The 565,373-nt window shown below is 40.3% G+C and overlaps 6 protein-coding genes and 1 long non-coding RNA gene across 9 annotated transcripts; 4 read left to right on the top strand and 3 right to left on the bottom strand.

Moving 5' to 3' along the window:
• Positions 1 to 40,405: 40,405 nt before the first annotated feature.
• LOC131677919 (uncharacterized) lies at positions 40,406 to 41,307 on the bottom strand. The gene has a single exon (XM_058958022.1). The coding sequence runs from the start codon at positions 41,189 to 41,191 to the stop codon at positions 40,556 to 40,558; it is 636 nt and encodes a 211-aa protein (XP_058814005.1). The 5' UTR covers positions 41,192 to 41,307; the 3' UTR covers positions 40,406 to 40,555.
• A 23,852-nt stretch (positions 41,308 to 65,159) lies between these two features.
• LOC131677957 (uncharacterized) lies at positions 65,160 to 66,365 on the bottom strand. Its single transcript, XR_009303501.1, has 2 exons — positions 66,208 to 66,365; positions 65,160 to 65,506 (listed from the first exon to the last, which is right to left on the bottom strand). It is a non-coding gene; the product is annotated as an uncharacterized LOC131677957 (long non-coding RNA).
• A 98-nt stretch (positions 66,366 to 66,463) lies between these two features.
• Positions 66,464 to 101,553, top strand: LOC131677941 (uncharacterized). The gene is made up of 2 exons (XM_058958047.1): positions 66,464 to 67,319; positions 101,285 to 101,553. The coding sequence occupies exon 1, from the start codon at positions 66,744 to 66,746 to the stop codon at positions 67,311 to 67,313; it is 570 nt and encodes a 189-aa protein (XP_058814030.1). The 5' UTR covers positions 66,464 to 66,743; the 3' UTR covers positions 67,314 to 67,319; positions 101,285 to 101,553.
• An 82,009-nt stretch (positions 101,554 to 183,562) lies between these two features.
• On the top strand, positions 183,563 to 186,010 carry LOC131676018 (uncharacterized). The gene has a single exon (XM_058955143.1). It carries the CDS (start codon positions 183,563 to 183,565, stop codon positions 186,008 to 186,010), a length of 2,448 nt encoding a protein of 815 aa, XP_058811126.1.
• A 180-nt stretch (positions 186,011 to 186,190) lies between these two features.
• On the top strand, positions 186,191 to 187,327 carry LOC131676017 (uncharacterized). The gene is made up of 2 exons (XM_058955142.1): positions 186,191 to 186,258; positions 186,331 to 187,327. The coding sequence occupies exons 1-2, from the start codon at positions 186,191 to 186,193 to the stop codon at positions 187,325 to 187,327; spliced, it is 1,065 nt and encodes a 354-aa protein (XP_058811125.1).
• A 3,872-nt stretch (positions 187,328 to 191,199) lies between these two features.
• Positions 191,200 to 511,182, bottom strand: LOC131677903 (carbonic anhydrase-related protein 10). Of its 3 annotated transcripts, XM_058958004.1 has the most exons (9): positions 510,515 to 511,182; positions 411,846 to 411,976; positions 358,742 to 359,367; positions 236,857 to 236,907; positions 200,078 to 200,214; positions 199,803 to 200,015; positions 199,426 to 199,743; positions 199,178 to 199,361; positions 191,200 to 199,098 (listed from the first exon to the last, which is right to left on the bottom strand). In XM_058958004.1, exons 3-9 carry the CDS (start codon positions 358,797 to 358,799, stop codon positions 199,076 to 199,078), a joined length of 984 nt encoding a protein of 327 aa, XP_058813987.1. In that variant the 5' UTR covers positions 358,800 to 359,367; positions 411,846 to 411,976; positions 510,515 to 511,182; the 3' UTR covers positions 191,200 to 199,075. The 3 variants fall into 3 exon arrangements, with proteins under 3 accessions (XP_058813987.1, XP_058813978.1, XP_058813997.1); XM_058957995.1 differs by lacking the exon at positions 411,846 to 411,976; XM_058958014.1 differs by lacking the exons at positions 411,846 to 411,976; positions 510,515 to 511,182 and adding an exon at positions 510,362 to 510,488.
• LOC131676016 (uncharacterized) lies at positions 371,093 to 376,413 on the top strand. The gene is made up of 2 exons (XM_058955140.1): positions 371,093 to 372,964; positions 373,225 to 376,413. The coding sequence occupies exons 1-2, from the start codon at positions 371,093 to 371,095 to the stop codon at positions 376,411 to 376,413; spliced, it is 5,061 nt and encodes a 1,686-aa protein (XP_058811123.1).
• Positions 511,183 to 565,373: the final 54,191 nt, after the last annotated feature.

Raw genomic sequence — 565,373 nt, 5'->3', positions numbered from 1 at the left:
CAAGTAAAATTAAAATGAAACGTAAAAGTAAGTCATTTTTGATGCTCGTATATGTCAGGGTCAGGAGACGTAAATTTACACGATTTTTTCTAGGTGTGTGTTTTAAGCCTAAACGATCGACAACGACCAACCTGCTCTCGTTCACAACATATGTACTCGATGTATTCGCTGACAGATTGCAAACCGATGCTATTTACATGGATCTTTCTGCAGCCTTGGACAAAATCAACCCTGATAACGTAACAGCGAATCTGGACAACCTCGGTATTCATGGTCAACTTCTGCGCTGGTTTCGTTCCTACCTCGATGGAAGGCAACACCAAATCAGAATTAAGGACTGTCTATCTGCACCATACATCCGGCACCCCACAAGGAAGCCATTTAGGTCCAGTAATATTTCCCTTCTATTTTAATGACGTCAATATTGCATTACAAGGACCCCACCTTTCTTTCGCTGACGACATGAAATTTTTTCGACAAATACTGTTGTATCCCACTGATACCGAGCTTCTTCAGAGGGAATTGGAGAGTTTTAGTACGTGATGTAATCTAAACGGAATGGTTCTAAACCCGAATAAATGCTCAATCGTTACGTTCACGCGGAAACGACATCGGACTCAGTTTAACTTCCATTTCTTCGACTCGAGCATTCCAAGACACTCTCACATCAAGGATCTCGGAGTCATTATGGATTCGGAACCAACGTTCAAACCACATACTTCATACATCGTCAATAAGGCATCACGACAGTTTGGTTCATCTTCCGAATAGCGAAAAACTTCAGGGACGTATACTGTCTTAAATTGTTTTATTGCGGGTTGGTTCGGTTAACACTAGAATATTCTTCTTTTGTTTGGAATCCGTGCTACCAGAACAGGATTGACAGAATCGTGGATGTGCAACGCCGGTTCATATACTTCGCCCTTCGACATCTCCCATGGCGAAACAGATTCCAACCGCCGAGTTATGAAACCCGTTGCCAGTTAATACACCTCGATACACTCAGCATCCTGAGGGACTGCTCTCGAGCTATGTTCGTCTCGGATTTACTCTCTGCCAGCGTGGATTACAATTCTGCGTACTAACTCTCTTCTGTGACTACAAACCACGGTCGCCACAGCGCTATGACCGAACTTCAACGAGTTTACAGTCCTTGAAACCCCTTCAACGGCCTTCAGCCACGAGGTTCTACATAATCCTCCGAACTACCAGCCAATAGCTGGAACCAGCCAGTAGGTACAAGAGTTCCTTTGAATTGCTAGCTTGTCGCCTAAGATCGGTCATAAGAAATAATAGTACTCGCCTATCAACGTATCCGCCAGAAAGTGGCATCGCTGGTGTCATCAGACCCAGGCACACAAAAGCCCACGTGTAGCATCACCATACCAATTAGGCAATCCATTAGACGTTTGTTTGACAATTCAGCGGTGGGTTCTGTCAACAGGTCTACTCCTGCGAACAGAAAAACTCGTCCGACAAACATCTTTCGTTAGTCCGATTCGTTTGATGTTGGATCGAATCAACGGACGTCGCACCCCTCGGACTAACGTCAGAATAAGTAAACAAGAAATAATCAGCTGATCAGAAACGTCTCATGGATTGCCTAATAGCATCTCGTCGTAGTAGCAACCCATCGCAACAGCAGGCAACCGTTTCCTGCTTCATCCCAGCTTTCGCCGACCGGCCTCCTAAATACCTACGTCCTACACACACACACACAAGTTATAAGTTACAATAAATAAATAAAAGGTGAAAAGTTCGTGTTTGTTCTCCTGATTCTTTCAGAGTGATCCGGAGCCGACCCAAGAGCCTCCGTGTCTTAAGTTAGAGTTAGCCAAGAAAAGAGCCCTTCGTAGCCCACCCCAAACGGCCCCCGTGGTTTGACCAGCAAATAGCGGCAATATAAGCCGAGACTCTTCAGGTCCGTCAATGCAAGAATTTTCAAAAAAATTTAGTGTTCTGTTGGTGCCCCATAACCAAAACACTACCTTTTTTTTATAATTGTTAACTTTATAATTGTTAACTTTATTTAATGCGGTAGCTCAACGAGGCCGATTGTTCGTTTTTTACAATAAATTAAAAAAAACAACTATGTTAAGTTTTTTGTCTCGTTTAGACGCAGCTTTCTGCTGCGTGTTGAGATCCTTTTTCTAGGGGGCGAAATATTGCCAGTGTTGTCCACTGCCATTTGAGGTTCGATCCGTTTGTCTTCTTTTGCGTTGTCGTTCATGTCCATGTCCTCATCCGTACTACTTTCCTGCTGCTCGCGGTCAGATGTTCCAGTTTGTGTCTTACTCTTATCGGTCGTTCGTATTTTTCGGCATTCGTTTCGTTGTTGTTGTTGCTGGTTGTTGGTGCTTGATCCGAAGATGTTGGTTTTGCAGCTGTTAGTGGTTTAGCGTAAGATAGTTCTGGGCTGATTTCAGTTGGATTGGTTAAGTTTTCCTTAACAGTTTCTACGCAAGGTTTTCCGAGGTACAACTTCTTCGTGCAGAACTGGCACGTAGGAATTTGCCCTGGGTACGTGACTAGTGATGTTTGATGAATGAGAACATCGTCACTTCCTAACGCTGTGACGGTTATGTATGAGGGAATTGGCTTGGTCACACGCATTCTCACCACACGAACACCGTTAGGGTTGCCCGGGAAAAAATTCCTCCAAGTCTCATGTGTAACGGAGTCTACTTCTCCGTATTTTTGCAAGCATTTTTTAATCGCGCCGTCAGGGGTACGCGTAGCCAAATCATGGACACGAACTTCTACAGCGCCGTTCTCGATGTATACGGGAATGCTATATTTAACATTGCCGCATTCGGCGGTGTGCTGCATGTTGTTTCGCGAGGCGAATGACTCAGCTTGGTTAATGTTGTTGAACGAAATAAGCACGCAATGTTTGATATGATGCATTTGTAGGGTTTTCACTTCAGCCAGATTGAGTTTCATCTGCACTTTTAATAACTGTTCCACTTCCCGAATGGCTGGTCTTACGGGGCAGTTCGAAAAATCAACAGCAACACAGTTTGGCCGTATCTGGGTTGCTTTTTGCTGGGCACCGTCACTCATCACTAAATCGCACAGTAGGTATAGGCTATTGTTATATGGACTGCTTGTGTGATAGGCACCGATTGATTTTTAGGTAGAATTGACTGTTTCACTTGCGCGGGACGATTTTTTGCTTCTGCTCAGGGCGAGATGTGAAGACAAACTGAAAAACAAAACACTACCATGTCAAAATAGGAAACAGCAAGCTGCATTGTAATACTACTTTTACTAGTCCTCCTAATTCACGAATGAACTTTGTATTATCGAAGTGAAAAAGCTGCTTATGCAGTTTGGGCCAGGTGAATTATTTTTTCAGGGGCATCGTAATATAATGGGTGTTCAATAAAAATTGAGAATTTTTCCAGTACTGTGCTTAAAAAAAAATTTCGACGAATTCAGTAAAATTTATTAAAAACATAATGTTTATTCTTCAAAAAACGTCAATGAATATAGGAAAAGGGGCCCTGGTCAGCCGTACGACGCAACTTAGTCGCGATGCTCTCACAAGAGCGCTGGATGGCACTGACGTCTATCTTCCGGATACAATTTTGGATCCTGTTGGTCAACTGCTTCGTAACCCTGGCCCGCCAATTACTTTTGTACACTAGGGCACTGAGGGAGTCGAAAAAATCCTCAATGGGACGGCACACAGAGGAGTAACTAGAACAAATTCTTGGCCAAAAACCAAAATGTTTTTTTCGATTTTTTTGTTTCGTTATATTTTTTTTACATACCTAAGAACCTACTGTATAACATGGCAAAATTAGGAGTATATCAAAAATTGTTAAAGAATTTTTGCATGTATGCCCAATGGTGATATTTTAAGGGATATTTTAATCGTTTTCGTTATATATTCAGTGTTATATTTCTAGTGATGATGACTGTATTAAATAAGACAATATTATTACAAACGTAGTTCAACGCAACCGTTTGTTTAACTTCAGCTTAAAACTAACTAAAAAAAGTAGACTTGCTGTGTATTTCACCAACTTTAAAAAATACCTTTTTCAAACATTTTATTCCAAATTTGAATGATAAAAAAGTTACATTATACGGCTAGATCCGGTAAAGTTGCTGAAGCAGTATTACAAAACAAGATTTCAGTTATACAAAAAATATTCGAACTCTTCCGATCTTGTCCGATCCACCAATCCCAAGCGATTTGAAAATATTGAAATTTTTACTAATTTGAGGCACACCGAAATGCGGTAGGGCCAATTATTATGTTTGCCAAAATGTATCTCTATGAAAATATGCACAGGCGTCCCTTTTCTTCTCCCTTTTCCATTGATCAAATGTTTATGCAACTGGAAAAACAAATGTATTCTCAAAGACCACCTAGAAATTACTAGTATTCGAAAGGGTATAGAAAATTGGCCTCTGCACTGGTTGGTGGGTAGATGCCAAATTGTTCCAAAAACTAGTAATTGTCTATTTTTAGTTCATATTAAGGCATAATAACAACAATTGCAGCAGCAAATAAATTTGGCCAGGATTCGACCCCAATTACTCCTCTGTGCGGCACTAAGACAAGTTGGTCGGGTTCCTTTCTTCCGGCACGTGCGGTATCTTTTTCTGCTCAAGATACTCCAACGTCTTCTTGGCGTAATTGAATGACGCCTTGTCCGGCCAGAAGATGCTCCTTTAAGAACGGCCCATCCGCATGATGCTCCTTTAAGAACGGCAGAAGAATTTTCGAAAGACACTCCTTGTTGATTGATGGCCAGACCGCTCGGCTTGAACCACGTCTTTGAAATCCCTCTGTCCGATATGGCGATGACCAGCATAACTTTTCTTTTCAAATTTTTGCTTAACCTTATATTTTACTTCGGAGGGAGTGGCCGACTTGTCGCTGGAACCACACTACAGCCCTATGTGTACGACTCGGTTAAATAGTCTATATTCAGAGAGATAGCATAACTTTTCTATTTGGGGAAAGGTAAAAATTGACAGCACGATTAACAAGTCTAACGAAGTACAACGGAAAATAAAAGTTTGGGCTCGTATTAAAAACGAGCGTAAGTTAGAATCAATTACTACCGTTTCGAATGATGTGAGTGACATGAAACATGTTCAGCAAACGTTTGTAGGTTCCGCAGTGATTAACGATATGCAGACAGAATGCAACAGACACATTCTTTCGTGACGTTACAACGATTTGACGCGTCTCTGTTCCGTAAATATACCATAACTTTTTTAAATGAACAGTTACATCAAATATTTTTAATGATGCAGAAAGTAGACAAAATTTCCTATAGGAATCGAAGTACATAACTTGCGTTCAGTTAAAGAGGAATCTTTTATAAGCGGTAGTCTAACGTGACGTTACAACGCGTCACGAATCAGTACTTTCCACCTCTTTTCATTAAAGTCCAAAAGTCTGCTCTATAAGATTTTTTTTGGAAAATCAGTCTTCTAGGATTCATTTACAGATGGAAAATGGATGATTTGGCGAGATAAAAGCTATTTTTTAAAAACTGATTTATTTACCATCAACTTTTATTTTTCGTGACGTTACAACGCTGCCTATTCAGAAAACAGATATCTCATTGCGTTGTAACGTCACGAAAATCTTGAACTATTTCAACACTTCGTAAATTGCACGTACTGTAACTTTTGGAGTGATATAAATAAGTATTAATCATAATTTGGCATTTTTATAATAATTTGCCTAAAAATAGGGGGTCGTTGATAAATCGCGACACATTTAAGAGTCGACAATAAATCACGAAATGATGATTGAAGTATTAATTTAGTTTAATATTTAACTAATCAAGCAGAGGAGAACATTATTTTCACCTTGTATGCGAATGTATTTCTTTTTGTCCACTGATCAATTCTCAGGCTTTGTGTACTTATTTGAGATGTTTATTTATTATTTGATTTGAAGATACAATCTCAGTATTTAAATTTAATTTTTGAACTCAAGTGCGTTGTTGGCGCTAATAATTTTTCCATCCGGATATACACGAAATATGTGTTGCTTGCTGATTCCGGGATAAGGAGAGGAATCTTCGAAAATTCGGTGCTCTTCATTGAGCTGCGTTATATCACATTCTAAAACTTCAGATACATAAATATTTGGAAGATTATTTCTGGCAATGCGTACAAAATCTCTCGCTGAATTGACTGTATCAATACGGTTGGCTTGAGCAAGAAGTTTCTCCCGAACCACCATTATCGCCTTTCCACCAATAGCATCACACTTGCCCTTGCCGTGAGATGTACAAAAAAATTTCCACGTGAAGTTTTTATTGTACTTTTTGGCCAAGTATAGAAGTATGCGCAGCATGAATTGATTCTTGAACTCACTAGCTGCGCCATCGCTCCAAATAACTTCTTGTATCTTTGAATCGCTGACGTTCGATAGTTGACCGTAGATATGATCTAAAAAAGTGAACACTGCTTTCTTTTCCTTACTCTTATAATTCGAAACAAGTAGCATTGATTGATCAGTTCTATTTAATTCCACAGCCGCTGTGAATAGAGTTATTGATGATCTCGACCATAGGGCGCTCTGAATTTCTCGCTGAGGTTCCGGGATGAAGTTCATAGCGAAGTCCACATTCACCAATCTCACATTATTCGTGTTTTGATCTTTTTTGTGTTCAGAGAACTGGATTCGTTTCAAATTTACATGATTTACAAAGGTTTTCCACTGAGAATGGATTTCGACAACGACTTGTTCTATCGTCGTTTCTTCAGTGATACGTTGCAATCGTTTATCGGGTTGCTTCTTCCAAACGCACCGATTGACAATGTTTGATAGCGGCATGTCAATGGAAAAAAGTTTACCATTGCTGCACTGAGAGCAATTATTATTCCAGCAACTAGAGTTTGCTGTCGGGTCACAAAGCGTCTTGACCCAGAAACTGTCTTCATAATGTATGCCCAGTGCAGCAAGCGCGAATTGAAAATTCGCATGCTTTTCGCACAGACATTGTTCTTGTGGAGTATTCTTCAGGAGTAGAACGTTCTGAGGACGATACTTACAGAATGTTGAAAATGCAACTGAATCATCTTGATGCTCTTCACAAAACATGACGAAAGCTTCTCGCAGATACATAGTCAAAAAGTGTTTTTTGAGTTTTTCTTTGCCATTTGGCGTTTGTATGATGACGTGATCTCGATTAGACATGCCTTGATTTAAAAAGAAGTACATTACTTACTATTGAATTTTTCAACAAATACCAGGTGTTGTATATGATATATCTCTACGTAAATAGAATTTATGAATACAATCGATGAGTTGATTTGGTTCATTGGCCTGTTGAAGTTGCACTCTCATAGGTGATTGCTTATTTTCCGCATTTACTGCTTCGAGTATGTAGCCATGTTCGATACCAATACGCTGCCAGACATATTTTCGCAAAACATCGTCTTGAGGTAGTGCTGCTTTTGCTCTAGCAACAGCCTTTCCAGCAGAGCTCCGCGATTTGTATGGAGAAGCAAGGTCGCATCGACTTTTAACACCTGAATTCGACAGCTCTTCCGATATGATGACGGCTTTGGATTGCCGATAGTTTTTTTGTTGAATGGCACGTCTTTCCTTAATCTCTTGACTTAGAAATGATCGAAAACGCTGCTGTCTTACGAGCCCTTTTTGTTTTTCTGTCACAAGTTGCTCTGAACTTCGAAATTTAGCCTTTTTATTATCGCGATATTTTTTTGCACGTTCTGCAGCCGTAAGTGCTGTTTTACCCATTATTTTTGTATTGTTTTCACTATAACCTGTCAACTATTATGAGTTATATGTCAGAGAAAATATGTTTGTAAACAAATGTCTCAATTTTCAGACTGTAAACTGCTTAAGAGTGCTTAACTAATTTGTAGAGAGACTTAAAACTTATTCTCCTCTCACTTTTGAGAGTATTTAATACCTTATCCCGTCAAATCATACGGAAACCGTTGCGATTCCTGTGATGTGATTTTAGATCCTAGATTTTCGCCTTGAACCGACAGTGTCGAAAACTATCATATAAACAATTGAATGAATTCAGAAAAAACTGCACTGGCTATAGTACGGACTTACGGAACAGAGTGCAGCGAAAATCATATAAAAGATGTTTACAGGTATAAAAGATAGTTGTTTTTCTAATTCTAGAAAACTAATTTTATTAGGGTAATTAACCCTCCGGCACTCGTACCGTTGTATTTTGTTCAACACCTTCAGGTAATCTAGCGAAATCTTCTTTCAGCACCAGCGGCTGCTCATTCGGGGAGCCATTCGCGCGAGTGCCGGAGGGTTAATATATACTGAAATTCGTGACGTTACAACGCAAACTTAATCCTGTTGTAATTTCAGTTCCACACATTCGATTTACGAAATTAAAAATGTTTTGGAAAGGTATTTTTAGGTTGGAAGAGAATTGGGGATATCAGTTTGAACAAAATTATAGTTTTCTGATGAATTAAAAAAATATATATATTTTTCGTGACGTTACAACGCGGAAACAAGCAAAACTTCAATCAGTTCAAAAGCAGTTAGTTTTCAAATATTGATGAAAATCTTTCTAGTTTCTTTATTCTGCACTTAATTACGAACAACTTGCTTCAAACAGGATTAAAAAATCAACACTAGCTTCTTGAAATACAACTTTTCAAGAATTCAATAATTCAGAAAGCATTTTTCCATGAAATTCAATGAACTTTTCTATGCATTTTTGTATAATTTCTTGACATGTCAGAAGTTCGCGTATATAACATTCCAATGGTTTAAACACCCCAGAATCGAGAATGACTTACTGGTGTACCAAAATAAAACATAAAAAGAATGTCCTTCTGGTGTACAAGCCCGCGGAATGGGTCAACAGTCAAACAATTGTAGTAGAAGACAATATTGAGTCATTCATTTTCTACGTATATCGATTTGAAAGTTTACACAGGTTTTCCAAATAAAGTATTTTCTGGCCTAAAGGTCTCTTAACTGTGCGAGATACTACAATATTTTGATAGGTGTGGTAGTTTGGAGAACAATAAAAATAAGACGCATGTTGTTCTGTCTTACGATAGCGATGCTATTTTTAATATTTTTATTTTATCAACGATTCGATCAATAGCAATAACATGTTGACGATATATTTAACCTATTATTTTGTATTATGATTAATGAGTATACTCAGTCCAACGTTTCCTATAGACACGTCATTTGATTACTAGTTTTAACAAATTTTTCAGCCTAACGCTTTGTATCCTACCACAACCGGTAACGCTTTATTAGCAGCATTAAACACATTCTTCCCGATTTTCTCCTAAAAAGTAAAAAAAAAACATGAATTGTAATCCACTTATACAAAAGAGCTCTTCCCAGACTTACCAATTTTTTGCCAAATTTCCACTTGGGAGCCGCTTCCACTCCGGACTGTCCTAACAGCAGGACCACTGCCACTACCATAACCGTCAAAAACAATCGGAAGAACTTCATAATGATTGTTTGAAAGTTGGTGAACTAGTGTATCGGTTGAAAGTTGAGTTTGAATTAACGATGCAGAAGGAAACGAACCGAATATATTTATAGGACTCTCGGCTAAACCAGCGAATGCGGTGTGTGATTCCCCTCGAAGTGCGGTATTAAACGATTCATGCTCGATTGCTTGCCTACATTAGTTGCTGCAGGAACTAGTGAAAAATAAATCCCCTTTTCCGTTACGCTGTACTCCAGTAAACCATGTACGTTGATGAAGAGATCAAAATCAACCAACCTTTAATTATAATTATAGTCCCTACTATTAGAAAGTAGTAAATTAATACTACTTTCTAATAGTATGGGCTATAATTATCATTAAAGGTTGGTTGATTTCGTTCAAGAATGCTGAAAAATATTCATATTATAATTTCTTCTGATCAAAATTTTAAATATTACGATTACATATTTTTAAGACTTCTTTTCATAATTTAAAGATTATAAGTATTTTCGGTTATTTTCATATAATTTTGCAACCTTTGAATAGCATATATCTAATTTTTTATAGCACAATATTTAAAATTCAACGAATGACACTGATTCTCTCGGGGTGCCTCACAAAGTAATCTGCTTTGCATAACTCATTACACAATCATCAATTAAAAAATAAATATGCATTTATTCTCGAGGTAACTGATGGTAACACTGAAGAAATTTTCTTTTGGGATTTTGGGCGATACTAATATCGATTCCAACGGTATCGATACTTTCTTAAAGGTATGGAATATTTTGTATCGATACTTCCAGGTAGCATCAAGTGTCAGTATAGATACTTTATGAACAATACTCGCACGTGATATCATTGATTTTTTTTCTTTTTCTGTTTTGAATATTTGTCAGATACATAGAATGTGATAGATCAGAGAACCCGTTCCAAAGTGCCGCGTTGAAAGTGTTGTCGCATAATACATTCTCATATAAACTGTACCACAAAGATCATGAATAACTAAAGTGACCAGAAGCTTGTTCACTCAGCCTCCTCGATGCACCACTATCGAGGCGTATTGCAATCAACATCCCAAAGCAACTTTATGTTAGAGTTCAACATGTATGGTTATTTTTCTAGTTGATATTTTAATGGAGAGTTAGGAATAAACTAGCATTAATTGTTATTAACGTCTGCGAAACGAAACAAATTTACAAAAATTACTGCGCTTCAACACAAAACGATAAATTATTAAGTTTAGGGTCTCTAAAAACTCGTGGTGAAGAATTTTTTGAACAAAATTGGGACGGGGCTTCACAGTTTAAAACCAAAGTTATGGAAAACTAGGGATGTTCAATAGGGAAAATATCATTCAGGGGTGCTACGTTCAAAATTTCAGTTCTTAATATCTGAAAAAAAAACATAAGGGTCCCCCCTTTGAAATGTTGAAAATCGAAAATTTCGTTTTGATGAAAAATCACTTTATATATCTCTTGTCACTTTTTTTTAAATACATGCCTCATGGAGACTCTTAGTCGTAACCATCGAATTTTCCTATCAACTTAATACATAATGCATAATTCTTCGACAAACTGATCCTATGCAAACTTTGAGATCATTTTGAAAAATGGAAGCTTCCAGTTTAAAACCAAAGTTTAGATCAATCTTGTGAGAAACAAATTCTTTCTTGGAACTTTAAACATTTTTGTGTCCATAAATTTTTTCTAACAACTTGCGCATCAGAACATAAGCAAAAATTAGCCGAAATTTGGGATTACAACTAAATCGTAATGAAGGAATTTAAAAAAAACTGGAACGTGGCTTCGCAGTTTAAAACCGAAGTTTGGATGAAATATTAAAAAAAATCCTCCGCGACGGTTTAGTTGAAACCCCAAATTTCGGCCAAATTTTGGTTTTGTTCTGATGCGCAAGATGGTAGAAAACGTTGGTGTTTTTTTTTCTAGAGTTGTTCTACTGGAGCAGTAGAGCTAGGGAAGGGCTGCTCATCAAAATCACTCACTAAAAGTGCTCTCCACTAAAACACTGCTTAAGCCCAATTGCAGCTGACCGTGATTCCGAATGTGATATTCTTTGTACGGTTCAGATATGCACGGGTGTAGGGACTTCGCGATCCCGTGTATCATAGCGTAGGGCTCGAACGTTTGTATCTTAATGCTTTCGATCGCGTATGTCGCATTGGGTAGCGGGTATGTAATTTTGCGTGCATAAATTTGTTTTTATAAACGTGTTACCTTTACCTTTGCGAACAGTTACCCTGATACTAAATTTTTTGTGTATGCTTCAGATCCTAGAAGAGAGAAAGTTTCCTCGTATCGCTAGAGTTCCCGGTCATGTCGCCATGGAACGTGTTGTCTAGTGAATATGACCGACGTTGTTATCTAGTGGATATGAGACTTCCGGACGTGACCGATACATGATCGCGCTAGTGGTGTGTTAATACTTCAGACCGCGTTTGTAAATTTATGGGTGCTAAATCGTTCACTCAATTACCGGAGTGTTTTAATATTGGTCAAATCGATGGCATAAATATGCGTGGCTGACTGCAATTGATTGTTTGCTTTTGTGGTCCGGTTTGTACTAACGCGAAGGTTACGAGCGTTTGTGCATTTTAACCCTTAAAAAAGGCAAGTTAAAATTGCGACTTTAAGAAGCGTTGCTCCTAAGATCAAATAAAATCAAAAGTCTCCTTTTGTCGCTTTATCGGTGAGAGAATCGAAAGCCCGAAAACGCTCGATCATTTGTATTTCAAATTATATGTTCATTGAAATTAGAGAACTGTAACTAGCCTAGCTTTGAGACCCTTGCCTTTTTAGGGTCAAATAAGAGAGACTGTCTGTATATATGAGAGAATATGCAATTAATTGTGTTGGTGATTGATAGTATGAATCTAATTTAAAATATTTTAATAAAAGGAAAAATTATATTCCTAATAATGGAAAACGGATGCAAGGAGATTAAGTAAAAGAGTATAAATTAACCGATATCATATTCTACTACATGAGTAGTAGAAAAGTTAGACTACTAGAAGTGCATTAAAAATAGACTAATGAAGCAGAAGAAAATCACATATGCCATCTAACTACTTAAAATGGTCTAATTGTCCGCGAATGATATTCATTTGCAATTAACGACAATTGCATTCTGTTAGGATATTATAATGCTATGCTTACCGAGAATAGATGATTCACGTGCGTTGGTATACTAATTGTACCTTTATTTATCCTATCCGATCTTCTCGAATGAGTCCAATCAAATGCATGAATCGAACATCGGAAAAATGATCAACAAATCCTAGCAAATATTCTGTCATATATGCCAGTTCTGTATCCATTCTCTGATCTAGCTGTCACAAATCCACAGATGAAAACAAATACAAATGGATATACGACTAGCATATAACAGTTGTACACTAGTACAAAAAATACAATTATTACTACACCAACACATATAGGCTTCTACTTTTACATTTCTTAATTAGCTTACGCACGATGACGAAGTCGACCGATAAAACAACACACAATGACATCCACTGCGATCCGTGTCCACCAACAACGCGATTAAGCTGTGGAACAGTGTTTGCAATAGGGTTCGTCGCGGTGCGGATGTGGGCGGTAAATGGATTGTCCGCACCGCAACCGCAAAAAAATTATAAAACCGCACCGCTTACCGCAACCGCAATTTATTTACCGCACCGCGCGGTAATGCGGTAAAATTTTTATATTTTTAAAAATAGTGTTGAAAAATTGTACATACCATATATAATAAAATGTTATTCTTATTCACACGAAAATTTAACTTTAAGAGACTCCTCAGAATGTAATGTTTATGAAAAAAATCAACTTTTGTATTTTCTATTAATAAAATTCCGTACATTTTAAGGCAAACATTATACATTCAAAAACGTTCTACTGCAGTAATAGGAAAACTTTTATTTTAGCAACCCTTCAGTTAATTGAAAAATGTGGAATAAAAATGTAATAAGAAATGAAGTTGCAAATTTTTTCTTTAAATTTCATATTTTCAATGTTTTTGACATATGAAAATGAAACGGATGATTTTCACATTTACGTAGTAAAAACCACCTGTCATTCTTAAAGGAATCTCACCAAAAAAATAAAGTTGAAATACCAGTACTTCTATATAGTACCGCATATATTCCAATACAGTGAAATAAAAACATATTGTATTTCATCAATAAGAACGACGCCATATTTGACGAAATAAAAATGCTCTATACATTACATCTAAGCAGGAGTCCGGTCTCAACCGGTACAAAATTATTGAGCATTAGAAAAACTGCAGAAAATGTATGGTTTTTTAAAAATAGGGGGTTTTACGGACAAAATATCCCAAAACTCTAACTTCCGCATTCTTCAAGAAACAGATGTATTATCATTCAAAAACTAGGATTGCTCCCTTTAAAAATGTACGAAGTGTAATTTTCTAAAGGCTAGTTCGAAAGTTCTAGCATTTAATGTATTTTCCTATATTTTTTTTCCCAAAGAGCCAATGGCAAAAACTTCAATTGAAGTGAACCGGAGTCAAACTATGTGGTATTTGTGGCTTCATAAAAGCTACAAAATAGTCTTAACTGAAAAATATTAGGACTTAATTTGGTAGAAAATTATAGTAAATTTGAATGAAAGTACGCAAAAAAAGCTATGTAGCATACTTTTTGAGAGAGAGTCCAATAAAATTGACTGCAGAATATTCACATTGAATTTACACAGCAAACAAAGAAGATAGAAATACGATGTTGATGAACGAATGATAGAATAATCATCCTAATTTGGATCCCTCCTTATTTTGAACGCTTTCATACATTTGTATCCTTTACTGCCAATTACTCCAAATTCGTTTGGTTTGATGAAGAGGGTTGTGTTTAAGTCCTAGCATAATTAGTTCATCTCTAATTCCATTAAATTAGTCAAAATTCACAGCTGAAAAATTGATATCGAAAACGATTCATAATTTCACGATTTCCAACAGAAATCGGGAGAAGTGATGCACTTTTAAATAGGATTTAAGAGTACAAATTTATTATTTTAAATGATCTAATAATTTTGTCTCTATTGGGTTCTTGAATTTTATGTATTTTAAATGGTTAGTTTGTGAAGTTTTACTTAGAAGTATAAAATAACTAGTCCAAAATATGTCGTAAAAATAATAGCGCCAAATATTTCGGACACAGCTAGATTTTCTTTCGTTATAGCAGTCTGTTTATCAATTTAGAATAATCAAAATTATTACTTTATCAATTTTTTTTTGCGGTGCGGTTGCGGTAAAACCGCGCGGTAAAAGCTCTTTCCCGCACCGCATCTGCGGGAAAAAGTGTCTCACCGCACCGCAGATTTCGCTGAGCGGGTGCGGTAAATACCGCGCAGTTGCGGTAATTACCGCAACCGCGACGAACCCTAGTTTGCAAACATGGCCCATAACAAAGGTCAATTTATGTCGACCCGCCAGTCGGTCACGCCACACACAGTCGCCTAGCCGGACAAAACTTCAAAATTTTATTTTAGATTTTTCATGATTTAACATTTTTCTCTGTTTCTTCTCAAAAATATTAAGTCCCGAGGACGAAAGTTTAATTTTTTACAGAACTTTAAAGGTGGAATAGATTATGAATTCTGAGAAAAACTATTTTCAAACCTAAGTTATTCAAATGGATATATCTTTTTATTCCGATTCCGATTAGGGTCGAACTGGTTGCATTTGAAAGGTTATTCGCTGGACTTATAGTTGCTATTTTGGTCGATACAAGCCTTTCTTCTCGCTCAGACATGAAGTACAAATAATAAATCGTGGAATAAATTAAAGTTATAATGTTCAAAGTGACTGTACTTTTTTTGAAACAGTTCGGAAAGCTCGCTTGTTGTTCATGATACTTGAAAATTAGTGTACTTTCCGAAAATGAATATCTTGTTCTGCCCCGAGGTATGAAAAAAGGTGATTTTTCATGATATGTCTGAAGGAGACGCATTTATAGATGTGTCTTGTCATCCTCAACAATTGAAAAAATGTGTATTCTGTTTAAAAAATTTACCATGCCTAATTCTTTGAAAGTGAATTTTCGGATATAGTGCTGTTTATATTCGTGAATGTCGAATTTTCGAACCACCCTAAGTGCCAAAATTTTGAGGTAATAAAACAAAAAATAAGCATCAAATATGAATTCAGCGTCACAAAATTACCTTAATTTGAAGTTTTCATCAAATTCGGGCCACTTTTAAGGTTTAATCCGATTTTTGTAAGGAAGGTGATCACTGCGCGTTAGCACGCACAGACTAGTTGTTGATCGTTAGTTTGGGCAGGCGTGGAGGATGAAAAACTACAAAACTTTAAAAAGACCCAGAAGCCCTCTCGGTCTCCCCGATGCACCATTATCGAGGCGTTATGAAATAACCATCTTAAAGCCATTATCTTTCAGAGGTTCTTTGAAACTGATGCACGAAATATGCTTGATGATGTTTGCAATATCGTCAAACCTATCAACAGGGTAGGAAAATTGAAATTTGAATGGTACAAGAAATGTTTAAACATCCAAAAAAGAACTTGTTTGTCAAGAATTTTCATGCAGATTTTGGTTTTAAACTGTGATGCTTCCTTTTTTCAAAATGATCTTAAAGCTTACATATGATCAGCTTTTCAAAGAAATACACATTATGTATTAAGTTATTGATTTCTTTCTTCTTTTTTTATTTTGACTAATATGTGGTCACATTTCCTTTTCTGCTTTTAAGCGACATTCAATTAGTTAGAGATTACTGAGTAGGGAAAGTTATGAAAATTTTAGAGCCACAGTACTCAAGTGAGAGCAATGATGTGAAATATACATATCGAAAAACTGGAAATTGCAGGGTCATTCGAAATAGTCTTAAAATCTTACGGACTAATATTTTGTCTTCTGCTGGCAGGAATTGAGGTTAGGCAGCATTACTACGAATCGCTCAAGTCTACCAACATGTCTTCCGGCAAAGACAGAATCTTTCCCTCTTACTTGAGTACTATGGCTCTAAAATTTTCATAGCTTTCCCTACTCAGTAAAGGGCGAACACGAAATTATTGCGACACCGAAAATGTCATGCCAATTTTCTAATAATGTTTAAAATCAAACCAAAATTTTAGGGTAGTTTTACACAAATATTTACTTCAAAAATCAAAAGAAAAGTTAATCGATGGAGCCTTGAGTGTAAAATTGAACGCATTTTTGCTTGATGCCCTCCATCAAAGTCTTTACAGTGTCATCCGGTACCAGTTTCTCAGTTTTTTTTCCATTTTCTTAACATGTCCTTCTCGTCTTTCACTGTCTTCTTGCTTTTCCGAAGTTCCCGCTTCATCATTGCTCAGTACTCCTCCACCGGGCGCAGCTCCGGACAGTTTGGCGGATTCATGTCCTTTGGAACAAAGTGGACAGAATTGGCCTCATACCACTCCAGGACACTTTTAGAATGGTCGCATGATGCCAAATCTGGCCAAAATAGCGGAGCTTCGTCGTGCTGCTTCAAGAACGGCAAAATGCGCTTCTCGAGGCATTCAGATTTGTAGATCTCGCCATTTACTGTGCCCTTTGTCACGAAAGGCTCACTCCTCTGTCCGCAAGAACAGATGGCCTGCCAAATGAGATATTTGGAGGCGAACTTCGACATTTTCTTCTTCTTAAATTTGTCGTCCACATAGAACTTGCTCTTGCCGGTGAAAAACTCCAAACCCGGAATTTGCCTAAAATTGGCTTTTATATACGTTTCGTCGTCCATCACACAGCAGCCATATTTTGTCAGCATCTTCTCGTAGAGCTTCCGTGCCCGAGTTTTAGCCATCGATTGTTGCCGCTCATCGCGGTTTGGGAAGTTCTGTATCTTGTATGTATGTAGTCCAGCTCTCTTCTTTGCATTCTGGACGTAGCTCTGCGACATGCCGATCTTTTTAGCCAAATCACGGTTTGAGACGCTGGGATTTGCTTTAATCATCCGCTTCACCTTTCCCTCCGTCTTTTTGTTCTCCGGTCCCGGTTTTCTTCCAGCTCCTTTGCCGTGGTCCAACGTCAACCGCTCCTGGAACCGCTTCAACACTCTGGAGACGGTTGAATAGTGAATGTTCAAGATTTTTCCCAACTGCCGGTGCTACAGGTCAGGAAATTCCAGGTGTTTGGAAAGAATATGTTCTCTCGACTCGCGTTGGTTCACCTCCATTTTCGTTGAATCGAAAAACACGACTTCGAGTTTGACAGTATGTAAACAATACACATCAATGAGAAAGCGTGCAAAATTTGGTTGATTTTTACCCAATGGTAAAAAAGTTATGCCCTGTTGAATGTGTCGCAATAATTTCGTGTTCGCCCTTTAATCTCTAGCTAATTGAATGTCGTTAAAAATTTGTTAGGAAAATTCGATGGTTACGAGAAAGAGTCTCTAATTAAAAGATAGTCAAGTGCTCGAGACGAATTTTTTTACGTTTTCTGAACGTTTTCGTTTCTTTTTACATTAGATTTCAATGGGGTTTTAAAGGTGTGATTGAGCTAAAAATGCATAGATTCTTTTTTCGATGTAATAAGCATTAGCACAATCAAAATACAAAATTTGAAGATAGCCATTTTCATTTAATTCTTTCCTATTGAATATTCCTAGTTCCCCATATAAACTTTGGTTTTAAACTGGGAAGCTCCGTTCCAATTTTCCAGTATTGACCAGTGATATCTTATTACCATGAGCGTTGGTTTTACCCCCAGTGTCTGGCAGACGTCATTTTTCCAATTCATACGACCAATAATTTTCTATTCTATGCGATATTTGATCGGAATAAAATGTTTTATGAGCATCGATATATTTCCATGTGACTTGTGCCAGTGGCTCCGGTTAGAATTTTATTCCTTGCTTTTTGTCTTATATTTTCATGACCCATGTAATCTCCCACTAAAAGCTTTTTTATAACTCTAGTAGAAATGTTATGTGATGAAAAAAGTCAATTTGATGCACTCCTTGTATACAATGGGTTTCGCATAATAATTCACCCACTTTCTGTGGAAAATTAACATTACCAAGCAAACCTCGATTACATTGTAAACACTTAAATAGAATTTCCGGAATCAAGCAAGTAAAACAAATAACACTATCAACGCCTAAGTGTTTGTTAAACCTCTGTGCTATTCCAACTACCGTAAAACGGGGTATCCTTGATCACCGGGGTAAGTTTGATCAAATGAGACTATTTTCAGTAACGTACGATAAGATAATTCCCTCTAACATAATTATCGAAACAAAATACAAACCATATTCTAAACATGTTCAGCATCTACCAGCAACGATTATTTTGTCATTTAATGTACCATTTAAGAACATAAATTCTAATTGTAAATGATACAACTTTCACGCATCGTTTCAATCAGTTCAAACAAGTTCTTGTATATTAATGAAATCAATCAACCTCAACTGTACTAATCACTTTTTTAGAAACCGTAAATATTTTTGTTCAATAATTTATTTAAAAAATCCGAGATTTTTACTACTAACTATTTTATTTTCTTACGAGACGACATAATATCAGGCCACAAATTGGCCTGCAGACATGTAATTTACACAACATTTGGAGCGTTATTTCTTATTTCGGTACAGATATTTTGCTGATCAAAGTTACCCCGAAAACAACGAATGAAAATTTACAACAAATTTATTTTATTTGTATAGTAAAACGAAATAAATTACCAAACAATTTGGACCTTTTCAATCTATGGTTACCAGTACTTGTTTTAAAAATGCAAACAGTTACGTCTACCTGATTTGAATAGTTTTTCGAAAAACTGTAAAAAAAATTGATCAATGTTCCCCGTTTTACGGTATCTAAGATAGGATGTTTGGTCAGAGAAAAAGTGCACTAAGAGTTGTTGTATCGCCATACAATCGAAGCGATTGATACGACTGTCATCCTTCAAGTGAAAGTATGCTTCCACACCGGACGACAAAGCGTCTGAGTGAATCCCATTTTCCTCTCATCCGCCAGCAAACGTTATTCATCATTTACCTTATGCACAACAGCAGTCCATATGCGCGTGATAATCACGTTCAATAGCCTCCTCCTGTAACAAGACAGAGAGCGCGCAAAAGAACCGCGCTTGCTCGTGGTGATTCCCACCGGGATGCGATCCAATTGCGTTGAACAAAACAAAAAAGGGAATCATTCATTCGATGGCCATTAGCTCTTAGAGTATATATAACCATTCTGCTTCGACAATAACGGTTATCAGTTTACAGTGACTATCCGAAGCGAAAGCAAGTCTATCTCGATTTTACTACCGACTGTTAGTGTGCAACTGTGTACAATACTCTCCTCACCATGAACTTCAACAAATTATTCGCAATCGTCCTGCTGGCTGCTCTGGTACTGCTAGGACAAACCGAGGCCGGCGGTTTGAAAAAGTTTGGAAAGAAGCTGGTAAATTTAAGATCAAGGATCCAGAATAACGCGTTTTTTCACAATCGCTGTTCAAATATTTATAGGAAGGAATCGGCAAGCGAGTGTTTAAAGCATCGGAGAAGGCCCTCCCGGTTGTTACTGGATATAAGGCGATAGGAAAGTGAGGTGAAGATGTGGAAGTTTTATGATGAAAGAAGCACTCTTCATTACCGTCAAGTCAGCCGAAATGCCTTAATTTATGTAAGCGAAATCATGTTCCTGGTAGAATTATAAGCAATAAATCGAATGTATAGCAACGCTATGTATCTGGGATCATACTATTAATATCACAATCCCATAGATGAGAATAAGTGAAACCACTTTAAAAAATTAAATGGGCTCGTAACTTGTTTCTATTGACTTGCTCTGAATTTAATTTTTTCATCTAATATAGTTTGAAGCAACTAGATAACAAATTCAACTTGTTTTATTGCCCAAAAAAATTGTTCCCCCCCCCCCCTCTAAAAGTATGATTCGGAACCTTTTTTTGGCAAGAGCGTTGGGGTTTACAAAAAGAACTAATGAATTATTGTACAAAAAACTTTGCTGGATGCGCCTTTTCGCAACCTTGTGGGTTCTCTTAAAAATTAGTGCTTACTTTGCAAAAGTTCCCAGACGATTAGTTGTTTTAATTGTTTACATCTTGTACAAATTTTGTGCAATTTTATATGTTCTACAACTAAAGAAAATACATAAGTACCTAATATTGCTACAAATAATAACAAATTAAAGCTATTCAAATTTACAACCTCAAAATGGCTTTACTAATTATATAACCTTAGAACGGTTCTAATCGGAGGTACAGGATGTATTCGATTTTTTCAGTTGGGGTTAAGAGTTTGGGATAAAGGGTTTCAGTGTTAAAAAAAATCAGTTTTTTTGCCATTTTTTTAGAAAGATGGGTGAAGCGAATTGATCGAAACTTTTGTACATTATATTACATAATTTCAATAACATTCTATAATTTTTTCATGCAAAAATATCTACAAGCGATTCGGTGGCAAAGTTTTTTGTGGAACGTGTATAGAAAAACGCGATTTGCGGTGTTCACTGCCATTCAAAAACTACTTCACCGATTTATTTCAAACTTTGCATACACATTCTATGTTAAAAATACCCAACCACTACGTTTAGTTTTCGGGATAATTTTTCAATTATCTGGATTGAAAATACCAATATGCTATATTTTTTCGCATAGGCCTGCTAAGCCACGACAAGTTTCGGCTCACTGTGTCTCATCGGCATGAACAGAACTTCTGCTCGGACGGGACATCACGTTTGATCAGTCGTGCGATTGAAACACAAAGTGTGTTTTAGTTTTAAGGGATTTGCGTCAGGTCGGCGCTAATCTATTCCGACAAAAAGTTAGCGTCGGTTTCTGAGGAAGCGAAGCCGAAACGCACCCGCGTAACATTGAAAATACCGTTTATTGAGACTATTCTTCGTTATTCTATCGGCTACCTTCTGGCCAAATATGAGGCTCCAATTATGGGTAGGAGTCGCGTAATGGGCTGATAAGTAAGTATACAAATGAGCTGTGAATATGTACAGTATCGCGAAACATTTCAACATTTTCAAACTTCAGAAGTTGTTCGGAGATTGAAAATACCGCTTATTGAGACTATGTTCATTCTGTTTTGTAATCCATCATTGATATTATAGACATCGATAGTGGTCTACCCATAGTTTCTGTAAGCTACGAGTACTTCGACCAGTCATAATGCAACGGCAATCTACGAGTTAAATCTGATTCTATTGTAGTTTTTCCTGGTATCCATACAGCATTTTATTGGTCCCGATTAGATGAAGAATGATGCACCAGACATCCTGAAAAACCGAAATACCTGTACATAAACTTTCAGTGATCGAAGATATAAATCGTTGTAACAAACCGGTCTACTCTTGTTTGACGACAATAAATAAAAATAATGCGCTTAGTTTGATATTATTACGCATATGAACTTTGTCATAATGTCCTAATGCTGCTTGACCCGGTCAACGCCAAGCAAAAATCGCCTTAAAAAATAACGAAATCGCAAATGAAAAATATCTCAATGCAAAGATACAGACGGTGTTCCGTCTGGTATGATTCTACCACAAACCTAGCAGAACTTCGCCATTCGTTTCATTAATTGCTTCCATCGACATCTAAACTATACACATTTTCAGCATATAACCAAACTAGTGGCACGAATAAAAAATAATTTCTAATTAAATTTTATAGTTTTTTCCATCAACCCGGATGGAAGTTCAACAGGAATTCTAGAAGGTTATAGCTAGTATTCCGGCTCCGGTACTGGAACACCAGCCGGCGGCACATAAGGGGCAGGCGGTGCCGCATAGAAAGCGATCGCCGGCGGCATACGTGCAAAAGGCGATAGCATGTACGTAAACGGCGGCTGCATGTATGCTAATTGTTGGATATTTTCTGGGGCAAACTCCCATGAGCGCTGCATCCCAATAGGACGTTGCACGCCGTAGTGCTCCTCGCCGTAGTGTTCCTCGCCGGGGGTGATCTTCACCGGCCGATGGCTGTTGGCCGGGCGCCGGTACCGCCTGCTCACCAGCTGGCGGCACAAGCTCTTCACCTGGCCATGTTGGCTCCGCATAAGGGACAGGTGGTGCCGCATAGAAAGGAAAAGGCGGCGCCATGTACGTAAACGGCGGCTGCATGTAGGTTATTTGTTGCGGCATATTTTCTGGGGCAAAATTCCCCCATGGACGCTGCGTATCAAATACACGTTGCCCGCTCTGCGAACGCCACGGTCGTCTCGTTCCGAACGGACGCCTCGTTCCGTACGGACGCCTCGTTCCGTACGGACGCCTTATTCCGTACGTACGTCACGTTCCGCATTTTTTTACACGCTCCATATGGGCGCTGGGCCCCAAATGGTCGCCTGTCTCTCGGGCCATAATGGATATGCACGTTCGTCTGAAAATAAAAATTTAACATGGATTTAAAATTTTTAAATTGCATACTTACAACTTTCCGCTTAAAAATGAACGAACAGGTCTGTACCAAAAAAACACCTTCCGCTGCAAAATGAACCAGTATCTTCAAAATTCGTCGTTCATTTGAAAAAATCATACTGGTTGAAAGTATCATGCAGGGTGGCCAGATTGAATTTGCTTAATAAGACATATTGACGCACATATGGCGTAATGGTGCACTGAAAAAAATTAAACACGTTTACATCACAGTTTAAAGAGACCAGTTGTGCAAAGAGTGAACTCGAAAAATCTACCTATTGAGCACAATAGGTCAATTTTTTTCTCCGATACCTCTGCAGTGAAATATCTTTGCAATATCCTTTCGATATTATTTTAAATGCCTTAAAATTTGAAGTAATTTTGTTTTAACACATACACGGAGAACTTGGCGGAGCATTGTTCCACTGTTTAATAACGAGTCTGTTCTTCTACTTTACTCGACGATCTCACCATGGTTGCGGACTCAAAGTTTTCGTAGGCACTGTGATACATTTAGTGAAAGACTTAAACTTGAAATGACTGTCAGAACTGGATTGATAAAACTGAATTCTGAAAATCTTTATTGATTCTGCCTTTTATATGCTACTAATACAGAGATAACTTGCAAGCTAAATTTTTATCCGATAGTGAGGGGTCATTCTAGTGGGTGTGGATATGAAAACTACTCATATTGGATCTGACTTACAGCTATGGCTCTTGTGGTAGTGTTGGTGTTTGCTTAACGCATATTTCGCAATGGCCAACTTATATTTACTTATCAACCCATTACGCAACTTCTACCCATAATTGAATTCTAATAATTGGCCAGATGTTAGTTGAACTGAACTACCGCCAGCGTCGGCATCTGGCATCTCTGTTACCAGCATCGGAATTCCGATATCGGAAATATAACGTCGGAATTCCATTCCCCAAAATCCGATGCCGAAGATCCGATGTGTCGGTTCCTACATCGTAAATCCGATATCGGAAATTCCGATGCCGAAGATCCAAAGTCGGAATTCGTATGTCGGAAATACGAAATATGATTTTCCACATGGAAATTCCCGCGTAAGATTTTCGGCATCGGAATTTCGTTATCGGAATTCCAATGTCGAAAATCTGACTTCGAAAATCCGATGCCGCCGCAGCTCTGACGTCGTATATCCGATATCAAAAAACCGACGTCGTAAAACCGATATCGGATATCCGACATCGGAATTTCTGTACCAGTGACGCCACATCGGAGTTCCAACGTCGAAAAGCCTACGTTGGAATTCCGTTGAGGAATATCCCACGTCAGATGCTAGAATTCCAGATTTTCGATGTCGGAATTCAGGCGTCATATTTTCGACGTAGGATTCCCGAAATCGGATTTTCGGCATCGGTCCTTCTACACGGAATTTCTCAATAGCTAGCTTTCCAAACTTTAAAAGTTATAATTTAAACTAATTTTAGCAATGGCAACTTGCATTGTGTGGATTTTTTTTTTTCATTTGCTCAAATATAATTCTCTTTCGGTTGAAAACCAATCTATTATATTGAGGACTGATGATGTCGATACCAAGCTTTGAAACACACAGACATAACATCCAGCATGGCAGGAGTGATATAGCAAAAAGTCACAAGCAACGCGTCTACTTCTCATTCTAATCAAATAATTGATGGAAATATTTTGCTATTCTGGGAACATAGCAGAACCCAAATTCCCTGGATAACCATTACAGATACAAAGATTCAATGAATCACTGCTAGTAGTTCCCCAACTGAGCGAATAGTGTTTCTGGACTAACTGTTTCGGTAAAACGTTAATATTAACCCAAAACGATGAAATGATAAAACGATTTTCTTTCACCATCTATGTAAAAAACGTTTCGAAAGTTAGTCCGAATACACTTCAACGCTGATGACATATCATACAAGAACTTTTACGCCAGTCAAATATTGTCGATCTTAGTTATGATTGGGTACTTTATTCATTACTTTTATAAATTAATTGAATCTTCATGGTACGTTTGGAGATCGGTATTCCACGCCGTATTTCGTCAAAGTCGCTCAAAATTGCACCAACGCACATCTCTAGAATATTTGACTTCTTGCCTGAAAATGAAATAAAATGAAAAATAACATAACAACTCCACGAGATAGTATACCAATCAGGCGTTTGCCATACAATGTGTATTATTATCTGACACTCTGACAAAGTAACGACTCTACGGTTTGGCATTTCGCCAGTCAGGCGCTTTTGATTAGCTCAAGTAGGGGAACTGCATTACACTCAATTATCTCTTTCGCGGTTTTAATTGAACGTAGTTCTAAGTTTGGTAATATGTTTTCAGCCAACGAAAAAGATCTCGAAATGCTCAATTTAAACGGTACGGACCCATAGCGAAAAATTATTATTTTTGTATTTAGAGGTGTGAGTTGTCGGGCCACGCCGCTGCCGCCGATTCTTTTCACACGCATCCAATTTCAGAAGAAAAAAAACTGCGCCAGTCGTTTAGTTACGATAGATTTGAACGCGATGGATGAGCAGGGCAGTGATGTCGCAACTAAACTACGAACAGTTATAATTCTTGTTCTTAGATGTGCATGTGTTAGACCATTTGCCACTATCCGTCATCACTTAAAATGCAATTAACTCTTTTAATTTAACCTAGATCCTATCGAGTTCCTTCGACGAAGTAGTTGGAAATGAAATTTTCTATGTGATTTCAAGACCTAACGGAATTTCTCTCAAAACGTTTAAAAATAGCAAGGTTAGATATACTTTTCTTTAAATTAATAGATCAGGAGCAGTAAAAACTTGCATTTCACTGATGAGGGTTCTACACAACTATAACTTCCCTCGCGCCAAAAATATCGGTCATTTAGAAAACAGCTCCATGCGTACTTTCAAAACCTGTTCCGTAGGATGTATTATAGAGGAGCATTGAAAAACCGGATTGCTGTTGATTTCACAGCTGACTTTGCCCACTTTGTTGCCAGTTTGCACATCTCAGAGGTGAATGTGGGGGTGTATCTATTGTCATTATTTTCTAATGGCAGAAACTGACTCACTTTCAACCCAAATAGTTTTCAAACTGTTTATTTGAAGCCAGTTTCGAACCAAGGGTCTTACCAATGGAATTGAAAACTGAAAAATCGTTTGTTTGTAAAGGATAACCTGATTTTCAACCAAGGGTTTCAAGCCAGAACGATATGAGGATTTAATGAAATCACGATGTACCTGTATAGTGGCTGACACTTCATTGAGCATGTTTCAATTTGATTTGCATTTGTGTGTTGATTATCAATAAGCTGTTCACGGTTTAGTCCACTCCAATAGACACTATTCAGATTGCAGCAAATTTACATAAACATCAATTCCTAAAAAAAACCTACCTGCGATCGTTTATTGTGTTTTGAATACATCGATATTATATTAGCAACCGGATTTATGACCGTGGAAAAAAATAACCATGATTGTCTTTTCATCATTAGAAATGGTTTGTAATCACTCCGAAATTCCACGTCAGATTTACAACCCAACTTATTGGATGTTCCATTTTTTTCTAGTACTCTGCGAAAAATAAGAAAGTTTATAAAATTGTTAACTACTCGAAGCAAGGAAAACATTGTTAAACCATTAAAACTTCACCTGTCATTACAAGAACTATGTATTCTTACCGTAATCCAGATGTGTAACGGAAATAAACAGATAACCAGATCCAAATCGCCTCTCCAAACAAGAATTGTTCTGCTGCATAACAAACTTAAAGAAAATAATAACAACCCACAACACTACGGGTGCAGTTTAAGCAAATTGGACCATTCTGGCACGGATACTCCAGGGACAACCTATTACAGGTACCCATTATGCAACATGTCACTTCATAGATGGCGCCAGTCAAAGCTCGGTACAGTTGAGCGCATCATTCGCCAGTGAGGGTCGCGAATCCTTAGCGTCTCATCATTTCCAGAAGAACCACCCGTTGATCTGTAGCTACTGCACGATATGGTCTTCAGTATGGATGAAGCTGTTATGCAGTATCGTGACACGGGTCCGTGCCACACCCCGGGAACCCGAAGCTGCAGTATTCTTACAAGTTGTTCTGTACAGTTCAGGTCATGCACGGTAAAGTACGGAGAAGCTTAACACACTAGTACGGCAATTGAGTGTCTTATGAAAGAGGCCAATGCGTTACATAGACTCGGCGAGGGGACGCCAATCGAATGTTCAGTAACGCGCAATATAACGATAACGTTCGATAACGCGCAAGCGTTCTATGATCATATCGGAGACGAAAAGCCCGAAGTCAGTGAAGGTCTACCGTATATCGTATAAGTTTTTGGGCTTGTATCTAGGGGCTCACGAAGGAAAACTGTGGCTAAGATGCGAGGAGAGATGGGCAGGCGAAGAAATCGATGAGATACCAGATGTATGTATTGTATGTATTTAACAATTTACGTCCATCTGACAATGAGTCCTAATGAACTAAATTACAAATAATTAACCTAAAGTGATAACAAACGATTTCTAAACTGTGCAGAACTAATGACGAAGTCAAAGATGTCGGTAAAATCGTTGAAGCGACGGACCATTGCTAGTATCGGGCTGTTGGCAGCGTAGTTAGTGTTACGCATTTCAGTCTGCAGTAGTGTTCGAGGACGAAGGACACGGGTTGGTGCGTAGAGGTTAATTTGTGATAGCAGATCGGGAACATCATATTCGGCGAGAAGAAGCTTAGATACGATGCTTGCGATGCGTGTCTACGATCTTCTAAAGTGTGCAGTCCTAGTAATTGACAACGGTCTTCGTATGGTGGCAAGTTCAGCAGATCATTTCAAGGCAATTGACGTATCTTATGAATCTGCGCTGGATGGATTCAATTCTTTGGCTCCAAGTTGCATGGTAGGGGCACCAAACGACGTTTGCGAATTCCAATTGTGAGCGCACCAGTGAACAATACAACGCTTTGAAGCACAAAGGGTCCCGGAATTCGTTGGATATTTTGAACATAAAACCTAGTAGGCGATTAGCTTTGTCAATGATCGCTGAGAAGTGATGGGTGTACGTTAGCCTTTCATCAAGGATGACGCCCAAATCTTTTACATGATCAACGCGTTGCAGCTGAGTTCCAGCGATGTTGTAGTTGAAAGTAAACATGTTCCTCGTTCGATGAAAGCTGATAACAAAGAATTTAGCAATACTAAGAACCTGCATGTTTCTTTTACACCAACTATAACAGGTATCAACGAGACATTGTAGCTCAAGGCAATCGGCTTCTTTCCTTATAATTAGAAATATTTTCAAGTCGTCGGCGAAGAACAGTTTCCCCTTCACGCATTAAGACGAAAACAACATCATTCACGAACAGTGAAACCAGTAGCGGACCAAGCGTACTAACTTGAGGAACTCCAGAATGGTTGGAAAAGGACTCAGATTCAGTGTCACCAATTTAAACAACGACTTTACGGTGAACAACTTATGATCGCAGCAAACGGCAAGTTTATCAAGCTTCATTAGCAGTATCTCATGGTTAACAGTGTCGAAAGCAGACTTAAGATCTGTGTAGATCATGTCCACCTGCTGTTGTTTGGACATTTGTTCCGTACAAAAGGATGTGAAGGAGACCAGGTTCGTCTCCACCGATCGACCGGGAAAGAATCCGTGCTGACAAGTGCTTATGTAATGTTTACTAGCAGAGAACAGCACCTCGTTGATAAGCGATTCGAAATTTTTTGACTCGACTCTCAGCGAAGTGATTCCCCGGTAGTTCTCGATGTGGCTTTTGTCACCTTTCTTGTGTACCGGAAACATAATTGAACACTTCCAATCATCGGGAAATTTTTGCTGCTGAAGTGACACATTGAAAAGGTGCGTCAGTGGAATCGCTAAAATATCCGAACATTTTTTCAGAACAGCTGAAGGTATAGCACTTAATCCTGGAGCATACGACGATTTCGTTTTTTGTATTGCAGAGAGAACCGATTGTTCTGAAATGGTGAATACCAAGTGGAACATCACGGGACGCGTTGTCGAGCTCGATGGCAGTTGGCGCATCAGTCGTGAAGACACTCGAGAAGTAACTGGCAAATAGGGAGCACTTTGTCGCCGTCGTAGTCGCTACTTCGCCATTGTAGACCATCCTAGACGAAAGACCCGTTTCCTTCCTCTTCGTATTAACAAAAGTCCAGAAGCCCTTCGGATTTCGTCGAAAGTTTTGTTGGATGCGGTTCACATATCCTTTATACAGCAATTTATTATAACAGCGGTAGGGGAATTATGGTTAAAACCGACACCTTAAGCTTAACGCTTTTTCTGGGTTACCACAAAACCAATAAAATTATAATTTCTATGCAGAGTTCTTCTTCAGAATATTCTTAACAAGGCTTAATTTTTTCAGCGCTTCAAAAAATTTAATTCATTAAAAATTATTGGTTGTTAAATTGGGAATACAAAATAACTTTTTCAGGCACTGCGGGTAAAACCGACACCCCATAGGGGTAAGATCGACACCCTCTTTACTTTTTTTATCTCCACTTTATTAAAATCTTTTTCTTTATTAAAAATGAGATATATGCATGATTAATAAAGTATGAGTATGTGTGATGCAAATATGTGCTTTTTATAGCTTCATCATGAAGTGAGGGAAAGAGAGTTCGAAAGCGTAGTGTTATAAATAAGAGTATTTTATGCTATTAGATTATTTCTTGAAATGGGTATTTCCAAATAATGCTTATGCACATCATTGCAACCTTCAGTGTCATTTTACTTCATAAGAGAAGATTTGCAAGCGTTCTACGTTCTGCTAATCGGATTCATTCACTTATAAGTGACACACACTTCTGAGTAAAACTACCTTTTTCAGACTTCATTTTTCGGACTCTGATCATCAACAATCTACCGGGGTATACAAAAGATCATTGTCTCATTGTGATAAAGTTCGTCCATGACAAACCAAGAGAACACTAGAAATTCGGTTTGATGAGTTTTTTACAGAAATAGCAAAAGCTTCGATAGAATCAAATAAGCAAAAATTCCAATTATTGATTTTTAAAGAGACTTACAAGGAATAAACACAATAAAAGTATTTCTGTGTAATTGTGCTATTACTATAGTGTGCTAATAGTGTAATTGAAGTGTCACAGAGATCCCCAGCATTTTGTAATGAATCGCAAGTAAACACAGCTGTCTTAACAGCGTGTTGGTTTTACCTTAACCATAGGGTGTCGGTCTTACCCCAACAGGGCACATTTTTTAAAAAAGCAATTAAAAATATTGAATTTCTCAAACTCGTCTTCAATGCACCCAGTTGATCATAGGAAAGGCCGTTAATAATAGGTACTGAAAAATGTGGAGATTTAAAAAGCTTTTATTCGGTTATAACCTTAAAATGTACCAAAAAAATTTAACATCCAGACGAGTATGAACGCTGCTGTCGTATGTCTTGTTTATTTTATGACATTCGGCGTACTAACGTAAATCCAATTTTCCTTCAAATGCTGTACATAAACGTACCAATAATAATGTGTTATTATGAAATGAATAAAAATTTGATTTCTAGTGAAAGTTGTGGGGTGTCGGTTTTACCCACAGTGTCGGTTTTTCCCACAATTCCCCTACTCATTACTGGCTATTGCGAAAAAGCGCTTGAGAATAGAGCATCGTCGATTTGTGTACGCACGTAGGGCTTTGGCACGGATGCGTTTCAGATTCCGAAGCATTGCGTTCGACCAGGGAGGCTTCCTGGGAGGTTGATAATTTGAAACAGATTTTTCAACACAGTCAAGGAGTAACCGATTATAGAGATCAACTGCAACATCTACATCCACTTGATCAAGTAGTACACTCCAGTCCATCAGCAACAGTGAGCGGCGTAGAGCTACTAGATCGGTTTTGCGAAAATTACGACGTTTCACAGCTAAAGCTTCTTCATATAGTGGTGAACTAATGGTGGAAATGGATTGTTGAAGATCTAGCTGACCTTCGACTAACCTTTAGTTTCCTTCGATATAGTGGACGATAATGCGTGGACCAGTTCCGTCCTGGTCATGCCCTTGGCAACCAATCTGCCTGGAGTTCCGGAACCTTCACCACACGGCGATTAAAACATGCATAGACGGATTGCACTTAAACACTAGGGCATTGCAAAAAAAGTTTTTTCGAATTCTCAAAGGCCACCCCTCTCATATTGTGACAAATGTCAAAGTTAGCTCAGATGCCAAATTTCACATCATTTGGACAATTCTAGACCCCCGCCCACCTCGCTTGAAATTTTTGAAATTGATACTATGGGAAAAAATGGAGGAAAAATATATTAAGTGCTATAACCTTTGAAGTAGCACTCAGAAAATTACAATTTATACCTCTTTTTAAAGGAAATAACCTTAGAATTTGATTGGAGATTTTTCTGTTTATCGAAAAATACGGGAAGGTGTGGTACTGGGTCATTTTGTCCCCAAAATCCCCTATTTTTTATATTTTTCTGCTCCGTGATGCAATTCATACATATTTTGCAGTTTTTCTAATGTGAAAAAATCTCAGGGATCGAGCAGAGCCTTTTTGACCTTTGTCCGAATACGAGAAGTTGGGGTTAAAGGGCCTTTTATAATTCATATTAAATTTGATCATTTTCTCGTTCATTTATCTCTAGCATTCTTCTACCAATTTTTATAAAATGTATCTTGTTGAACGTAAAAAATTCTTGGGAATGAATCAAAAATAGATTCGCTACCGGTAAAATTCAGAAACATAAAATTTTTTGACATTAACTCCACAAATCATATTTTTTCATGTTTTGTCCTAATACCTCAACTTCCCCAATTTTCCTAGGAATTAAACTATTTTCATGTAATTCCTAAGAATATTTCACACTAAAACTGGTAAATTAAATAATAATTTATTGTTAAATGGAGTTGATATTAGCGATATAATGTAAAATTGTGAAATCGAGACTAAATGTCGGAAAATTTGATGTTTATGAACTTTACCGGTAACGAATCTATTTTTATTTTGTTCCTAAGATTTTTCCACGTTTAACAAGGTACAGTTCATTAAAATTGAGTGAAGAATAATAGAGATATATGCAATAGAAAATGATAAAATTTAATATGAATGACAAAAGGCCCTATAACCTGAACTTCCCGTATTCGGACAAAGGTCAAAAAGGTACCGTTCGATTTCTAAGATTTTCTGACAATAGAAAAACTGCAAAACATGTATGAGTTGCATCACGGAACAGAAAAATTATTGAAAATAGTGGTTTTTGGGGACAAAATGGCCGAGTACCCCACTTTCCCGTATTTTTCGAGAAACAAAAATATCTCCATTCAAAAAATAAGGTTATTCCCTTTAAAAAAAGATATGAATTGTAATTTTCTGAGTGCTGTTTCAAAAGTTATAGCATTTAATATATTTTTCCTCCATTTTTTCCCATAGTATCAATTTTAAAAATTTCAAGCGAAGTGGGCGGGGGTCTAGAATTGTTTAAATGATGTGAAATTTGGCATCTGAGCTAACTTTGACATTTGTCACAATATGAGAGAGGGGCCTTTGAGAATTCAAAAAAACTTTTTTTTTGCAATGCCCTATTAAACACATTTATTGACCTAACTTTAACATTTATTACGATCTAATTATAATTAATACACATTGAAAACGGCAGAGGTTCAACCTCTGTGCAACCAATAGCGATCGTGGGTTGTGAGCGACTGACTGATTCGATCGCGGACGATCGAGATGATCTCCATCCTGTTGATTCCCTCTTTCTCTCTCGTGCGAGACCGAGACGACCCGTGGGGTTATGTGGATCATCAACTACGACACCACTAGTTTCTTTCGCACTAGCGATCCATTGGCTGCGTACTTTAACCGTGTTGTGGGTATTAGGGTAGTCCTCCAATCCAACATGGATATTTCTAAAGCGGGATGATAGTTATCCAAAGGAACGATCACACTGGAAGCTTGACTCGCAGAACACTCATGCAAAGCATTCTCAATGACGAAGACAAGGTCAAGAAAACTAGATTGATGGTTGGAAATCGTGCTTACTTGACTTAGTCCGTGAAAAGCCATCCGGTCCAGAAGTAAGCGGCTGGCAGGATTTGTTGTCAAGGATAACGGGTTAGGGTAAGCGTACCCACGTCCAGAAGAGACCCACATGAGTTCTGGTTGGTTGAAATCGCCAAGGACTATCATCACATCGTTTGTATCTGCCTGAGAAGAAGCGCGCTCTGTGGAGTCTAGGTGGAACTGCGTAATAGAACAATCAAGTCGTTTTTCTGGAGGAATGTAAACAGCTCCAATAAAGTAGTTCTTCGTTTGCGTAGTAATCATCGTCCAAACTGCTTCAATGCTTGATGAACTATCCACACCAAACTCACAGGAGGCAAGTGCGGAAGAAACAGCAATTAAAGCTCCCCCGCCGCGACCATGGATACTGTTACGAGCACCTCGATCCGCACGATAAACCGTGTAAGAATCCCCGAAGAGCTGCATCGATGTAATACGATCATCAAGCCAAGTTTCCGTTAGAACGAAGATATCGTAGTCGCCATCAAGAGCAGCCAAGTACAACTCCTCGATTTTCGTTCTTAGCCCTCTGACGTTTTGGTAATACAACCGCAAACCATCGACGCCACGTGCCAAGCGTCCCGATGTTACCATCGAAATCAATGATGTACGTGACGCTACACGGTACCTCATAAACGGGGATGCACTTGAAATAGACGGTCTTATAGAACCTTTGGTACCTGACAGGTGTACACTACCCAAGTAAAATAACATGCCCAACCCACCAAAGTACAAGCCAATTACCTGCCTATCAAGTCTGTATAAGATCCGTATTGACCCATTGTTCCACCATAGCATCCTAATGGACAAATGTTGAATAAGCAGTGTACAACTAGTAGTATGACCAATATTGATTACAAGAAAGCACATGATTCCATACCGCACTCGATATTCATCAAGGCGTTGGAGATGTACAAAATAGACCCTGCAGTAATGAGGTTCCTGCGGCAGGCGATGGAGAGGTAGGCTACAACACTATAGATCAGAGGTGGGTTTAAGCGTCATTGCTAGTGTATTTTCGTTTCCCCAGCAGTAAGTTCAATATCGAAGTTACCAATATCATTCTGAATCTCAAAGCGAAAACGAGCGTGCGGAGAGAATAATGAAAACGCTCTGCTACATGCATGCTTTGTCCTTGCCCGTTGTCTCATTTTCGATTTCGCAAAGTGCTTGTGGTATGGAAAGAAGCTTCGTTCTTTCGTCAGTTTCGCCTGATTTTGGCAAATGAAAAAAACATTTTCCGACTCTGTAAGCGACCAAAGCCGAAATATGAAAATAATTCAAAAAATAAATTTCCATTTGATTAACACATATTGCACATTTTTGGAAAGGTCAAATCAGCCTTTCGATCTGTAAGTCTTTTACATCGATTGGATGTTTATCCAAGATATTGGAAAATAACTGTAAAGAGAATCCAAACATGTTTTTGAATAGAATTTCGGAATATTTGGAGAAGATAATGGACATTATTTTCGTGTTTAGCGAAGTAAAATTGATTTAGGAAACACCTTTTTTTCTTACCTTAACGTGATTATTCCAAATTTGTAAATTAATGTTATCGAAGAAAATATAATTAATAAAACAAAATGATTAAATCACTAAATTACAAAAAGTGAAATTATTAAAATATGTTAAAAAAATACAAATAATTATCGGTTAACTTTGCTTTCCTTTGTAAAGGAGATGTAAACCCAGAGTCGTAGCGTGCGGTTGGCCCCCGCCAAGGGCGCCAACCTTAAGGGAGTGCTAAAATCTTTATCCGTTTTATAAAATAAGTGAGGTTAAGCCATAAAATAAGTGAGAATAGAAGTTTCATTCACAGGTACACACAAATTTATTGTTCGAAAGTTGGACTGAAAAAGAAAGCCAAAGTAGACAGCACAAAAAGGCGCATAACTGAGACTCTACCAAAGGCGCCAGCGGACTACGCTACGGTCCTGTTAGTCCTGAATGAACAACGAACAAGACTTCAAAATTTTACAAACGCAGCGAAAATTCTTCCACTCATAAACACAATGGGAACGAAAATGTGGTCATGGGCAGTAAGAGGGCCACCTTTTTGAGCAAGACTAATAATTATCGAAAAAATAATTCCATACCGTACCGTGAAAATTGAGGTCTCCTCGATGCCTGCAGGAGTTTTTCAATATCACAAAGGTGCCGGTTTCCAACCTAGGTCCAATCCAGCAATACGTTGAATTTCTGATTGAAACATCACATGAGATTTTCGGAGTTCCTGCAAACGTTGGAAACTCCTTGTTTCTTCTCAAATGTCTAAGTCTACTGTTTGCTTCAGATTTGCGTCAGATCATGCATGACTTGTCGAAGAAGACGCAAAGTGGTCTCGCCAAAGGCCACCCGACACTAGTTTGAAGGTATACACCATTTTGTCCCGTCCGGTGCGATTGCCATTCAAAATCTTCGCTCACTGGAACAAAGGGTCTTTGAAACAGCAAATTCCGTCCTTCAGTAGATCCATGCATGCCAAGTTCGAATCGATAACTACACCATCGATCTTAACTTTGTGAGCGGGTATGTCGTCCGTTGCGTCACTTAAATATCATAATTCTGAGCTTATCTAAGTGAATTTTTGAGATATCTGGCACAGTTGAATATTTCTGCGTTTTGAGGAATATTAGAATACTTTGCGAACTATCTTTGATCCGAAAGAAGATCGGTCGAATCCAGTTCAATGTGTTTGATTTTAGAAACTTGGAGTCTTCGGTGACGAATCTTGTTCATTTTGGTAATTTCAGGACAGTTCATTTATGTACGGGCCTAGAGCCCGACGCATAGTGAAAACTATAGAATATGAAGGAAGAGACAGAAATCATGGGGGATATATTTTGAAAGACAAGTCTGAATAAAGGAATAATGTGCTTATTTATCTTCACTAGATATATAACTGGATGTAACTTATTTTCTTAGTAACTTAAACGAAGAATATGTGAAAAGTTCCCAATTTCTAAAATTGTTACCTTATTCCACTTGTTATGCGGTAGAGTGCCAATATTTATGGTCATTCTGAATCTTTAAACCGGACACACCTCAAAAGTTTTGCACATCGAAAAAAATTCCCCATGCAAAATTTGAGCGCAATCGTAAAATAATGTCATAAAGCGTCGGTATCTGGTGTTATACTGAAAAAATAAGTTTATGATACAAAGAAAAATTTAAATTGAGGGCTTGAGTTTGGAAATGCAGATTTTATTTGTATGTGTATGCCAAACGAGGGGCAGATTACTCTAGGAATGTATAACAAATTTGCATAAAAAATGCATTTCATTTCCATTTTTGCATTCACTTTGTACTCCCTCGTAGAAAAGTCGGTACAACAAACGTCCTGCGCTGATCCACTTGGTTCGACGTTTTGTTGAATTTTTTTGTAGGGTTTTCACGTCTTACACGCAACGCAAAATACATTACGGGTTTCTATGTTGATGGAAAGAAATACATTTAATTTCGCTGATTTTTGAAAATGCACCATAAGGGATCTGCTCCTAGATGCCATATGTTTTAGAAATCTATGAAATATCGAAATCTGGAGCCAAAATAAAAAATAACAATTTTTGTGATTTTATTTGAAAATCTCAGTTTAAAAATTAAAAGTACCAGGCGGGCAACTTTTGTCAAAACATTTTTTTTAACGAGAAGATACAAGATCCGCTGTTTCATGCATGACATTTGGAATAGAGCTAAAATTTTGTAAAGAGACTAATGCTGTTGATATGCGTCCGGTTATTAAATTCGATGACCACCTATTTCCCATACATGCCATTGGCACTCTAATATGTCTTCTGAACAGATGCTCCCTCTGTCGCCTTCAAACACGTAGCGTCAACTGATTTCATAAATATACATTAAAAGATTTGTGACTAGTATTCACATGAAATGATCGACAGTCAAACATGAATGAAGTACGGGGTAGGTGTGTCATGGTTGAAGGTCGAACTGAAAAAGAAAGTCAATGTAAACACCAGAGGGGTGCATAACTAAGACTCTGCCAAGGGCGCCACAGGACCACGCTACGGCTCTGTATATACCAATAATTTGCAGAAATTCTGCATAACTCAACCAGCTGATGACAAAAGATTAGTCCGCAAGATTTGAAGCCTGCCACTTCTAGTTTTCCGATCTAGGTATATTTTGAATCCTTCCCAAGTAACCAATAAACATTATAACGTAGCCTAATTTCTGGTTTAGATCCCCATATAGGGCAGTCTTAAAGAGCCGTGAAACCCTAAATACTGATTTAATGCTGGTATTATGCCAGAAATGGCGAAATATAGTGCTATTACTGTGCAGAGATTGGCAGCTCGTTTTTGCAGTACTAATGTTATTATATAGCACCAGCGCAGAAATGACAAATTTGAAAGCCTTATATTGGAACTACTAATGCTGTTAGAAAACCTTCAGTTGGTTGTCATTATCCGCCATGGTTTTAAAACCATTTCTTATGTTTCCTTTCGGTATGATGAGCAAAAACAGGAAAAACTTTAAAATAAGGTATTCTGTTTAAAACCGTAATTGACTCTCTTATAATTGCATTCTAATGAATATCCTTAATGAGTTTATGTTTTCACATGATATGAATGTTTTACGACAATTACCTTTAGTAAGTCTCGAACTGAGGTACCTTGCCGTCGTCCGTAAGTGCGTTGCGTTTGCTGCCTGGACTATATTGCATATGGTCGATTGAAATGAAATATGCCGAATATAATCTTCAAGAAGAGTTGCATGACGAATAAACCCACAGCATTACAATAGCATTATATCGACTTTCTATTTGCTCTATAATGGCACTAAATGCCCATGTAAAGCTTTCATGCTTTAAAGATCCTTGAAGCATGTACGCATTATATCAGCTTTATATACGCATATAGAGTAAGCGATAATGCTATATTTCGGCTGTGTATTTATACGTTTTTGATGCTAATATAGAGCTTTATTGCATTGTTGATGCTGTAATGGAGTTTCAATGTAACAATAGTGCAAATGTATAGCCAATATAGTGAAATGACTTAATGCTTATGGTTACTTGGGTAAGGCTCAAAACATTTGGTAACTTGCTATGCCAATTGAATGTCGTTAGAACAAAAATGAAAAACATTAAAAAAATAATAAAATTATTTAAATTTAGAGAGTCGATAAAGTAGATATAACTACGACGATCTCCATGATCGCCTTTGGGTGAAAAGAATCTCATCAAATTGAATACTTATTTTGTTGTCAACAAGAAGTTTTAACATCTCAGAGAGCCTACAAGCTGATCGCGCTAATAGCAGAAATAGTTTCCTGTATTTGGTGTCATAGGGAAAATTTTCTGCTTTCGATTTTGATCATTTAACCATTAAAAAGACAAAACGATATCAACCTGAGTAATCATTTCTCGCAACAACACACCATCAAGTTGAGTATCATCGTTTCGGAAAATTTCAAAAAGCCTGAATATGACATTTAGGACAATTTAGTGCATTCACCTAATGTTAGCATTCCTTCGTCAGATCATTTTTCTTGTGTCGCTTGGTTCAAAAACATGGTCGAGGTACATTCCACTAAAAGTACAGTTCATAAAATACCTGTTTGACAATTTTTGTTCAACCATAAAACATTTTTAAGTGGGCAGGGTTACTTTTAGCAATTCAAGATTGAATTTGTACGAATAGTATGTTATACAATAGGAGTGAACTACGCATGATTGCATATTTTTCCCATTTTCCGTGGGATTTTCTATCTTTATTCAAACAATTAAAGTTAAAAATGGAAAATTTCGTTTTGACGGAAAATCGCTAGAAATAGGATGTCGTCCCAAGGACTTTTTCGGAAATCAAAAATTTCTTTATGATGCAAAAATACAAGTTTTGAAAAAAATTCTTCATTGAAAAAAATAAAAGCAAAAAAAATGTCTTGACCACAATTCAGGAAAAAAATCTTTCTTTGGACTTCGAACTTTTTTATCATCGAATATTCCAGACGATCTAAACTGAACAAAATTAAAAATTGCTAGGAGTTCAGTGTTTCTACTAAACCGTTGTGCAGAAATATGTCCATACAAACTTTAGTTTAAACTTTGCGGCCACGTTAATTTTTTTTAAGCTCCCTCACGGGTCTTTAGGCAATTTTTTAAAATTTGGTTTCCGTCAGTTCCTATGGCAAGCTACGCCCTTAGAATGGGCAAATTGTAAATGATTTCTAGAAAACCGTACGTATAGGTATAATACATGTTAGATATCGCGAATAAGCCAATAATGTAATTTTGAGAGCGAAATAAAATCTGGCTCATAAAAACCCGCCAAACCACAATGTGTCACTTTCTGCTGCTCTTGATATCAAAAGGGTTCGTTTCAAAAATAAAAGACAGTATTTCAAATCTTTGTTTCGATCTGTTACTAAGTTATAGTTCAGTAATGTGGTCAAGTCGTATAGCTATTATGGCACTGGCAAGGTTAACTGATTGAGTCACAGCGTATTCCTCACGAGGAAAACGCAACGCAGCATCTTAATGAATTGAAAGAACACGATACTAAAACTTGTTTACACGGGCAACAACTGTGTATAGGGGTGCCAGTGTCGCCACTCACCGGTAGCAATCAAAGCTCGTGAGATTCCATTTTTCCTCGATCAGGAAGTTTAGTACAAATCAAAAGTAGTTCAATACCCTTTCGGCGAAGTATAAAATAGTTGGGTCTCGGTGCGCAGTAAACACAGGGCGTTTTATTACTTTTAAAAATAGTAATTAATTAAGTGATCTGGAACCAGTCGCGTAATTAATTAAATCACAGTTGCTCATTATTTAACTGAAAATGGCTTGGTAGACATTCCATATATCAAAACATCAAAGCCAACCACCCTGCACTCAGTCGGATATATTGGTCTACCAGCTAGAACAATAAACCACTTGACATACTCTACCATACAAAACCGGTCCAAAACCACTTTTCAAGCTCTAATAGATCGACCGAAACCAATAGTTTCCGAAATAGCTGGAAACTCCCATCGAGCCGGTAAATAATTTCAATTGAACAATTCTAAAACGAAACAACCGCACTCTTTTTTTCTACCTCAGCCGGCTGCACCACTGATGTCATCGCATTAGGTACAAATGAACCTCTCGCAACGTAAAGTAAGGAATGAGAGGGAAAGAGAGGTTATCAGCCAAATCACCGTCGCCTGCGAATGATTAAAGTTTGCAGCAAATCCGCAATAGCTTCGGCATTAGACGGCTTAAACGATGCAGATTGTTTTCCCAAGTGCTTGCCTCACACGACGTACACTTGGCTAATATTAGCAGTCCGCCAATCCAGGAAGTAGGCGATCTTTCATCACACGCAATTGTCTTAACGATCGGTGACACTGCAATCAACCAATTCAGCGGAATGCGATAATGTGATTTGGCGACGAGATACCCTTTCCTTTCATACAAACACATCCTACAAGATCCGTACCGGAGACAGTCTTGCGACATACAACATTTCCCCCGTTGATCATTGAAAAGAATAAACTCAATTTATTTGACTCGATTCCACAAGCTACACAAACACTTGGACGCGACGAATTACTCTACAATAGAATTAAATTATAAAATCACACTTGATTTGTAGACGGTACTGCGTTGATTTATTTCGCTCAATTAGAACGTGTTTCGACACTTCCCGTTGACCACTGACTGGCCAGTTTTGCACGCCCTCGGTCCATCGATGATGAATCGATCGTCCAAGCCTAACTTTTTATCGGTCGTCGTTGGTGGATCCGTCCCTGTTTCTTCGTCTCCAATGAATATTAATCGATCTTCGTTCTCATCCTTGACTTCCTCGTCGTTGGGTTCCACATTAACTGCTCGGGCAACCGAATTGACTGTTGCACCTGTGGATCGTGTCGATACGGTATCAATTTCCGAAACTTTAGCGAAAACACTTTCTTCTGTTGTAGTTAACGAAACTGCGCTGCTGTTGCTTGGAGTGGCCGTAGTATCTCCGGTGCCGGTTAGTTTATCTTTGACGTAATCATAGCCCCGCATGACCCCATCCTTGACCGACGATGCTGCACTTTCGAAACTTTCCTTGACTTTGGCTGTGCCCTGTTTAAACACTGACGAAACATCGTCGAAAAATTTAGACACTTTGCTCTCTTCTGCAGGTGCTGGTACCGTGGAACTGATAGCGGAACTGTCCGTAACCGTGGCCGGTGTTTGTGCCGTATTTTGAGGTCTACCGGTGACGGAAGCAACGATCGCGATCAGCAACAATAAAAACAATTTTCGATTCATCGTACAAAACTTGAACTGGTTGTTTGGAACCGGTTTGATTGCGGTCGCGAATTGTGCTGCGGCAAAAATATACGATCCACTCGGTGCAAACGTCCGACAGCGAATGAGAGGTGAGTGATCGTGTAATCTTCTAGCGCGAACGGTGGAGTGCTCTCGTCTCTGGCAGGTTCGCAGTTCGCATCAATATACGGAACACGCTTCTTCGGTCGGAATTGGATAAAAAGGAGATGATTCATTCGTTGACAGTGTTGGATACTGTGATGAAATGAAACAATTACACAGGGTGATGCGCTTATTTTAATCACATTCCTGTTTTCACTTTAATCGCGTGAACCTGGTAAAGCAGTTATTTCTGTTCAACTCATTGACAATAGGACTTTTCGCACGGCACAAATGTAAGTATTATTGAGACATCAACAGAACCATGGATAAAATTGTGTGGTCTACCTAATACAGTGGGATTCCGTTTTTGTCAACAATTTTTTTCAGTTTCTAAAACCGGAACTCTGCCAAAAATGGTACCTTTTTTTAAAGTTTAGATTTTCAATTTACGATTTCAAAAATGTTTCAAGGATTTTTAATCACAAATGAAATGGAATGAGATGAAAGAAAAAAAGTTCAAATTCAATTTTATTCATGTTTTTATCAAATTCAGACGTCATACGGTGGGGCAGAACGCTACTTTCGACGCTCAAAACCTCTAGTGCCCTGGGTATATATCCTGGAGGATTTGTGTCTTTAGCAAAGTATCTTAGATAAAAATGATAATTATTTTGACAACTCTGGTTTTGATCTAGATAAGTAGAAACTGATCTAAATCAATTCTATCTTTTGACAAAGGTGTTCTATCGAAAAACTTTCTTCGGCAAAGTTGTTTGTTTTATATTTTTAACACATGTACTGAAGACACTTATACTTTATAACTTATGTAGATGGCGCTACATGACATTTAAAAAAATTCTCGAGAAAATGAATTTTCACATTTTTTTATGAAAAATATAGCTAGAAATAAACGTTTTATTCCTAAATCTTCGAAAATATGCATTAATAAAAATAGTTTCAAAATGTGATAAATGTTATCATGACATTCGCTCCAGGGATTGTTATTTTTTCTTTCGTAAATATTAATGAAAAATTTTGTTTAAAAACATAGCTCTTTTAAAAAATAAATAAATTTTGTTCTCTGTAACTAACCAATCATCGATCTTCCAGATGGAATTGATAGATTGAAAATCAAATTGCAATGTTTGAAGATAGTTAGATTTGAAGAAAAGCTGTATAAATCGCTTGCAACTAACCAAACAAAAGGGATTGAAACATCAGTGCTACCGTGAAAATGTGCTCCAATAAAAATTCAAAAAAATCTCTAGAACAATGCATTTGCGAGAAATTAACACATCAAAAGATAATATAAGCAACCCTATTTTTCAAGAGCCACCCTACCTTAAATCTTTTAAAAAAAATCATAACAAATTAACCATTATAGATAGCCTTGTTTATTCAGCAAACTTGCTTCAATTCATTTGTGTTATTCAGTGGCGTAGTAAGAAAATTTTTCGGGGGGATATAATTTTTTTTTTGTATGTATATGAAAAAATGTTCAAAAACATTCTGAGCAGGAAAAAAAGTTCAAAAACCAACAACTCAGGGAACGGGTTTGGGTAGGTAGGAAAGCTAGCTGTCGGTATAATATAAATGCTCTTCCCCTACGAGGACAATCTGCGCGGCAAACTTCAGACTGTCTAATTTACTGAGCCCTTTAGTTCCTTTGTGCTATTCAGTACCACTTCTTCGTTGAGCTTCCGACTGGTTCGCAAACTACTCGGTCTAGTCCCCGACGATAGATCTAGCCTACTCCGACGAAAAGTTCCCCGGCGAGAGAAGTTCGAGCCAACCAGCCAGATGCTGCGGTCAGTTCGGCGATTCCGGTAGAGTAGGGTATTCGGTTTGCTGGAGACCCGGCGCGACTGGAGGTGTATCGTCGCGGTCTACGCGGTCTCGTTCCCGGCGGTGAATCTGACTGTAAGCTGACGGAGAGGTCCCAGACGAAAAATGTTCTCCCGATACCGATTCTTATTTGGTTTCAATACCACAACTTCTTGAGCCCTTTGACTCCGTAACCGGTGCCATTTAGCACCGCAACTCCTTTAAGCCATTTAGTTCTCTTCTTGGGGCATTTAGCACTACTTCCTTGATGGTACATTCAGTCCTCGACTTGTTCGCGAACAACTCGGTCTAGTCCCCGACGATGGACCTGACCTACTCCGACAGAGAATTCCCCGGCGAGAGAAGTTCTCCCGAGATCGAGCCAATCAGCTAGGTGCCGAGGTCAGTTCAGCGATTCTGGTGAAGCAGGGTGTTCGGTACACTGGTGCGTTGATGACCCGCGACTAGTGATGTCTCGTTGCTGTCTACTCAATCTAGTCCCCAGCGGTGAATCTAGCTTGCGCTGACGAAGAGTTCCCTGGCGAAAAAAGTTCTCCCAATATCGATTCATCTTTGGTTTTCGCTATTTTCTATCGGAACAACCGGTGGGGTGTTGTGGTCGGTCTGGCGAATCCGCATGGAGCGTGACGTCCGGTTCGCTGGCGTTTCGACGACTCATACCCGCTGCTCTGTTGCGGTCTATTCGACTAGTCCTCGGCGGTGGATCTAGCTTTTACCTGCGGAGAGTTTCCTGGCGGTGATTGCTCTCCCGAAACCGTTGTTCGATGTCCATTCCGCTGTAAGACGGTCATGATAGATATCACACTGGGTTGCTGCGGACCCGCACAGATAAACATCAATTTTGTATGCTATCAATATGTTATTTTCAATTTGTTAGGAAACAAGATTTGAAATTTCAATATGCACTCGGAAAATATATTTTTCTTCGCGGACTCCCAGCAATGGCTTCGCGGCCCTCTAGGGGCCCACGGACCCCAGGTTGAGAATCACTGATCTACATCATATCTCTGTTTACTGCGTTCCACGTCTCTACGTCGCTTGACATTATCCGGGTTAATGTCCGGTCCTCCCGTTTTAAGTAGCTCCCTGCACGTCACTTCAAACCTCTCCTCGGACATTCAAAGAATTCAAACCTCGGACATTCAAAGACGCATACCCACACCGATGAAGATACTCCTTAAGCAGCCGTGGCTCGGTAGGAGCTGTTTCAGGTGGAAGGTCATCTCTCCGTGCTTTCTATTGACCCACGTCGACAGGTTTGGATGAGCCGGTAGGTCCACTTTCCTTTCTCCGTATTATCCCATTCCTGCTGCTACGTCACCATCGAATCGATTGTCATCATCTTCCTCACGTTTCTGACGTTTCATTGATTGTAGCACTTGATATCCTCCGTCAGGGAAATGCAGATGGGGATCATCTCAGGGTCAAGGCATACTGCCTCCGGTACGCAATCGCAACTCGTACGACCAGCAGTCGAAGCGTCCTGTTCAGCTTTTCGCGGTTTCACTTGGTTTTCAGCGCCGCACCCCAACCAGGAGCCCCATATCGCAGTATCGATAACGAAACACTAGATAAAGACCCGAAATTTCGCATGTGCATTCAACGTGGTTGTTTAAGCTCAATCAGTCGTCGATTATCACTCCCAATTGCTTCAGTGCACGCTTCGATGCATTCACATGCCCTTCGATGGTAATCTGTATCCGCTGAACCACTTTGCAGTTGCTGTCCAACAAAAAATCCGTCTTGTAGTGAGCTATTTGCAGCTTGATCTCCATTTCAAGTGTCTCGCCGTTATTGACACATCGTCCACGAAACCAACGATTTTCAACGAGTTCTATCAAAACACTTTTATTTTTTATTACGAGTTTATCAGAGCACCATTCGCCAAACCGTCCACGTCAAAAGAGCAATATGGAGCCATTGTTGCTATACGTCAGATAATTGTTGTTGTCTGACTATTTAGTAGTCGTATCCGTGTCCGCCGGTTGCAGGAAGATTTCCTGAACCTCTTTCGCTTCCAGTTGATTCAGAATCTGGAGCAGTACAGAATCAGTTGAGCCGTCGCGAACTGCTCGTTGATTTTGTATGAATAATTTTGAGTTTTTCTCTGCCGGAGCCATATCGGTGCTGTCAAACATCGATCCTAAAAGATCGAATGCGACCAACGAAATCGTTTGTAATATACATAAACGTTTATTAAAATGAACGAAACCGTTCGTAATATACACAAACGTTTATTAAAATAAACAAAACATTTCATTTCATTCACGAAAAATAATGTCGTTATCAACGATAACATTCGTGCAGTGTACATTAAATGTGTAAAATTTACGAAAGCTTTCGTTCACCATACGGCCATTCTTGTTCATGAAATGAACGAAACTTACTATTTACAATGCACGAAAATACTTCGTTGCAGAAAACAACGAATGAATTCGTGCATTGGATGATTCATTATATTCACGAATTTATATTATCAGTGCATCGTACATCCCATTCCAAAGTGTTAGACAGAGAGTGTTACTCACCCGCTGCGACTCCAAAATGGGAGCATGCCCATGCCAAAAACAGAATCTGACTTAGATTTCGATATGAGCATTGTACAATACGTAATATATAATAACCTCATTTAGTGAAACTCAATGAAAAATTTGGTGATTTTGAGTTTTGAACCAATTTGAATTTTTTAACAAGTTGAAATTTTGCAGTGGGGGATTCAGGATTTATAGGTCCTCTGAATCCATCCCTGCATAATTTGGAGTGCATATGGAAATAATAATTGGTATAAAGAAATTGCCTTGTATTCAGCTCACCTGAGTTCGATTCCCACTCCAGCATGTAGGGTAATAATTTTTTCTAAAAGATTTTTCTAAGCCGGAAAAATGAAGTGAATAACTCTTCGGTTAAATCCTCTATAATCAAAATTAAGGAACAGAAAAAATGGTTTTTTCACATTCTTTGTACCGGTTGCTAAGAAAATCGGAAGATTCCAACTTTTACTCATCCCTTGACTTGTCTTTCAATTTTTATATCTCCTGTAGTTTTTCTCTCTTACTTCGTATTCCTTATGTTTTCACTTTGCGCCAGGCTTTGGGACCGCGCAATAATGAATTATCCCGAAAAAGATCCAGGTGATGGTGGAATGTAATAAGATTCGTCATCGAAGGCTCTGACTCACGTTTAAAATCCTACATTGAACTCAGTAAGACCATATCTGATCATCTTTCGGATCAAATATTCTACAAATTTCTAATGAACTGACGCAGTAATATTCAGTCGTGAAAGATATCTCGAAAATTCATCCAGATGAGCTCAGAATTATGGTACCCTGTCTAGAGCAAGCAACTCATTAGGGACGATAAGTCTTTTATGAAGGATTAATGTCCGTTCACATAGTTGAGATCGACGGTGTGGTCGTCGATTCGAGTTGGTCTAGGATGAATGGGTAGGCTAGTTTAAGAATGGGCTGGCTATTTTGAGAACCACTTTCTCAAGCGAGTTTGGATTTGAATAGCAATCACATAGTTCTGGATAAAATGGTGTATCTATTCAAAGCCTTATTGCGTACTCATTTGTGGAACTGCTTTGCCTAACTACGTCATCTTTGAAAATGTGCAGAGAATCATGAGGATGGAATCCCTTAAATGACGTTCTAAGCACTTTTTTGCAGAAATACTAAAGAGAGCTACACCACTCCCCACGACAAATCGTTATGCTCTATTGGTTTTGGAAGACTGCGACGCGATCCGCATGTGTGAATATCAGTTACTGCTCCAGAAAACTATAGGCAGATGCGATTTCTTGTAAAAGCTAAAATTTATCTCTTCAGAGGTCGCCAAATATAATAGCTCGAGGAGGCGGTCACAAAACTGTAGCTCATGGTCTTAGAAATTTAAGTTAAAACAATGAGTTTCCATCGTTTCCAGAAACACCAAAAATTCCAAGTAGTTCAACATTTCAACCAGCGATTCAAATTAAAACTGATGGATATAATTCGGTCGTCTGAAAGATTCTTGGAACGGATGGCAGTGGACCACATGTTAGGAGCTGGATGAGAACCAGGAACAAAAAACGCAAAAAAACGACAGAACGTTATTTACTCATTTCAAGCGGAATCCAAACATTTCAACACAGGAAATGGCCAGAAACCCAGATGTATCGCAAAGTTTCGTCTAGTGTGCCAAGAAAAGATCTTGATTGCAAGCGTATAATATGCAGAACTTACGAAATCGGGACGAACACCAGCGAAGTGATGCCAAAACGCGCGTCCAAAAGTTCTACACGAGACTAAAGAATCATCATTGATGATGAGACCAACATCAAAGCGGATATCAAGCAGTTGCCATAACAGGACTATTTCACGGGTAAGAACTGCTGTAGATATCCGTTTCAAACGGAAGAAGCTTTCGAAATTCGCTTCGAAGTACCTGATTTGGCAGGCTATATGCACTTGTGGAAAATGTAGTGAACCATTTGTGATCAAAAGCACCATGAAACAGGAGATTTACAAAACTGAGCATCTCCAAAAACTGCTATGCCGTTATAAATGCAGCACGATCAAAAACAGTTGTTTTGGACTAAATTGGCAGTGGCATCACGCACTACTGCAAAACCGTACAGGATTATTCGGTTGGTTTTGCACCATAAACCCACCAAACTGTACTGCACTCCGTCCGATTTATTGGATATGGTTAAGCGCAAATTTTGAAAGACCAAATGAATAGCGAAGGACGAAAAGAAAATTACGAGCAAGTGGGAAAAACTGAGAATAGAGTAATTCCGGGATAGATGACGCACTCTCTAGTTCTCGTAGTTTGTGTTTCGAAGAACTACAATATTGTAGATATATAACTCACAAAACCTTTATTAATGATTAAGTGCATCCAGCTGCATCGTAAAGCACGGAAATTTTCAGAATCACATTAAAATTTCGTTCTTTTAAATCAATCGATTTTTTTTTTTGGTAAATCATGTATTAGTTGAATAGTTGGGACCTTTTAGAAGGCACTTTCAGCACGAATACGGTCATCTGTAAATTCTAAGTAAAATGCCGTTGTATGGCATCTCTCCCCTACAATTGGCAGAGATGCGGCATCAAAATTGCGGGTGAGATGCCGCACACGATGGCGGAGGATGCCTAGCTAAAATGTTTTTTTTACGTCAGAATGCCATTAAATGAACAGTAGCGTCAGGATAAGGTTCTTAATAATATATATCCACAAACTAACGGATCTAACACCGTGACATATAGAATCATTAGTCTATTTATCTGCATACTTAAACGGGCTGTATGGATCAAAGTATTGGTAACTTCGGTTTATTCTTTAATGTTTCACGCACTATAATACATATAATGCAGAACAACTTTGCCGAAAACAACGACTTGTTAGGATTTTTTTTTATAAAAAATTATTGTTTCTGTCAACACAACAATTGTACAAGTTGTGACCTTTTCGAGGATGGTTACAATGCTACCCTTGGTCACTGAGTCAGCTAAAATGCATTACTATATTTATTGTCATTTTTTTGTTTTGTAGGTACATGAATAATAGTGCACAGTTTGACGAGGCCTGCTCTTTGTGTACTCCTATAAAATTATTGTCTGTAAATGTCTAAGTGAAACTTGAACGCCACGTTGGCTATCAATCCATGTTTACATGTTTGAGTTTCGTTTAAGTTTCGCCTAATAGCCCTGGTTGGTATCAAAGTTAGATTCTGTTATTTATTTATTTATTTATTTAATTATTCATTTATCATTATTCTATTTAAATTATATATATATATATATATATATATATATATATATATATATATATATATATATATATATATATATATATATATATATATATATATATATATATATATATATATATATATATATATATATATATATATATATATATATATATATATATATATATATATATATATATATATATATATATATATATATATATATATATATATATATATATATATATATATATATATATATATATATACCTAACGGGTGTTCAATACAAAATGAGAATTTTTCAGTGATGTAGTTAACCTTCCAGAAGTCGCACTAGTGATCTGAATGCACGCTGCTCTGAAAATCTAGCGAAATCGTCTTGGCGCACCAGCGGCTGCTCGTTCAGCGGTTCATTTGCGCGACTTCCAGAGAGTTAAAAAACAATTTTTTTCAACGAATTCAGTATTTTTTTATTAAAAACATAATGTTTATTCTTCAAAAAACGTCAATGAATATTGGAGAAGGGGCCCTGGTCAGCCCTACGACGCAACTTAGTCGCGATGCTCTCACAAGAGCGCTGGACGGCACTGACGTCCATCTTCCGGATACAATTCCAGATCCTGGTGGTCAACTGCTTGGCCTGCCAATTATTTTTGTACAGTAGAGCACTGAGGGAGCCGAAAAATGGGACGTTACTGGGACAAGTTGGTCGGGTTCATTTCTTTTGGCACGTGCGATATCTTTTTCTGCTCAAGATAGATGTCCTACGTCTTGAGGATTTGGTGAATTAAGATATGGAAGGAGTGATATTTTCGGCCGGCGTCACGCAAACTCGTTCCGTCCTTGTTGTCGAACAGCTTCTTCAACGTTTCCTTCTTCTTCTTCGTCATTACCTTCACCGGACGACCGCTAGCAGCCTTCCGCTCCACGCTCAGTGATTCCGGGATCCGGTTGACTGCTCTCACGGGCACGTTTTCGTCTCGAAAGTGGTCTACCGTAAACTTTTTTGCACGATGACCATGCGTTTCGTAAAACCGTACAACACGCTCGCGGAGTGCTGAACTGACAGCACCCGAGCAAAAAGAAACATGCTACCTATTTCTAGGGAGTCCAGAGAGCAATTCTCTTGGAGTGAAATAAAATTGCGCTCTTTACATTTTGTATTGAACATCCGTTAGGAAACAAGCAGCACGGATTAAAATATTTGTCATTTGTTATAAAAATTGGAATTCAAAAATTATATAACGACACCAACCCTAAACGATAAATGTAAACGTCTGCCGTCATCATCATACTGTCATCGTCATCCAATGCGGGGCGGTCTGATGCGGGTGATCTGAGACAGGTCACGGTGGGAAACAGTTTGGAAACTGGACAAGGAAAGGATGGAAAGGTCCAGAATAGCCAAGCTTTTAGGGACCATCCATAAATTACGTAACGCGTTTAGGAGGGGGGGACTACGACAAGTTGTTACATATGGGGGAGGAGGAGTAAGCTAGATCGTTACGCAACATGATTTCACTGAACAAAAAAAAAATTTTTGTTACGTAATGGGGGAGGGGGGATAGAGAAATTTGTAACAATTTGTTACATGGGGGGAGGGGGAGCCAATTTTGGGCACTGTTCGTGTTACGTAATTTATGAATGGTCCCTTATAGGTAATTTGACCCAGAGGAGTAAGTACCAGCAGAAGCGATCACACGCCCAACGTGCCCGCGCGTTCGATTGAGAAGATAGTTTTTTGGTGTCGAAAAAAGAACCCATCCGTAGAACGGTAGTGAAATAGACTGGCAAGTTAAAAACGTCACTGTGAATGCCATTATACTTCATGTACCGAAAAGAGTTTGGCATAGCGGTTTAGTTCAAAACCCCACTCGACATTGTAAAACATTCGTGTGATTTATGCGCGTAGTGTCACTTCCCGGGTTCATTAGTGAAAATCGTCAAAAATTGGCCGAATAGCTGCAGCCTCTGGAGACCCCTCGTCGTCGTCGATATCGCTCGGCGCTACCTGCGTCCTTTCCTGTAACCCCGCCGAAGATCGCCCAATTTGCTGAATGTCGACCAACGAGCAGAACGACCGCAAAGAAACATCACGCGGTGTCCCTGAAGGGTAATGTCAACGAAATAAAATGCGCGAATAAAACTCCTTCCTATTTGGTGTTAAAATTATTCCCTCTTCGAATAAAATAAAATAAATGTCTGGTCATTAAATGTATTTCGGCTGTGTCGTTTATTATTATTTTTTTTAATTTTGATTATAGAGGTTTTAACCTTAAGGTCATTCGCCTCTTCGGGTTAGAAAAATCTCTTATGAAACATTTCTAACCCTATGTGCGGGGTCGGGACTCGAACCCAGATGCGCTGCGTACAAGGAAATCGATTTACCAACTACGCTACGCTCACCCCTACGTTTATTATTTATAAAGTGCTTGTTTCCGCTCAGTTCGACTTCCGCTCAGTGACTTTTGGTATTTGAAGGGATGAAAGTTCGCCCACGTGGAATTCCTCTAGAGACGATAAAAAACGACCCAAACCGGTGACTAAGGCGGTATGGCCACCTCGTGTAGAAAGGTGAATTGTAACAAAGTAACGGCTACATTTCAAACCTAATAACCACAGTAAAGAGCATATTATCGCAGAGACTTGAAATCTTTGAAAGAACTTTCCAGAATGATGACTCATATGCTTCACCTAACAGTGAGTTTTAATCATTCTGATAGTATCAGTATTCATCACATATGTTACTTCCATTTAATCAATCAATTGCCATGATACAACTCCGATAAATAAGCCGTTATTTGTTCGAGTTCTGTTAAGAAATTATTCTTAGTTGTAGCAGAACCAATGTATTGTATTAATTTCGTGGTGACCCGACGTACGTTTTAAATCATTCTGGGAAGTAAAAAAGTTATCCGAAAATATGGTTTTACAACAAAATTTTAAGTAGGAACCTAAAACAATTATCAGCTAAATTTTGCTGCAAACTTTAAATGCTACTGCTGATACACAATCCTTTCTTATCGAGATTCGAACAAATGACAACTTGTTTTCGTTTCTTGTATCACCAGTCAATTAAATGAGCAAATGCAACACTTGTAATAAATTTTACCAAAATGGTTCAATCGCACTTCTAGGTGAATTTAATCGGTTTTTAGCGTTCAAAGGATCCAGAAAATTATTGTGGAAAATTCCATTGAAGACACCAAATCTCTACGATGAACATAAGGTTCCAGGTATTCGCAACATTAGCTAAATTTCAGGAGTTTTTTAAATTCTTTTCTAAAATAACCCCGGGCCCGGTATAATTAACCCCCCTGACTCCTACCCCCTCTCTACGGGCCTGGTCGTTGACAGAAGATAACTTATCATCATGTTCTTCCGCCGACGCCGGCAAAGAATTCTTCACAAATCCTCGCCTAGAGCGATCACGTGATCATTCTTTCTTCTTCTACTAGCATTAAACCGTGTACGTGTGCATTCAATCGACTGCAAGCCATCGATATAAAGTAGAACCATGCGGCAATCTACCAGGCATTGCACCTAGGCGAGGATTTGTGAAGAAATTTTTTTGCCGGCGTCGGCTGTAAAACATGATGATGAGTTATGTTCTACCATAGACCATGCGGTAGACTTGGGTGCAACGCCCAACTCCTACTTAGCAGAAGGCAAAGAATTCTTCACATTCCCTTTCGATCATGTCCATATGAGCCTACCTAGTCCTAGTTTTCCGTTCTAAGTTTATAACTGATTCGCTCTAGAATACCTATCCGTTTTTCAATTTCATTGCTTTCGTTCCTCTTAGTCTAAAATTTACCGAAAATATCCAACAAAATCGATGCAGTAGAACCTTACGGCATTTAAACATAGTAAGATAGTAAATTATCCGGACGCATTTGCTCATGTGAGCGATAAATGCAATGCCTGATAGTAACGTTAGTTGACAAAAAAGTAGCTAAAAAGCGCACCTATATTTTTTAATGGCCTCTAACTTTTCAACCATTGAATAACCACTGCTGAAACAATGGCTAACGTCCATCATTTAGTTTATCTTTCAGTTGACCATCATCATCATTTGACAATCGCGGTTCACTAAGTACCTGCCCCACTAATGGACATAGAGTGATTGAAACGGGAAATGGTGAAAATTGGACTTGTTAATTTGCCAACAAATTAGTTACACATTGCGGCGCAGATGGGAGAAGCGATTACCATGATACAAATACATATGCGTAATCCAAAATCATTGTTTACATTTAAACACGTTCGTTTATTGGTCAAGTATATACAAATAAATAATAAATAAATAAATAATTAAATAGTAACTCGAAAATCTCCATCTCCTCACTTCTTGTAGTAACCGCCGTGCTCGTGCTCATCCACGTGCACGTAAACCTCATTCGGGGGCAGCGTAACAATCACCACTTCGGGTTCGTGAGGATTTTTCTTCTTGTCCAACTTACCGTTGAACAAATTTTTCACTCCATTGGTCCACTTGGCGGCAGCCAGCTCGACGTTCAGCTTCGTTTTGACTGCCGTTTCCTTCACCTTGTCCTGCACTGCAACCATCATCTGATGAATCTTCAGGAAAGGAGAAATGTACTGCTGCTGCGGTACGACATCCTCATAGTTTTTGGCTTCCACCGGCAGCTCTGTTGTCACTGCTGCTACTACTGTCCCGGCTTCTTCCCCGTCCGGCAGGGACTTACTGGTGGCGAATCCGATCGCTACCAAAATGGAGCTAATACGGAGTAAGGATTTGAAGTTCATGTTGCTTGAAAATGTTTGTGACCTTTGATTTCGGTTTGTTTATTTGAACTGCGGCTTAACCGATGACCAACATGAGTATTTAAACAATCATTAAGCAGGGAGGTTTCTCAAATTGCTTTTACTCAGAACTAGTTTGGCTAACCCATTTGGATATAAGTGAAAATTGAAAGGGAAAGCAGTTGATGAATCATCCAAACTTGAATTACCGGTAACGTGTGGCTTCTGGTTGGTTGATAATTATTGTCAAAATAAGTACTCAATTAGCATAATTCTACCTGCAAGCAAATTGTACACAGGTCAACCGACAAGTGAGTCATAAAAAGCATTTTGGAATGCGCCTAACCAACAGATATTTGATGCGAGATGTTTCCGAATCAAAAGCTTGCACACAAATTGCATATATTGCGTACGAGTCTTTACATATTGCATACGACGATTGAATGTTGTATGATAGGAAGGGATGCCAGAATTAGTAGTGGTATTTCTGACCAAAAAGTGAAATATATTACAAAAATATCTTCATTTTTTAAATTTAGAAAAAAAATCAATAGGAAATTTCCACAGCTGCTGATTTACCATTTCATTCGTAATACGAGATATATTAAAATGACTATTCGTTTCTCTTCCATTCAGGTGGTAAAGCCTCTGCAATTTGTGAGACAGTCTTGATATTTGCTAGTGAACTATTTCACAAAATGTAGACTATTATTTATGGACCCATTTCTATCTGGTGAGTTGGTTTCTCATTGATAGTATATTGGTCTAAATTCATCTTTTCTGCATGTGAAATATTTCACAAAGTCATAGCGTAGTTTGTTTAGGGCTAAACATCGTTTTAAATAAATCGCATAAACGTATAAGGCCATCTCAAGGCCACTCGGTACCACTGGGCAATATTGAGTTAAACAAGCCCTGATTATGGTAAAGCATTGCATCACAGAAATGAGATCAGCATATCTTATTTTATTCAAGGATTCTAAAATGTGATACTTTGTAATGTCATTCGAAGGTCAGAAATAAGTATTAATGTAAACAAACAACCGACAAATTGAATGCGCAGTTAGCAGCACACTAACAGAATAACAAAAATAATTTGATCTGCACAGATATACAACGTTGTTTGAGTACGAAGAATTCTCGGCCAAGCAATAGGAATGATGGAGTAGGACGTACAGTTTTGAACGTAGTACTGACCCAGAAAATTCAACCAAACAAACTGTGAGGGATTACTACACTGTATCTAACTCATTGCCTTTTGCAGTATGCAAAACACAGCAATTGGTTGCAAACGATGCGCTAAGCAACGCGACATGCAAGGGTACCAACCACAATAGAACGTACGCTACACAGACAGCAGAGCAGTCTCAGGCATCACAAAGCGGCCGCCAGTTGTGTGCAAATACTTCCTGAGTAAAGACGTGTAAGCCTCGTATTGGGCGACTCTCCGGCAAGGCAAATGGTCACTTTACACAAACGTAAGAAAATTCAGTTGGCACATCGCATGAATTCGACAGTAATCCATCATAAACTTGCAAAATGACACGGGGCGGTGTTGAACCCACAGCAATATACAATCAAACAAAAGTGGTTGGGCAATATTTGGTCTGGCGAGCAACCTACTGGTGTTGCAATCGAAGTCGAATTTATGTCTCAACCGGGTTTTGAACCAGGAACACCTGCTTTCCCTCGACCCTCATCAAAGAAGAGCCTTCGCTATACAAGTCTAGCTACAAAAACGCTCTCAGCATTATTAGTAGAGAGACCAGCTCAGACACAACACAAACGAAACCTCAATGAACTCAACAGCATCATGGAACATGCACTTCGAATGAAGAAAGCCTTTTCACAAATTTCGGTAGGAGCCTCGGTCGAAAGCAGAACTAACTGCTTCTCCGGGGCAGAAGCCGCATCATTCGCAGGCAAATAATTAGCGACAGTGACTCGACTTCATCACTAAGGATGGGTCGAATCACTCTCGCTCCACAGTGAAACACTAACGGTCTCAGAGATGGTTTGGGGGACCAACTGCTGCTGGTCGATCAGTTCTAGTCAATATACCGGGTCCTGCAAGAAACGCACGCATGAAACAGCATTAATCCAGGTTATCCGGTGGAAAACCGCTACATGTGGGCTGCCAAAATTGGTTACACCATATTCCAGACTATCGGGTTCGGTATCAGGATTGACATACTGTCGAGTCCGGTCCAGCTTGATACGGAACTGATAGTCTTCGCGTGAATTACCTCCTATCCTGTCAGATACACGGGCATCTAGATGCATCTCTTAGCCGAAATACGGGCTCTTCCTGTGATGGGAGATTTTAATGCTCACAACACCTTGTGGTTTTTCAACATCACCTACATCCGAACTGTGGAGGAGAATGAACGCTCTAATTGTAAAAAGGCGACAAACGGGCTTCTCACGCGTTGTCAGTGGGAACACTATGGCTGACCGAGTGAACTGCTGACAAACATATCTGCAATATATCCGTTGATCCTGCTCTCCTGTCGACTTTCCTGAGACAACTCCAGGGACGAAGTAGAACCAAAGTATCATTTCCACCGGATACTAAGCAATGTATGTCTGGGATGCAGTCAACGGAGTAGTGTCGAGTATATACTCCGAGCAGCAGCGAAAGTGGCGAAGGTACCAACAAAGCAGTATCGCCGACTAGAAGGTCACTGTGAAAAAAAAAAATGAATCGGACTCGGGAAAAATTCCGCCGTCGGGGAACTCTCTGCCGGATTAGACTAGATCCACCGTTGGGGACCAGTTTAGTAGTACGCAATGCAGCACCGGGTTTGGGTCGTCGGGACGCCAGCGAACCGGAATTTCGCGCGGAATTTTGCACGAATTTACACGGAATCTCGCACGGAATTTCAAGCGGGATTCAGCACGGAATTTCGCACGGAATTTTGAACGGAATTTCGCACGGAATTTCGCACGAAATTTCACACGGAATTTCGTACGGAATTCCACACGGAATTTCGCACTATATTTCCCGTGAAATTTCGTACGGAATTTCACGCGGAATTTCGCACGGAATTTCGCACGGAATTTCACACGGAATTTTACAAGGCATTTCGCAAGGAATTTCACACGGAATTTCGTGCGGAATTTCGCACGGAATTTCGAACGGATATCCACACGGAATTTTGCACCGAATTTCGAGCGGGATTCAGTACGGCATTTCGCAAGGAATTTCGCACGGAATTTTGAACGGAATTTCGCACTGAATTTCGCGCGGAATTTCGCACGGAATTTCGCACGGAATTTCGCACGGAATTTCGCACGGAATTCCACAAGGTATTTCGCGTGATTTTTCATATGGAATTTCACGCGGTATTTCACACGAAATTTCGAGCGGGATTCAGCACGGCATTTTGCACGGAATTCCGAACGGAATTTTACAAGGAATTTCGCACGGATATTCACACGGAATTTCGCATGGAATCCTACACGGAATTTCTAACGGAATTATACACGGAATTTCGCGTGGAATTTCAAAACGTAATTTCGCACGGCATTTCGCACGGAATTTCGCACGGAATTTCGAACGGAATTTCGCGTGAAATTTCGTACGGAATTTCGCACGGAATTTCGCAAGGAATTTCGAACGGGATTCAGCACGGAATTTCACACGGTATTTCACACGAAATTTCGCCCGGAATTTCACACGGAATTTCGAGCGGGATTCAACACGGAATTTCGCCCAGAATTTCAAACGGAATTTTGAGCGGGATTTGACACGGAATTCTACACGCAATTTCGCACGGAATTTCGCATAGAATTTCGCATGGAATTTCACACGGAATTTCTCGCGGAAGTTCGCATGGAATTTTGCTCGAAATTTCACATGGAATTTCGCACGGAATTTCGAGCGGGATTCAACACGGAATTTCCAACCGGTTTCAACACGGAATTTCACATGCAATTTCGCACGGAATTTCTCGTGGAATTTCGCGCGGAATTTCGAATTTCGCACGGAATTTAGATTTTCGCACGCGATTCAGCACGGAATTTCGAATGCAATTTCGTATGGAATTTCGCACGGTATTTCACACGGAATTTCGCACGGAATTTCGAGCTGGATTCAACACGGAATTCCACATGGAATTTCGAATGGAATTTCGTACGGAATTTCGCACGGAATTTAGCACTGAATTTCGCACGGAATTTCACACGGAATTTCGCACGGAATTTCGAGCGGGATTCAACACGGAATTTCTCACGGAATTTCGCGCAAAATTTCGCAATGGATTTGGAACGGAACTTCGCACGGAATTTCGAACGGAATTTAGCACTGAATTTCGCACGGAATTTCACACGGAATTTCGCAAGGAATTTCGAGCGGGATTCAACACGGAATTCCACACGCAATTTCGCAAGGAATTTCGCATGGAATTTCGCACGGAATTTCGCATGGAATTTCGCACTGAACTTCGCGCAAAATTTCGCAATGGATTTGGAACGGAACTTCGCGCGGAATTTCGAACGGAATTTCGCACGGACTTTCACACGGAATTTCGCAAGGAATTTCGAGCAGGATTCAACACGGAATTCCACACGCAATTTCGCAAGGAATTTCGCATGGAATTTCGCACGGAATTTCGCATGGAATTTCGCATGCAATTTCACACGGAATTTCGCGCGGAATTTCGAACGGAATTTCGAACGGAACTTCGCACGAAATTTCGAATGGAATTTCGTATGGAATTTCGCACGGAATTTCGCAAGGTTTTTCACACGGAATTTCGCACGGAATTTCGAGCGGGATTCAACACGGAATTTCCAACCGGTTTCAACACGGAATTCCACATGCAATTTCGCACGGAATTTCTCGTGGAATTTCGCGCGGAATTTCGAATTTCGCACGGAATTTAGATTTTCGCACGCGATTCAGCACGGAATTTCGAATGCAAGTTCGTATGGAATTTCGCACGGTATTTCACACGGAATTTCGAGCTGGATTCAACACGGAATTCCACATGGAATTTCGAATGGAATTTCGTACGGAATTTCGCACGGAATTTAGCACTGAATTTCGCACGGAATTTCACACGGTATTTCGCACGGAATTTCGAGCGAGATTCAACACGGAATTTCTCACGGAATTTCCAACAGGTTTCAACACGGAATTCCACATGCAATTTCGCACGGAATTTCTCGTGGAATTTCGCGCGGAATTTCAAATTTCGCACGGAATTTAGATTTTCGCACGCGATTCAGCACGGAATTTCGCACGGAATTTCGAACAGAATTTCGCACGGAATTTGGAACGGGATTTCGAACGGAATTTCGAACGGAATTTCGCACGGAATTTCGCACGGAATTTCGCACGGAACTTCGCACAGAATTTCGAACTGAATTTCGCACGAAATTTCAAACGGAATTACGCGCGCATTTTCACACGAAACTTCGCACGGAATTTCACAAGGAATTTCGCACGGAATTTCGCATGGAATATCGCACGGAATTTCACACGGAATTTCACGCGGAATTTCGCACGGAACTTCGTACGGAATTTCGAATGAAATTTCGTATGTAATTTCGCACGGACTTTCACACGGAATTTCGCACGGGATTTCGAATGGATTTTCGTATGGAATTTCGCACGAACTTTCACACGGAATTTCGCACGGAATTTCGCACGGAATTTCGCACGGAATTTCACACGGAATTTCGCACGGAACTTCGTGCGGGATTCAATACGGAATTTTGCACAGAATTTCCAACCGGTTTCAACACGGAATTCCACATGGAATTTCGAACGGAATTTCGAACGGAATTTCGTACGGAATTTCGCACGGAATTTCGTACAGAATTTCGCACGGAATTTCGCACGGAATTTCGCACCGAATTTCGCACGGAATTTCGCACGGAATTTCACGCGGAATTCCGAACGGAATTTGGCACGGAAATTCGCGCAAAATTTCGCACGGAATTTCGAACGGAACTTCGGACGGAATTTCTAACGGAATTTCGTACGGAATTTCGCGCGGAATTTCGCACGGACTTTCACACGGAATTTCGCACGGAATTTCGCACGGACTTTCACACGGAATTTCGCAAGAAATTTAGAGCGTGATTCAACACGGAATTCCACACGCAATTTCGCACAGAATTCCGCATGGAATGTCGCATGGAATTTTGCACGGAATTTCACACTAAATTTCGCACCGAATTTCGCACGGAATTTCGCACGAAATTTCGCACGGAATTTCGCACGGAATTTCGCACGGAATTTCTCACGGAATTTCACACGGACTTTCACACGGAATTTCGCAAGAAATTTCCAGCGTGATTCAACACGGAATTCCACACGCAATTTTGCACGGAATTTCGCATGGAATGTCGCATGGAATTTTGCACGGAATTTCACACTGAATTTCGCACCAAATTTTGCACCGAATTTTGCACGGAATTTCGCACGAAATTTCGCACGAATTTCGCGTGGAATTTAGTACGGAATTTCGCACGAAATATCGCACGGAATTTCTCACGGAATTTCGCACGGAATTTCACACGGAATTTTGCACCGAATTTTGCACGGAATTTCACACGGAGTGTACCAGGCTTAACAGGAATCGCTTGACCGACCTCGACGCCCTGCCGGGTAGCTCGTGAGAAGACTAGATCTACTGCCGAGAACTTGATCGAATAGCCAGCAGAGGGTCGTTGGGGCGCCAGTGAACCGGAAGCTACGCTCCATCCGGAATCGCTGGGCCTACTGACTGGCCCGTTGAGTAGGCCAGGTCCACTGCCGGGCATTAGATCTAGTAGATCGAGACGAAGCAGTGAGCTAAATGGCTCACGGGAACGAACATCAGCATAGGTAGAAATCTACTGTCGGGGAATTCACAGTAGGGTAGATTCACCGCCGTGAACTATCTGACTATATCGTGACAATAATGGGAGTTAATTGGCTCATGAAACAGTAGAGTAGGGTTAGCTCGCCACCCACGAAGTAATACCTTAATGTAGTATCGTGGAAAGAAGGGCGAAAAAAGAGTAACGAGTGCTTTTAGAGATTAGGTTCGTAAGTGAGTCGTGAGTCCCACACAGTGCCAATACACTATGCACCCTTCATCCAATCTGTTTCGTTTTCGAAACGGTAGCCGCAGCGATTAGCCAAACACTGCCAAATTAAATTTTATTACGACCGTTGCACTATCCTGTTGGTAATCCCCGACTTGATTTGTTGGGTTCCCCGTCATTGACAGATCAGCGTGCGGGAGAACTATCGCGAATAGAGTCACTGAATTTCGAAGTAAATCAAAAGAACATTGATAACAACCCAGTTTCATCAAGGTCACACAGTAAACATACAGTGCACGATTAAGAGTAATTCACCTACTTGCTCATCTAGGACTTTGCTACGTATGTTTTCTCGAATATTTTCATAACTTTTTTTCCTTCTCCTATTTTTCGACACATACCTAAAGGAAGAGACTTATGGAATCCCGGATCACATTCATGATCCCAAATATTCTTTATAATAAATACCATCAAGTCTACTGCGCAAGATGTTCTACGCTGACGAATCAGTTCTCGTCGGGTCCACAGGCTACGGCATCTTCAACGAAAATTTTGCTGCCTTATTCAAATTCAGTGATCCGGCTTCAATTCACGTCACAGAGCTAGTTGCTATTCAGTATACTCTTGGGATAATTGATACCTTGCCCGCAGATCATTACTGCATCACATCGAACAGTCTCAACTCCATTGAGGCCCTCCGTTCGGCGAAGCCTGGAAAGCACTCTCGGGAACATCTGTGTGCTTTATCTGAAAAATCTTATCCGGTTACCTTGGTTTAAGTTCCGTCACACTGCTTTATCTCAGGCAATGAGAAGGCGAACTCTTTAGCCAAGGAGCGCATTAAAAGGTAACATTTGCAAAAGACTTGGATGCGATGCGCATATCCATCGTATAAAACTTGCTGCGAGTAATTGCGATTGTGAGAATGGCTATCACGACATCGAGCATGTTGTTTAGCTGTGTTCAGAGTACCGTGTTGCCATGTTCCAACTAATAGATTCCCTTCGAGCCCGATGTGCCAGTCTAGGACTTCCTGTCAAACCGTGATCATCCTTACAGTTTTCGTATCTATACTTTATTGAAAACTATTAATGTCCAGGTTTAGTATTTTTTCCCTTCTTTCACTCACAGCAGAATTCTCTCAACCATTCCCTGTAGCTGCAATATGGCACCGCTTCACGATTTTACGATGTATACCCTTTTTGGTAATCTTCTAAGCCTATATATAGAGAACATCATAACAGCATCAGAGTGCCAATAATTATCCGAAATATCTGCTCCCCCATCACCCCTGCGATTACAGGGTGGAACCCACTTCAACCATGTGTTCATATCTGTCACAATGATCAACTAGCCAACGACAAAAATAATTATATAATATACATCCCATTTCCTACCTCTTCCTTTGTTAATATAAGAGGGGAGTCCCTAAATACGGCTTTCCCTGCCTCCCCACTAACATGCGCAAAGTACTATAAAAAAGAATAATCAGCCTGGTTAAGCTACCGCATTTGGGCAAGAATACACATTTAAATAAAAAAGAGAGCATTTCGTCAGCTACTGGAGGAACCAATCCGGCCATTTTCAGGAGGTTAATTGACCGCCCCAAAATACTGGAGCATCGAGCCCAAAAAGATCACACTAGAACACAAAATCATCAGGATGGATCCACCATTGTGTCCAATATTTCAAACAGAGCTCACTGTGGAACACCTCTCTCTGAAATGCCCGGAATTCAGTATCCTCCGGGACATCCTATCAAACAATCCAGTGAGTGAAGAAACCCTATGCTGTGAGCAGGACCGTGCGCAGAAAATGCTCATGGGGAGGGTTTTGATTTTTCTATGGGCCTTATAAAAGAAGGGTTAAACTTTGAAGATTTGTTATGCTCCCTGAAAGGCCGAGTATTGTGAACCAATTGACTCAGCTCAACAAATTGGGTAAATGCCTATTATCGAGAAGGAATGGAATTAGTTAGTGGTAATGTCTGATTGGTATGAAGTAGTTAATCCTTCCGACTAAACTTAAACCTCTTGTAGCATGCCATCCTCATCCATCCGGGGCCACCGTTACACCGTAGAAACATTGTTCCTAAAATCGTGAATAAAGTACAATGAATTCTGGAACATTCACGTTTTTACGTTACGAAAACAGGACTATGAACAAAAATTATGCGTTTTATAATTAGGTTCAATTTTGTTTCAGTAACGCTCTCATAACGCTTTTATTAGTGGAAATATTTGTTTTTGTTTTGTGAAATTCAGTCACGGCTTCCTTGTCATTACCAAATCGATTTTCTGTACGTGAACTAGTTCACAACTTTATGATCATTAATCTCAGTCAGTGGCGAATCCAGGGGGAGGGGTTTGGTTTACGTATTACGAATTGTACCATTTTCATTTTAAAATCGAAAATTCGGACCCCTCCCGAATTTTTTTCTGGATCCGCCCCTGATCTCAGTCGACTAAACCTTGTGAATATTTTCTCGTGCTCTATTTCACGAAACTCGGAATTTTATTCATAAATCCATTCAATCCTCGTTAACTAATTCATGATGCCTAATATATTAGGCACGATTTACCATTCGTGCTCCTGAAATAGTTCACAAAACCATTAAATACTATTCATGTATTCGTGAACTCGTTCATGATTCCTAGTATAATAGTCACGACTGACAATGCGTACCCGTGAAATAAATCACAAAGTTATAAAATGTTGTTTATGCCGCGAACTGGTTCATTTTATCTAGTATAAGAGTCTCAAGTTACCATTCATGCTTGTGAAATAGTTCACAAAGCCATCAAATATTATTCATGTAATCGTAAACATGTTCATGATTCCCAATATATTTGTCACGATCCAATATCCGTGTACATGAAATGGCTCCCACATTCATTACATATCATTCAGGTATTCGTGAACTGGTTCTGGTGAGCGCCACAAATCGTGTTCGTGATAAAGTTGACAGAATAAGACCCCTCGAACCTTGTCATGTTACTCCGAGTAAAAAACCGATAGTAACCAAAAAATAACAAATCACGATAAGATGAACAGAAATTACAAAAATCGTGTCTAAGGTCCTGAAATCATAAAGATAAATCACACAACTCGGGACAAAAATATCAAAAATCGTCACTAAGATCCTGAAGTCATGAACATAGATCCCGCTACTCTGACATGAAAATCGGATAGTAAACTCATGAATAAAATAGCACGGCAACATGATAAGAAATAACAAAAATCGGGGATTAGCTCCTGAAATCATAAAAATCGCAACATTAAACCAACCAAACATTCGAATGTAACGCCATGCATGTAGTCGGGGCGAACTAGTTTTGTAGAAACACAGATATTTTCATGGATACGTCGTCCATTATTCATAATTTCAGGAACTTGGTCACGCTTTTCGGAAATCGTTCAGTTCACGAAATAGAGATAATTTTTTCATGGATTTATGCGCGGATTTCAATGGGGATTGTACTCATGCTCTTTTTATTTTGTGTTAATCGCTCATGTTTTTTTCAATTGACCTGCTCAGGTTTGCTGCAAATATCGTCACCTGTTGAAACACGAACCAATCCGGAGGTGTCGACCATAACGATTTACATCTCTTTACAACACCCTTCGTAGGGTTGCTTATCCTTCGTAGGGTTTCTTATCCTTCTTGGCACTACTCGTTCCTATTTATTTGCTAGCTGCTGCTGAGAATTTCTCGGCGGTGGTATTTCTTCGGATACCGATGACCATGTTCACGAGCCATTTAGCTGTCAGTCACTCCGACGGAGAGATCATCGGCTGTAAAATTTCTTCAGCTAACGATATCACGATTCTACTCACAACTAGTGTTAATATCGAAACATGCCGAAACGTGAACCGGCCCAGAGATGCCGACCAACTTAACTTAAATCCCTTTCCAGCCACCTTCGCGGGGTTTCTTGCTTGGTTTTTTGGACGACTTGTTTCTAGAGTGACCGAACTCGAATGACATGGCTCGCTGTATAATTTCATCCTTGAACAGGAAGTTAATAAATTTTTAAAAGTAATTCAAAACCCCTAATGGGAGGGGTTTGAACCCCTAAAACCCTTCCCTTGCGCACAGGCCTGGCTGTGAGCAATGCGAGGCTCCTCTCGAAAGTATCTAGGACACTCCCATGAACACCGAACGTGCTGAACTGATATGTTCTACCCCTTGGGCCCTCCGCCTCACTAGGACTGGGTGTAACTGAGATTACCCGCGGCTCACAAGCATCAAACAACCATGACCACTCGAAGCAAACAACTATAATAAATGCACACAGAGGGCATCCAAACCGAGGGCCCTTCGACTCACCCATAGTGCGTGTAGGAGAGGATCTAGATCGTATACAGACTCCCGGAGCCATTCTGGTATCTCGTTAGTGGAGTCTTTTGTGAACGCACTCGACCGCCCAATGAAAGATCATGTCTACTCTTCCTTGTGAATTCTTCAACTTTACCAAATTGAAACCAAAAGCTGCATATATTTAATCTAATTTACACGTTTTCCTCAAACCCGTTGCTGACGAGAACTGGGAAACACTTTCCGGCAGCGCCCATCGACACACCGTTGACTTTCTCGACACCTGATCAGGCAGTCAAACTCGGACGGCGTCGGTCCAGCAAATAAAGCACGCGGTTCGATCACCATCACCGGTCCATCAGCTACATTTTCGGCATTCCCGTGTGACGCAGTAGGGCGGTTTGGAAGGGACGATGTATGGCCAATGGCTACCAGAAAAGTTACAGCAAACATCGTACTCAGCTGCATGAATGACATTCCTCTGGTTTATTGCAAGCCTGGTACGCTGTTCGGCGAGAACACAAACTTCAGATAAACTCGTTCAGGCTCAGAAGTTTCAGGACAAGCTGTTGTAGCTACAGGGCGATAAGACTAACTGAATACATCGGAACGAAGTAAAATTTTATTTGCGATCATCGTATTTCTAGCAGTGAGGGTAACTCAATGATAATTTAGACTAACATACTCTCAACCGTCACGTCATTATTGAAAACGATTTCTTGTTGTTTTTTGATAGAAGTTAAATTTTGCTGTAATCTGCAAATCGCTTGCAGGGAATTAAAAATTTTACGTGAGTTTTATATACAAATAATTAGTTCAAAATTCGATTTACGCTCTAGATTCAATTTTGAATGAGGCAACGATCACAGGATTCGAGCATATTCTTTAATTATGCAATTTCACCTGAAATACTACACAAGTGTTCAAATCATTGACTACTCTCGAGTCTTTACGAAAACAGATAATTCCTAAAACAACTTTGTCGATGGACCAGCCTAGGAGAAACACAGTCAAAACTAGCTTTGTTTATTAGTTATTGGATCGTTTTGAACCAATAAACAATGCGCACTTAGAAGCTTTGCGCTTCTAATCTTGAATAAACATGTTGTTTTCTTTTGCAACTTAATTTTGCACTATTTTCAACTATCAACTGATTACTCAATTACATCTGTAACTTGTTCCTCTACCCGCACTTCTGGTTCGTACATGCTAACTTCAACAGCTTGCGACAGCGGCCATCCTTAAACTGTTCACCGTCAGGACAAGGTACCGCATTCAATGGCGCCGTGTCCCAAATCGAATGCTCTATCAACTCGATCGTTTTGTTGGAACCAGAACTGTTCGCTGCTGGTACTGCGTCCGATGTGAAGTGTGTTACACAATAAAGAAAAATAATTGATATAACAATCTTCCCTTCCATTTCCGAGTTAGTTTTAATGCAAACGTTAGTGCTATCAGCTGTAATGTAACCGAACAACTAAACGGAACTCAGCTAGTTCAGGTCTCTCTAATACGATCTCTCTGAGATCGCAGTTGATGTCACTTAGCTCGTTGAAATATTTTTGGAGCAATGAATTGCTGTAACAAATAGCTTGAAAAGAGAGGAAAAAAGAATCAAAATTCAGATGAACTCACCATTTGGGTCGTTCATTTTGCATGTAGCAAGCGATAAGAATAATCCATCATAAAATTATAAATCCGCATTCGATTGTCCTCAGTATATCTGCCAATTCGATTCGAAAATGTTGAAAGTGTTCATAGTAGTGCTTACGGTTCTATCGCTTGAAAGCAACGCATCTCCTCTGGAATCTGACTACCGGAAATATCTTCGAACACGTCGTCCCCAGGCTCCGGGAGAGGTTCACGTCGAAGAAGTGCTAGAAGTTTTCAAAACTAAGAATCGCCCTCCTACGTACGGCGTTTATAATGCCCAGGTCAATGGGTTTCTGGCGAACGATCTGTTTGTGAGACGAAAGGCTGGTTCCACCATCACCAGCACCACCCCTAAATCAATGTTGACGACACCTACCAACGTGATCAGTTCCACTGTGCCGTTGTGGCGAAATCCGCGAACCACTTATCCAACCCCTAGTGGGGATAATGAGAACCCGGACTATACTTATCCGTTTAATCCAACCATTTCGATGACCAAATATCCGAATTATGTGCGCCCGACGACCATCATTATCCAGGAGGCTGCGGAATGGACCACAGAGAAACTTTCGAAGACGAGCGGTGAAGGAAACGGTGCCGATTATCTGGACGAAGATCACGACGAATATCGCTATTCAAACGAGGATTATTTTGAATAGAAGATGGTGAGCTATAGAGTCACATTTTGTAATTTCTTGTATACCATCAGGACCTTGTTAAGGCTATTTGGGATCACTAGGTTATATTGAACTACGAGCACAATGGAGACAATTATTTGTAGTCAACCGTTGTTTGATTGTACTATAGTGGGAGTGATTGGAGTTATATACTCTTAACTGTAAAGCTTAGGAAACTGTGGACTAGAAACACACACGCTCAGTTGGATATGTTTTGAGACGTAAAGTGCTAAACATCGGCTGAAAGAATAAAACTATTTGTACACGTACAGTTGGCGAAAGAGGTAATAGTCACGTTTGTAGTAAAAGCACAGACTAACAGACATAACACTATGAGGGAATTCCCTTGAAAAACCTTCACCTTTTATTTACTGTCTCAAACATTTATTTGCTCGTGGGTTACCCCTCAGGCTTGGGAATAATTTTCACTAGTGATCTATCCCTCATATGCTTGTTCATATGTCAGTGTCGCCATAATTTCAAAAGCGGCTACTGTCCTAACTACGAATATATTTCAAATGACCGTTAAAGTTGGCGAAGCATTATTTTCGAGTGTTATGTCTGTTAGTCTGTGGTAAAAGTGCAGGTTCGGGCCAAAAGTGATGAAATATGTTAATGCTTATTAATTTTTAATTTTTATTCCTCGACTTTTCGGTCTTTTAAATCAGAACACCCACGTTTCGGATCTTCCCAACGTCGATAAAAGACGTATAGAGATAAAACGATAACATATTTCCCTCAAAAAAGGCCAAAATCAGTGGCCGAAACGTCGGGCATTATACAATACCCGTTCTGATTTAAAAGACCGAAAAGCCGAGAATAAAAAACAAATCAAAAATCAGCGAAAAAATATTTTTAGGCTAAGCAAGTCCTTTTGGATTGCATAGACAAGTTAATAAAATGGAAGTTGTGTAAAATTCCGCAGACACAACACCCGAGCAGGGCTTTTACTTTGATAGGAAAAAGTTCATTCGTGAATTGGGTGGACCAAACTGATTTGACATGACATTTTCCTTTGAATACAATTGAGAAAGACACACCTTGCAGCCCCCAGGCTTATTATTTCCTCGAGCAATGTGCACAGAAGGCGAAATACGACGTTGGAATATTGAACATCCGTCGGAATAATTTTTAAGCAATTTTTATTCCATTTCGAAGTATGTATGACTATTATAGAAAAATGCCTAAACTAATTTTCAGAAAATCTGTCAAAAGCGGAGCGAAAAATCTAAATTTCCCAGCATATTTCGGGCAAAGCCGGCAATTTGGAGCACCAACAAAACACAAAAATTTTGTGAAATCTTAAGTAAAAATTCACTGCAGTTCAATTTATCGAGAGACTTTATGAAATCAGCTGACGATAGATATGTGAGAAGGCGTCGGGACAGTCTATTCTCAACCATCAAAGGCATCAGTCACAATACCAGTGTGCTCTCTGCTGCTATCCAAGTTCAGTTGACGATCAGATCTCGTTCCTATCAGACGTGCATAGAGATCGAAGGCTACAACGATTGAAATAGCTGAGAGCAGCTGAAACTTTTGTTTGTGCGATACTTTTTTGTGATACATACTATAGTTTCTGGAACAAAGAACATGGATGAATTAATAAAGAACACGTTGATGTTCAAATTTCCCGCTGAAGCACCAAGACCAAGCATTGTGGAAGTCGCTCGCTTCATCAAGGCCTTTGATGCGGACAAAGAAGCCATGGAATGCAGCTACAAGATGTCGGAAGAACAGTGCATATGCATAAAGTTTGTAAATGAGCGGGCCATGAAGGAAGCTCTGATGCAGAATCCAGAAAAACACGTGTTCCTGTATTCAAATGGAACGAAGACAGAAATCAAAATGTCGGTCGCTGGAGGATGCATCAAATACGTTAGGATCTTCGACCTACCCCCAGAGGTCCCTGATGCAGAAATTGCAAAAGTACTCGGCAAGTTTGGAAGTGTACGAAGAATGGTTCGAGAAAAATTTCCTGCCACGCTTGAACTGGACATGTTTACTGGAGTGCGAGGAGTATACGTGGAAATCAAAAAGGAAATTCCAGCCACGCTATACTTCCTAAACAGGCGCGGAAGATTGCACTACGACGGACTGAAACAAAAATGTTTTCTGTGCAAACAGGAAGGGCATATCAAGGCAGAGTGTCCAAGAAACACCATCAACCAAGATAAACAGACAGGAATGACACCGAAAACAGGAACAAGCTTCGCTGAAGTCCTTAGGCAAAATAGTTCCTCTTTCTCCCAGAAAATCCAGCTAGGAGAAATGACGGTTCTGAACCCATCAACAAACCAAAAACCCAGCACAATCACAACGTCTGCGATCTCAGAACACATGGTTCCCGAAGACATAGGGGAAAGTGTGCAAAGTTGCCAAAATAAGGAGATAGAAGTGGTTGAAACTGCTGTTGCAGATGACAAAATGGTAGATCAATCCACAAAGCGACCACATGGAACATCATCCACTGATCAATCTGATGAAGACACCGGTCGCGCCTCACAGAGCAGGAGGATAAAGACGGATGAGGACCCCCTGGAAACCATCGCAGTGAATACTCTACCCACGAGAAGCCGCGGTAGAGATAGGCAGAAAGGCAAGAACCGAAGCCGCAGTGGCAGAAGGGAATAAAAGATAAGTATATGAAATTATAAAGGGCAATGAACTTTGTGCGAAAAGTTGCCTCTATTAATATCAATGCCATAACAATAGCAGCAAAAAAGTATCTGTTGAAAGAAATTATTCTGAAAAATTATTTGGATATCATCTTCCCACAGGAGGTGGCATTCTATGATTTCACGTTTTTGCCTACACACGTTGCTATGGTGAATATCAGTGAAACGAATAAGAGAACAGCTATTCTTGTGCGTAGAACACTTGAAACGCGGGAGTGTTTGTTAAGTTCATGTGGAAGAATTACGTCAGTTGTGGTTGATGATATAAACTTTATTAACGTATATGGTCATGCAGGGACACAATTCAAAAATGAACGTAATGAGCTTTTTGAAACACATACTGGAGTGCATATGTGTAAGCGTGGAATTGTTGGTACTATATTTGGCGGTGATTTAAACTGTGTTTTAGAGGCGGAGGATATTCGCAGTGAAAACAAAAACTTTTGCCGAGGTCTCCAAACTTTTATTGACCTATTCCGTTTAAAAGATGTTGAAAACAAATTGAAAGGTGCTAAAAAGCGTTTCACATTTTTTCGAAACGAATCTGCTTCACATATTGATCGTTTCTATGCTTCTGACTCCATATTAAAAAAAAACAAGCGGGTTTGAAACTAATGCTGTCCCTTTTTCGGACCACCATGCCATTTCATTCCAATATGATGTTGGTAAAGATGGCGTGATTGAAGCAACAGGTCGGGGTTATTGGAAAATGAATACCTCACTTTTGTTATCCGATGAAGTAACAGCAGAATTCGCTGAGATTTATAACCAACTAAAAAATCGTAGAAAATATAACGATAATTTCTCCGAATAGTGGTCCTATGATGTGAAAAACAAAATCAAACAGTTCTACAAAAACAAATCATTCGAGAGAAGCAAACAAAGCAACTTAGAAAAGGAAACTCTGTACAAGGAATTCAACCAGCTAATTGAACGACAAATTAAAGGTGAAAGAGTAGATGCAAATATAAACATATTATTCAAATAGAAAACAATCAATTAGAAAAGTATAGGGTGCGCTTTCAGCCCAGCACTTTGTTAGAATCTGAAAAAATTGGGATTTATCAAATTTCTAAAATGGTTCAAAATCAATCGAAGGTGGGCACAATGAAACTAAAAAAGCCTGATGGGACCATGTGTAGTCAAATAGAAACAAATCAGGTAGTGTACAATCATTACCAGAATGTGTTTAGTGAAGAAACTTGTCCGGATAGAAGATTTCATACCTTGAACTCAATCAGAAAATCGCTTGGTACTAACTCAAAGGCAGCTCTTCTTGAGCTGATCACCGAAGACGAACTTAGGGATACAATTCGACAGTCCCATCAAAAAAAGTCTCCAGGCCCTGACGGGATTACAAACGAGTTCTATCAAACTCATTTTGACTTGCTCAAAATAGAATTGTTGAAGCTTTACAATGATATTTACTCTGGAACATTAACCCCTTTGGAAAACTTTTCTAGTGGCGTAATTGTACTGATCCCAAAAGTAGGGAGTAAGTTTGATTTAAACAACTACAGACCAATAAGTCTATTAAATACAGATTATAAAATTCTGTGCAAGATTATAGCTAATAGAGTGGGGAAATATCTTGGAGAAATCATTGGTGAAGGACAATGTGCTGGAATCGAGAATAAATCATGCACTAGTAACTTAGATGTGATCAGAACACTCGTGGTTAAAGCCCAGCAGTCGAAACAGTTCAAATTTTGTCTGCTCAGCATCGACCTAGAAAAAACATTTGACACAGTTAATCACAAACGACTCTGGCAAATCCTGGAAAAATTTGGTATACCTATGACTTTAATTGAATGTGTGAAAAAACTCTACAGAAGTGCAAGCTCAAAGATTATAGTGAATGGATTCCTTACTAAGACAATTGCGATTGGGCGCTCAGTTAGGCAGGGGTGCCCGTTATCAATGCTCTTATTTACATTGTATATTGAACCTCTAATTAGAGCCATAGACCGTAGAACCAACGGTCTTAGTCTCTGGGAGCTTTGCTAAAGTAATGGCTTATGCTGACGACTTAACAATAGTGGTACGAACTGACGCTGAATTTGATATTGTAATGGAGACAATTGAACAGTACTCACTTGAGACCAACATTAAACTAAATCTGAAAAAATCCGGATTTTTAAGATTCAACAATTGCCGGATAGGACCGCAGCTAATAACAGAAAAAAATGATTTACAGATATTAGGTTTAAAAGTTTCAGCGAGCTACAAAAATATGATAAACACGAATTATAATGCGTTAAATAATTCGATCAGTGCAATAGCCAAAACACACAGCAGTAGGAAGTTGAACTTAATAGAGAGAGTTTGGATACTTAATACTTACATGCTTTCTAAACTATGGTACGTTGCGCAAATTATACCGCCAAATAATGCACATCTTGCACAAATCAAGAAAATTACTGGCACATTCTTTTGGGGACCGAGCAGAATTTTTAAAATAGAACGATCACAACTGTACCTGCACTATTTGAAAGGCGGTGTTAATCTTATATAGATCCCGAAACCCAATGCAAATCACTTTTCATGAGAAGCTTGTTGTTTAGAAACGGCCTACCCTTTGTCCACTATTTGATTGAAACCAATAATATCAAGGCACTCTCACTCAACAGCCAAAGGTATATAACGAAAGCTAAAAACATCCAACAAGTTTCAAATCTAACTACCAACAAGCAGATTTATTACTTCCTATTAAACGAGATGAATATATCCGTAAAAGTGGAGAGAAAATACCTGCAAATATTATGGCCAACAATTTGGGAGAATTTGTCGCACACATTTTTGACTACAACTACTAGAACACTTCTATATGAGATGTTTAATGATATAATCCCAAACAAGGTTAAACTATTCAATCACTCTATAAACACAGAAAATTTCACTTGTGATATTTATAGAAAGCCGGATAATAATGTTCATAGGATGAAGAATTGTTTGAATTCGAGTGTTATTTGGGATTGGGTGAAAGATGTTACCAAACGAAGGATGGACATTCGTGAAGACCATCCTCATTAATTGCTATATCATGGAGTTGGAAAAAGGAATTATAGAACCAAAGCAGCATTATGGTTAGTTTGTGAGGCGATAGCTTATAACCTAGTACATTTTAGAAATCCTAGTTTGTATGAGTTTAAGAAAAGTATTCGGGAAGCAAGATGGAATAACAGATCATTATTTTCTAGGCACTTTACAACATTCCTTAACATCTGCTAATACAATAGAAACAACAAGTTAGCTATAATAACATATATCCATTAGACTAAACATAATTAGATATAGAATGCCTGTTTAACTATGCTTAGTAAATAAAAAAAAGCCAGCACAGGCAGTTGCTTTTTTCTTGTGTGCTTTGTCTGAAGAACAAAGGGAACCGTTACTATTATTCCATCAAGATGATTGAGTCTCGACAACAAAATGTGATTCTTCGGGCTAACACGGTGACCATTGACTTCCGGACTTTCCGCATAAGACCGAGTATTGGTGATGTGGAACATTTGCTGAAGGAGAAAATGCAGCTTCGGTTTTCAGACGTAAGTTTCATTCAGTTGGAGCACGTCAGACACGCGGTGCTGATAACGTTCAACAAATTCGCCCAGGCAAAAAGATTCATTTCGCAAAACAACTAGAAACACGTTCTGGATTGTTACACCGCAAAAATCAAGATCCCTGTGTATATGGATAACGGAAACGTGGAAGTTAAATTGCATGATTTGGCACCACGTACCTGCAAAGTGGCCATTAAAAGATTCATGTCGTATTTCGGAGAAGTGGAATCCATTTCGGAGGATACGTGGAGGAACTACTTTCCAGGTATTTCAAATAGTGTTTTTGTGGTGAGAATGTGGGTAGACCAAACCATTTCCTCCTACCTTACCTTGCAGTACACAACAGAAGGGGATGATACCATTATACAGCGAACTCTATGTACATATCAAGGACAAACTAACACGTGCCAGTTCTGTGAACAAACGGCACATTACGGACAACCCTGCCCAGAAAGCGCTAAGAAAAGCTCATCTACAGAAAGAAATACCAACACTCAGTCTCCAATATCATTCCCTGAGCCACAAACGGTTGCCAAATTTGTGGCTGCTGTTCAAGCAATAACGACAACTGCGAAAGCCGCGTCAAGCACCACAAACTCAACAGCTAATTCCAGCAATGAGAGAGCTACTAGCAATGACGGAGGGTTCACCCTCGTGACCCGAAAGGGAAAGAAGTTAGGAACAACACCTGATTGTGAACATCAGGGCAGTAACCCCGATAATGACCTGGACATGTGCGAAGACGACAGAGATACAAATGACCCCCATGATATAGCTGACGTGGATGCAAATATTTCCCCGATACGAAAACGGATCTCCGCGCGCAATGGCAAGTCGCGCGTACGGGATCGATCTTAGCATTAATTGTTTATTATTTTTATTGTTTGCATCATGTAAATATATAAAAGACCCAGGGCTCCGTGAAGCTAACGCATTGAGCCGTGCCAAATAAACGATTTAAAAAAGGCGTCGGGACGAGCATCTTTCCAGGATACTGTACGTGTAGATCGGCTTATAGAGCATACGATTTTTTGAGAAATTCTACCCGTCTCTATCAATAAAAAATCTGAAGAATTCATTCCAATATTTGTTCCTTCATCAACCGTTATATTCATTTTCGATGGTTGAAAATTTATAAGAAAACCCGATTTCCAAAAGATTCGATCGATATTCTTTAGTGTTTTACTGTCGCTCATTTCGTTTGAATTGCAGTCGCAAATCATGAACTGTAGATCCAGGTAGCATCCAGCCGAACATCGAGTAAAGAGAGGCGAACATATTTCTGTGTTGCTATCCCCACACTCGTTTTTCAATTTCCTAAATCTCCCATCATTTCCATATCTTCCTTCATACTCTTAAAGCTATCAATTTAAATCGGAATCTAGGCCTGCGCATAAATTGATTCTTCTGAAAAAGAACCCAGCTAATGGTCAAATGAATGTCGAACAAGATTCGTCATCCAAGACTCCGACTTTACGTAAACAATTATACACATTGAACTCTGTCGAAACATATCTGATATTCTTTCAGATCAAAAATAATCCCCTAAGAATTTTAAAGATTTAGAAAGACTGACGCATACATTTTCAGCTACCAAATATATTTCGAAATTACGCTGAGAATAACTCAGATTGGTGATATCTAAAGCAAGCAAAGCAAGCAACATCACTGTCGACAAGTAATTAATGAAGGTCTACATGCCTGCCCACATAGTTAAGATCGACGGTGTGGTCACCGATTCGAGTTTGTCATGCGTGGATCTACTGAAGCACGAGGTTGACTGTTTCGAGCACCATTGCTTCAATGAGCAAAGATTTCAAACAGGACGGAACAAAATTGTACGTTCCTTCAAACTCGAATCGGGGGCCTTTGATGGGACTGCATCTAAGACTAACTACTACTAACTATCTTGTTCGACAAGGTACGTCCACATGTTCGGTTATCTGTACCGCTGTAGCAAGTGCGTTGAAAGTCATTAGGATGACTTTTGCATTATGAATGCTGAAAAGTGTGCCCATTGTGGAAAGAGCTCACATAATCTCTTACTATGCCCAGTGTACAAACAGCGCCCGGAGCATCTGAAGTGTTCCCTTAAAAGACACTGCACCATTCACCACGGCAAATCGTTATGCCCTCTTGGTTCAAGAAGAGTACGGTTATGGCGATCCCCTAACCCCGACATCGAGGGGACTTCGAGTTTCACAGTACGGCATAGGGTTGTCTTCGCGATGCTAATCGATAATGGAAGAGGGTTATGGGGTCCGGACTCCGCCAAAAATTTTCAACTTGTTTAGAAATTTTAAATTAGTTTAAATTTTGATGTAGTTTCAAACTAAAAATAATTTCAAACCAATTTTTTTACTAATTGTTTAGGCCCAGTAGGAAAGTTTAGTCTGGAGGAACTAGGCAAGTTTATTCGTTGGGCGAACGACTTGAAGAGGGAAGAGGGGTTCAGAGAAAGGTGGTGTGCAATGTGGGAGGGAGGGACGGTAACCCCCCTCCGCATACCCCTATAAGTAAAAAAATCCCGGGATTTGGTTGACGATGTTCAAGGTGATTAACCTTTCTATATGAGAAAGGCAAAAATGTAAGTTTGCTGTGTGGCCACACTCTTGAACCAGTAACTCGGGCACCAGAAATCGAAATTAAATGAAATCCAATAGCAGCCCATGGGAATGTATTACCTTTCATTTGAGACTAAGTTTGATAAAATCGGGTCAGCCATCTCCGAGTAACTGATGTGCATTTGTTGATCACATACATACAAACAAACGCACACACTCACACACGGAGGGCTGATGTAGCTAAGTGAGCATTGGCGTTGGCTAAGTCTACTTTCTTCCTAGTCCCCCGAAGCAGGGAAAGGAGAGGCAGATTGGAGTGGAGAAAATGGCAGTTTTCGCGACTCCAGCGGACGGAAACCACCATCAGATGGGTGACCTTAAATGCTCCTATAAGAAAGCGATTGCAGGCCAGCATGATCGCGGATAGCCCAGATAAATCTGAATCACTGTGACACCGCACAGCAACTGTTGTGGAAGTCTACGAATGAAACAATGTGTGATGTCGCTTTGATTGCAGAGCCGTATCAAGTCTCCTCTGATAACGGTAATTGGGTGGCGGATAGATCGGGAATAGCTGCGATACCGGTTATGGACAGATTCCCTATTCAAGAAGTGATAGAACGCTCATACGATGACTTTGTGATGGCCAAAATCAACGGCGTCTTCGTGTGCAGCTGTTACGCTCCCCCAAGGTGGACAGTAGAGCAGTTTGGCCTAATGCTTGAGCAGTTAACCGAGCAGTTGATCGGTCGGAAGCCAGTAGTCATTGAAAGTGACTTCAACGCCTGGGCTGTGGAATGGGGCAGTAGAGTAACCAATACAAGAGGGTATATCCTGCAGGAAGCTCTAGCGAAGTTAGACGTCCGATTGTGCAATGAAGGTTCTATTAGAACATTTCGGAAAGACGGGAGGGAGTCCATCATCGACGTCACATTCTGTAGTCCTACACTGACGGCGAACATGGATTGGAGAGTATGCGAAACGTATACGCATAGTGACCACCAGGCGATTCGCTACCGTATCGGTCAACGGAACCCTACTGCAGTTCGGAGTAGGATGACCGGTGAGCGAAAGTGGAACACGGAAACCTTCAACAAAGCCCTCTTTGTTGAGGTACTTCGGTCGAACGGCGGAACCGAGAACGTGGATGCAGCTGACCTAACAAGAAGCATTATGGCGGCAAGTGACGCTACAATTCCGCGAAAGCTCGAACCACGTAACAGCTTACTAGTGGTACGAGACGCTTAGTACGCTACGCGCTGCTTGTCTCAGAGCCAGAAGGTGGGCTTAGAGAGCGGTATCGGAACCAGATAGAGAAGAGTGCAAAGCAGCGTTTCGGGAAACTAGGGCCGCTTTAAAAGAGATCAGACTTAGCAAGTCAAATTGCCACAAGGAGCTGTGCCGAGAAGAAGACGCCAATCTCTGGGGCGACCGGAGTCGTGCTGGCGAAAATGAAGGGCCCGACGACGCCAGCTGAGCGGCCCGAGCAAGCTGAAGATTCAACTATATGTCCACCGACACCGCACCGTGAAGAAGAAGAAACAAATATGGACGATCGGTAAGTGACTAACGACGAGCTCGCAGAAGCATCGAAGCGCCTGAAATTAAAGAAAGCCCCCGATCTGCATGAAATACCCAACGTGGTGCTGAAAGCTGCGATCCTGGCATATCCGGACATGTTCAGGATGGTGCTGCAGAAGTGCCTAAATAAAGGCCCCTAAATGTGGAAGGTCCAGAAGCTGGTGTTCCTGCCAAAGCCAGGGAAACCACCTTGCGATCTGGCCTCGTACAGGCACATATGTCACACTCGAAGAACACCAGAAAAGGACCATCCTTAACAGGTTGACGAAATTCACGGAAGGTGAGCGCAGACTGTCCAAGATGCAGTTCGGATTCCGCAAAGCAGCACGGACAGTGGATGCAATTCGGACAGTGCTCGAGAGTGCTGAGAAGGCATCTAAATAGAAGCGAAGAGGAGATCGATACTGCGCTGTGGTCGCGATAGATGTCAAGAACGCATTCAACAGTGCCAGCTGGAAAGCCATCGCTGCAGCACTGCACAGAATGAGGGTTCTCGACTATCTATGCTGCGCTGAAAACCTAGCGGAACCGTGAAAAGCTGAACAGGATATTCCGGCTGATGGCCATACAAGTCGCGAGTGCTTACAGAACAATATCGTCGGAGGCAGTATAGCCGAGATGATTCCCATCTGCATCACTCTGGCTGAGAACGTGGAATGCTACCAGCGGAGAAATGCACGTAATGCAAGGAGACTGGTCCGAGCAGATTCGTTGGCTAAATGGCAGCAGAAGTGGGACAACGCGGAGAAATGAAGGAGGACCCACTGACTCATCCCAAATGTGTCGGCTTGGGTGCATAGGAGAGGTGAACTTCCATTTGATGCAGTTTTCGTCCGGGCACGGATGCTTCCGGAAGTACTTGCATCGGTTTGGACATGCTTCGTCGTCCCTTTTCCCGGAATGTGTGGACGTGCAAGAGACACCGGAACACGTTGTATTTGAATGCCCTAGGTTCAAAGAAGTTCGAAGCCTGGTGCGAAGCCTGGTGCGACAGTAGAAATATCATTGAAAAGATGTGGGGATTCGAGAAATTCTGCCCCCGGGAACTCCCCAACGGGGTAGATTAGAACCACCACCGGGGACCAGTTCAGTAGTACGCCACGTAGCACCCGGTTCGGGTCATTGGGATTGCTGGACCGACATTCACACCCTACCGGGCAGCTTGTGAGTAGGCTAGTCCACCGCCAGGGATTAAACCGAGTAGACCGCGTCGAATAGCCAGCAGTGCGCGGGTTGATGGGGCGCCAGTGAACCGGAAACTACGGTTCACCCGGAATCGCTAGATGGATCTCAACACCTACTGGCTGGCCCGTTGAGTAGGCTAGATCCACTGCCGGTAACTAGATCGAGTAGATCGTGACGAAGCGGAAAGCTAAGTGACTCACGGAAATGAACATCGGTATCGGGAGAAATCTACCGCTAGGCTTCGGGAGAGCCTCTCTCTCCGGGGAATTCTCCGTCGGAGTAGACTAGATCCATCGTCGAGGACTAGACCGAGTAGTTCGCAAACAAGTAAGGGCGGGAGCTGAATGGCTCATCGGGGATGTTGAGCGAAATAGCACGAGAAGGAGTCAAAGGGCTCAAGAAATAGTTGGTTCTAAAACCAAAGAAGAATCGGTATCGGGAGAACTTCTTTCGCTGGGGAACTCTCCGTCTTCATAACCTAGATTCACCGCCGGGGACTAGACTGAGTAGACCACGACTAGACACCACCAGTCGCGGGTCGTCGGGGCACCAGCGAACCAGACGCCCTGCTTCACCGGAATCGCCGAACTGACCTCGACACCTGGCTGGTTGGCTCGGTTTCGGGAGAACTTCTCTCGCCGGGGAAATTCTCCGTCGGAGTAGGCTAGGTCTATCATCGGGAACTAGACCGAATAGTTTGTGAACAAGTCAGGAACTCAACGAGTAAATGGCACTGACTGGTGCGGTGCTAACTGATACACGCGAGCTGAGTCGTGGTCTCGGTGAATTAGACAATCTGAAGTTTGCCGCCCAGATTGTCTTCGTAGGAGAGGAGCTCTAAGTCTCGACTCACAGCCAGCTTTCCGACTGCCAGATGGTGGAGAGCTGGTGGTGTGTCAAAAAGTGGGGCTGTAATCCTACTGAAAAAACTGACTACTAAGTAGTTGAATTAGAGTGGGTGCTATGCACATAAAAACCCTTCATTGATGTAATGCCGTAAGGTAGTGCCGGGGAGGTATCAGGTTGTGGGCAAGAGCAGTGGCTTTTAGCGGATCGGGTGATGGCAGCCCAAACTCGTTCCTTGAGACATTAGGGTTTTTGTACATTTTTCACGTTCTCTCTGAAACCAAAGCTTTTACTCAAGAGGTTCTAAAATATACCATTTGACGCAGATAGACGATTTCGGCAACTAGTTGTATTTATGAATTTAATTTTATATTCCGTTATTGCTAACAAGCTCGTGCATCAGATTATTAATCCTTCGTAATGCCTTCAATGATCGCTCGTATACGCGCATTTTGCAAATAATCCGAATTAAAAAGTAAGAAATACTTCCTTTGATTGCGCTATCATAACTATTTGTCTGTATAACGTGTTATCACTCAGTTCGGTTGTTTTCAACCCAATTAGAATATCGTAGAAAAATCTGTTTAAATACTGTTGCAAGAAATACTAATCCGATTGCCCTTGATTAGAAAATATAAGATGCTCTCGGTAGCTGATAATTTATTATAAAACATAAGATCTAAATCTTTTCTTATTCGACTGATCGTGTACTCGTAAACTTACTAAACAACTTCATAATAAACTATGTTACAGATCGCATCGCTCGCTTGGAGCGAATCCTAGACTTTAAACCCTTCTAAACCTCAAACTCCGCGATACCGATGATAAATCGTCGTCCTTCCGTTAAGTAGTATGGCGTGACCAGGGATGCCAACGGTACCGGTAAACTAAATTTTTTTTCGGTATATTTACATTTGCACAATCCGTACAGCCCGCTACAGCGACGCACCACTACAGATCTTGCCAGAACGGTAGCCAAACCGAGTACATTTTTCCGTACAGCAGTAGAATACATTTTTGTTTTGCTGCTGTACTACGACTGCTCGGTGAGAGTGTGGCGTAGTAAAGTTTGTTCTCTCGCTTTGTACACTTTTCTCTGCATAGTCAAAGGGAGAGGCCCGCACACGAAAACGTTGATGCCGGTCGTGGCGTAAACGAACCGCATTCATTGTCGTCGTTTGTGATTAAAAATATTGAATAAATTAAAAATATTAAAGTGTAAAATAAGGAAAGAGAAGCTGTACCGCTCGCGTCTGGTGGCTGTACTGGGGGCAGTATTTTTTGTCATGTTACTGCTTTGCTTACAGACTACCGTACAGCGCTGGACATCCTGCACTAGCGAACGACAACAGCGTCGTATAAGAAATGAGAATGTAGGCAGAAAAATTACTGCCGCAGAAAAGGTAGGCATTTTGCATCCTTGGCCCTGACACTGGGCGACTTATTTTGCAATAAACAATACAAAATATCTTAATGTGCTTACAAAACTGATACTGACGTACTAGAGACAAACTGCAAACATTTTCCTTCTACTTTTCGAAAAACAATGTGCGATTCACTTTTTCAGACTTGAGATACCTTCAACCCTATGACCGGGGTTGTGAACGAAATCCAAGTACAAGATAATCAATTTACTAATTGCGCAATCGGTTATAGCTGTATAGTAAATATTATGAAACTTCGAGATAGTTATGCAATTCAAAGCAATCAATTAAAATATCATATGATGATTATGATTGACAAACAGTTTATTGGCAATATTTAAACTTTCGGTCTGTACATGATTTGTCCCATTGTCCGCTAAAGTACAAACAAAAATTGATGATCGTTGAAAAAATTGCTCAACAATGACTAATAAATCAAACATTCGAGGGCAAACTATGTACCCGGGATTCAGTTTATTATTGTGTCTTACTGAAAGTAGTTGTAAAACATCGTTTCGCGCGAGATTGTGGTGTGAATCCCCCGAACATGAGTCTGCCGGTCACTACAAGAATCGCTGAGTCCGTCGTCATCGTCGTCGTCGCCATCGAAGCCTTTATCTTATCACGAGCGTGAAATTGGCGTGTCTCGCGCGCCAAACTGTTTCCCCCTCGTAGGGTGTATCAGGGTTGCGGCGCACGCAGGTTATCAGCTGAAACACCGTTTTTCTGGGATCGTAGTGATATAAATGTTAATTCAAGTAATTTATTGGTGCACAAAGTTTGTAAGAAGTTTGTTGGATGTAATCCAAACAATATTAATTCCCTGAAGTACCGTTTCAGTTTGTTAGAAACGGATTGTCAACTCAAGCGGCTCCATTAAGGAAGTACAAAAACAAACTGATAAATACTGAGAATTCAACGACGTCATGTTACCCTACGATACAGAAGTACACATACAAATTGAAATTACCAACCCTGCGTATATTCCGTCGAAGGCGCAATCGACTCAGTTTCGGCAGTATTCTCTTCGAAACAGCTCATTCGTATAGTTCGCGCTCTGCATCATTCCAATCTGTTCACACCAGTTCCGCTCTGAAAGTTAAGATTTCGTCGAACGGTAATAAAAAACAAACAATGCATACCCCGCTGAAAAAGGTGCCAATCAGCAACGGTAACAAGCTGATTCTGGTGGCACTACTTTCCGTCATGTTGGTGTTTACCGTACTGGAGGTCGCCGAAGCCCGCACCATCTACTATAATCCGGCGAAGAACGAACCAAACACAACGGTCAACACGTCCAACATTTTTGTATCGCCTCTGCGGTGTCCTCCCGGGTACGGGTTGGATCGTTTCCGGCGCTGTCGGAAGCTGGTATTCTGAGCTCTACAAAACCGAAATGAAGTAAGTGCTGCTGATCAGGTTTAAACAAAACAGAAAAAAAATCACGGTGATTGTGTCGGTGGTGGTTATCATCTGTTGGTTGAAATTAAATTTGAAAAGTTTGATAAGATATAGGGGAAGGATTCGTTTTTAGGTAGCAATCGGGAAGCAATTTTTCAAATTAGTTGATTCCGAAAAGTTGCCGAGATGAGGTTGCTGGTAATCTCGATTCTGGTGGCATTTGTTTTAGTAGGGTTGAGTGATGATTCGGAAGGTGTTAAAGTTCTTTTCTTGAAGCACATTCCTACGGAGGAAGACAATCAGCAACGTTCAGCGCATATTCTGAGATCCCCGAGTGGATATCGAAATGGTGGTAACTGCGGAGCCGGTCAAATGCACGACATCTATGGATTGTGCCGGTCGGCGGTTTACTTCTAAAATAGTAAGTGAGATTTTTATTGGTCACGAAGCCTTTGGGAACAACCCAAGGTTCAAGAATGAGCGAGACATTTGTGTACCTTGAACTCAACAATTGTCGCCCAAAGATGTACAACTCAAGATATTACTGAAACCGATTTGATCGATGGTGTACAACGTGCAACAAAGCTTATCATTCGGTTGTATCTTTTGGTATACCGTCATTCGTCTGCTGATCAATTGGCTGAGTGGTGCCGACAAACAGCTGACAAATGTCTCATATTCAACAATTTTTCGAGCTTAGAATAAATTCAGCTCTGATGAATAAGGTTAGTGTTACCTCTTTGAACCCATTAATTTGAGCACTATCTCTGTTTAATGTATTGGCTAAAATTATGCACGGTGTCTCTGGTAGAAAACATTTAAACAAAAAAATAGTATCGCTAAACTACTCACTAATCGAAAGCTTAGATGCTCCTCTTTCATCTGAGCATAACTTTGAAATGTTCTATCAGGGGGTGTAGAACTTTTTTTTACATTTTGACGATCAATTTTTTAGATAATTTTTCAAGTATTTGTAGTTCAAAAGACATTTCCCTTTTAAGAGGCTTAATCAGTGATCACATACTGTCAGAGAACCGGACTTGTAACGTTAATGAAAATTATCGAAGACACCATTTTGCCAGTTTCGCGCATTCGGTATCTTTAAATTCGCAAAAAAAAGTTTCCATCAATTTTTTTTCTTCGAAATATATTTTTGCTCGGGGTTCCTATGTAACTGATGTTACATTCAAAATTATTTCGTTGTTATATGGATTCTTTGAAACAATTTCATCTTTATTAGATTTGTTTTCGTTTGCAGTTTCGTTGAAAATTACGAGTTTAAACACGATCGAGACTATCTCTTTCGAAACACATAACCACCTTTTAGTAGAAAATTTTATCCGCAAAATAATTTCATGTTCAACCGTCGTCTTGCTTCTGTTCCGCACGTAACCGTTTGTTTTGCTCCTGCTCCGCGACGTGAATTTTGTTGAAAATTCATAGTTAAATTTGCCCTGTTGCTGTTTACTATTTTGATAAAATCTGATGAAGTGATTCTACATTAGCGGCGAAGAAAAGCGTTTAGAAGAACTGTTGCTATTTTTCCCCAAATCGGTGTTGATTCTGTCGTACAACGTATAACGCAGTCTAAGCAAAATGATTTGTAACAAATGCTTTACAAAGATCGCACCCGACGAAGAAACAATCGTGTGCAAAAGCTTTTGTTCGGATGGATCGGATGTTTATCATCTGAATTGCGCTTCTGTCACCGGTTCTGAGGCGATCAGTTGCAATAATAATTACAACATGTACTGGCTATGCACTGCATGTGGTGAGATGATGTGTAATGTTCGCAACATGGAGGTATTTCGAGATAAACGAAAGCTGCTTGATATCGCTAATTTTTCATCCCATTCCACCGTTGTTGCTACCGCTGCCGCCACCACAGCCACCACTACCATTACCGAAGCCCACAATGATACGAAGGCTAAAAAGTTTGAAACAGATTTGCGCGATGAAATTTCGGCCCTGAAGAGTGAAATCGTTGGAATCCATCAAACGTTGACTGACTTCCCCTGCTCGTCCAATGCTTCAGTTTCGTCTCGATCATAAAATAAAAAACTCTAGACCCTTAGAAAGAACAATTCAAAATTCAGAAGCAAGTTGCCGGATAGTACGTACATCAGTGATATTGATTTGTTTGTGGTAATATTGCTCTACCAGAGACAAAAAATATTCCTAGTAAAATCTTATCCAAATTTAAAATGTGAATTACCGCGAAATTGAATTAATGTCGGTTATTGGTATCTTCGGAGGTATTTATTAACGTAGCAAGTCTCTCCTTCTGATACTAAATATCTAAAGATTCATCCTCCTTAAAGTGAGATATCTTCTGAGAGCTATTCAATGAAACGCAATCTTCAAAAATAATAATCAAAATGCTAAAAAAAATATTGTTCTAGACCCCCCGAAAGAACATTTCAAATTTAGTCTCAGATGAAAGAGGAGTATCTAAGCTTTCGATTAGTGAGTACTTCAGCGATACTGGGGTGGCATTACGCATCTCGATTCGATCGAAATTCTATCGACTCGACCTTGTTTCGCATTATGTATTTCGAACAGAGCTCGAAAGTTAATTTTCGTTCGAGTTAGCTCGAAGAAGTACTAGATTATCGAGAAGTGTTGGCATTATGGAACCATAACAATCGAACTCGAAAGCGACTCGAGTCTAACGTATTTGCTCGATAGTTTTATTGCTGTCGACTGTCGTTCGAGATTATGATTTGTGTTTTTATTTCGGAATACTTAGAGGATATAAAATTACCAAAAGGTGTAAAAAGCTCCCACGTACTTTGAGTTTCTTTATGTTATATCTATTTTCACCATCAAGAACATACTTTTTTGGAAAAAGTAATACTAAATATTGATAATAAATTATCTTACATCAAGTAATAATAAAAAGTGTTGGAACAAAGTGAAGACACCTTGACTTGTCTAATCGCTATTTAATAGATGTATAGAATCACAATCATTCTTGATTTCAAAGTAGTGATTTAAACAATTTTATATTCTAATTGATTCTGCCTCAGCTCGACCCTCATTAACAGAAGACAAAGATTAAGCCCGCACGATATTAAGCCTGTCTAATGACTAATGACTCTAGCTAATTGAATGTCGTTAAAATGTAAAAAATTAATTGATGCATTTGTTCCCGACTATACCTCAATTGTTTTCAATATCACAATATAGCCTTGAATTCAATGCCATAATGTACGTTTTATACACCAACAGAATTATTTGTTATATCGTCATTTGCATTAAATGCATGAAAATACAGAATATTATCTTATATAGCAAAGAAATTTGAATCAAATTGAATTACCAACAAATTTGAATGCATCAACCGATTGAAATTATGCCATCTGCAATTTCTGGAAAAACTTCATTTTGATTGTGTTCTCCCTATCTCTGTGTGCTATAACAGAATAATTAACTAACAAGTACACGAACAACTCCGCAAACACGAAAACGCATTTTTGTCTTGACTATTTCAACTAAAAATGACTATTTTAACGAATTTTAAGCTTTTAAATTTTTGCGTCATCAATTGCTGAAAAAAATTGTTACTTTTGGAAGTTATCAGTTTCCTGAAAAAAACCCAGAAAACCAAAATTTCAATGCAATGCTCGCTATGATTATTTTCCAAAAGATTTGAGAAAAAACGGTCCCGAAGTTGTGTTGTTTTGAACAATTATTTAGATATTACATAAGGTCTTTAATCTAAGAATAATTGTGAATAACTCATTCTGCAGATAATATATTCCATCATGCGACTGAGGTCCGAATAAGACACACTACCAGCTAGGCATTTTGATGTTTCGGTGCATCAACTTAAACATCGAGATATATTAAAAATTTGTGGCAAGAAGTTCAAGAATACAGTTATATCAAACTAAAATAATGCCCAAGCATTGAAAAAGGTGGTGAGGGAGAATGACGTGAACAAATTATGAACTTGCTTGGGTCAATTTATTTACCACTATCACTATTTATATTCTGTGAATTTGACGCTCATCGAAAAAAAAAAAATAAAACAAACTGCAATTTTGTTTACACTGAAAAAAATTCTTAGTTGGAATTAAAATTATCATACGATATGAACAAAATCATTACACTTTTTGGTAATGGCAAATTTGCATTGTAAATAGTTCGTTTAGTCTAATGGCATCTTGATGAACGAAAAGTTTAGTAATTTTAGATATTTAATGTTATTAAATTAATGGGTTATTCCATGTCAAATTTACAACCACAATTTTAATTTCTACCAGAAATTTTTCTTGCATTCTTAGCACAAAATAATTTACATCTATTTTTTGTTTTGGCTGAATACGATAGATTTTTTTCAAGTTATGAGTTTTTGAATTTTATGAATTGGACCATTTTTCAACCACTGATAACTCGGAAACTCTTAGTTGTACGAAAAATTTATTAATAATAAAAAGTGCGTTTTCGAATGAATTCACCAATAAAAATCTGATAGTTTTTTTTGTTATTTATGTTATGAATTCTGTAAATGATAGAAACATATCGAAAAAATAAGCTTGGACTAATAAGTTTTTTATTCAATGAAAATATTTATAATTATATTGAGAACCTTATTACTTTACGAGATATTTCAATTAAAGCTGGCCCATAACATGGCGTTTAATGTAAAATTGTCCTCTTTAACGATATATTTGTAATTTCTCGCAAAACATTTTGAGATCCACTGCAAAAATTTTACGCAATATTTCTAACATGATTTTTATTATTTGATGAAAAAATAAGCACAAAATTTAATTCAGCTTAAAAAAACTCAATTTTTCCGGCAAGCTCATGCGACACTGCAACTTTTTATATTTAATATTTTTTCCATGCATCAAATACTTTACGAACTATCAGCGATTGAAAAATGTTCAACTTCAAAAGATGAAAGCTCATACCTTGAAGTAAATATTATATTCAGCCATAACAAAAATACCTGTCAAATATTTTTAGCTGAAGAATGCAAGAAAGAAATTTGGAATGAACTAAAATTTTATTTGTAAATCTGACGTTGATTGGCCTGTACGGTGCATAAAAGTTATCATCGATGTCTAAAACATTTTTCGTCAATGAAACGAAATGATTCGTACTTTTATCAATTGTTTTATGCAGCATAGATATTTTTGGAAAGGGTAAATTTATTTTTCGTACATAAAAGGAAAAAAATCGTATTTCCGTATTACATCGGATCTTTATGGATCTATGTTTGACAACATCTATTCTATTTCAAAGAGCTCACCCCTATTGTGTACTAGAAAAAAATGTTAGATTTGCGAAACTTATCCAAATATATTTCGATAACAAGCAACCAAAAACAAATTAAAACAATTCCTATATTTTGCCAAAGTTGGTTTTATGAAACTTATTCGTAGCAGAATTAAAAATATTTTTTCTCAGTGTATACTCTTATTTGACAGTTTGCGCTCGAACAGGCAGTCGAAATCTAGTTCCGCAATCTAACAAGCTCGAACGCTTGGTCGAATGTGATACGTAATGCCGCAAATTAGTCGAAACGACTTCAAAACGTTTCGAATCGAGTCACTCGAATCGAGATGCGGAATGCCACCCCTGATTTTTTTGTGGAAATATTGTTCTACCAGAGACACCGTGTATGGGAAAGAAAGAGGAGTATTATCGGTGTAAATCCTTCTACATACCTCGGTTGATTGTATGTTTAATAAACCGGCAACAATTTTGACTTTTTTTCCGGAACACTGTTAAATTAAACGGTAATTGGCTTCACATACCATTTGTAAAATATGAGCATTTCCGATAACTCTAGTTTACTCACAAGAGTTCTCAAGTTTGTTTGTGGAAATATATGAAAAATTGGCAATAGAAACAATAAATTCAGTAAAAAATGACAGTATCATCTTGTGCATCCCAAAATCTGTAAATATATAGCTTAAGGTGTAAGGATCAACATTGCCGAAGACTGCCAATTGATCCTATTTGGCAGTAAAAAGATATTCTCATATAAAGTTATGTGTTGCCTCTCTTTCTCGCATATGCTTAGAATAGGAAATTTCAAAAAAATCCGTTTGTCTTCAAAATTAAATAACTTTGTCGGGGAACCTCCAATCAATATGTATTCTTCAACAAAGCTGTATAAAATAAGCTACGCCACCGTAAGTTTTGAGGTATGCGGAATTACTGTGGAATTTTTTATTGGAATTTGATTTTTAATTTCTGATTTTCCATATATTTCACCATAGAAACTTCTAAACTCTTGTGAGTGAACTAGAGCCATAGCAAAAATCTCATATTTGGCAGATGGTTTGTAGAGCTAAATACCAATTGATTTAGGAGTGTTCCGAAAAAAGTTCAAAAAAGTTGCCGGTCTAGTGTTTAACCCTACAACGGTTTCGTGACTTTTTCTATACGTAAACGGTTTTGTGGGGTACATTCGTACCCCAGCACTAAAATTGCTCTAATATGCCTAATTTATATTGAAATCGTTATTAAATTGGATAGTTTTATTCTAAAATCATTCGTAAAGAATCCTGTTAAAAATATTCGTGTTTTGTCGATTTTATCATGTAATATTGTATTTTTTATAGAACAAGTCGTCAAAATTCCCTTTTTTCCACAATATTCCTATAACTCCGGTAGTTTCGATCCGATTTAAGCCAACTATGCGGCGTTGTGAAAATTGTTAAATTTCGTTAAGAATAATTAGTAAATTATACAAAAACCGATTAAAAATTGTATTTATTCCGATGCTTTTTTGAACGCCAAACGCCAATACAAACAGTAACAATACAGCAATATGCAATAGCAGAGATAACACAGGACTGCGTTGAAAGGACTGATAGAGACGGTGCATTGTACGTGTATATAAAGTAAATATGTTCCAGAGCCTGGATCACAGAAGACGACGAATCGAGTGGTGCATGGTACAATTAACATACAAGTCATTTTCACGAATGTGTTTTGCCTCATTCACCCGCAAAAGTAAAAATTACGATAACGATCCGAGCGCATTTTCTAATTACTTTGCTATAGTAGCTTTATTATATCAAATAACAGATACTATTGTTCAGCAATGTTGAAGCTTATACAATTTTACACAAGTTTTTCGCTTACTATGTATCGATATTTTGATTTTAAAAAAAGATATAATAAATTTTCCGAATTATGTACACATGACAAAACACTAACGTAAACGGTTTTGTGGGGTACATATGTACCCCAGGCAAACTTTAAGCAGGCACTGTTAAGTTGGTCAAGTGAAACAAATACGTTGTACTTGCTTTAATGTAAGTTTAATAATCAAATTGATTTATGATAAAGATTGCTTGCAGCCAAAATAAACCGTAACGGAGTAACAGGGATTGTAAATAGCTCTGGGGTACAAATGTACGCCACAAAACCGTTCTAGGGTTAAGACCCTACATAATCTGTTAAATAGTGAAGAGAGCTGGTTGCGACCCTATTAAGGAGCTGCATTATTTATTAACTACGCGGTCTGCAATCGATAAAATGTTACTTTATTCCTAAGAATTGACAGAATAACCCAAATAGTATGTGAATGGCGAACTATTTCTGATTGAGAACAACGAAAATTCCTATCGAAAGCCTCAATTGTCGCATAATTCACTTCTAGACTTTGAAAACGTCGTTCCAATAATTCCGCTTCCGAACCACAGAGGTTTCCTTAAAAAGTGTGAACCTGGATGATGATAGTATGGGCAGATGTTTTTGCTTTATCTGCGACTTCAAGCTCAGCGAATCTTGACGATAATGAATTCTTATTGGATTTGTCGGGCATTTCGACAGATGTACGCTAGTAGTAGCCAGACTCGGAATACCTGTTATCAGTACCGTCGAATTGGTGTATTACGAAAAAGATTGAAGTACACGGAATTTTTTGTTCTAACTGATTGGTGCGTCGATTTGAAAGAAAAAGCTACCAGGTGGCCTAAAGATATTGTGTTTCGTGAATTTTTTTCATTCAGTGCTTTTATTTGGTAAGGCACGTTTGCTTTAGCTTAAAGGCGCTAATTTCTTTGTTTTACTTTTTAAATTTCGTAAAATTGAGTATATATTGAAATAATTTTTTATATTGTTTTTTGAAGAGGATTACAGTTAACTTAAGGTTGAAGATACATTTTGATATAAAAGAGAGGATAATTGATTTGATTGGTTCTATTTGGTTCTATGCAGACCAACAGGGGATCCTTCAAACGATTTCATTGTTTAATTAATGAGGGAGGCGATGAATTTGAATGTTGGTTTCGGAAAATACAAGCAGAAATAGGTAACTGTTTTTGAAATTTCGCAACACTGATATTGCTAACTTTAGGAAGGAGCAGACGAGGAACATACAGAGGAGATTGCAGCTTGCCTAGACATCCCGAACCGGAATCCAGTAGTTCAGATCAGGGGGAACAATACTTGGCGCATGCCAAGACAATATGTTCGATATCTTGGTAACCATCGCCACAAGCGCTGATACCACTATGCATGAGCCCAAATAGGTCGGAGATTTGCGTCTAACGTGTAGTGATTGGACATGAGACGAGACATCGCACGAATGAAATCGCGACCCACACTCATTCCTCTAAACCAAGACTTCGTTGACAACTTCGGAGTAATAGAATGTAGCCACCGTCCCAACTCTCCATTGCTCCAAGCTATCTTCTAGCTTTCTAGCGTCATCTGACGAGAAATATTGAAATATTCACTAAAGAAAATTGGTCTTACGTATATGTCACCTTCTACGGCGGCCACCTCAGCTAAAGAGTCCGCTTCTTCAGTACTCGCAATGAAGCAATGCCAGGGGACTGAAACTAAGGCACTTGAACGAATTCGATATCCAGCTATCTTGAGGGAACGCAGTGCGGTAGATCTTCTGTGCCGGGCGGAATCCGGACAAACCTTATTGACGAAATCGAATATCCAACGCGGTTTGAATATTCCACGCGCTCGTTCGTACTGTTTCGGTTTTCTAAGCATCGGGCCGCGCCCCAAAGAGTGCTCATCGATGTTTCTCTCGTTAGCCCGTCGACGAACCTGCGCCAGTAGCTACGTTTCTTGGCTTTCATCAAACTCATCATTCGCGTTTCTAACATCGCGTACTGTCGATAGCAAGCGGGTAGCCCGTCGTCCTGGAAAGTCTTACACGCGGCGGCCTTCTTCACGTACACGTCTGAGCACTCTTTGTAACACCATGGGTTGGAAGAAATCCCGCAAGAGTTCGTGTCGTACGCGTTTGGTCTGAGCTTGAATCGCGGTATCGAGAATTAAGCAAGCCTGGAACCCGTACTCTTCCTCCGGGGGAAGCTCTTCAGTGGACTCGATTTTGTCGGATATCGCGGACGCGTTGCTCTTCCAATCAACATTTCGTGTGAGGTCATACGAAACACTGATTGTATTCGGTGGCCCTAAACCGTTAGCAATATTAATTACGATTGGTAGATGGTCGCTGCCGTGGGGATCAGAGACTACCTTCCACATGCAATCTAACCGCAGCGTTGTCGAGCAGCGGGACAGGTCTAAGGCACTTGGACGCGCTAGAGGGACAGGAATCTGTGTCATTTCACCCGTATTCAAAATAGTCATATTGAGGTTGTCGCAAAGCTCATGAATTGAGGTAGATCGATTATCGTCATAAAGGAAACCCCATGCCGTACCGTGGGAGTTGAAGTCACCTCGGTGCGGAGAGGAGTTCCGCAATATCGCAAAGCCGTCGGTGGCTAACTGAGGCTCTACGGGAGATGTAGGTGGAAGCAATGCAAAGGTCTTTTCCTTTAATTCTGGTTTGGCAAGCGACAACTTCAATGCCTGGTGTCTAGAGGAGGTCGATTCGATTGAATGAATATCACTTTTTGATCCCCAAAAGTACTCCTCCGTAAGAGTCTTCTCGATCCAAGCGAATAATATTAAAATTGTGAAAGTGTAGGTTTATTTCTGAAGTATGCCATGTCTCGCATAGTGCAAATGCATCGCATTTTAAGTTATTTAGTAAGATTTTAAAGGAATTGATTTTCGGGATAATGCTTCTGCAATTCCACTGTAGAACAGCGATTAAATCCGTGACCTTGTTCGACGAATTAGCCGTCCAAGGATACAATCGCTGAAAGAAAAGGCCATTTCGCAGTGAACTGCATCAAGAATGTTTTTACTGCGGGGAGAAAGGTTATCAAGATGCTTTTAAGGTGTCAGAAATATTTAGCGCTGTAAAAATACGGTCCACAATGTCAAATAAATTTATAAAGCCAGCACTAGTTTCTTTCTCTGGCTGAGATATGGGAACACTTGTGGTTTTTTATGTTCCTGGAAGTGCTGGGAACTCCTTTTCTGAATTCAAGTTTCTTAGACCGGGAACGACTTGCTTCGGTTTTGCACCAGTACTTCCTTGAGTAGTTATTTTAGGGGAGGGGTGCATGAAGAAACACCTTCTGGCCTTTACGACGAAGCTTGGGAGAGGAAATGTTCCTCCTTTTTCTATTGCTTCTAGGCACCGAAAAGATGTTCCCTCCTGGGGTTCACCACAGTCGCCTTCGTCAGTAGACAAGTTGGTATAGATGTTCATAGAGGCTGGTGGCGTAGCTATCTTAAGCATTCCTACAAAAGATCGCTTAGAGCGTCCCTGAAGGGAACGTTTGAGATTCTACTCGCGCTGTTTGTACGCGGGACATGCCGGGAGATCATGTGGATTTCCCCCACAGTAGAGACACTTTTCGACATCCCTTCCACAGGAATCATCCTCATGATTCTCCCACCGAATTTCCCACAACGGGCCTTATGATTACAATGGGAGGCTGTATGTCCCAATTATTTGCAATTAGTTCAGTTCATGAACCGTGGCACAAAGAAGCGAACCAGACGAACCTTGTCAAAGAGGAGGTAGTTAGGTAGATCAGAATCGGCGAAGGTAACCCGATAAGAGTCTGAGTTTACGTATATTTTCTTCCCGTCAGCTGCGCCTGATGCTGAATACAAACGTTTGTCTTCACTGGCTTAAGCATGGGGTCTTTGAAACAGCCAGTCCCCTGTTTCAGCAGGTCCTCGCCACTCAGACTCGAATCGTAAACGACCCCACTGACTTCACCCCTGTTAGCTGGAATATACACCCAGTACTCCTTCGTAAAGGACCCATAGCCAGCAATATCATTTGCCTGATTTAAACTGTTTAACACCACCCAAAGCTAATCAGGGAGAATTTTCGGTATTTCTGTCACGGCCGAATACCGGTCCATCAGAACTCGAGAAATCTGCAACAGATTCAAACACTTTTTGTCTTTGGTCCGGAAGAAGATCACGAAGGGTCCAGTAACCGAGCTTGGATATACTTTGAGCCGTGAAGCCGATTTTGTTTCGGCGTCCATCTCACCTTGTGATGAACCGCCGTTAGGGGAAGTCATTTTTGCACGGGCTTATTGCCCAGTGTACGTTAGTAAGAGAACAAAGAAGGGCAAACGTAAACTAATACCGTAAACCAGGGTGACTTTGATCACTTTAAACTATTTTCGTAAATTGCTTATTTAGCCATAATCGTCTACCGAATAATTTAAATTTGGATTAAGTTTTACTCTAAACTTATGAAATACTGATTTGTTATACTTTTTGAGTATATTGTTCGGTTTTTGGGCACAAAAACTACAAAAAAAACGAGATTTGACTTTATCTTATTTTTACGAAGCTTCGTAAAGTGTCTATTTTTTATAAAACAAATAAATCTCAGATTTTGGCAAGAGAAATAAATTCCAAACGAGTTTTTATTTTCCTTTACAGTGGGATGTGTCAAATTTACTTTTCAAAGTTTGCTTATTTTAAAAACAAATTTTTGTGAAACTAGTTGGCAATTATTTCACATTATTTGAAGCTAAAATTCGCAATATTTTTTTATATTCAATATTCCATCGTGTTAGAATGGATGAAACACTTTCATAAACCAATAGAATGAAACAGATTTAGCAGTTTTAAATGTTTTCGGATTATTTTATTCTAGTTGGACACCAATTTTACAAATTTTGGGCGCCCGAATTTTACAGTATGTTGACATACGTTGTACAATACCAATTAACGTTTATTCAACAATGAGTATCTTTTCAGAATTAGTTTAAACAAACATTTGAATGAAAAACAATGACATTAAAAACTTAATGTGGGTGAACATGCAGGTTATCGAAGTCACCCCGGAATACGAAAACGGACTTCAACTTGAAATCATTTTTGGAAAAATTGGACAATTTTAGGTAAAACCATTCAATCTTGTTCTCTACATCAGTACACGGTTTCAACATATTAAACTAAAAAAAATGTGCTGCGTCTAAAAATATGTAATGATTATTTTTCTATACACAAGTTAAGTACCGATTTACGGTACTTAACTTGTGTATGTAACGGTATCCATACGGCTTACCTTGAACACGGATGAGCACTATTCTTTGTCGCTATAGACTGCACGGACTGGTAATAAAACACTTGTGTCTCGACTGAGCGCATGAAAATGAATAAGTTCAGGACATTGATTACTTTATCTGGGACTGCCGGATCAGGTGGCCAATGTGTAGCAATAATTTTAGATTGTATCGATTTTGTTGGCTATTTTCGGCAAATTTGAGACTAAGAGAAACGAAAGCAATGAAATTGAAAGACGGATAGGTATTCTAGAGCGAATCAGTTATAAACTTAGAACGGAAAACTAGAACTAGGCAGGCTCATATGGGCATGATCGAAAGGAAATGTGAAGAATTCTTTGCCTTATGCAGAGTAGGAGTTGGGCGTTGCACCCAAGTCTACCGCATGGTCTATGGTAGAACATATGAGCCTGCCTAGTTCTAGTTTTCCGTTCTAAGTTTATAACTGATTCGCTCTAGAATACCTATCCGTCTTTCAATTTCATTGCTTTCGTTTCTCTTAGTCTCAAATTTGCCGAAAATAGCCAACAAAATCGATACAGTAGAACCTTGCGGCAATTAAAACATAGTAACAATAATTTTAGATAGGCGACAACTTACCTAAATTTACAAATTGAAGCAATTTGGCACATGTTCTAACAGGAAGTCGGATTAACATAGCCTTCATTTGAGGCTAAGTTCGTAAAAATAGGTTTAGTCATCTTTAAGAAACCGATGTGCACATTTTATTAGTAAGTCCGCACATACACACATATAGATATACACACATAAGCACACTTGTACCCACATAGATATTTTTCGATCTCGATGTACTGACGCGAATGGTATAAGAGTCAGCCCTCCGGCCTTCGATTAGAAAATTGGGTTTGAATCAACTGCATAAGCTTTTTGTGTGCGGTAGGCACGAAGCTGCAAAATCAGCCAAGTTCCAAAAAGTCGATTCTAGTTAATTTTTTCTTTGGAGATAACATCATATCTCTACGTTTTATGCATGTTAAAAGTATTCGACATTGAAAATACAAATTCGATTTTTGAGCTTTAGTGAACTGCCTACTTTGAAAATTTTCTATAATCGGCTTATATATGGAAATTTCACATGTAGCCGAACAATTCAGTCTATATTTCCGAAACAATACAACTAGGGTTCGTCGCGGTTGCGGTATTTACCGCAACCGCGCGGTATTTACCGCACCCGCACCGCAAAAACTGCGGTGCGGTAAGACACTTTTTCTTGCGGATGCGGTGCGGGAAATGAGCATTTACCGCGCGGTATTACCGCAACCGCACTTAAAAAAATAATTGATAAGTCTGCAGTCTGCATTAAAAAGTGAATTAAAACTTTGACTTTTACCATTTAAGAACGACGAAACTTATTACCTTACAATAGGGAAACATAATAAACATTTGATTGCTCTAATTTCCATGGACTTGACAATGATTGGAAAATAAATCCGAATATAATCTGTATTCGACCTATCGCTACTTGATTTTTTACATTTTGTTTATTCTAATATGATAAAACAATCTGTTACTAAGAGATAAAATCTATAAGCTGTGTCCAATATAATTTGGCATCAGTATTTTTACGTCATATTTTGAACACTTTTAAAAATTTACAAGCGAACCTTTTCAAACATATAAAATGCACAATACAATCATTGAAAAACAATTGAATTGCACTATCAAATCCAATTTAAAAATGCATCATTTCTCCCGATTCCTCTTGACAATCGTGGAATTATGAATCGTTTACGATGACATTTTCTCAACTGTGAATTTTGATTAAATTGGAGAACTTTTGATTAATTTGGAGAACTTAAAAGTTTTCCTATTGATTGCTGCGGAAGAACGTTTTTGTATGTATAATGATGAAGTACATGTAGGGTTCGCAGTACCGACCCTTTTGTCGAGAACCGGTACTACGGTACTGAAGCCCTTTTTTTAAGTTCGAAAAGAGCTTCAAAATGAAATTGAATGCTGAAACTGATGACCTTATTCTCAGATGATTGATTTGTGCCGATCAAAAAACATGTTTATTGTTTTAATTGATTCGGAATGGCATGACTCATTTCAGCAGAAAATATTTTTCGTATGCGGCACCTTCTTTTATTTCGAAATCTAGGCCACTATGAAATCAATAACTGCTAAGCGGTGCGACTTTTATCGACTTTAACAGATGGTAAAAGTAAGAAACACTATTAATAACAGTAAATCAAAGCGAGAAGGGCAGTAAATCCGAGTAGGTTGCTCGCTTTTCCTCTCTTGATTTGCTGTAAATTGGTTTCGACCTGCATACCAAGGCTCTTTGCTTTCCTGTAAACTATGGGTTTTTGCTGAATTTTCCTATCACTAATAATCACAAATCGCCCCATTTGGAGTAGCTCACCAAGTCTAAAATTATTAGCTGCTAAATCGCTGTTCTTTATTTTATAAATAAAGGTTTAAGAGCAAACCAAAGACATGATTTAGACCATAGTCTTATTACGTGCCACCCAGTAAAAAATGGAAACCAATCAGAATGTCGCTAATAAAAAAAATTTAGCGTAAGAGAGATGTGAATATTATGAAATTTAGTACAAGATCGTTAAAATTTAATAATAACAATATAAAGAATTTAAACATTCCGTTCAGTACAACGGGAGCTAGTAATGTTTAACTTATAGAAGGTAATTAATATAATTAAAGGTCATCTTGCAGACCGATATTTTGAAACATGTCCCCCTAGAGAATCCACATATTTTTCATAAAAAATTGTATGGTACCGAAAATACCGGTACTGGCTTTTCTTCAGTACCGGTATTACGGTACCAAAAATGGGTCGGTATTCCCGGGATTTTCGGTACTGGTATTACCGGTACCACAACCCTAAGTACAGCTACATTTCATATGACTTCAGTGCTATGCTAAGATTTACCTTGTTTCGAAAGTATTTATCTCAAAATGTACGGAATTTTATTAATAAAACTTGCAAAGTGTAAACTTTTTTAATTTTTTAATAAATGTTACATTCTGAGGAGTCCGTCAAAGTTAGAGTACGTGTAAATAAGAGTAATATTTTATTATATTTGGTTATACAAAAAAAAATAATAATTTTTCAACACATTTTTCAAAAATACAGAATTTTACCGCATTTACCGCATTACCGCGCGGTGCGGTGCGGTAAATGCAGTGCGGTTGCGGTAAGCGGTGCGGTTTTATTATTTTTTTGCGGTTGCGGTGCGGACTATCCATTTACCGCCCACATCCGCACCGCGACGAACCCTAAATACAACCGATCCATATAAAATTTTACAGCAGTCTATGGTGATGATATACTTTTCATTTTAGTCTAAGTTTATGAAAATCGGCTTAACGATCTCCGAGAAATCTACGTGAATTTGTTTATTTTGAAAGAATTTGCTATTTTTCTCGGGAATGTCGGAACCGTCTATAGGGGTCAATATTGCCAAAGAGACATTGAATGGTCGTTAGTGAACTAGAACTACAAATCTAACCAATTAGGCTCACACTTTCGAAAATTGTTCATCTTTTTGCATTTTCGCTGTGTTCGTATTCATCACCCTATAATTCGGAAACCAGAAGTAGGATACACAAAAAATCAATAGTAGCCGATGGGAACGTAGCAGCTCTCATTTTAGACTAAGTCTGTGAAAATCGGTTCAGAAAATTCTGAGAAACCGATGCGGGCGAACTATAACTAAATTTTCTATGTGACTGTACTTTTCAATTCGTAACTCCGGAACCGGAAATCTAAATTAAATGAAATTAAATAGCAGCCGATGGGAACCTTGTACCTTTCATTCACGAGTAAAGGGCGAACACGAAATTTATGGCGACACAATCAACAGGGCATAACTTTTTTTTACCATTGGGTAAAAATCAACCAAATTTTGCACACTTTTCATTGATGTGTATTGTTTACATGCTGTCAAACTCTAAGTCGTGTTTTTCGATTCAACGAAAATGGAGGTGAACCAACGCGAGTCGAGAGAACAAATTCTTTCCAAACACCTGAAATTTTCTGACCTGTCGCACCGGCAGCTGGGAAAAATGTTGAACATTCACCATTTAACCGTCTCCAGAGTGTTGAAGCGGTTCCAGGAGAGGTTGACGTTGGACCACGGCAAAGGAGCTGGAAGAAAACCGGGACCGGAGAACAAAAAGACGGAGGGAAAGGTGAAGCGGATGATCAAAGCAAATCCCAACGTCTCAAGCCGTGATTTGGCTAAAAATATCGGCATGTCACAGAGCTATGTCCAGAAGGTAAAGAAGAGAGCTGGACTACATACATACAAGGTACAGAACTTCCCAAACCGCGATGAGCGGCAACAATCGACGGCTAAAACTCGGGCACGGAAGCTCTACGAGAAGATGCTGACAAAATATGGCTGCTGTGTGATGGACGACGAAACGTATATAAAAGCCGATTTTAGGCAAATTCCGGGGTTGGAGTTTTCCACCGGCAAGAGCAAGTTCTATGTGGACGACAAATTTAAAAAGAAGAAAATGTCAAAGTTCGCCTCCAAATATCTCACTTGGCAGGCCATCTGCTCTTGCGGACTGAGGAGTGAGCCTTTCGTGACAAAGGGCACAATAAATGGCGAGATCTACAAATCTGAGTGCCTCGAGAAGCGCCTTTTGCCGTTCTTGCAACAGCACGACGAAGCTCCGCTATTTTGGGCAGATTTGGCATCATGCCACTATTCTAAAAGTGTCCTGGAGTGGTATGAGGCCAATTCTGTCCATTTTGTTCCAAAGGACATGAATCCGCCAAACTGTCCGGAGCTGCGCCCGGTGGAGCAGTACTGGACAATGAGGAAGCGGGAACTTCGGAAGAGCAAGAAGACAGTCAAAGACGAGAAGGACATGTTAAGAAAATGAAAAAAATGAGAAACTGGTACCGGATGACACTGTAAAAATTTGATGGAGGGCATCAAGCGAAAATGTGTTCAATTTTACACTCAAGGCTCCATCGATTAACTTTTCTTTTGATTTTTGTAAATATATGTATAAAACTACCCTAAAATTTTGGTTTGATTTTAAACATTATAAGAAAATTGGCATGACATTTTCGGTGTCGCAATAATTTCGTGTTCGATCTTTAAGTTTGTTAAAATCGGTTAAGCCATCTCCGAGAAAACAATATGGGCATTTTGTTAATATATTCGGACATACACACAGACATTGAGAAAGGCAAAAAATGTTTCCGTGAAAAAATATCCATTATTGTCAACGCTCTTGGAATTTGTTGATAATTTTGTGCGAATTTTTCACTGTTTTCAATTGCCTTCCGGTGCATGTCTTGTTGAAACATTAAAATCGAAGGTCATTATTTAGTAATTTCTTGTCCGAATTCGGAAGGAATCCCTAATATCCAATAATATACGACCTAAATAAGCTCAGTGAAAACTAATGCCACTACTACGTTCACTTTCTGCGAATAAGGTATTTGAAGGTCAAAAATTGGTATGCTGGGAATAACCAAGTCATACGCGCATTATTTTCCTGGAATCCTTAGGACCACTCATTGCCAAATACATGACTGATGGAATCGGCTCGCAAGCAATGCGAGGTTATTGAGCAAAATACCTCAATGTCACTTCCGAAAACCATTCTCACATACATCATCCACCTTACCGAACGTGTTCTCAGCTTGGATCCCCCAGACCACGTAAATGTCGTCATTAGTAACGTATTAACAACACATGGTGACAAATTCCTGCAGCGACAGCTAATAGACTCACCTAGTTTTGTAGTCTCTTTCTACGTCTGCATTCCGATAAGATAAGCTAGCACTCGGTCGTCTTCGGTGTCGGTGCTGGTCTTATCGACAGCAATCACCGATTCCCGAGCCGATTTTGCCGCAATTACATGATACCTTCTAGTCGCGCTCGAGCCCCGATTAAGATAGCGTAGCCGTGGTTCCGTGTACTGCCCAGTTTTCGGATAAGTTAGAAATTCATCCCAAAATGAAAATCCTGCAAACGGTTCTTATTTTCATGTTAGTAATGATTTGCCTTCAATTGTTTCCATCGGTGGAATCGATCCGGGTTATCTACCGGAAGAGAATCCACTCTGATGGTAACATAGCACACGTTCTGCGATCACCCAATGCGACCAGTTGTCCCCAGGGACAGAAACTTGACCGTCGAGGCCTGTGCCGGGAGTCAGTGACATTTTGACCGGATTTTACCCTTGGTTTCCTTCCGCGTGTGGTTGTGTGTGTAAATGTAATTGGAGAAGCGGTTCGTTATTTATATGCGCCAACGGATGTGTTCAAGATTTTAATTATCACAATGTTTTATTTTTTCATTCACAGAATCTGGACGTTCGAAGCGATCGAAGTATTCGTTGAGCAAACCTTCGGGTGAAGCGAGTGTGGCGGAATGTTAAGTGCTTCGAACAATAGACATCTGGTATCGACAATTATACTTAAGATAATGTTTAACTTTATATAATTCTACAAGTAGCTCGTAACCAATTTAGCACATAGTACTTTTAAGCAGACAAACCAATACGAAATCAATTGAAAAATGATCGACTACTGTTATGTTTGTATGTTGCAATAAAGCTCAAGTTTAATGTTTATTGTCTGTTAAAGGTTTAATTCGTAATCACCATCCGATTGAACTAGCTACATATCGTGTTATGGCTAAATGCCGGGAAGCATCAAAGACTCGGCAGAAGTCTTGAGCGTTTTTTCAAAACGTCATATCTGCAATGAGTTACTCTCTTTGTTTACTTTCTCTTTCGATTTTTACGGCGTCACTATAACACTTTTCACTTATTTTACAGTACAGATCGAAAGACGGTGGTTTTAACTAGCATATTATGCAAAGAGTTGAGGGATAAATGTTAAAGTGACCGAATTATTAACAGAAGAGAAAGTAAACAAAGAGAGTAACTCATTGCAGATATGACGTTTTGAAAAAACGCTCAAGAAGTATTCGTTAATGAGCTCCAGTAAGTAGCAGATAACCGATGCGAGCACCGCATTATGTGTGAGTGCGGTGATGAAGCGAGAGCTCTGTTTGACACCGCTCGTTACAGTACGCTTTACAGTGTTGAACATTTCTTGAGCGTTTTTTCAAAACGTCATATCTGCAATGAGTTACTCTCTTTGTTTACTTTCTCTTCTGTTAATAATTCGGTCACTTTAACATTTATCCCTCAGCTCTTTGCATAATATGCTAGTTAAAACCACCGTCTTTCGATCTGTACTGTAAAATAAGTGAAAAGTGTTATAGTGACGCCGTAACAATCGAAAGAGAAAGTATAAACAGAGAGTAACTCATTGCAGATATGACGTTTTGAAAAAACGCTCAAGATTTATGTTTACAATTTTTCTAAATTAAGAAAATAATAGATTACAGTACTAGAGCCGTCAGTACTGCCAACTTTTAGGTCGTTTTTTGTTGAACGAGAGATACAATCGAATTTAATTCAAAATTAGTAGTAAGATAATATTCAAATTCTTGTTTGTAAGAGCAATCATAGCTAGTGAGGACATTCACTAAGGAGATTCTGACAGGGATGCCACAAGTACAGATTTATCTAAAAAGGTACAGATTTTTTAAGTATTTTCTGTACAAATTGTGTACAGTGCGGATTACAGATTTTTATAAAAAAAAGTGCAGATTGGTACATATTTTTTACGTGATGGCTGCGTAAAATGATTTAACACTGCAAACCCAGTAAACAGCCGGCAAATATTGAATTAGGCCGCTGATAGAGAGACGGTGAGAAGCTAAGAGAAGAGGCGACAACAGGTCTCTTGCTCTTCTTAACTTTCTCGACTAGTCCCTGCCGAAAATCTAGACAACAAGCGACCATCGTTGAAAGATTCCTTTTACATGCTTTTCACTGTTGCTAAAGATAATCGTACCTCAAAGATCACACCTAAATCAAGAATTCACAAATCTAACCGCATTTGAAAGGTTAATTTTATTTTTATTGTCTTTCTTAAGTGACAAAACGACCAATCAGGAGATTAGTAGTTGCGGAAATCATGTATCCTGTCCATACTCCGACAGTCGAATAGTTTAGTTAACTCCGCAAAACGTGTGTCAATTGACTTTCATGAAACATACACACACACGTTCTCCTATCTTGACGAACGGAGTCGAGTAGTATACGAAGTTTGGCAATCTGGGATGTGGGAAAAAAATAAATTGAGAGATTGCATACCATTTCTATATGAGAATGGCGAAAATGACCTTCTCTTTAGTGTGTGGAGCCACGCTTTTGAAACATGAAACTGCCGTATGGGGCCGTAGGATTCAGATGGTATTTTTGCAGCTATAGGTCCGCTAAGTACGAACTTCATCAACCTTTTTTGGGAATTTTAAAGCTTCAATTTGTGACGAAGTTTGTGAAAATAGAATAAGCCTTTTCCGAGAAACCAATGAGACTTGATTTCTTGGATATTTCCAGAACCCCAGGGCTACGTCGATTGCCGATCTACGAGTAAGTTGCTTCGGAGCCTGGAGAAGAAGGCAGAAGGATCGCAATCACACTGACACGGAGGAATGAAACTGTACATCTTGTAGCAAAGTTCCTCAAAACAGTCTTTTTGGTAAGACTTTTTTTGTTAAGAGCGTGTCTGGCCAGAGCGGGCAGAAATGCTCTTAACAAAAAACAGTCTTAGCAAAAAAGACTGTTTTAAGGTGCTTTGCCACAAGATCTACGTGAATCCATGGGGAGACCTCTGAAGAGTTGCAAAGGCGAAGATAAAAGGTCTTGCTGCACCACCTGTAAAGTACTAGGACAAGGATGAAGGCCATCATCGAAGGGTTCTTCTCGTAACATGAACCAAAGATTTGAACGTTTCCACCGTATAGTGGAGAGGATGATTATAAAGAAGAATCCGAGCGAACGAAGAGCTGATCGAGATGCAGGAGTGCACCGGTGAAGGTAGCTTCCCCGATAGATGGAAGCAAGGGAAGATGATGTTGCTGCATAAGCCGCCAAATCTCCTGGCGATCCTTCGGCGTTCAGGTTTGGTTGGATTTGGTCTGAAAACTATTTGAAAGTGTAATCCTGAAATGTCTTAACCAATATAAGAAGAGTCAGAACAGCCTGTACAACATGCAGTTCGGTTTTTGGAAAGGTAGGTCTACAATGGATGTCATCCAAGCGGTTATGGAAGCATCGGTGACAGCACAGATATAAAAACAAAGAAGCAGTCTATTTTCAACCATCAAAGACAGCGGTCACAATACTTAGTGTGCTCCTGCTTTTGTCCGAGCCAGTACAAAGCGAACGAAAAAAAAACAGTTACTTGTGTGCATTGTTTGAAGAACAAAGGATACCGTTATTAGTATTCTTGGGTGATTTTTCAAGATGACTGAGTCTCATCAACAAAACGTGATTATTCGGCCTAACACAGTGGCGATTGACTTCATGTCTTTTCGCATAGGACCAAGTATTCGTGATGTGGAACATCTGCTGAAAGTGAAAATGCAGCTTCGATTTTCGGAAGTCACCACCATACAGCTTGAACACGTCAGGCATGCGGCATTGTTTGTGAAAACGTTGAATATATACATGGATAATGGAAATATTGAAGTTAAATTACATGATTTATCTCAACTTACTTGCAAAGTGGCGATTAAAAAATTCATGTCGAATTTCGGAGCAGTAGAATCTATTACGGAGGACACATGGAGAAACTACTTCCCAGGTATTTCAAATGGTGTCTTTGTGGTGAGAATGCGGGTAGACCAACCCATTCCCTCCTACCTTACCCTGCAATACAAAACAGAAGGGGGTGATACCATTACACAGCGAACTCTTTGTACATATCAAGGACAAACGAATACGTGCAAGTTCTGTGAACAAACGGCACACTACGGACAACCCTGCCCAGAAACCGCTGAGGAAAGCTCACCTGCAGAAAGAAATGCCAACACCCAAGCTCCAGCTTCACCTGAACCGCAAACGGTTGCCAAATTTGTGGCTGCTGTTCAGGCAATAATGACAACTGTAAAAGCTGCGTCTAGTACTTCAAACTTAACAACTAATACCACCAGTGAAGAAACTACCACCAAGGATGGAGTGTTCACATTCGTGACCCGCAAGGGCAAGAAGCCGGGAAGAACATCTGATCGCGAGTATCACGGCAGTAATCAAGATGCTGATACAGACGTAAACGATAACGAGAGAGACATAGATAACCCCGAAATTGGCGAGAGAAGGAACATCTTCCCGATGCGAAAAAAGATCTCCGCTCGCAATTGCAAATTGCGCGCACGGGATCTTACAGGCGTAAAATAAAATGTATTGTAATTTTTATTTTTTACATCTTGTAAATATATAAAAGACCCATGGCTCCTCTAAGCTAACGCATTGAGCCGTGTAAAATAAACGAATTAAAAAAAACAAAGAAGCGGATAACGATATTGCCCGGTGATTACCCTAGATATGAGAATCAATCGCCTCTTCTCTGTGCAGTATGAGCTTGCCTGAGTACCTCTGCAGGATACTAATGATCTACTTTCAAAACCGAACACTAATCTACGGGACAGACAAGTGAGAGTTGCCACGTGTGGCGTATCGCTCTGCCTGTTTAATGGGAAGATGGCGCGAACTTTACCAACTAACACTTAGGCGCCATCCGCGAAAAGCAGATGTGTTAGCGGTTTTCTAATTAATTTGCCCGGACTCTTACCCCAGGGGGGACATTCAGTTTCGCGCTATATTTAGGTATTTGGCAGTATTGTGTGAAAGCCCAAAACTACCACAGAAATACCGAAAATCAAGAAACAAAGGAAATACAAATATGACTTACCCACGGACCGCCAAATACGTCCTCCAGCGGTCTTTGCACAGTTTCTTCGGCCTTTGCTACGGCCAGGATCCAGAACTAGGCGAAAATCCGCTTCTAGGATCCACTTCTTCACACTTCACAAACCGAGAAACGCACGACACAAACCACTGAATTTGGAACGGCACACCAAATTTATTAAACGGACAGAACGACGGCCAACGCAAAAACCACAAAAACAGCTAAATTACTCAGACTGGACTCTTGACTATCCAGCGCAACGGTTCAAAAGTAAAAGAGCGATCGAAAGCTTCCCCCAGTCACAGGAAAACTCCCAGTCTTTCTCCTATTAGCTGTAACCTCATAAAAACCGCGCAAAGCGGTTAGAAAAACGGATATTTTCTTGCACTTTTAAGCTCGGTTCAGTATGTGACGCATAGCAAGTCATTCCGTACCCCAATGCCTCTAAACTCTCGCGTACCCCAGCATATTCCTGTTAGTAATCATGAACTCTTCAGGACATTGCCATTTAATTCATGCATTTTCCGTTGCAACGCAACAGAGTGTAGAATAACAACTACGGCAGACGTTACTCAGGGCTCAAACTCGACTTCCCAGGGGCGTTACGATTGTCGATTTCGCGGATAATGAGGTGCTTCAAGTAGTCGAGGAATTACTAGAAGAAATGAAGGTACTCGCCACGGAGGCGATATATTTAGTGGTAGACTGTTTGCGGGGTAAAACCTTGACTATAGCTCATCATAAAACCGAGATGGGGTTGATTACCAACTGAGAGGTACTCCAACTGGAAAAAAATCACGGTCGGAGAATATTTCATCGCCTCCAAGTATGAGGTTAAACAATTAGGTGAAATAATCGACGACCACCTGAAATTCAATACGCCGATTATGCCAGTGAAAAGAAGGCAGAGCGCTTCGGCTTTGGTCAGAATTATGTCGAACAACTTGGGGATAAGCAGCAGCAGGCGTATACTCTTGCCGAACATACGATAATTCTCCAGTACGGTAGTCCGACATGGTTTTCAACAAAAAAAGACGAGAAAAACTAAGTTGTGATTGAATAGCACGTTCAGATCGCGCCTATCAAATTACATCGTTGAAAGTGGTCAGCGTCATTGCCAAAATGGTTCCCATTGTATTGGTACTGAAGAGGGATTTGGAGTGATATATGGATAGAGACACTAAAGGAATTCGACGAAGAACGCGGATTGACATTATGAGGAAGTGGAATAGGAATGACACAACGTGGGAAAAGGAAAATCGATTAATTCCGAACGCGTCCACGGAGATGAACAGAAAGCATGGGAATGTCTACTTCATCTGACGCAATTTCTGTAGGGACTTGATTGGTACAGCTGTTACCTGTAGAGATTCGGGCATGTGAAATGCCCTCTTTGACCGGAGTGCACAGACATTGAAGAGATAGTGCAGCACATGGTTTTTGGCTGCTAACGGTTCAACTCAATGCGAAGCGCAATACTTACTATCAACGGGGCACATACCAGCTCAGAAAACATTTTGCACAAAATATATCGCGAGGAAAATACGCGGAAAACCATTAGCGGAGTCATTGTTCAAATTATGACGGAGGAGTTCAAGGAGTTCACATCAATGCACGGAAATCGGACCGTTCTACCGGATGCCACGATGTACTTGGAATCACCGGATTACAGTGAGTCGTTAGGGTGCCAGCGAACCGTCAACTACACTCCATGTGGAATTGCCGATCCCCAGATACCTACATATTGAGCCGTTGAGTAGGATGGTTAGTTGTAAGTAAGGTCCCGTGGTTGCAATGAAACACACATACAGACACCGTTATGAATTGAAGCGAGTACAGCGAACGATCGGCATCGCTCGAGACTAGGACAAACTATGTAGACGAGCTCACCACAACACAGATGCGGCTCAATTTCGCAACTACTGCCTGGAGTGCGATGGTGTGGAGGAAGCGGCCACCTTTGAGGACTATCCGAGTATATAGTGACAAAGCTGAGAGAAAGAAACTCCGTCGCCAAGGAACTGTCCGTCGGAGTAGGGGTAGTTTCACCGCCAGACATACCCAAGTAGATCTCAATAAATCTGGGAGACTGGCTCTAGGAAACGGGTATTGGTTTCAGGAGAAATTCTTCACCGGGGAAGTCTTAGTCGGAGCAGGGTGAGTTCATTCGTCAATAAAACAAAAAAGTGCAATGAAAGCACAATGAGCCCCCATGAAGCAATACTTTGATGTAGTTCCGTGAGGAAAAGGGGGAAAAGAGTACCGACAGTTTGTAGTGGATAGTTAAGAAAGTGAATCCCACTCAGTGCCACCACACAACATACCAGGCTTTTGAAGCTTTCTAAGGTTTTAAACCTTACTGTAAAAAGAAAACAAAAAATACAAGTGACAATCGGATCTTTAACGATGACTAAAAGCGAAGGAAGCTCCTGGTGAAGATCGTGATTCTGGCGTTTGCGGTCATATTCAAGGCTACTTTACTTTAGGATGAAGGCTACTTTACGGAAGATCCAGAAGATAGCATTTCTGCCAAAAACCTAGGAAGTCATGGATCCACGGCTTCCCAGATTTTGGCAGCTACACCAGCTTCTGGATCTTCTGTGAAGTAGCCGATATATTGTCCTATTCGCCTGTTGGATACCTTTGGTAAACTTCTGTAAAGGGTCATCTTCAACAGGCTGAACATCGCGAGCGCGGAGAATGCATTGAAACAAAAGAGAAAGGTTAATCGCTTCTGCACTGTGGTGGCGATCGACATGAAGAACGCGTTCAACCGCGCCAGCTAGGTGGCTATCATCAGAGCGCTAAACAGAATGCGAGTTCCGGACCACCTGGGCAAGGTTCTGTGAAGGTACTTAAGGTTACAGCGCGAATACCTCAGAACTCCATCCCCAGCCTAACGATATGGAATATGACGGAGTGTTAACACGGCAACTGCTAGAGGGATTTGAGTTCGCCAGCATTGCAGATGACATCATTTTGACAATAACCGCGATACTTTAGAACAGCGGTTCTCAACCTGGGGTCCGCGGATGTTAAGCCGTGAGGGTCCGCAACAACCTTGGGTGCTTACGAAGGGGTCCGCGGGACGAAAAAGGTTGAGAATCGCTGCTCTAGAGGAAGTTAAGATGTTAACGGAAGAGACAATAGGTATTGTGGATACCTGGTTGGCTGATGTCAATTTGCAACTGACTCAACACAAGGCGGAGGTAGTGGTGTCAACAACCGTAAAAAACTCCAGCGTGTCGTGATCAACGTCGGTGGGCACTGAATTCCATCGATACGTGCACTGAAGCACGTGGGTGTTAAACAGCGGCCAACACGCCGATATAGCAATATTGGATATTGCAAAAGCGTACAACACTGTTTGGCGAGCAGGAATTCTTAAACAATTACACAAATGGGGGGTAAGGGGGAATCTTGGCCGTTTCGTGAAAGAATTTCTCAGCAACCGTCGCTTTAAAGTAGGTATTGGGGGAACCCTCTCTGAAGAATTCGTTGAAGACAACAGAGTCCCCCAGGGTTCGGTGCTAGCCGTGACACTATTTTTAGTTGGAATGAACTCCCTTTTTTCCGCACTCCCGAAAGATATATACATATTTGTATTTGCTGACGATATCGTCTTAGTAGCTACTGGCAAAACAAAAGCACGCATCAGCATAAAAATACAAGCTGCGGTTAATGCCGTTAGTCGATGGGCAAACTCGGTCGGGCTCAACATCGCTGTAAGCAAGAGCATTATAACCCATTGCTGTGGATCTCAGCACAAAGCCAATGACAGACCGGTTATTTTGAACGGATCAGTAATTCCGTTCCGGAAAGAACCAAAAATTTTAGGAGTCACTCTGGACAGGAAAATGACGTGCATACCTCACTTTCCGCGGATCAAGAGAGACTGCCAAAGTCGAAAGCGCTTAGTCCGGACGATAAGCTCGCGTCATCCGAAGTGCAATCGTAAAACCGCTCTAAACATATCACAAGCAATCATTAGTAGTAAAATCTTCTACGGTATAGAAATGACTAGTAGAAACTTAGAGGAACTCATAGAATATTTGGTCCCAGTCTATCACGGAACGATTAAAATGGCCTCAAACTTACTACCAAGCACTCCAACCGAAGCTGCATGCGTTGAGGCTGGCATGCTCCCTTTTCGATGGGCAGCAGCTGCGACGGTGCTCAGAAGAGCTCTTGGATTCCTTGAACGGACATCAGGAAATGAGTGTTTGCTGCAAAATATAGCCAACGATATCTACGAAAAGTACTCTGGGAATCTACTAGCAATCATTGCCCGGCGGCATAGAAATTGGCCACGCTCCTGCTCGGACAGAGGTCCCAACATCGACATCAGTTTGTCGCGGAAAATCAAGGCAGGAGATTCCCCCAATGTCGTAGGAGCCGCGTTTCGGCAACTTCTGAATGGGAAATATCTTAACCATGTCCAAATTTTCACAGACGGATCGAAATCGGATGAGGGGGTTGGAGTGGGAGTAAGTGGCATTGGAACTGGCCTTGCCCTCCGCCTACCGTCCACCTGCTCCGTCTTCTCAGCCGAGGCGGCGGCTATAGCAACGGCAATCGCAAACAAAACGGAAAACATACCCACGGTGATATTCTCTGACTCACTAACCGTACTCACGGCACTCGAATCCGGGCAATCGAAACATCCCTACATACAGGCGATCGAGATGACCTCCGATATTCTCACCACACTCTGCTGGATACCCGGACACAGCGGCATTCGGGGAAATACCGACGCAGACAGACTAGTAGCCACAGGTCGTAAAGCTAGAAAACTGCTATCGAAGGAAGTTCCAACCACAGATATATACATCGAATTTACAAAAAAGGCGAAAGAAAACTTCACACTTCACTGGAGAGCATCGTATGGGCATTTACAAAAGATCAAGGGATCGCTGGAGACATGGGAAGACCGGAGGAGCAGAACTGAGCAGAAAATATTATCCCGGCTCCGAGTGGGTCACACAAAGATCAGCCACACCCACACCATATCTCGGGTTGATCCTCCCTCATGCGAAACCTGCAAAACTAGGCGCACTGTGGAGCACCTGCTCGTCAACTGCAAAGAGCTGGAAGATCTCCGAAAAAATACCACATGTCTTTGTCCATTCGAGAAATACTTTCTAATGATCCTGTACGCGAAGATAACCTTTTAAAATTTCTCAAAGATGCGAACTTGCTTAGTAATATATAATGGATTCCTCAACCGCAGTCCCTCCACCGCACCCATACCGGGTGCTGGGGAGGTTTCCTGGCATCAACCAACACATATCTTCAAAAGGAGCCAATCTGCACAAATCTAAACAAGACAGCGGCACATGGGCCCTTCGCCACACCCGAAATGGGACGCTGGGGAGGTCATCCATGGCCCACTGAACACCTATATTTGGACATACTCAAGAACACCCAGCGAGTGGAACTTCTATCAGACCCATTATAAGGACGAATCCTGCGCAGTATTCTAAAGAACATAAAGTTTAAACTGTTAAATGAAATGTACATTATAATTTAAAAATCTAAAGGTGAATGACCTCTGAGGTTAAAACCTAAATAAATAAATAACAAAATAACAAATAACACGTGGGTGTTATAATCGACGATCGGTAAAATTGCAATAGCCGAAGACAACTAATCGACAAAGATCATACCGAACATAGGAGGAGCAAGAAGCGGCACGAGACGACTCCTGGCGGGTGACTCTTTTTCAATACTAAAGGAATAGTGTTCCGGCCTGTCCCTATGGAACAGGATGAAGCTGACCAGTACGTTTCGCCTAATGGCTGTTTGTGTCGTGAGCTTGTATCGAACGATATCGTCGGAGGGTGCATGCGTCACTGTCGGGATGATTCTTATCTGCATCACTCGGTTGAGGACGTGGAATGCTACCAGTGGAGGAACATACGAAATGCAAGGAGAATGATCAGAGCGGAATCAATCAATCAGCAATTGTAGGACAATGCGAAGAAAGGAAGCTGAACCCAGCGACTCATCTTAAAAAGTAACTATCAAGCTGCTTCAGCCTATATGGAGCTTGAAAGATGTTTAAATATTGCGCTGTTCTGAAAATTACTTAAAAAAAGAGAGCTGCTTATCTGCCTTATGCAAACTTTTGATTGATTGGGTATTGACTTTGCAAGAATTGCTTTGCTAAAACAACCAGCTCAACACAATTGACAGAAAATGTGGTTAATCAAAGTGTTTTTTTTTTTTTTTTATTCATTTCGTTTATTTGATAGGCACAAATGCGTTAGCTTGGCGGTGCCAAATTCTTTTGTTTTTACATTTTGTATATTTTAAAACTAGGAGGTTACAATGTAGAAATATTTTTTTAAAAAAGAAAAATTTTACAGCTATCTTAAGACTAGAAATAAGATTCTATATACAAGAGAGGGGGCGAAAGATTTTTTTTATGAAAAAATTTTAAAACAAGGAATTCAATAGTAATAATTTTTAGGAAATATTTACAGTTATCTTAAAACTAACAATATAGTTTGGTACACAAAAGGGGGAACAAATATTTATGAGAAAATTCGCAGGTGTTTTAAGACTAGGGATACAATTCTATTTACAAGATGGGGGACAATAGTTTTAACAAAGAGGTAAAATTACAACTATCTTAAAACTAGGAATACAGTATACAAATTTGAACTTTTTTAGCGGAGACTTATGCTTGGTCAAGATATTCAGAGGGGGGCTGTAGAAGCAGTTGTATCAAGGACAGGGGAGAGAAAGCGTAGATGGTGACCGGGAGAGAAGAGCAAAACTTGCAACTTTCGCTCAAACGGGAGATCAGCGAAAGATTACCGCCTCAGTCTAGTAGGTCGGATTGGCGGATGGTATTCTTCGGACCCGCGGGGAATCCTTCAAAAGTCATCGGACCTTGAGTCGCTTTCGCTTCAGTTTCCGTAGTGGTAAGTGCGACGGCGGTTACATAGTTGCAGTCTGGAGCTGATCGGTCCCACAAGGCAAGAGAAAGCTTCTAAAACGAGAAATAAAAAGAGAGGGGCTAAATTGGGATATTTGTCGTTTTTATGAAAGTATAAATAAGGGACATATAGGGGAAATCACGATTTGCCAGTATATCTCGGACTGGGACATTGGGTGATCTACCTCGGGCCCGAAGGGAATCCTTTAGCTGAGACCTGGCGTCCAAGTACCCGGCGCATACCCAGACAACGTGCTCGATGTCGTGATAGCCCTCGTCACAAGCGCACAGACTACTCTCCGCAAGCCCAATACGCCGCAGATGCGCATCCAAGGTGTAGTGGTTGGACATAAGTCGGGACATTACACGAATAAAATCCCGACCCACATCCATCCCCCTGAACCAAGGCTTTGTTGATACCTTTGGGATAATGGAATGTAGCCATCGTCCAAGTTCACCATTGCTCCACGAGGTTTGCCAACTGTTGAGTGTCCTCTGACGACAAATACTAAAAAATTCGTTGAAGCAGATTGGTCTTTCGTATATGTCACCATTTAATGCGCCCACCTTTGCTAATGAGTCGGCCTTTTCATTGCCCGGGATAGAGCAATGAGAGGGGACCCAAACAAAGGTAATTTGATAAGATTTTTCAGATAACGTACACAAGGACTCCCGTATCTTCCCCAGGAAATATGGGAATTGCTTTTTGGGCTTCATCGCACGAAGAGCCTCGATGGAGCTGAGGCTGTCCGAAATGATGAAGTAGTGATCTGTGGGCAGAGTGTCGATGATCCCAAGGGTGTACTGAATTGCAGCTAACTCTGCGACGTAAACTGAAGCGGGATCATTGAGCTTGAATGAAGCGGTGATAGTATTGTTGAAGATACCGAAGCCAGTGGACCCATCGAGATTTGATCCGTCAGTGTAGAACATTTTGTCACAGTCGACTTCTCGGAATTTATTATAAAATATATTGGGGATCACTTGCGGGCGTATATGGTCCGGGATTCCACGAATCTCTTCCTTCATGGATGTGTCGAAGAATACAGTAGAATCAGAAGTATCTAGGAAACGAACACGGCTGGGAGTATATGAAGAAGGATTAATGCTCTGTGCCATGTAGTCGAAGTACAAGGCCATAAATCGGGTTTGAGAATTAAGCTCGACGAGCCTCTCGAAGTTTTCAATCACCAACGGGTTCAGAATGTCGCATCGGATGAGCAATCGATATGAGAGTTCCCAAAATCGATTTTTTAGCGGAAGAACGCCCGCCAGCACTTCGAGACTCATCGTATGGGTCGAGTGCATGCAACCCAAGGCAATGCGCAAGCAACGATACTGGATTCTCTCCAGTTTGATGAAGTGTATGTTCGCAGCGGAGCGGAAACAGAAACACCCGTACTCCATCACCGACAATATCGTTGTTTGGTATAACCTGATCAGGTCTCCTGGGTGAGCACCCCACCATGTTCCAGTTATTGTTCGGAGAAAATTGATCCTTTGTTGGCATTTCTGTTTCAGATACCTAATGTGACATCCCCAGGTACCTTTAGAGTCGAACCAGACCCCGAGATATTTAAATGTGAAAACCTGGTTGATCGTTGCACCCATTAATAGAAGCTGGAGTTGCGCCGGCTCACGCTTCCTAGAAAAAACAACCAACTCAGTTTTCTCCGTGGAGAACTCAATACCCAGCTGAAGAGCCCAAGCAGACAAATTGTCCAAGGTATTTTGTAATGGTCCTTGCAAGTCGGCAGCTTTGGGCCCTGTAACAGAGACCACCCCGTCGTCTGCAAGTTGCCTTAGCGTGCATGAATTGGCAAGACAATCGTCAATGTCATTCACGTAGAAATTGTAGAGCAGGGGACTTAGACATGAGCCCTGGGGAAGACCCATGTAGCTAAATCGCGATGTTGTTAAATCGCCATGCGAAAAGTGCATGTGCTTTTCAGACAACAGGTTTAGCAAAAAGTTATTTAAAATTGGCGAAAGACCATGCTGGTGCAGCTTCTCTGACAGAATGTTGATAGAAACTGAGTCAAAAGCCCCCTTAATATCCAAGAAGACTGATGCCATCTGCTCTTTGTTAGCATAGGCCATTTGGATTTCTGTAGAAAGCAACGCAAGGCAATCGTTCGTCCCTTTGCCTTTGCGGAAGCCAAATTGTGTATCTGACAGTAAGCCATTTGCTTCAACCCAATTGTCGAGGCGAAACAAGATCATTTTCTCGAACAACTTCCGAATACAGGACAGCATTGCAATCGGCCGATATGAGTTGTGGTCGGAGGCTGGTTTTCCTGGTTTTTGGATGGCGATGACCTTCACTTGCCTCCAGTCATGAGGGACAATGTTACCCTCAAGAAACTTGTTAAATAAATTCAACAAGCGCCTTTTTGCAGTGTCAGGTAGATTCTTCAGCAAGTTGAATTTGATTCTGTCTAACCCTGGGGCGTTATTGTTGCATGATAAGAGAGCAAGTGAGAACTCCACCATCGAAAACGGTGTTTCGTTCGCGGTATCGTGAGGAGACGCGGCGCGGTACGTTTTCTGTACCGGGACAGAGTCCGGACAGATCTTCTTGGCGAAAGCAAATATCCAACGGTTTGAATATTCCACGTTCTCGTTGGTACTATTACGGTTACGCATACGTCGAGCCGTACCCCAAAGAGTGCTCATCGCTGTTTCTCTCGTTAACCCGTCGACGAACCGGCGCCAATAACTACGTTTTTTGGCTTTCATTAGACTCTTCATTCGCCTTTCTAACGACGCGTACTGTAGATAGCTAGCGGGTAACCCGTCTTCCCGGAAGGCCTTATATGCAGTGGACTTTTCCGCGTACAGCTCTGAGCACTCTTTATCCCACCACAGGGTGGGAGACCGTCCATGGGTATTCGCGCTGGGTACTGGTTTAGTCTGAGCTTGATTCGCACTGTCGAGAATCAAGCCAGCCAAAAACCTGTACTCTTCTTCCGGAGGAAGTTCTTGAGTAGATTCGATTTTAACGGATATCGCGGTCGCGTAACTCTTCCAATCAATGTTCCGTGTGAGGTCATACGATACATTGATTGTTTCCGATGGTCTTGAACCGTTAGCAATTGAAATCACGATAGGCAAATGGTCGCTACCGTGGGGATCAGGGAAAGTGTGTTTTTTCGTATACGAGATTGGAACAAAGTTATATTGTAGGTAGTTTAAAAAAATATTTTTATTTTTTGTCCATTCTCCTCAAAAAATGCTACTAGGACATAGGTTTTTAAAATATTCGTGGCAGCCTTGCTGATTTTGTTATACACGTACTTTGAACAATCTTAATCATCAACAAGCACGTTGAAGATAACAAGTATACATGTTTGCGAGAAAAATGTAATACAGAAAACATTTTTAAGTTGCGGTGAATCTGTACCAAACTATATTTTCTAACAGAAAACTGTAATCTGTTCCGTACAGAATCCGTGTCTCAGATAATAAATAAATAAATGTGTCCATATTATTCCTATATTATGGATGCACCAAATAAATTTTATTTTTGTTGTATTAGTAGGTGAAAATTTCGATTTCAAAACAAACCCTTGAATCCAGAAGCACTGTAACACAATTTACCTTTAATCATTTCCATTGGTTCTTGTTTGGAGTTGGCTTTCTATTATGAATAAACGGATGCATGTCCACGAAACATAAGCATTACTTATTTTTTTTTTTTTATTTATTTATTTACTTAGTTTCATCTTTGCGACAAGCGCATACAGATTACTGTTTAACGTATAAAACTTATACTATTTCGCACCATCACTAAAATTTCTTAAGTTTAGGCATATACAAAAACAACCAACGATTCAACAGTTTACAGGTTACTTTACACAACAATCATAAAATAGGTCAAATTTCAAAATTAACGCGAATCGTTCGGATCCCACACTCCGTGTTGATTGTGAAACTCCCGAAAACAAATTCCATGTGGCCATGTCGATGGGCGAAGAGCGATTCGTTTTAATTTAGCATCGATTCCAACTTTGAATGAAATAAAAGGCATCGAAGCCTCTTCCTTCCATTCAGGTACCAGTTTCTTCACCACTATAGCAGTATGCCCCAGTGCGGTAGTAACCATATTGAAAATATCTTTTTCGCTCGTCGAATTTTTGACTCGTGTGAAGAATAGCCAACATAGAGGTACGTTAGATGTACTAGACGGTGATGAATGGGCATAGTTGGTTACATTCCGGGTACCGTGCATTAACCTTGTTGACGATAAAGGAGATGTTTGAACCGAAAAAGAATCCTCTCGTGCAGGCAGATTAGAGCGCGAGCGTGAAATTTCGGCTACAGCTTGCTGAACACCTTCAATTTGCAATTTCATTTTACGCACCTCCTCAAACAAACTCGAAGCACATTCTTCCGTTTGCGATTGTGTGTGACAAGCAACAGATGGAGTGCGGACAGGAATTATGGCAGCAGCGTCGGACAACAGCTCACGCTTATCACGAAACGCTTGAATGTGACAAACGTCGTTAAAAATTTCCGTACACGGTGTACACATCCAGTGAATATTCCGGTGCTTATTACAGCTCATCACTTCGGCGGGAGTTAACACAACGCATTCTGCGTGATACCGATCTGAGCAAAAGCCACCGCACGAAATGCCGTTCTCGTCCGGTTTAATATATTCAGCACATTTTCGGCAGGTCATCTCGACAGCTTTGGTAGTGAGCAGTGTTTCACTTCTATTGTCTATAACAGTCGTGCAGCTAGTACAGATGAAGGTTGTAAATAACTGAGCGTTTTGATGATCGGGCGAGCAATTATCACTTTTAAGGCAATTATCACAGCTGGTAATTTAATATGATCCGTGGTCCTTCGTCTATTAAAGCAGGAACTAAGCCACTTTGAACACTTTAACGTTCGTACCAGCGTTGATTTCGCAATATCAAAGGCACAGCGACGGGACACAACAATCTCGCACAAAAGCAGAAAGAACGTTGTCACTGGAGCCGGAATGTTAAAATACTATTACCATGTATGTAGCAAAAATTAACCGCTTTCTTCGTGGTCACCTTTCCCATAGTTGTGTCCGTCCTACACATCAAGAATCAAGACAAGTGAAAATCTCATAAAACATGATTAAAGGAAAATCCTCGCCAGATTCTTAAGACTTTCCCACGTGCGCTGGGCGGTCGCACATAAAAATAAATGTAGGGTTTAGGCGCCCGGGAGTATTGTGACCAGAAACCACATATCAGAGCGGGCAGTAATAGGATCTACCTACTAAAGCAGTGATATTTCCTCATCTGACGATAGACTCTCGTAGGTATAACGTTGATGTCAGGACATCGGGAGTTATTGTTTACCGTCAACCCTAAGCAGCGTATGTCCGGTTTCGTTGAAACGAACGGGTGGCTGGGGGAATGGACCTGAAATGGGAACATGGTTTACTGAAAACGGTTTCGATTGCTTCAAGTGGAACTTTTTATAATGCTTTGTATATGACTTAAATACGGTTAACACATCCCTAAAAATGTTGAGTACATAATGTATTATTTGTGCATGATTTTGTCTACGTATCAAAAAGATACATAGCTTTGGTAAACTGAGTTTTAAGAAGGGAAAACTTTTCCTAAAGGAGTATCATGCACCCCATTCTCCCCAGAGCGAGCTTTGTAAATAATATGAAAGAATGTCAGCTGCTGTAAGAAGATACGTATGGTCAATGTGGCTAATGCTAGACAAATCTTATGGTCGACGTTTGCGGAACATATTATTGCAAGATAGCATGAAGCTGTAAGCAGTTATGCTAGGGTTTGGAAAATGAATTTATTTAGTGTTCGCTCCACCGAATAATCTCAAAACGGAAGCGAGAGTCTTTAGATAAATGAATTTACAAAGCTTGTCTTTTTGGAGTATGTGTTCTAGATACTGATGCATGCGCCTATGCCGTTCATAAATAGCAACGCTTATAAACTGTTATAACTCTTGGTTTTCACTAAACTTGCCCTCAAAAGTTCGTGGCTTATAACGGAACCTATAACCTCTCACTTGAATACAAACAGTAACTACTTGAATCCGTGGAATGGAAGTTATAGCGGATTGATTTGCACTTTAGCAGTGCTGTGACAGACATTCTCATGCGATAAAAGTATTTGATTGTCTTGAAGTATTGATGAAAACTGAATAAAACATATCACATTAGATTGGCTTCTGGTACCCTTTTCATGCATTTGAACTATTAGATACGAGAATGGTTACGAGCATAATAAAAGAAATATGGAGCCAGGAGTATAGTAAACTTAAAACAAAACTAAATTTCGTATGTGAATTCCACACCTGAAAATTCGAAGCACTTTTTTACGGTATTCGCTAACATTTATTTGCGCAACACATACAAGATAGATAACAACATAACATAAATTTTCCAAAAATTAACACAAAATATATTAAAGACCGATATATCTTCCTACCAAAAAAACTCTTGCACAATCGCGCTGATGCTAAAAATCACTAACTGCTGCCAGTTCATTATTTAAATTCAGCTCCTTCAGTGTCAGCAACAGCTTCCACGGAACGACTTCAATCGTCAAAAGCTACACAGGAAGAATTTTCGGAGCCTTCTCCAACTCTACATATCCATCACTTCTACGGCCAGTAGGTAATGCCAGCAGTAGCGGATCCAGGGGGATGGTCCTGTAGGTGCGAACACCCTGCAAACTTTGAACTTGTTAAGATGTTTTTAATTAGTTTCAAATTTATATTAATTTCAAACTTAAAATCATTTCAAACCGAAAACTGATTTTCAGTAAATGAGGTTTTGACGTACAACGTATTGTGCAATATTTATTCCAAAATCAAAACTTCGGACCCCTTCCGATTTTTTTCTCTGGATCCGTCCCTGAGTGCCAGGCATATAAACCTATCCAGTTGCGTTGGTTATACGACGTTTGAATTGGTAGGAAAACAAACCGCTTCTGGGGCTATGTGTGTGTTGACCTCCCAAGTCCAATTGGCTGGCGGCGGTATTATGAAAATGCATATGGTTTCCCCTTGCAAACAACTTGATTTCTGGATGCAGGAGGTGCTAACTCTGCCGATTTTCCAATGACTAATTGCAGGATGACAGAGACCTAGCGGTACATCCGAGGTCATTTGTCCATCTACAAGTCCCGCTCAATTATAATATGAGTATCTTTATACTAGTATTACAGTCAAACTCGATTCGATCCCTTGACACGAATAGGTGTGCATGGAATTGATGTATATTTAGTGGACCATGAAATTTAATTTAAAATGTTTACAAAAACTTACCCTTTTACTCCATACATACCGTCCAACGATTACGATAAGAAATCTTGTGATTAAATGACACAGGCAATATGACGTCTGTTTACTGTTGACTTTTGCCACGACACATTTCCGGAGAAAGCAAAAATAACTAAAGCACAAAAAGCGAAAAACAAATTTCTTCGAATCCTCGACCCTTCGTGATGACAAAAAACATCTGGTTGCAGACCATTGGACATACAATGTAATTAGCGTGACTGGTGCAAGGGCTTCCTCAAGCCAGCAAACTGTTGCCTTTCTTACCCATGACATCCCTGTTTGAAACCAGAGGACACTTCAGAAGTTAACTTTTACTTCACTGAACTTTCTTAGATCCATCGTCTCACCGATGCACTTGAATTTTTTTAATGTGGGAAGCACTCACTAAAACAAAAACCGGAAACAACGACATTCAAAAATTTTGATCGACATTGACTGGAGTGAAAATTCCTCGCGTCCGACGCGCAACGCATGCTTTGATCGAATGCCTGGGCCTAAGGGGAGGGCGGTAGTTTAAAAATGCGAGATTTCAGTGTGCGTTAAACGTCAAATATCTATATTTGCCGCTATAGGTATCTACCAAACTGTGGTCCAGTAGAACGACGACGTCGTCGACTCTGTTCATATACCAGTATATCTTGGCGATTATGGGACAGAAACTGATCCGATAGAAGCGTGAGGTCCCTGTGCAGCTTGAAACGAGGATTTTAACGAACAGACATAGGGGGTAACTTGCAGTAGGTACATCATACTTAACTAAGGGGTTGCTCAGGAACACAAAGTGTGTTTTCGTGTTGGAGCTAGGTAATGTGACCCACTCCAGCGATGACCGAGAATCGCGCATATCTGTTTGTCTAAACGCTTTCCTCAATTTTATCTCAAAAACTTCTAGGTCAGTTCGGTTTCATTTGATTACTTTGAAACTGTAGCTCGATAAGGAGCCACCAAACGCGTTGATTGCCTTAAACTTTATTCCCCACTTTAAAAACAGACTTTTTGAGAGATTTCTCTAGTCTCACAAAAAGAAACGAAGAAGTAGTTCGTGGCCAGTTACTGACGAGACGAAACACAAAAAAATCAAACTTAATTTACTTTGTGGCCACGGCTATCCCATCCTATTTCTAAACTGTATAATGAGTCTAATAACTCCTCGAATCGATGGTCAGCTCAGCATAGGCAAAAGCTTATGAAATTTCTCCCGAAATGTAAATCAGAGTGAGTGTTTGTTGTAGTCCCTTCTAATGAACTGTCAGATGAGCGACTGAACACCTACCGGATCCGGTTGTGATTGGCGCCCAGTTACTTCTGGCGTGTGATCACGTCGCAGACGTCGCCCCATTTTCGAGATAACCCTTCCCGCGACCTTTAACCACAGAATAAGTTATAGTGGAGGGGATACTATTTGTTTCTAAGTTTTGAAAGCCATTCGGAAGGACCCGAGGTTGGGTGGTAGATGATCGAGGTCATGGAGGCTTCGGAGAAATGTGATGTCGTGAACGATTGCGTAGTTCCGGTTATGATGATTTCACTCATGCTTTACACTGAGGAGTCCTTAGGTCAGATCATTCACTTTGTTCTGGGCCGTGGAAAAGGCTGGAGTGGTTCTTGGTTTCTTTCTACGTCTCGGAGTGATTACATAGGTAGAAGAATTTTATCGTTAGTATCTGCGTCAGTTCTGCCATAAGTTAATTTTATCTTCCTAGTTACTAACTCGTAGAAGTTTAATGGCTTCCCGCATATCGAAGTAGTAGTGTTTTTGTACAGGTGCGAAGCTACAGGATCCCGTACATTATGCTGGGCACCGAGAATCTATCAACGACGGGGAAACGTGGAACAGCGACCTTCATCAGGTCAGACTCTGTCAACAAACGACCGGGCAAGTTGTTTGTGGCAACCAGATAAGTATCTTCAACGGGCTGGATCTTCAAGCGAACCACATAAAACCATAGTAGTACGAGTGCTCATTTTCCTTTGACATTCGCATGATCAATTTAATGAAAACCTGCTATAGCCGGATCAGTGAGCTGAGTGACAGCCTTTTCCTAGGTCAGAAAGTCCGAGTTCGAAACCCGAAGCACATTTTTGGTTCAGCGGCTCTAATTTACCCGCGCCGTGAAAATCCTGGATCAGTTCGATCGTAAAAATATAACTCAATCCTCACGTGCAATAAAGTTCAATTTAATTCCGTGGAAGTAGTTTGAATAGGATTTGTGATCCCTTGCTGCAGAAGATTATCATCCATCTTCTAGTGGTCAGGTCAAGTGGAATTTACGTTTGTGATACGCCGACATTTGTTTTGATCAGAAATCTGAAGGATTGTTCTGGAATTCACCGTTCGTCGTTTATGTGTCTTTGGGGCAATCCCACTTTCCCGAACCTCGTACAACACACACAGCAAAAAAAATCTTGTAACTTTACGTCTTGCCAGATGCACATAAAAGGAGCGTCCCAATTCAAATAAATTTACATTTAATGACATATACAAATGTGAGTTGTTCGGCTTTTCCTGGGCATATAACATGTAAAATTCTATTATCCGACAGAAAAAAAAAGTCGCTATGTTGTTTACGTCAGATGTAATTTTCATTTTTTCTAAGAGTGCACACCAAAAAATATGAATTTTTTCGTTGACGTAATTTCAAACATGACACAATTTAACAAATCGTAATTCATGAAATGACGGAATATAAACATGTTCCGTTTAATTTTACATGAAGATGTGCTTTAAATGTGCAGTGCTATATAAATACACTTATCAATATTTAAGACAAACGCCATATGTGGATTAAAATTACGTTATTTACGAAATTCAGTGACGTATAAAATTAAAATCGCACGTAAAACTGTGTCATTTTTGACCTTCGTATATATCAGGATGAGGAGACGTAATTTTACTCGATTATCCTACACATATTTGTACAACGCATTAGCTCAAGGTACGGGGTGAAAATTGAGATAATGAATGGAAGTTTGGGTTCAAATAAGATCATCATTTTAATTTCTTATGTACCTAACTATAACTTCTTACAACTTATTTTTATTTATCCGACTTTTAATTTTCAATTGTAATGATTGAGAACTTTTTTAGCAATTCTTTTTCTAAAGAATTTTAGTCCGATTTTTACGCTTGATGTTTATATCCAATTTTTATATTTTTATATTTTTGAGGCTAATCATTCTGTTCTTGCGACTTTTATTTTCGGTCGTTCAAATAATAGAATCAAATGGTTTTTTGTTTCGAGACTTTATTTTTTCATATTTACTTCCAGTCACTATCATTACAGCATATGAACTTCCCCTAATCGCCCTCCTTGAACCTTACACAGAAAACAATAGAGTCAACTCGCAATTGTGATCAGTAGTAAGAATATTCTGGATATTCCATTCAAAATGCGGACATCATGGCGTTTTCGGCTGCTGCTGCTGATGTTTGGTCATGTTTCGGTCTTCTTTCGCTATGTAACCAACCGGTTGTCGACGGAACGGATTGGGGGTGACACTTAAATCACGAGAGTATGCACAGGTTACACCGGCAAACATCCCCAGTAGGACAATCACGACAATGCTTAGGAGAATCGTCTTCATTCTAGTAGCTTCGAATGTGTACTTCCCGAACCACTCGTTCGGACTGGCATTTATATTTTGCAAAAAATATTTGCAGAACATAATGCAGAACAGATTGCCACTTGGTCATAACGTTCAATTATTGAAATTTGTACAGAATACGGACACTTGTTGATTAAGGCGTACAATTTCCTGGTGAGTATATAACGTTTAAGCAGTATGCTTATTTGAAACGACACGTTGTGTCAGCTGCCACGATGTCATTTTTTAAACATTTTAATTTTCCCAAAACAAGGTTTTTTTTAGACTAAAGAGGGAAATCGTGACTTTCTAAAACCTGCGAAGACGAATTAATTGAATTTAATTGGTTCTTTATCCGTTATATTTTGAAAAGGTCAATGTTGGATATACAAATTGCCTTATCATTGGAGTTTAGGAAATGAACATTTAAGAGGAATATATGGGATTAAAGGAATACATTCCACTAAACCGCCCAAGAACACGGCTATGATCCAATACACTGATAATATAAATTCGTAAATATAATGAAATCGATCATGCAATGCACGAATTCATTCGTCGTTTTCTGCAACGAATTATTTTCGTGCATTGTAAATAGTAGGTTTCGTTCGTTTCATGTACAAGAATAGCCGCTTGCTGAACGAAAGCTTTCGTAAATTGTACACATTTAATGTACACTGCACGAATGCTATCGTTGATAACGACATTATTTTTCGCGAATGAATGAAATGTTTTGTTTATTTTAATAAACGCGTGTGTATATTACGAACGATTTCGTTGGTCGCACGAATTCATTTCGTTTATTTTAGAAAAGTTTGCGTATTTAACAACATCGGTTTTTTTTAAATTTAAAGCAATCGATGTGGCCAAATCGATTTTATTTTGGTACGAAGAAATGGCCGCTTGATGAACGAAAGTTTTCGTAAATTTTACTTATTTAGTTTACATTGCACGAATGTAATCGTTGATAACGATATTATTTATTGTGGATGAAACAAAATGTTTCGTTTATTTTAATAAACGTTTATGTATATTACGAACGATTTCACTGCTCACACGAATTCATTTCGTTCATCTTAGTTTTCGTATTCATTAGCATATTATTTTTTCAATCGATGAGTTAAGATCGATGTTTAACAACAACGATTTTTTTTAACTGACTAAAAGGATGGATCTAGCAAAATCGATTTTATTTCAACCTGTTCACCTCTATTGGGGAAAGATTGTGGTGTGAAGTAATAGCCGCTTGATGAACATTGGAATGTTATCGTTGATAACGACATTATTTATCGTGAATGAAACGAAATAATTCGTTGATGATAAATGTTGTTGTATATGATGAACGATTTCGTTGGTCGCACGAATTTATTTTGTTTATCTTAAAACAGTTTTCGTATTTATTAGTCTCTTATTGTTTTCAGTCGATCCTTTGGGATCGATGTTTGATAACATTGATATTTTTTTATTTTAAAAAATAGATGTGGCCAAATCGATTTTATTGTGGTACGAAGAAATGACCGCTTGATGAACGAAAGTTTTCGTAAATTTTACTTACGTAGTTTACATTGCACGAATGTTATCGTTGATAACAACATCATTTTTCGTGAATGAAACAAAATGTTTCGTTTATTTTAATAAAAGTTTATGTATATTACGAACGATTTCGTTGGTCGCACGAATTCTTTTCGTTCATCTTAGAAAAGTTTTCATATTTATCATCCTGTTATTTTTTCATTCGATCTTTTGAAATCTTTGTTTGACAACACCGATTCTTTTTAATTAAGGAAACAGATCTGGCAAAATCGATTTTATTGTGGTATGAAGAATTGACCGCTTGATGAACGAAAGTTTTCGTAAATTCTGCTTGTTTAGTGTACATTGTACGAATGTATTCGTTGAAAACGACATTATTTTTCGTGAATGAAAAGAAATGTTTTGTTTATTTTAATAAACGTTTGTGTATATTACGAACAATTTCGTCGGTCTCACGAATTCATTTCGTTCATCAAAGAGAATTTTTCGTATTTAATAGCATATTAGTTTGACATTGCTCCTGCAGAGAAAAACTCAAACTTATTCATACAAAACCAACGAGCGATGGCTCAACTGAATCCGTACTGCTCCGGATTCTGGATTAACCGAAAGAGGTTCAGGAAATCTACGGATGCGGATACGGCTACTAAATAGTCAGACAATGACTCCATATTCTACCTCCATTGAACCTCTGTTGACGTTAACGGTTTGACGAATGGTGCTCGTAAATATTATAAAAACTTTCGTATATAGCAGCGAAGAATTTGTTTGCCTAATGAAGCCGTTTCGTAATAAGCCAACGAAAGTCCTTTCGTGGTTTTCACGAAAAGCTCGTAATAAAAATAAAAGTGTTTCAGTAGAATTACGAACGATTCATTATATGTACGAAAAATTCGTATATTTTATGAAAATTTTCTGTACGAATCTAATTCCTAGCGATTTACGAATATATTCTATCAGTGTAGTACCAGAGACTAATTGAGACGGCGGACTCACGAGTTTTCCATGGCTCAAGAGGTACTAACTCATGTAGTACTAGAGGTCCCCCGAAATGTCAAATAGAAAATGCCTCGATAATCAAGCATGCTTTGCTTATCCGACTGTTTTACTTATTGCGTGTTTATTTGTTGCCAACGATTTTTCCAAAAAGAAAATCCAATTATTATATCACTGATCTAGAGCTGAGGAGTGTGTCATTTCCTGCTTTCGATCTTCGAATCTTAACAAGGACTTAATGTAAATATATCTTGCTACCGATAAGGACTATTTCCAAGAATTTCATTCCATCTATGACCCCAAATAGTGTTCACAAAAGGGATTCGACTGCTTGTGTTCAAATCACCATGAGTGACACATTCATTTCATTCAGATACTGAACCTTAATCTAGTTTTAACGAAAGGTGATCTAAAACACACATGGGTGGGCCCTACATGCAACTAAAGGTGTGAGAAAAAATGATCCTACGCTTTCCTGTCGCAGTTACTAATTAGAATTTTTTGTGAAAATCAAGTCTTTTAGTGGGGGAAAAGTAGTGCAGTGTAAGCTAGACAACTATTTTTGATAGAGACAATACTGGCATTATTAACTAAATATTACTTATATTTCAATGTTGCGAGCATATGATAAAATCGACACGCATATAATACAAGTAGGTTTCCTTAGACAAGTTCGGTGAGCATGGTTCTCTATAAAACGACTATGCCATATGATAGCAAAACTTATTGTTGAGCTCTCTTTACAAATTGATATACATGTAACCTAAAACCACTCTAGACCGCATAGTAAACGACAAGCGAAAGACGAAACTTGCAACTGAACCCTGCAGGGAACCATAAGGCAACCTTCCGGCAAACTTCAGCAAGACCAACGTAAAATTCTACGTGCCACATTGTAGACTTTCAATATTTAATGAAGTGAATGCATGGATCAGTTTTTTACATTTCTTATAATTTTCTAAATAAATGGCATTTGTTTTGCTTCCCAGCAATTCATTTTTAATTCGGTTTTTTAGAAATTAAGGTAGTACAGTACATATCGCGACATATTACATTAAAAATCTCTTCAGTTAATCAATTCAGTTTTCAACTTTGTTTTTCTTGAATCCGCTAAGAAAAGATTTTTTATTGATTATAAATTACAATATCGTGTCAATTATTTTAACTATTTTCACCTCTTTGCAAGGAATCCCCATTCTTCTAGCCTTTCCATTCCTTTTGCCACCAGCTCGAAGGTTTTTGTTTATTTTTGCTTGCATTTTAATCACTTGACCATTTATGATTGTATTGAGCAGACAGTCGACGAATTTATTCAAGCATGGATAACAAACCGTTGTAATCGACAAATAGTTGTCAAAATCAACGTATTCACGTAATCTTGACTCAGGCCCGTAGCCAGGATTTTGTTTCGGGAGGGGCTTAAAAAAATTTGCATAAAGCTTTTAATTCTGACAATTTGATATTGACACTAGAAACTAAATTAAATTTTGAAAAGCTCTTAATGAAATCAATTCCAAATCTAAGACAATCCTAAAAATATGTTCATTGTCACAAGAAAGGTTATAGTACTTACTCTCGTTACAACAAAGTATATTCTAGAGTTTACAGTATTTATGCGCTAACCGAATATGACAATGCTTGATGGTGCTGGAAAACACTAGGTGTTCCAAGCTACACCTTTAAAAGGCGTAGAAGATGCTAAACCGAAATGAGTAGAAAAATATCCATAAAATGTTCGACCGAAGAGAATGTCGAAATTCGCGCAAAATCTTCTGATTTAGCAAGCGATTTGTAGATGCGCAGAGACGGTTCAACTTCTATTTTCTTTGTCTTGTGTTCTGCGAGTATTACCAGTTCTAAGGCATCATGCTAACACAATTTTTTGATATATTCTATTTAAATGAAACTATTTTCAAGACTAGCCTTGGTCTGCTAGATTAAAGCCCCAGTTAGGAAGGATTTTTGGTGATCAATAGGATCAAAATATAAATTTAAATGATTAAATCAACTGTTATTATTAATTTATTAAAGAAAATTGTCTACAAATCAAATGAAAACACTGATTACTAGTATCTTCTAATTTTCCTTCAAGTCGCCAGTTGCCGTGCATGTTTCGTTCACCGTGCAGTTTGAAAATCACGAAATTTAAAGAACTAGCTCCCTGAATCAATCGGAGAGATCCAGATCCCAAATCCTCTCGTTTCATCGTTTTATTGAAACATTCCAACTAAAGTTGAATCAAAATTTTAAATACACGGTAAGTTGATCATATAACGTGCACTGGTGCCAAACAAATGTCCTCAACTACTTATTCTCGTTTTGTTGCTAATAGTTTTATATTATTTCTAAATTGTGACGTATTTAGATAGGTGTTTTTACGGTGACTATGAGGGCGGTTTTCATTTTGATAAAAAACAGGGTTTGAAGTCACGTCAAATCCACCTAAACGCACGGTAACTGGTGACTTGACGGTATATTAAATTTGTTAAATGTATTACCAAAAGAACTAGAAGGTCTATCTTCTGACGTCGCAAAAAGCAGAAGCACCACGGACAACCTTGCGGGGAAGATACAGAAGAGAATGCATCTCTACCGATTGCCAACGCATCCACGGCAAACCAACCCAAAAAACAATTTTCAATACCAATACCTGAACCACAAACGGTTGCCAAATTTGTGGCAGCTGTTCAGTCCATATTGACAACTGCCAAAGCAGCATCCAGCACCCCTGAAACAACTGTAAGTAACATCAGTGATGAAGATAATAAAAATGTCGACGGATTTACATTGGTCACCCGTAAGTGCAAGAAGCAGGAAAGAGCATCTGGTTGCGAGCACCAAGGCACTTTTAACGATGATGACCTTGATGTGGAGGACAGGAGAGAATTAAACGGTCCCCATGACGCAGTAGGCGAGCCGCGAAATAAGGTCTCCGCTCGGACAAACAATAATATTTGTTATTTTTATTTTTTACATATTGTAAACACATAAAAGATCCACGGCTCCGTTAGCTGCCGCTATGAGCCGTGTCAAATAAACGAAATAAAAAAAAGCAGAAGCAAAAAAATCGCTACGCTAGGCACCAGTCAATCAAGTTTGCTATTGTTCTATATCAGTGCACATACAAATTGTATCGTTGCCCCCGGCTGCGGAGTGAAATGAGTTTGCCAAATGAAGCAAAAGTGCCCGTGCTACGGGATAACACGAACAGTTCAGGAAGTGGAACAATTAGTGTGAAAATGGAGCTTAATCTCGCTGAAGTTACCTACATTCAGCTACATCACGTAAAAAACTGTGTTTTGATGACGTTTAGAAGATTAGCACAGGCCGAAAACTTCATTGCAAAGAACAACATGCAACACGAGGTCGAATTTAATAACACCAGAATCAAGATCCCCGTGCAAATGGAAAACGACATGGTGGACGTGCGTATCCATGATTTGGCCCCGCGCACGAAGGAAGATTTCATCAATCGAGTCATGTCGCAAATGGAGAAGTAGAATCTATTACGAATGACAACTAGAGAAATTTTTTCACCGGCATTCCCAACGGCGTTCGTATTGTGAGAATGCGAGTGACTAAACCAATACCTTCTTACATGACTATCGAATGCAAATCACCGAAGGATGGCGTGACCTATAAGCAAACAACGCTAATCACATATCCCGGGCAGACCCCAACATGCCAATTCTGTAACTATACAGCCTATTACGGAAAAACATGCGCCGAAGCAACTAGTCAAAACTCATCTACTACAGCCAACTCTAACAAGCAGCCACCGATACCTTCAGATTAACCTAAAACAACGATCCAATTACCCAATAATGCAGGTACAACGACCACGACAACCGCTCCCAAACCAACAACTAGCATCGCCAATAAAGAAGCAAATACCGATGAAGACGGATATACAACAGCGACCCATAAGAAAAAGAAACAAATAAGAACCTCTGATCGTGAACAGCAAGAAAGCAGTACCGATGACGACATGGACGGGAACGATAACGCGAGAGAAGACAGACCCCCAAGCGGCCTCACCGCCAAGCAAAAAGATCTCAACACGCAGCAGCAAACTCCGTCAACAAGATCTGGCAGACCGACATTCTTAGATTTTTTTTATTTTTACTTATTGTAAAAAAAATTAAAAGACCCACGGCTCAATTGTGCTAACGCATTGAGGGATTTCAAATAAAACTTTAGATTGAAAAAAAGAACTAGATATTATAAATATGAACAAGCTCAATAATTTCAGCATCTCTTTATTCCGACACATGGACATCGCACTTACTTCACCTCTGCCGAAGAGTAACGTAGGTGTAAGGCCAACTTTCTTTGATGATTTCTGTTGTTCTGTAGTTGATCGCCCAGAAAATATAGAACAGCTGCTCTTGGGTCGATTTCAATTTATTTATTATTTTTTCTCTCTTTTTCTTCGTGATCTCTGCTCATCTCTCTCATTTTATTCCATAACGAACACAAATAAAACGAAAACACGAAATCGAAACATTAATCCCAACTTATTGACTGTAGACTCAACTAGTTACAACATTTTAGTCGCTCTCCGTGATAGGCTACTGATGTTTGTTCACTGTATCGTCGAGTCGTTTTTAGAATTACATGGACATTAATTGGAAACCATCGAAAGAGACAGAAATGCTGCTGCTTACAACATTAAGTTTATTATGATTGATTGACTAATATGTGATGCTAAACATCAATTGACATCCGTTGAAAAGTAAGGATAAAATCACAACAGATAGTCCTACCGCTACTATGTACGTTTCTGTATGTCAACAACACTAGTAATATACGACGGTATACAATTCGTGGGTTGATGAACACCTCAGAAAAACCGCTGTTTTACCACTTTTTGGCTTGTTTATTTTTTGGCATTTTTCTTGCTTATTGTTCGATTGTTTTAAATATCACTACTTTGCAGACTAATAATGTTTAAATACGGAACGCATTCTCCGCATAAAATGAAATTGAGTGTCAACAGAAATACTATTGCATTAAAATGACGCGAAAACAAAAATTGTCTTCTGCCATCAACTAACGGAAATGTTTTTGTCTAGCACGCTTGAGTGAGATGCCTGATGTTTCTACTAAGCGTACAGTGCACTAACCTATTACAGAAATTCAATTTGTTTATGCTTTAACTAACTTTATTCTGGCTAATATATAACATAATATCTGAGTTTTGTTAGACACAACCACTAGCGATAAAGTTCTCATTTTGGAACAGTTTTTGAGCTCACTTTTCTTAAAACTTCTGCATTTTTATTATATATTTCGTTTATTTTATTCGGTTCAATGTATTAGCTGAATGAAGCCTTGTGTCTTCAATATATTTCCATGAAAGTGATAAAACGTAAATGGTTGTCCTACAGATCTCGTGCGAACAACTAGCGATTGCGTGTGGAGAACTATTTACTAGGCTGGGAAATATTTTTCCTAACCAACAGTGTCGCGGTGGTTGTTCATTTCTATCTCGTACACTTCCTTATCATCATAGTGGTTACTGCCATGTCCATGTTCGCGAATTTCTGACGGGTCATGAGTGTCGACTTCCTCAATGATGGTGCCGACCGTTGATTTTGAGATACTAGACGCAGTTTTTCCGTCAATATTATCCGAACAGCAGCCAAAATTTGGCAAATGTTTGTTTTTCAGGAAATGGTTTTGGAGACTATGTATATGCAAAGATATAATGTGTAAAATAATACTATTGCATTCAGTTTTTACGTGCAGGGTCAGGTTGGAGGAAATATGTCTGTTCACCTAGATTTTCACCACAAAACACCATTTAATATATAGGGAATTACTTCCTAGATGTGTCCTTTATAATGAATACCATCTTTTCCCAAATGTGACAGGAATCTTTTAATAGCCACGGTGCAAGTAAGTGGTATCAGATCTTGTAGCCGAGCATTGATTTTCTCATCGTCCATATATACGAGGATCAACCAGTTGTTATGCGAAATGACTGGTTTCGCCTAGGCTAATTTGTTAAATGGCATTAGCACTGAACGCCTGACATGGTTAAACTCGTTAAAGGCGATGTTCGTAAGCATAACCTCCATATTCACCTTCATCAAATATTTCACATCATGAATGTTGCTCCAGCCAAATACGGAGGCTATTGACTTCAGGTCTTTTCGCATAAGATCGATCTTATGCGAAAAGACCGGAAGTCAATAGCACCCGTATTTGGCTGGAGCACTACTTCTTGCTTATGAAGGGAACTGTTTTATCACACTCAGCATACTGAGTAGATATCCTGACCGCTGTCTTCGGTGGTTCGAAATAGCAATCTTCCTCACAATTCTCGCATTAATTTGTTGAAACCAAACAAGATACAATTTTTTTAAGAGTCACCGAAAAACATGTTGTTTCTTAAATTTATTTTTGAAAATTTTCGGGGGGGGCTTTAGCCCCCTAGCCCCCCCTCTGGCTACGTGCCTGTCTTGACTTCACACCCAAACGGCTTTCGCAAAGAAATTGAAAGAACTTTTCTTTGAATGCAGCATGCAAAATCTGACCAATTTCCAAAGCCAGTTGATTTGGATACACGAATCCATCCGTTTTGGAGTAATGTTTTAGTTGACAAAATAAGTAATTTGTGTGACTCCAATGTTCACTATCGTGAGCTAAACTCAATAAATCACGACATTTTCTGTGGATCATTGTAGATAGTGCGAACCCTACCACGTAGGTCAAGGCGTTCATCTCAGGTGCTTCAGGCGTGTTAGCTGTCGCAAGATCCAATGGTTCAAAGGTGCGAATACGCAAACTTTCGCTGGCATCAAATGCTAGAGGATCATCTTGATCGTAATTAGATGTTTTTGTACGTTCATCGACAATGTTTTTTATGGCACTAGCTTCACAGTTGGAATTGGATATTATGTCCAGGGTCTTCGATATGCTACTGTATTTCAATACAGCCGCAAACTGATGTGCTGTAGGAGCATCGTTCGCTCCACATGTTCGCCTAATGATTGAAAACTCATTTTCTAGTGGGTCTTGGCAAATATAGTTCGTACAAAAATGAGAAAAATTCCGCTCTTCATGAAGAATTCCCCACAATATACGTAGCCCATTTATGTTGTTTTTAAAACAAGGAGGATACCGCTGTGTCGCCGTCAGTTGATCTCTCGCTTCTTTCGTTGCCTACAAAATATGTGTTGCAATTGCAAAAAAAATATTTAAACATATATTTTAAATTTGTTACTGTTGCTACATCGAATCATGTCTTCGGCACAAATGTAAGATTTTCTAAAAAAGTGTTCATTCGATCAAGAAACTTCCAATGAACACTGCCTTCAAATATTGCTGCACGGGTTGGCTGGATATAAATGAATATAATATAGAATAATATTAAATTGTTGTACCGAACGATACCTTGATAGAATCTGTTTCGAAACGTGAGTTGAACACGTCGAAAAGAGTGTCAATCTGCTCAACGAACAAGGATGTTGCTATTGCCTTCTCGGATAAAATGTTTAGCTTTATGGCTTCGATGGCCTTAGCTGTTGTTCTGCTAAGAGTAGTAGTTGCCAGCTTCACATTCATTTTTGAGAAGGCTGGTAAGTCAATAGCTTTCCTTTTCAACTTGGGCACTAATCGTGGTACATTTTTAATATCAATAGTGAACAAATCTCGGATGTATCGAAATGAAACAATCTGACCATCAAATAATAAATTTTTCGCAAATAAGTTGTTTTTCACGGACTTGAAAAGGTGGGGATTATCGTAGAATACAACCACAAGATGAGTATTTACTGTGAAAACAGGGCTCTCTGTGGTTACCCCTAACTCTTTTGCAGTTTTTATATTCGTAGGATGTTGATCCATTATTAGAGCAACCGGACAAAATTTAGCTTCCATAACCCGACGAACTGCTTCACATATAATCTCCGCCTGACGTTGATAATCCAGCACACCATTTGCAAGAAAATATCCGATCGCCTGGAGAATTTGAAAAATATCATTTGTCAAAATTCTCACCACGCCTTTTTAATTTTTATTTTTGGGGTCTCACCTGCTTATATTTTGTGTTAAGGCTTCTGATCATCACCGTGATAGCCTCATTGGCTAGATTATCGGCATTATTATTTTCACAATCTCTCGAAACGCCATCGTCTACAAATCCGTGAAAACGGTCAGTTTTCGCATGGTAATCTAGTTTTGCTCGGATGGCCATTCCATCAATCAAGATGGCAACAACTTTGTCCTTTTCGGACATGGACATGCCTGCAGTAGCCATACGTCGCAAAATCTCTTGATTGAATCCAGGTAACAGATCAACGGAACGATGCCATCCAGTCACGGTCTTCGGATGTGGCATACACAAAGCGGTTTTTGCGCGAAGATTTCTATATGCCGATCCTGAAGACAGTCTTGTCGGATGGCTAAATGTCTTGTGTGTACATAGCGTCTTGCGTGTTTGTTTTTAGAGAAATTTGCGATTGACTCTACAAGATCAGGGTTTTGCTTAATAGAATCCAGCAATTTCTTGTCTTCGATAATTGGTTCATTTTTTTCCTTCAATTTGATTTTAAGCAATCGATTTTCGTTGATTTTTGTGTTCAATGATTGTTTTCGTCTGTTACAGAGTCGTTTCAAACTACGGTGCACTTTCCGCTCGCTTCTCAACATTTTCTCCAGAATTTCAACCTTAGTTTTTTTCAGATTCGTACATTGCTCGAAACGTTAGTGAAGACTCGCTTGTTGAATCAACATTCATTATTAAATTAGGGGAACCAATCGCTTTTGCTGTCAAAAGTAAAAATAGATTGGAATTGAATGATTTGCAAATTGTATGTTTAAAATTGAAAGAAATAAATCGCAAATCACATTTAAAAAATGCCATTGTGTTAGAGTAAGGATTCTTGAGACACATAGTCGTTGTACATGAACTGGCTAGTATAGGACATTAAAATTAAAACAATCATGTTCACCTGAATTTAGGTTTCGGGTCAACTCAATATTTTCAATTATTCGAGGCTGAGAGTTTTCAGGCAACCCCCCCATCGGAGAAACTGTTCCATGGCATTTCCTCATCTCAATATTCTTACTTTCCTCATCAACATATTGATCATCATCCAATATAAGCCATTCTTCCTCCAACGTTTCATTTAACTGATCAACGCTCTAATCATTGGTTTCATATAATCTATAAGTCAATTTTGTATTTGTATTAATCATTCAAAATCAAATTTACCTTCGGTTCTTTGGACAATTTTTCGGTTTCATTATAGAAGGGAAAGCATTTTTCTTCAACCTGTATTTATGTTAATATATTTTCAGAATATCACAAATCTGAACAAAATTACTCTCTGGAAGGATCAAAAGCGTTCCGAAAACAGGACTCCTCGAAATGAATCGAGCATATTCGTCGATGTCCTAGCTGACCTCGCAAAGCTGTGATTTCAAGCTCCGGGGATTCGCTGTATTCCACCCATCTAGAACAGCTAAATTAGAAATAAATACGCTCTTAAAGTTAATTATTTCGCCAGAACTACTCAAATTAAATTAATGCTTACATTTTTTGATCCTCTGGGAACTTATGAAGTGAAATTTTACTTCCATTCTCCCAGCCGGAACAATTTTTCACCGCGCAAATTTTCCCCATTATTGTTTCGATCTAATCTATTGCATTAGGTAAACAACATTCCAAACTAGTTACTAATGGCGTTTTCGTTTTTTCTAGGTGCTACACCGGTGTAGTGCAAAGAAAGAGATAGACTGATTACACCCAAGTTTGAATGAGTGTAGCACCGACTACACCGGTGTAGTGCACTGTCAAAAACGAATATGCCATAAGCAAACAGAATGGGTGTAGCAACGATCAATAAATAAACAAGTACTGCTACCAACTTTACCGAAAAAAAACATCAGGTAACTTGATTATTTTGTCAATATTGGCAGAACTGAAGGGACCGTGCTCCCTCTGCTACTTCAAAAGATCTAGTACACAACGTGCCATAGAATTTTGAATGTTTGTTCGTGAGTTGGTAGTCTCGATTAGTCTCTGGTAGTACGTTGATTGGTCTATATTCTTTCTCCGTTGGAAACAGGTAGGTTGAATCATCTCAGCCAAGAATTGATCCAATGGGTTCCTGCTTCTCTGTCGTAAGAGAAGATTGAAAACTGTAGTCCCTAACTCAAGTTGTCACTATGCAGAGAATTGAATGGTTGACGCAGTGGTGTGAAATCTCAAATTCAGTTCCCAGTTTCTGCGTGAATTTACCGAAACCAGCATTCAATTTCAAATCCTCGCTCTTGGATTCCCTTACGAGTTGCCTAAAGTTCCGCGCATACTCGTATACCTTCAGTTCAAAGGAGATACAAACTCATTCAACAGCGCAAGTATAAAATTTTCCAAGCATAAGTGAATTTCGTAATCCATGACTGATGCAGTTTTGTTCGAAAATCGTACACAGAACCAGCATAGAAACTAAATTCAGTTTTCAATTCTAGTTGAATGTGAATGGAAAATAATTGAATGATTGCGCTGCACCAAACGGATAAGCGATGAAGCAAACAATCGAAATATATCAGTTCACCCGGGAATGTCAATATTTCTGACCTCTGGACTGAAGCTACTATAGTATGCCAGACGCGATCTTGCCCTTGTCAATTTAGAATCTCTGAAAAGGCTGTAGGCAGCTGATAAAAATAGTGTTTCTTATTTGTAAATGGTCAGGGACTTGATTGAAGACAGCTAGGATTACCGCTCAAAACTAGTGCACTCGTTTTAGCCCAATTATTCTCCTAACTTAAGGTTGAAGGAAAACCTGGTTCTACATTTCAGCAAGAGACTGCTGACCAAAAGCAGCAATTCTATGCTATTCTATTCTAACCCTTACACAGCCAGTATTGAAAAGCATCCTGGAAAACACTGCAGTTATTTTGTAATGTTTTTCTTGTCAACATTAATATTTGAAGCATATTTTCATATGTTGCAAATATTAAAACGGCCAGGCCTACTGTGCAGAGTTGGATTTGAAGATGTTTCAAAATGAGACGGTAATTAAATTATTAATTTGATGACTAATTTAATTGACGAATTGTTTTCAATCTTAAAGGAGGAAGAAACGAGGACAACCATACCGACCGTTTCAATTTAAAGGGGATATAATAAATCGTTGGGAGTGACTTGGCTAAGAAGGTTAATGTCACTCCTTTGGTCCCTTGGGATGGGACAGAGGTATTTACACCTTACCCTGACTAATAGGCCTAGATTAAAGCGCCTTTACTCGCTCTCTGAAAAAGGATTAAATTTACAGAACAATATATAACTTTCGGGTTTAGCTTCGATGTTATTTTATTGATCCTTATGCTGTTACTCACAGAAAAGCAGAGGAATCAACGGTTCAAACACCTGCCAGTCCCATAGTTTTATTGTTAATAAATTCAAAAAATCATCAGCATCGAAAATAATATTGTATAGGTAAACAGTTTGAAGTCCTAATTTTAATATGTTGATAACCAAAGCATAATTTTACAGGTAGTATTTTGTGAGATACTGTTACTTGTTATTCGTAGTTGACCCACAGAGAACAGACATATAAGCTAGAACAAACTTTGCCGAAAAACCTGTGTAAACATTTAAATCAAAATACGTTGAAAATCACCATCGCATACAGGTTTGCATGCGTGAGTCACTATTGTATCCAAGTTTGCATACAAGTCCCGTATAGCGATTGCTGACCGATCGAAGCGCCGACCAACGGCAAATTGCTACTTGCTGTTGTCATTTCAAAGTGACAGTTTAATTTCTTACACAAGTTGAAAACTTTACTTGTAGTTCAGTTCTCAGTGGTTGAGCTACGCGAATCTTCAATTATTTCTAATTCCGGTTAGATCAATCTGAAGTAAAGTAGATCCAAATAATCAATATTATTGTGATCTGTCTCGCGTTTTTGTACATAAGGCATTTTAAGCAAATAGCAAAATACGACCAAAGTAGGAAAAAATCATTGTTTTCATATCTTGTACGCATTGGGTGAAACGAAAATTGTAATATTTCAATGATTGGCATCTTAAGTAGTTGCATACCATTTTTATCTTAAAAAAATCGAAAAGAAATTACTATTTTGTAAGTTCCTTTTCTATATTTTCAAATATCCGAGCAATACACCTTCGACGCGCGCCTCGTCTGCCAATTGCAACGATAACTCGAAACCTCAAACGCGATTATCTCGAAATGTTGTTTTCCAAAAATGGCGTTTTTTGTGATCACGATTGCTAAAAAACCACTAAACCGATCTGCTTCATTTTGTTTTCAATTGTTACATATAATAGTGTAACTGTTTACGCCGGGATCTGGCCGATACTCAAGCCCGAGAAAAGCAGTGAAACACAGGGCGGACGAACAGCACCAGAAATGAAAACAAGCTTGGCTGGCCCCGCACAGGCCAGCAAAAGGGCGTTCTTTTCCGCCTCCTTCGGACAATTTCAGTCCTCACAACACTGAAAGTCGCTTATAACATAACATTTATTCACACTATTTACATGTTATATTTGAGTTTCACCGCTTTGAAACTGTTTCTAATTCCCGGTCTGTGGGGAAGCGGTGTGCAACGTATGCACGGCGAGCGCGACGCACAGTCAGTTCTGCTGGACTGTCTTAATCGGCGATAAACTTTGTACTACCCGTCCGGTCCCACAGGCATGGTATGGGCTGACGGGTAAAAGATGATGATCGCCCCGAGTGTGTGCGATCCTCTTCAGTCGGTGCTGCTACGGCAACGAATTTGCGTAGAAACCACCGGACTGCAAAAGTCATTGTTGGAAAGACCAGCAGCAATCAGCTGAACAGCAATGATATTAGCTTGCCTTCGTTTTACGTGTGTGCCAGCTGACCGAAATTGGAGAAGAAATTCATCTGTGCCACGGGTGGGAAATTATTCGATTTGGCACACTGTCAGCTGGTGTCGATTTTAGCGGTCAAAATAATTTTCCGATACTATGTTCACTTCGGCGTGAACAGTAACAGTAAAATCAAAGCAAATAAAATGAGCCCACCGGTGATTAAAACATGTTGATTTCAGAACACAACCTATTCGTTAATGTTACTTCCGTTGTGGTCGGTTTTGACTGTTGACGAATGTTTCGCTCCTGAAGGTAGCGACAAAAGGATGTGTTTACTGCTGCTGCGAATGAGCTGAAACTCTACTAGGTAGAAGCAGCAGATATATTAGTGGCCTTGATGTTGCCTATGGGCAGTGCTGGGAAAATCATAATCCAAAAAAAATCAAACCGCAATCATGGCTGATAATTATCGCTTATGATTTTTTCGAAAATTCTCACTGCTGATAGAATCATGCCGTGATCACTCTCTTAACTATCAAAAGATCATCTCACAAAAATCACTACCGATTTTTTCTTGCCCTCTATCAGTGGTGATTTTGATCTGTGGTTGAATTTGATAATTGAGGGGGTGATCACGGCATGATTCTATCTGCAGCGAGCAATTCGGAAAAAATCACAAGTGAGCATTATCAGCCATGATTGCGATTTGATTTAATTCTTGGATCAATGATCATTATCCATTTTCGAACATTATGGATATGTTAGGGGTGTCAATGAGCCAAGCTGAAATTTTTTTCAACTTTTTGGGAAAGTGTTTTATATTGAAAGGCAAGTTGAGGGTTGTTGAAAATCAATAGTTTTGGACATTTTCAATGCACAGGGGGTCCGCCGATGCATCAAAATGGATTTTTTTTCAACTTTTCGGGAAAGTGTTTTATATTGAAAGGCAGGTTGAGGGTTGTTGAAAATCAATAGTTTTGAACATTTTCAATGCACAGGGGGGTCCGCCGATGCATCAAAATGGAATTTTTTTGAACTTTTTGGGAAAGTGTTTTATATTGAAAGGCAAGTTGAGGGTTGTTGAAAATCAATAGTTTTGGACATTTCCAATGCACAGGGGAGTCCGCCGATGTGTCAAAATGGATTTTTTTTCAACTTTTTGGGAAAGTGTTTTATATTGAAAGGCAAGTTGAGGGCTGTTGAAAATCAATAGTTTTGGACATTTTCAATGCACAGGGGGGTCCGCCGATGCATCAAAATGGATTTTTTTTTTCAACTTTTTGGGAGTGTTTTATATTAAAGGGCAAGTTGAGGGCTGTTAAAAACAATAGTTTTGGACATTTTCAATTAACAGGAGACTCTGTCGAAGTATCTAATTGGGAATGATTTCAACTTTTTTATAGTGAAGGGCAAGTTGTTGGCAGGTAAAAATCAATTGTTGACATTTTAAATGAGCTTGGGGTCTGTCAATGTATTACAAATATTAAACAGTAGGGGCTTTTGATAATTGTTTAAGCAAAGGAGACAGACCTCAAACAAATTTCCAAAGTAGATTTGTTTTTAAAAAGATGATTTTTTCACTATGTGAAGGACGAGGTTCTATAATTGGCAAAATAGTAAATCCTTTCTGGAGCATATTTTTCTTGTCTTAGAGATGCAAAATTAGCAAAAACCAAAAAATCATTTATTTTAAATTTTGCGCTGGAAGACCCCCTTAAGGGAAATTTTTACGAAATAATCCTTAAGGATTACAAGGCTATGTCTAGGGACGATAGAAGAATATTTTAATAGCTTCGATTTATTAAAAAGAAAGAAAAAATATTAGGGGCGTGCGCCCCGCCGCCGCCGATTGTAGGTAAAAATTAGAGGCGGCGCACCTCTAAAAAATATTTCCCGAACTGACCAGACCATTAAAACGTTTCTGTTGGAAAAGCCTTTGCACTCCGTAACACAATTAAAACTATTTTTAGAAAAATACTAAAACAAGGTGGTCTAATTCTTAAGGCTCAATATCATCAATATCAAGTATATCATGTAAAGCTTTTTTTCTCGGCTTGCTTTTTTTCATTGTAGGACTTATCGACTCTCCAAAACAAGGTTATTGGATGCGTGATACGCAGTTTTTGAACACATCCTTTTATTTTTACGAGCACTACATTCATTTGCTTTCACACATAAATAACGAGCATAATCCATAACAATAAATCAAGGAGTTAACATGATTTTGTGAAAAACAATTTTGACGTAAAATAGCCCCCTTGTGGGGGTGACTTTACGCCAATTTTAGCTCTTTAGATTTCACGTTCAATCTTGATTTTCCAAAAGTTCTTTTCAATGACTTTGGAGGTACTTGTGCCATATGTAAAACATCGAACAGTTTCAAATTTGAAGTTGCGTGATCGTAGTTCTTGAGTGTAGTGTACAAAACGTTCTATTTTTGGCGTAAAGTAATCACCGATGACGGTATTTGAAAACCCACTCGTCAAACTCGTTCCAAAAACAAAGATAATTACAAAAATATTGATATCCGTCATTATCCCGACGAACTACTTATGAAAAAAAAAGTTCAACAGACGTATTTTTGGAGTCCATACGTTTTTATGTACAACGTATCCAACACTTAAATTTATTTAGCGCAGCTCTGTCTACAAATCAATATAATCCTAACAATAGCAAAACAAACTTTAATTTCGTTTTTACTCTTAATTTACTATAATAAACACTTAATTTACTATTATAAACCGAAGCTGTTAATGTATTCTTCTATAGTCCCTAAACATAGGCTTATAACTTTTTCTGATTCTGTATAAATTTCACTTGAGGAGGTCTTCCAGCACAAAATTAAAAAAAAACTCTAAGGCACGGAAAATATGCTCAAGAAAGGATTTGCACGAATTGGACTTGGTTCGTCTGGTAGAGCTTATCAAACATATGTTAATATGAGGCTGACAAAAACGGGTTAAAAAGCTGATAAAATCAGGGGCTGACAAAATCGGGTTAAAAAGCTGATAAAATCTGGGTAGACAAAATCGGGAGCTGACAAAATAGGGTCTTAAATTTATTAACTTTTCTAAGTAAGGCCATTGCAAATCTTTTTTAAAAATTATGTCACCCCCCCCTTCAAAATCGCTGAAAAAAATCAGGGGGCAAATAATTTTTTTAAAATAACCGAAATTCAAAAAATTGTCACGTTTTATAGAGCAACAATAGCTTCCATAGAGTTTTGCTTTTCGTAACTGAAAACTATTATTGTAGTTTTAGAAATTACCATCCCATGATAATTTTTATTTTGACCATTCTCGGGTAAATGTGAATTTTACATGAGATTATCGATCCAGTCCAACATCAAATGAAACGTTTACTGATCGCGCAAGGAAGGACCCATCTGTGTATTATCAAACGAAAATCTCATGGAAAGGGTAATACAGACCGACTTCTGAATCGATTACATTTTAAACGCAACAGTCGATAGAGACATAATCGATCGTTGCATTCGAAAATAATTTCGATAAGGAAACAATCTGAATTCAAATCAGACTCCTGGCGATTTATATGTGGTTCAATATTCAATATACATGAGCTTTACCGAAAAGTTTTTGACAATTAAAGATTTCATATGGGATCGTAGTGTTCATACCGTATTTCCGCAGCCATATGTGCGATTCTTATGAACTTGATCAGATCAAAATCTGCTATCAAACCTTCCATTTAAGGCTAAGCTTGTGAAAATCGAATAAGTCGTTTTCCAAGAAGCCGAAGAGACATTAATTCTGAAATATTCCAAGAACCAGAAACATGCGAAATTTTCGAGATAGACGCTGGAATCAAAAGAACTTTGTCTGGCCATCAGCGATCAAGAATACTCTAACAAAGCTAAATATAGATCTTACAGATAATGGTATCATCGGCACTTACCGCAGGGGGAACCGGCAATCCATTATCGATGTCAATTTTTGTAGCCTTGGAGTAACCGGAAAGATGGACTGAAAAGTGTGCGAGGATATATCCACAGCGACCACCAAGCGATCTGGTACAGCATTGATAACAGGACTATGAACTACAGATGAATATGAATATGTGGGAAATATATAAACGAGTGAAGATGGAAAACAGCGATTTTTCACAGGAACGTGTCCGTCGCAGAACTTGAATTTGAGGGTATTCTCTTCAACCTAAATGAGTTCACGGCACTACTAACAAGGGCGTGTAATGCGACCATACCAAGGGATGGGAAACCGAGAAACGGTCGCCGGGTGCAATACGACGATTATCGATCTACGTATAAGTTGCCTCCGAGCTTGGAGAAGAAGTCGGAGATCACTTCGGTTTCTCATCTCGCTCAGTTCAGAAGCTAGAAATCGCTCCGCTGCAATAGCAGGGCAAATAATCAAATTTACCCGTGCGACGCTTGGTCTATTTGCAAAGGCAAAAATTGAGAACAAACAATGAGTGACAATGCAAAGCAAAAGTATATCACGATGCGGGCAAACTGTGTTGCTGTTGATTACACGAAATATCCGGTAATACCATCAATTCATGAAGGGGAGCAAATGTTGAAGGTGAACTTGAAGTTCAACGTAGCTTGCGGTACTTTATGCAGTGCAATTCCACCATTTACGTCATGCGGTACTGAATATGTTAAAAAACATTAGTCAAGCAGAATCATTCGCTTCCCAGAACAACATGAAACACGTCATCGAATGTAATGACATTTTATACAGTATCCCAACATATATAAATGTTGACATGACCTGGCACCACGTACTAGTTCCTTCGCTATCAAACAAATCCTGTCAAAATACGGAGAGGTGAATAGTGTTAAGGAAGATACTTGGAGGAACTTCTTCCCAAGACTCCACAACGGCGTTCGTGTGGTGAGAATGCGTCCGACAAAACCTATTCCCTCTTACTTGACTTTCACATGCAAATCACCTCATGGTGTTGAATATTCTCAACGAATACTAGTATATACGCACCCAGGACAGATTCCTACTTGTCAATATTGTGATCATCCGCTACACCACGGGAAACCTTGCGCAGAGAATGCTAAAGAAATTCCACCTGATACGACCAAAACCGGTATACAATCATCGTATGTTAAACCACAACCAGTTGGTAAACCAACGACTGCAGACCGGGCATTCACAAGCACCAGCTCAACAACGATCGGCCCCAATACCACTAAACCAACTGCCATTACCAACATCGAAGTAACAACGATTACAGCAAATGTTTCCAAACCAACAACCAACACCACCAATAAGGAATCTAATACCGATGAAGAAGGATTTACAATAACGACCCGTAAGCACAAACAACAAATAAGAACATCCGACGATGAGCAAGATGAATGCAGTACCGATGATGACATGGACGTAAACGAAAACGCGAGAGAAGACGGACCAAATGACCCCCAAGGTACGCTCCACGGCTCGGTTGTGCTAACGCATTGAGCCGTGTCAAATATATTTAAAATTAAAACAGAAGTCAGAAAGCTCAAGGGAAGCGAGCTGCAAGAACCGCTCTCAATAAAGCAGTCAAGCTGTACAAGAAAGCCTTGCCACAAAGCCAACGCGAATTTCCTTAGGAGAGACCTACAAAGTTGGCATAACCAAGATAAAAGGCTCAGCTGCACCACCTGAAAGGTGCCCGGAAAAAATGGAGGTCACCATCGAAAGGTTTTCCCCACAACATGAATCTATTTTCGCCGTACAGTGAGGAGGATGATCACAAAGATGAAGATCGATTTATCAACAAACAGCTTATCGAGATGGCGAAAGCCATAAAAGTGAAGTGATACATGAGAGCCCGGATATGTTCAAAACGATCCGATAATTGGAAGCGACAAAAGCTGATGTTGCTTCCGATGCCGGGACAACATGGAGATCTTTCAGCGTAGTCAATATATCCCTTGGTAATGTTAGAGAGAAGGAGTAATCCTGGACAAACTAACGAAGTACGCGGACCGTGAGAACGGCATCTCATGTAATTCGGCTTTCTTATAGGCAGGTCTATAGTGAAATCCATCCAAACGGTTGTGGGAGCTTTGGAGACAGCAGAGATAACGATATCGTTTTTGCGTGGTGGTTCCCTTAGACGTGAAGAATGCTTCAATAGTACTAGCTGGGAAGCAATCGCCCATTCGCTGTACAGCATGAGTAACTCTGCAGGATATTATAGAGCTACTTTCAGTACCGAACACTGATCTACGAGACAGACAAGGGAGAATCACAACTACAACTGACGTTCCTCGACTCGACGCTGTGGAACGCAGTGTACGATGGAGTATTGAAGCTGAACCTTCCCAGAGATATAACGATTTTCGGCTTCACGGATGATGTGGTGTTCCAAGTAATCGGACAATCGCTAGAAGAGGAGACACTCGACACGGAGACGATTGCCCATCATAAAACAGAGTTGGTGATGACTAGCAGCCGAAAGACAGCGCGGTCGGAAAATATATCATCGATTTGAACTTTTAAAGTTACGATGATTATGTTAAGGGGAAGGCTGTGAGAGCAACCACAGCTTTGCTTGAGGCGCCAGTGTACTGGGCACCACGAACCAGCTGGAATCGCCGGACCGAAGCATGTGAGCAGACTAGTTTCACCGTCAGGGACAAGATCGTCGAGTTTTCAACGAACCGGAAGCAGCGAACCAGAAGGTACGCTCCATTCGGTATCGCCGAACCGTCCTCGCCAAGTACTGGTTGGCCCTTTCAGTAGGATTTATGGACTATGCGAGAAGATTGCGACAAAACTGGGAGCTAAATGACTCACGCAACAGGCATCGGTATCGGGAGAACTTCCGACGAGGAATTGAGATGGCTCGCGAAAACAGGAACTAAATGGTTCACAGAAACGGGAGCCAAATGGCTAACGAAAGTTCACCACTGCGATTAGCCGGATATGTGTTCGGAGCTAAACCGCTCTAATGTATCATTTTGTCTTAAGACTGAATCAGCCTCCCCACGACATAACACTTCGATGCAGTCTCGTGGAACAAAAGGAAGGAAGAGAAGTAAGGACTATTAGTAGCGGTTACGCACAAAAGTGAATCCCACCTAGAAGCTATTTAACCATACTATAAAACATACAGACATTTTCAGCTATCGACGAACTGAATCTAGTGGTATATGACACTCGACACTCCGGGTGTAGCTTAAAAAGTCGAATTTCAGAGTGATTGCACAGTCTTCCTTATATGAAAAAGGCAAAAAATGAACTGATGATTGCTATACATTTCATAAATCCGTACGACTATCAAATGAATTTATCTGATGTGGCTACCTACTGCGCAACAAGATGGAGAAAAACGCAAAGATTTCGAAGATGTACACGCAACCGAGCCGAATTACTATCATGTACCAAACAAACAAATCTACAAGTCCATAAGTGAAATATTGCAACCTTTGACCGATTTTCATGCCTTGTGTGTACAGTCGGTCCATGTGCCGCCACAACGGAACGAAAACTATTCAAGCAACCAAAAGTTAATACCTTAAAGTACTCTTAAATGTTTACATTAAGTTCTTAGAGAACTTTCAAGCTTTTATTGGGAATTTAAAAATTGCACTGTTGGGAAAATTATTTAAAACGAAAACTATAGCATCCCTTTCCTATGTGAACTTTTGATTGATTCAGTAATGTTTGCTTGAATTTTTCTAGTAAAACAAAAAGCTCAACCCCGCTGTACGAAATCACCCTGCGGAAACGTCCACGAGAAAAATCGAAAGAAAATGCAAAAAGAAACAAAAAATTGTGTTTATTAAAATAAATATTTATTTTTTGTTTGCCCCCCCCCCCTTCAGAAAAAAATTTGTACTTGGACATAATTTTTAAAAAAGATTTGTAATGGCCTAACTTGAACAATTTTGAATTGCTCGAAAAATAAAAAAATGGATAACGCAATCTTTAGCCTTAAATTATTGTAGACAAAGAAAAGACCTTTATCAGCCCCCGATTTTGTTTATCCCCAATTTTGTCAGCTTTTGGCGATTTTGTCATATTTATAAAAAAGAAAGAAATAAACAAAACAATTTTCCAAAAAATTCAATTTTGACGCATCGGCGGACCCCCCTGTGCATTGAAACTGTCCAAAAGTATTGATTTTCAACTACCAACAACTTGTCCATCAATATAAAACACTTTCCCGAAAAGTTGAAAAAAAATCCATTTTGATGCATCGGCGGACCCCCCTGTGCATTGAAAATGTCCAAAACTATTGATTTTCAACTACCAACAACTTGTCCTTCAAGATGAAACACTTTCCCGAAAAGTTGAAAAAAATCCATTTTGGCACATCGGCGGACCCCCCTGTGCATTGAAAATGTTCAAAACTATTGATTTTCAACTACCAACAACTTGTCCTTCAATATAAAACACTTTCCCGAAAAGTTAAAAAATTCAATTTTAGCACATCGGCGGACCCCCTGTGCATTGAAAATGTTCAAAACTATTGATTTTCAACTACCAACAACTTGTCCTTCAATATGAAACACTTTCCCGAAAAAGTTGAAAAAAATTCCAATTTGGCACATCGGCGGACCCCCCTGTGCATTGAAAATGTCCAAAACTATTGTTTTCAACTACCAACAACTTGTCCTTCAATATAAAACACTTTCCCGAAAAGTTGAAAAAATTCCATTTTGGCACATCGGCGGACCCCCCTGTGCATTGAAAATGTCCAAAACTATTGTTTTCAACTACCAACAACTTGTCCTTCAATATAAAACACTTTCCCGAAAAGTTGAAAAAATTCAATTTTAGCGCATCGGCGGAACCCCTGTGCATTAAAAATGTCCAAAACTATTGATTTTCAACTACCAACAACTTGTCCTTCAATATAAAACACTTTCCCGAAAAGTTGAAAAAAATTCCATTTTGGCACATCGGCGGACTCCCCTGTGCATTGAAAATGTCCAAAGCTATTGTTTTCAACTACCAACAACTTGTCCTTCAATATAAAACACATTCCCGAAAAGCTGAAATCGTTAGCATTTGGATTATTTTGCATCCCTACATGTGTGCTGGATCGCTCTCACTCTCAAAATCATTTGGCTAAATCATCATCATAAGGAGTTTCTTACAATAATCATGTACAATACCATCAACCCTGATTTTGCATCTTTTCTATCGTACCTGATTTTCTCAACTTCATAATCCTGATCAAAAAAAAATCATAATCAGGCCGTGATCACAGGCGATGATTTTGTTGCAATGATTTTTTGCTAGCACATTATCGCTTCAGAGAAAATCACTAGCGATTTTTTATGGTTGTGATCATAGCACTGCATGATCAGCAGTGATAATTATCACTGATGATTTTTGATTTTCGGTGATTTTCCCAGCACTGCCTATGGGCTCCAAAAAACTGATCATATTGGCGAGCGTGAAGTGAATAGGTCCGAAATAATAACCTCTTTAACTTGTCATTCTGCTACCATTAACTAGACGAGCTCTTGGAAGAGCAAAATCATTTTCATTAAGTTTTACTAAATTGAACCATTTAAAAAATCCTTTTAAAAATGCGGATAGAAACAATTACCATAAAACCTCATCTGGATCTGATTATATACAACACTTTTTCTACTGATGTATGAAAAATAAAATACCTAAACGGAACTTCATTAAATCTGTCAGAATATGTCATTGTGAAAATGCAGCAAAACGAGGAATTCACATATGAATTGAACCAGCATAACACAAATAATATTGTCTAACTAGTTTTTTCAAAATTAATTGGAATTCTTTCACCCGATGAGTTCCGTGATGATCTCGATTTCTTCGCGACTGTGTATGAAGAGCCGCTTCCAGATCTTCGAAAATTCAGTTCCCCGCACGCCTCATCTCTACAATAACACACTCTGGCCATCCATCTCTGGTCCAGACAACACAGTAATAAGGTTCAACCGCTTCAATTGTTTTCCGAGTATTAAACACAGTGCTTGGATTTTTTCAAGGTCAAAAGTACTTATGCTATCGCATTCCACCTTCTGGAGATCCACTCGTAGTTCCTATAGTAGAGATTTTCTTTAGATAAAAACTGACAGCTTGAAAAATGTACCTCCGCCTTCGATGGTTGCTATGATTCCTCTTACAAGCTAAAACTTACAATGTTCTAAAATCGAAATATCAATAATCGCAGCTGACGAAAAGCAGCCATAGGGTAATTTCGGGAGAGATTCCGCATCAGGAGAGATGCCGCACTCTCTATATCTCGTATATGGCGTCACTTTTATACGGTAATATGATATTGTGAGATTGTCTTTCGAATAATTACAACACTGGAGATGTAAAATAATCCTTATTATAAGCTTTCGAAAATTTTAATAATGATTTTGTGCTTCCAGTTGCATCACGGAGTTTCGAAAATTTTTCAGCACCGCATTAAAATTTCGTTTTTTAAGGGGCTCAATTTTTTTCGTAGATCATGAATCGGTTGAATAGCTGACACCTTTTAGAAGAAATTCTGATCACGAGCACGGTCATTCATGATTGCAGAGGAAAATGTCGTCGTGCGGCATCTCTCCCCTACAATTGGGAGAGATGCCGCATTAAAATTACGGGTGAGATGCCGCACTCGATGGAGGAGGATGCGTAGCTAAAATGTATTTTTTCACCTCGGAATGTCATTAACCGTTGTGTGTCCGACGCGGTACCCGGGTACCTTTTTAAGTTTCAATTAATTAAATTCCTATGTTTTATCCAAAGCTGGAAATTGAAATTTTGTGCCATCTTAGAACTTCACTAAGTCAAGCTTTTGGGTTAATAATATTGTTGATATAGTAAGGGTGGGAGTAAGGAGGGGCTCCTGAATTTTTTTACTACGTAACAGGCCGACGTGGGTACCCGGGTACCCACAAAATTAAAATGCCCATAACTAAGGTAATATCCAACCGATTTCGATACTTTTGGCCGTTTTGGATTCAGGAACTCATCCACTTTTGGACTTGGCAAAAATAAATCGGGTTACTTCATTCGGTTCCCGGGAATCCGGGTTTCCGGAAGCAGGTTCCAGTGCTGGGGTATTATTTGCGAACTTCAATGGAATACTAGCAATATGGGTATCAAAATTCTTGGAATTGCATCAGTAGGCCGTATCTCGTGGTTTTGGAACCATTTGGTGATTTGATCCCGGAACGGACATTCCGGAGCAGGTTCCCGTGGGGCCGTGAGTGGCCATTCCATTCCAATTCCATTTTTCAAATTGCCATAGGGTCCCGTAACAATAAAAAACGGACTTCCGAGACAATTTGAAGAGTTTTGATACTCATATTGCTAGGACATTATTAAAATTTACAAATCATATCCTAGTACTGGAACATTACTCCGGAAAATCCGGATTACCAAAAACCAGATCCATTATTGCGGTTCTATTGTACAGAATCAAAAAGTAGACGAGTTCCTGAATCCAAAACATCTTAAAGTGTCCAAATCGGTTAAAAGAAGCCATAGTTATGAGCATTTCAATTTGTGGGTACCCGGGTACCCTCGTTGGCCTGTTAAAGGTGTTTTTTTTTGTTGGACACATAACTGTTAAATGATCATTTGCGTCAGGTATAGGTTCTTAAAAAGGCATATTCACAAACTAACGGACCTAACACAGTGACATATAGGATTATGAGTCTATTTATCTATATATTTTGCATTGTCTGTCCTGGTGTCCTGGGAAGTCGTGGAAAATGCTTGATTTGTCCTGGTTTTTCTCCTGTAAGCCTAATATATTTCTCTTTATTCAGTCTTCGATTTTCGCTATGCTCCAGATCGCAGTTACGAGCGACCGCAACCATAAGTGCAACGTATACTCATCCTCAATCCATTCCATAAAAAGAAAAATAGCAACTATCGTGGAATAATTTCATTGAGCACATTTATTACAACCATCATGTCGGAATACGTAACGGTGAAATCCTTTAAGTTTGAATCCCGGAGAAATTTTTTCTAGATATTTCATGCGGTGTTTATTGCGTGAGAATTCGAGTGACGGAACCTATTCCTTCATATCAGAACTTTCAATTGAAAGCAAAACGCGTGACCAAATCTCAAATCACGCTGTACACGTATGAAGGACATACTCCTGCGTGTCCTACGTTGTTACACAAGAAGACACACTACGAGAAACCATGTACACAAACCTCTAACGAAGCAATAACAAGTGCAAGCATACCCATCACACAGCCCTTCATCAACATCAGCTAAATCACAAACCACCGGAGTTGCAGCTCAAGCACCACCGAATATTGGAACAACAGAACCTAAGCACAACGTGAACGATCATTGTGATGCGCCAACTACTTCGTAATCAACCAGTATGGAATATCGCGAAATTTCAAAATCAGTTAATTATTTCTGCTTGTATTTACCGTAACCTCCCTCCCTCATTCATTAACTTCCCAGCTGACTGAAACTCCATGCAGAATGGAATGCTTGAGTGCAGAGGAAATATAAATTCCTTCGCCAACCAAAGCATTTATTTGTTTTTATGTGGGCAGTTTGAAGGCAGAAACTGGCTTCTTTTACATTTTCGAGCATAGGTGAATTGTATAATCTATATCTGGTGCACTTTTGCTTAATAAATCCTCTCATAGGTAGAATGGAAACAAAATTCAGTTTGAAACCGAACATGTCCGAACCTGAATGCGCTGTGTCAAGAGAACGAATGACGAGGGAAACGAACCAAACATTTCATTCATCGCAATGGTCATGAATTGAATTTTATTTTCTTTCAAGTTCATTTATCAAGTTTATTTACACCAAACTATCCGCCAGTTTTCATATAACAAACGATTAAACGCGGAGAAATTTTTGGTAACAACGATAGGTTTTGCAGTTCTCAAATCGAGAGATAATGGTTGTCATTAGAGATTGCCAGGCATAGCGCAGGGAAGCTACTTGGGATCGCTGATGTTTCCGATTTACGTCAATGTCGTGTTTTTAGTATTGAAAACTCCTCGCCGGTCCTGCACCGACCATCTCAGCATGAAACGTTTGCTGATTGTGGTGTAGCAAGAACTGCCTTTGTGTAAATCCGAAAAAGTTCTCGGTGATCGAATTCCGATGAAAGACTTTCTGGCAGAGCTCTTCTTCCCAGGCTGCCAGAACTTTTTGCCTGCCAGACTGCAGAACTTGTTAACTGACGAAAACATGCGGAAAAGCCAATGTCGATTGAGAGGTAATGCAGGGAAGAAGTCCCCTTTCGACTGTCCTGGTTTTTTACTCGTCTGATATAGTCACCCTATGTTATGTCAATATTGTGATAAAAACGAAAATTTCAACGTATTGATGCTTTTTCAAAATAAATCTTTCAAGAACAAACCTAAGTTGTATAAATTCATTGTTGGGATAAACAGCCAAACACTATTTTCAAGGAACCGCTACCAACACATAGATATATATCGCTCGTTCAAACATATAGATAAATAGTATCCTTAATTAAGTTATTCCAACTTAACCGTTACACAAGGTTGCGAAAGAAAAACATTTTTAAAATGTTGAATATAAAATGTTTCTAGAAAAGGTAGTACCCCCTTAAGAAGAGTGAAGGTGCTAGCCGATTTATATGTGTAATCAAATTTCATGACTCAGCTGAAGACACTTAATCACAATATTATCAAGGAGAGCTAAAAATACTTTTGTTCACCATTTTCCAGTTTGTGACCACAGTGCGGCGTCTCACCCGGACATGCGGCATCTCTCCCGCAATGACGTTTTTTGTGAAATGTCAAAAACCATTTCACAGTATTTTAGAGACTTGTCGCAATTGATAAAAACGATTTCATCAATTATTGAATGGTTTACTTTGATGCAGGATGATTTTTGGAAATCTCCCCAAATTACCCTATGTAAAATAATTCTGGGAATCAATTGAAGATAGCAAGAATGACTGCATGAAGCATGTAGACCCCCATCACCATCATTCTTAATAATGCTGAATGCGGTTGATCAAAAGTAGGTTGTATTTCTTATGTGTATTTTTGGCTTGGGCGAGTTTTCCTGTACATACATGTATAATAAGCACCTTACTATCGACAAGTGATTTCTTGGAATGTTGTACATAATAAATACTACTGATGTTCAGTTGCAAACATGGGTAATGGGAAGTATGAGGATAAATTGCTCAGCTTAGATGCAATAATGAGAAAAATCGATAATTAAACGCCAGATACGTACCACCATTTGGTCGTATTTTTAATTTGCTGGTATTTGGTTGCGTAAACAAATCACTGCTATCCCAACCATATAACTGGCGAGTCTGAGTTTAGCTAAACTCACAAATAGTTCACCGCCATGAAACAGTACAGTTTGCTTGGCATAATTTTGATCCTCCTCTTGGTCTGCTTGTGGCCAACTGACAGTTTTCCTTCAGGATGTTGTCCGACGTGTTGCTGTTGTGCGCCCAAAACGCAAAAACCTGTGGTCATAAACAACCTACGACCAACGGTGTACCCACCAGGATTGGAACCAAGCTGTGATGAGTACCAGAAAATCCCAGCACCCGTCCTATTGTCACAACCGCAGAAAATGAATAGATCACTACCGACCACACCTCCAGTTGGAAATACGAATAACATACCTTATGCGGAGAAGTCGGTTCAAAATGGTGTTCCTGCGATGTTTCAGGACGCTCCTTCTGTAATCTTTCGATGATTGGCGACGGTGAGGTTCTACATTGAAAATTGACCGAGAAATAAGCGATCAAAAGGAAAACGGCAAACAGTAGTTGAAAAAAGAAGCTGTAGCGCTTTTTTGGTTGTATCAAATTAGTTCGGATATCAATAACTATGGCTGGGTTGTTATCAAATTTTTAATAAAGCTAGATAGAAAGATTGCTTTAGACGAAATTTTAGAATGCCATATTGTAAATATATGTTCTGAATATACGAATTATGTAGGTCATGAACAATATGTAGATAATCTTAACTTGGGCTTCTGATTTGGTGTTTTAAAAAGGAAAAATCCACATCCCCTGGTTTCATGGGCGTCACACGCTCGAACCATTTAGTTTAGCTTACCAACGTTGGTAGATATTCCCGTACCAACCGTTTCCAAAATTAATTAGCTAGATGCTGTGCTAACGTCCTGTTATCACGTATCGCAGAGCCATCATACACTAACTGTGATATTAGTTACCTTACACTGCTTGACCCGTGGTCTTCAAATGCCCTAGGTTCGAAGAAGTTCGAAGGGGTATGTCCGGCGTGACAGTCGATAATATTGACAAAGAGATATGCCACGGTGAGCATATCTGGGATGCGGTCTCTCTGAGCTGCAGAAGAAGTGGCGAAGGGACTAACAAAACAGCGCCGCCAACCAGAAAGCCGCCGTAAAACAACAAATCTGGTTCGGTCAAAATTCCGCGCATGGGGAACTCTTCGCCGCGTAGACTAGGTCCACCGCCGGGGATCAGTTGAGTAGTGCGCAACGCAGCACCGGGCTCGGTTCATCGCGGCGCTAGTGAACCGGACGCCAGGATCGACCTCGATACCCTATCGGGTAGCTGGTGAGTCGACTAGATCCACCATCGGGGACTAGCTCGAGTAGATCGCATCAAATAGCCAGCTGCGGGTCGTTGGGGCGTCAGTAAACCGAAAGCTACGCTCCACCCGCAATCGTTGGACAGGCACCTCGACACCTACTGGCTGGTCCGTTGAGTGGGCTAGGTCCACCGCCGGGGACTGCATCGAGTATATCGGGACGAAGCGGGGAGCTGAATACCTCATGAAAACGAGCATTAGTTTCGGATTAAATCCACCGCCGAGGAATTCACAGTAGGGTACATTCTAATTGGTTGGGAGCTAATTGGCTCACGAAACAAGCATCGGTACCGAGAGAAATTTCGCGCCGGGGAACTTTGGTCGGAGTAGGGTAGTTTCACTGCCGGATAATATGCGAGAAGATTGCGATAAAGCTGTGAGCTAAATTTCGCAAGAAAGCCAGATATTGCTGTCGGGAGAAATTCTTCCGTCGGGGAACTCTCAGTCGGAGTAGGGCGAGTTCATCGCTGGGGACTACGAGTAGATCGTGATATGGCGGGTAGCTTAATGAGTTACGGAAACAGAGGCTTAATGGCTCCTGGAATCAGCAGTTAAACGGCTCACTGAGACTAAATGGCGACGTAATAGATGGAGACGAAAAGCAAGAGAAGAATCGCAAGCTAAATGGCTCAAAGTTCGAACCATTTCATGAATCAAGTGAGGCTCCGAGATAGATACGGTAAGCTCGTAAGCAAAAAACAGAAATGCGAAGAAAGCAAAATCATTCCCCCACGAAGAAATACTTTGATGTAGTTCCGCGGGAAGAAGGTTTTTAGTGGTTAGACACGAAAGTAAGTCGTGAGTTACACACAGTGCCAGGTCTTTGAAGATTTTTAAACCGCACTATAAAAAAATTACTTGACCCGTACAGTAGGAAGTGATTCGGGGTAGACGCTTCTTGATCAGCGCAGTCGAATGGAGCGTAGGTTAGCGGTGGGAAGTTTACGGTTGCTGCACCACAGCCTCCACAACCTTATCACTTGGATGGCGAGGATGTTCTGAGATGGTTCTTATTGCTGCCTTTACAGAGCACCATATACTCCCAGCATCCGCCTATGAGAGGTGTAGCTGGTGGATTGAAGTGCCAGCTCGTGTGAGCATTGGTGAACGTCAGCACACGCTTCGTGAACGGCTGTAATCTGCTCCGTTAACAACTCGCTAGCTATGTACAATAGAGTGGCCAAAAGTTGTATGAAAAAAATGCAAAGTGCGGAATTTCGAACCTTGCACATGAATATGATAGTTTGGGTGGCTAATAAGCTTCCCTGAAAATTTCAGCTCATTTGGTACACTGGAAGTGGTTCCGCAAATGGCTCAAAGTTTGTATGTGAAATATTGACCAAATGTATGGAGAAGCGCATCAGTTTCACATTTTCAGACCTAGGTGGCGCTGTAATCGATTAATGTTTTTCGTGAGAGAAATTAAGAATCTTCTTGTAACAACAAATCGACTCGTGAAGATTGCAAGTCAATCCAATAAAGACTGACAAAATTATAAGCGCGCAAAGTTGAGGGTGTCACGTGCTGTAGTTGGGGTGGCTCTGTCGAAAGTGAAAAAAGCGGCTTATGGTGATTATATAGTCTACTTTGCCTGACTTTTTTCCGTCAAGTGTTTCCACTCACCAGATATGACCCAATATCAAATGAATAGAAAATTCTCAGGCACTCTAGCGCCACTCAGTGGAAGAATTCTAAATTAAAATATGGTCCGTCGAAAAGCCCTGGATCTTATGATTACTTTGTCACCCCGCTAAGTATTTCCGATCGTGAGATATGACCCAATATATAAGTTAACTATAGGTCATTTGCCTACTCCCTAGCGCCACCTGGTGGGATAATTCTGCATTGGCCTGTTCTTCATCGGAAAGCTTTTAACATTCTGATCTAGTTTGCCGAAGATATTGCCCTTCCAAATGGTCAGCATTTTGTGGCATTAAAAGTTGAAATTCATGTAGTTATCCACCTCGTGCAAATCGTGCGTTCACCATAAGCTTTCGACAGAGCCACCCCAACTACAGCACATGACACCCTCAACTTTGCGCGCTTATAACTTTGTCAGTCGTTATTGGATTGACTTGCAATCTTCACGAGTCGATTTGTTGTTACAAGAAGATTCTTAATTTTTCTCACGAAAAACATTAATCGATTACAGCGCCACCTATGTCTGAAAATGTGAAACTGATGCGTTTCTCCATACATTTGGTCAATATTTCACATACAAACTTTGAGCCATTTGCGGAACCACTTCCAGTGTACCAAATGAGCTGAAATTTTCAGGGTAGCTTATTAGCCACCCAAACTATCATATTCAGGTGCAAGGTTTTGATTTCGAGATTTATGGTATTTTGGGCCAGGCTGAACATTTTTCAGATGTACAGTTCGCGTGGTAAATAGTGCCAGTGATCGCTTTGCCAAACTACGACCCTACTTCTTTTGGACCGGGCCGAAACAGTCAATGCCGGGGTAATTAAACACCCAAAGGTGGGTCTCAAGCGAACCTTCGGAAGCTGAACCATCATTGGTAGTCTCGGTGTTGTCTTGAAGCGTCGGTGATAACCACGAAGTCTTGCAATGCCTGGTCAGGTTACTTCTGTAAATGAAACTCTAACAAACCCGTGAATAGTGATTTGAGCATATCTGGCAACTTCAGGAGCGAAACATCGTTTGCCCACACTGCAGCATCCCAGATCAGACGTTCGGATATCTCACCATTCCGAATGGCACGTGCCACAAGCGATCAGGATTCGTCGACATCACCTAATAACCTTTCAAATCGTACTCGACGATCAGTACGTATACTCATTTGCGAATATCTGAATCCTTGGCGAGCCGTTTCTTCAACGACTGTATTCTGTGCAGGCCAAGCGTGTAGCTGATTGGAAACAATGGTTCGTCATACTTCTTCAGTAGCCTATTCTAGAAAGCTCTATCGACTCTACGTGTTCTTCTCCCCAGTATTTGCTATGCTCGTTTGTCATCCTCTGATTCTAATGGTGTAGCCACTGAAACATTCTTGATGCAGAAATACTACATCACCAGCTCGTGTAGCTCCCGGTTTCCGAACTCCTTTGAGTGGGCATGCCACCGTGCAATAGAACTTCAACTGGTTCGTCGAGTCTCTCTTCTCGTACCCTCAATATAATAAGCATTTGTGCGTGTTCGATTCCAATGATTACCCTCGATATCGCGGCAGAGTAGCTGTTCGTTAGAAGACCTCTAAAGTTTGGATAATTTTTTTGAATAAATTTTTTGAAGTTGAATGATTGAGCTTGAAGCTTCAACTTTTGTATCGTGCCCACATAGTTCAATTGGAATTTGCTCTTGAGACCGGTTTCAGAGACAGTTACTGAAATCCGTTGTGAACCCTTCCCATCTCGAGCATAAACGTGAGCATAAACTCACATCTATTATCTAAAAACGTAAATGTGGATCCATAGACACCATACTGCATATGCTTTCCGTTTCCGTTTCGAGCGATACGGAAAGACAGCGAAAGAGAGAGAGAGAGAGAGAGAGAGAGAGAGAGAGAGAGAGAGAGAGAGAGAGCTAAATTGGTCCCAGAATGAAGATCATGCTTCGCGACCTATTTACAGGCCGTTGGATGATCAGTGGCTGACTCCATCACCGCCCGAGAGTGTAGCGAGAAATGCTGTCGGAACTGGCGACCATTCACTCCCCACTCTTTTCCTAAACGACATGGCCACTTTCGATGCGGAATCAGCCACGTTCTGCAGAGACCCTTTGACTATATCACCTTCTACCTTTCCTCAAGAGATAAATCCTTAAATTGAGAACATCAAGGGCATCATTCGAACAGTAGGTGCACAATCTCTGTGTCGGTAATGAATCACCCAAATGTGTTGACATGTACGCTGTCATTACTGCGGAGTGAACCCTTCTGCTTCTGCGGGGGCATAGAGCTATTGTTGCTCTCGTACTACGTTGACATGCTTCAGCGAATTATCTCCAGGTATAAATCCGTCTGCCGCTGTCTTCACCAACTCCGACTTGAAATCAACGAACAATGCCAGATTGACGTCCAAAATTGTAAGTTTGTACCAGGACCACTTAATTCCTCTTTTGTGGCGGTAGCGTCTCCGCTAACTCGCGCAGCAACATTGGATTGCGCAAGTGTTCCACAAGATCTGCTACGCCAATGTGATCGACAAAATTGCTTAGAGTTACCTCGTAGTTTACAATGAACTGCAAATATTTAGCCCTTAGTAATGGAACACTTCGTAATTTCTGCAGTAGACAGTTAATCGATATTCCTGATCGCCTACATGTACAGCATCTGTAGTGCCTCCATCACGTGCACCACCGACTAAGGCAACAGTAGACGACTTTTTTCAGATACCCTAACATCCCCAAATACCTTTAGAATCGAATTACACCCCAAGATGTTTGAATGTTAAAATCTGAGCAACAGTTTTACCTATTAATTCAACTGTAGATGTGCTGGTCCGCGCTTCCTTCGAAGTACAGTAGCTCAGTTTGCTCCGTGCAGAATTCTATACCCAGCAGGAAGGCACAAGCAGACAAATTGTCCAATGTTTCTTGCAATGGTCAGTGCGAGTGGACAGCTTTAGACCCTGCAACAAAGACCACCCCATCGTCTGTAAGATTAGCGTGCAGGAATTGACACGACATTCGTCAATGTCATTCACGTAAAAATTGTAGAGAAGGGAGCTTCCCTGTTGAGGGTCTTCAGAGTAGCATTCGTCAGTACATAGTAAGAGAAAGGATATTCGTAGTGAGCAGTGACGTAGTTATCTTAAGTATTTCTGCAAAAGAAGGAAACACTTTCATTTCATCGAGCTGTTTGTACGCGGTAGATGAGACACTTTTCGACATCTCTCCCGCAGGAATCATACAGATTATTCCCACCGTATTTCCCACAACAAACCTTATTGTTACAATAGGTAGCTATTTGTACCAATCGTTTGAAATTAGTGCAGTTCATCATCCATCGCACAAAAATGCGAATAGCCAGACGAACCTTCTCAAAGAAGAGATAGTTAAGTGGAGCAGACGCGGCGAAAGTCACTCGATAAGAGTCTGAGTTGACAGAGATATTCTTCCCGTTAGCAAGGACTGATATTAAATGCAACTATTGGAATCCCGTACCTTCACTGGTTGAAGCATTGGATCTTCAAAGTAGCTTACCTCGTGTTTAGGCAGATTTCGGAAATTAAAACTAGAATCGAAAATCACGCCATCGATTTCGATCTAGTTTGCTGGTACATAGACTATGTTCTCCTTCCAGCAATATCATTTGCCTACCTCAAACTATTCATCATCACCCTAAGCTGATTAGAACATTTTCGATATATCTGTCACGGCCGCATAATGTTCCGAAGCGAATCAATGTCAGTGAGTCATTTTAACACGGACCTATTATGCAGTGTCAGATGGTAGGGGAGAATGGAGAAAGTACAATAAAAGCGGTTTCTGAAGTGAAAAGTTAGTTTTTAGTTAAATTACCAATTTTCTTCCTCCATTTCATCATGATTAACCTTTCCAACTAAATTCTTCACCTTAGACGCAGTTATAACAAATAATTTCATTACTTGAACCAGATGCGCACCACCATTTGGTCGTATTTTTAATTTGCTTGTTTGTTGCATTACGAAGTTGCGTAAACAACTCACTGCCATTCAAATTATATAACCGTCGAGTGTGAGTTTAACTAAATTCACAAATAGTTCACCGCCATGAAACAGCACAGTTGGCATGGAATAATTTTGATCCTCTTGGTCTGCTTGTGGCCAACTGACAGTTTTCCTTCAGGATGTTGTCCTACGTGTTGCTGTTGTGCTCCCAAAACGCAGAAGCCTGCCGTTATAAACAACTTACGACCAACAGTGTACCCACCTGGATTGGAACCAATGTGCGATGTGGACCAGACAATCCCAGAACCCACCTTATTACCGCGCCCGCTGAAAATAAATCGATCGATGCCGGAAGCAGTTCCTGTTGAAAAGACGAATACCATACCTATTGGGGCAAAGTCGGTTCAAAACGGTGTTCCCGAAACGTTTCAGGACGCTCCTTCGGTGATTGGTGTCGATGAGAACCGATCATTGCCGACAGCATCTCCTGTCGAGGAGACGAATAACACACCTCAGGGGGGAAAGTCAATTCAAAACGGTGTTCCGGAGATGTTTCAGGACACTACCTCGGCGATTGACGACGACGACGACGACAACGACGGCGAGGTAATTGAGTCCAGAAGCCTACTGCCGAAGATGAAATCTGAGGCGAAGGAGAAAGCAGAAGTGACAACCAAAGTCGCGTATGTCGATAGGCCTATGTTAATTCTAGATAAAATCGAAAACTGAAAGTTCATATATCATTTATCTCATTATTTATTAAATAAATCAGGCACTAGAATGATATCATTTTTGAGAAGAGCTTGTTGCGTTCAACGGAAATAAACAAATCGAAATAAAGAGTTAAACGGAAGTTATTATATGAAAAAATCATCCCAAGGCAGGGTGGGGTATCCGCGAATTATATCACGCACACAATTCACGCGCTACAATACAACCTTCTGGTAGACATCTATCGAGGTTGACATTTTCAAAAGGTGCCAACGTTGCTTCTGCTGTCATGCTCATATTTGGAAAAGAATCCCGAAAAAAATCTCATGAACTCAAACGCCATACAGCACCTGGAAAAGACCATAAATATGATGCGTTATGAATTTCACAACCATCAAAACACGATAAAATGGTCTCAAAAATCTATAAATACACCAAACCCCACAATTATTATGGACCGTATCATAATAAACTTCTTTAAATTCAAGCTATCGGTTCTCACACTCGAGTTCATTTGAGATGTCATAATAAAGTATTTTTTTGAATTCTTTATGGTGATGAACTCGAGTGTTCATTTTTGACAGTTCACTTGTACTATTTACATAAACTTTGAATTTTTTTTTCGCGATTAGCTTCAAGCGAATCTGGGCGACCATAACTTTTCAATGCCCATGTAAGCAAGACTAGTGAATTGTCAAGATATGTGAGGTTAACTGTGTCAGTAAAGATGGAAGTAGTTGAATGAATTTCGAAACATTTCCCCATACTCCGATCGAACATTAACTCTATTAAGTTTTGCAAGCTGCCATAATGCTCTATCCTGATGAATGCAGATCATGTTTAATCCAGCTTTTTACGTGCCATAATGGCGGTCTAAATTGTTCAGTTTGTAATACGTTTAATGGCCCTTTTTTGACAATAAATAATCGTTTACGTTAGCCGCCCAGTGAGATTAAGTCATCCTACGTTAGTCCAATGCGTTCGATGTTTATTCAATGACATTTTCCTCTTCAGTTGCTTTATGTGCAGAGTCGCGCTCAAGATATTCTTCAATCTGCTCTACGACTTTCCTTGTCAGTTCTTGATCCTTGCCTAATTTCTTTTCCAGGCAAACTATGCGACACTCGGCCATTGCGTAGCTTTCAGGGAACTCGATGGCGTTATTCTTCCACAACAGCCCACATTCAAACCTTCCTGACTCAGTTCATCGGGTAGTTTGCATTAAAATTTGCCTGGCGCGTTGTCTTTCCGGAGATTCTAAAGCAGTGACCGGTTTTGTTCCCATGTTTTCAACATCGGAATAGTTCTTAACGAAACGGTGAAGCGTATCATCTGCAGTGCAATCGCGCATATGAAGCATTATGCGATCGGATCGCTGTTGTTGGATCCGTCGTCTAAAAATGCATAAGTTAAAACAGACTTGCCATGATTTGACCGAGCGGCTGGAAGCACCTTGAATCAGTTAGCGCTCAACTTCTGAGTCGAATAGAAGCGCTTTTGCTATCGTCGGACTACAAAAGTCGTGCACAGGCTATTGATTAAAGTTCAGCCTCAACGAAAGGCATTTTGGGCATCGCCGGCCCTTCGTTACTATTGTATCTCGCGTCGTCGCGTTTAGTGTGAAAACGAGACGTCGCGAAAACACGTTCCGCATAGATTATGCGCATCTTCTACGTAAACCATCATATGAAGAGCTACACAGCTTCGTCAGCACAACTCTCGAACTGCACAAGGAACAGGTCGTACGAATACAACCAATCAGAAGCCTCGGGTGCGCTTTCATCAAGGTTACTGAACTATCGATCGCACAAAACATCGTTGAGAAGCACGACAACAAGCACGAGACAGAGATAGACGGCAAGATCTATAAACTGCGCATCACTATGGAGGATGGCGCGGTGGAAGTCAAATTATTCGATCTCTCCGAGGACGTACCAGATGAGAAAATCCTCGAGTTTTTGCAGACATACGGTGACGTTCTCTCTCTCAACGAGATAATGTGGGACGAGCGATACGCGTTCGGCGGTATTCCTACTGGTGTTAGGGTAGCGAAAATGATGGTGAAGAAGAATATCCCGTCTTTTGTCACCATAGACGGAGAATCTACGGCCCTGTCGTATCACGGACAGCAACAAACCTGCCGACACTGCAACGAGTTCGTACATAATGGAATCTCGTGCATACAGAACAAAAAGCTCCTGGTCCAAAAGTACACTGCTGATCAAGTTAACGCGTCATACGCGAATGTTGCTAAACAACCACCCAGACCGAGTCCGAACACGCCGATGGTCAAAAAGATCTTTAACAAACCATCGACTTCCAAGCCATTACAACCACAAACGAGAGTGAGTAGTTCGCCAGTTCTCACACACGTGTCCAAACCAGCTCAACCACCACGGCGGCCAGACACCGATTGTTTTACAGATAGTAGGTTCAAGGTTCCGAACCTACAGCCACTACCGATCAGCAGTAATGACACACAGCGCAAGTATGTGTTAAACGACGGCAATGAAACCGACCATTCTACAACCTCTACAAGTAGCAGACGATCGCTTCGCCGGCCGCCAGGAAAAAAACATCGACACGACGAAGACGATGACACGCTTGGGGAAATGAATGATGCCTTGTAATGGATCACGCCAGCTATAACCTCGCAACCATCAACATTAATACAATTACGAACACAACCAAGCTCAATGCTCTACGCACATTCGTTCGAACGCTAGAACTTGACATCATCTTCCTACAGGAGGTAGAAAACGACCAGCTTACTATACCCGGATTCAACGTGATCTGCAATGTAGACCATACAAATAGAGGTACCGCGATAGCTCTACGAGATCGCATACGATTTTAGCACGTCGAAAAAAGCCTGGACAGTCGACTAACAGCTATACGAATTCAAAATACAACGCTCTGTAATGTGTATGCCCCGACAGGTACAGCGATGAGAGCCGAACGAGAGCGGTTCTTCAACAACACACTAGCCTACTATCTTCGACACCCGACCGATCACGTTGTTCTAGCCGGCGATTTCAATTGCGTGGTAAGAGCGTGCGACGCGACAGGCAACAATATCAGCCCCGGTCTACGAACGTCTGTACAACAAATGCAACTTCACGACGTGTGGGTAAAACTTTGTCCACAAACAGACGGATACACTTACATCACGCACAACTCGATGCCGAGGCTAGATCGGTTCTACGTTAGCTCGGGCCTATGCGAGCATCTGAGAAACGCGACAACACACGTCTGCTCATTTACGAACCACAAAGCTGTAACCACCCGTCTCTGTCTCCCCTACCTCGGCCGAGAGCCTGGCCGCGGCTTTTGGTCCCTACGCCCACATCTTCTCGTTGCGGAGAACGTTGATTAATTCCAGATACGATGGCAGTATTGGACTCGCCAGCGTCAACATTTTTCATCGTGGATGGGTTGGTGGCCGTCGTACGCTAAGCCTAAAATCAAGTCATTTTTCCGGTGGAAATCAAAATTAATCTACGACGATTTTCACTGTAAGCACCACCGACTGTATTCACAACTACGGCTAGCGTACGACAGATTCTACAGTGACCCAACAATGCTACCGATTATTAACCGACTAAAAGCTGAAATGTTAACACACCAGCGAGAGTTCACGCATTTGTTTGTACACATTAACGAAACGCATGTATCCGGTGAACCACTATCCACGTTCCAACTTGGAGAGAGAAAAAAGAAAAGAACGACGATCACGACGCTTAGGAACGAGAGAGATGAAGTTATGGAACGAACAGAAGACATCGAGCAACACATGTTTGAATACTACAGAAACCTGTATACCGCCGATGCGCCGCGAGAAGAGGGAGACGAAGAGTTTGTCTGCGACCGAGTAATAGCCGATAACGATGAAGCGAATGAAGCCACCATGAGTGACATTACAACTACCGAAATACTCACTGCTCTTGTATGAGTTCTTTGGTGTGGGGGAGTGTGGTGGGCAATTAAAAAAAAAAAAAAAAAAAAAAACGAGTGCACCTAGAAAATCTCCGGGCGCGGATGGGTTGCCGAGAGAATTCTATCTGCGAACCTTCAACGTCATACACCGGGAAATCAATTTAATTTTGAACGAGGCTCTCTCGTCCAATTTCCCCCCAGATTTCGTCAACAGTACTGTAGTGTTAGTGAAGAAGAAAAATACCGATGATACTGCTCGCTCATATAGGCCTATCTCGCTTATCAACTACGACTACAAACTGTTGTCCCGAATTCTTAAAGCACGACTGAGGGTCGTTAGTAACCACCGGATACTGGGAGACACTCAAAAATGCTCTAATCCGGACCACAACATCTTTCAAGCTACTCTCTCTCTCTCTCTCTCTCTCTCTCTCTCTCTCTCTCTCTCAAAGGTAGAATTGCCCAGTTGATTGCACGAAAACAAGAAGCAAAACTGATATCGTTCGATCTGGACCACGCGTTCGATCGGGTGAACCGTGAGTTCCTTTATGGTAACATGCGTGCACTCGGCATCAACGATAGTCCAGTAACACTACTTTCCAGACTCTCTGAGATGACAAAAAAAAAATTTTAGGCATAACGTTCGCCAATTCAGTTCGACTTATGGTTAAATTGAACTGGGATTCTGCCGTGGAAAAATTTTCACGTCTTCTATGGCTACACTCTTTACGCACACTAACCCTCCTGCAAAAAGTAACACTACCAAACACCTACGTTACCTCCAGGATTTGGTACGTTGCTTCAATCTTGCCCCCATTGAATGTTCATACAGCAAAGCTGACTTCGTCAATGGGGACGTTCCTGTGGCGCGGACTACCAGCACGCGTACCCATACTACAACTGGCGAGAGATAGAGAGACCGGCGGCCTATGTCTTCAACTTCCAGCTCTGAAGTGCAAATCACTGTTAATAAATCGCCACATCAAGGAGATAAACTCCATCCCATTTTATAAATCCTTCATAAACCAAGATAATCCCAACCCAATTCCAGCAGACTGTCCTAGCATAAAACTAATCCGTCAGAATCTCCCACAACTCCCCTCATATACAGCAAAACCCTACAGCGAATCTTATTCATAGATTCTTTATTAATAACACAGAGTTGCCAAGAATCGTGCGGCAGAATACGCTCTCTAACGTTGAATGGCGCCGTATATGGTCAAATATACACAGAACAAGAGGACTTTCTTCACAACAACGAACTGACTTGTTCCTTTTGGTGAACGGCAAAACCGAACACAGGCGACTGCTATACACAATTCGACGATCGGATGGAGAGCTATGAGAACACTGCAACACGGCGATTGAAACGATACAGCACAAATTTACTGATTGCCCACGAGTAACGGACGCGTGGACATTATTGCGGAGGATGGCAACCATTTCGCTTGGCGGCTGGAGAAGTGTTGTTATCTCGGGTGTAATTAGACCTATTTTACATGGAGTATCTAGAACAACAAAATGTAATATACTAAAACTATTTATAAACTATGTGAATTTCATAAACAGATGTAGTATACTGGATTTGAATGAACTGAAATTTTACCTAGAAAATGATATGTAAATAGTAGTAAATATAATTTAATAAACACTGACGAAAACAAAAAAAAAATAGTACAACAGCTTGGCGAGAACAATTAGCAGGAATATCTCCTGACTAGTCTCTTGGTAGAACTGGGCTATCCTGCTTCGGATTTGGTGGATGGAGAAGACTATGATGAGACTCATTGCAACCTTCGACTTCTCAGGATTGTTTCGTTCTGCAAAGGCTACTTATCGTGACTTCCCAAGCAACTTTAACATAGTTTCAACTGTTCAACAATACGCTTACGTTAGTCCATATCGAAACCCTTGAATTTACCGCAGTTGCGCTGTTTGTGGTCACTCCTGTTAAACGCGGGGTATCAGTCTGAATCAGAGAGCTGAAAGCATCGGATGTGGTTGTTCGTTGCTCTTCGCGTCGTGTCTTTTTGCTTTAACCTGACTAAAAGGCGTAGTATCGTATCTATTCGGTTCTGTATGTTGATAGTTCTAAATGTATTATATCGATTGTGACAGTGACTCTAGCGATAAGTTGTGTAATAGAAACAGCTATAAATTCGAGATAGAAGAGTGTCTGTGGTCATTAGATGACGAAGAAGCGTCCATCACGATGGTTGAGTGCAAGTTCGATTTCAGTATCAAACTGATGGCGACCTGCGGCAAAATTGGCAACGTGGGATAGCGAACTTATTTTCTATGGTGAGCGCGTTCTATGGTTGTGTGTGTGTTATTTAGCTTATATTATGGTTGTATGTTGTATAGTATACAGATGAATATAGCTGGTGGTAGAGTGTTGCTCTGATGAGCGAATGCAGATGTGGTTGTGGTGGCACGGCGCGAAGGGTACCTCATGACAATGGTCATATTAATGGAATGGGGAGCGGAGCGGTAATTCCCCTCGTACTTTAACCTGTTCTTTGAGATTGCTGTGGTTTTCGCACGCTATGGCTAATACTGGATCCTGCTGTTGGACGATTGATGTGTGCGCGTGAAAAAATAATCTCGCTAAAAATCCGTGTGTGAGGGCAAGGGAGCCTCGTTTAAGAGAGACCGTGTGAGAAAGTTAAGCCCGATTCAGACTATGCGCCAGCTACTGTCAACGAACAGGAACGTTAATGCATTTCTCGTCCGCTAATTCACACTTCCGTATGATTCAACATTTATGTTGTGTGTGACTGCATATAAATAATTTAGATGATCGGTTGATGAGCGGTACCCATGACGAAACGGTTTAATTTTCTATTAGCAAGTACAACATCGAAAGATTTTTCATATTTATTAGGATGGGACAATGTCGAAATGGGCCTGCCAGAAGTCATTACGCATTACGCATTACGCTAAGAAACATTTCTTAAGAGGATTATATATGTTTCGGATTAGGCTCAGGAATGTGAGCCTGCTGTCTCCACCAGTTTCCTTTTATATCATTGCTATTCCGATTTGCTGACAATTGTTTAACGTGAAGTGCTATCAGGAGCGTTGATTTAGTTACGAGAAAACTCCTCAATGAATTTCACAATTTTAGATTTATTTGATACTTCGTTACTTTTTAATTCTTTGATGTTTTTAAATTTCTTGCTTAAAAATGTTATTCTTATCAGATTTATCATTTGATAATAATTTTATTACTCCTATAAAAGTCACTATATTCAATGTATATACAATATTGTTTCCTTCGACAGCATAATTGCCGTGAAATACTATAGTGTATACGTATTAAGTGCCATATAATATTTATGATATTCATATTTTATTTGTTATATTTTACATTAAATATTAATATTCGTCAGTTTACTTAGAGATAGCAGCTTCGAGAGGAACTACGATTTAAGAGAAAGGGAAGGCAGAGGTGTAGGTTTTATCATGATAGCTAACATGCGGGTTTCGGTTGCGATGAGGAATTGCGAGCTGCAGCCAGTCGACTTAGGCTCTTGAATGGTTCAGTGAAGTCCGCGAAGTGAAGCAAAAAGAATCCCATCCTAATAAATATGAAAAATATTTTTATGTTAATCTTTTCCAGCATATTCATCCAATGCATTTTTTACGTTTATTCATATTATTTTGGTCAATTTTTCAAATATCGTTCCATTTTTTTTTTTTTTTTTTTTTATTTAGTTCGTCTATAGGAGCCGTCACATTCTAGGTATTACTGACGTTTAGTTTATTTTTTTTGTTAAATTTTAGTTCAAATGAGTACTTTTTTAATACCTAATAGTATGCAGGTTTGATGTTGACTATATTGTTTGAATTCACCATATTCATATTAATTATAGAAAGAACTCATAATATTTATTATTGATTGTTATTTAATATTCCCTTGAAAATTTCATTTAATTACACAGTGAAGGCCCGCTTTTGCTAGCATGACATGAAAATTTTTTGACACTATTTTGTTAGCCTCAATCGAAAATCTGTCCGATGGTTGCTAGTAGACCAACCTATCAATATCCGAGTAAATCCTTTATTGAGTAAATCTATTTTATGTTATAAATGCGAAACATGCAAAATAAAATTGAAATTTTAATTGGACGACCCGATTATGGGTAATGAGCCAAGGTTTTCAATGTCTACACTTCATCAGCCGTAAATACACAGGAGAGTGATAAAAACGGGCCTTTACTGTACTGGTATCATTTATTTCCAGCAACACATGGATTGTCTCCATCATCACAATATTATCCCTTTGATTTCATTACTCATTATATGCACTATATTGTTTTATATTGCTCATTAACATAATTAAATTCATGGCATACATTATATTATTTGCATGTTGTTATATGTTCAATATGAATCATAATTTTCATTATATACATTATCCTGATAACATATAATGCTGTAAACACACTATATAACAATTGAATACTGGGAAGGGATGGGAGCAACAGGGTATCATACGAATTGAGGACTGGACGAGGGAACGTGGATAGCCAGCCCAAGTTACTTGAAGGAATCTTGTTTTCTTCAGAAGGTCTTATATGAGTTTGACGCACCCTTCTCAAAACAAACCATCAGGTGGGTAAAGCATGTATAGCGAAATTGTTTACCTTTTGACTGGAATATTATTGTTGGAAGGGACTCTTTTCCTCCTTTTTCCCCAGCGGGGTGCGAGTAAGTGTCTCTGCTTACGGGCCCGTCCAACCCTTTTTGATTTCCCTTTAGTAACAGCAATAATGTGAAGGTTTCATGATAAACCATTTCGGGGCTACTGTAAGTCTACCCGCATTCACTGGAAAAAACCTTGAGCTGATGGTGGCTTCAAATGACATCACATCACACATCACTCCTGTTAAACGCGGGGATGGTTTGGAAACGATGTTCTCTAATTTGACTTGAACTCGAAGCGATCGTAGACTCCTCTTCAACGGAGAGTACATTCACGAAACCGCCGTTCTTCTTCTTACCTCGTCGGTTTTCTTTCTGAATACAATCTGAAGGTAATGCAACTTTGCAAGCAGCACTTTTGATGACTGTGACGTAATCACTTAAAGCTTTTAACCAAATACAAATATGTATTTGTTTTAACGTTATTTGAAATATTTTCTGCGTATTAAACCCCTATTCTAACCGAAGACTTGGGGGTAATTTTTTAACCAGCTCTGGCAGCATTTTCAGATTCGATATATAGTCTTGTAGTCTGGCACCTTCGATGAAAATCACCAAATTTTGGACTCGCTTCCGAAATTTATCTAAGACAAGACGTGACAATAGGGGGGGGGGGGCGTTTTTGTTCCAATTTTAATGGTTGATTCTGACTTTTTGCACCGTACGCATTGTTACTGCAGGGATATCGAAACGATGTTTGGCAGTGTTGCTATATTTATAGGTAAAGATTGTCATTACTTTTGACAAATAAAATTATTATCGTTAAAAAAGTAAAAATGACTAAATTGAACTGAAATTGTTCGGCAAAGCAAAACAAATGATTATCATGCATTTACTGTATACGTGGTTAATTAACTTTAACAAAAATACGACAGAAACCATACTAGAATCTAACATTATTCAGAAAATGACTTCATCAAACCTTATTAAACACCCATGATATGGAAAATCGGTTCCCTTCATCAATATAGTGGATTCAAGATATATAATATTGTCGGCATAAAATAAAGTAACAAGACTCCATTTTCATTAATAAAAATAGCAACACTGTTCAGAAGATTTCGACGGGGTAAAAATATACGAAAAAAAGAATGTCGAAGGAAAAATAAGAAGCCGATTGTCACGTCTTGTCTTTGAAATTTATAAGAGCGTCAAGTTTGTTGACGTTTGGCGGAGCAGCACGTCGATTCTTTTCAAGCAATGAACTAGCTGTTCAGGTCGTCCGCATTCATCCCGAAGATTTTGAATTATCTCGGTATTCATTTTGAAGAAATTTGAAAAAAATTAATATGTTCAACAAAAATATGCCTAATACTTGAAATGGAATTCTTAAAGTTTCATTTGCAAAAGTTATCATGTGAGAATGTTTCCTTGTAGTGAAAATTGGCGACAGACCTAGACACCTACCCGTCGGCTCGTTGTGGAGGATAGGTCAACCGCCGAGGACTGCAACGAGTAGATCGCGGCGAATCTGGGAGCTAAATGGCTCCTGGTATCGTGATAAAACTGAAAGCTTATTGATTCACGAAACGAACATCGGTACCGAAAGAAATTCCGTCACATTCTGTAGTCCTTCACTGATGGCGAACATGGATGTGCGAGAAGTATCCCCACAGCGAACACCAGGCGATTCGCTACCGCATCGGGCAATGGAACCCTGCTGCAGCACGGAGGTGTGTTATTCAATGACATTTTCAACTGGGCGTTGCTGTCAAGCTGGCGTAATCGATTATTGTCAAAAAAGGGCAATTAAACATATTACGAACTGACCAATTTAGACCGCCATTATGCGACGTAAAAAGCTGGATAATTGTAACAAGCGACGGATTAGCCTGTGCACACTGACGAAGTCGACATAAAATGACATTTACAGTGAACCGTGTTTCCCAACACTGCCATTGAACTGTGAAGCAATTAGGCTGTGCACGCTGACGAAGTCGACATAACTTTGACTTTTACTGTGAGCCGTGTTTACCAGCACTGCTATTTAGCTGTGAAGCAATGCTGGTAAACACGGCTCACAGTAAAAGTCAAATTTATGTCGACTTTGTCAGCGTGCACAGCCTAATGTTGGTAAACATGGCTCACAGTAAAAGTTAATTTATGTCGACTTGCTAGTCGACTTTGTCAGCGTACAGAGGCTATACAAACAAAACCATGTTAAATGAAATTCATGCTGTTTATTATGCGTGATATTGTGTGTAGTGTTCGAACTTAGAACCATCCTAACTTAGAACTCTACATTGTCTTGGTTGGTATAAACAGAATCAATCGTCAATCGGTACCTAAGTTTAAGCGAATTTTATAATATCTTGTTTAAATAAGAATTAGCAATATCAAAACAAATTATTTATACCTAATTTGTAATAAGCTGACAATATAGTTGATGGCTAATTATTCGCTGAAAGTAATATCCCAGTACCATCTGGTCGTAAACATCAGTTTCGGTCTATTTGCCTCCAGACTGTGCCGAGTATATAAATTGAAGACAGACTGGTCCAAATCAATTAGATCCACTTTCACCCCAGACGCTATGGTAGTAGTATACAGCCTTGCACCGCTCGTAGTCATCTGTATTGCAACGATCTTCACTAAAGCAACGGCTTGTTTTCCATGTTGCTGTCATCTGTTTTGTTGTGATTCTAAAAATGCTGCTCCAACAACGGGAATTACTATGGGTAACTACCAAGGGCAGGACATTAAAACGCCAAACAATCCAATGAGGTCCAGTCTGCCTTGGGACGCTGCAACAGGAAAGGGACCAACAGTGGAAGATCGCTCACGGAGAAAACTTAACATGGGAAATCCATCATTGGAAAATGATCGTAAACAAAACAACAGAAAAAGGCTAAAGGTAAAGAATCTTGGCAGAGTTAAAACAATGAAACGTGGCAGCTCTTCTGCAATAATGAAAAGATATAAGAAAAACAATAGATGGACAGCGGGAATGGATCGTGATAGTGATCCAACGGCATATTATAGTGATGAACATATGTCGCCGGGGGATTCAGATGATGGTGACGAATATGGATCATTGGGAAGTTCAAAGTTTGAAAATGGAAGATATGGAAATACATTTTTTGCAAATCCAGCGTTTGGAAAACCACATTTTGGGAATCCAATGTCAGATGACAGTGACGAGTATCCTTCGCCCGGAAGTTCAGATGATAGCGACGAATATCCATCGCCGGGAAGTTCAACGTTTGGACATCCAAGCTATGGAAATCCATTTTTTTCAAAGCCAGCACGTGGAAAACCACCGTTTGGAAATAAAAGGCCAGATGATAGTGATGAATATCATTCGTCAGATGGTTCAGATGATGGTGACGGTTATTATTAATTGGATTGGACAACGTCGAAAAATCCAATAGGAAAATCTATTGTTTTGCAAAGACATAGCATTCAGAAGTACAAGATAAGGGCAGTCTTTTAATGACAGTAATTGAAAATTACAAGAGATAGCCCTACTGCTTTGTAAGAACTGTTGACGTAGGGAAAAAGCAATTGATTATGAAGTTAGTTCATTTGACAGTATTTATATTTGCATAAATAACAATAATCAAAATACATCCCTTTCGTATTGTTTAAGTTTCACGTGAGATTATTTTTGCTTTTTCAAAGAAAACTGTTATCTGTTAATTCTTCTTGCATTTTACTTTTGAAAAGTACCGTTGGTTTGGCGTCTCTGGAATGAGCCGTTTCGCGTTAGGAGCGCCATTTTAACACCACTTGGGGCCCTTGGGTACAACTGAACTAAGGGCCCACACATTGAACAGATGTAAGCACACACAAACCGCGAGCCGTTTGATTTACATGCAAATCAGTATGATTCTAATGCGAAATATGCATTATAACTGGCTGCAACCGCCATAGTACCGCCACTCCGCCACCATCGCTTCCACTCGCAGCATTCAAAACTATCACCACCCTGAACGAAATATTCACATTTGCACACATGACCATATATCACCAGTCAATTCAATAAGCCCTCATAGCTGTTTCACAAGATAATCCAGCTTTTTACGTGCCATCGTGGCGGTCTGAATTGCTAAGTTTGTAATACGTTTAATTGCCACTTTTTGACAATAGTCGTTTACGCCAGCTTGACAGCAACGTCAAGTTGAGGATATCAGAAGTTCATTGAATAAACATCTAATGCATTGCACTAACGTAGGATGACTTCCTCTTACTGGCGGGTGGGGGCAAGAAATAGCTGTAACGGAGTCTGAGGGTTGCAGGCGGCCTCCATCAGATCTGTTCACTGACGAGTGTGAACCGGAGGATCCTCGATCTTTCATTCGTGATCAACACGGGTATCGCAAGGCTGCTTGAACCGCCGAAACGTGGTCGATAATAAGCGCCAAGGCGGACGGAAATAACTGTGAACCGGGCGTGGCTCAGTTCGCCGCGAGAAATGGGCTGACATACAAACTTCCCAAATTTTAGGTAACCCACTACAGCCATTGTTTTATGCGCCCTACAAAGCCTCCAACGACGCCTGTGATTACATGAACCACGGTGAGATTACAGGAAGCACTCAAAGATGGCCCACTCGAGTTAGTGTCTGGTCCGTTACTTCTTCCAGAAACGATTCCTATGGTCATCGAGAAATTACGTCATTATGGCATTATGGTCGGCAGGAGCAACTGCTAGAGAGTTTGTTGGACAATCCATCGACTGGACCCTCCCAAGCCGATTAACTTGAAAAGTTTTGTTTCTTTTGGGAATACAGTGGACAACTTTGCGGTCATCCGGAGGCCGTTGATCTACGCCAACATCTCGTTAATCTGGTACTAATAAAATCGCTAATCGCCCAGCTGGCTAATCGCGAAAAGCGTGAGTTTTTCTGAAGGATATTGAGGAAGATGCCGTCACAACCCGAGAAAAAGGAGATGAAGGAAAAGGGTTGTTTTTACCTCCATAGCGAAGTAAACAGTCTCGCCATTGCAACGAATGATGTAAGGCCGTGCTATCAATGTCGGGGCATGGACCACTATCTGCGGAATTTTGTGGATTTTAGGAGTCTGCGCAATGTGGAGCGAATGAAGCTGGTCAATCGTGGAAATCTGTGTCACGTGTACCCCAACGAGCACGGGGGGCAGCGCAAAATTTAAAATTAGCTGTAACATTGGGGACTGCAGGGAGTTTCACAATTCATTTATGCATCCAGTCGGAGACGTGGTCGGATTGAGTGCACACATCAGGACGAATTGCACCGTGATGTTCCTTGTTTAGTTGTGCTGTGGAAGAAAATCGGTTACGGTGTTGCTTTCCTGGATGAAGATATTTCGTCACACTGGTGAAGAAAAATCTCGCCGATCGCATGGGCACAGTCGGAGTAAAAGTGCGCCTGACCATCAGGTGAACTAGACACGCTTCGAAAGTGGAAGAATAACAAAGGATGAGCCTGTGGAGTTAAGCACTAGCACTTGTACCGGTAGCAAAAAAAAGGAACACAAATGGAGCTCACTGCGGTTCGAACTAACCTCGGATGGACTATTTAGGCCCAGAGCAACCCACCACGGTTTCCGCAACCAACTAACTGGGATACCATCACCTGATCAGCAATGATGACCTACACGAGATGGTTAAGAGCTACTCTGCGTTGGAAGAATCGGTGATTGCAAAACCGCAAGAAACGCGAGAACATAAATACGGCCAGGAAATGCTGGAGCGTACTACGAAGCGCATTGACGATCGGATCGAAACCTGGAAGATTGACGATTTGCGGTTCTCGGACAGTTACCCAATGGCCCCGCGAAGCTTGAAACAACGGAAACGTCGGAAATCCAAAGTTGCAAGAGAATATGAACAGACAAATAATAGAATACCAGCATAAAGTATATGTACACACGCTACCGCCGAAGAACTGATCAATAAGGCTTCCGACCAGGTCTGGTAGCTTCCGATCACCGTTGTCCAGAGCTGAAAGAAGCCTGATAAAGTTCAATTGATGTGGGATGCTGCAACAATGGTACAAGGAGTGTCCCCGAGCTCGCAGTTGCTGAAAGGACCAGACATGCTCGTCCTGCTGGTCAAAGTTCTCCGTGGCTTTGGGGAATGGCGGATTGCATGCGGGAGCGACTTGAAGAAAATGTTTCAATAAATTGCTGATTCGCGCCGAGGACAAACAGGAGCAGCAGTTTATCTTCAGGGAAAATCCGACTGATCCACCTAGCGTGTACGTCATGGATGTAGCGGCTTTCGGATCGACGAGTTCTCCCTACTCAGCCCAGCTTACAAATAATCGGAATGCAGAATAATTTACTGTGTAATATTCCTCTACTGCTATCATTTATCAACATTATGTCGATGACTACTTCGACAATGTCGACACGATGGAAGAGATAGTTAAGTAGACGCAAGAGGTTGGATTAGTTTACTAAAAGACGGGATTCGAGATACGAAACTAGGAATCTCTTCGGATTTTATGATCACTGTAAGCAAAATCTTGTCATTCATTTGCATTCAACGCCCTCAGAGCTGATTTTACAGAGCGTACCATACCGGGCGGAAGGTGCACTGAAACTCCAACGGGTACGGGCGTTCGTGAACACGTTCGCACATGCAGTGTCGACACGCCCAATCTGTTTCTATAGTTCCTTATTTTCTGTTTTGAAATTAATGCCATTATCCGAAAAGATGGCGATCGGTGGTCCTCTTCGCAGCACAAATCATCAAATGCCATTATGCAAGAGTCCGGATTTAGGCGATGTGCCACGTCCAGATGAACTGAACGCGGATAGAACGCGTCCTACTGTAGCTAGGTTCCGGGTTCGGTAACTTTATACATACATTTTCAAATGTGAGAAAACGTTATAGCAAACTTGTACAGGGTTAATTTTTTAGGAGTCTAAACATGGGCTTTTCGGAAGCAATAATTCTAAAAGTCAGTAAATAGTACAGTTTTATTCCGTTTCTTAAGGCTTATTTTCACCAATACAAGAAATACGTCAACGAGCCTGCTCTAGTTTATTGTACTAGTGTCTAGTTTCATATGGCTTGAACGATGTCGACTGATGTGGACCATAATAACAAGGCTTACTCGTTCACAACGATTGACCTTCGACTAGGTATTTGTACAGATGCTCCAATAGGTCCTCCCCAGCGGTCTCCTTTGAATTCTTCCATACTCTCTCCGGTAGATCGTCTGTTTAATACTTCCCCAGATCCTTCTAAAGGCTCCCTCAATGATCTCTCCGTAGGTCCTTTTCTAGGAAACCTCCAGTCGCTTAAATGTCTTCCCGTAGGTGCTTCCAATTGTCCACGGATATGTTCTCCTAGAAGTTCAGTAAATCTTTCCATAGGATCTCCAACAGGTGTTTCCATAGGTTTTCCTATAGATACTCTCAAAGCATTTACTTTAGCCCCGCTCCTAGAGCCACTTATCGGTCTTTCATTTTGATCTTCCACAAGGGTTTCCATTGGTGTTCCCACTGGCATTTTCATAGGTGATTTAATAGATGCTGTTATAAGTGCTTTCAGATAGCTTCTCATAGCTTCATCAGTAGGTTTTACCATGGGTCCTCCCCAAGAATCTCTTATAGGTCCGTCCATACTATCTTGCATTCCCATGTGAGCCTCCTTAGATTCTATCGAAGGTATAATCCTGGAACCTGTTTTACTGCTATCTACTGGTTCTTTCAAGTGTTCTGCTATAGGTTCTTCCCAAGAACCTCCCATAGGTTTAATCAGAGGTCCTCCCCATAAATCTCGTATAGATCGTTTCACGTATTCTTCCGTAGGTTCTTCCAAATGAGCTCCCTTAGGCATTTCAGTAAATTTCCCCCAAGAGCCTCCCATAGGTCGATTCGCAGGCTGTCCCCTAGAGTCAACCTTATGTTCATCCATATATTCTTCTATAGATTTTTCTACATGCTCCCGCATATGTCCGCCAAGAGCTCCTCTCGTAGAATCACCCCAAGACCAGCGTATAGGTCTTTCCATTAGCCCATGCACAGGCGCTTCCCTAGAACCTCCCATAGGTACTCTTGTAGGTTGTTCCATAAGTACGCGCAGTGGTTCTTCCATACCGCTTTTAGGTTCTTCAATAGCATGTTCCATAGGTTCATCTGAACGTTCTCTTACTGGTGTTTTCAAATGTACTTCCATAAGGCCTCCAATTACGCCGCCCATGTGTCCTGAAGGTGCTCTCGTAGATCTTTCAGTAGATCCTTCCGTAGCGTCATTTATAGGCCCTCTCGTAGATGACATAAAACCACCTGTCAATCCATCCATACGTTCTGCTAAATGTCTTTCCATAGGTAGTTCGAATGATCTTCCCCAAGAGCTTCTGATATGTTCTTCTTTAGGTCCTGTCTGAGAGCCCCCCATAGGCTCTTTCATGGGTTCTTCCATTAATCCATCGATACGTTTTCCCTTAACTTCTTTCCAAGAGCTTTCCGTTGGCCATCCCATAGATCCGCTCATAAATCTTCCATCGAATCGGGTTTCAGCTATTTTATCTGGGTCCTCACTGTAATCCGAAATCCTGGGATAGTGTTTGGGTGATTGCTCTATTGTTGATGCTTCTCCATATTGGTCGAAACTTTCGGAATCAGTGCAAAGTAAACACGGAAGGGTACTTGCTATAAGTACGATCGATAAGATCCAAACAGGGAAAAATTTACAGTTGAGGTATGGTTCCATAGCTTAGATATTTTATCGAAAGATACTCAATCGGTATCACTTTTCGCTGGTTCTAAGCACACTAATGGATGTTGTGCGCGGTGGAAACGGTTTTAACGGGTTGAGTTTACAACCAGCTGGCGTCGAGTGCATAGTTGTTTGTTTTGAATGGCGAATCAGTCAAATCTTTCGAGCAATTTGGTTCGATAATTTTAACTACCAAACTTATAAAAGCTGTTCACAACTTATATAATAAAAGCGTAATGTAAATAAAAATAAGGGATCTCACTATGAAACATCACTAATTACACTTAATCTTCCGGGAATCGTGCTTGTCCACAGAGTTCACCACATTTGGAAGCCCCTGTGAAATCGTCTTTGTGCTCCATTGTGCTTGTGCTCGTTTTGGGAGTCATTGAAACGTGACGCTATGCGTTAGGATCAACTGTCCACACTCTCCACTAATATTTTCATCAATCAACATCACTACCCGAATGAGCCTTAACCTTCCGGCAGTCACGCTAGTGCACTGAGTGCACGCTTCTCTGAAAATCTAGCGAAATTATCTTAGGGCACCAGCGGGTGCTCATTCAGTGAGCCATTTGCGCCACTTCCGGAGGGTTAATTGCGCACAGAAAAATAAAACAACTTTTTTTTCTATTTTTAGTAGCAATGCCTCTTTTTTATTTAAACAATTTTTCATATATATATTTTCTCCACCTTTTCCGTATAAATTACCGTACACCCGATTTTTTCTTGTAAGTTTGCAGTTAGGTAAGTGTACTTTTGTATTGTATTCGTGCATATCGTCACTTTCAGCCAAGCATTCCAGTAATCGTTATAATAATTGGTTTATGCAAACGTTCAATTTTGCCTATATACGTTATTTAGGAATTGGTAGTAGCCTTGCTTTGTTATCAATTTCGTTATTTTCTTACACACAAATTTGGGTTTTGATTTTCGCTAAACGAATATGAGATATGTAACCAATAATATGTATGCGTATAGGTGATATCAGCATCGAATAACTAATCTGTCATTGACTTCACGTATTGACCTCGCGGTTTTTATGTTCTATTATTTTTTAGCTCATAAGTTTGATTAATGCTTTGCTGTTTTCACGACTTGAACGCCCCATTCAAGGACATGGTCAAATGATATGAGAAATTCCTAATTCTCACAATTCATTTCACTCTCATCTGCGGATATGGTAAATGACTTAGAATCAGAACGGGCGGTCGTATGCTATATACACATAATTAGTGCCTTGAATTGATTAGGTTTGATTTTACATAGGTTATCCTCTTAGCAATTAGTTTAGTATACTAGATCAACAGACTTATCCCTTCTTTGTATAAGATTCGAACTGGAATGATTCACAACTAAAGCTTTTGACCAGCATTTTGTTAATTTTTTAGGACAGCTTTTCGTTTTCCAGTTCCAAATTTTCTAATTAAACTAAGCTCTAGAAGTAATTTTTGGGTGGTATTCAACTAATTTACCGTAAAAATAACAGCTCCGAACTGTCCTCTCTACGCAAGAGCATGATTTCACATTGACCTGAGTTTCTGCGGATTTTTGTGTGACCACTGAAATGCATACATATTTTAGTCTAATAATCTAGGAGATTTTGACCCTCACTCAACGTCTTTCAAGGCTGACAACAACTGCTGATATGTTGATGTTCTATTTTACTCAGCTACACAGAGTCTACGCACAAACCGGACCTCACATCCATAAAGGAAAAACTGATACGGGGACGAAAAACTTAATCAAAAGTAATCTCCTGTCTGGGCTGATTCTCATCCCTACCCGCTCGCTGAATTTGATTGATGATCTCTCCCGCTTTCGGTCAGCGTCCGAAATTTCAATTGTCCGGTCCCGGACCCGGTCAGTTCATTGCGGTGACATTCATTGAGAAGACCGGTCTGATTAATGGCATTTCCTGTCAACCGTCAACTGCTCCTGCATTGGACAATCCATTCGATTTAAGTCGTGGCGTGGGTGGAGCATGACTCAATTATCATGTCGTATGGGTTGATAGAAACAAAGTTGGCACTTGTAACCCGATGGCATTAGTTTTTCTTGTCGGTGATAGTGGGTTGGAAGTATACCGAGAAAAAAACTAAAAAAAGCGTCGGAAAATACGAGGAGGAACAACAGAAAATCCCTCGGAGCGCCGCTGCATACAACTTTTCTTTCTACATACAACGCGATTTATCAAACACGGTGAGCGGATGGTGGTTGTTGGTTCGCTTTTCTTGAGGTGAGAGAAAAACTTGGTTGTTACAGCTGCTACAGCTGCTTTGTTTGCCGCCGGGGGAGTTTGTGGTACGAATTAGATGAAAGGGTTTTTAAAAAATGCAACGGTAACTTCGAGCTTAGGTTCCAGTTTAACTGCGGAGGCGCTTGAGCCGATAAAATACTTGAGTCCCGCCGTGGGACAAGATACCTGAAAAGTTGCGATGGGATGTTGGTTTTTATGGATGAGGTGGGACAACTTGTGAGTCAAAGTTTTTTCTTTCTCTCATACTGCAAGACAGCTTACCGACTGCGACGAGTTCGAGGAAATAGCTGAATCACTTTTTGAACGGATTACACGGTGCTACAATAATTTTGTACGTTTCAAGACCTAGTATAGGTTGTAGATCTAATCGAATACAACACAAAATAATGTTTGAAAAATGTGTTATACCCTCAAAACCTTCAATAATAGAAAAAAGAAAACTAATTTTTGCGAAATTTCGGCACTGATACATAAACTGCGCGATCATTTTCCAAGCGGTTCCCAATGTTGTATAACAGTTCAGATGATCTAATCGATCAATCTCTCAGAATTAGAGTTCAATCGATTTTTGAATAAAGAGTTGGCTCAGTCGAGTCTAGTGCATGAAGCCGACAAGTAGTGTTTTACCTCTTATATATCAATCCGAAGTTAATCTAGTGTAGCAAGGAGTGAATAGTTTTCTTTCAATTATTTTAGAATAAAATAACTGGAAATTGCGTTCCTTACGCATGCGCGCGAAAGTGCTGTACAATTGAGTACTGCGGTACCGAATGTCGTCAGTGTACTTTGCCGCAAGTTTGTCACTTAGTGACAAAAGTGTAGTAATAGTAACTGATTGGCGTTACAGAGCAAATATCGAGAATCGTGAAACGCGTCTAGTCTAGTTTACACATCCACAGCCAATACATGTAGGGATCCTAGAAAATTGCAGACGTTCGTCCACAATTTTTCTTGTCATTATTAGGGGAACTGGGGGTAAGACGGACATGTTAAGGTTATACTCAAATAAAACATAGTAAAAGCATATTTTTGTCAACATGAAATACTCTATGTTGTAGCTGCATATGCTGGCTTTCGAGTGCCCAGAGGGATTATGTTACAAAAATCAACAAGTATCTTTTTGAAGGAAATAGAAAACAAAGAAATATCTGCACTTTTTCTAGACTGCGGGTGAAACGGACATATGGTGGGGGTAAGACGGACATGTCGCCGAAAGGATTATCACAATACAAAATATTAAAATTTACTGTTTCTAACGGATGTTTTGGATAGTTTGTGGTTCTTCTTAATATATATGTTCAATTCAAGGTGAAAAATAACGTTTTGGGGTTCAATTTAAAGTTGAAGCAAATGATGTATTTTCTAATATCGTTTTTTCCGTTGTCATAAAGAGAGCTATACAATCAGTTCCAATGATCAGCCAAATCATTTATACAAAACTGGAAAGTTTCATATTAAATACGCAATTGGTAGCATCAGTTCCTCGATTACGCATAGCCAGAATATGCGACCTGCACAAAGTCTTCTACCTTTTCCAGGTCCTAGGAATTCCGTATTCAGCCTCGGTCACATTAACGTGCATCTTGCGCTCTACTACATGTGAGACTTCAGCTAACTGGATGGTTCTCTTGACTGCTAGAATTTCGTTTCTACACGCGAGAAATTCATATAAGGATGAATCAATAGAATTAATCAAGACTGGCCGTCTTACCCCACCAGTACACATATTTTTTAAACGCTTGCACTTATTTACTCGTATAAGAACTTACCTGTTATTTTCCACGAAGATGTCATTTCAGAGTTACATTTTCGAAATAAAAGAAAAAAACGCGAAAAAATTGATTTTTTCCTCGATAAATCTTAAAATCAGAGACGTAAAAATTACTTCCGCACGAAGATGCACTACTAATTATCAATGTTTACTTACACTTTTCGCTTTTAACAATATTAAAGGCCTACTGAGTGCTTCATAATTCAAGGATATCCATAAAGAGAGAGTACTCATATAATGCAATTGAACTTTATATGCTATATGCCTAAAATAACCATGTGTCCGTCTTACCCAACCTGTCCGTCTTACCCACAGTTCCCCTAATGTTTGAGGCACATATTGAATATGACACAAGCATTAAAGCAGCCAGACCAACTGTGCAGCGTACAACATAAAGATGATTCAAAATTATACGGCAATCAAATTATTCATTCAATGAATAATTTAATCAACGGATTGTTTTGAACCTTGAATAAGGAAGAAACGTGGACAACCGTACACAACCGTTTCAATTTGATGGGAGTTTGATAAATCGTTGGGAGTGACTTTGCTAAGAGGGTTAATGTCACTTCTTTGGTCCTAGATTCCTGGGATGGGACAGAAGTATTTAGTCCTGCCCTGGCTAATGAGCCAGGGTTATAGCGCCTTTATTCGCTTTTATCGTGAATCGTGAAACGCGTATAGAAAATGTACGAACGTAAACGGCGAACAACCCTCTACACAACCCATCGTCTAAACTCACGCCGGGCGACGAGCGTGTTAGCCCTGATTTCGCCTAGCCACCTCTAACAATCAGCACTGTGATTTTGGACTAGTATGAGTGATTGAATTATATAAGTAATAGACCAGTTGAATTAATTCTATCCACGAGGTTGCACGTTTTTTTTTACTCCGCTACGTCCCTGCAAGATTCTTGCCCGTCCCGCGAATTTCGGTCTTCGTTCGTCCAAAAAGCTGGTCCTTCGAGCCGAATTTGCGGATTTGGATTATCGGTTACGCGAGTTTTCGTCGGTTATTGTGCATGTTGTACGGCCCGCACCGAAATTCGTGTGTGACAAAACAAAGACCACGTGCACAAGCGGACCGCGAGGAAAACTATTCGTCTACTACAGCCTCGCTTCAAGATGGGCAAATTGCTCCGTAAGAGGAAATCGCATGCCCCACGACTCGAACGAGTCGGCCGTACTCTGGAAAAAATGAAGGATTCGGAACACGTCGAAGCCGAAGATGTCATCACTGAGACGGATAACCTCAACAGCATTTGGTCGCCCTATCTCGCCGTTCATCAGACAATATTAGATTTGGCTGCGGACAACGCCGCTTACGCTTTCGAGGAAGAATATTTGTCGCTCAAGAAGGGTTTAGAGGCGCATAGAATCCACTGAACACGAGGTCACAATCAACCAACAAAATGGTGGCAATACCAGCGTCATCGAAACGCTCATGCAGCAGCAAGTACAGTTTCTTCGAGCAATCGCAAGCAATGCAGGAGCTTCAACTTCATCGATTCCTTCTACAAACAACGAAGTACAGAACGACACTCCATCGCTTCCAGATTTGAGGCTGCCCAGAATGAATCTGCCGATTTTTAGCGGTAACTTTTTGGAATGGCAGTCGTTTTACGATCTCTTCAGTGGATCCGTGCATCAAAATCCATCGCTACGCCCGAGCCAGAAACTGTACTTCCTCAAAACACATTTGGCAGGTGAAGCAGCAACGTTAATTTCACACCTAAATTTGGAGGATGCCAATTACCAACCAGCACTCCAAAAACTTCGAGAGCGATACAACAAACCCCGCGAGATAGCTAATCTGCACATCACTCGATTCTTGAGCCAGCCACATTTGACAGCTTCGTCCCCCTCTGGCTTGCGCTCCCTGCACGATGTTTCAGATGAAGTAAATCGGGCCTTGACAGCTCTGGAACGTGAAGGAAGAGATATTTGGTTAATGCACATCATCTACGAAAAGCTGAATGCGCACACTAAAGAATTGTGGTGCCAGAAAATAGTTGAGCTTGAGGAGGATGCCGTCAACTTTGATGCGTTGTTAAGGTTCATCGATAATCGAAGCTCCGCTCTGCAATCGTCGCAACGCTCCCGAATTTCCAGCACTGCTCCAAACAGCAAGCCACAGATATCAAAGCCTCAGTATAGACCATCTTCTGTTCTTGTGGCCACAAACCAAATACAATTAAATTGTGGCATTTGCTCGAAACCAGGCCACCAGCCGTACCAATGCGATATGTTTACACACACTAGCTCATCTGACCGATTTTCTATGGTTTCTAGGCACTGTTTGAGACATCATAGTGGCGAGGCGTGCAAGGCTGGTTCCTGTCGAAAATGTGGTCAGATGCACCATACTCTACTTCACAACGCCTTTCAACCCGCAGCACAGTTCACATCGACCCAAGCACCCGTTTCTAATCCTCCTCAAGCCCTCATTTCAGCCATCAATTTAGCCGACCATCTCGATGGTACGAATGTGCTTCTCTTGACAGCTACCATTGATGTTTTCGATAAATATGGTCGCCCCCATTCCGTTCGCGGAGTGCTCGATTGCGCGTCGCATCTCAGCTTCATCAGGAAAGATTTATGCGATCAACTCGGCATTGAAAAATCCCCCATCAACCTAGACTTTCAGGGGATTTCATCCACAAGCGCACACTCTAGTATGGAAGTTTCAATTACAATTACCTCCAGATGTTCGCCCTACTGGGCCAATGTACCCTGCGCTATACTGGATCGAATATCTGCCGATCTTCCACTATGCCCAGTGAACATCGACGATTGGCCAATTCCGGATTCCGTTTATTTAGCTGACCCGCAGTTTCATAATCCCGGAAGAGATAGCGTGATTTTGGGCCTTCAGCCATTCCTTGAGCTACTGGAACCTGGGCGAATTAACCTTGATTCCACCGGTCGGCTACCTATTCTTCAGCACACGAAACTAGGATGGGTAGTTTCAGGTCGTTACGAGGAACCTTTACATTCGTCTCCGGTTATCTCCACCTGCCTAATAACCTCTGTAGACAACCACCTTTCTCGGCAGTTGCAGAAGTTTTTTGGAATAGAAGAGTACATGCACCAAGGAGCTCACTTCAGTGAGGAGGAGAAGGCCTGTGAGGCACATTTCGAGCTGCATGCCATTCACGATAACGCCGGTCGATTTCAAGTTCGTCTTCCTTGTCGCGAAGACCCTACATTGCTCGGGGAATCTCGCAACATCGCTATTAGGCACCGAGAGCAAATTAAACGAAAGCTAGTTAGAACTCATCTGCTTATGAGCCAGTATCACTGCTTTCTACGTGAATATCTCGATGCTGGCCACATGTCTCTCGCCAAAACACCGCATCCGCATCATTGTGTCCTGAAAGAATCTAGCTCCACTACAAAATATTGCGTCGTGTTAATGATTGGTCCTGTTCTCCAAGATTCGCTTATCGATATTCTGCTGCGATTTCGATTCCCAGTAGTAGCGTTAACAGGTGATATACAGCAGATGTACCGTATGGTACAGGTGGCTATGGAAGATCGCGAATACCAGCAAATATTGTGGCGATGGAAGGCAGAGGACACCATTGATGAGCACACACTGAACACTGTAACCTACGGTACGAAAACGGCGTCATACCTTGCAACGAAATGCGTGCAACAGCTGCTTAACCAGTATGCAAGGAGTGCCTTCACCGTGGTTCAGAAGACATTGAAGGGGACCTATGTTGATGAGGTTTTAACTGGTGCAGACTCTCCGGAAGAAGCTTGGCAGTTGAGGCGACAGCTTTCAGAAAAATTTGCGTCCGTTGGATTCCATTTACGGAAGTGGGCGTCCAATTGCACAGCAGCCCTAGAAGGAGTACCTAAAGCGGATTTGCAAATAAGGAACTAAATGGACACGAAACCATCAAAACCCTCGGAATTCACTGGCAGCCGTGCAGCGACGAGTTTCTGTTCTCATATCAGCACATAAGATCCTTCAGCCCTCAAATCACATAATCTTGTCACAAATCGCCAGCCTGTTCGACCCCCTGGGCTTGCTGGCCCAATCATCATCAAGGAAAAATTAGTGATGCAACGATTGTGGAAGCTGAAGGTGGACTGGGATGAAACTCCCCCTGGTGAGTTGATCAATGACTGGTTAGTTTTAGTACAGAATCTGTCGGTTCTCAATTAATTTCAGATACCTCGACGAGTCATCAACACGCAAAGGCCATTGCGAGTCTACCTGCACGGCTACAGTGATGCTTCCGAGAGGGCAATGGGCGCTTACATCTATATTCGCTCAGTCGATGAAACAGGAAACTATTCATCTCATCTTCTTTGTGCTAAATCAAAAACCGCACCAATCGGAAACGGAAGGTCTACGATACCTCGCTTAGAATTGTGTGCTGCGGTAATATTAGCTCGTCTCATCAACAACGTCACTGCAACGCTGTCGATACAATTCCACGAGATTCGTGCCTATAGTGATTCACAAGTGGCTTTGGCATGGATAGCTGGCGGTGCCTCAAGATCGAAGACATACGTCGGAAACCGCATGGCGGAGATCGCAACCCTCTTGCCATCTGAAAATTGGTATCACATCGGCACTCACAGCAATCCTGCTGACATAATATCTCGTGGTGCTCTCCCCGTTGGTTTACAAGGAAACATCCTCTGGTGGCACGGCCCAGACTGGCAACACTCGTTACCGCTTCCAGAACTCAACGTCGCACAAAGGCAGCAAGTCGATCGCGAACGAAAGTCGGTGACAGTAAGTCTTATGATAGTATACGAAAATTGCTTTTTGAATGAGATGTTAGCTCGATACTATCCGAACAAACAAATGCTGCTGCGAGTCACCGCTCGTCTTTTAAGATTTGGTTCCCGCCGTCCTGGACGTTTGACAGCTGGGGAGCTGGACCATGCCCTTATGATTTATGTACGACACACGCATCAGAAGCACTTTTTGAACGATATTAACCGGTTGAAGGAAGGCAAGAGCGTACACCGTGGAAGTTTTGTCTACTTGTTGGATCCTTGTTTGGATGATAATGGTCTCCTCAGGGTGGGCGGCAGGCTTCGGCAATCTAAACTAAGCTACGACATGAAACATAAGCTGCTATTGCCACGCCACTCCATTCTGACATCTCTAATATTACACGACGAACATGTTCACAATCTGCACTGTGGACCACAAACCCTGCTGGCTATTTCTCGACGGTGATTCTGAATACCCTAAGGAATTAGCGCAGCTCGTAAAGTTTTTCGACAGTGTATGACTTGTGCTCGGTTACGGCCACTACCCTTACGACAGCAAATGGGGCAATTACCATCCGCTCGTATAGAGCCACAGCCTCCGTTCTCAATAGTCGGAATAGATTATGCTGGTCCGGTGAATACAATAAGTCGCAGAATGCGCGGTGTTGCAGCAAGTAAGGGCTACATTGCCTTATTTGTTTGCTTCGTCACTAAAGCGGTATCGTTAGAAGCAGTTTCGGACCTCAGTACATCATCGTTCCTGGCGGCGTTTTCGAGATTCACCAGCCGTTACGGTTTACCAGCAAAGGTGTACAGCGATAATGCAACAAATTTTCGAGCCGCAGCAAAACAGCTGAAAGATATCGCTAACCTTGTCAACTCTTATGAACACCAGTCAATTGTGGCAGATTTTCTCGCCGACAAGGGGGTGGAATGGAATTTCATTCCGCCACATTCACCGCACCACGGCGGACTCTGGGAAGCTGGTATTAAAGTCGCGAAGCAGCTGCTATCAAAAATTTCAGGTAATTTTACGTACACGTTTGAAGAACTATCGACTCTTCTAGCACAAGTTGCGGCATGTATGAACTCGCGACCCGTAACACCCATCTCCAATGACCCAATCGATCCGGAACCCCTGACACCTGCTCATTTCCTGATCGGGCGACCCTTGACAACAGCACCTGAGATCAACCAACTCGAACGCCGTATCAGCTCTATGGTGCGATGGCAGCGAGCATCGCAGGAATTCCGTGCGCGATGGCAAAGAGAATACGTACGATCACTTCAAGCGTTTACGAAGTGGCAGAGATCATCAGCCAACGTCAATGTCGGAGACTTCGTACTTCTTGTAGGTGAGAACGACAAACCGAAGCAGTGGCCACTCGCACGGGTCGTGGCAGTTCATCCAGAACCTGATGGGTTGGTCAGAGTGGTATCACTGAAAACCCGTAATGGAATTGCACAGCGAGATATTCGAAGAATTCGTTCGGTGCCAATGGACAGCGATGAATTCGTTCCAGGGCGATTGCGTGAGGATATTCCGGACGTAAACGTAAACGGCGAACAACCTTCTACACAACCCATCGTCTAAACTCACGCCGGCAACGGCAATTGGGTGTCGGACGGGTCTGGAATGGTGGCAATCTGTACAACGGGAAGGTTCCCGGTTCAAGAGGTAATACACCCCTCCGCCGAGGGTGTGGCGATTGCCAAGATCAATGGTGTGTTCTATTGCAGCTGCTACGCCCCACCAAGGTGGCCAATAGAACAGTTCTACCAGATGATCGACAGGCTCTCGTCGGACCTCGTGGGCCGGAAACCGGTAGTAATAGCGGGAGACTTCAACGCTTGGGCAGTGGAGTGGGGCAGCCGCTGTACAAATAGCAGGGGTCAAGCGCTAATGGAAGCGTTTGCGAAACTCGATACTGTGCTAGCTAATGATGGCTCCGCTAGTACATTCCGTAGAAACGGAGTGGAGGCGTGGATTGATTTGACCTTTGCCAGCCCGAGTCTGGCTCCAGGCATGGAATGGAGGGTAGACGAAGGCTACACCCATAGCGATCATCTAGCAATCCGCTTTAAGATTAACTATGGTGTGCAGCATCCGAGGGCGGGAGATCCCTGTCAGGTACGCGGGTGGAAGTCCAATCACTTCGACAGCGAAGCTTTCACCGCGGCCCTGGGACTGGAGGCCAACACCGACAGTCTAAGCGGGGATGCGCTGGTAGCTGTTCTATCACGCGCGTGCGACGCCACTATGCCGAGAAAAACACTGCCAAGAAACGGTAGATGCCCGGTATACTGGTGGAGTGCCGAGATTGCAGCTCTACGGTCAGCCTGTCTCAGAGCTAGACGTAGGATGCAAAGAGCTCGCACCGAGGATGCAAGAGAGAACCGCCGTGAAGTGTTTCGAGCTGCGAAATTAGCCCTTAACAAGGCTATTAAAAGCAGCAAGAGAGCGTGTTTCGACAACCTGTGTGAGAGTGCCAACGCGAATCCGTGGGGTGACGCCTACCGGATTGTGATGGCCAAGACCAAAGGGGGCTCCTCACCCTCAGAACGGTCTCCGGACCGGTTGGCAACGATTATCGAAGTACTCTTCCCGTCTCGAGCCACAAGCCCCTGGCCACCTGCACTACGAGACAGTGCGGGCACGGCCGAAATGGTGGCTCCAGTGACGAACGAAGAACTACTCGCAGTGGCTAAATCCCTAGCAATGAACAAAGCTCCAGGGCCGGATGGAGTCCCGAACAACGCTCTCAAGGCAGCGATCATAGCGAACCCGAACATGTTCAGGCTAGCTATGCAGAGATGCCTTGACGAGTGCCGTTTCCCCGATAGATGGAAAAGGCAGAAACTGGTGCTGTTGCCGAAGCCCGGGAAGCCGCCAGGCGACCCATCGGCGTACAGACCAATCTGTCTGATAGACACGACTGGCAAACTGCTTGAGAGGATCATCCTCAACAGGCTCACCCCGTACGCGGAAGGTACGGACGGTCTGTCAAGCAACCAGTTTGGCTTTCGGAAGGGTAAGTCCACAGTGGACGCTCTCAACTCAGTGATAAATACTGCCGAGATAGCGATCCAACGAAAAAGGCGAGGTATTCGATACTGTGCGTTAGTGACACTTGACGTGAAGAATGCATTCAACAGCGCAAGCTGGGATGCCATCGCGCTCTCGTTACACCGGCTTAGCCTACCGGTGGGTCTGTACCGGATCCTGGAAAGTTACTTCCAAAACCGCGTACTGCTATACGAGACCGATGCCGGTCAGAAAAGGGTTCCGATTACCGCCGGAGTCCCGCAGGGCTCGATCCTAGGCCCGGTGCTATGGAACCTCATGTATGACGGGGTTCTGAGACTGAAGTTCCCTCCTGGGGTCAAGATCGTCGGCTTTGCCGACGACGTAACCTTGGAGGTCTACGGGGAGTCAATTCCTGAGGTAGAACTAATCGCAGAACATGCGATTAGCACGGTGGAGGAATGGATGAGCGCGAGAGGCCTGGAGCTCGCTCATCATAAGACGGAGGTAGTTATCGTCAACAACCGCAAGTCGGCACAACATGCAGTTATCCATGTGGGAGAAGTCGCGATCACTTCACAGCGAAGTCTGAAGTCTCTCGGAGTCATTATAGACGACAAGCTGACCTTCGGCAGCCATGTCGACTATACGTGCAAGAGAGCGTCGACTGCTGTTGCGGCACTATCGAGAATGATGTCCAACAGCTCAAAGGTGTGCGCCAGTAGACGTAGGTTACTGGCAGGCGTTGCCGTATCTATCCTCAGGTACGGCGGCCCGTCATGGTCAAGAGCACTGAGGGTAACCAGTTACCTACAGAAACTGGAGAGCACCTACCGCGTGATGTGCCTCAGAGTGATATCTGCCTACCGCACGGTATCACACGATGCATCCTGCGTGATAGCGAGCATGATGCCAGTCGGGCTGGTCATTCGGGAAGATGAGGAGTGCTTTGAGCTACGTGGAAATAGGGGAGCCCGCGAGCGCACCAGGGTGACCTCGGTCGCCAGATGGCAGCGTGAGTGGGACAACTCCTCGAAAGGTAGGTGGACCCACCGGCTGATACCTAGCATATCGACCTGGGTGGGAAGACCCCATGGGGAAGTTCACTTCCACCTGACACAATTCCTGTCAGGCCATGGCTGTTTCCGTCAGTACCTCCACAGGTTCGGACACGCGGAGGTCCCAGTCTGCCCGGACTGCCCAGGTGTAGATGAAACTGCCGAACACATACTGTTCGTATGTCATCGGTTCGACGTCGAAAGAAGAGCAATGCTTGACGTCTGTGGCTGGGACACAACCCCGGATACCCTTATTCAGCGGATGTGTCAAACGGTGGAGAAGTGGAACGCAGTCTCGGCTGCTACCATCCAGATTGCCAGTAGGCTACAGGTAATCTGGCGAACCGAGCAACAGACGGCGGGCACGGCTAACTAGTGATTGGTTAGTTGGAGCGAAAAAGGCCAAGCGCAAAATAAGAGAGTGAATGGTCTGTTCATGCCGAGGTAGGTTGGCGCAGCGAATGGCAACCGCGTAAGGGGTAAACCCAGCCACCCCGAAGCAAGACAGAAGAGTGAGTGTATAGGCGTATAAGTGGACTGCCTCATGCCAAGACGGGAGGGTCGTAGCGTAGTATGTTGGAACTAAGCTATCGATGCCTCATGGCGTGGCCGAGGAGTGAAAGGGTGAGCATCCAAGTCAGTCTCACACTGCATGTTAAGGGTGAGCATAAAAGTCAGCCTCACAGGTTGGTAGAGGCTAGCACAAAAGTCAGCCTAGCAAGGAATGAAAAAGGTGAGCACAAAAGTCAGCCTCGCATGGTATGTCAGAAGTGGGGCCTAAGAAAAATGTCCCACATGGGATGCCAGAGGGAGTGACAAAGGTACAATAGAGTGGCACGATTGAGAGTGAATCAGGTGATAGGGTGAGCACCCAAGTAAGCCTCACATGGATGGGTAGGGCGAGCACAAAAGTAAGCCTAGCAAGGAATGAGTAAGGTGAGCACACAAGTCAGCCTCGCATGGAACGTAAAAGGTGAGCACAAAAGTCAGCCTCATGTGGGAGTGTTTGAGAGTGAATCAAAGTGTGATTGAGAGAGCACCCAAGTAAGCCTCATACAGGATGTATGATCGCGCGAGTGAGAGTGAATGAGTACATTCAGTACAGCCATCCCCCCAGAAGTAATACCGAGAGGTAGTTCCTGGGAGGAATGATGGCAGAGCCCAATGGAGTTTAGTCGGTATTAATGGCTGGTCACCATTTGAGTCCGACACGCCCCCAGTGCACCCCGTGTGGTAGATTGGACCCTACCGTTAGCACGTGTACTGGGCTAGGACATAAAGGTCTTCTCCATTGTAAAAAAAAAAAACTCACGCCGGGCGACGAGCGTGTTAGCCCTGATTTCGCCTAGCCACCTCTAACAATCGGCACTGTGATTTTGGACTAGTGTGAGTGATTGAATTATATAAGTAATAAACCAGTTGAATGAATTCTATCCACGAGGTTGCACGTTTTTTTACTCCGCTCCGTCCGTGCAAGATTTTATCTTGTCCCGCGAATTTCGGTCTTCGTTCGTCCAGAAAAAATTAAAGAAAGCAGAATTAATTCCTAAGTTAAATTGGTTATCCAAACCGCGTGTTTTGGTGGATCGCGCCAATTTGTACCCTTGACTCAATCCATATTGATGAGAGGAGAACAAGGAGAGCGATTATAATTATATCCAGCAATACAGCATCCTATGGTGTATCACAATATCAGTGATCAGGCCTAGTGAATGCTGAAACTGTGAATCTGCTGAATGTGAGGCAATTTAACGGTGAGCTACTGGTGGAGAGCCTTTTGTGACGATCGAACAGTGAGCAACTTTTGGGAGATTCTACGATGGACATTCACTCGTGAAAAGCATTCTGAAAATCTCCATGTTGTTGGATTATAGAGAATTTCACTAAACCGTCGTCATCTTGGATTTCAACACGAATGCCAATCTGTCAACATCTGGGACGGTACGTGCGGATAAGAACAAAGGTAACGTCACATGCAGCAAGTCCATTTAAGATATGTGGGGCAGAAAGTATGGCTGTGAGAGACGAAAGATAAAATTCACAAAAAAAGAAAAAGAAAACACCTATCCTGGTCAAGAACATTCCTAAATTACCTATATTGCAGAGGTACGGGTCACAAGGAGTTTTCAAGGTTCGTCTTTTCCATTTTCTCTAAAATCATCTGAGTCTTTTGCACTCAAAAGAACTTTTCACGGGGATACTTTCGAATCTGTAATTGTATTAGTGTGATTGACGATTTGTTTTCTTTCACCTGTCATAATGTTGACATAGGGGAAGGAAAACAAATCGAAAATAGTTTATCGGCCGGATTAATTTTGTGATACAAACTAGACAACTGGAATTTATAGTTATCATCCAGGGAAAGATGTGCGAAGAGAAATGCAGACAAAATGGCAGCCTTCAGTACCATTGCTAAAAACTAGAAGTGCTCCCAAAAAAGATCGATTAGCTCGGCTGGCTCTATAATCTGCCAGTTTCACTGGCTTAAGATGGCGTCTCCTCATATCTTTCACTGGAGCATAACTAGGTATTTCACGTCTCCGGAATAAGTTTTGCGCCGTTTTAAAATCCTGATTGCTCGGTACTTGCAGCAATCCAGCCTTCATACTTTTTGCAAATGGTGCTGCTCACCATACAATCCCCTGGAAAAGTTTCTTTCACTTAAATTTTCTAAATCACCCACTGGAGAGCTTATTAATGCGCACAGCGCACACACCAATCCAACAACTTAATAGTAATAGTAATCTTCTTGGATCACAGCGTGGCATTCCGATGGAACAAAGCCTTCGGTTCGCTAATGCCCCGACGACCTGCGATTGGCGGTGTCTCGTCGCAGTCTGCTCAGTCTAGTCCCCGATGATGTTTACGCCGACCGAGAGTTCCCCGGAGAAAGAAGTTTGCCGGACACCGATTCTTCATTGATTTTCGTTATATTTCTCTTGGGCAAACCGGTAGGGTGCTGTAGTCGGTCCGGTGATTCCGGGTAGAGTGTCGCATCCGGGTCGTTGGCGCCCCGGCGACCCAAACCTGGTGCTCTGTCGCTGTGTACTCGACTAGTCCCCGGCGGTGGATCTAGCCTACTTCGGCAGTAAGTTTCCTGGCGGTAGTTGCTTGTTGTTCATCAGGCCATTTCCAGTGTAAGGCGGTCATGATCTGCGTCACCACCACTCTGTTGACCGCGTTCCACGTGTTTACGTTGCTCATCATTATGTAGACGACATAATACGGGTTGATATCCGATCGTTTCGTTTCAACTATCTCCCTGAGCGTCGCTTCGAACCTCGGACATTTAAAGATCACATGCTCCGGTGTCTTCTCGACGTTCTGACACTCCAACAGGAGATGTGTCTGGTGGGAGTTCACCCCTTCGTTCATTCTATTGACCCATGTCGACAGATTTGAGGTGAGCTGGTAGGTCCACCTTCCCTTCTCCGCATTATCCCATTCCTGCTTCCACGTCACCATCGAATCGATTCTCGCCATCTTCCTCACGTTTTTGGTGTTTCTCAGATCTCTCGATATCCTCCGCCAGGGTGATGCAAATGGAAATCATCCCGGCGATAACGCATACTGCTTCCGACGATATTGTTCAGTACGCACTCGCGACTTGTACAGCTATCAGCCGGAACGTCTAATTCAACTTTTCGCTGTTCCGCTTAGTTTTCAGCGCCGCACCCCAGGCAAGAATCTCATATCGCAGTATCGATGACGAACCCCTAGATAGCAGACGTCTCGTGTTGCTTCCCGGCCGGCCATAGTTTGGCATGATTCCTCGCTATTGCGTTCGTTGCCTTCGCCGACTTTTCGCAGGCGTAGTCGATTATTACTCCCACTTGCGTCAATGTAAGCTACGATGCAATCACGTGCCCAATTTCCTTTTCGCTTCTGTTTAGATTCCTTTTCAGCACTCTCGAGTACTTCAGAATAGCATACACTGTCGATACTACTTTGCGGAATCCGAACTGCATCGTGTGCATCCTGTTACGGATAATTCTTTAAAAGAGTTTTACCAGTGTATCCAGCAAACATTTAGGCGTATACGAGGCCGGATTGCTCAGTGGCTCTTCTAGTTTTAGCAGCAACACCAGCTTCTGTACCTTCCACATTTCGGGGAAAGTTGCCTTCATCTAGACACTTCAGCAGCACTATCCTGAACATGTCCGGATATGCTAGGATCGCAGCTTTCAGCACCACGTTTGGTATTCCATCCGAGCCTTTCTTTGATTTCAGTAGCTTTGATGCTCCTGCGAGCTCACCCTTTTTCTTTCGCCAGTAAGCTGGACGCCGTGTCCTGCGTGGCTCCCGTTTTCGCGACATTGTGGCGCCGCAAGCCTTGATGTCGATGATGGACTTCTTCGCATCTCTCCGCAATGTGCTAACGGAACCTTCATTAACGGAACATAAAGATTGTAGTTCGCTTGCGCTATAGTTGCAGCCCGCACCCGCAGCCGTAGCACCTGCGGTACACATATTTCCTGGACGTCGACTATTTTTGTCCTCCTTCATCCGGGGCAATGTGAACCTTTCCAGCGCCGACTGAGGATGGCGCATTCTCGCTGGTTCTAAACGCCTTCCTCAATTTTCTCTCCAGATTTTCCAGCTGAACTGACCAACTCTATTTGATGACTCCGAAACTGTAGGTTAACACGGGGACAGCTAACGTATTGATTTCTCTGACTTTATTCCCCGTGTTCAGGAAAGACTTCAAGATACAGTTCACTTGGTTCAAGAACGTTATTTCGGAGCTTAAGCTTGATGTCGGTGTGGCGAATCCCGGGGAGCTGCAGGAATCCGATTTACTGATATGAACATGTCGGCATTTCTTTAGGCCAAAAGCCCTGCCGATGTCGCCACTAATTCTTTCGGCTAGTTTGATGACTACACTCAGTCGTTCTGTCGAGTCAGCATAGATCTTGATATCGTCCACGTAGAAAGTATGGGACGTCTCTTCTGGTGAGCTTTCTCTATACCTTATCTGATAGTCATGCGGTGATAGTCATTGAGGTGTCCTACTGAGAACCCAAGACTACAGGATCAACATAATACATCTTGATGAGGAACGAGTGCGGTATGGAGTTGTATGTCTTCTTGTTATCGATATAGGCCAGGTTCCGGTGGTTACACACTACTTCTCCCACATTGACTGCATCGAGGATGGCTTGATCTTTTCAATCTTGTGTGTTTTTCTTGCATCCCTTCTGCTCCTCTGTCAGGATGCTATTCTTCTCATTGTGGGCCCTTACGTATGTAGTGATGAAGGTGTTCATGATCTTGTGCAGACTTGTTAGACAGGTAATTGGTATGTCCTTGGGGATGACAATTGTAGTGCCACGGGTAATGAAATCCGCCGATAAACGGGGTCCACGTAACGCCCTATTTCTAAGATGCAGCGTACCCTCGCGTACATCATTGGTTTCGACGGAGACAGCTGACATCTCATCGATTTCTTCGCCTGCACATTTCTCCTCGCGCCTAATCCTTCGCGATATTGTACGGGGACCTCCCAAATACAATATACGGGGACCTCCCAAACATCGCTGATATCCGGTAGACCTTCGCTGAAATTGGGCTTCTTGTGGCGGATTTGGTCATATAAGAATAACGCCTTAGCCATTTTGATAAGACACTCCGTTTCTGCATTAGTGCGTCGTGTTCTTTCGTCAGCCTGCGAGCTCCCAGCATGCGAAGCTCAGTAGGTGCAATGATAGCAGCAGAGTTGTTCGAGATCCGACTCTCCAATATCCGCTACCTTGGAGGTATTAGCTTTTCCCTGTAATGTTGAGACGGGTCGCCTGTAGGTGTAAGTCGGTATCGTAAACATCTTACGGTTGCCACTGCAGCACAGAATACTTGCAGGTTCTGCACAACTTCCAGGTGAATTGAGAGCATTCGTCACCTGAGGTTCACAGGTCAACTTAAAAGAATACTGCCGTTTCGGTATCCTAGGGCGCGACATTGGATCCGTGTCGCGACATTGCGCAACCGCTTCATCCACATTAAAGACCAAATCACGTAGTAGCTAACAAACAAGGGGTGGGTCTTCTGGCAACGTTTCTCTTTTTCCTTTTTCTTAACGACTAATAGTGAATCAATTTTTTGTTTTTACCTTGTAACGAGCGAGACGATGAAGAAAGAAAGTTTAGAACAGCGTGGAAAGGGTCATATGAGCAAACTTAGAGTTTACTGACTACGTACCCTTTGTGTTCTACCGCTGGAGTCAGTATCGTCTTGAGTACTGTGGCTCTAAATATTAAAAATACTTTTTCTTCCAGTCCCTTGCTTTAAATATACGTTAAGTTTATTCAAAACAGGACAGTTAAAACAGGATTGCTACGGCTCTGGCCGATCTGGGAGAATGTAGCTATTGGATGCCCGTTTTTCCACACCTTCTGTTCCGCCAAGCAAAGTTCTTGCAATGCTACGACCTCAAAATTGCTAGTTGCGAGCTCGTCGTGCAGAATCCGGTCGATCCGCTGGAAGCGACTTACAGTTCCAAATTTCCAATGGCACGTTTTTTCGTCGCATGACTGGATTGTTCAGATCCGTACGCAAAGCGGCTGCTTGTTAGACCTGCACAAACCTCCTATCTGGTAGGAGACTTCTCGCTACAGGAGGCGACGATGGCCCACAAATTAACCGTTGTGTGTCCAACAAAAAAGCAGGCCGACATGGTATCCGGATACCCGCAAACTTAAAAATCCATTGCTATGGCTAACTGATTTAGAACACTTTGGATGTCTAGAATCTGCGAAATTGTACCCGACGGATGCATCTGGTCCATGCTATCTCAGTAAACAAACTAATTGTCATAATATAGTAAAGTAGGGACAAAATGTATTTTGCAGCGGTCTTTTTTGTTCAGTTGAACCCAATTGAATGATAATGCCGGTGGAAATGAATCCTAAAATGTGTATCTGCTAAGACTCTATTCGCAATAGCGTCTATTCAACATCGATTGTATAATTTCACATTAATTAGTATGAAAAATAATACTCTATTTCGTAATAAACGCGTACGACATTTATTTTTATTATTCAACCCCAACTAAAGCAATCAAAAAACTTCATATCACCCTGTAAACTCATCAGTCACCCAGCGGTCCCAACACAGAAAAACAACCTGCCTACAGTTTGCCGGTTCAGTTGAAATCCTCACAAACCACCACCACCACCATCACTAGAGCCACCGGAACATTTTCCCACAATTTGTTCTTCATCAAACTGCCATGATGTTAATTCAGTAGCTGACCCCCTCCCGGCAGCAGTCAGTGCAAAGGCTAGACGGTAGACAAAAAAGACCACCTCCACCCACCCGTTGATCGCTTCGTGCCAGCCAAGTAACCCACCCACCGAGCGAGCAGAATATTTTTTGTTGCTCATATAACTTCTCAGTCCTTCCTCAGCATCACTATCACCTTCGTGGCGCTTTTTATACTACAGTCTTCTCAGCGCAGAATTTATTTGCTACACTTTGCTTCGAGCTTGCATCCACCCACCCGTTCCTACAAAGTAGCGGCAGATTCTCCTCGGTTCTGGGCTGCAACCTTTTCGGTATCCCTTCAGCTCACAGCATCTGCTGCGCTTGGATGTTTGCTTTTTTGTTACATTAATATTATTTACAAATTATTTCAAACTTTTAATAGAGTTTCTCTCCTCCTAGTCTCTTAGTGTTCTTCCTTCGCCTCTGCCAGGCTCACGAATCACTCCTCGGTTCATGCTCGATCATCAGCTCTTTTCGCATTACTGGCAAGCGCTGACTCAGCTGTGTTGCATTTTAATTTCCGCAAACTTATTCGATTCAATACAAGCGGGCCAATTTGCAAAATAAAAAATTATACACGCCCTAACTAAAACAATCATTCTTGCTTGTCTAGTGCTTAAATAGCTACAACCCACCCAGTTTAATGCCATTGAAACTCTGGCTCGTCTTAAAATTTGGTTTACTTTCTGGTTTTATCTACTCATTCACTATAATTGTTTGTGATATTTTTTTGTTTGTTTGTTTCTGTACACTGGAAGCATGCTGGATAAGTTTTTGCGCTGCCGGCACCTCACTCATTCACATTCAGGCGTAGGTGACCAAACTGTCCTCGTCGAAGGACGAATCTTCCTCCTCGGACTGCTGCCGACGTCTAGTTGTGTTTCCAACTATTAGCTGTAATCAAAATGAAGAGCAAATCACGAAATCAGTTGAGCAGGGAAAAGCCGTCACCCGTGTTCCTCCCAAACCTAACCTTTATAGTGAACGTCCTTGTACATAGTTGGACATATTTTACCCCCCTTTTCCTGTTTGTTTCGAAAGTCAATGTTCGTCCGCACGGGACGATGCAGCAGGGGTTGCGGAGGCCGGAAGTTATTCCCCAGTGGAGCCTTTGGATGGTCCGGGCCACCCTGCATCAGTCGCCTCAGAGCGTGAATCTGTAGTTAGACGAATGGTTCATTGCAGCAACACCATACGAAGCTATACTGATGAATGACTTACCTGCTGTTTCGTGATGTAGATTGGTTTATTCATGACAATCCACGTCACTGTCTCGTGGCAGGCGGGAGCCGTTGTCGATCCCTCGTAGGTCATGTAGTGTTCCGTATCTGGCAGTAGATCCCTAACGGACAATCTTCTTACCAAGGCCTCATCTCCCCCGAACCGGATCTTATCCAGCTGATCGGTTAGCATTCGAAGCTCGGGGTTGGACAGATCACCTAACTGTAGAAGGATCGCTAGGCCGACGATTCCTTGCGCTCGGTAGAGTGCATCGCTGAAGTTTGAATACAGTTGCGAATTGTAGCCGAAGATTTGGATCTGGAAAACCAAAAGTGTTGATTCGAGTTCAAAATTGAATGGGAAAGAAAAGTTTTCACCTCCGCTGGGAATGTATAGCCTTCCACACTGTGCTCAGACCCGAACTGGTCGTGTAGACCGTAGTGGATGTGAATCTCGTGGAATCGATATCGGTAAGATAGAGGACCCCCGGTTAGATTTACTGGAATCTGCGGTGCTCCATTCGAACCTGCCGTCTCGTTGTTGACGGTATAGATCACACTGTGACCAGTGTTGGCTATCGTGCCACTAATCTGTTGAATGAGATTCCCTGAATTATTTGCTTTGCTTACGATTATCTCAAAGTCATACTCACTCTGTGCTTGTCGATGTGCACAGATCTCAGATTTGGGTCAAACAGCAATCGTTGCGGTTCCAAATTTACCGGTGATTGACGGCGACCCTTGTTGCACAGCGACCATTCCGGGTTGATAAGGCCCCAGAAGGCAGGTCCTGGAAGCAGAATAACATGAAGAACATGGGTTGTTTAGTGACAGTTGCATTAGCCCAGTTTTTACATATATCTAGGAAGTAACAAGACGCACAGATTACCCAAACAACACCGTTTGTTGACTAGCAGTTTCTGCAACATAATAAGTTGAAAAGAAATGTGCATCAACCATTATTCAACTGATTTAGCAACCAAAAAAGCGCTCCAGCAAAAGTTAATGGTTATGCAACAAACCGCGGCCATTACATGTTGCAAGTGTTGCTTGGTTAAAACCTCTATAATCGAAATCAACAAAACCTTTTGTCTTTAAAGTTTACAGCCGTGTTTCAATGTATATATTATGAGTAATCGGTTTAGGGGCCGTCATATACGTGGTCACATGGACCAAAAAATCATCGTTTTTGTATGTCTAGAAGAGTCTAATATACCAATCGACTGCTCGACGATTTGGCACAATATCTCTGTGTGTGTGTTTTTAAAAGCTTTATAAAGTTTCAAAAGACAGACCTGTAGTCTATTGGCACAAAGTGGGACTCACGACTCAAGTTCGTGCCTAACCACTAAAAACAAACCTTAATTTTTACGCTCTTCTTCCCCACAGAACTACGTCAAGGTATTACTTCGTGGGGGGATCGTTATGCTTTTGTCGCACCTCTTCCGTCTGTTCCACCTCGGATCCTCGCTTGGTTCATGAAATGGCTCGACCTATGAGCTTTGATTCAACTCTCTAGTTTTTTCTTGCTTCTTGTCTCCATCTACTTCGTCGCCGCTTGTCCACGTGAGCCATTTACGTGCTGATTCCATGAGCCATTTAGCTCATGATTTCATGATTCATTCAGCTCCCGGCCTTATCACGATTTACTTGAATAGTCCGCAACGGTAAACTCACCCTACACCGGCCGATAGTTCTCCAACGGAGGAATATTCCCCGACATCAATACCCGCTTCCTTGAGCCATTTAGCTCTCAGCTTTATCGAGATCAACTCAGATATTATCCTACTCCGACTGAGAGTTCCCCGTCAACGGAATTTCTCTCGGTACCGCGGTTTGTTTCGTGAGCCAATTAGCTCCCCATTTCGTCACGCTTCTGTCGTGTATCCACCCTACTGTGATTTTCCCGGCGGTAGATTGCTCCCGATACCGATGTACGTTTCTGTGAGCCATTTAGCTCCCCGCTTCGTTACAATCTATTCGATCTAGTCCCCGGCGGTGGTCCTAGCCTACTTAACGGGCCAGAAAGTAGGTGCTGATCGATTCCGGGTGGAGCGCTGCTTCCGGATTACTGGCGCCCCATCGACCCACTGCTAGCTATTCGACGCGGTATACTCGGTCCAATCCCAAGCGGTGGATCTAGCCTACTCACGAGTTACCCGGTAGGGTGTCGAAGTCGGTCCGGCGATTCCGGTGAAGCCAGACGTCCGGTTCACTAGCGCTGCGATAACCCGAACCCGGTGCTACGTCACGTTCTACTCAACGGGCTCACCGGACCCAGTCTACACCGTCGGAGAGTTCCCCACAGGCAGAATTTCTCCCGAAACCCGACTTATGGTTCCACAGCGGCATTCTAGCCAATGACGCTACTTTGTTGGTCCCTTCGACACTTCCTCTGGAGCTTGGATAGTATACTAGTAACCCTCTCTGTTGACCGTGTCCCACATATGCTCGTCGTGGCACATCTCTTCGATGATATTGTCCACTGTTATACCAGACATACCCCTTCGGACTTCCTCGAACCTAGGGAATTCGAAGATCACGTGTTTCGGTGGCTCTTGCACGTTCACACACTCCAGGAAAAGGAATGACAAAGCATGTCCAAACTGATGCAAGTACTTCCAGAAACATCCATGCCCTGACACAATCTGCGTCAAATGGAAGTTCACCTCTCCATGTTTCCTATGTACCCAAGCAGATAGATTTGGGATGAGTCGGTGGGTCCACCTTTCTTTCTCCGCATTATCCCACTCTTGCTGCCACTTAGCCAACGAGTCCGTTCGGACCATTCTCCTTGCAATACGTGCATTTCTCCGCTGGTAGAATTCCACGTCCTCAGCCAGAGAGATCCCGGCAATCAGGCTTGTTATTTTCTCACACAATGTGCCACAAAGAGCGAAATACACCGATTAAAAATAGAGCAGCACAAAAACACTGCGATGTGCAGAACGACCGCAGAATAGGAAACTTGAAAACGAAAAAGAGTAGGATCTGTGCACCAAGAGCTGCACAATTTCGTTCAAAGAGTCACCTTGAAGAGCCACCTTTTTTGATCGGAAAAACGTTTTTAAAATGTTTTTTGTTGCATTCTCTACTTCCGTGCGCGTGGGACGAAGATGCACACTAAAGAGCCTCTTTATTTCTACTCTTTGTGTTGTGCAGTCATGGAGTAGAATGCACGTATGGGAGCAACACATACCGGAGTGAAGAGGTTTATTGTGAAAAAGAAGAGCGGTAGTTCGCATGAAAAGTGCAAAGAGCGTTTTTTATACTTCTCTTTATTTGCTCTGAGGTGCATTACATCCCTGCCAGCAATTACGCATACCGCCTCCAACGATATCGTTCTGTACTCACTCGCTACACGAACAGCCATTAGGCGAAAAATGTTGTCAACTTCGTCCGGTTCCGCTTTGAGTTCAGCGCAGCAGTCCAGACCGGTACGCCATACCTCAGTATTGAGGATGAAACACGCGCCATGAGACGTCTCGTGATGCATCTTGCTTCTCCGTTGATCGGTATGATCCTTACCAATACGTCAGTTATCCTTGCAGGCTTCTAACATACATTGTCGACATGACCGGTGTAATTTAACCGATCGTCAGCTATCACTTCCAGGTGCCTGCTCGTCGACGATGATAACGACACGCTGGATTTTTCTACTGTTGCTGACCAGCACTACCTCAGTTCTGTGGTGAGCCAGCCCCAACTTGACGTCAACCATCCAGGTTTCCACGATACCTATTGTCACTTCCGTCAACATCTCCACCTCCTCAAGGGTCTCACCGGTTATCGTCAGGACAGCGCCATGTGCAAATTCGACGATCTCAACTCCATTGGGCAGTTCCAGTGTTAACACTCCGTGGTACATTATATTCCAGAGCGTTGGGCCGAGTACGGAGTCCTGAGGTACGCCTGCCGTGGCCCTAATCGACCTCTTCCACATGTTCGTTTCGTAGACCAGTACTCGGTTCTGAAAGTAACTTTTCAGAACCTTGCACAGATAATCCGGAGCCTGCATTCTGTGCAGCGCTACGGCGATCGACTTCCAGCTAGCAGTGGTGAACGTGTTCTTCATGTCTATCGTTATCGCGGCGCAGTAGCAATTACCCCTTCTCTTTTGCTTCGATGCTTTCTTTTTGCTTACCAAAAGTATTCAGCAGGCATGTAGGCCAATACAATGCTGGATCTCCTGGTTTTGGCAGCAACATCCGCATCCGGGCCTTCCATCTGTCAGAGAAGTAGCCTTTGGCCAGGCATTTCTGTAGAACTATCTTGAACATGTCCGGAAACGCAAGGATCGTGGTCTTCAGTGCCATGTTGGGGATACTGTCCGGAACGGGAGCTTTCCTCGCTTTCAACTCTTCTGGCACTACAAGGAGCTCGTCGTTGAGGACTCGATTATCGCATTTCCACCGTCTATATCAACGTTCGGTGTAGGTGGCCATGCGTTTGGGTAGTGCTCCGAGAAAAGACTCTCAAAAGATATTTTTCAATTTATTTCAGCTGACGTCGTTGAACCCTTGGTCTTGGCCATCACGAAACGGTAAGCGCCCTGGGGTTAGCGTCTACTTCACTGTACAGTTACACTGTACAGTAGCAGGTGTACTTACTAAGCACTATCTCGCGTTTAAAAGCAACCGTAGTCGCCCGGAATGTCGTCTTGCACTCTTCTTTGACTACCTCAGATCATGCTCTGTGAACGCGTCCTTTGATTTTCAGGGAGGCAGTACCGAATATGTTAAGCCTTTCGTTCCACCAACAAGCCGCAGTTCCTCAGCTCCATTTCTCTCGGCATTGTTACGTCGCACGCCCTTGCTAATGTTTCCGACAGCTCATTGGCTTTCGAAGTTGGAGCGAGGCTGTCAGCACGAAGTGCTTTCACAAAAAGGTCCTTATCGAAATCCTTTTTTTTTTTCCACTTTCGCTCGCCAGTCCTCGCTCTCCGCGTAACAATACAACAATTTCGCCGACCAATGGTGTACTGCATCGCCTGGTGGTCGCTATGTGTGTACTGCTCACTAACTCACCAATTCATTTTATCCATGAGCAATTGCGTTGGTCAGCCCGATACCTTACTCCACGGCCCAAGCGTTAAAATTTCCTCCTACATCAACTGATATTCGTCCGACTAACGAGTCGGTTATTGCTCTCAGTATCCGATTGTACTGCTCTGATGTTCACCTTGGGGGAGCGTAGATGCTACAGACGAATAGGCCGTTGATCCTGGAGATCACGAAACTTTCGTGTGTGTATCCACCACACACTATCTTGAACAGGGAAACCGCCCATTACTTGCATTACAGCCAGCTCTGCACTATCCACCACCCAGTCACCGATATCGGGAGGAACACCATACGGCTCTGCAATAATTGCAACGTCGCACTTCGTTTCTGTTGTTGACTGCCACAACATTTGCTGTACAATGTCCAATGATTGAGAAATCCTTCGCCTTTATGTACACAGAACACTTGAAGCCGCCCATCTTGTGGTCATTTCCGTCCTCCGACTTGCAGATCATGCGCCTTGGTTGCTTCGTGCAGTCTCTAGCAAATCCCTTTTCTCCACTTTTTCTACACAGTGGTAACTCGCGGAGCGACCCTCAACGAGCAAACCGACCATTCGACTTTTATCTTGCCAACCTCCGCCAGCTTGTTGGCAACGACCACTGCACTATGGTCCCAAAGCTATATTTAGGAAGACAAAACTGTTTGCGCTGAAACCGTTGGTTTTAGATATATAGTATCTTCGGTAAACTTTGTTAGTACTTTCTTGCCGATTTTTTTATATTAGTTGAATTAGGGTGGTCCTTGTGGTTAGGGTGTTCAAAGTATCAACTTCTTAAATATGTAAAATTCAGCTACATAATGTTCTACAAAGTTATAAATCAATCAAATTTAAGCAACTTTTCTTAAGAAGCTATGTGGCTATCTCTAATGGTTCATGTGCTATAATTTTTGCAATATTTAAGGTGGGGTGGCTCTTTAAAAATTGGTTTTCTACTAATATCTTTTTATTTGTTAATTTCTCGCTAATACTTTGTTTTAGAGGTTTTTAGAACTTTTATAAATACACATTTTTGCCGAAGCAATGAAGTTTCTATCTCTTTTGTTTGCATAGTTACAGGCGATTTTCAAAACAAAAATGGTTTTTTTCAAAGCTATATATCTTCCAACATTGCAAATGGATTTTCAATCTTTTAATTTCATTTGAAAGATCGAAACTTTTGTAGTTTTTGGTGAAAAAACTGCGGGAGCGTTATTTCTGTAAAATAAATAATTAATTTTTGAAAATGGTGCATTTTTCAACAAAAATCGTTCATAACTTTTCAAATAGACGAGATAATAACTTTATTACTTCAGCAAAAATATTCGCCATACAAAGTTCTAAAAGTACTGAAAACAAACTATTTACGATAAATCAATGTATGAAGTGACAAATGAGAAATAGTGATTTTAAGGGGTCACGTTTTCAACGTTCAATCTCTTATGGTAAAATCAACTGTGAAATAGTCATTGAGTGTGATAATACCGAATGTCATGGCAATTCTATTGGATTTGTAAACGTTTTTGAAAGAACAATCTACCGTACATCTAAATAGTACAGTGGATTTACAGTAGTGTTAGCTGCAAGCTATCGTTAATTCTAAATCGGCCAACAAAAGTCATCTAAGTAAATCCTTTTTGGTTTGGACTAGTGCTCAAAACGAGTGCTAGAAAGAAAATGTTTTAGTTCACGTCTTGTTATCTTAAAATAAAATCTTGAAACGAGTTTGTTATTCATAGCAGCGGAAATTATTGTATGCTTTTCCAACATTTATGCAATGTTTGAAAGTATAAATTAATTATCGACTATAATGGCGGCTGTGGGTAAGTTAAAGAAAGATTCTCAATTTTTTGTTACTTCAATACAAATAAAAGTAAGAGGTCTGAAAATCGCTAACCGCGAACTGGTAAAATAACTCATAAAGCATAATTCCCTAGCATCTATATAATGCATGATGACGGTACTTGCTTTATTGGCCCCGTAATAGATAACTTTTATTTAGAGTTTACTATAGTACGCTATTAACACTATTGTGAATTCACGCTAACATGCAGTTGTGCGGTAAAATGTGTTTTCAAAAAGTGTCACATATTCAATAGATTTTCATTATAACACACATTGACTATTTCTCAGTTGATTTTACCATAAGAGATTGAGCGATGAAAACGTGACCTCTTAAAATCACTATTTTTCATTTGTCACTTTATACATTGATTTATCGTAAATACTTTGTTTGTAGCACTTTTAGAACTTTGCATGGCGAAGATTTTTGCTGAAGTAACAAAGTTATTATCTCGTCTATTTGAAAAGTTATGAACGATTTTTGTTGAAAAATACACCATTTTCAAAAATTAATTATTTATTTTACAGAAATAACGCTCCCGCAATTTTTTCACCAAAAACTACAAAAGTTTCGATCTTTCAAATGAAATTAAAAGATTGAAAATCCATTTGCAATGTTGGAAGATATATAGTTTCGAAAAAACCATTTTTGTTTTGAAAATCGCCTGTAACTATGCAAACAAAAGAGATAGAAACTTCATTGCTTCGGCAAAAATGTGTATTTACAAAAGTTCTAAAAACTTTTAGAACAAAGTATTAGCGAGAAATTAACACATAAAAAGATATTAATTGAAAACCAATTTTTAAAGAGCCACCCCACCTTAAAGATTGCAAAAATTATAGCACATGAACCATTAGAGATAGCCACATAGTCTCTTAAGAAAAGTTGATTAAATTTGATTTATTTATAACTTTGTAGAACATTATGTAGCTGAATTTTACATATCTAAGAAGTTGATACTTTGAACACCCTAACCACAAGGACCACCCTAATTCAACTAATATAAAAAAGTCGGCATGAAAGTACTAACAAAGTTTACCGAAGATACTATATATCTAAAACCAACGGTTTCAGCGCAAACAGTTTTGTCTTCCTAAATACAGCTTTGGGACCATAGTGCACTGTTAGTCGAATCGCCGCCATTTGAGTGCCTCTATACGATTTCCAAATCCGGATAGTCGTCGGTACATCTAGTTTGCACTGCTCGATCAGTGCACCTTTCAATCCTTCTACGGTCGTTATCTCGACTACGGCTTCCTGCAAAAGGGCTCTCACGCTCGCTTCGCTGCCCAAGCATTTAGCAACGAGCTCGCTTAAGGTCAAAATCTTGAAGGAATCAGTGTATCGCCCTTGTACTTCTCCCAAGAAGGCTTACGTTTCTCGTTATTCTCCTGTTCCTTCTTCTTTTCTTCCTTTTGTTTCCGTTCCCGCTTCGACTGCTGGCTTCCTACGATGCACCAACCACGGTCTTCCCCAACGTTCCTGCGTTCGTTGGTCTCTCCTCCAACTCGCTCTTCTGCTTTTTCGGATCATCTTGCTCCCCCAGCGTGTGCCTCTTTCTTTTCTCCAAGCGAGTATTGTGGTGTCACCTCAGTTTCGTCGGCTTCCAGCAGAGCTTTTTCGACTGATTCAGTTTCATCAAGAGCACCTCCTGCTCGCGTTCAGTAGCTTTTACGGCCGATTTGATGCTCGTCACTAGCTGATTCACCTTGGTGTGCATATTGTGCTTGTCCTTCACGAACTCATAGAGCTCGTCGCCTTTTTCCCCATCGAGTACGACTTTCCAAGATGTGAGTCATTCTGGGTAGTGTCGCTACCTGACCTCGGAATGAACACTCGATTCAGTAACCCCAGCTCACTTTGGTTTCCTCGTGGCTCACTTTGTATCAAGCCGCTGCTGGTACTCGCTGTGGCTAACAGTGGCGTTACCGGTGATCTCTGCAGCTTACCGCTCCTTGCTCCAACTCCGGGCTGCTATCTCCACTCGTTGCTCGCCTCTCGTGATCCCATGATTATCTATGCGAACAGTGAGGTTATGCTAGAGTTTTTTAGGCGTCGTCGGAGCTGCTTTCAGAATTATGGCTTTTTAGAGGCTTAGCAGAGGCCAGTCCAAACCCAACCATATCCTAGCAAGACTCCCCAACTCGCAGTAGGTCTGGGGAGTCGTTAAGCCACTGAACTCCTGTTCTTCCTATCCCTGCTGCCCCCTATGTATGTATGTATGTGTGTATGTCATTTACACTCACACTAGTTTCTCAGATATGGCTGAACCGATTTACACAAACTTTATTTCAAATGAAAGGTATAAGGCTCCCGTAAGCTGGTATTGAATTTTCAGTTGATCTGACCTTTGGTTCCGGAGTTACGGGTTGAAGAGTGCGGTCTCACAGCAAATTCCTATATAAACTGTTAACATCGTGATGTCCGAATGATGTAATACATATAATCCTTGCTTTGACGTGAGTCATGTTTTTTCCTTTTTTCAAGATTTTAAGAACGTGTGCACTAGAAAATAAACAGAAAAAGAATGGCCGGAACGGTGAAAATGAAGAAACGGCGAAAATTTACCTTTTTATTGGAAACACTGAGAAAAGATATGTCCTCAAGCAGGAGTCGAACCTGCGATCTCCCAGTCTCTAGTTGGGGGTAAAGGGGTAAAAAAAATGGGAACGCTTACTTTGACCGGTCATATCTCAGCTGTTGCATAATCGATTTGAAATCTGTTTTCACCAATATAAAGGTATGTCCTTTGTGAACACGTCGAATTAAAAAAATAGAAGAATAGAGTTGTCTACCGTAAGTTACAGTAAAAAGAGTATAACAAAGTCAGTGAGAAAAAAATGGGAACGCTTCTTTGACCCGCCATATCTTAGCTGTTTGCTCACCAATTTTAATTCTTTCTTCACCATTGGATAGGTAAATCTTTTATAAAAACAGTGAACAAAGAATGATGGAAAACAAATTTGTATATCTGAAGTAATTGTAAAAACAGTAATTGAGAGTCAGTACAGACGAAATGACTTTTTCTGTTCAAACAATCGTATCACGACCGTTTGTCAACAAATTTCAATTTTCCTTACACCAATGTAATCCTTAGAGCTTCTAGACTTGTAATATATGCAATAAATAGTAGATTTTCAAAAATTACTATACTTTTTCGAGTTTTTAGGAGATAGGATTTTTACAATGTACGTGGCATACGGTTGATTGAAATTCTTTGCGACTTGTTAGTTTCACGGTTTGAAAATTACCTGTTTACTCAATAGTTCTACATATTATACATGGATATTATTATATCAAAATGTTTGCACGGACGTGGAGAAACACATTATTGTATGTAAGTTACTAAATAATAGAGTGTGTTAGGACGATTCAGTAAATACGAAGAAGTTCAGAATTTTAAAATATTTGTCATATAACTTTAAATTTGATGCGATGACCTATACATTTTAATACACCAGTCGATTGTAATTGATGGCGGCTACAATTTCTGAAAAAACACATTTTTATATATTCTCAAAAAATAGCCAAAAGTACGTAGAAGTACAGAAATTTCATTTAGTTGGCAAAAAACGTCGAATTCAAAGCGATGGCTTATACCTTTTTATATACCAATCGATTATAATTGATTTTGGTTACAATTTCTGGAAGAACAATTTTTATATTTTCTCAAAAATAGACAAAAGTACGTAGAACTACAGTAATTTCATTTAGTTGACAAATATCTTCAAGTATTCAAAGCTATCACCTATTCCATGTATACACCAATCGATTGTAATTGATTTTGGCTACAATTTCTTAAAGAACAAATTTTTATATATTCTCAAAAAATAGCCAAAAATACGTACAAGTACAGAAATTTCATTTAGTGGGCAAATAACGACGTGTAGTCATCACTTTGAATTTGACCTTACTTGCCAACTAAATCAAATTTCCGTACTTCTACGTATTTTGTCTATCTTTTGAGAAAATATAAAAATGTGTTCTTTCAGAAATTGTAGCCACCATTAATTACAATCGATTGGTGTATAAAAAAGTATAAATCATCCCTTAAAATTCGACGTTATTTACCCACTAAATGAAATTTCTGTGCTTATACGTAGTTTTGGCTATTTTTTTTAGAAAATATGAAAATATGTTCTTTCAGAAATTGTAGCCAAATTCAATTACAATCGATTGGTGTATAAATTGCATAGGTGATAGCTTTGAATACTTGAAGTTATTTGTCAACTAAATGAAATTACTGTAGTTCTACGTACTTTAGTCTATTTTTGAGAAAATATAAAAATCGTTCTTCCAGAAATTGTAACCAAAATCAATTATAATCGATTGGTATATAAAAAGGTATAGGCCATCACTTTGAACTCGACGTTATTTGCCAACTAAATGGAATTTCTGTACTTCTACGTACTTTTGGCTATTTTTTGAGAAAATATAAAAATGTGTTTTTTCAGAAATTGTAGCCGCCATCAATTACAATCGACTGGTGTATTTAAATGTATAGGTCATCGCTTCAAATTTAAAGTTATATGGCGAATATTTTAAAATTCTGAACTTCTTCGTATTTACTGAATCGTCCTAACACACTCTATTATTTAGTAACTTACATACAATAATGTGTTTCTCCATGTTCGTGCAATCATTTTAATATAACAATATCCATGTATAATATGTAGAACTATTGAGTAAACAGGTAATTTTCAAACCGTGAATCTAACAAGTCGCAAAGAATTTCAATCAACCGTATGCTACGTACATTGTAAAAATCCTATCTCCTAAAAGCTCGAAAAAGTATAGTAATTTTTGAAAATCTACTATTTATTGCATATATTACAAGTCTAGAAGCTCTAAGGATTGCATTGGTGTAAGGAAAATTGAAATTGGTTGACAAACGGTCGTGATACGATTGTTTGAACAGAAAAAGTCATTTCGTCTGTACTGATTCTCAATTACTGTTTTTACAATTACTTCAGATATACAAATTTGATTTCCATCATTCTTTGTTCACTGTTTTTATAAAAGATTTACCTATCCAATGGTGAAGAAAGAATTAAAATTGGTGAGCAAACAGCTAAGATATGGCAAGTCAAAGAAGCGTTCCCATTTTTTTCTCACTGACTTTGTTATACTCTTTTTACTGTAACTTACGGTAAACAACTCTATTCTTCTATTTTTTAATTTGACGTATTCACAAAAGACATATCTTTCTATTGGTGAAGACAGATTTAAAATCGATTATGTAACGGTGGAGATAAAACCGGTCAAAGTAAGCGTTCCCATTTTTTTAGACCCCCTTGGTATTCCGAGTGTTAACAACTCAGCCAGCGAGGAACTGTGATGATGAGATGCTAACAGTTATAGTAATAGCTCAAGCTTGAACGGAGTCCACTGGACCTAAAAATAGAATGCGAGAGAGATTTGGCCGATCAAGGAGAGGGAGAGGTTACGATTTGCTTATAGGAGACATTGGGGGTCGATGGGTCCATTGCTAGGTAATGCGGCTGTGGCGGTGATCAAAATACTGTCGGGAATCTGCGATAACATCATCTCAGTTTTTTTATGGCAGAGTGATTGGGTGCGTTACCCAACTAAAGACTCGGGGATCGCATGTTCGATTCTTGCTTGAGGGCATATTTTTTGTCAGTGCTTTCAATAAAAAGGTAAATTTTCACCGTCTCTTCATTCTCACAATTCCGGCCATTCTATCTCTAAGTAATACATATTAAAATGAGTACAACCTTACTTAGTTTTGCGCCTCTATGCCACTATTAAAGCCATATCGATTCTTCGGTGATGACTGAACCGATTTTCTCCAATCAAGTCTAATATGCAGTAGGCTGGTGCATCTCCACTGCCTCCCCCGTACCCTTACATCTCCCCGTTTTTCCCCTTCGCCTTCCACCTGGTGCCACCCTCACACACGCATTCCCTTCGTCCACTCCGCATACCGATATAAGCTAAAAGATTTCTGTCGCATCCACCACGCTCACTCTACTAACTTCTCACCTCCTTCGTTTCCAACCCATTCCCCCAGCATTTCAAAAAATGATCACATGAAGATAACATTCCACTCATACTTAAGCTAATTATATATAAAACTTTTTTGTTCGAAGTGTGTCAGCGTCGACTTTCGTGGTAGTCATGGTATACGTGCTTAGTAAAATAAGAATGTAATACACATTCCCACAATTATATTCAACATATCCAGCTAATGAATCATAGTTTGGATAAATGAGAAAATCACAATCGCACTATTGAGTGGATTAAAACAGGTTTTTTTATTGTTGAGCTAGGGGACTAATCCATAGAAAATTTATTTTGCGTGTAAATACACATGATGACGTCTGAGTGGAATGGCGACTGTTTAATCATGTATGAGTTGAAAATCAACATTTCGCTAGAACGATTAAAAACCAGCTACCAATTTGCGGAATGTTAAGTCATGCTCATTATAATAAGTTTTCTTATTGTATTTAGTGCATTTATATGCTTTTGAGTTGTACACGCACTATAGTATTAATTGCCGCTAAACCAGGAGTCCGTTCTTTAAATCTTGCATCTACTGCATTTTATAATTTCAGCACATTGTTGTTAAATTAGTAAAACAATTCTTTTCGGTCTGGTACCCAGAGACTCCCAAAATCTTGAATCGCACGCAAACTCCAGTACAATTTCGAATCCCTATCCCTATTAACAATCTGCTACCGTGATACTTGTGTAGTACGCAGTAGTATATACGGCCTCTAGCTAAAGCAAGTATAGGACTAACATTCCTTCTATTTCCTGCTGCGATCTACGTTCGGGCTTGGCTGATACCGATATTGATCAATAAATAACTTTAGATTACCAGGAGTAGTACATTGAAGGACGATTTGTTATTCCCAGGCATTATCATCTATTGAATATCTGTACAATTGCAGCTAGTTCCGATCAACAACAGAGTAGCAAGCAGTGGTGGTCGCACAAGTCCAAGCTCACGAAAGAACATTATCATTTGAACATCCCGTAGGATCTTAATGAATCCCGATAACTCAAAATTTGAACCTGCCAGCTTTACTACAAAGTGCATGTCTCTTCCAAATGGGTGAATCCTAGTAGTAGTGACTTAAGAGCGCCTGCACAATTTTCTATTTACTGCCCATGATCGCATATCAGTCCCATAAAGATAGGAAATCCCATAGAAAACGGGACAACTATGCGATCATGGGTAGTTTAGGACAGCAAGAATTTTAATAATCAGCTTAAAATTGAGTATTGATCACATTTTTTGTAAATCAAGAACGTCCGTTTCGACTTCATATTATGAGAAGCACAGAAACTCTGATAGCTGATGAGAAAACAGTGAAATCCTATTATGATTCGGCCAACGGACCAATGCGTTTCGCTATATTACTTCATAGAGAAAAATTGGGTTAAAACATTTTTTGCGTAAAGGGCAGAAAAGTTTTGTAAGTCACGTTTTGTATTTTATGACCCCGGCAAAAAAAAATGTTCATCCGAGTTGCGCTACAGCGGAAGAATCCAACTACAAAATGGTCATGTATTTTTTTCAGATAATATCTGTTAATGGAACACCGTAGCTCACGCCTTCTCGCAGTCGTAACATCGTTCTTCATCTAACGGTTCATAATATCAACCCACATAAACCCGCGCACAGGCTACTATTATTATTATTTAGACCAGGCAGCACGGAAATCGAATAGGATGCGCTATGTCATGACCTGCCCTTTCACTGTTTGAACCACAGCCCGTGTCTACCAGTATGTTCTGCAGGTAGGTACCAGCCTACATGCGAGTGCTTTTAGTTTTTGTCCAAAGCTTGAAACGAGTGTGATCTGTGATGACCACGTAGACCACTGAATAGTTGACATTCCTCTAGGTTGGAAGTGGTACCTATGCATTAGAGGTGTTTGCCTTTGGCTCACAACCAACCGAACACCGACAATGGTTGCGACTGTGACAATAGAGGCATGAAGGCAGAAAATTGTTTTCTTTCTCCTTGCTTCGCAATCGAGACAAACAGTGCGGTTCCAGACCACTTGAAGTGTGGAGTGCTCGGAACAAACCCAACTGCAGATGAAATGTTTTCCGAAGCACTTAAGATCGATGATCCGAAATCAATACTGTTCTTGAACGCCCTCCAACAACAACAACAAAATACCTAAGCAATGATAAGATTTATTTTGTTACTCAAATCCCTTTTTCGGTTGTGTCCCTGCCGTAGTACATCATTTTTTCACCCGCTTTTGTAGTTTCGAAGGCGCGGGTGGGAGAAAAAAAATGACATAACAAAGCACATACATGAAAATCCTTGCAGAAAGATGTTCTTTTGTTGAACCCCGAATAGCAAGATGTGAGCTGTGGTAGGAGAAAAAGTGGCTAAACTCAACAAACAGACAAAAAATCGAAATTCGCAGCACTAACACGATAAGATGATAAAGTACTAAACCAAGCTGGATGGTAGGATGTGGAAAGCCGAATCCGTTTCCTTTCGCCAAATAAAAACCTTCCGCCCCTCCCACTCTCCCGCACTCGACCGCTCGGGAAACCATAAGCAGAGCAAAGTGGATAACCCATGCAATCAACAGTGAGATCATTTGTCAGAACTTTGACTTTTGGGACCGGAAACGAAAGTAAGTGTAGTCATAGTCGGGATGAAGACATTATTTCGGATTGACTTTTGGCGTAACAGTGCCGAAAATAGATTGTGATTACATTACAAGCACTGAGGACGGTTGGCATTCGAAAGCGTTGTCGAATGTTGTGTTTAGTAGAATCGTTACAGTATTACTATAGCAGATGATTTCCACAGAGATTTTCAGAGATTGTTAGGAAATCGCAGTATCACAACGGATTGTTTTACGGTTTTTAATTGACTTCACTCAGATGTGTAATTTTAAGACGTCGTATTTAGATCTCGGTGTATTAAAGTTGAGTTGTGATTATTCTTGGAACATTGTATCTGTTAATAAACAAACAAAATTACTTTTCTAAAAATAAGAAACCTCGCCGGCACGCCTCTATTCAGCAAAAGATTCGTCGCGGTGCGGAGGCGGGGGGTCGATGAATTTCTCGTACGCCGGTTTAATCATCCGTTCGATTCGGACAGAACGCTTGAAATCTCCTGATCTACCTGGAGATTTGCAAATGCAACACTTTTTCACAAAACTATCTAGAATGTTTCTTTCCTTTTGTGAAACTGTGGAAAAAGTGTTCGGTGCTACAATGTATTTTCCTTTCCCTATTAAATCAGTATTAAATGGTGGACTATTTTTACCCTATTCCTATTATCATCCTACTCATTTGAAATAGTTGGTTTCACTGAGAATATATACTCCTAAATCTGCTAAGAATAGTTTGCATACAGCAAACTTTTGTAAAATATGCGAAATTTTCGTACATATGATAAGTCATTCGTAGTTCTATGGGAACGTTTTCATTTATTATGAGTCTTTCGTAAAAAAAAACACAAAACGACTTTCGTTGGCTTATTACAAATCTGTTTCATTCATGAAACGAATTGTTTGATGAAATGATGTTTTTAATATTTACGAGCATCTTTCGTAATATGTACGATTTTTTTCTGAAGATTTCCCAAAATAATGATGTATACAAAAAATTAAAATCGCTGAATGAATTTATTCGTAAATCTGATTCGAATATGTTCATCAACAAATCCGAGCATTTTCGTGCATCGTAAATAGTTGGTTTCGTTCAGTTGACGAACTAAAACATGGCGACTTGAAGAACGAATATTTTCGTAATTGCAAATTTTTAGTACACGTTGCACAAAATTTATCGTCGAAAGCGACACTATTTTTTGTGATTAAAACGAAAGATTTCATTTTCGTTCATCGAACTAAAAACGACAGGTCGGATGAATAATGTGCTCAAATAGTAGTAAATTCTCGAAAATAAAGTAGTCTAAAATAAAGTAAACAGTGGGTTGGGTTAAATGAAAACGATTAAAGCATGCACTGTATTCGACAAAGTAAAAGCTAGCCTTTACTTTTATTCATGCTGTCAAACATTTATGATTCGCAATAGCCCGTTTAAATCCACCGAGTAGAGTTGTTGCGTTTTTCTCATACGCGGAAAAAATCAGTTCATACATTCATGAAGAATTACGATTTCTTTAACTGAACGATTTACGAAAATCGTGAACAAGCTCCTAAAATTATGTATAACAAACCTCGTATTCATGAAACTATTTGTGTTTTCAAAAAACTAGTTCCTGTCAAAAATATACATGGCGTTAAATTCTAATGTATTGTTTACTGCCGTTGTTCCCTGGACATGTTTAGTTTTTAATGATTTAGGGATACACTGGTTTATATAAACTACTAGCTAATACCCATCGCGCGTTGCTGCGACTTTCAACAAAATAGGGGGAAAACACAATTTGTTCCAAAGCGCCATCTGGCGGGCAGATAATCCTCAACTAATAGCACACAAACACGCCCCATAACAAATACCTACTGTGTATAATTTTTTACGGAAATCGTTTAAGCCGTTTGGGAGTCTATAAATCATATACATACAAACTTTGACTTTTATATATATAGACTAGCTAATACCCATCGCGCCTTGCTGCGACTTTCTTCGAAATAGGAGGAAAACACAATTTGTTCCGAAGCGCCATCTGGCGGGCAGATAACCCCCAACCAATAGCACACAAACACGCTCCGTAACAAACGCCTACCATGTGCAAATTTTTACAGCAATCGGTTAAGCCGTTTGGGAGTCTATAAATCATATACATACAAACATTGACTTTTATATATATATATATATATATATATATATATATATATATATATATATATATATATATATATATATATATATATATATATATATATATATATATATATATATATATATATATATATATATATATATATATATATATATATATATATATATATATATATATATATATATATATATATATATATATATATATATATATATATATATATATATATATATATATATATATATATATATATATATATATATATATATATATATATATATATATATATATATATATATATATATATATATATATATATATATATATATATATATATAGATAGATAGATAGATAGAAGATATCGACCAAAAAACCCGTAGTTGAACAATGCTCAGGATTTCAGGAGCTTTGTCGTGGTTTTCGTAATTTCTCATCACGTTGCAGCAATATTTTATTCATGAGCTTACTATTGAATTTTTCTCGAAGAGTAGAGCGATTTATGTTCATAATTTCTAGATCTTAGTCACGATTTTCGTAAATTATATTCACATCATCGTGAAATTTTAGTCACAAATAGAGTGATTTGTGTTGATGATTTCAGAATCTTAGTCATGATTTTTAATATTTTAGTCATAAGTAGTGTGATTCATGTCCATGATCTCTGGATCTTAGCCACACTTTTCGTTATGTATATTCGCGTTATCGTTATATTTTAATCAGAATTAGAGTGATTTATGACATCAGGATTTAATGCACGATTTTCGACATTTTGGTCACGAGTAGTGTGATTAATGTTCATGAATTCAGAATCGTAATCATGATTTTTGTAATTTATATGGACATTTTCGTGATAGTTTATTTTTGAGCACACTTACGAATTTGACAGGTGGAGTAGTGTTCATGACATAAGCAGTTTTATCATGATATTCGTAATTTCTCTTCGCCCTATCGTGAAATGCTGTTTTTAATTACCATCGGATTTTTTACTCAGAGCGACGTGATAATACGAACTGGATCATACAGATGTGACTGATTCGCAGTATCTTGTTTTGTGAACTATATCACGAACACAAATTATGGATCTATAATGTATTTTTGGTGTCAGCGCAGTTTGGGTTTTCTGTATAGCGTTCGTATCCTAATAGTTTTCTTATATTTGCTGCTCGCACCTAGGGTAAAGTGCCTATTTTCACCATACTAAGCAGGGTGCCTCACTAATTCATCAATTTCTCGGCTCACAATCAATGGAATGCCCAAAAATTGACATCAACTGCTTTACTTCGTTGTTAAGAACCAATATAATAACACAAATGCGCTGAAAACAGTGAAATTCTCGTGTTTGAGTGAAGCAAAAACTCGAAACGAGTGTCCCTATTGTTGCGCTACCATTTGACTCAATGCGTTGAACAAAGATGGCAGACACTGCTCTAACCAACGGCTTCAAATGGGTATGGTGACAATAGAAACACGCCGAAAATGGGCTCATCACCCTATTACCAGTCTCTAGCAGGTGGACATTACTCAATAAACAAAATCCAAATTGTGTAAAACAGTTCACGTGAAAATTTCAAAACAATGTGCAGAGTTGCATAATATTGGATAAGTTCTAAATATAACAAGCAATCAACGTAGATCGTGAGTCATGTATTAGGAATCATGAAACAGTTCAAGAATAAACGAAAATTTTTATAATTTGAGAACTATTTCAGGAACCTTGTGGTCAGTCGTGACTATCATACTAGAAATCATGAACCATTTCATGAATACATGAACAATATTTTATAATTTTGTGAATTTTGTTAACAATTTCATGGGCACGCATGTTTAGGCGTAACTATTATACTAGAAATCATGAACCCGTTCACATTTTGATGATTATTACTGCATGATTTTGTGAATTAATACACGAGTACGAATGGTGAATTGTGACTAATATACTAGGAATCATGAATCAGTTCACAATGATTTACTATTTCGAGCTTTGTGAAATAGCTCACGAGAAAATATTCTTGATTTTGTGAACTAATTCACAACCACGACAACTAGATCATGTTCATGATGTATTAAATCAGTTCACGTTGCATAATCGGGCTCTGAATAATGTTACTAAATCCATGAATAAAATCACGAGTCAACCTTTGGTTTTTCACGTACAGGAAATCGATTTGGTAATGACATGGCGAAAATCGTTACGGAAGTTCACGAAACAAAAAACCTGTGTTAATCTACCTTGTGGTGCAATTGTGCCTTTCTCATTTCTTCAAACTCCGATTCCATGGCAGGTTATGTTCAATACAATGGTGGAAATGTATATTACAAATTCAGTACGATTTGTTCATACATACAATGGATCGACAGCCAAGATCTTGAGATACTATGTGTCGACACTGAAACATCACTTGAAATCAGCGGCGGATCAAGGAGGAAGATCCGGAGGGTCCGGACCCTGTCGAAAATATTAAACTTGTTAAGAAATGTTTAACTAGTTTTAATCTTAAAGAAGTAACCCCTTATTGCATACTCCTACCTAAGCCTTTATAGGTCAAAAGAATCGCGTCGACTAACAATCGGACCACTATGTGAAAGTAAAAAGCTAAAACTTTCAATATGCTATGATGTTGTTTGCTCATTAACGAGTTATTTAAGGTGGGAGTTACCCAAAAAGATCGCAAAATTTGGTATATCTTTTTAAATTCAACAGATAGGAAGTAACTTTGTTTGGAAAAAATATGTGTTTTGATACAACAAACAAGTTGTGGAAGATTTTAGAAGATAGGAGAATGTCTAAAAAAGTTACCATGAGAAAATTAATTTTAAGGGGTCTTCCATATAAAACGTTCCATAACTTTTAAACCATTGAAGCTAGATATATGGTGTCTTTAGCAATTTCTTTTGTAGTAATATTTGCTACAGCTTTGCCTAAGACACAAAGTCTCTACCTTAATTAGTTCCGAAAATAAATTTCGTATATCACTTATAGGTGAATTAATCACTGAACAATGAACTCCTGTGGATGCGCAATCACAAGGGCAACAACTTCTCCAAATAAACTATACTTCTAAAGTTAACGGTTTAGACGCTATTAATTTTGAGCACGAAATCGACGTTTTAAAACACTGTGCGGTTGTTACAGAATTCATGGCACTTTATTCACCTTCACATTAATTTTGAGAACATTTTTTCCGTATACATAAACATCAGGTGTCCATGGCTGATTCTGTTCAGTATAAATTTTGCAATCACCCTGTTGATCATAAGAAAGGCCAATAATAGTAGGTACTAAAAAGGAGTGATTTGAAAAGCTTTTGGTCAGTTAAAACTTTAAAATCTACCAACAAAATCTTACATCCAGACTAGTATAAACGCTGCTGTAGCATGTTTTGTTTATTTTTATGACAGTCGACGTACTAACGTAAACACAATTATTTCTTCAAATGCTCTCCATCGTACTAATAATAAAGTATTATTATGAAATGAACAAAAATTTGATTTCTAGGGAAAGTTGTGGGGTGTCTGTTTTACCCATAATTCCTCTACTGATATGGGTACGGTGCGGCATTTAATCCTGCAGTAAGCTAAATATTTTATTGTTTCACTCAGCAGCAATTATGATTCTATATCTATCCATTCCTCAACTCGACAGCATAAGTCATTAAATTGACTTTAAGCTTGTCCGGACATGCCGCAGACTCAGGTGATTCGCATTTAATGCCAAAAGATCCTGACTCCTGCGTTGCAGAAGACAAAGAGTTAAGTAGCCGGGAAACTCTAAGCTTGTTCATTGACCCTACTCCACACTTTTCTAAACTTTCTTACTTCAAATACTTGCTCTTCCTTGAGTACTATGGCTCTTAATATTTGAAAAATACTTCATCTTCCAGTCCCTTGTTAATTATATGTCGTTACACTAGAAAAACGTTTTTAATCCACCTAACAGTGTGATGAGACATTTCTTATAACTCTTATCACTCTTCGGCATCAAGTTCTAAATGTTCTCAAACCATATATTCGTTTGAGAGCATTTAGAACTTGATGCTTCGCGATGTTTATGAATACACTTACTACATGGGATAGTGGCAGGACCCAGAGAATCGCTCAAATCAGCATAGGACAACATCAGTGCTAGAAATCTCAAACCAAATCAATGGGAAAGCGAAAAAATGGCCCATAAAATGGACATACAAACGAATTATTGTTAATGCTCTATTAATAAAATATCTAAATTGTGGTGGGAAAACTGAATTTTCCTGAAGGGGTTATATATTATACTGAGCCAAAAAAATCGAATTTTTTTTTGAATCGATTTGAAGTTTATACTTTACTCAAATTTGCAACGCGACTGAGAACTAAGAAATCTACGCTTTTTCTTGAAAAGGGCGATACTAGCAGTGATACCATTCAAAGAAAATCAACAGTGAATATTTCCAGACTTGGTTTTATTTCCTATTTAAGAACTATTGTGTTTTTTACATCCTAGATTGCATGATTCAGGGATCGAAACCCAAAACTTCATAAAGTATTTGAAATTATTAAATTAAAATCTGTTTTTGCTATTGAAATTGATAAAATGATAGTATCACCACTTTGGCGATTGTTTACTTTTTCGGTCCCACCTATCAGCATTGAAGTATCGCCCTTACGTTTTTTTACAATAACTACCGTTCTACACCACCGATTTCGTCCGGGTTTTTTCAATAGCGATCATTGTTACTATTTACAGCTGGTATCAGCTTGATAATCCTAAAAAAATACGAAAATAACAGTTTCGCCTCTAAACTGATATCAAAAAAAGTATCGCCCTGTTTGTTTGCATGGAGCGTGGAGGGCGAAACTTTAAATAAACAAACTAAAATACAGTTTCGCCCGTTGTATTTTTTGCTGTAGTTTAAGAAAGCAATATCGTAGAATCCAAATTTTTAGGTTAATTTGTTGCGTTTCAAAGCCCTCATTCGCATGTATGAAAAAAGCCTTATTTTTACATTTGTAAGTATCGCCCTTTTCACAAAAAAGCGTTGAAATGAAATCGCAGCTCCTGATATCACGCTATCTCTGAAGTGCATGCGTGCATAGTTCCAAATTTTACTTCGACATCGACTTTTTCTAAAGGTGACTTCCCAGTAGTATCCTTGATTTGAATTATTATCGCTAATCCTAATGCCAAAGAACAAATAAAAACCTCTCGAAAACGAACCGTTTGGGAAAATCATCATCATTACTGGAATTTTCATTTTTACGAATCTTTTCGATAACCTTCCGTCACTTGCGTTAATGCACTGGGTGCACAGTGCTCTGAAAATCTAGCAAAATCGTCTTAGGGCACCAGCGGGTCTAATTCAGAGCTATCTGGGCGGCGAGTTAAATCTGTAAAGAATACTAAAAATTAATTTCTATTCCATAATTTTCAGTTCAGCAATTCGAGAGATCGTGCTCACCGCAAGCCATGAAAAATAGACTACGTTGTGAAGCTATGGTCACTATTTATTAAAAAATCACGGTTAAATAAAAAATTAAACTATAAAAAAATTTCAAAGAGTTTATAATTTTCACAAACTTATTAGGAAAAATTGTTTAATAAGCTTTCGTAATATTGTGTAGGGAAAAAGCTGAAAATTTCAGTATTTTCTCTATCTGTAACATATAAACCATTAAGTATACCAATTAATTGGTATACGAATTGGAATAGGTTCGCCAAATTTTGGAAGAAGTCTATAAAATAACCCTTTGAAAACTACCTAAAAATTGTTGTAGTTCGATGCAATAAAAAAATCTCCAAAAATGAAATGTACCTATTAATGTGATGATGTAGTCTGATAACTATTTCTGATTATGATGAATTTTTCATTTTTGCATTTTTCCATCTTCATGATAAGGAAAACATGCTCAAGAAAGGATTTACTCGAATTCAGTCTTGTTCGTCTGCTAGAGCACATCAAACATATGTTCATATTTGGTTGATAAAATCGGGGTTTCAATGTATTATAATAGATATTCAGCATTCGAAAAAGTTTCTTGTGAACAATTGTAGAACGACTTTGTTTCTACTTACTTGAATTCAGCGGCGTAGCCAGAAATTCGGTTTGGTGGGAGTTTGATGAAAATCGATCATACTGTCCAAACGGCATATTTCCGAAACCGTAATTTTTGAAGTTTTAAAATTATGCAGAATTAATTTTTCAGAAAATAGTAACAGAGTTCGTGTCTAGCGAATTTGTTGAGACTTTATTGTAGTCATGAATATTAGCCTGAGAAAATTCACCATAAAAATTTCTTGGACGATATACCGTCAAAATTATTTTATCAAATGTTTAACGTTTGTAAAACTCATCGAAGATACTAAACCTCCGAAATTGGCTGTTTCAAAATGATGCTATCTTGACTTTAAATTACTGTTTTTAAACATTTGACCTATACATATAATTGGTCATACAACAAAAATCAAATGCTCATCAAAATCGATCAGAACCTGCTAGAATCGAATGGAAATCGTCATTTTTCATAAATTTCTCTCTACATTCAGAAAGTGTTATTCTCGTTATTAATCATATTACGTTTTCGTCTCAACTCGACGCATTCCCAAAATAAAAACCTGTTTTAATCCACCTAGTGGTGCAATTGTGCTTTTCTCATTTGTCCAGACTATGATTCCATGGCTGGTTATATTCAATACAATGGTGGAAATGAATATTACATGTTCAGTACGATTTGCACATACATACAATGGATCGACAGCCACGATCTTGAGATACTATGTGATACTGAAACATCGCTTGAAACCAGCGGCGGATCATGGAGAAAGATCCGGGAGGTCCAGGTCCTGCCGAAAATTTTCAACTTGTTAAGAAATTTTAAACTAGTTTTAATTTTAAAGTAGCAACCCCTCACTGCATACTTCCTTCGGGCCGATTGACGATTTTTAGAGTGATTGCATAACATTACTATATGAGAAAGGCAAAAATGTACCAAAGTCCAAAGAAGTCAATTTTTATCAATCATCTCAATGTTTCATGCATTTTAAAGTCATTTGGCATCAAAAATACAAATTTGATTTTGAAAATTTTTCATTTCAGTTGATATGGGAATTTGCTGTGTGATTGCACTCTTCAACTTGCCCCCATTAAATTCTCCGAAGATACTATTGACCTAAAATAAGCCGTTTTGGCGTTAATAATAGATTACATGTTTTTGGTCATATTTCTGGCAATAGGAAATGATAAAAATCTTTCGCCCGCATTTAATGTTAAATATCTCTTTTGATAATAGTCCGATTTCAACAATCTATAGCTTGTTCGAAAGGTATTCGTTAAAGCTATCTAAAAACATATAAATTGTTAATCTATGTTGCCAATTTCGTAAAATAATTTAAAAAAATTGCAAAAAACGCCATTTTTACGCATTCAAGCATTCATATCTTGGAAACTAAACATCAAAATCAAAAACAAATTAATAGCGTTCATACTGTTTTTTAGCTCTTTCATTTAAAATTGGTTTGGATAAGATCGGTTCAGCCATTGCTGAGAAACACGAATGAGAATTTGTCCGTTACATACACACACACACACACAGACACACACACACACAGACATTGTCCCAAATCGTCGAGCTGAGTCGATTGGTATATAAGACTCGGCCCTCCGGTCCTCGGAAAAAATCTTGAAAGTTTGAGCGAATTCTATACATTTCTTTTACAAGAAATGTAAAAAGGAAAAACTATCATATTGAGTTCAGATTTAAGGGGTGTACTGTAATATGGATTAGGGTGTTTTCTTAGTAAGAAGCGAAACTGGAATTGCGTTAATGTCTATAAAACTTAGAACTGCTCATTGAAAAATTGCATAACTTCCAACATTTGCTGAAAATGTTTTATTTTGGGAATCCGTCGAGTTGAGACGAAAACGTTATAGAATTAATAACGAGAAAACTACCTTCTAAAAGTAGGGGAATTTATGAAAAATGCCGTTTTCCGTTCAGCCAATTTCGCAGGTTTAGTATCTTCGATGAATTTTACAAACGTTAAACAGCACATCATTTGATAAAATAATGTTAGCGTTAGATCCTGCAAGAAGTATTAATGGCGAAATTACTCTTCAAACAAATTTAGTTCCAGACTTAATGTCTTCAGCAAAATTTTGGGGAGTGCTGTTACAAACCACTTTGTTGAAGACATGAAGGCTCCATGTGTTCAAGGTATTAACATATTTTAGGCTATTTCTATTTAATTTTAAATTAAATTATTATGATTTTACTGTTTATGATAAATCTCTTCTATTATTTATAAACGATAAAATTTACATTTTATCCATAGCTTGAGTTGTGAGCTCACAATAGAAAGTTATTTTAGAAAAAAAAACTAGATTAAGGAAAACTTCGTAAATATCATTTTATAACTCGATATACTCCATATACGTACTATTCATGCCTACAATAAAGTTGTTTTAAATGAAAGTCTCAAAAAATTCGCTAAAGACAGGAACTCTGTTACAATTTTTTGAAAAACTGATTCTCCATAATTTTAAAACTTCAAAGATGGCGGTTTCGTAATTATGCAATTTGGACAGTAAGTTAGATTTTTCCCACCAAACCGAATTTCTGACTACGTCGCTGACTCCAAGCAAGTAGAAACAAAGTCGTTCTACACTCGTCCACAAGAAACTTCTTCGAATACTGCTTATCTATTATAATACATTGAAGACCCGATTTGATCAGTCCCCAATTTTATCAGCCTCATATGCAAATATGTTTGATGGGCTCTAGCAGACAAACAAGGCTGAATTTAAGTAAATCCTTTATTGACCATGTTTTCCTTCTCTCAAATATGCAAAAATAAAAAAATCATTTTTTTTTAATTTTGAGCTAGAAGACTATATTAAATAATCAAAAATAGTTATTAGACTACATCAAGTGAAGGGAAGAATATTTTAACAGCTGCAGTTTATTATGAAGTAAAAAAAATCCCAATTTTTCAATGTCCCCATTTTGTCAACCTAAAATACACCATGGAGATGATAAATACGGGTCATGACTGTATTAACAATTCACAGTAATAGGTACATCCCATTTTCTGAGGATATTTTCTTTCAATTGCATTGAACTACACCGATTTTAAGGCAGTTTTAAAGAGGTTATTTTATCGACTTCTTCCAAAATTTGGCGAACCTATTCCCACTCGAGCGATAGTTTATGTTAAAAGGGTAAGCTAAATTAATTAAAAGCTAAATATATTTAAGGGTTTATATGTTGCTGATAGAGATAATTCATAAATTTTCAGCTTTTCCCACACAATATTACAAAAGCTTCTAAAACAACTGTTCCTAATAAGATTATGTAAATTATAAAGCATTTGAAAATTTTCAATAGAAGTGACGGAAGGTTATCGCAAAGTTTCGTAAAAAAAAATCCAGTAATGATGATGATTTTCCCTAACGGGTTTCGAGTTTTTTTTTTTAATTTGTTCTTTGGCATTAGGATAAGGGATAATAATTCAGATCAAAGATACTACTGGGAAGTCATTTTTAGAAAAAGTCGATATCGAAGTAAAGCTTGAACTATGCACGCATACACTTAAGAGGTAGCGAGATATCAAGAGCTGAAATGTCAGTGTTGAGTTCTCAGCCGCGTTGGGAATTTAAGTAAACGCTATTGAGTATGAACTTCAAATCCATACGAAAATTTGTTTTTCAAATTTTTTGACTCAGAACAACATATATAACCTCTTTAGAAAAAATCAGTTTTCCGTACACAATGCATTGATTGAAGAATTTATATATGATATTAACGGAGCATTAGCAATAATTCATTTGTATTTCTATTTTATGGGCCATTTTTCTGCTTTTCCATTAAATTGGTTTAACCTTTTAGATTTCTTGCAGTGATATTGTCCTGTGCTAATTTGAGCGATTCTCTGAGTTCAGCCACTATCCCTTGTAGTATGTGTTATCAAAAAAAAACATTGCGAAGCATGAAGTTTAAAATGCTTTCAATCGATATAATACCCGAAGAAAGCGATAAGAGTTGTAAGAAATGTATCATCACTCTGTTAGATGGATTAAAAGCGTTTTTTATATCACAGAGCAGATTGTAGTGTTAGATTAGATTAGCAAGGGAATTTAAACAGCCTTTTCGAGGCTAACTTGATATAAGATTTAGATTACGGACCGACTTGTTTATCAGTGTTTACCGACTCGACTATTGTTTATTTTAATTTTATATTGGTTTTTTATTTTGTATTTATATTATTGTTTGTTTTATATTATTTATTTATTTATTTTTATATATTAAACAAAAACCTTATAAAAATATTGACATGGCAACAGGAAAAGATGTTGGACATTCAATAAACAGGCACTTGATTTATCGTCCAACGAATGTAAACAAGTAATAATACGCATTGTAAACGAGCATGGTGGTAATTCACAATAAAAAGATTCAATTATTTTTCAAAAGCTAAGAATAGGGGTAGGTATAAGTTTGAAAGAATGCAATATACGAAAGCAACTAAGGATATTGAATCACCACGTCGATCGATTGATAAAATTTATAGAGAATGGTATGCCAAAAGAAATTATGCACGATCTTGAAAATCAAAAATTGATCAATAATGAAAATGCTCAAACTAATCTCATAAATGAGATGTTCACTAGCACAACTGAAAAAGTAAATAATAGCGTGAATTACGACCAAATTATTGATTCGGAAATGTAAGAAAATTCTTGCAAAGACGTATCGAACAATAATCCAAATGAGTACCAGTTTAAAGCAAGCTGCAAACTTACTTACGAACAACGAAATGCTCTGCTAATGCCAATTGCTCAAACTTGTTTGAAACAAAAACTTTGTTGGTTGTTAATCTCTCCTAAGTAGACAATGAACTTGTACAAACGAAATTAGTTATGGAATTTGCGTTTCATTTCCGTCTCATTAGAATCCGACACTAACTCAATGAAAGGACTACGCTAGCGCCGGATTGACGGTAGCTTCAAATACGAAAGATGTTTTTGAGCAAATCCCTAGTCCTGTGTGATGTCCCGCAAGAAAAGGAATTCAATTCAAAGCCAATGAGAACTAGTGACATCGAAACATTTGGTTTGGCTTAGCAAACGATTGCAAGATGCACTATGTATTCACTAAGTTAGAGTCGGATTCTGATAAGATGAAGTCGAGACGCAAATTACATAACTAATTATTATTATTTTGTTGTGCTCTTAACGCGCAAAAATGGGTTTAAACCATGTTTGCCCTAGTGGGGAAAAATAGTTTTTACCTAAATTTTTCTCCACTCAGGAGAAAAATATCATAATGGACAAACGATTGATCCTGTTAAGCATGCGAGACTAGCTTTGATATTTGAGGAAACCAGTATCGATACTGTTCTGAGCGACTCATTCTTACACGCTTCTATCACACTATCTTTGCAGGGTTTCTTATCCTTCTTAGCGATACGCATTCCTAATTATCTGCTACCTGATGCTGAGAGTTACCGGGTGGCGGAATTTATCGCGATACCGATGCCCGTTTTCGTAAGCGATTTAGTTATCAACCAGTCTGGCGCAGAGATCATATACGGTGAAATTCCTCTAGACAATGAAATCCCGTTTTTCTCCGAGTTCGTGTTGTTCGTTCGTTATTTTTCCTACTTAGCTGCTGTTGATAATATCGAAACTTATCGAGACGTGAACCGATCTAGCAGGGCCGGCGGAACACTATTTTCTCGAGTGAGTACTAAGATTCGGAGTGATTTCTACCCGTAGTGATGAAAGTTCAGACCTGGCGTGTGTAAGTGAACAAGGAAATTCCCCGATAATATCTGGTGGCTATTTAGAAACACCCTTTGTTAACGAGCTGTATGGCCGATGGCTTAGCGAAAATGTGTTCGTTGATTGTTGATACTTCAAATGTTGCACAGCTAACTACCAATTATTCCATTCTTTTAAATTTCGATGCATTAATTTTCCGGGTGCTGGGTGCTGTTACAAAACCAAAATAAGTGGTTCCTGGGCTCGGGAATCCTAGAAAAGAGCAGGAATTTTCACATAGGACATCAAAAACGCCATGTGCCCCTACATTTCAGTCCCTACATGTTTTCAATGTAGATCTTCCACAATTTTAACATTATTCGCCGGGGCCAGGAAAACACTTTTGGGGATCAAAATGTGCTGGTCTTTCAATCGGATTAGCCTTTGCTCGGTACCAGGTATTGAAGTTGTCGCTTATCAAGTCCGAACCAAAGGCAAAGACTTATTGGTATTGTTTCCATATACATCGCATCTCTGCTGGTTTTAGAAGACTTTAATTCTCACGGTATGCCATGGGATTGTCTTCACGATGATAACCGATCTATCTAACTGCGTGATATTTGCGACAACTTCAATATGATCATCTTGAATACGGTGGAAATGACACAAATTCCTACTCCACCTGCACGGCCCAACGCTTTAGATTCATTATTGTACTCGACCTCGCTACAATTAGTGAGCCCATTGTTTGAAAAAGCCACGCGTCCACTATATCCGAAACAATCGAATTAAAACAAGAAATTCTTGCGGTGGAAGCGTACAAGGTTTGGACTGGCTTGATTCTATACACTGCGATTAAATGTCAGACGAAACGAGTACTCGGTGCGAGCAACAGTGAACGGCCTCCCACTCCGTGGTGACCAGTGAGCGTTCAGAATTGTACGCGAAAAGGTCTTATAAGAACATTGTGATAGTCGAATCGTCCGAATTATTCCGAATATACATGACGTTAGAAACACAAAGTGACTTGACGAAAGCTTAAAAACGCGGTTATTGGCACCGATTCGTCGACGGATTAACTAGAGAAAAAATGTTTCAACTAGTGGACCAACGTTGTGTACTCGATTCAACCTTTGATCGAAATACACGCAACCAATAATTTTTCGGTGACAACAGCATTCCATGTAGATCCACATTCAAATCGACGTTTCACGATGGAAGAGTAATGCTTTTTATACGAAATGATTATTTTTTAAACACTCATTTTTATCTGATAGCATAAATGCTCGCGCTAAGCATTTCAGTATATTACCGTAACGTTCATCAGAAGATGACAGCTATGCATAGCTTCTATGCTATTCATTATGGCAGTAGTGGAGTGGCGAGGGCGACCATATTGTTACAGTTTCTGGGGAAAATATGAGAGCTCCTGAGTGGTTTATCTGAAAAATCATGCCAGATTACCAGATACAAATATTAGTTTGAGTTCCTTCGCACTGCTCTATTGCGGGTAATGAGAAGGCGGACACTTAGGCATTAGAATGTCATTTTTATGAAACATAGCGTAATTTCAACGAGTTTTTCAATATTATTTGTCAAAGAACGCTGGAAAATTGGCAAATTTCATGGAACCAAGGAAGTTTAGGTATCCCAAATGTATCAACACACCTTGGTTAAAGGGGATTGATGAGACTTTCTTCGAGTGATATCTCGTGTCATGTCCAAAAATTATACGTTGAATACATCTCCGGGATATTGGGATCGTGGAGAGAGGTTTTCACGACATTAAATATGTTATCTGGTCATGAGCCTAGAGTTCTAGCGTCAGATCTATGCTAACCGGCCTCATTCCACTGCAAGATGTGCTGGATATCCTCGATCTCCCCTATATGTCTCTCATATACATATTTTTAACCACCATAGATATCCAAATTTAGTTAACTCTTCTCTCTACCTGGAAATCAGGTACCAAAAGAGTTCCCAGCGGATCCAAGGAGGTCAGTCGGCGATCCGGTTCACGATGTCCTGACAGTGATCTTCCGTTTGCCAAAAAGCTGCAAGTTAAATTTCTTCTTTTCCCTGTCATTGTTGTCCGCCCTCTCTTCACTTTCCCTGACACGGTCTTTGCTACTCTTTGAAACCAATCCCTCGTGTGCATGTCTATTGCCTTCCTTATAAAAGTGTTTCTCTTTGTTTCAATTTTTAATCAAATAATAATTCTTTTTGAAAAATTGCGAATTATATATTTAGTCTTTTAACATATTTCTAACTGCATCCTCTATTCTGAATAAAATCGCGTGAATATTGTTTTTGTAAATCGATCAGTATTCCTCGTTTTAAGAAATAAAAAATAATTTCAAATTTCAATGGATTCCTTATTATTATCCCACATTTTGAAGAAATTGAAATTGTATAGCAAAGAAACTTGTATTTGAATTAAAATATAAAAAGATGGGTGGGTAATGTCAGAGACATAACCGGAGTGAAGTAGAATAGACTTTAAACCGGTAAATTCTGCTCTGCAATAAGCAATTTCTATGCGATTTTGTCGTCTTTTGCACATTCATAGTTTATTTGGAGTATTTTTGGAATTATCAAGTTGACAATTTGCAACATTCTTTGAAAATATTGTTGAACTTTTATGAATGAAGGCACGCAAACGAGCGTTTAACCGTCGTCCTACTACCAGCATCAGAGAAGTGGCAGATCAGCATTTTTCGCTACATGGCCTGTACCAAACAGACCGCTCGTAAGTCCACCGGAGGAAAGGCTCCCCGCAAGCAGTTGGCAACAGCCCCCTGGCAACCCTATACTATCATATGGAGTTTGACAGCGACCGATATATATGGGGCGTTATAGCTATAAAGCCCCAAACAAAGAATTATGTTCGGCACTATGCTCGATATTCAAGCATTCCACACGACGTTTTGCATCTTGTGGGATGATTTAATATCATATCATTCAGAAAATCGACATTTTGTAACTAAATACAGCTTCTAATCATTCGGTTCAAAATCAATGTTTTGCCTTTCATGGCAGTGATGCTGGCTGTACAGAGACGTCGTCCTTGACATGGAGCTGGTTGGCAACGAAGGCCGTGTAAAAGTGCCCCAGCCACGTTTGGCGTTAAGAAGCCTCATCGCTACCGAACAGAAACTGTCGCCCTGCGAAAAATTCACAGCTATCAGAAATCGAGCGGGCCTAAATTGTGTCCCAAAATAAACCATAAACCAACAAGTTGTTTTCAGGACCAGCCAATTATAAAGTATTATTATTATACATGAAATTTTCCATTGCCTTACAACCTCCCTCCCCCTTTCCTCCCGGCTTGAATAACTATCAATCTTGATGATGCTGTGCGGTGGGGGCACTAGTTTTGATTATAGTGGAAAATTTAGGTTTGCGCGTTTTTTCCAAAAGTTTTTTAGCTGTGCTGTTTTAAAGGAAGTTGTAGTTGAATTCAAAATAAAATAGTTTATTTCTATTGTCAGAGATGGACCTTCCAACGAAAACTAGTCTGGCTCGCTTGGAATCGAATTGTATGGTATGCTTTCACAAAATCGGTTATTTTCAGTAATTGAACATTCTACACAACTAGTCACAACTATTTCCAATCAGCGCAAAAATCGAAGGTTTTCATTCAGTACAATAGCAGATTTTCACTTTTAGAAAAACAGGCAACATTCTGGCCGAAATTTTTGAAACGGAGCACCTATATCGAAACGTTAGAAAACGTTCGATTTTTGTAAATTGAATCATTACACTAACCTGTCTACAAATCACAAATAACTTTTGATTTTGTGCCATTCCACGTGAAAGCGACGGTATTGTTCACAAGTGGCTCACTTACCATCCAACGCTCTTGGCAAGCCACTTTCGGATGCTTGTAATAACAAAATTTCAATTCGATTCTTTGTCGATAAATTGATGGCCCTGAAAAGGGCCTTTTGTTTGGACAGTGTTCGGAATTTACTTGGAGCTGGTGTATATGGTAACAGTTTTGGTTCCATGGAAGACGGCGTGCTTGGCCAACTCTTCTAACAGCAGCAAACGGACGGCTATTTGAATTTTGCGGGAGATGCTGCAAACGAACTGCTGTATGCTGATGCTGGAAACGAACTGAGCGTGAGCAACAGCATGCTGAGTTTTTATACCTGACTACAGCACAATGTAAGCTCGTCCTTTTTTGTGTTGTCCTCAATATGTGTTCTTCGTAGCTCCACCCTTTCGTTGGTCGACCACATATTTTTGATAAAGAACAAAATTGAAATTGTGTTTCCAATACGGAGATTATAGAACACTCAGGGTAAAGAGAGTAATGTAATACGGCACTTTGGTAAAATGTTTGAGAATTGAAACCTTTTTTGAATGCGCCTAGTAAAAATGTTTTCCACTTCACTCCAGTTTCTTTCTGACCATATTTGCAATTTGCGTACTGAAATAAATCATAATTTGGGGTTTAACCCAAATTGCTCTCCAGGGAGAAACAGTCCATGAATCAGAAAATGCAAACTTATTCTTTGAAATGATTCTGGTGGCCCTGAAAAGGGCCTTTTTTATAATAATACAAGTGAGTTCTACCTTTTCAACTTCCAAATCCATACAAAGTGCGTCCCTGCCGCTTCAGAGTATAGACGACATTCATTGCGGTTTTGCGCGTGGCGTAATCAGTGTAGGTCACGGCATCTCGGGTGACATTTTCCTGCATACCCTCAGCATTCGTAGATTAAATCGGAGATGCATTTTACACCACCACGACGAGCCAGACGCCGAATGGCAGATTTGGTGATTCCCTGGATTTTATCACGAAGAACCTTGCGATGACGCTTGGTACGGGAACGCAAACATGATACCGCTCATTGTACCGTCCGGACGAGCATGTTGCTCGTGTGGTAAGCGAGCACCCACTGATACAAAACAAGCTCGCGTGACCTGTATATATAACATTCCCGTATGTAATGAAACGCTTACATGCTCCTTTTTGACGACTCTGCGTGGGATATGCTGGCAAGTTGCGCATTTTCCTCGCTGTTTTTGAAGGATTTTCTGAAAATCCTTGTTTTGGTTTATTTATAGTAGTCGCAGTAATTCCGAAATTTAATACAAAATACGTGCACAAATTTCCGATCAGATATTGCAAAAATATTGCGATTTCGTCCAGTAGAAAGGAAGATATTCGCATTTCAAATCTGGGAAAATTTCTCAACTGAAATTTTTGAAACGGCACCCCATATTGAAACGTTAGAAGTATTCTACTTCAAAATTGTTGTACATCGAGAGCTTCGGACGCATTCATTTTGTGCGCGAGACTTTCGAGTGGGTTATTTCTCCCTCTGTTATTTTCGAGTGGGTAGTACTACCCATACTACTCACGTATTCCGCCGGCCCTGCGATCCAGCGATGCCAACCAACTTGACTTACATCCTTTTACAGCTGCCACCCTCACAGGGTTTCTTCAAAAACTTGTTTCTAGAATGACCGAACGCAAATTACATTGTGTGTCAAAACGGCTCGCAGTATAAAATTTTGATTTCCAATCAGAAAGTTAACCCTGCGGCACTCGCGCCGTTGTATTTTATGCAACACCTTCCGAAACTGTAGCGAAATCTTCTTCCAGCACCAGCGGCTGCTCATTCGGGGAGCCATTCTTCAAAAGTAATTCAAAACTCTCATGGGAGAGGTTTGAACCCCTAAAACCCCTCCTCTTGCGCACGGGCATGAAAACAACGAAGGCAGCATCGTTTAACAGAAAAAAATAAATCAAGGACGAATTTTTGAAAGCGGTAGAAATTGCAAAAGACACCGGAAATGGATTAAATCGAACAACGTTTTTAGTCGGTACATAGTCATAGTATCTTCGACAGGCGATTCGGAATAATACATAATTTTATGGGTGACACAATACCTATAGAGCTCTTCGCACACGAAGCGACAAGATACACGACAAAAAAATATTTACTATGGAGTTTGTTCTGCTTATTCCAACGCTGTAGGAAATTAGAAAGTGGTGCAAACGACTTGACCGTAAGTCCAACTCTAAAGAAAGGAAAGCTGCCTGTGTTTAATTGCAAACATCTGGCAACAGAAAATGTCCCATCAATACAGAAGTTTTGATTCTTGATGAAGTCACAGCGAGATCGAAACATGAAAAATTCTACTCGTAATATTTGGACAAAATTCATTACAGCTTTGATGAAAAGCGAAAAACAATCATTTTGTGCTGCTCCTTATTATTAGGATCCATTCCAGTCCACGTCCAAGTACCGCAGCAGCAAGCAAGTCACTAGTATAGGTCCTCTTATTTTACACTAAGCTACCGTTTTACGGTCATCCAACAGAAGCCGTTTTGATTAAGTTCAAAAGAGAGATCGTCGAGATAATTAATTTGGGGACTGCTTTAGAAAGCAATATCCACAACCAGCACGCCCCGCACGTTAGGTATACCTGCCAGCGTAGCATTCAAGGAACAATTGATTGATGAAAACAGCGTAGGAATTTTATTAGCATCGCTGTTCTCCTTCGGTGCTGTGAGGTGTTTGAGTGGATATCATTGAAATGCAAATTTTACCGCCCTTTTGCTAGAGTTGGAGAACCAACTTGGCAGCATCCAAAGCTTTCGAAGGTATGGTCGACAGGCGTTCCAATAAAAGATAATGTGAATTTGAGAGGGTTTTTAGTTCTCCGTGGGGCAGGCAGCTTGGCTACTATTGCTGCCGAAGTGATTAAATCGATTGGGAATAAAAGTCGCGACCGGTTCTGTGTTTGGGGTGTTTTTTCTTGAAACGACCATCATTTTGGGACCTTTTTGAGAAAATTGATTCTCGAAGGATAATAAATATATTTAGTACTTATTTCCATTGATTTGGTAGGTGGGTCGTGAAACGTTCGCTATACGGTACTTGTGAAAACGTAGTGAACTAATTAGATTTGATCCGGAGAAGTTTTGTGAATCGTTGTTTGAGAACTTTAAATTAGTTTTTGTTTCGTTTATAGAGGTTTTAACCTTAGGGTCATTCGCATATGTTTTCGGGCTAGAGAAATCTCAAACCCTACGTGCGGGGTTGGGAATAGAACCCAAATGAGCTGCATACAAGGCGATCGATTTACCAACTACATTATGCCCGCCCTCTTTAAATCAGTCCAATGAAAGGCACATACAATATTTTATTAAAAAATCATGCATGCAAATTATTGATTTCACCCAAAAAAATATTTTTTGGAGAATTTCGTATAGAGTACTCCCTTTAAATACAGCAGAATCCCCCCGCTCAACGCGCAAAGTGTCATACGAAACAAAACATCACACGACGGAGGGAATTCTATTTCCACAAACACTTCGCCCACATTCCAGCAAATCATCTAACGAGAATAGTTTCCAGTAGGTATGCACATCATGCCGCCGAAAACTTTGCCCTCCGAGCATAAATTATCCTCCGTCGAACGACTCCCGGTGCCGGTTTGGTGCGGGAGGCGGCAGAAGTTCATCTCGCGCGTACAAAACAAACGAACCGGAACTTACCTTGCCGCCCGAGGCGACAAACCCAACGGCCCGGTGTATCAAACAGCGCGCGAGACAATGTCAAACAGCTGATCGTGTTCTCACAATTAATTTTCATAATGGATTGTTTAGGGGATTGGTGGGAGATGGTGGTCGGGGAATGCTAATGTTGTCCCTTCCCTTCCGCCCGACAAGTGGTTAGTGATGATGATGATGATGATGAAGATGATTAGTGGTGGCACCGGGATGCTGTTGGGTGATATATTTTTTCGGCGGCTGAAAGAGATTTGCCTTTGAACGGGAGGGGTAAACTGGTTGGATGTTTACCAACGGCGAACAATTAAGCTTTTCAGCGGCAAGGACTGATGACTAGCGTTAGTTAGAGCAAGGTGAAAATGAGAAAATTTCTACGCCGTGGCGGTGATAAAGTGGTACATCTTGTCTACTCAGTTGGAAACCAATTCTTTGCGTAGTTCGTGTGAATTTTTTTTACAGGCGGACATTGGACTCCTACTGTTTTTGGAGGATTGTAATTATTATTTTCGTGCGTCAAGTCTTACCGGATATTCCATCGTAGGTCCACCATTCTTCCCAACTCACGGCGTGAATTCCTGAAAGAAACAAAAAGTTTTGTATTAGGGTCGATGTAACGACTATAAATTATCACACAAAATTAGAATATTTGACGATTTGCATAGAAATTAGGCATAGTAACTCACTAGAGCATTTATTAATGCTTTACATCTGCAGGAGCACCCACCCTAGTATATTATTAGTTCAACGTCTCTCAACAAACAACATGCCAATCAACAAAAACTTCAAAACTTGTATGCTACAACCAAACTAATCAATCAATGCTTCTCCTACGAACGAAAGGTTGAAACCGCACAGAATTTTGACTGGCAGTTTTTCGCTTTTGCCGCACTAGGTTCGTATTGGGAACCCAATCGCAGTTTTGTAGGCTGAAAAACTTCGTTATCGGTCAGTTTGAGTACAGCAATTTTACTTGGAATTTTTGTAGCTAACTCATACCAAAGCAAATGTACCTATTTATAGTATTATTTGAGTGATTCGTGACTCCTTGATCGGTTGGTAATTGATAATTATTAATGTATACAATTTGAACAACATCACGCATCAGAAATTTGAAAATGGGATCAATTCGCGCGTTCCTCGTTTCCAATGAAAAGGAGAAAAGAGGAGAAAAGAAATGCAACGGAGAATGATAATTAATTCACAACATAAAATAGAAACTTGAGAGGTCAGCGTTACTACTTCTCACCCCAGTGTGTCTGTGCTCAATCCCAGTCGAGGTCGTTGAGATTGTGTGAAGTGAAAAAATTGTGGTAACGTATTTCCGATCCATGTGCTACATACATATCTAGTAGGGTGAAACAAAAATCAGTCCTGGAAGAATTGTGCAAATTCTTAGCCCAAAACTTAAAGTTTATATGCGTTTTCGTATGGGGGAATTGACTTTCATAATATTATTCGTCTTGGATTTGACTGTTGGCTCTCTCAGTCTCAGTTTGTTATTTGCTTACAATGTGCGCAAAGAGCGAAATACACCGATTAAAAATAGAGTAGCACAAAAACACTGCGATGTGAAGAACACCCGCACAAAGAGAAAGGTGAAAACAAAAATAGAAAGATATGTGCACCAAGAGCTGCACAATTTCACACAAAGAGTCACCTTGAAGAGCCACTTTTTTGTGCCTCCCCTCACTGGCAAATAGGGAGGAAGGCGAATCAAACCACAATTCAGGTAAAGAATGATCGGAAGTACGTTTTAAAAAAGTTTCTTGGTTACCTTCTCTACTTCCGTGCGCGTGGGACTAAGATGTACACTAAAAACTCTTTATTTCTACTTTTTAGGTGTGTACCCATGAGAGCAACACGCATCGGAATGAAAAGGTTTATTGCTAAAGAGAAAAGCGATGGTTCGCATGAAAAGTACAAAGAGCGTTTCTATTCTTCTCTTTATTTTCTCTGAGATGCATTCCATCCCCGCTCAGTTTTGTATATATGTATCAAACGACTTAATTTTTAATTATCCGACGTTTCGGCCGTTTTTGGTGGCCTTCCATGAAAAATGACACTAAACCGGCCGAAACGTTGCATAATAAAAAAAATTATCAGGAATCAGAATATATTGGCTTAAATGGTACGTTCCCCGTATGTAGTCGGGGATTTGTACCTTGCCGTGTGTTTTCATCATTTCCTGAGCGGAAGGAAAGGGCAAGGAGGTGTGGGGAAGTAGAATTGGAAGGATGGGAAAAATAACAGCACAAAACAAAAATAAACAACAAGTAAGTTAAACTCACAAGTAGTTCAACTTGCCTGCGAATAAGCCTAAAGCTCTTTACCACATTGGATAAGAAACTTTAGTATGTCTCTGAGTTTCAGTCGTCCAAACATGGTTTCGTCTATATACGGACGGCTGAAGACTCGAAATCGCAATTGCGCTACCGCTGGACAGTTGCATATCAGATGATATGAGGTTCCGTAGTCGGATTCACAAAGATCACATGAAAAAGACTCAGCGCGCTGAATAGTTGCCATGTGATAATTGAGTTTGCAGTGGCCGGTTAAAGCCCTGGTCAGCATGCCGCAGTGAAGCTTCGAAAAATGTAGGAGATTTTTCGAAATCACTGGGCACGGTTGTTCTAGAAACGCCTTTGTTTGGCGACACGTTTGTAGATTTCTCCAATAATTTCGGTACTCGGACAAAGCCCAGGACCGTATTTTTTCCCTTATCCAACTTGTCGAAATTGGCAGCGCGGGTTCAGGACCAACGAAGTCAATCGCTGAACCTGCCCTGGACAATTCGTCAGCCCATTCATTTCCAGTAACACCGCAATGTCCGGGCACCCAGACAAGGTAGATAGTGTTGACAATGCTTAGTTCTTCGATTTGGGTTCGGTACGCGATCACTAGCTTGGACCGGGATTCGTCTGAGCTAAGGGCCTTGATTGCAGCCTGACTATCGGAGCAGAAGTTTATAACTCTGCCGGACAAACTCAGTTGAAGGGCCGATTGCACCCCGCACATAATCGCAAAGTTTTCTTCTTGGAATACAGTACTACCTAGTGAGTGAGATTGTTCCAATCTCATTTTACGACAGTAGACACCAGCACATCCCTCCATCAGAGAACCGTCAGTGTAACAGACCACTTGCGTTTGTTGTTGTCTTTCCATAAAGCCAGACAACCACTCCTCTCGAGAGGGAATCTTCACATGGAATGTTCTGTAAGGAAAACTACAAGTGAGTGTAATATCGCTGGGAGCAAGAATATCTTCACCCCATGTAACCATTTGTGACCACAATCGTGTATGACTGGTAGCAAGATCAACATGATTATTGTTCCAAAGCCCAGTAACCTGCAGTCTGTATGCACATGATAGTGCTTCTTGTTTGAGGTGTATGTGTAATGGTTTGATATTTAGAAGTGCCTCAAGAGCAGCAGTCGGAGTCGTGGTGAAAGCACCAGTCAACGCCATGAGCGCCATTCTTTGCAGATGGTTTAGCTTTGACTGGACTGTCACCACCTCTCCCCTCTGCCACTACACAAGGCATCCGTATGACAGTATTGGAAGTACAATTGTTGTGTAAATCCAATAGACGTATTTAGGTTTGAGACCGCAGGTCTTTCCAAACGTTCGTCTGCACTGCCCGAAGGCCATGCACGCTTTCTTGACTCTGAACTCAATGTGAGCAGACCAATTCACTTTGGAATCCAATATGACTCCAACGTATTTGACTTGATCTGCACACAGTAGCTCAAAAACAAAGAACTGCAAGGGACGAACCCCGGTTGTTATTCGCTTTTTCGTGGAAAGAACCATTGAAGTTTTGCTTGGGTTAACTGATAGTTTAACTTGTCCACACCACTGTTCGACAGCTCTTAATGCCTGTTGCATTAAGTCAAAGATTGTTCCGATGCAAAATCCAGTAATTAGTATTTGGTAATCGTCAGCAAACCCGTAGGTTGGAAATCCAAGCTCATTGAGTTTCTTCAACAAGCCGTCAGCTACCAAGTTCCATAGCAAAGGTGACAGAACGCCGCCCTGAGGACAACCGCAAATACTCAACTTCCGTATCTCAGCCTGTCGCAGTGACGAGCAACGTATGCGGTTACTAAGCATTGCGTTTATCCAACCTGAGATACATGCAGGTATCCCATGACCGCGCGTCGCTTCCAGAATAGACTGGAAGGACACATTGTCAAAAGCACCCTCAATATCTAGGAATACACCCAAGCTAGATTGCTTGAGCGAGAAGGCTTTCTCAATGTTGTAAACAACATCGTGAAGCAGAGTGATCGTGGATTTCCCACACTGATATGCATGTTGCATTTTGTGCAGTGGATATTCAACTAAACTAACGTTCCTGATCGATCATCCGTTCCAAAGCTTTCAGAAGATAAGAACTTAAGCTGATAGGTCTAAAACTCTTGGCTTCTTCATAGCTTGAGCGCCCCCCCTTTGGGAATAAATCTAACAGTTATTTCTCGCCATGCTTTCGGGATATACCCGGTAGCAAGACTGGAAACCAAAATCTTTTTCAAGACATGTTTAAGAATATCAAATCCCTTTTGCAGTAGCACGGGAAGTATTCCATCTTTTCCGGGTGATTTGTATGGAGCAAAGCTGTCAACTGCCCACTTGACCGATTCAGTGGAAACCAATGTGCGTGCTAACGCCCACGAGTCCGAATCACCAGAATGAGATCTGTGAACATTGTTCAACTCCGGATCGATACAACCTGGAAAGTGTGTGTCGAAGAGACAATTAAGAACATCTTTTTCGTCCGTCACATAAACACCATCTCTGGTTGTTAAGGAGTTCATCTGAAAATCATTCGATTTGGAGAGAATTTTATTTAATCTGCTCGTTCAGACTAGACATTAGTGCATAGGCTTTGCCAGCCAGCCCATTCTGCAGATCTAAGACATTTCTTATATGCACTACGAGCTGACCTGAAAGCTCTGGAGTCATCACGCTGACGCCGGTTCCAAGCTCTTCTCATAACTTTCTTCATTCTTTCCAGCTCAGCCCTCCATCAAGGGGTTCCCCTAGTCGATTTAACAGTACGAAGTGGACAAGCTTCTTCGTAGGATGCTAATATGAATGAGTTTGTCGTATCCACGATGTCATCTAAGTCGTCTAGTTGACTAATTGCTGGAAAATATCCATGAAATTTAGTCGTCAAGTTTTCCAATCGATCGCGAGTAGTGAGCTCCGATATGAGACACGAGTTGTGAGCTCCGATATGAGTCACGCGTCAATAGCCTTATTTGCAAGAATGCAAGCACGAGACATTTCACGTGGGTTAGTCATGCCTGTCTTGTTGTAAGCAATGAAGGCAGTGTTAAGTAACTTTCCAAAATAGAAGTTTCCTTTATGGAAATACGGTTCTTGAACCAATGCTATGGAAGCTTTACCTTCCTGCATGAGTCGAGATAAATTCATAGTTGCTGTACGTTTATGCTGGAGATTGATTTGTGCCATTCTAACCATTGTTGATTAGAGAACTGTACATTACATTTCCAACATAAATTGCACAACTACTAGAGGACACCAAGCGAGTTGGGATATTAACGCATATAGCGAGCCATATCAGGTTCAAATGGGACACGATCATCTGATTCCCACGATTTTCGAAGAATAATGGTCCACTGTGTCAGAGATTCGCATAACACAGTAAGGGCAAAACCCAAAATGCTCCGTGCGCGACTAGCATATTTTAGACCCTCCAGTCATCAAGTCCTCGGCACGGAACTACACCTTGACTTAGGGTCTCCTACTTTCAGTCGCCTCCTACGACATGGGAGCAGGACCCCAGTGGCTCAATTATTGGCCGGATACCACACGGCCTCTGGGCAGGTTCATCTGTACACATCGAAATTTGATAATCGAAACTTATAACAAAACATAAACTTCACCGAACTACCATCAGCCGAGAGTCTCAGCAAACCCCCAGCCAACAAAAATTCTGCAAAATTAAGTGGATCATCGGTGAAAAAACTTCGGTGTGTAGAGTGAACGTTCCGCTGCGTAATGAAGCATACTGGGGAGTTCGCCCAACTCTTCGCAGGCTCCGTTCGCCATTGAGAATATTTTATTTTAAACCCACTCAACAATTTTACCCATAGCACGGGTCGCATAACACTATGGAATTGGGGTTCCCTGTTTGGTGGATTTTCACCACTGGAACAGGTAGTCCGTAGTGTAATTCTTAGCCGGTTGAAACAACCACTACCGACACTACACGGCTTATCTAGGCTGTTCGGCGAAAGAATTTAATTTTTGATTATCCGACGTTTCGGCCGTTTGGTGGCCTTCCTTGAAAAATGACATTAAAACCGGCCGAAACGTTGCATAAAAAAAAAATTGAGTCGTTTAATACATATATACAAGACTGAGATAGTTATTAATCAGGTAAAGTCGACATTTGAAAAAATACTCATTTTTTTACCACCACTGCAATGCATAATAACTTTTTTCACAGGCTTCAGATCATTTCGCGGTTTTCTATATTTTGTTTCCTTGATAAATTTGCTATAAAAATCGTACATCGATTTAGTTTAAGGAGACAATGGGCGACTGTTTTACGAATTACTTTGTAAAAGTCGATTTCCGCATACAAAATTTCTTGCAAACTTTAAATCGTGGGCGCAAAAATACACTTTCATCGATCGTACTTACAATTTGCGCAGCTGTTTTAGGACCCAAATGGAAGCCAGAAAGATTCTCGAAGCATTTTTTTTTATTTTTATGTAACCAAGTCCCACTCTACCCAGAGTCCGGATGGCATATTGCCTCTCTGGCGTCGGTGATAAGCACTCAGTCTCGAAAAATGAATATGAATAAAAATAAATAAAAAAGGAACCAGTTTGGATTCATCAAGACTACTTTAACCCTGATAATGAAGTCTTCATGTTTTTAATAGCAACTGTATTTTGAATCCAGATTTTAGGGTGACAAAATATTCATGGCAAATTATTGGTTTTAAAACCTCAGATCGGAATAAATAATCTGGGTCAAATAAGACAGCATTCGAGATAACATGGACGCAAGGCATATTGTACCGGGTATTTGTAGATGGTGCCCGCCGACCGATTTCCTTCCACCTTCAGAAAAGGCATGCAATCCGCTAATTCAACTCGGCCCATCTACGACCATGTTGAAGACTCCGCAACGATTAGCAATGTAGCTATATCAAACCATAATCGCAATTGAGAAGGAGTGTCGATGTCGAGCGCATACCGAAACGCAACGCAGGTACCATGGAAGCCCTGGATTCCCCGGTCAAAGTCAAGCCTTTGCCGCCAGCGTTCAGCAGTCGTCACGGTCATTTTTGTGTGAGTGAAGAAGGGGTCCTCTAAGCCATTCATTCCCGGCAAGTATCTCTTTTTGAATTACAACCATACAACGGCTGATGCGTTTCCGCTTCTAGCTCTCGTCGCAGGCTATCTCAGTCGCTTCACAACGGCGCTGATATGAGATGTTTCGAAACCCCCGCCGCAGTCGATACAGCGATCGTCAGTCGTTCAATTTCGTTCGTGGTAGTGATTTAAAAACCTCCCAACCTGCATAGCTGCTCTGTCTCTCTCTTCTACTAGTATTGTCGACAACACTCCGGCTGAATCTGATCCGTCCTCGAACAGTATCGAGGATTACTACCAGAACTTCGGTGGCCTAAATTCATAAGCAGACAACTATTTGATAGCTACTACTGCCTGCTGTTATGACGTCATCGCCTGAGCAATCGTGCTATGCCACGCCAGGTTCGGCATTTGATGTCTGCCGCTGTGACCGCAACGCCCTCAACAGCCAAAAGACTTCGGATGGTGGTGTGCTTATCGCTGTACGCCATAGCATGGAAGCCCGATTGATCAATGATGACCGGTGGACGAGCTCCGAGCAAGTCTGGCTATCAGTGAAATTTGCCGATGGCTCGCTGTTGCTATGTGTCGTGTATATATAGATATTGTATATATGGATATTGAAAAATCTACGTTTATCATCAACGACAACTGTATATTAGATAGCTACAGTAGCGCCACTCTTCTTACTTAGTTACTTACTTTTATTCCTGCGCACCCCTGGTGGTGCAAAGAGCCGTCGTGAAAGATCGCCATCCTGGGCAATTGCTCGCCATCGCCTCGACCTGCTGCCAGGCCAAACTTTCGTCGACTTCTTTTCTTTCCTTGTTGAGACTGCGCCGCCATGAGCCTCTGGGTCTGCCTGTCCTGCTGGGTTCCAGTCTAACGCTTGCTCGCAGATTTCGGTTTCGCCCCTGCGCAGAGTGTGGCCGACCCACCTCCACTTTCGTTCCCAAATTTCTGTCACAATCGGCTTCTGATGACATCGACGATGGAGTTCAGCATTAGAGATCCACCATGTACGAATTATGTACCGCAGGCATCTATTGATGAAAACCTGCAGCCGTTGCGTATTCTCCACTGATACGCACCAGGTTTCACTGGCATATAGTAGTACAGATTTCACGTTCGAGTTGAATATTCGGGTTGTGGTGCGTCGACTAATCTGATTGTTTTTCCAGATATTTCTTAAACTCGCAAAAGCAGCCCTCGCCTTCTTGATCCTTGCTCCTATATCGATCTTGGTGCCTCTATCAGACGCCATTTGGCTACCAAGATATTAGAAGCTTTCGACATTCTCCACCGCTTGCCCAGCTACCGTAAAGCTGGAAGGGTTGACCGTGTTTATATCCAACGATTTGGTCTTGTTGACGTTGCTTTTGATACCTGCCGCTGAGGAGCGATCGGCAAGATCATCAAGCTTACTCCGCATGTCAGAGCGCCGTTGTGCTATGAGAGCAACGTTATCAGCCAATTCGAAGTCATTCAAATGCTCCATAGTAATAGGTTACCACAGCAACCCACGGTTCACGGTCAATCGCTCCTACCAGGATATAGTCGATTACGATGAGGAACAGTAGCGGTGATAGAATACATCCTTGCCTAACTCCAGCCACGATCCGGATGGGGTCAGACAAGACACCATAGTGCTACATCCTGCACGAAAATGCCTCGTACTGTGCTTCAATTAGACCGATGATTTTCTCAGGGACTCCCTTGCGTCTCAGGGCTCCCCACATATTTTCGTGATTGAGACGGTCGAAAGCTTTTTCGTAGTCGATGAACACTAAGTAGAGACACTCTTGGGATTCATTGACTTGCTCCAGGATGATACGGAGCGTGACAATATGGTCCGCACAGGATCGTTCGGTACGGAATCTTGCCTGCTGCCGTCGGAGAGTTGCGTCAATCTACTCCTGTATCCGGTTCATGATCACTTTGCAGAGAACTTTGAGAACGATACACAGTAACATGATGCCCCGCCAATTATCGCATACAGTTAGGTAACCCTTTTTGGGTACCTTCACTAAGACGTCTTGCATCCAGTCGGCCGGAAAAGTCGCGGTGTCCCAGATATTGTAGAATAATTGATGCAACAGTTGTGCAGATACTATGGGGTCTGATGGAGCTTCGGTGTTGACGCGGGTAATACGTCGAACCCTTGGCGAATCATACCGAGTTGTTGGTGGCATGGCCGACGCTTGAAAAAGGTTTTCAAAGTGTTCAAACCAGCGTTTCACCTGGTCAGCGCGGTTGGTTAACAACTGACCAGATGTGTCTTTCACGGGCATCGTAGCATTAATCTTTGCCCCACTAAGGCGGCGTGAAATATCGTAGAGGAGACGGATGTCGCCAGTGTTTGCGGCTTTCTCACCTTCGTCGGCCAGGGAGTCTGCCCACGCTCTTTTGTCCCGTCTACATGAGCGTTTCACTTCCTTCTCTAGAGCCGAATAGCGTTCACGAGCTGCGGCTTTGGCTCCTCGTGTTTTAGCTTGCTCAATCGCGGCGTCCCTTCGTTCCTCTATCTTCTTCCAGGTGTCATCTGTGATCCACTGTTTTCTCTGGGTACGTAACTCACCCAGATTATTCTCGCCGATGGCGTAGAAGGCGTTCTTGATGGCGGTCCATTGATCTTCTACGCTTCCACCTTCCGGAATATCTGCAGCATGGTTCTCTAACTCCTCGACGAAGGACTCTCTTACCGCAGCATCTTCCAGACGACGTGTGTTAAACAGACGCCGATCTTCTCCTCCTGTCGATGAATCCTTGCAATACGTAGCCGTATCTCGCCGATTAGGAGATGGTGGTCGGACGCTATATCGGCGCTATGCTTGTTACGCACATCAAGGAGGTTCCTTCTCCATTTTCGGCTGATGCAGATGTGGTCGATTTGATTCTCCGTGAAGCCATCACGGGAAACCCATGTCACTTTGTGTACTAGCCGATGGGGGAAGGGCGATCCCCCGATCACCATGTCATTGTTGCCACAAAACTCTGCAAGCAGCTCTCCGTTTTCGCTCATTTCTCCGAGGCCATGACGTCCCATTACGTGCTCATAGTCCGAGTTATCGGAGCCCACCTTCGCGTTGAAGTCTCCCATGTGGATCTTGATATCACCTTTCAGAATTTTATCCACGACAGCATTCAGTTGACTGTAAAAGTTCTTCTTTTCTTGCATTTCGGCAGAATCAGTTGACGCGTAACATTGGATTATGGTAAGGTTTCGAACCCGTGTTCTGAATCTGGCAGCGATTACTCTCTCATTAATAGGCTCCCACTTCATTAGCGCAGTGCAGGCGTGCGCGCTGAGCAGGAAGCCAACTCCACGGTGACGAGGTGCGTGTTCACCTCGTAGACCAGAGTATAGCAGAATTTGACCCGATGGCAATCTGTGTTCTCCAAAGTTCGGCCAATGGACTTCGCTCAGTCCTAGGATCTCAAGCTTCATGCAGTATGCCTCATTGGAAAGTTGCGCCAATTTACTCTGCTGGGCTAGGGTTAATACATTCCAAGTTCCTATTCGTGTCCATTGTTTTATGCTAAAAGTCGTTGCCGTTAAATCAGTTTGAAATCTTTATTTTTCGGTTTCTAGAACGATTCTTTAATTTCGGGAACAGTAGGTGGTTAGCCTAAGGTTCCCTATCACACCGTGATGGGGCTGCCATCTTGGATATTGCTCCGGGGAGAGCATTTCATGTTCAGCCGCTGGATACCAGAACAGACGCTGTTTGTGCACAGTTTTGCTTAGAGTCCTCCGATGACACTCGGACGATGATCAGCCGCCTCTAACATGAAGAACAGACGCTGCTAAGGGCCGCTCCTAGCCTGGAGAACAGACGCTCGTTCAGGTTTGAAGATGCAAACCCCCCTTCCCTGTCAGCGTATGACCAAAGTTTCCACCGGGGTTGGTTACTCGATCTTCCCTAAGGTTGCTCATACCCCAGCCGGCTGCACGAGGAGGTAGGGATAGGAGTTGCAGGGCAGAGGCTAAGGACCATAAGCGAGGTACCCGCAATTTACCAGCCAGCGCAACTCGTCGGCAAATCAAAAAATGTCTCCAACGAGAAAGGACGTACATTGGATCTCTGCTATGTAACTGCTCGGGATTATGCTTCATATCGTTCAACGGCTCCATCTCATTTAGTCCAGCATGTGCGTCATCACCTGCGGAACGTCGACCGTCAGCTGAAGTCAAAGTCTAAGTCGTTTGTGTATGTGAATGACAAGCGGAAAGAATGCGGCTTACCATCCTATATGTACTTTAATGGAGTGTTAGGCTCCGAAACTAAGGAAATTTGTCAGCAGTTCTCCAAAAAAAAAAAATGAATTAAGGATTTTTTTGTGATGAAAGCCTTCCATTACAACAAGTCGCTACCACCGCCAATCCAACTCCTTCTGTAGGTCGAACCATCAACCGAATTTGCATCGGTAATGCTGCCATTCTTGCTGCAAATTCCAAGCTAAAAGAATCTAGTTGCCCAACCGAGAAGGCGTTCCCTCGATTTTTATCAAAAAGTGTATTCTTGAACAACTCCGGCTAGTCTTCGTGCTCTCACTAACTACTGGAACGTTCCCTTCCTCCTAGAAAGCAGCGCACATGTTTCCAGTTCATATAAAATGAAACAAATCGAACATTGATAATTATTTGGGAATCTCGTGTTTAGGTTCCGTATTCAAATTTCTCGAGATGATATTTTTAGACCCTATGTTCTTTCACTGCAAACACTACATTGCAAATGATTAGCACGGTTTTATGCCTAAACGATCGACATTTCCCAACCTGCTCAGGTTCACAACATATGTACTCGATGGATTCGCTGACGGATTGCAAACCGATGCTATTTACATAGATCTATCTGCGGCCTTCAACAAAAACAACCATGAGATTGCAATAGCGAAGCTAGACGAACTCGGTATTCATGGACAACCCCTGCGCTGGTATCATTCCCACCTCGATGGAAGGCAGCTCCAAACCAGCATTAAGGATTGCCTATCTGCACCATTCTTCGCTACATCCGGCATCTCACAAGGAAGCCATCGCAGTCCAGTAATATTCTTCTTCTACTTTAAAGATGTCAATATCAAACTACAAGGACGCCGCCACGCTTTCGCCGACGACATGAAAATTTTTCGTCAAATACGGGATAAAACCGATGCCTAGTTTCTTCAGAGTGAACTCGAGAAATTTAGTACGTTATGTGATCTAAACAGAATGGTTTTAAATCCGAGTAAATGCTGAATCGTTACTTTCACGCGGAAGCGCCATCCGATTCAGTTTGACTACCACTCACGTTAAAGATCGCGGATTCATCATGGATTCAACACTACCCTTCAAACCACATACTTCATATATCTTGGATAAAGCATTAAGACAGCTTGGGTTCATCTTCCGAATAGCGAAAACCTTTACGGTCAATTGCTTCACTCGATGAAAACCCGTTTTCACTGAAAACCAGTTTTCGGATTGTTGGCGAAAAGATAGCCGAAAACTGGTTTGCGACGAAACCCGGTTTTCATCCAAGTGAAGAAATTGGCCGTTAGTATACGTATACGTATACTACGTTTAAAATCTCTCTATTGCACGCGCTGGTTTGCTCAGCACTAGAATATTGTTCCGTTGTTTGGAATCCGTACTACCAGAACGACGTTGACAGAATCGAGCCCATCCAACGCCGGTTTATAAGCTTTGCACTCCGACACTTGGTAAAACAGATTTTAGCTCCCGCGCTACGAAAACCGTTGTCAGTTAATACAGCTTGACACACTAGGGAGGGACTGCTCTAGAGCCCTGTTCGTCACGAACTTACTGTCCGACAGGGTGGATAGCCCTACAATCCTCGGACGCCTGGATCTTCAAGTCCGCGTTCAAGCTCTACGCAATACATCTCTTCTGTGAGTTCTGTTCAGGAGAACCTATGGTCGCCAGAGCGCAGCTACCGGAGTCCAGCGAATTTTTACCAGTGTGATGGCCTTTGACCTAAACCGGATGAGAAATTCGATTGAAGGTGAAATATTGTCTGTTCTTAAATGTAATTAGTTTTAGCAACCACCATTGGGGCCAAGGGGTCTGCTGGTGAAAATACAACAAATAAGCATAAAAATGGTTACTGTCTCAAAGAGCAGTAACCTGCAGGCTCTGTGCACATGATAGTGCTTCTTGTGTATATATAATGGTTTGATATTTAGTAGGGTCTCAAGGGCTGCTGTCGGAGTTGTCGTGAAAGCACCAGTCAACGCCATTCTTCGCAGATGGTTCGTTCGTTTGCACTGCCAGAAGGCCATGTACGCTTCCTTAACTTTAAACTAAGTACGAGCAGACTAGTTCAATTTGTAATCCAATATAATTCCAATGTACTTTACTTGAACTTTACATGGTGGTTCAAAAACAAAGAACTGCAGGGGTCGAACCCTGCTGTTAGTCGCTTCTTCTTGAAAAGAGCAATCAAAATTTTATTTGTATTAACTGATAATTCAACTTGTCGATGCCACAGTTCGATAGCTCTTAATGCTTGGTGCATTACGTCAAAGATTGTTCCGATTGTCCAGTAATTGGTATTAGGCATTAGTCAGTAAACCCGTAGGATGGAAATTCAAACTTATTGAGTATCCTCAACAAGCCGTCGGTAACCACAACAAAAATAACATAACGCCACCCTGAGGACATCTGCGAAAACTTAACATCCTTATCTATGCCTGTCTCAGTGATAAGCAAAGAATGTGGTTACTAAGCATTGCGTTTATCCAACCCGAGATTCAAGCAGATACTCCATGGCCGCACATCGTCTCCAGATTAGATTAGAAAGACACATTATCAAAAGCACCCTCAATATCTAGGAATTCACACAAGGCCTTATAAATCTTGTAAACAATATCGTGAACCCTGCAGTGTGAGTTTGAGTAATCCTAGATAAATCACACTAATATACATGTTGTGCTTTGTGCAGTGGATGCTCAGCTAAGCTAATTTTCGTGACGTGATTATCGTTTAACCATTCCAAAGCTTCAAGAAGGAAAGAATTAAAGCTGATAGGTCTAAAACTCTTCATAACTTGAGCGCCCCTTTGCGAAACAGTACTTCTCGTCATACTTATTCAGAAATACCCGGTAGCAAGTCTGGAAAGTATAATCTTTTTCAAGACATGTATGAGAATATCAAATCACTTTTGCAGCAGAACGGGATAGATTCCATTTCATCCAGGCTATTTGTATGGAGCAAAGCTGCCAATAGCTTTTTGACCGACTCAATGGTAACCAAGGTACGTGCTACCGCCTATGAGTCCCAATTCCCAGAATGAGTTCTGCGAACGTTGCCTAGCTCAGGATAAATACAACCTGGAAAATGTGCGTCAAAAAGAAACTTTCTCATCCGTCACATAAACACCATCTCTGTTTTTTAAGGAAATCATCTGAAAAATTTTCGATCTTGGAAAGTTTTGTAGCCTACTAGCCTCGTTCAAACAAGAGACATTAGTGAATAGGTTTTACCATCCAGTTCTGCAGATCTAAGACATTTCTTATATGCACTACGAACTGACTTGAAAAGCCTTGGAGTCATCACACCAACGCGGTTCCAATCTCATCTAATATCCTTCTTCATTCTTTCAGGTTCAGCCCTACACTCTATTCCCCTGGTCAATCTAACAGTACAAAGTGGACAAGTGGAGTTTGTCGTATACACGACGTCACTCAAGTCGTCGAGTTGGCTAATTGATGGAAAATATTCATGAAATTTAGTCGCCAAGTTTTCTAAAAAAGAGGTCCTAGTTTATAGATTTAGGTTTACGATATGTTACCACATTTAAAGTGGCATCAACATGATCGAAATATATATTTATGATCAGATAGAGACGGTTTACTTCATTAGTAATCTGCCAATTTCCGGGCTCATGCGAAATATTTTCAGATCAGAGTTTTATGTCTAACAGCTCCTCTCTCCCAGACCTCTAAAAAGTCGGCCGGTTTCCTACATTCAAAATATGTAGATTTGTACTACTTATGTCCTCAATCAGTCCGGAGGCTCTCAGATTGTCACAGCTGCCCAAAAGATGTAATGAACATTTGCATCACTTCCCCTTGATAAGTGGAAACCCATTTCTTCTACAATATTACACTGCTTTTGAAATCATCAGAAGGTAATGACTCGTTATGCGACAGATATTCCAAAGAATACACATACGTCCTGTGTATGTCACCAACCGTGAAAGTAACTGCTACAGCAGAGATACCGCAAATTCTGAGCTACTATATGAGACACGCATCAATGGCAAGAATTCATTTATTTATAATTGATATCAACAGACACAGTGTGGTCCTAATGATAATTTCTTAATCTATTTAAAAAGTCAAATTGTAATCTGCTACGTGAAATGTGAAGATCGAACTCGGATGATACTCTGGTGAAGGTCCGCTGCAAACCAATGATGGCGCCGTTTACTCCATAGTTAGTCCGGCGAAGAGGTAATCGGAGGAATAAATTATTGCGAAGGGCGCGAGGGCGAACGTTCATATTTATCGCACTGAGAAGCTCGGGGCAATCAATTCGATCTTGCAAAATATCCGAAATCGTCATAGCACGGAATAGATCCCGCCGCACTTGCAATGTATCGAGTCCAATAAGCAAACCCCGGCTTTCGTAACTTGGCAGCTGGTGAGGGTTGCTCCAAGGCAATCGACGAAGGGCAAACCGAACAAATCCGCGCTGTACTGTCTCAATTCGATGGACACCGTTAAGATAATGAGGGTTCCACACAACTGAACAATATTCCAGAGTTGATCGAACGAGTGAGCAATAGACCTTTCTCGTCCGACCTAACCCCCTTTTTTCTTATTTTTATTCAAAAGAATATACATTTTTAAGAATATTTCCGTTGAAATGAGACTTTTTAGAGCTATCGTGATTTTTTAATGATTTTTTTAAATTTGAAAAATGCAAGAATGTTGAGTATTTTTTTACCTTTGCAAGAATGGTGGGACTCCAAATGTGTGTTTGGGCAACACTGTTTTGTTTATTTTAGCTTGAGTTCCTAGCAACGCGGCAAATGAAGTGGTGAGTCGCGGTACAAAGTTCATTGGTTATGTAAACAAACTAAAGTGAACCTCTCGGTGGAGAACATTGCATCATAATGTTTAACCTCACTTTTTTGACAGTTCAGAGAGATTGTTTACATGGTCTTGGAAGTTTTGTTGATTCGATCACAGTATGAGAAACTTGGTTTGGTTCGCTGCCAAATATTAACACTTTCCAAACAAGCTCGCTCAGCTGTAATTTTTGATTTGATGTCGGCATCATACATCGTTCCGTTAAATTTAACATTTTTACTTTTCTTGTACATGATTCATTGAAGAAGTAAGGAATTTCTAGCCAAACATTTGAAAAAGGCCTACTGCCAAATGCAAATAAATCGAATTTTCATGTTCTCTATTAAAATCCTGGGACAGAACCTGTGGATAGATGTTTTCTTTTTCTTTTTTTTTCTGTTCATTTTATCTCTTGTCTTGCATAGCCACTCTTTCTTCCTCACATATTTTAAATGGACTGGCTACATTTGACAGTTCCCTCTGACAGCATTTGGCGGTTCCCTTTGGCTGCATTTGACAGCTCCCCCTGACTGCAATTGACATTAGGTTTTTCGTATCCACACGCCCCGTCCCAGTTAAAAACTATCTATCTGGCCATGTACATAAACATAACGCAACAATGGATTATGAAGAATTTTGATAATGATTTTATAACAAATTATAAAAGGGCCCGGCTGATATAAAAGTCCTAACTAGCAATACACTTATTATAAAATGATTATAAATGATTATTGTAACTGATTCCAAAAGGATTATAAAGGCAGTGAAATACGTACTCAATGAATTAAGGGGAGTGTCTGATGTAAACAATATGCACAATTAAACTAAATAAAACAGTATTAAATTTTTTAAATAGAATTATAATGAATTCGACCCAAATTTCTTTTGCCTTTTTCTCAAGGTTTCCGTTTGGCAGTTAGACCCTTTTCAAATGTTTCAAATGTTTGGGTAGAATTTAGATTATTTTATCGTTGTTGCGATCAATTTCATTTGGTTTGTTTTGTTCACAATGTTAGTCGCAGAGCATTTTGGTGATCTATGGCAATTGATGACCTTTACACCCCATACTAGGTCCGCTCCTGTTGCAGCTGTTTCGCCCCGTCCGGCACCGAGTCAACCGATGGTCCAGCCTGCGCCGCACTCGTCTGTCGCTATGTCAATGGCAGGGACTTGGATTAAAGACTAAAATGTCAGCTACGGCTGGTCGTGTTACTGCAATCGGTTTGCCTTCGGCCACGTTGGACATTCGGCTAACGGGAATATTCAGCGATTCCGATTCGAAGGAAGCAGCGCCAGTAGCAGACTGCTTCGGTTCAGCAATACGCTCCGGTATCGGACGAAGCTAACACTCCGGCAGGACGAAGGTTTCAACGAGGGGCTCAGGCATAAGTAGTAGAATCCTTGCACTTACTGCGTGTCGAATGAACAATTCCGACGAAACTACTGCCGCTCGCGCCAAGTTTGAATACCGTAATAAGTGCGACATCAGCGGTATAGTTCCAGGAATAGTCGAGAAGAGTGCCAGGACTGACTTGCCGAGAGCTACAAGATTAAATAGCAGGGCGTTTTTAAAGTGACCATAGTATAACCTAGAGGCTTTTGGGCAGATGATTTATTCAGCAGAATAAGATAGCAAAATTACCCAAAACATAAGAGCTGGCTGCCGAAGTGAATCCACACACATCACCACCTACAGAGGCAAGCAATATTGAAACGCAGCGAAATTCCTCACAATGAATTGATCTCGTCAGATGAAATTCCAGGAAATACAATTTTCATAGCATAATTTTAATTTATCCGACCGAAGTTGTAGTCCTCAGTCGAGAGAGACTGATAGAGTAGCAGCAGCTAGGAATTTTCTTTCGAAAGCTAGCAGCGGTTTCGCGTATCCTGCGCTAAGTAGAGAGCGTTAAGACAGATCTCCGAAGCATGCCTAGTTATTTCCTACCAATTTGACCAAGACAGCAGATGAAAGATAGCTTTATTGCGGTGCCAAAATGATGGCAACTCGGGATATAATATAAATTTACATACAATTTCTCCTCCCTGATATTCTTCCAGAATGTATAATGCTCTGCATTCTTATCACTCCTATCAAATCCTTCTTACTCCTTATCGTCAGTGCCGAGCACTGTTTTGCATTTGCCGGCTAAATCAACGACAATGTGATCATCGACGAAACTTTTGTTGTAATGGAACTTGAACACGATTAATAAATAATTGTTCCATTCGAAAGCGATAACCTTGTTGTCCTCATGTTTGCAGCTATCATACGCTGGCAGGCATTCTGACCAATGGAAACGTTCATCGATATCGGCATTGAACGAACAAAATCATTTCAACAACTTATCATCGACCGAATTCGTAACCTATACAGTTCAGGTAAACTTCACCACCTAAAATGAGTAATCAATCGGATCATCTTGTTAGGACTTAACCCACGAGCAAACAAACAAATGTGTACAAATCCTTATCCATCATCCAGAAAGCAATCGTTTAATTGGCTGGCATAGGCTTTGTTCTGCTAAATATTTGTAATCTGCAAAAGATCTGCAGTGAAAATGCAAAATCTGCAGATTTACTAATATATATATATATATATATATATATATATATATATATATATATATATATATATATATATATATATATATATATATATATATATATATATATATATATATATATATATATATATATATATATATATATATATATATATATATATATATATATATATATATATATATATATATATATATATATATATATATATATATATATATATATATATATATATATATATATATATATATATATATATATATATATATATATATATATATATATATATATATATATATATATATATATATATATATATATACATATATATATGCAGATCTGGCATCCTTTTAGTATTCCCCACAGGAAATTCATCCAAATGGTGCAAAAATACGGAGAGGCAAGGGAAGATAGGTATGCAGAATATGGGGTTAAATGGGCAGCTTGCACTATTTTTGATTTTTTCAATAGTTAGAGGTACCAAATCATCGCGGCAATAGGCAGTAACGAATTGGGAATAAAGAAGGAAGCATCCTATCATATAAAAAATTTTGACGAGAAAGGTCTATTGAGAGATTTCAAACAGTAAATATCTAAAAAGTGCTTAGATATTCTCATTATGAACCCCAAACAGCGTGATGCCTTTGCGACAATATAGCTGATATGCTGTTTAAACGTCAGTTGTTCATTGAGAAAAACTCCGAGATCTTTGACACAATTCACTCTGTCAATCGTGATTTCAGCTAGACAGTAATCGAATCGAATTGGCGTGTTTTTCCTAGAGAACGTAATGACCGTACATTTCTTGGGGTTTAGGGTCATTCGGTAGAGCTCGCACCATTCCGCAAAGGTTACCAGTTGGCGTTGAAGGAAAGCTGCATCATCAGTATTCCGGATTCTATGGTATAACTTGAGGTCGTCGGCGAAAGACAACCGTGGTCCTTCTAAACAAAAATTGACGTCGTTGAACTACAGAAGAAAAATTAATGGACCGAGATGAAGCAAAGAACTCTTCGGATACACAATCACCTATCTTGACTGCTAGACGACGATCACTGAGATACGTTTGCATCCAACGGAGAATATTAGTACCAAAGCCAAGTCTTTCCAACTTTGCCACTGCAATAGCGTGATTGATCTTGTTAAAAGCAGCTGAAAGGTCCGTGTAGATAACGTCAGTTTGAAGGCCGTCCGACATGGCATCTGTAACATATGTTGTGAACGACAGAATATTCGTAGATGTTGAACGTTTCGGCATAAATCTCGGAGATATACTGTTTGCAGTGGCTGGAGATGGGTTCCAACACAGCCGTTTCAAACAGCTTAGGAACTGCACTTAGCGTTGTAATACCACGGTAGTTGTCAACTACCTTTTTATCATCTTTTTTATGAACTGGAAACATGAAGGAGGATTTCCAGAGTTCGGGAAATACTCCGGTTGTCAGCGACAATTGAAACAGATGACAAAGAGGTTCAATTAGACCGGCGGAGCATTTTTTAGAATAATAGTTGGTATACCATCTGGGCCTGCCGAAGTTGAAGCCTTCATTTTGCCAATCGCCAGTTGTGCCATATTATTGTCGATATTGATAGAGTTCAAAGACTGGTATGATTGAGGTACATTAAGAGCCGCGCGTGAAACCTGGGTCGGTGTCAGTTTCTCGTTGGAGAAAACACTCGCGAATTTTTCAGAGAATAGTTGGCAAATCTCATGTAAACTAGAGCTCATACGCCCTACATAGCTCATCGTTGAAGGCAACCCGGATTCCTTTCTTTGCTCGTTTACATGCTTTCAGAATGTTTTAGGTTCGGACTTCAACTTGCGTTGCACGTTTTGCAAGTAATCGGCATGGCAACGCTTCGAGGTCTTTTTGTAGACTTGGTTAACATGAACATAGTGTAGTCGCAGCACGTAGCCCCCAAACTTGGAGTACTTTTTCAGAGCGGCTCTTTTATTCGCTTTTAACCGTCTCAGCTCGACAGTGTGCCACGCTGCGTGCTTAGATTGAAGGCCACTTCTTTTGGGTACATAGCGATCGATAGCATAGCTCATAACATTGGAGAAGGTCTGCACTGCAACGTTGACATCATCATTGTCGAGAATGTCAGTCCAGTGGCTATTCGATAGGAAGTCAATAATCATATTATAGTCGGCTTATCTAAAATTATAGCTGACGGTGTCAGAAGCATTGCAGTCATGCTTCACTCGAATCCCTTCAAGTACTACCTGCAGGGGAGGGTGGTGTCTAACAGTCTTTACCAGGGGGAACGGTGCTGCGGTAACATTTGGCGCGTAGTCAGATTTGCTCGAAAAACAAAGATCAAGGATTCTGTTGTTCTATTGCACCACATTATTCGTTTGGCGCAGCAGATTTAGACTGTAGCAGTCAAGCAAACTGGTGATACCATCATGGAAAGATGACAGTTCGGGATCAGCGAACATAAGACGAGTGCGGTCCGGTGGAAGATAAACCACGCAAAGAAAAAGCGCGTAGCCAGCCAGTTTGATTCGCACCCACACCTGCTCGACACAGACCCACAAAGTATCGTCAATCAGTTGCGCTTTCAATCGACGATGGATAGTCACAAGTACCCCGCCGCCGGTAGCCTTGAGACTGTTACGTGAGCTGCGATCAGTACGGAAAACATCGTAGTTGGCACCAAATGCTTGCACTGATAGAGTGCTATCGCTAAGCCACGTCTCTGTGCGGGCGATTATGTCGAAGCATTCATCCGAACTTGCTATCAAATAATCGTCGATTCCTGAATTCATACCGCCGGCATTCTGATAATATATTTGTAGGTTTGAATGCCGCGAATGACTGGAAGCGAGGAGCTGATCAATGCTTGCATTAACAAAATCAGATTCGTACTTGCCGTTGGTATCGACTTGCAAGACCCCTTCACCACTGCTGCACACAGGACCGGGACGACTGGTGAACGCTGGCTGCAATGGCTCGACTGTGGCAGGGGGATCGAGGGCTTCCATAGTGCTAGCTGCAGTGCGTCCCAGGGTGCGATGAGTCATACCAGCAAAGCATAGAGTGCTTAGTCCTTCTGTGATCGTTGTAGAGCCAAATGTGCTATGAAGAGACGTGCTCGTTACGATGGGATCAAAATTTTGGTTTTGACATTGAAGATTCACAGCGGCGGTAGCGTTGTATTACTTCGGAAGGACATATACCCTTCTTGGCTTTACCTGACACAGAAGAAGTCGCCGATTCGTCAGGTAGACCGAGATCTCTCGCCGGGGTACAAGAAGTTGGAAAGACGAATTTATCCAGAATAGCTTGGCGCTACTGTCCACCACCAAATGGATTCTTTTCCGCCGCAATCCTGATGATAGGTCGTTGGATTTTTGAATTGGTCACAAATTCACGGAAGTAGATTTTCTCCGGCCAAGAGTCTTTGGACAAAGCCTTATCCCTGTATGATTTGCTAACGCCAACTTTGAAAGTAATGAAGCTCAGAGATCAGGATCAAATGCAGGCACGAGGCATTTCACGTGAATTAGTCATTCTTGTCTTGTTGTAAGCAATAAAGGCAGTATTAAGTAACTTTCCAACTTCTGATTCCTAGCAATTGAAGAATGTGTTTCGATGTTGTATACAATTTACCCATTCCAAAAAATGGACCCCACCGCTAAAATCAAGTCACAATGCAATATCACTCTTATCCAATTCAATGCCGCTCAACTTGAAGCTATTAAGTTTAACGATATGAAACGAACAATATAATTGAAAAATCGACCCTCCATTCCTCAGCCCCACGTCGAAACAAGAATCACTACTTTCTCTTATTTCCCCAACGGTCTGCTCTGTTTGCCCAATGCCCATTGCCCATACATGTGCGAGCGAGAGTAATTGAATATAAAAGCTTATGCGATTTCAGTTTTTCGAGAAGTGCTTCCTCGAGTGCCTGGCCTGTTCTGTGGCCAAGCTATAGACCCATGTGTGCAGGGCGGATCGAGTATACCATCCGACCAGACAGGAATGTGGTCTTAACTATTTTCGTTCCTACCACGGAAGAAAGGATTAAAGTGTTTCTCTCGCTAGCCTGCTGCTAAAAAAGTGAAGCAGATCCTGGCAAATTCTAACCGATTATGTGCTATTATCGTTTGCCAGCTGGGGAAAAAACTTAAACTTATTCCTTAGTGTTGGACTGCCGTTCGTTGCTTGAACCGTCCAAACGTTGAACTTGAAGAAACGCTTACCTGTGCCGCCAAACTGTGGTGCTTCGGTTTGAGAAGGAGGAGCAATTTGATACCCTGAGCTATGGAAGGAGCAAAATTAGGATTTAATCTTTTGGCTTTTGGTGTGATTAAATTTTCAAATATTCATCACAACCGCAGAAAATTAGCACCCAAATTTGGATTGAGCTGTCGGAGTTCATTGCGCAAAACGCCGTCCTGACTTGGAAAGCTAATTTGTATCATGTCTACTGGTGATGCAGCACTTGTATGGAAACTTCCCCATAAGGAATGAGAAAGGAACGTGTGTCATTTGTAACAATCACGCATAAAATTCCAATTTTGGTTAGGATCAAATTCGACAAATTACCTTTTGATCAAATAAAAGTCTTGTGAAATTCGTTTTTATATCCGCCCTACGGCAACTAGCCGCACATGCCACTAAGGTGCAAGGGAAAAATGTTCCTACACGAGTCTACAGCTTCAGCAGGAAGTTGTCCTGTTTCTCTCACCTGATGAGCGAAACTAATAGGAAGATAAACCATCCGCCCAGCAGTTCCTGCCCCTCCCCCTACTTTTTCTGCACATTGCGGCATTACTATGAATATATGAATAAGTGCATGTTCACACATAGACACCAGGACTATTTCCGGGAGGAAAAGTTTTCCGAATAATGCCAGGTTTGCTGATGGAGGAGAAGGAAAAAAAAATACTTCAGCTGCTGTTACATAAACCTGATGGTATCAAATTTGCACACCTCCCCAAAAGGATGGCTGGCAGGCAGGCAGCGAGAGGAATTGCACCTGTTTCGTAGTTATCGTCATCATAAATTTAATCTTGTTATATATTACTCACTTTGAAGTTGGGTGCCGGCGGGGCTTGAAGTGTTGAAATATTTAGAAGAAGATTTGTAGCGCTGGTTAATTCCGGGAGTTAGTGGTACTAACTTTTAAGCAGTTGACTTCAAAGTTGTGTGTTCCTAGCACTCAGCTATTCTAAAATGATGTTCTTGATACTTGGTTAGGTTACATCATGAAGGCGGCCTAGAACCGAACAGCAGTTCGTGAAATTTCGCAGGAGTTGTTTCAAACGTTGAACCATAAATATTCTTAAATGTTTTCGATTTAAAATTCTGCACTGAAGAAAACTCCAGTCTACACTGTTTCCTTCCCAAAACTCTCCTCGCGAGTTGCAGCCAGATTGAATACCGCTGATTAGCGTAATCGAAACCATATTTCATAAACGAAGCGAGTGGCAACCCGTTACTTCTATGTGTTATTTCTGAAACCTTCAACCGGAAGATTACAATTTGCATAAATGCCAGGTGCCAAACGGCGACGAGCTGGAGGAAAAATAACAATAAACTCGCTCGGATAAAGAAGCACACCTCAGACTATAGCGAAGGAGTTGCATTTTTCCTGTTTCCCATCTCTTACCATTCATCGTCATAAAAAGCTCTGAGTCTGGGCCCGATGCGAGGAGGTCGGGCAGGGAATGCCATTCCGTTCTGTTGTTTCAGCACAATAAAAAGCACCTCAGCACTCCTTCGTTGTTGGAAGAATTTTTACGGGGATGCTTTCCACAAAAAGGGTGGCAGCACGCCTCCTTTCTCGACCGAGGGAGTATTGGTGAGGGAAACAACGGTTGTATAAGCTAATAATATCGCACCTTCTTCGTCTTCCGGGTGCATTGTTCTTCGGCTTCGAAAGACAGAACGGTGCTGGCTAAAAGACGTGTAATTTTTGCTTTCATAATTTATAAACCGTTTATCCCCGGCATATCGTTGCTTCTTCTGCAGCGGGAACCGGCGCTTTCCACACTTTTTCTTCCAGCATTTTTTTTTCGCTGGGTTATGAAGGGTGGTGATTGGTAGACGAGCAGTTTCATGGCTGTTGGAGCTTAATGTATCGTGCAAAACGGAGGTGTCTTCATTATTGTTTTGCCCATAGAGTGACAGCAGGCACGTAGCCAGAGGGGGGGCTAGGGGGCTAAAGCCCCCCCCGAAATTTTTCAAAAATAAATTTAAAAAACTGGTGACTTTTAACAAAACTTGTTGCTTATTTGGTTTGAACAAATTATTGAGAAAAAGTTAAAGAAGGCTATTTCTAACCACCGAAGGCAATGGTCACGAAATTCAGTGTGCTTTATGCTTTTGCTCGAGCCAGTGCGAAGCGAACAACAAAAAAGTAACTTTTATATTGTGTGCTTTGTCTGAAGAATACAAGAGACTGTTACTTTAATTGTAGCTGTAATAATCTGTCGAGATTAGTGATTAGCAGAAGCAAGAATTGGTGCTCCAGCCAAATGCGGTGATTATAAAATTATTGTTCATTCGCATCCTGAAGGTGTAAATAGAGATTAGACTTTCGGAAACCGGCTCTATCCAGTTCTACCATGGCAGGCATTTAGCGCTCAACAAATTAGTGCAGACGAAACCATTCATTTCGCACAACTTAAAGCACAAGGTTGTGTGTGACAATGCTATAATTAAGATCCTTCTGTATATGGACTATGAGAAAATGAATGTTCCGCTACAAGATCGGATACCGCTTACTCGCAGATTAATGTCACATTTGGGAGAAATGGAATCTATTTGGAAGGGCAATTATTGAGGGCGAAAAGTAAGGAAGATATTCGCGAACATAAAGGCAGCAACTACGATGATGACACGGAAATGTACAATAGCGAGATAGAAATGAACTACTCCCCCCAAGACATAGTTGGTGAGGAAAAAAATATTTCCTCGCCTCGTAAACAGGTTTTCACGTGCAATGGCTAAGCGCTTGCGCGAGATCTGTAGGATAACCACATAAACTCGTTATATTATTTTTATTGTTTACATAAGGAAATATATAAAAGACCCACGACCCAGTTTGTTATTTTTAAATGATAAGTTTTTGAATTGCACACAATTTTGAATTTCTGTATTAGGTCAGTGCACACTGTACACTCTGTTCTCTGTACACTACTCTGCGCTACACAAAAAGTATTTCAATTTATCTGAGAACGATTGAGCCGAGAATAAAATTTTCATTTCGCGTCATTTTAACGCAATACCATTTTTATTAACGCTTCATTTCATTGTTACGAGTAATTCGTTCCGTACTAATACACTGTTAATCCGTAAATCCGTGATATCTTCGACAAACGTGCAAAAAAATACTTTTAAAAGTGGACCGGGCAAAAAGTGGTAAAATAATAGGCAATCACGAAGAGGGACTAAAATGTTGGGACTGATTGAATCTATAAGTCAATAAGTTGGGATAACAGTTTCGATTTCATGTCTTAAGTATGTGACAGTCTTTCGTTCCGTTTTTGCTCGTCATGGAATAAAATGAGAGAGATAATCTTAAATAAGAGAGCAAAGAGAGGAAAAAATCAACCAATCTAAATCGACTCAAGATCACTCTTCTATCTTTACTATACACTCAACACGAGTTCTTTCCGAATTGCGCTCTGATCTTCTCATTTCGTCTTCGTTGCGTTAGGTGCAACAACTTTAATTGAAACTTTTTCCCAAATAGTGATAAAACAAACATGTAATCAGACAAACATTACAACTTTCTTCAAGAAATCATACATCTCTTCCAATCTTGATGATGATTGAAAAAAATCAAGAGCTAATTATTTTTATTCACAAACAAACCTATTACTAAACAGATTAGTGTTCATATTTGTTTAATGAATTGGCAAAGAGTTTTGCAAAAGTTTTACAGGAAACGGATAATTTGCTGTAATTTAAAACAGACAACTCTAAAAGAAAGCCTCGGCAAATTAGGTGCAAGTGCGATGTGTTCTCTTCCATGTGTCGGAAGCAAGTGATGCTGAAATTATTATCTATGTTTATAGTCTCTAGTTATTTTGGTGGTGTCATCAATGTTATATTTACCAAATTTTATGTAAATTAGAAGCATTGAGTAATCAGTGCTAAGTAATTTTCTTTCGATTTGTGAATAGATTCTGAGCAGTTTCGCTCAGTAGATTAAATTCTGGGTAGTTTCCATTAGTAGATTAAATCATTGAAATATATATTTGACATTGTCCAAAACCCCACGAATTCCGAAATAAAACCTTCAAATAAATAAATAAAACCAAAATGTTCAAATATAATATTTACTTAATCTAGGTAATCTTCTCAAGTTACAACGGTTTTGCAAGATTGTCAAAAGTCAATAGAGCTAAGGCATTCTTGCTTTGTAGTGAAATCAATAGTTTTTGCACTCACTTTACATTTTGACTTTTACTATAGTTTTAGGGATCTAGGAAAATCAGTCTACGATATTTTTAATTCATAAGTACAATGATATAAAAAGTACCTAAAAAGAATCAACTTAAATAGATAAAAAGATAGTTATTCTGAGTTGCCTGATAATGTTGTCGAAGATAGTCTTTAACCCATTACCTATGAGAGTCAAATGAAAAAAAAAACATGTGTTTTTTTCAGGATTGTTTTGATTACGACATGATCAGTATCATTTAAATTGAAAATTTCATAAAGTCGAGTTAACGCAAACTTCGGATGAAGTCAAAGAGCTAGTAATAATAGAAAGAAACCTGATCATGAAAATAGGAGTTGAACCTATTTTCTGCATCTACAAATCGCCTGCCTTATCAGAAGATTTGAAGCAAATTTCGACATTCACTTTGTTCGGACATTCTTTGCAACGGTAAACTTTGATTTCACACTGATATATTCCTATTCATGGGGACAACCTTGACGTTGGTTTCGTTCTTCTGATTAGCAAATGCGTGTAAAGTTTCATGAGACGGGTTTTTGGATATTTTTCTACTCATTCCAATTTAGCGTCTTCTACAAATTGTAAAGGTGTATCGAATGTGTAGCATTTTCAAGCAGCGTAGCATGCAGCGTAGCATTTTCAAGCAGCCCTTAATACTTTGAGCTCTTGACTATTCATTTTTGTAACTAGAGAAATTTCTAACTTGTAAATCAAAAATAATCAAATTTAATTCGTCGATGCACTATAGCCTTTCTTGTAACAGGCAACATATTATTAGAGTTTTTAGTGTCTATTGTCTTATTTTTGGAATTGTTTTCACTAAGAACTTTTCATAATTACGTTCAGTTTCCAGTGATTGTTTCAAGTCATCAGAATTAATACATTTATGCAATAATTTTTAAGCCCCTCCCGAAACAAAATCCTGGCTACGGGCCTGAGTGACAGCTTTGTTGACCGGGGGGCCCTAATTGGAATTTTCACAGTAAATTTCTTGTTATACTAAGGAAAATTTCATGCACGATCGCACCCAGGAAAATTGACTATGATATGGAGCGACGAGGGAGAATGATTGGGACAGTGTTTTATTATCGTATTACGTACTACAACTACAAGAGGCTAGTTGTAGTTCATTTTCTGATCAGATGATACATGTTTAATTTTATTTATTACTAGCTAATACCCATCGCGCGTTGCTGCGACACTCTGCGAAATAGGAGGAAAACACAATTTGTTCCAAAGCGTCATCTGGCGGGCAGATAATCTCCAACTAATAGTACACAAACACGCCCCATACCAAATACCTACTGTGTGCAAATTTTTACGGAAATCGGTGAAGCCGTTTGGGAGTCTATAAATCATATACATACAAACTTTGACTTTTATATATATAGATAGATAGATAGATAGATAGATAGATAGATAGATAGATAGATAGATAGATAGATAGATTGCACCCTTTTTAGATCACACATTCTACAATGTCATTGATATTTTACATATTGGTTGCCAAATAATGGGACCAAAGGAAGTACAGTATTAATTTGCACCTCTTTCAAACTGCTCTAACTTTGTCCCTTAAACATTTTCTATTGTAATTTTGGGTGAAATTTCTTCGATTGGCCAGGTTGTTACCGCCAAAGGCACCAATCTAGAAGGGGGATGAGACTGAAATCTTAATCTGCTTTATAAAATAAGGGAAATTAAGTCATGAAATAACTCAGGATAGGAGTATCATTCCCAGATACCACATAATTATTGTTTGAAAGTCGTGCCGTGGAAATTTAAGACTCCTCGATGCCGGGAGGAGTTCCGCAATATCACGAAGTTGCCGGTTTCCAACCTAGGCCCAACCAGTCCTGCACTAAGTTATATCGCTGGTTGAAATGTCACATGATACTATTGGGGTTCCTGAAAGCGTTGGAAACACCTTATTTCTTTTCAAATGTCAAAGGCCAGGTGCTGTTTGCTTCGGTTTTATGGCAAAGCTCACTTTTGCTGGTATATTTGTCTGGATCTAAATAGTGAAATGTATTGCTACAAAACTTATTTGCTTGTGATTAGTGCAATATTGCGTGCATGTCGCGTGGCGCAAACAGCCTATCATGCAACCAGCAGAATCCTTGTTGAAGACGCAAAGCAGTCTCGCCAACGATCACCCAACACGAGTTTGAAGTTCAAAATCTTCGCTCACTGGGGTAAGGGGTCCTTGAAATGGCCAATCCCGTCCTTCAGTAGATCCACGCACGTCAAGTTCGAAACGATAGATACACCATCAATCTCAACTTTGTGGGGGAGCATGTGTACTCGGTAGTTCTTCATAAAGGCTTGTCACCAGTAACGTAATTTGTTCGCTTTAGGTAAAATATCACAGTTCTGAGCTGATCTGGGCAAACTTTCGAGATATTCGTCACAGCTGAATGTTTCTGCACCAGTTCTTGCGGAATATTATATTTTTAGCTGGCTATCTTTGATTCGAAAAAAAATCGGATATGATCGAAACTAGTTCTATGTGTTTAATTTTTAATGGATAGTAGAAGTCTTCGAGACCATTTTAGGATCATTTGGGTCATTTCAGGAGAGATTATATTTAGCCAGCCACAAAGTGAAAACATAAGAAAATGAAGGAAGAGACCCAAATTATGAGAGATAGAATTTGAAAGACAAGTCCAAATTGGATAGTAAAGGAATAATGTGGTCATCTATCTTTACTGTGTGACTGGATGCAACCTATTTTCTGAAAAACTGGAACAAAGAATATTTGAAAAACTTAATCAGCAATAGATCATAAAAATATCTTTGTTTTGCTTGTATGTGAAAAATTTGGGTGGGTTCTGTCTGGAACATAACCGGAATGCCGTGACGTCACTTGGACTGGTAATTCAAATCTAATGATCTGCACCGTAATCAACAAACCACCAGCCAGGTCAAATTTCCCAAAACTGTCTCCTCAGTATACTTGATATCCGGTAGAGTACCAATATTTAAAATTTAAGTACAATCGGAAAAATATTTCTTAAAAAATACTTGGCATGCAAACGAAATTGAAAGCTGCATTTCCAAATTCAAGTCCCATCTCAATAAAAAAAATTCCATGTTCCAGAAAGACATTTCCACATTACACCAGATCTCGATTCTCAGACATTCGGTATCAAAAATAAAATTTTCAAACTCCAGTATCAACTCAAATCCAGATTTCCAAGTACCACAGTGAGCCGTGTTTTGAAACAGTACAACAAACGTTTGACCGTCGATAGGATGAAAAAATTGGCCAAAATGGATCTTCGTATAGTGTGAAGGATCACAAACGTGTAGTTGAAGCTTTTAAGAGGAATCAATAGCACAGTGACAGACGAAACAAAAACCTATTTTAATCCACCTAGCGGTGCAATTGTGCCTTTCTCAATCATGAATCACGAGAATGTGTGCGTTGTTTATATTCATTAAAAACTTTTAAATGCATATATTACATTTTATTATTATACATCACATGACAACTATATACCGGAAAATAAATCATTATTCGAGTTCTAAAATTTTGAAAAAGAAAAAACATCCACGGTAATATTGAACTGAAAAAAGGTGCGAAATCGGCAAAGTCCCAAAAAGTCGATTTCCAAAAAAAAAAAAAATTTCGAGATAACATAAAATCTTAAAGATGTTTGGCATCAAAAATACGAATTCGATTTCTGAAATTTCATGGGGTCCCCCCTTTGAAAAAAAAATTGAGTTCCGGCTTATATGGGAATTTCATATGTGACCGGACGGTTTAGTCTATATTTCCGGACCCTTATAAGCGATCCGTACGAAATTTTATAGACATCTGTGGGGATATTATAGCTATCATTTGGGACTAAGTTTGTGAAAATCGGCCTAACCATTTCCGGGAAACTGATGCGAGTTCGTAAATTTTGAAAGATGGCCGCTTTTCCCGGGCACTTCCGGAACCGTCTATGGTGGTCAATGTAGTCAACGAAAGTTTGGTTGGCCGTCAGTGACCTAAAACAGCAAATTGAAGTTGTTTGAGAGACATTTTAACGAAATTTTTACCTTTTTTGCTTTCATCGGAGTATCGGTTTGAATCACAATTTGCTATGTGATCGCACGCCACAACCTGTAACTCCGGAACCGGAAGTCGGACCGGGATGAAATTAAATAGCCATTTACGGGGACGCAATACCTTTCATTTGAGGCCAAGTTTAGTCGAATCGGTCTAGCCATCTCCGAGAAACCGATGTGACTGTTATTCTGAATTTAGATACTTCCGCCGGGGCTTCCGGAACCGAGGATGGTGGCCAATGTGGCCAAATAGACTTTGAATGGATGTTAGAGACCTAATACTACAAATCGAAGCAGTTGTGGTCATATTTTGGAAAAATTTTCACCTTTATACATTCATTGCAGAATTTATTAAAACCGACATTTTCTGCGTGTTCGTACTTATCACCCTGTAATTCCGGAACCGGAAGTCGGATCCATTAGAAATTCAATAGCAGCCTATGGGAACGTTGCACCTTTCATTTGAGACTAAGCTTGTCAAAATCGGTGCAGCCATCTCTGAGAAAAATGAGTGACATTTTTGGTCACATAAACACACACATACACACACACATACATACATACACACATACATACACACACACAGACATTTGCCGAACTCGACGAACTGAATCGAATGGTATATGTCACTCGGCCCTCCGGGCCTCCGTTAAAAAGTCGGTTTTCAGAGCAATTGCAATACCTTTCTATTGAGAAAGGCAAAAAGCTGAATTTAAGCAAAAAACCTGTTTTAATCCACCTAGCGGTGCAATTGTGCCTTTCTCATTTCTCTAAACTATGGCACGGAGGCTTTTTATGTTCAACATAATCGTGGAAATGTCCATTACATTCTTAGTACACTTTGCACTTATACACAATGGCATGCCAGCCACGAACTTGATGAGCTACGTGTCGACGGTGAAACACTTGAAACAAAAAAATATCATACTCCATTAGCCTAATCAGCATTAGATCAATGTTATCTGCTTGCTAACTCATTTTGTCATGCGGGGATGGGTATGTGAGGAGGGCGAAAGTCCCATGAATGAACGACTCCCCAGCTTAAATTGGTATGCTTTGTAATATAGTGGTGGTTTAAAGATGATGGGGTTGAAAGGGAGGGGTATGAGGTGGTGGTCTGAGCGGTGATTTAAGGAGATTTTTAAAGGAGGGGAGTGAACAGTAGAGGGGGGGGGGTGTAACCCCTCTCCGTAAACCATCAACTACGCCCCTGTTAAAATCCAGAAACCTTATGCGAGTTGAAAAAAAATTTTGGCCGGGATTAGGTTGACGTTTTTCAGAGTGATTGCATAACCTTTCTATATGAGAAAGGCAAAAATGTGCAAGATCCAAAAACGTGAATCTTCGTCAAATTTTTTTCGTGTTTGCATCAAATCTCGACGTTTTATGCACCTTGAATACATTTAGCATCAAAAATAAAAATTCTATTTTTAATTTTTCCTATAGTTTTTATGCGAAATTTCTGTGTGGCCGCACTCTGAAACCCGTAATTCCGGAACCAGAATTCCGATCGATCCAAAATTCAATAGCAGCCGATGGGAAGGTTGCACCTTTCATTTGAGACTAAGTTTGGGCAAATCGGTCCAGCCATCTCTGAGAAAAATGAGTGACATTATTTGACACATACGCACATACATACATACACACACACACATACACACACACATACACACACATACACACACACATACATACACACATACACACACACATACAGACTTTTTCCGATCTCGACGAACTGAGTCGAATGGGATATGACACTCGGCCCTCTGGGCCGGGATTAGGTTGACGTTTTTCAGAGTGATTGCATAACCTTTCTATATGAGAAAGGCAAAACGTGAAGAGAAGCTCAAAAGGTACCGAATTGCAATGAATGGCAGAATACAGAGGAAAAATCACGTGTGCTGTTGATGAAACCGCTTGTGATAAATTCGACGGCCTTCAGGAATTTAGAAAGCAGTTGTCTAAGTTTGCCAAAAAAATACATGATTTGGCAGACAATTTGCTTGTGTGTAAATCGGAGCATCGTGACGAAGGAAAGGGTCCATTGGCAGATGTACTTGAAAGAATGCCTCCAAAAGCGTCTACTTCAACTTCTTAAGGGGCCGTACACAAATGACGTAGCTTTTTTTCAGCGATTTTTGATCCCTCCCATATGTTTTTCAATTATTTTAAATACATGTCCTTTCAAAATGTTTGACGACTTTTATCAACATTTTCATTATAACGGCAAATTGCGTACAAAATAAGCTCATTTCACGACAAATATAGTGTTGATAGTTTTGTTTTGAATTTTATATGTCAACGGTAGCATGAAGAGAAGCTCTATCAGTTCACAATCCTGCAACTGCCAATGATTCATCTAAATTACTAAATTTTGTTTGGTTAAATCCGAAGTGAAAATTCAATTCAGCTTCCAAACCAAGTCTACTAATTAGCAACATTAGCTTACTAATGTAGCAAGTTAAATCCGCATACAAAATCTTTTCTTATTTTTGCGAACTTGTAATTCCGCGAATCGTAAAATTTACCTCATGAAAAACCGCATCAAAAGTAACTTGTTTGAATTTAAATTTATTTCTCTTGGGAATGGAGGATCATTAAATTGTTTTCTCTAAACAATGGGTTTTAAACTTAATGCTACATCGCACAACTTCTGACACTAACCTCCCCCTCGTCACACTTCCTTACAAATTTGGTATACCCTCCCTACCCCCCCAAATGCTACGTCATTTATGCATGGCCCCTAAGTCTATGGCTTTATGCTTTGGTGTCTGGATTTAGCATAGCCCTTAATCGAAAGATGTTATAAAGTGGTACAAGCATAAAAAGGTAAATTTCATGCCAAAAGTTCTTAATTCTCCGCACCGGAATTTCGGCCATTTTTGATGTTCCTGGAAGCGCCAAAAACTTCTTGTTTGATCTCATGCTTGTAAGACCAGTAGCTGTTTACTTCAGCTTCGTGTCAAAGCTTCGCCATACTGTTCAATTTGGTGGCCACTCAAGAGAAAGAATTAAACCTTTACAAGTTATTTCATCCGCTAATAGTTTTTTACGAACAGTAAAAGTTGTTCCCACGTGAGGATCGTCAGAGATATACTCTTCCTGAGTCAAGAAAGCATAATGATTTGTAGTGACGAGCATTTTCTTGTATTTAATGCAATGATGGAATGCCCAACACGAGCTACAAACAGGCAGACAATCCTTTTTTTTATAAATAATAAATTTATTTAGGCCCAAATTCGGTAGCTCGACGAGGCCGATTGTGTGTTTTTTTACAATAAATAAAAAAAACAGCTATGTTAAATTTTTGGTCTCGTTCAGGCGCAGCTTTCTGCTGCGTGTTGAGATCCTTTTTCTAGGGGGCGAAATATTGCCAGTGTTGTCCACTGCAAGTTGAGGTTCATTTCGTTTGTCTTCTTTCGCGTTATCGTTCACGTCCATGTCCTCATCCGTACTACTTTCCTGCTGCTCGCAGTCGGATGTTCCAGTTTGTGTTTTACTCTTAAGGGTCGTTTTGGTATGTTCGTTTTCGGCATTCGTTTCGTCGTTGTTGTTGCTGATTGTTGGTGCTTGATCCATAGATGTTGGTTTTGCAGCTGTTAGTGGTTTAGCGTAAGATGGTTGTGTGCTGATTTCAGTTGGATTTGAGTTTTTCTTAACAGTTTCTACGCAAGGTTTTCCGAGGTGCAGCTTCTTCGTGCAGAACTGGCACGTAGGAATTTGCCCTGGGTACGTGACTAGTGATGTCTGTGAATGAGAGCATCGTCCCTTCCTAACACTGTGAAGCTTAAGTAAGAGGGAATTGGCTTGGTCACACGCAAGGATGCAAAATGCCTACCTTTTCCACGGCTGTAATTTTTCTGCCTACATTCTCATTTCTCTCTCGATGCTGCTGTCATTCGCTAGTGCAGGACGCCCAGCGCTGTACGGCTGCCTGTGTGTAAAGCAGTAACATGACAGAAAACTACTGTCCCCAGTACAGCCACCAGACGCGAGCGGTACAGCTTCTCTTTCCTTATTTTACATTTTTTAATATTTTCAATCTTTTTAATATTTTTATTCAAAAATGACTACAATGAATGCGGCTCATTTACGCCACGGCCGGCATCAACGCTTTCGTGTGCGGGACTCTCCCTTTGACTATGCAGAGAAAAATGTACAAAGCGAGAGAACAAACTTTACTACGCCACACTCTCACCGAGCAGTCGGAGTACAGCAGCAAAACAAAAATGTATTCTACTGCTCTACGGCAAAATGTACTCGGTTTGGTTACTGTTCTGGCAAGAGCTGTAGTGATGCGTCACTGTAGCGGGCTGTACGGCTTGTGCAAATGTAAATATATCGAAAAAAATGTAGTTTATCGGTACCGTTGACATCCCTGGTCACACGCATTCTCACCACACGAACACCGTTAGGGATGCCCGGGAAAAAAATCCTCCATGAATCATGTGTAACGGAGTCTACTTCTCCGTATTTTTGCAAGCATTTTTTAATCGCGCCGTCAGGGGTATGCATAGCCAAATCATGGACACGAACTTCTACAGCGCCGTTCTCGTTGTATACGGGAATGCTATATTTAACATTGCCGCATTCGGCGGTGTGCTGCATGTTGTTTCGCGAGGCGAATGACTCAGCTTGGTTAATGTTGTTGAATGAAATCAGCACGCAATGTTTGATATAATGCATTTGTAGGGTTTTCACTTCAGCCAGATTGAGTTCCATCTGCACTTTTAATAACTGTTCCACTTCCCGAATGGCTGGACTTACGGGGTATTTTGAAAAATCAACAGCAACATAGTTCGGCCGCATCTGGGTTGCTTTTTGCTGGGCACCGTCACTCATCACTAAATCGCACAGTAGGTATAGGCTATTGTTATATGGACTGCTTGTGTGATAGGCACCGATTGATTTTTAGGTAGAATTGACTGTTTCACTTGCGCGGGACGATTTTTTGCTTCTGCTCAGGGCGAGATGTGAAGACAAACTGGCAGACAATCCTTGTCGACGAAGACGTAATTAAATGTTGAGAAGTTCAAACAAAGGTACGAGCTTGAAGGTACACACACAACTTAGTCCGTCCAGTGCGATTGTCATTCAAAATCTTCGCTCGGTTGAGCAAGGGAGTCTTGAAACAGCCAACTCCGTATTTCAGTACGCATGACAAACACGAGTCAGTGACCACACCGTCGAACTCAACTGTGTGAGCGGATATGCATAGGCGGTACCCGTTCATAAAAGATGTTTTGTCAGTAACATCATTTAATTGCTTAAAACAGGATATCACAAACGAATATTTCTGCATCAGTTTGAAATACTTAGCGGATTAGCTTTGATCTGAAAGAAAATCAAATCATATATAGTCTGACCGAGCTCCATGTGTACGCTGTCAAAGGGTAAGCCGAGCTCTTTGATGACGAATCTTGTTCTACATTCATTTTACCATCAGCTGGGTCTTTGCAGGAGGGCTCGTTGAAGTACCCCGCACAAAATGAAAACTAGAAGAATACAAGAAAAAATAGACAAGACAAGTCAGAGGATAGTGAAGTAAAAATGTGAAGGAACAAATATTCAAATTAATTCTTCGAGTGGTTGTTTGTAAGAGACAGAGTTGAATTCCCTGGTAAATCTGCGTCTGCTCACTAAACCGATCTGCACGTAAGTCACCCGGGATAATCCTGCGTCCATCGCCTTCAAATACCTAGCGCCAACCGATTTCACAAAGTCACCTTGAAAATGGCTGGCTTAGAATGTATTACAGGAACATCTGCGGTGAATTTATGTTTAAAATTTCACAAAACTTTAGGGTTTGGTTGGTGTTGTATATTGATGGCTTTGTCCGAAATAATTTCGGTTTGTTGCGTTGCTTTCGATAGTTTTTCTGCGTAAAATTACCGCATTTTTTCATAATACGTACTTTGACATTGGATAAAAATTGGTTCAAATTTCTCCGACTGATATGTTAATCACCGACATTCCAACTTGAAGAATTTCGATATAAATTTTTGGCTAATAATTTAAACTAAAATATGTTGGAACACCAGCTACACCTGTCTAATGATGTACACATCATTTAGACTTCATCTGTCAACCTCAACACATGGGTATAAATTAATGTCCCTTTGGCAAGAGTCTGGAGAAACAGAAACTTGTGTAAATTTGTGGTGGTAAGAGTTGGATCAAAATAAATTGATTACCGATTAATAATTGAACACTTTTTTCGATCTTTTTTTGTTGGAGACGAACCACTGCGACCAGTATTTAGATCTATTGTGGTTTTTCCGATCTTAGATAATAATGAGAGAAAAGATCGGCATGTGCGAACAATTTGCAATAAACTTTTAATTTTCAAATAGTGACATTCGATTTCCAAATTTCGCAAGATTCAAAATGACAGTAACTGTACTGCACAACATTTTGCTTCAAATGCCAATCCACCGAAGCTGCCATTTATTCACATTAGGTTTTCGTTAGCAAGACTCAGGACAAGATGATTTTGACATATCCACAATAGAGATTGCATACATCTCGTTTCCTTTTACACTACCAACACTGAATCCCTCTGGATAAAGACTTGACATGTCTATCGTCTGTTTACCTTTTAACTGTCAGTATCATTCCAATCGAACACGAGACCTGTCAATGGCCCTCGTTCCAGAAGGATTCGAAGCGATTATCATCGGCTTTTGACAGGTCTCGTGCTCGATTGGAATGACACTGACAGATAAATGGTAAACAAACGATAGGGATGTCGAGTATTTATCCAGAGGGATTCAGAATCTTTATTTTACACTATCGCGCTCCTCTATGTTCAAAAGACGTTTGTTTACCTCAAGATTTTTCAAGTTAAAGATTTATTTTACAAATTAAACGTGAGAACGGATCAAAGCCAATGCAGCTAGAAAAAAAATTATCGGTAAATTTCTACTTGGTTGGATAAATCAATTAACCCTTGTGAAGGCAAGCTAAAATCATAACATTAAAGGGCAAGCCGGGCCTGTCAGGCCTGTCTAAATTCGTGCTCCTTTTTGTCGTTCTCACATATAAAGGTTATGTAATCGGTCGAAATTTCGACTTTTTAATCGAGATCCGCAGGGCCAAATCTCTTATACCACTCGTTCGTCGAGATCGTAAAATGTCTGTATGTGTGTGTATGTGCGTATGGATGTATGTATGTGGCAAACACTCTCACTGATTTTTCTCAGAGGTGGCTGGACCGATTTGTACAAATTTAGTCTCAAATGAAAGGTACAGCCTTCCCCTCGGTCGCTATTGATTTTTTTATTGATCCGACCTTCGGTTCTGGAATTACGTGTTGAAGAGTACAATCACACAGCATATTTCCATAGAAACTGATACCACCATGATGTCCAAATGATGCAATATATATTAAAATATGTGCAACATTACTTGGCTTTGCGTGTCTAGATCATTAATGACCCACCGAAGGCACTTCAACCACATTGGCCAGCTATGACGGTTCTTGATGCACCGGGGGAACTTACCAAGTTCCAAAGATAATGTCATACCTATTTCTCAGCGAATTCTTTACCGATTTTTAGAAACTTAGTTCCAAATGAAAGGTACAGCATTCCCATTGACTGCTGTTGAATTTCTTATTGATTCGACTTCCGGTTCCGAAATTACAGGATGATGAGTACGAACACGCAGCAAATCCCGATTTCAGCGTATAAGTCAATGGATGTAAAAAGGTCAATTTTATTTTTTTTTTTCAAAAGGTGAGTACTCGGAAGATCACGTCGACTGCCGATTAGTTCTGAGCTCCATTTCGTTTGAACACGACCAATAAATGTTTCTGGGTTGCTATTAATTTCTTCTGATGCATAACCGAAGTACATATTCATATTTTTCTGCATCAGATTCATCGTCGGAAGCAATATCATTCACATCTTCTTCCTCGTTTTGCAAATCAGTTTCGGAATCGTCTGCTGTTGAATTTGCTCGAATTTCTTCCATTATTTCAGATTCTTTGAGACGATTGAAAACATGGGCATATCGTCTTATAGCCATTTCAATTTTTTGTTGCTTCTAGATCCTACAATTTGAATAATTACGACAACTATAACACAAAGAATAGACAACAAAAATAGACAATAACGACAGAGTTAGGTTATGTTGTATCCAAATAATTGTCAAGTAGACCACAGTGGGCGAAATAAAAGTATTTACCCAAAAAATATGATACGCGTCATTATCGTATGCTATTTTTACATTTCTTATAAAAGAAATGCATAGAATTCGCTCAAACTTTCAAGATTTTTTTCTTATAAGAAAAGGTAAAAAGATAAAATCAATCAAAACATGAAAAAAATACCTGCTAATATGAAGATGTACTCATCAAAATGTTTTTTTTTTCAGATAAATATTAATGTATAAAACCCGTGGTATTCCTAGTAAATATTGCATGCACACCGGACCTGCCAGACCCAGCTTGCCTTTTTGTGCATGTAAGAAATTCAAACTTAGCTGCGCATCACTCCATAGATGAAAATTTCACAATTCTTTATTTTTGTTATAGATTTCCATGCCAAAGCTTATACTGCATACACCTTTTTTTGTAACTTAAAAATTGTAACGTGCCGGGCCTCTGAGACCCGCGTGCCTTTTTAAAGGTTAAAATTTATCCAGGCTCTTACTACAGGGACTCTAATTCACATGTATTGTTTGGAAAAGTTTTCCGTTTCAGAAAAATGGGACGCACTTGTGAAGTGAAATGTTGTTACAATAGTGAACCAAAATGCATCGGGAAAACATTTTTCAAGTTTCCGATTGGCAAAAAGCTGTAGGTGTAAAAATTCAAATCTAAGGGCAAAAAAATCATCATTTTTTTCTTATCCTGGTTAGATGTTGCATTTGTCTGAATTTCTCCCAAGCTCCGGAAATTAAAAAAGGCTTTTAGCCTGCGCAGATCTGAAGCGTTTCCACGAAAGAGGATCTGTTCAGATCATTTTTCTAGAGAAATGTTCCGAAAACCAGAAAGGCACGATAGAGTGTAAGGACATTTATGAGCTTACGTCGTATACTAAATTAATTTAGTGTCCATTTTTGAGGCTCAGGTTTGGTGCAATTCCTTTGACCGAAGAAACGATATCAGAATATATGTGTGTGATGTGTGTATGCTCCGTACCGTCCTATGCAATTAAAGATGACAACCAACTCAGTGGAACTGAACATTATTGCAATGTCCAATATCTTGAAGATTGTTTTCAAATTGATATTTCATTCAATTCCAGTGCGAGGGAATACGATCAGGTAGCTCTGTTATTCACATCATAGTAGCTTTTTCGGAAATCTGCGAAAATCAATCGAGAAGTGAAATGTTTATCGAGGCGGAAATAATCATGGAACCTGAAACTGATACTTTGAGTCGTACAAACTGAAACTGTGGTATATAGCACGAGACCAGCGGTCATGGTTTAGCTTATGAAAATTTGAAGGCTATTGCCACGATAAAAGATATAAATGGCAATCCTGGAGATGCTGAAAATACAACTGGATTCGGAATGAACGGCACATAGTTTGCTCAAAGTGCAAACGGAAATTTTCAGAAAACAATTTTATGCGTCTAGCCTGCTGGCCAATAAAAACAAGTAGATTCAGAAACTATCTAGATCCTAACGAACTCTCTTGAATGCAATTTAAAAGAATCCAGTTATCTACAACAGTATGTTACGCTTATCCAAGAAACTGAAAAGAAGAAGTTATATTCGCCAGTTCAGAAAATTTGCAACGTCATCCTACCTCTGCTGTCCTAAGGCGTATCGAATGATGAAGAGTTCCAAAATATTATGTTCTCCTAGAAAAAGAATCCATTGAGAGGTGGACAAACGGGATACGAATTGGTCCCGGGTTTAATACGACAATTTCTCAAATATAGAAAGAAAAAATTTCTGTTCTCTCCGAAAAAGATTGTGTACTCATCATTGCTTTGGATGGTATGCAAAACAAAATTGAGCCTCTGTTACACTGCAAAAATTGACACGTTTCACGGGTAGGGTTCGTCGCGGTTGCGGTAATTACCGCAACCGCGCGGTATTTACCGCACCCGCGCCGCAACAACTGCGGTGCGGTGAGACACTTTTTCTCGCGGATGCGGTGCGGGAAATGAGCTTTTACCGCGCGGTATTACCGCAACCGCACTTAAAAAAATAATTGATAAAGTCTGCAAAAAGTGAATTAAAACTTTGACTTTTAGCATTTAAGAACGACGCAAATTATTACCTTACAATAGGGAAACATAATAAACATTTAATTGCTCTAATTTCCATGAACTTTACAATGATTTGAAAAGAAATCTGAATATAATCTATATTCAACCCATCGTTACTTACATTATTAATTTGGCACCATTATATTTACGACATATTTTGAACATTTTGAAAAAATTACAAGCGAACCTTTTCAAATATATAAAATGCACAATCCAATCATTGAAAAACAATTGAATTGTACTGTCAAATTCAATTTAAAAAAGCCTCATTTCTCCCGATTCCTCTTGGCAATCGTGAAATTATGAATCGTGTACGATGGCGTTTTCTCAACTGTAAATTTTAATTAATTTGGAGAACTTAAAGATGAACTTAAAAAAGTCTTAAGACTTAAAAACAACCCAAAGAATGAAATTATCATCATCAAAACAAACGAATTTGGAGGAATCAGCAGTAAGGGAGACAAATGTTTGAAGAGCGTCCAAAATAAGCAAGGGTCCAAATTAGGCTGATAACTTTATTATTCGTTCTTCAACATCGTATTTCTATCTCTGTTGGTTTCTGTGTAAATTCGCAATGAATTTTCCTGCAGTTCGTTTTTCAGACTCCTTCTACATAACTTTTTTTCGCATACGTCCATTGTTCGTCCAACTGGGAATATTTTCTACCAATTTAACAACTAATATTTTTCAGTTAGGAGTATTTTGTAACTTTTTGAAATTAAAGCTTTCGAAGTAAGTATAGGGTATTTCGATTTTTTTGTGTTTCTCAAAGCCTCTTTTCATATTGCGACAAGTGTCAAAGTTAGCCCAGATACCAAATTTTGCACAGGACAATTTTTGACCTCTACCAACTTCAATTGAAGTTTTTGCATTGGCATTATGGAAAAATATTAGAAAAACTACATAAAAAGGTAGATCTTTCGAACTAGCTATTAGAAAATTACAACTCATACAATTTTAAGGGTGCAATCTTAGTATTTTAATAAGAATACATCGATTTCTTGAAAAATACGAAGTAAGTGCTTTAACGTATTTTGTTCCTTAAATCCCCTATTTGTATAAACATTTCTGCTGTATGCTGTAGATCATACATATTTTGCAGTTTTTCAAATGTCCTTCAACAACTCTGTACCGGTTGAGATGGGATGGATACCTGATCTGATATTAATTAAAAGTTTTCCTATTAATTGCAGCTGAAAAACGTTTTTGTATGTATAATGATGAAATACAGCTACATTTCATAGGACTTCAGTGCTATGCTAATGTTTACCTTGTTTCGAAAGTATTTATCTCAAGATGTACGGCATTTTATTAATAAAACTTGCAAAGTTGACATTTTTTAATAAATTTTTCATTCTGAGGAGTCCGTCAAAGTTAATGTTCGTGTAAATAGGAAATTATATATAGTTATACAAATAAATTACTATTTTTTCAACACACTTTTGAAAAATACAGATTTTTATCGCATTTACCGCATTACCGCGCGGTGCGGTGCGGTAAATGCAGTGCGGTTGCGGTAAGCGGTGCGGTTTTATTATTTTTTTGCGGTTGCGGTGCGGACTATCCATTTACCGCCCACATCCGCACCGCGACGAACCCTATTCACGGGTTTCCAAATTCAGGGTCCAAACAAATGGTTGAAAAAAAATGATCCAATACGCCAGGCCGGTTATGATACGCGGAGCATTCAATAAGTTTAAACAGGTAGCTACAACCAAGGATGCAAAATGACTACCTTTTCTGCGGCTGTAATTTTTCTGCCTATATTCTCATTTCTCTCTAGATGCTGCTGTCAATCGCTAGTGCAGGACGCCCAGCGCTGTACGGCTGCCTGTGTGCAAAGCAGTAACATGACAAAAAACTACTGTCCCCAGTACAGCCACCAGACGCGAGCGGTACAGCTTCTCTTTCCTTATTTTACATTTTTAATATTTTCAATCTTTTTAATATTTTTATTAAAAAATGACGACAATTAATGCGGCTCACGGCCGGCATCAACGCTTTCGTATGCGGGCCTCTCCCTTTGACTATGCAGAGAAAAATGAGAGAACAAACTTTACTACGCCACACTCTCACCGAGCAGTCGGAGTACAGCAGCAAAACAAAAATGTATTCTACTGCTGTACGGGAAAATGTACTAGGTTTGGCTACTGTTCTGGCAAGAGCTGTTGTGATGCGTCGCTGTAGCGGGCTGTACGGCTTGTACAAATGTAAATATATCGAAAAAAATGTAGTTTATCGGTACCGTTGGCATCCCTCGCTACAACACCAGGGGCGGATCCAGAAAAAAAAATCCTGGGGAGTCTGGGGTTGCACAATTTGATATACGTAATAACCTTATCAGTAATGTTGGACAAATTTGGTTTAGAATGATTTTGAAATAGAAACTTATAAAAAATTGAAACTAATTGAAATTTCTTAACAAGTAAAAACATTTCGGAGGAAGTCTTGACCCCCAAGACCCTCCCCCTGGATCCGCCACTGTACAACACACATCCATGATCTATTACATATTAGTACTAATTACAGGGAGTAAGATATTTCTTAACCCGCAATACACTCAGAAGTGAGCAAAAGCTGAAAATAGCAAAAGTAATGAGACGTGTGACGTGTGAGAGAATCAGGTTTCATTCCAAAAGTATTAATGATGGACGTAAACAATCAAAAAACGAAGATAACGACACATTATACATTTCTTTTGTTTACATTTTAACCTGCGAAAATAGTGATAAAAAGTAAGTGTCAACATTCTCGCGCCAACCAGCAAAGCAGCAGCATCGGTTCTAAGCTGAGTCTTGTACTAGTGTTCGCGATCGCGTGGTTTTGAAGATTCCATTCTCGAAAGTTCTAGTGGCGGATGTGAAGTGGAGTGAAAAAATTAAATTTAACCTTAATTTATATTATTATCATTAGATTTTAGTTTCTTTTTATTCCTCAATAATTTGGTGTTGGCTAGTTAAGATAGTTTTTAATTTTTTTTAATCCTTATATTGAAATTATCGTAGGACTCATGTAACAGTTGCATGAGTAGCAATGATAATAGCTTCCGTGGATTCGAGGACTTTCTTTTCCAAGGAATGATCCCGAATCCCTTCGAAATTACTAAAGAAAATGAAAAACTCGGCCAAAGAAGAAAACTAGAAGAGAGTGACGATAGCGAAAGTGGTAAGAAACCTCTGAAAAAAACCAGAGACATGGTGAAAAAAAGAGACAAATTGAAAGGTAAGAACATAATACAATCACAAGACACTACTACAGATGATACAATGGACGAAGACACCGAAAATACTGTTAACCCTGCTACACAAACCACATCCCTCCAAAACGATAATAACAACACAAATAATACACAAGACAAAAATAAAATAAAACTTCAAACAGACACTAACACGGATAATTGGATTAAAAACAAAACAAACAAAAAATTTTTCATTGAAAGACAGCATAAAGAACAAAAACCAATACACCCTATGGAAATAGCCAAGATTCTACATAATATTGGAGTTAAACAGTACAAAGAGCTTAAAACAGCAGGACAAGGTCGTTTTAGAATCACTTTCAATCATCCTAAAGAAGCGGAAGTATTGATTAACTCCAAACTACTTACTAATGAATTCAAATACAATGTCTATATTCCAAACATGTTCAAACAAACAATCGGTGTTGTACGAAATGTACCTCCCACACTTACAAACGAAGAAATTTAGGAAAACATTAAAGCTGGAAAAAAGAAAATAACCAAAATCGAACGCTTTTAGAAATTGGAAAATAAATAAAACTCTTATTCCCACATACACAATCAAAATTTTTGTTGAAGGACACGAGCTTCCTGAGCACATATCAATCTTTGGTGTATTCTCCAAAGTTGATTTTTATATTTTTCCAATCAAACTGTGCACCAGATGCTGGAGATACGGTTATAAAGTAAAGGCTTGCAAAAGTAGCACTCAACGTTGTGTGAATTGTGCATTGGAGCATGATGTCAACAATTGCAAAGCAACTCCAAGGTGCAATCAATGCAGCGGCGAACATAAAGTAACTGACAAAGACTGCCCAGAAAGAATCAGACAAGACAAGATACGATATGTGATGACGACCGAAAAGTTAACTTTCCTAGAAACAGCCGCACGTTTTCCTAAAAATACTTCAGTACAGTATAGACTTCAATCACCCAAAGATTTCCCATCACTTCCACAAGGCGAAGGACTCACACAACAAAATGGCAAACAAACCCCTACAGAAAATAATCCGCAGACAAACCCTTCAATGCAAAGAAAAGTAACATTGCAATCCAAGGAAATAAACGAAATCATTGAAACAGTTAAACAGCAACTTTTACAACAACTGAACCTTGAATCATCTATCATCAATATAATTAAATCCATCTAGAACACCATTATAAAGCACACCGAACAACACAAAAACAAGAAAGATTCAATCGACTCAGACATTCTTTTAATAAAAATCAGCGATCAAATCAAGACTATCATAGAGCAAGAAATAAAAATGCCAACACCTTTAATCAGCAAATCAAACACTGAAATTAAATGGACAAGCTCAGGAACCTAAAATTTATTCAACACAATATAACTAGCATCAGACCGGCTGATACGAGAAAAATGCTTAATAACTTTCTCCAAACAAATAATATTGACATAGCCCTTCTACAAGAAATTTGGATTAGACCAAACGAGAACTTTAAATTTCCAGGTTACAAATTTTTGAAATCTCTCAGGCAAACAGGATACGGAGGAGTCGGCATCCTGGTGAAAAATGAAATAAAATTCGAAGAATTTAAACTACCAACTAGCAACCCGATTGAATCAATAGCTATTAAAACCTTAAATACTCACCCACAATTACTCATAATTTCAATATATATACCTCCCTTCCTATCAGAAACCAGAACATCAAAGAACCGTTTACAAAACTTTTAGAAATAATAGACAAAACAGCTCTTCAAACCATCTTGGGAGGTAACTTCAATGCCCACTATCGAATTTGGAATCCAAGCCATCCTAACTGTCCCAGAGGCGAGCTACTAGCCAATCTAGTGGAGAAAACAGATCTTGTAATACTAAACGACGGAGCACCTACATTGATTAAATCCCCCGGAACTATCCCATCAGCCATGGACCTTACATTAGCCTCCACTAACATATCCTCAAAAATAGAATGGACATCTGCGCACGAAGAAATTACCAGTAACCACACAATAATAAAATTTGAAATACAGAGTACAGCACAAAAATATGCGATAAATACAGAATTTACCGACAAGAAAAAAGCAATAGAAGGAATTAATAAAATTTCACCCCGTTCAATCGATAGCCAATATGACTTAGTACCACAATTTCAGGAAAAAATCAACGATGCAAAATACACTCGCAAAAACACAAAGCACATTCCCAAACCATGGTGGAATGAAGAAATTAACCAACAATGGAAACAAAAAAATAAGCACCTAACCGCTTACTTCAGGAATCAGACATACGAAAACTTTTTACAATTCAAGAAATCTAGAGCCAAGCTAAAACAGATGATTCGCAAAGAATCTAAAAAAAGCTGGAATAAACTAGTTGACTCTATCAACCCTGATATGGATCATAAACAACTATGGAACACAGTCAGAAAATTAAACGGTGGATTCCCCTCAAAAAACAACTTACACTTATTAAATGACAATAGATTGGCACACGAATTCATTGATAATAACTTTCGAAACACAGTCGATAAAATTGAATACACCCCTAAACAAACAAACGAAAATCTTCAAATAACCTACACTGAAATCCTCAAACTTATACGTTCCAAAAAGGATTCTTCATCGCCAGGTCAAGATGGCATATCATTTTATATACTTAAAAGCTTAAACGCAAACTAGATTATTAAAATAGTAGAAATCCTGAACATTGTTGCTAATACCGGTGAAATACCTGATGAATGGAGAGTTATAAAATTATTCCCAATATTAAAACCTTCAAAAAATCCAAACGATTCCAAATCGTACCGCCCTCTATCCATGCTCTGCGTAATTCTTAAACTAATAAACTTTACAGTTAAATGTCATCTTGCAACCTTTATAGAAACTTCCAACTTAATCCCACTATATTCGTTCGGATTCAAAAAGAAAACATCTGCCATAAATTGTATAAACACACTCGTTTCACATATTCATCACGCCAAAAGAGAAGGAGAAGTAATTATAGCAACCTTTTTAGACCTATCTAAAGCGTTTGATAATGTTAATATAAATACACTGTTGCATATATTGGAAAAAGCGAACATACCAGCGGCCTTAATGAATTGGATATACTATTATCTCAAAGAACGAACAGTAACACTCACTATGAATGATGGAACAACCATAACACGAGTAACAAACAAAGGCTTACCGCAAGGTTGTCCATTATCCCCCATCCTCTTCAACATTTACACCATGCACATACATTCCCTAGCAAATAGCGAAAAAGTACTTATTCAATTCGCAGATGATTTTACTGCTTTGGTAAAGGCAAAAAATTTACAGTTGGCTTCAGAAAAAATGAATTCATTTCTATCGGACATTGAATCTTTCTTCAGTAAAATTGACATGGTAATTAACCCTGATAAATGTGCCACCATAGTATTCACTAATAAATTTCATCCAACCACTAATATTACTCTAAACAACACTCTAATAGAAAATAAACCCTTTCATAAATTCCTGGGACTTTACATCGACCACAGATTAAAATATTTCAAACACATAGAAATTGCAGCATCTAAAGCAAAACGTAACATTAATGTTCTAAAAATGATCGGTAGAAAAAAAAATGGAGCCCATCCAAAATCCATGCTGAAAATCTCCAAAGCTATAGTACAACCCCATCTAGACTATGGTCTTACAATAACAGCAGCCGCATCAAAAACAACTTTTACTAAACTAGAGACTGCACAGCACTCATACATAAGAACATCTCTACGACTTTTACAATCGACACCAAATCATGTCATACTATCAGAAGCTGGTGAATTACCCCTAAGAGATAGAGCAGAATATCTTGCAATTAAAGAGATCGCCAAAGTTCTGTACTACCAAAATAGCCCAATAACAACATTCCTGGTTGAATTCATCCATTCTAACTCGACAAACAAGCATAGTTCATTCCTAGAAAAAATAGCCAACATTAATAACCATCACCTATTTCAATTGGCAAAATTTGTACCCTACGAAAAGTCACATAAAGTAACGGTAAATACAGAAATCCAAGGCCTTTCGAAAAGAAATACTGCTTTAAATATCCAAAGACAAATGGTACTTGACCTAATGAATACAAAATATTCCAATAAATTTAAAATCTTCACTGATGGCTCTAAAATAGACGGAAAAGCAGGATACGGTATATACATTTGCCAGGAAAAAACATCATATAGCGGTCGCTTAAAAACCCAATATACAATTATGAATGCAGAAATTGTTGCGATTCTGAAAGGAATAGAATATATAACTAATAAAAATATTAAATCTTCAGTAATTTTTACAGGTTCAAAAAGTGCTGCAGAACTAATAAAAAATACAAACTCAGCAGAAAATCATCTCGTTTGTGAAATATTCAAAACAATAAACCAATCCCAAATAGATGACCAGGGCATATTGCACTTTTGGAGAACGACAGAGCCGACCATGCAGCAAAGCTAGGGACCACCAGACACTATATAGAAGACTTTACCATTACAAAAGACGATCTAATACTAAGCTTAAAACAAGAAACCACTTGTCTGTGGAATGAACGATACAAAAACCTATCAGAAGAAAAAGGTATATATCATTACAAGATACTACAGACACTAAAACTGAAACCTTGGTTCCACCAAGTTAACTTGCCTTCCAACCACATCTTCACTCTCTCTAGACTTCGAACAGGTCATACAGCTACAAAAGATAGATTAAATAAATGGGGATTAATTCCAAACGATAAGTGCGACTTATGCAACGTTACTGAAGACACTATTCATATACTCCACCAATGTCCTAAACACGACTTAATCAGGAAAAAATATCCGTTGCTCGAAAATAAAGTAAATATAATTGACATACTAGCCAACAACAAGACCGAGGAGATCAAACAACTAGCTGAATTTGTTAGAGAGTCGAATGTCAATATTTGACCTTATCCATCCCACTTACCAAACCTTACCACTACACCCGCCACTGAAATAAAAGAATTTTCAAGAATATACGTCGTCTGATTCATACCGACTTATTGTCAACTAACGTATACAAGACTTGGCTGATATGGACCAAAAGGTCTGCGCCAGATAAAGCGAGAGGAAAAAAAAACTAAGTGTAACGTTCCTACATCCTGGTTTAGTATAATTTAGAGCAAACTGACATGTTGAGAACCAATCTGTGTTTACCAAACACCATGTAATGCTTCATCCTTGCGATCATATGTATGTACTTCACAAATTTCTAAAATACCTTGTATCGCTGTTTGATTTCAGATACCTGCTCAGCCTAGCACACGTTCCCAAAATGGCACTAAAATGGTTAATCCAGGCTGACATGTAGAAACGATAAACTTCGCCGCCTGGCCAGTATTATCACGAACCGGCGGTGATGTGCTCACTTCCGGAGTGGTAGTGGTTCAATAATGACACCCTGTTGTTTATCCTGTCCAGCCCGGTCAGTCGGGATCACCGATGTTTGCGCCATTTATCAGTAATTGTGATGCCACTTTCACCTGCTTCAGAGCGCGTTTTCGCTTGCAGACGGAGGATGATTGACCCTCATCGATTAGCGGATTAAAATGTTTCATTGTATATTTCATTCAATTTGACATGAAATGAGTAATTATCAGATGAAAAGCCCCACTGTTGATGCTCCCATCAGTTGGGGTTGTCGATTAACCCTTTTCAATTTTCCGGGTGCCTGAGTCAATTGACAGTTGGCCGATAGACTTAATTCATTTCAACACTTTCGGGTCGGTCCGATAAAAATCAAACCGCAGGGACGAAGATCGACAATAAAATTTATTTCTTTGTGGGATCAGGTCCACTTCAGAGCATCCGTAATGAAGCGACTATGTTTCAATCAATGAAAATATTTGAATATCTTCATCATGGGAATTTAAAGCTCATAAGGCACTTGAATAAAGATTCCTTCCTGGTACCATTTATTGCAACCATGAAAAGCTGTCAAAAGCCATTGAAAGCTAGAGCCTGATGGAATGGGCGATAAAAAAATGTTCTACTTCTCTGAAACGCACGCATACATCGTCTTCACGCGAAGAATCAGCTATACACCGAAACATATTCCACCAAGCAAAAGTTCATACAGAAGTTAGTCTCAGCCCCTTCCACAAGCTTTCCCAAAACCGATGTCGATACGGGGATGGAGTGAAATCCATTCAGGAAGAAATCAAACACTTCCTTTGCTTCTTTAGCCCTCACTCCTCTTCACCGTTCACGGAAGCTCGCCAGCCATCGATAAAAGGCGATAAGCGAGCAGAACAGGAAGGAAGAAATTTTGTGGAACGATACTTCTGATGCCGGGTGTGCGAGATTGTTCCGGCGAGCTGCCTGCCTGCTCTGTGTCCCGGTGGTGAGAAACGAGAAGGGGCGCGACTTCGGATGGAGTCAAACGAGCAAAAAAGTAAATCAGCTTTGATCCAGTTGAAAGGACTTGATTCACTTTATTTACATTTATTACATCATGTTTTCGCCCGATACACAATGTTTTGGCTGGAGATGGTTTAGCAGAAGCGGGACAGATTGCTGGAGATTAATTCGTCAATGTGGATTAAGATAAATGATTTCGTTCGGGTCGGGACGGATGTTTAAAATAAGAATGACGGGTTGCTTTTCAAAGAGCTGTTACCTGGTGTTGCTAAGAATTCCGGTGGTCTACTTGATATCGGAAATCGAATCACTCAAGCGAATATCTGGATGGAGTCATTCAAGAAAATCTGATCTGGTATCGAAGGCAAAATGAAGCAACATGTTACAAAAAATATAATGTTTTTGTGTTTACCTGGTGCTACGATGGCGTATTTCAAAAACAGAGATACACTGGTTACACGAAAGTTTGAATGAGTGTAGCTCCGACTACACCGGTGTAGTTCACTTTCAAAAACGAAAATGTCTTTAAATATCGTTCATATATCTTTCGATTAAATACAGCACAATGCTGTGAATTATGTAAAATTCACAATAAATCCGACGCATAGGTTTCGACGACATTTTTAAAATACTTTATATTTTATCGACAATAAACTATTCGTTTGCATAATCTGGTAATAAACTCTCATCACCGTAAAGATAATAAACGATAGAATCAGAAATTTGCATAAAAAATAATGTACGCATATGCGACACAGAACCGTATATGTGTAGTATGCGCCGCATTCAGTTCTGTCCATATGTGGACTAGTTCGAATACGATTATTAAAACCGTTACCATACTCAAGGGGGTGTTGCTTGAATAAATGACGAGTGACTTAATCACCAGACTTGGTCCCGTCTGACGGTTCATCTACTCGTCATTTGTTCGAATTCCACCCGAAAAGGAGTCTTAGTTGGAGGTCGAATCGTAGCACTAGCTCTGAAATTGGTCTGTACCAAGGGTGGCAATAATCGGTTTTTTTCCTCATCGCTAAAAATGAGGCTCACTTACTGATGGACTTCACGCCCATCACTGAACGATAGAAAATAACGATCATAGAGGGATAGAATTAATACATCGCACACGCATCGCTTGTCGTGCCATCAGTAGATGAGTTGTAAATGTATGGCTCAGTGATAGAAAGATGAGCGATGTTATAAGATACTATTTTTGAGCATCTGATGTAGATATGATTCTCATAATGATGGAATTTTATTATAGAATGAGATGTATGTACAATGGATGACGAAAAGAGAAGGGAAATAGATGTTTACCGCCATTTTCAAATTCAAGATGGCGACTTCCAGTTACGCAAAATCGCCAACAATCCTATTACTATGAATATTTTTGGAATGGGGTTGATGAGTACACGACGGAAATCGATGTTTAGTGGCCATTTTGAAATTCAAGATGGCGACTTCCGGTTACGTAAAATCGTCAACAACCCCATCAATATGGGTATTTTTGGAATGGGGTTGATGAGTACACGACGGAAATCGATGTTTGGTGTCGTTTTGAAATTCAAGATGGCGACTTCCGGTTACGCTAAATCCTTTATAATCCCATCAATATGGGTATTTTTGGAATGCGGTTGATGAGTACACGACGGAAATCGATGTTTGGTGTCGTTTTGAAATTCAAGATGGCGACTTCCGGTTACGCTAAATCCTCTATAATCCCATCAATATGGGTATTTTTGGAATGCGGTTGATGAGTACACGACGGAAATCGATGTTTTGTGTCGTTTTGAAATTCAAGATGGCGACTTCCGGTTACGTAAAATCGTCAACAGCCCCATCAATATGGGTATTTTAGGAATGCGGTTGATGAGTACACGACGGAAATCGATGTTTAGTGGCCATTTTGAAATTCAAGATGGCGACTTCCGGTTACGTAAAATCGTCAACAACCCCATCAATATGGGTATTTTTGGAATGGGGTTGATGAGTACACGACGGAAATCGATGTTTTGTGTCGTTTTGAAATTCAAGATGGCGACTTCCGGTTACGTAAAATCGTCAACAGCCCCATCAATATGGGTATTTTAGGAATGCGGTTGATGAGTACACGACTTCCGGTTACGTAAAATCGTCAACAACCCCATCAATATGGGTATTTTTGGAATGGGGTTGATGAGTACACGACGGAAATCGATGTTTGGTGTCGTTTTGAAATTCAAGATGGCGACTTCCGGTTGCGTAAAATCGTCAACAACCCCATCAATATGGGTATTTTTGGAATGGGGTTGATGAGTACACGACGGATATCGATGTTTGGTGTCGTTTTGAAATTCAAGATGGCGACTTCCGGTTACGCAAAATCCTCTATAACTTCATCAATATTGGTATTTTTGGAATGCGGTTGATGAGTACACGACGGAAATCGATGTTTGGTGTCGTTTTGAAATTCAAGATGGCGACATCCGGTTACGTGAAATCGTCAACAACCCCATCAACATGGGTATTTTTGGAATGCGGTTGATGAGTACACGACGGAAATCGATGTTTGGTGTCGTTTTGAAATTCAAGATGGCGACTTCCGGTTACGCTAAATCCTCTATAATCCCATCAATATGGGTATTTTTGGAATGCGGTTGATGAGTACACGACGGAAATCGATGTTTTGTGTCGTTTTGAAATTCAAGATGGCGACTTCCGGTTACGTAAAGTCGTCAACAGCCCCATCAATATGGGTATTTTAGGAATGCGGTTGATGAGTACACGACGGAAATCGATGTTTAGTGGCCATTTTGAAATTCAAGATGGCGACTTCCGGTTACGTAAAATCGTCAACAACCCCATCAATATGGGTATTTTTGGAATGGGGTTGATGAGTACACGACGGAAATCGATGTTTTGTGTCGTTTTGAAATTCAAGATGGCGACTTCCGGTTACGTAAAATCGTCAACAGCCCCATCAATATGGGTATTTTAGGAATGCGGTTGATGAGTACACGACTTCCGGTTACGTAAAATCGTCAACAACCCCATCAATATGGGTATTTTTGGAATGGGGTTGATGAGTACACGACGGAAATCGATGTTTGGTGTCGTTTTGAAATTCAAGATGGCGACTTCCGGTTGCGTAAAATCGTCAACAACCCCATCAATATGGGTATTTTTGGAATGGGGTTGATGAGTACACGACGGATATCGATGTTTGGTGTCGTTTTGAAATTCAAGATGGCGACTTCCGGTTACGCAAAATCCTCTATAACTTCATCAATATTGGTATTTTTGGAATGCGGTTGATGAGTACACGACGGAAATCGATGTTTGGTGTCGTTTTGAAATTCAAGATGGCGACATCCGGTTACGTGAAATCGTCAACAACCCCATCAACATGGGTATTTTTGGAATGCGGTTGATGAGAACACGACGGAAATCGATGTTTTGTGTCGTTTTGAAATTCAAAATGGCGACTTCCGGTTTTGCAACCTAAGATTCGGATTTATTTTGAAATTCAAGATGCAGTGAAGGCCCGATTTTATCAGCCCCAAATTTTGTCTACCTCCGGTTTTATCAGCGTTCTGACCCGATTGTCAGCCTTATACAGTGTTGGGTGAAACATGTGTAACAAATACCGAACTTTATTAGATCGCGTCAGTTAACTTAATCGTTCTTGAACCGAACCGAAGCAAAGTAAAGCTGCACAATTGGTGCTTCAGAGTTCTAATTTGATTCCATATCGTTATATGGGCAAAAAATTCGTTAACGACGGCACACTGAAAAAAATTATGCGAAGTGCATTTTTTCTTTGGACAAAACAAGTGTAACTTTTCCTTTCCGTTTGGTTTTTTTTGTGAAATAGTACAAAAACATACGGAAAAGATTATGTTTCACAACAAAAAGTTTTAAACAAATGTTATTCTGCCATCATGACGCTAATAACACATACAATTCCTTAAAAACTACAAATAGTTATAATATTAATTATAATTATAGTTATGACATTAAAGTACATGTTTGCACATGTTTTACCCAACACTGTATAGAAAAAATTATGAGCTCTAAGAGCCTAACTAGATTAAATTCAAGTAAACCTTTTTCTGAATCTTTCTTTTCTTGTTTTAAAGATGCAAAATATGCAAAAATAAAAAGATCATTTTTTTAAATTTTGAACTGGAATACCCCCTTTAGAGAAATGTATACCAAATAATCAGAATAGGTTATATGGTTAATGAAAAGGATAGAAAAAATGTGTCCCAATTTGTCCAATACAGGTAATTTTCGATATCGGGGTATGTTACCCTCGATATAGCGTCACTCGATATAACGTACTTATTTTATAATTTATTTTTCAGGTCCCAATTTCTCATCAATTACGCATGTATTCCATATTTTAAGAATTCAATATGTTACACACAATCTTAAAACGTATTAATTTGGCTTCTAATGAGCATGTTCGCAATTGGTTACTTCAGTGAAAGCTAAAAGAGCGATTTTTTCCAATTTCATTTGCGTATGATCGTAATTTATTAAAACCAACCACGTATCTCAATAAATAATACAAGATCAGTAAGTTCTAACTGAAAACTCAAATGAATAATATCAGATACAATCGCTTCCTGAATCTCCCGAATTCGGTTTTTCGGACTACAGAATCTTTTTATCATTCTCAACATTTGGGTCATCAAATTACTTCAACCACATGATCTACGAATCATATTGAAAGTAATGCGGACACATTTAACTCCGATTTCGGATATTCCTGAATTCAGTTCGCTGGACTCATGATTGTTTTGTTTGTTTTGCATTGATTTTGCCATGATGTGACGCATGAAATGACGTACCCTAGGAATCCAGCGATTTTTATCAAAATTTTACTACTGGTTTTTGAAACTCCTGAATCTGGTTACTAGAATCGAAAAGTGTTTTCGAATCCTATTATGTGCCACATCAAATTAATAAGCGTGAGAGATCATAATTTTAGTTACTGTGTACGTTTTACGACCGGTTTGGGGTATTTAAGAAACCGGTTAGCGGACTGAAATATATTTTCAAAATTTCTTGAATCGTGGATACAAGTGGATCTTTATAGTCCATTCTAATGATATAAGTTCATGTATTGCTTTTACTTGATGAGGTGCAAGCGGTGGGAATATTAAGAAACACTTTACAAACCCAGACATAATAATAATGACTAATGATTTAATTATTAGGAAATGAGTCAAAATAAGAAAATTTTCAATAAAGATTAACTTATAACTGGGGGTGGGCGTAGCGTAGTTGGTTAATCGATTGTCTTGTAAGCAGCGCACCTGGGTTCGATTCTCGACTCCGCACATAGGGTTAGAAATTTCTAATATGAGAATTTTCAAACCCGAAGAAGCGAATGACCTTAAGGTTAAAATATCTATAATCAAAATAAAAAAAAATATTGTAAGTAAGAAAAGTAATTGTGACATCTTTTTCATGGAACCACTATAATATTCTTAAGAGAAAAGCTGTTTCACACTGCTAGGTGGGTAAGATTTTCAAAATTAGTTACTCGTTATCAAAATTCTACAAAATAAAGTACCATAGATAACAATTCTGTGAGAATTTTGCATGCTTCGATATAACGTACAATTTTTAAACCGAGATGTATATCGAAGTTTAACTGTGTCCCCATTTCGTCGGTCTAAAATAAACACAGCGGCTGATAAAACAAGTATTCGCTGTAGTGACTCTTAATGCTCAACATTTTTGGAATGCAGTCAATGAGTGTACGACAGAAATCGCTGTCTGGCGCCATTTTGAAATTCAAGATTGCGGTTTTGCTTAAATCATATTCTTTATTTATTTCCTTTTAGTTCCTTGTCTCATAATTATTTCTTATTACTCTATTCTTAAGTTTTTTATGCAAAAGAAATTGTTTTAGAGTTGTAGACCATTTTTCTTAACCAGAAGTCGCCATCTTGAATTTCAAAACGACACCAAACATCAATTTCCGTCGTGTAGTCCTCAACCGCATTCCGAAAATACCCATATTGAAGGTGTTGTTGACGATTTTACGTAACCGGAAGTCGCCATCTTGAATTTCAAAACGACACCAAACATCGATATCCGTCGTGTACTCATCAACCCCATTCCAAAAATACCCATATTGATGGGATTATAGAGGATTTTACGTAACCGGAAGTCGCCATCTTCAATTTCAAAACGACACCAAACTTCGATTTCCGTCGTCTACTCATCAACCCCATTCCAAAAATACCCATATTGATGGGATTATAAAGGATTTAGCGTAACCGGAAGTCGCCATCTTGAATTTCAAAACGACACCAAACATCGATTTCCGTCGTGTACTCATCAACCGCATTCCAAAAATATTCATATTAATAGGATTGTTGGCGATTTTGCGTAACTGGAAGTCGCCATCTTGAATTTGAAAATGGCGGTAAACATCTATTTCCCTTCTCTTTTCGTCATCCATTGTACATACATCTCATTCTATAATAAAATTCCATCATTATGAGAATCATATCTACATCAGATGCTCAAAAATAGTATCTTATAACATCGCTCATCTTTCTATCACTGAGCCATACATTTACAACTCATCTACTGATGGCACGACAAGCGATGCGTGTGCGATGTATTAATTCTATCCCTCTATGATCGTTATTTTCTATCGTTCAGTGATGGGCGGGAAGTCCATCAGTAAGTGAGCCTCACTTTAGGGTTGAAGGAATCAGTCGATTATATCTGCTCTTGGAGCTGATCGAAATCGGAAAACGAGCCTCAGTATTGATTTTTTGCCACCCTTGGTCTGTACACTTCACGTCAGCTGCGATTGGTGCGGAATGCAATCGTTTGCAGTCCAGTATCTTCACTGGCTGAAGCATGAGGTCTTTAAAACAGCCAATCCCGTATTTCAGCAGGCCTACACAATTCAAACTCTAATCTGAAACAACCCCATCTATTTTGACCTGGTTAGCTGGTACATATACTCTGTTCTCCTTCGTAAAAGATCCGTAGCCAGGAATATCGTTGGCCCGCTGTATTATTGATATTTCTGTGATGACTGAATATCGTTTCGCCAGAACTCAAGAAATCTCCAATAGATTCAAACATTTATTGTCTTTGTTCCGGAAAATATAGTTGGTTGGATAATGTTTCAGTCGGGAAGTCGATTTTATTTCGACAGCCATCTCACATTGAGACGAATCATTGTCAGAGGAAGTCATTTTTGCACCGGTCTATTTTCTAAAACAAGAATGGGTAAGACAATATAATAACGCTATTTAACTTATATAATGGTATTCAGGCGGCTCACAGGAAACGAAACACTGCTGCTCTATTGCTTTGTTGGTCGAATGATGGTTACTTACGTACCTATACAAAACAAAAGAAATCTAGAACTGGAGAACGCCCATGATGGCCTTGAAAACGGTTTAACAAGCTTTGGACTATACTTTACAGCGTCTATTCAAACGTATAGATTAGGAAGAACTTCCAGTCGGTCCGCGAGTCACCGTACGAATGGATCTTCAAGTTGTCTAAAGCTTACTTTAGTGTGAAGCAAAAACTACAACGAATATTTAAATAAAATCGTTTCTGAACAGATTAAAGCAGAAATTTGAATTTTTCATGGAATGACAATATGAAAGATAAACCTGTTCTTCTACAAGTTCATTTAGGACAGTTAACCTCAATCATCAAACGTCTGATTTAAAATTCAAACAGAGTTGTGAGCGGGTATTGTACCACAGGAGCAAACACAATATTCCACACACTTCACAACAATCCCCAAACATTTATACCAGTTACTACTAACACGTACGAGTCAATCGGAACTGACTGGAAGTGGTGGCTGGCTTAACGGCTAACTGTAAACTGCAAACTTGGATCAAGAGCACCGTAGAGTATAGTACTAAAAGTTCACCACGCCACGATACTTTATATAGACCGCATCTGATCTAAAATCCGCAGTGCATCGGAGCGTCGGCCTCGACACACGGAACGGGTAATAAAAGCATCACCCAGCGATTGTTCAGAACTCTCATTCATTCCAGTAATTCCTGATAACTCCTTTGGTGTAGCACCCAGCCACGCGGTCCCCTAGTGAGTGTCCGGACGGAGTGCTGCGGATTAATTCCGGATCAAATATTTTCTCCATAGCGCGTAAACTCAAATTCGTAACCCGTATCGAGGCCGCGGAAGCTATCGAGCCGCCAGGAGAAGTTATATATTTAGACCTCCGCATTGGCACGTGGTGTCGATGATCACCTGAGGAGTCCCGGAGACCTGCGACTAACGCCGACCGTACTCACAACGCGGAACATCAATGAGTCTACATTGAGCACCCGCAACAACAGAATTGTGTCATCTCTACGGGCCCAAACACGCTACGCACACTGCATGATAGAGTCAACGTGAGTAATTTTGTACATACTAACTATACAAGGGATCAGGGTAAGGATTTAGGACTAGAGACTTTAGATTAGGCAATTTAGAAAAGGTTCAATCAATCAATATATCAATAGTATACTCCCTGCATTCAATTTTGCTATTATTTTTCTAGATATTCATTCTTTTCCCTGAAAAGATCAACCCTACCGACTGAAGCTTGTCAGCGAACATACAACAACACCCCCCCCCCCAAATCAACCTCTTCCCGGATACATGAATTCCTGAAACGTGATAGACCAGCAGACGCTGTTACTGCGTGCCATTAACGAGCCAGGAAACGAGGAATAACGCATCCTAGCTGATCCCTTTCTCTTTATGAATTCGGCTCAGGCAGTGCTAGAAAGCGACACAAGAAACCTGATGAGCACAACGAAGGTGATCCAGAAATGTGCTTAGTACCCGATCTAAGAAAGCCTTCATGTCCCTTCAGAATCTCGACGTGCTTATAGGCGACCAAAATGTGGAGATTATCCATTCAACACTCAACATATTAGCGTCATCTATGCCCCTTACACGAAAGACATCGAAGAAGCCAAACTCCTGAAAGAGCTCAAGGTTAAGGAGTTTACAAATATTCTTCGTATAACAAAAATGCTTGATGGTAAACCGATCACAATACACCACTGATTATTCTTTCTTTCGCTGGCTCCAATCTCCCGAAAAATATGTTCGTAGGTCTCTTGCGTACCAGAACCGCCCATACTATTCACTGCCGATGAAGTGCTTCGAGTGCTGCAGCTTCGGGCACGGTAGCCGTTTCTGCTCCAACTCCGTCGCTTGTTTAAAGTGCACACCAACACGAGATATCTAAGGAAAATCCCAGCAGCAACCCAAGCCTCTGCTGCGGAAGGCGACACTCGACCCTTAGCAGGAAGCGCCCCAAATTTGTCGAGCAGGAACAGACCACCACCGGAATTGACAAAAGCCTGGCCTTCTCCGAAGCAAGAGCTCTAGTAACTAAACGGCAGCAAGGCCACAGCTACGTCAGCATTGCCAAAGGAAACACCAAGGATGACTCACAGCAAAAAATCAGCTGGCAGCGGCCGTGATAGAAACATCCATCCCAACGCCTGGAAGACCACTTCTACCCACGAAACTGCCCCTAAGGGAACAAAACCCAAAAAAGGGAAGTTCATCGAACCAGCCATCGTAACCGTAGCCCCCGTTAGCCTATCCAACCAACCTGAGCTTAGGAGATCCAGGCGCCAGAAAGATAAAGATGCTAGAAAAACTGGCACTGACAAATCCATCCATATCCTGGCTCATATCCATAGCTCAACAGCATCACTCAACACGCTATGCTAATAACTTCCACCGGACGTTGACTACTTGAACCTCATCTTCGAATAAACTCAACAACACTCAACCCAGTAGTTAGAAAACAGAAATAGCAACAAAATTCAATAGACGAAGACAAACAAACAACCGTCCCGCGTCGATCCTGACCACCCGATGCACCCCAAGCGGCTTTCCGTGCGTGCCCGGGTTTTATCCAGGTAAGTACATCCAGACAAAATGCTACAGTTAACGACCGACTGCCCCCAATTATTTTCAGGTAATACCAGCCAGATGGCACTCTACCGTTAACCATCACAACACAGAACAACAAATCCCGCACCCGTTTCGTCGGCTAAGAGTAAATTACCGAAGTATCGATCCCCAATCACCAGAACTACAGCCACACCAACCATTGGCTCCACAATTAGAGCTGCCGCCGGTTGCTCCTGGCACGCAGCTAGGTTCATCTACACCCAAAACAAAAATCTCTTGCAATCATTGCAAGCGACAATCACTTGCAAATAATGTTAGCATCGCTTGCAATTTTGCAGTTAAAGCCGCTTGCAATTGTTGCAAGCATATAAAATCACATCATCTCTCGCTATACGTACATACGTTTCTGCAACACATTGTCAAAGGATTACCACCACATTCACGTGCCAACGCATGGCGTTTACTTTTGATTCATTCCTCACCAACATCATCAAACGCAGTTTTGTGGCTTATTCATTACACACGAGACGGCCTCAAATTGGGGATGTGACGATTGTACGAGTTTTAACGTCCGGTTCTTATGTATAAGGACAGATCAGTGCTTATAGTTAGCGCTACTACGATGCGCAAGGGCCTGAGTTCAAATCTGAGATCGTTTTATTTTTTCATTAATCGTGAAATCATCCAAGTGTTTATATAAGACTTTTATCCACTTATAACTATCTGGTAGTATGGTTGAGTGGATAAAGTATTGCTTACTGATCTGTTTGTTTAGGGGTTCATTTTTCAAGCCAACAGTCTTTTTTCTAACGTATATTGGTCACCAATACACATACACCGCTAATACATAGGCAAAATTCGTTTTTGTCTGTTTCTTGCATAACATGCAAGGAACATTCTTGCAATTTTCACACATTACCAGAACGCTTGCAATTTTCGCTCGTATTTATTGCATTAATGTAAGCGAATCTTACTGAATACGTTTTGGGTGTACAGGAGCAGCGACACTAACGTTGAAAAAGCAATAACTACACCGCATCTGCAGGAACCGTGCACGCGGAACCATAATGGGACAGCACTAACAACAAAATCTACATGGAATAAGACGCTTCCCCCGCGACGCCCCAACTCGGGAAGTACCGGAGACACTCGATAATCCCCGACAGCTGCCGGCGCGGGAATCCGGGTAAGTTCTAATAACCCCGAAATCCGACCGGTCCAATGTGTCGCATTTTGCCTTCCTACAGGGCGCATGGTATAAAATCAACCCCATTAACGCCAAATCACAGAGAAGAAAACATCAATCCCAAAACTTCTTACTACAAATCCTGCTCTGGGTTCGATATCCAACCCCGCACATAGGATTAGAATTTTTCCAAAAAGAAATTTCTCTAACTTGAAAAGAGGCGAATGTCCATAAGGTTAAACCTCTATAATCAAAAATAAAAAAATATAAATCCTGTTCATCGTGCCCCACAAAAGTCCTCTTCCTCCCATCACTCCCGACTCGAGAAAAGCCGGAGATATCTGATGGGTCCCCGACGATTGTCGGCGCTGTGAACCCGGGGCCTTCCGGGGTAAGTAAGTAATTCTGTAACCCGATTGGAGCCATCTGCTGCACTTTGCCTTCTCTCAGAGGAAACCATCAGACCCAACAGTATTTGCAACAAAACCTGCGCGCCGTGCAGTAAAAAGTCTCCTTCCCCATGTCTCCCCCGATACCGGAAGTACCGAAGACATCCGATGAGTTTACGACGGCTGCCGGCGCGAGGAAACCAGGGCCCTCCCGGGTCCCTACAACCTTAGAACTCAACTGCTACCGCCTCTACCTTTTGTACAGGAACACCAAAAAACAGGCCAAAGGCCCTATGGACGCCCACCCGCGGTCAGTGTTGCTGAACTCGTAAAAATAACTCCTATATTTCTCATTCGCGAGTTCTCATTGCACCCAACACTCGTATCCGAGTGTTCTCCATGCATGCTTTTCTTTCGTTCACTCCCCAGCCGGGTAGAATTTCTGCGAGTGCCAGTCGGCCAAAAGCCACTCAAATTGCACATATTGAAACCCACTCTTTCGTTCGCACCCACCCACTGGCGCGCACTCCTACTGCTGCTACCACTCGTCCATGCTCTCGCTCGCCCATGCTCCCACTCGCTCATGCTCCCACTCGTCCGTACTCCCACTCGTAGCCACTCGCGCTCTTAACCGCGTTAGCCTTTACTCACACTCTTTCAGTCGCTAGCGCTCTCGCTCCCACTCGCATTTCGTTCTTCGGTGGTAGACCAAGAATGTTAAATGAAAATGAATTTATTCGTATATTTTATGTACAAAGTACAAGCCGCGGCTGTTCGAAGATCGATTTGCACAATACGTCTGGCTTTCGTCACCGGTACAGCACGTCACGGGAACGTCAAAATTAGTTAAATGGAGGTATTCACACACAACATCAACAGCACGGAATGCTTTGACGTACGGAAAGTGTGAACGAGAGACGCATTCAACTCATCTTGATGGAATGGTGATGTGGCGTTGAGGGACATTTACGTTGATGGAAGCTGATGTATCGGCTGGATCGAGGTTGATATGTCACTGGTATAACGGTATATCCGTTTTTAAATTTACGTAATGCGGTCGCATTAAAACGTAAATTTAAAAAAAACTGCAGAATCGCTTGGATTACCACTTGTAAATATGTGGAACCTAAACATGTCAAATATGTATAATTCCTCTCAATGTTACACGGAAAAAAATATTTTATAATTTTAAATTTATTTTCATGCACATATTTGGAGCATGAATAAAATTGTAAAATTAAGTTCCACCACAAATTCACACAACTTGTGGTGCTTTCTTCAACAAATTTTATTATAATTTTACACGTTGATTGAAGATTACAGTTTCATTAAACGGGATGCCAATGGACTTTAATGTATTTTTAATCCAACATTGCTGTAAAATAAATGACATGTAATATTATACGAACGAAAGTGTAAAATCATATGCTTTTTGATGCCCCAATTGAGTGCAACGAATTCAATTTAACTTTCAATCAAATTTTTGATTCAAGCTTTGTATGTTTACATACGTATTGGTTTACATGTCGTTTAAATTTCATTATTTTTTGGTGTGGTATGCATTAGTTTATTGATCAAAAATACCTATATTGAAGTTTGAGATTTTTTGTGGGATAATGAAGTCCAGTTTTTATTGTCAAATCTGTCACTGAAAGAATATATGCATAAAATTGAATAGTTACTACAAGAGTGAAGCTAATTTTTATAAACATTTTTTCATGATAAATAACGAATCATTTCGTTTCATTCACGAAATATAATTTCGATATCGTGCAATGTACACTTAACATGCAAAATTTAAAAAAAAAAAAAATTTGTAAATGAAATGAACGAAATCTACTATTTACAATGCAAGAAAATACTTCGTTGTAGAAAACGACGAATGAACACTGCCTATGATCGCAAGTCAGTCCCATAAAGATAGGAAATCCCATATAAAACGGGACAAATATGCGATCATGGGTAGTATACATCTATGACCATTCCTGGTACATTCTGCATAAAATGAATCGGATCAAGACCTGTGCTTGATATTCGGATTAAATACATGGTTTCTAGATAAACGCATTTAATGCGGTTCACTACAAAAAATCAAACCCAACAACAAACATTGGCTTGTATAGAATATGTATGTAGGAGATCGACTACCGTCATAAAGTGAATTTATAAACATAAGTACTTAATTTCTTGAAAATTTTGTGACCAATACCAATATATGCTGCCCTTATCCTCCAAATTACGCAGACTCAGAGCAAATCTATCAGCTGTAAGAAAAGTACTGTATGCGTTATATATTTTAAAGAATTCGTTCACAGTCCCAAATTGAAACAGCCAGCAGACCTAGGGGCAGATCACTTGTGATGCATTTTTAAAAATCAGCGAAATTAAATGCATTTATTTCCATCAAAATAGAAATTAATAATGTATTTTGCGTTGCGTGCAATGTTTTTGCGTTGCGTGCAATGTTGTTTGCGTTGCGTGTAAGACGTCAAAACCCTACAGAAAAACTAGCCCTACATTTAACAAAACGTCGAACAAAGTGGATCAGTGTAGGACGTTTGTCAAACAAACTTTTTTGCGAGGGAGTGCAAAGCTGATGCAAACATGGAAATTAAATGCATTTTTTTTAAATTTGATGCAAATTTGTTATACATTCTTAGAGTGATCTGCCCCTAGCAGCAGACTGTATTAGAAGAAATCTCTAGTGAATGATTTTGCGCACTTCTCATTAACTTGAACTCCACACTTTGCGAGTAATCAAGCTGCTACTGAAAACTGCGAGCTGTCAAAACACATGTATTTGAAGTTATAGAGATGGTACTCTCATAGATAGGCCAGTCGAACTAACCAGTCTATGAGCTAAATTTATTAGTAGAATGTTAAGTGCGTAATACGGTTCGAATCGAGTTTTTGTGCCACAAGCAATACTAGCATTAAAATAGTAATTTTTACTTGCTCGTTGACTTCTCACGCTAGCTTTCCCAGATATTTTTTGCCGAATTAAGTATAAAAAGTCATTTTCAATGGTAATTAAATAGTATAAAGGATGATTTAATATTTAAATTTGACCAAAAGCATGGATGTGGGATGATAAGTTACAGAATTAATAGTCAAATTGTAGAGAATAATTAAGGGAATTATTAAAATCAAACTTAAATGAAAATAGTTTCTCTTTGAGCGTCTTGGTAGGGTACTGAAAATGAAAATTTTGAAAATGCTGAATTTAAATGAAAATCAAAATGCCTAAAGAAACGAAATATCTCTGAATTAATTCCTACTATCGTGATTCACTTGCTTCTCTTATTCATACACATAATCTTAGGATTAGATATTTTTAATAAATATATAGAAAAAGTTTTATAAATCTGTACTAATTGAAATTTGAACCTGACTGAACAACATTGTTTTCGGTAATACTGATTCTTCTTGACGAAAACAACAGTTTGCACAATACTGTTAAAATAATTATTCACGATAATTTACTATATACTAGTGAGACGGAACATTATTCCATTTATCATCTCAGTAAAATAGGTAGTAGCAGATTATTTTTTTTAACTTTTGCAATAAATTATATTGAATTCATGTTTCCAATTTTCATTGTTCAAAAAAGAAACTATCCTTAAAAAATTTTAGATTTCATTGCTGGATATCACATACATCCTTCTCTTCTGCTCAGAAGTGCGTAATATACGCCCGTCACTTCTGCTCAGAAGTGCATAATCGTTACAAACACGCAAACCGATTAGCCAGCATGGGCTTTTATAGAATATGTGGTATCATTTCCTTAAGGTGGTGTAGTGGGAAAAACATCAATATTTTTTTATTCGTTTAATTGTTAGTATTGAACCTCTAGAAAAGCCCGGCGGAATCTCGGTGCCCACACTGATCTTCTTTTGTACTAAACAACGATGCGTTTCAATGATTTCAGTCTATCGGCAACTTTAATAGCGTCTTTCTCGAAACCGCCTTTTTCAAATTGCCGATGACTCAAAAACCATTCAACGAATTGACTTGATTATTTATGAGAATGCATAACATGTGTAGTCAGTCGATGAACTAAGGGAAAATGGAATACAAAAATCTTCCTCGTTATTTTGAAGAAAAGTTAACGAATTTTATTTTTCGGTTTTTCTTATGCCATTTTCCGAAACGGTTTTTTTTGGTTCATAGAGTAACTACAAGTCTATGTTTCAAAAATCTTATTGAATTTCCTATTTCAGACAATTGTATCAAGAGTTATCATGCCCACTGCGGCACTCCTTGATATGGAAATGGTTGAACGTCTTCTCTTCGAACGCTCGTGTGTGGCTTTGCCTGACTTCAAATTTGTCATTCATAATGAATGTATACATAAACCTTAACAAGAGGTCCATTGTCACCTTGCCATCAAAATCGTATAACAAAATTATTTTCAGTTTGAGCTCTTTATAGTAGTCGCCCCTTAAAAGACAAGTTTTATTTAAGACACCGCACTTATAATTTGTTTACATATTTAAAAAAAAATAAGAAAAACAATATATTTAATTTGTTCTTTAAATACGACCGGCATAAACCTGTATAGACAGATAACGTATGTAATGCAATGACAATTTAATGCGAACACGCGCACTGTTAGTTTAGTTAGTTTTTGCTTGCACTGTTCTAGGATTTCATCAGAATGCCGTATTCGATCCCTTCGCTCCTTTACGAGCGCTCCCAGTTGCTAAAAGAGTGTATACGTGCTGTTCTAATAAACATCTTCAGAGCTGTAAAGAGTGCTTAGCACACGGGAGTGGGTGGCATGCAGTAAAAACTCGCAGGCGAGGAGTCCCATCATGGGAATCCACTCGCCGTTAGAGCTGATATCCAGCGAGCGGACAAGAGTGCGAGTGACACACGAGCCTATAGCGAAGGCAGATAACTCACATGAATCAAACATAATTGCCGCTCGTGCTGATTGTCACATAGTTGAGAGTTCTTCGAAAACGTGTGTACAGCAGTAGGGAGCATACAGTGTGAGTCTCGCGCTCGCAGGCGAACGAGGAGGATGTGTTGGCTTCTCGCTCTTTTAGCAACACTGCCCGCGGTGCACTCGTCATCACTTATCCTACTTCCACAAGACCAATCCAAATGGTATCCAGCAGCAGTCCGGCCAACAGTTGCTCCAGCCCCAGTCCAACCTCACTACCCGATGGAACAAGCTGAACACTTGCCATCCAATGGGACACCAACGGTTTGAGAGCAAACCTATGAGAGCTTCATCGTATCATTGCCCGCTTTTCGCTCATCTGCCTTACCAACCGAGGGGCACGCATAAAGGGCGATACGGATCCATCACCTTAGTTCAGTCCCCGTTGCACTTCGCAATCAGCTAATGTGTCGAACCTCTACCAGACTGTCAACCTAGAAACCAGGACTGACCTGCTGTCTAAGTCAATGAAATTTGGCACCAACCTCATTGTAGTGGGAAGAGAAATCAACTTTCCCAATAGATGCTATGCAGCACCTATTTACATTCCTCAAAAAGTCAGTGACGTCGGACATAAATTGCGAAATCTCTTCAAGGAACTACAGACGCCTTCCTATTGATGGGTGACTGTAACGCCTATCCAACAGCGTGGGGTTCATAAAGATATCGTCATCGCGGTAATGCCATCGTCGAAGCCATTGAAGACGGTGACGCTAAATGACGGTAGTACCACCTTTCTTCGGGGCAGATCCACAACCGACGTAGATTTAACTCTATATTCCAACTCCATCGCTGGAACCAGCGGATGGTCAATTCACTGGTCGTCACTAGACAAAGAGATCACTCCCCTATTGCAGTCTTCTATGATTGGATGCACCCCTCGAAGTTGCCAGTGTCGCCACTGGCCCACCCACTTACGTAGATAACGTTTCGGATACCCTCGATGGGCACCATGACTGTTCGCCAGAGGAGCTTGTAGATTTCATGACACAGGCTGCAAAACCATGCATTTTTCAAACCAGCGGAGCACCATCAAACCGAGCGACTCATTGATGGAACCCAGAAGTAGGAAGGGCAATCAAAGATCGACGAAAAGTTCTTCGAGTTCCTAAAACTATTCCCTTGACCATCATCGATGAGATGAGAGATCGGCGGATTTCCGTCGCCTCAGGAACCATACCAAACAGGCCACCGAACGCCAAGGAGACTAGCTGATCCTCCTTCCTGAACGGAATCAGCACCGATATATCGACAGCGGATTTCTGGAGAAGGGTCAATGATCTAAGCGGCAAAGAAAGGCAAAATGGCTTCGCATTCTCCGTCAACTACAGTTGAGTCCTCTGAAATTTCCCATGAAATCGGGTAACACTTTGCCCTTCTTTCTGGAGACTTCACTCACCCATCTGCCCTCCTCAAAACGAATAGAATCATAGAAGCCATTACTACAACATTCATTCCCTTTGCATTTACCCTCGGCTGGCAAACAGTTCATCAGGATATGGGGAAGATGGGTTCTTCCCAGATAATCGGAGAACCGCTGTCACGTTTCGCATTTCGAAGAAATGCGAGGAAACCAGGAGCGCGAACGACTTCCGACCCATCAGTCTTATCCCTCCGTATTGGGAAAACGATGCATAGAATGGCAAACAGAAGCCCGATGACTCGCCTTGAGGAACAAGATCTTCTCGATCATCGACAGCTCGCATTCCGTAAGGGACACGGCACAATCATTCACCTAGGCTACCTCGGTGAAGTAGTAAGTGACGCCATTGGCATCGACTTGCATGCAGCGATCGCCATCCTAGATCTCGCCAAGGTCGTCAACATAATAGGGCGTTAAGGAGCATTTCGCCAGCTACACCAATGGGGAGTTCGCGGAAATCTTGGCTGTTTTATCAAGCAGTACCGCAGTTTCAGAGTGGGCATTGGAAGATAATCCTTCTCTTTATGTATGTCTCACGGATGGCAAAGCAGATGGCGCAGAGCGGGCAATGATACTTCGGAGGTCTCCTAAGGTTACTATCAAGCCGTTGGTGTTGCAATGGTAAGTGTACAGTTTGTTCCGCCGGGTAGTAAGGTTGGTCTGGAGCTGGAGCTAGTCCTGGCCGAACTACTGCCCGTACTGAACCATTTGCACGGGTCTTGTGGTAGTAGGACGAGTCCTCTGCGGGTGCGCGTTCAAAGAACTTTTGGCTTGTTGCTGGTGTTTCTGTACAAAAGGTAGAGGCGGCTGCAGTTGAACACAGATGAATTCTGAGGGTATAGAGACTTATCCGGGCTCTCCGCGCCGGCAGCTGTCGAGGACTTAACGAATGTCTCTGATATTTCCCGAATCGGGGGAGACAAGCAAGGAGGCTTTTTGCTGCACGGCGATTAGGTTTTGCTGTAAACATTTTTGGATCTGATGGTTTCTTCGTAGACTTTGATATTTGACGTTGGTGCTGCTGGTTTTGTACCGTAGGACCCTGAAGGGAGGTAAAGTGCGACAGATAGTTCCGATCCGGGTCCCGGGTCACAGGATTGGTGTAACTTACCCGGAAAAGTCCCGGGCTCACCGCGCCAGCAATCGTCGGGGACACATCGGATGTTTCCGGTACTTCCCGAATCAGAAGCGATGCGAAAAGGGGACTTTTTTGATGCACGGTGAGCGGAATTTGTAGCAAGAAGTTTTGGGATTGAAGTTTTCTTCGGTGACTCTGTAATTTGGCGTTAATGGCGGTTGATTTTGTACCAGTTGACCTCTTCCAGGAAGCGAACGGTATTCTCGAGGGTTGGCGTTGGCTATCACATTATTCTTGTTCACTGTTCAGCATTTTTCGCCACGCTCCCGAAAGGTATGTAATGTTTTAAAAATCTTCCATTGAAATTGAAATATCCCTAGTTTTAAGAAATATAAAATGCACAATGCAAAAATTGGCAGCTTCAAGCTGTAGTGGTACCGTACCTTTACAAATAAACAGACTGAATAAAACAATAAATGGCGGTAGTGTTGAACACGACAACTTAAAATAAACGGATTAACGTTAAACATGGTGGATTTACCAAATCCTGTAAAATATATATTACAGCGTAATTAAAGTAGAAACATTTCCTCGAAATTGCTTCGTAAATATTCCCTCGAAATTGCTTCGTAAACGAAATTGCTTAAGTACGGTGCTTGTTAATGTTTAAACAGTTATTTACAAAATTGAATGATTTTTTTATTCATGGCAAAAATGTAATTGTTTCCATGGTTAGATATGACATGAACTCTCTAAGCCAGGAAACCATACAATCAGCTACACAAAATTTTGTGAAAATTGTAAAAAGTTTGTGAAACCATCCCTGAGCAAAATTAGTAACATTTTTCTACTGCCGTAGATCGACTGTCTTGAAAATTTTCAATTTATTCAGGCCAGATTCAATACCACTCGGATAGCTTGACAAACTCTATTTATAGCTAATATAGGTACGGTAGCTTCACGCGGACACGACAAACATTAACCATCATACAAATAAATGCTATTTTCCCCAAATTAGCAGTCCTACACATATCCGTATGATCAACCAGAGACCGGGAGTGTTTGTACGTAGAAACACACAAGCAGCCCATAAAACGCCGTAATTGTAGCCGACAGCACTTAACCACGATGTCCTGCCACCAGGAGCATCCACACTGCTTCGCGGAAAGAACGTGTTGCAATTTACTAGCACACCGGGAATGGGAAGCAAAAACGCATTGGAAGGAGCCGGGGAAAGTTAGCGCTTTTACAGATCACCACTCTGTTGGCAGCCGACGGAAGTACAAGATGTATATAGGGCGAGTAATAAAGTGTCTGGCCCATGATGCAGTGTAGTCCATAAAGATGACTTCCAACATCGGCAGATAAAATAAGTAGGTACGATCCTGCGTTAGTCTGGCGGTTTGATGGTTGCAGGCCGAAATGGTTAACATAAAAACTGTTCACGAAACGTAGCGAGACCGGAATGGAGATTTTAAGGAGGGTTTTTTTCGGTAAGAGTACATCAACTCGAGATGGAATATTAAGTAAGACCAGTCAAATTGCTAATGCTTGGCGACCATCATCGATTCCAGGCTTGCTCAGTTACGACATAGTGACGGGAATGTATCCATTGGTGTCATCATCATCGTTCGGACAGGATTAAGCCATTAAGGAAATTCGTTCAGTGAACGCAGTCTCCGGTGAGCAAATCGTAATGTTTTTACGGGTCTCTCTTTGATGGTAGTAAATACATGCGGGTAACTCCCAGAGGAAGTCGAGAACAGGAAAAGTGACACCAGTGTGCTTTTGGACAGCGATCTGATTTTGGGCAGTGCTATATCGACAGCACGCCACCTAAAACACAGAAAAAATGACATTTGTTGGCGAAATTCCTTGAATTATGCTGGCAGAAATTGGTTTACTCGGAAGATCAACAGCACTCACATCACGATTGTCCGCAATTGAAAACCATGTGCGGTCACTACGGATAGTAATGTGACATTGGTACATTCCTGACAGCAAGGTATCTGGCATCTAGCGAAATCGAATTGTTGAAGTTATACTACACAATGGAAAACCTTAGGAATCGCTGGCAGAGGTGCTGCTTGTAGCTATTTCGGTCCTGCCTTTGAAATACCATTAGCTGTTATGGTTTATGAACTGCACGTAGCAATTAAATTTAGCTAGTTTAATCTGTTCCTTGATTGGTAATTTCGTACAAACATCACCCGAGTGGATGTTACACAACATTGCCGTTATTTTTATGACTCAAAATTCAATTGCAATATTTTTCCCGGAACAACACAACATCAATGTTGTCCAATTCTTTTAATAGTGGTTATTTTTACGGGTACGATTGAAAGAGTTACCTCTTGCTGTTCGGAAATAATATCGATATCAGCATGAAGGTGCACTTTTCGATAAGTGACACAGCACAATCGGAAATCGGAGTAAATAAACTTCCTGCTTGGCAGCGTTCTTCTTCGATCACGAACATTAGCTGCACTGTTATGTTGACCGAGCAGCGTAAATAATATCGCCAGCTATTTGGTCGGTTGAAGCAAAAAACAGAAAAATAAACTGTCTGCGTTATACTTTTTAGTTGATTTTTGTCATTCGTTTTCATTCGTGCTCATGGGAAACTCTCTGATTTGTGAGGTAACGATACTACATTTGCTGATCCGATCCCAACGAGTGCTATTTGCAGGACCGTTGAGAGCCGCATCGGGCCCTAAGGCTAATATTACTGAGGAGCCTTTCTTAACCCACCTCTTTAAATCTGGATGAGAAAAATGGTATGCATCAAATGGTTCAAATCGAACTATGTTGCATCTGTTGCTGTTCATGTTGATTATATAATAAATAGTGCTACTACAGAAATGTACGAATTCAAGGAACAAAATCTGTGACTGCGAAACATTAACACAGCAGTCAGTGATCGAATTCAAAGGCTTTCCTATCCATCAGGATATGTTCACTGCGGCAACCCTTGTGATGAGGCAATTATAAAAACCTGTTCTGATCCACCTAGAGATGCAATTGTGCCTTTCTCATTTCTCCGATCTCTGATTTAAGAGCGGGTTCGTACAATATAACATCATGGAAATGCCTTTCATTCTTATTACACTTGGTAAGTATATATAAGAGCACCTTTTTGCATTTATCGCGGTATCGGTTTGAATCTGAGTTTTCTATGTGATCGCACTCCACAATTCGTAACTCCGGAGCCGGAAGTCGGATGCAGATGGAATTTAATATCAGTTTCCGGGGACACAACACCTTTCATTTGAGACTAAGTTGATCAAATCGGTCTAGCCATTTTCGAGAAACTAATATAACCGTTATTCTGAATTTGGATGCTTCCGGATCCGTCGATGGTGGCCAGTGTGGCCAAAGAGACTTTGAATGACTGTTGGTGACCTAGATCTACAAATTCAATAGTTATGTTTATATTTTGGAAAAAAAATCATCCTTTTAGATTCATTGCAGAATTCGTTAGAATCGGGATTTGCTGCGTGATCGTGCGTATCACCCTGTAATTCAGGAACCAGAACTCGGATCCACACAAAATTCAACAGCAGCTTATGGACCTTTCATTTAAAATCAAGTTTGTCAAAATCGGTTCAGAAAATTCCGAGAAACCGATGTGGACAAATTAACAAATTTTGTTTTGTAATCCGGAACAAGATGTCGGTTGAAAATGAAATTCAATAGCAACCTATGGGAATATTATACCTTTCATTTGAATCTTAGTTTGTAAAAATCGATTCAGCCATCTCCGAGAAACCGATAGGGACATTTTGTTAACAAATCCGCACATACACACACATACATACATACATACATACATACATACATACATACATACATACATACATACACACATACATACATACATACATACATACATACATACATACATACATACATACATACATACACACATACATACATACATACACACATACATACACACATACATACACACAGATATTTTGCGATCTCGGCGAACTGAGTCGAATGTTGTAGACTCGGCCCTCCGGGCCTCGGTTAGAAAGTCGGTTTTTGGAGCAATTCCATAACCTTTCTATATGAGAAAGGCAAAAGAATAATATTTAATTAGCTTAATCAGCATGAGTTCAATGTTATCTTCATGTGATTATATTTTGAAATGTTGGTAGAATGGGTATGAAAGTGGACGGAATGGGGGGTTAGTAGAGTAGGAGTGGAGGATGCGTCAGAAATCCTTCATCTTATTTCGGTATACGGGGTGGATGAAGGAAATGCGGGCGTGAGGGTGGTCCAAGGGGAGGGGAGTGATGAAGGAGGGAGGTGTAAGGGCAAGGCGGGGGGGGGGGGGCGACGCAATACTCAACTGCATATTTTGCCTTCCATTTGAGACTTGGTTTGAGAAAATCGGTTCAGTCATCACCGAAGAACCGATGTGACTTTAATTGTGGAATATGCCCGGAATTCCGGACTTCCAGAATCGTCGATAGTGGACAATGTATTCAAAGAATGTTTGATTGGCAATCAGTGATCTAGATCTGCGATTAGAAGTAATTTGGTGACCATTTCAATGGTTTTTAGCCTCTGAGGTATTACGATTGTACCGATTTATATGGGAAATTCCAGTGTATCCTTACTAACACCCCTGTAACTCCGGAAGCAAGAGTCAGAACCGAATGAAATTCAGCAGCAGTCAATGGCATTACTGTATCTTTCATTTGAAATCAAGTTTGTAAAAATCGGTAGAGAATTCGTTGTGGAATGGGTGTGATATTAGCTTAGGAACTTGGCGATCCCCGGGGGCGTCATGAGCCGTCATAGGTGGCCAATGTGGTCAAAGCTGCTTTGATTGATCATAAGTGATCCAGACCCGCAAACTAGAGTAATGTTTTAATATGTTTTACATCATTTTAACATCATGGTGGTACCAGTTTATATGGGAATTTGCTGTGTGACCGCACTCTTCAACCCGTAACTCCGGAACCGGAAGTCGGATCAACTAAAAATTCAATAGCAGCTTATGGGAACGTTATACCTTTCAGATGAAACTAAGTTTGCGAAAATCGGTTCAGCCATCTCTGAGAAAATTGTGTGAGTTTAAATGACACACACACACATACACACACATACATACATAAACACACACAGACATTTGCCGATCTCGACGAACTGAATCGAATGGTGTATGACACTCGGCCCTCCGGGCCTCGGTTAAAAAGTCGATTTTTACAGTGATTGCATAGCCTTTCTTTATATGAGAAAGGCAAAAACAAACTAACACACTCAACTTAAATCTATGAGTTTTCGAACAAAAATATTCCCCACAAATTTTTTTTTCGTTAGTCCGATTCACCTCAAACTTTCTGAAAATGAAATACTGCTTTATAAGTATGCTTTAACAACTTTATTTTATTAAACCTTCTCTCCCAAACCAGAACACGTCTTGTCCCCTTTTATTATGTTTGGGGCAATGGTAGGACTGAATTAAGTCACCTTCATCCACATTTTTGGGGTTTTACAAACCCTTGAAAAACTCCAAAAATTGTGGCCATCGCGATGCCGTCTGTTGGTGAACAAACACAAAATTATTGGTTTTATATTAACACATCTGAGACACAATGGAAGGATGTCAAATCGTTTCAAAATCTCGTGTGGTCAGAGCCGTAGCGTGGTCTGCTGGCGCCCTTGGCGGAGTCTCAGTTTTGCGCCCCTTTGGTATTTACTTTGGCTTTCTTTTTCAGTTCAACCTTGAAACACTAATTTGTGTAAGAAGACTGTATATTAGGGTGCCAACAGCATGAATGGGAAATTGGTGCTCATCGAATTTAATAACCAGACGCATCTCAATAGCATTAGCACCTCGAAAGGTAAAATAAAAATCAAGATCGTTCTTTGTGCCTTTCTCATATAGAAAGGTTATGCAATTGCTCCAAAAACCGACTTTCTAACCGAGGCCCGGAGGGGCGAGTGTCATATACCATTCGACTCAGTTCGTCGAGATCAGAAAATGTCTGTGTGTTTTTTTAGTAAGGTTAAAAAAGCTTCAAAAGCCTGGCCTGTAGTGTATTGGCACTGTGTGGGACTCACGACTCACGTTCGTGCCCAACCACTAAAAACATTCTTTACTTTTTACGCCCTTCTTCCCCACGGAAATACGTCATCGTATTACTTCGTGGGGGAACTACGTCATCGTATTACTTCTGAGAGTTCCCCGGCAACGGAATTTCTCTCTGTACCAGTGTTTGTCTCGTGAGCCAATTAGCTCCCCTTTTCGTCACGATTCTGTCGGGTAGTCCACGGCGGCGAATCTACCCTACCGTGAATTCCCCGGCGGTAGATTGCTCTCGACCCGATGTACCTATCTGTGAGCCATTTAACTCTCCGCTTCGTCGATTCGGTCTAGCCCCCGGCAGTGGAGCTAGCCTTCTCAACGGGCCAGCCAGTAGGTGCTGAGGTCCATCCAGCGATTCCGGGTGGAGCGTAGCTTCCGGTTCACTGGCGCCCCATCGACCCACTGCTAGCTATTCGACACGGTCTACTCGGTCTGATCCCCGACAGTGGATCTAGCCTACCCACGGGCTACCCGGTAGGGTGTCGTGGTCGGTCCGGCGATTCCGGTGAAGCCTGACGTTCGGTTCACTGGCGCCACAACGACCCTAACCTACTAGTACTGTCTCCGGCGATGGACCTAGTCTACACCGGCGGAGAGTTCCCCGGCGACTGAATTTCTCCCGAAACCCGATTTGTGGTTTCCCGGCGGCTTTCTAGCCAGTGGTGCTACTTTGTTGGTCCCTTCGCCACTTCCTCTGCAGCTCGGAGAGTACACTCGTAACCACTCTGTTGACAGCGTGCCAGATACGCTCGTCGCGGCACATCTCTTCGACGATATTGTCCACTGTCACACCAGGCATACCCCTTTGGACTTCCTCGAATCTATGGCATTCGAAGACTACATGTTCAGGCGTCTCTTGCACGTTCACACACTCCGGGCAAAGGGCTGACGAAGCGTGTCCAAACCGATGCAGGTACTTCCGGAAGCATCCGTGCCCTGACAAAAACTGCGTCAAATGGAAGTTCACTTCTCCATGTTTTCTATGTACCCAAGCAGAACCATTTGGGATGAGTCGATGGGTCCACCTTCCTTTCTCCGCGTTGTCCCACTCTTACTGCCACTTAGCCAACGAGTCAATTAATCCGGGAATCATCCCGGCAATTACACATACCGCCTCCGACGATATCGTTCTACAAGCACTCGCGACACGAACAGCCATTAGGCGAAACGTGCTTGTCAACTTCGTCCAGTTCCGCTTTGAGTTCAGCGCAGCAGCCCAGGCCGGTACTCCATACCTTAGTAGTGAGGATGAGACACCCGCCAGGAGACGTCTCGTGCTGCCTATTGCTCCTCCGTGATTCGGCATGATCCTTGCCAATGCGTTAGTTGTCTTCGCAGCCTTCTCACATACATAGTCGACATGGCTGTTGTAATTTAACCAATCGTCGACCATCACACCCAGGTGCTTTAGCGCATGCATCAATGGGATGGACTGTCCCCCGACGCTGATCTCGACGCGCTGGATTTTTTTACAGTTGCTGACCAGCACTACCTTAGTCTTGTGATGAGCCAGCTGCAACTTGACTTCAGCCATCCAGGTTTCCACGATGTCTATTGTCGCTGCCGTCAACATCTCCACCTCCTCAAGGGTCTCGCTGGTTATCGTCAGGACAACATCATCTGCAAAATCGATCTCAACTCCTCTGGGCAGTTCAAATGTTAACACTCCGTTGTAATTATATTCCAGAGCGTTGGGCCGAGTATGGTGCCCTGATGAACTCCCGCCGTGACCCTAATCGACCTCTTCCCGATGTTCGTTTCGTAGACCAGTACTCGGTTCTGGAAGTAACTTTCCAGAACCTTGCGCAGATAGTCCGGAACCCACATTCTAAGCAACGCTGCGGCGATGGCCCGCCAGCTAGCACTGTTGAACTCGTTCTTCACGTCGATCGTGACCACGGCGCAGTAGCGGTTTTCCCTTCACTTTTGCTTCGACGCTTTCTCCGCGCTCTCGATGACTGTGAGAATCGCGTCCACCGTCGATATCCCTTTCTGGAACCCGAACAGCCTCTGCGATAGTCCGTTCTTACTTTCAGCGTCGGTCGTCAGCCTGTTGAGGATGACCCTTTTCAGAAGTTTACCAAGAGTATCCAGCAGGAATATAGGCCGATACGATGCTGGATCTCATGGTGGTTTCCCTGGTTTTGGCATAAAAACCAGCTTCTGGATCTTCCATCTATCCGGGAAGTATCGTCCAGGCATTTCTGTAGGACTATCCTGAACATGTCCGGAAACGCCAGGATCGCAGTCTTCAGTGCCACGTTGGGGATATCATCCGGTCCGGGAGCTTTCTTCGCTTTCAGCCCTTTTGCCACAATAAGGAGCTCGTCGTTGGAAACTTGATTGTCACCAGCATTTCAACCGTCTGCATCAACGTACGGTGTAGGAGGCCATACGGTTGGGTCGTGCTTCGGGAAAATACCCTCCACGACAATTTTTAGTTTGTCAGCACACATTTCGGCTGGCGTCATTGGATCCTTGATCCTGGCCATAACGAAACGATATGCATTGCCACAGGGGTTTGCGTCTACTTCTCTGCACAGCTCCTTGTAGCAGGTGGACATGGATAGCACTATCTCGCGTTTTAAATCAGCCCTGGCCGCCCGGAATGTTACTTTACACTCTTCTCTAACCGCCTCTGATCTTGCTCTTTGAACGCGTCTTCTGGCTTTTAGACAGGCAGCCCGGAGGATGCTGAGCCTTTCCATCCACCAGTACGCCGGACGCCGATAGTACCTCGGCTCCATTTTCCATACCTGTCAGCACGAAGTGCTTCCACAAAAAGGTCCTTGTCGAAGTCCTTTATTTTCCACTTCCGCTCGCCAGTCCTCACTCTCCGCGTTACAGTACAATTCCGCCGACCAATGGTGTAGTGGATAGCCTGGTGGTCGCTATGTGTATATTGCTCACTAAGTCGCCAATTCATGTTATCCATCAGTGACGCGCTGCATAGTGTTACGTCTATGATGGATTCCCGGCCGTCTTTGCGTAATGTGCTAGAGGAACCTTCGTTGCACAGCCTTACGTCCAGCTTTGCCAGTGCTTCCAATAGGCTGTAACCTCTTGCGTTGGTCAGCCTGCTACCCCACTCCACGGCCCAACCGTTAAAGTCTCCTCCTATAACAATCAGTGTTCGTCCGACTAACGAGTCAGTTAGTGCGTCCAGCATCCGATTGTACTGCTCTGGTGTCCACCTTGGGGGAGCGTATCAGCTACAGACGAATACGCCGTTGCTCCTGGCGTGGAAATTTGATGAAATCTCGAAAAAAAATCGACAAAAATTGATTTTTTTTGCATTTGGGCAAATTTTTGCCTTTCTCATATAGAAAGGTTATGCAATCAGGGAAGAAGGAGGACATCAGGTCCGTAGCTGGCGAGCGTGTGTAGGTGCAAAGTGTATTAAGAATGTAATAGACATTTCCACAATCATGGAGTCATAGTTTGAAGAAATGATAAAGGCACAATTGCACCGCTAGGTGGATTAAAACAGGTTTCTCGAAGTGACACCGGATTTCGACATTTCATGGATCATGGATCATTTGACATATAAAAAAAACAAATAAAAACTACATTTCTAAACTCCAGTTTCATCGCAATTCAAAATTTTTCGTTGTATCATAAAGGCATTTTTAACATTACACCAGATCTCGACGCTCCATGACTTTAAATTTTGCATGGGGATTTTTTTTCGAGGTGCAATGCTTTTGAGATGTATCCGGTTTGAAAATTTAGGATGACCATAAATATTGGCACTCTACCGTATATCAAGTATACTGAGGAGACAATTTTAGAAACTTTGAACTGGTTGATAAATTTCTGATTAGGGTTCATATCATTAGATTTGGATTACCAGGCCAAGGGCCGTCACGGAATTTCGGTTCTATTCCAGACAGCACCCACATCTTTTTGCACAAGCAAGTAAACCAATGATGATTTTATGTCTATTGTTGATTAAAACTCTCACATATTCTTCGTTCCAGCTTCAAAAAAAATAAGTTGCATCCAGTCATATATCGAGTGGCGATAGATGACCACATTATTCCTTTATTCAGACTTGTCTTTCAAATTGTATCCCCCATGATTTCTGTCTCTTCCTTTATATTCTACTATTTTCACTTTACGTCTGGATCTAGTCCCGTGCATAAATAAATTCTTCTGTAATGACCCAAACGATCCTACAATTGATATCCTACAAGTTTTGTCATCAAAGACTCCTTGTTTCCGTTTAAAATCAAACACATTGAACTGGGTTCGACCTTCTTTCGGACCAAAGATAGTCCACTGATTATTTTAATATTTCGCAAGACGCAGAAATATCCAGCTGTGTCAAATATCTCGAAAGTTCGCCAAGGTAAGCCCAGAATTGCGATATTTTGTTTAAAGCAAACAAAGGACGATAATTTTATGAAGAACTAACGTGTTTACATGCCCGCTCACAGAGTTGAGATCGATGGCGTAGTTATCAATTCTAACTTGGCAAGCGTGGATCTACTGAAGGACGGGATTGGCTGTTTCAATGATCCCTTGCTACAATGAGCGATGATTTTGAATGACAATCGCACTGGATGGGACAAAAATGATGTGTCCCTTCAATTTTCGATTTTTTTGATTGCACGAATGCTCCGTCAATCACCATTAGATGATGTAATACTTCAATTGCGACAAAAAACAAATCCTAAAGCACGAAAAATACAAAAATCTGATGGGATGTCAAAAAACTGAAAATGTTATAAGATTCAAGCTATATGAAATAAGCATTCGCATGACGTATGTGTGCGGTAATTGAAAAATGCAAACATCTTCGGAATAATTGACGTCTTTCTATGTATTTCAAACATAAAAATAATTTAACAAGACTTTGTAGTTCCCTCAAAAAAGATTGCGAAAATAGCCTTACGGTATGGGGCAAAATGAGCAGCACACAAATCTCATATGAGTTCATGCATTAAATTCCGAAAAGTTATCCAAATGTAAACGTTTTATACCTGAAGCTACTACGAACGATGAATAATAATATTTGCTTGAGAAAATTACTCGCAAAAATATGATTTAAACAAAATGGAAATTTGATTCTACTAGTTACGAAAATGATGTTAAAAAACTATAAGATGAATTTCATAGGCAACTAAATGTCACTAAATCAGTGGAAAATATGATTCTTAATAATTATAAGTGAAATAAATTTGAAACTTTGTAATAAAATATAATATTTTGCGACATGATCATATTGCCCCGTAAGATTGCTCAAGCTTTTTACCAAGCCAAAAATCGATCATTACAAAAAACGACTATTTTCAAAGACTTTTAAATTTCTTCAGCATGTTTAGTAACTGCGTGTGAAGAATATGTTTTACCGTACCAGTAGAGGGCAATTTGGGATTATTTGTATGTTTTGCTGCAGATATATTTGCCTTCAACCTTAAGGTGCTCATATTGCCTCACTTTCCCCTACATCGATGTTTTCAAATATTTATTGCGAGATACATGCGTTGCACATCTAAATTTTTTGAATGGGCTCAAAATTTCGAGTGGGTAATTACCCACTCGGTTATTTTCGACTGGGTAGTACTACCCACGCTCTCCGCCGGCCCTGCTTAACAGTTGGGCAAGAAGGTCAATGCTCTCATCGCTCCTTTTATAGTGGCTCAGTCGGAAACATGTTGACCCGGAAACCCTTCTCTCTAATCTATTTTTGGGCATTTATGAAGATAGCGATAAAATGTCGATGATTCTTCTTCGTATGCGAACAGCGGCATCAATGGCCATTTGCTGGTATAATTACCCTTAATGATCCAGAGCAATCAGCATGATTGTTTCCAAATTATGATAATTGATACTTATCTCAGGTTTTCGTGTCTCACCAACCACATATTTCGAAATTTGTGAAAGCCATTTTAATAGAAAGTTACCAGAACCTTTGTGAGAAAACTAACGACTGTTGGTGGAGTTCTTTTTATAGGGGTTATGTTCGGCTTCCAGTCTTTAAAATATTTAACAAACGGAATATTTACTTATCATCCGACGTTTCGGCTGCATGTATTGCGCCTATCTCAAGAAATTAAGCTAGTACATGGAGCCGAAACGTCGGATGATAACTAAATATTCCGTTTGTTAAATATTTCAAAGACTGGAAGCCGAACATAACCCCTATAAAAAGGTTACCAGAACCGTTGGAAGTGACCAGCGTTGCATTGGTATAAACAATCCCAAAATCGAACACAGTCACACTCTGCGATTCCTGTGTTGCAAAGTAGACTTCTTAAATATAGCACGCATCCCTTTGTTTTCCCATTATCGTATCCTGCAGGCAGATCGAAGGTCTGCATTTAATTGCCTCCTGGGGCATCCCGCTGCAGATAATTTTCCGCAAAATTTAACTCATTATCACGCTGCATTCAGCGCCCGGCACAAAGGAAACTGCAATTAGGGTATTTGTTGGTTTTCAAGACATTGGATAACAATTTACACGAAAGAAAAGTAGGATCCAATGAAAATCTCATTCACTTAGTGAATACAGTTGAGATCGGAAAATATTCCTCTTTTCCATGTTTCGAATTGTGCCGAAATCCGATGAGAACTCCCGCAATATCTCCTACCACCCTGTATAGCGCAACTTTTTAGAATCTTTCTTTCGGAAGTGTTTTGTTCCTAATTACCGGTATTTAAGGGTGTTTTTAAGGGCTTAGCACTATCCTTGCAGTACTGGCAGTAGAAGATGACCATGCAACAAAAAGACGGTCATTAAAAGGATGCATTTCATCCCGGTCTGCAGACAAATTGTGGGTTGCAGAAAGGGTAGAAAAGAAACTGCAATTATACCGCTTACCGTTGATGTACGTAGTTTAAGAAGGCTGCAATGGTTGCTGGATCGAATTAGTGACCATGTAATGCACCGAGCTACCTTTTCCAACTCACTGGATAGTGCAATTAAAACAGAAGAATTAGCTTGAAATGAGAAAACAGCAAGTAATTTTCCTAATTATCCACAAATAGCTCGCTGGTTTGTTTGCAAGCCGCATTCGTATGCTAATAGCTAAACAAATATCTCACCCACGGTGGCGACACTCCTTTCATAGAAAAACACACTAGCGCTTTTACACTTCCAACAACGTACAAGTTATTATTAAATTTGCGATTACTTCCATCCCGGCTGATCCGAGTGACGAGTTGAGGTCACACCCAAATCCGGAGATCTCATCCACCCTTCTTAGTGGAATGGAAGCATTCCGTAGATAACATCGGTCGGAATACCGCGGCCTTCCGAGGAGCTATAAAAACGACTGTCACTACTTAGCACGCGGTCGCGTCGTAAATAATTTGTCCTGTTTCTGCCACTCTGGACGGCCGACGATGGCTGCACAGACGATGATGATGGCGAAACCAGTCTACCACGTAGTAACGATAGGCTGTTAGTATCGATTTGCAATCGACAGTCAGTGTTGAGAAAGGAAGAATCAACCCGCACAGGAAGAAGCGCACACACCCATCCTGTGGCAACACGAAGACTGTAATTTTGACCGAGCACTAATAGGACGATCATTAAATCCGGCACTCCCCATTTTGCGAGACAGGCGCTCCCGTGCAGTGTCTGTGGCAATTAGTTCTTCTGCCACAACAAGCTGCAGAAGTGCAGGTCGACAAGTTTGCTCTGGGTTGGGATGGTTAAAGGTTGACTTGACTCCGAGTCATGTATCTCTAATGCTTATTTGATATATTCCCAGCAAATTACTTTGCGTTCCTGCTTTCATGTTATCCGATATTGATAAGTGGAGGGCTCCGATTGGGTGCACCAATGGACGGACTGAAAGCTGTACGGTTGTACATTTTGCTAAATTGTATGCTATTTGTCAGCGGAGAACAACTGGAACTTTTATGACTAATTTTACGACATATTTGAGGTGTAATTCAAAAACTTTGGAACAGAGATAGATGAATTAAAATTAACTTGAATCAGTTACTTATATCTTCATCGGTATCCTAATAAAAAAAATCTTTTTCGGAGCTGATTGTTGACATATTTACGAATCATGAAAAATTCTCGGTTTTAACTATTTGTCATTTGTTGTTGCAGTTGTTGTTTATTTGCGACACTCTACACCAGAAGGATTTAATAATTATAATTAATAATTAGAATTGCGTTTATCAACTTCCGGTATTGCGAGTCTCACTCACTCATACGAGAAGGAGCTTATCCGATGTCCACCTTTTCCGGGAAAAGATGAGTGGCAAAATTTTCCGTCTAACAAATAGCGTGAGAATGATTTTCTGAAAAATCTAAGTAATTGTCTGCCTTCTCACCGGAGAAAGTTATATTTATTTTTATTTTTATGGAAATAAACCAACAAGTGAACATGTACATGTAGTAAGATAGACTTGTTTTGTCATGTTTTAGATGAGCGCCAGTAAGGCAGCGAGTATAAAAGAGGTATCGTGCCGTGATGAACTAATTAGATCATTCTTCGGCTGATTTATTAATGTTGATTTTATCCATCAGGAGAAGTTGTGTGAATGCTAATAACTTTGCATTTGAAAATGGGAGTTTGTAATGCCGAAATGGTCAATTTTCTGGACTCGTTCACTCACTTTGAGAGATAACGATATTGTTAAGCAATTGTTTGACAATTTATTGCATACAAGTTTCGATGAAGCTCGGTTTAGACGAAAAATTGAACCGATACAACTGCTCAATCGATATGAACACAAAAGAGGTATATTGCAAAGTATTCTGCAAGTCGTCGTTTCACTATCGTAGTATGAGAATCGAAGAAAAAATCTACAATGAAATGAGTGGAAATGCTCCAATGTTCTGGATGTGTGATGCCTGAATGGCCCGTTTCCAAGGCACTAATGTCTACAAACTCTGCCATAACTGAGATCAATACATAGCACAGCAAGCTTATCGACGAACTTAAAACCAAGATTCGCAATATTATTATTGCTATTGATCCATGGTGGGTTTACAAAACTGTTGCCTGCAATATCTACTCCAGTCCTTCAAAGAAAATTTATGACTCCAACTCTGATGGGCCCAAAAAGAACACGTTGTACTTCAGAGGCGACTAATGTCAATCTACCCACGGTCACGTTTGAACATCCGACGTCTAGATTTTGGGTGTACCTGCCAAAAATATCGCCGGAGGTGACAGACTGACGACATAGTCGTTGAAAGCTTAAAACGGAAGGACTGACAAATATTGTCTATGACATTTCTGTCTTTCAAAGTAGCATAATTTCGCGCGTTTACTGACTACGGTGTAGGAGCTACAAGTCAGCATTTTTGCAATCCGACAGGGCCGAGTGTAACAGAACTTCATTTCATAGCGCATCATAGGCTGCCTAATGATGTTTGAAACGCACTGTTGTACTGAGCCAGTTGAACCGCAAGCTTTATTGATTTATTGATGATCATACCGCTAGACCTATTTATAATGCTGAAAATGATTTTCCGCTATAACTCTCTCTTCTCAATACTCATCCAGTAGCCCAGCTTCCTTCCAATTCCCGGATTTTTTACTATCAGAATGTCAGAGGTATGCTAACCAAAATAAACGACGACACTCGCGGGCTGCGACTACGACGTGATAGCGTTGACAGGAACATGGCTTCGTCATATTAAATTTTCCGCTGTATGACTTCAACCGTAACGATTTTAGAATGCTGAGTAATGAAATTCAGGAGATCCACTGGGATGTGCTACTGGAATCAGTGTCCTCTAATGAAGCAGTATCTATACAACATTGGTCAATCCCAACTGTGGTGGATATCCGAGCTTCGTGTATGAAAAGCTCAGAAGTGCTTCTTCAGAAACAGAAACTGCTAGAACAAAGAAAACCTTGAACATATCGAAACGTTTTATAAGGACCGTCAGATCGCTAGTTACAATAATTACATAAACCGTATACATTCAAATCTCAAATCGAGTCCCTCATCATTCTGGAATATTGTTAGAAGCCGGTAAGCAAATACCATCCACCGTTTTATTTACGATGTAAAGGTCGCTGACTGACTCTCCAAAAGACTCTGCCAATCTATTTGCCGAACTCTTTCAAAGTGCCCATATCTTCCGCTAGTACCTGGAACCGCATTGCCAATTATGACTTGAATTTCCCAGCATTAACAGTCGGCCAAGAAGAAGTATACGCCGCACTTACAAAAGTAGATACTTCTAAAGGTGCTGGAGTCGATGGTCTGCCGCCACTTTTCACAAAGGAATGTGCTAATGCTGTGTTACTTCCCATAGCGCACTTCTTCAATCTATCAATTTCGGAGGCAACCTTCCGGAAGTTTGGAAAACGGCTTTCGTCATACCAATCCACAAAACAGAGTGCAAACTATTTTTCAACTTACTGCACTGGCGATAAAAGCCCCTCCAAATTGACCTGGAACATTCCTTCCGCTAGAAAACTGTTCAGGATGTTAATCATTCTTCTTAGTATCAACCATTTCTGTGATGTTCGCCATATTTGGTGGTGTCATAAGCCTTAACCAAACTACGTTATAAAACAGTGCTCGCAATGACTTCTGCAACTACGCAAAGTACTTGTCAGTATCCAGACCAGATCTGATGGAATGCTATCGATTGTCGAGATGCCGGTTCAACTCTAGTCAACGGTTCGTTGACTATTTGAACCTTCGCCTTTAAGTTTCTTAAGGAAACTACTCGATTGTCTAGTTCTTTTTCTTCTAGCGCTATCAAACTTGGTTCCTACTAAGCGATCAGCTGTGTAAGCTCACTAAAATTGGATCGCGGACCCTAAATGTAGCACTTTACTATCACAACTGGTGATTATCGTTGATGAAGACGATGTTGATGGTGGTGCACTTTGATCCCTTCATTGTGAGGTAGTAAAGTTACATTCTTCCTTTCGCAAAGCGGTTAATCGTTGGAGTCGAACTCGTGACATCTGTAACAGGAAAAGTTGCAATAGTAACTATCCGCAACAATATCGGCAATATTTGAATAAACCTGTGTAAAATTCAGTCTTTCAGCACTAATCACTGCTCTGCGGTCTGCACTGGGTAACGACTTCGAGTGGTACTACTGATCTCTTTCTGTTTGTCAATCGGGTGTTTCTGGTGTACTGATTTGCAAGCCGATGAAGTAGATGTTCCGCGTCTGCTAGAGTGTATGCCAATTTGCGCGCACAATTTCGATTTTATAACCGTGTGGCCATTGGCGCGTGTTCTTGAATGATCGGGCGGACCGTTAATCTGAGGCCAAATATTCATGCTAGGACCGAAAGTAGAGATTTCCGAACGGGATCGATTCATGATCGCGCGAGCGATGGGTTAATGCTTGAGACCGATTGTGAATTTAAAACAATCACTTAATTACCGGGGTGTTTTAATGTTGGACAGATCGTGGACGTAAGTATGTGTGGAAATTTGCAATGGCATGTTCGCGTTTGTGACCAGGCTTGCTTTGTCGCGAAGTCCACGAGCATTTTGTACGTATAGAATGGGAGAGATGGTAAGTGTATATGAGGGAATTATCACACACTTAGAAAAAATAAAAATTACATTTGACGTAAGCGAGATTGTAACGTATTTTAATCGGATAACCTGTGTATGGATGATTCGCATTCGCTGGTAAATTAATTGTACCTTAATTTGAATCAAATCGAATGCACAAATTGAACACCGGAAGGGTTACCCACTATTCTATCATATACGCCAGTTCAACATCCATTCCCTAACCCAGCTGTCAAAAACACTCAGACGAACACATGCACAGATAGACATATGACTAGCATATAACATTTGTACACTAACACTAAAAACTACAATTATTACTAACTATTACAAGTAGGCTTCTACTTCTTAAGTTCTTTAAATAAACTGTGCACGATGACGAAGTCGACCGATTCAGCAAATCGACACACAATGACTCTCACTGCGAGCTGTGTCCACCAACACCGCCATTAAACTGTGAAGCAAATAAACATATACTGAATTTAAGCAAAGTGTAACATTAAACAAGGCCGCTGCCTTACGTTACATGGTTGAGTAAATAAATAAATAGATAAATAAATATATAAATAAATAAATAAATAAATAAATAAATAAATAAATAAATAAATAAATAAATAAATAAATAAATAAATAAATAAATAAATAAATAAATAAATAAATAAATAAATAAATAAATAAATAAATAAATAAATAAATAAAAAAAAATCAATCAATCAATCAATATATAAATGAATATAGGCCACAACTGGCTTCGTATTTTTGGTTATCTTGCCTGTCTTGTGACAGATGACAGTTGAGTGTATGCAGCTAGCGAGGTTGGCAGTGCAGCCAATTTCTTCGTAATATTTAGATATGTTGCTGTAATACGCATAATAATGACCGTTTTATTAACACACATTTCGCCAAAATTTATCCGGTACTAATCAATCCAACATTTTTATCAAATACTACATGTTTCCAGCAAATTTGGCCAGCATAACAGCCTATTCATCAGAATCAAATTTGCAACAAAAATATAATTGAGATGCACGTACTACCAAATAACGTTATTCATTACAACCAGTTCCAACAAGCTGTTATTACTAGATTCACTATTTTTCGTCTGAAATATGCGAATTTAAAAAAAAATTGAAAAATAAATATGATAGCCGCAATATGCTATCATAATTGTATGAACCTATCAAATTCATTGCTAAAATCAAATATGTAATTCAGCTATTTTCTTTACACCTCTACCCATATTTCCCTGTACACAATTCCGATAACATGGTAAAGGGATAAAACACTTCCACAATTGTTCTATAGGAACACGAGAATAGTAGATGTTCTCTTTCAGAAAGAATTCGAAAAGATTTTTCTCGATATGAATGGTGGGTTTATTGATTTGAGGTAACCAAAAGTCGCCCTATTGGATTGATTGCAAAATGTCCTCAATCATCAGATTCCGTCATCTACTGACCAGCCTTGCAAAAGCGATATAGATATATTGATTATGGTTTTCGTTTTGCTGGTTACCGGAAACCGCCAACATTGTTTTCAAATTGGCCTAAGTTAATAACTTCCAGTATTTTATGACTACAAATAATATTCATATTGATAGTTGTTGTCACTGTTTTTGGTAACCAAAAGCTGCCATCTTGGATTTCAAAATGGCCTCGCCTCCTTTTAAATGGTATCCATATTGCCCTTATCTCTGATTTTGAAATGACTTTAACCATCGAGCTTGAGCTTGAGCTTGACCTTGTGCGACCACCTTTGGCTACTATTCCGTTATCGATCTGGACTAGCTGAAGTTGCGCAGGGAATCAGTAGATAATAATGCTTGGGATAAGGGAAACATCTTTCAATGTGCAACTCCTGGTAATCCTAATGTGTATATTGATCAAAACCGGCGTCGGCCAGGCCGGAACGTAGATCGCGGAAGGAACGTTAGTCCGATACTTACTTTAGTTAGAGGCCATATATACTACTGCGCACTCCACAAGTATCACGGGAGGAAGATATTTGTTGGTAACTAGATATCGACCCATCAACTCATGGACCGGGAACCAACGGCTTTACCTCCCTTCCGAAGGAAGATTCTTCACCTCAGACAAATCTCGACGACCTCGGCCGGGATTGAACCCAGACCAACTGGGATGGGTGGCTGTCACGCTTACCAGTCAACCAACTGCGCATTCATTTAACCCTTAAATGCGCAAAGTTGTTTTAAAACAACATTGCGAAAACCATCTCAAAATTATCATAGTAACGTATTAAAGCTGTGAGATAGTTTTCAGAAAATTTGAAAAAAAAATGGTTTGCGCCTTTAAGGGTTAAAATGACTTTAACCATCGATTTCCATTATCTATCATATTGGACCTTTAACGAGTTCGACCGTTTACTTCTAAGACAAGACAAGGCAACTAGTAATACGATTTCTGTATTTTGCTAGTACGTCCATCTCTATTTCAATTTTTGTGGCAAATTTGATTCTGATGAATAGGCTGTTATGCTGGCCAAATTTGCTAGAAACATGTAGTATGTGATAAAAATATTGGAATAATTAATCCAGATACATTTTGAAGAAATGTGTGTCAATAAAACGGTCATTATTATGTGTATTATAGCTACATACCGTAAACCGGGGTGACATTGATCACTTTTCGAAGTAATCATTACATATTTTTAGACGCAACTCATTTTTTTAAAGTTTAATATTTTTAAACCATGTACTGATGTATGGAGAACAAGATTGGATAGTTTTACCTAAAATTGTCCGCTTACAGCTATTTTTGTAAAAATGATTTCAAGATGAAGTCCGTTTTCGTATTCCGGGGTGACTTTAATAACCTGCATGTTCACCCACATTAAGTTATTCATGTAAGTGTATTTCATTCAAATGCTTGTTTAAACTAACTCTGGAAAGATAGCCATAGTTAAATAGATGTTAATTGGTATTATACAAAGCATTTCAATGTACTGTAAAATTCGAATAACCAAAATTGTATAATTGGTGTCCAACTAGAATAAAAGATTCTGAAAACCTTTAAATCTGCTAAAATTGTTTTATTTCATTGCTTTATCAATGTACAAAATGTTTCATCCAGTTTAACACGTTGGAATATTGAACAATAAAAAAAATGTTCCGAATTTTAGCTTAAAATAATTTGAAATAATTGCCAACTAGTTTCACAAAAAATTGTATTTAAAATTAACAAACTCTTAAAAGTAAATTTGGCACATCGCACTCTAAAGAAAAATAAAAACTCACTTGTAATTTATTACTCTTGCTCAAATCTGAGATTTATTTGTTTTATAAAAAATAGACATATTACGAAGCTCCGTAAAACTAAGGAAAAGTCAAATTTCGGTTTTTTGTAGTTTTTGTACCCAAAAACCGTACAATTTACTCAAAAATTAAAATCAATTAAAATGATTCGGTAGACTATTCTGGTTTAATAAGCGATCCACGAAAAAAGTTTCGAGTGATCAAAGTCACCCCGATGATCAAAGTCACCCCGGTTTACGGTATCTGAATGTGACAAAGAAATTGGCTACACTGCCAACCTCGATAGCTGCATAAACTTTTTTATGGCTCATCTTCGTACATGCCATATGGCACAAATACTAAATCACAAGCTGGTGGAAAATAATAAACAAAAACGGCAAAAGTAATTGGGATTGTTTTCAACCAGGAAACTGCATTAGTGTTCGTGAGACCGGTCGTCAAGAACTCAATACAGTCATCTGTCAACAATTAATCAACAAGAGTTAGGAACATTTGTCATTTTTGAGTGTATTTGTTTTATACTTGTAAATTTGAGCATGGCCGCCGGTCCTCTGGTAGTAAACATAAACATCCGGACGAGCATCCCGATTCTTTGGCGCACGATGGAAAGAGAGAAAAGGCCGGGTTTCACCTCGGATTTTCAGATTTGATTACTTATGGACAATTTTTATCTCGAAACTACTAATAAAAAATAATTATTACAAACGACAAGGTTGGGGCTATAGAGAGTTATTTGACAGCGTCTGTTTGTTCATGTGTACAATAGGACCCTAGTTTGTACTGTTGTTCTAATAGTGCTCCGTATACGTAATTTTCAAAGGTATATCTTCAGATTTAAAAAAATCCATTTATGGTTGATCCGTTTTAAATGACAAGTATACTAGGGAATTTTCAGGAGTTTTATAAACGCGAAAACAAGAATCGATTTCAAAGAATTTTGTGTGGTTCGTTCGAATTTTGTCTTTTTTTAAGTTAGTTCTCGACAAACATATGAATACGGCCTAAAAGCCAACTGTCAAAATCCACTTTGATTGAAAACTCCGGACAAACCGTTACACGCCAATCACAAATGTTGGTAGTAAACGAAAGAGAAAAATTTTCTCTTTCATAAATTATTGTGAACTGTGTTCGACTAGTAACGGTTTGTCCGGAATTTCCATTCAAAGTGGATTTTGACAGTTGGCTTTTAGGCCGTAATCATATGTTTGTCGAGAGTTGGATGTTGTGATGAATACATAGGTTGCGGTGATACAGAGGCTGCTACCACAATAAAGTCCTAATTAAATTTAACTGGCGCACAGTGGCACGACGAGTGACAAAACCCAAAAAAATGAATTTCTTGTGATTCATTTGAAAATATTTATTTTATTTTTCTTCTAGTATAAATTAAAGTATCTCCAAATTTCACCATAATCGGATAAAAACTAAATTTTCACATTTCGTTGAAGCAGGTGATGTCGAGGATTGCTGTTCAATTCAATTCATTAGAATTGTTCGTACCTTCTAACTTCAAATGGCGATATCTCAAGAACTACGCGGTCGATTGGAGTAGTTTTGAGTTTTTTAGAAAGAAGGATGAATATTCTAAACTATAAATTTGAGCTTTTTGTGCAAAAATTTTTCACGTGTGTTCTGTTTCAAGGAAAAGCAATTTAGAAATTCTTTGTCATATCAGTAATTTATCTTTATACGTCTTCCAATTTTTGAGATGGTCTCCCATGGGTCACTTATCATCAATCTGACTCAAAATTTAGTTTAGTTTTAAGATGTAAAGGTCTCATCTTGAGCATTTTTGCACCGAAGTTGTTATGTCTATGTGTTCGAAAATACCCATATGGAGACGCCTTGTAGCTCATAAATATTCTTACAAATTGGTCGCCTAAAGAACATCATATTACTGAAAAATTAGTGCTTTTTACTAGTTTTGTCGACCATTTCTGCTATCTGTGATTGACTAATATTATTAACGTGTATATTAACCTAAGTTTAATGTCTTCAAATTGGTTTATATAAAAGTAGTCGAAAAAAAGAATTATGGGATTTCAAAACTGATAACAGAAATGGATTCAGCGACCCAAAATTAGTGAAAAACCCGATGTTTAGCAACATAAACCAATTTTTATATTTTGTCACAACTTTATATGAACAGCTGCCACTGTGTGGCGCTTCAAATAATTAACCAAAATTCATCCCAAACCTTCCGGTGTTCAACTATCCGGATGGAAAATGCATCGAACTTAAAAACTTTTGTTTTCACTACTTGCATCTACCATTTTCGGAGAGGTTGACGATGTTTCAAAAACAAAGCAAGGTAGATTAAACACCTACGTCAACAAAAGCAACAACTCTAACTATGTCCTCCAGAGCACCCAACCGCTTGGGGAATGCAACAAAGTTGGTGTCAGCTAAGCACGCTAGGTGCCACGCGAACTTGGCAGCCCAGACAAAAGGCGATAGACCGCATAAATAGACTAACGACGAATTCGTACCGTAAGATGTTCCAACGCTATTTACGATAGATGTGGTGAATGCATAGAACATTTTGGAAATTTGAATTGAAACTTACCATACTTTATTGACGGCATGGAATACTTGGTTTTGTTTTTATTGCAAAGCTATATGTATCTAAAACTAATTTAATGAATCAAATTAAAACCATTCGTTGATTACAAACTAAAATGAAGCTACTCAAAACATTCACATCCGCCATTCTTGCACCTTCGCTATCATCCAGCCGCAAATCCACAGTCAGACGAAAATGTTTTCCTAGTTCCCTTCCTACTGTTTTGTTCCGAACAGCTGGGTTACCATTCTGTGTGACAACAATGCAAATATCTGCCTGGAAGCTCGGCTCACTGTTCCCTTGTCCAGGTTATTTCATCCGGTGCCGTTTGATGCTCACTGTTCCTGGTGGGACCTGCTTGTTTCGGATGCTGAACTGCAAGGGTGGTCACAATAAACCAACCGCTTTTCTTTTAGGGATTATCTTGCAAAACTACACAGCGAACAAGGTAGAAATTTCGACTCTTTCGACCATATACAGTTCAGGGTTCATTCCAAATTTGTACAAACTAAAGCTTCTAAAACTTGTAAAGTGTAAACAAACATATTTTCCTGACTAAGTCCACTGTAAAACTCGAGAAAATTTTAAGTTTGTTTGGGTACGCTTTCTTCCATACCAGCTTTGGAACACTCCAATGCACGGACGAAGCCGGATATGCAAAAAGGTAAAGTTTAGCGATGTCCTGTTGTCATTTTCCGGCGTGAAAAGATGACAAACATGCGGAATCGGACACAAAGGAAGCGGGAGAATGTTCCCAGGATGGTGCGGTACTTTGAAATGCACCGGTATAAACCGTGTGAAGCAAAGAGATCTCGTTCGAAACGCTTCTGACGGAATGTTTTCCCAGGTGTGAATCGAGATTGAGCGTGAAATTGTAAAATGGAAAGAATGGAAAAAAATGTGCAGTCGAATATGAACGTGGCACTGATGGTGTGGAAGATAATTTGTTGGGTTCCGTTGTATACCCAACAAATTCGCGTAGGTATTTAAATATATAAATTACATAACTATAGATTAGACCTATCTAACTGTTCTAATATCCGAATGCCTCTAAACTTTAACATTTACTTATTGTAGACAGTCCCATTATTTTGCGAAACTTTATATAAAATCGATTTTGCTAATTCACTGCTGTGTGCTGAAAGGTTCAATAAATTTCGTTCAAACTTGGTAATGATGGATGCGAGAAATTGTTTTTAATGATTTCATCGGAAGATGGTATGTTTTTCCGATCTGAAAAATTTTATTTCCGTTTGTTTTTTCATAAATTTATAGTTTCTGCATACACTTTCTAGTTCCTGCATGCATAGAATCAGGAACCGTCGTATGTGGCCAATGCGTCGTTGGTGATTTTGAACTGCAAATCCATATAATTTTGCACCCATTGTGATATGATTTGCATGATCTTGATATCATAAAGGGTACCTGTTTATATGGGAATTTACTGTGTGACTGCGCTCTTTAACCCGTAGCTCTGGAACCGGAACTCTAATTGACAAAAACATTTATAGCAGCTGATCGGAGCGTTATACCGCTCGAAACTACAAGTTAATTAAGATATTTCTGAGAAAATTGTGTGAATTTAACTTACACACACATAAAATCCGATCTTGATGAACTGAGTTGAAACGTTATGTACGGCCCTCCAGAGCGGGATTAGGTTATGCACTATGCAATATTTTACCTTAGTATAGAAAAAATCAGAGAACAAATATTTTTCTCCACTAATTGTTTAAAATAGCATTTGCGCTTTAAGAGGACAAAACCCATAACTAAATTAGTTATGAATTTGCGTTTAGAGTTCGTCTCATTAGACCTCGACACTAACGTAATGATAGGACATAGCAAATGCCAGATTGACGCTAACTCCAGAAATAAGAACACGATTTGTGTCTTTGATCAAACTCCCGGTCCTGCGTAAGTGACAACATTCCTAGATTATATCTGCCACTAAGTTAGTGACGGATTCTGATGAAACGAAGTCGAAATCAAATTTCATTACTTATTATATTGAGAATTTTCAGAGTGATTGCATAACTTGCTAGATGATAGTGTCAAAGAGAATTCAGAGAATTTAATGCGTGATCGCACTCTTAAACTCATAACCCCGGAATCAGAACTGCGATACAGATGAAATTCGATAGCAGTCAATAAGAATTCTATGCCTTTCACTTGAGACTAAACTTGTTAAAATCGTGTCAGTCGTGCGAGGGATAGATATGTGTATTTAATTTGGAATTTTTTGTCACTTTTTCGGGCAGTGTACCCGAATCAGAAGTTCAATCAATTTAGAAATAGGGTGATGAGCCTATTTGCGACATGTTTCTATTATCACCTTACCCATTTGAAACCGTTGGTTAGAGCAGTGTCTGACATCTTTGTTCAACGCATTGAGTCAAATGGTAGCGCAACAATAGAGGCACTCGATTCGAGTTTTCATTGTGTTCAAGCACGAGAATTTTACTGTTTTCAACGCATTTGTGTTATTATATTGGTTCTTAACAACGAAGCAAAGCGGTTGATGTCAATTTTTACGCATTCCATTGATTGTAAGGCAAGAAATTACCGAATTAGTGAGGCACCTTGCTTAGTATGGTGAAAATAGGCTCATCACCCTATTTTTGTTTTTTTGTGCCATTCAGATGATAAGATGATACCGATATGTATGGGGATTTGGCTGTATGAGCGTACTCTTCAACGTGAAACTCCGGAAACAGAATTCCGATCGACTAAAAAATCAATAGTAACCTATAAGATCGTTATACCTTCCGTTTGAGCTTTGAAGTTTGTAAAAATCCATCTGTGAGAAAATTGTATGAACTTGAATTGTATTTGCAATTTACATACATACATACATACATACTGGGTCTGCAGAGATAGGCGTTCAAGGGCTAACAACCTCCCCCCCTCACAACTCCAGATTTATTGTTAGTTTTGTTAGGAAATGGTGAGGTTTGGGCAGCGTTTGGGCTCTGCTAAAACTCCAAAAAGTCATAATTCCGATAGCAACTCTGACGGAAGGAGTCTGTTCCGCTTCTGCTAAGATCCTGTCAAACACCAAGGATCTTAGGAATAAAAGCACTCTAGCCCAACCGAAATGCCGGCCGGCACATCAGAATCGACGCCAGTAACACCCTTATTACGGCATAACGGCCAAGACAAACGTCAACGGATAGAACAGGGATCACGAATTTGACGGAGACTTTGGGCCGACAATCACGCCTATTCGCTGAGTAAGGAAGGTTGACATCAACTTCAAATGGCAAGTGGACTAACAGAATGGTTGCCTTTGTCCCGTTAAAAACCTGGCAGGTCTCCAGATACGTTCAAAACTCGTCATCAGTAGTTGATGGTACTAGGTTCGGACGGACCATTCCCGATTTTACGCCGATGTGGCTCTGAACACTACTGGCCATGAAGGATATTGTCAACCATAGCATGGTCTCCCTGCTTGTATAGATAACCATGGGATCACGACTACGTACAATGAGTGGAGTTAACGGCACGGAATGAATACTCAATAAAATGGAGAAAGAACAAGAAACCCACACATATGGAGTAGGGGCACCGAATCCCTTCACCAAAAGCGATTTAACGCGGTTGCCACCTCGGCCAAGCCAACCAGTGCATCAACAAGACGATCAGGAGAAACAGCAACATCAGCTTCAACAACAGGAACAGCAGCCTCAACCGTAGCAGCAGGCGCTACCGCAGCTTTAACAGAATCAGCAAGAGGACAGCACCGGGATGATAGTACCAATCTTGCCGAGTATAATAGCAGATAAAAAAACTGGTGGATAATCGCCACACCTTCATCAATAAAATGAGTAATGTGCAAAAGGACATCAAAACACTTGTTCTGAAGATACAAGAAAACATCGGTTTGGCTGTGGCACAACCAAAAGTGGGTGAAATTTTCGAAAGACAAACCCCAGGGAACGGAAACCGTGTCTACGCCGAAAAGAACCAAGAGCTTCAGCAGGTGATGCGAGACCAGGAGGTTCCAAGAAACAAAAGGATCCTTCCGGCACCGTGGTATGCTTAGCGAACGAAGCAGCCGCTATCGTTGGTAAAAACACTCAATGGGAAATCGTCGGCAGCACAAAACGGAAGGCAAACAAACAAGAATATTACCGGAAAACGACAGCTCCTCAAGAGACGAAACAAAGATGAAGCACTCGTAGTCAAAGCTAACGATGACTCGTACGAGAAGGTACTGCGCGCAATATGGATAAACCCGGTACTCAAGGAGCTGGAATCAGACGTCAAAAAAGCAGGCGCACCCGCAGCAGTGAAATGATCATGGAATTGAAAAAAAAGATCCGAAGTCAAACAACTCTGTTTATAAAGAGCTCACCGAGAAAGGCATAGGTGGCGCGGTGGAAGTGAGAGCATTTTGCCCGGAGGCAACCATCCAATGTAAGGAACTGGATGACAAATCCTAAGAAGAAGAGCTAAGAGTAACTCCGAAAGAATAGTGCGAGCTTGAAGAAGTGCTGATGACAAGGAAGGGACTTTTCGGCACGTAAGTGGCTCTGGTTAGGCTTCCAATCGAAGCAGAAAACAAGGCACTAAAAACCGGGAAGATCGAAATTGGCTGGTCGGTATGTCCACTGACTGTCTTTCAGCGACCGAAGGTATGGTTCGAGTGTCAAGAGTTCGATCAACTGGTTAGAAACTGCAGTGGACCTGACAGGAGCAATTTTTGCAGAAAGCCATAGACTGCTGATAGGCTCCGAGGTGTCTGATATGTGCAAACGAAGAAGGTAACCACGTTACAGGATGCCCACGGTTTCTGTCCCTCAAACAAGTGACAAATCAACCGCAATCACTGCGATACATCACAACGCATGCTACAGCAATCTGTAGTTTATGTTTATGTTTATGTTTATTACCTTCACCAACAAGCCCCTTGGCCCCAATGGTGGTTACTTAAACTAATTACATTTTAAAATTGACAACATTTTCGCTTTTATAGCATTCCGCGTCCGGTTGAAGTCGAAGGCCGTCGCCACACTGTTAAAAATTCGTTGGAGTCCGGTTACAGCGCTCTGGCAACCATAGTTGGTTCTCCTGAACGGAACTCGCAGAAGGGAGTTATTACGTAGAGCTCGAACGCGGGCTTGAAGATCCAGACGTCCGAGGATTGTAGGGCAATCCACTCTGGCAGAGAGTAAGTCCTAGATGAACAGGGCTCGAGAGCAGTCCCTCCGAATGCTGAGTGTATCGAGGTGTATAAGCTGGCAACGGTTTTCATAGCTCGGCAGCTGAAATCTGTTTCGCCATGGGAGATGACGAAGGGCGAAGCGTATGAACCTGCGTTGGACAGCCTCGATTCTGTCAATCCCGTTCTGGTAGTACGGATTCCAAACAGCTGAACAATATTCTAACGTTGAGCGGACCAACGCGCAGTAAAGCGATTTAAGACAATATACGTCCCTGAAGTTTTTCGCTATTCGGAAGATGAACCCAAGCTGTCGTGATGCCTTATCCACGATGTATGACGTATGTGGTTTGAATGTTAATGCCGAATCCATGATGACTCCGAGATCTTTGATGTGAGAGTGTCTTGGAATGCTCGAGCCGAAGAAATGGTAGTTAAACTGAGTCGGTTGGCGTTTTCGCGTGAACGTAACGATTGAGCATTTGCTCGGGTTTAAAACCATTCTGTTTTGATCACACCAGGTGCTAAAGCTGTCCAGATCCCTCTGAAGAAGCTCGGCATCGGTTTTATCCCGTATTTGTTGAAAAATTTTCATGTCGTCGGCGAAAGAAAGGCGGGGTCCTTGTAATGTGAAATTGACGTCATTAAAGTAGAGGAGGAATATTACTGGACCGAGATGGCTTCCTTGTGGTATGCCGGATGTAGCGAAGAATGGTGCAGATAGACAGTCCTTAATGCTGATTTGGAGTTGCCTTCCATCGAGGTAGGAACGAAACCAGCGCAGAAGTTGTCCATGAATGCCGAGTTTGTCCAGCTTCGCTATTGCGATATCATGGTTGATTTTGTCGAAGGCCGCAGATAGATCCATATAAATAGCATCGGTTTGCAATCCGTCAGCGAATCCATCCATTACATATGTTGTGAACGAGAGCAGGTTTGTCGTTGTCGATCGTTTAGGCATGAAACCGTGTTGGTCATCTGCAATGTAGTGTTTGCAGTGAAAGAAAATAGGATCTAACACAACCAGCTCGAACAGTTTTGATACAGCACTTAAACACGAGATTCCCCGATAATTGTCAATGTTCGATTTGTTTCCTTTTTTATGAACTGGAAACATGTGCGCTGCTTTCCAGCAGGAAGGGAATGTACCAGTAGTGAGTGATAGCTCGAAGACTCGCCGAAGTGGTTCAAGAAGCCCGCTGATGCACTTTTTGACAAAAATCGAGGGAACACCATCTGGACCTGGGGAACAAGATGCTTTCAGTTTGGCATTTGCTGCAAGAATGGCAGCATTATCGACACAAATTCGGTTGATGGTTCGTCCTAGAGAAGGAGTTAAATTAGCGGCGGCAGCGACTTGTTGTGGTGGCAAGCGCTCGTTGGAAAAAACGCTTGAAAATTTGTCGGAGAACAGTTGGCAAATTTCCTTAGTGTCGGTGCCTAAAACTCCATTAAACAACATACAAGATGGCAAACCGGATTCCTTTCGCTGCTCGTTAACATACTTCCAGAACGACTTGGGCTTGGATTTCAGTTGACGCTCGACATTTCGCTGGTGTCTGAAAAAGGCGCGTCTGCTTTGTTGTTTGTATTCGTGGTTGAGTTGAAAGTAGTGATTTCGTAATGCAAGTGTCTTATGCTTCGAGAATTTTTTAAATGCAGCTCGTTTGGCAGATTTTAAACGTCTTAGGACGGTTGATTGCCAGGGAGGGTGTTCATCGGTACTAATTGTTCGTTTTGGTACATGGCGGTCGATAAGGTAGTTAAGAATACTAGAAAACGTCATCGCTGCTTCGTTCGCGTCGTCATTGTCAATATTTTCGTCCCAGTTTATATCCAACAGCGTGCTAACGATGCTGTCGTAGTCAGCGTTTTTAAAATCGTAGACGATAGAGCTTGAGACGTCTTCAAAATTCACTCCTAAGTTACCAGCGAATACAAGATGTAGTGGAGGATGATGACGCACCTGCTTGACTAAAGGAGTCGGTGCAGTGCAGCAGTACGGAGCGCAGTCCCGGGCACTTACAAAGCAGAGGTCCAATGTACGTCCATTCTCGTTGGTGACATTATTAATTTGCCGAAGAGTTGCGCTACTGTAGTTGTCCAAAATACAACTGGCATTGTTAATAAGCGCAGATTTTTCGATATCCAATCGTAGAAAACCATTACTTGCTTGGCACCACGTCAAGCCAGGTAAGTTGAAGTCGCCCAGTATAACGATATCATCAGACGGGGCGGCGATCGAGGCGATAAAAGAAACGGAGGAAAGATGTACATCGATCAGGCTGGAATCACGAATTCTGTCAGGTGGAAAATACACAACACACAGGAACAGATTGCGATCGGCAAGTTTCATTGATATCCACACTTGCTCGGAGCTCGCCCACCGGTCATCGTTGATCACTCGGGCTTTTATACCACGCCGAACGGCGATAAGCACACCACCGCCTGATGTCTTGTGGCTGTTGAGGGCATTACGGTCACAGCGGTAGACATCGAATGTTGAACCAAAGACCTGGCGAGACAGAGTACGGTTGTCGAGCCACGTCTCGGTCAAGGCGATAACGTCGTAACAGCAACCCGTGGTCGCGAGCAAATAGCTGTCCGTTGATGAATTTAGGCCACCAACATTCTGGTAGTAAACCTCGATGTTGTTGGAGGACGGATCAGGTACAGCAGAGAGCGAAGCCATGTTGCCGTGTAGGAAGATCCTTTCGTCAATCTCACGAACAGTATCGGAACGGTTCACGGTCGCCTGGTCGACTGTGGTGAGGGATTCGAGGCATCCCGAATCAACTGCGTCGCGCCCCAAAATACGACTATCGTCGTAGTCGAGAGAAATGGTTGGCATCTGATAACAAGATGTCGGAGCAAAAGGCAAAAAACTGGAAGCGAAGAATACATCAGCGCTTGAAGTGTTCGGAACAGATGTATACTTGCCATTTGCGGCAGGTTGGAAGACCCTTTCACCCATCCCACACACAGGACCGGGACGACTGATGATCGCTGGCTGCAAGTGCTCGACTGTGGCGGGGGGATCGAGGGCTTCCATAGTGCCAACTGCGGTGCGTCCCAGTATGCGTTGGAACCCGATGGCGGAATGCGGAGAGCAGGAACGGGGTGGTAGCAGCTTGCGGCGAGATTCGTACGATGAGCTAGAAGCGTGAATCGGTTCAACCGTTGTATCGTTACAATTTTTATTATACTTGCCGAGAAAGGCGGCTTGGAAGACCCTTTCCCCACCCACACATACAGGACCGGGACGACTGATGAACGCTGGCGGCAAGGGCTCGACTGTAGCGGGGGGATCGAGGGCTTCCATAGTACCAACTGCGTTGCATCCCAGTATGCGATCGGCATCGATACTCCTTCACAAGGGCGGTGTGGCTTGGTATAGTGGCATGGCCAATCGTTGCGGAGTCCTCTGCAGGACCATTGATGGGCTGGGTTGCATTAGAGAGGTACATGCTTCTTCTGGAGGCGGTGGAAAATCAGTCGGCGGACTCCAAATGTTCTGGGTACGGCTGTCTTCAAATTCCCTGAACAGTATGCCTTGCGGCCATGTGTCAGGATTAAGAGCTGCATCACGGTACTTTGGGTGAACTCCAACTTTGAAGGATATGAAGTTCAAAGTACTGACGTCTATGCCTTTTTTAACAAGCGGAATAACCTTTATCTCCTCGTTACAATTTAGTCCTTCTTTAGACATTTTTTCGACAGTCTCTTTGCTAACGCTAGGATGAAAGCGCGAAAGATACATCCAGAGCAACGGCGCGGGAGGTGGAACCGTAAAAATGTTGCTATTATCGACTAGCTTTCGACTACCAACAAGAATATTGCTCGGATCAGGGCCATCCTCGCGACGACGTTTCTGAGGTGGTCGAGAGGTACCGGAGTTTGGCCGGACTGGAGTAGCTGTTGAAACCTTTCTAGCCAGGCGCGAAATTTGCTGGTTATTTTTGGATAACTCGGCCTTTAGCTCAGCACAGACGTCATCCGTTTTCCCAGCGATAGCAGCGATAACACATCCAAGTGAAGAAACGGTGTCGCGAAAGCGAGCAAACTTCATCAGCTTGACACATTCATTGCACATCCAAAATAAGTTTGGGTTTTCCGCAAGTTTTTTCAAAAACGGCTTGTTAAGTTGTTTCCCACATTGCATATGTACCACATTTTTGCAAAAACCCATGCATTCAATAAAGTCGTCATCCGATTTGACGGTTTTCGCGCAGTGATCACATGCACTTGCCATAATGCGTGCCGATCTGAGAATGCGAACAATGAAATATAGATGGCGCTGCGGTCGGTGGAAAGTTTGGTGGTTAAGTCACAGAAGTTCACTCAATTACGTTCTTCGCTGATTTTTTCGCAACACAAAAGCAAACAGGAGACACTTTCACACTGCACAATAACAATGTTAAAAACAAAATACTGAGTCGATTAACACGACAAACAACGATAAAAACTTCACAAATCTCGTCAAAAAGTAAAAATAGTTGGAGCGATTTATGTAAACAACTAATCGGTAGGAATACACTGAACCAAAAGTCTAAGTGAGATGATCTCGGAGCCATCGTGTATCCCGGCCAGCAATGGTAATGGGAGGTTTGATAACGCAAAATAAGCGGCGATTTGGACGACAGAAAGAAATCTTTTTCAGAAAATGTATTTGTTATTGCCAAAATTAATGAAGTCTTCTTCTGTAGCTACTTTGCACCACCGCGGTAAACAATCGATAGATTCCCAGAAATGCTCGATGATTAAACTGACAGAAGAGACTAACGATCGGAAATCGGTCATAATTTCCCACTTGGTTCATAGAATGGAGCGGCCGCTGCACCAACTCAAGGGGTAGTGGTGTACTCGACGCCTTTGCAAAGCTGAACGTATATATTTCCAAGAATGGTAGAATCAGCACCTACCACCAGGAACGTCGAGAATCAGTTCCCGGGCTCGCAGAAAATTTGAATTAGAGACTGTGTGAGAAGTACCCCCACAGCGACCACCAAGCAATCCAGTACACTATCGGAAGCAATAAACAGTCGGAAGTGCGAGTGACCCACTCAAACGAGCGGAGGTGGAAACGCTTCGTTGAAGCGTTGAGGCGTGGGTGCAATCACCTGTCCTTCAATGAAGATGCAGTGATAACGGCATTAGCAAGAGCATGCGATGCAACCATTTCAAGAGACGGTGAACCTAGGTACAGTCGCCGCTCAGCCTTCTGGTGAAACTCGACGAATGTTGGCACCAAGCCCGGAGGAAAATACAGAGAGCCCGAAACATCTCTGAAACAAACTGCTCTTAGGCCAGCGTATAAGACAGCAAGAGCTGCAATTAACAAGGAAATCAAGCTCAGCAAGAAAGCCTGTCTAGAGGAGCTTTACCGCAACGCCAATTCAAATCCGTGGGGCGACGCCTATAGAGCTGCCATGGCGAAAATAAAAGGACCAGCAGTACTACCGGATATGTGCTCAGAGATGATGACAGTTATCGTGGAAGCGCTATTTCCACAACATGAATCGACGGCCAGGCCACCCATGCCACACGGGACTCAAAATGACTACGAATAAGAAGCTGGGGTATCCAATGAGGAGCTGATGATGGTGGCAATAAGATCCCGGACCGAACGGTGATAACGAATCTGGATATGTTTTTGACTGCGTTACAAAAGTGTATCGACCATGGGAACTTCTACGACATCTAGAAGTAACAAAAGCACATATTGTTGTCGAAGCAATGTGAGCCCCCTGAAGATCCTTCAGCACACAGACCGATATGCCTCTTGGATACAGTCATCAAGGTGTTTGAAAGAGTAATCCTTATTAGGCTTACACCTTACACGGATAGAGAGAATGACTTGTCTATACAATATGCTGCAGAAAGGTTACTGCCGAGGGGTTACGATGGACCTAAAGTATCTACAACGGTGCCGGTTGAGATGTAATCGCCGAATCGCAGCACAGATTGAGAGTCCTCGAGTAGCTCTGTAATATTTTGAGGAGCTACTTTCAGAACCGGACAATCATCTAAGAAAGTGACACCTGAAATAGAAATGGAAAGCAACAATAATAGTGGGCGTTCCATGGGGTTCCATACTCGGTCCAACTCTTTGGAATTCTATGAATGACGAAGTGTTAAAGCTGGCTAGTATGACCAGCTAGGCCTGGAATGAATCGCAATGCATGAGCACATAAGTAGATAACCAATGGATCACAATAGGTAACTGCATACAACGATTTGAGATAGCGATTGGGAGGAGGAACCCACCAGTACAACCAAGCATTTCAGTGTGATTGGAGAGGTATGCGGAGCAAAGAAGAGCATGATTGAGTTTGCAAGGAATGGTAAGCAACATATATTACCGGTTACGCCGCTAATGGTCGCAGCAAGTACCAGCAGCAGTTGGAGTTCCTGAATCGAGTTCTCTTCCTGAGATCAAGTAACGACATCACCCAGAAAGACATACAGAAGTATCTTAGTATTTTTATACATCGCAAACTGGATACACGCAATGCTTAGCAACCGACATATGAGCTCATCGTTAGGACAAATAGACAAAAATAAACTGAGTATCTACGGATGTTCACATGCTGGTATGTTGTCACCACTTTTATAGAAGATTGTCGCCGATAGCTTGCTGAGGATACTCAATATTCACCGAGGCTGGCGACAAGCAGCAATGGACCGAGTGGAGCGGAGACGACTTCTGCATACAGCAAGAGGCAACAAGGCTCTAGCCTGAACGGTAAGTAACGTAAGATCACCGATATTTATATTAACATACTTTTTGATTCAATGGAGCAAGCCTTATATATTGTGGAGCAATGGTACCTTTTGATAAGTAACTACCCTGCAGTAATGCAATTGCATATCTGGATTCTTGGTCCTCCATGCATAGATGAACCTATGTACAAGGAGCTAAAACTCATGGATATACTTTTGTTCCTAACCCAGAGTGGTAAAGAGCTATATGTTTTATCAGTAGGGTTCATCATTCCTTCTGGATTGAAGCATTGTTACCATTTGGGCCCTTTACCCCATAGACCAGTTGCAAAAAAACGAGAGCAAAACGCGAGCAAGAGAGTTTGCCATACTGCTGTTCGACACGAACGTAGGCAGTAATAGATACGCTATAATACTGCGTATAACAGTTAGGAGGTTTAACCATACTCTCAAATATGTGTCTTGGATAATGAAAGTATATAACGTTTATTTTGTATATGAATATTCAATGTAATAATCAAAATACTTAGGAGGAAATTATAAGGAAAGCACACGTAAATTATATTCAAACGGTCTAAATAAATATTAAGCTTTAATATGTAACACACGAACACAAAACATCAAATTACACACACGTTGGGAAAACAGGAAACGCTCGGGACTGGGAAACTATGGGAAAGCTTGAAGTAAAACCAAACGGGAGAGGAAAATTGCAAATGAGAGGGAAGCTACTGGGTTAGGATAGAAAGAATATGCGAATCACTTTTGCTGTAGACTTCAAGAAAGGCAGACATCAAAGTTAAAAGTTTAAGTAGATAGACAGAAATATTTGAACGTAAAGTATATAGCGAAGCAAATAGAGGAGTCAGGCACGTAGCCAGAGGGGGGGCTAGGGGGTTAAAGCCCCCCCCGAAATTTTTCAAAAATAAATTTAAAAAACCGGTGACTTTTAACAAAACTTGTTGCTTATTTGGTTTGAACAAATTATTGAGAAAAAGTTAAAGAAGGCTATTTCTAACCACCGAAGGCAATGGTCACGAAAATCAGTGAGCTTTATGCTTTTGCTCGAGCCAGTGCGAAGCGAACAACAAAAAAGTAACTTTTATATTGTGTGCCTTGTCTGAAGAATACAAGAGACTGTTACTTTAATTGTAGCTGTAATAATCTGTCGAGATTAGTGATTAGCAGAAGCAAGAATTGGTGCTCCAGCCAAATGCGGTGATTATAAAATTATTGATCATTCGCATCCTGAAGGTGTAAATAGAGATTAGACTTTCGGAAGCCGGCTCTATCCAGTTCTATCATGGCAGGCATTTAGCGCTCAACAAATTAGTGCAGACGAAACCATTCATTTCGCACAACTTAAAGCACAAGGTTGTGTGTGACAATGCTATAATTAAGATCCTTCTGTATATGGACTATGAGAAAATGAATGTTCCGCTACAAGATCGGATACCGCTTACTCGCAGATTAATGTCACATTTGGGAGAAATGGAATCTATTTGGAAGGGCAATTATTGAGGGCGAAAAGCAAGGAAGATATTCGCGAACATAAAGGCAGCAACTACGATGATGACACGGAAATGTACAATAGCGAGATAGAAATGAACTACTCCCCCCCAAGACATAGTTGGTGAGGAAAAAAATATTTCCTCGCCTCGTAAACAGGTTTCCACGTGCAATGGCTAAGCGCTTGCGCGAGATCTGTAGGACAACCACATAAACTCGTTATATTATTTTTATTGTTTACATAAGGAAATATATAAAAGACCCACGACCCAGTTTGTTATTTTTAAATGATAAGTTTTTGAATTGCACACAATTTTGAATTTCTGTATTAGGTCAGTGCACACTGTACACTCTGTTCTCTGTACACTACTCAGCGCTACACAAAAAGTATTTCAATTTATCTGAGAACGATTGAGCCGAGAATAGAATTTTCATTTCGCGTCATTTTAACGCAATACCATTTTTATTAACGCTTCATTTCATTGTTACGAGTAATTCGTTCCGTACTAATACACTGTTAATCCGTAAATCCGTGATATCTTCGACAAACGTGCAAAAAAAATTCTTTTAAAAGTGGACCGGGCAAAAAGTGGTAAAATAATAGGCAATCACGAAGAGGGACTAAAATGTTGGGACTGATTGAATCTATAAATCAATAAGTTGGGATAACAGTTTCGATTTCATGTCTTAAGTATGTGACAGTCTTTCGTTCCGTTTTTGCTCGTCATGGAATAAAATGAGAGAGATAATCTTAAATAAGAGAGCAAAGAGAGGAAAAAATCAACCAATCTAAATTGACGCAAGATCACTCTTCTATCTTTACTATACACTCAACACGAGTTCTTTCCGAATTGCGCTCTGATCTTCTCATTTCGTCTTCGTTGCGTTAGGTGCAACAACTTTAATTGAAACTTTTTCCCAAATAGTGATAAAACAAACATGTAATCAGACAAACATTACAACTTTCTTCAAGAAATCATACATCTCTTCCAATCTTGATGATGATTGAAAAAAATCAAGAGCTAATTATTTTTATTCACAAACAAACCTATTACTAAACAGATTAGTGTTCATATTTGTTTAATGAATTGGCAAAGAGTTTTGCAAAAGTTTTACAGGAAACGGATAATTTGCTGTAATTTAAAACAGACAACTCTAAAAGAAAGCCTCGGCAAATTAGGTGCAAGTGCGATGTGTTCTCCTCCATGTGTCGGAAGCAAGTGATGCTGAAATTATTATCTATGTTTATAGTCTCTAGTTATTTTGGTGGTGTCATCAATGTTATATTTACCAAATTTTATGTAAATTAGAAGCATTGAGTAATCAGTGCTAAGTAATTTTCTTTCGATTTGTGAATAGATTCTGAGCAGTTTCGCTCAGTAGATTAAATTCTGGGTAGTTTCCATTAGTAGATTAAATCATTGAAATATATATTTGACATTGTCCAAAACCCCACGAATTCCGAAATAAAACCTTCAAATAAATAAATAAAACCAAAATGTTCAAATATAATATTTACTTAATCTAGGTAATCTTCTCAAGTTACAACGGTTTTGCAAGATTGTCAAAAGTCAATAGAACTAAGGCATTCTTGCTTTGTAGTGAAATCAGTAGTTTTTGCACTCACTTTACATTTTGACTTTTACTATAGTTTTAGGGATCTAGGAAAATCAGTCTACGATATTTTTAATTCATAAGTACAATGATATAAAAAGTACCTAAAAAGAATCAACTTAAATAGATAAAAAGATAGTTATTCTGAGTTGCCTGATAATGTTGTCGAAGATAGTCTTTAACCCATTACCTATGAGAGTCAAATGAAAAAAACATGTGTTTTTTCAGGATTGTTTTGATTACGACATGATCAGTATCATTTAAATTGAAAATTTCATAAAGTCGAGTTAACGCAAACTTCGGATGAAGTCAAAGAGCTAGTAATAGTAGAAAGAAACCTGATCATGAAAATAGGAGTTGAACCTATTTTCTGAATCTACAAATCGCCTGCCTTATCAGAAGATTTGAAGCAAATTTCGACATTCACTTTGTTCGGACATTCTTTGCAACGGTAAACTTTGATTTCACACTGATATATTCCTATTCATGGGGACAACCTTGACGTTGGTTTCGTTCTTCTGATTAGCAAATGCGTGTAAAGTTTCATGAGACGGGTTTTTGGATATTTTTCTACTCATTCCAATTTAGCGTCTTCTACAAATTGTAAAGGTGTTTCGAATGTGTAGCATTTTCAAGCAGCGTAGCATTTTCAAGCAGCCCTTAATACTTTGAGCTCTTGACTATTCATTTTTGTAACTAGAGAAATTTCTAACTTGTAAATCAAAAATAATCAAATTTAATTCGTCGATGCACTATAGCCTTTCTTGTAACAGGCAACATATTATTAGAGTTTTTAGTGTCTATTGTCTTATTTTTGGAATTGTTTTCACTAAGAACTTTTCATAATTACGTTCAGTTTCCAGTGATTGTTTCAAGTCATCAGAATTAATACATTTATGCAATAATTTTTAAGCCCCTCCCGAAACAAAATCCTGGCTACGGGCCTGAGAGGAGTAATAGAAAGTGAATTAACTAAATACCGAGAAGGAATCAAGTATGAAACGCAAATTAAGACAGTCCCAGTAGCAAACCCATAAGATTTTCCTCCCTCGTTAATAATATCCGCTTGCAGGACCCATTAAATTCGATCCTAAAGCCATCGGAGTGGCGTATAGTCCGGAGCGTGGTGTCCCTGAACGGCCCGTCGTCGATAGTGACACCATCATCGCTAAAAGCCCGTCAAAAGTGCCCATGAGCACACTGAACCAGCTACGAGGTTCCACCGAGACCTCCGAGTCACCAGCAGGTAGCTGAGTCCAGCCACGAATCGCCGGCCTATCGCCGAAGATCAACCGCAGTGATCGCCTATCGACGCGCCCGCCAGAAAGTGGCATCGCTGGTCGCATCGAACCACGCCACCCAACAGCCCACGTGTACCATCGCCACACCAACAGCAGACAATCGCAGCAATATCCCGTCGTCGTAGCCATCGCAACAGCAGCCGACCGTTTCCCGCTTCGTCTCAGCGTTCGCAGGCCGGCCGATTCACACACCAAAATTGTAAGTTACAATAATTAAAAAAAAAAGACAAAAGACCGTGTTTGTTTTCTGATTGGGATAGAGTGACATTGAGCCGATCCTGAAGCCTCCGTGCCTCAAGCTCGAGCTAGCCAAGAAAAGAGGCCTTCGGAGCCCACCCCAAACGGTCCCCGTGGCTTGACCAGGGACTAGGGGAAATACCGACCCCTCAGGTCCCGGCAAGTAACAGCATCTAGGCTGTTTATTGTTTCGTGTTGTATTTGCATTGTTTTACCATTTTCCATTTCCCTTCCCTTTTATTTCACCTCCCTTACCATTCCTATCAGGAAGGTGATGAGACCACATGACAAGGCACAAATCTCTGAATAACAATGAGGAACATGCCAAACGCGTCAATAAATTCTGATTCCTGATTGTGTCACAGGAAGCTGTGGTTGAGTGCAAGGGTGGAACTGTACTATGACACGGAGAGTGAGGACTAGCGAAGCGAAGCGTTTCGTTCAGACGGCATCACTCCAATTCCGAATACAGATGAGCTGTTGGAAACAACAGCGAGGGCCTGTGACGTAACAATGCCGAGGAAAATGGAGCCGAGAAACGAAAGGCTTGCCCTTGCAGGGCTAAAAAGCAAAAAAAAACTCCCGGTCCGCATGGTATCCTCAATGCTGAAGACCGCGATCCTAACGTATCCGGACATGTTCAGTACAATACTACTGAAGCCTTTGTATGAATGCTACGCTCGGATAGATGAAACATCAAGAAGCTGGTGTTGCTGCCAAAACCAACGTCATATCGGCCTATATTCCTGCTGAATACTAGTTAACTTCTGTAAAACGTTATCCTAAACAGGCTGGCCAACTATGTTGACAACGGCCTATCGCAGAGGCAGCTCGGATTCCGGAAGAGAATCTTGACGGTGGGTGCCACCCACAGTCATTGCGAGCACCGCGAAAGTGAAGAACGCGTTCAACATTGCCAGTTTGGTGGCGTTCGCTGTAGCGCTGCACAAAATGCGGGTTCCGGACTACCTGTGCCTAGTTATGAAAAGTTATTTCCAGAACCTTGATTATCGATTAGCGTCACGGTGATAGTAACTCAGATCTTCAGGTTAGGTGTATGGCTTTGCAGTCTAATTTTTAAGCAAAAACAAACTATTTTGTCTTCATCCGACGTTTCGGTCCGTTTGGAACCTTTTCTAAGGATTCGATAATTGTTGAATCCTTGAAAAAGGTGCCAAATGGACCGAAACGTCGGATGAAGACAAAATAGTTTGTTTTTGCTTAAAAATTAGACTGCAAAGCCATACACCTAACCTAAAAATTGGAAACAGTCGACTCCAGTTCAAAAAGTAGCTCAGGTCTCCATACCCAAGGCTTTGGGATGAAGAAGTGTCAACCCTGGAACTGCTCTATTGAGATAGTCGGCTTTGCAGATAACTTCGTTCTGACGATAACCATCGAAACCCTAGAGGAAATAGAGATGTTGACGGCAGAGCGTACAAAACGATATCGTCGGAGGCAGTATGCCTGATTGCCGGGATGATCCCCATCTGCATCATTCCAAATGAGGACGAGAAATTCTACCAGCGGAGGAATACATGGAATAAAAGGAGACTGGTCAGAGCGGACTCATTGAAAAAGTGGCAGCAAGAGCGGGACAACGCTGAGAAAGGAAGGTGGAAACCCCCACAAATCCCAAATGTGTCGGCTTGGGTGTGTAGAAAGCATGGAGAGGTGAACTTCCGTTTGACGCATTTTTTGTCCGGGCATGGCTGCTTCCGAAATCACCTGCATCGCTTTAGATATGATTCGTCACCCACAGAGTGTTGATGTGCAAGAAACAGCAGAACACGTGGTCTTCGAATGATCTAGGTTCGAAGAAGTTTGAAGGGATATGCCCAAAGAGACAGTCCACAACCTCTCCGAGCTGCAGAGAATGCAGCGAAGGGATTCCACTGCGGGGAACTCTCTTTCGGTGTAATCTAGTTCCGTCATTGGGGACTAGATGTAAAGTGAGACGAAGTACTGGTTCCGGATCGTCGGCGCTCCAGCGTACCTGAATTCACGCTCAGCCTAGAATCACCAGACCGACGTCGGCATCCTACCGGTTTACCAGTGCAAGAGGGGATAGCCAGAATATCGACTAACATCGTGTAGGAAGGGCGAGTCCCTCTTTTTGTGGCACAAAATTAGACATAATTACGCAAGGGAAAATGTAAGCTGTTATATGAAATCACTGATGATGTGCAATGATTGATGTAAACAGGTGTCGAACTCACACAAACAAAACGCATGACGTTTCTATGGTAGCTAAATATGCCCACTAATGCCATCTATGAGCAAACAGCGGATTTAAGTTTATTCACCTGGTAAGTCAATGTATTGCTCTCGACGTTTATCACATCAACATCAAAGATGGGTCAATTCCTGGAACACATCATCTGCACAATTGTTCACTACTACTTTTTAATGTAAATACTGGGAAAGTGGAAAAACTGATCTCGAAGATTCTTTTTGACCCGTACTTCAACCATAAAATGTTAGAGGTGTTTAGTCATGGTCTTAACGAGTAGATGCCACAGACCGATGATTTACACATTATTGAAATCAAATATTCCGAAAATAGCCATGTTGATTGGGTTTCAGAGGATTCCAATAAAACTGAAGTCGAAGTCTTTGTTTTTAAAATATAATCAGATATCCATATTTGGCGACTACTCGTCATTCAATAAAACGAGTTTTCCACGATTTTCGGAATTACCACTGTTTAAGCAGATTTCACCATTTCAATCATTTTTCTTTGCATTTTTTAAAAGGATTAAGTGTTTAAAATATTGTGTTGAACGGATTCTTCGATCTGTTTCGAACGGATTCTGTCACTGTTCGAAGCGGCGTCCTGGACGCTATGGGACGCTCTCAGCTCGAGACGCGCGCCTAAGGTAGAAACCTTTTCATGGCTTGATGTACGTTTCCAGAATGGTTCGCGTAGCTCTGTAGGGGAACTGTGGGTAAGACGGACACATGGCTATTTTAGACATATAATTTTAACAATTCAAATGCTTTGTATATGTATCATATTATGTATATTATTATGGAATTATGAAACACTCAGTATGCCTTGACTACTATTAAATGTGTACAATTTAAGCAAACATTAATAATCAGTAGTGCATCATCGTGCGAATGTAATTTTCAAGTCTCGGATTTTAACGCTTATTGCGCAAAAAATCAATTTTGAGTATATCCTTTACATGTACGACTTACCACCAGCTCCCCTATATGTATACAGCTCTTGAGAACGTATTTCACGGCTGGAAGAAGAACTCATAAAACCTTTTTTCTAGAATTTGGCTGAAACACCACTTATTTATAGTGGGGTTCCTCCATATTGGGTCGGCCATTTTGAATTTAGAAAAAAACTAACTTCAGATTCGCAATCAGTGATGTAAAAAACCCATAATTCCATGTAGTTGATACAAAATATTGACATTCCACCACGAACAATTAATCGAAAGTGTTCTCAAAACTATAAACGCGTTTATCTCCAAACATGAAAACAAAACAAAACGATTCAATTTAAAGACTGGCCTCCCGAAAGAAAAGCTTTTTCATTAGAGGAATGACCTATAAAATCTACAAATTAGTTGTATTCACTATTTTTAGTGAAGCCTTGAATTGGAAAAATGGTTAAAAAATCAATATCAAAGTTTAATATCGAAAAATTACTATTAGCTTTGTATTTCAGATCTATTCTGAGGCAGCGCACAGTGGGAAAAATGGACCCAAAACGCGCCTTTTTTTGAAAAGGCTGGATGTCGTTTACCAGCTAAGGTTTTTCTTATGTAAAAAGGGCTGAAAAATTGATTGCTAGTATTTATAACGGCCGCACGGTACGCTATCATGCCCGTTTTGCCCCAATTATCCTTTTCGTTTGAGTTTATTTTCAAAACTGAATATATAACTCGAAAGAAAGTTGGAAACGGCTAACACAAATTGATATTTCTTATGTAAAAAGTCCAGAAAATCGATTGAAGACATTTAGAATCATCTCACGAAACGTATACACCCATTTTACCCCAATTCTCCGCAAAACTAAAGTTTGAAGTTAATTCTGGCTTTATATTTCGGTAAAAGGCTATATGCGGCTTATCAAAAGTGATGATTCTTATGTATAAAAATCCAGGTTATCGTTTGAATATAGTTAGACTGGTCGCCCGAAACGTATGTACCCGTTTTACTCCAATTCTTCCCATAACTCAAGTATAAAGTCAAACCTATATATTTCTATATTTCAGAAAGAGGCTGAATGCGGTTGATCAAAAGAAGTATTTCTAATGGGATGTTTCTGCAAAAATGGCGATTTTAACACTGACCGATTTGAGCCATCTTTGGTATAAACATCTAAATTCACAACTAGAACAAGAACAAGAACACTTTACTACTAAAATTTATTTAAAGAGGTCCCTCCCCCTGGAGTAGCCAGTGAAAAATTTGACCTCAATGAAAGATAATAGCTTCAGAATACCATGCAACTACAAACCAATTTGTTAACAATTTTCAATAAACTAAAGCATCAATTTAACCGAATGGTAATTATCACCCAATTGCCAATACAAATTAGTCATAATTTAATTTTATCACTGCACCGCTTGACATCACCATTATACATCGTAGCTCTACCCTGTTTCCCCAGTGAAGTCCGAATCCACTTGTTGGATCCGGAACCGTTATTTCGCTGCCGTCATGCTTCCATCCCACTTCCGATTCCCCCAAGGAATGCTGGTTGGGGTGTTTATGGACTGGGTCGATGTGATAATGAAATTATTTGACTGACGCTTTTTGAGGTCCTCACATTTCCAACATTCAGACTGGTAGTGCAATTCAAAGCTTGCGCGCGATGAAGCTAAAAAAAACTGGAGAACATCATCCCAGCTCGATATAGATAGGAAAAGGGTGCCACAATGTAGCTGTTCATGGAACAATAAAAAATAATGCCACAAACCTCGTTGGCCACCAGAGACAACACATGGCTGCGGTTGATGGGCGGGGAGAGTGGAGTTGACGACGACGACGTCCGGCAAATGGAGTCCAACCACGACCTCAGGCGCCACGCGGTACTGAGGTCATTTTTTACATTCCCGCAACCACAATCATCGGAGTCACGCTCACTTTTCGAAGGCGACTAGAGGACAGAGCCCCTGGTGCTTTGTGGAAGGTAACTGAAAGACATTGTGGAAATATAGTTGTACGATGTAGCTAGACTTTGAGCGCTAGTCCTCTCGGACAGGGAGATGTAGAGATGATCTGGTTTGTATTTATGGTTCTTTGTAGAACAAAGGCAAGTTTAGGCTGGGTTCGCGTTTTCACGTGTTCCAGATTAGTTGACGGTAGGACTCAGGTTCAAACGACTCGACTCTCATCTAGATATTGCGTCATTTTATTTTGGACTACCGCGCATGGAACGGCCGCGTGTGTTAGTGATACTATAAGCATGTTTTCGTCGTTTCACCAACCGGTATAGATACGCATTTCCAGTAACAACTTTTGGTTGCTTATATGTCCGCGAGAATACATAACGACTATGACTTTCAATAGAATTGCTACATAGTTTGAAAATAGAGTTGTAGTAAGCTAGAATGTTGCGCCAAGTCCTGATCTGGGAAAATGTTAAACTGGTCATCCCTACAGTGACATTATGGGGCGAACGTCACAGACCGCACGAATGCAGTTTGCCGTCTTCCGTTCAACTTCAGGAATGATGTTTTTTTCCAAATAGACTACTAGCGGCTACCACGGATGTGGTGGCCTCGCCGCGCGGTTGTGAAATATTACCGCGTAATATATTTTTATTGGTTTCATTAGCCTCAGCGTGCTTTCACGGTGGGCCTTTCCTTTCTTTTGCACGTGTTGCTGCGGTGTCCTATAGAAGATATAATCGGCCTGTGATAATGGGCAGTAAATGCAGTTTCGGAAAAAAATGGTTTGATTATCATGGCAGACATGTTGTACGATACTTTTCACTGGAGTCGACGATTTGCGGATTTCGCAAGTCTTAATGGATAAATCTGAATTTTGTGTTTCGAACGAATGCGTCAATATTTAACGACAACTTGGGGCTAGTTAGATGATGAATCCAAACCAGCACAATTATCCTCTTGAAAATAAAAATTTTACCTTGTACCAGGCATTCACTGCTCGAACTAAAAAAATAAAAGTTCGTTTCGCTTTCGCCAGCAAACCAGATTGTCTCACTTTGGTGTACAAAATCCAACCTTTTTGATGATCGACTACGGTGACTTATGCTTCGATATTGATTTACTCAGTATGGTTTTGACCTATCAAAACAAATTCGTTCGCTATCATATATCAGACTAAAAAACTGATAGCGATACACAAAATCCGATTTTACTATGTTTTCAATTTTTTTTATAAATGTCGCAATACTTGGACAAAACATATTTTTTAAAACCCAAATCATGTCGACTTTCTTCCAGCAAAAATTATTTTCCCCATTATCTTTGAAGAATATAAATCAAGAAAAATACCATATCTAACCGTTCTATGAGAAAATAAAAACCTAACTTCAGACGAAGGGTGCCACCAGTGGTATAAAGGATTATATGTATATTAGATAAATTAATTTACCATGATGCAGAACACCAGTACTTAGTAACATAGAGCCATAACGATAAAAAATGCCACTTTCCCTTTAACACACCTGTGAATAATAGATGACTCAAGTGCAACACCAGTTTCCCTGTAGCGCACTGAATAACCAAAATGTCTGTCCTTATCGCACAGTGCTGATGTAGAAAAAGAAATTATGTTCAGAATACACGGTGGGAAAATTATGGAATTGGGTGGACAGATAACTAATACAAAAACAAATTGTTAAAACATTAATGGATTATACACAGTCAGAATTTTTAGGAATTAATTTTTGTGATTACATTTGCGTAATCAAAGTGACCAGATAATCAGAGTGCAGGACACTATTTTTTATATAAATCGAAAAGTAGAGGTGGTAAGACGACACGTTAATATAGTCAAATAATATTTTTATTTACTTTCGATGGATCCATAACTAAACTTGTTTCGTTTCTAATATATTTATTTCTGCAGACATGATTCGCTGGTTTGACGCATAGCTGAACCGCTTTTTAATTGGACTTACTCTGGTTGAGAAATTGTTCAACTAAAACCTGTTTTAATTCACCTAGTGAAGCAATTGGACCCTTCTCATTTCTCCAAACTATGGCTCCATCACTGGTTGTGTTCAATATAATTGTGCAAGGGCAACGTGCACGGACAGATCAAGGATCTAGTGATTAGCATCATATCCGCCGTATCAGTAGCCTAATGCAAACAGATGGCGTTACTAGAAAAAGCTGAAGACGCTGAAAAGACGCTGAAGACCACGGAGATAGCGAAATCAGAAGCCTGTGAGGCGCCGAAGCGTGATCTGTATTCTCGTGAAGAGAGTATGGAAAACAGCAGGATAGGAGGAGGAACCGAAGAAGCCCAAGAAGGTCAGCGAATGACAGCGAAACAGCTGACAATTGCAGAGTTAACGGCGAACCGTAGAAACAGTAGAAGAGAGCAGGAAAAACAGGAAAAAAAGAAAAAAAAAAGGAAAAGAAGAAAGAAGTCCTTCGGCCGCCCCATGAGAAGTAAAGGGGAGTCGCTGTAGTCGTCAAAGCAAAGACGGATTGACGTACGCTGCGATCCTCAAAAGGATGAGAGAGGATCCTAGGCTGAAGGTCAATCAGGTTGAGGAAGTCGTACAGTGGCACACAGACAGCAGTGATACGCTTATCGCCTACCGCAGCCAACACGCTTATGACGATCGGTAAGAATAAAATTGGATGGTCGGTGTGTTCGTTACGATTGATCCCTAGAGCCACTAAAGATATGGAAAGTTGTTTCCAAGTGCCTGGGTTTCGGCCATCAGGCAAGGAACTGATTCCTTGCCTGATGGCCGAAACCCAGGCACATGGCCCGGTCGATGTCTAAGTGGCAGTAAGAGTGGGACAACGCGTAGAAAGGAAGCTGGTCCCACCGACTCATCCCAAATCTGTCTGCTTAGGTACATAGGAAGCGTGTAGAGGTGAACTTCCATTTGACGCAGTTTTTGTTCGGGCATGGATGCTTCCGGAAGTACCTACATCGGTTTGGACACGCTACGTCTCCCCTTTGCCCGAAGTGTGGGAATGTGCAAGAGGCACCGGAACACGTGGTTTTCGAATGCCCTAGGTTCGAAGAAGTTGAAAGGGGTATGCCTGATATAACAGTGGACAATACCGTCGAAGAGATGTCCCACGACGAGCATATCGGGTACGCTGTCAACAGAGTAGTTACGAGTCTACTCTCCGAGCTGCAAAAGAAGTGGCGAAGGGTCCAACAAGGTAGCGCCATTGGCTAGAATGCCGCCGTGGAACCACAAATCGGGTTTCGGAAGAAATTCAGCCGTTCTTGAACTCTCTGACGGTGTGGATTGGTTCACCGCCGGAAACCAGTTGAGTAGTACGCGATGTAGCACCAGATTCGTGTCGTCCGGCATTACCGGAATTGCCGAACCGACCTCGACACCCTACCGGGTAGCTCGTGAGTAGGCTAGATCCACCGCCAAGGATTAGACCGAGTAGACCGCGTTGAACAACTAGCAGTGTTTTGTTGGAGCGCCTGTGAACTGGAAGCTACGCTCCACCCGAAATCGCTGGATGGGCCTCAGCACCTACTGGCTGGCCCGTTGAGGAGGCTAGGTCCACCGCCGGGGGCAAGGTCGAGTAGACTAAGCGGGAGCTAAATGGCTCATAGAAACGTACATCGATATCGGGGGCAATCTACCGCCGGGGAATTCACGGTAGGGTAGATTCGCCACCGTGGTCTACCCGACAGAATCGTGAAGAAAAGGGGAGCTAATTGATTCACGAAACTAACACCGGTAACGAAAGAAATTCCCTTGTCGGGGAACTCTCAATCGGAATAGGATAATATCCGAGTTGATCTCGATAAAGCTGGGAGGTAAATGGCTCAAGGAAGCGGGCACAAATGTACGGATAACGTGCCATTTGAGCCAATATATTCTGATTCCTGAATAAAAACAATAACCAGAGTAAAGCGGCGTGAGTAAACATGTGCCAAAAGTAGTTTCAGCGAAGTGCTTGGAGGAGGATCTCCACTAGTTTGTGGACGTGAGAAACAATGTCCATAAGGACACTAAAGAGATGGTTCTCAGAACCGCAAAGGCGCTACTTTTTGCCGTGAAGGTGTATGACACGGCAACGCTGAAGGCTGATGTATTGGCGTTGGCTAAGGCTACTATCTTTCTAGCCCTCTTGAAGCAGAAGAAGGTGAAGTTAGTTGGAGTGCAGAACACGCCAGTTTCCATGACTCCAAAGAGGGCAAGCACCTCGCTAGGAGCCGAAAGACTACGCGGACCCAAGAACCAGAAGTACGAGAACGCTCTCAACCATGAGAAAACTGAAGTGCCGTTATTGGTCGGAAGGAGAAATACGGGAAACAGCAAAAGCGGAAGGAAGAGAGAAAAGCAGCAGAAGAAAGAAAAACGTCTAGCTCGACAGAAGACGTCAAATGGAAAAGCCGTGCTCGTCAAGGCTAATGACGGAACAACGTATGCAGCGCTCCTCAAGAAGATCAGAGAGGATCCGGAGTTTTTGGGGATTTGGGGGAAACGTGATAAGAAACAGTTATACCCAAAAAGCTGAGATGCCCTTCGTGTTGAAAGAGGATCCCACGATTAACAGCTCGAGTATGCAGAAGACTATTACGGAAACAATGAGTGAAGAGCCAGAAGTTAAAGCCTTAAGCTCGGAGACGGTGATTGTGTGCAAGAGCCTGGATACCGGTAACCATTGCCGACAAAGCGCTGGATGCAGGTAACGTTTAGGGTTGGATGGTCGAAAAGCCCATTGCGAGTCGCCCCTTGAGTAAATAAACAAATGCTTCAAGTGGACAGTTGGCACGGGCTTGCAAAGGCCCAGATAGATTGAGGTTGTGCTGGAAATGCAAGGAGACGGGCCATCCTGCGAGAGACTGCACGCAAAGGCCGAAGTGCATGCTTTGCACTACAGCAGACGGGTGGCTTAAAATGCCCTACAAGAGGACGGCCACAGACCAACGGAAATGGAGATAACCCACAGAAATCTGTGACACAGCACAATAACTGATGTGGCAGTTTACGACAAAAACGAATGACCGTACGACCCCTTCTTGATCGCTAAAATCAATGTCGTGTTCTTGTGCAGCTGTAACGCTTCTGTAATGTGGACAGTGGAGTAGTTCAGCCTAATGCTGAAGCAGCTAACCGAGCAATCAGTCAGTGGAAAGCCAGTAGTCACTGGTGGTGACTTCAACGCCAGGGTTGTAGAGTGGGGCAGTAGAGAAACAAACACAAGACATTGTATCCTGCAGGAAGCTCGAGTGAATTCTGTGATGCAGGTTCCGTTAGCACATTTCGGAGAGACGGGGGGGGGAGTCTATCATCGACGTCACCTTCTGTAGTCTTTAATTTACGGCGAACATGTATTGGAGAGTATGCGAAACGTGTACGCATAGTTACCACAAGGCGATTCCCTACCATATCAGTCAACGGTACCCTGATGCGGCACGGAAAAGGATGACCGAAGAGCGACAGTGAAAGACGAAAGCCTTCTACAAATATCTCTTCATTGAGGCAGTTCGGCCGGATGGCAGGACAAGAACGTGGATGCGGCTAACTTGTGACGCCACAAATCCGCGAAAACTGGAGCCATGTAATAGAAAGCTGGTGGAACTAGACGCTTAGGACGCAACGCGCTGCTTGTCTCAGAGCCAGAAGGCGGGCTGAGAGCAATATCGGATCCAGATAGAAAAGAGCGCAAGGCAGCGTTTCGGGGTCATCCCAAACCTGTCGACGCGGGTCAGTAGAGAGCATGGAGAAAGGACACAGCTTCTTTCGGGCTACGAATGCTACAGGAAGTGTCATCTTCGGTTCGGCCACGCAAAGTCACTATTGGGCTCGGAGTGCGAGAATGTCGAGGAAACACCGGAACATGTGGTCTTCGAATGTCCGAGCTTGGAAGTGACGCAGAGCATTCCTCTTGAAATGGGAGAACCGGACATCAACCCGGATAATGTCAACTACACAATGACAAGCGACGTAAACACGTGGAACGCAGTCGACAGAGTAGTGACGCAGATCATGACCGACTTACAGCGAAAATAGTGTGATGAACAGTGAGCAACCGGTTTCGGGAGAGCACTAACCGCCAGAGTAGACAAGATCCAGCGCCGGGGCTAATCGAGTATAATGCGACATGGGCCAACGGGGCACAAGCGAACCGGACGCCACGATCGATCTGGAATTGCCGGACCGACCACGGTACCCTACCGGTTAGCTCGATAAAAATATAGTGAAAACTTAAGAAAAATCGGTATCGGGAGAGTTTCTTGTGCCGGGGAGCTCTGCGTTGGTGTGAACTAGATTTAACGTTGGGGTCTAGACTGAGTAGACCGCGAGGAGACAATGCCAGTCGCGGGTCATCGAGGCACCAGCGAACCGAACTATTTGCTCCACCGGATTCACCGAGCCGATCTCGGCACCTGTGAAGTTCTGTTCAATTTTTTTTCAAAAATCTCTTCACAATTATGTAGTCCCTGCCATCAGTTCGATTTGTTCTGCTTCCAAGCCCAGTGTGTTAGAAAAATTCGATGGCCAAAATTCGACTCCAAAGAAAGAATTTTTTACAACTAGACTAGTTTTTACGTTTTTGCAATTTCCTTTTTTCAGATCTTACTTGTTTGCTTTCACATCAAATCTCGACAGTTCAATTTAAGATGGATGTTTTTATACATATTTTCCCGATCGAACCGCCTTAGTTCTCCATACAAACTTTAGTTTTAAACTGTTTTTCACTAGGGGTTTTCTGGGACACCAAACTTTCGCCATTTTTTCGTCTGCTTGCATTTAGTTTCGCGGTGTTATTTAAAACTTAGAAAATTACGAAATAACGATTCCCAACAATCGGTTTATGTTGGTCGCGGTTTTTTGTATCGGCATATTTTTGTATCAAAACCTTGGATATGTGCCAGATGGTCAGCCATAATAATAAAATATCAAAAAGAGGGTCACGACCAAAGGATCTGCCGTTCATTTTGTCAGTTTCTTATTATTTTCGAGGCAAAACAAAGCACGAAAATCATTCCAAGAATTGAACAGTACAGTTATTTTAATCCACATACCTGGAATTTGCAGCACATTCAGCAGCGCCACCGCCGTCATGTAACTTTTCAGTGCCATTTTTTCCTGGCACAACTATTAAATGCACTACTTTTATTAATTTCCTCGCAAATTTAGTCGAAATTCAATTTCGCTTCCAACCTCATTCGCCACTTCACCTTTGAACTGTTCGCCACTACGGGCACGGGGTCTATTTTTTTTGTGTTATTTCAACCGAGTGTAACTAAAACTGGACCGGATCAACCTTCATAAACCACGTATCACCGGGGTCAACCGAGTTAATTTGATTAAATTGACTACCGCTGTTGATGTTGCTGCTTTTGTTGCTATCGTGTCAGAGATTGTCGCTCTGTCGCTTTCGCTGCTGCCGTCACCATTGGCTGATCTACAGGATGCGCCCCGCAGCCGGAATGGTGGCATAATGGTCCGGAACATGCCACGATGGTCAGCACCCGTGATGACCACACCAGCAGCGCCACCTGTATCGTTGATGATCTGTTTCTGCTGCCGTTGTTGTTGTCGGTTTCGAAAAAGTGGCCGCCATTCATTCACTCACGTCGATGTTCTGCGCTACTGCTACTAATTCGGTCACTAATACTGGCTGTCCATGTTGTCGGAAGTTGTTGTTCTGTTTTGATAAAATAAAAGAGAAAAAAGGGTAAATGAAAAAAACGTTCCAAAAGCAACAAATAGCAGCAGATAATTCACTTTGCTAGTCGCAGAATTTACGATTTTGTTTTATTTTATTTTTTTGTTCCATGATACTGACGGCGGGTCAGTTTTTTTGCCCTCAAGCCTGCTCCCTGCTGAATGGAAGTCAGGAATTATTTGTTGCTCTGTTGCGGGACAACGGCATCACAGCACGGGAGTGGCTGTAGTTGATAGTGAGCTCGAACGTTCGGAAAGCTATAGAGCTTTTTGAACAGCTCGGCAGGGTTTCTAGGGTCAGTTGCCCGGAACATGGCATCCGGGAGCTTTTGTTATTAATGTTTTATGGTGTTTTATGCGCGGCTAGACGCTCGCATGTATCGCTGTGTTGGCGTTTCATACAGCTAACACAGGAGAACAAAAGGAATCTACCGCGTGGTGGAAAGTCAAATCGTACAGCTGGGAACTTCGGTTGAAGATTAAAATCGAACTCAAACGAAAGTCTTAGTCCTATAGCCACAAACTGAATGCTTTTGATCAAAGGATGTGTCAAGCCACCTACGATGTTAGGTTATGTTAGAAAGGTTGTTCAAAAAGGCTATTAATAAAGGTTGAAGACATGCCTTTCAGCGTTGAAATAAAGGGTTCATCTGTAACCACACCAACGCACAAAATAGTAAGAAAAGAGTTTACTTTTGCTTCTGAAAGAGGAGAGGGGGTTATCTTAAAAGTAGTCACAGTATTGTTAAGATTTGTTTTTCCTCTTTCTTAGTACTTGAAAGTTGAATAGCAAGATCTAACACAAAACTTCATACTCGATGTTTTCGGAATGAAGCTTTTTTGAAGTACCGTTGCGGTGAACATGATATTTCTAGAAAAAAAATCAAGCAATTTTTAGAATTTCGACGGATTTCAATTCTCCGTATGGCAATATGAAAGCTAAAAAAGAATTTTCGGTAGCATTCGGTGGCAGATCGTGTAGCCATACCTCCATTGGGACATTATCAAAAAACAAACATTTAACATTAAATGTAGTATTTTACATTTGGAAGTTATCAATAGTGACTAGCTTTTGGAAGGATTCGCACTGCTTAAAACGCGTCAATTTAACATACTGTCAGAGACATAACCGCAATTAAGTAGAATAAACGTATTATTAGGGGGACCAGGGGCTATTAAGACAGTGGGGGTAATTCGGACCCCCTCGATTTCTCAGAAAATAGCAAGACTTTCTGACTATCGTACATATACGTGGAATCGCTATTCTGAAACATTAATTTTGAGAGTTGAAGTTGATTCTTTGTTCTTTGTAAAAAAGGAGATACAAGGTGTTTCGTTGTTTTGCCATTCTCAAAACAAAAATCTTTATAATGGAAAAACCGTTATTAAAGCAACAAATAAAAGTGCAGAAATTAAAGGTAAGTGTTTTGGAAAGCTTGATGCTCCTATTTTATGGAATGATATTTGTTTGTGCGAAAACAGAGATATTTTCGAGACGCTCACCACTGTTGTGTGATATGAGCGTACGGGGCTATTCGGACCCCCTATTCCGTCAACCACTGTTCAACGGCTTGTGTCTGCGCACAACATTGCACACGCCACAGCAAAGAAAATACATGGGCCGCCAATCGACAGCTGTGGCATACCAGATTAAGTTTTTGTAAAGCAATTTTTTTTTTTGTGCCTTAAGGAGTGTCTCTTGTAACTAACACATAGGTAAACATAATTCCATTGTAAAAAAATTAAAGAAAAATGACGGTCCGAATTACTCCTACATTGTAAAAGGGTTTCAAACTAACAATTAGGACTTTTATCCGGTAACTTTTTCACATCTATCCACCTAAAAGGGCGATTCGTTTAAGTAGGTCCGAATAGCCCAGGGTTCCCCTATTTATAGGGATGTGAGGGAAGAAACCGGTCGACCGCAAAATATGACCATCGTCGATTCGAACGAAACTTTGCAGTAGTGTTCGGTTTATGATTCTCCATGATTTTCTCTACCAATTGCGATATTTTGGCACAAGAATATTTTTTCAAAAGTGCATAGACGTTTCTACGTGAGGGATTCCATGAGAAACCGGCCGACCGCAAAATATGACCATCGTCGATTCGAACGAAACTTTGCAGGTGTGTTCGCTGTATGAATCTCCATGATATTCTCTGGCAATTGGAATATTTTGATACAAGACTAATGTTTCAAAAGGGCGTAAACGTTTCTACGCGCATAAATTTAATTTTTTTTGTTCGATTACTGTATTTTATACAGCAAAACTATCTGAGAACAAGTTACAGGGAATGAATACTTCTATCCGAAAAAAATATACACTGAAAAAAATGTTGTGTCATTTTTCAAAAAACAAAAATTTAAGTTAAAAATTCAAATTGCGAAAAAACCCATTTTTTAAAATTTTTTATATTTTGGAAACAAAAACTTAAAGAGAAAAGAAACATTTTGAATGTGATTGCATGATGGAGAAAAATCGGTAAAAAAGTTTTTCTAACAATAACTTCGTACATGTTTTTAAATTGCATACTAATTGACATACAAAATTGTAATTTTATTACAGAATATAATTCTAAGCACCATTTTAAATCAAAATGCATTTAACAAAAATCTTCCAAAATGCGATAGTTTTCGAGATATTTGGAATTTTGCTCCATCAAAAACAATTAATTCGTGTAATTATGCTCTTTTTAAAAGTTATTCGCCTTACCCTATCATAAAATGACAATAAATTAATGTTTATCGTTTTAAAGACGTAAAAGCAACTTTTTTAGTGTATTTGGATCATGGAGAAGTTTTCAATAAAAAAGTTTTCCTAACAACAACTTTTGACATATTTTTATAATTTATACTATTTGCAGTCAAAAATACAATTTTCTTTTTGAATATGATTCTAAACGCCATTTTAAATCAAAATGCTCATAACAATATTTTTTCTGAAATGTAATAGTTCACGAGATATTTTAACTTTTGTTTTAACAACACAATTATTTTGTTTTATTATGACCTTTTCATAAGTTATTCACGTTTCTCCATCAACAATAATAGGTTTTTCAAAAGGCCCATAAAATTTCCTGTAACTTTCTCTTTGACATCAAGGCGATATTGTGAAACATTTGAAAGTTACATGAAAACAACCAAAATATGATTCTACTATATAGTTTAATCATCATCATAGGGTCTTGAAATATATTTTGGTTGTTTTCATGTAACTTTCAAATGGTTTACAATATCGCCTTGATGTCAAAAGAAAAGTTGCAGGAATGTTTGCGGGCCTTTTGAAAAACCTATTATTGTTGATGGAAAAACGCGAATAACTCATGAAAAGGTCGTAATAAAACAATTAACAAACAATAATTGCGCTGTTAAAACAAAAGTTAAAATATCTCGAGAACTACTACATTTCAGAAAAATTTTGTTAAGAGCATTTTGATTTAAAATGGCGTTTGAAATCATATTCAAAAAGAAAATTGTATTTTTGACTGCAAATAGTATAAATTATAAAAATATGTCAAAAGTTGTTGTTAGGAAAACCTTTTTATTGAAAGCTTCTCCATGATCCAAATACACTAAAAAAGTTGCTTTCACGTCTTTAAAACGATAAACATTAAAATTTTGACATTTTATGATGAGGTAACGCGAATAACTTTTAAAAAAAGCATAATTACACGAATTAATTGTTTTTGAAGGAGCAAAATTTCAAATATCTCGAAAACTATCGCATTTTGGAAGATTTTTGTTAAATGCATTTTGATTTTAAATGTTGCTTAGAATTATATTCTGTAATAAAATTACAATTTTGTATGTCAATTAGTATAAAATTTAAAAACATGTACGAAGTTATTGTTAGCCAAACTTTTTAGCGATTTTTTCTCCATCATGCAATCCCATTCAAAATATTTTTTTTCTCTTTAGGTTTTTATTTCCAAAATACAAAAAAATTAAAGAATGGGTTTTTTAGCAATTTAAATTTTTATTTTAAATTTTTGTTTTTTTTTTTAAAATGACACAACATTTTTTTCAGTGTATATTTTTTTTCGGCCAGAAGTGTTCATTCCCTGTAACTCGTTCTCGGATAGTTTTGCTGTATAAAATACAATAACCGAACAAAAAAAAATTGAAATTCATACACGTAGAAACGTTTACGCCCTTTTGAAAAGTTGCTCTTGAGTCAAAATAATTTTATTACCTGTGGAAAATATTTAGTATTCCATGACGGTGAAACATGTAAAGTTTCATCGGAATCTAAGATGGTCGGTCACGATTTTAAAGATTTTCGGACGGATCTTCGTGGAATTCCTCACGTGCATTAATTTCAAAAAAAAAAAAATTGATCGATTACTGTATTTTATACAGGGAAATTTTTTGAGAACGACTTACAGGGAATGAATACTCCTGCGCAAAAATAACACTGAAAAAAATATTGCGTCGTTTTTCACAAAAACAAAAATTTATGTTAAAAACTCAAATTGCAAATAAACAATTCTTTTTAATTTGGACTTAAGTTTTGTCAACAAAAATCTAAACAGAATTTTTTTTTTTGAATGTGATTGCATGATTGCACTTATCAGTAAAAAAAATGTTATCACCCCCCTCAATACGCCCTGTTCCGCAACTACCTACGCCCATGAAATTGAGCTATGGCCTTTGAATAATTCATCCAAAAGTGCCAAAGTGGTAAAATATATGATGTTATCAAATATTTGTATTTGATGTTATGTTGGTTTATTATATGAAATACTATTGGTACACCCGCAGTGTTGGCAAAAAAAAAGATTTTTGGTATTTAATTCGATCTATCAAACTTTGAACAGCTGTAACTTGTTTCAGAGACATTCTGACACCATACATCCTTCGGCAAAGTTGTTCAGCATAACCTGGACTATACTTCTATCTATTTGTTGGCATACTGCAGGAAGAAATGTAGTCTGTGTAGTAGATTTTCCCATACTAATTTCCATACAAATTTCAAACGCAATGCGCTACGCCGGGTCAAAACCAATCGACCCCAAATTTTGCTTAGTTATTGGGAATCCCAAATGGAACCAAAAAGGGCTGTGCTCGGTTGATGTGGTTATGATTACGTTTTTCCATATAACAATGCCCCACCCTAACAGGTACCACGAGAATCAAAATAAATAGACTCCATTGGCACGTTCCTCACGTTATTCGAAGATAAAATATCTCGACTAAAAATCACGTATTATAGTTTTGTGCAAAACGTATGCCCAATATGAGTATTTTTGAATTAAAATCATTGTGTTGGAAAAAGCAGGCCACTTTCTGGGACATCTGGTCATTCGAACATGCAATAATTTGCCACTCGGGTGGCTAGGATTTGAATTGAGTTAAACATTACAGGGTGCAACATGCGTGTACTGGTTGTAAGTTTTCATCGGGATCAATTAATATATTTTTATGCTTGTATGTGCGTTGAGTTGACAAGACGTGTTCAATTCTCATGTAAAAATCTTCTCCGCAGATTGTAGGTACCTAGGGTAATGATTCTGTTTTATTGAGACACATGCTTCATATTTCAGATTTGACAGCATGCTTCTGCAAGTATTTCCAAAGCACGGGCGGTCTCAACTGTCTTTGCGCCTACTGAATAGCGGGGTTACTTGGAGATTTTGGTGGATGAGGTGAATGCGACGCTGCAGTATGAAGAAGAAGCTATAGATTTTAGGTAACACTACCGGATATAAACATGGACTGCTTTGAAGCGAGTGTAAAATGTTTGGGTGTCAGTGGCCAGTACAACTTGCCAGCATGTTTTCTTGCGGTGTGCAAGTTTTGTGGTGCGTACTTCATCCTGCTGTGCTGCTTTGCATACACAAACGAGTGTGTGCAAATGCGATGGGTTCGATGCATGCATGCTATGTAGACACGATGATTTGCGATGAGTTCGGTTGGTTTTGGTTTGGATTGATTTTAACTTTTGATGTGGTGTGGATGTGAAAATGTGAACCAGTCGACATTATTGATTGTATTTGTTATTTGGATGCAATTCGTATACATTATGATATACCTACAGTAAGGAGCAAGAGTTGGTATATTGTTCGATAATTTTATTGCCAATAGTTTTGCCTCTGACCGCTGTATATATCTATGTTTGCGTGTGCGTTGTTTACGAGAACGTGAACAATTGTCATGCAAAAAAATAGTTCCGGGGGTTTGTAAATACCTATGCACAGTGTTTTAAAACGTCGTTTTCGTGCTCCAAATTGATAGCGCCTGAACCGTTAACTTTAGAAATATAGTTTGTTCGGAGAAGTTGTTGCCCTTGTGATTTCGCATCCACAAGAGTATATTGTTCAGTGATATATTCACCTAGAAGTGATATACGAAATTTATTTTCTGAACTAAATAAGATAGAGACTTTGAGTCTTCGGCAAAATTGTAGCAAACGATACTACAAAAGAAATGAAGACACCGTATATCTACGTTCAATGGTATAAAAGGTTTGATGGGAGACCCCCCCAAAATTAGTTTTTTCATCATAATTTTTTAGAAATTCTCCGTGGAGTCTTCCAAAAAGTTTTTTTCGGTATCGAAGTACATATATTTGCCGACAAAGTTACTTCCTATGTGTTGAATTTAATAAGATATTCCGATATTTTTGGGGTAACTTCCACCTTAAATAACTCGTTATGGAGCAAAAATGAGCAAGCAACATCATAACATACTGAAAGTACTAGCTTTTTACTTTCATATAGTGGCCCGATTGTTAGTCAACGCGATTCTCCCCGGTACACACTTAATTTTTTCTGCCGAATCTCAGCTTTTTTCGCATTTTTGCCGAAATCTCAACAGCTGAAGTCTCAGTAAACCATTTTTTGGCTGAGATTTCAGTAAAAGTGACGTTTCAAAGCTGATACTCGGAAAATATTTCAGCGAAAATCAGCTAACAAATTTCACTTTAATGAGATATCAGTTTCTAAGTTTGTTGATTACACGGCTGTTGGGAAATTGCCGAGACGAATTGAGTGTGTATGAAATGAAATATTCAAGCGCATTGCGACAAGCAGCTTCATCTTTTCATGGTAAAGAACACGTTCGCCAAAAACATGCAATGTATATGGTTTGCCTTTCTAAAAATCGAATTGTACATTTGGATGTGTTTTAGGGGGGGGGGGGGTTTAATCTGGTGTAGTGGGCAAAATCGACTTTTTTATCTACTTAATTGTTAGTAGTGAATCTCTAAAATAGTCTCCCGCAATCTCGGTGGCCACACTAAATTTTTTTTATTTTAGACAGCCATGCATTCCTCGCGCGTATTTGCTGTAACACACACAGATTTCAATCTATCGGCAATAACTTCCGATTAACTGTTTCTCTCACCTTATACCTTTTTTCAACTCGATCAATGTGAATGTATTATTAGTATAAAGGGAGTCTTTTTAGCATCGTAAGTACACTCTATTAGCTGGTATTTACACTACAACCAACAAGACGAGAAGAGACGGACAATTCAAATAACTAACGTAACATCTAGATCCTATCATTCGCCTAATCCAGCAGCGTTAATAAATTAGATCAATGTATGATACCTCGGTTCATCGCACCGAAAAGCTCCTAAACCAATTAAATAATGGTAAAAGAAAATCAGAATTGAAGTTCCTACCATATGCGATATGGTCCCTTATTATTCTGCTCTTGTAATCATGGTGATTCGTAACCGCTAATAGTTGATAAGCACACAGCATACCGATTTACCCTGTTTCTAAAAAATCATTTGTCTATAGTCACAAAGAAAAAAATCTTTCCACAAGATTACAGAAATAGCTCAATTGGTAAAAGCGGCAGTACCACCACAAAATGTCAACAACATGGATGGATGAGAACCGGAGCTGTGCCATGCAGTCAAAGCACAGAATGCCATAAATCGATAGAATTGAGAAGTCGAGTTAGAAGTTAATGGGCGATGAAGGAGTGGGGCGAGATTTGAACTGAACTTTGGCTGTATCAAGAGAATAAACATTTATAAAGTTCTTTTTACATCATCCGCATTTGACAAGGTCGATAAAGTAGTTTATTATACACACTCACCAAGTTGTAACCATATAGTAGTACCTCCCGTGGACCATAACTGTACTATTCGATAAATGGTTAACGGTTGGCACAATACACTGAATGAACGGAATTGTTTGTGGTACGGTATGTTTATTTTGTGTCATGATCTGCTAAATGGCCAAAAAAACTTTAAGACATTTGACTATAGCGTAAGATTATACTAATCCTGTAGCGTGCTTGAAAATTGTACATAGTAGAATGCTTAATGTACCTTATTGTATATAATCCAATACGCTATAATACCGAATAACTGGATTATACGTTCACCATACCTATTATAATATGCCCTCAAATTTGTTTGAGAAAATTGACATTTTTGAATAGTAAAGTTACTTAACAACCTATTCGGTATATGGTAGAAGTGGCGCTAACCATAAGTAGAATAGTCAATATGATTGCACGCTGCGTTGGTTTATCGTTTATAGGTTTATGCAAACGATAAGAAGAATCTTCAGGGAATAGTTTTTTAAGGTCCACCTACCATTGCGGTTATCGTACAGAAATGGTCACGAAATATGCGGATTAGGTCTAATAACAAAAAACGAGACAACAATCCTAGCATCAGGTACACATTGAAGCCAAAAAGTTCGTAGATAGCCAATAGAGGTCTCTGATGACATTCATATAAGCACTATAACTATAACCATCAGCTAGGTTCTTGTCTTGGGTACAAAACGTTTCCGTTATTATCAAGAAGAATATTTTTTCGTGTAGTTATCTGTTAACAATATCATTGCTACTGTATGGAAAAGTATAATATCGAGCTTAGCGATCTATAACGCATAATCTTGCATGTTTGTGACACGCCACACACATTTTATCATCAACACACACTTATGACACATATAAGAGCTACTTTGGACTACAGACACTTTATACACAGACTAGCGAAGTGTCAAAAAGTTCAGCCAAACGAGCATAAGGGTTTTGAGAGGGGAAGTACAAGAGGAAGCCCATGCAAAGCATATAGGAGCTTTCGTGAAGCCAGTTTACATTCATGGTTGCTAGTTTTGCTGTTTCTCTCTCTGTAAGTCTGTGTAAAAAGTGTCTGTATTTTGAACTATATTTAAAGCAAAAGCTGTCAATATAGTCAACCGATCTTCACATAAATCAAGAGATTACTACAGAAAGCATAGAAGCATCGATTGTCTTCTCCGAAAAGCTTATAACTTTTGTAAATTTTAAGATACTCAATCTAAAATTTCAAAAATCGTTTTTCTCGAAAAGTGCTAAATGACGCTTGTCATAAGTAAAACAGCGACGATATTTCCAAAGAATTGAATTGAATTGACAAAAACCTGCGTGGGTCGCTTGCTATTGACATTTAAACTCAGAAAAACTTTAGTTTTTGGCTCTAGGTAAAATATTACGGGAGATAGATTTCCAACCGCGGACCCCTTCCAAAAACGCGCTTGGGGCTACACAGCCGCCATCTTCAGTCTATTTTCAACCATCAAAGGCATCGGTCACGATACTCAGTGTGCTCATGCTTCTGTCCGAGCCAGTGCAAAGAGAACGCAAAAAACAGTTACTTGTGTGCTTGCCTGAAGAACAAAGGTGTAGCGATCACGTGTATCAGATTTTAAAATAGCTTCCTATTCCGTAACTCCCGTGCCCTGCTGTAAAGATAGGTTGTTCACTTCTTCCATCTCCTATGATGAAGAATGAATACCGGGCGGCTAGAACAAATGTTCTGCTTGCGTGCAAGCCAAACGACGTTTCTCTCCATGTCGTTTTCTCTTTGCTATAGCGCGGACGTTGAACTTACAGGCGATACGAGGTGCCGACTTATTTGTCATGTTCTTGTTTCCCCAACTGTTGGACCCGAAGATCACTAAAATTTGGGTGGATGAAATGGTTAGATGCAAATACCAAAGGAGAAACGAGATGTGGTTCGATCCCGATCGGTACCAAATGAGTTCGTAATGTAATTTCCGGTTTCAAAAACCCAAAACTCGTTAATCTGAGGATTCACAGTTTCCCTGTTCAATCATTTCAATTTGTTCAGTGGAAGAAGACAGAGTGTGCTTGTAGTATCGTGATTTCGTTCCGAGGTTTGTCTTAACGACATGAGAGCTCAGTAGATTAGGCTAATTAAAAAAATATCACTTTCATTCTAATAGGGCTAGCGCAGTTAGGAGAAAAGTTGAATGTGCGGAGACATTGCGGGCAAGTGCGAGAACAAGAAAAGGTAAAAAAGGTTAATAAATAGGTCTTCAAACGACAAGCTCAAACCGTCTGCCAGCCGTGCGACGGCTTTTAATTGCAGATTTTGCGCCTGGCGAAGCTACTACCGCACCGCCAGCAAAGATCATCCCACCTCCTGCCACCACACTCTGCATCCACGTTTGCTGAGGAATTGCGTTCGTTGCAGTAAAAACCCGCACAAAGAAGCGTCGCCACGTGCGTAATGCGGCATCACTAAACGCCGTCAGCCGGACTCGTAGATCCGTAATTTGTTGCTGGTACGCTGTCCGGAGGTCCGACACTACCAGCAGTTACCATCAATCCCACCTAGGACCTCAACAACATCGTCGGCGCTAGAAAGCGCGAAACCGCCGCGTCAGTACCGAACGGCCCTCGTCGTATTTGGAGCAGGCAGCGCGGCACCAGCAGTCGTCGAAGCTTGATGGTGTGAGTGCGCATCGAAAGCCGCAGCGTCAGATGGTCAGCGAATAGACTGTGAGTAAACGCCTAAATTCCCTGCGCAGGGTAAGCAAAAGCTTGAGGCAAAGGCAGATATTATAGCTAGTAAAGAAATTTCCACCCGCACATGCTAGGGCCCTGAACCGATATTAGAAATGTAGGATTAGCAAAATAAGTGTAGTTTTGGAATAAATGTAAAATTAGATTGTGTGTCCCTAAACGAATGTTTAAGTGATTTGAAGTGATATTTCGATAGTTGTCTCGTTGAAGGGTCTCATGTTTCGCGTTCGTTCCTTTTAGTTTTTTTTGGTTGTTTACTCCGGGTAGGACTGCTCGGGAAAACAGTCCCCACTCTGGTTTTAGAAGCTGGCTTATTGTTTGGTTGTGTTTTTGGGACTCTGCCAGTGATGAGAACCACGAGTTGGTGCAAATTTTCGGTTAATTAGTTGCGGGCTCTTTGTGTATTGTTTGGTGTCGTTCCGCGAGACGGAGTACCCTTCGGCTTTTGCGTCTGCCGTTTCGTTTCCCCCAAACTTTAAATAAAACTAACCCGCCCTGGGGTTGGGTTTCTTGTCGGGCAACCTTGAACGTGACAAGCGGTCCTCATAAGAGGTGGCGCTTAAATCGCTTGTTCAGTGATCCGGGAAACGTTATAGCAGACAGATACGTAGGTACGTTTGGAGCGCGCTACATTTTGGCGCCCAACGTGGGGCCACGTTATTGGGAAATCTTAGGAAAGCTAATCTTTTTTTTTGTGTAATTATTCTTCGATTCGGTTCATGGTATTTCTTTCTTTTGAATATAGTAAACTCCATTTAGTGGTTTATTTGTTCTTGTATTATACGTAATATATTTCTCCAATTATTTTTTCTTATAGTTCTACCTATTTACGGTACGAAAACTGGTGTGAAGTGATAGTTGTAGGTTTGTTTTCGTGTTCATCAATTGGTTTTTTTTTAATAAATTATTACGGTCATTCAATATGACGAACCCATTTCCCCACGCTGACCACCTGACTAACGAGGAAGTGGACTACGAATTAGTTATTCGGGGTAAGGCAGAGGAGACGAAATGCGACCCGGAGGTCAAATATAGATTGCTTCGTAATTTGTTTCACGAAGATGTACGTGAGAATCGTGACTATCCGTCCCCGTACACTATAGATCAGGAATACGACTACATTATGGGAAGGGTTGAAACTGTGAGTAGGAAGTTGGATAATGGCCCTGATGAACGGGTCATTTCTCGTCTGAAGCATTATCTTCTCAGGGTTATGAGATGTCAGACTCCCGATCTGCCATCCGAACAAATGCGGAGGGAGCTTGCAAACCATATACGTAGCATTTTGAACAGGTCTAGTGGGCGGAAAGGGCCCGACGAAAAACAAAGTAGGGCGTTGGCAGCAGATTCTCGAAGAGAATCATTGGGTAAGGAGGGGGTTGAAGAAGGCGAGGCTGGGGCGGTTGGAGGTCAAAGTATAGATGATTCGGTTGAGGAGAATAACGATATCGGCAGTCCAGTGTCCAACCAAGGGCAGGCACTGGAGGGAGGGGTAAGTGATCAGAGCAAGGTATTGTTGGACCGAATCGCCCAGCTCGAGAGAGAGCTGTTAAAATCTCATCTAGCAGATCGACCCAGAGCTAGTAATATTCTGGCTGGAAACGGCACAAATGGCGGAACATTCGATTGGCGTTCTTCTGGGAACGGGAATACTCGTAGGAATGCGACGAGCCAGTTGGAAGTTAACCGCCAAAATTTCCACCGAGAAGGGAGGGCTGGAGAGATAACCATGCGATCGGATTATCCGCCGGAACCCCGTTACGATGAGCGGTCTCGCAACGAAGGCTACAACTTGAGGGATCAATATCAAGGGGACCGACGTAGAAGCAGCCAACCGTTGACGATAACAAACGATTATCCCAGACTTCATTTCGGGAGGAGCTATTATGAGCGAGATGAAGCACAACGACGAAATAATTTGCCAGATTATCCGAGGGGGTACGAGGGAGAAAGAATCCGACCGAGTCAGGGTTTTCGCAATTCGGGTAACTTCTGGGAACGTAGTTCCGGTCTTAGCTCCGACGACGAAGAGGGCCCTGATGTATTTCATCGCCAATTTCGGCAACGTAGGCACCGACGAATCAGCGATGCGGAGATTCAGAACGCAGATCGTCGCATGGAAAAGTGGCACTTGACCTTCAGCGGGGATGCCCGTCAACGCTCGCTGGAAGATTTTTTGCATAAAATCCGCCGACTAGCCACGATGGATCGAATTGCAGATGATGTATTGCTGCAAAGAGTCCACACGATCCTTAGAGGGGAAGCTTACGACTGGTATCTATGTTATTCGGACGAGTTCCTCAATTGGGAGGACTTCGAAGAAAAAATACGATATATGTACGGCAACCCTAATAAAGATCAAGGAAATCGGCAGAGGATTTACGAGCGCAAGCAACTTCGCCAGGAGACGTTCCTTTCTTTCAAAATGGAAATCGAACGACTAAATAAGTTGTTGACCAGGCCGTTGGACCAAGAAAGACTGTTCGAAGTGATATGGGACAACATGCGTCCCCATTATCGGTCCAAGCTGGCCTGCCGAACCGTGAGGGACCTTCGGAAGTTGGAGTACTATGCCTACCGCATCGATGCTCATGATCCAGCGTACCGCCATGCTCGGGACGGACCATCTCGACCGGCGAACGTTCATCGAATCGAAGTCGAAGAAAAGGTTGAGGATTCGTATTCTTCTTATTCGGAGCCGGAGGAGCTTAACGCCCTCGATAGGAAGTACGACAGGGATCGGAAAAGGCATCAACCCGTATCGCAACAATCCAACCAGATACCGGAGAGTGGAGTAGATAGACCAGTTCCGCTTTGTTGGAATTGTCGGAAAACTGGACATGTCTGGAGGCATTGCAGAGAAGAGAAACGAATCTTCTGTTACTTGTGCGGAACACCAGGGAAGACAACCGCAACGTGCGAGAGTCACCCCCGTCCTCGTCAGACGGACACTAATAGAGTGCCGGGAAACTAGATCAGGAATGCAAGAGAGGGAACGATGACATTCCTACCGATACAAATGTTCCCAGTTTCGCGTTTGAAGATCCTTTCCAGAAGGTTTGTGAGGTAAGAGTACAGACAGAAAGTTGTCCGCACGTCACCGTGCAGATTTTCGACAACAACTACGACGCCCTTTTAGATTCCGGGGCAAGCGTTAGCGTCACCAATATTCCGGACATTGCGGAACGAAATGGTTTAGCCTTGCAACCGAGTCCGCTGAAAATCGTAACTGCGGATAAGACTGTACACGAGAGCCTAGGTTACGTTCAGCTGCCAATTAGGTTTCGGGGAGTGACGAAAATTCTTCCGACGTTGGTAGTTCCTCAAGTGTCGCGGGCTTTGATCCTTGGATATGACTTTTGGAAGAGATTTGGAATTCAACCGATGGTCTTAGGGGAGAATGGTTTCGAACAAGTCAATATCGCTGAATCTACTGGTCAACCAAGCCCTGAGATGGATACATTGCAGGTGTCGATATTACCGATCGCCACACTTCCGGCATTGAAGCAAATCGAACCAGACGAAACTCTAGATATTCCAGCTTTGGAGTTACCAGAGGCATCCAAGACGACCCCCGAGACGGTCGAAACCGAGCACGAATTGACAACGGAGGAACGTAAACAACTAGCTGAGGTAATTAGATTGTTTCCATGTACAACTGAAAATCGACTGGGAAGGACCACGCTATTGCAGCACGAAATCGTTTTACGTGAGGAGGCCAAACCTACGCGCACGCCATTGTATCGCTGTTCCCCGGCTGTGCAGGCCGAGATGGAGGCTGAACTTGAGAGGTATAAACGGATGGACGCTATCGAGGAGTGTACTAGCGAGTGGGCCAGCGCTCTAGTTCCCGTTCGGAAAGCAAACGGAAAGCTTAGAGTATGTCTCGACTCGCGACGTATCAATGCCTGGACCAAAAAGGATTCCTATCCAATGCGGAATATGGGAGGGATTTTCCATCGTCTGGGAAAGGCCAAGTACTACTCCGTTGTAGATCTGAAGGATGCGTATTTCCAAATTCCGTTGAAAATGGAATGCCGGGATTATACCGCCTTCAGAACGCCCCAGGGTTTATTCCGATTTAAGGTCTGCCCATTTGGGCTCACGAATGCGCCGTTTACTATGTGTAGGTTGATGGATCGCGTGATTGGGTTCGATCTCGAGCCCAATGTCTTCGTCTACCTGGATGACATTGTTATTGCCACAGAGACATTAGCAGAGCATATGCGGTTACTGCGGATTGTAGCGGATCGATTATCTAAAGCGAACCTCACCATCTCCCTGGATAAAAGCCGTTTTTGCAGAAAGCAGGTGACCTACCTGGGATACCTACTTACGGAGGAAGGCGTGTCGATCGATAATAGCCGGATCTCGCCGATCCTGGACTATGCACGGCCCCGAAATGTAAAGGACATTCGTCGGCTGTTAGGCCTTGCCGGCTTTTATCAACGATTCATCCGGGACTATAGCCGAATCGTCGCGCCGATATCGGATTTGCTTAAGAAATCTAGGGTCAAATTCCAATGGACAGAAGCGGCTGAAGCAGCATTTGGAGAGTTGAGGGCTGCATTGGTATCTGCGCCTATACTAGGAAACCCCAACTTTGCACTGCCATTTTCCATCGCGTCAGACGCTTCTGACAATGCGGTTGGAGCAGCCCTAGTCCAACAACAGGACGGCGAACAGAAGGTCATAGCTTATTTTAGCAAAAAGCTGAGCAGTACCCAGCGAAAGTATGCCAGCGTTGAGAAGGAGTGTTTGGGAGTGTTGTTGGCCATAGAGCACTTTCGACACTACGTAGAGGGGATGCGGTTTAAGGTAGTTACGGATGCCCGCAGCTTACTGTGGCTCTTCACCATTGGCGTGGAGTCCGGTAATGCGAAGCTATTGCGATGGGCTCTTAAAATCCAGTCGTATAACATCGAGCTGGAATACCGGAAAGGGAGGAGCAATATCCTGGCTGACTGTCTGTCGCGGTCGATAGAAACAGTCTCCGTGCAGGTCAAGGACGGCGATCACCGAGAACTTATGGCTAGAATCGGAAAAGAACCAGCAAAGTTTCCTGACTTTCGCATGGTGGGAGGCCAAATCCTTAAGCTCGTGAAAGCGGATGGGAAAGTAGAGGATGCCCGTTTTCAATGGAAACATTACCCTCCGAAGTCAGAACGAGCTGATATTGTACGCACCACCCACGAGAGGGCGCACCTCGGACCGGAGAAAACGTTGGCCAGCATAAGGGAGCGATATTATTGGCCGCTGATGAGTAGCGAGGTGAAACGGTTCTGTCAGCGCTGCTTGACCTGTCAAATGAGCAAAGCGACGAACCAGAACACGACCCCTCCGATGGCCGGACAGAAAAAAATGGCCCAATATCCTTGGCAGTTTCTCGCGATGGACTATGTAGGTCCACTCCCAGCATCGGGAAAGGGCAGGAGCACCTGCTTGCTGGTGGTTACGGATCTTTTCAGCAAGTTTGTTATCGTTCAGCCCTTTCGACAAGCAACAGCAGAATCTTTAGTTAGCTTCGTAGAGAATTCACTGTTTCTGCTGTTTGGCGTTCCGGAAGTAATCCTGTCCGACAATGGAACGCAGTTTGTTTCCCAGTCCTTCCAAAATCTTTTGACCAGGTATCACGTCACCCACTGGAGAACGCCAAACTATCACCCACAGATTAATGATACCGAAAGGGTAAACCGAGTAATCACGACCGCCATTCGTGCCTGCATTCGGAAGGATCACCGAGAATGGACGAACAATCTGCAGCAGATAGCCGACGCGGTTCGAAATTCTGTTCATGATGCCACTCGTCACACCCCATACTTTGTCATGTTTGGAAGGAACCGGATTTCCGATGGTCGGGAATATCGCCAGCTTAGAGATTCTCCCACCAGTAACGACGGACTGCTGGGAAATGAGGAACAAAAGAAGCTGTTAGCCGACGTCCGGAAAAACCTCCAGACCGCCTATGAGAAGCATTCGTCCTACTACAACCTTCGGTCGAATGCCTATTGCGCCACCTACTCTGTGGGAGAGCGGGTCCTTAAGAAGAACACGGAGCAATCGGACAAGGGGAAAGGTTTTTGCGCTAAGCTAGCACCGAAATATGTGCCTGCAATAGTTAGAAGGGTAGTGGGAGCGCATTGCTACGACCTCGAGGATTTAGGTGGGAGGCGAATGGGGATATTCCATTGTAAATTTCTGAAAAAGCTCGCCCCACCAAATACCTCTCTCTCTCCCAATTAAAAGAAACAAATTCGAGCTATGTATCTCTCATTTCTTGAGTAGAGACAATTGCACCATGATGCGAAAGCTCTGGTAGCGGAAAATACTGTTCAACCGTTTGTAAGGCTCCGCACTGTTCTTGGAACAGCTGCCGCCCCCACAATAACTTGCATTTACTGGGGGCTCTTTGAGACCTTACAAATCTGGTTGGAAAGTTAATTTGAATTCAGGAAATAAGAAGCGTTTCTCCCGTAGTAGTTGCTAGTGCATGTATAGCCATCCCCTCGACCAGAAGTCAGAGAGAGTTCATGGCGCAAGCTAGAACAATGATCTCCATAACCAGAAACTCCGAGCCAATGTGGCGTTGAAGAGGAGTACCAGTAATGGGAAACCTAGCGCGAGTCCAAGATCGGGGATTCTTGGACGATGACCGTACAATAAGACTCGGATGTCCTTCACCTGCAAGGTCGATGAAGAGCAAACCAAAGTCAATCGAGCTGGCCATAGCAATTACTAAGGAGGAAAGTTTCTTAATTTTCAAAGAATTCCCTGAGGGAAACTTCATTCGAACAGGTGGGCGTACCTGTCGAGAGAGAAGTCGTGGACCTTTCCTCAGGACCAGAACGATAGAAGAAGACGAATAGGGTGTTGTGCTGATCACAATCACCCACCCTCCCCCAAAATATATTTTTTTTTTTGAAAAATTTTCCCTTTCGGATGAAATGATGTTAGTTTTTTTGCAACTACATCGAGTCTTAAAGTTATGTTAATACCTAACCCTAACATTTATTAAAGAAATTGCCTGCTACTTACAACTACAAGGGTTAGTTGTTTTTTGTATATAGTTAGTTATTTATTGATGCATAGTTTAGTTATTTCCGTGCATGGTAATCTTATTTATTTATTTACATTTTTTTTGTTTATTAAATGTTAAATTATTTATTTATTTATGCATGTAGGTAATATTTATTGATTTCCTAAATAGTATTTGTGTTATTTATTTAGATATTTATTTATTTATTTGTGCTTTATTATTTTCATGTTTTTTATTTATTTCTTTATGTTATTGAGGAACATTTGGGGGTGTATGACACCGTATAACGTCACCTCCTTCATTCACAACTGGTCCGGGGCCAGTCCGGTTGCTCCTAAAAAAAAACATTCCAACATTAGAATCTGTTCAAAACACTCACCTGCAATCGGAATCCAACTTCCCTTCTTGATTTCCGCTGGTTTCTTCAAAACCAGTTGCATCGTAGGAGTATTCCTGTGGGTGGGTACATTGTCGACACCCGTCCATCCTCGAGAGCAGCTACCTAGAAAATATAAATAAACTTTATGTTAGCTTACCATTTTCCGTCGTCCACCGTTTGTTGGGTGGCAGTGCCCAATAATTTGTTAATTTACCTATAAAAAAAAACACGAACACGAAATCTAAACTGCACCATCTCGTTCCACTATTTACTTTTTTGTTTTGACGTTTCTCATCGTGACCGTGTTGGTGGTTCATTGTGTGCGTGCTATGAGCGAAATTTTTGGGAGCTTTTATAGGGTTGCCAACTTTTTACCTACACTTTCGTTATGTTTTGTGTGGCCGAAATATTTCGGCGTGAGAAACATAATGTAAAGTGGGAGTAGGGTAATGTTTATGTTATTTCAGTGTGCGTGTGTGTATTCATATGGTCGGACAAGTTCCGGCGTTGCATACGCAGCTGAAATAATTGATTAAGTTTTTGGGAATTATTATGGCAGATTTCTCACTGGCCGATGCATTTCGGCGTTAGAGTTACTGCTAGGGGTACGGATATGGGGTTAATGCGTTTTGTCTTTCGGAGATTTGTGACCAAGAGATATATTGGGGTTTTCTCGGAAGACAAAACTGTGCGGTAAATTAGATGGAAGGATACCTTTCCATTGAATTGGAGTAGTCCTGAAGTCTAATGAGCCTGTTCTTGTTAATCGATTCATTATGAATTACTTGCGTTTTGTCCAATTGAGAGTGTTGACCAATAAGTATATTGGGGTTCTCTCAAAAGGCGAAACCGTGCGGTGATTTCAATGTAGGGATACCTTTCCATTAGATTGGAGTAGTCCCGAAGTTGAATGAACCTGTGTGTGTTATTGAGATTTAGTGTTTGTGTTGTATGGGGATAAGCTTGATCTAGAATTGAGAAATTTTAGATGCAATGCTATTATGGGAATGTCTATGTGATTGAGTGTTTGATGTTTGAACCGCCAACAGGGAAACGAATGGAATATCAAACTCATTCAGTAAATTCGTACCACCGGAACCGAATATTTTGTAAATATTTGTATATAGTAATCTTAAGTTGTTATAAGGTGATTGCTTGTAATGTGTAAGTCTTCAAATTTTTTTTCTTGTTCTTCTGTACAGTTTACCGTTACGAAAATTTGGTTTTACTCCTTCAACCAAATTTTCGTAAAATAAGCTGGGGTGTTATGTAGCGATCACGTGTATCAGATTTTAAAATAGCTTCCTATTCCGTAACTCCCGTGCCCTGCTGTAAAGATAGGTTGTTCACTTCTTCCATCTCCTATGATGAAGAATGAATACCGGGCGGCTAGAACAAATGTTCTGCTTGCGTGCAAGCCAAACGACGTTTCTCTCCATGTCGTTTTCTCTTTGCTATAGCGCGGACGTTGAACTTACAGGCGATACGAGGTGCCGACTTATTTGTCATGTTCTTGTTTCCCCAACTGTTGGACCCGAAGATCACTAAAATTTGGGTGGATGAAATGGTTAGATGCAAATACCAAAGGAGAAACGAGATGTGGTTCGATCCCGATCGGTACCAAATGAGTTCGTAATGTAATTTCCGGTTTCAAAAACCCAAAACTCGTTAATCTGAGGATTCACAGTTTCCCTGTTCAATCATTTCAATTTGTTCAGTGGAAGAAGACAGAGTGTGCTTGTAGTATCGTGATTTCGTTCCGAGGTTTGTCTTAACGACATGAGAGCTCAGTAGATTAGGCTAATTAAAAAAATATCACTTTCATTCTAATAGGGCTAGCGCAGTTAGGAGAAAAGTTGAATGTGCGGAGACTTTGCGGGCAAGTGCGAGAACAAGAAAAGGTAAAAAAGGTTAATAAATAGGTCTTCAAACGACAAGCTCAAACCGTCTGCCAGCCGTGCGACGGCTTTTAATTGCAGATTTTGCGCCTGGCGAAGCTACTACCGCACCGCCAGCAAAGATCATCCCACCTCCTGCCACCACACTCTGCATCCACGTTTGCTGAGGAATTGCGTTCGTTGCAGTAAAAACCCGCACAAAGAAGCGTCGCCACGTGCGTAATGCGGCATCACTAAACGCCGTCAGCCGGACTCGTAGATCCGTAATTTGTTGCTGGTACGCTGTCCGGAGGTCCGACACTACCAGCAGTTACCATCAATCCCACCTAGGACCTCAACAACATCGTCGGCGCTAGAAAGCGCGAAACCGCCGCGTCAGTACCGAACGGCCCTCGTCGTATTTGGAGCAGGCAGCGCGGCACCAGCAGTCGTCGAAGCTTGATGGTGTGAGTGCGCATCGAAAGCCGCAGCGTCAGATGGTCAGCGAATAGACTGTGAGTAAACGCCTAAATTCCCTGCGCAGGGTAAGCAAAAGCTTGAGGCAAAGGCAGATATTATAGCTAGTAAAGAAATTTCCACCCGCACATGCTAGGGCCCTGAACCGATATTAGAAATGTAGGATTAGCAAAATAAGTGTAGTTTTGGAATAAATGTAAAATTAGATTGTGTGTCCCTAAACGAATGTTTAAGTGATTTGAAGTGATATTTCGATAGTTGTCTCGTTGAAGGGTCTCATGTTTCGCGTTCGTTCCTTTTAGTTTTTTTTGGTTGTTTACTCCGGGTAGGACTGCTCGGGAAAACAGTCCCCACTCTGGTTTTAGAAGCTGGCTTATTGTTTGGTTGTGTTTTTGGGACTCTGCCAGTGATGAGAACCACGAGTTGGTGCAAATTTTCGGTTAATTAGTTGCGGGCTCTTTGTGTATTGTTTGGTGTCGTTCCGCGAGACGGAGTACCCTTCGGCTTTTGCGTCTGCCGTTTCGTTTCCCCCAAACTTTAAATAAAACTAACCCGCCCTGGGGTTGGGTTTCTTGTCGGGCAACCTTGAACGTGACAAGCGGTCCTCATAAGAGGTGGCGCTTAAATCGCTTGTTCAGTGATCCGGGAAACGTTATAGCAGACAGATACGTAGGTACGTTTGGAGCGCGCTACAAAGGATACCGTTATTTTTATTCTTGCGTGATCTATCAAGATGACTGAGTGTCATCAACAAACCGTGATTATTCAGCCTAACACAGTGCCCATTGACTTCAGGTCTTTCGCATAAGACCAAGTATGCGTGCTGTGGAACAACTGCTGAAGGTGAAAATGCAGCTTCGATTTTCGGAAGTCACCTTCATATAGCATGAGCACGTCAGGCATGCAGTTCAATAAATTCGCGCAGGCGAAAAGATTTATTTCGCAGAACAACTTAAAACACGTACTTGTTTGTGACAACGTTTAAATTAAGATCCCTATATACATAGATAATGGAAATATTAAAGTTAAATTACATGATTTATCTCCACTTGCTTGCAAAGTGGCAATTAAAAGATTCATGTCGAATTTTGGAGCAGTGGAATCTATTACGGAGGACACATGGAGAAACTACTTCCCAGGTATTTCAAATGGTATCTTTGTGGTGAGAATGCGGGTAGACCAACCCATTCCCTCCTACCCCACCCTGCAGTACAAAACAGAAGAGGGAGATACAATTACACAGCGACTCTTTGTACATATCAAGGACACATTAATACGTGCCAGATCTGTGAACAAACGGCACCTTACGGACAACCCTACTCAGAAACCGCCGAGGAAAGCTCATCTTCAGAAAGATATGCCAACACACAGGCTCCAATACCTTTACCTGAACCACAAACTGTTGCCAAATTTGTGGCTGCAGTTAAGGAAATATTGACAACTGCAAATGCTTCAAACTTAACAACTAATACCACCAGTGCAAAAGCTACCACCAAGGATGGAGTGTTCACATTCGTGACCCGCAAGGGTGAGAAACCAGGAAGAACATCTGATCGCGAGTATCACGGCAGTAATCACGATGATGATACGGACATAACAACGAGAGAGACATGGATAACCCCGAAGTTGGTGAGAGAAGGAACATCTTCCCGACGCGAAAAAAGATCTCCGCTCGCAATAGCAAGTTGCGCGCACGAGATCATACAGGATCAAAATAAAATTTATTTTAATTTATTTAAAAGAGATTGAAAGTATATAAAAGACCCATGGCTCCTCTAAGCTAACGCATTGAGCCGCGTCAAATAAACGAATTTTAAAAAAACAGCCGCCATCTTGTGATGAAATTGCCTGAAAAAAATATTTTGTTTGATTCAATACTTATGTTATAAAACCCATTTAACAAGATCTCGATTCACCTCTTTATTGTACCAAGAAAAATTCTCGAAGAATTACTATTATTTAGTGCTCTACAGTGGTGATACCCCTAAATATATGACGAATTTCGCGCCAAATCGTATTCGGAGTTGGCAGCACCCTCTCAGATTTTAATGAAACTTTCTGTACATGAAGACTTTGTCACAAAAAGCCACTTTGCATACTTTGTTTTTCCAAAAATGATCTAGACTGTCTTTTGAAAAGGGCCAAACTTTTTTTTACCAATTTTTCATTCAAATAGCTATAGTCTAAAAATGATAAATCCTACAAAAAATGTTGTAGGAGTGGTTTTCACAACATTAGTCAAATTTTCGAATAAAAATATTGAAAAAATTCTTCATTGACTCCTACACTAAAAAAATCGATTTTAAAAATTTAAAGTCGATTCACAAAAAAATCGTTTTTGATTTGGATGAAATTTTGTTCCAAGTTCTTCTGAAGTAGAATACCTCTACCTACCGTCAAATTTCCAAGTTGGGCACTTTCAAGGAAAAAAAAGTTATTTGAAAAAAACTTTTCCTTGTCCAAAATAAACTAAACCAATAAAAGTCATAATCATGTCAGAATCCGAAAAACTCAGTTTGTGAGAATATATTGACTAATTTGGCAAACAAGCATATTTTATTAAGGGGTTAATACTATTTCATTTTTCTTAAAATCGATTTTTTTGCTGTATCTGAAAGTACAACTCCTTGAGAATGTTTTCCCAAATTTTTATAAAGATCCGAGAAATAGATCGAAAGTTACAGCGCTTCCAAGCGCGCTTCGTCTACCAAGAACAATAGTAATTTGAAATTTTAAACTCGATTATCTCGAAATGTCGTCTTACTAAAAATGGTTTTTTCGTGATCACTATTGCCGAAAAACTACTCAATCAATTTTCTTATTTTTTTTTAATTGATCGTAATTAATTTTTCTCGTACTTTAACGATTCCTTTTATATTCATAAATTTTTGCTTCATGGATAAGAATTTTTTAATACAATTTTTAGAGCTTAAAACAGCGATTTTTTACTGCAAACTTTCTCGAATGCAGGGAAAAAATATTATTTATTCATCTAATCGTTAAGGCACGAGGAATACTCATATACTAATTTTTTTTGAATTTTGGGGTATCAGATGATCTATTGGTCTTCAATCGTGATCACCGCAAACATCTTAAATAAAAAAGGGTTTCGGGGAAAAAGCCATATCGCCAAACCAATTATCAATTTATTTTTATAAACTTATGCTTGTTTATTTCACTGAAAAATGTAATACCAAAATATTGTAAGTTTGATGTAATGAAATTATTGCTTTATTCCTTTACTTAAATTCAAACTTTCTTGGAATTTCTTTCATTTGAATTTTACATAATTATTTATTTATATTTATATACAACATTTGTCTTAAAACTATCTTCATGCATGCTATTTCGTATTATTTGTATACAAGGAAAATATTTTCGGTTCATCTTCTGAATTAGAATACCTTTTCGTCTCTACTTTGCCACCAGGAATAGGCACAAAACTGTGGATTTTTTGTGTTTCAGATATCGTTTTGGCGTTATTATACAGCTCTTCGAGTTCTTCTGACAATTTGTTGTACTGTTCAGTGAATATGTAGCAGAAAATTAATTTTGTGATGTTTTTATCAGTTTGTTCAACTGCCCAGTTATATAACTCTCGGGGAGTTGTTATGGTATTTCCATAGTCTCGAACAGGACTGGCTCTTCTTGCCATTCGCTTGAGAGTGCCACCAATAGCGTCACAGGGTCCTTTTCCATGGGATGCTGTAACAAAATGCCATCCTGCGCTTAACTCTTACTTTGACTGGAATCTACACAAGCTTGCGAAGTATTGCTTATTTTTGTATTGTGCTGCTGCTCCATCAGACATAAAATAAATTTTAGAAAAGTTTTGACAGAAACAAAAGAACTACAGTCTTCAAGTCTTCCAGTCTTCTAGTCTTCCAGTCTTCCGGTCTTCATTCAGGTTTGCTATGAATATGTACCAAATTCGTTATCGATGCTTTTTGCATGTACCAGACAACTAGCAGCTGGGAAAATGGATCATGACATGATTATGACTTTCATTGGTTTAGTTTTCGATAAAAATACACTAAAAAAAAATTCAAATTTTCAAATAACTTTTTTTCCTTGAAAGTGCCCAACTTGACTAGATTTTTGATGGTAGGTAGAGAACATAATTACCTATCTTGGAACAAAATTTCATCCAAATCAAAAAATGGGGTTTTTTTGTAAATCGACTTTAAATTTTTAAAATCAATTTTTTCAGTGTAGGAGTCAATGAAGAATTTTCTCAATATTTTGATTCCAAAATTTGACTAATTTTGTGAAAATTGCTCCTACAATATTTTTTTGTAGGGCTTGTCATTTTTAGACTAGAGCCATTTGAAAAAAAAATTGTTAAAAAAAAGTTTGGCCCTTTTCAAAATACAGGCTAGACCATTTTTGGAAAAACAAAGTGGCTTTTTGTGACAAAGTCTTCATGTACAGAAAGTTTCATTAAAATCTGAGAGGGTGCTGCCAACATTTGTTCGAGTTGGCGCGAAATTCGTCTATAACCTTTTTTATCTAAGGGTGAGGTATTAAAACCACATAATATTTTTGAAGACTGTATGTAAAAATACTCATTTGTTTTTGAGTTATTGAAGAATTTTAAATTTATTTACACCAACTTTAGCTGCGTATAGTTTTCCAACCACTTCGCTCAGATGATAGAAGGGCATTTCTGTATGCTTTGCGAGCCAACCTAAATGCTTCCGAGCCGTCCCTGCGTCTACGATTTCAAGCTCTTCTACATTACTTTTTGAGACAAACAAGTTAGGTCTTCCACCGAGATGTTCCTCTAGAAGCACGCATAATTTGAAGCGGACAAGCCTATTGGCGTGCTGGTAGTATGAGAGACGATGTATCTAAACTAGTACCCAAATTAGCACTAATTAGACACAAAAAAATAAATTCCAAGCAGTTCGCACGACACATGTGAACGTTCAAAGCAACTGACTTGTACCGTCCACATGTGTCGTGCGAACTGTTTGGAATTTTTTTGTGTCTAACTAGTGCTAATTTGGGTACTAGTTTAGATACATCATCTAACTAGATACCCAGATGGCGTTAGTTACTGACGAGATGAATTCGAAACACAAAAAATAAAACTTAATTTAAGTTAGGTTTTGTGCCCTTAATGCACAAAGTGGTTCCTTTTTCCCTTTTCCCTTATGGGAATTTAAGATTGCACTATGAGAGAGTTTATTTATCCACCACCTCGTGGATCTGTTTATCCTTCGGAAGATATCCATAAAAACCTAGTCGCCAAGGCCAGTTCGTAAAGGTCCCAGTTAATAGATTTAGGATTACGATATGTGACAATATCTAGCGAGTCGTTTAAATGATCAAAGACGATGTACTTATGATCAGATAATGACGGTTCGAGCTCGTTTACCAACTCTTCCATAATACTGTCAGAGCAGAGAGTTACATCTAACACCTCTTCTCTGCCAGCTCGCGTAAATGTTGAACGATTTTCTACATTAAATATACGCAGATTTGTACTACTGAAGAACTCCATCAATACGGTGCCTCGCAAGTTCATATCTGAGCTACAAACTTAAAATGATAATATTTTGGTCAACATTTTCTCGAATTTGCTATGACAAATAGTACCGAAAAATGGATCTTTCATTGAAATTGTAATGTTTACTAATTTGAGGGGCTAGTTCGACAAATTTTGTCTCAACTACTATTTTCATTGCTATTTTTAGAATACAGAATTTTTTGATTTGTTTGTTTTTTCTTTGATGTAGAAATGCGAGCATCTACAAAGACACGGGCCGCGGAATAGTTGCCCCCACTGATTCTCTCGCCGGGCCTGATGGTTAATAGCAGATAAAAATAACAATCCATTGTCAACAGTTTTAAGCGGCTGATAAATGACTGGTGATAAACAATAATATTATATCTTTAACATAAACCCATTGATGAAAGCTTATTGAAAAACACGTGGTTTAATAGCCATTCAACTTTATCTCTGATTTTACTACCCGTTTTAACCTAGAACAGTAGCTCTCAACCTTTTTCTGTATCATATCTCCCTTCGAAATCGCCTTGGGTTGTTGCGGATCTCCATCCTGATAAGATATTCTTCTTCGCGGAGAGCCGCTCGTGTGTATGACGGAAAACCACCAGATTACATAAAGTACACTTATTTGTTAGCCGCAAGAAAATTAAATTTCGACGGAAGATTTACTAATCATCCGCATAATTAGAGTGCCAAAAACTGTTCTATTTGATTTAGTCGGAACGATTATTATCGAATGTAGACGTAACTAGAGCCGCTTGTTTCCAACCTTCCAGTAAACGGTTGTTAATTACAGATTTAATCTTCCTCGGACCACATCGAAGACAGCTTGGTGGTGGCGCGTACCACTATTGACCAACGTGCCTCTACCATGGTTGATAAACACAGTCAATGATACTTTCCCTCACTCGTTCCGTACATACGTAAATAACTGACCGCTGGAGGCTAGAGCAATTATCTATGACCGGATCCTCAGCCAGACTGGAATATAGAGAGAAGCCACAAACAGGACCAGTAATCGACGCGTCAATGTTTATCTGATAAACGAACATAACGATTGGGGAGCAGTTCGTAGGAGTCAACTGTGTATCCAATGCATCAAGTCCGAGACTTTGCAAATAGATGAGGGCATAATTTGATGCAATCATAAAACTTATTGTACCATTTCAGTCCCGTTTGGTTCGTTTGAACGCGTACAGGTAGGAATATATTGCCAACTCTGCCACGTTCTGATCGCTTGCATATGAAGTTTGAGAACCTTACTGCCGGGACTCTTGTGCTTGTATCAACTAATAAGTAGGCAGACCTTATATTCTAATCGACACTTAATCTGATTTGGCTCAGGATCCGTACGTCTGCTTCGGTTTCGATTTCCATCCTTGCATCAGTGGCATCCAACCGATACCTAAATGGTGCAATGCCTGACAAGGGTGACATTTCATTATTTTTGCGAGAAGAGATCTGGAGTCATGCAAAAGTATACACAATAACCCACATCCACTATGGGGTGGGATAAGGGAAAACAGCAAAAGCCGCTTATATGTGTGTTGTGCTCTCTATAGATGCGATGCATGGTGTTCCGAATAAATCGAACCAAAACTACCGAAATGACATGACATGTCAAATTCTTCGCCCAGGGAAATGGGAAATGAACGTTCATTTTCAGCTTTATCTTTCCCGCCGGGTAATTCGGTCTGTCTGGAATCCAGTGTGAGGGAACTATTTAGAGTACGGTCGAATATCTGGCTCAACTTGGAAAGTGGAAAATCAATGAACTGTTTGTAGACTTTAAAACAGATGCACGAACGAGCAAGGCTTTAAAATATGTTTTCGTTTATTATACGAATATTTTAAGTAGGTTGAAATTTTTACACTTTCGTCACCTCAAATCTGACGTATATACTGTTAGAATTCTATCTTCAACGAAGTTCCTTCTTATTTTTCGTCTATCCTATTGTTGGTATTCCTGAAACTGCGAGTTTGGGATAATAACACATCACTGTTCTATAAAATTGAAAAACTATCAATTCAAAGTAACTTTACTCAAGAAGTAACATATGAATCTGTAATGGTTTAGATCACCGAAAAGCCCAAAAATTGAATCTTGTTGGACTATTTTGAAACATGTTTTGGGCTTCTTATTATTCAGATGTTGTTTGGGTTTTTAATATCTTTGCTAAAGTAAATAAGTTGGCATGTTTTATGTTCGGAAGCTGCTAGGTGAGCAGATATGTGTTTCTCTGGTTTGCATGCCGGTTATTTCACTTGCCAATTTTAATTTTCGATCTGTTTCTAGGTAACACTACCTTAGGAAATGATGAAATTTCAAATATGATTTATCAGTTTAGTTTGCTTCATACTGACATTTTATTTTTATTGCACCCATTACTAAAAACACCTTAACCGTATTTCATTGTTGCATACTTCGAAAATGATGAATCAATTAATTATATTGCAAACAATACCACGATGAAATTTCCTGAGAAATAAAAATTGACTGGAAAGTTGAACAGATAAATTGATTGAATAATGTTATATTTTATACTCCATTATTTCCTCGTATACTCTATCAACGGAATACATTATTTTGCGGACCTGGCTGATTTCGAGCTTTTGGGAAATGGCACAAAAATGCGAAAATAAAATTTCATATCAGTGGCAGGCACACGTTCAAGAGAATAGTTGAATTATATAAAACTTATTATTTTTTTAAAGTACCGTATGATTCAATGAACTATACATATTGCTTCCTAACCTAAATCATAAGACTAATAAACAACTCCTCAGGAACGAAACGTTAGTTGAAAAGCAAACACGAAAACCACATCCCAGACTTAAAATCGACCGAGAGCTAATAAATTTTAAATCCCACTCATAAAACAAACTGACAAATAGGCAAACCTCCCGACACCACCAGTGGCTATTGTTTAAATATTGACTGCAACGGGCAAACGATCGATGACGGGCCTGACCCGTCCATTCGGTGCGCCGAAAGGCGAAAGTGTAGTCTCCCAGCCTCTCCGCTTTTCCTGGACAGCGTTTCACGTATTACACGGAAAGCTGTTTTATCGTCATTTTAACCGGTGGGTTATTTATTTTTTTAAATTTTGTTTTCAATTGGACAAACCAATTTTTGTTTAAATTAATCATGTATCATCGCCTAGTAGTGGAATTATGCAATCTTCATTTATACATACTAGTATTCCATGACTGGTTATAGACCTCCTTTTTAGTTGAAAAAAATTCATATACTACTTTTAGTACCTGATCATTAGTGATCAAGACAAGCAAATTCAAGTAATGTTGGACCCATTTCGATATGTATTAAAACATTTGGACATCACGTACCAGTTTATATGAGAATTTGCTGTGTGACCGCACTCTTCAACCCATAACTCCGGAACCGAATGTCAGATAAACTAAAAATTCAACAGTAGCTTATGGGAACGTAATACCTTTGATTTGAAGTTTGTGAAAATTGATTCAGTCATCTCCGAGAAAATAGTGTGAGAAATGACACACAAACATACACACTCAGACATTTTCCGATCCGAACTGAATCGAATGGTATATGACACTCGACTCCCCGGTAGATGTAGACATGGTCGTAGGTAAATATAAAAAACCATAAGTTTGGTGGGGAAAAGGCTTAGCGCGGGTATCTTTTCTGTCAGAAAAATGTATGTGTTTGAAGAACAATTATTACGTTTATATACATTATTATAATTTCATCGCGAAGCGTCTATCATTTGAATGTAAATTTATGTGAAATGCTGTTGTCGCCGATAAATAATTCTTAGTTCCGTGTATTCCGATCAATGGTCGAATCGAGTACACGACGTAGGGCCCAACTGCTAGACGAAACCCTTTTTCTCTCGTTAATCCGTTGGCGAACTGGTGCCAATAACCGCGTTTTTCCAGGATTTTTATGAACGTGCCCACTGGAGAACAGACAGAGCAAGAATGACCGGAACGGTGAGAATGAAGAAACGGTGAAAATTCACCTTTATTGGAATCACTGAGAAAAGATATGTCCTCTAGCAAAAATCGAACCTGCGATCTCCCAGTCTCTGGTTGGGTGCGTTAACCACTCCGCCATCGAGGAACTGTGATGATGCCATCACATGATTTCAGTTTGCATCAAGTTTTTTTATTTGCGTTTCTAACGTCGCGTATATTCGGAAAAATTTCGGCGATCTGACGTTCAAAAAGTCCTCATAGGACCTTTTCGCATACAATTCTGAGCACTCTCTGCATACAACGGATTAGGAAACCGTCCACGATTGTTCGCGCCAGCTATTCGTCTTGTTTGACCTTTAATCTCAGTCTAGAAAAACAAGCCAGTCAAAACGTTGTACACTGCCACCGGAGGAATTTCTCATTTTGATTCGATTGTTTCGGATATAGTGGACGCGTAGCTCTTTCAATCAATGGGCACACTAATGAGGTAGCGTACAACGATAAATCTAACGCACTTGGCCGCGCTGGTAGGCATTCGTGGCATTTCCACTGTATTCAAGATGGTCATACTGAAATTGTCGCGAATATCATGCAGTAAGATAGATCGGTTATCAGCATGAAGACAACCCCATGACATGCCGTGGGAGTTGAAATCTTCTAGAACCAATTGAGGTGCGATGTATCTGGAAAGAATATCAATAAATCTTTGCCTATGATTCGGATTTAACAAACGACAACTTCAATACCTGGTATCGAGCAAAGGCTAATCCGATTGAAATAATAGCACATTTTGATCCCCAAAATGCTCCTCAATATTGTTTTCGGCCATGGCGAATAATGCTAAAATTGAGAAAGATCTACGTCGGAAGTAAACCTAGAAAATAATAACCTAACTTAATACACTTGATGTTTTGGATGTCCCATGTGAACTTTCCGAGACCAGGAGAGAATATCTTGATCCTCTCCGCATTTTCCACACCATGCCTTATTTCACAATGGGTTCTTCAGTTCATGCCCCGGGTTACAAAAAGGCGAACAAATATACGAGACCCGTTCAAAAGAACAAATCCGGCGAAAGGCTCGAAGAGGCTGATGGAAAATAAGTTTTCTAATACTCCTCAATTTTTACTGAACACAATTGCTTGCATACCAGAATTTACACTGACTGAAGCACAGGGATCACCCCCTATTTCGCAATCAAGGCCCTTCTCAGAGACTACCCCATCAATCTTTGCTTCCCGGGCGGGTACGCAGACAAAATACTTTTTCGTAAACGGTTGAATGTTGTTTAGTTAGATCATGCGATTTATCGATGACTTTAAATGGCTTGTCGTTGGTCCGGAAGTAGACCATCCGAGGGCCGGTTGTATTAGATATAATTTGTATCGAAAATGAGACTTATTGGTATTATTTTTGCCATGGAGAAATATTCAAATCGACCTCCACTAAGCCTGAAAGGATGTCGGTCGCCGGAGATACCCATCGGCTCACACTCAGCTAGCTTCAAAGCACAGTCAGAAAAAAAACCGACTCGGAATAGTGGTGGGGTATTTCGGTCGTAGTTAAATTTAACTTTTTTTCTATCACGAACGTCAACAGCAAGGTAGCGACTGCACAAAACATTAACAGTCCTTCCCGTCATGTACGGAAAGCAAGACATATAGTTTGGATCCACGTATCCGATCCGAGAGTCCGGATCGACTCTTGTCTGGATCTAAGCACCGAATCTGGGCCTGGTTCAGGTCCTGACCTGGTAAGGGGAAAAGGGGATGGGCTAGATCCAGGGACTGGTCCATTACCGGATATTGGTCCAGATTTGCGAACTTGTCCGGATCTGGAAACTGGTCCGGATCGGGAACTAGTCCAGATCGGGAAACTGATCCACATCCGGGAGGTCCAAATTTGGGAACTGGTCCAGATCGGGAAGTGTGTTGGATCCGAAAACTAGGCCTTCCCAAAATTTTTCTTTCACTATTCAAGTTACCCTATAAAAAATCCGTCATTCCGCCTATTTCTGCCAAAATTGGAGCAGATTGCGGCCTGAATTTGGGTAGAAATCCGCCAGAACTCCGGCTGGTTTGACTCGATACTAATACTATTATAGCAATCGACCGAATTATACTACATCGTCATTCCACCGTTTACTACCTTTGCGGTAATATCCATTATCACGTAGTTTTTATATCCCGTTAGCTAATATAAGAAGTAGACTCATACATTTTTAAACACAATCGAATACCATCTAATTTCGTGAAATTTCACCTTAATACCGCAATGCGCAATTGCGTGGTCTGTTACCAAAAAGGCAATAGAATCTTACCCATAAGTAATAGAAACATGTCCGTTGGATTTTGGGTGTAGTATTCAACAAACACATTTTCGCTGAGCCGTCGGAATTTCTCCGTTAACAAAGGGTGTCTCCAAATAGCCACGAGATACTATCAGCGAATTTTCATTTTCACTTACACACGCCATATCTGAACTTTCGTCAGTACGAGGAGAAATCACTTCGAATCTTACTACCCACTCGGGAAAAAGGTGTTCCGCCGGCCCTGCTTCATGCTGGTGGTGACTAGTAGCCAAATACGGCGATTATTACATTATTAATAAATCGCATTGGTCCGAGCATTCATGATGTGGAACATTTCGGAAACCGCCTTTATCCAGTTCTACCATGTCAGACATTCAGCGCTCATAGCGCTCAACAAATTACCCCACTCGAAACCATTCATTTCGAACAACTTACAACAAATGGTTGTGTGTAACAATGCTCCTCCTAAGTAAGAATGATGAGAAAATCAATGTTCCGCTACAAGATCAGACACCGTTTACTTGCAGATTCATGACACATTTGAAAAAAATGAAATCCAGGACATGTGTAGAAACTACTTCTCGGTATTTCAAATAGCGTTTAAGTGGTGAGAATGTCGGTGGGCCCGTCTATTTTCTTCTATATGACCCTGCAGTACAAAACATAATGCGATAGTACCGCTACACAGACAATTCTTTGGACATATCAAGGTCAAATTAATACGTGCCAGTTCCGTGAAAAACGGCACATTACGGTCTACCCTGCTTAAAAATCGCTGTGTTCTCTCCGCAGCGCGGTCTGAAGGAAGTAAATCTAACAGCTAATCAGAAGCCAGGGAAGAAAATTTACTTTTATATAAGGGAACGCCGCATTGCATCATTCATTCAATCAACCCAACGCAACCAAACGTGAATCACCCAAAGAAGAAGCAGAATAAGCAAGCAGCTGAAATCGTGCCACCGAATAAGCAACCGCGAGAGGAAAGCCAGCACCCCAGAGAGAGCATGGAGAAAACACATCAGCCACGCCAGCCGACGCTATCAGGTGCCACGCACGCAACCCAATCACTCGTTGCAGATCAGTTCGTTAACTTCTTTATCACCCATCGACCTGAACACGTCGAGTAGAGAAGAAGCTGCGCGTACTATGCGAATGCGTATGTGCAACCGTAGCTAGCGGAAGTCAGTTGCAATTGGATCGCCGACGAGTTAACAACTAGCAATAGGAAGAAACCTTACTCAAATGTACTGAACGGAACGACTATAGTTAAGTGCAAGATTACACGTGTTTACTTGTTCAATTTTGCATCCTTTTGCCTTACTCCTCGACACACCACCAGTTCTCCACCATCCACACAGACTTGCAATTTCTGCCTGGCAGTCGGAAAGCTGGCTTTGAGTCGAAACTTAGTGCTTCTTCCCGACTTGTTCGCGAACTATTCGGTCTAGTCCCCGACGGTAGACCTAGCCTACTCCGACGGAGAATTCCCCAGCGAGAGAAGTTCTCCCGAAATCTAGCCGACCAGCCAGGTGTCGAGGTCAGTACGGCGGTTCCGGTGGAGCAGGGCGTCCGGTTCGCTGGTGCTCCGACGACCCACGACTGGTGGTGTCTAGTAGCGGTCTACTCAGTCTAGTCCCCGGCGATGAATCAAGCTTACGCCGACGGAGAGTTCGTTGGCGAAGGAAGTTCTCCCGATACCGATTCGCTGGTGCTCCAACGACCCGCGACTGGTTGTGTCTAGTAGCGGTCTACTCAGTCTAGTCCCCGGCGGTGAATCTAGCTTACACCGACGGAGAGTTCCTCGGCGAAGGAAGTTCTCCCGATACCGATTCTTCTTTGGTTTTAGCACCACAATTTCTTGATCCCTTTGGCTCTCTCTCGTTCCATTTCGCTCTACTTTCCCATTCAGCCATGATGAGCCTTTCAGCTCCCGTCCTTACTTGTACGCGAACTACTCGGTCTAATTCCCGACAATGGATATACTACTCCGACGAAGAATTCCCCGGCGAGGGACGTTCTCCCGAAACCCGTCCCCATCCATTCGATCTAGTCCCCGTCGGTGGATCTAGCTTACTCAACGGGCCAACCAGTAGGTGCTGCTGTCTATCCGGCGATTTTGGGTGAAGCGTAGCTTCCGGTTCACTGGCGCCCCAACAACCCACTGCTAGCTGTGCGACGCGGTCTACTCGGTCTAATCCCCGGCGGTGGAACTAGCCTACCCACGAGCTACCCGGTGGGGTGTCGAGGTCGGTACGACAATTCCGGTGAAGCTTGACGTCCGGTTCACAGACGCCCCGACGACCCAAACTCGGTGCTACATCACGTACTACTCAACAGGTCCCCGGCGGTGTATCTAGTCAACACAGTCGGAGAGCTAGTTAGCCAACTAGTCCGCCTGGGCCGGTCTCCATGTGTTACATGCATTTCTCTGCTGGTAGCATTCCACATCCTCCGCCAAGGCTATGCAGATGGGGATCATCCCGGCGATAATGCATACTGCCTCCGACGATATTGTTCTGTAGGCACTCGCGACACGAACAGCCATTAAGCGAAACGTGCTTGTCAACTTCGTCCCGTTCCGCTTTAAATTCAGCGCAGCAGGCCAGGCCGGTGCGCCATACCTCAGTATTGAGAATGAGACACCCGCCAAAAGACGTCTCATACTGCCTCTTGGTGCTCCGTGATTCGGCATGATCCTTTCCAACGCGTTAGTTGTCTTCGCAGCCTTCTCACATACATAGTCGACATGACTGTTGTAATTCAACCGATCGTTGACAATCACACCCAGATGCTTCAGCGCACGAATCGATGGGATGAGTTGTTCCCCGACGCTGATCTCGACGCGTTGGATTTTTTACAGTTGCTAACCAGCATTACCGGTCTTGTTGTGAGCCAGCTGAAACTGGACGCCAGCTATCCAGGTTTCCACGATGCCTATTATTTCTGTCGTCAACATCTCCACCTCCTCAAGGGTCTCGCCGGTTATCCTCAGGACAACATCATCTGCAAAGCCGACGATCTCAACTCACCTGGGCAGTTCCAGTGTTAACCCTGCGTTGTACATTATATTCCCTAATCGACCTCTGCCCCATGTTCGTTTCGTAGACCAGTACTGGGTTCTGAAAGTAACTTTTTAGAACCTTGCACAGATAGTCCGAAACCCGCATTCTGTGCAGCGCTACGGCGATGGACCCCCATCTAGCACTGTTGAACACATTCTTCACGTCTATCGTTACCACGGCGCAGTAGCGATTACCCCTTCTCTTTTGCTTCAATGCGTTCTCCGCGTTCGCGATGACTATGCGGATGGCGTCCATCATCAATATCCCTTACCGGAACCCGAACTGTCTCTGCGATAGTCCGTTCTCACTTTCAGCGTAGGTCCTCAGCCTGTTGAGGATGACCCTTTCCAAGAGCTTACCAAGAGTATCCAGCAGGCGTATAGGCCAATACGATACTGGATCTCCTTGTCGTTTCCCTGGTTTTGGCAGCAACACCAGTTTCTGGATCTTCCGTCTATCCGGGAAATAGCCATTGGCATTTCTGTAGGACTATCCTGAACATGTCCGGAAACGCCAGGATCGCAGTCTTCAGTGCCACGTTGGGGATACCTTCCGGTCTGGTAGCTTTATTCGCTTTCAGCCCTCTTTCCACAAAAAGGAGCTCGTCGTTGGAAACTCGATTGCCACTAGTATTTCCACCATCTGCAACAACGTACGGTGTAGGCGGCCATGCGGTTGGGTCATGCTTCAGGAAAAGACTCCCCACGATAATTTTCAGTTTGTCGGCTTACATTTCGACTGGCGTCATTAGATCCTTGTTACTGGCCATAACGACATGGTAACATTGACCCAGGGTTTGGCGTCTACTTCTCTGCACAGCTCCTTGTAGCAGATGGACTTATTTAACACTATCACGCGTTTAAAAACGGCCCTGGCCGCCTGGTATGTTACCTTACACTCTTCTCTGACTGCCTTAGATCTTGCTCTCTGAACGCGTCTTCTAGCTTTTAGGTATGAGGCAGCCCGGAGGATGCTGAGCCTATCGCTCCACCAGTACGCCGGACGCCAGTAGTTCCTCGGCTCCATTTTCTTCGGTCTTTGTCGAAGTCCTTTATTTTCCACTTCCGCTCGCCAGTCCTCACTTTCGGTGTTACTGTACAACTTCGCTGACCAACGGTGTAGTGGATCGCTTGGTGGTCACTATGTGTGTACTGCTCACTAACTCGCCAATTCATGTTATCCATCAGCAGAGGGCTGCAGAATGTTATGTCGATGATGGATTCTCGATCGTCTTTACGGAATGTGGTAGCGTAAATATATTTGTAGTTGGGACTGTGGCCATATTTCCAATTATAGCGCCACTGACATATGAACAAGCATATTGGGGATATACCACTAGTGTAAAATTTTTCCCATACCTGAGGGTAACCAACCAGCAAATGAGTGTTTGGGACTATGAATAATAGGTGCTAGTGTTGTGGGAAAATTGTCGGATCGATGTTTTTTTGAGGGAAGTCCCTCATAGTGTTATGTCCGGTCTTGTTCTCTTTGGAGTCACGGAAACTGGTGTGTTCTCCACGCTAAACTGATTCTCCTTACCCTGCTTCCGAAGGGCTAGGAAGATAGTAGCCTTAGCCGATGTCAATGCTCGTTCAGCCACATCAGCCTTCCGCATTGCCGTGTCGTACTCATTCGCGGCAGACAGTAGCGTCTTTCGGATTATAATGACCATCTCGTTAATGTCCTTATGGACACTGTTTCTCGCATCCACAAACTTGTGAAGCTCCTCCACCAAGTGCTTCGCTGCCACTACTTTTGACTTCTATGGGATGTAATTCGTCCTGCTCTGCTCTGGCTGTTATTGCTGCTGCATCTCCACCTCCTGCTCTTGCTGAATGAGTTCAGCTGCTTCCAGTGGTGTTGACCTCACGAACCAACATCTGGCGAATGGATTCGCCGTGCCTGCTCCGTATATGTTAGTCTCTTGTTTTTTCTCAATTTTTTTAAGTACCAACTCCGGGCCGCTATCTCCACTCGCTGCACATAGTCGCCTCTTGTGATCCCATGGTTATCTATACTACCGAAATCTTAGCAGCAGGGAGGTCATGCAAAGGTTGACACTATCCTTCATGGGGAGTAGTGTTCAGAGCCGGATCGGCGAAAATCGGGAATGCTCCAACCGAACCTAGTACCACCAACTAAAGGGTGACGAGTTTTGAACGTACCCGGAGACCTGCAAGGGTTTTATAGGGACGGTGGCAGCCGTGCTGTTAGCCCACTCGCCATTTCAAGTCGGTGTCATTATTCCTTACTCAAAGATTAGAACAGCACGTCTGTCAGCCCAAAGTCGCCATCCAATTCATGATCCGTCTCCTGTCCGTTGTCGTTCGCAATAGCCAGTATGCCATAATCAGGATATTACTAGCGTCGATCCTGATGTGACGGTTGGTACTCCGATTGGGCTAGAGTGCTTTTATTGCTAAGATCTTAGATTATTGCAATGTTAAGATCTTAGCAGAAGCGGCACAGACTCGCTTCGTCGGAGTTGCTTTCGGAATTATGACTTTTTTAAGAGGTTTAGAAGAGCCTTATCCAAACCCTACCATATCCTAGCAAAACTCCCCAACTCGCAGTAAGGCCGGGGGTTTCGTTAAACCCCAAAACTCCTATCCTTACTGTTCCTGCTGTCCTCGATATGTGTGTATGTGTGTGTATGTATGTGACCAACAAATGCACATCAGTTACTCGGAGATGGCAGAACCGATTTTCTCAAACTTAGTCTTAAATGAAAGATACAACGCTCCCATAGGCTTCTATTGAATTTCATTAAATTCCGACTTCCGGTTCCGGAGTTACGAGTTGAAGAGTGCAGTTACACAGCAATGTCACATTTTTGACTTTCTCCTATAGAAAGGTTATGCAATCACTCTGAACATCTTCAACTTAATCCCGACCATTTTTTTTGACTTATATAGGTTTTCTGTATTGCGACAGGAGCGTAGCTAGGGGTATGCGGTGAGGGATTAGCATCCCCCCACACATCACAGACCAACCTCCCCTAAACCCCCTTCCCCCATCAAGTTCCCTCCCATCAAGGCCCACCCAATTGTAATTTGGACAAATTAGAAAGGCGCTGCACCACTAAGTCAATTAAAACAGTTTTTATTCCACATCTAGTTTTCAATTTCAAAAGCTCGAAAATAACAATCGCAATGCTTTTAATAAAATTCATGCATAATTTAAAATTTGCGACCTGAAACGATTTGTATAATGAAATAGTATGATGTTATCAAATCAAATAAAGCTGAGATATCTACTTCAGATTCAGTCTATTTTCTACTTCTGCCGCAGTCAGACGTACAATCGAGCCAAGTGAACAACAGGCCTCTCGATCTAGTGTGCATTGTCTCGAGAACAAAGGAAATATCGGATTATTCTTGTCATCATGAGTAAAGTTGACGAAAAAGCTCTACACCGACCCAACGCTGCGGTCGTTGACTTTAAATTTTGTTTAAAACGACCGAGTTTTAGTGAAGTGGAATACCTTCTGAAGGTAAAAATGCAACTTAGGCTTGCGGAAGTGTTGTACCTTCAGTACCATCATCTTCGCAATGTAGTGTTAATATCATTCAACACGTTAGCACAAGCCGAGCGTTTCGTTTTGAAGAACAATTTAAAACACGTGGTTGAAAGTGACAACGTTGGAATTAAGATTCCCGTATACATTGAGAATGATTATATAGATGTAAGGTTATATGACCTATCACCTCGTACCCCTCCTGAGCCAATTGCAAAATGCATGTCGCAATACGGAGAAGTAGAATCCGTTACACCTGATACTTGGAGAAACGTCTTCCCGGGTACACCTAACGGCGTTTTTGTAGTGAGGATGTGGGTTGAAAGGCCTATACCCTCCTACTTGGAAATAAAACTCAATACTCACGGAACTACAATTATGCAAACTACACTATGCACCCATGAGGGGCAAACTCCTACGTGCAAGTATTGTAATCAGACAGCTCATCATGGACAACCTTGCGCGGAAGATGCAGAGGAAAATGCATCTCAACCGATTGCCAACTCATCTACGGCAAACCAACCTAAAACAGAATTTTCAATACCAATGCCTGAACCACAAACGGTGGCCAAATTTGTGGCAGCTGTTCAGAGCATAATGACAACCGCAAAAGAATCATCCAGCACCCCAAAAGCAACTGTAAGCAACATCAGCAACGAATGCAGTAACAATGACGACGGATTTACACTGATCAACAATAAGTGCAAGAAGCAAGGGAGAACATCTGATCCCGGACACCAAGCCAGCTTCGACCGGGACGTGAAAAACAAGAGAGAATTAAATGACCCCCCTGACGCTGTTTGTCAACAGACCTCGCGAAAGAAGGTCTCCGCTTTTTTATTTTTACATGTATTGTAAACGTATAAAAGATCCACGGCTCCGTTAAGCTACCGCTATGAGCCGTGTCAAATAAACGAATTAAAAAAAAAATCTACTTCAGATTTAACCTTTTGTACTACGACTGTTACAATTTAGTCTTTGTCTCTAATTGTATGTCTTTCTGCATAGTATGCGGTATGATATGTGCCTTGAATCAAAATAGAATATTTTTTCCTCTGATTACTGTTTGAGAATCTGGTTAAATTAAAAGAAAATTTATTTTGCTGTTGAAATCAACTAGTTAGCAAATCAAGAATCGGTTTTGCTATTTTTCTCATTTAATAACTTTCAGTGTAATGAATAAACACTAAATGACTTGTGAATAATACACTGCAATGTGATTCGTTAATGAATAATGGACTGAAGATTATTTAATCTTAATGGGATAATATTATTTCGCATTTTTAAAATCACCTTGGTCGTATCCTGTACACAATTCATTGAATTTTATACTAAATATGACACTTGTGCAGAGATTCATCATGGTAAACCAAACACCTTGTATATCAAAACAAACTGGTCCATGGTTTTTAGGGAATGAGGGAAAAGCATTTAGATTGAAGATGAATGTGTCGGATTTTCGTTTGAAATACTAAGGCATTTCAAATCAAATGAACCGATTTAAACGACACAAAAATAATTGTTTTCAACCTTCGAACGCTTTTCCGTGCAAAAAAATTGTTTTGAGATACAATAATATTTTCATTATTCAACGCCACACAATGTATCGAGCGGTGGAAGTTGCAGGGTGAACCACTCTGGTTGTTGAATTTTCCGAATACAAAAGACCACTCAGCTGCTGCTCCCAGGCCAGATCAGATCCCGAATGGCCCGCGGGAGCCATAATTCAAATTATTCCGATGTGCATTTTTGTGCACCGAAAAGTTACACAATAATTATTGTCCGGTCGTTGATTTATGGCTGGCTTACCATGACATCGTGGTCGGATCGACTCTGGCTATCGGTTTGTTGGCATATGATTTTCAATTAAATATTTGGAACTGTGAGATTCTCAAGTTCGCTAACTAGGAGAAATTCATCGTTCTCGGTGGTATACTTCCCGGTATGGCGTTAGAAAAACCAGCTGCGAAATATTTTCCATACCATCCATCCCGTATTATGAAGATGCTCCCGTCAGCCATAAACTGTGCATAAACATCATGTTTCTCGATCGCTTGTACGTGTCGGCAGAGTGGCGTGTGTGCTTTCGCCGAGCGGGAGCGGGCAGCCCTTTCCATACATTCATTGGATTCATGAAATTTTAAACTTCCCACGTAACGATGAACCAGGTTTCATGCATTTTTTATGAACGCTTTTGATATTGATATATCAACAAAACTCTTGCTGTGTAATCCTATCAATCCTACATGTGTAATGTATATTAGGTGATCGGCAAATATTGAAAATTGTTTTCCAGCTTAATTTATTGATTATAGTTTCTATGCTTGAACTGAAAATTCATTTATTCACTGATCTCAATATCCCAGAACACCATCGCTGTTATGTATATTCAAAAACTCGCGTGGGGACAAGTTTGTAGGGATTGTATCTCGCAACACCGAATACTTTTAATCCTGGGAAATACAAGGTAGTAATTTTTTAGGCTGCAATATACTCTCATCCGTGTTACGTATTCCATGGCTCAAATCAGTGTTCCGACCTTTCATATATTTGTTGTACTCCCCTTCGTGTATAGTAAAATGTGGTATCCGATTGAATGCCGGTTCTCTCATGTGGATGAGAGTGGCGGCGGTCTACTGTACACCGTATCCACATATACGTAGGTTGCAAGCATGTCTGGCTGCCGGTTGCTGTCGCCATGCACCAGTCTCCTGGTAGATACAACAACGATTAATGTGAGCACTCGAGTACGGCAGGAATAATCTCCGATGGTCCGTACGCACTCCAGTCCCTTATTAGCTATGGAAATGGGAAATACCATATCATCACTGTTTAGGACCATACTCTATTCCATTCAACGCGCGTTAGGCCATACATCTTCTAGGTCAAGAGTGAGTGTCACTTAATATAGTACAATCAGCTCCGGTTCAGCGAAGACAAGGACCTTGTCTTACCTGCAAACCTTGCACACTCTGCCTGGTTCGATTCTGATACATGTGTGAACGAGCAAATGTGTTTAAGTTCAAAGGTTAATTGCTGTCGTGCAAACACGAAGTGGAAGCCGTCTCGATCCACTATCCAATGAATCTCTTTGAAGTGACCTCTTACCGTACGATTTCGACTCACACTTGGGCCAGATCTGCTGCAGACGAAAATAGCAAGAGCTGTTGGTGCTGAGATACAAGAATTTTGCAATTTATATTCCACACATTCCGCAACTAAACTTTGGTTGTTTAACTTTATCCTCGAATGTACACATATAGGTACCTGCCCTCCTGATATCCTTTTGGTTTCGAGCAACTTCGTCTTTCATGCATGAGGAGCTTCGATAATCTTCCACTGACCAACCGACCAGCTCAACGGGTCCGCTCTACAACTATATGTGCACCCTTCGGCTGGGTCGGAGGCAAAATTCTTCAATGAGTGCGGCTCACATGCACAGTAGACTGGTCAGGGGAAAAAAGTTATCGAAGTTGAATGTGGAGTAAAAAAAAATGTAGACAAATTATTATACATGGACTCTACCATTCATCCGCACATAGCTATATGGAAAAATGTGTACTTAAATTTGTGAATAACTTTGTTGAAATTTTAGAACAGTCACGTTTTCACATTACTAAAACAGGTAAATTATGTATTTCATAATTTTGTTCAGCTTTTCTACCGCAAAGCTTAGGTTAATTTTTAGTAGAATACTTTTAATGATTAATACAGATATTACGTTTCAAAGTTTTCTGCTGGAATATTTTCCCAAGTTTTTAATGCAAATAACTGTCATAGTACTGAACCACGTTATTGATGATCTGGCAAGGAATTTGCACCAGCTGACTCAAATCAAGTTTGTAATTACAACCGAAACGATGGACTCGAAATTGTATAAGCTAGAATGTCTGGGAAAATTTGTACTACCATTCGTTAAGGCTCAGTATTTTACAAGCTGCCACTACAGCAAGATGGTGTTACACACGTGCAGTGGTACAGGTATACCTCGATAGTACGTACCCTCGTTAGTACGTACCCTCGATAGTACGTACCCTCGTTAGTACGTACATTTTGCCTCGATAGTACGTACACCTACCAACAATTTTTTTTTGCTTGATTTTGTAATTTTCAACAAAATGCGACACATTTTATAGAAGTTTCACGAGTTCCATGTTACTTCTGCATACTTCAGAGAGGTTATGTCAAGGGTTCTGTGCTACTCAGAGTAGTTCTGCAAACTCCAGCAAAGTATTCCAAAGTTTCAGTAAACCATAAATGCATCATGAAATTCTACCTAGTATGAAAAGAATCCTACGAGTTTTAGGGACGTCCTACAAGTACCTTGAAAGTCTTATAAATTTTTGGAAGCTTGCTAACTTACAAGGAAATCCTTAGAACTACAGACAATTTGTACGATATTCCTATCATTCATAGTTTTTTTTTTTTTCAAAAATCAGAGAATCTCAATGAGCTTTAAGGATGACAATTCGCCGGTTGTATAAAATTTAGGAAATACTTCAAACTTCAGAGAATTTTCATGCACTCAAACATTTTACATAAACAGCAGTGTTCACGATATTCACTCATCTTTTGCCAAACTCAGGGTAATTCTGCGAACTTCAAAAAATTTTACGATCTTGATCGAAATCTTTAGAACTGCTGGAAAGTTTACGAAATTTCAAGAGTATTTAAAGGATTTATGGAAAAAAATTCAAACATCAAGGGGTGTCATCACGCTTTGCAATATTACTTCAAACAAATAAATTACAACGAACCTCAAGTAAATTTCTAAAACTCATAGTTAACTTCACAAAATTATGAAAGTTTGACCAAAAACTTTTGCATGCTTTATGTACGGTGTCTCACAAGTATCAGAAAAGTATTGCTAACTTCGAAGTAACCGGTAAAATTCAAAGAATTTTTTCTGAAGACCAAAAATGATTTTAGTAACTTTTAAGGTATACTATCTATAGCAATTATAACACGATTTTTGCTAATTGATTTTCAAATATTATGCACATAAAATGTGAGTGCTGTATTCATTACATTCTAGGAGATACTATGTTTTGAATGGAATGGGTAAGATTTGGATCAAGTACGCCCAGCGAATTTGATGGAGACTAATATGACTTACAGATCTGGACAAACACAGCTACACGAGCCTTTTTCCCTCTATACTTCTTTTGTGAAACTTGTGCGAGCAATTAAAGGAAGTATTCAACATATTGGCATGGTTCAAGGATTACGGTATGGCAGGGAACTATGCTTTATATATCTTTAAGCTCATATGTTGTCATAAAATATATTTAAAATTTCATCGCCATTGCAAATATATTTAAATATTCGTTTCGCGACCAAAAAAATAAGGGTATAGAAAAACAATATGTTGTTAATGGCATCGCGCTCACGGAAATGCTACCAAATTCAAAGAATTTATCAATAACTATCGAATATCCTACGATATTCAGAGGCATCTTATTCCTTTCGGTTTTTTACTACAAATAATAAGTCCGAGGAAATGCTTTTACATGCCATTTTCAACCATTCTGGTTTTAGCAAACCGTTCTTCTAAAACCAAGTACACAGGGATTGAACAGTTTATCACTAATATGGGGATTAATTCAGTGATAAATCTTATTTTTGTAAGTTTTCATGCAATATTAAACATAAAAAGTAATATTTTGAAATTTATTTTTGTGATTCGATAGTACGTACGTTTCGATAGTACGTACACTAAACGAAGCGAAGGTGTACGTACTATTGAGGTATACCTGTACTGTGATAATTTATACATATAAATATCTATCCAACTATCCACCAATCCGTCCGATCGAAAAGTAGTGGACGCAGGTCTGTAACTAGGGTGAGCAAACTCTTATTTTCTTGATTTGGCGTCTTGCCACTATTACCAGTACTATGGTGTCACGCGTAATTGGCGCTAATAATACTTTATGATATGTTCAATTTTAATGAATACTTCTTTGTACTTTCATAAAAAAGTTCTGCAATGTTGCCAAACAAGTAATAGCAACTGCTTATTTCTGTAATCCATTAAGTTACAAGATATTATTTAAATATTCATATCCTTCCACAGATCTCAAATATTGCATGAATTTGGTTTTTTTATATCAGAGAATTCTATGATCACTAAAACAGTGGCACAAGCAGATTAGTATTTTTATTGTCATATTCAATTAAATTCCCGTTATCTTCAAAAGTGTGTGCACAAGAATACTAATTTCTCTCCAAAGCACGTTTATGAATTTTAGCTCAATTCAGTTTGAACAATCTTCCCAAACCGTTTGCATTTGATGGGATTACCTACAATAAGCTGATCATATATTCATATATTTATGCATGGAATTTATGGTCTTTTGGATAAAGTAAAATATATATATATATATATATATATATTACAAAGATTTAAATTTTATTTTTAGTTCGAAAAGTATTCCTCGCAAAAACATGTTGATGGGTTCCCCTATGTTGATGGGTTTGGCGGTATTGCAAATATTATACATATTTCGTGCATTAGTTTTAAAGAACCTCTGACAGACAATTGCTCTAAGATGGTTATTGCAGTCTGCCTCGATAGTGGTGCATCGGGGAAGCCGAGACGTTTTATGGGCCTTTTTCATGTTTAGTGCTTCTCATCAGGAATCAATAATCAGTAGCGTCTGGCTCAAATGGCACGTTCCCCATGTTGATCGGAGATTTGTGCCTTGCCAAGAATCATCTTTTCATCATTTTTCTGATGGGAAGGATCGGGGAAGTGGTAAGGTTAGGAGTAAGGAAAACAACGACACAGAACAATTAAAACAGAGCATTCTGCACCCCTGGAGCGATGCTGAACGATCTGCAGGTGCTAAAACTTCCAACCCCCGGAGGGATTTAGAACCTCTACTCAAACAGTGAGCGGATATATCAACACCCCCGAGGGATATTGAGAAAACACACGACAACACCCCCGAAGAGATATTGTCATTCAAATACGGCTAAAAAAACTATAGCTCTTTACCACACTGGGTTAGGAACAAAAGCATATCCTTAAATTTCAGCTCTCTGTACATAGGTTCATCTATGTATGGAGAACCAAAAATCCGGATGCGCAATTGCATTAATACAGGGCAATTGCATATCAAATGATATGATGTTCCGTAATCGGATTCACAAAGATCACATGAATAATACTCAGCGCGCTGAATAGTAGCCATGTGATAATTAAGTTTGCAATGTCCAGTCAGTGCCCTGACCAGAATACTGCAGTTGCGCTTGGAAAAATACAACAAATTTCTTGACATTTTCGGACTCACATCCGGCAGAAAAGCCTTTGTTTGAACGCAAGTTTGCAAGCTACGCCAATGGTTGGCATGCTCGAATGCAGCCCAAGAGCGAATCCTGTGCTTTATCCAACTTATTGACAGTGGTAGAACTGGTTCTGGACCAACGAAATCAGTCGCAGCGCCAGCTCTAGCCAATTCGTCCGCCCATTCATTGCCAGTAATACCGGAATGACCGGGTACCCATAGAAGGTAGATAGCATTTGAAATGCTAAGTTCTTCGATTTGAGTTCGACATGCGATTACTAATTTCGATCTCGAATCTGCCGAACTAAGTGCTTTCAGGGCAGCCTGACTGTCAGAGCAAAAATAGATTCTTTTACCGCAAATTCCCTGTTGAAGTGCGGATTGTACGCCACACAGAATCACAAAGATTTCTGCTTGGAATACGGTACAGTATCTACCAAGCGAATGAGATTGGTTTAATCTCATCTCATGACAATAGACACCAGAACCAGCTCGGCCCTCCAAAAATGAACCGTCCGTATAACAAACTACGTATTCTTAAAGTTGTCGCTCCATCCAGCCAAACAGCCATTCCTCATGAAGAGGAATTCTCACATTGAAAGTTTTAGAAGGAAAACTACATGTGAGTGTAAGGTCACTGGGAGCAAGTGTATATTCATCCCAAGTAACCATTTGGGGCCACAGTCTTGTGTGGTTAGTTACACGATCTATTGGGTTACTGTTCCAGAGCCCAGTAACCTTAAGACGGTATGCACAAGAAAGTGATTCTTGTTTCAGAAACACATGTAGTGGTTTTATGTTCAAGAGTGCCTCGAGAGCAGCAGTAGGTGTTGTCGAGAACGCACCAGTCATCGCCATCAAGACCATCCTCTGAAGATGGTTTAACTTTGATTGGATTGTCATGACTTCTCCCTTCTGCCACCAAACAAGGCACCCGTATGCCAGTATTGGTCTAACAATTGTTGTGTAGATCCACTGAATGTACTTGGGTTTGAGTCCCCAAGATTTGCCGAAAGCCCGTCTACATTGGCCAAAGGCCATGCAAGTTTTCTTGATCCTGAAATCGATGTGAGTTGTCCAATTAAGTTTTGAGTCGAGAATTACTCCAACGTACTTAACTTGATCTTCGACAATAATTTCAGAGTCAAAAAACTACAATGGACGAGCTCCGGTTGTAATCCTTCGTTGTGTGAAAAGCACCATTGAGGTTTTATTTGGATTAACTGATAGTCCAACATGAAGACACCACCGCTCAACAACACATAAGGCTTGTTGCATCAAATCAAAAAGTGTGTTAATGCAAATACCGGTGATCATTATATGATAATCATCGGCGAAACCATACGTCGGAAACCCAAGCTCATTTAGTTTTCTCAACAAGCTATCGGCGACAAGGTTCCATAGAAGTGGTGACAGCACCCCACCATGAGGACATCCGCAGACACTCAGTTTCCTCATCTCTACTTGTCTTAACGATAAGCACAGATGTCGGTTGCTAAGCATTGCGTGTATCCAGTTCGTGATATATGAAGGTACTCCATGATCTCGTGCTGCTTCCAAAATAGATTCGAAAGACACGTTGTCAAAAGCACCTTCAATATCGAGAAAAACTTGCTTTTGTGAAAAAGCTTTTTCAATGTTGTAGACAACATTGTGTAACAGGGTGGTAGTAGACTTCCCCCGCTGATATGCATGCAGCGGGTGCTCACCCAAGCTACCATCCCGAATGTAGTGGTCGATTAAACGTTCCACTGATTTGAGAAGGAAGGATCTTAGACTGATTTAGACTGATCGGTCTAAAGCTCTTTGCCTCCTCATAAGTGACGCGGCCACCTTTGGGAATGAATTTAACAGTTATTTCCCGCCACGCTAATGGAATGCATCCTGTTGCAAGACTGCAAGTAAGAACCTTTTTCAAAATATGCTTGAAGTGTTCATATCCTTTTTGTAGTAGAACTGGAATAATTCCGTCCTTTCCCGGAGACTTATACGAAGCAAAACTTTCAATCGCCCATTTGATCGATTCGGTTGTCACAATTCTACGAGCAAATGCCCAAGAATCAGAACTGCCTGAAAAGAACTCAGGGGCAGTCGTCAGTGATGGCTCCGTACAACCTGGAAAGTGTGTGTGTGTCAAAAAGACAGTTGAGTACTACATCTTCGTCAGACGAGTATTCACCATTAGCAGTTCTAATGGAACTGACATGAAAGTCTTTCGATTTCGAAAGTAACTTATTTAATCTACTAGTCTCGTTGAGACTTGAGACATTTATACAGAGGCTTTTCCAACCACTTCGCTCAGAGGATCGAAGGGCATTTCTGTATGCTTTGCGAGCCAACTTAAATGCCTCCGACCCGTCCCTGCGTCTGCGATTCCAAGCTCTCCTACATAACTTTTTGAGTCGAACAAGTTCGGTATTCCACCAAGGTGTTCCTCTAGAAGCACGCATAACTCGAAGCGAACAAGCCTCTTGGTATGCTGCTACTATGAGTGAGCTTGTTTTATCAACGACCTCATCCAAATCACTTGGAGATTCAATCGTCGGAAGATACCCATGAAACCTAGTCGCCAAGCCCTCTTCGTAGAGGTCCCAGTTCGTAGATTTGGGATTACGATAGGTGACGATATCTAGCGAGACGTTTAAATGATCAAAGACGATGTACTTATGATCAGAAAACGACGGTTCGAGCTCGTTTGGTACGAGCCAGTTTGTCAACTCATGCGTAATACTGTCAGAGTAGAGAGTTACATCTAACACCTCTTCTCTGCCAGCTCGTGCAAAAGTTGGGCGGTTTCCTGCATTAAGAATGTGCAGATTTGTACAACTTAAGTATTCCATCAATTCGGTGCCTCTCAAATTGAAAACAGAGCTGCCCCAAATTATGTGGTGGGAATTTGCATCACTGCCGATTATGAGAGGAAACCCATTTCTTCCACAGTATGATACAACCCTTTTGAAATCATCAGAAGGTTGGTTCATTATGCGGCAAATATGCCGAACAATAGACGTATTTCTTGTTTATGTTGTCAACAGTCATATTTACCATGACAGTACAAATATCACGAGTTGTGAGGTCCGATATAAGACAAGCGTCAATTGCACTATTCGCAAGTATACATGCACAAGGCATTTCACGTGGATTTGTCATGCCATTTTTGTTGAAAGCTACGAAGACGGGGTTAAGTAGCTTTCCAACATAGAAGTTTCCTTTATGGAAATACGGTTCTTGAACCAAAGCTATGGAAGCTTTCCCTTCCTGCACAAGGCGAGATAGATTCATAGTTGCTGTACGTTTATTCTGAAGATTAATTTGTGCTACTCTAACCATATTCGATTACAGCACTACACATTTCATCATCAGCACTTGTTGTACAGCAACTAGAAGATACCAAACACGTTGGCTTATAATCGCATATAGCGAACCCCGAAATGAGTATTAGGGACATGAACACCATTTGAATCCCACGATTTGCAAACCACGAACGTCCACTGTGTCAGAGATTCGCATAACATAGCAAGGGTAAGACCCACGACACTCCGTGCGCGACTGGCATATTTTAGTCCTGCCAGCCATTCAGTCCTCGGCACGGAGTAACACCTTGACTTGAGGACTCCTGTTTTCAGTCGCCTCCTACGACATGAGAACAGGAACGCAGTGGATCAATTCTTGGTTGACATACTTCAACCCGCCGGATGCCGGTTTTGTCCGGAGAAAGAAAATAGAGTTATCAACCTCCTAGTGGACCACAGCCAGTTACTGGGGAGTTCGCCCGGCTCTTCTCAGGCTCCGTTCGCCATTGAGAATACTTTAAACCCCCTCAACAATTTTACCCATAGCACGGGTCGCATGACACTATGGAATTGGGGTTCCCTGTTTGGTGTTACCACCGGAACAGGTAGTCCATAGTGTAATTCTTAGCCGGTTGAAACAACCACTACCGACACTACACGGCTTATCTAGGCTGTTCGGAGAAAGAAGCTGACATTGATGGACAGCTCCCATAGATGGCCGAACAGCCGGCTTTTATGGGCCCTTGTCATGTTTAGTGTTTCTCATACTCTGCACCTACGCGCTGGCGTGGCCCACAGATGGGTCAACGTTGATTGCCTTTTGCTGTGGGCCGTGTTTGCAAACATTGATCAACGACTTGATGGCTGTGTTTGTGGAAGCGGCTCGCAATGGGGGTCATTGTGTGTCGATTAATCGGTCGACTTCATCATGGTGCACAGGTTTATTAATAGAGGTGTAGGAGTAGAAGCCTTTTGGTTGTTGCGTTGTAATATTTGTAGTTTTTAGTATAAGTGTACAATTGTTAACCCTCCAAAGGGCAAGGGGTCTCAGAGGCCCAGCTTGTTACAGTTATCTAGTTTTAGTGGACTTGTAATTTGGAACACAAACGATCGAGCATGTACGGGCTTTCGATTCTATCACTGATAAAACTACAAAAATAGGCTTTATATTTCATTGGGTCACATAACCGGTTCCTCTTGAAGTCACAATTTTAGTTTGCTTTTTCGAGGGTTAAGTGATAGCCGTATGTCTATCTGTGTATGTGTTTGTCTGAGTTTTTGTGACAGCTGCACTAGGGAATGAATACAGAACTGACGAACGTTCGTTGGTCACTTATAGCCATTGTTCAATTCACCTTAAATTACATTCAGACTAATACTCACTAACACAATCAATTATCAATATTCTCTCACAATTTCTCTCATTCAAAAAGTACAAGCGCTCGTGGCCCTCGCGATAACACAAACCTGGCCACAAACGCGAACATGCAATTGCAATCATCCACACATGCTTCCGCCCGCGATCTCGACAACATTAAAGCACGCCGGCAATTAAGTGAACTGTTTAGCACCTATAAATTTATAAACGTGGTTTCAAGCTTCAACCCACGCTCGCGCGATCGTGAATCGGTCACTTCTGAAGTTGCCTCATGCCTTCAGTTGGACCAATAAAAAAATGACACTCATATTCGCTAGATAACATTGGCGACATTACTGGGAACTTTAGTGATATGGGAGCATCATTCAAGAACACACACGTCATACGATTATAAGATCGAATTTATCCACGCGAAGTCACATACACGCTAGCAGACGCGACAAATACGTTAACATACAAACGCTTGAGCTTCGTCCACACGCAAATACTCCCGCGATATCGGAAACATGAAAACACCCCGGTGATTAAGCGAACGTTTTAGTACTTATAAACTCATAACGCGATCTCAAGTGCGGACGTACAAACACACCAATCAAAAAAATTATGCTCATATCCACTAAACTACGCGTCCCATGGCGACATAACCGGAAACCCTTGTGATATGGTGAATCTAACTCTCTTCTAGCGTTCAGCACATGAACATACAAACGATTAGGACATTCGCGATCATCCACGCACACGAAAGTCCGCTTTTTTGCAAACATGAGAGCCCCCCAATGATTAAGAAAATATGTGAGCAAAGTTACGTACGCGCTACAAACACGTTAACATACAAACGCTCGGACCATCGCGATTATCCACGCACACCTACGCTCGCGATCTCACAATCAGTATAGCACACCGACGATTGAGCGAACATTTTAGCACTTATAAACTTACAAACGCGGTCTCAAGAGTGATACAACAAACGGCCGTGTTCGCGCGATCAGGTATCGATTACGTCCGAAAATCCCTACTCTCGGCCTTAGAAGCCTAAGTCCATGCCGTCAGTTTGACCAATAAAAATGACGCTCACATCTACTACGTATGGTGACATGACCGAGAACTTTAGTGATATGGAAGAACTGCTGATATCAGCACGAATGTTCGGTATAAAAGACCGGAATACAAAAGCCACCATAATTAGGCGGAGCACAACTTCTTGTTTCTGCGACTCACTCATTTTGACAGATCACCATGGTAAGCATTTCCTTTTGTTTTTCAAACAAGGGACACAAAATAAATGTAACTGTTTTTCTCCTTCGCTTCTCGGTGATTCAGGTATAAGTAGAAAGCACACTGAGTAACATGACTGTGGTTGCAAATAGCTTATATAGAGCTTAAATAGATCTTCAACATTTCCTCATCAGTTTGTTCAAACACAATGAAATACATATTTGTAAAGAGTTGCCGAAATACAGGTCTTTTCTTCAATTTCTATTAAAAAAGCATTAGATCTGATACTTGTGTAACACAGAATTTAGATCTGCGTGGTGGGGTTGAGAATATCGAAATTTGTTCCACATATTTATATATATATACCTTGTTTAGATCAGCGTTGAAGGTGCCCCAAAAATATTTTAGATCAGGCTTGACAATTAACTTGAGCTTGTGCGACCAAATCCAAAATTAGGAAACAATCCAACGTGAATTGCGAATCACAGTGAAGTTCCCTAAAAATAAAAAAAATCAAGTAAGCATTTCATAACTGTTGTCAGCAGAAATTTCTAACTGACTAGTTATTTTTAACGTTTATATATTATATAATACTAGTCTGATTACCGGACGGATTGCTGTTAAACACCCCAGTTAACTTTTACTGTACCTAATGCACCAACGAATAACCAATCTACTGATTACGTACTTGACATTACCCACCAGTACTTTTAAACAAAATGGAGTTATCCCCAAACGTTGCTCCTCATTAATCCGACAAGTGAACAGAAACAAAACATTTTCTGCCGGACCAGTGTGCAGTAAGTGCACATGCCCATTGAGCAACATACGCACATGTTTCACGGTGTTTTTCCAATTTAAATGTTTCCCCGGAGTGCGGGACCCTATGGCCGCACCAGAAACAGATAGCACCACTGAGATAGCAGGCACCCGCCAGAATGGGAGAGCAGAACTTGTAACATTTTCATTTGTAATTGAACCCGAGTTAATAATGGTAAGTTTTTCACAGAATTTCCCACCCACAACACAACTCTGCCACCCACCCACCTGTTTTCTGCTCACGACGGCCGGCTACAAAATGAAGCTATTGTTGGTGGTCTGCATGGACGACAACCGAAAATAGCTGTGGGGAGATCACACGTGTGAAATACCGGAGGTGGCGGTGGTGAACTAACTTCAGCGGACGAACCATGAACGTAATAGTTGAAGTGTACTTAGAACTACTTTGCCAGTAGTGCAGATAAAATCAGGCTCATTGGAAGTTTTGTTGTTTCCATTCCGAATGGTTTAAAGTGAGTGTTTTCAAACATGCAGCTCGCACACTTCAACATATGCTGGGCACTGAGCGTTTCGACTGATACGAGAAGTGAAAGGGCAAATAGTAATACAAATGAAGTTACTGGGTTTAAGTTGTCTAGATGCAGAAGCCGGAAACCTTGAACTCATACTTTTCCTGGTTCGCCAATAAGCTCGGTGTAATGATTTTAGTTCGAATTTTCGTTTCTACCGTAACATCAATCCAGTAGATATTAGGAATCAACGCCAAGCGAGCTATGATGGATTTCTGAACTATGATTGAACTAATGATTGCGGAAATTAATCTACAATTTTGATGCAGAACTTTAAAGCCGATAGCAAACTGAAGTGGGAAGCGAACCATCTGCGAATGCGGTTGACCACTTTGCATGGTGTTTTTCCATTTCGCCGATACGCTTTACTTCGATTTTACTATGACAGGATTACGCGTTGTACCCGCACACTTCATAGACACAGATTGGACGAATTCTCCTCGCCTACCGCAACTGCATTGATTTCTTCGTAAGTATGTCATTGGCCCAAGATAGGTCACAGCTTGTATGGAACTTTAATCAATGCAACATGACTTAGGGTAAAGTGCCTATTTCCACCTTACTAAGCGGGGTGCCTGACTAATTCATTAATTTCTTGGCCTACAATCAATGAAATGTCTAAAAATTGACATCAACAGCTTTGCTTCGTTGTTAAGAGCCAATATAATAGCAAAAATGTGCTGAAAACAGTGAAATTCTCATGTTTCAGCCCAACAGAAATTCGAATCGAGAGCCGCAATTGTTGCGCTACCATTTGATTCAATGCGTTGAACAAAGATGGCAGACACTGCTCTAACCAACGGCTTCAAATGGGTCGGGTGGCAATAGAAACATGGCGAAAATGGGCTCATCACCCTACCTAAAATTATTTATTTCCAACAGTTCGTCATATCGCAGGGTTTAAACTCATAAGAGAATAACTGAATAAATCTTCGTAGACTATGCATTTGAATAATAAAATAAGGTTGTTGTCTATTTGGGTGCGAACAATTTCTCAGCATTTGAAGGGTATTCCATATAGTCCATAAACAACTTCTACAGATTTCACTATCGGTGTCGCATACCAAAACAAAAAGGTGTTAATTTTCTTGACAAACATTCTCCTTCTTTAACATAGAAGTAACCCCCCCCCCTTTAATATAGAAGAACCAGCTGGTAGCAGTTGGAACAATCGATTTTTCTGTCGAGCGGACATTAATTCGTTACCAATAATACCAATTTGACCAGCAGTGTGGACCTTGAAGCTTTATCAGAACCAACTTGAAACGACTGTTTGTAGTTTAGAAGCATTTCTTCGACCAAAAAGAAATTTCATCTCGAACATTTAATACCACCATTAGTATGTATGATTCGCTCCCAACAACGAGTGGCACGTGTTAAATTGGGTAGAGCTGCGAGCGTGGATGTTTCCTCTTATAATCGATAAATCTGATTCCGGTGTGGCACAGGCACAATACAGGAAAAGTTAGTATCTGTTATGATATGACTGTGATTGTACAGTAAATGGGTTTATTTGATTCGGTAAAAAAAAGTTGATTCAGGGAATGTAAATATATTCCGTAATTTTTCATAAAATAACGCCAAAATTAAATAATATTTTCATCAAATTTCATTGCACAATATTGAAAATTGAACGAGTGACACTAATTGTCCAGAGGTGTCTCGTCGAAAACTTGTTTCGCGGTGTACATCATATTTCAAAATCTCATGAACCAATTGTTTTGAAATTATGCGCAGCTCACATAATTCCCCAGGTTACTGCAAGATCTTTTATTTTTTGCTCGAGTTTTGAATCCCAAAGTTCGATTTTTGCTGAAAAAACAGTTAACATGTTTTTGTGAAAATAATACTTAAAATTTTCTGAAAAGCTCCTGTAGGTACCTGAACAATGATGTAAGGAGGAACTGTGCTAAATTTTAGAACGATTGGTCCAGGAGATTTTGAGTGATGGTGTAAACCGCATTTTTACGTGGTTAGGGATTCCAGGAGAAAGCGGTTGACCTGAAAATATGACCATCGCCAATTCGAACAAAATTTAGCATGAATCGGCTCATGAATCTCCATGATTTTTTTTTTTAATTACAATAGTTTGACACAAGAGCAATTTTTAAAAATGGAATAGAAACTTGCGTTAGTTTCACAAAAATGCCGTTTTTTTGCAGCAAAAATACCCAACAAAAAAGGGAATAATTTCGGCGCGAAAAAAATTACGCTGAGAAATATGTTGAGACATTTCAACCAAAAATATGTTAACAGATCATACACACAAAACCCATTTTTTTATTATTTTTTTGTTATTTGTCAATAAAAACCCTAAAAAAAGAAACATTTTAAATGTGATTGCATTCTGGAGAACTTGTCTGTAAGAAAGCTTTTCCAACACTAAATTTATACAAATTTTCAAAATTCGTGCAAATTTACAGTCATTTATTGTGAAATAAAATTTAAAAGGTTGTTCTAATGAGTTTAACCAAAATTGTTCAAAATGTAATAGTTTTTAAGATATTTGGAATTGAGTTTCAGCAAAAACAATTAATTCACTAAATTATACACTTTTTATAAACTTTTTATATTGTAACGACATATAATTAGCAAGGGACTGGAAGGTGAAGTATTTTTCAAATATTAAGAGCCATAGTACTCAAGGGAGAGCAAGGATTTGAAGTAAGAAAGTGTAGAAAAGCGTGGAGTAGGGTCAATGAACAAGCTTAGAGTTCCCCGGTTACTTAGCTTTTTGTCTTCTTTGTCGGCTCCGACAGCATAGGTCATTAAATTGACTTTACGCTTGTCCGGACATGCCGCAGACTCAGGTGATTCGCATTTAATGCCAAAAGATCCTGACTACTGCGCTGCAGAAGACAAAAAGCTAAGTAACCGGGAAACTCTAAGCTTGTTCATTGACCCTACTCCACGCTTTTCTACACTTTCTTACTTCAAATCCTTGCTCTCCCTTAAGTACTATGGCTCTTAATATTTGAAAAATACTTCACCTTCCAGTCCCTTGCTAATTATATGTCGTTACAATATAAAAAGGAAAAAGATTGACTCACTATAAGTCGTTAATAAAAAAGGAAAAAAAAACTTTTTATAAACTTTCTCCCCTAGAATCCCATCAACCATATTTCGTGCATCAATGCTAATGAACCTCTGACAGACAATAGCTTTAATATGGATATTGCATTACGCGTGGACAGTTGTGCATCGAGGAGATCGAGAGAGCTTATGGGACGTTTTTATGTTTTGTGTTTTTTCATACTCTGCACCAGCCCTAAGGAACGATTAAACACTAGCCTAGCCACTAGACTAACGGTTCGACGTAGATTGACTTTTGCTGTTGACCGTTCGACATTTTAATGGCAGTTTTGGTGGACACGGCTCGCAGTGTCATTGCATGTCGATTTATCGGTCGGTTTCGTCATCGTGCACAGGCTAGTTAAATAAATGTGAAAGTAGAAGCCTATCAGTGGTCGTTTTGTAATAATTGTAGTTTTTAGCAGTAGTGTACAATGGTTATGTTCTAGTCGTATGTCTATCTGTGTATGTATTCGTCTGAGTATTTGTGACAGCTGGGTTAGAGAATGGATGCAGAGCTGGCGTTTACGATAGAATAGTGGATAATCCTTCCGGTGTTCAATTTGTGCATTCATTCGGGAAGATCGGATTGGATAAATTAAGGTACAATTAATTTACCAACGCACGTGAATCATCGCTTGCCGGTCAGCACCCACTAACACAATTAATTCCATTTTCTCAATCTCCCCCATTCCAAACGTACAAACGATTATAGCCTTCGCGGTAACACAAATGTGGTCAAAAACGCGAACATGGAATTAAAATTATCCACACATACTTACGCCCGCGATCTCTCCAACATTAAAACACCCTGGTAATAAAGTGAGCGTTATTTACAAAACTGGTCTCAAACATTGGCCCACCGCATCAGGGTCACGGTTTGCGCTATCATTCTAGAACACACGTAAATATGTGAATAGCCACACGGTTATCGGTTATAAAATCGAATTTATCCACTAGAAGTTACTTACACACTCCGACCACAACTCGTATCGGCCGATTGCCATGCTGTCCTGTATTCGGAGGTTGTTCGAGAAAATGATCTTGTTTCTCCTCGACAATTGGGTTGAAGCAAATGGCTTACTGTCAGATACACAATTTGTCTTCCGCAAAGGCAAAGGGACGAACGATTGCTTGCGTTGCTCTCTACAGAAATCCAAATGGCCTATGTTAACAAAGAGCAGATAGCATCAGTCTTATTGGATATTAAGGGGGTTTTTGACTCAGTATCTATCAAAATTCTGTCAGAGAAGCTGCACCAGCACGGTCTTTCACCAATTTTAAATAACTTTTTGCTAAACCTGTTGTATGAAAAGCACATGCACTTTTCGCATGGTGATTTAACAACATCGCGATTTAGCTACATGGGTCTTCCACAGGGCTCATGTCTAAGTCCCCTGCTCTACAATTTTTACGTGAATGACATTGACGATTGTCTTGCCAATTCATGCACGCTAAGGCAACTTGCAGACGACGGGGTAGTCTCTGTTACAGGGCCCAAAGCTGCCGATTTGCAAGGACCATTACAAAATACCTTGGACAATTTGTCTGCCTGGGCTCTTCAGCTAGGTATCGAGTTCTCCACGGAGAAAACTGAGTTGGTTGTTTTTTCTAGGTAGCGTGAGCCGGCGCAACTCCAACTTCTATTAATGGGTGCAACGATCAATCAGGTTTTCACATTTAAATATCTCGGGGTCTGGTTCGACTCTAAAGGTACCAGAAATGCCAACAAAGGATCAATTTTCTCAGGACAATAACTGGAATATGGTGGGGTGCCCACCCAGGAGACCTGATCAGGTTATACCAAACAACGATATTGTCGGCGATGGAGTACGGGTGTTTCTGTTTCCGCTCCGCTGCGAACATACACTTCATCAAACTGGAGAGAATCCAGTATCGTTGCTTGCGCATTGCCTTGGGTTGCATCCATTCGACGCATACAATGAGTCTCGAAGTGCTGGCGGGCGTTCTTCCGCTAAAAAATCGATTTTGGGAACTCTCATACCGATTGCTCAACCGATGCGACATTCTGAACCCGTTGGTGATTGAAAACTTCGAGAGGATCGTCGAGCTTAATTCTCAAACCCGATTTATGTCCTTGTACTTCGACTACATGGCACAGAGCATTAATCCTTCTTCATATACTCCACCCTGTGTTCGTTTCTTAGATACTTCTGATTCTACTGTAATCTTCGACACATCCATGAAGGAAGAGATTCCCGGACCATATACGCCCGCAAGTGATCCCCAATATATTTTATAATAAATTCCGAGAAGTCGACTGTGACAAAATGTTCTACACTGACGGATCAAATCTCGATGGGTCCACTGGCTTCGGTATCTTCAACAGTACTATCACCGCTTCATTCAAGCTCAATGATCCCGCTTCAGTTTACGTCGCAGAGTTAGCTGCAATTCAGTACACCCTTGGGATCATCGACACTCTGCCCACAGATTACTACTTCATCATTTCGAACAGCCTCAGCTCTATCGAGGCTCTTCGTTCGATGAAGCCCAAAAACCAATTCCCATATTTCCTGGGGAAGATACGGGAGTCCTTGTGTACGTTACCTAAAAAATCTTATCAGATTACCTTTATTTGGGTCCCCTCTCATTGCTCTATCCCGGGCAATGAAAAGGCCGACTCATTAGCAAAGGTGGGCGCATTAAATGGTGACATATACGAAAAACCAATCTGCTTCAACGAATTTTTTAGTATTTGTCGTCAGAGGACACTCAACAGTTGGCAAACCTCGTGGAGCAATGGTGAACTTGGACGATGGCTACATTCCGTTATTTCAAAGGTATAAACGAAGCCTTGGTTCAGGGGAATGGATGTGGGTCGGGTTTTATACGTGTAATGTCCCGACTTATGTCCAACCACTACACCTTAGATGCGCATTTGCGGCGTATTGGGCTTGCGGAGAGTAGTCTGTGCGCTTGTGACGAGGGCTATCACGACATCGAGCACGTTGTCTGGGTATGCGCCGGGTATTTGCACGCCAGGTCTCAGTTAAAGGATTCCATTCGGGCCCGAGGTAGACCACCCAATGTCCCAGTCCGAGATATGCTGGCAAATAGTGATTTCCCATATATGTCCCTTATTTATACTTTCATAAAAACGATAAATATCCCAATTTAGTCCCTCTCTTTTTATTTCTCGTTTTTAGAAGTTTCCTCCTGCCGTGTGGAACCGATCAGCTCCAGACTGCCACTATGTAACCGCCGTTGCCCTTACCACTACGGAAACTGAAGCGAGAGCGACTCGAGGTCCGATGACTTTTGAAGGATTCCCCGCGGATCCGAAGAATACTATCCGCCAATCCGACCTACTAGACTGAGGCGCTAATTTGTTTCGCTGATCTCCCGTTTGTCCGAAAGTTGCAAATTTTGCTCTTCTCTCCCGGTCACCATCTACGCCTTCTCTCCCCTGTCCTTGATACAACTGCTTCTACACCGATTTTGGAAATAAACCCCCTTTAAATATTTTGACCAAGCATAAGTCTCCGATAAAAAATCAAATTTGTATTCCGTATTCCTAGTTTTAAGATAGTTGTAATTTTACCTCTTTGTCAATACTATTGTCCCCCATCTTGTAAATAGAATTGTATCCCTAGTTTTAAAACACCTGTGAAATTTAGTATTTGTTCCCCCAAACAAACGCCCACGCCATCGATCGCACAAACGCTCGAGCCCTTCGCGATGACACACACGATCGTGAAGTCATTCAGAATCACGGCCCGCTGCAATTGGCCTTAAGCAGTGTTTTAGTAGCTGACATTTCCCATCTGATCTGCAATCGTAGCGAGTGAATGACGCAGAACCCTTCCGAGAACCTAGCTCTACAGCTCCAGCAGAACAACTCTCGAAAAAAAAAAATTATCCACATTTTATAAGTTATTTGCGTTTTTCAGTCATGAACTAGTGACGATTTAATGTTTATCATTAGGGGGAAGTGGGCCAATTCGGACCGCTGGCCAATTAGAACCTCCAGCTATTTGTCAGCTATGGTTATATTATGAAAAACGTATATATAATTTTCATGGCTGTCAGGTGGCTCTCTTCTATCTCACAAAATTTTGCGGTTCTCAGTTTTCGTGTGCGTAGTCTATGCGAACCGTTTGCCTGAGCGTGGTGAACGACTGCGCTTCTTTACCGAATGGTGTACGGATTTTTTCCTCAGAGTTGTTCAGCTTACTCATAACCTATTTTTAGGTTATTTGATCCAGTTCTTATTTTTTATTGTATATTTACTACAAAGTTTTATGTATCAAAGAGAACTTTCCATTTCACAATTCGAAATTTAGTGAAAAGTAAACAGGAATAACTTAGGTTAAAATGGGAATAAATTTCTATTGCAAAAAATCGAATTGGAACAGGGTTGGGGTAATTTTGACCTTTAATGCACTTTTGCGCAGAACCGTTTATACACAATACAGTAAAAGATCGGAAAAAGCCTCCTTAATCCTTAATGATAATGTGCGCAATCAGCTTTCAGAAAAAAAATATTAATTTGTGAATCGGTTGATACGTTCCAGTTTCACAGCTCATTTACTAGGTCTGAATTGGCCCAGTTCCCGCTATTATTATTATTATTATGTTTATTAAGGCTGAGGGTCATTCGCCTAACAAATGTAGAGAAGTTATTTCAATTATTTCAATTAATCAATTATACCATGGCAGGAATCGATAACAATAAGCAACTTTGTGAAAATAATCTATTTGCTCTTAATCGATCATATAAAAAATGATATTATTGGGCTGTGGGTAGTAAGCATAGGGGTGTATTACTAGGCATTGGTCCGACTTTCGCAATACACATCCTTGCATTCACATTAACTCAAGTGCGGTGAGTTTATGTAAATGGAATTGTAGTACATCAAAGTTCAAATGTGTACCATGAGTGCCCGGTGATACGTGTGTGACAGATTTCAATTTTTTGAATTGTTCCAGAATTTCGAGTTGGTACTTACCCACTCGGCTGTTTCCGAGTGGGTAGTAATAGCCATACCAACCACGTTATCTGCCGGCCCTGAGATTTAAAACTGCGTTTCAAATACATAGAGCAGTACAGCTACTCAGACTGGATAAACTCAGGAAAAATAATTTTGAGGACCCTGTCTCGGGCAACGGCGATCGCTCTTTGCATGGATTCAAGCACCTTGTCGATTTCCACCAGGGAAACCAGTGGTAGATCGACGTTGATGTTTTGATCGACCACTCGCTGAAACGGTGATGTTGAAAGGTGTCGACTGAGGCACCCAGTGTCAGAACCATCGGAAAGTGGTCGGATGGTACCTCGTTGAAGACAGCTGGCGAATTTTCAGTTGCGATGTTGGCTATTAAAATGTTCAGTACGGAATGGACTCTCGGAACTGAATATTCCCGTTGGATTTTCAAATGCGAGCATGTTGTATTAGCCGCCTTCGAAGCCGTCAGAAAGATCGACCCCCTTCCGGTTCCACCTTCTGTTGCCCCATATCTCGTGCCGGGCGTTAAGGTCTCCAACTATGATGCACTTCGTCTGCCGCTGGGTCAGTTTGGCTAAATCGTTTCTAAACAAGGTCGAGGTACCTTCCCGGATACTGGTTAGCTTCGGACAGTAGGCCGCGATTATGATGATTGAGCCAGTCGACGTGGTAACTTGACCCCGATTGCTTCGGTGCAGTTGAGTTCGATGTTCGGCAGCAAGCGACACTGGATGTTGTGCCTCACAGCAACAACCACTTCCCCTCCTCCAGTACTGGATCGATCGAGTCTTAAGAGCCGTAAGGCAGGTATGTAGATGTTTTCTTCCGGTTTCAGATAGGTCTCGGTGATGATGGCGATATCGATTTCTTTCGGATTTCATTCCATAGGAAATCAAGTGACTCCACATGCTTATTCCTAAGTGAGCAAGATTTCTCAGCCGTGAGCGGGAATGCACTATTCGCGTTGCCGGATACAGCACCGGTGGAAGACGATTCATGGACCGCTGCAGCAGTGACGTGAGGCTGGGCTGTGAAGCGAGTCTGACTGTTGGAGATTCGTTGGTTGTTGAGAGGTAGCGGTTGTAAATTCGTTACGTTCGGGAGGAGCTGCTGGGAACTGTGCTTCGTTGAAGGTTGAAGGAGCACAAACATTTCGACAATAGATGCGTCCGGTTACTTGCGGAGCTTCTGATTGTTTCCGCCAACTCCCTCGATGGAACGATCACATCCCATGTCCTTCTTCCTCGCGAGTTCAAGCAAATCCCCTGAAGAACTTGAAACTAACTGTTCTCTCACGATGCGTTTATACAAACGGACGAGATAAGAAACTGCGGTAAACAAAAGCATAAAATGACACGTCTAGGCTGCGCGGGCAAAAGACGACGAATGACTCAAACAGACATGCGGCAGCTCCTTTTATAATATCGTGGTATTGCTAGTTCCAATAGTTTGATCAATACTAAGTTTAATATACATGATTTCAGCTTGGTTATGATTTTTGTAATTTTACATGGGTCTTGAGGTACAATCTGCTGATTAAATTCTCCATCTGTCGCCTTCAAACATCTGGCTTCGCATTATTTCATAAACATTCATGGCGTTACCATGAAATGAACGAAAGTTGGTCGGATTGCAATGATTGGTGAAGGAACAAATAAAGGGCGAACACGAAATTATTGCGACACATTCAACAGGGCATAACTTTTTTACCATTGGGTAAAAATCAACCAAATTTTGCACACTTTCACATTGATGTGTATTGTTTACATGCTGTCAAACTCGAAGTCGTGTTTTTCGATTCAACGAAAATGGAGGTGAATCAACGCGAGTCGAGAGAACAAATTCTTTCCAAACGCCTGGAATTTCCTGACCTGTCACACCGGCAGTTGGGAAAAATGTTGAACATTCACCATTCAACCGTCTCCAGAGTGTTGAAGCTGTTCCAGTAGCGGTTGACGTTGGACAACGGCAAAGGAGCTGGAAGAAAACCGGGACAGGAGAACAAAAAGACGGAGGGAAAGGTGAAGCGGATGATTAAAGCAAATCCCAACGTCTCAAGCCGTGATTTGGCTAAAAAGATCGGCATGTCGCAGAGCTACGTCCAGAATGCAAGAAGAGAGTTGGACTACATATATACAAGGTACAGAACTTCCTAAACCGCGATGAGCGGCAACAATCGACGGCTAAAACTCGGGCACGGAAGCTCTACGAGAAGATGCTGACAAAATATGGCTGCTGTGCAATGGACGCCGAAACGTATATAAAAGCCGATTTTAAGCAAATTCCGGGGTTGGAGTTTTTCACCGACAAGAACAAGTTCTATGTGGACGACAAGTTTAAGAAGAAGAAAATGTCGAAGTTCGCCTCCAAATATCTCATTTGGCAGGTCATCTGCTCTTGCGGACTGAGGAGTGAACCTTTCGTAACAAAGGGCACAGTAAATGGCGAGATCTACAAATCTGAGTGCCTCGAGAAGCGCCTTTTGCCGTTCTTGCAGCAGCACGACGAAGCTCCGGCCAGATTTGGCATCATGCCACTATTCTAAAAGTGTCCTGAAGTGGTATGAGGCCAATTCTGTGCATTTTGTTCCAAAGGACATGAATCCGCCAAACTGTCCGGAGCTCCGCCCGATGGAGCAGTACTGGTGATGATGAAGCGGGAACTTCGGAAGAGCAAGAAGACAGCCAAAGACGAGAAGGACATATTAAGAAAATGGAAAAAAAAAACTGAGAAACTGGTACCGGATGACACTGTAAAGACTTTGATTGAGGGCATTAAGCGAAAATGCGTTCAATTTTACACTCAAGACTCCATCGATTAACTTTTCTTTTGATTTTTGATGTAAATATATGTATAAAACTACCCTAAAATTTTGGTTTGATTTTAAATATTATAAGAAAATTGGCATGACATTTTCAATGTCGCAATAATTTCGTGTTCGCCCTTTATTCGAATAAATTCGAAACGAAACAAACTAAACACAGTATTAGTCCACCTGCCCGATCAATATTATTATTGATTATTAGCTGCTGCTAACAGTCGTATCCTGGCTAAACCGGTCATCGAGTAAAATCTCTCGAACTGATCCTCCGTTCTCCACCTTCAAACACGTGGCTTCGACAACAATAGAGACAAATCTGCAGTGATCTTATATTTGTAGTTTAACAACGTGTTTGTGTTCGCTTGGTACGCAATATAAAAATAATCAGACGAATTTCATGTATCAATGTATCATGTACCTATTTCACCATATTCACGTCGCCATCTATTTTACACTACATTTATACGAACCAGTTTGTATATAGAATTTCCAAACAAAAACACATGGAGGATTTCCCCCTTGATATCTGTGTTTTTTTTTCCAATAGGTCCAGCAATCATTCCAGCGCATCTTTGCTGACCGTTTTCTTTGCAAATGTTAAAATGTTGTACCTGTTCACGATACTTGACTAGCGGTAATTTATGTTGATTAAATTTCACCTTAACTAATCCTTCGAAAACTATTTTCTCCTACTTCACAGAAACTCTTTATTCCCTTTACCATCTAACGAAAGGGTGAGAATGAAAAATTTACCTTTTTAAATTTTATTGAGCAACATTACATGCTACATACTGGCTAACTTTACCTCCTACCGTGTACCAGCGTTGGTCGATGATTGCAATTATGGGGATATAAATTTCCTTTCAATAGGTATTTCGTTCTTTTCTTACGGAGTGAGTTTTTCCGGAGGTGCCTTCAGTGCGAAGCGTTTCTACTGCGGATGTGACTTCCCCTTTTCGTCGGTGTTTATTTAGCTATCTCTTCTGTTCAGTTATCATGCCAAAGTGCAATTACATTAGCTCTGCTATGCTCTATGCACTTGAAGTTAGATTGTGGCACAGTGGAACACCAACTCAACAGTTTAATTGTTTGTATACCCGCTCGGAATTAGTTGCCGTTCGAAACCGATACCCAGCTGCAATTGGTATCCCGCAATGTGAAACAATAGCTTCCACTCGGCGTATGTACTTCAACGGATTGTGACTCTGACTTTTATTCATGAAGGACCGAATTGGCTCGGGGCCCTTCATCGATCAAGAAAGACTGGTACTTAACTCGATTGCGAAAGTTCCCTATCTTCCCTGCTAACCGCACATGTGTGCACAAACTGCTACACCTTGCTGATCGGATGAGACGAGACAATACCCTTTCTGCCAGTTTTCATGCCAGCACCTACGTTCATCGAGCGACCGGCGTGCAGCGGAAAGCAATTATCCAGGATATTGATCCGACGGATCCGGCCGATGATTCGCGCGTCTTATTCACATCCTGTATTCAGTTTTTTTTGGCCTCACGCGCTCCTGCATCGACTTCCAGCGGAGACCGGATGTCACTACACTAATACAGGTGGTGGCGATGATGATGATGAAGATGATTCATAGGAGTTGGTAGATCCACCAGACTAGCATCAAAGCCACTATTTCCATAGTGAGTGGTTTTAGCCTCTGTCTCACCGCGCCGAAAAGAAGAGAGCACAAGTCTTGAGCGTTTTTTCAAAACGTCATATCTGCAATGAGTTACTCTCTTTGTTTACTTTCTCTTCTGTTAATAATTCAGTCATTTTAACATTTATCCCTCAGCTCTTTGCATAATATGCTAGTTAAAACCACCGTCTTTCGATCTGTACTGTAAAATAAGTGAAAAGTGTTATAGTGACGCCGTAAAAATCGAAAGAGAAAGTAAACAAAGAGAGTAACTCATTGCAGATATGACGTTTTTAAAAAACGCTCAAGAAGTGTCGAAATAGAGTTGCAGGTAAATTGCAAGCAATTTCGTCGAGACGGATTTCCTAGGAGTGTGACGGATATGTGCATAGCGCAATGTGTGGTGGATGTTAGCACCGAATTATTTTTTTACGTTTAACTGTTGTAATGCAAACAAGTGTGAACTAAATGTACATAGGGTAAGGTGGGGCAAATCCGACCGTTGGGTAAACCCGACCCCCCTCTGTTATCGAAAGTCAGAAGTACTACGCGAACTAATTTCAATGTTGTCGTGTAGAGCATCGAAAATAATCGTAATGGTGGTATGACAGCATTTTATTAGTCTACATTGAGATGCTCAAACGACAAAAAGTGTGTTTTTACAATTTTTGATTTGATTTTTGTGCATCATTTACTACATGATATTTCTGATTGATAAAGTGATGGCATAAAAAATGTAAGTAGATTTAAATTCTTTGATTAAAGTCCTACAAAGTGCGTAGATGAATTTAGTCCAACTTTTTTCATATTTTTTTTAATTGCATCGTAATGAAAAATTACGCGGTGGGGCAAATCCGACCTCCAAATAGTTGGGTAAATCCGACCGCTTTTTTGCTAAGAAAATGTTTATTTATCAAACTGAAATATATTTTTATTGTTATTATTTATTATTTTTTTGCACGATGGTTCGTAATTACAAACAAAAGACGCAAAAACGTGATGAAAATAGTATTCGTCGAGAAATTGCTCCGATTCAAATGGGAATATCTTTACGTGCTATTGCTCGTGATTTTGACATTCTAAGATTGACATTGAATTCCATTTCCCTTCATATTACAATTCAATAACATAACATTTATTGATTTATCATTGAAAAACCATAAAATTTGGGTAATATCTGTACTAAATCAACCAAAGACATAGGCGGTTGGGTTTACCCCACCATTTTTGAAATCAGCAAAAATGAACTTTTTCGTAAAACGCTTGTATCTCAAAACTTTACCAAGATTCGAATAAAATGCTATATACAGAAAGGTGCCCAGAAGTCTAACCTATAATTTGGTATATAAAACGACTTTTTTTTATTCATTTCGTTTATTTGATAGGCACAAATGCGTTAGCTTGGCGGTGCCAAATGCTTATGTTTTTACATTTTGGGTATCTTAAAACTAGGAGGTTACAATGTTGAAATATTTTTTTTACAAAGGAAAAAAAAAGTTTACAGCTATCTTAAGACTAGAAATAAGATTCAATATACAAGAGAGGGCCAAAAGATTTTTTTATGAAAAAATTTAAAACAAGGGATTCACTTTGATATACAAGAGGGGGAGTAATAGTATTTTACGAAATATTTTACGGTTATCTTAAAACTAACAATATAGTTTAGTACACAAAAGGAGGAACAAATATTTATGAGAAGTTTCACAGAAATTTTAAAACTAGGGATTCAATTCTATTTACAAAATGGAGGACAAGAGTTTCAATAAAGAGTAAAAATTATAGCTATCTTAAAACTAGGAATACAGAATACTAATTTGAATTTTTTAACTAAAACTTATGCTTGGTCAAGATATTCAGAGGGTGGCTTATTTCCGCATCAGTGTAGCAGCAGTTGTATCAAGGACAGGGGAGAGACAGGGAAAGAAGAGCAAAACTTGCAACTTTCGCTCGAAGGGGGGGGAGGGGGATCAGCGAAATAAAGCGAAAGTACCGGATTGGCGGATGGTATTCTTCGGACCCGCGGGGAATCCTTCAAAAGTCATCGGACCTCGAGTCGCTCTCGCTTCAGTTTCCTTCTATGCAGGCGTAGTGGTAAGGGCGACGGCGGTTACATAGTGGCACTCTGGAGCTGATCGGTTCCACAAGGCAGGAGGAAACTCTAAAAACGAGAAATAAAAGAGAGGGGCTAAATTGGGATATTTATCGTTTTTATGAAGGTATAAATAAGGGACATATAGGGGAAATCACGAGTTGCCAGCATATCTCGGACTGGTACATTGGGAGGTCTACCTCGGACCCGAAGGGATTCCTTTAACTGAGACCTGGCGTCACAATACCCGGCGCATACCCAGACAACGTGTTCGATGTCGTGATAGCCCTCGTCACAAGCGCACAGACTACTCTCCGCAAGCCCAATACGCCGCAAATGCGCATCCATGGTGTAGTGATTGGACATAAGTCGGGACATTACGCGAATAAAATCCCGACCCACATCCATCCCCCCGAACCAAGGCTTCGTTGATACCTTTGGGATAATCGAATGTAGCCATCGTCCAAGTTCCCCGTTGCTCCACGATGTTTGCCAACTGTTGAGCGTCCTCTGACGACAAATACTAAAAAATTCGTTGAAGCAGATTGGTCTTTCGTATATGTCACCATTTAATGCGCCCGCCTTTGCTAATGAGTCGGCCTTTTCATTGCCCGGGATAGAACAATGAGAGGGGACCCAAACAAAGGTAATCTGATAAGATTTTTCAGATAACGTACACAAGGACTCCTGTATCATCCCCAGAAAATACGGGAGTTGCTTTTTAGGCTTCACCGCACTAAGAGCCTCGATAGAGCTGAGGCTGTCCGAAACGATGAAGTAGTGATCTGTGGGCAGAGTGTCGATGATCCCAAGGGTGTACTGAATTGCAGCTGACTCTGCGACGTAAACTGAAGCGGGATCATTGAGCTTGAATGAAGCGGTGATAGTATTGTTGAAGATACCGAAGCCAGTGGACCCATCGAGATTTGATCCGTCAGTGTAAAACATTTTGTCGCAGTCGACTTCTCGGAATTTATTATAAAATATATTGGGGATCACCTGCGGGCGTATATGGTCCGGGATTCCACGAATCTCTTCCTTCATGGATGTGTCGAAGAATACAGTAGAATCAGAAGTATCTAGGAAACGGACACGGTTGGGATTGTACGAAGAAGGATTGATGCTCTGTGCCATGTAGTCGAAGTACAAGGACATAAAACGGGTTTAAGAATTAAGCTCGACGAGCCTCTCGAAATTTTGAATTACCAACGGGTTCAGAATGTCGCATCGGATGAGCAATCGATATGAGAGTTCTCAAAATCGATTTTTTAGCGGAAGAACGCCCGCCAGCATTTCGAGACTCATCGTATGGGTCGAGTGCATGCAACCCAAGGCAATGCGCAAGCAACGATACTGGATTCTCTCCAGTTTGATGAAGTGTATGTTCGCAGCGGAGCGGAAACAGAAACACCCGTACTCCATCACCGACAATATCGTTGTTTGGTATAACCTGATCAGGTCTCCTGGGTGAGCACCCCACCATGTTCCAGTTATTGTTCGGAGAAAATTGATCCTTTGTTGGCATTTCTGTTTCAGATACCTAATGTGACATCCCCAGGTACCTTTAGAGTCGAACCAGACCCCGAGATATTTAAATGTGAAAACCTGGTTGATCGTTGCACCCATTAATAAAAGCTGGAGTTGCGCCGGCTCACGCTTCCTAGAAAAAACAACCAACTCAGTTTTCTCCGTGGAGAACTCAATACCCAGCTGAAGAGCCCAAGCAGACAAATTGTCCAAGGTATTTTGTAATGGTCCTTGCAAGTCGGCAGCTTTGGGCCCTGTAACAGAGACCACCCCGTCGTCTGCAAGTTGCCTTAGCGTGCATGAATTGGCAAGACAATCGTCAATGTCATTCACGTAGAAATTGTAGAGCAGGGGACTTAGACATGAGCCCTGGGGAAGACCCATGTAGCTAAATCGCGATGTTGTTAAATCGCCATGCGAAAAGTGCATGTGCTTTTCAGACAACAGGTTTAGCAAAAAGTTATTTAAAATTGGCGAAAGACCATGCTGGTGCAGCTTCTCTGACAGAATGTTGATAGAAACTGAGTCAAAAGCCCCCTTAATATCCAAGAAGACTGATACCATCTGCTCTTTGTTAGCATAGGCCATTTGGATTTCTGTAGAAAGCAACGCAAGGCAATCGTTCGTCCCTTTGCCTTTGCGGAAGCCAAATTGTGTATCTGACAGTAAGCCATTTGCTTCAACCCAATTGTCGAGGCGAAACAAGATCATTTTCTCGAATAACTTCCGAATACAGGACAGCATTGCAATCGGCCGATACGAGTTGTGGTCGGAGGCTGGTTTTCCTGGTTTTTGGATGGCGATGACCTTCACTTGCCTCCATTCATAAGGGACAATGTTACCCTCAAGAAACTTGTTAAATAAATTCAACAAGCGCCTTTTTGCAGTGTCAGGCAGATTCTTCAGCAAGTTGAATTTGATTCTGTCTAACCCTGGGGCGTTATTGTTGCACGATAAGAGAGCAAGTGAGAACTCCACCATCGAAAACGGTATTTCGTTCGCGGTATCGTGAGGAGACGCGGCGCGGCACGTTTTCTGTACCGGGACAGAGTCCGGACAGATCTTCTTGGCGAAAGCGAATATCCAACGGTTTGAATATTCCACGTTCTCGTTGGTACTATTACGGTTACGCATACGTCGAGCCGTACCCCAAAGAGTGCTCATCGCTGTTTCTCTCGTTAACCCGTCGACGAACCGGCGCCAATAACTGCGTTTTTTGGCTTTCATTAGACTCTTCATTCGCTTTTCTAACGACGCGTACTGTTGATAGCTAGCGGGTAACCCGTCTTCCCGGAAGGCCTTATATGCAGTGGACTTTTCCGCGTACAGCTCTGAGCACTCTTTATCCCACCACAGGGCGGGAGACCGTCCATGGGTATTCGCGCTGGGTACTGGTTTAGTCTGAGCTTGATTCGCACTGTCGAGAATCAAGCCAGCCAAAAACCTGTACTCTTCCTCCGGAGGAAGTTCTTGAGTGGATTCGATTTTAACGGATATCGCGGTCGCGTAACTCTTCCAATCAATGTTCCGTGTGAGGTCATATTAGACATTGATTGTTTCCGATGGCCTTGAACCGTTAGCAATTGAAATCACGATAGGCAAATGATCGCTACCGTGGGGATCAGGGATCACCTTCCACATGCAATCTAACTGTAGCGATGTCGAGCAAAGCGACAAATCCAACGCGCTTGCGCGTGCTGGTGGTGTAGGAATCCGCGTCATTTCTCCCGTGTTTAAGATGGTCATGTTGAAATTATCGCAAAGATCTTGGATTAATGCTGATCTATTATCATCATGAAGACAGCCCCATACCGTACCGTGCGAGTTAAAGTCTCCCAGAACTAGCCGCGGTGCCGGTAGGAATTCCGTGATATTATAAAGCGTTCGGTTCCCTACCGACGCTCTAGGGGGAATGTAGATGGAAGCAATGCTAAGGTATTTGCTTTTGATCCTTATTTCACAAGCGACAACTTCAATGCCTGGTGTCGAAGGGAGGTTAATTCGGTTGAAAGAATAGCACTTTTTGATCCCCAAAAGTACTCCTCCATAGGGGTTTTCTCGATCCAAACGAATTATATTAAAGTCGTGGAAGTTGAGATTTATATCGGAAGTTAACCAAGTTTCACATAATGCGAAAGCATCACATTTTAAACTATTTAGTAAAAATTTAAAGGAATCGATTTTCGGGAGGATACTTCTGCTGTTCCACTGTAGAACAGTGATCGAATCGGTGACCTCGTTCGATGACTTAGCCATCGAAGGATACGATCGCTGCAAGGAGGGGCCATTTAGTAGTCAACTGCTTCAAAAATGTTTGCACTATAAGGAGAAAACGTATCAGAAGGCTTTTAAGAGGATCAGTAACATTGAAAGCTGTGAAAATTAAGTCCACTATGTCAGAAAATTTCATTAGTCCGCTACTGGACTGAGTATCTGTTTGAAAAAAGGGGACACTTGGGGTTTTGGATGTCCCTGGAAGTGGTGGGTACTCCTTGTTAGAATTAATATTTCCAAGTCCTGGAGCAAATTGCTTCGGCTTTTGTGCATCACTTCCGTTGGATTTATTGGTTGTAGATGGCGCACTCTGAGTGGACGACACCTTGGCACCCTTACGAGGCAATGTAGGGGAGGCTGGATTTCTCCTCTTCCTGGATTCCCCTGGGTTAACCAAAGATGTTCCCTCTCGTGGGTCGTCAGATTCTTGCTCATCGTTAGCCAAACCAGCATAGGGATTTTCGGACAGGACAGATGGCGAAGCATTCTTTAGCATTTCTGCATAAGAACGCCTTGAGCGTTCCTTAAGGGAGCGCTTAATTTTATCCCCGCGCTGCTTGTACGCAGGACATGATTTAAGAGCATGTGAAGGGCCCCCGCAGCAAATTCACTTTTCAGTTTCTTTGTCGCAAGAGTCATCCTCATGCTCTCCTTCGCATTTGCCGCATCGTTTCTTATTTCCACAATATGTGGCTGTGTGGCCCAACTGCTTGCAATTGCTGCAGTTCATGACCCGCGGTACGAACAGGCGAACTGGTAGGCGAACCTTGTCAAGGAGGATGTAGTTGGGAAGAGAGGACCCGGCGAATGTCACCCGAATCGAGCCTGATAGAGAGTAGGTAGTCTTACCTCCCTCGGTGTTTACGGTATACAATTGTTTGCATTCCAAGATCTTAATCTGTTCAAGTGAGGGGTCCTTAAAGCAGCCAACCCCGTGCTCCAACAGTTCTTCGCATTTCAGGCCCGGTTCGGACACTACCCCATCGATTTCACAGGCCACACAAGGCACGTACGCTTTAAATTCCCGCGTAAAGCGCTCACAGCAAGCAATCGCGTTTGCCTGGCCAAGATCACTCACTAAAACACGTATCTTGTTTGCCCGAACACGTGTTATCTGAGTTACGGCCGGGTAATTAGCAGTCAGATCTCGAGAAAGTTTTAATATATTAACCGGTTTCTCTCCGGTCCGAAAATATACCACCCAAGGCCCAGAGGAACCTTCTGGGTACTGCTTTATACGGGGAGCAATGCGAGTATTAGGGGGATCAGGGACTTCCATGATTACATCAGATGGTATTTCGCCCTCGGCCATTTAAGCACGAGGGCAGAGCGTTATATAAACGGGAATGTGTCTTATTATTTGATTACAAGGTAGAGTAAAAGTAGGGAAAAGGAAAGAAAGCAAACGAGGAAAAAAAAATAAAGCAAAACTTATCTGCAAACAACGTCGATTGTTCCGCACCAGCGAAAACAATGTACTGGATTTACTGCCGGCACCAGCAGAATGGCAGCTAACGAACGAACAAAGGATGACCTTGAATCACTGAAATTTACACACCAAACACCACTGTGAAATATAACGATCCGTTCCGTTCAAAGGTTGGGAGACGTATCCTATAAAACGACTTGATCCGATGTAAAATGAGCATTTTACAGCAAAAACCATTTACTAGGTCGGATTTGCCCCACCTTACCCTATCATAAGTTGTCTAGCAACTACCTGAAAGATGCAAGAAACGTAATCAAAAAAGTTTGGGTTGCTGCCAAAAGAAAAAGAGTTTTCATCTGATAACAAGAACCATAAAATAAAAAGTATAGTAACATATCGTTCATCTAAACGTTTTCCTAGTTTTTTTTCCAAATGTGCTCAAATTATGAATATTTTTCCTACGCTCACGCATTCATTTAACATTAAATTACGTTGTCATTTGTTGTTTTATCAAACTTTTTAATTGTGTTCATCAATATTCATCACTGTAATCACATCAATTTTAACCAAGGATGATCTCTTTTCCTTTTCAATGTACTTATTTTGCAAAATCACGAAATTTGACATGAATGACAAACTTTAGATCCGGGCGAAAAATTGCTCATTTTTCGGTGAAAAACTCTGGAGAGTGGGACATTCTTTAACAAAAATCCTCAAAATATTCTCTAGATCACATTGTTCGTTTGCCAACCAAGCCATAGGATTAGAGATTTTTAGATTCAGTCTTCCTCTCGTCTAGAACAGAAGTCTCCTTGCTTTCGTCCAGAATAGAAGTCAAAAAGCGTATTGCTTGCGAACAACAAAAAATACTTCCCGCGCCGCGCCGCACTGACATGTACGTGCAAAATAGAGACACAGGAAAATTACTTTGCCCCCAACAGCGAGTGCAATGAGTGAACCACAAAATAAATTTCGCCCATTACGGGAGAATCCAATTGCGTTTGACTTTTCGCAGACCCGCCTCAGATCTACAGTGCGAGAGGTGGAGCAGTTAATCAAGGTGAAAATGGAACTCGTTCTTACAGAAGCTTCACACACACAACTACATCATACGAGACAAGTAGTATTAATAGCGTTCAACTCCTTAGCCGATGCAGCGAGATTCGTAGTGAAGAACAACGTGCAACACGACGTCGAGTATGAAACCAAGATCCCCGTGTTTATGGATCCTGATCAAACAGAAATTCGCCTACACGAATTGGCACCTCGTACTAGTACGGATCATATGATAAATTCATTTCGAAAAATTGAGAAGCGGTCCCAAACGACCAGGCATTGCATTTATCGCTCATATGAGTAAATGCGCCCGGATAGTTTGCTACTGCGACAATAAAAACTCACATTTTCACACGAAAAGTTGTTATTTCTCCGGATAAATAAAACAGCCGGAGTGTGAGTGAATGAGTTTATCACGGTAGCCTTTTTTCGCTCGCTGCTTTCCTGTCGTTATTCCAAAACACGAAAAAACAAGTCTATCATATTTCCTTGCCGCTTTTCTTTGTAATTAAGTGTATTTTTTGAAGTTTTTATTGATTTTCGCGAAATTAAAATTTAATCACCTTCTCCGGTAAGAAGGAAAAAGTCAAATAAATTTTATCCGGAAAATCATTCTCACGCTATTTGTGGATACGGAGAATTTTACAACTCATCTTATCTCGAAAAAGTTGGACATCGGATAAGCTTCTTCTCGCGTGAGTGAGAGAGTTACAATGCCTGCAAACGACACTTGGTGAAACTTTTTCCTGGCATTCTCAATGGTATTCAGTTGAATGCGGCTGAACAAACCTCACTTCTTAGCTTATTTTCGAGGGCAGATCATCTCAAAGTGTTAACTACATACAATAAACCCTTTGCACACACCCTGGGCAGACGTTCACGTGCCGCTTCTGTAAACAGACGGCACACTACGGTAATCCATGCGCTAAAACCAAAAAAAAATCATCTACTACAACCGACACCACCAAACAGCCTTCAACATCTACTGATACGTATCGTTTGAAACCACAGACAGCCAGCCAAAACACAAATGCCGGACAAACTATATTCCACGCTTCCCCAAGTCAATAGTTAACATACCTAGGGAAAAAATAAACAAGAATGAAAACCGCTATTTCAGAGTCCCTCAAAAGCACAAAACGCAGCAAAACAAACATCTAACAGCGAAAATCAAACCTCTAGCGACGATGACAAGGACGCAAGTGCGATCGGGAGAGAAGGTAGACGGAATGATCAGCAAGCAGGCAGATGGTAAACCTGACCATAACTCACCACCAAAAAAATTAACACAAGAAGCGAAAAGCAGTGCGCCTAGGATAGACGACAGCAATATCATAATATTTCTGGCATTTTTGATGAATTATATTTTTATTGCTGCCTGATTTGTGTGTTTATTCCAAAACAGGCAAGTCAGTCGCCATTTGGGATTAAAACCGTAATAAATATATAAACAAATAATAAATAACAGATTTTTCGAACACGAGAAGGAGGCGAACGACCTTCTTCCTTTAAATCTTCTTTAATCGAAATAAAAAAAAGTTACATTTTGAGTTTCCCGAATCTGTCGAAAAGTGTCAGCATTTCCAAAAAAATATGGTACTATGCATTATTTGCCGCAAAGTTCCACAGTATCGATTTCGTAGGCTATTTTCGGCAAATTCGAGATTAGACAAACCATGAAACCTTCAGAATATCATCCAGAGCCAGAGATGCGAACGGTTCCGGTAAGCTATATTTTTTCCGGTACATATACATTTTCACAAGCCGTACATCCCGCTACATCGACGCATCACTACTGCTTTTGCCAGAACGGTAGCCAAACCGAGTACACTGCCGTACAGCAGTAAAATACATTTGTGTTTTGCGGCCGTACTCCGACTCTGCTCGGTGAGAGTGTGGCGTAGTAAAGTTTGTTCTCTCGCTTTGTACACTTTTCTCTGCATAGTCAAAGGGAGAGGCCCGCACATGAAAACGTTGTTGCCGGTCGTGGCGTAAATGAACCGCATTCATTGTCGTAGTTTGTGATTCAAAATATTAAATAGATTTAAATTATTAAAAAGCGTAAAATAAGGAAAGAGAAGCTGTATCCCTTGCGTCGGGTGGTAGTACTGGGGGCAGTATTTTTTTGTTATGTTACTGGTTTGCTTGCAGGCTGGTGTGCAGCGCTGGGCGCTCTGCACTATCGAATGACAGCAGCGTCGCATGAGAAAAAAGAATGTACGAAGAAAAATTACAGCCGTAGAAAAGGTGTCCAGAGCACTTACAAAGAAGCAAACGCTACAAGAGACATAAACGCAATAGGCGAGAGAAACACGCAGGAACATCTATCAGATTGACTGACCTCAATGCTTCATCGCCGAAAAAACAAAGATATAGTCATGAAATAACAAATTCTGCCAACCAAATCCGACGAGCAGACGTTAAATTTCGTTTACACACAGAAAAAAATGTTGGTCAAAATAAGAGTTTGTAACTCTTAGCAAAAAACAACCAACGCATAGTCTTAGTTTGAGAATAAATCTTTTATATTGATTACTATTCTTCATTAGCGTAAAAGGAAAACTTTTGTTTTGATTATTATCCTTGATTAATTTAAAAGTTTTTACTTTCAACCTAACAGTAGGCGTTGGTTGTTTTTTGCTAAGAGCGGAACACTCTTACTTTTACCAATATTTTTTTTCTGTGTGTATTTTTTTATTTCGACCTATTGAAAAAGACTTACGACTCAGCAAAGCTAACGAATTGAGCCAGATCAAATTAAAATAATAGTAAGGGAATGTAGTCTACATTGGGACGGGTTTGCTTAGAAGCTGATATCTTGTTTCCATGACAATATTTTTTAGCTTGTAGTACATCATTTTGTAGATATACTATGTGGCTTAATGTCTGCGAATGGAAGATGTTTACTAAGAATTTTAAATAAGACTCAGGATCAATTTTCTGCATGACGGCAAAATGGCCAAAAAAATTGTGTCGTATAGGTTGGGACACTTCAAACAATTTAAATAATTAAAGACAATTTAAACTTTAATGCATTATATTTATTAATATTTATTTGTTGATTGGTATTTTAGAATTAGAACTTATTTACTTCCATTTGACAGAGTTCATCTGACTAACAGTTTCTACATGTAAAACTTGTACGCAATCTTGTACGCATGCGTAAGTGCATAGTGTCCCAACCTATACGATACGCTCGCCCCAACCAATTTTCGAAGAAAAAATCCAATGAAGCAAACGCAAAACCCTGATCGGTAATAACATTTCAGTAACTTCTTAACACTTTAAAATTATGTACGTTGCAATTTCGATGAAAAAGATTCAATTTAAGATGGTCAAAATTCAGCACAACAAAAGATTTTTCACTCGTTTTTTGACACTGCTCAACGCAGCTGTGACAAGAATGAACTATAACTTCAACTTGGTATAAAAAGTGAGCTACAACCGAGTCAAGTATATGCTGAAACTAACAGATGGCAACAATGCATAGGAACGAAAATATCGAGCTGTCCCAACCTACACAGCGTCCCAACCTATACGACAATCCTATAATACAATAAAGTGGAACTTCGAACAAATGCGGTGGCCATTGATGAAAGACTTTTTCGTAATGGATCATATAATTGAGATATGGAATATATACTAAAAGCTGAAACTGAGAATGGAGCTTAAGCTTACGGAACTCGTCCTTTTTCAGCTCCATCACATTAACCTCACCGTGCAAATCACGTTAAATAAATTCACATGGTCAAAAAATCGATTTTGCATAATAACCTAACACGTGTAGTTGAGTGATTATTTAAAATAATTCAATTCCGAGATGGCATAATCGAGTTACGACTAACCGAGCAAACGAAAACCCCTTAACTCCTCATGTTCATTGTCCAAATTCAGGGGTTTTATAATATTTGAAATGAGATCAACGCATACACACATCATCACCATGGTTCGGTGTGTATCAGAAAAATCATATTTAGGAGTATTTATGGGTTCATGGAAAAATTCTTAAAATCATGAATAAAGTACCATGAATTCCGGAACAATCACGTTTATATGCTACGAAAACAGGACCGTGAACTAAAATCATGGAATTTATAATTATGTTCCATTTCCCTTCAGTACCGCCTGCACAATGATTTTATTAGTGGTGATATTTATTTTTGTTTGTCAGTCACGGTTATCAATTCGATTTTCTGTACGTGGTTCACTTTATGAACATTATTCATAATCTAAAGATTGACTCGTAATTTTACTCGTAAATTTAGGAACATTTCCGGAACCCGACTATACAAAGTGATCTGATTAATGATTTATTACATCTTGATCACGATCAGATTTTTGTGGTTATGAATTAGTTCGCAATCCAACAGTGTGGATATTTCCTCGTTGACTATTTCTCGAAATAGGAAATATTATTCATGAGTCCTTTCAATTTTTTTTGAACTCATTCATGATTTCTAAAATATAAGGCACGATCAATATCCGTACTCGTGAACTAGTTCACAGAATCATAAAATATTATTCATACCTAGTAATAGTTGAGGTTTTATCGTACTCTTGAAGACCTTCTTAAAACTTAGAATGCACTTGTAGTGTGCTATAAAACTAGAATTGCTATTTGGGATGTATTTCGGGTTTATGATTCCTAGTATAATAGCCACGAATGACCATTCGCGCTCGTGAAATGATTGAAATCATAAGATATTATTCACGAATTCATGAACTGCTTCATGATTCATATTACATGAAGATATCCCTAATCATTTTCAATTTCATGCAACTCAGCACATGGTCATGAAATTTTGAAGTATGAACTATTTCACAAAATTTGGAATATAATTCATGGAATCCTTTTTGTTTCATGTGATTGTCCATGAAATATCATATAGTTATGTCTAGCAGAACAGAAAACGAAAACGGGACTGTTCATCAAAATCACACTATAGATCCACAAATCGAGTTCGTGCAAAACGTACAAACGTATAGTACGTTTACAAAACAAGATTTAGTCACACTTTTTGGATCTAGTTCTCGATTAAACGAAATTCGAAGGCAACAAAAAAATTATAAAACTAACACTATGAACATAAATCACATTACTCCACGTCAGTTCTAGAGTAAAACATCACGCTCGTATGCCATAAAAATACGATACGAATTTCGTGACTAAAACATCTCGATAACGTGAATAGAAATTACAACAAATCGTGACGAAGGTCCTAAAAATATGAACATAAATCAGAATCCGATAGTAACTCACGAATGAAATATCACGTTAACGTACCTGGACATTACGCAAATCATTAAATTATAAACATCGTTTGACGACGGCTCTTTTAGTTCATATAGTTTATAGTAACCAGTATATTCCCACATTATGAACAAGTTTCATAACAAAAACTAAACATGGCCTCGGAAAAAACAACACACTGAGAAAATATGTTCGTAAATGTGCTACGAATAGGTTTCGTATAAAAAAACTATCATAAAATATATGATTTATCGTCGAAAACGGAGCTATTTTTCGTGAATGAAACGAAATGTTCCGTTATTTTACTAAATATTTTCGTACAGCGCAAATATTTCGTCATACGCGCGATTCTACTTCGTTCAACAGATTATTTCCTCAACCAGTTTCCGAATACAGAACAGCATTGCTCTCGGCCGATATGAATTGTGGACGGAGGCTGGTTTTCAGATGGCGATGACCTTCACTTGGCTTCATTCATGAAGGACAATGTTACCATCAACGAACTTGTTGACATTATTGTCTCGTGAAACTAGACGAGAAGCCAGTAGCAACTTCGTGATGTTACAAAGCGGGTACCGAGGCTTTGATTTGATTAGGGAGGAATTTGATTTGATTAAGGAGGAAGTTACAAGATCTTTGCCTTTGATTAGAACTTAGCAAGCTACAACTAATGGTATCGAAAGAATAGCATGGGAATTTTCGAAATGAACACGTGGCGAAGTATTCATTATCATTTCTGATTAAAAACCCTTCGATCGCTCCTAAACTTTGATATATATATATATATATATATATATATATATATATATATATATATATATATATATATATATATATATATATATATATATATATATATATATATATATATATATATATATATATATATATATATATATATATATATATATATATATATATATATATATATATATATATATATATATATATATATATATATATTGTCTTCGAATGGGTAATCTTCGTACAGACTAAAACACTATACTAACTTAAGGTTCAAGTTACCTTCTTTGGGCATGTGTTAGTTTTGAACGCTGGGTAGTATGGGTAGGAAAAATTGTGTTCAGCTTTGCCACCGGATTATACATTTAAACCTTTTCAAAACGCTAAAAGAAGAATATCAGCCGATTTATCAGATCACAACGATTCAAATCATACTAAATAGCTGCTGGAAAAACTATCGGTTTCGCTAAATGGTGCTTTTGAAAAAGTGGCTGTGATTTTTTGTTACACTACCACACCGTGCTGGGGTACGCAACACAACAGCGCAATGAAAAAACCACAGCCACATTTTCAAAAGCACCATTCAGCTAAGCCGATGGCTTTTCCGGCAGGTATTTTGCATGAATTGAATCGTGATGATCTAATAAATCGACTGATATTCTTCTTTTAGAGTTTTGAAAAGGTTTAAATGGATAATCTGGTGGCAAAGCTGAGCACAATTTTTCTTACGCACACTACCAAGCCTTGAGGTAACTTGAGCCTTAAATCTATTTTCAATTTGAACATTTCTCTACTAACACTAAAGTGAAAATGGTGAAAAACGCTATTGAAAAGCTGACAGCAGTCCAAGTACTGCATAGGCTTCAGCTGTTACTGCATTGCAGTGTTCGATGAAACGTAGCTTACGGTCAAGTATAACACCAAGATCCTTGATTGATGATACTCGTTCTACTGTAGCAGCTCCCTCTGTATACTCAAAAGTAATTGGCGAGAGTATTCGTGTGAATGTGATTATGTTGCATTTCTGAATGTTTTTAGTCAATCCGTTTCTATCACACCAACTCACTATCCTATCTATGTCCATCTGAAGTGCACAACAATCTACCAGAGTTGTTATGATTCGATAAACTTTCAGATCGTCTGCGTCTACATCACCATACACGATGTCAATCCACTGCAAAGAATTGACACAAAGAGCACGAAGAGAAGAGGTCCAAGGTGACTCCCTTGAGGTACACCCGATGTGATATCGAAAGGGTCTGAAAGTACAGTTCCAAGTCTCACAAATGCACTGCGGTTTGTAAGGTACGAGGAGATCCAATTGGTCAACCAGTCCGTAAATCCAATTAGTCTCAGCTTTTCAACAGCGAGCTGATGAGGAAAACGATCGAAGGCTTTTGAGAAATCTACATACACTGCATCAATTTGTTGTCGAGTTTCTAATTTATCAATCAGCGTTGACACATAGCTCATTGGGTTCGACGTTGTTGAGCGCTTTCTAACAAACCCATGCTGGTCTGTGGTGATACAGTGTTTTACTGCAGGGTAGAGAATATCTAACAGCATACTTTCAAAAACTTTTGGAAGGCAGCTCAAGATTGAAATTCCTCTGGATTTATGACGTCGTGAACGTTACCGGCCTTATGAGTTGGTGTTATCAAAGCTTCCTACCACTTTGCGGGAAAAATACTTTAACGGAGAGAGCGATTGAAAAGCATGGATATTGGTACAGCTAACGAAGAAGAGCATTTATTGACGAAACACGGATGTATTCCGTCCGATCCTGGTCCCTTTAAACCGTCGACTGATCGTATACTGGGACACAACACAGTTAGCACTATAAAAGCCCTCGATCCTCCCGCCTCAGTCGAGCAATTGCAGCCAGTGATTCATAACCGGCTCCGTGTGGGTATGCGACTACATTTCAAAGTTACGGAACGAAGAGAATTACGGTAAAAATTCAAGCAAACCGATGTTCAAACAAAAGATATATTGTTAGCACAATATATTAATAATTTCATATTGATTGGAATTCCTGTTCTGGAGATACGAGCTAATGAGTGCAGTCATGTATTAAATTCCACATAAATGGCTCATTCTCGTATCAAAGTAACTCGAAACCTTTTGAAATAGACATCAAAATACTCAGCGACGCAAAGCTAGGTGATATTTGACCAAAAATATCTTTAACTAGATTAGACACTTCTGGCAATTCTGGAAGTCGGGGATGTGATGGTGAAAGTTCAGTATGAACCAAACTTCTGGGTACTGATGTCCTTTGAATTACCTATCTAGATTATTGATGACTATGCAAAGCATCTGATAAATTTCGAGAGCTATCGGCAGCCTTTGGTGAGCATACGTGTTTTTATATTTGGGAGCCATATAAAATAAGAACTAACTTTCAAATTTATGTTAGGATCTGATTCGATGAAAAATGTACCATTAACTGAATTCAAATAGTTGCCAATGATTTTAAAAACAACAGCTCATTTGAAAACCAGATATTTATATTGAATTTTAGAACCCTTTTAATACAACAATAATCTTATAAATACTTCTTAAAACTGTAAAAACCGTCAGAACCGAAACAAGAAACGCCAATTACAGTTAAATTCTCTAGGTACCAGCAACTGACAGCAATAAGTGAGCAAACATTAAAGAATATAACTCCGTACGGCACCTGTACCTACCTACAGAATCTTATCATCGTCGGTGTTCAACATGACGCCTATAGCCGGGTAAAGGAAGTGGCAAAAAATTCTAAAAAAGGAGATATGCAAAATATTGTTTATCGTGTCCCACCAGGATAGAGCGAACCAATAACTTCACACGGGACCTGGCATGCCTTCTGAAAGATGCATGCTGATGATACGAGAGCCCTACTGAAGTATTATACACTAGAGGTGCACATAAATGCCAAAACTAATCGAAAAGATAGGTACCGTTAATCAATCGTTAAACATGATTTTCTTAGTTTTCATGTTATCATTTTTATATTTTTTATAACCGATTTTTGAAATGCACATTAAGTCTGTAATAGATAAATGGGGATTGCTACAAGGCTAGCCTTTATTAAAATCATTTTTCTAACTTGAGATAAGATCAAAACGATGTTGTTTGTAAACTAAATATCAAATATCGGGATTTAACCATCCCAAAAATTTTAAAATATATCCTACGGGAATTCAATGTAACCCGAAAGTTTGAAGACGCTACAATTTGAGCACCCCTTCTCATTCACATTCACGAACACCATCCACAGAAGAACATAGAGTCGCGTGAACCCGTTGACTGTCGCTACGTGTCGTCCCGGTTCCCGGTGGTTTTATTACTGTCTCCATTTTCAAGTCATCAGATGAGACTTATCCAGGCAATGTTCGATGAACGGTGTAGGCAGTCTATATATTTTTTTTTGCCTGCCGAAGCCTTCAGCACCGCTGCTGTTGACCGGTCAGGCCGCTCTCTAAAGAAATGGGACAGCAGCAAACGCCCAGGTGTAGGGGACAGGATATTCAGTGTTTACCCATCAGGCTTCCCTGCAAGGAGCAATGGCGGTGGGAAATTGTGGACGGGAAAAACAAACTCATCCATTCGAGAAACCCCAAATGGCAGCAGGGTCCAACGATATCGTAAAAATAGACGGAACCGCTTATCACATGATAGAGCTCGAATGAAGGTTAGTGTGTGGATTTGGATTTTGTTTTTCGCTTGCCCCCGTGAGTAGTTCCGAATTGAAGCGATGATCCGGCAGCGGTAGTGCGGCTTGCTATCGGATCCGGGATGGGATTGCCGCCGGTTGCCGGGGAAAGCTTTCAAATTAATTGGAACAAACCTATATCCATTGGACAGATGTTACCGTGATGATTTGTTGGTGGGAGTGGAAACGAGACCTCGGCGATATCCGATATATATATTTTTATAAAATGTTGGATGGAGTTGCGGTCAGAGAATTTCAATAGATCTGCGCGCCGATTCGGAGGGGGGTTGATAGTTTGATGCTTTGTTTTTTTCTGTCGACAGTGTAACACCGTTGATTAAAATCAGCGGTGGCGGCAGAGGTGAACATAACTATTTAGCACCCTTTTGGTATAATAGTGTTGAGATATGACATCCTAGAAAAGTATTATATACGCGTAAGAAAAAAAAACCGTTCTACAATCACATATGTAAGTAACAGTTACACTTAGTTATCACTAAAATCGTCCAACAGGCTTCCAGTAATCGCCTTGTGGGTCTGGATATGGGTCATTCCACGCGAAGTGATCAAAAAAAGATGCAAACTTGAAATCGACCTTCACGGATTTGAACAAAATTTGGAGGAATTGTTCATCTAGGGCCAATATATAAAAACCCAAATTTTTGTGTCAATTGAACCACCCCTCGGGTCATGGGAGCACCCCCCGTTTTGGCAAATTGCCAAAACCCTTGATTTTCTTTTAATCATATCTCCGGTTCTATTTACTCTAGAATCAAACCACAAGATGGCTTTTGAAGAAAATTGTTCAAGGAGACTATAAAAAATATTATTTTTTGCCGACAGTGTTGCCAACTATGCAATTTTTTCAGTTAAATATTAAAAGTTATTTTTTCTCAAAATACGTATATTTTAATTTTGAAAATTTTAATGCCATCGCGTTCCTTAGACATTTTTACATAAAAAACACTTATCATCCCAATATAATATGAGCGCATCCTGAGATATACCGTTTTGAAGGGAAAAACTCCGATTTTCTCATATAAAAATCCATTTTTATTGGCCAAAATTGAGAAAATCTTCAAACTGTCATAAAAATCGACCCTGATCTGCTAGAAGCAAACCAAAAACGTAGTTTTTCATCATTTCTCGTCTACTTCACGAAAAATTATGTTTGAACTCAGAATACTCAAGTTGGTTTTTTAGTGTTGTGCGCTTGCGATTTTATATGGGAAATTGCGGTTTTTTCTCTTCAAAACGGTGTATCTCAGGATGCGCTCATATTATATTGGGATGATAAGTGTTTTTTATGTAAAAATGTCTGAGGAACGCGATGGCATTAGAATTTTCAAAATTAAAATGTACGTATTTTGAGAAAAATTAACTTTTAATATTTAACTGAAAAAATTGCATAGTTGGCAACACTGTCGGCAAAACATAATATTTTTTACAGATTCCTTGAACAATTTTCTTCAAAAGCCATCTTGTGGTTTGATTCTAGAGTAAACAGACCCGGAGATATGATCAAAAGAAAATCAAGGGTTTTGGCAATTTGCCAAAACGGGGGGTGCTCCCATGACCCGAGGGGTGGTTCAATTGTCACAAAAATTTGGGTTTTTATATATTGGCCCTAGATGAACAATTCCTCTAAATTTTGTTCAAATCCGTGAAGGTCGATTACACGTGCCTTGATCACTTCGCATGGAATGACCCATATGCATCCTACAGGTTTAGTGACTTTGACAAGGTATTCCATGGGATGATTCCCTCTTGAGGGGAGTGGTTGTCTGGCTATATAGAGAGACAACAACAAACGCAAGTGGCCTGTTACACTGATAGCTCTCTGAGGGACGTGCTGATGTTGGTGTCTGCTGTCGTGAAATGAGATTGAAACAATCTCCCTCGCTAGGTAGATACTGTACTGTATGTCCGAGCAGAAATCTTAGTGATTGTGTGCAAGGTACAATCGACACTTCAACAGAGTTTGTCCGACAAAGTTATAAAATTCTGCTCCAATAGTCGCAAGTCATTGCTACAATAGCAACTGTCCATAAATTAATTTGTTATGGCACTCCATTTTGAACATTATATTATCTTTTCCCACAATTTTATAAATCCTTGGATAGTCATTTGTCGTTGATAGATATCCGGTAATCATAGGTTTGTGTTCTCTAGGAAGTTGACATCATAGTTATCTTTCTCCGAACACACCAACCTTAGAGGCCGTGTTGCATCCGACGGCAGAAACCAATGATCGATCCACTGCGTCCCTGCTCTTATGTCATAATAAGCGACGAACATAGAACAGCTTCTTCATTTCCTGCATCTTTCAGATGTTCTAATTTTGTGTATTAAGTTAGTACATCATTTCAATATTATTTCTTCAAAAGGGCCAAATAGATTTTTGTAATCAAATTTACTTCGCACATTATTCCGCGTCATGAAAAATACACATGAATCAACATCTTAGCCCTTGGTAGAACCAATTTCAAACGTTTTTTGTGTTGTGATTATAACTAATTAAGAGAAATCAGCAAAACAAAAGTTTGTTTACAAATATTATTAGCCCTATTCAAAAGTTGATATCGATTTCTTCCTTTCTATTCCTAATAAAGCTGCTAGCTTCTTTTTCCAGTAGGTGGTAGGTTCGTCATGCAGCTTTTAGCTAGTATGTGCGTCATACAAAATAAAGTTTTCACTTACAGTTAATGCTTTTTTCGGGCCGCTCAAAATTATTTCATATTCTTGTCGCGAATACGATCGAAACCTATTTAGTGTTAGCTTCAGTTTGTTTACTATTTTTAATTATTTTTTCTAGGTTGTTTGGTATATTACTGTTGACTCGCTTGTCTTCTTTAAAAATATTTGAACTAAGCAAATTCCTAGACATGTCCTCGCAATTCGTTGTCATAAAATTCCTAAAAAGCAATTGTTAGGCATCTAATGAGTCTCCTGGTAGCCGAACGCCCAAAGACTCCTAAAATTTGAATCCCTGCTCTCAATCTCCCTCCTTCCGTTACACTTGTAGCGTATGCAGTACTATATACAGCCACTCGTCATAATTAGTACTGCCATCTTCTTAGGGGACTGGCCGGCGCTGGCACTCGCACAAGCGGTTTTCATAGCTCGGCAGTTGGAATCAGTTTCGCCATGGGAGATGTCGAAGGACGAAGCGTATGAACCGGAGTAGGACAGCCTCGATTCGGTCAATCTTATTCTGGTAATAGGGACTCCAACAGCAGGAACAATATTCTAGTGTTGAGCGGACAATATACGTTCCTGACGTTTTTCGCTATTCGGAAGATGAACCCAAGCTGTCTGGATGCCTTTTCTACGATGTATGAAGTATGTGGCTTGAACGTTAGTTCCGAATCCATGATGACTGCGAGATCCTTGATGTGAGTGTCTTGGAATAATCGAGTCGAAAAGATGGTAGTCAAACTGAATTGGGGGACGTTTTCGCGTGAACGTAACGATTCAGAATTTACTCGGATTCAAAGCCGACGCTCGGCATCGGTTATATCCCGTATTTATCGAAAAACATTTATGTTGTGGACGAAAGAAACCCGGGGTCCGTGTAATTTGATATTGACGTCATTAAATTTATAAGGGGGAATATTATTGGATTGAGATGGCTTCCTTGTGAGATGCCGGATGTAACCGAAGAATGGTGCAGATAGACAGTCTTTAATGCTGATTTGGAGTTGCTTTCCATCGACGTAGGAATGAAGCCAGTGCAGAAGTTGTCCATGAATACCGAGTTATTCCAGCTTCGTTATTGCGATATCATGTTTGATTTTGTCGAGGGCCGCAGATAGATCCGTAAATAGCATCGGTAACCCGTCTGCGAATCCATACAATACATATGTTGTGAACGAAAGCAGAGTTGTCGTAGTAGATCGTTTATGTATAAAATTATGTTGGTCGTCTGCAATGCAGTGTTTGCAGTTAAAGGTGTGTGAAAGTGTTTCCTTTTTTATGAACTGGAAACACGTACGCTTCTTTCCTGCAGGAAGGTAATGTTCCAGTAGTGAGTGACAGCACGAAGACTCGCCGGTCAGGTGGAAAATACACGACAGAAACAGATTCCGATTGGCAGTTTTCACTGATATCTACAATTGCTTGGAACAGGCTAACCCCGTACGCAGAAGATACGGACGGCCTGTCAAGCAACCAGTTTGGCTTTCGGAAGGGTTAGTCCGCAGTGGACGCTCTCAACTCAATGATAAAGACTGCCGAGATAGCGATCCAACGAAAAAGGCAGGCATTCGATACTGTGCGTTAGTGACACTTGACGTGAAGAACGCATTCAACAGCGCAAGCTGGGATGCCATCGCGCTCTCGTTACACCGGCTTAGCCTACCGGTGTGTCTGTACCGGATCCTGGAAAGTTACTTCCAGAACCGCGTACTGCTATACGAGACCGATGCCGGTCAGAAAAGGGTTCCCATTACCGCCGGAGTCCCGCAGGGCTCAATCCTAGACCCGGTGCTATAGAACCTCATGTATGGCGGGGTTCTGAGACTGAAGTTCCCTCCTGGGGTCAAGATCGTCGGCTTTGACGACGACGTTACCTTGGAGGTCTACGGGGAGTCAATCCCTGAGGTAGAACTAACCGCAGAACACGCGATCAGCACGATGGAGGAATGGATGAGCGCGAGAGGCCTGGAGCTCGCTCATCATAAGACGGAGGTAGTTATCGTCAACAACCGCAAGTTGGCACAACATGCAGTTATCCATGTGGGAGAAGTCGCGATCACTTCACAGCGGAGTCTGAAGTCTCTCGGAGTCATTATAGACGACAAGCTGACCTTCGGCAGCCACGTCGACTATACGTGCAAGAGAGCGTCGACTGCTGTTGTGGCTCTATCGAGGATGATGTCCAACAGCTCAAAGGTGTGCGCCAGTAGACGTAGGTTACTGGCAGGCGTTGCCCATGGGGAAGTTCACTTCCACCTGACACAATTCCTGTCAGGCTATGGCTGTTTCCGACAGTACCTCCACAGGATCGGCACGCGGAGGTCCCAGCCTGCCCGGACTGCCCAGGTGTAGACGAAACTGCCGAACACATACTGTTCGTATGTCCTCGGTTCGACGTCGAAAGAAGAGCAATGCTTGACGTCTATGGCTGGGACACAACCCCTGATACCCTTATTCAGCGGATGTGTCAATCGGTGAATAAGTGGAACGCAGTCTCGGCTGCTACCACCCAGATTGCCTGTAGGCTACAGGTAATTTGGCGAACCGAGCAACAGACGGCGGGCACGGCTAACTAGTGATTGGTTAGTTGGAGCGAAAAAGGCCGAGCGCAAAAAAGGAAGTGAATGGTCTGTTCATGTTGAGGCAGGTTTGGCGCAGTGACTGGCAACCACGTAAGGGGTAAACCCAGCCACCCCGAAGCAAGGCAGAAGAGCGAGTGTATAGGCGTATAAGTGGACTGCCTCATGCCAAGATAGGAGGGTCGTAGCGTAGTATGTTGGGACTTAGCTATCGATGCCTCGTGGCGTGGCAGAGGAGTGAAAGGGTGAGCATCCAAGTCAGTCTCACACGGTATGTTAAGGGTGAGCACAAAAGTCAGCCTCACATGGTATGGTAGAGGCTAGCACAAAAGTAAGCCTAGCAAGGAATGAAAAAGGTGAGCACACAAGCCAGCCTCGCATAGTATGTCAGAAGTGGGGCCTAAGAAAAATGTGCCACATGGGATGCCAGGGGGAGTGACAGGGGTATAATAGAATGGTACGATCGAGAGTGAACCAGGTGATAGGTTGAGCATCCAAGTCAGCCTCACATGGTATGGGAGAGGCGAGCACAAAAGTAAGCCTAGCAGAGAGAGAGCGCCCAAGTAAGCCTCATACAGGACGTATGAGCGAGAGTGAATGAGTACATCAAGTACAGCCATCCCCCCAGAAGTAATACCGAGAGGTAGTTCCTTGGGGGAACGATGGCGGAGCCCAATGGAGTTTAGTCGGCATTAATGGCAGCGTCACCATTCGAGCCTGACACGCCCCCAGTACACCCCGTGTGGTAGCTTGGACACCTACCAATAGCACGTGTACTGGGTTAGGATGTAAACGTCTTCTCCATTGTAAAAAAAAACAACTAACGTGGCAGACCCCCCAGCGCGATGTAGGTACCGCGACCCCGGTATGGTAGTCTACTGAAATACCCACGTTACGTAGTTTATGAATGGTCCCTAAAAACTGATAAAATCGTGCTCTGAGAAAACGGGTCTTCAATGTATGAAATGATTCATAATTTAATGTAATTTTCGAGCATGTTATGTCATGTTATGAATATGTATATCAATTCGTCAATCGTCCAATATTTTTTTATGAAATAGTTTAGGAATATTGGAGTGGATTCTTGAAACTACTCTTGCCTACCAATCTTCAACAAATAAGAAAGGGACTATCCAATGGCGGATCCAAGGGGAGGGCGCGGGGGTCCGGACCCCCACCCCCCACCCTCCCTCAATGTTTTTAACTTCTTGAGAAATTTTAAAATAGTTTATTGTTTTTTTCGTTCTAAATTCAAAATCTTTCCAAACCAAATTCGACCACCAAACCTAATTTTAATTAAATGAGAGTATTACATATTACATACTGTTCAACGAACATTTGAAAATCGAAATTTCGGACCCCCTCCGAATTTTTTTTCTAGACCCGCTCCTGGGACTATCATATGCTATAAACAGAATTGGATAAAAATAAGGCCTGATAACGTTGGCCTGTCCAAGCACATCTTTAATACACGGATGAAGTATACTGCACTTCCGAAATATTCAAACAACTAAAAATCAACCAATTCAACGAGTACGCTACTAATTCCCCCATTGAAAAGCATTCTATGAGACTCGCTTCGATCAGTATTTGCTGAAACGGGATATTTACTCCCATTATTCGTTGAATGGAACCTAGAACTATAGGGAAAAGTGCACTTTCAGCACCAAATCACTATCGAAGCAATTTGAGAAGCGCATAAAAAGCGAAAAAAAAGTAATTGATCCATATTCACCAGCTGAGCTCATTTGGAACCGGTCAAGCCAGCCAGATCCTACAGCATATTATTCACTTGGCCACCAGAACGGGTTTCCGTGCTAGCCCAACCAACATCCGCGATGGTGCTGATGATGATGATGATGATGATGATGATGCATTTGTGCTCAAGTTTACGATCTTGTTTGGTTGGTTCTACACCTTCCCCGCCCTTCATCCTCCTGCAGCTACTGCTGCCAATCACCAGCGTGTTCAAACGGTTATATATGTGCCAATAGGTTCCAGAGACACCAGAACGGCAGTAGCAGTTGTTTGCACTAAAGTTTGATGGAAATTTTAAAAGCTTCAGTTTCCCACCAACCACCCTTTCTGAAGGGTACTCCGTCAGTGGGGTGGCGAAAAAACTATCCTGCTCATACACTCGCTCATCGCAAAAAATGGACCGTTTCGAAAAATACTGCCGATGCCGCTGTGTGTGATGTGTGTGTGTGTGGGTATAGAGATGCAGACTCAATCCATTAGGGCCACAAAAATGATGCAGCTCTAGGCGGGAATTTCGCTGTTCAACTATTTTTGCCCCCCTTCATTTCCTCCCCCGTAACCGATAGAAAAAACTAACACATTCCCGGCAAGCGCTCGGGAGCTCTAAAACTGCGAAGGAAAAAAGAGTATACATGCAGGGGTATATTGCACAACACAGATCGCATATGTAGGGGTGAAAATGAACTATCTCAAGCCAAACTATCACGACCTCATCAATCATTTCCGAGACGCTTCTGAAAGGTTTAAAACTTCCTGTGCATTATTTTTGTTTGTTTGCGTACAGGGAACTTCCGAGAGCTGTGGTGCTATCAAATTCTGTAATCGAATGTGAAAAGGCATCTTTCAAAATGTATGAATATGTATGCGTGTGAATGATGGTAATCTTATTTTTTTAGTGTTGATCAGCAAGAAAAACAAATCAGACTGAAATTCCATAGAAACATATCCGACGAAAATGTATCTTCCAATAACTTGTGAATATTGAAAATATTGGTGTTTTCCATGTTTAATTTTTGATGTGTCAAAATGGCGGACAATTGTGTCATGATTACGACGCAAATGTTTAAACAATAATCATTTAAATGAGATGATGTTGGCCATTTGTTGGCTGCACAATCATTCTTATTGGACTTCACTGTATTTTGTTTTCCAGACATTTGCTGGACACGGCATTTCCGAGCAAACGAAAAATACCTCTTGTATTTGATGTGAATTTGATGTTTGTTGGTGTATGAATACACAGATCATCATATAATTATCGTAGTAGTGAGGTAGTACCTGTGGTATCACAGGTATCACCGAGAGCAATTGTATTTTAGAATCCATGACTTCTAGTAAAAATTTAAACACACATGATACTTCCTGGGGTAATGATCGTATATCCGCCCAGTTTCTATAATCACCCTATTCACACGAAGCAGTTGGTTAGAGAAGCATCTGCCATCTTTCTTCAACGCATTAACTCAAATGGGTAATTGAGGCATTGGATTCTAGTTTTCGTCGGGAACCTCTAAGCTTGCTCTTGCATCATACCACGTTTTTCTAAACTTTATTCCTTCAACTCCTCGCTCTTCCTTGATTACTACAGCTCCTATTATTGAAAAATATTCTTCACACCTTCCAGTCCCTTGCAAATTAAATAGCTAAAAATTAACGCAATAGTCTTTAATAAAAACCTGTTTTAATCCACCTAGAGGTGCAATTGTGCCTTTCTCATTTCTCCAAACTATGTTTTAATCGCTGATTCGTACAATATAACATTATGGAAATGTCTTTAATTCTTATTACACTTGGTAAGTATATATAAGAGCACCTTTTTGCATTCATCGCGGTATCGGTTTGAATCGGAGTTTTCTATGTGATCGCACTCCACAACCCGTAACTCCGGAGCCGGCAGTCGGATGGAGATGGAATTTAATATCAGTTTCCGGGGACGCAACACCTTTCATTTGAGACTAAGTTGATCAAATCGGTCCAGCCATTTTCGAGAAACCAATATAACCGTTATTCTGAATTTGGATGCTTCCGGATCCGTCGATGGTGGCCAGTGTGACCAAAGAGACTTTGAATGACTGTTGGTGACCTAGATCTACAAATTCAACAGTTGTGTTTACATTTTGGAAAAAAAATCACATTTTTACATTCATCGCAGAATTCGTTAGAATCGGGATTTGCTGCGTGATCGTACGTATCACCCTGTAATTCAGGAACCAGAACTCGGATCCACACAAAATTCAACAGCAGCTGATGGACCTTTCATTTAAAATCAAGTTTGTCAAAATCGGTTCAGAAAATTCCGAGAAACCGATGTGGACAAATCAACAAATTTTGTTTTGTAACCATACTCTTCAACTCGTAATCCGGAACAAGATGTCAGTTGAAAATGAAATTCAATAGCAACCTATGGGAATATTATACTTTTCATTTGAATCTTAGTTTGTAAAAATCGGTTCAGCCATCTCCGAGAAACCGATGTGGACATTTTGTTAACAAATCCGCACATACACACATACATACATACATACATACATACATACATACATACATACATACATACATACATACATACATACATACATACATACATACATACATACATACATACATACATACATACATACATACATACATACGTACACACACATACATACACACAGAAATTTTGCGATCTCGGCGAACTGAGTCCAATGTTATATGAGACTTGGCCCTCCGGGTCTCGGTTAGAAAGTCGGTTTTTGGAGCAATTGCATAACCTTTCTATATGAGAAAAGCAAAAGAATAATATTTAATTAGCTTAATCAGCATGAGTTCGATGTTATCTTCAAGTGATTATATTTTGAAATGTTGGTGGAATGGGTTTGAAAGTGGAGGGAATGGGGGGTTAGTAGAGTGGGAGTGGAGGATGCGTCAGAAATCCTTCATCTTATTTCGGTATACGGGGTGGATGAAGGAAATGCGGGCGTGAGGGTGGTCCAAGGGGAGGGGAGTGATGAAGGAGGGAGGTGTAAGGGCAAGGCAAGGAGAGGGAGGGGCGTCGACGCAATACTCAACTGCATATTTTGCCTTCCATTTGAGACTTGGTTTGAGAAAATCGGTTCAGTCATCACCGAAGAACCGATTTGACTTTAATTGTGGAATATGCCCGGAATTCCGGACTTCCGGAATCGTCGATAGTGGACAATATATTCAAAGAATGTTTGATTGGCAATCAGTGATCTAGATCTGCGATTAGAAGTAATTTGGTGACCATTTCAATAGTTTTTAGCCTCTGAGGTATTACGATTGTACCGATTTATATGGGAAATTCCAGTGTATCCTTACTAACACCCCTGTAACTCCGGAAGCAAAAGTCAGAACCGAATGAAATTCGGCAACAGTCAATGGTATTACTGTATCTTTCATTTGAAATCAAGTTTGTAAAAATCGGTAGAGAATTCGTTGGGGAATGGGTGTGATATTAGCTTGGGAACTTGGCGGGTTCCCCGGGGGCGTCATGAACCGTCATAGGTGGCCAATGTGGTCAAAGCTGCTTTGATTGATCATTAGTGATCCAGACCCGCAAACTAGAGTAATGTTACATCAATTTTAATATGTTTTACATCATTTGAACATCATGGTGGTACCAGTTTATATGGGAATTTGCTGTGTGACCGCACTCTTCAACCCGTAACTCCGGAACCGGAATTCGGATCAACTAAAAATTCAATAGCAGCTTATGGGAGCGTTATACCTTTCATATGAAACTAAGATTGCGAAAATCGGTTCAGCCATCTCTGAGAAAATTGTGTGAGTTTAAACGACACACACACATACACACACACATACATACACACACACAGACATTTTCCGATCTCGACGAACTGAATCGAATGGTGTATGACACTCGGCCCTCCGGGCCTCCGTTAAAAAAATCGATTTTTACAGTGATTGCATAGCCTTTCTTTATATGAGAAAGGCAAAAAGGAAAAGAGAACTGTCAAATGCATTGTCTATAAATTAGCCATTCATAAAGTAATGAAATTTCCACAAATATTTCAGAATTTTCCAATTTCAAATTCGCAATTTTTTTTCATTTACTTGATTTAAATCATTATCATTTCAATCGTGTATTTCATACAGTATTCTTTTCATTTATTTTGTTTATTTGATTTTTTATCTATTATTCGTTTTATGCTTTGGATTCATATTGACCAGCCTATCATTCATTTAACTTATTTTATTTCTAGTTCAGTTGCTTCATTTTAATGATCTTACTAATTTTTTCGATCATTCATTTTATACATTTCATTCAATATGTTAATTTCACTCAACTTTCTTTATACTATTAATTTTATAACTGCGTTTTAATACTGTCTAATTTTCCATCCAAAAAGTTGAACTAATTCAATTAATAATCAAAAAATTAATGAATGATTGATTTATCATTTCATTTGATATATTCGATTTTTTTATTTTGTGAAGTTAGCAATTTCGTTTGTTATATTGACTTTATATAATTTATTCAGTTCATTCGAGGTTTTATTCGTGTAGGGATCGAATCTATGTTCTTTCCATCTTTAGCTAAATGCCAACTTTGCATGAGCTCTGCAACCAATAAATGATTCAACAGTGATATATGTAAAAAATGTCTCATCACACTACTAGGTGGGTTAAGTCGGTTTGTCAACATAAATTTTGCAATAATATTGTCAATGATTGATATAAAAATCTTGTCCATGGTAGGGACAATAACTAAGCGTTTTGCGAATATTTAAAAAAATGAAGCATGTACATGCAAATAAGTAGTTAGACTTCAAGCGCCCCAGATCTCGAGCGGAATTATTATTTTTTCGAAATCCTCCGATGGATAAGAAGGATTCTATATTAATTCTAAGGTTATAAGGGAACAGAAACAGAAATGGAAAAAAAAGATTACCCTACCAAACCCCTTAAGCCTGATTCTAATAACTCTAGTGACCATTCGTAATTTACGTAACGCTTGTAGGGGTGGGGAGAGGGTATAACAAAGTATGACATGTTGTGATGTATGGAGGAGGAAGAGAAAACTAGAGCGTTGCGTGACATATATTTACCGAAGAACAAAATTTTTTTAACAAATTTGTTACGTAGTAGGGGAGGGGGGATAAAAAAAATTTGTGACAATTTGTTAAACGGGGGTAGAGGGAGTCAATTTTAGGCAATTTTTGCGCAACGTAGTTTATGATATTTGACATTCTTGCTCTCACTGGAATATTATGGCTCTAAATTTTCATAACTATTCCTACTTAGTAATCTCTAGCTAATTGAATGTCGTTAAAAAGTACAAAAATATACCTGTTTTAATCCACCTAATGGTGCAATTGTGCCTTTCTCATTTGCCCAAACTACGATTCCATGGCTAGTTATGTTCAATTCAGTTTTTTGTTGGTGGATGCGTTCTCAAATGCGTCCGTCCAGTGTCAATTCAATCAATCTTAGCATGCCCTGTATAGATCATTTTGTGTCAAACAATAAGCTTCCATATTGATTGGTGGTTGGTGCGTTTGCTTATAATTACCTTTTTAACTTCTTTGCGAATCAATTTAAATGCTAACCAATCGGTTCATAATCGTATTTCCGGTTAAATGAAAGTTGCTGTGAGTGTCGATATTAAAATCTGAACCGTTTATCATAACTTTAGCGAACAGCCCGGGTCTAGTCAATCTTGATGATCATGACCGAAAGTAGACTTCCAGCTTGTTCGATGTTGAACCGTCAGTATCATGACTTCTTGTACTCCGTCGCCTGCACATCTTCCTCGATTACACATGACCAGCGATTGTGCGATGTGCTCCGAAGTCGACGGCTAGTTCCAGGTTATGCTCAAATCATAACTCAGGTCAGTTATCTCCGTAAGAATTATGTGACCTTTCAAGTCACATGAATACTTACATGCATGTACAGGTCGATCTGAGACTCGGGGTCCGATACTCGGCCCTGTGAACCTTGGTTTGGAAGGCGAGATTTGGAAAGGTTACACAGGATAAGGGCGGAAATTACAAACAATCGAATGTATTTAGTTTGGGTAGTATATATTTAAGGTAGCAATACAAATTATTCGATAAATAAAAAAAAAATCATTGATGAACAACTTCACATTAATTTACAATAAATGTTATGTTACCAGATTTTTATGTTTGTCAGCTTTGACAGGGCTGGGACCACATACCAGATTTATCATTATCGTCATCTTGGACAATTTGCAGTGGGAGGATCCAGTGTAAATTTCGCATAACATTTGGTGCAGTAGGATTTCCTAGAAATGTGGCCAGTAGAAAAGTAAGGAAATCCGGTTTTGAGCTTTCCGTAAACTAAATCCAAATCCGTTCGCAAAACAACCTTGGCATTTGGATCCGCTCCATGTTTTTCAAAACAGTTTGGCAACATTCCCTCTTCTATGTAAATGATCAGAACGAGAAAAGGCGACTAATAGCAAACGCAAGAAATATCAATAAAAAACCATATTTATTTTTTGACACGAGAACAAATTTTAAATCGACATTCTAGGATTGATGAAATTGACACTGTACGAACGACTTGTCAAAGTGGGGTGCGCATTTCAGAACGCAGCCACCAATAAAAAGCTGAATATAATAATGGAAATGTTGATTACATATTCAGTACGATTTGAACATACATACAGTGGATCGACAGCCACGAACTTGAGATGCTATGTTTTGACGCTGAAACACTTGAAATCAGTAGCGGATTGTGGAGTAGGGTCCGAGGGGTCCGTATAATATTTAATTAGCTCAATTAGCATTAGCTCAATGTTGTCTTTCGGAAAACTTATTTTATCATGCGGAGGGCTTTGAAGGAAGGTGGCTTGATGGGGGAGTGGCTTGAGGGGGAGGGGGGGGTGGAGAGTGGCCTGATGGAGGGGAGCTTGAGGGAAGGGAGGGGGTTTAGCAAAGAGTGACATGTAATGTGGGGGAAACCCCTCACCGCATACTCCAAGTTACGCCCCATAAACCGATATGTCAAAAAAATTGGCTGAGATTAGGTTAACGGCCAAAACATGTAATCTTGATTATCCGTGGAATCCGTGCAACTTTCTATTGTGTGCGGAGATCTTCTTTCGTAGCGGAGAAACATTTGTCTGTTCGCCTACTGCATCGTGGCGGTCATTTGTTCTCTCATGTCATTGTTGTCAAGGTCATCATCGTTAAAGCTTGGTACCCGCGATCAAATCTTGAGCGTTTTTTCAAAACGTCATATCTGCAATGAGTTACTCTCTTTGTTTACTTTCTCATTCGATTTTTACGGCGTCATTATAACACTTTTCACTTATTTTACAGTACAGATCGAAAGACGGTGGTTTTAACTAGCATATTATGCAAAGAGTTGAGGGATAAATGTTAAAATGACCGAATTATTAACAGAAGAGAAAGTAAACAAAGAGAGTAACTGATTGCAGATATGATGTTTTGAAAAAACGCTCAAGAAATACTCTTCCCTGCTTTTTGCACTTATGAGTGACCTGCGCAAACTTCCCTAGTAATAATTTAGGTTTTATGGTAGTTTTATAGCTACTCATAAAACCTAGATTGCACTTGTAGCGTGCTATAAAACTTCAATTGTTACTTGGGTTTGTTATTAATTTCCTCGCCGATGGTGCTTTCAATTGTTTTTGGGATGCTCGATGCTGTTTTGCGGTTGGCAGTATGGCCTGAACAGCTACCAAAAATTTTGCAACTGTTTGTGGTTCAGGTATTGGTAGTCATAGGCGACTTCAGCCCGATGACAAAGGAGGAGCCAACATGTTCACGAAACATATCTTATTTTCGATTTAGAAAACCTAATTTCGTATTTTATGTCGCTTTCGCTTGAGGCAGAAACTAACTCAGTTTCGGACCTAACTGCTGTCAAACCGTTTGTTTGAAGCCAGCTTCGAACCAAGGTTATGCGCCACTGAACTGAAAACCGAGTTGGATTCCAACCTGAAATATATTTCGGGTTCGCTCATACGACCGCTATTTTGCGAAAACCCATTTCAGTTCCATTAAAAACGTTTGTTTAAAGTAACTAACCTGGGTTAGTATATAGGTTCTCAATCGAAAACGACATTAGAAACACCTTTCCTAGCAAGGTTAATATGTACATAGCAGCAAAAAATTTGACAAAACACACTATCCTTGCAAAAATAACTAATCTTTAGCTTTTTCTGACCTTCTGGAAGTCGAATTCGGCTTTGATTCTTTTAGCAGAAATTCAAAAGTGTTGTGTCGTGTTGATTTAGTAATTGCAAAATATCGAACTAACATAGCAAAAGCAAATTATAACATTTCTCAACGCAAAACTAGTCAACGAAAATATCCAGACTAGAAGTTACGACTTCAAATCAATGGTGTAAAGCAGTTCAAACCAAATAAGTATCTCGAAGAACAGCGTGAACAATAATGTACCCATATTACTTCATTGCGGGAATGCTGATTTGTTTGTAAGCTGGAAAGAAACGCTGTCCATCAAGTTTCTTTTCCTTAGTAGCTCTCGTAGAAGTCTGACATATGCATGAGAACTCAGTCGGCCAAAAAACTTTCTTTACGACAGTTCGGCAGTTCACTTGTTCGAGAGACACTGTTACTGTTTTTAGAATAATTTTCGTAATACGAAATGCAGTTTGACTCGAAATTAAGAAGATTTAAGCTTGTACGTCGAGCTGGCATCAGCTCGAGTCGGTATTACCCGAAAAATCATAACTGTCAAATTTCAACAACTAAAGGATAGAATTTCTCAATAATATGTTTATTGAGAAATTCAAATTCGTAAAGTTCTCAAAAGTTACATCTCCATGCTGTTTAGTTAATGTAATCCTAGATCCTAGACACTTCATTTTACTTGAAACGCTTTTACTCAAGGGAGTCACTAAGGATCACTGGTCCTTGGATTATCCGTTATCGCATCGTATCAGGAAAATTGTTCCATGGAGATGACTGGAAAATATTTATTACCGTTACGTGGCATCTCGGATTTGACAGACTTCAAAATGATATTGTCAATATTATTCTTTGTGTTTTAAATGACGTGCAAGGTAACAATAAAGAATATAATATGATTTGTGGTTTTAAGAAGTACAAATATGCAAAGGTTGAGAATAATTATGTTCAAACGACTGGGATGATGAGATTTTGAGTTATTTGAAAACGGTTGTCTCATTTTGTGTCAAACAATAAACTTCAATATTGATTGGTGGTTGGTGCGTTTGCTTGTAATGGAACCTTTTTAACTTCTTTGCGAATCAATTTAAATGATAACCAATCGGTTCATAATCGTATTTCCGGTTAAATGAAAGCTGCTGTGAGTATCGATATTAAAATCTGAACCGTTTATCATAACTTTAGCGAACAGCCCAAGTGTAGTCAATCTTGATGATCATGACCGAAGGTAGACTTCCAGCTTGTTCGATGTTGAACCGTCAGTATAATGACTCCTTGTAATCCATCGCCTGCACATCTTCCTCGATTACACACGACCAGCGATTGCGCGTTGTGCTCCGAAGTCGACGGCTAGTTCCAGGTTATGCGCCAACCATAACTCAGGTCAGTTATCTCCGTGAGAATTATGTGACCTTTCAAGTCACATAAATACTTACATGCATGTACAGATCGATCTGAGACTCGGGGTCCGAGACTCGGCCCTTTGAACCTTGGTTTGGAAGGCGAGGTTTGGAAAGGTTACACATGGCAAGGGCGGAAATTACAAACAATCGAATGTATTTAGTTTGGGTAGTATAGATTTAAGGTAGCAATACAAATTATTCGATAAATAAAAAAATCATTGATGAACAACTTCACATTAATTTACAACTCAGTCTTGCAGAGCAAAACAATGGTTGTTGGCCTTTTGCAGGGGAAACTATTTATTTAACACAAAATATACATTTTGAAAAACTTTGGAAACTCACCATGACGAAAATCGTTAATTTTACGAAAATACTTCAATATTATGTAAATTTGATAAAATATTGAAAGTTCAAAAGCAAAAACAGTTCAGAAGTTACCATTCCATTCTAAAAATGGGAAAAAATAATAAAGAATAAAGAATACCTCCTATATCTTCATAGATAACCTTCTTTTATAAAATCAAAGAATATACCGTGGAATATATGTTCGGCAACTTTTCTTACGGTCAACATCGCATAATTTCGAAACCATCAACTTCGAAGGTTGGTCGTCAAATGGTCAATACTTCTCAGTGTTCACAAGCTACTATCTCACGGTTCCCTGTTGATGACATTTAATCTGTAGGCCGGTATCGTCAGGGTAAAACCATTTTCTGCAGTAGAAGCGAAACAAGAAGAAGCGAGTGGGCATGGACGCTATAACCTTACCGTAGACAGAACTGAATGCGTGAGGTGGAAAAGAAATCCCGCACGACTGTCCTTCGACGAGACAGGAGGTTGGGTCAAACCCAACAAGTCGCCCAGAAAACACCACGTTACGAAGAATCAGGAGAAAAGGCGAAACAGAACAATCGGTCAAAGCGCACGTAACAAAAAAGGACAACGATTGGAAGCTTGGCACATCGAACTGTAAGTCACTTTGCTTCCCTGAGTTCGCTCCTAAACGATGTGCAACTTCAAAGCCGTAGCATTGTAGGAGCTTTACTTGGGGACAGGATGTGTGAAAAAGCGGGCATCGATCGGTTACATTCTACTAAAGCGACAGCACAACAAACGAGTTGGGAATCAGCTTTGTAGTGCTGGGTAAGATGCCCCAACACGTAAACAAGTAGTAGACGATCAGTGAAATGCTGTGTGTGGATCAAAGGCCATTTCTACAACTACAGCATCCTTCACGTGCACTGCCCTCACGAAGCGAGACCCGAGAACGAGAAAGATGCATTTTACGCGCATTGGGAACTCACGGAAGAATGTGAAGCTTCTCATCAGCGACATGAACGCCCCCCGTGAGCTCACCTGATTAACAAACTGAGAACCAAATCGACCACGTTCTAATGAACGGATATTTCTTCTCCGACATCACAAACGTTCGCACCTTCCGCAGTGCGAATATAGATTCGGAATCGCCTACAGGAAGATCGGGATACCGAGGCGATGAAGCATCTGTACAGAGTTTCGAAAATTCTACGAGTAGATTAATATATAGGCTATGTGCCACAGGCCGACATATGAAAAGATACTAATGGCGATCTTCTCACGACCGAGAGTGAGCTGATCGGTAAGTGTATTATGACAAACATAGAAATAGCAGTAGACGACGAGAGTATCGCAAGAATCAGCCCAGGGATATGCTCAACCGACGATAGATTCCCAGCGCCGGATCTACCTATGATTCATGAGAAGATCGGACGGTTGAGGGTTGATAAAGCCGCTGGCAATGATCAACTGCCATGTGAGCTGCAGAAACACGGAAGAGAGGCGGTGGTTAGATCACTCCACTGCGTGGTTTCAAGATCTGGAAGAAACAAATTTTACCGGAGGATTGGATGGAGGAAGTAGTATGTCCCATCTATGGAAAGGGGGACACGCGGGATTGTTGCAATTAGTTACCGAGCAATCACATTGGTGAAGGTGTTCTTGTAGCGGTCATGTCATATTCAGCAATATTTTTCAAATTTAGTAGAACCAGTCTGAATTGTTTGCGCCAAGAGTTAAACAACCTACCGTTGATCAACTCTTGCGCAACACCGTAGCAAATACTCCTCTCCGCGAGGGGAAGAAATTAAATTGCCTGTTGAGATTCTCCTGAGGACGAAAACCATGACGATCATTCGCTTGACATGCATGATGGAAAGGGACAGATAGAGCCAAAGGTTAGCTGACAGAATAAAACAGCTAGAAGGGTCGTTGATTTCCGAACTTGCCCGAAGAAATTTGCGGGAAAATACGCGCCTTTCTGTAAGTTCGTATGAAATTACCTTCCCTAATGTGAGGATTAACGCTGCTAGTCCATTTTGTCCCAGTCCGCCAAACATAGTGAAAGTGCGCGTAGTTTTGTCCGGTTTAATTTCGAAGTCTGTGAAGTGTCGTGATAGTACTGTGATTTTTGTCTAATTCTTTGCTCTCCCGCCCCAATAGCTCAAGTATAGTCTAAAAGGGAGTAAAAAGTGCGTTCGTAGAAAGTGTGTGCAGAAATTTTGCTAGAAAAGGTAAATGTGCCCCATGTTGGGCGCCAATTTGTAGCCAGCCCTGGTCGATCCCTAGCAAGCATGCAGATTGTGCGCCACTTCCCGTAGGAGACTGCACGTTAAGATTTGTTTGCCCGGATGAGACTCTTCTTAGGGCGAGTCCCTGAACAAGATTCACCTAAAAGAAATTAATCAAGATCGAACCAGACTTCCAGCTTATCAAACATTAGCCTCCAAAAGTCGGGTAGACGACCCTATTATCAGCAGCAGCAATCATCAGAAAACCTAATCACCCTTAAAGAATCGGCGGTAAGAAATTCCCCATACCCAAATTATCCTCACTGGAACTGCAGCCACTCACCGCCAGGTGGCCCCAACAGCGAAGCTTTCACCACTCATCAAATTCCGCCAAGCGGAAGACAACGAAAAAAAACGAAAACTTTACCGAACGAAGTGACGTAAACATACTAGAACGAGACTAACTTTGAGGGAGTACTCTACAAATCTACGAACATTTGATTACATTCAAACTAAACAACATTTATTTCACGGTACAAAACGGAAAGAATTGCATTTCTATTTTATGTTTGTATTTTGCATCTTTCAAATTTCTAGGCCTATCTTCTACGTCTGTGTGCGTAAACTCTCCCTACTGTTCTCATTGACCATTTCTTGAGCGTTTTTTCAAAACGTCATATCTGCAATGAGTTACTCTCTTTGTTTACTTTCTCTTCTGTTAATAATTCGGTCACTTTAACATTTATCCCTCAGCTCTTTGCATAATATGCTAGTTAAAACCACCGTCTTTCGATCTGTACTGTAAAATAAGTGAAACGTGTTATAGTGACGCCGTAAAAATCGAAAGTGAAAGTAAACAAAGAGAGTAACTCATTGCAGATATGACGTTTTGAAAAAACGCTCAAGATTTGTGCTTTGCTTCTCATCCAATTCTCTCAAACTTTCGGTGACGTCACCTCACTGCTCCAGTGCTCTATTGGCTAGCACTTTGCACCCGGGAGACTTAAATAATCAAAGAGTGTGTGGCGTTCATCAACGATGGAACTAAAACGTAATGGCCGACACACAACCTCACTTCAGGGACTCGCCTTAGGAAGAGTCTCATCCGGGCAAACAAATCTTGGCGTGCAGTCTTCCTATGGGAAGTGGCGCATAAGCTGGACGCTTGCTAGGGATCGACTCGGGCTGGCTACATTCTCCCAAATTCTTTGTCGCCGCTAATCACCGTTAGCAAAGCGAGTTAGTTCAGAAAATTAGCATATAATGCCCAAATACGGATTTACGGACAAACGACAATAGATCGAGTGTGTGATGAGTATTAGAGATTCTTTCGAGTCCTTTTGAAACTCGGATGGGGCTACGGCAAGCTTTGATCATAAGAGCGAGGATTGACACGAGTGGTACGGTTTTGTCGAAGTCTGTTCAGCTTTTTAGCTTCGCCGGTAACGTCAATATTGTGGCACACAATCTTGAGACGATGGTGAGGAGGTCCATCTGACTGACGTCATGACGGTTGAAGCAAAGCGAATTGAGCTGGTCACAAATGCATCAGACATAGTACATGAGAGTAAGTGGTTACTCCTCCCACCGAGTATATCGATTGATGGCGATGATATCGAGCTGGTTGATGAGTTCGTGTATTTGGGCTCACTAATAACCACCAATGACGACACCAACAGTTAAATTTGGAAACGTATCCTAGCAAGTGAACGTTGTTACGTTGGGCTCCGAATATGACACCGCAAGAAGTTAACCTTCTATAAATCGCTCATTAGACCGGTTGTCCTCTGCGGTCAACAAACCTGTAGTATGCTGGCGGGAGACCAACGTGCTCTTAGTGTTTTCGAATGGAACGTGTTGAGAACGATCTACGATAGGATGCACATGAAAGACGGAATGTGGAGACGGCGTATGAACAACGAACAACAGTAGCTTGGAGAACCACCTCGCTCATCGAAATTTTTGGCAGTTGCAGGGAGCTAGGCATGTCGTCAGAATGTTGAACAACGCGGTTAAAAATGGTTCTAGAAACTAATTCGACTGCTACAAAGGACGAGAGATCGGCCAAGACGATGGAGACTTGAGGAGTCTTCGTGCTCTGCGAGGCGACAAACAACCATGGACAGAGTGAACTGAAGACGACTTCTTGATACAGCAAAGGACAACATGCCCTTAGCCTGATTGGTAAGTAAAGTATTTAAGTGAAAGTTTAGCAACAAGCTTACCAACATAAAAGCATTTTCTGAACTAATCATTTTAGTGATAAATCCTCCTTGAACTAATTATTGGAAATCAACTCTTTAAAAAAGTAGTAAGAGACTTGGTGTCTTCAGCAAAGTTATTGGGAATATCTGCAGAACTTATTGAGAATTGTTTCATTTTACTCTTCCTATACCGTTTCGTTCTCCTTTCCAGTTCTGAATAATGAAATATGATTTAAGTCATTTTTGGGCGCTGAATTTATTTTTAACACATGTCCATTCTTTAGGGCTGCTTAGCGGAGTGTTTATAATAAATGATTTTTGTTGTACCCATTTAGATTTCACTAGATCTTACATGTATATAAGACAGTTATCGGCATTACCCTCCGCAACTTACGAGCAATATGACACTGATAATCCTCGTATGTTTGCTGCCTGCCTTAGATGCATGGGTAATCTGATGGAATCAAAATATTTACACCAAAAATCTTTTATTGTACTAAAATAGAAAAACGCATTATCAATCAGCTACAAAACTTAAAACTAAAAACTAGCCGGAAGCTGATCTCTATCTTGATAAGTGTTGTTCGGAACGAAGGTGTAAAAAACTTACTGCACATATGAGTATGTTACTATGTCCAGAGTTACACGTCATAATAATTAGCATCATGGAAAATGTTATCAAGATATCTTTAAACATGCTTTAACTCCTAGTGTGAACGCGGTAAAACAAAAACAAGTAAAAGAAAAGCTCTCCACCTTGTAGAAAACATTTCATGCTATAAAAAGTTTGAAATAATATTGCACTTTATAATTCAGGTAAAAACCAATTTCCACCAACATACTATCAGTTTTCCGTAAATTCTATTCCCATAATGCTCATACATCTATCGCAGTGGCATTCGAACGCAAAAATGGGATCCCAGGGCGCAGAAAAAGAAAGACGGGTGCAAAAGTGAAAGGTATAAATTTGGTGAAATAAATTGCTAAATTGATATTTAGAGGATTCCACTTTCATACACTCCAACCAGCCTAGAAAAAAAGCGCCCGTTGAATGTTATATGGAATTGGAGTGCAGTCGAGCCAACCGAAAAGGATCCTTGGTCAAATTGGTTGGATGAGAGAAGTAGGGGTGGATGAAACTTTTCATAATTTATCTTCCCGGAATTGTATTTCGGCTCATTTTTCTCTTCCACCCCCGCTGTCCGGGAATCGCCTATCAAACTATACACAGTCAACACCCCATCGCATACGGGTGCCACATGTGAAAGTATGCGGATCCTGACTGCTGGCTGGCTGCTCTCGAAGACTGAAGCTATTCTCAAATCAGAACGCAAATAATGAGATGATGAAAAAACGACACACTCGAACAGTGGAGCGTCAAACGAGCCTTCCGGTATGACATCGGGAGACCAAAAACGAAACGAGAACCATCTGAGTGCGGGAGGAAGCTGTGACTTAACTGTAGGCTGCAACTGGCTAACGGTGGATGCGGGAGTAGGTAGCGGTAGCGTTGTGTATGGAATCCTTCCAGTGACAAGGAGAAATCTGCTCCACTGCTCTGGTTGTTGTTCTGATGTCGTCGACTTGGGAAATTTATACGAAACCTAGTGGCTGGCAATCACGACCGGTGGGAAGGGGTCGCGGCTTGTGGTGAAGGTTGGGCTGAACTGGATGAAGAGAAATGGAATGAAATTTGTTATTTGTGTTATAATAATATGAAAATGAGCACCCTCAATATGTTGCTGTCTTTGTTTGCGATGTGAAAAGTTTTGTCTGGTTGTATGATATTAAATTAACATTTGATGTATTTATATGGGTTTTGTGTACTTCGGAAAGGGGGTATTTTTTAAGCATTCGGGTTTTGTGTTCAATTTACACATGTTATTAATGAAAACAATTTGTTCTTCAGGTAGTAAAATAACCCTACCCAATATCACCAACCATACACCATTGTGAGATCAAAGTTTCGACTACACACTATCCCGGATTGTCGGAATTTGGAAACATCTTTCAGATTCTATATTGATTGTCTTCAGGAATCAGAATATATTGGCTTAAATGATACGTTCAAGGTTTTTGGAGTTTTGGCCCATCCTCCGAAGCGTGTTTTTGGCAGAGGTTCGCGGTGAACGCTCTCCAAGCCGAACCGCTCAACTGAAATCCAAAAACCAAAATCATTATTGAAGAAAAATGTATTGTGGTGTAATTTAATGGATCGGTTTCCTAATAGAACATGTTTACCAAAAGCTATAGTTGGTGTGTAAGAAACATGATGGTCCTTAGTGTTGCAAAATGTTTTGTCATCAGCTATTTTCGAACGAGAAATATGCTTACCTTCAACTATAACATCGCAGGAACTCAGCTGCAACGCGTTGACCACGTGAAGGATCTAGGAGTCATTCTTGATGAAAAGCTAACGTATACTCATCACTTCTCTGCGTCGATCGACAAAGCCAATCTATTACTGGGATTTATTTTCAAAATTTCCAGTGAATTTCGGGATCCTCTGTGTTTCAAGGCTCTTTATTGCTCATTGGTGCGCCCGCAGTTGGAATTTGCAAACGTCGTTTGGTGCCCCTATCAAGCAACGTGGAGCCTTAGGATCGAAGCAGTCCAGCGTAAATTCATACGATATGCGTTACGTGGATTGCCGTGGAACGATCCGGTAAACCTGCCACCGTACGAGGACCGTTGTCGTCTTTTAGGACTTAATACTTTAACGCATCGGAGACATGCAGCGCAGGCTACTTTCGTGTCAAAGATTCTGCTGGCTGAATATGATGATCCGGAGCTACTAGCGCAAATCAGCCTCTACGCGCCTACCCGTTCTCTTCGCCCACGAGCCCTGCTGCATTCTGAAATGCGCAGCACTAACTACGCTGCCAATAGTCCGATTTTAGCAATGAGTCGTCGCTTCAACGAGTTTGCTGAAATTTTCGACTTCGTCGTGAATTCTTCGCAGTTTCGTCGTCGTGTATTGTCACTAGTTTAATTGTGTTTAGTTTAACTTAGTTTAGTTTAGTTCATTTAGACAAATTGTCAGTTGGACTTTTTATACAAATACAAATAAAAAAATTAAGTTTTTTGGTGTTCCAAATTTTAAACAAAAATTCATTGCGAAGAATCGAAAATTTTTTGATGAAGAAGGAACCACTCAAGTGCACGAGAATGTAAATACAAACAATTCATAAAATTTTTTATGAAGATCGGATGAATAATTTTTGAGATATCACAACGGTACTTTTCCAAAGAATTCATTCCGAGATAATTGCGTTTAAAAGTTTTGTGTTAACTTCATTCGTGGAAGAACCAGCTTGCTGCAAATGACTGTAATTTGAAATCTAGTGCTCCGATCTGGATGAAATCTAGATGAGTTTCAACTTTGTATATAACCCCTTAAATTAGAACCAATTTCAAATCGACGCAACTAACTATTTCTCATGCGTACGGTGACTCTTTGACCGATAAGACGTTCTTCCGAGTCCATGCACATTAACGCGATAAAGTATAGTACAAAGCGTGCTTATCCACTTTCGTGGTTATCTCGTGCGTTCTCGGCCTCCTCGAGATGTTGGCATTCTTTTCTATTCTTTGTGGCCATAAAAAACGGTTATTCGACCAGCAGAACAGTTACAGTGTTTCTTTTCGTGCGAGCCGCCTTTTTACAGCTATACAAGTTTCGTACCGTTATTATATTATAGTCTCCGATTCTTGGCTCTGCTCCACAGGGCCGTGCAAATTTCTTCCTTGACACAAAAAAGTCTTTCTTAGACTGACAATGCTGATAAGCTTCGGGTGGTAATTTGTCACTGCTGGCTGGCCTTTGCGAAGAAGTACAGAATATATGTACCAGTTAACAAAGTTGAAAGAGATGGAGTCGATCGGATTTGCAAATTACGCGGAACAGCTGAAACACTATAGCATGTTCACCTTTTTCGTAATTTTTGTCATTATTTGTTCACTACACTCACTATGCCAAAACGCATCACATCAAGAAATATTCAGACGCTTGTGTACAAATATTTCCTTGCATGCAATTTTAGCCTATTTCGAATGAACTTTCAAAAAATATTCCGTCTCACCAAAACCCAAATGCGCAAATGCGTGTTAAGAGGAAAGAGTATTCTTAAAATTCAAGGGAGAGAAATGGTTGTCGAAAGAGTAGTATTTGTAAAAATACGTACTTCCGACTACGAATACTCGAATCACTTGACACCTATCTGAGGATTTACAGAACTGCAACTCGTCCATTTCGATCCTGATTGTGGAAGAGGCAGCAGTGTGAAGTTCTTTTTTCAGTATCGCGGTGTGTTTTAGAAGGTAGTTGTTACAAATGTGAGAAGTTTTTTAGGATTAAATTTTAATAAAAAAAAAGTTACTTTCCGATAGGCATAACTAGTGTGGTCAGTGAATTGTGCGGTCAACAAATTTGAATTCGTTACATTTCGTATGAACTTGTGTGTGAAAAGAAGGTAAGAATTAATAATTGAGTTGTGTGATAAAAATCTTCAAAGCGTCGAATAGCCGATCGACGGCTTCTTTTCTTTTATTGAAAGTTTGGAGGTTTTCCGCCATGCGCGTTCTAATGTCGCATACGCTCGACACACCGCTCTTCTCGTTTGCCACCCTGCTGGCCCCACGTTCCAGCTTCTAAAGTCCCCGACGCTCTTATCAAAAGGTCGGAAGGAAGCAGCAACATCATCAACGCGCTTCGTTATTGCGACGGCCATCTTCATCAATGGAAAGTCGGCCGAATTCAACATCCGGTAGGCAAAGGCCTGATTAGCGTCATCATTGCGACGCCATTGTAGACGCCGTTCGTCGCCATCGCTGCAACTGTTTTGCGTTAGGAAGTCGGTGCCGAAGCCGCAATACCAGTCATCATCCAGCTGAGATACAGCTCTGATAGATCGACGCTGTTCCAGAAATATCACATGTGAGTAAAAATAGATCGTTGATTCGTGCACGTAGATCCATACACACCCACATAACTCAATCCTTCGAAAGCTTTCTTTGCCGCTCGAAAGCTAAAGCCGAGCGCGCATTTGTACTGCTCAGCGCACCGCACTTAGATAGACAGAAAGGGGAAAGCTATAAAAAGAGGAAAGGAACCGGAAACATGTGAATATATTAATTAATAAAACCTAGGTTAAGAATAAATGCCGTATATAAATCCGTCCAATAAAATGTTTTCATGTTAGTGTTTACTGAAATGTTTGTATTTTTTATGTTAATTAGCTTTTCCGTGTAGTGAATTTGGTTCGAGAAGATTTCTCACGTTTCGCATCGTTTTCCGTAGATTTGAATTGTTTTTGTGTTTGTTTTACTCCGATGGGCTATCGGGAATTAGTCCCCACTACTACTTACAAAGCGAGAGGGAAAGAGTGTTCGACTGAGTTTTGCCTGTGATGATAACTGATCGTTTTTAGTGCACGAGCTTTCGAGTTGGTATAACGATCATTTCTCTTGCGTCTTTGATAACATAGTAGTGGCTTCATCTATACGCGAAACGGAGTACATCTTTTCACATTTTGTGTTTACTTACCGTTCCTTTGCGCCATTTCGTGATCAAATTCTATAACCTGCCCTGAGGTTAGGTTTCATGCTAGACAATTCTAACCTGACGATTGGTCCTCTTGGGGGGTGGCGCTAAAGCTACTCGTTTAAAACGTCCTGAGGAGCGTTTTGGTAGACGGAAACCGCAAAAATGCCATTGGGCCCACTACAACACGTAGTTGGCTGTTTTAAAAATTCCTTGCGTCAGCCATTGAAGATACTGGACTGCAAACGATTACATTTACAGCTTTAAATATTTCTGACACTCTTAAAACAATTTTGAAGACTTTTATCCTTGCAGTAAAAACATTTATGATACGCTTGACTTCTTACGGCGATTGATCTTTCAATAGCTAATTCATCTAATGAGGTCACGGATTTGATCAATGTTCTACAAAGGCATTGCAGAAGCATTATCTCGAAAATCTATTTCTTTGAAATTTAAAAAAAATATTTGAATTGCAATTCAGTTGCACTATGCTAACATGGAAACGATTCCGGATCAACAAATGCAATCAATGTTTCGTATGACCTAACACGAAATATTGATTGAACGAACTACGCATCCACGATATCCGACAAAATTGGGAGCACAAAAAAGCTTCTTCTGTAGAACGAAGCGGATTCTTGGCTGGTTTGATTTTCGACACAGCGATGCAAGTTCAGACGTACCAGGCGCAAACCACCCATGGATTCCACTTGCTATAGACGCTAGAAACGTAGTAACTGGTGCCAGTTTGTTGACGGATTAACAAGAGAAACATCGAAGAGCATTCTTTTGGCCCTGCGTATGCGAAACCGAAACAGTAGTAACGATGGTTACACTGGTTTCGTTATATTCAATCTAAACCGCATCTCCTAAAAACCCCCACCCTTGAAATTTTTCCTATCATTTTCGGCAGTAACTTCTTCAGCCTGTACCGTACACTAACGACACGAAATATTGTTGTCAAATGAGCCAACAAACACGGGACCTACAGCACAAACATCACACACGCAACTCGGTGCGTTGCCGATCCGCAACGAAACCGTACTACGAAATCGTCTTGAGGAACCCCTGCCGGCTCGATAAGGACCACCTGGTGTCTCAGTACATGATGCTTCCTGATTAAGGCCGTCCGAGTCTGTAATCAATACCGTTGATCTCCCGATGTCTGAAACTGAATGTTAATATCTTTCTCCCCTATCATCTTTGTCCATCCTCTCTCCCCCTTATCTGACACCCAGATATTCATCCCTCTCGCTCCTGAATATCGTTCCGAAAGATATTTGCCTTCCCAGTGTTTTTTTTCTAGTTTTGACTGCTAAGCTCTATTAAAACTCATAAAAATTTATTATCCTTGTGTTAACAAAATTCAATCACTTCCTCTAGTATGTCGAACGGTATTCCTAGTTTTAAAATGATTCTCAGTGGTTTAATATAATGAATTGCTCCAATAATTTTTCTTGCAAAAACAATTCAAACGGTATTATCTTCTCGACTACGAAAATCTTCAACTAATCCCCGCATTTCAGTAAACGTGAATCCAGTTGAGTCCGACCGTGCTTTAGAAACACCTACAAAATCATACTGTCCGATGTCTTACTGATGATAAACGCGTCACGTATACCTGAAATATGAAACATGCTTGTATGAAAAGTTTCAAATCGGACAGCGGGATTAAGAGCGCACGATAAACTTTGCACACCACTAAGAAACGGAAGCAAGGGATACTGGCACCCGAAAAATTCGTACACATTGTAACTGTGGGCGAGTTAATGCCACAACTTTTTGCATAAATTATATTATATTCATATGAACTGCGCAATACAAACACATATTTACAATGTAAATTTTTCAACCTTCTATGCCGTATTATTTGTATTATTCTTCTCAATCTTCCGTTATCTCTCTCGTTGTTTTTAAAACTACCTGATATTTGCAACATATTAACCCTCAAAAAGGCAAAAAGGGTCATAGAGGCCCGGCTAGTTACAGTTCTCTAGTTTCAATGAACTTGTGATTTAAAATACAAATGATCGGGCGTTTTCGGGCATTCGATTCTCTCTCTCTGATAAAACGACAAAAAAGAGGCTTTTGTTTTCACAATTTTAGCTTGCCTTTTTGAGGGTTAATAATTATTTTAAATATTAGAATAAACTAACTACCTACAGCTAGAATTGCTCTAAACTTACGAATGTCAAACTCGAGATGATTCTGTCTGTTGAGACAGAGAACTACTCTTCAAATCGCGCGCAGTATCTGATGAATTTGTTATCCAGAGTATCCAAGGGAGTTCTCTCCTGTACCTCACTGGCAGTTTCTGGATCATCTTTACGATCTTATTTTCAGAGGGTGCCAGTGGTTCAGTGGTAAGCGTGACCACCACTTATTCCTGTTAGTCTGGGCTCAATCTCTGCCAAAGTCGTTGAGATTTTTCTGAGGTAAAAAAATCTGTGGTCACGTCTTCCTTCGGAAGTAAAGCCGTTGGTCTCCGGTCCATGAATTGATGGATCGATATCTAGTCCAAGTATAGTGGAGTCACCTACTAACTAACAAATATCCACCTCCCGTGATTCTTGTGGAGTGCGCAGTAGTATATACGGCCTCTAGCAAAGTAAGTATCGGACTAACATTCCTTCCCTTTCCTACGTACGGGCCTGACCAGCGCCGGTATTGATTAATAAAAAAATGTTTAGGATTACCAGGAGTTGCACATGGAAAGATGTTTCGCTTCTCCCAAGCATAATTATCTACTGATTCCCTGTGTAACTTCAGCTAGTTCAAACCGATAACGGAGTAGCAGCCAGGGGTGGACGCACAAGCTCAAGCTCATCTTTACGTTCTTATTTTCAACACGCTGAAGTTTTAGTTTGTGTGCTCGAGCACAACCCTGCCACACGGATACCGCACATTCGATTGGTATTATCATCCATAAAAAAAACCATTTGATTCTCCATGCTCAGTTTACATGTTCTACATATCAGCGGGTACAAAGACCAGATGAACAGCTGGCATTTGATAATAATTTTGTCAACGGGAGACTGTGACCTGAATATCAGATGTCTGTCTAGAACGAGACCTAGATAGACCACTTCGTTGGACCATTCGATGAGGGCGTCCCAAATCGCATTCTACACTTGTTAGACGGAACAAGTCTTGGCGTTCTCGAATGCAGAAACAGTATGACCTGAGTTTTCGCCGCATTGATTTCAATCTTCCATCTGGTGAAATAGTCAGTTAAGGCTTCCAGGCCCATCTGAAGCTTGTTCATAAGAGCGTTGATGGCACGACCTTTATGCAGGATGGTTGTGTCATCCACAAATTGTGACAGGACAGCGCCTCCCGGGAAAGGTGGGACGTCAAAAGTGAAGATGTTATAAAGCATGGGCCCAAAAATGCCTCCTTGGGACACATCTGCTGGGATGAGACTATAATCTGAAGGAACATTTGGCAGAGGTAGTTGGAACACTCTATCTGATAGATAATATTTCATCTAGATAAAACACAAAAGTTGTATTGATGCAGCCACACATTGTCGAACGCATTCGCGATGTCCAAGATCGCCATTGCTGTCATCTGAGAGTGATTTGTTCCGCTTGATGATATTGGTAACTCTGGTGAGTTGATGGAAGGTGATATTCCTTAAAAAAATCCAAACTGTTCCTCAAGCAAGACACCATATTCATTGGCAAAGACTAAGCCGTATAGGTTTAACTGCTTAAACAGTTTGGAGAGTGAAGAAAAGCATTATTAAAACCAGAGTCCTTCAAAACGAGAGTTCTGACAAGTGCCATCAGCTCATTCGTGATGACTCTCGATTCCTCAGGGATCAGACTGCTTTATCAATCGATCTGGGTCATGCCCGCAGCAATGGTCCTTTCGTGTGGACTATTTGTGCTCTAGGTCTCATGTTGTGAGGACACTCAAACTATCGCGCCTTTTTGGTTGGTGTTAGTAGACGTATACCATCTTATACACCTTCAGAAGGTGTATAAGATGGTATACGTAAAAGCAGCAAGAGAGCGTGTTTCGACAACCTGTGTGAGAGTGCCAACGCGAATCCGTGGGGTGATGCCTACAGAATCGTGATGGCCAAGACCAAAGGGGGTTCTTCACCCCCAGAACGGTCTCCGGACCGGTTGGCGACGATTATCGAAGCACTCTTCCCGTCTCGAGCCACAAGCCCCTGGTCATCTGCACTATGAGACAGTGCGGGCACGGCCGAATTGGTGGATCCGGTGACGAATGAAGAACTACTCGCAGTGGCTAAATCCCTAACAATGAACAAAGCTCCAGGGCCGGATGGAGTTCCAAACAGCGCTCTCAAAGCAGCGAACATAGCGAACCCGAACATGTTCAGGCTAGCTATGCAGAGATGCCTTGACGAGTGCCGTCTCCCCGATAGATGGAAAAGGCAGAAATTGGTGTTGTTGCCGAAGCCCGGGAAGCCGCCAGGCGACCCATCGGCGTACAGACCAATCTGTCTGATCGACACGACTATCAAATTGCTTGAGAGGATCATCCTGAACAGGCTAACCCGGTACGCAGAAGGTACGGACGGTCTGTCAAGCAACCAGTTTGGCTTTCGGAAGGGTAAGTCCACGGTGGACGCTATCAACTCAATCATAAAGACTGCCGAGATAGCGATCCAACGAAAAAGGCGAGGCATTCGATACTGTGCGTTAGTGACAGTCGATGTGAAGAACGCATTCAACAGCGCAAGCTGGGATGCCATCGCGCTCTCGTTACACCGGCTTAGCCTACCGGTGGGTCTGTACCGGATCCTGGAAAGCTCACAGCGGAGTCTGAAGTCTCTCGGAGTCATTATAGACGACAAGCTGGCCTTCGGCAGATACGTCGACTATACATGCAAGAGAGCATCGACTGCTGTTGCGGCAGTATCGAGGATGATGTCCAACAGCTCAAAGGTGTGCACCAGTAGACGTAGGCTATTGGCAGGCGTTGCCGTATCTATCCTCAGGTACGGCGGCCCGTCATGGTCAAGAGCACTGAGTGTAACCAGTTACCTACAGAAACTGGAGAGCACCTACCGCGTGTTGTGCCTCAGAGTGATGTCTGCCTACAGCACGGTATCACACGATGCATCCTGCGTGATAGCGAACATGGGCTGGTCATTCGGGAAGATGAGGAGTGCTTCGAGCTACATGGAAATAGAGGAGCCCGCGAGCGCACCAGGGTGACCTCGGTTGCCAGATGGCAGCGTGAGTGGGATAACTCCTCGAAAGGTAGCTGGACCCACCGGCTGATACCTAACATATCGAGCTGGGTGGGAAGACCCCACGGGGAAGTTCACTTCCACCTGATACAATTCCTGTCAGGCCATGGCTGCTTCCGACAGTACCTCCACAGGTTCGGGCACGCGGAGGTCCCCGCCTGCCCTGACTGCCCAGGTGTAGACGAAACTGCCGAACACATACTGTTCGTGTGTCCTCGTTTCGACGTCGAAAGAAGAGCAATGCTTGGCGTCTGCGGCTGGGACACAACCCCTGATACCCTTATTCAGTGGATGTGTCAATCGGTGGAAAAGTGGAAGGCAGTCTCGACTGCAACCACCCAGATTGCCTGTAGGTTACAGGGAATTTGGCGCACCGAGCAACAGACGACGGGCATGATTAACTAGTGATTGGTAAGTTGGAGCGAAAAAGGCCGAGCACCGAAAAGTGAGTGAATGGTCTGTTCATGCTGAGGTAGGTTTGGCGCAGCGACTGGTAACCACGTAAGGGGTAAACCCAGCCACCCCGAAGCAAGGCAGAAGAGCGAGTGTATAGGCGTATATGTAGACTGCCTCATGCCAAGATGGGAGGGTCGTAGCGTAGTATGTTGGAACTTAGCTATCGATGCCTCGTGGCGTGACAGAGGAGCGAAAGAGTGAGCGTCCAAGTCAGTCTCACACGGTATGTTAAGGGTAAGCACAAAAGTCAGCCTCACAAGGTATGGAAACGGTGAGCACCCAAGTAAGCCTCACATGGTATGCCAGAAGTGGGGCCTCAGAAAAATGTCCCACATGGGATGCCAGGGGGTGCGACAGGGGTGTAATAGAGTGGTACGATCGAGAATGAACCAGGTGATAGGGTGAGCATCCAAATCAGCCTTACATGGTATGTTAGAGGCTAGCACAAAAGTAAGCCTAGCAAGGAATGAAAAAGGTGAGCACAAAAGTCAGCTTCATGTGGAATGTTAGAGAGTGGATCAAGGTGCGACAGAGAGAGCACCCAAGTAAGCCTCATACAGGACGTATGAACGCGTGAGCGAGAGTGAATGAGTACATCAAGTACAGCCATCCCCCCAGAAGTAATACCGAGAAGTACCCTGGGGCGAGCGATGGCTGAGTAAACCCCGTGTGGTACCTTGGCATCTACTAATAGCACGTGTACTGGGCACTAGCCGTAAATGTATTATCCATTGTAAAAAAACACCTTCAGAAGGAAACAGTGGAGATATGGGCTTTGGTTTTTACTTAAAGCTCTAATCAGAGACCAAAACAGTTTTAAGTGAAGATTAATTCACAGAAGTTTTGCTGAAATTCCTTATTTCAAAGATCTTGAATCCTTTCCGGAATAACTCCTCATGTAACAATAGAAGTTTTATAGCACGCTACAAGTGCAATAAAAGTTTCATGAGTGGCTATCAAGCCAACGTACAACGTCAAATGTTAGCAGGTTCTGGTTAGATTGTCAGATGATAATCTGAACTTGTCCGGAGACCAGTTCCTTAAAACTATTTCCGGTAGATGTTTCAGAGTCTAATGAGATGTTTTATGGTGCTGTCGATTTAGAAAAAACTTGTCACCCTATTTTGTATAGAAATGGTATTATCTCGAACTGGTCCTATCGCTGCTTCTACGGATGCAATCGCTAGCTCGTCGTATCCAGTTGGAGGTCGTTGTCGATGTTCTGGTCGAAGATATTTAGCCCACTTCTGGAACATGTCCGTCATTGATGATGTTGCAATTCAGACAGGTAAATTTCGATTCGGTCTTGAGGCAGTCGAACGACGCGTGATGTTCTCCACATTTAGAGCAGCGACTTTTCGTATGACAGTGTTGCGATTTAGGTCCGAAGCTCAGTCAGTTTCCGAATTTTTTAACATCCTGATAAGCTCGCTTGTACAACTCTCACTGGATGATGACATTCTCGAGCGCTCAGATGTTTTTCAACTCTTTCGGACGATGTATTAGATTTCTAATTTCGAAAATCGTTTCGTTTTTCTCTAAATGTACTAATTGGCGCTTGTCATAAGATACCAAGACAGTAATGTAATAGCAGAGTTCAAGCGTGCAAACCTTACATAGCTTCATAGGAAATATTGTTGATTTTAGAATATCGCCTAGCCCCAGATAGAGGAGTACGACATTCTTAATGTCAAAAACCAAAAGTGATTGGGAAAGCGAAGATGCTGAAAATTTGCGACTCTGATCCGCTTACAAATCTCGCAAGAGTCGAAAACTAGCTTAAGAAGCAATTATTTTTGTCGCGAATAATCATAAATCCATTTTTCGATGCATAATGCATATTTGAACGTTCGCTTGCTGAACGTTCGCTCAGCAGGCGCCTGCACTTCGGAAAAGTAAGAGAAACGGGGAGAACCTTGGTGTGGCCTTTCTGCTTGATGGTGCTAAATTCCTTTAAACAAATAATACTATCGGGAACGGCTTTCGGGACCTACGGTGGACGGTCTTCTTCAATCCAATCGATAAATTCAGCAGAGCTGTGAAGAAATTGAACCATGTTTGTTGATATTAAAATTATTATTTATGCGCAGACCAAATATTTATGAAACACGTCAAACTTTTTAAAATCAAAATCAATCTAAAGCAACACCACCTAAAAATTCTGATAAGCTACTGAGAACTCTAAATGGCATCTGTTCATACAGGAGAACTTCAGATAGGTCACGTTCTAGCAAACCGCCCGGTGATTAAAGTTATTTTGTACACTGTACAGCATGATGATCCAGTTGTTTTCTCGAATTCAACTCCAACAGTCTCCAGTTAGTACATTCCCGGACGCCGGCATGTGTTTTATTTGGCAAATCCCACACAATAAACATTCGATTACATTCATGCTCATAGTCCTTAACATTGTACGTACCATTTAACTCTTCCCGTCCGGCGGCAGCAGCGGTGGTACCGACCGACAGCACCCATGCTACAGACGGAAATGCCGGAAACATATTTCCAACGGTGGGATCCAGCAGCAGCAAATCTTCCCATTTCCATGTGAATTCCGTTCGCACAAGCTCACCTGTACTGGTATGCCAGTACGAAAGTGTACACGTGAAACGCTCACCTCATAAATTTCTGCTCTCACTTTGCCTCTGCCTCACCGGCGCGGATGATGGGGCCAGAGGCTTGCTGTGTGAGGCAAACATACTGTTCTCGTCCTCCACCAGATCGCCTACAAAATTCTACCGCCGAAAAGCGCTCTTCAGCTAATCAGCCATATGAAAGCATAAATTCTTCGGATATTCATACCCACTTGAAGGACGCCCCCTCTGCGTCGTCCTCGGCATTGCCATCGTCTGAGCTGGCGGGCGATGTCGGAAACTGCACCCGCACCACCTCAACTCTCCACCAAACCGTATTCTTGAGGGGCAGGGAAATAAGCTAGGTACCCAAACAAAAAGTAAACCCTAAGAGCAAGAAGAAACCACTCGACTGGAGGGCGCCGACCGACCGCTTACTTGGGAGCGGAAAAAGGTGGGGGCGCGCGTAAGGGAGCTGCGGGAAAAACGAATGTGTGAATCTTTCCACTCCTTTGCACTTTTCGACTAAAGGCTTGGGCTTTCCAGAACGAGTGGAGCTATGAGGGTAGAAATTGGTATAACTATATTTTCCCAGTGTAAATAAATTCAATTTAGGATTTAAGGGGCAGCCCAAACGGCAGCTGAGCACCAAATGCGGAGCGGATTAGAGAATGCCAGATTGGTTGTTTGGGCATGTTGGTTGCGAGGCCCGAAAGTTAGAAGGGGGTGCAGGACTAGGAATTGTACTAAAGGGACGAATTAAAGTGGAGCAGTTTTGTGGCATTTTTGCGTTTAATGGTAGAACGAATCAAAATCCAAGTCCGAGTAAATAAAGGTGTTGGTGATAATCAAATCTATCAAGAGTAAAACGTCGATCATCAATTTTTGAATACTGTCCACAGTGTCCACAGAACATAGTTGCAATTTTTTTCATCAATTTGTTTGTTTGGCATGATTCGATACGATTGTTTACCGGAGCCGTGTGATTCCATATATTTACAAAATATGAAAAAAAAAAAAAAAGAAAAAAACCGATTTAATTCAGCTATCAGTGATTTCAACATTTCTTACATATATCACATACATACTAATGCCAAACTCACGCGAAGCTGGCAAGCAACTAAATATGAGATAAGGACAGTTTCGACTCCATCACGAAAAACACTTCGAATGCCTCGAATAAATTATAGAAAAATAATAATTCAAATAAAATTAAAATTAATCAAAAAAGTTACTCATAAAATGGGTAGAACGATTAATTTAATCAAATCAATAAAATAAATAAATCAAGCTAGCTCAAATGAAACTGACAATATTAAAAAAATTATAAAATTAAGAGAGTAAAGTAAATCGTTTCAAGCCAACAAACTGTCATCCAATACTAAAAAGAACTGACGGTTTAATTAATAAAATGAAGAAACTGAATAAAATATATAAACAGGGAAAATGAACAATTTAATAAAATGATAAGGATAAATAAAATAAATGATATGAATGAAACCAAAAAAAGAAATAATCGAATTAATTAGACAAATAATACGAATTATTCATATTATTTGTCTAATTAATTAATTAATGAATAAAATTAACCCTTTCATATCTAATATTTTTCTAGCCCATATAGGGTTCCAAAAGTGTTTTTCTTGAAATTATTTTCTTAAAATTGTAGGGTGGTATACGGTTAAAAATCACTCTGTTGCACATTGGTTCGCTCAACACCATAATACTGCTCTGCTGTTTGGAATCTGTACTACCAGAATCGAGGCCGTCCAACGTCGGTTCATTCGCTTTGCCCTCCGACATCTTCCTTGGCAAAACAGATTTCAGCTACCGAGCCACAAAAACCGCTGTCAGCTAATACAGCTCGTTAGGCATACGGAGGGACCGCTCTCGATCCCTGTTCATCTTGGACTTACTGTTTGCCAGGGTGGATTGCTCTACAATCCTCAGACGCCTGGATTTTCAAGTCCACGTTCGACCTCGACGCAATCACTCTCTTCTGCAGGTTCCGTTTAAGGTTTCGTGGTTCAAACTATGGTAGCGTATTTTTAACAGTGTGGCGACGGTTTTTGACTTCAACTTGACCAGGAATTCGATAAAAGCCAAAATAAGGTGAGTTAACAACCGGGAACTTTTCGAATAGAGCACGAAAAAGCTCGTGGAATCAGGAGCTACATGGCTTACTGAAATGAGTGCTAAATGGCTTACGGAAACCGGAGCTAAATGACTTGCGTTAATCAACTGTTAGGGAACATTCGACTGGAGCTCCGGCGTCAGTGGCTCAAGTACGCTGATGATCTACACAACGTAAGAAATGAAGAGGATGACGCAACATTACTCAAAGCCATTTGATGGATCGAACGAGATCGAACGTATCTGCAGAAAACTGATGAACAAAAGAAAGCCTCAGCACCTCATAGAGTCAGATCTGAGACAGTCATAGAAGAGTGAAAGGTGATTCCAGGAGGCCAGGGCCTATTTACGACGTGATATAGTGCTGAGTTAGTCCGCCTAATACAAGGAGCTGTGGAGAGAAGGAGATGCCAACCGGTAGGTCAACGCATTCCGTGTCGTTTTGACCAAGATCAAAGACCAACGACGCCAGCTGAAACGTTCGCTGACAATCGTGAATGATCTCTTCACGAATCACAACCCAACTACACGGATGCATACACCGTATGTCGATGCAGACGGTGAACATGTTGGTGACGATCGGGTCTCCAACGGACTTCTTACAATGGTAAAAACGCTGAAAACGAAGAAAGGACGGTGTAGCCATCGTGAATCGGTAGCCATCGGGATCCCGGAGTTTCCAGACATGTTCGGGACAGTGAAAATGCATGGAAGCAGACTACTTTCCGGATAAGTAGAACATCCAGAAGCGAGTGTTGCTGCCAAAACCAGGAAAACTACCAGGAGATCCAGCATCGTATCAGCCTATATGCCTGCTGGGTACTCTTGGTAAACTTCTGTAAAGGGCCATACTCAAAAGACTGTAAAACTACGCTGAAAGTGAGAAAGGGCTATCGCAAAGGCATTTCGGAAAAGGATTTTGATGGTGGACGCAATCCGCACAGCCATCGCGAGTGCGGAGACACCATCGAAACAAAAGTGGAGGCAATCGCTAATGCGGCGTGGAAACCATCGACACGAAGAACGTGTTGAACATCGTCAGTTAAGGCAGCTATCGCCATAGTGCTGCACGAAATGCGGATTCCGGACAACTTGTGCAAGCTTCTGTAAAGTTACTTCTAGAACTAAGTGCTGATCTCTAAGATGAACATGGGACAAAAGTAACAGCGCGAGCACCTCAAGGCTCTATACTCAGTCCAAGACTATGTATTATGACGTTCAACGGAGTGTTAACACTGGAATTGCCTAAGGGTATTGGAATCGTTGGATTTGAAAATGGCATCGATCGGACGATAACCGACGAGACCCTGAAGGAAGTATTGACGGCAAAGACCCATCTGAATAATTCTGGTTGAGATTTAGACTGGTAAGAGTGGTTTTTTTTTATTTTGAATATAAAGGTTTTAACTTTAAGGTCATTCCCCTCTTCGGGTTAAACAAATCTCTTATGAAAAATTTCTAACTCTATGTGCGGGGTCGGGACTCGAACCCAGGTGCGCTGCGTACAAGGAAATCTATTTACCAACTACGCCCACCCCCTTCAGAGAGGGTTCGTTGGTTATGTGCAAGCAAGAGCGAGACAACACGGAGAAAGGAAGGTGGACCCATGTATCCCAAATGTATCGACGTAGAACCATGGAGAAGTAAACTTCCATCTGAGGCAGTATTTTTCTGGGCATTGCTGCTTCCGGAAGCACCTGGACATGCTTCGTCGCCCCTTTGCCTGGATTGTGTGAATATGCAAGAAACACCGAAACACGTGATCTTCGAGTGCTCTAGGTGCGAAGATGTTCGAATGCTGGACGCACTAACCGACTCGTGGAGTGGGGGTAGCAGACTGACCAACGCAAGAGGTTACAGCCTATTGGAAACCCTGGTGAAGCTGGATGTAAGGCTGTGCAACAAAGGTTCCGCTAGCACAATCTGTAAAGACGGCTGGGAAACCATCATCGACGTAACATTCTGTAGTACGTCGCTGATGGATAAACTGAAATGGCGAGTTAACAGTACACACATAGAGACCACCAGCCGATCCACTACACCATTGGTCGGCTGAATTACATTGTAACGTGGAGAGTGAGGCGAGCGGAAGTGAATAATAAATGGCTTCAACAAGGACGTTTTTGTGGAAGCACTTCGTGCTGACTACCTCACTCCAATTTCGAATGCCGATGAGCTGTCGGAAACAATAGCGAGGACATGTGACGTATCATTGCCAAAAAAAATAAACCCGGGGAACTTCCGGCGCCCAGCGTATTGGTAAAACGAAAGGCTCATCATCCTCCATGCTGCCTGCTTGGAAACCAGAAAACGCGTTCAGAGAGTAAGATGTGAGGCAGTCAGAAAAGAGTGAAAGACGACATTCCGGGCGGCTAAAACCGCTTTTAAACGCGAGATAATGTTTAGTAAGTCCACATGCTACGAGGAGTTGTGCAGAGAAGTAGACGCTAACCACTGGGGCAACGCCTACCGTGTCGTGATGTCCAAGATCAAGGCTCCAATGAATTGAGTCTCCAACGACGAACTCCTTATAGTGACAGAAAGGCTGAAAGCGAAGAAAACTCCCGATCCAGACGGCATCCCCTACGTGGCACTGAAGACCGCGAACCTAGCGTTTCCGAACATGTTCGGGATAGTTCTATAGAAGCTGGTGTTGCTTCCAAAATCAGGAAACCACTAGGAGATCCAGCATCGTATCGACCTATACGCCTACTGGATACTATTGGTAAACTTCTGGACAGGGTCATCCTCAACAGGTTGACGAACTATGCTGAAAGTGAGCACGGACTATCGCAAAGACAGTTCGGATTGCGGAGGAAAATGACCTCGACGGTGGATGCCATCAGCACAGTCGTCGCGAGCGCGGAGAAAGCATTGAAGCAAAAGAGAAGGGGTAATCGCTACTGCGCCGTGGTTACGATTGACCTAAAGAACGCGTTCAACAGCGCCAGCTGCGTGGCTATAGCCGTAGCACTGCGCAGACGGCGGGTCGAAGAGGTATGTCTGGTGCGATAGTTGACAATATCGTCGAAGAGATGTGCCACGACGAGCATATCTGGGATGCTGTCAACAGAGTAGTTACGAGTATGCTCTCTGAGCTGCAGAGAAAACGACGAAGGGGCCAATAAAGTAGCGCCATTGGCTAGAAAGCCGCAGTGATACCACAAATCGGGTTTCGGGAGAAATTCCACAGCCGGGGAACTCTTCATCGGTGTAAACTAGGTCCACCGCCGGAGACCAGTTGAGTAGTACGCGACGTAGCACCGCGGAGTTTGGGTCGTCGGGGCGCCAAAGAAAATCCGACGTCAGGCTTCACCGGGATCCTACTGGGTAGCTCGCGAGTAGGCTAAATCTACCGCCGGAGATTAGAGCGAGTAGACCGCGTCGAAGTGCTAGCACTGGGTCGTTGGGGTGCCAGTGAACCGGAAGCTATGCTTCACCCGGAATCACCGGACAGACGTCAGCACCTACTGACTGGCCCGTTGAGTAGACTAGGTCCACAGGTGGGGACTAGAACGGGTAGACGGGGGAGGGGGAACTGGGGAGCCAAATGGCTCACGGAAACGATCATCGGCATCGAGAAAAATCTACCACCGGGGAATTCACTGTGGGGTAGAATAACCGCCATGGACTATCCGATTATATCGCAACAAAAATGGGTGCTAATTGGATCACGAAACAAACACCGGTCCTAAAAGAAATTCTGCTGCAAGGGATCTTTCAGTCAGAATAGGGTGAGTTCACCGCCGTGGACTATCCGAATAGTTCGAGATGCGACTGAATGACTCACGAAAATAGGAGCTAAATGGCTCGTGGAATCAGCAGATAAGTTGCTCACCAATCGCCACGAAGTAATATCATAATGTAGTTTCGTGGATAAGAAGGGTAATAAAACGAGTGTTTAATCGTTATTGATAATACATTACAGGCCAGGCTTTTGAAGCTTTTTAAACCTTACTATAAAAAACGCCCTAGGTTCCAGTAAGTTCGAAGGGGTATGCCCAGCGTGACAGTCGACAGTATAGCCGAAGAAATGAGCCACAACCAGCATATCTGGGATCAAGTCTGGGATGCTGTCAACAGATTAGATACGAGTATACTCTTCGTACTGCTGAAAAAGTGGCGAAGGGACCAACAAAGTAGCACCGTCGAGAAGAAAGCCGCTGTGAAGCAACAAATCGGACTCAGGAGAAATTTCGCCGCCAGGAAACTCTCCACCGGAGTCGACTAGATCCACCGTTAGAGACCAGGTGAGTAGCACGCGAAGTAGAACCGGGCTTGGCGAACCGGACACCTGGTGCCACCACAATCGCCACACCGACCTCGACATCCTACCGGGTAGCTCGTGAACAGGCTAGAGTACGGAGACTAGATCGAGTGGATCGCGTCGGAAGGACCAGCAGTGAGTCGTTAGGACGCCAGTGAGCCGGAAGCTAGGCTCCACCCGGAATCCCGGAACTACATTGAGTAGACCGGGATTGAACAGCAAGCTAAATGGCTCACGAGCATCGATAATCCACCGCCGGCGACTTCACAGTAGGATAAATTCCTATCCGACTATATCGTGACAAAGCTGGGAGCTGATTGTTTCACGAAACAGTACACACGAAACAGCACCGAGAGGAAATCCACCAGGTAATCCAGAAAACTCAGAAAAAAGTAGGGTAGTTTCACGGCCGAAAATATTCGAGTAATTCTCGATAAAGCTGGGAGCTAAATAGCTCAATGAAGCGGGTATCGGTTTCGGGAGAAATTCCTCCGTCTGAGAACTCTCAGTCGGAGTAGAGTGAGTTTTCATCGCCAGAGATTATCCGAGTAGATCGTGACAAATCGGGGAGCTAAATGGCTCATGAAATCATATAGAAATCTCGTTTGGACCGCACATAAGAACTTTTACAACACGCACTACTTTTGATGTTATTTTTGTAAACGCTTTTGACATATAACAACGAATTATGTATTTTTTGACATGCGTCAATATCTGTATGAAATATTGTATTTTTGGTTCAATATTTCAAGAGATTTAGTGTTTTTAGGTGTCCACATTTTGTCGTAAACAATCCTTAGTTAACGATGTGTCCACTCAAAACGTTTTCTATAAGATTTGCTATATCCTGGAGTTTATTCGAGTAGTTACGAATCAAATTAGAAGCTGTTCATGATGGGAAAATTAATTCATGATATTCATGAAAATGTCATGAATATCGGCACAACATTGTTTATTCAAAAATACAGGAATAAAAAAAAATGATGTCCTACGTACGTCGCAGATGAAATCAATTTTGAACATGCGCTCAACATTTCAAAAGCATCAAAAATCATTGGTTCGAGTTACATTTCCAGTCAGTACAAAAAAGAGAGTTCCGGAAAAACGCGCTCTAAGTTTTCAGTACGCTCGGAGTAAAATAGGAGGCGTTGTGGAAGACTGGAAAATTTGAACAACCGTCAATTTTTTGGTCTATCATTTTCAAGCTCTAATGCACAATTTTGAAAAAAATCGATTCACAAATGTCCAGAGATTTAATTAAGATATCTACGCGCAACATGTGCGTGATCAGCATTCTACACCGTACAACACATACCCGACTATTCGTTTCAAAACTCAAACATAAAAGCAAAACGAAAGCATCCAACAACAATATTCCTTCATGAAGTAGTTTTTCACGAATGATGCCGTTGCTCACAAACTACGGCAGCCATGACACTGAACTTTTGACATGTACAAAAACTAACATTACAAGGGGCGAGGTCTTTGCACAGACACAATGATAATAAAAATTAATTAACTACCTCGGCTCGTTCTTCTCTACATATAAAGACTGCAAATTGAGTACTCAAAACATGTAGATAAAACTGTTCATGCTCAACTCTCTGAGGCCACACTTACAGCACATCACGGTCTGCTCATCATTCAGAAAACGTCTGCGTTCCCTGCTCTTGATCTTTCCCGACGATGAATTATTCGACTGTCTAACGCCGAGAGGTCGTCCTCCGGTCATCGCAGGTAACAATTCCAGTGGTTAGCACTTTTCAAAGTTTCAACCTTCGCGGGCTCAATCTGTGCCCATCCGGATGAATCCAGATGCTTAAGCATAAATGCTTGCCGCGCTATAAAGGTGCCGAGTGGAAAAGTTTTTAATCGCAATAGATTAAAAACTTGCTATGCATACAGTCTTTTCCACGTTCGGAACAGACTTGGCCGGCAAAAGATTAGTGGCTTCGTGCCATCCGGGGGCTAATGAGCAGTCGAAAAAGGAGTGGCCCATTTCCGTGGGTTGTGCGGCCGAAGAGTAACTTTATTTAAGTTCCGGGCATTCATTTAACAACTTTATAGTCACGGTTCAACGTGGAAGTGGCTAAGTTCACTTTTCAGTTCATCTTTAATGAACTTTATTTCTTAACTGAAAGTGGCCTCTTTAAAGTTAAAACTGTTTGGAGAGTTGAGATTGAAAAGAATTAAGATACTTATCCTAAGCAATAACTAGCTCCCAAACAAAACAGAAAAACAGGTTCCCTTTCTATAAGGTTGAAATTACGTGAAAAAACCAGTGCCTTGCACAAACCTCCCTCTAGATCCAGGGTAGGCGGAATTTTGACACAGAGACGGAACAAAGAAGGAGGCATGGAGCGAACTGTTTCCGTTCTACTAGAAAGAAGGAGGCGCAAGCCGAAAGCCGTTCAGAGTGTGTGGGTGGGTGGGTTGAACAATTCGTCCTTTTCCTTTTTAGACGGCTTAGGAACGCTGCGTCACAAATGGATGCTGGCGATGGCGACACTTTGATGAAGAGAGATGATTGTGGGTCGTAATCGAGTGGACACTGAAAGCAGGCCCACGAACGAATGGTAGCTTCCAATAGCTTACTCGTCTTGGGCGCAGTCTAGAGCTGTGACATTTGATTCTAAGTTGTAAAATTTTATTGATGTTTATAAACATTATTTGGTTTCGAAATACCATTCGTTCACCTAGCCGTGAGGAAAGAGTCGTTCCAGTGCCTATTTCCGACAAGTACGAGTAGATTAAAGATTAAAGCTCAATCTTAGTTTATCGATTTGACATAAAATGCTCTTTTTTGCAACGAATAAAAAAAATTCATTCGTGGTGGTGTTGATATGAAAAATGCATTAGAAGAATGCGTATTAAACCGTAGAAGCCATGTAATTAACGTATAAAGAAATCTCGACTCTAAGTGCCCATTTCTAGAGAAAATTTTCAATAGGACGTAGGTAACAATGAGAGATTCTCTTTGGGGACTTTCTCTTCTGTTCATTACTCGGCCATTTCAACATTTACTACTCTACTCTTTGCATAATATTCTAGTAAAACCCGTCGGCTTTCGATATGTACTGGAAAATTAGTGCAAAGTGTTGTAATGACGTCGTAATAAACGAAAGAGAAAGTAAACAAAGAGAGGCTCTCAATGTTAGTTACGTCCTATTGAAAATTTTCACTAGATTTAATCCTATTTCATCATTATTTAAACCATTTAATAACATGACCATAAAATATTCGCAGAAGTCCACCAAGGAATCATGAAATTAATCTTATGCAATTATACTAAAATCATTATCTAAGAAGAACCAAATATAGTGTATTATTGTATAATTAAATCTAATATAGTTTTTAACCCCCCCCCCCCCCCCTCACATATGAAAATAATAATCATTGACCACTATTACTAAACATCATCAAGTGAGGCGGTGGTCAGTTATCTTCGTTCGTGTCTCTTATCACTTATTTTTGTGATTTGATTCATCATTGAAAATAACCCACCATCCTTAGGTAAATAATTTTTATTATTTTACTTTAAATAAGCAATTATATATTCAAAATTTCACGCTTTTGTCATATATAATTTCAAATTTTATTTGATTTGATGGCAATGTAAAAGAAAACAAACTCGCCTGTTGACGACAATCGAGCGGACCTTTTTTTAAACTGAGTGAACTATTTTTTTGTTTAATTAGTGTTAATTTGGCCACTTAGAGAACTAATCCTTAGAGCATGAGCATGGGAAATACGTATGGTCTTGTATGTGTGGAATTTCATTCTATTCAGTTAAAAAAAATTAATAAGAACATGCACTATATTATTACTTTCCTTGTTAACATACTTCTAATAGCATTTTTACGAATGAGCAAAGGTGCCGAGATTTTGGAGGCCCTACACATAAGATTGATATAAAAACACACTTGAATTCGCACTGGCGGTCATAATAAAACTAGAAAAATTGGATCACCTCCATTACTTTGTCACGAAACATAAGATTCTGAAAGAATTCGGTATTTATTCCGTCAGCTACCGCCACAGAACAAAAAATTGATTGAACTTCAAACAACCAACCTTGTCGTAGCTCCACATATTGTCTTCTTCACAGTATACCGGTCTTTATGTGCCGTTCGGTACTGAAAACTCCGGTCAATCGATCATGATTTCCGTGCTATATGCCATACATGATTTAAAAAGGCTCGGGTGTGTACCTTAGCCGCGATCGGTCGACTGTTTTGGAGCTCCTCGCTAGTCGGTCCAAAATCGTAGTTTTTCGGTACGGATTATCAAACAAAAGTGTTTTTAAATATGAAGAACGACTCGGTGAACAGTTTTCGTAAATCGGAAGTGGAATTCAGTGATTTTTTTGGAGTTTCATCCCGGCGTAAAGTGATTCAAAGCCACACAGCATTAGTTTCAAAAGTGCTCTCCCCGCAATACGGGCCGTCTATTCCCGATGCGGGGAAGAAAAAAGTGATTTAACGACGTAAATAATAATAGTGGAGATCAAAAACTCAAAAAAAGTGTTTTTTTCCCAGTGATAAATCTTTCTCAAAAAGTGAAAATTTTTCGGCGTCACTTGGTGAAAAAAGTGGCGATTCCAAATTATCAGCGCGTCACCCGTAGCTATCACCCGATAGGTGTCGCACCAATTTCTTAGTTCCTCATTCGGAAACCTGCAGGTCAGTTTTTCTTTTTCTTCCGACATTTTCCAAACCTCAGGACCACGTGCGTGGCCAGTGGAGTCTTCTGTATCTGCTGAATGCATACTGTTGTTGATAAATTGCGCTGTACTTGCAAACTTGTGAGAAAGAAGCTGGAGATTTTGAGGATATCTGGAGGTTTGGAATGGGACGAAAAATGGATAAGCAAGTATCAGTCAAAAACTGGTATATTTTTCTACAGACATTCTAATTTATATATACAAAAATCAAATAAATACACTAAATACGCTTCGATTTCTTACCTCATGTAAGGAATCGAAAGTCTTATTGTAATGTTATAATCCATTTGATACAAACATTACAGTAAGGCGGGGCTGGTTGATGGAATGATGACCTCGGAACATGTCTGGCACTGTACACGAAATGGGTCATCGGAAAGTCAATTGAGCTAACACCTACCTAAATCCTTGACCCAAGTTATTTGCATGGATATGTTAAAATACATGCAAACATCTTTTTTCTGTAAATCACTACCAGCTAGTGGGAGTTAGGATGGTTAACACACACACATATGCCATACATGATTTAAAATGAGTTGTACTGCTAATATTTATAGGTTCGAATCATTTCGATATCTTACTTTGAAACAATCTGTACCTAACAAAACCTGTTTTAATCCACCTAGTGGTGCTGTTGTGTCTTTCTCATTTCTTCAAACTATGACTCTATGGCTGGTTATGTTCAATATAATTGTGAAAATGGCAATTACATTCATAGAACACTTTTTTTCGAGAGTTGTCTTACTGGAGCTATAGAGCTAGCTTCTCGGAATCACACACTACAATTGCAGACGAGACAGGCAATGGCACCCACTAAAACACTGCTTTAGGCCAATTGTAGAGGCCCGTGATTCTGAATGTGATATTAATAGTACAGTTCAGGTAAGTGCGGGCGTAGGGACTTCGCGATCGCGTGTGTCATCGCGAAAGACTCGAGCATTTGTACGTTGACGTGTTCGATCGCGTGTGCGTTTGTATGTCGTGTGTGCGTTTGTATGTCGCGTGTGCGTTTGTATGTCGCGTGTGCTAACGTGTATGTAACTTAGCGTGTATAAATTCTATATTAAAACCGTGTGCCTTTCGCATATTCGCATGTATGCTAGAGTGAGTCTAATGCTTTATTTTTGGTGTACGGCTCAGGTGCTAGAAGAAAGTGACATCTTCCATATCACTAGTGTTCCCGGCCATGTCGTATGGACCTAAGTGTTGTCTAGTGGATATGAGTTTTATTTTTTGATTGGTCCTACTGATTGTATGGACCTAAGTTATTATGACAGAGGTTAATGGTTTCCGGACGTGACCGATTCATGATCGCGCGAAAACGAACGTTTGTAGGTTCGCGTTTGAGACAGCTTTTGAAATTTCGTATGTGCTAAACCTTATTACTGGGGTGTTATCCAGTTTGCGCGATCGCGGCCATTGTTATGCGTTGTTAATCGCGAAGGGCTTAAGAGTGATGTGACTTCACATGTGACTTTGCACAAAACTGTATTTTGTAACCGTGTGGCCATTCCTATATTTGCGTACGTTCTTGGGTGGTCACGCGGGCCTTCTTTCTGATAGTTAGTTTAGGGTGTACAATTCACATTTTGACAGGGAGTGAGTTACCCCATATCAATAGAGTCCCCGGTCATGTCGCCGTGGAACGTGTTGTCCAGTGGATGTAAGAGCTTTCTTTTTTGAATTGGTCCAATTGAAGGCATGGACCTAGTCTGCTGATACCAAGGATAGTAACTTCCAGAAGTAACCGATTCATGATCGCGCGAGTTTTTAGGCTCACGCTTGCGATCGCGTTTGCGAGATCGCGGGTATAGTTGCCGTGGATAGTCGCGAAGGGCTCAAGCATTTGTATATTAACGTGTTTGTCACGTGAATGTGACTTCGCGTGCATAATTTCGATTTTATAATCATGTAGCGTGTATTCTTGGATGATCGCGCGCGGACCGTGAATCTGATGCTTAATTTTTAGTGTACGGTACAGATGGTAGAAGAGAGTCAGTAACCCCATATCACTAGAGTTCCACGTCATGTCACCATGGAACGTGTTGTCTAGTGAATATGATCGTCATTCTTTTGATTGGTTCAACTGCTAGGACCGAGGTTAGACTTCCGGACGTGACGGTTTCATGATCGCGCGAGTGGTGGGTTAATGCTTGAGACCGCGTTTGGAAGCTTTTAGGTGCTACGTTTACTTAACTACCGGGGTGTTTTCATGTTGGCGAAATCGCGGGCGTAAGTATGTGTGGATTATTGCAATTGCATGGTCGCATTTGTGACCAAGTTTGTGTTATTGCGAAGGCCACGAGCGTTTGCACCTATATGAGTATAGATAGCATATATTAGATATGCTAATAAAAGGAACCATAACATGCCGAATAAAAAAAAATGACCGATACTATTTTGGTATACATCAGTAATGGCAAAGCAAACCAGTAGATGTACAAAAGAAACACACTAAATCGGTAGAATTGAAAGTCACATGTAACATGTAATAAAACTCGTCCCAATGCAGCAAATGTTGAATATTTACGGTTAACGGCAATTGCATTATGTTGGACTTATCTGGACCAATAACTTCAAGTAATTAAAAACTCATTTCAAATAAATTTGCATCATTTACATATAGTGATTGTACCGGTTTGTATGGGAATTTCGCATGTGACCGCATACTTTAACCCCTAACATGGGAACCAGAACTTCGATTCCAATAAAATTTAATAACAGTTAATAGGGATGCAGTAGCTTTCATTTGAGAATAAATTTGAGAAAAGAGAGTCAGACATTTCTAAGAAGCAGATGTGAATGCACTTCAGGAACTCAGCCGCTTTCCCGAAGCTTCTAGTTCCGCCGAAGTATGTCCAAAGTAGTCAACGTGAGTTTAATTAGGAACCAGTGAGCTGAAACTATAGGATTCGAACTAAGTAGGCGGGTGTGATCAGACGTGTTTTTTTCAATCTGGCATTTTTCCAACCGCTCCTCCAAGATTTTTTAAGACAAGAAAATATATAATTGTAGCTGTGTGGCAAGGGGAATATACAATGGATTTCCTACCCACCAATGTGGTTCCGTGTCTGGAATTCTGGGGCTAACCCTGGACTACCGATAAACCAGGTGATGCGGATGGCATTCCGCCGGAAACCTCCCCAAGAGCAGCATTAGGAAAACGTCCTACCATCTACATCATCATCTATACACAACCGAAGCCGAACCACATGAGCTCCAGTCGGATCCAGCAAATTTGTCAGCATCGGTGGTTCTTTTGCGGAAGTTACCCGGACGAAGTATCTTATCACCGTACCAGTGGCACTTGGGCAGCTATCAGAACCGACGAAGAAAAGCGTGGCTGTCACACATCACGGATGCCGTATAGAAGATAGTTGATATTGGACCCTGCATTGTTTGGTGAGCTCGTTCCGATTATGTTTTACTTTTCAGGCACCGTCATTAATTAAGAAACAAAATCTGTATGACATTCCGTGGGCTTGTAAACCAAAAGGAGATTTTATTTCGTTTTATTTTGATATATTTTTTCACGATTCAGTAGTGTTTAATCGTTTGAAAAGTTGTGTAATACAACTCATGACATCTTAAATTGAGAAATATTTAGAAAAATTCATTGAATTTTGTGAAAAAAGGTTTCTGAAGTATTCAGAAGCAATGACTTCCCAGTCGATTTTTAGTATCGGTTTGGCCTATTGTGAAATATACGGTACAGTTATTTGTGTTTTCCGCCAACGCTCAACGAACGCGGAAGGTTTCTGTTTTCGTGATCCTGTACTGCCTATTAGGACATAGAAGTCCTGTATGGATTTTTGTCGAAGGTGAGTTGTGTTGGCTTGTATTTTTATGCGTTTTTTTTGTTTATATTACCACTAATTAGCCGATTTCGCCAATTTTCTCTATTTTTTCAGAGAGCGAGTAAGGGCGCTATACCCCTGGCTCATTAGCCAGGGCAGGGCTAAATACTTCTGTCCCATCCCAGGAAGCTAGGAGCAAAGGAGTGACATTAACCCTCTTAGCAAAGTCACTCCCAACGATTTATCAAACCCCCACCAAATTGAAACGGTTGTGTACGGTTGTCCACGTTTCTTCCTTATTCAAGGTTCAAAATAATCCGTTGATTAAGTTATTCATTGAATGAATAATTTGATTGCCGTATAATTTTGAATCATCTTTATTTTGTACGCTGCACAGTTGGCCTGGCCGCTTTAATGCTTATGTTATATTCAATATGTGCCACAAACATTAATAATGACAAGAAAAATTGTGGACGAACGTTTGCAATTTTCCAGGATCCCTACATGTATTGGCTGTGTATGTGTAGACTAGACTAGACTAGACTAGAACCAGTGAGCTGAAACTATAAATCCAAGCAATTTAAAACACATTTTATGAGTTTTTGCATCTTTTAGATAACATGCTGATACCAATTAATATGGGAATTTCATTCGCGATCGTACTCTTCAACTTGTAACTCCGGAACCGGAAGTCGTAATTGAATGAAATTTAATAGCAGCCTATTGGAACATTGTACCTTTCATTTGAGACTAAGTTTGAGACAATCAGTTCGGCCATCTCCGAGTAACCGATATGCATATTTTTATTCACATACATACATACACACTGTATCAAACTGTGTTACACTCCAGTGATAGACTTCTAAACTAGTAATGTTTACCTATCTGTAGACGAACCTTATCATCTCCTGACAGAAACCAACCAGATGTTAAAGAAAGTACATTCAAAAGTTTTTGATACTCAAAATGTTCAAGAAATTAAAAATAGCAGAGGGCTTACGGAAACAAGTTTCAACCGGCCCACTTCCAACACTACAGCCGGCTGTCCGAAGTTGAAGTTGCATTTTTTAGAGATTCCTAATTCATTCAACAAACGATATATTTATCATAAATGCTCGGCTGTCAGCTGCCCTGAGCAGTAAACACATGATACACTTCTGAGAGATGCATAGATCGTATCACCTATCATTGTGAAGCCAGATGCATGAAACTTTTTACCGCATTTCACTAACAAAAACGTACTACTATACATGATCTCCCTAAAAACATTTGTTCTACTAACATTCATCTCCTTCCCCGATGTAAGGACGTGGCCGGTGCCGTTACTGAAATTTCAAAGGATAAAAGTTTCGAAACGTGCACATTCAGGATGGATAGCTACTAGCTAGTTGATTTTCTGTGCAATTTCACGGAGTAATAGCTACGAATTGTACAATCATCATGTTAATTCTCATGTTCATGCTCAATCACCAAACATTATCAAGCAGATGTGGTCGAAATAGATAAAAACAGCATTAATTGATTGTGCGACTAGCAGGCCACTGAATCTAGAAACGATATCATTGCGTGTACTTTGAGGTTAACCAAAAAATTCAATCTAGTTTTCAGCGTTTCTTGCAAATTAAAATTGGCAAGACAATGTAATACTACGTTCACACTGCGAGTTAAAACGTGTTTTAACGCTATCTTGATGACATTTTTCTTGTTTCCAATTATTATAACGTGTTTTATCTCTGTAGTGTGAACGACAGGTTTTAATTCCATAGCTAACATCAGGTATGTAATGTTTCCTACAGAATCCCAGCATAATTCGAAACAATAGCCAAGATTTGCACACCCGAACGCTCAGCAAGCAATTTTTTGCTAAAATTTTAATAGTTCATGAGCAAATATCGTTTTGCTGAGGTGATTGTTTCAAATTTTGCTGAATTCAGGTTGAGTGTAACTTCCTGTGGTGAATATAATGTATAAACCCGTACGAGGTCGCCTATATTGAAACAATATGTTGAAAGACGCAAACACGACTTATGCTGATTTCGTTTTTAGAACCGAGTCGCTCTAGGTTCGCTCTGAGCTGTCACTTTTGTATGGATTTTGTAAATATTAGAGCGAACCTAGGGCGACTCTGATCTAAAACCGAAACCGGCATCAAACATTTCAAAGACTAACGTTTCAAATTTGTCTCATCAGTATCTGGCAACTGACTGGATCGCACATACAGACGTTAAGTCCAGTAATCGAAAAAGGAACACTGCAGAGAAATCAATTGATTTTTGAAAGTATCAGTATGAAAATTCATTGATGAATATAAATAGCAATTGAGTTTGTTATCATTTAGCAGCAATTGTGGATCAAGTACAAAGCCACACTTAAAAGTTACACTTGCAAATGTTTATGCCATGTCAGATTTTTAAACGAATTTTACAGTTAAAATGTAGTAAGTGCTTTGTTTTCCACACTTCAAAACGGTTACTATACTAGTCAGAGACTTGGGGAGACTTGACCAAGCGCAGAATTCTATTATTGGCTATGACGTGTTCTATTAGGTTCTTAAAAAAAAATCAAAAATATTTTTATACTTGTTTAGATCACTTAAGGTAATTTTTAAAGTTTGAAATGAAAAATCCCGTTCTTATAGAAAATGTTCCGTAACTAATAAATTTGAGTTAAATTATGTAATTTTTTATCAAACTTTGTATGGACATATCTACTCGACCAATAATTACTTTTAAAGTACTTATATCTCATCTTATTCCTTATGAAGTAGTGAAATGATTTTACATAAATCGGAACATTGCACAGAGGAGTAACTAGAACAAATTCTTGGCCAAGAACCAAAATTTTTTTTTCGATTTTTTATTAAGTTATATTTTTTTTAGATACCTAAAAGCATACTGCATATTGTGGCAAAATAAAGAGTTTGCCAAAAATTGCTAAAGATTTTTTGCATGGATCCAAAATGGTGATATTTTAAGGGGTTTTTAATCATTTTTATTATATATCCAGCAAAATTGCTTTCTAATGATGATGCCTGTATTAAATAAGACAATATTATAACAAACGTAATTGAACACAACTATTTGTGTAATCTCAGCTTAAAAGTAACCGAAAATAGTAGTGTCTCTGTGTATTGTACCAGCTTTAGAAACACCCTTTTTAAACATTTTATTCCAAATTTGAATGATAAACAAGTTACATTATACGGCAAGATCAGGCAAAGCTGCTGAAACAACATTACAAAACAAGATTCCGGCTATCCGAAAAACATTCAATCTCTTCCGATCTTTTCCGATCCACAAATTCTAAGCGATTTGAAAATATTGATATTTCCACTAATTTGAGATACGCCAAATTGGTGTGGGGCCAAATACTATGTTTGGCAAAATGTATATCTATGAATATGTGCACAGGTTTACCTTTTCTTCTTCCTTTTCCACTGACCAACTGTTCATGCATCGGAAAAAATAAATGTATTCACAAATATTACCTCGAAAATACTAGTATTCGGAAGGATCTAGAAAAATGACCTCTGCACTGGTAGGTGGATAGATGCCAAATTGTTCCAAAAACTAGTTATTTTCTATTTTTAGTTCTTATTAAGGCATAATAACAGCAAAAGCCGCAGTAAATAGTTTTGGCCAGGATTCGACCCCAGTTATTCCTCTGTGCATTGCACAGTGGTCCGAATTCACAATTTAGGAAGACAAAAATATTTGTGGCTAAACCTTTTAGAGACACGATGTCTTTAGGACAAATAATCAGTATCGAATAGGCTATCTCCAGATGTAGCTGGTATTAGGGTGACTCTTATCGTTAGGGTGCTTCAACAGTTATTTTCCGAATGTGAGGAGATAGAATATTTCAGTCGTCAGTAACATTGTAGAGGAACTTATACCAAGCAACTTTGCCGAAGGCGTCACAGTTGTATCTCTAAAGGTTTTTATTTTATAGCTATTTTATTTGAGCAACTTATGGTGTTCCTAACAAAAACAGTTCTTTTACTCTAACTTTCTTATTTTTCATTTCTCATAAACGGTGTCAACAACTTATAAAGCTCATCGAGACAAATTTTTTGATAATAGATAATTGATAATTCAGATATCACTTTTAGAACCGAAGTTATGAGCAATATTGAATAAAAAATAGGCCATTTTACAATATATTTTTCCAAAATTGGGGCAAACAAAAATAAACTCTTCTTCTTGCATTTCAAAGAGAATACTTTCAGGTATGTTTATAAAAAAATGCGAAGGCGATATTTCCAAAAAAAATTTAAATGGAGTTTGAAAATTGTGATTTTACTACTGAAAAATTCCTCACATAGAGTAAAAATTTCTCAAATGGGCCACCCAAATTAGGTGATATCGCAATTTCGATCGAAGATCCAATTTTTTGGAAGAATTGCATTGGAATAGTTATTACTAAAATTGCACGACATTTCACGCAATAACTAATGTTGGGGAGACTTGACCAAGTGGAAATAAGCTGTAGAAAGATTTTAAATTGCTGATAATTACTATGCTGTGGTACCTACTGTTAATGTTAATCATGTCACTCAAAAACTCCACCTGAAACAACAGTCTATATCTTTTAGTACTAGTAATCAAAGCTAGCTGGCTAATTTCGTAACGTGTGAACATGCAACGGAAGCAGTACAGATAATCCTTAAAAGGAAATACATTTTAAAAAAATCTAAACTTATGAAACGCTACCCTTTTATATTTTTTACTGATACCGAAGGATCTCGATAATATGGAAAAAAGGATTACAGTATGTTTATGTTATTATTTTTTTTCCTGATTTCTCAATATTCTCGGGGAGACTTGACCAAATAAACATTCACAGAAAAAACTTTGACAACTTTTGCAAACGTGAATTAAACATTCTGCAAAAAATCACGAACACGCACAATACCTTGGCACGTCACATCTTAATGAGTTTTGAAGGATTGAAAACGTTGTTAGAGATTTATGCAGGTTTAGCTGAAAACATAGTCAAGTCTCCCCATGTTACCCTATATACTAGGTGCTAAGAATAACTCGTATTACTCAAGCAATAATGCAGAACAGGCATTATAAATGAGTTAATATTGTTCATATGCTCTTGCAGAATACGTTTAGAGAAGTTAAAGTGGTTAAACCGGTCTTTATGTTTTGTTTTTATTCAATTTTCTCTTAAAGGTTTTCACATGAAAAAACACTTTTCTTGCGATTATTTTTTTTTTTGCAAATTCGGGTGAAGTGAAATAATCAAAACTTTTATGTGTTATAATGTATAATTCCAATAACTTTCTGCGATTTTTTCATGCAAAAATATTGACAAGCGACTCGGTGACGAAGCTTTTTGTAGATCACGATTTGCGGTGTTACCTGACATTCAAAAACTACTACAGTAGGATTCCGTTTTTTATTTTATTTTTTTCAGTTGCCAAAACCGGAGCCGTGCCAAAAATGGAACCTTATTTTTAAAGTTTGAATTTTCAATCTACGACTTCAAAAATGTTTCAAGGATTTTAATCATGTGCGAAATGGAATGAGATAAAAGAAAAAAAATAAGAAAATTCAATTTTATTCATGTTTTTATCAAATTCAGTCTTCGCACAGTGATCACTTTTCATACAAAAGTCGGACAAAAGGGGTCCGAATTTGATGAAATTCATATTTGGTGATAATTTTTCATTATTTTTTGCCTCAAAATTTGGGCACATCTTAAAAGTCATTTTCAACAAAATTGATTTAGTGAATTTTTAGCAGCATGCACATTTTTTCAATTGTTGATAATGCTAAGAGACTTTTATAAATTACATTGTTAACTGGGTAATCAAAAACTACCATGCGTCACCTTCCGACATATCATGAAAAATCACCTTTTTCATATCTCGGGACAGAAAGAGGCAAAACAAGACATTTATTTTCGAAAAGTACACTAATTTTCAAGAGTCATGAACTACAAGCGATTTTCCGAACTGTTTTGAAAAAAGAGTACAGCCACTTTGAACATTATAATTTTAATTTAATGCAAGATTTATTATTTGTTCTACATGACTTATATTTGCCATTCGACATAGGGTTAGAGATTTTGCTAACCCGAAGAGGCGAATGACCTTAAGGTTAAAACCTCTATAATCGAAATAAAAAAAATAGTAAGTCGTGACTATTTTACTATGAACCATGACTGGTTGAATAATATTCTATGATTTCGTGAAACTTCTTCACGACCACGAATGGTAAGTCGTAACAATTATGTATACTAGGAATCATGTACCAGTTCACAAATACATAAATAATATTTGATGATTTTGTGAACTGTTTCTCGAGTACGGATGTTGGATGGTGACTTGTATTATAAAAGTTTTATATGAGGAATTATGAATTAGTTCACGAAGATTGAATGGATTCATGAATATAATGCAGAGTTTCGTGAAATACTTTTCGAGAAAGTATCCAGGCCGTTTTGATTTTGTGAATTATTGTTCCTATATCTATGAATAACATCATGAATCAACCTTTGATTTTATGAGTAATATTCATAAAGTTGTGTACTAGTTCACGCACAGAAAGTCGATTTGGTAATGACATGGGGAAACCGTCACTGATGTTCACAAATCAAAAATAAATATTTCCACTAATATGAGCGTTACTGAAAGGAAATTGATCATAATTATAAAACACATGATTTTTGTTGATGGTCATGTTTCATAAGGTAAAAACGTGATTTCATGGCACTTTATTAACGATTTCGTGAACAATTTTTTCATGTACAAACAAAATTGGAAAGGTAAATGATTTAATTACAATCGTCCAACAAGAATTTTATAAATCTCTTGATAAGGGGTTTAATATTCTTTTAAAGCTGCTTATAAGTCTGATTACTCTTATGAAAAATGGAGTTGTATGGATGTTTCTTCTTGAAATACTCATAGATCCCGCCAATCTTAACTTCAGCTTAAAACTAACAGAAAATAGTAGTGCTGTTGTGCATTGCACCAACTTAAAAAAATCGTTTTTTTAACATTTTATTCCAAATTTGAATGATAAAAAAGTTATGTTAAACGGCGAGATCCGGCAAAGTTGCTGAAGCAGTATCATAAAACGAGATTCCAACTATCCAAAAAAACATAAAAAATTCTTCCGGACATGTCCGATCCACAAATTCCAAGCGATTTGAAAATATTGAAATTTTTACTAATTTGGGGTACACTGAAATGCTGTAGGGGCAAATGCTATGTTTGGAAAAATGCATCTCTATGAATTCGTGCACAGTCGTCCCTTCCCCTCTTCCTTTTCCACTGATCATTTGTTTATTCAATTAGAAAAACAACTGTATACACAAAGATCTCCTCGAGATTACTAGTATTCGAAAGGATATAGAAAATTGACCTCTGCACTGATAGGTGGATAGATGTCAAATTGCTCCAAAAACTAGCTATTGTCTATTTTTGGTTCATATTAAGGCATAATAACAGCAATAGCAGCATTAAATAATTTTGGCCAGGATTCGACCTCAGTGACTCCCCCGTGCAGCGTTTCTTTTCATACATAAAATGTTTAAAAATCTCTTAAAACTGTCACGAGTAATAAAAATTCATTTCTTAATACTCATTAAGTTGAACAGTATTATTTGTATTCTATTTTCTTAAACTTCATTGTAAAGCTATTGGTATTTTTTCTGTAGTTTTATTTTTGTTAGTTTTCTTTTCTTTATTTTTGTTTCGTCTAACTTAAGGGGTTATACCAGTGCACAATAGAACACGAAAAATAGACATATTTCAGGGATTTCTCTAGACGCAATAAAGAGGTGCATCGAGATCTTGTAAAATAAAATTTAAATTACTAGTTGGGAAATATAAAAAATAGTTTTTTTCAAGCTATTTTGTCACAAGATGGCTGCTGTTGAGCATTTTTGGAATTTTTAATATCTCAAAAGGGAAAATTGGATTAGACTAATTTGCGCATTAAGGGCGCAGGACTTAAATTAAGTTTATTTTTTCTGTATTCGGTTCTCGGGACATCACTCGGGACAAGCCAGTTGCTTCAGGTGTTCACATGTGTCGTGTGAACTATTTGGATTTTTTGTGTCTAACCATTGATGTTTGGGTACTAGTTTAAATAAATCTTCTGACTAGACACCCAGTTGGTGCTAGTTACTGACGAGATGAGTTTGAAACACAAAAAAAGTCTTTAGCAATGTCAGGTAGATTCTTCACCAAGTTGAATTCAATTCTGTCTGGATCCGGAACATTACTGTTGCATTAAATCATTGTTAAGCGCGAATGGCAAATATAAGTCCAGCGAATAACCTTACTAATGAAATCAGTTCGACCCTAATCGGAATCTTACCTAAAACGATATATTCATTTGAATATCATAGGTTTGATCACAGTTTTTTCGAAAATAGATCATCAATTTCACCTTTGACGTTCTGTATAAATCTATTTTTTGCCCTCAAGGTTTAATATTTTGGGAAGACTCTATTCAACTTGTTTATAAATAGAGATAAATGCTGAATCATGAAAACCTCATAATAATTTTTTTGAGGTTTTGTACGGCTAGGCGACACTGTGCGCCGTCCAGTGAAATTCTCACAATTTCTGGAGTGCAATAGCCCTCATAACGGAGGTGCATATCCTTTAATTCGAATCGCTTTTCTTCGGCCCACTGGACATCAAAACTCAAACAATTCACCGCATGGTAGTGTTGATTTCGCTCCTGGGGCTGTTATCTTTTCTTTCTAAAAATTAATGAACAATTTGGCTAAAAAAAACGCTTTTAATCCACCTAACAGTGTGATGAGACATTTCTTATAATTCTTATCACTCTCTTCGGATATTATATCGTTTGAGAACATTTAGAACTTGATGTTTCGCGATGTTTTTGATAACACATACTACATGGGATAGTGGCAGGACTCAGAGAATCGCTCAAATCAGCATAGGACAACATTAGTGCTTGAAATCTCAAACCAAATCAATGGGAAAGCGAAAAAATGGCCCATAAAATAGACATACCATCGAATTATCGTTAATGCTCTGTTAATAAAATATCTAAAGTGTGGTTGGAAAACTGAATTTTCCTAAAGGGGTTATTTATTTATCATTCGCATGTATGAAAAAAGCCTTATGTTTACATTTGTGAGTATCGCCCTTTTCAAAAAAAGGCCTTGAAATGAAATCGCAGCTCCTGATATCACGCTATCTCTGAAGTGCATGCGAGCATAGTTCCAAGTTTTACTTCGACATCGACTTTTTCTAAAGGTGACTTCCCAGTAGTATCCTTGATTTGAATTATTATCGCTAATCCTAATGCCAAAGAACAAATAAAAACCTCTCGAAAACGAACCGTTTGGGGAAATCATCATCATTACTGGAATTTTCATTTTCACGAAACTTTTCGATAGCCTTCCGTCACTTGCGTTAATGCACTGGGTGCATAGTGCTCCGAAAATCTAGCGAAATCGTCTTAGGGCACCAGCGGGTCTAATTCAGAGCTATCTGCGCGGCGAGTTAAATCTGTAAAGAATACTAAAAATTTATTTCTATTCCATAATTTTCAGTTCAGCAATTCGAGAGATCGTGCTCACCGCAAGCCATGAAAAATAGACTACGTTGAGAAGCGATGGTCACTATTTATTAAAAAATCACGGTTAAATAAAAAATTAAACTATTAAAAAAATTCAAATAGTTTATAATTTTGACAAACTTATTAGGAAAAATTGTTTAATAAGCTTTCGTAATATTGTGTAGGAAAAAAGCTGAAAATTTCAGTATTTTCTCTATCTGCAACATATAAACCCTTAAGTATACCAATTAATTAGTATACGAATTGGAATAGGTTCGCCAAATAACCCCTTGAAAGCTACCTAAAAATTGTTGTAGTTCGATGCAATAAAAAATCATATTTGGCAATTCATATTTGGCTGATAAAATTGGGGTGTCAATGTATTATAATAGATAGTCAGCATTCGAAGAAGTTTCTTGTGAACGAGTGTAGAACGACTTTGTTTCTACTTACTTGAAGTCAGCGGCGTAGCCAGAAATTCGGTTTGGTGGGGGTTTGGTGAAAATCGATCTTACTGTCCAAACGGCATAATTCCGAAACCATAATTTTTGATTTTTTTTTTTTTTACCATTTTTTTGTTAACCATTTTTGTTAACGACCTATTGAGTTAATTTGTCAACAGTTTTTTCGGCATTTAATTAGCAAGGTACTGGAAGGTGAAGTAGATTTTTCAATATTTAGAGCCATAGTACTCAAGGGAGAGCAAGGTGTTGAAAGGAGAAAGTTTAGAAAAGCGTGGAAGGATCATATATGCAAGCTTAGAGCTCACCGGCGACTTAACCCTTTGTCTGCTACCGTAGGGGTCAGGGTCTTTTGGCATTAGAAATGCGAATCACCTGAGTCTACGGACATGCCGTAGACTCAGGTGATTCGCATTTCTAATGCCAAAAGACCCTGACCCCTACGGTAGCAGACAAAGGGTTAAGTCGCCGGTGAGCTCTAAGCTTGCATATATGATCCTTCCACGCTTTTCTAAACTTTCTCCTTTCAACACCTTGCTCTCCCTTGAGTACTATGGCTCTAAATATTGAAAAATATACTTCACCTTCCAGTACCTTGCTAATTAAATGCCGAAAAAACTGTTGACATAATTTTTGAAGTTTTAAAATTATGCAGAATTATTTTCCAGAAAATAGTAACAAGGTTGTGTCTTTAGCGAATTTGTTGAGACTTTATTGTAGTCATGAATATTAACCTGAGAAAATTCACCATAAATACTTCTTGGACGATATACCGTCAAAATTATTTTATCAAATGATGCGCTGTTTAACGTTTGTAAAACTCATCGAAGATACTAAACCTCCGAAATTGGCGGTTTCAAAATGATGTTATCTTGACATTAAATTACTGTTTTTAAACATTTGACCTATACATACAATTGGTCATACAACAAAAATCAAATGCTCATTAAAATCGATCAGAACCTGCTAGAGTCGAATGGAAATCGTCATTTTTCATAAATTTCTCTCTACATTCGGAAATTGTTATTCTCGTTATTAATCATATTACGTTTTCGTCTCAACTCGACGCATTCCCAAAATAAAAACCTGTTTTAATCCATCTAGTGGTGCAATTGTGCTTGTCTCATTTGTCCACACTACGATTCCATGGCTGGTTATGTTCAATACAATGGTGGAAATGAATATTACATGTTCAGTACGATTTGCACATACATACAATGGATCGACAGCCACGATCTTGAGATACTATGTGATACTGAAACATCGCTTGAAACCAGCGGCGGATCATGGAGAATGATCCGGGAGGTCCAGGTCCTGCCGAAATTTTTCAACTTGTTAAGAAATTTTAAATTAGCTTCAATATTAAAGTAGCAACCCCTCACTGCATACTCCCTCCGGGCCGTATGATTGACGATTTTTAGAGTGATTGCATAACCTTTCTATATGAGAAAGGCAAAAATGTACCAAAGTCCAAAGAAGTCAATTTTTGTCAAACATCTCAATGTTTCATGCATTTTAAAGTCATTTGGCATCAAAAATACAAATTTGATTTTGAAAATTTTTCATTTCAGTTTATATGGGAATTTGCTGTGTGATTGCACTCTTCAACTCGTAACTTCGGAACCAGAAGTCCAATCAGTAAAATATTCAATAGCAGCCGATGGGAAGGTACCTTTCATTTGAGACTAACTTTGTGCAAATCGGTCCAGCCATCTCTGAGAAACAGAGGTCACATTTTTTTCCACATACACACATACACACACATGCATACACACACAGACATTTTCCGATCTCGACGAACTCAGTCGATTGGCATATGACACTCGGCTCTCCAGGTCGGGATTAGATTGACGAATTTTAGAGTGAATGAGAAAGGCAAAAACATTTTAGCAAATGTTGAAAGTTATGCATTTTTTTGGTGAGCAGTTCTATGTTTCATAGACATTAAATCAATTTTAACTTCGCTTCCTATTAAATAGAGACCCTTACTACAGTACATTTCTACAAAAACGAGCTCAATTTGAAAATAAATCTGAGGATTATGATTGATTACAGAACTCTGGAATTTTCTATTGGAATGTTTTCAGGCAGGAATTTGATATTGATGCTATTAAACAACTGTGAAATCAAGACCAATAGATCAGTTACATATCAGGACCCCATTCCGACAATTTATCAAAAGTCCTAATGATGTTAACAACAACAGGTTATAAATCTACGGATCAGATAATTGTTATTGTAATATTGAATTAAATCAGTCTGCATCAATAAATTTTCAACTTCAATCCAAAATTTTTTTGGGTGTTGTGGGGGGGGGGGGGTGTTGTATGGTGTTAAACCCCAAAACCTTCTCTTGGCTACGCCGTTGCTTGGAGTTATTTTTTTCGCTTTTCATTTTCCGATATGTTTCAGATCGATCCGATGGTTATAAGTTAGAAAAATTGCAGTCAGAAGGTTCGCACAAATGAACATTTTTGTACTGATAAGTTATCAAGTTCCTTCCAGACAACTTGGAAGTGTTCGGTGATTATTTCTAGCGCTTGTAGATAGTAAAATGAAATACAAAATTCGATTTTTCGAAATAATGTTTAGCTTATTTCAATGGATTATTACTATATTGAACAATAAATGGGCGACAAAGAGTAATCAACAAACAACAAGCCATAACTTTTAAAGTATTCAAAATAGATATTTAAAGTCTTTAGTAAAGTTATTCGCAAAAGTAAGAGCTACAAATTTGCTGAAGACATCATTTCGATATAATCACTTCCAAGAAAATGTGTGAAAATATCTCACTCATAGGGGGATTAATCAACAAAAGCACAATACCAAAAGAAAGGGCATATTACCTCCATTAAATTCTCCGAAGATACTATTGACCTAAAATAAGCCGTTTTGGCGTTAATAATAGATTACATGTTTTTGGTCATATTTCTGGCAATGGGAAATGATAAAAATCTTTCGTCCGCATTTAATGTTAAATATCTCTTTTGATAATAGTCCGATTTCTACAATCAATAGCTTGTTCGAAAGGTATTCGTTAAAGCTGTCTAAAAACATATAAATTGTTAAACTATATTGTCAATTTCGGCAGATAAGTTTAAAAAACTGCAAAAAACGCCATTTTTACGCATTCAAACATTCATATCTTGGAAACTAAACATCAGAATCAAAAACAAATTAATAGCGTTCATACTGTTTTTTAGTTCTTTCATTTAAAATTGGTTTGGATAAGATCGGTTCAGCCATTGCTGAGAAACACGAATGAGAATTTGTCCGTTACATACACACACACACAGACACACACACACACACACCCAGACATTGTCCCAAATCGTCGAGCTGAGTCGATTGGTATATAAGACTCGGCCCTCCGGGCCTCAGAAAAAATCTTGAAAGTTTGAGCGAATTCTATACATTTCTTTTATAAGAAATGTAAAAACATAGCTCTTTTAATAAATAAATAAATTTATCAACTCTCCATAGCTTATCAATCGTTTGTCTTTCATATCGAATTGATAGATTGAAAATTGAATTGCAATGCTTGAACATATTTAGGTTTGAAGAAAACCATTTTTGTTGTAAATACACCTGCAAATGTCCAAACAAAAGGGATTGAAACATCAGTGCTAAGGTAAAAATGTGCTCCAATGAATGTTCCTAAAATCTCTAGAACAACGCATTTGCGAAAAATTAACACACCAGAAGATAATATAAGCAACCCGATTTTTCAAGAGCCACCCTACCTCAAATCTTAAAAATAAATCATAACAAATCAACCATTATAGATAGCCTTGTTTATTCAGCAAACTTGCTTCAATTTATTTGTTATTATATAGTAAGGCATTGCGCAGGTAAACTTCACACATCTTGACAGTCGAAACTTTGAACACCCTAACCACACGGATCACCCTAATTCCATTCATTTGAAAAAATCGGCAAAAACTAACAAATTTGCCAAAGACATCATAAAGCTGAAACAAATTATTTGGGAGCTATCAGTTTTGTATTCTTAAATACGGCTTTGGGACGCACTATGGTCAGCTTTCGATGTGTACTGAAAATTTAGTTTTGAGAAAAAGGCTTGCAATGTTACTAAGGTTCAATTGAAAATTTTCTCCAGAACTAATCTTATTATGCAGTGTAGCGCATTCCTCTTTACTTGACTCTTAAAATCTCAGGCTCTGGGTCTTACTATAAAAAGTGATTCCGTCAGACACTAGTTACAGTGTTACCAGTTATATTATACATACATAAAATATATATTTCAATACTTATTGTAATCATTAAATACGACATGTATAGTGTAAAATATAGTTAACCCTTAAATGCATAACGCTGTTTCAAAATAACATTGCGAAAATCATCTCAAAATTATCACAGTAATGTATTTGAGGGTTAATATGACTCCCACGTTTGGAAATAAAGTCAAATGTGATGTCAATTGATTCAAAGTATATCTTTTGCACATTTTTAAAAGACTTATTATGTACAACAAGAAAAACGGAACCCATATGTTGCCAAAATCGGAACGTGCCAAAAACGGGATCTTACTGTACTACCGATTTATTTCAAAATTTGCATACACATTGTATGTTAAAAAATACTTAACCCCTACGTTGAGTTATTGAGAATTTTTTTCGATTAAGGGGGTTCTTTACTCATAAAATGGCGGAATTTTTCGTGAAAGATAGCAAGGTAAATAATAAGTAAAGAGCACCCTTGATTGAAAAAAATTCTCAAAAACTCAACGTAGGGGTTAAGTATTTTTTACATAGAAAATTTGAAAAAATAATGTAATAATAGAAAGACCTAAAACCTAGAAAAAAATTATCGGAAAGTGCAACTCCTTGAAGATATTTTTCCAAATTTTCATAGAGATCCGACAATAGATCGTAAGCGCTTTTAATATAATTTTTTATGTAACAAAATCATTGCCTGTGGTGCGTACTGTTAAAAATCCAAAATTTTCTCAATGTTTTGTAGCAGAATTGTATGTCACCTACATTTTTGCATCCACGCGAAAATTCTCTAGCAATTTTGGACATACTACCAATTTTGCCACAATATACAGTATGCTTTAAGGCATGTAAAAATTTAACTAAATGAAGCGTGAATATTCAAAGTCCCATAGCCAATTCGTTTTATTTATTGTTTGACACTCTAATGCCGTCATTTTGGAGAGAAGAGCAAGTCAAAATTTGCAATAGTTTTATCGTGAGAATTTTTCAAAAATTGCGATTTAATACTTTTTGGAACACATTTCTGTCAAAGTGGATAGTCCGTCCTATTTTTGACGTCTGAAAAGTGATTGAATGTTGAAAATCGCCAAATTGTGCGTTTGGTTGTATTTTAGCAATAGTTTAGAAATATTTTGGTTCATGAAACAATTTTGGAGGTCCTATAGGGCGGTGCTGCTCAACTTTTCAATGGAACGAAATAGAAAGATTGTGTCTACGACAAAGTTGTATGTCAGGTAATTATAAGTATATCTTTTGAAGATACTAACGTTGTAACTTCTACAAGTTTTGAAATATGGCGCATTTTTGGAAACATAATCTGTTAGTAAATTTTTAAACTTAAACATGCTTTATCTCGAAACATACAGAACCTACAAAGTTTGCATCTTCGGAAGATATACTTCAAATGATTGGACCTACAACTATCGCGAAGAAAACAAATTTCTATATAGCTTTATTGAAAGGGTGATAACAGCACCCCTACCGACTGAATTTCGATCTAGTATGCTTCAACCACATAGCAACTTTTCCGAAGACACCATAACTCTATAACGAAAGATAATAATTGATTTTCCGTTTTTTAAATTTTCCGACCACAATGCACCGTTTTTCTCTTGATCCCTTATTGTTCGGTCAACTTTCCATGTAGAGACATGACACTTTCATTGGAATTTTCGAAAAATTACGCTCAATAATATACATTTATGCAAGAAATATATATTAGATAGAAAACGTCAACGTATATTGCAATTCAACTAAAACAGTGTGATATCGAGTTCACCGATATGTGAGCTATAACTTAACATTTACTAATGGCGAATCGATTGACTTTTTCTTAAAACCCCAGAAAACGAACAAGAAAACTTAAATTTTCATAAGACTCAATGCCCCTTTTGGACGCCAGCTAGTACCTCCATAGTCAATTTTGACTGCTAATAGCAAAAAAATCTAAAAATTGTTCTCAAATTTCTCAAATCAGTCCACGTGGATTATTTTAAACTATTAAAAATGCGAAATGGGTTAGCCCCTTTTGGATATCAATATGTTTGACCTAAATAGTGTAGATTGTATGATGAACACGTGGACTTCCGAACTTATATTAGAAGAACGAATTTTATTGTTAGAAAATCGTTCATCACAGTATTTCTAGTGTCAACGAATTTCGGTTTAACCTTCTAAAATTCAATTTGTTTCACTACCTTGTTGGGCCTTCGATATTGAAGTCAGCATAAAACACCACTTGGTTGTGAACTATTATTTAAGGTCGGTGTTAAGCCAGACTGGACTAAGTCACAAAACATACAAAAATGAGGTAATGATAGAACTAAATAAAGAATTTCTTCATCTACATTCGACTTTTACCAGATTTGAAAAATGAAATGAATGTGAATTATGGCAAAAGATAATTTTCAATTGTAATGTAAACTATGCAGTGATATAAAGTTTAAGCCCGTTTTTCTCCAAATCAATACAATGTCACTTAGTCCGGTCTGACTTAACACCGACCAATTATTGGCTCGAAAGGTTTGAATGTAACATCACTTTCACCGAGAAAACACGTTTAAATCGTGAAAAAAACTCGATTGAACAGCTTGCTTTTTGCTGATTTACCTGGGCATTCCACGGATATTACCGTCTCATCAACCTGTACCACAGCGTCTACCTAAAACCACTATCACATTCCCTTCAAGCTAGAAACTTTCATCATCTCAGAAAATCTTTTCTCAAAGCAAAATCTTATTAGTTTAAGCCATCAAAACTTACTTCGACTCCCCACGAAATTACATCATCCTTGCTGGCCACTAATGAAAATATCCTCCGTCCTTTGAACTAGAACGCTTTCACCACAGCACGGTTGTAACAGCACACTTTCATTTTTTGCATAATTTTTCAGCTTGCACAGCGCAGAACAGATTTCTTCCACTCTTGCTAAAAATTCGTGTGTATGTAAAAAATCAAATTTACAGCTCAGACGAAGGAGTGAAAAAACACACACTAGCACTTCATCAAAACTCCATCATGTACACATCACGTCTCTGCTGGCGCGCGCGAGCGTTATTTTTCCCACCCACATGCTTTTGAAGTCAAACTACTGCACGTTCCCAATCGGGAGAATCCTTTCCGCGTCGCGCTACTTTTTTTTGAATTTCAAAGCCGGTTCGGTTGAAGTCACATGGATATCGACTGCTGGAATAAAATGTTCGTGTAACCTTTCCAACTGAACCAATTCCTTTCACGTTCGCACCAATTAACACGCGGCTGGATCCAGTTTACTGTAGCGCACCATCAAAAGCACAGACACTAGACGATCTTTCCACTCCGATGATCTGCAATCCAGCGTCCACTGAACTGCTCTGCTCAGGAAGGATCAGCACACATGTAGCACATATTAATCCTCCTAATCCGAGAGGATAATCCGCGGTCGCGTCCGATCGAAGGCGAAGCTAAGCATAAACTAAAACAATTTTCCACCCGCCACGGACTCGTTGGCCCACCAGGCACCAGTAGCGGCGCGCTCCCGACCAGCTGGATACATTATCAGGCAAGGATTGTGTTTGTTGCAAATAATGTTTACTATCGGCACTCGCTGTTCGCGTAGCCAACCGAACGACGGGCTGGAGCGAACGAGAGTGAGTTCGATGAGTGGCTGGCTCGAGGTGAGTGCCGAATGTGCCGCCTGTAGAGCTACATAAGGGAAGCTGGCGAGAGAATGATGTGTAGTCCTGAAGAAAGGAAAACATCGCCCGGAAGCACGGTGGAAATTTTTTGTTTATGTGGTGCAGTTTGAAGAAGGATTAAATCTACAGATTTACTGACGTTACACGAATTGAAGGCTTATATGGAAACGGTTGATTTGCATTGTTCATGATCCGAAAATATGTTTGATGTAAAATTTACTCCAAACTTTGAGAAATTTTTATTTGAAATCATTATTTTCACGTCAAGATCGTCAATTTCCAGTATTGTGATTTCATTACACACGTGCCATACCAAACGAAGCGCAGCTGTTGTTTTTCGTCAAGTAGAATCAGTTTACTTTTGTTGAGTGTTAGAATTTTTTGTAAAAAATGTGTGTAGTAAATCTGTTGGAACCTGTAACACGTTATTAGTTTTCGGCAGACAGTTTATGCCGGAAAACCCGTTGTCATTTCACCAAAAGTGCCTGGCACTTTGTTTTGATTACTTGCAAATCACCATCATCGTTATCGACGGCTTAGTTAAGTTTTTGGCTCTACTTTCATCTGCTGCCCGAGTGTAACGAACCGAGTGTGAACCGCAATGGAGAAGAAACAATGCGGTGAGTGCAAAAGATAGATAAACGATATCGAACCTACGCGTTATGGCTTTTGTGATGTTTTCTTGCACATAAGCCAGACTTGTAGCAGGAGCGTAGCATGAAAATTTTAATTTTTTTTTTGTATTCATAAAATATACCTATGTTTGTATGTATATATGTTATTTAAAGAGCAGAAAAAATGTTCGAAAATACCCTGAGCAAGAAAAAAACATTACAAAAGCAACTCAGAGAACGGGTTTGGGCAGTCTAGTCCCCGGCGTAGGACCTGGCCTACTCGGACGGAGACTTCCACGGTGAGAGAAGTACTCCCGAAACCGAGCCAATCAGCTAGGTGCCGAGGTCAGTTCGGCGATTCCGGATGGAGCGTGACGTCCCGACGACCCATATTAGGTAGTCTGTCGCAGCCTGCTTAACTAATCCTCGTCAGTCAATCTGTCCTAATCCTACGGAGTTTCCCGGCGGTGATTGCTCTCCCGAAACCGTTGCTCGTTGTTCATCACGCCATTTTCATTGTAAGGCTATCATGATCAGCATAACTGCTCTAATAACCGCATTCTATGTGTTTACGTCGCTTGTCATACTGTAGGCGACATTATCTAGGTTGATGTCCGGTCCTCCCGTTTCGAGCAGCTCCATGCACGTCGCTTCGAACCAGACATTCGAAGACCACATGCTCCGGTGTCTCCTAGACGTTCACACACTCAGGGCACAATGATGACGTTGCGTGCTAGAGCCGATGAAGATACTTCCAGAAGCAGCCGTGGCCCGACAGGAGGTGTCAGGTGAAAGGTAATCTCTCCGTGCTTTCTATTGACCCACGTCAACAGGTTTGGAATTAACCGGTAGCTCTCTCTTCCATTCTCCGTATTGTCCCATTCCTGCTGCTATATCATCATCGAATCAATTCTCACCATCTTCCCGTTTCTGGTATTCCCTCGATAGTAGCACTCAATATCCTCCGCTGGGTTATTCCAATAGCGATCATCCAAGCGATAACGTATACTGCCTGTGACGATATTGTTCTGTACGCGCTCGCGAGTCGTACGGTCCTCAGCCGGAACGTCTTATTCAGCTTTTCGCGTTTCCTCTTGGTTTTCAGCACTGCACCCCAGAAACCTCATATCGTACTATCGATGACGAAACACTAGATATCAGACGTCTCGTGCTGCTTCTCGGGGCGCTGACGTCTGGCATGATCCTCGCTATTGCGTTCTTTGCCGTCGCCGACGTCGATTTGAACCGCTTTGCAGTTGCTGACCAACAACACCTCCGTCTTGTGATGAGCTCTCTGCAGTTGACCCCGTTCATCCAGTTTTCGGTCGCGTCTATTGTCATCATCACCGACACCTTCACTCCATCTAGTGCCTCACCCATCAATGTTAGTGACACGTCGTACATCCCTTTCCAAACAGTTGGACCAAGAATGGAGTCCTGAAAAACACGCATAGACTTCTGCCCTTCTTTCGTTTCATACAGCAGCACTCTACTCTGCAAGTGGCTCTTCAGGATCTGGCATGGTTATTCTGTTCAGCGCTGCGGCAATAGCTTCCCAGCTGTTGAAAAGATTCTTCACATCTATCGTAACTACAGCGCAGTATCGATTTCCTCTTAGCTTCAATTAAGATGCCTTCTGAGCAGAAGTGAGCATTGTGAGAGCCGAGAGTCCGAATTACCTCCAAAGTCTATACTTATTGACAGAATCGTAACTGTATTTTGGACAGTCCGCGTTCACCTTCCATGCTTTTCGTCAGCCTGTTAACAATAATTGTTTCCAGGAGTTCTCCATGTCCGGATATGTCACGAGCGCAGCTTTCAACACCACGCTTGGTATTCCATCCGGACCGGGGGTTTTCTTTGATTTTGGCCGCATCGACGTCTGTGTTTGCTCCTTCTTCTTATCCGTACGATGTCGGGGACCAGGCAGTTGTATCGTGCTTCGGGAAGAGACTCTCAAAGATTATCTTTAGTTTACCAGAGCACATTCCAGCTGGTATTGACGGGCCCCACCCTTCGCCGTCCCACAGGGATTGGCATCTACTTCTCAGCACTGTCGCCTTGCGCTTCCATCTCTCTCACCGATCACGCTCGCTTAGCCCCCTCTTGCTCCGATCTTGCTCTCTGGCTCTGGGACATGCAGCGTGTAGCGTATAGAGCGACTCATTTCCCCAGTAAGCTGGACGCCGTCTACTTCGTGACTATAGTTTTCGCGGCATTGTAACATCACAAGCCGTATCAACGTTCTTGATCCTGCTGTCCGGCCGAAATGCCTCTAGAAAGAGGTCTTTGTTGATGGCTTTCGTCTTCCACTTTAGCTTGCCGATCGTCGGTCTCCGTGCAGTAGCAGGGTTCCGTTAGCCAATGCGAAATCGCACACTCTCCAGTCCATGTTCCCCGTCAGCGAAGGACTACAGAATGTGGCGGAATTTCTTTCGGTACCGATTCGTGAACCAACTAGCTCCCAGTTTTGTCACGATACCAGGAACCATTTAGTTCCTCTGGACTCAACCAGTCAGTCACGGACGATGACGTGCAGAAAATTGTATCCCGTTGCTTAAGTGTACATGAGCTAATCCATTAAATACAACTTGTGCCGAAAGATAAAGATGTTACCGGCAAGTCATTCGTGTCGTGCAAAATTGGTTTAGAAAACGATATCAAAGCCGAAAAAATTGGTTTAGAAAACGACATCATATTGGCCTGTCGCGCTGCTATTTCGGGAGTTTGTTAATCAGCCGAAACACGACAATCATCGAATGACGTGAGTGGACTTGTTTCTGAACACTCTGCAGTGGACGGTGGAAACCCGAAGGCACGTATTTTAACGCATTAGCTTTTCCTGCATTAAATAAGCCCGTGGTGCAATAGGACGATGGTGACGAGTGAGGAATCTGGATTTACTACCAGAATGTCAAGGGGTTAAGGACCAAAATCGACCAGATATTTTTGACTACGCGTGAATCTAACTACGACATCATCATTCCGACAGAGACTGGACTAAACGACCGTATCAGCTCACTTCAGTTATTCGGAAATTCATTCAACGTTTTTCGATGCCTCTTGAACAGCAAAAAAAATGAGCTTCAGAGGTGTATTGATAGCTGTGGCGCAAGAGCATGCTAGCTCTTTAATCGAAACGAGAGACGGCTGCTGCTTAGAACAAGTGTGTGGAAGTGTCACCATGCGTAGTAGGAAGAATCTGATGTGCGGTATGTACATCCTTTCCGATAGAAACCTAGATGTGAGTGTTATTGATGCGCACATTTCGGCTGTCTCGGAGCTTTGTAGGAAAGACGCAGACTATTAAATTGTTTTGGTGTGTGGCGATTATAACCAGCCATGGATTCAATGGACTTGTGACTCTGTAATACGTTCAATGTCATTTCAATTTCCCCCAGCAAGTCGGCGCTAATTGACAGGAGAGATTTTTTTGGATCTACTTCAAACAAACCTACACACGAATTATCTTGGACGGGTGCTCGATTTAACCTTTTGTTCGGTTGTGCACAACTTGGCGGTCGATTGTTATGTTGCTACCGGTCGATACGCACCATCCGCTTTTATTGATTTCGTTACCATCTGAATGTAACAATAGTGCACACCGTTAGGCAGATTGGAACGATATTTAATTTTTTTGAATAAATTTATTTAGGTCCAAATGCGATTACTCGACGAGGCCGATTGTCCTTTTTTATTACAATAAATAAAAAGCAACTCAATTGTGTTATTTGTCTCTTTCAGGCGCATCTTGCTGTTGCGTGTTGAGATCCTTTTTCTAGGGGGCGAAATATTTCCAGTGTTGTCCACTGCAACTTGGGGTTCGATTAATTTGACTTCAATCGTGTTATCGTTCACGTTCATGTCCTCATCCGTACTACTTTCCTGCAGATCGGACTTTCTATGGGTCGATATTGTATGTCCGTCTTTTTCGGCATTCGCTTCGTTGTTGCTGTTGCTGGTTGTTGGCTTAATGCATATTTGTTTCTGCTTGATCCGGTGATGTCGGTTTAGCAGATGTTAGTGGTTTAGCGTAAGATGATGGCTGATTTCATAATGATTTGTTGAGTTTCCTTAGCAGTTTCTGCGCAAGGTTTTTCGAGACGCAGCGTCTTCGTGCCGAACTGGCATATAAGAATTTGTCCTGGATACGTGACCACTGATGTCTGATGAATTGGAAAATCATCGTTTGATAAAACTGCACAGTGGAAGAATTCCGACCAAAAAGGCATTGAATAGGAAGCCGCTGGAAAATTACAAGAATATACATATAACAAAAGTTGTAGAATTTTTTGAGAAATAAAATGCAATCAGATGTGTTCACTGCACGTAACTGTGGCCAAAGATATTAGGCTTTGAATATCCGGAACATTACCGGTTTTTCATCAAATCATACGCTCAATTGAGAGGCTGCATCAAAAAGACCAAAATCCATATATCGAAAGTTGCAAAAAACTCCAGCAATCAAAACGCAATCCAATTTGTTCACCGCACGCAGCTGGGGCCGAAGTTATAGCTAGATGCTGAAGAATGAGCTGGCGTTAAGTAGAAGAAAAGACAATTCGATCGCGAAGTTTAAAAAAAAGAACCTTAGATGATTGTTTTAAGATCGTGGGACTCCGTAAGATAATTGCATGCGAATAGTTTTTTAGGATTATGTGATTTCCTGTCTCATAGATTATTGAATTTCGCAACAAAATAACTCCCCGTTTTGAAAAACCGAACTAGGAATGATGCTTTCTTTCAGCGGTGGTCCCACCTCGATATTTACTTGAGGCACACCTAAACCGGTTTTTTGCGTGCTACCCTAGTATAATTGAGTCGCTAAAGGGACACAATTCCGGCGAAGTAAGTTGTGTGTTTCTCCTTGTTGGAGGATTTAACTCTGCCACAGCCTTCAACCTTTATGATCAAGAAGGTATAACGGGCCAAGACGGTTCGCTTGTGGTGGCCAATGCTATGTTGATGTCAGTTAAAATTGAACGTAGCCAAATGTGGAAAAATCCCGCCCCACAATCGAACGTAATGGTGCGCCCTACCTTCATGGGATGGCTTAAATAGTCGACCGAACTAACGCTGAAATTTTATCAAAAAAATTTCGACTATTTAGAAGATTTGAACAAACACGCAATTATAAAATATATCGAAGACATGCGAATAAAATTTAACATCGAAACCGTTTATAAATTAATCGACGGTAAAGTAGCAAACGCTATTATTGGTAATGGCAAAACACACACAAGTGCCCCTTGCGATTTGATTGCCGGAGTTTTTCGCAACTTTCGATACATAGATTTTGGCCTTTTTGATAGGCCTTCTGAATTGGGCGTCTGATTTGATGAAAAACCGGCGATGTTCCGGATATTCAAAGCCCAACATCTTTGGCCACAGTTGCGTGCAGTAAACAAATTTGATTGCGTTTTGTTTCTCAAAAAAATTCCGCGAATTTTGATATATATTCTTGCACTTTTCCAGCGGCTTCCCAATTACATTATGCTATATTTCTCCTAGAAAAAAGTTTTGGGTGAAAAACTATTTTTTCTCCACTAAGGAGAAAATGGTTTTAAACCACTTTGCGCGTAAAGGACACGAAACCTATAACTAAACTAGTTATTGGAGGCGTTTCGAGTTCCTCTCATCAGAATCCGACACTAACTTAGTTAACGGACTAAGCTAGCGCCGGATTGACGCTCCAAAAAATGAAACGATTTGTGTTTCTGAGCAAACCTCTAGTCCTACGTGATGTGCCGTAAGAAAAGAAGTTCTGTTTAAGCTGATGAGAATTAATGACCCGAAACTTGGTTTGGCTTAGCAGACCAATTCAGTAAGAAATGTAGCATAGTGCTTACTGCATTGGCCTGCTATGCCAAACCAAGTTTCGCTAGCTTAGTCAGTTAACTAAGTTAGTGTCGGATTCTGATGAGAGGAACTCGAAACGCCTCCAATAACTAATTACCAATTACATGCCTTTTTGGTCGGATTTCTTCCACCGTGCACTGTGACGGTTATGTGGTCTTTTGCTTTCTCATCACACAAACACCGTTAGGACTTCCCGGGAAAAAGTTCCTCCATGTATCGTGTGTAACGGAGTCTACTTCTCCAAATTCTTGCAAGTATCTTTTAAAGACGCTGTCAGGGGTACGAGGAGCCAAATTATGAACGTGAACTTCTACAGTGTCGTTATCGATGTATACGGGAATGCCATATTTAGCATTGCCGCATTCGGCGGTGTGCTGCGTGTTGTTTCGCGAAACGAATGACTCAGTTTGGTTAATGTTCTTGAACATAATCAGCACGCAATGGTTGATATGATGCATTTGCAGGATTTTCACTTCGGCTGGATTGAATTTCATCTACATTTTTAATAACTGTTCTACTTCCCGTATAAATGATCTTATGAGAAATTTTGAAAAATCAACAACACAACTCGACCGCAGCGGGGCTGCTTTTTGCTGGTAACCGACACTCGTCACTAAATCGCACAGTAGGTAAAGGCTATTTTAAGGTTCAAGAAACTTTGGGTGACCATCTATTAGAATTGAACGCTTGGTAGTATGCGTGAGAAAAAATGTGTTCAGCTTCACCACCGGTTTATCCATATAAAACCTTTTCAAAACTCGAAAAGAAGAATTATTACATAAGATTATTACAATTCTAATTATTATAAGATTATTACAATTCTAATTATGCAAAATAGTTGCTGGAAAAACTATCTGCCTAGCTGAATGGTGTTTTTGAAAAAGTGGCTGTGATTTTTTGTCACACCACCACACTGCGGTGAGGCACGCAACACAACTGCGTGGTGAAAAACGAAAAAAATCAGGGCAGTAACATAAGACCTCTGCTGTTTCTATTATTGTTCATCGATGCTGCTTGGTGTGGGGTACAAATTGACTTACGCCGATGATTTGAAATTGTACCGCGTAGTCCGATCTACCGACGATTTTTTTTTTGTTTTTGCGCATCAACAGGCCGCACTCGGCCCCTATGATGGAAACTCCAAGCACTCCAAGATCCTTAACGCAGCTCACCCGGGAAACAAGAGCTCCCCACAAGTTATACTCAAGCTCAATGGGATCTTTTTTTCTGGAGAACGATATCACAGAACATTTCGCCGGATTCAGAATCATTTGCTGAAAGTGTCAAATTGCTGCTGCTAATATAGTGCGTCCGTTCGGCTCCTAATTCTGTTGAAATTTTTTAGATCATCTGCATACGACAACCGTGGCCCTTTCAGTCGATAGTTTACATCATTGAAATAGATAGTGAATATCAATGGTCCGAGATGACTTCCTTGAGAAATACCAGACGTTGCGGAGTTTGGTGTATGCATCACCTATGTTCACACTGAGTTGACGGCCAACGAGATAGGATTGGAACCATCGCAGGAGTGATCCACTGAAGCTAAGTTTTTCCAATTTAGCGATTGCGATTGATTTTGTCGAAAGCTGCAGATAAGTCAGTATATATAACATCAGTTTGTTGATTCGCATCGAACCCTTCGGACACAAAAGAGGTTAGAGATAGTAGCTTTTTTTTATTGTATGAATGGGGAAAAGCCCGTTGAAGTGAACCCCTTTTTGAGTTACTTCTTCAATAGGCATAAAACCCATTTTAATTTATTTTTTCGAACAGTTTTTACAAGCTTTTAGCACTTTCCAGTGAGTTTTACTCTTTTAAGAAAAAATGCTAGTGAACCATAAATATTGACTACATTATGTTAATAGTAATTAATTCAAATATTTTTACACGCGAAGACTAGCGTTGCTTATTGATGGTGTGAACGATGCGTTGTGGCTTGATGGCGTAGAGCGGATGGCTGTGGATGGTGGGTGGTTGGTGATGCTGGATGGTGGGTGGTGGCTGTGGATAGAGGCGAAAATAAAAAAAAAACAAGAATCGAATCAATGACGAGAAGAATCAAGTCAAGTAGCGGGAGATGTTTTGTTTGATGGATAGCTTTAACGAAATTTTGAAGAATTTTGTGCTCCCTGTTGCTTTACAGGTGGTCGGCAGAGCATTGTAGAGTTTACTGGCAATATATGTAAACTTTTTCTTCCCCATCTCAGTTCTGGGCCGGGTAAGGAACAAGTTGCCAGTTTGCCTGGTAGCGCGGTCGTTGTTGATCCATCTCAATGGCATATTGTGATGAACGGTTGTTGTTGTTGACACTATTTATTTCATGAGTACCATAAGCTGCATCTCATACAAGGCTCTTATAGGAAGTATCGAACTGTTGGGGTCGTCGTACAGTGAAACAGTTGAAAACAAGTAGGGTTTCTTTAAGACCGTTTTTAGACATCTATTTTGCAGTACTTGTAACTCTTTCAGTCGCGTTTTGCCGGCAGAACCCCAGACGGCAACCAAATACTGGAGTCTGGAGTGGATGTGTGCAAAATACAACTTCATTAACCAGTTTCTTGGGACAAACGGTGAAATGCTTCTCAGCAATCCGCACAATGAACTTAGTTTTTTCTTGAGTTGGTTAATGTGAGAGTACCAGCTCATAGTTGAATCCATGACTAACCCTAGGAAGGGATATTCGTAAACTTCTTCTATTGCGTGACCGTGTATTTCCAAGGGAGCACGAGGTGGTAATTGACGACGAGCTGAATGCAGGAACATATACTTCGTTTTGGCCAAATTCAACGAAAGAAGGTTTGTATTGAAGAAATCTTGCAGCATGTGAAGGTCGTGTTTGATTTTATTCTGAACTGCGTCGCAGTTTGCACCTTGGTATAAAACGGACGTGTCGTCAGCAAAGAGGCGTAATTTTCCGTTTAGCTGTAGCTTGGATATATCGTAGAAAAGAACCGGCCCCTGGTTGCTGCCATGCGGTACTACAGTGGAAATATGACTCAATTCACTTCTATGATCTCCGATCGCGACGTATTGCCGACGGTTACTTTCACCAGTAGCTGTTCAATAATCTTGTCGAGAATGGAGAGACAGGAAATCGGGCGATAATTGTTCATATTTTTAGGGTCACCGGACTTGAAGATTGGTACTACTCGAGCAATTTTTAGGCATTCTGGATAATGTCCAGTCTGAATTATTTCATTGAAGACATTGGTTAATAGCAATGCAAAGTATTGGTGGTGTTCTTTTAGAAATAAAGGGTAATTAAATCCGGTCCGCATGACTTCTTTGGGTCCAGATTGTTAATCAAAATCATAGTTTCATTGACACTTGCAGGACTCATATATATATAGAGGATGGTTGTGGTGTTATAGTACCCAGTCGTTCAATATTTCGATCGCTGGGAATCGATGCACGAAGATTCCTTCCAATATGACAAAAGTAATCAACGAACAAATCTCATTCATGCCACTAAGTAATCGCTCTCCGTTGTTGATTGTTGTTATCTGCTTTCGATCCTGGTGTGTTCCTAGTGTTTTGTTGACAATTCTCCATACATCTCTCTGGTCACTTCTTGATAGTATGTTTTGATAGTAATCGCGTTTCGTTTGAGCTTTTTTCCTACACAGCAAACTCAACACGTGTGCCAGTATCTGCCTACAATTCATGTCCCCAGGTGTTCGCTTGCACTTTTTCAAAAGATTTTCTTTGATGCGCATTAGCTTCCAAATGTCTATGGTCATCCATGGGCAATTTTCTTTAACTCTAGCTCGCATGCTTACAGTTCTTGTGCACTGTGTTAGAAGCGTTTTGTATAAGTCTACTACGTGGAGCAATTTGTCACTTGCAGTCAAGCTAACTGGTAACTCATTGACTGCAGTTGAAAAGCATTCATTAAGATGTCTGTCGTCAACAATTTTTTTCTGCAATAACCTTGTTTGCATTGGGCGATCCAATTTAAATGACGAAACGATTAGACAATGGTCGCTAATGTCGGTTTCTATCGTCTCATTGACAACAGAAGTTGCGTGATGTTCGCCGCATACAACGTGATCCAAGATATTGTTGCTGGCAGGCCTGGACACATTTGTATTGGTGACGAACAGATTGTGAGCAGTGAGAAGATTAAGATACTCACAAACGATAGGATTGGATGCCGCATTTATAGGAATGTTCATATCTCCTACTAGTATACATTCATTCCCGTTTCGAACGTATGAGAACACTTGGTCCAGTTCGGCGATAAACCTTGTACTGTTAAAAGCTGGTGGTCTATAAATAGCATGGAAATTGATATGTCTACCTGTTGAGTAAAGCCGTAGATGAATGTGATGAAATCCATCCATCTCGACTACTTGTTGTACATCCGACCTCAAATCATTACGAACGAAAACCGCCAATCCTCCATGTGATTCGCTTCTACACGAAACACACCACTGTACCCATCAAGTTTAAACAGCCCCTTTCGTTCCTCCTTTATCCACGTTTCGCATAGCACAATCACGTCAACCCGCATCCTGTATTTTTGTAGAATCTCCCCAATACAATCAAACTTAGATATATCATTCATTCCTCTGATATTTAATTGAGCAACTTTGAGCGATTTGGGGTTGCTATCAATAAATTTATTTTTCAACCAATCTTCCACAGAATTATACAAATAATTATTATACACCGACATTTTAAATATTTATTCAAAAAACATACCAAATTATTTGGTTTATTGCCTACGCTTCGAGGAAGGTTCGCCAATGGGTGTTGTTAAGGAACCATTTCATACTTGTCTGCCCAAGCCTTTCGACATCCTTGTGACTACGAATTATGTCGACCTTCGAACCTTCATTTTTCTTGGTCAGAATCGCTCCATTCCGTCCAGGCCAAACGAATTTGATGTCAGCGAGCTCCTGAACTTCGCGTACTTCTTTAAGCAGCTTCATTCCATATGATGTGAGTTCATCACGCAAAATTATTTTTGTCCCGGGTGAGTTGAAAGCTGGATCAACAGCAACTGATGTCAGTGAACCATGGCTCTTCTTCTTACTAAACAATTCTTCTTTGAACCGCTCTTCTGCAAAACACACTTTGATAGGGGCTACTTTTGCATCGTGCTGTTGTCGTTTTGATTCCACAATAGCACCATCAGGCAACTGGTATCCAACAGCAGCAGCAACTTTATACACTATTTTTTCCACAGATTCGTTCTTCCTCATTCCCGAGTATTACAGCATTTTTTGATATTGAGACTCTCTTAAGACGATCGACTTCTAGCTCAAGCTGGTCTACAGTATCCGATGTTGCCTGTGGTTTCCCACGCAGGTACTGAACATCTTTCTTCATCACAGACTGCTCATCCTTTAACGATTTCATCTCACCAAGTAAGGAATCTAGCTTCTCGGAAAGAAAACTTTGGAATCTATCTATATCACCGACAGTAGATTTTACGGCTTGTAACTCGGTTCGAGTCTCTCGCACCTCAGATAGAACATTTTGTAGCTCTTTCGGCACCTGTGATTCCATCGCCAAATTCCGGGTCGATTGTTGGAAGATCATGTTGCACTCAGAAGAGCAGAAATATGTGGCACTTATGGCAGTAGACACATTCAACAACCTTTCGCGGATCTTTTTCTTCGAGGCCACAGATAACACATACGACAGCTTCATCGGACATATTTATAGTAGGTATTCAGTGCAGGTGACTAACTAAACAGTTAACGGCAGCGTATGGTTAATGATGACAGTAAAGTACAAAAGATGCGAGATAGCCCTATTGTTGAATTTCGACATGCATATGGATGGATATAGTTACCAGAATGAGTGTGACAACCTTTAGTTGTGCATTCCACGTGACTTATACTTAAGTTAGCCTGGATAATGTTGCAGTTGGTTCAGCAGCGCTTAATGATCACTTCGAATGTACTTTTTCCGCAGAGGTATCCGTATTTCCTTTATTATATCGATAAATATGCGCAGCTTTCTCGATGTTGTATGCAGCTCGCAGTGTTGCCAGTATTAAATTTTTTAGATTTGCCGACGTCGATCGATTCGACATGAATCCGTGTTGGTCTTTAGAAATATATTCCTTACAGTGAAAAAAACACTGACTTCACCACGACTAACTCAAAGAGCTTGGAAATGGCACAGAGCGCAGGAAAGATGAAAGCTGCTTTCCACAATTGAGGAAAAATCGCGGTTGTCAGTGACATTTTGAATAGTTGACAGAGTGGTTCCACCAAACCAGATACACTTTTTCAAAAACACAGCAGGTACACCATCTGGCCCGGGAGATGACGATGCTTTAAGCTTGGATGCTACTGATACAATATCCGAATGCTCCACACGAATCTCACTCACTGACCGTTCGAGTTGGGCCACGCCGCTAGCTGCAACGTCAATCTGCTGCAAGGACAGAGTCTCACTGATGAACACACTCGCAAATTTAGAGGCGAACAATTTGCATATGGCTTGTGAATCATGTCCACCTTCACCATTCAAAAACATTGTAGAAGGCAAGCCGGTTTCTTTCCGCTGCTCATTGACGTATCTCCAAAACGATTTAGGATCCGACTTAAGCTTACGTTGCATTTTTCGTTGATAGTTTGAAAAACAAAAACTGTTCAGTTTTTTTTAAAATCGTTATTGAGCCTTACATAATAAGCTCTCAGTGACAAGGTACGGCGTTTGGTAAACTTTCGTAATGCTGCTCTTTTCGCAGTTTTTAGCTGACGTAGCTCGGCTGTCTGCCAGGAGGATTGATCACTTCGTTGATTACACTTTGGGACATGACGATCGATGAGGTAGCTCATTATATGGCAGAACGTTTCAGCGGCGGAGTTCACATCATCCTTGCTTAGCACAGAATTCCAGTTAATGCTTTGTAAAATATTCAAAATGCTGCTATAGTCGGCCCGCTTATACTTGTAACACACGGTGGGCGCGTGGCTCGAAAACTTCATAGGTTCTGGAGTGTAAGATGCAGAGGCGGATGGTGGCGGACATACTTTACTAGCGGGGCGAGGGCGGTGGATATATGCGGCGATTGATCTCTGCCATTAACGAAACATAGATCTAAAATCCGGTCGTTCTCGTTCGTATTGATCTGCCGAAGTGTAGCCGTGCTTTAGCCATCCAGAAGAGTAACGCTGCCAGGATGAAAAACAGATTCGTCAGGGTCGGGTTGTAGAAATCCGTTATGAACGGAACGCCACTTTATTGTAGAAAGGTTGAAATCGCCGAGAATCATGATTTCGTCAGTGAGTTGCGCCATCGCGGCAACAGAAGTCAATGATTCAAAATGAGAAGAATCAACTAGTGCAGAATAATCGCGAATCTTATTGGGAGGGAAATAAACCACACATACATATAATGTTAGATTTCCCAATTTTATCGCTGCCCATACTTGTTCGATGCTGCTCCAAGCATCATTTGTTATATGTTGAACTTTTAATCCACGACGCACAGCGAGCAAAACACCACCTCCGGAGGATTTGTGGCTGTTGAGAGGGCTACGATCACCTGATGAGAACCTCGTAGTCAGAGCAAATCACCTGGCTGGAAAGAGTCTGCTCATTTAGCCATGTTTCTGTCAATGCGATAATGTCGTAACAGCAGTCCGAGGTAGCTAGGCGATAGGTATTTGCACAGGAATTCATGCCTCCCACGTTTTGATAGTATAAGTGGATGGGCGACGATTTTAGGCACGGAAGGTTGACCGGCACTCCTCGATTCATTCGTCTGGAATGTACACTGGGGCGACTGGAATGACTGCTAACAGCAGAAGGCGCGGGTGAACTTCATGAATTGGTAGCACCCGTGATGGAAGTTGGAGTGCTCCTCAGGAGGTTTCCAGCTGACGGCTGACAGCGATGACTTATTAATTGACAGTCGGAAGCATTCGAGCTAGAACAAACAGTTCCATCAGGAAAAACAAACTTCTGAATACATACGATAGCTGGTCTCGTAGAAAGTGGCTAATTATTAGTATTTCAAAATGCCAAGTTATAACTTTCCAACGCATGTTCAGTCCGATACGTTACGACTACCAAATGAATGAGCAAACGCTTATTTGAGTTGATTACGTAAGCGATATCGGTGTTTTTTTTATGACTAGTTAAGTTCTTAGTAATCAATAGATGTGTGTGGGCGTGTTACAGCTGTTATATTGGATGCATTAGCATTTTTGTTCATGATCCTCAAAGTGACTTTGGCCAGTATAATTGTCTATAACGTGTCATAAAATAGTACGCATACCAACCAGAGGCAGAGGAAGACGCGTCTTATTTGGGAGCCACGTTGAAAATTTTAACAGAAAATAAGCTTTATGCCAAGGGGTGAGTCGCTTAGCACAAATCGAATTGTGCTCACAAACAGCGTGGTAGCTTTTGCCACAATGTGCCACTATGTGCCATGGTGTTCAGTAAAATAAAAGCAATGGTTGCTATGATTATTTAACTACACTTTGTTGACAGTTTTTGAGTTGTCCAAAGTGTGCCTCGTTGTGCCACACATTGTGATAACGAGTGAAATGATCGTGTATTACTGTGAATCGTAATCTTTTATCGTGTTATTGTAGGTGATAAAGGGTGTATGGCACATTGTTCTAAGCGACTCACCCCTTGCTTTATGCATTATACACCAGTTACATCTAATGGTTTTTTGCTACTAATTGTACGAAATGACAGATTATTTAAAAATTCAATAAAATCAGGCGCCTAAATGGCGTATTCACAAAAACAAGCAAGCAAGTTTTACACAATTCGGTTTAAGCTGTAATTGAAATGTGTAACAAACATTTCCTAATAATTTGCAACCGATGCATCAACTATCCCACACTAGATTCATGTGTGCTGCTGAAGAAATGCCTCATATCCGCCAGCAACAACACACCAGATTCGATGTTTTCCATGTTTACAAATCTATACAGCACTCACGAGAGCCAACCGATTGCCCGCTCTGTCACTCAGCACGAAACGACAATGTACTGCCGAAGGCAACGAGTCCGACCGATTTCCACCGCCAACGAAAGATTTGTTATTATTTTTCCGCCTCCCACCAGTCAGTGGCAGTGCAGCTTCCGGCTTTTCGTGGTCGGTTTGCTTCATACATCCTCAATACTTTCCTACGTAGAGCACCTATGCTAACGTGGCACCTTTGGTTCGGTAAGGAACAGCCAACTGAAAATGCGACTTTTACTTTTCAACACTTATTCGGATTCCTGGCGCAGTCGGTCCATACAGCCGTGACCGTGGAAATTGAAAATTATTGCATTCAATAAATATCCCCGTGCGGCTGGATGAAATATATTTGGAAACTCGAATACCAAAGTGGAACTGTCTTGGGGATTTTGCGTGGTATTCTTGAAGCTGTGAGCGGACAATTGAAGTTGAAAGTTAAAAAAGTGTTTTGAAATAGTTATGTAAGCTAGTTATATTTCAAGTCCACGTATGTTTCCTTCAATGAAACACATACGAATAATAGAAAATTCATTTTAATTTGGAAACTCCTGAAAAAGATTACGAGTTTCGATAAAGTTTTACGAACATCAGAAATATCCTGAAAATTTCTGATAGACGCAAATCCCAAACCTTGTTCTGAAAACAACAATAAATGAATACCCGGAGATGTTGAGGCCTACGTGGTAGAAATGCGTCGAAGATGGTATCTTCCGCGATAACTGGCAGCGACGCAGGCTGGTGTTGCTACCGCAACCAAGAAAACCTCCCGGAGATCCCTCGTCGTATAGGCCAATATGTGTGCTGGACACGGCCGGCAAACTGAAGTAACGAACGTGAATAATGCTTTTAACAGTTCTAACTAGGAAGCAATCGTCCATTCGCTGCACAGCATTATGGTTCCTAAGTATCTCTGCCACATATGGAAGAGCTACTTTCAGAACCGAATACTGAGAGAAGAATGACAATTACGGTGGACGTCCCCTAGGGCTCTATTGTCGGTCCGACGCTATTGAACGCCTTGTACGTTGGTGTATTGAAGTTGAACCATTTGTGAGGCGGTAAAATTGTCGGTTTTGCGGACAATGTGGTTTTTCAAGTAGTCAGGGAAAATCGTCAGAAGAGATGAGTACTCGTCATGGAGGCGATGGATTCAGTAGAAGACTGGATGAGGGTAAAGAGCTAACCCATCTCAAAATAGTGGTAGCAGTGTGGTAGTAGGGGGGAGGGGGTTGGAGACAGAGAAGCAAGCCAATTTGCCATAAGTAGCTGTGCTGAGAAGTAGACGCCAATCCCTGGGGAACGCGTACTGGGTGACAAAGATGAAGGCCCGTCGACACCAGCTGAAATACGCCCGGGTTAGCTAAAAATGTTCCTTGAGAGTCTCTTCCGGAGGCACAATCCATCTATTTGGTCACCGACACCTTACTGTGAAGAAGAGAGAGCAAATACACCGAGTGGCAAGCGACTAACGACGAGCTGAAAGAAGCATCGATGCGACTAAAATCGAAGAAAGCCCCCGGTCCGGATGGAATACCAAATATTGCGCTGAAAGCTGCGATCCAGGCATATCTGGACATGTTCAGGATGCTACTGCAGAAATGTTTAGATCATGGAAATTTCCCCGAAATGTGGAAGGTACAGAAGTTGGTGTTGCTGCCAAAGTCAGGGAAGTCACCGGGTCATCCAGCCTCGTATAGATCAACACCGGAGCGCTGCACAGAAGAATGAGCCAGATCATGAAGAGCTACTTCCTGAGTAGCGTATTGTTGTACAAGAAGAACGAAGGACAAAAGTAAGTGCGAGTCGCAGCGGGCGTTCTTCAGGGCTCCATTATCGGTCCAACTCTTTGGAACTGAATGTACGATGGGGTCTTAACACTGCGGCTGCCCGGGAAAGTGAAAAGCATGCTTTTGCGGACGACGTGTCACTAACGGTGATGAGTGAGACGCTTTGAGAAGTGGAGGTGTCGGTGATGGAGAAAATAGACGTGATCGAGAGCTCGATGAACGGGGTCAAACTGCAAATAGCTCACAACGAGACGGATGTATTGTTGGTCAGCAAAGCGGTTCAGCGGATACATATCACCGTCGAAGGGCGCGTGATTGCATCGAAGCGTGCACTGAAGCAATTGGGAGTGAAAATCGACGACCGATTGAGCTTTAACCTCATCGATTCTGCGATATGGGGTTCCAACCCCATATCGCTGCGCTGAAAACCAAGCGGAACCTCAAAAAGCTGAATATGACGCTCCGGCTGATGGTCGCATGATTGCGTACAGAATAATATCTTTCGAGGCAGTATGCTACAATCAATGAAATGCAAGAAACGTGCGGAAGATGACGAGCTCTCCAAACAAGAGCTGTTTGGAGAGATGACCTTCCAAACAGCTCCTGTCGGGCCACGGCAGCATTCGGGTACGCAACGTCACCATTGTGCCCGGAGTGTGAGAACGTCGAGGAGATACCGAAACATATGGTCTTCGAATGTCTGAGGTTTGAAGCGACGTGCAAGGAGCTTCTTAAAATAGGAGGACCGGGCATCAACCCGAATAATGTAGCCTACAGAATTACAAGCGATGTAAAGACGTGAAACGCAGTCAATACAGTTATGATGGAGATCATGATCGTCTTACAGCGAAAACGGCGTGATAAACATCGAGCAACGGGAGAGCAACCACCCCCATCGAACTCTCTGCAGGAATAAGCTAGATCCACCGCCGAGGACTAGTCGAGTAGACTGCAACAGAGCACCGAGCATGGGTCGTCGAAACACCAGCGCACCGGACGCCCTACTCCACCGGAATCGCCGAATTAACCTCGGCATCTGGCTGGTTGGCTGGCTTTCGAACTTCTCTCGCCGGGGAACTCTTCGTCGGAGTAAGCTAGATCCATCGTCGGGGACTAGAGTAGTTCGCGAAAAAGTTGGAAGCTCAACGAGGAAGTGATACTAAAAGACAAAAGGGAACCGAAGGGCTTTGTAAATTAGACAGTCCGAAGTTTGCCGCCTAGATTGGCCTCGTAGGAAAGAGCACTAATGCTCGACCCACAGCTAGCTTTCCTAATACCATACAGAAATTGTGACGTTGTGTGGATGGTCGAAAACTGGTAGTGTGTCAATAATAGTTGCCGTAACCCTACTGCAAGAACTAACTACTAAGTATTTGGATGTGAGTTTGTGCTGTGCACATAAGAAAAACCTCTTCCCGAAGTAATGCCGTAAGGTAATGCCGGGGAGGAATCAGGTTGCGTGCAAGAGTAGTTGTATTAGCGAGTCGGGTGGCCAGGCCCGTAGCCAGGATTTTGTTTCGGGAGGGGCTTAAAAATTATTGCATAAATGTATTAATTCTGATGACTTGAAATAATCACTGGAAACTGAACGTAATTATGAAAAGTTCTTAGTGAAAACAATTCCAAAACTAAAACAATAGACACTAAAAAACCCTAATAATATGTTGCCTGTTACAAGAAAGGCTTTAGTGCATCGACGAATTCAATTTGATTATTTTTAATTTACAAGTTAGAAATTTCTCTAGTTACAAAAATGAATATTCAAGAGTTCAAAGTATTTAGGGCTGCTTGAAAATGCTACGCTGCATGCTACGCTGCTTGAAAATGCTACACATTCGCTACACCTTTACAATTTGTAGAAGACGCCAAATTGGAATGAGTAAAAAATATCCAAAACCCCGTCTCACGAAACTTTACACGCATTTGCTAATCAGGAGAACGAAACCAATGTCGAAATTTGCTTCTAATCGTCTAATAAGGCAGGCGATTTGTAGATGCAGAAAATAGGTTCAACTCCTATTTTCATGATCAGGCGTCTTTCTACTATTACTAGTTCTGTGACTTTATCCGAAGTTTGCGTTAACTCGACTTTATGAAATTTTAAATGATATTGATCATGTCGTAATCAAAACAATCCTGAGAAAAACACATGTTTTTTCAGTTGACTCTCATGGGGAATGGGTCAAAGACTATCTTCGACAATATTATCAGGCAACTTAGAATAACTATCTTTTTATCTATTTAAGTAGATTCTTTTTAGGTACTTTTTATATCATTGCACTTACGAATTAAAAATATCGTAGACTGATTTTCCTAGATCCCTGAAACTATAGTAAAAGTCAAAATGTAAAATGAGTACAAAAAACTACTGATTTCATTACAAAGCAAGAATACCTTAGCTCTATTGACTTTTAACAATCTTGCAAAGCCGGTGTAACTTGAGAAGATTACCTAGATTAAGTAAAAATTATTTATTTGAGCATTTGAAGGTTTTATTTCGGAATTCGTGGGTTTTTGGACAATGTCAAATATATATTTCAATGATTCAATCTACTAATGCAAACTACCCAGAATTTAATCTACTGAGCGAAACTGCTCAGAATTTATTCACTAATCGAAAGAAAATTACTTAGCAATGATTAGTCAATGCTTCTAATTTACGTAAAATTTGGTAAATATAACATTGATGACACCATCAAAATAACTAGAAACTATAAACATAGATAATAATTTCAGCATCACTTGCTTCCGACACATGGAAGAGAACACATCGCCCTTGCATCTAATTTGCCGAAGAGGCTTTCTTTTAGAGTTGTCTGTTTTTAAATTACAGCAAATTATCCGTTTCCTGTGAAACTTTTGCAAAACTTTTTGTCAATTCATTAAACAAATATGAGAACACTAATCTGATCAGTAATAGGTTGGTTTATGAATAAAAATAATTAGCTCTTGATTTTTTTTCAATCATCATCAAGATTGGAAGAGATGATGTATGATTTCTTGAAGAAAGTTGTAACGTTTGTCTGATTACATGTTTGTTTTACCACTATTTGGGAAAAAGTTGTTGCACCTAACGCAACGAAGACGAAATGAGAAGATCAGAGCGCAATTCGGAAAGAACTCGTGTTGAGTGTATAGTAAAGATAGAAGAGTGATCTTGAGTCGATTTCGATTGGTTGATTTTTTCCTCTCTTTTCTCTCTTATTTAAGATTATCTCTCTCATTTTATTCCATGACGAGCAAAAACGGAACGAAAGACTGTCACATACTGAAGACATGAAATCGAAACTCTTATCCCAACTTATTGGCTTATAGATTCAATCAGTCACAACATTTTAGTCCCTCTTCGTGATTGCCTATTGTTTTTGCCCGGTCCACTTTTAAAAGAATTTTCTTTTACACGTTTGTTGCAGATATCACGGATTTACGGATCAACAGTGTATTAGTGCGGAACGAATTCCTCGTAACAATGAAATGAAGCGTCAATAAAAATGGTATTGCGTTAAAATGACGCGAAACAAAAATTTTCTTCTCGGCTCAATCGTTCTCAGACAAATTGAAATACTTTTTGTGTAGCACAGTACAGAGAACAGAGTGTACAGTGTGCACTAACCTAATACAGAAATTCAAAATTGTGTGCTATTCGACCCGTCTTTTATATATTTCCTTATGTGAACAATAAAAATAATATAACGAGTTTAAATGGTAGTCCTACAGATCTCGCGTAAGCGCTTAGCCATTGCATGTGGAAACCTGTTTACGAGGCGAGGAAATATTTTTTTCCTCACCAAATATCTCTTGGGGGGGGGGGGGGGGGAGTTGTTCATTTCTATCTCGCTATTGTACATTTCCATGTCTTCATCGTAGTTGCTGCCTTTATGTTCGCGAATATCTTCCTTGCTTCTCGCCCTCAATAATTGCCTTTCCAATTAGATTCCATTTCTCCCAAATGTGACATTAATCTGCGAGTAAGCGGTATCTGATCTTGTAGCGGAACATTCATTTTCTCATCGTCCATATACAGGAGGATTTTAATTATAGTATTGTCACACATAACCTTGTGCTTTAAGTTATGCAAAATGAATGGTTTCGTCTGGGCTAATTTGTTGAGCGCTAAATGCCTGCCATGGTAGAACTCGATAAAGGCGGCTTCCGAAAGTCTAGTCTCCATTTACACCTTCAGGAAACATTCGACATTATGAATGCTCTGTCCTATGCGAATCATCAATAATTTTATAATCACCGTATTTGGCTGGAGCACCAATTCTTGCTTCTGTTACTCACTAATCTCGAAAGATTACTACAGCTACAATTAAAGTAATAGTTTCTTGTATTCTTCAGACAAGGCACACAATATAAAAGTTACTGTTTTTGTCGTTCGCTTCGCACTGGCTCGAGCAAAAGCATAAAGCACACTGAATTTCATGACCATTGCCTTCGGTGGTTAGAAATAGCCTCCTTCAACTTTTTCTCAATAATTTGTTCAAACCAAATGAGCAACAAATTTTGTCAAAAGTCGCCGGTTTTTTTAATTTATTTTTGAAAAATTTCGGGAGGGGCTTTAGCCCCCTAGCCCCCCCTCTGGCTACGTGCCTGCGGGTGGCTGCCCAAACACGTTCTCTGAGTTGTAGGTTTTGTTCATTTTTTTCCTGCTCAGGTTGGTTTTGAACTTTTTTCTGCTCTCTAAAACATATATACATACATACATACATAGGAGGTAGTGTTGATTAGCAAAGGAAGGCGAGATTCACGGTTGGAGAATGCATCATCGACTCAAAGCGTGAGGTTACGCAATTTCGCTTCGTAATCGACGACCGACTGATTTTAATAGCCACGTCGAATATACTTGTGAGAAAACGGCAAGAGCAACTGCAGCTTTGGTCAGAATCATGCCGAACGATTCGAGGAAAGGTAGAAGACTTCCCAAGTAACAATTGAAGTTTTATTGAACGCTACAAGTGCAATCTAAGTTTTATAAGTGGCTATAAAACTATCATAAAACCACAACTATTACTAGGGTTCCCATGAACATCGACAAGTTTGCACCTGTGCACAAAATTTCGTGCATGCGTTCAACCTCAAACGTAATTTGTCTCGATGTACAGGTTTACCTCGAACAGCGAACGAAGTACACACTCTAGTTCAAACATCCATGTACGTACACCGGGTGCGTACATGAGAACGATTCACACAAGACAAAAAGAGTCAACGCTAGTGATGATGAGAGTGAGAAAGAGAAAACTGATGCCTCGAACCTAGGTGTCGCACACCGTGTACGTACATGGGGTTCGGTTATGCAGGTGAACATGTGGACGAGTTTTGGTACGAAATAGCGTATTCGAGTTCGTACACTAAGTGTGGACATAATATGAGAACAACACCAGAGCGAATATTGTGTACGATGTTAATGTGGGAAGACTGATAAGTAGTAGCAAGAGAAGATTTCTAGCGAGCGTAACAACGTCAATTCTCCAGTGCGGTATTTCTTGAGCCTTTTTCAAAAAGACAAACATACTTTTTCTTCTGTTAATAATTCGGTCGCTTTAACATTTATCCCTCAATTCTTTGCATAATATGCTAGTTCATACCACCGTCTTTCGATCTGTACTGTAATATATGTAAAAAGTGCTATAGTGACGCCGTAACAATCGAAAGAAAAAAAAATACAGTAATACAGACGAGAAGAAACAAGTCGTGTTTAAACAACACACGTTCAGGTTGTTGAGCATGAGTACCTACCGGACCATATCGTTGGCCTGCGTCATTGACAGAATGATTGCCGTTGTATTGCTGCTGGAGGAGGGTCAGAAATGTTATAGGAACAGAGACATCACATCTAACGAAGAACGCGGATTGACACCATGAGGATGTGGCAAATGGATTCCCAAGAAGTACAGAGAAGTGAACTTTCATCTGATGCAAGGCCATGAAAGCTACTGAAATTATATGTACAGATTCTTGGGCATGCAAAGTCCCCTCTCTGTCTGGAGCTCCAGATTCCAGATTAGTGTACGCCTCAACTAGAAAAAAAATCTCGATTATTTTTCGCGCTGCTGCCAGGCGGCTTACTTGTATTCCGTTTTAAATGAAACCTCCACTACTTATAAGAATTATCTACTGTATTTTCTTCTGTATTATCACTAAGGCCATCTTCAAGTATTTTTTTCGAGTAAAACAAAAATTTGGGCACGGCTACTCACACAGTTCCAGCATATCCCCAAAAGCCACCTAAGATTATGGTTATTAACAAAATTTGCAACATTACTGGAGACAGTATCGAATAGGGCTGAACAAGAAATCGAAGCTGAAAAAGTATCCCAATATCACATTAAACCTACCTTTAATTTCAAATAAGTGCATGCCTAAAAGCACCAAGGTTTCACACTTCGACAAACCACAATTCTACCAAAACAATAAAGACACAACAATTCTCCCGCGAATAGTAATCAGAATGTTGATTAGCCGTGCGAAAACTTTTTCCATCCGACGTCTAACTCAACACCCAATCGGCAGAGGAAATTAAATGACTATATCCACGCAGGGCCAAGCGATCCGACGTTCATCCCCTCGGCGTATTCGGAAACATCACACCACAAAAGTTCCGCCGCCAGCAAAGATCAATCGAATCTAATTGGTAGGCTCAATGGGCAAAGTTTTTCGCTCTCGGCCTCGCACATGATTCGCCTATCCCAAACGACTGTTGCTTCCGTTCGGTTTTTTGTCTAAGAATTAGTAAACTTCGTCGTCGATGACCAAGCTACAATCAAAACTTGACCTATGAACCGCGCCAGTTCGAAGCCGGGCCAAAGTGTTAATCCTCTTAGGTGGACGGCGAGCAAATTCATCAGGCTTAAGCTGTTTTGGGGGAGAATTAAATTCGATCAATCTTCACACTGAGACATTTACTCACAATCGGAGAAAATCCTTACACGACACACAAAGTACACCTTTGAGATACGAAAATAAAAGTTTGTCGTCTTGTTGCAAGGAAGCTGGAACTAGTGTGCTTCAGGTTTCAGGTCGGCCGAGGGGTGACGTGTTCATAATTCGTCGCTTTCTAAATTGTACAATTTTGCAGTCACTATCAAAAGAATTTTTTGCAAGGTTTCCGCAGCCGCTTTGAAAGTACAGTATCAGTACCGAAAAATACATTTTTACCGCATTTAATATTGCCAAAACACATTCCTTGTAATATAAATGTATAAAAGTAAAAAACGAGCGATAGTGTGTTTAATTCATCGTAAAACTATTGTATTTGATGCTCAGGTCTCCAAATCCAAAATCAATCCACATCTAGTGCTTTCGCTCAGAGGAAGGGTCCCAGGAGTCCGGACCCCTCCCGAAATTTTTTAACTTGTTGAGAGATTTTACAATAATTTATACTATAATTCGTTCCAAACTCAAAACCAATCCAAACCAGATTCGGCCACCAAAAATAACCACTACCACATATTACGTATTGTACGATGAATATTTCAAAATAGAAATTTCGGAACCCCTCCGAAATTTATTTTTGGATCCGTCCCTTGCTTCCGTGCTAGATATATGAAACAGGATTAAGTGTGCCACTCAATAACTGTTGGCTAAGGCCTTGCAAGCTCTCTTGATTCAGAGTAAAGGACGGCAGAACAGTTTTGAGTAAATTACGGCAAACCAATTAAGTTTTGAGTCAACGTACTTAAATTGGTCAGCGACAATAATTTCAGAGTCAACGAACTGATAAATTTCAAAAAAAAACTAGCAAGTAACAGTGTTGCCTGAATCGTGTGAAAAAGTTTGTATACCCTTATTTTTATTTCTAATCGCACAAATTGTGAGTTATCGGATGATCTGAAAAAAGGGTGCCCCAAAAATTAGGTTCTTCAACCTAACATAATTTTATAAAGTCAGTTAGATGAACTTCATTTGACAATACTCGCAGGTTTGTTTACACGAGGGCTGATTCGTGCACTACAAGGCACTTCACTGTCGCAGTAGCTGCTACGACCTCAAAACACGAACTGGAGAATTTTTCTTGTAAGCAATATTGCACACTTCTCACTAACCTGGACTCAGAAAATCTGTGGATAGCTCATCAGCAACAGTAAACGAAGACCGCAGCAAATGTCGTTCGGGTCGAGCTGGGGCTCGGAAAGTAACGTTATGTAAGACATCGTGTTCAGCTTCAGTGACGTGGCAACCATCTCATAGTGAATTTCGGTATATCGAGCCTGATAACTTCCCATTTCGTGCAAGTTGCATTAACCTTATCGACAGCTACGTACAAACTTACCTTCAATGTGATTGCTGCCAGGAGTATTAACATATTGGAAATGTCACGGTAAAATATGAATAATTTTCTATGTAGGGGTGAGTGGGATAAAGCAGGCACTACCCGCACAACCTATCAAAGTTACAGTTATTATGCGCTACTGACATTCACTAGTTACGACTAGAGCTTTCATCGCGGGAACTTATTTCTCGATAATCACGAGATTTTTGTAATTCCCACGATTACTGAATTTCGCTTTTTACTTTATTGCGAAACATTTATATTCTTTTAAAAAAAATTAGCAAAAAGCATCTGCCAAATTTTGATTTCAACATTAAGTGTCAATAATAATTTGTCAACTGTTGTTTTAAATAATTTGAATAATAGTTGTTTTAAATATTAAGAGTCTAAAATGATTGTAATAGAAATTAAAAAAGATAACAAAACATTCGATGGCTAGAAAAATCTTTACACTACCTTTTTGCATCTGCATAATGTTGCCAGTGCTACACGTAGTAATCTGGCCGTATAATTACATTCCGTTGTTTGAGGATGAAGAGAGCGTTGGTTGAGAATGCAAAGTTAAGTATTGCGGGTTGATCGCGTAATTGCCATTTGACTTGCGTTATCTAGGCAAGCAAGGAATTCTTTATGTATTTATAAGTTGGGATGGTATGCACTTTAGAGAAAATAAAGAAAAGAATAAAAACCGATTTAATCCACCTTGCAGTGAGATGAGACATTTCTTACACATTTCACTATTGGATTAGTTTGCAGAGCTCACGAGAAGTAGGCACCCAACTAGAGGTGGGATGAAAACAGTTTCTAGTCTTGCACGAATAAAATCTCGAATAAACTGAATAAATTATAGAAATCAACAAAACGAACGAAATAAAAAAGTAAAGCAAAAAATGAAATAATAGGTTTTTAAATTCATGAAATGAGTAGAAAAATTAATGTGAACCAAAATTATAATATACACGAATCAAATTAGATTAGCTTATTAACCCTTGTGACGGCAAGCTAAAATCCTAACATTAAAGGGCAAGCCGGGCCTCTCAGGCCCGTCTAAATTCAAGCTCCTTTTTGCCGTTCTCATATAGAAAGGTTATGCAATCGGTCGAAATTTCGACTTTTTAACCGAGACCCGCAGGGCCAAATCTCTTATACCATTCGACTCAATTCGTCGAGATCGTAAAATATCTGCATGTGTGTGTATGTGTGTTTGTATGTATGGATGTATGTATGTGGCAAACAATCTCACCGATTTTTCTCAGAGGTGGCTGCACCGATCTGTACAAATTTTGTCTCAAATGAAAGGTACAGCCTTCCCATCGATCGCTATTAATTTTATTATTGATCCGACTTTCGGTTCTGGAGTTACGTGTTGAAGAGTACAATCACACAGCAAATTTCCATAGAAACTGATACTACCATTATGTCCAAATGATGCAATATATATTAAAATATGTGCAACATTACTTGGCTTTGCATGTCTAGATCATTAATGACCCACCGAAGGCACTTCGACCACATTGGCCAGCTATGGCGGTTCTTGATGCCTTGGGGGAACTTACCATGTTCCTAAGATAATGTCATACCTATTTCTCAGCGAATTATTTACCGATTTTTACAAACTTGGTTTCAAATGAAAGGTACAGCATTCCCATTGGCTGCTGTTGAATTACTAATTGATCCGACTTCCGGTTCCGGAATTACAGGATGATGAGTACAAACAATAAGCAAATCCCGATTTCAGCGTATAAGGCGATGGATGCAAAAAGATCAAATTTTTTCCAAAAGGTGAGTACTCGGAAGATCACGTTGACTGTCGATTGGTTCTGAGCTCTATTTCGTTTGAACACGACCAATAAATGCTTCTGGGTTGCTATTAATTTCTTTTGATGCATAACCGGAGTACATATTCAGATTTCTCTTCCGAGTCTGCATCAGATTCATTGTCGGAAGCAATATCATTCACATCTTCTTCCTCGCTTTGCAAATCAGTTTCGGAATCGTCTGCTGTTGAATTTGCTCGAATTTCTTCCATTATTTCAGATTCTTTGAGACGATTGAAAACATGGGCATATCATCTTATAGCCGTTTAAATATTTTGTTGCTTTTAGATCCTACAATTTGAATAATTACGACAACTATAACACAGAGAATAGACAAAAAATAGACAATAACGACAGAGTTAGGTTATGTTGCATCCAAATAATTGTCAAGTAGACCACAGTGGGTGAAATAAAAGTATTTACCCAAAAAAATATGACACACGTCATTGTCGTATGCTATTTTTACAAGAAATGTATAGAATTCGCTCAAACTTTCAAGATTTTTTTCTTATAAGAAAAGGTAAAAAGATAAAATCAATCAAAACATGAAAAAAATCCCTGCTAATATGAAGATGAACTCATCAAAATGTTTTTTTCATATAAATATTAATGTATAAAACCCGTGGTATTCCTAATAAATATTGCATGCACACCGGGCCTGCCAGGCCCGGCTTGCCTTTTTGTGCAAGTAAAAAATTCAAACATTGCTGCCCATTACTCCATAGATGAAAATTTCACAATTCTTTATTTTTGTTATAGATTTCAAAGCTACTTATAAAAATTTCCAATCCCAAGCTTATACTACATACACATTTTTTTGTAACTAAAAAATTGTAACGTGCCGGGCCTCTGAGACCCGGTTGCCTTTTTGAGGGTTAAATAAAAATTAAGATTATATTTAGAAATAGTTATAAGATTAATAGAATAAATTGACTCTACTAACAAATTGAATGAAATAAAACGAATAACTGAACATGAAATGCATAAAATTAAAGATATGAATAAAATGAATCAAATGAATCAAATGAATCACACGAATCAAATGAATCAAATGAATCAAATGAATAAAATGAATCAAATGCATCAAATGAAACAAATGATTCAAATGAGACAAATGAATCAAATGAATCAAACGAATCAAATGAATCACACGAATCAAATGAATCAAATAAATCAAATAAATCAAATGAATCAAATGAATCAAATGAATCAAATGAATCAAATGAATCAAATGAATCAAATGAATCAAATGAATCAAATGAATCAAATGTATCAAATGAATCAAATGAAACAAATGATTCAAATAAGACAAATGAATCAAATGAATCAAATGAATCAAATGAATCAAATGAATCAAATGAATCAAATGAATCAAATGAATCAAATGAATCAAATGAATCAAATGAATCAAACGAATCAAATGAATCAAATGAATCAAATGAATCACACGAATCAAATGAACCAAATGAAGAAAATGAATCAAATTAATCAAATGAAACAAATGATTCAAATGAATCAAATGAATCAAATGAATCAAATGAATCAAATGAATCAAATGAATCAAATGAATCAAATGAATCATATGAATCAAATGAATCACATGAATCACAAGAATCAAATTAATCAAATTAATCAAATTAATCAAATGAATCAAATTGATTTAATTCATCCAGTGAATACAATGAATCAAATTAATGAAATGGATCAAATGAATAAAAAGAATGGATGAACAAAATGATTAAAGTAAAAAATTAATGAAATGCATAAATAAAACAAACGAATCAAATAAACAAAATGAGCTGAAGTAATAAAATGAATAAAAAGAAGAAAATTGGCAGAATTAAATGCATTGATTAAAATGAAAAATTGAACAATGGTAAAAGGTTATAAATTAATATAAAGAAATAAATTGAATCAATAAATTATTTAGTCAGATTATTAAAATGAAGAAACTGAACAAAATGAATAAACTGGAAAAAATGAATAAAATGCATACAATGAAAACAATGAAATGAATGATATGAGAAAAATGCACAAAAAGAATAAACTGATCAGAGTGAATCGAAAGAATGAAACGAATAAAATAAGTAAAATGAACGCAGATGAACAAAACGAATAAAAAGATACGGTATGAAATAATTAATTAAAATGAAGCGGTCATATATTTGAAGCTAAAAACATTTTTGAATTAAGAAAATGAATAAACCGGATTGTACGAATTTGAGAACCATTGCATCAAAAAGTTTTGAAATGTTTTGAAAATCCCATCTTCTGAGAAAAGGCTAATAAATACGCAATGGACTTTCTAGGGCTTCCATCTTTTTTTGGTTTTATTCTTTTTGTTTTCATGCTTCTTTACTTGACGGCGTCGTTTTAAGATTATCTGGTGTTTCTACTTTATTGTAGGACCCTAATTATTTATCAGGAACCTGGAACGTTCAATTTGCTTTGGAATTCGAAGTTTACTTTTTGGTCACATATTCCCGAAAAAAAGATTTATGTACAGAATAGAATTTACTGGTCCAGTATTTTAACACGCAATTGAATATAGTAAAGTGAGACAAGGTCACATGTGCTTTCAAGCCCCTTGAACAGAGAACGACAGGGAGAATGCGATTCGTGAATGAGACAGGTAGATATTTCAAAGTTTTTATTTGCATTGAAGTAAATAGTGTAAAATGTCTAGGCTATGTCGATAGCATAAAAGCCGTGCATTCAGTTGATTGCAATGCAGTCTCTTTCCATTCATCCTCATAGCTTTCATATTGTTTCGTTCCGAATTCTCGTGCAGAAAATATGGATAAATAAGTCCTATACAGACCAGTACTGTGAAAAAGAAATGGTGCAAACTACTCAGTATATCCAAATATGGACGACGATAAGTTAGAAGACACATTGCAGTTGCATCCCTCATCGAGAGTGGGTACTTTGGGGACTTCTTTTCCTGGATCTAATTTGTGGATATTTTTGGTCTTTGATCCGTTATTTTTCATGAAAGTTCGTACCAATACAACGAATGTGCAGCTGATACAACTCATGGTTCATTCATCTGCGCCACGTTCCGTCTTCCATCTGCACGCCACCATAGATGGTACGCAACACCTTTCGTTTGAAAACTCCAACGGCGCGTTGGTCCTCCACGAGCATAGTCCAGCTGTCGTGGCCGTAGAGGACCACCGATTTAATCAGCGTCTTGTAGATAATCAACTTCGTGCGGCGGTGAATTTTGTTCGACCGGAGCGTCCTCCAGAGTCCAAAGTAGGCACGATTTCCCGCCAAGATCCGTCTTTGAATTTCTCTGCTGTTATCATTATCGTCGGTTACCAGTGAGCCCAAATACACTCAGGTTCTTTTTTACGCGGGGGATACGAGCCGCGTAAATGAAAACCGCGTAAATGAAAACCGCGTAAATTTCAAAATCCGCGTAAATGAAAACCGCGTAAATTTCAAAATCCGCGTAAATGAAGACCACTTAAATTTAAGAATTCGCAATAAAGGGAACCTCATTGATGGATACCGCGTAAATTTCAAAATCCGCGTAAATGAAAACCGCATAAATTTCAAAAACCGCGTAAATGAAAACCGCGTAAATTTCAAAATCCGCGTAAAAAAAACCGCGTAAAAAATACCGCGCAAAAAAAAACCGCCTAAAAAAAACTTGAGTGTACATGAATTCGTCGACCATCTCGATTTCGTCACCGTCAATCCGAACTCGGGTGGGAGGTTCACAATGTCGTCTCTAGAACCTCTTCCTTTCATGTATTTTGTCTTCGAAACGTTGATGGCAAGACCAATCCTGCTGGCTTCAGCTTTCAGTCTTTGAGTATATATTTCATTCAAAATTCAATAGAGATACGAATAGTTTGAATACCGCACGTGGAATGTCTCTTTTGAAAATTTTCATCGCCAAACTTTCATATTACCCAGTTAAGCCAAACATTTTTCGGATATAGCCATGAATTTCTTTAATTATAGTGTAGATACAGGCTTTGAATACAATTGAATTAAAATTGAGTTGATGTAGCAGCAGACAAAAAATAGTTTTGTTTTCTCAAACCTTCGCAATTACAATTAATAAATATTTCAGATTGGCAGAAGATCTTATCACACAACTTAGAAATGGATACAGAAATAGCTAGATAGATGCGATAGAAGAGAGAGACAGAGAGAGAAGGAGAGAGAGAGAGAGAGAGAGAGAGATGGGTGGGGGCGTGTGAGGAATGGCAAATGATGGTTAATGCAGTGACATTATTTTTATAGGTATATTATTATGATATATTGATTTCTTTCATTCTTGTCATAATTAATGTGAGTAGTAAAAGGAAAAGAGCTAAATTTTCGCTAGACTTTTGGGCTTCAAACATACAGTTGCTTTCGGTGACGCCACGAGTATAATTATATGAGAAATCTTTTATCTCACTACTAGGTGAATTACTTGTTGATCTGTATATTGATATACCATCCAACATTTACCTCATGATTGAACGTAATGCCTAATTCAAGAGATAAATACTAGAAGTCACTGTTTCTTTATCAACACATTATTTTGTCTTTGAAGTGAACTTATATATTGATTTTTGAGAAATAGTTAATTTATTATAAAGGTAATTCACAAAATGTTCTCAACATCGAATTCCTTGAATCACGTAGATGTGTTTTCATACCGCGATATTCAAAATCGGTTTAGTTTTGCCCCTAAAACACCAGAAAAGCAATACTCTGTATGAAACAATTTCATTTTTAGTTAGTGGAAATTGGTAAGCGAGGACTAAAAATACAAAATGTTTAATATCTCCGCCGCTCGCGCACGGATTTAGACAATCTATAGCTTGTTAGAAAGGTATTTTAACAAGCTTTCTATAAATGTGAAGTTTGTTGGACAATATTGTAATTTTCAAAAGTTATTCGCAAAAAACCTGCTGTGTTTTGACAAAATCTCAGAAAGTAAACAACATATCGAAAATCAAAAATAATAGTGTCAAATGGCAACGTTAGGCCTTTCATTTGAAACTAATTTCATTAAGATCGGTTCAGCCATTGCTGAGATAATTACATGACATTTTGTACATACATACATACACACATACACACACACACACATACAGACATTGTCTCAATTTGTCGAGCTGAGTCGATTGGTATATGAGACTCGGCCCTCCGGGCCTCGGAAAAAGTTTTCAAAGTTTGAGCGAATCCTATACATTTCTTTTGTAAAAAATGTAAAAAGCTCAGTGCGCAATGCAAAGCACCGCTCTTCTCTTTTGTTTAATTCCTCTTCACTTCATTGTGTGTGGCTTTCACATGAGCGACTGAAATTAAAAGTCGCAGGGACAGAAAATACGTCGTGTAACCTGTTTCAAATATAATAGAATATAAAAATCGAAAATAAACTACAAACGTAAAAATCGGACAGAGATCCTTCAGTATAGGAATCGCACAAAAAGTGTTCACCCATAAAACTCGACAAAGATGAACCTCCAGTATAAAAATCGGTTAAAAATAAATAACTCGTTCGCAGGACCATCTATATGGGACCATTCATAAATTACGTAACGCTTTTAGGGGGGGGGAGGGTGTACAACAAGTTGTGACATAGGGGGGAGGGGGAGTTAGCTAGATCGTTACGTAACATGTTTTCACCGAAGAAAAAAATTTTTTTCTAGAAATTTGTTACGTAACAGGGGAGGGGGGATGAAGAAATTTGTGAAGATTTGTTAAATGGGGGAGGGGGAGTTAATTTCGGGCAATTTTTGCGTTACGTAATTTATGAATGGTCCCTATATCGTTATGTTCAAGACTAAAAGTCGGCTAAAAAAAGCTACTTTGTAAGAATCGGATATATTTCTTTCCGGTTTTTATATTGAAGTTTTTTTATCCGACTCTTACAAAGGGAAGTCCCAGTCCGATTTTTATGCTTGAAGTTTATATCTGGTTTTTATATTCTAATAAATTTGAAACGGATTTTACGAGTTGCAAATTCTGTTTTCGGTCGCTCTATGTGCCAATGCCACACAAAATAGAAAGAAAATTGAAGCTCTGCTCGTAATTTAAAAAGTTGTCAAAGAATCTAACATCCGATTTCACTTAATCTGAATTGTAGTTTGCTTTGTCTTTCTCCCTGTTTGAAATGAGATCCAGCAAAAAAGTAGTCCTTTGAAGTGACTCTTTCTGTGAAATTGTACATTCCTTCCATTTTTTGTCGTGACTAACTACTTACCTTTCGATATAGGGGCCCTCTTCCAAAATTTACCTAGAAAATTTGTGTATGGTTTGGAATCTTTGCTATACTAATCATTTTTTCGGAATTTTGTGAAAAGTATGTTCAGTAATATAGTGTTAAAATTTGAGGCATGTATAACATGCATTAATAACTAATAGACTGTGCTTTGAAAAATCTTTAGAAAATGACTCACAATAGGTTAAATTTTCCAACTCATCTCGGTGAGAGGCAATATAGTGCCGCAACTGAACTCTTAAATGATGAAATCTGTAAATATACATCCGCTATGGATTTGTTTCTATTATTATTTATTTTTGGCTGCTTAGGGCGAACGCAGGGCTGTACAATACTGAGAAGGAAATATTTGTGACCTGTACACGGTAGGCTACTACGCTATCATTTTCATTTCTGATGAGAGGAAAGATGTACACACACGTGGAAAAACCGATTTTAAACAATCTGACTGTTCGTGATTGGTTCCCGCCAATTTTATGCACCGAGCCGCAAATCTTGAACAGAAAGAATTGTGCAAGTCAACCAATCTTGTCATATGTTCGGAGACGGTATGTAAACACTGGGAGAGAACGTGATTTTTAAGTTTGTTCTCCGTGGATTAGGTTCTGCAGCTCCGTACTAGTAACCAGGGCCAATTGGAAAAAATCTCCCAGTCGGACAATATTTCCTTTTGCAAATAAATCAGCCCATATTGGGACTATCAAACCAATCGAAAGAATTAAATTTGAAAATCTTTACCTTCGCCAACTATTATTTTTATTTTCTATATTTGAAATGAAGCATACATATGAAAAAAAACTAATCCTTCACCAATTATTATTGTTTTGATTCGCGTAGTACCAAATGAACAAATGAGATGTTTGCGCTATCTGATTGGACAACATTTTTGTAACTAAGTCCGTAGAATGTACAATTACTAAACATAACGGTAATAATAGATTTTATGAAAGCACAGTTATTATCTGCGCCATGATTGGTTCCTTTAGTTTCGAACGTAAACTGAACCGAGTACAAAACGGGGGGGTCGTATGCATGTGCGGTATCATGCGTGTGATACATTCGTGCTACTCCAAACAAACGCTGGATATATTTGGACGCGGTGAGGAGGAAAAGAGAAGGGAAAACAAAAATCCCGCTCGATTGGTGTCGCTATTCAATTTCGTGTCGGTTGAATCCACCGTCAGCCGAGAAGGGGCTACTATGGCGAGCGTGACGGTTCCGGAGCACCCTTCTCCCTGACAGCAGTGATGAAATATTTCACCTCCGAAGTATTAGAACTAGCAGGAACTAGAGTGCTGTCTATCATCGCCTTTCTTACCGAAACAACGAAAAGTCGCCCTTGTTAGGTTGACTTTTTTCTTCGCACAAAAAATTCATTGGATTTCCTCCTCTCTCTAACTAATCTACATTTTAAGCATTTGACAAGTTTCATTTTGCAATGCCACCTTAAATAGTAAAAAGTTCATCATCTAATGTTCCGTACAGTGAAATTCTTTCTCATCCACCGGGCTTACTATTTTGATTAAAGAAGGATTTTTTATTTCCGATAAGTGGAAAGTTAGATAAATATGAAATATGAAAAAAGCGATTTTGAAACGTCCGACCCTAGCTCGTTCGTGGTTGGTTCCCGCTGATTTCATGCACCAAACCGCGAATCTTGAAAGGAAAGAATTGTGATTTTATTCAGTTTCTTCTTACTTTGCCAGCTGGCAGAAGATTACATTTCAACGTCGGGAAAGAACGTGATTAAGTCGGCTCCACTAACTTAGGGTGCTTACAGAGTGGCGACGAGAAGCTGAGCTGGGGCTAGAACTGACATTAGAGTGCGAGAAACCTGCTTACTGCACACCAAAGGAAGGATGTCAGAGTGAAAGCGGAGCGGATCGGCGCCGACTGCCTGCTTTTACTCTGACAGGTTCCATTTGATATGCTGCAAGCAGGTTTCTCGCATTCTAATGTCAATTCCAGCGCCAGCTCAGCTTCTCGCCGCCACTCTGTAAGCACCCTTACTGTAATAATTAGTTCATACAGCTCCGCGCTAGTAACGAGGGTCAACTGAAAAAAAAACTCCCACCCAGACAACGTTTTCTTTGGAAAACAAATAAGCCCTTATCAGCGCTATCAAACGATTAACCAAGAATTAAATTTGAAAATGTTTTCCTCCACCAACTATAATTTTTATCCAACGGTACCATATTAGTATACACATACACACGGAAAAAACAATTTTAAATCATCTAACTGGAACTCATTCCTGATTGATTCCCGCTAATTACATGCACCGACCCGCCAATCTTGAATCTTTGACGATAAAAGTAAACTGATTTCGTTCGATGACCAGCCTATTTGGCTTCGTACTTAAACCAAACCGAGTGCAAAATCGGGGATCGTGTGGCATTATTCGTGTGTTACATTCGTGTTAGCTACACCACACATACGCTCGCTAGGTAAAACCAAAAACCCGGTCGTTTCGTGCCGGTCTTCAGTTTCCTGTCGGCTGAAACCGCCGAGCGAGTTGGTGCCGGAGCATCCGTCTAGCTTGCGGCCGTAATGGAATATCCCTTCTCCGAAATATTGGAGCTGGTAAGCAACGCAGCCCGTGGAAACAAAAAGACCACGATTATCCCCCGTCAGCTGCAGCTGGCCATTTGAAATGACGAAGAGCTGAACAAATTGCTCGACGGCGTGACCACTGCGCAGGATGGTATGTTGCCTAACATCCATACCGTTCTGCTGCCAACACAGACCGAGAAGAATTAAGATTCCGTTGAATATCATTAGACTTGAAATAACAGTCTGAAGTGTAATCAGGACGCCCCGGTTATGTCGCAGACATAATCAACTCAGCTTTTTGGTTTTCAAGTTTCTCTTTGTGGAGTGATCTGTACTTAGTAGTGTTTTCGAGCTACGCAACTTTGCACCGGTGTACATTGCTCTTTGTGCATATTTGTGTCAGGATTTAACTAGCTTGTTTATAAGATCGTAAATACTTAAAGTTGTGTGGTTTTCATATGTTAAATTGAAGTTCCCAACATCATTGGTATTCTATGTCAGTGATGCCAAACTTGAGACAGATAGGCAGACATTGTTGTACTCGAACTATATTAGAGTGGTATTGTAGAAACATCTAAATTACTCGAACCTAAAAATGTAAACCGTACAACTCATTCCACCGCCATTCGTGATGAAAAAGAAAGCAGAGCGAATTAGTAAATATTTTCGACTGCTTTATTGCATCTGTTAGCTCTTGTGAAACAGCGGTCTTTGTGTTAAATTTTCAAAAAAGAAAGCATGATATCAATAGCTTTACTATTGCAGTAAAAATACTTCTCATTAGAGAATTGAACATAATGTTCCTGTGCATTAAATCGCAAAAAAACTTTTATCTGGGACATTTCCAATTGCTTTGCGCAGACCTAATTTATCTCATATTGTGTGCAAACAAACACCCTAGAGCAGTTGGAGAATCATTTCATTGAAGATTTAAGATACGGATATTCTTAACGACAAACTACAATTCTGTACATAAATTAAGGTAGATGCGATCGCTGTATCATCTCAATCCCATCTCAATTTTGATAACAGAACCAAGCAAAATAGTTCAAAAGAAGATATCATTATAATAACTGAGTGACAAGTCATTAACGTGCCGCATTCTTTTTTTCAGTGTAAAAATAGTCATTTGCTGAAAACTGGATGAGATTAAGAGTGATTACAAAAAAATTAATGAATCGGTTTTGAAAAATACTTATATTATTTCTTTTAAATTTCACTATATATTTAGAATTAATCTTCATTCGCGAGGTTATGCCGGGAAATTTTGGTTTTATTTCCTGAATCCCGGGAAGCTTCATTCAGAACTACCCGGCGAGAGCTCACGGACTCCCTACAGCCTTGAACGTAAGTGTTTCAAAAAGACAGTTGAGTGCTACATCTTCGACAGATGAGTATTACCTTTAGCAGTTCTAATCAAACTGACATGAAAGGCTTGCGACTTCCAAAAGTAACTTACTTAATCTGTTGCGCTGAGAATCGAATGGCTTTTCGGTAAGCTTTGCGAGTCAACTTTAATGACTCCGACCTGTCATTGGGTCTGCAATTCCAAGCTCTTCAGCATTACTTTTTGAGTCGAACAAGTTCGGTATTTCACCACAGGGTTCCTCTAGAAGCATGCATAACTAGAAATGGACAAACTTCTTGGTATGCTGCTACCATGAGTGAGTATATGTTATCTACGATCTCATACAAGTCACTTGTAGATTCAAGTTTTGGAAAGTATCCATGAAACCTTGTCGCCAAGCCCTCTTCGTAGAGGTCCCAGTTCGTAAATTGAAGATAGCGATATATGACGATATTTAGCGAGATATTTTAATGATCAAAGACGATGTACGATCAGATAAAGACGGTTCGAGCCAGTTTGCCAAATCATGCATAATACAGTCAGAGCAGAGCTACATCTAACACCTCTCCCCAGTCAGATTGTACAAATATTGGGCCTTTTACGACATAGAAACGGGAACCGAGTAAATCAATTGTTGGCTGCGATACTTCTACCGGCCGGATGTCACAAGGCCTCTAGGCTGATTTTTTATGGTTATCAACCTTCTAGTGGCCCACAGCCAGCGATACGTGCTGTCATGGTTACAATGAACTTTACCACTACGCTAATGATCGGTTTGTTGCGAAACAGATCCGGAAGTCTCTAATTTTCCTACTTGGACTTCACCAAACGTTTTGCATGTAAATATTTCTGGAAGTATCGTTCTAAACAATGTCTTCACTTCGATCAACAAGTGAAATAAAAAACTTTACCAGAAACTTTCCGGTTTCTATGACGTACAGCTGAAATTAAAATAAAATTCCAAAAGATTTTGGAGATATCTCAAAATAAATCAAAAATTGGCTTTGGGTCGACGCCGACAGTAAAACATGCGGTAGACTTGGGTGGAACGCCCAACTCCTACCAGCAGAAGGCAAACGATTCTTCATATTTCCTTTCGATCATGGCCATTTGAGCCTGCCTAGTCCTAGTTTTCCGGTTTAAGTTTATAACTGATTCGCTTTAGAATACCAATCCGTCTTTCAATTTCATTGCTTTCATTTCTCTTAGTCTTTAATTTTCCGAAAATAACCAATAAAATCGATAAGTAGAACCTTGCGATAATTGCAACATAGTAACAAATCCAAGAATTGAAAGCTAGACCAGAATTAGAATAATTTTATTATTTTTCGACGTCTTCCTCCAGATTTAAAGGTTACACCACTGTAGAACACGGTCAAATGGGCATATTTCGGGGATTAACGCAATGCAGAGCACAATTAAAACAAATAAAGGGCTACCCTCTCTTGAATAAAGGGCTACCCTACCCTAAGAAAGTAGTTCTTAAGCACGATATCTACATTCGATGTTGGAATTTTGAAAATCTGCCATTATTACATACTCTCAAGTTTAAAGGTTTCCTTGCTGATAAAAATGTTTTCAATAGATACTCGCTACGACAACTAAAGGTGCTACAACAATTAAAAGGAACTGGAAAACTTCTAAATGGAACAAATTTTATTGATCTTCTAATATTTTTGAAACGTTGCATTTAAATACATACCTATTTCATCAGCTGTATATTGAAGAATAATGGGTAATGGAAGACCGCAGTAAAGTAAATGCGCTTGAAATAAAAAATGAATCTACCCATGTAACTGATGCCGTCTATTGCCATCACAATCTCCAAATGTTGATTTGAGTTGCTTTATAAAATACTATCACATGAGCAACCGAAAATAAAAGTCTCAAGGACAAAACATGCTTCGTAAAACCCGTTTCAAATATATTAGAGTATATAAACCGGATATAAACTTCAAGCATAAAAATCGGACTGGGACTTCCCTTTGTAAGAGTTAGGGTTCGTCGCGGTGCGGATGTGGGCGGTAAATGGATTGTCCGCACCGCAACCGCAAAAAAATATCAAAACCGCACCGCTTACCGCAACCGCACTTTATTTACCGCACCGCACCGCGCGGTAATGCGGTAAATGCGGTAAATTATTTATGTTTTTAAAAAATGTGTTGAAAAATTGTTCATTTGTATAACCACATATAATAAAATGTTATTCTTATTTACACGAAATTTAACTTTAAGAGACTCCTCAGAATGTAATGTTTAAGAAAAAATCAACTTTTGCATTTTCTATTAATAAAACTCCGTACATTTAAAATGCAAGCATTATACATTCAAAAACGTTGTACTGCAGTAATAGGAAAACTTTTATTTTAGCAACCCTTCAGTTAATTGAAAAAATGTAATGAAAATGTAATAAGAAATGAGGTTTTTTTTTCTTTAAATTGTCATATTTTCAATGTGTTTGACATATGAAAATGAAATGGATGATTTTCGCATTTACGTAGTAAAAACCACCTTTCTTTCTTAAAGGAATTTCAACAAAAAAAAAATTTAAAGTCGAAATACCAGTACTTATATATAGTAGCGCATATATTCCAATACAGTGAAATAAAAACATTGTATTTCATCAATAAGAACGACGCCATATTTGACGAAAAAAATTGCTCTATACATTACATCTAATCAGGAGTCCGGTCTCAACCGGTACAGAATTATTGAACATTAGAAAATCTGCTAAAAATGTATGATTTGTAACATACAGCAGAAATGTTATTAAAAATAGGGGGTTTTATGGACAAAATATCCCAAAACTCTAACTTCCGCATTTTTCAAGAAACATATGTATTCTCATTCAGAAACTAAGATTGCTCCCTTTAAAAATATATGAAGTGTAATTTTCTAAAGGCTAGTTCTAGAAAGTTCTAGCATTTAATATATTTTCCTATAATATTTTCCCAAAGAGCCAATGGCAAAAACTTCAATTAAAGTGGACGGGAGTCAAACGATGTGGTATTTGGCAAAAATAGTTTCAAAAAAGCTACAAAATAGTCTTAACCCTCTAGCACACGCGCCGTTGTATTTTGTGAAACACCTTCCGAAACTCTAGCGAAATCTTCTTTCAGCAATAGCGGCTGCTCATTCGGGGAACCTCACTCGCGCGAATGTGCTGGAGGGTTAACTGAAAAATATTAGGACATAGTTTGGTAGAAAACTATCGTAAATTTGAATGGAAGTACGCGAAAAAAAGTTATGTAGCATACTTTTTGAGAAAGAGTCCAATAAAGTTGACTCACATTGAATTTACACAGCAATCAAAGAAGACAGAAATACGATGTTGATGAACGAGTGATAGAATAATCATCCTAATTTGGACCTCTCCTTATTTTGGACGATTTAATACATTTGTATCCTTTACTGCCAATTACTTCAAATTCGTTTGGTTTGATGAAAATAATTATATTCTTTGGGTTGTGTTTGAGTCCCAGCATAATTAGTTTATCTCTAATTTCTTTAAATTAATCAAAATTCACAGTTGAAAAATTGATATCGGAAACGATTCATAATTCAACGATTTCCAACAGAAATCGAGAGAAGTGATGCACTTTTAAATTGGATTAAAGAGTAAAAATTTATTGTTTTTAAATGATCTAATAATTTTGTTTCTATTTGGATCTTGCATTTTATGTATTTGAAATGGTTAGTTTGTGAAGTCTTACTTAGTATAAAATAACTAGTGTCCAAAATATGTCGTAAAAATAATGGCGTCAAAATATTTCGGACACAGCTAGATTTTCTTTCGTAATAGCAGTCCGTTTATCAATTTAGAATAACCAAAATTATCACTTTATGAATTTTATTTCGCGGTGCGGTTGCGGTAAAACCGCGCGGTAAAAGCTCTTTCCCGCACCGCATCTGCGGGAAAAAATGTCTTACCGCACCGCAGATTTTGCGGTGCGGGTGCGGTAAATACCGCGAACCCTAGTAAGAGTCAGATAAAAAAAACTTCAATATAAAAACCGGAAAGAAATATATCCGATTCTTACAAAGTAGCTTTTTTTAGCCGACTTTTAATCTTGAACATCAAGATATACGGATGCTCTTGTGAGCGATTTATTTATTTTAATACGATTTTTGTACTGGAGGTTCTTCCTGGCCGAGTTTTATGGGTGAAAACTTTTTAAGCGATTCTTATGCTGAAGGATTTCTGTCCGATTTTTATGCTTGAAGTTTATTTCCGATTTTTATATTTTAGTATGCTTGAAATGGGTTTTGCGAAGCATGATCTATCCTTGCGACTTTTATTTTCGGTCGCTCACATCTAACGCAGTGTTTTTCACGGAAACAGCGAACGAACGACCGAATGTACTTCGTCCGAATTCATCAATTGTACGGTTCATACTACCAACCTTTGTTGAAAAGAACAGATTCCTACAGGCAAGTTCAAATCGTAAAATGAAGTGGCTAATTATTTATATATTGTATTAATTGCCCTATTGTAACAACTCAATATGAACTGAATTATATTGATACAGGTAATTTCTTTCACCGCGGGCCACCGTTCATAGTCATCCAATGGGGCGATGATAACAACGCAATAACGTGCTCGCTCGCCGGTCGGGTAGTACAGATTAGATATGATGCAAATAGTTACTTCTTTACAAAATTAATTATGCACGATATTTATAGTATTTATGAAATTATATGTATAAGTACTGCGATGTATGTCTCATCAGATATCTCCAAAATTAAGTTATTTAGGTCAAAACAAGGAAAGCTATTCGCATTCAAAAACTGAGACACCAATCCAACAGAAAATTATTCCACGTCAAAAATTTCAATTAGTGTTTGAAATTAGGCTTTAAAGTATCGAACAGAATGATTTGGAACTCTGCAACATTAATATACAATAAATAATATTAGCCTTTTTTAAGCAATTTTAAACGGTTCACTATTTCCCAATTGAAGAACCCCTCTGCTCAAACAGTCCCCCAGACAGGCAGCTTTGATTGAAGGTGTTTCGTCGTGACGGCAAATGTTCGTCACCAAATAAAAGTAATTCCATTGGATCTACCGGAGGTTTATGGCATTCAAGCATAGCATAACAACGCGCTGTGAGAGATAGAATGAAAAAAACCGCTAGGACACATGCAGAGCATACAACAGAGGAAGACGAGCAGCGACGGGGTAAAAAAGATTACAAGCATCAATTCAGTTTCCCAGAACAGCCCCCAGCTACTGGTTGGGTTCCTTGGAACGGATCGCATCGGAATTGCCCTGGTTGGTTGGCGGAAAAAACGTACGACTTTACCTACTCTTATAATTGGCAGTGGTAGTATTTTTGGGGAAAACTGAATTTAGTTTGAAGATACTAGGGAAAACTGGCGTACCTTTAAGCACATGTGAAGAATTGATAAAAATAATAGTTGAAAATCTTTTAAATATTTTTTTTGTTTCTATGAGAATGAGCAACAAAACTAGTGAACGGCTATACGTCCTTTCAGCTAATTATCTGACTATCTTCACAGCCAACGGGGTTAGTGCGAATTCCCGAATTACCAACCCCGTCCCAGACCCAATGATTTTGTGAGTTTACTAGTTTCACGCTCTGTTACCTTCTCTCTTAGTAAGCTTATAAAGCAAAACAGCATCCCGTCATTCAGCTAGCCCGAGCCCTCCAAGATGAAAAGAACAAGACGGGCAGTAGCAGTCTCGTTCCAGGATTGCCAGCTCTCGCCGTACAAAAAAAAGAACAAAAGCAAAAAGAATTGATATACAAGTTGCCAGTCGATCCACGGGAATGCGGGTCGAGATTATCAACAACATCTCGACGTCATCGTTTAGTGGGTGGGATGGTGGAAGGAGGCAGTGGGGAAGACGCCGTCGGACGGAAATACAATGAAGAAAAAATTGTTTTATTTCCCGAAGGGGGATTTTCTCCGGCGCGAGTCGTTCGCCTCGTCTGTGCTGATAGGGTGACTAGCGGATGCGGTGTCGGCTTGCTCCGGTTGGTGAAATTAGGTTCAAGCGCTTGATGATACACGGGTGTGATGTTTGTGATGGGGTGAGAAGAAAAATTTCTCCGGTTTCATTTCCGGGATAGAAATGAGAAATAGTTTTGCGTTCCGTAGGATCTGATAATTATAATCAAGACAAATATGGACTGAGTTTATTATGTTATCAAGATAAGTCTATGCTTTCGGATTGTAAGGGTACTTTTGAAGTGAAATATCTTACTCATGGGATTTTTATAGCAGCAGGAGCAATCGATCTTCCTTTGTTAATCACTGAGCCATACAAATGTTATTTGAAGGAAAATTAAGGATTTTACATTCACTCGTTGGATGTGAATTAAGTATTACTTCTAATATTCACAACACACTACTAGTTTTTACCATCCACACAACGTAACAATTCCTGAAAAACTAGCTGTGGGTAAAGAATCAGTGATGTTCCCTACGGGGACAATCTGGTCCAGATTATCTAATTTACTGAGCCCTTGGGCCATTCAACACTGCAAAGTGACTCCCTTGTACCATTCAGCACTGCAACTTATTGAGTTCTTTGGCCCCTCTATCCGTTGCCATTTAGCATAGCAACTCCTTTAGGCCCGTTGGCTCCCTTCTTGTCCTAGTCCCCGACCATACACCTAGTTTACTCCGACAGAGAATTCTCCGACGAAAGAAGTTCTGCCGAAACCACCCTAACCGGAGCTATCCAGCCAGGCTCCGAGATCAGTCCACTGATTCCGGTGGAGCAAAGCGTTCGGTTCGTTGGTGCCCCGACGATCCACAACTCGCGATTTACTCAGTCTAATCCCCGACAGTGAATCTTGCTTAAGCTTGCGTTCTTCCGAAACCAATTCTACTTCTGTTTTCGCTATATTTCTGTCGAGCCTACCGGAAGGGTGCCGTGGTCTGTCCGACAATTGTGGGTGCAGTATGGCGTCCGGGTCGCTGGTACCTCGACGAGCCATACCCGGTGCTCTGTCGCGGTCTACTCGACTCATCCCTTGCGGTGGATCTAGCCTATTCCGACAGAAAATTTGTCCTGAAGCCATTGCTCGCTATTCATCACACCATTTCCGCCTTACAGCGGATGATTTACGTTACCACTCTGTTGACCGGGTTCCACGTTATTACGTCACTTATCGGCTTCTGGACGATATTATCCAGGTTGATGTCCGGCCCTCCAGCATCTCCCTGCGTATCGCTTCGACCCTCGGACATACGAACACCACATTCTGCGGTGTCTCCTCGATCTTCTCACATTCCAGGTACAATGGTGACATTGCGCGCCCGAACCGATGAAGATACTTCCTGATACAGCCGTTCCCCGACAGGAGCAGTGTCAGGTGGAAGTTCACCTGTACGTGCTTTCTATTGAACCACGTCTACAAGTTTGGGATGAACAGGTAGGTCCATTTTTCTTTTTCCCTGTTGTTCCATTCCAGCAGCAACCGCGCCATCAAAGCGATTCTCACAATCTTTCTCATGTTTCTGGTGTTTCTCCAATTGTAGCACTCGATATCCTCCCCAGAGTGACGCAGATGGGGATCATCTGGACGATGACGCATACTGCCTTCGACGATATTGTTCACTACGCGCTCGTGACTCGCCAGAACGTCCTACTACACTTTTTGCGGTTCCGCTTGGGTTTCAGTTCCACACCCCAACAGGAACCTCATATGGCAGTGTCAAGGACGAAACACCAGACAGTAGACGTCTCGTGCTGCTTCTCGGGCAGCCGACGTTTGGCATGATTCTCGCCATTACATTCGTTATCTCAGTCAACTTTTCGCAGGCGTAGTCGACGCGGTTGTTGCAGCTCAACCGATCGTCGACATGTTTTCCGAGTTTTCTGAGTATATCCAGTAGACATATAGGCCTATACGAGGCCGGATCCGCCGGTGACTTCTCTGGCTTTAGCAGCATCACCAGCTTCTGTGCCTTCCACGTTTCGGAGATGTTGCCATCATCTTACCACTTCTTCAGCACCATCCTCATATATCAGTATATCCTGGATGTACCAGGATCACAGCTGTCAGCGCCGTTTTTGGTAGTTCATCCGGATGGGAGGCTGGACGCCATCTACTGCGTGGCTCCAGTTTTCGAAGTATTGTGGCGTCACATGCCGCGCGGTCACAATCCTTGTTGTTAGATTAGCCGCATCACCGTTCTCAGTCTCGCTGTCCGGCCGAAGGGCCTTAACGAAGAGGTTTTCCACTTTCGCTCGACGGTCGTCCGTTCTGACCCCAAAATCCCCTCCTCTGCTACTACACCACTTAAAATCAATAATGTTGTTTTTGTACTTCACAACGTTCTATCAAAATATTTTGGGCCGTCATGAAAGCATACGTTCGTAAAAACCCAATAAAGTTTGAAAATACCCTTGCAATAGTGTGATTGGAAATGGCTACCAAATCGACGCTACTTTCATCCTAAATTCGAATAAAAAAGTCAATGTAAAAGTGCGCGCGTTTCTGTACAATATTTTTAATTGTTTCCAAGATTTTTGCCACAAAAATAATTAACATCTTAATATATTGGAGTATTCTCAATCAAAGTATGCGTAACAAGACGAACGCAACGCATACGATACACTCAAAATGATTTATATTCTATTGTTTCTCATGACTCTTTGTGAAAGGAATTATCGTCTCACATTAATAGGATCAATTAGGTTTAAAAAAACCTGTTTTAATCCACCTAGCGGTGCAATTGTGCCTTTCTCATTTCTCTAAACTATGGCCCGGAGGCTTTTTATGTTCAACATAATTGTGGAAATGTCCATTACATTCTTAGTACACTTTGCACTTATACACAATGGCATGCCAGCCACGAACTTGATGAGCTACTTGTCGACGGTGAAACACTTGAAACAAAAAAATATCATACTCCATTAGCCTAATCAGCATTAGATCAATGTTATCTGCTTGCTAACTCATTTTGTCATGCGGGGGTGGGTATGTGAGGAGGGCGAAAGTCCCATGAACGAACGACTCCCCAGCTTAAATTGGTATGCTTTGTGATATAGTGGTGGTTTAAAGATGATTGGGTTGAAAGGTAGGGGTATGAGGGCTGGATGGGGTGGTGGTCTGAGGGGTGATTTAAGGAGATTTTTAAAGGAGAAGAGTGAACAGTAGAGGGGGGGGTGTAACCCCTCTCCGTAAACCATCAACTACGCCCCTGTTAAAATCCAGAAACCTTATGCGAGTCGAAAAAAAAATTATTAGGGATTAGGTTGACGTTTTTCAGAGTGATTGCATAACCTTTCTATATGAGAAAGGCAAAATGTGCCAAAATCCAAAAAAGTGAATCGTCGTCAAATTTTTTTCTAGTTTGCAGTTGTTTGTTTCATGCACCTTGAACACATTTAGCATCAAAAATAAAAATTCTATTTTTAATTTTTCCTATAGTTTTTATGAGAAATTTCTGTGTGGCCGCACTCTGAAACCCGTAATTCCGGAACCAGAATTCCGATCGATCCAAAATTCAATAGCAGCCGATGGGAAGGTTGCACCTTTTATTTGAGACTAAGTTTGGGCAAATCGGTCCAGCCATCTCTGAGAAAAATGAGTGACATTATTTGACACATACGCACATACATACACACACACATACACACACATACACACACATACACACACACACATACAGACTTTTTCCGATCTCGACGATCTGAGTCGAATGGGATATGACACTCGGCCCTCCGGGCCGGGATTAGGTTGACGTTTTTCAGAGTGATTGCATAACCTTTCTATATGACAAAGGCAAAAAAGATTGGTAAAGCTATATTATTGTGTCACTCGAGGCCCCACTGCATCTTTGATGCAGTACTCCTTCACCAAACGCAACGCGGTACCAGTTGGGATACGAGCAACCTTAGTAATGATCGGGTATCCAGCCCCAGTGGGATCTTTGGTTGTATGCTTACGGGGAAGGGGGAACCGAGTGAGCGCCGCCTCATATGCCAAAGGACGGTTTATCACTACAACCAAACAATTGAGCTATGAACAAGGGCCAACTACTGCTGGAGAGAGAGAGAGAGAGAGAGAGAGAGAGAGAGAGAGAGAGAGAGAGCTGAGTGGAAGGAACAGTAGATCAAGCATTGTGCCGAGTCGATTGATCAGCAGCTACTACGCGCTTTGGTCTTAAAACAGGACAAAGCGGTTGCGCAGTATCGCGACGCGGGCCGAATGTCGCTCTCCAGGATCCTAGAGCTGTAATCTCTTTTAAGTTGACCTGCACACTTTAGGTCATGAACGGTAACGTTCTTCCAATGCACCTGGAATTTTGCAGAACCTGGAAGATTTGTAGCTAACAGTATTCTGTGCTACAGGAACGACCGTTAGAAGTCTAGGATACCGACTTACACCTAAAGGCGACCCGCTCCAACATCACCGGGAAAGGCAAGTAGCTCCATGGCAGCGGAAAGTCGAATCTCGAGCAAACGTGCCGCTTTTGAATGGCTGACCGCGTACAGAGATGCCAAAAGATCGGTGAAATTATGTCGTCATCGGCTGGAAGCTCAATAGGTGCAATGATTGCAGCCACATGACAACATAATTTTGTCGATCTTTTGCCGTCGGTATAGCAACGGAATGTCTTTTAAAAAAGCTAAGGCTGACTCTGCGCAGCGACGAGAGCAAAATCGGTTGTTCATTGATAACGAACGAGCGTTCTATGACCAAATAAACAACGAGAAGCCCAGCGAAGGTCTACCGAAATTCGGTGGTATCACTAATTTTGGACCGGTATTTTGGAGGCCCTCCGAATAACATTGCAAGGGGCAACCGTGGCTAAGGTACGAGGAGGAATGGGCAAGTGATGAATTTGCCGAGATGTCAGCTGTCACCGTCGAAACCAATGATGTACACGAGGCTACGCGGTACCTTAGAAAATAGGCGGCACCAGAACCAGACGTTCTCCGAAACTACAAGAAACTGACCACTATACATACCACGATGCATCGATGGTTGTATATTTCAAAAGAGCGTTATACGAACCACGCATTTCATCACTCGTGGCATCACAATTGTCCTCTCCAAGGAAAGCAATGCGTCCAACCAATGAGAGTAGAGACCACCATTCTATCAAGTCCGTACAAGATCATGAGCACCATCATCACTACATACGTATGGGCCCATTGTGAGCAGAATAGCATCCTGATAGAGGACCAGAAACGTCCGGAAGCCTACCTTTGCTCCTAGCAGCCGTGGTCTGAATCTTCAGTTTACGTTTCAAAATAAAAAACAAACTCGTATACTAAGTCTCAGGGTGCTATGGCTGGAGATTCTGCTGATATGGGGAGACTTATTCCATTCTAGACCTGAACCGGACACTTTTAATCGCAATTCACGCGAATATTCAAAACCGAGTCGAATATGCAAGCGATTACACAGTAATAAAAACGAATTTGTACACGCGAAGTTACATACATGTGATACACACGCGCCTACGCTATCAAAACCCTTAATACACAAACGCTTGAACTCCGCGCGATAATGCAACCCTAGTTACAAACGCGAAAATGAAATCGCAACTATCTACGCAAATCTACGCTGCGACTCCGCAAACCAAAAAACGCCCCTGTGATTAAGTGAAGGATTTGACACCTATGAATTTATAAACGCGGTCTCAAGTGCGTTTATATAAACGCGTTCCTGCACGATCATGAATCGATAGCTTCAGAAAGCTCATTCCGTTGATCCTAGCAGCAATAGGTTGAATCACGCTTAAAAAAATGACGCCCCTACTAACTAGATAACACGGTTCAGGGCGACGTTGTCGGGAAATCTTGTAATATGGAGGATCTCATTCTCTTCCAGCAACCCCTGCAATTGCGCAATGATCACATGTTTATGCAATCAAATTCAAACACGCGACATGCAAACGTCCACGTAATCAAACATGTTAACGTACAAACGCTCGATTTCTTCGCGATTATCCACGCACACCTACGCCTGCGATCTTGCAAACATGAAAATGCCTCGGTAATTATGTAAGTGACCAGATTAGCACCTATATAAACGCGATCTTAGTGCGAACATATAAACGCTCGTTTCCACGCGATCGTGAAATCTTCACGTCCCCACATCTGAACCGTACACTCAATATCACAATCAGAATTATGGCCCCAATTGATCCCAAATAGTGTTTGATAGGGTGTCATTTCGCATCTCATCTGCAACTGTAGTTAGTGTGTCTGACAGGGAGCCTTTCTGAGGATCTAGCTCTACGACACATTCCACGCACTTGTTTCGTTTAACTCATGAAAACAAATCTGCTAATACAAGTAAAAGTTGTTCTGAAATATGTTGGTATAGGTTTAAGGCTCCCAAATCATAGATATATAGAAATTTTTTAAAATTTTATGACGCTCGTCAATAAAAACCAGTAATACATTTAAGACTCATTTTTAATAATTGAATAGATTTTCCCGTACCACACCGGTATGTTCGTAAAAAAATTAATTTGGAGTAATCTTAAATGCCATTTTATTGTTTACATATTGTACAAGGATTTCATCTTTGGACACAGATTTTTTGAGTGAATGGATTGCCGAATAAAAGGGGGGCAAAAATTTACCATTTTTGCGTCGTCCCCTAACGCAAAAATCATGTTTTTTTAATTTTTCACGAAAACAATGCACAATATCTATGAAATATTCGCAGAAGCTATTAGTACTCATCAATACCTTTCTAAAATGTGCTATTTGTATATAACAAACTTTGAAATCGTTATTTCACAGGGGTGCACTGAAGTGTTGTCCCCTAACGCTTTCCGTTACAGTACGATAAATCCTTCTGCAGAGATACTTTGGGAGCCTACAGAACAGGATATAGACATAAAAGATATAAGCAACCTATTTCAGAAATAGCGCAGTCATGCAGTGGTATGAATGGCCTAAGGAGTGGAAAGAGAGAGGGGGAGGGAGGGTTATGCCATTAAGGGGAAGGCCTACCTTATAATATAGCAAAATAATCGAGTTTTTATTACATCTATCAATGAATAAGCTACCTAAGGATAAATCAACAATTTCAGAACAGGGTTCGAAGATATGGAATGGAACGCAATATGCCAAACAAGTATGAGAGCGCACGGAAGGATTTTGTCATAGGGAATAACACTCACTTGTCCTCCTTAAATATTCTTTCAAATTGACGGAACAACAACATACATACGATCGGGGAGCAGAATCAACATACGATCGGGGAGCAGAACGAAAAAAAAATGGCAAAAGTTTTGCGTCTCAGGAAACCCCTGGTAAAGAATTTTTTTTTAAAAGATTGGAACCGGGCTTCACAGTTTAAAACCAAAGTTTGTATGAAGAACTAGGGGTGTTCAAGAGGCAAGATATCAATGAAAATGGTCATCTTAAATTTTCGCAGTCTTACATAAAATGCTTATTACATCGAAAAAGTAATCTATGCAAGTTTTTAGCTCAATCGGACATCATTAAGGGGGTGCGGCGTTTGAATATTGTTTTCATAATATAAGAAAAAATCCAAAGTACTCATGTACTCCCCATGAAAAGTTGAAAATCGAAAAAAAATCGTCGAAATATGTCTAAAAATATCATGAAACATCAGCATCTAATCTCAAAACAAACGAAAACCGCTGAAAATAAATTACAAAATTTGTTTAGATCCAAGGACTTGGAAATTTTTGATTTGGGGTTCCAACTAAATCACCGTGAAGGAATTTTTGAAAAAATGGAACGGGACTTCACAGTTTAAAACCAAAGCTTTGTGAAATTTTTGAAAATTTGCATCTTTTAGGTGAAAATGGACATTTTTGTTCGAATTTTCCCAACGTACTGGGCTTGGGAGCAGAACAAATAAAAAGATGGTGGAGATTTACGGTTCCAACTAAATCACCGCGGAGAAATTTTTGAAAAAAATTGGAACGGGACTTCACAGTTTATTGACCACTTGGAAAAAACCACGGTTTGTCTTTTCGGAATTAATTTTTTTCTATATGAATCAAACATCATAGTTTAACACAGCTTTTTAATGATTTTATAGCGCGTTAAAGTCAAAATTTTATCGAGGACCCGCATTTCTCAGAATTCGCAAATAAGAGATACAATTTCCCGAAAATCTCCAGTTTTCTATCATTTAGATAATTCAGTGACAAGCCAGCCAGCTGACCAATAAGACCGCAATTGTATGCAGATTTTTAACAATTTTTTTATACTGTAATACACTGCTGGCCAATAAAATAGGTGTGTGATAAATTATTTTGTTTTTCTCTCAATAACACACACAAGCCTTGGTATCTATTTGTCAAGTTACTAGTGGGTAGTTGGCGCTGATTATATTTGCAATCTTTGTCCATATGCAAAACAAGACTGCCGCAGGCTTTTTCGTGTGGTCAATATAATAGGTGTGTGAAATATATTAACGGATTATTATTTTACATGATTCCATAATACGTTTTATTTGGTGAAGTTTGAATTCTGCGTGGTAATAAATGTGTTTAAATGTTGAAAAAGTCAAAGATTTGGCTTGAGCATCTCACTGTACTCAAGTAGAAAGAGTTTTGCTAAGAACTTTTGTTCAAGAAGGTAAAACGTACAAATAAATCGCGAATACACTTCGGCGTTCCGAAAACTTCGTTACAAATGCCTTAAAACCTTTGAAAAAAGGAAACACACAAAAAACCTAAGAAAACATCTACAGCAGCTGACCATCGTATTGCATTATTAGCGAAATCTGATCCATTCGCGTCATCCAAGACTAATTCAGCACAAATTGGAAAAGTTGTTGGTCCGAGAACAGTTCGCTGTAGGCCGTAAAATTCCAATCTTCCAGAAAGAATTGCTAAGAAGGTTCCACTATTGCGAAGGAAAAGCCTTCGAAGAAATATGCAATTTGCTTTTCAACAGCGTTAATGTGCCTGGTTCAGAAGGAATCAAGAAATAGCGACATATCTTTCGGAGGGACGAATCGAAGATAAACCTGTTTTCCTCTGATGCACAACAAAACGTTAAACGTCCAAAGTGCAAAGAGTTTGATCTGCGACACACGCAAAGTATGGTAAAGCACGGAGGCGAGAACAACGAGGTTTGGGGCTTGCTTTTCGTGGAATGGCGCAGGTCCTATTTTTCACAAAACCACTATAATGGCAAGATTCGAATACAAGACTAGAGGATGGACATCCTAAAGAATATGATGCAGTCCTATGCCAAAGATAACGTGCCTATACATGGCAGTTTCAGCAAGATATTGATCGAAAACACAAATCGGAGTATTTAAAAGAACGATTTCGGCATAATAAAGTGACTATAATTTCGTACCCTGCCAATCTCCTGTCATCAATCCCGTATAAAATCTACGGAATGTACTTAAAAATAAGTTATTCGGTCAAAATTTCACAAATAAAGATTGTTTGTGGGAAGCGGCTTAAAAGGAATGGTACGCTATATCAACGGAAACTTATCAGCGTTTGAATGCCTCAATGCCAAGACGATTGGATAAAATTTTGTTGAATAAGAGAGCTTACATAGGTTACTAGTTGTTAAAAATATTAAAATCTTAAAATCATTGGATTTGAAAATTTTTAATGCAATGGATTAAAATACACCTATTTCATTGACCAGGTACTTTTTTGGATTTCATGGAGAAGAGAGAGTTAAGATAAAGCATAACATTTAATTTACAAATAAAAGTGCTTTTTTTCATATTTACGACTGTGCCTAAATATAAAATATTTGAATATAAAAATATTTTTAGAGAAAACTCAAAATTTCATATATTTTTATCTCACACCTATTTTATTGACCAGCAGTGTATATTTAAATTTTCAAAAAGCTGCGTCTTTCCATTCTTTTCCAAAAATCGCGTAAAACGGCTGCATTTTGATTAATTTACGCAATCATAACTATTAAGTGTCTGCTTGCAGATCTATGAGTAGAAACGGTTGAACAAACGCCAGCGATTGAACTGGAAGGGCAATGTTCTATTTCGAAATCTTTACTTCAATCGTATAACTGGTTTTTCGCGACATTGTATACAATATGTAAATATAATAACTGCTTGACTGAGTATAATCGTTTGACAGTCTTACATTTGCTGAGTTGCTTCAGTGTCACATTTGTTTATTTTTAACGCAACGAGAAAATAAATATTGAACCACCCTAATGACGTTTTTTGATCTGCCCTAATCAACAGTCAATTTTATTTTCAAGATTTTATAATGTCAAAAAACAAAGTCAGCGCATTAAAATTGTTTGAAAAAACTTATTTGGTCAACAAAATAAAAATTTGTTGAGTCACCCTAATAAACAGTTAATTTTATTTAATATATTTTCCGATGTCAATAATGTATTCAACTTACCAAAACTACTTGAAACCACCTTTTCGAATCATTAGAAAGTGGCGATTGTGGTCTACAATCTCTTCTATACCGGGCCACACTGTGGCGTGCGGCGTGGCCTGTTCTCAATCCATATTAATTTGATTTCTGAATATCATATGTCAAATACACATGAAGGTGAAACTAGAAATAC

Source organism: Topomyia yanbarensis, chromosome 1 (genome assembly GCF_030247195.1).
Source record: "Topomyia yanbarensis strain Yona2022 chromosome 1, ASM3024719v1, whole genome shotgun sequence".
Lineage (NCBI taxonomy): Eukaryota > Metazoa > Arthropoda > Insecta > Diptera > Culicidae > Topomyia > Topomyia yanbarensis.
This window is presented reverse-complemented; position numbering and strand designations above follow the sequence as displayed.

Excerpts from the sequence above, each read along its gene's own strand:
- LOC131677903 (XM_058958004.1), bottom strand. The coding sequence starts at position 358,799 with ATGGCACTGAAAAGTTACATGACGGCGGTGGCGCTGCTGAATGTGCTG. Across the intron at positions 236,908-358,741 it reads GAATGTGCTGCAAATTCCAG|GAATTCACGCCGTGAGTTGG; the intron begins GTATGTGGATTA and ends TGTTTCTTTCAG. Across the intron at positions 200,016-200,077 it reads TGCACATCGACAAGCACAGA|ATTAGTGGCACGATAGCCAA; the intron begins GTGAGTATGACT and ends CTCATTCAACAG.
- LOC131676018 (XM_058955143.1), top strand. The coding sequence starts at position 183,563 with ATGCAGCAGCAAGTACAGTTTCTTCGAGCAATCGCAAGCAATGCAGGA.
- LOC131677919 (XM_058958022.1), bottom strand. The coding sequence starts at position 41,191 with ATGAATCGAAAATTGTTTTTATTGTTGCTGATCGCGATCGTTGCTTCC.
- LOC131676017 (XM_058955142.1), top strand. The coding sequence starts at position 186,191 with ATGCAACGATTGTGGAAGCTGAAGGTGGACTGGGATGAAACTCCCCCT. Across the intron at positions 186,259-186,330 it reads GGTGAGTTGATCAATGACTG|GCCATTGCGAGTCTACCTGC; the intron begins GTTAGTTTTAGT and ends CAACACGCAAAG.
- LOC131676016 (XM_058955140.1), top strand. The coding sequence starts at position 371,093 with ATGACGAACCCATTTCCCCACGCTGACCACCTGACTAACGAGGAAGTG. Across the intron at positions 372,965-373,224 it reads ACCAGATACCGGAGAGTGGA|AAGGTTTGTGAGGTAAGAGT; the intron begins GTAGATAGACCA and ends GATCCTTTCCAG.
- LOC131677941 (XM_058958047.1), top strand. The coding sequence starts at position 66,744 with ATGTTGAAAGTGTTCATAGTAGTGCTTACGGTTCTATCGCTTGAAAGC.